Source organism: Phascolarctos cinereus, unplaced genomic scaffold (genome assembly GCF_003287225.1).
Source record: "Phascolarctos cinereus isolate Bilbo 61053 unplaced genomic scaffold, phaCin_HiC Scaffold_3;HRSCAF=262, whole genome shotgun sequence".
Taxonomy (NCBI): Eukaryota; Metazoa; Chordata; class Mammalia; order Diprotodontia; family Phascolarctidae; genus Phascolarctos; species Phascolarctos cinereus.
In genome coordinates this window covers 230,114,956-230,590,229 of record NW_027555736.1, presented here as the reverse complement: position 1 = coordinate 230,590,229, position 475,274 = coordinate 230,114,956, and the positions used below count along the sequence as shown (strand labels likewise).

At 40.0% G+C, this 475,274-nt stretch overlaps 1 protein-coding gene and 2 pseudogenes across 4 annotated transcripts; 1 reads left to right on the top strand and 2 right to left on the bottom strand.

The window, feature by feature from the left end:
* Nucleotides 1-32,084: 32,084 nt before the first annotated feature.
* LOC110208369 (cytochrome c, somatic pseudogene) lies at nucleotides 32,085-32,406 on the bottom strand (annotated as a pseudogene).
* Nucleotides 32,407-58,682: 26,276 nt separating this feature from the next.
* On the bottom strand, nucleotides 58,683-465,026 carry DPF3 (double PHD fingers 3). Of its 4 annotated transcripts, none has more exons than XM_020986373.2 (11): nucleotides 464,961-465,026; nucleotides 307,994-308,154; nucleotides 280,775-280,882; nucleotides 237,547-237,674; nucleotides 214,664-214,759; nucleotides 199,035-199,113; nucleotides 178,714-178,851; nucleotides 137,644-137,772; nucleotides 80,288-80,400; nucleotides 74,546-74,627; nucleotides 58,683-73,362 (listed from the first exon to the last, which is right to left on the bottom strand). In XM_020986373.2, the coding sequence occupies exons 1-11, from the start codon at nucleotides 464,990-464,992 to the stop codon at nucleotides 73,292-73,294; spliced, it is 1,137 nt and encodes a 378-aa protein (XP_020842032.1). In that variant the 5' UTR covers nucleotides 464,993-465,026; the 3' UTR covers nucleotides 58,683-73,291. The 4 variants fall into 4 exon arrangements, 2 of the variants coding, with proteins under 2 accessions (XP_020842032.1, XP_020842031.1); XM_020986372.2 differs by lacking the exon at nucleotides 464,961-465,026 and adding an exon at nucleotides 311,128-311,256; XR_002324471.2 differs by lacking the exons at nucleotides 58,683-73,362; nucleotides 74,546-74,627; nucleotides 464,961-465,026 and adding exons at nucleotides 132,899-134,449; nucleotides 311,128-311,256 and having other exon boundaries at nucleotides 80,315-80,400.
* Nucleotides 263,434-263,843, top strand: LOC110208368 (large ribosomal subunit protein eL22 pseudogene; annotated as a pseudogene).
* Nucleotides 465,027-475,274: the final 10,248 nt, after the last annotated feature.

The following is a 475,274-nucleotide window of genomic DNA, read 5'->3' as shown; positions in this document are numbered from 1 at the left end:
GCCACAGGGACCTTATATTCTTCTGTGTGCATGAACTGCTTGAGGGACATACTCTCATTTGACTTTTGACACCTCCCCTCCCGTCTTATTGCTATTCACACCCTGCTTGCTCTCACATACAACTAACCCATTTCTGAGTTCAGCCAGAGGGCCAGCTAGCATGTTCCCCAGGTCCCAAAGCATAGCACATTGCCTTCACTGCCTTCATAGGTCATCAAGAGCAAACAGAACTTGGTAGTGACAAAGGGAAGCCTTGAAAGGGGAAGTGCTAAGTAAAGTCCTCCACAATTGGTCCCTGAGCCCAGACACTACAGTTGACTTCCTCAAGCCCCGGGTGGCTTGCTTCCTATAAATTGTGTTTCCTGGCACTTTTCCATGGCTCTGAAGTGGGCTTTCCAGGTCATGTTGTCATCAGAATTACCTGCTCTCTATTGAAATCAAAGCTCCATTGGATGGACGGGATTCCCTAACCTGAGATCTTGGTCTTAGGCATTATGGCTGAACTTAGCCAGGGCCCTGGGAGACCTCCTGGAGTCTCGGTCAAGGACAGTTGGCCACCGATCTTTGTGAACTCAGCACATTTGAGAAAGCTCCTTAGACTTTCAAGGAGAGAAAGGTAGAGAAAAGGTCAACCAAGATTCTCAAAGTGAGTGGTCTTGAGTTCCTTAAGTGAGCTTATGCTAGATGTCATACCCCTCCTGCAGCAGGAAAGATACCAAAACGTCTCCTTCCCCCACCAACCCCTACTAAAAATAGTTGAGCTACATAGCAAGTTTCCCAAAGGCACTCTGATGCGAAGCAGGGTATGGGTTGCCACTGCTGAATGTAGTACAGAGTCAACATGGGAGCGCTGATCCTTATATGAAGCTACATCCAGAGTGTCTAGCTTTGGGCCAGTTCCTCCACTAGCCAGACTTCTGTGTATTCCCAGATGCCCTGTGGGGCAGAACCAGACCAGAATCAAAACAAATTTCTCATTGCCTTTGTCTCCCCCTTTCATCCCTACCTTCAGTGACAGCACTGAATATACTCAGTGGGCCCAAACTTTGAACCAGAGACTCTTTGCCATGCTGGGGTGCACTGATAAGTATTCCTGTAGAATGGAATACTGAGGCAGTATTAAGAGAAACAACCTCCACCCAGTAGGCAAAGTCAATTCTCAGGATGTCATTTCTAAGACAAAAGGATACCTATACTTCCTTTCTCCAATGGAGAGAAAGTAGAAAAAGCATAGGTTACCAGTAGGCAAATTCCTAATTTCTTCTGGAATAATTCCATTGAAGGCAAAACAGCATCAATACCAATCCAATACGACATTTATTAATTACCTCCTACCTACAGGGCACTGTAGATACATTTAGATAAGATGCCATCCCTACCTTTAAGCACCTCATAGTCTAGTAAGATAAGTAAGACACAGCCAGAAGTAACTGCAATCCACATTTCATGATCATCACATTAGAGAGGTATAAATAACATGCTTCAAGAGGTCTGAGGGAAAAGGTAATTTCCAACAGAAGGAATCAGAGAAGGCTCCTGGAGGAGAAGATATTTGAGTTGGGCTCTAAAGGATCATTAGGAATTCACAAGACATCAGGTAATATGCTCCTCTGAGCTAGCAAGGTGAGGAGGGAATCTCCGGACATCCAGAAAGCTGTGTTCCTCTGGTTCTATTGGTGAGAACCAGAAACAAAGTAGGACCAGGTGATCTAAATGGATTTCCCACAGCCACAGGCCAATAGAATCAGTATCATCCATTGGCTGGGAATTTGTTAGGAGTATCCTGAGCTCTCTTGGTCAAAACCAGAACCCTTCCAGTGAGACTCCAAGTTGCTGCTTGTACTCCAGGGAACCCAAAAGATGCCCTGCCAATAAACCTCTTCCTAGTTAGTAAACTTGGTATGTTCAAACTACCTCATCTCCTAGCTGATGCACTAGGAAACTGCCACCCGCTTACTTTCTTTGCTATTTTGCCTTCTTTCCTTTTTAATCCATTTCTATCCTGTCCCCCTTCACATGCAAGGATTTCAAAAGCTACTTCTGAGATCCATGCCGGGAGGCTAGAAAGGGACTAGAGACTTGAAGCTCTCTCACTCTTCAGCAGTTTCACAAAGCTTCCTGTTCCCACTGAGCCATTACAGTGAATGACAATTAAGACAGTTTTCAAGATCTCTAGGTCACAGTAATAATGTACCCCTCAAAAGTGCAGTGACCTCAAAGTCAAGCATTAATAAACACCATGGTCTGTGGTATGGACAAGTAGCAGACAAATAATGCAATATTTACCTGACCCGTCATTCTGCCAAAGAGTTGCCAATGCCCACAACTTAAAAGTTAACACTTCGTGGTATCAAGGCATTGTTGGACAGTACCAGATGGCAGTTCTAGGGTCATAATGTAGTATAGTAGACTCTGTAGCAATAAAGTCCCACAGATTAGTACAGTGGAACAGTGCCAGGTTACTACAGTCAGAAAGCCTTGGAGAAAGCTACAGGGAGAATTTTAATGGAAGTAGACAAACAGCGATCTAGTTAAATACACAAAGGGAAGCACCAGGGCTCAGCAGCATAGGTCAGACTCAAGTGTCACAAACTCTACCTTTTTTTGCTGTGTGGTAAAAGGACATGTCTGAATGGTCTCTACTGTACTGCATGTGGTTCTCAGTAATTTATTATTATGGACTTTGGGGGCAATTGGACTCCAGAACCAAACTTGCTAGTATGGTCTGAAAATAAACAACTCTAACCCCACCGCCTACCCAGCTAATTCTGTATGACTGGATGGGTGGGGGAGCTGACTTTCTTGAGCAGTGATTTATCTCCAGCAAAATACAATATTCCTCCGCACATCCAATTATCTGTTTTCTTTCACCTGAAACAAACAAAGGGGGGGGGGGTGAAAGCCATGTGCCCAGCAGCTTGGAAATTCTAAATCACTGGGATGCCCTGGTTTCTCCTAAGAAGGTACTGTGTGTCACTAGGGACTTTGGATCTCTAGGTTTTCATGATTAGGCAATTTCTTTTCCCAGTTGTTTATGCTCAGACATAAACCTGACCACCTACTAAGCCATAAGAGTAGTTGGAGATGTCACAGATCTGCCCTTGAATAAAGTCATAGGCTTAATCACTGATGCAGACTGGGCATTGAGCAGTGAGAATTCTCTCTTCCTGGGTGATGGACGGTCTCATCACCGACAAAAGCCTCAGGCTTCAGGATATTAGACTGCCTATGAATCAGACAAACAAGCTAGACTAAAGAAACACTGAAAAAAAGCTCAAGACTATCTGCTCTATTAATGAAGAGGATACCTTCCAATGAAGGACATGCCATGTTGGCAGAAACTTTGTTGCCAGAGGTAAAAATAATATAGGGGGTAAAAGGGTGCTCACAGAGTGCTATCAATCTACTCCTAGAGACACCTACCATATTGGGAGAAAAACTCTTCCCCCAGAAAGAATAAGGTCCTGATGAAGGGGCTCTTATTTGATGGAAATTTCAATTACTAGCAGTTTCATTTCCTTTCATGGCACAAGGCATTTAAATGCCATCAGTTGGGGGGCTGCAGGAATAGGCTCAGTCTCTGAATTAAATTGAGACCCTGGAAATGAATCTCATGGACCATGTAGAAGTGGCCATTTCCACCTTATATTAAAGTGGCTTTAACTCACTGTAAGTCTTGGCTACCATCCAGCCCCTGGGAGCCAGGGCTACTCAGGCATTTGCAAAACCAGACCCCGAACTATCTGAAGATCCTCTCATCCACATTAATACACATCCCTGATTCATCAGAGCCCCAGAGCAGGCCTGGCTGCCAGATGAGATTCGTCTCAAAAGACAAGCTCTCTCAGGCGTGGGGTCTGGGGAAGAGGCATCAGTTTGCCAAGGTTTCACCTCACACCTTCTGTTAATCCTGAGGTGCGGAGTTAGGAGGCAGTGGAGGTGATCAAAAAAAACCCTAAGATGTTGGTGCAAATATTGTATAGGGAGCATTTCTTATCAACTTATTTCTGGGGCCCATGATCAGTGAGTGCCATTCTCCCCTGAAAGGCCTTGAGTGTTTTATCATTTGAGAAGGAATCATGGCACAAAAGAAGGATGCAGAGAACTGAGATTCAAATCCTACTTATTACCTGTGTGACCTTGGGAAAATCATTTACCTTCCCTGGGTCCCAGTTTCCTTATCCATAAAATGAGGGGATTAGATTTGATCAGGGGCTCTTAACCTGGGGTCCATACACAGATTTCAGGGAGTCTGTTAACTTGGATGGAAAAAAATATTAACTCTCATATTTACTTATTTTCACTAAAATTTATTTTCACTAACCTTTAGCTAAAATTTATCATTTCCTTCAATTATGAAGTTAAGAAACAAGTTAGTTATCCCTTCCATGTAGTGACTTTCCCCATTGTGGTTTCAATATATCACCAGTTGGCATAAGAAACCAAATGAGAATTTTGGGGGAGTTTTGGGGAAGCTACAGATGACACATGAAGGCTAGCAGATGACACAGAGAAAGTTTAGAAACTCAGAAATGCAGGATTGTTGTTTAAAAAAAAAAGCATTCTGGTAGAAAAGGCTAAGTCCTCATCTGATTTCCTAAAGGAAAATGAAGGTGAAGAATCTAGCCCTGTGGATTTTACATGGATTTTCCAAATCAAGGGGGCTCCACACCCCTAACCCCTGCAAGGTGGAAGGGATAACTGTCTTCTAAGGAAACCACTGGCTTTACTAGACTGCCAAAGGAGTCCATGGAATCAAAAAAAAACTGTGAAGAACTCCTGGACTAGAAGATCTCCAATGACCCTTCTTCCAGATCTACATAGTTGGTCCTCATTGATTCAGGAAGCACACGTTTCTCTTTGCCTGTGATAGGTAGCCGCTTACTCCCTTCTACTCAGTGAGGCCCAGGTTTCCTCCCTGTAGGTCGCCTTGTGTCTTGGCAAATAGATTTACATTGCATCTGATAAAGAGAAAAACTGAGAGCTAGAGAGGATAGTCCCTTCACATATTTCAAGGAGAAATGGGGAGATGAGAAGGGAAGGGAGTAGCCCCTTGAAAGCTGAAGTGCCTCATTGAACGAGTTCTTGCTTAAATGTCTTGCCAGCCATTCACTGAGATGCCTAACAATTGAAAGACATCATGATCTGACCAGGTTCTCATTTGTCCACAAGGATTAAGTAGCTATTTGATGCAGACTTGAAGACTTTTTTCCCCTTAAATAAGTCTTATCTAGAATCATTCCATAATTAAACCCATTGTTCCTGTTCAGATCAATAAGCATTTATTAGGCACCTACTATGTGCAAGGCACTTCACTAAATACTAGGGAATACAAAAAGAAAAATGGGACAGGTCCTGACTTCAAGGAGCTTACATTCTCCTGGGGGGATCCAACATGTTCCCAGGGAAATTGATGTGAGAGACATATAAAATATTGATTGAGCACCTGATTTCAGCTGTAGCGTGACTGATAGAGGATGCAGCAGGGTGAGTAAAGAGAGTACCACCTCTCCTTTCAGAAAGAGACCAAGTCCCTCATAAATACAATTCTCCCTCAATATAGGGAATTACCGTTTTCCTTAATACTGTCCACCAAATGAATTTCCATATATGTAATCCTACAGTCCCATTCATTTCCATCATATGCTTCATGAGGTATAACCCAGATCTGAGATATAATCAAAATGGATCAACTATAACTTACAGGTTGAAAATTCCAACCAACCATGTTGAATTAATTTTTCCAACCATTCATAATGAATTAATCTTTTTCTTTAAGGTCTATTCTAGTGAAATTCCATAGGTTGGATTATATGTGTAATCACAGAATCAGGATTCTGTAGCTAGGGACTACCTGGCCTAACCTCTTCATTTTACAGATGAGAAAACTGAGACCTTATGGCTTGAAGCAATTGGGCTAGATGATGAGAGACACCAGTCTGGATTTTGTTTAGATGAACTGAGCTTCTCCGTAGTTCATGGAATCATACACAGACCATTAGAGTTGAAAGGAACCTTAGCAAATACATACTCCAAAATTCCATCTTATAGATGACAAAACGGAATCCCAGAAAAGACAAAAGACTTTTCATAGTTCTGATCTCCAGCTAATGACTGGAACCTTCCTTTCCTGGCTCCAATTCCAGTTCTTTCTTCCTCTGTATTATGTAACCCTCATGTTACTTTACATTTTCCAATTTTCTCTAAACAATACATATTGAGTTCTCTTGATACTTCTTTTTATGGAAATTCCTCTGAGTCCTTTATAAACAAACCAGAATATACATTTCTGCAATGTATCTACTCTGAAATTGTTTGACAATACAGCATAAGTGCACGCATGTGTCCATCCGCCTATTTCCCTAGCAAAAACAAAACAAAACAAAACAAAACATATTTAATTCCTGGCCAAAAAAAAAAATTACTGTGTGTCTCTCTTCCTCCATGGACATGTGTGTGTACCAGATAATGTCACTCTGTAATATGCATTAGCTAAAAAGTAGATCAAATTACTATCTTTGGTTTGGGGACTGTTTTTTGTTAACATCACTGTAATTTCCCCCTGCATCCTTCCCTCCTTCCCAGAGAGCCGTCCCATGTAATAGCACTTTTTCAAGATGAAAAAAGAAAAAGAAACTGCCAATCATTTCTAAGAAGAAATAATTTTCCGGCACAAAAATTAAAGAGCAAATGCATCATTTGACCAGAATAACTACATTATGTAGGCAATAAGGCAACACAGTAGAAGACCCAAGTTCGAATTTTGTTTCAGATACTAACTGTGGGCCCCTGACCAATTCACGTAACCTCTGTTTACATAAGTGTCCTCACTTGTAAAAATTGGCACTATTTTCTGGGATTGTGGATAAAATGAGATATTTCTAAAGCACTTTGCAAGCTTCAAAGTGCCATATAAAAGCCAGCTAGCATCATCATCATCATCATCATGTTCACATCTGGCAGTGAACATGGGGATCATCTCGTCAAACCAACTCATCTGCAGTTGAGGAAACTGAGGTCCAGAGAGTTGAGCTGTATTTATTGCCCAACTTCGCACAGAGAGTAAGGAGTGGAAGTGGTGCTTCAAAAACAGATGTTTTGACTCTAAATTCAGCATTCTATTCACTGAAGCCCCTCAAGGAAATTCATCTTTAGAGATCAGACTGTTCTACATAAGTTGATTTTCCAAATGACTGAAGCTTATCCTCCTTCAGTGAGGAAACTTTTTGGAAAATATGATCATTTTGGGAAGATCTTTTAAAAATATATTAAACAGAATAATGAACATACTTCAGATTTTGTTTAATGGTTTTCTTAATGAACAGCAGGTACTGTTTGACATTTAAAGCTCTTCCCAACCTGATCCCCCCCTAACGTTCTCGTTTTCTCACCTTTTTTTTTTCCCACAGTAGAGTCTATGCATTCTTCATAACTGATGCAAACAATAAAATCTGGTCATTGTACCTGATTTACAGGCATCAGACAAAGGATCAGAAACTGAAGGGGAGGGGCAGCGAGGTGGCACAGTGGATAGAGCACCAGCCCTGAAGTCAGGAGTACCTGAGTTCAAATCCGGCCTCGGACCAAACACTTGACACTAGCTGTGTGACCCTGGGCAAGTCACTTAACCCCAATTGCCTAAAGAAAATAAAGAAACTGAAGGGGACCCTAGCAAATTCTCTGTTCCCCCAAAGAAATGTGGGTACAGGAAAACCCTATCCTCACCCCAAACTGAGTAAAGCCATACTTCCTTCTCTTCTCCCCTTCCAAGCTCCTCAGTCTAATATCCATTTTTACTCATTAGTAATAGGGCCAAGACTCACCCCTAGGCCTTTTGACTCTAAACCCAGTAGCCTATCCATAGCTGACCCAGTAAGGGAGTCACAATACTAATCTTCCATGCCTTTAGGCGAGCCAGTTCATTCCTCACTCAACTTCCCATCCTCCTAATCTGTTCATTCCCACTCTTCCTGTGCCTGTAGTCCTGGCCTCTACATACCCACCTCCCAATACCATGTTGTTGTTGTTCAGTCATTTCAGTAAGCCCATCTGGGGTCTTCTTGGCAAAGATACTGGAGTGGTTTGTCCTTATCTTCTCCAGCTCATTTCATAGATGAAGAACCCAAGGCAAACAGGGTTAAGAGACTTTCCCAGGGTCATATAGCTAGTAAGTGTCTGAGGCTGAATTTGAACTCAGATCCTCCTGACTCCAGGGCTAGCATTCTATCTACTATACCACCTAGCTGCTCCCTAATACTATAGCACAGCTTTCCTTTATGCCCTCTTAATAGTGTAGCGAGAGAAATATCACTAGGTAACAGCAAAGCAGCATGGCTCTGTGGATAGGACCAGCCTTGGAATAAAGCAGACCAGGGTTCAGGTCATACTTCTAACACATACTTACCATGTGGTTTTGGATAAATTGTTTGACCTGTCATTGCCCCCAGACAATTCTCTAGGGTATTAGGTTGCAGAGTAAATGATGATCTGCATTGGTGTGGGGAGACTTTTCATTGGGAGTTACCTATACCAATGGTAGAAAAAAGGAGAAGGAAGGAAGAAAGGAGGAGAAGAAATGTCAGCCAAGCAAAGTGATAAAAAAACAATTAGATTATCCAACCATTTCTTGGCAACTCCCCCAGGGGGAGTTGTCCATCCTATCTCTACCCTTGTCCAGCCCTTAAGAATCACAGGCCAGATCACCATGGTTACACTTGCTTAGGCCTACTTCTCTGCAAAAAAAAAAAAAAGGGTTGTGTTTTCTGCCCTAGACAGAACTCAGCCCAATATGTGCAAGGGAGGGAGAATCCCCTTCCTGCTATTAACTTAAGGAATGACTCCCAATCCAAGCTGTCTCAGAAGAGCTAACCTCCTCTCTTAGCAACAGATGGTCTCAGCCCATTCAAATCAAAGGCTGAATCTCATTCTAAAGATAGTAAGGAGGCTGGAGAAAGAACCATAGCATGTCACCCCTGAAAAGCACCTAAAGAGAAGGCCTGTAGATTGACAAAAGAAAAATCACACCCTCCTCTGCTAACACTTGACAGTTGCTGGTATTTCGGGTTCCTTTAAAAGGCACTGGCTCTCATGACCATTAGTTTAAATTAGAACACCCGCCCTTAAATCTGAGGTCTGATTCAGAGCTTGTCTAGGTCTTTGTCCCCTTCCCAGGCACATAAATAGCCAACTTACCTGCCTCCAGCCTTCTCGATAATTAGTTTTGCCAATTCCCCTTCCTTCTGCTGATTTCGGAAAGAGAAATAGCTGGGCAAGATCCCTCACCCGGAAAGGGTAACAGCAATGAAAACAATCTCCCTGCTTCCCCACGTGGTATCTTCTGTGGTCCCATTGTCAGAGACAATGTTCTGTGATTGGGTTGGAAGAGGGATGAAGCCGACTCAGGATGGCCTTGCTTCTGTCTGTTGCTGCCTTCTTCCTTTGAGAGTCACTAGTCTCAGTTGGAGTCAGAACAAAACCACCCAGGACATCCTCAAATGGAAGATCTGTCTGAGGCCTATACTGTCTCATTTTCCTGATTACTTTTCTTTCCAGCAACTGAAGGAATTAAGTCAAGATGTCCTCTTTAAATTGACTGAGACACCAGCCTGGTTCCAGGGCCTCTGTCTACAGTCGGCAATCAGTCCACCAGACAGAGCCAGTAGAGTTCAATGCTAGGCAAAGCTACTATGAGAAGGGTTCAGGCTGCAAATCAGGTATGGGTGTCAATCTACTGATCTACAGGCATAAAACTTAGTCAAATCCTACCTTACTCAGATTAGCACTCAGGTTCTTGACATTATCAGCAGCTTCTTAGCCCCCAGTTTTTGAGGAAACTCATTCCCTTTTTTCTGGTCTCTACAGACAATATTCATTTTCCAGGGGGTACTCTTTGATCATTTTAATCTAGTGGTTCCTCAGGATTCTACCCAGCACCTCTAATAATTCCCTTTTCCCTAGACCAGGGGTAGGGAATCCGTGGCCTCAAGGTGACATGTAGCCTTCTAGGTCCTTGGGTGCAGCCTTTTGACTGAGTCCAAGTTTTACAGAACAAATCCTTTTACTAAGGGAATTCGTTCTGTGAAGTTTGGATTCAGTCAAAGGGCCACACTTGAGGACCTAGAGGGCCACATGTGGCCTGGAGGTCACAGGTTCCCCACCCCTGTCCTAGACCTTTTCTGCTTCCAAAAAACTCTACTGGAGGGTGCTTTCTGACCTTAATTTTTTTATTAACTTGTTTCTCTCTTGGCAGTGTCTAGCCTTCTTATTGCTTACTGAGTAGTATCATTGTATAGTGGATAGAGAGCTTGACTAGAAGCCGGGAGGGCGGGTTTAAGTCCCATTCTCAATACCTACAGGCTGCGTGACCCTGGGCAAGTCACTTAACTTTTCTATTCTTGGCAACTTCCAAGACTCTAAGTGCTAACCTATATTTATAAAGAGAATCTCCTCACAGAAGAGTTCCATGAACCAACTGAATCACATGTCCAGTCCCTATCTCTATTCCTTGTATGCATCCATTTAAATAGAATTCTTCTTTCTTCATCCTCAAAGAACCCTCAGATTAATATGCATTTCCCCCTAGAGACTCTTCTCCTAGATCCTTCTTATTACTTGAAATAAAATTCAATTTGGCTGCTTCTCTGTCAATTCTTGGCTTGTTCTCACACACACACACACACACACACACACACACACACACACACACACACTTTTGGCCCATATGTGATTTTCTCAGCATAGGGAACTTCTGGCTCCCACATCAATGTAGAACAACAATTCATCTGTAATATATCATCTTAGAAGCTGTCTGAGACATTGAAGGGCTAAGTGATTAGTCCCCATGGTCACCGTGGGTGTGTGTAAGAGGCAGGGCTTGAATTCAGGTCTTCCTGCCTTTGGATTTCTACTATAGCATGATGCTTCTTAAAGAAATGGGCATCTTTGAAGCCCATGATTAGATTTATACTCAGTAAATATTGTTTATGTACGTCACACTAGGAGAACATCAAAAACTGGTAGAGGGAGAATCTTTGTGGAAAACCATGCATTTCTGACAGCAGTCAGTTTTGTTTGTAATACCTCCTCCAGAGCTACTTCCCCAAGTCCCATTAGCACTGGAAGATTGGGTTCCCAGAGGGTCAGCAACTACTCCTGCCCTCAGAACTCTAGAGGAAACTCTCAGGTGTTGGGGGGCTCACAAGCCCCAGTGATTATCAGCCAGCCAGGCTTAATTCACTTTTAGAACAGGCATTTACTAACTTGACATAGAATTAATTTGACATACTAAAATAACACCACCACCCACAGAAACTGAGGGAGCACAAAGAAGAGTGAGCTCAAGATCATAGTCAGTAGAAGTCCTTTTCTCTCTTCGTAACGTCCTCATGAAGTTCGTAGAGAGGTTTGGCTTTCTGTTGGGCTCAGAAGGTCAGCAAAGTCTTGAAATGGCCTTTTCTTGGATCAGCTAGATGGTGTAGTGGATAGCGCACCAGCCCTGGAGTCAAGAGGACCTGAGTTCAAATGTGGCCTCAGACACTTACTTGGCTGTGTGACCCTGGGCAAGTCACTTAACCCCAAATGCCAGAAAAGAAATTGCCTTTTCTTGGTGTGTCTAATTTGTCCTCAGGGTGCCTTTACTCAATTGGCTCCAGAAGACTTGGCTACTGATGCTGTTAAGAACTCCAGATATTCTGACCTTTCAAAGTTCACAAGGTTGTCAAATGGTCACTGGGGAGAGGGAGAATTAGCATACTCTCCATGCTCACTCCTCCACTCTCCAGCTTTCTGCTACTGGCACAAGGGTCTGCCTCTTCAAGGAGCTCCTAAGCCTGGAAGCCTCCCAAATTTAACCACTTAACTTCCTATTCAGCACTGGCTTGTTCAGAGGTGTTTCTGATTTTCTGTCAACCAATGACAAAATGTTTCCTGAGTAGTGTCATACAATTTTATCGAAGAATAAAAGCACTCGACTCCTCCCAAATTAAGTTTGAACCTAGGTCACAACTTTGATTGATTGATTCAGTTGAGAAGTCTGAACCTTCTACATTTATATTAATTTGGGTGTATCCCTATACTTTTATCACCCCCCCCCATAGAAACCACGTAAAGGAAGTAGGCCAGATAACAATATTACTCTCACTTCCCAGACATGAAAGCAAAAACAATGCCATTCTAGAGCCCAATCCATAGATTATAGAATATTGGATGTGAAGGAGGCTTTACACACATCCTGGTCTAGGCTATTAACATGAAGAAACTGAAGCCCAAAAAGGGAAAGTCATCCTTCCCAATGGAAGGAAAAAGAAACCTTTTTAACCCCAAATATAACAAACATAACCTAGAAGACTGTAGAAGTTCTTTAGAAAAGGAATTTTGATCAAATTAGGATCAAAATAGCTGACATTTAAGATCATAGATTTAGAATTAGAAGGGACTTCTGATTATCTTGTGTAATACCCTCATTTTACAGATGGTAAAACTGAGGCATATAGAGGTTTTGTGATTTCCCCAAAGTTGCAAAGATAAGCAATAGGAGCAGGATCCCTACACATCTCTTGTATAAAGAACACTGGATTTGGAAACAGAAGACCTGGGTTATAACCCAACTCTGTCCTTTGCTACTTATGTGACATTGGGCAAATTATTGACCTCTCTAGGCTCTGATTTTCTCATCTATAAAATGGGGTCACATCAGATGATGACTAATATCCCTCTTAGCTCTAAATCTATGATACTATGATCTTATATAAGTATTTAGCCATCACCCGGAATTATGGTTCCTATCTATGCTCTTAGGACTCTGATGTGGCGCTAAAAATAAGATAGAAGAATTGAACAAAATTGGTGCATGTGGAAAGAGCCTTGGAGTCAGAGTCAGGAAGGCCTGGGTCCAAGTCTGGCCTCAGAGACTTACTAGCTATGTGTGCCTAGGAAAGTCCCTTAATCTATCTATACCTCAGTTCCTCATCTATAACATAAAGGGTTTGGGTTCTATAACTCCAAAGGTTTCTTCTAGTTCTAATCTATGATCCTGTGAAGGTTCCACAATGATGCTGCTGGAGTCAAAACCATGAAGAACAGCTGGTGGCAAATGAATGTCAAGGATACCAATCTAGGAAGTGTCAGAGGTGCACTTTGAACCCAAGACTCTCTCCACTATGGCATGCTGAAATAGTCTATGAAAATGCCCAGCTAGGGAAGGCAGAGATCCACATATGCTGGAGTCATCAGGGGTGACTTCAAGGAGGAGGTGAGACTTGAGCCAGCTGTCAAAGGTTGGGGAGTGTCTCATAGGAGTATGGAGAGCATGCTAGGCAGTCAGTCAATAAGCATTCATTAAGTGCTTACCATGTGCCAGTATGAGTCAAGGTACACGGACAAGAAAGGGGGCACTTAGGTGGCACAGTGGATAGAGCATCAGGCCTGGAATTGGGAAAACTCATCTTCATGACCCGAGTTGAAATCCAGCCTCAGACACTTACTAGCTGTGTGACCCTGGGCAAGTCACTTCACCCTGGGTACCTCAGTTTCCTCATCTATAAAATGAGCTGGAGAAGGTAATGGTAAACCACTCCATATATTTGCTAAGAAAACCCCAAATGGGGTCATGAAGAGTCAGACATGACTGAAAAAATGACACAACAAAGTGAAGAAGAATGCACTTGGTGTATGTGCGGGACCAATAGGTTGGCTCAGCTGAAGTGGAGGGGTCACACTGGGAAAAGCTCTCATGCGTGAACTGATCATGGCAGACAACCCTGGTGATTTCCAAAGTGTCCAGAAACAAATTCAGTGCACTAGCATTAGATCTGCAGAAATATTCTGACAAGAAGGCCACAAAAGCAGTATTTCTCCAAGGGACCAATGTCCTAATTCTGACACTGCTCTCCTTGTCTCTGGGCCTACAGGGACAGCCCCGGTTTACCCTACAACAAGTGTCAGATCCTCGGAGTGTGACAGCTTTGCCCTGTAGGGGCAATCAATTTCTGTTCTCCACATTCATATCTATTAGGATCTTATTCATGGTCTGGCCTGTAAATGGAACTCTCAGATTATGATTAAAAACTGAGGTTCCACAGGAACACTAGGCCCACAGCTCTTCAGGGCTTCCTTCTGTGTAAATAAAGACCTGAGAAGAAGAAACCATTGCTCTCTTGCAGCCTCAGAGAGGTATGAAATAGGATGGGAAAGTCAGAGCTTGCACTCCAAATGAGATAGAACCTTTCAGAACCAGAGCTACCACCAGAACGAATAAGCCAGGGCTTTGTTCCAGGTTGGAAAATTGAAAAGGCACTTCCTGGGGCAGGGGGGCCTCCTTCCTCCCCAACTCAACTCCATCTGTCCTAGAGGCACATGCATCTTTCCCTCAGGAGTTGCACTTTTAGCAGGGTAGAAATCTCAGGCTGTTGCAAAAGAGTCATTTTTTTCCAGCAGCCACCTCCTTCCCCCCAAGCCCCATCTAAGGGTTATCTTCAGGGTTCACTGGTGAATCTCCTCTCCTTCCCCATTACAGTTTGTCCCCCATTCAAAAACATTGAAGGTTATGACTATTTAAAACTAGAGCTCAGGAGAATTCTTGAACGTTATTGCAGTGACTCCAATCAAGATATTTGTTTCTGTGTGCCAAATTCAAGTGAAGGATTAGATAGATAGCTTTAAAATCTGCTTTTAGTCACATTGGCAGGAAAAAAATTACGTGTTGTAAAGTGGACTATCGGTCGTACATGATTGACATCAACTGTAATGGGCCAGGAGGCTATGATGCAGAACCTAGGCAAGCTGGAGTTAATGCTCTCCACCCACCCACCCGACTCCCCCACTCTTAAAAGGGAAGAGGAAAAGTTTCCTATCTAGTAGTTGCAGAGAAGGTGACCAAAGAGCAGATACAAATTGGTAGAGAAAATTCCTTACCAAGATCTCCCTAAAATGATATCACAGGTCTGGTCAAAAGCAAAACAACCACCCAAACCACCCAGCCCAAAACATAGGCTAATCAACTCAGAACTGGAAGGGACCTTGAGTCCAAGGCCCTCATTTTACAGATGGGGAGACTGAGGCCCAGAGAGGTGAAGTTACTTAATTAATTGTACAACCAAAGCCACACAGGCCAACCCAGGATTCTCACCCAAGTCCTCTAATATCACATCTAACACTGCACCACACCGACCTTAGAAACTGCCCCGTGTTAAGTTTTCTCCGTTGATGTATCTGAACTTATGTGCAGGCAACATTAATCAGTGTGAACATTTTGCAGTGTAAGTCTGCTTTATAACCTCCCTGGGCCTCTGCCTGAAAAATTAAGGCGATAGACTCAGACTCAGACTTCTAAGGTTCCTTTCCAGCTCTAAATTGATGTTCCTATTAACGCACATACTCTTTAGCTCCCGGGAAGCTGGAAGGCCGGCATCAAGGTTTGGTGAGCAACACGAAATTAATTCATCCACTTGCCAGCGAGAAGCACTGGAGGCTAAGTGGCTGAGCAGTGGGTGATGCAGGGCCACAGAGTTCCTTTGGACCTCAGCATCCTAGGAAGCCTGCTTCCTTTGGATCCTGGTGGGTTCTGAGGAGCTAGAGAAGGACATTTCCCCCCAATTGGGAGCCCATTTTGTGACCAGGCCTGGTCAGTATCCGCGGGAGGGCTTTCAGATCCAGGAAATGGATTGTTTGGAGCCCAGGTGTTCAGATAAATCATTAAATTATTACCCACTGACCCTCAGGTAAGAGCAACCCCACAAGAAGATTCTATAGGGTTTTAGAGGCCTCTTCTCTCAAACACAGAATAGGCATCCTCTACTCTGTGCCCAAAGGGCCCACAGCTAGTTTCAGAGGACCATGCCTAGGAGTAATGCTAACTCAAAGTATCCTTGGATTATGTCAGAGAATCCTGGCTCACAAAAGCTTGTTCCTTCACTCTCTTGATTATTGCCAATTTATCCTGTCTACAATTTATTCATTCTTAGCTGTTTGCATGTTGTCTCTCCCATTAGACTGTAAGCTCCCAGAGAGCAGGGACTGTCTTTTGCCTTTTTTTTTTAATCTCCAGCGCTTAATATGGTGCCTGGCACATAGTAGGCACTTAATAAATTAATAATAATAATTAATGACCAATTGTGAAAGGTGCCTAGGACACTGAGAGATTAAGGGACTTTCCTAGGGTCACACAGAAAGTATGGAATTAAATCCAGGTCTTCTTCACTCTGAAGACACAAATAACTTTATTTTAATTGCTCAGAGAAATGAGCAACTCATCCCTGTTGAGCCTCTGTGACTACTAGCAGCCAGGCTAATCTCAAAAACAAAATGCATTATTGAGAATTAATGAGGCTGATTTGTAGGTGAATTAGCATGGAATTAGGAGTTAGCAGGGACCCAAGATCATCTATTCTAACCACCCATTTCACAGATAAATAAACTGAGATCCAAGAGCGGTTGAAGGACTTGTCCATGGCCACCAGGTTACCAGGTAGCATGTGGAAGATTCCAGCTCAGTACCTCCAACTTCAAAACTAGAATTCTTTCCATTCCACTCTTACCACTCTGCTTCATCTCTCAAGGCAGTACTTTCCACTTTCCAAAGGACTCTTTGGTAGGGTTCAGATATAAATAAAGAATTCCAACAGGTTAATCCACTCTGTCCATAAAGGGGGTTGGTGGGTTGTTGCAATAGACATTTTGGAACCAACTCTTCTTGTCGGTTTCTAAAAGGTGTGGAGGCCAATTAAATAGCAAACCAGTTTCCCAGCATGTCCTCTTTCCCTCCAGCTTATCCCTTCTGCTCTTGCAAAGTTTTCTGCCAGTCTTCCTTGCTGTCCTCAGTGCCTCCCCAGATTTCACTCTCTAGCTGACAGAAAGTATTAGACTCGGCTCTGGCAAAACGATTTCCAGGTGGTCGGCCATATGGTGCCCATTTGGACCTGGCCCCTGCAAGCAGCTCCAGGAGCCCAGTCGGCCATGAAGGGCGACTGCCAGTTTCTTACCCGGGGTCATAGTCATAAGGGGCACAGGTGGTAGGCAGGTGTTTCATATGAGCCAGCTACACTGTGCTAATCACCACTAACTGAGCTTGCCAGTGGTGCAATGGGAAACACAATGAGAAGGGAGAGAATCCTTATCCCAGAGGAGATGAAGGGGGAGGGAGACCAGATTCCCATAAACATGTACCCAGAGTACAATAAACACTGAGAATTGTTCAAAGGAATCAGCAGTGTCACAACGGGACTAACACTGAGTTAGCAATGGATAATGGAGTTAGGGCAGGAAGCCAGGACTGGGACAACCAAAGCATAGCAAAGAACAAAAGGGAGGGAGGGGCCATGTGTGAGAGCAGGTCACACCTGGGGAGTGCTTGAAAACTGGCAATCAGAACAAAGCCAAGGGTCAGAAGTCAGTATAAGGGCACCCGGATACTCAAAGTCAGGGCAAAGAAGCAACTCCAAGGATAGATGCTGGTGTAGTGAAAAGAAAAGCAATCTGGAGTCAGAGGGCCTAGGTTTGAATGTTTGCTCTTGTTTTTACCACCTAGATGCATTAGGACACATCAGTTTCCTTTGATGGGGTTCTCTATTTCCTTGTCTGTAAAACAAGGTGGTTGGATCAGATGGTCACTAACATTTCTTTGAGCTCTATGTCCTTTAAAATTCAGGGATGCAGTTAAGAGTCCATAAAATACACAGGTACAAGTGGTACAAGGTGAGGTAGGGAAGAGAGAACCAGGAAAGTGGCCAGAAATGAGGCATGAAGCACCACGGATAGAGTAACCTTGAAAATGAAGCAATGCCTGCCTCATCCAAGAGCCCTCATATTCCGTGATAAGGCCATGTGATTGACTTCAGTAAGCCCCAATCGGGAGACTGGATTTGGTACATCATAGGAGCTCAATCATTTTGTGTTGAATAGTTATTGAGTTGAATGAATAACGAAAGAGGACAATTGGACTGAAGTAAGGAATACGCAGTTGAAGATGAGGGCAAAAAGTTGTGAGTATCAGCCTCTTAGTTGTCACCACGGATGTATACTTTCAGTAGCTTTTTCCCCCATCAGACCAGCTCTACTCCATAATCTCCATGTCAGCCAAGCCTAGTTCCTGGCTGCCCGCTCTACCCTCTCATTCAATGATACACTCGTTTTCCATTCTAATTCAAATGAAGATCACTCCCTCATTGGTTCAATGTTCTCTGCAGTGGAAGCTTTGGAAAATCTGCCTCAGAAATCCATCAGAGTGAGGATTCTCAATTCTCCCCATGAGTAATTCACAGCCATGACTTGCCTGAGGAACCAAACCTAACCTCTACTGGGAAGGAAAGGGTTTGATCAATAATGAAAATATGTGTTCTGGTGCTAGGTGATGGGAGACAATGCATGCTTGCTGATTTGAATTGAACTGAATATGAATAAGTTTCGTTGGGAGTGATCTTTAATTGAGCCCCTTTGGAGAGAATAAATACATAGTTTCTGACCTCCAGTCTATCAATCAACATTTATCAAGAACCTACCGTATGTAGAGACCAACATTAGGCGTTCAATCAATGATACAAATAAAGTAAAAGACATGGGACCCATCCTCCAAGGACTTAAAGCTAATTGGTGAGACAAAACACGCAAACACAGGAATACAACTTGAGAACATTTAGAAAGCTACATAGAAACAAGAATAAGTTAAGTGTAAAAGAAACCGCATACAAATATATTGAGGGGATACAAAGTTTCCACATATAAACCATATACAAATATATCAAAGGGGACGCAAAGCTAGCCTGTGAGAAATTATATGATGAATTATTGAAGTTTCTCATAGGATAACAGGATTGTGGATTTAGAGCTGAAGGAACCTTGGAGATCATGTTGGCCAAACCTCTCATTTTACAGACGAGACAACTGTGACCTAGAGAAAGGAAGCAACTGGCCAAAGGTCACATGAGTAGGGAGTGACCCTCTTTTCAAATTCAGTGCCTTCTCCATTATATCACAACCTATACCAGGATAAAGAAACAAAGAAGAAAATAAGTAAAATCCTGAAATTTGCCTGGGTAACTGGTTCTTAAAAGTCTTTTGCTTTCACTATTATTACCTCTAGAGAGAGAAAGAAAGACTATATTGAAGCCAGAGGAGACCATATAGACACCAAAGAGTTTGACTCCTCACTTTACAGCTGAGGAAATTAAAGCTCAGAGGAGTAAAAAAAAAAAAAAAGTCATTTGTCCATTAAAAGAGAGATGAATTTGGAGTCAAGTGGCCTGAGTTCAATTTCCAGCACTGCCGCTTTTCCTATGTGGCCTTGGACAAGTCACTTAAGTTTCTCTGGGTCTCGGTATCCTTATCTGTAAAGTGGATGCTGTAGGGTGAGGGTAGATTAGATGATCTTTAAAATCTACAATCCTAAGACCCAGACAGAATGAAAACCCAGATCTCAGAGATAGGAGGGACATCAAAGATCCTCTAATCCAACCCACAAATGAAAAAGAAACCCTTCTTCAATATCCCATAATACATGCACATCCACCCTCTACCTAAAGACCTCCAGTGATGGGGAAATGGCTACTTCCCACTTTTGGACAGCTCTAATTACTAGGAGTTTTGTTTTGTTTTTTACATCAAATCTAAATCTATGTCTCTGCAAGTTTCAGCTGTTACTCCTAATTTTATTTTCTGGGGTCAAACAAAGCAGGTCTAAATACTGGGATGTAGTAAGCAGCACACTGAATTGGGAGTCAGATGAACTGGGTTCCAATAGCAGCTCTTCTGCTTACTCCCCGTGTGAATCAGGGCAAGTCACTTTTTTCCTCTAGACATCCATTTCCAAAACTATGAAAAGATTAGTTTGGACTAGATAGCCTCCAAGGTCCCTTCTGGCTCTGAATCTATAATCCTAATCTCATTTCCACATGACAGCCCTTGAAATCCTTGAAGACAGCTGTCATGTTATGTTTCCAATTAGTCTTCTCTTTTGGAGGTGGTATATTCAATGTCCTTCCTGAAACATGACATCCAGAGCAGGACATGGTGCCCCAGACCTGGACTGATGAACACAACAAGCATTTATTATGCACCTGCATGTGTGTGTACATATACATTTAATATATATACATACATGTATGTATATGCATATATATATGTTTATGTGTATATGTGTATATATAGATACACACACAAAACAAAGGGCAGTGCTATACACAGGGGAGACCAAGACAAAAGGAAAAATGAACCCTACCCTCTAAGAGTTTGGCATTGTTTGTCCTTCTTTTTTGAAGAGGACCAATGACATCACAGGATGATGTCTTGACTTGTACATGAATTGGATTGAAGGGAGGCAGAGTTGCACAAACTCGTCAACCTCCCTCTCTCTTCTAGAGTCATCAAAGTCCAGTGGTAAAGACAAAAGTCAAGATGACTGGTGATGGCCCAGGATGCAGTGGATGACCTTGGCACGTCTGACCAAGCTCTAAGCATTCCACATCACCTGCTTCACAGCCACTGGAACAAATTGTTCTCATCCACTCATTCTGCTGGGAGGAGTCTTCATATGCTTGGGGTAGACATCTCCCTCACTTACCAATGGGTTTGAGGACTATTGGTTACCCTCAATCTTTTTTTGGTCCCTCTGCTGAGATGGTTTTACCTCAGAAAGTTGTATTAAGGTGTGGCCACTGTCCGTGCTACAGCTTCTTAGAACCACTGGTGAGAGTTGGGTGAAAGGTGGACACCAAAGGTGGATAAGCAGCCCTGAAAAGGGCTCAGCAAGCCTTCACACCAGAGGCATTAGTCTTCCCTATACACCTCTACTGGAAGTTTACAACAAGTAAACCGATAAGTATAGACAATAATTTTAGGAGAAAGGAGAGAGAGTACCAACAACGAGGAGGTTCAGGAAAGGTTTCCCATAGAAGGTGAGCCTTTAAGGAAACTCTGGATTTTAAGAGATAGAGGTAAGGAATAAATCTATGCCAGGCGTGGTAGATGACCTGTACAAAGACATGGAGGATGGAGATGGAAAGCTAAGTACAGGAAATGGCAAATAGGCCAGTATGGCTTGAGGATAGAGTATATGGAGTTGTATAACATGAAACAAGCTTACAAAGGGAAGCTAAAGGGCTTGAAACAGTAAAGAGTTTGCATTGTATCTTAGAAGCAGTAGGGGGCCACCAAAGGTTCTTTGAAGAGGGTAATGACAGTCAGACTTATGCTTTAGGAAGATAACTTTAGTGATTATGTGGACACTGAGTCAGAGAGGGGTGAATAAAAACCTTAAGCCCAATCTGGAAGCTCTTGCAACACTCTAAAGAAAAAATGATGCGGGCCTGGGTTACGTGGTAATGTGAATGAGCAGGATGTGAGATGTTGTGAACATGTTTATTTTGTGAACACCTACATGGCAACTGATTGGATATGGGGGATAAAGGATGGAAAGTTACAATTAGAAACTTAGGTGACTGGAAGGATGTGAGTGCTCAACTGGGAAGCCTGGAGAGGGAGAATTTCATTTGAGTGATGAGGTCAGAAACTAAAGCTGAAAAGGGTTGAGAAGTGACCGCGGTAGAGTCATATTGGATGGTGACTATTAATTCAGCCTATCAAGTTAGCTTCGTGACTGCCTTGTCACACTATCCTATTCAATTCAATTCAGCTAGCTGGTGCAGTAGCTCAAGCATTGAGCCTGGAGTCCAAAAGACCCAAGTTCAAACTAGCTTCAGATACATCCTAGCTGAGTGACCTTGGGAAAGTCATTTAATGTATTTGCTTTAGTTTCCTCTACTTTCGAATGAACAACACAATAGCACCTACCTCCCAAGATTATTATAAGGATTGTGAGACCTGTTAAAGACCTTGGCTTGAAAAGGCCAAGGTCCACCACTGCATCCTGGGCCATCTCCAGTTGTCCTGGTCTATATCTGGCCACTGGACCCAAATGGTGAGGCTGGTGATTTTGCATAGCCTTCCCTCACTTAAATGCAATTCACTTGCATGCCAGGGTATCCCCTCCCTTCTTTGACGGCAGCAGCAGCAGCAGTGGCAAAAAGGATCAAATGAAATAATGTTATGTACTTAGCACAGTGCTTGACATATAGTAGGTGGTATATAAATGCTAGCTTTACTATTATTATTTTATTAGAAAATCACTCTGGGGAAGAGAAGACAAAAAGGAAATCCTTCCTGCCTTCAAAGAATTTGTATTCTACTATTGAGTCATGTCGAGTTGTCAGACCATTAAAACCACAGGACTGCTTCACAAGATTTATTGTGTGACTACACCTCCCCCTCTTTGTACTTAGGAAGCCTACAATGACTTCAAGTCTTGCCACCACATCATTGACCCTGGTAGGAAATGCAAGCCGTATAAATTTCAAACACAGCTGCTTGAATGCAAATACGTTTTATTTATTGAGACAAAGTATCGGATGTTGAGCCAAATAACTTTAATTCAAGCCTCAGCAAGAATGCTTAATTGCTGTCTGGTGACCTTGGATAAGTCACAATCTCTCTGAGTCTTTGTTCTTTATTCATTCGGTGGGAATGTTGATACACATAATGTCTGCCTCACTGGGTTCTTTTAAGGAAAAGCTGTACAGTGGAAAGTGTGTTGGATAGGAAACCACACAAGCCCAGTTTGAATCCTAACTTAGCCACTTATCTGTCAATCAATCAGCATTTATTAAGTGTCAATTTTGTGCCAGGTATGGTCATGGGAATACAAAGACAAAAATAACACATAGTCCCTTCACTCAAGAACATTATCATCTATTAAGAAATCAACATGTCCCATTTTGTTGTTGTTCAGTCATTTCAGTCATGTCTGACTCCTCATGACCCCATTTGGAGTTCTCTTGGCAAAGATATTGGAGTGGTTCTCTATTTCCTTCTCCAGTTTATTATACAGATGGAGAAATTGAGGCAAACAGGCTTAAGTGACTTGTCTAGGGTCACACAGCTGGTAAGTGTCTGAAACCAGATTTGAACTCAGAAAGATGAGTCTTCCTGAATCCAGGCCCAGGCCCAGCTCTATCCACTGCACTACCACCTAGCTGCTCCCATGTGTACCCACATAAGTATATATAAACACTTTGCAAAGTTATTTTCCCAGAGGGAAACACTTGAAGCTGGGAAACAGTATAATGTAGGTAGTGAGCTTGAATTAAGCTTTGAAGGAAGCTAAGAGTCACAAGTGAGGGGAGTGTGTTGAGGCAGCTGGTAGCAGAAGGGATAAAGTACTGGATTTGGAACCAGGTAGACTGCTTTGTGACCTTGCGCAAGTCATTTAACTTCTGTTTGCCTCAGTTCCCTCAACTGTAAAACGAAGATGATAATCATAGCACCTATTTCCCAGAGTTATGAGGATCAAATGAAATATTTGTAAAAAGTGTTGAGCACTTTTTAGTGCTTCTTCTCCTTCCTTTCCAGGCACAGGGGATAAACTGGATAAAGAGCTGGAGACAATAGATGGAATGTCACTGTGGAAGATAAGTATGGCTGCATCACAGAATAAGGGAAAGGGAGTGATGTATAATCACCATAGATTGGAACATTTTAAATGCCAAACAGAAGAGTATTTGTTTGATCTTAGGCGCAATAGGAAACCAGTGGAGCTCATTGAGTCTTTAGAAATATTTCTTTGGCAGCTGCATGGAGAATGGATTCGAGATAGGGAATCACCTGAGGCAGGGAGAACAATTAGGAGGCAGGAAGGAGAGGGGACTTGACCTGGGGGGTGAGGGTGGGGGCCCGAGGGGAGGGGCTGCCAGGTGAGTGAGGAGAAGGGGACAGATGTAAAGTGCAGACCCAATCAACAAGAGATAGCAACTGACTGGATTTGGGGGTGACATAGAGGAAGGGATGGGGGGCGATTCTGAGGATCGTAACCTGCATAGCCTCTTCCTTGAGAGATCTGCTGCAAATCACGTTGTCTTTTCGGGTCTTGGTTTCTTCATCTATAAAATGAGCTTCCAGCATCAATGCTCTGAGCCTTTTTGTTACCTGTAAAGGGCCATAAATAAAGAGTGAATTCCTATTATTTCTCTTCTGTGGTGAGGACAGTAAAAGGCTTGGGCCACAGAAACCACAACCATTGGAAATCTAGGCCTGATTTTTCCATTTAATTTGCCAATCGCTCTTCTTAGCCTTCTGAAAGGGGTACCTACAATTCAGCCTGTCACCTAGAGATTACTGATACCACATACATCTTCAGGCTGCCTGAAGTTCCGTATCAAGAAATATAAGTAAATGTAGTGATTAAAATTAGCATGTCTGATCACTCAAGAATTGCTAAACTCATATCTCCTTCTCTTAGTTGCTATTTGTAAAAGAAACCACTTCCTTGGCCCTGAGCTCCACTCACCTCTTTACCAGTTAATGGCCCAAACCTGTGATCCATGTGTTAAATGAATTGCTTCCTAGGTAGACCTCTCTTCCCTTGGTGGGGAGAAGGAGGAAGAGAGGCACAGGAATCCAACCTCCCCTCCTTTCTCCAATTGGGGAAGCTTGTTTGCTTTCCATTCAAGCACCAGCCAACTGAGTCAATTCTATCCATGGTATAAGTATTCTAGGAGGCCCCAGATCTGTCTCCGCACAAAACTCACTCATTGCTAATAGATCGTTTCACCTCCAACCAGAAGCTTTAAGACTACTGGTTGTGTTCAATGGTCAGTGGTCACGTTTTCAGAGCCACATAGAAAGAGTGCCCGTGATGCCCTTAAAAGCCATAAATCATACTCCTGGCTAATGATGGTGTCTTCTATAAATGATTCATTGGTGGAATGCAAGTGTATTTTATTCCCTAATAATAATCTCTCTCTGCCAGTCCATTATAGATGGACTAAGATATGGGAAGCGGGTGAGCCCATGTGAAATATCACCTCCTGTATACCCCAAATGATCACTCTGACCTTAGCAATATTAATCCTAGGTCCAATTTTGCTGTATATGACATATACAACCTTGGGTCCCTGGAAATATGGTTCCATATATTTTTAGATATGTATTAAGCAGGGTATATATATGGCTTAATCATGTACATGACCATCCACACATAAATCATACCCTTGCTCTCTCAGACTGATAAGACTGGAAGGAATGTCCAGAGGTCATCCACTTCATCCCCCTGCCTCTTGGAAGGCATCCCCTAAATCATTCCAGAAAGGTTCATACATTTCCTAATGTTAAGAGAGATCCCAGGAATGAGTCTTCTCTTTAATCTGTTCTTGCTATCTGGAAGATCCCAATTTCTTCCTGATGAATGTTCCTTTTTCTCTTTATTTGAAGATGGAGTAGTGATGGGGGAAAAGAACCGTGGCATTGTAAATACACAGACCTATCAGCTAGCCAATGCCCACAAGAATTGGTAAATATGTAGTCTGTGCCTCTGTTAACACCTCCATCAAATGTTGACTTGTTTTGATGGATAAGCAATGCCTTTCATCAAGGTCTGCTCTGGTGCTGAGTGGGGAATTCTGAAATGAAATATTATGCATGTGTGGTATTTTTTTTTTACCTTAAGTCTATTTGGTGATGTTATTACCCTCGGACAGGGGTGGAGAACTTTTGGCCTTGATGCCACGTGTGACCCTCTGAGTCCTCAAGTATAGCCTTTTGACTGAATAGGGCCGAACTTGAGGATCAAGAAGACTACATGTGGCCTTGAGGCCAAAGGTTCCCCATCCCTGCCTGGACCTTAGAGTTGGAGGAACTATAGGGTTGGTAGGACAACATACCTAATTTTTAAATTTCTTGTACAAATACCCCAACAGTCTCTGCTTGCACACTTACAGGGGCAAGGAACTCACTACCTTGCAAGGCATCCAATTCATTTTAAGGTAGCTTTAATTGTTAGAAAACCCTTCCTAATGTACCCTATATGTGGATAGTATTGTATGGTTGATCAAGTGTTTTATAGTCATTGTCTCATGTAATATTCACAACCTCAATGGACAGATAGAGCAGGGATTATCATCCCCACTTTATAAAAAAAGAAAATGAGGTTCAGAGAGGTTGATATAGCTAGTAATCGGAAGCACCAAAACTCCTACCCAGTGCTGTGGTGCAGCAAATAGAGCACTAGGTCTGAGGTCACTTGAGTTCAAATCCAGCCTCAGACACTTACTAGCTGTGTGACCCTGGGCAAGTCACTTAAGTTCTGTTTGCTCTTACAGTTTCCCCAACTGTAAAATGGGGATAATAACCTCAGGAGGGTAAAATGAGGTAATATTGTTAAGTACTTAGCACAGTGAATGGCAAATAGCAGGTGCTATATAAATACTCATTCCCTTCCCTCTGACCCTAAAATTTTGTTCTACTATTCCAAACCTCACACTCCCATATTTTTTTTTACTGAAACTTGTAATTTCATTGACATAAGAACTCCCAGTAAGGAAACTACCTCTATAAATAGAGGCCACAGCTCACACCTGACCTATAACCCATTGTTTTAGCAAATTACCTGGGGCACTTAGCATTTAATTTAACTTGCCCAGGTTCACAATAGCCACCAAGTATCAGAAACTAGGTCTTCTGGATTTTAAAGTAGGTTTTCTATTCACTAGCCAAGCTATGTTTACATGGAGTTAATTCTTTTACATTTTTTCAGTTGACAAGCATTTATTTTCTCTCCCTCAGAGACAGAGAATCCATTGTAACAAATATGTGTAGAGAAACAAATCATTGGCCATGTCCAAAAATGTATGTCTCATTCTACATGGGCAGTCCATGTCTGCAGGTGTCTTCATCATTAGTCCCCTAGAATGATCAGTAACTTTGTAGATTAGAGTTCATAACCATTCAAAGTTGTTCATTTTTAAAATGTCATTAATTCTATAAATTGTTATCTTGGTTCTGCTCACTTCATTCTGCATCAGTTCACACAAGTCTTCCCAGGTTCCTCTGAAACCATTTCCTTCCTTGGCACATTAATATTCCATTACATTCACATACCATAATTTCTTCAGCTATTCCTCAATTTAAACCCACTTTTCTTTTCTCTTTTTTAAAATTAAATAATATTTTATTTTTTTCCAATTGCACATAAAAACAATTTTTAACAATCTTTTTCTAATTTTTAGATTCAAATTCTCTCTCTCCCTCCCTTCTTCCCCCACCCCAGATAGCAAGTAATTTGATATAGATTATACATGTGCAATCATGCAGAACATATTTCCATATTAGTCACATTATTAAAAAAATAGCCACCCCCCAAAAAACCCACAAAAAAATAGAGTGAAACATAGTATGCTTTGATCTACATTCAGATCCTATCAGTTCTTTCTCTGGATATGCGTCACATTTTTCATCATGAGTCCTTTGGGATTGTCTTGGATCATTGTATTGCTGAGAATTTTGTTACTGTGAATAATGTTTTCCTGGTTCTACTCACTTCACTTTGCATCAGTTCATCAGTCTTTCCAGATTTTTTCTAAAAGCAGCCTGCTCATCATTTCTTATAACAAGATAGTATTCCATCACAATCATATACCACAACTTGTTCAGCCATGCCCCAACTGATGGGCATTCCTTCAATTTCCAATTTTTTGCCACCACAAAAAGAACTGCTAAAATATTTTCGTACAAATAGGTCCTCCCTCCACCTCTTTTTTTAATTTCTCTGGGATACAGATTTAGTAGTGGTTGAAAACCACTTTTCTATGTTAAAAGTCTCTAACAGGATGATTAGATAAGCAAAATCATCCATTCTTTCATTCAACAGCCGTTGTTGAATGTGTGTAGCATGTTGTATGTAGAATGGTAGAATAGTAGAAGATGATGATAAGTTCAAATAAGATAGCTCCTGCCCATAGGAGGTTTATAATCTTGAGAATAAAAAATAAATACAGACAGCTATAATACCTATAAAACGCGTTAGAGATTGCAAAAGAGAGAGCTAAGGATCATAGGATAAAGAGCTGAAAAGGACCTTAGGGTTCATCTAAACCAAAGCTTCTTAACCATTTTTGTCATGGATCCCTCTGAGCGTCTAGTGAAGCCTTCTGAGAATGATACTTTTAAATGCATAAAATAAAATAGATAGGATCATAAAGAAAATGAATTACATTGAAATACAGTTATCAAAATATTTTTAATTCACCCTCCCCAGATTAACAATTCCTGATAACCCCCTGATTTTATAAGTAAAGGAACTGAAGCTCACAGAATATAAGTGACAGCTAATAGAGTAAGTAACAGAGCCAGAATGCAAAGTAGGTTCTTTGATTCCAAATACAGTTGATCCAGGAGCAATAGGGAGCCACTGGAATTTATTGGAGAGAGAGAGAGACACACAGGTCATTCCTGTGCCTTAGGGAAATTACTACATGGAGGACCCTGCATGGAGCATGAATTGTAATGGGAAGAGACTATATGCAGGGAGACCAATTAAAAAGCTATTGCAATAGTCCAGGTGAAGAGGACCTGAATTAGGGTAGTGGTTTCTGAGTGGAAGAAAGGATATTTATTTGAAAGATGTTCTAGAGAAAGAAATTAAAAGGGCATTACTGGATAACCTATGGATCCATATAATCACTCCTTAGAGTACAAGGAAGTGCTTCCTCCCAATTGTCCTGCTTTCCCTCCTACAGGAAGAGCCTCAGACCTATCACTTATCTAAAAAATATTCAGCAGTACTTCCCCTTTCCTTCCTTCTGCCTCTTAATCCTTGTTCCTCCTGTCTGTGAAGGTTAGTCTTCTCCTAAACCACCTTCCACCCTTTCTCTTCTTTCATGACTCTTCCTCCTCTTCTGTCCACATGAGGAGTCATGCCCTTACATGTGGGTGCTCTTTCCAAAGGAATATAAATTTTGATCACTTACATTTCACAAGGTGTCTTGGGGTTTGGGGGCTAGATTTTTTCTTCTTCCCTACTTATTTATTCTATCATTGTTTTGTTCTCTAAACTGGGGCAATTAACTCTTTTGTCTCATGTAGTTTCCATTTATGATTTCTTGCAATATAGCTCTGAAAAACCAGGCTTTGATAAAGCCCATTGGGATTCAAACAGAGCTACTTGACTCTGCCCCTAAACCTAAATCATTCTGGCTATCACTGACTGGCCAATAGGAGGCCCCAGTCCAAGCCTCACTTGCTCATTTGCTGGGTTTTAATGGCTCAGAGTGGGTGTAAATAGCAATTGTTCTAGTCAGTAACTCTGAGGGTCTTCTCTTCCCTGATTGATTCTTTTGTGAAGACAAACTAGCCATCTTTTACTTCAGTTCTTACTTAGCCTTTAACTACTGAATGGGTGTTGCCTCAGACAATCTGGGCCCTGGGAAAGACCTTAGCTTAAAAAGGTCAAGGTCTCCCGCTGCATCCTGGGCCGTCATCAGTCGTTCTGACTTATGTCTTACTACTGGGCTCTGATGATTCTGGAGGAGGAGAAGAGAGCAGGGCTGGTGACTTTGCACAGCTTTGCCTCACTAAATCCCTTCACTTGCAAGTCAAGACATCACCCTCCTGATGTCACTGGTCCTCTTCAAGAATAAAGAGTGAACAAGGAAGAACGATCTTTAAAGGAAGACTTCCCAATTACTAATAGCCTGGGGACTAGAGGTATGCGTTTCTCTTGTCTTTTCACCTTCTTCAACAAGACAGAGATCAACTAATGCTTTGGTCATAGATAGGTGTTATTTGCTCTTTCAGAAACCTGAACATTGTACACTTTCTATCCAGGTCATTGCAAAATTCCCTTGTTTTCTTTCTAGCGACTCTCTTGGCTAACTCTCCTAACTACTTACTACAATAACCTGCCTGTTTCCCATGACCATTCACTGAGCTGGAGGTCCTAAATGAGGCTTCATTTATTCATAGGATCCTTCCCCTTCCCCTAATGGTATATCCTCCGGTGCATGTTATGGTACAAACAAGCAAACAGAAATCCAATTACCTAATTAGATATCATTACCCACTTTATTTTCCTTTTTTGTCTATAGCTATGTCCTTGTACTACCCTGGCTGCCTGGCTCTCAGTCTCTGGCATGAAACAAAGGGTGGTCATTTATCACTAGAGATACTGGAGAGGGCTTGGAGAGAACAATCATTTCAGTGCCTACTTATGCTTGGGACTAAGGCTTTTTTATATGGCATCGTTCTCATGGGTGATCTAGTCTTAAGCAGTCACATCTGCTGGAGCTGGTCTAGATTACTGACAGGCCTTAATCATGTTCATTTTCAATGTCTTGTTGGGGGGAGGGATATGTCATATTTTCTAGCTGATGAAGCAGTTTTTGGCTTTTGTTTGTTTTGTATTCAATAAAGGGTTTAGTTTTTTAATTAAGCCTTACGAGCGCATCCCTTATAAATTTTGCTGATGGTACATCTTAACTCTTCAAGTGTAGTAATAGCACTACCATTCACATACTATATAACATGTCCTCAAATTTTAAATTCAGTAGGTTTTTTTAAGTTAATACTAAGCAGAGGTGTGCTGGTAAATGTCTAACAACCAGGTATCTGAAAACTCATGTTCCACTTTTAAGTTTAATCTGCATAATTAACATGTTCTCCATCACTTTCTTTAGTTGAGATAAACAACAAAACAATATATCAAGCCTTTATTTGTAGGGTTTACCAATGGCCAAAGTGTAAATACTCATACTGAAAATTTAACAATCTGCTCTAGAAAGCAGATAGGAGCTCCCCCATACCCCTGACTAAGATGGACTTAGCTTACACCTGATATCTAACTCAATTTTTTTTGTTTAGTTGTTTTTTTTTTCAGTTTTGTCTGACTCTGTGACCCCATTTGGAGTTTTCTTGGTGAAGATAATGAAGTAGTTTGCCACCTCCTTCTCTAGCTCATTTTACAGATGAGGAAACTGAGGCAAACAGGGTTAAGTACCTTGCCCAGGGTCACACAACTAGTAAGTCTGAGGTCAGATTTGAACTCGAAAAGAGGAGTCTTCCTGACTCCAGGCCTGGCACTGTATCCACTGTGCTCCCTAGCTGCCCATCAACTAGATAAAAAGCCATATCTCTAACTAAACTTATCTCTATGCTCTTGAACAGCCCAGGATACTGGGGGCATTTGACGGGTAGAGATTGCCCATGCTATGAAATATGATGTGATAGCCTTTATTGCGAATTGCACAACAAACTGTAATTAAATGCTTTTTAATAATCGAAAAGCAATATTTTAATCAAATAAGTATAATTAGGCTGTGTGCCGTAGAGAAAATCAGGTGATTTAAACAGGAGATACCTACTTTTGTTTTGATTCAGTGGTCCTGCTTCAGTTTTTGCCTTTGGCTAGGCTAAGACACATTAGTTAACAAATAAAATTTTGCATGCCAACCACATTTTCTTTTTCAGAATACATAAGTTAAAGTCATATGAAACTATTAAACACTTTCCCCATTATTTAATCAATTAATAATATTGATTCCAAGTGTTTTCATTGGCTGTCCCATATGCCCAGAACTCTTTCTCTCCCCGTTTCCAACTCCTGACTTCCCCTTCCCCTTCTCCTTTCCCCTTCCCCATTAAAGTCCCACCCTTTATAAGTCTTCCTCAGTCATAAGCCTTTCCTCTTAGACTACCCCTCAATATATCCTGCATATAACTTGTCTGTACATAGCTCTTTAAATGTATCTCCTCCATTAGACTGTGAGCTTCTGGAGAGCAGGGACTGGTTTTTGTTAATATTTGTTTGTTTTTGTCTTTCTTTGTAACCCCAGTGCTTAACACACAGTAGTCATTTGGTAAATACTATTTGAATAACTGACTGATGGTTAGAATAAATCTAAAAAAAACCCTTCCAGGCTATTGAGTTGGAGAGGGCTACCTTTGATTAAAAAATAGTTGGACTTCACTAATTTAATTGAATATGAAGCCTAATCAAATGTTTTAAAACAAACAGACAAGTATGCTAATTTGTAGCTAGAATTATGACCAAAATTCAGAAAACATATTAATTAAACACAAACCTACCTCATCTGTATCATTCCTTTATTAAGACTGCTGAGCAAATTCTTAAACAGCCATTCATGATCAAAGTTTTCTGCTTGATGAAACCAATTTAAATAGGGTACATGTTAAAAAAAACAAAAAAAGAAAGAAAGAAAAGAAAATCTCATCACCAGATAGCTCGTTTTTGTACAGAATAAGGCAACAGACAACTATTACTCATTGGTAGCTTTTTTGAAATGTGCTATCATGTTTGCCCTTTCTCCCTTCTTCTGAATTCTAGTGAATATTATGTTTGCTCCAGAGATATACTTCTTGGGATTTTCCAAGTATACCGCCAATGCCTCTTTCCCCCCAAATGATGCCTTTTCTTTAATTGGCATCTGTGTAAGAGAATCTTGCCACCTGACCAGCATTTTTGGCCAAAGAGTTCGTGAAGATTAGGTCTAGGCTTATGCTTACCTACCTTTTCAATCTTATAGCACTTTGCACACTTCTGAAAAAAAAAATCTTCTTGCCCTTCTCAGTATCTCGCATTGTGAATCTGGTTCTCCTTTCTCTTTTACTTGCTCACCCCTGGCATGAGGTTTATTTCTTTTCACAATAGGGTTGTTTTTCCCCCCTTGGAAAAAGAATTCCTTGGGTCCTGGTGACCCAACCTGGGGGATCAGGATACATAAGGGTTTCCCTATACTCTTGGTCATTGAACTGAACCTAGTCCTGGGTACAGACAAAGACCCTAACAGAATGCTCAAATTCAACTCAATTCAGTGAGCAACTATCCCAGGCCCTGGCCTGCAAAGGCAAAACCAGAAGTAGTCTCTACCTTCAAGGAGCATATGGTCTATTGGGGGGAGGAGGAGGAAATGCAACATTTAAGCAAATGCATTCCCAAACAGTTCTACTTCCTTTCTCCTTTATTTATACTTAAAGGGTCATTAAATTCAGAGCTGGAAAGGATCTCATTTAAAGCAACTGCTTCATTTTACGGATGAGGAAACAGCCCTTCTCTAAGGTCACATGGATAGGAAGCAGCAAAGACTTGGTCAAACCAGGTCCTTAGACTATAAATCCATTAGGTTGAATAGTGATGGAAAATAGACCTAAAGTCAGGAAGACTTGAATTCAAATCCTGCCTCAGATGCTTACTAGCTTTGACAAGTCATTAGGCCTTTCTTAGCCTCAGTTTCCTCACCTGTAAAATATGGAAAATAATAGCAACTGCCTCACAGAATTCTTCTGAGGACCACATAAAACAATATATGGAAAGTGTTTTTCAAACTTTAACATTTTTTAATATAAATGTTAGCTATTAGTAGTTTTATTTTTACACCAAGCATGCCATCTTTCTTCCAGCTGGAGGTGCTCTAGACAAGGACAAATGGAACAGACCTAGGTAATGTCCTGGGGACTTTTTTTCATTCCAGAGGCCAGGTAGGGTTGTAGCCCTACCGGGAACTTAATCTGCCTTCTGTGTCTATCTTAGTCCCTGGGAAACCCAGGACATCTGGCTGGGGGAGGAGTGAGTCATCATCTCTCCAACTCCAGCTTGTTGGAGTGATGGGGATGGAGGAGGAGAATGGGCAGAAAGTGCCATAAACATAGAGCCACCCCACTCCCCCACCATCACTGCTAAGTCAAGAAATCAAATCATTGCATTTTAGATTTGGGAGAGGCCATATAAAGGTCGTATAAAGCAAGGGATCTGAACCTTTTTGTCTCTTATGGAAACCTTTGGCAGCAGTTTGATAAAGCCAGACTTTTTCTCAGAATAATGCTTTGAAATACACAAAATAAGATACATAGGATTACAAAGTAAACCAATGATATTGAAATAAAATTAACAAAAAATTTTTAAAATGCATATACCCCAAGTTAGTAATTCTTTTTTTGTTGTTGTTGAGGTAATTGGGGTAAGTGACTTGCCCAGGGTCACACAGCTAATGTATCAAGCATCTGAGGCTGGATTTGAACTCAGGTCCTCCTGACCTCAGGAGCAGTGCTCTATCCACTGCTCCACCTAGCTGCTCCCCCCCCTCCCCGGCGAGGTAATAATTCTTGATCTAATGAATGCTTTCTCAAGTTATAAATACAAATACTGGGGCCCAGCAAGGTAAAACAGTTCCTCACATAGTCCCCGTGGAGCCTGGGCTACCTCACTCCCAATCTATTGCTCCAGCAGTCTATATTAGCCAGCCTTAGACTTCATACCTTTAACTCTACACACCTAGATTTTAGGAAATCACCATGGAAAGAGGAAGGGGTGGAAAAGTGGGAATTGTCCCGGGGTCCTGAATCGCCTCCCTGGAAGGGAGACACCCAGGGAAGGAGTGTGAAAACCAATTCGGTTGAAAAAAAAATGCCCTTTAAAGAGACTGGATATGATACAGAATCTGGGGACCCTTCCAACACCACCTGGATCTGCAGAGATGGAGCAGGAATGGAAGGGAAATTACAGGCAGCCATGGCATGGCTTTGCATTTATGCAAATGAGGCCTACCCCAGCTGTCCTGAAGCTGCTTGTGCCAAGGGGCGGCTGTGAGGGCCAGGCTCAGCTACAGAGGCCTGCTTTTGTCTTTCCATCCTGCCCTTGGAAAAGTGAAACTGGAGAAAAGAGAAAAGAAGGGCTTTAAATAGCTCGCTGCCCCAACTATTGACAATGAAAGTAATAGCTCCTGGGGTCCAGAGGGGAAGAGCAAAGAGCATTAACACCCTCGGGTCAGGAGCTAAGAGATTTCCCCCTCCCTCTCTTCCCTTCCTCTCTAGTTCTCCCTTTCAAAAGCAAACCCAGGGACTCAGAAATGCCAACCTGCCGATCAGGATGCCAGCAGATTGGCCGTGGGCAGGGTTTGCCACACTGTGCTGTGTCCACATCAGCTGCTGTGTGTGGTAGTCCTCAATAATTCCCTTTTCTCCGTTTTGGCAAGCTGCTTTCTCTCTCCACACTCCATCTTCTTGTTCTCAGAAGAGATCTAGGTAAAGGATGATGGGTATATGGGAAGAAGTACAGGAGTTCTGAACCTGGGGTTTGTGAACTTTTCAAAAAAAATCTTGATTTTTAAAATAAACAATATTTATTTTTGTGTATTTTATATATTTATTTTAAATAAATTACATATAACTGTATTTATTTTATATATTTTAAATAAACTTCACATAACCATATTTATATATCTATTTTAAATAAATGTATAACTATATTTATATATTATTATATATTTATTTTAAATAAATATGTGGGTTTTTAACATACCGTTACATGTTGATTTAAAATAAATATATAACTATATTTATATATTATCATATATTTATTTTAAATAAACCCTATGGAACTAAATTTATTTATATATTTATTTTAAATAAAATCTCTAGAACTACATTTATTTATATATTTGCTTTAAATAACTGTATTTATATATTTTATATATTTGTTTTAAATCATCTCTATTTCATATTTACTTATTTTAAATAAACTATAGATGACTATATTTCAATATAATTGGTTTCTTTTATAATCCTATATATTTCATCTCATGCCTTAAAAACTTATTCTGAGAAGTCCATAGGTTTCAACAGACCGCCTACAAGGTCCACAATACTCACACGGAAATAAAGAAACTTGGTTCAGTCAACCAATAAGCATTTATTAAGCAAGTTTGGGAGAGACAGCATGAATTCAGGTTTATGGAGGTTGAGTTTGATGTGAAAATAAGATGCTTAGCAGCCTAGTACTAAGATAAAAAAGAGAAGAAGAAATCATCCTTGCTCTCAAACACCTTACATTTATTTTGGTGCCTGGTAGCCATACACATACAAGAATATATAAAATAAGCACCAAGTAACTTGGGGAGGATTCCCCGTGTACTAGGTAGGATCAGGGGCATATGGTAGTGTGGCCTCCAGATTGGACATTGTCCCATATTTGATAGATTTCTGCACTGAGGTTTGAATTCCTATTTGTCTGGATGGCTTTTAATTCTCTCTGTGAAATGACATGAAAGAGTTGCCTTAAGTAAGTCACCTTAACCTCTCTGGGTCTCAGTTTTCTTCTCTGTAAAACAGAAAATACTGGAACTAGATGACCCCTAATACCCTTTCCAGCCTTTGATTTCTATGATTCTGAATTAAGTTGAGAATTGGGGTAGGAGGGTGGAGAAGCCTGAAATTTTAACCTAAAATGAGCCTGAGACTAGATAGTACGATATGGGTAGACAACTAAGGATGTAAATTATATGCAAATAAAGCTTGACTCTCAGGTTTATGTAAATTATATGCAAATAAAGGCTTAGACTTCTAACCCTTCTGCTCGTTTCTCAGGGCATTTCAATTCAATTGCACCAACATTTTCTAAGTTTTTTTCTGTGGACAAGATACTGTATGGGTGCTAAGGATACAAAGATGAAAAATGACTCATATTTTATTGATGGAGGATATGATAAACAAATAAATATAAATAGTAGGGATTGAAGGGGGATAGAGCCCTGGGTTTGAAATTAGGAAGACTCATCTTCATGAGTTCAAATCTGGCTTCAGACACTTATTACCTGTGTGACCCTGGGCAAGTCACTGCACACTGTTTACCTCAGTTTCCTCATCTGTAAAATAAGCTGGAGAAGGAAGTAGAAAACTACTCCAGTATCTTTGCCAAGAAAACACCAAATGGGGTCATGAAAAGTAAGATACAACTGAACAGCAATAACCACAGTGATGTGGGTCAAAAGCAGAGAATGGAAGGGAGGCATTGTATAGATAGGCTCAGCAGAACTTTCCAACTTCTGAGATGAGAGGGATAAGTTTTCTGGATAACTGAGAGATGGTGAAACCATCAATAGAAGTGGAGAAGGTGGGGTAGGGGCAAATTTGGGGGAGAGAAGATGAATTCCAGTTTAGGAAAGTTGAGTTTGATATGAAAATAGGTCACCCAGGTGAAAAAAATCCCTAGTGGTAAGCAGAGAATTTAAATAGCTTTTATTTTAAGCTACTCTTTAGACTTGTCCTGATAGAATATCTCGGGCAATATTGTCTGGACCTCCACATTTCCTTCAGATGGTACTTTTCATGAAGTTTCATGGTCTCCATAAATAAATGCTTATTGAATGAATGAGGAACATAGTTTCTTGTTCAGGCATGGATTGGACTAGCTGTCCTTTGAAATTCCTTCCAAATATGAGATTGCATCATTCAGTGATTCCTAGGGATACTCTGGAAAGAAACCAAGTGGAAATGAGACTGTACAAAAGTAGAATGGACTACCTGAAGAGGTAGTGTGCTTTCCCTCTCTAGAGGTCTTTGAGCAAAGGCTGAGTGACCACTTTTGTGCATGTATTCCAGTAGATGTCTTCTGAGGGACCAGCCAACCCTTAAATTCTGTGATTCTGTGAGAAGAAAAATTCAAGATTATGATGACTTCAGGATTCAGTCAACCAATAGGATCAACCAATAGCTGTTGCTTGCAACTTCCTTACTCCCTCCATAGCCTAACCATACTTCAGTCCACTTGGCTTTCTAGGACCAGCTCAGGATGGGAAAAGCTGCATAAAATTGCACATTATTTTGTTTGGTGTGGAAGTGAAGGGGGAAAAAACCCACCCTGGGGAAAGCAGGTACCAGGATCCAAATCAGTTCCATCAATTGCAAACCTATACATCACAGCCCACGCCAAGTTAATTTCCTTGGCTTCCTTCAAGATGCAGTTCAAAAGTGACCTACAGGAAACTTCTCCCAATTCTTTGAAATGCTAAAGCTTTCTCCTCTAATAACATTGTTGTTTTTGAGTAGCGTCCAATTCTTTGTGATCCTATTTAGTGTTTTCTTGACAAAGATGCAGGAGTGGTTTGCCATTTCCTTCTCCAGCTCATTTTACAGATAAGGAAACTGAGGTAAACAGGTTTAAGTGACTTGCTCAGGTTTACACAGCTAGTGTCTGAGGCTGGATTTGAACTCAGGAAGATGAGTCTTCCTGACTCCAGGCTCAGCACTCTATCTACTGTGCCATCTCACTGCCCCTTTCCCCTATTACCTTCTATCTATTCTGCATGCAATTTATATGTAGCTCTTTATATACAGGTTATCCCCTTCATTGGAATGTAAGTTTCCTGAGGGTAGGAGTTGTACCTTTCTTTACATCCCTCTGTTAATAAGTTACATAGTAACTTAATAAAGCTCTTGTTGATTGACTGAATCAAAAGCACATTGTGTCTTCTCTTTATCTTTTTTTTCAGGCACATTAAGAAGACAGGGAATTGGGGCAGGTAGGTGGTGCAATGGTTAGAGCACCAGCCCTGGAGTCAGAAGGACCTGAGTTTAAATTTGATCTCAGATCAGCCACTTGACATTTACTAGTTGTGGGACCCTGGGCAAGTCACTTAACCCCAATTGCCTTGTCAAACAAAAAAAGAAGAAGAAGATAGAGAAACAAAGACAAAAATTAAATAGCTCCTAGCATCAAAAAGCTTACATTTTACTATAAGAAGATGGAGAAATCCAACATATATATGTAAATAATCAACTTCATTGGAGTAGGAAACTCCATCAGTAGGAATTCTCTCTACCTAGCAATGTTAACAAGTCAGTGACTTAGTATCTGAGTCCTAGGGAGTTGCCAGAGGCAATCCTAGGTTAAGTAACATGTCCAGGGTCACATAGAAGTAAGAGGCAAGATTTGAACCCAAGTCTCCCTTATTCCAGGTCAAGTACTTTTCCCATTATACCAAGCTGCTATTATGAGATGTACACAGGAAAGTGTAACATGATAATATGAAAAGGGAAAGAACATGTCTAAATATAAGCTTTGCATATTTTTCAGCACACAGCTAGAAACCACCTCTATCTCTCCCCAGTCACCACTGCCTAGCTGCCAGCAAGAGGATTTTGATCTACGAAGGAGGGAGGTGGGGTTATGGAAGGTGGAAAATTTGCTCCAGGGCAGGGAATTTAAAATGGCTAGTGATTACGAAGATTTTTATGGACTGATACAAAAGGAAATCAGCAGCATTAGGCAAACAACATTCACAATGACTGCAACGATGTAAAGAGAAAGGGAAAAATGTCCAAGTTTGGCCCCAGGAAGATATTAGAAAATACAACTCCCTTCCTTCTTTGAAGAGGTGAGGAACTATCATGGGTGTGGATTATTGCAAATCTACATATAGACTAGGTGTGTTGGTTAGTTTTGCTATGTCTTTTTAAAGCATTTTCTTCTTTTTTGTTATTGTTATGAGGGGTAGCTTAATGAGTAGAGAAGAGAGTTAAAATAGGTTGAAAGGAATATAATATAAAAGCAATATATATTTCTTTAAATTTTGATTTTTTTTTTTTCAAAAAAGGTGTATCATATCATATCATATAGAGATGATAGATCTTTAATGAGGAGATGAGCACAACTTCTGGGCAAGTTGGGCACCAGTTGCAGTCCATTTTAATACCTAACATGATATTTTGAGGGAGTTTTTTTTTTTTGCAGGGAGGTCCAAAACGGTTCTACTAGACCCTTTCCCAGAAACATTTCTCAGCTTGCTATAGGTGTTACCACACTATCCCCCATGTTTCAGGCTTCTTAGATACCGAAGGTAAAGAAACAACTGACCTTCACACCTAGTTATCAAGATAACTCATTAAAGTAGGAAGCTCCAGATGGCCACAGCCTCATGGTGCCCTCGGGTAGGAGTGGGGGTAAGGGTAGGAAAGTGCAAAAGTATGTGTCTCCCACTGTGGGGTGTTGGTCCTTACTTTGAATTGAGGTTTTCCTGGCGCTTCTAGTCCTAGGCGCTGTTTGTGGTGCTGACCCCAGGTGCAGAAAATCCTAGTATCAGCTCTGGTTCTGCCTTAACTTGTGGCACGGTTTTATACCTTAGTTTTATACTTTCTATCCCCTCTTCCCAGCCCTGGGAGAGTGATTTCAAAGGAAACAGGATCCAGGCCAGGCTGTTCTTCATTGCCCCTTGCCAATCAGCCACTTGCTGTCTGGAAAATGAATGCCTGGCATCCAGCTGCTCACAATCACCAGGTAAACACAATGCAAGGAGGAGCGGCTCTTCCAACCAGCTGTCTGTAGTAATGAGCCTCCCCCATCATTGCCTTTGGTTAGTCCCTAAGGCCTTTGTTGTGCTACCCCCCCATCCTAATCCTCTCCCCAGGCTTGGCTTTCCAGCCTACCAATCACTGTCACTGGGCAGGGACACCTGAGAAGAGCCAGCCGGCATTGCTCCCCCCGGCAGTTCCTCAGCCCCACATTCTCGACCTCATTATTATTCCTCCCCTTGTCTGTAGCAGCTCTCAGCAAAGAGGAATGTGGGAGCAATCAAAGGAGGAAAGGGGAGAAGGAGAGTGGAAGAGAGGAGGGGCTTTCTCTTGGCAGAAGGGCCCCAAAGCTCAGGGAGTCAGAGCAGGGACTAGCGGGAGACACACAGCCACATTGTTCCCTCTGCTTTCAGAGAGTGTTCCAGTATCGGCCCTCCTTACTCACCATCCTTGACCCCTCTTTACTTCCTCTCAGTCTTGTGTACTCTGAGAATTCTCCGTGGGGGTGAGGGGGAGGTGTAGGAAAAGGCCTTAGGCTGATTCATTTTTCTCTCCCTTGACTCCCAAGTTGAACTCGATCTAGAGGTGAACTGTGCCTGGGGCTACATTGTCCTCAAAGCCCCTGCCTCCCTGTTGCCTCCAGTTTTTGTCTACACAACAGCTGTGTAATATAATGAAAAGGGCACCAGGCTAGGAGTCAAGAGACCTGTAATGTAGTTCTGGCTTGGCCAATAACTTGCTGTGTGACCTTCAGGCAAGGCACGTTCCCTCTCTGGGCCTTGGCTACCTCAACAACACAATAAAGGGATTGGACTAGACCATCTCTAAGGATCTCTCCAATTCTAACATTCTTATGAATCCATGATCACCCGAGGGCCCTATCTACACAGATAATGGCTGCTGTGTCATTATCGCCCACTCTATATGAATGCATCGATGTGGGATGCACATAGGCGTCCCTACAGAGATGGAACAAAATGAGGGGGCCCCCACCGTTCCCTAGCGCTCTACTTGTTGTTTCCCCTGTCAGCCAAAGGTGGTGGTGGGCTGCAGAAACTGACATTGTCACCACCACCACCGCATAGAGAATGACAATTACTAGGCTCGTCACCCTGAGCCTTCATTGAATACATTGTGTTCCCAAAGCTTTGGTGACAGAGTATATTTCTAACAACTGAATTGTATTTTCCCACCAACTTCCACTGTAAATCGGTGATGCAGCCTCACAGAAAACAATTCTTGGCCCTAAGACAGATGTAAAGTCATACTTAAGAATGCAGCGAGCCTTTGAAAATAACACAAATACTGAAATTGAAGTCCACAATACTTCCAGATTAGACCTAGTGGGAGGAAGACAGTGCTCCACAGAATTTAAAGGGTTGCTCGGCTCTTTAAATGCCGTCTATCGATGTTCCCTTTGAACGTTTCTTGATTTCTTCCTTTTAACTCTTGCAGAAGAGGAGTTTGAATCTGTCTGATGGCTAAACATTCTTCGTTTAGTAGGCATTGGTGTTTGTTCAGTAACGCTTTTCAAGTTTTCAAAAATGAGAACTGGATTATTTTACCACTCTGAATTGGGGCAGGGGACTTACAACCTAATATAGTTGTAAGTCAATTTGGGAAGTAACATGTGTGTCTTCTGGAATTATTCTGATTTTTGAGGTGAGGAGAACACTGTCTTATTTACCGGATTATATTCTTGTTTGGTGAGGGAGGAAGGGATGGGGAAGAGGAGGAGGGAAAGGTTAACAAAGTGATTAGTAGTAATCTGGATGAAATACCACAAGCCCACTATGCTCTCCAGGGGCTTCTTGATTGGATGAACCTGAGCCAGGGCTATTATTTCTAAATTTGAATGTTCTCTTTCCCTTTCTAATTTGGTTTGGACCTGTGATTTAAGTCCTTTGAGGTGAGGAGTCCTTAGTGTTTCATGTTTTAGATATTTGTCATTGCATAGGACTTATGAGTTGTAAGCATTTCTTTTGTGACATCTACAACCGTATACATTGAATATCTTCTCTGGAAGGGACTCTGTTAATCACTTTTGGGGAGCTATTTAAGCTTTGTTTAAAGAGATTTGTTGGGGATAACTCCAGGTGGTAGCAAAATAAATGAGTGAACGTGAGAAAGAAATCCCAATCCCCTCTCTTAGGAATCAGACTCCTCCAAGGATTGAACTCAGTCTGCTTGAGCCTATAACAAGGGCCCTTTTTTAGAAGAAGACAATTTCCCCTCCCATTCCTACTCTCTTCATGCCATAGGAAATATTTGCCTCCCAGGTATACATAGTTCATCCTCTTGGTTGTGGGTCATCTTCTCCTCCAAGAAAGGTGTAGCTTCAGAAAGCACCCTCTTCTGAGCAGTTAGCTCCCACACCTCTCAATGACTCTAGGCCCCTCAAGCTCATTAGGTAATTTCCAGGACTGGAAAAATAGATCTTTCAGGATAACTGTTCAATCACCTGTTGTGTGGGAAAAATATACAAATCAGAAGAGGCATCTGAGGACTTGAGAGTTAGTGTCCAGCAATCCCATGTTTTCATTGCTATGTTCATGTAGCCAAGCAGTCAGTAAAGGCAGGGAAAGGGAAATTCTCTTCCCCCACTCAGAAGTTCAAGACCAAGCTTTTACTAAAAAAAAATAAAGGGGGGGGAGAAAGAGCAGAGAGAGCAGATGTTATTTCTTCTTTTAAGTCTACTAAGTGGGTGGCCTTTTCTGTTCTGTTACCAATCATCTTGGGTGAAGCCCCCAATGATGATGACCATGAGTACCAATAAGGGTTGCTGCTACATTAACCCAAAGTGTAGGTCCTTTAGCCTTAAGCCAGAGCACACACGCCCAGTTCTGTGGAAGGTATCCCTTTTCAGGAGATCAGAGGGGCTGTCATGGTTACCCCTATTACATTTCTAAATTGGCATCTTCTCTTTTCCCTTGTAAATTGGCTGGATCTAAGATTTCATCAGTGTAGAGAACTCCTATCCCATGATAAAACTCCCTTATTTTTTGTTTTTGGAGGCAAACAGGGTGACTTGCCCAGGGTCACACAGCTAGCAAGTGTCTGAGGTCAGATTTGAACTCAGGTCCTCCTGACTCCAGAGCCAGTGCTCCATCCATGGTGCCACCTAGCCCCTGAAACTCCTTCTTATTGAATAAATAGATTTCCACCTCTGATATGATTTGTAGGGGCAGCTAGGTGACACCATGGATAGAGCGCCAGGCCTGGAGTCAAGAGGACCTGAGTTCGAATATGACCTCAGACGCTTATTGTGTGACCCTGGGCAAGTCACTTAACCTTGTTTTCTTCAGTTTCTCATCTATAAAATGAGCTAGAAAAGGAAATGGCAAACTCCTTCAGTATCTTTGCCAAGAAAATCTCAAATGGGGTCATGAAGAGTTAGACATGGCTGAAATAATTAAACAACAAAAACAATTTGCAATCTCAGAGAATGCCTAGGGCATGGAGAGGTTATGTCATTTATCCATGTCACACAGTCTGTGTAGGTATCAGAGGTAAACCTTCAGCTCAGGTCTTCCTGATGCTAAGGTCAGATCCTTAGCCACTCATTTCCTGCTGAACAAACACTACAAAAGACACTCTTGCAGGCTGGAATGTGTGGAGATAGCAAGTAGAAGGGAAAAAGGGAAGTGGATACTAGAAGTGGATGAAGGATAATGACAGAGGATAGGGAATAGGTAATCAAGATATGGATATGAACAAAGATCTAGGGCTCAGGAGTTCTCTAAACTCAAGGAGCAAAGTCAGCTCAAGGATCAGGAAGGTCTGAAAGGTTGGGCTTGTTGGCTTGTGTGACGTATGAAAAGTCCAAGAGACATAATTTCTGGGTAATTAATCATTTTATTAACTATTGCTAGTGAATAATTAATAAAAGGATGGTCCTTTGGCTTTCTCTCATAAACCAAAGACCCCTCATGGAGGCCTCTTGATGCTTATATACCCTTGGAAGAGTGGGTGTTCCTGACAGGTAGGAATTAACTCTGATTAGTTAACACTTAATGAAAGAATGAATATTATAATGAGAGATGGCCTATTCTAATGAGGGTCTGAGTATATGACTCTGATCATGTCACTCATAGACAAAGAAAGATTCATCTTAAACCAGACTATTCCCACCTCCAGGCAATCTATACAAAAGATGTGTGTGTGTGTGTGTGTGTGTGTGTGTGTGTGTGTGTGTGTGTGTGTGTGTGTATGGGGGAGTGTGTGTGTGTGTGTGTGAGTGTATATTATATCATATATATGTGTATATATCTTTTATATCTGTACATATGTATATACATATACACATAATCACACATATGTATATCTATACATCTCTCTATATGTATATATATGTGTTTATATAGATATAGATATAGATATAGATATAGATATAGATATAGATATAGATATAGATATAGATATAGATATATGTCCTCCACTCAGTCATTGAACAATGAATGATGGTGGGTTGAGGATTCCACCTAGATTAGATTCTCCTTGTAAGGTCTTCTACTTGGGTGGAGTCCTACCGGAGATGGAAAAGCATCTTACCCTGAGGATTTGCGCAATCTCATCTATTAACAATGTCCTTCACATGCTGACTGAATAACTTACAGGGGTTGATTTCTGAATGAGGAAATAGAAAAGGGAAAATCTCAATCTCAATTAATAATTGGTTATTAATATGAGTGAAAAAATCATTTCTCTCAATTGGGTCAATGAATAGGGGTAATGGGTGGAAGTCATGGGGCAAAGACAAAGTTTCCTGGACCATCTCTGAGAAAAGGAGCCGGCACCCTGGCAAGATGACTCAAGAGCCATGAGGTCCGATACTGTTCTGGATCCTTCCGGGTAATATCCCTTAAATGCACTGAAGCTTTCCTCTTGGTAGATCAGAAGGGTGCCCCATTAAAAATGAATCTTGTTTAATAGTACAAGAGGACTTGAAATGAGACCTGTTTTAAATGGACTATTAGGCACATGGGCAAGGATTGGTGAAGCATGTTCTTTGTGGGCCTTTCCTCTCCAAATGAAGTGTTTTCTATTCATTCACAAACAGGGCTTTGCTTCTGGGTAAGTGAACACAAAGAGATTAAGCCTTCTATCCCAGAGTTGGATTTCTTAGTATCTAGAGTCAGATCCTGTAAAGACTATATATGCTGGAAAAGCAGGAATTCAACACTTTGCTTCAACAAATATTTATTAAATCCCTCCTGCAGTATGTCCAAGATACTGTGAATGAATGAATGAATGAAGAAAGAATGAATGAATGAAAAGACATTTGTTAAGTGCCAAGAGCTTTGCTAAGTGCTAGGAATATAAATAGGGGGTAAAAATGAGAGTCCCTGTTTTTCAGGACTTCACACTAATTGGAGGAGAAAGCACGTATGAAAGAGTTCGGTATCAGGGTGAATGGAAAAGTCCATGGGTCTTTAGGGTACCATCAGATCAGATGATAGTGCCTAGGGGTGTAGAGGACATAGCAACAGGTTATATGGTAAGTCTTAGAGTTCCGGGCCTGGAGTCAGGAAGACCTGAGTTCAGATTCAGCCTCTTACTAGATGCATGACCGTGGGCATGTAATTTAACTGCTGTTTGCCTCAGTTTCCTCAACTGTAAAATGGGGATAACAATAGTACCAATCTCCCAGGGTTGTTGTGAGGATCAAATGAGATAATATTTGGGAAAAGTATAAGCACAGTGCCTGGCACACAGTAGGTGCTATATAAATGCTTATTCCTTTTCCTACCTTCCCTACTCCATCTCTGTGGAAGGCACGTAGTTAGAGACCCCAAGTCAGCTAGCTGGTATGAACAGATATATTACTCTTCCCAACCAGCTGGGGGGTGATGACGGGGACTAGGTATGCTGGGGTCATTGGAGAAGGCAGTGGCGAGGAGAGCACCAGCTGGCCCTTCTTCCTATTCCTATTCAGCTGCCCTATGAGGTTTGTGGTAGGCACAGAGGACACTAAGACAGTAACCAAACAGTTCTGCCCTCAAGGAGCTTTCATTTGATTAGAAGAGACTCCAACAAACTCACAGATAAGGAAATATAAGACAATTTAAAGGGAGAGAATCCTAAGAGCTTGGACCATCAAGGAAGGCATCACAGAGAAGTTGGCACTTGAGCTGAACCTTGAGAAAGATAAAGATTTTAAGGAAGTATGTCAGTTAATCAACAGACATCTACCATAGGCCAAGCACTGTACTAGGGGATTGTTCAGTCATTTTTCAGTCATTTCTGACTCTGTGACCCCTTTGGAGTTTTCTTGGCAAAGATACAAAAGCGGTTTGCCATTTCCTTCTCAAGCTCATTTTACAGATGAGGAAACTGAGGCAAACAAGTTTAAGTGACGTGCCCAGAGTCACACAGATAGTAAGTGTCTAAGGGCAGATTTGAATTTGGGAAGATGAATCTTCCTGACTTTTGGCACAGCACCCTATCCACTGTGCCACCTTGCTGACCCTTAATAATTATAGAAATATAGATACTACAAACTTAAAAAAAACATTTTAAGAGTTAATTAAGTGAATTTTTAAAAATACTATGTTTCTTCATAAAATTTACCATATCTGTATCTTATGCTATATATCACTCCAGTTGAATTGTTGAACTTTGTAAAACTTTCATCAGTTGCTGCTCAGTGACTCAAAGGATTGCATTTGTAACTTCACTTTAACACCATCCAAAGAACAAGATTTCGATGCACACACAAAAGTTTTGACATGAACCCACAAGAAAAAGTCTAATGGAGGTACATCAGGCAGCTTCTCCATCTCCACCATTGGACTGTGAGCTCCTTAAGGTCAAGGACTGTTTTTTGCCTTTCTTTGTATCCCTGACACTTACCACAGTGCCTGGCAACTGTAGGCCCTTAATACGTGCTTGGTGACTGACTGACCTCCTCTGCCAATCCACAGGTTTGAGACAGTGTCATCCAGAACCCATCACCTCCACAATATGGAATGACAGGGTGCTCCAGCTTGATAAAATTAAAATTTATTATTTAAAAATTACCAAATCTAATAACTAATAAAGAAATTGAACTAATTACCCTTCCAAATGATGTTTTTGTAAGTCTGTAGTATTTACACTTCTGAAGTAATTTAAGTATAAAAGCACTTTTTAGGACATGCTGTCCATAGCAAAACACAGACACCCTGCCTGTGTCTCAGAATGCCTGTCTGGTTTCAGACATCTAGGCCATTATTAGCCTGCCAAGGGGTTACAGTAGGTACATTGCATTATTAGTCCTTCAGATGCCTGCTTATCTTGTTCACTGCTCATTCAGAGTTCTAAGGTCTTTTATTTTATTTTTTGTGAGGCAATCAGAGTTAAGTGACTTGCCCAGGGTCACACAGCTAGTAAGTGTCAAGTGTCTGAGGTTGGATTTGAACTCAGGTCCTCCTGACTCCAGAGCCAGTGTTCTATCCACTGCACCACCTAGCTGCCCCTCTAAGGTCTTTTAGTGTTTCTAACATTGTTATGGGCATCGTATAAATTGTTCTCCAGGTTTTACATTCTTCACTCTGCATCTGTTTTACAAGTGTTTCTGGGGTTCTCTGGACCTGTTGTATTACTCATTACTTGGGGCTCAATAAAATTCCATTACGTTAATTCAAGCCTGCAGAACATATGACCCACAGCCCACCAAAGTGGCCTGCAGGCTTATTTTACATCCTCTACATTTTTCACTGGTCACCTGAAATCCTCTGGCAGGCCACAAGCAGTGCACAGGGCAGCTGTTGTGCGGGCCTGCATTAACATAGAGTGAGTTCAGTCATTACCTATTCAATGGGTCCCTATTTTGTTTCCAGTTCTTTACCACAACAAAAAGCACTTCTATCGGTGTTCTTCATAATATGGATCTCCTCTCTGTCCAGGCCAGCTAGATGGCACAATGGATAGAGCACTGCCCCTTCCTGAGTTCAAATCTGGCCTCAGACACTTACCAGCTATGTGACCCTGGGTAAGTCACTTAACCCTGTTTGCCTCAGTTTCCTCATCTGTAAAATGAGCTGGAGAAGGAAATGGCAGACCGCTTCAGTATCTTTGCCAAGAAAGCCCCCAGTGAGGTCACAAAGAGTCGGACGTGACTGAAACAACCCAACAATGACAACCTCTCTGTCCACCTCTTTAGACTACATTATAGCACTCTTTCCATTTGTCTTATTGGAGGAAAGAGCCAATGAGAGTTTTCGAGCAGGGGAGTGACATGGTCAGCAGAACTAAAATGAGAGAACTAGTCTTTGAATTGTGGAGTCACATGATGCTGATAGCACGCACATTCCATCATCAGGTAGAAATCCCTGAGCCTAGTAACAAGAATAATTAGGGGGAATCTGAGGTTTAAAGTGAGTACAAAACTCACAACCAATTTGAACAGCTCCAGAGAGAGGAAAAAGGAGAGAGAAAGAATGTCACCTGTCTCTCTGGCTGATATAAAATGGATTAGCAATACAGGATTCACCCCGTACATAGCCCAGGCTTGAATCATCCTCAAAGCCCCGGCTCAGAGCTCATTATAGCTGCTGGCAACTTCCCCATCCACTCTCCATGACTTCACACTTCTGTTTCCTGCTTTGAATCAGATTGTCTTCCTCCCTCTTTCTCCCTGCTTGCTTGGCCCCTGCTCCGCCTCCCCATGTGCCTCTTCCTCAAGTTCAAGGTCAGTGGCAATATAGTTAGACTGCCCCCAGGTGAAGCCTGAACCCCCTTGGGGCTTAAGGAACACTGGAAAGAAGACTACCAGTTGACACTCTTGGCACGGCCAAGACTTTTGGCAGAACTCAAGATTGAGTTATGCTATATTTCTCTGAATTCTTCACATTCATCATTTCTTATGCCACAGTAATTCCATTCCACAGTCAATAGATACCTACTCTATTTCCAGCTTATTGTTACCACCAAAAAAAAATCCTTCTAGGAATATTTCGGTGTATATGAGACCTAGCTTTCTGTTTTGACCTCCTTAAAGTATATGCTTGACATGTCAACCCTGGGACAAAGAATAGACATCTAATCATTTTCTTTTAGCATAATTCCAAATTGAGCCTATATTCCCACAGTCCCTGCAATGCTATTTCCATATTTTGTCATATTTGTCAATTTTCTGGGTGTGAGGTAAAATCTCAAAGTTGTTTTATTATTATTAGTGATTTGGAAAAAAAAATTTATGTGATTATTAATACTTTGTAATTCTTTTGAAAATAGTTGTCAAGAGTTTTTTGTTTTGTTTTGCTTTGTTTTAGAACAACCATAGAAGTACCAGCATATGCAATATTTCACACCCGTAGTCCCCCAGAAGGAGAAGCATGTGAGGGGATAGGTTGAAGAGAAGAAAGGGACTTTTCTGAAATCACAGTAAGTTATTTACTCTATCTAAGAATATGACCTTTGCAATGTTTCTTTAAGCCAACTATAATAGCTCTGAGAGATGGACAGGAGGTAGAGTGGGATATAGTTACACCTAGATATTCACCCAAGGACATGGAATTATGGGAACCTGCCAAGACTGACTTGTGAAGACCCAATGCTTTCAGGAGCTCTTTGCCCAGAAGACCCAAATGGTCAGAGATTCAACAAATGTCTCAGCCCCATCACCTACTGTAGGGAGACTCTCTGGTGATATTCTAAGGGAAGGTTCTCTCAAAGGAATGCCAGCAACCAAAGCAAGAGTCTGCATGAAAGACATTGTAGCCATGGTGGTAGCCAGAGCACCATGTGATAGTTCGGCCTAACTCAAAGATACGGATTTTCCAGTCCAGACAGCCTTCCTATGGCAAAATTCACGAAGCCTCTGGGGAAGCCCAAAAAGCAGGAACATTTGAATGACATGGACATCGGAACATTGAGGAGCAAGTGACTTTCAGCACTTTCCTAGACCATCTTTCTCCCTACACATTGTTGTTGTTTGTCCTCTTGACATCAGGAGGGAGATGATGTCTTGACTTGCAACTGAATTGGACTTAAGTGAGGCACGGCTGTGGAAAGTCATCAGCCCTACTCTCTTCTCCAGAGCCATTGGAGTCCAGGGGCAAGACATAGGTCAGGATGACTGGTGATGGCCCAGGATGTAGTAGGAGACCTTGCTCTTTTTAAGCTAAGGTCTTTCTGAGGTCTCAGTCTGAGGCAACACCCATTCAGTGATTAAAGGATAAGTAAGAAATGAGCTCCCTACATGTACACTCACACTGAAAGAGCCCCTTATAATCTCTTTTTGGTCTGTTTCTCTCCTCCCCTTACCCTCTGTTTTGAGTTGCTTTTTTGTTTGGCCCCTGAGGAATTCAGCCCTATTCTTCTCAAGGTTTCAGCTGGGGTGGAGGAACGTTTTATATTTCTTTGTTTGGCAAATAGCCATTCCCCTGCCTCTTCTCCCAGGAATCTGCAGAAATCAAAGCCAAAGGGAGTCCAGTTACTTTCTGACGAGTGGAAACCACAGATGCCAATTGAGCTCAGGAAGCCACAGCAATAGAAGAATTGGACTTTGGGTTTTGTGTAGGACCCTTAGAGAGAATGATGAGCCAGATGGAAAAGAAAATGAGTAAGAGGGGAAAAAAAAGAAAAAGAAACTCACAAAGATTGTGTTAGGTAAAAGCTGAATTTCTCAGTGTGTGTGCATGCATGTATGTGTGTGTGTGTGTGTGTGTGTCCGTGTCTGTGTAAGGTTAAAACTTCATTCAAACTTTTGGGACACCCTGTACGTATATATATAAACTCATGGGTAGGCAGGTGGGTACACACACACACACACACATGCATATGTACTACACATACACACACAAAATGGAGACATCACCAAAAGTAGTCAAAATGTGCTCAAGGTTTTACTCAGTCTAAGCTTTGCTGTTAATATGATTCTCTCTAAGTGGAAAAGAGTCAGTAACTTTAAGCTAACACTTAAGATAATGCTAGAGAAGGGCAAAGAAGTACAGAGATGAGCCTGAACCATACCCAGACTTAGAGATACCAAGCATCCAGGGAACTAGGGAGAGAATGAAGCCTGATAAGCCAGGACCAGAGTCAAAAAGTAAATCCTCTAAAAATGGCAGACAGGCAAGCATTTATGCAGAGAGCCAATCTGACACCTGAATCTTTCCTTGCTTTCCCTCTGGAGAACACTTTAATGAGGCTTGCAGCTGTAACATCACAGAGAGGACGCAAACAATGCTAATTACCTAAACTTCAGCCCATGCAGACTCAACCCACTGGGCCTTGGAGACTCTCTATTGTTCAACCCCCATAAAGTTGGGGCTCAGAACACAAGATAGGGCCAGTGGCTAAGCCAACTACCCCAAGTGGTAATAGAAAGGCCTTCTGATGGGGTTTCTCCATGTTGGGACAACTCTGCTATGCCTGAGGGAAAAGTCAAGTACTTGAAGTTCTAAGTAGAGTTTGTATAATCATAAATTATTCAAGCTGGAAGTCCTTTAAAGATCATACCATTCCTTTAACCAATGAGGAAACCCAACAACTCATGAAATGATTTGCCCAAGGTCACACAATCAGATAATGACTAGGACGCAGGGTTCCTGACAATTTCAGTCTGCTGAAATTGTCATTGGAAAGACCTAGGCTCATATTCTGCCTCTAATACTTGCTAGCTATGTGACCTTGAGCTGATTATTTCACTTTTCTCAGCCTCAGTTTCGTACCTTCAGAATGGGATAGTAATAACCACAGTAACCACTTCACTTTGCTGCTGTGAGGCCCAAATGATATGATGTGGGTAAAGCCCTTTGTGGACTTTAAAGTGCTTCTAGAGGAGTCTTTTTTCCCATTTGTTTGTTTTTTTTATTATGCCCCTCATATTCTGTTTACTTAGCTTTGTAAGAGTGTCTAGGACAGGGTCATATGATTACACTCTTTAAACATGGTGACCTTACATCTCAATGCCTCTTGAGGCAAAGTGGGGCCAGTATATGCTCCTAAAACAGTTAACACTTCTAGCTCCTTCAAATCCAGTGAGGTTATGTTCTGGATTGAACTTTTCTCCTGAAGGCTCCTGGGCCCAGACTGACTCACTCCAGCACAGCAGATGGATCAAGGGACCTGGACCTAAAATCTGCTAACTATTTCTTACTCTACCACAGAGGAAATTTCAGTAGTGTCTCTGGGACTTTGTTCCCTTCTATGTTAAGGGATCTGCACTCCATAAACAAGGAAGAATTCTGACAACTGCTGTGGCCAACTCAAGTTTCAGGAACACCTCTTCCCTCAATGGCTGTTTGACACATTCATTCATATTCACATATACAAATATATGCAGCACACATAAAAAGGCATATCTATCCCACCCCTTCTTCCCACTGAATCATTTCGCTTTTGTAGCTGAAGTTCTTTAGTTTAAAAAAAAATCAAAGAGGACAAATTAGTTCTAAAGACTTTTATTCATTTATACACTTTCTAAATTTCAGACAAAATATTAGCTAGGTAGGTAGTCAACACTGCTAACCAATCACAGGACAAAATACTAACAATAGTGTGAGGGTAGTTGTGACACAGTCTCTTCAGTGTGCAGGGGTTCCAAGGAGGTACTGTGAAGCCAAGGTGTCCCAAATATAAAGGGCTCTCTCACTCTCTCTCGCGCTCTCTCTCTCTCTCTCTCTCTCTCTCTCTCTCTCTCTCTCTCTCTCTCTCCCTCTCCCACTCCCTCTCTCTCCCTCCCTCCCCCCCCCTCTCTCCCTCTCCCTCTCCCTCCCCCTCTCCCTCCCCCCTCCCTCTGTCTCTTTCTCTCTCTCTCTCCCCCTCCCTCCTCCCTCTTCTCTCTCTCCCTCCCTCCCTCCCTCTCTCTCCCTCCCTCCCTCTCTCTCTCTCTCTCTCTCTCTCTCTCTCTCTCTCTCTCTCTCTCTCTCTCTCTCTCTCTCTCTCTCTCCCTGTGACAATATAAAGGCTTCATTTTCTCCAAGTGACAACTCCTGTAGGTAGTTTCAAAGGAAAAAAAGGTGGAAAGGTACTCTACCAGGCAAGGAGAAAAAACTAGCTTCTCCTCGGAAAGTACTCTTAGGCCAACCTATTTAGTGAACTTTACGTATAAAGAGAACTCAAGAGTCATAACTAGGGTAGCATGACTGGGGCTTTATCCCAGGGTGCAGAATTTAGAGAACACTGAATTTAGAAGGTGCTGATTGTACTTGCAGCCCCTCAGCTAAGCTCCTCCCCTGTCCCCTCCCATTCCCCTCCAACCCTCCCTCCCTTCAACTAAAAGTAGCATTGAACTAGTTGTCTTGCAAGGTTTGTATACTAGCCCACAGCCTGAAAATTCTTAGCAACAACTCCAAGAGAACCATTAGAAGAGGCAAACACTCCACAAGTTCTGTGCTGCTTAGCATTGAATACAAGTGTCAGCTGGTTCCAAACTATGGATTTTCCTGGAAATTTTTTTAATAAGGAAATGATTCTCTGGGAAGAAATAGAACCAGAGATTCCCCCTTGGAAGTATAAGAAGATATCACCTACCCCTGCTTCCAATACTAAAATACTGTGAAGTCACAATACTTATTCAGAGAGATCAAAATTTTCATGTCACCTTTCAGATTATGAGCCACAAAAATGTTGGAAACATGACACATTCAGGAAACTAAAGGCAGAGCAGGGAAGAGCCTCTTAATAAGACACAGAAATCAAAGCAGTACACGCACCATACAGAGTCACACTACAATCACATTATACCTAAAAGAAAAAAAACCAAAAGTTGGGAGAATCCTAGGAGTTTGTTTTTCTCTGAGAGAAATCAGAGTGGACCAAATGAAGCAAATATCTGCTGCCCACAATAATGCTCAGTTTCCCAAATCAATTGCCCCCTTCACTAAGTTCACTATGTCTCTTGTTGGTGTTAGCTCAGCATGTTTCCCAAAAGATCAGCCCCAGAGGGCAAAAGATACACATTGTCCAGCAAAAGGCAACTTGGTGTTCACATCCACACCTAGACGGAAAGAAAATGTGAAGCTAAAGGAAGCACTGTAGCTACCATATTTGTTTTTCTCCTTCGAGGCTGAAAGGACACATTTTCCCCTTTACCCACTCCCAGCCCCATTCGATTAGAACCAAGAACGTCAGTGGTGAGGTGGAGAACAGGGCATGGACAGAATATCACCTTCAGGTGGCATTTTTCTCTTGTGTCTCAGCCCTCCAGAGAGCAGAGCTTTAACATTTGAGTTGCCTTCTGAGTTCATCCTGAGAGCTCTATGGTTGGCATCAGGGAAAGCCTGGCATCTAGAGGTGTATGCTTAGGGCAGGGTTCCCCACCCCTAGCTTAGGGCATTCATTTAAATAAATAGATTTCATCAATTCTTTATCCATATGGAACCAGAGTTGGGAACCCACACTTTTTAAGAATTCACGTTCCTTCCTTTCACACAGGAGGACCATAGCCTCAGGACCCACCCAGTGCAATGCCAGACTTGGAGTACCAAGTGAGCTCTCAACCTTGCCGCTCTGAGGCAATGGCTCTCCCAGGGGAGAAATGCAAGGATACTTAGGCAACTGGAAAGAGGGAGAAAATGTCTTTTTTGCTTTTAGGGAGGAATAATTTGTATTATTTAAGATACAGGGGACAATTTGGCTAAGACTAAGGTTAAAAATATACTCTTCATCTCAGCCCATTTCTTCCTTAGCCTAATAAGTGAGGGATGGTGTTTAAAGGGAAAGGCATATTATAGTAGGAAGAGTTAGGAGACTTGCATTCTAGTCTAGTCTCTACTCCTAACCAGTTATATGCCATTATGAAATTCACAACCTCTGGGACCTGGTTTCTTAATATATCTATCTGAAGTGCAATATGATATAGTGAAAGCGTTGTGGATGTCAATATAGGAGAAAACTGTGTTCAGATTCTGTTTCCAATGCTCAACAACTTGGTGACCATGGACAAGTTACTTAATTTTTCTGAGTTTCAGTTTTCTCATCTGTAAAATGGGGAAAATAATACCTAAAGTGCCTACCTCATGGACCAACCACAATAATGTGTATCTACAGTGGTTTACAAGGTTCAACGCATTATATAATTCTCAGCTATTATTACCAATAAGGCAAATGGCTGGGGAAATGTCTGAGTCACTATTTATTGTTCCAGTTAGTTCTTCCACAACCTAAGAGGGCATCTGTGAATGCACTGGAATGGAAAAGAGGCAGGTGTTGTCTTTTTCTCTAATATCTCCACATTTCCACTAGACAAAGTGATTGTGAAGGTCCATTCCAGCTCTAAAATTCTACATTCTAGGCTCTTTTGGCATATTCAAAGTCTGAAGGTATAGTTTCTGCCTCCATCTTTAGACCTCCAGGGATCAGCGCTGTCCATATTGTATGCACAAGACTCAAATCAAACATCCTTCTCCCCAGTCCTCCTCCACAAAGGGTAAGGGTGAAGTTGAGCCGTTCAAAAAAAAAGGCTGGCAAAAACTTACCAGAGCTTTTAGATCCAAACAATCTTGCCAACTACCTTTCAAACATTTAAGGCTGAACAAAACCCAGGATGCATTTTTGCTCTCGACTACTTTGAGGCTGTCAACCTTTAAAATCAGGGTTATCATCAAGCACCATGAAACTCACGTGTTCCAGATTCCTCACCCCACAGAAGAACAAAATGTTTCTTGTCCAGAGGATCATTTGAGGGCCAAAACATTTGAAGAGCCCCTTTAAAAGACTTTGGACTACAAGCCTTTGTGTGTGGTACAATGAAAAGAGAACTAGTTCTAGAGATGGAGGGTCTAGGATTAAACCTCTTCTCTGTCACTTACCTTCTATGTGACCTTGGGCAAGTCGTTTGACTTTCATAGACCTCAGTTTCCTCATCTACAAAATGAAGGGACTCTAAGGTCCGTCTTGGTTCTAAGTCTGTTATCTCTGAATGGAGAAGTCACCTTCAACACTGCCCAAATTGACTTTCCCAAAGAGAGGCTCAGGATTCATTCCTAAGTTCAGCTCTGTGTAGGCCCCCATTATGCATGGTTAAATGCTGTCCCCCATCCCCAGACTGTTACCTCAACAAACAAATTTCCTGCATTACCTTCAGGGAAAAGGATGGGAGTAGAAATCTGGCCTTGATTTGGTTCCCAAATCAAAGGAAGCTGACTTTATGGTTATTTTGCTACCTGGCAAAAAGAGGAACACGGGGTGGCAGGTGGGGACTAACACATTATGAACCTTAGGTTCAACAGAGTACCTGGTCAGAGATGGCTTTAAGAAGCTTTCCTGGAAATGTCCTCTAGTCCTCTAAAGTTGGGATACACACAAAGACAACATAGTAAGAGATATTTAAAATACAGATCAGGCCTTACTGCGTGACCCCACTGTTCCAACAATCAGTCCCCATTTTTAGTTGATAGGGAGATTTCTCTTCTCATTCTTAATTACTTCCTCTCTGCTTTTTCCAGCTGCTGTCTGGGTGGGACCTCTGTTTTCCCTGACTTTGCACCACCAATCAGACAAAACCAATCAAAACACCAATTCATTAGGACCCAGTGTAAACAAAACTGGTAATCAGACTGACACCCTTCAATTCTCTTGACCAGTGCCTTGCAAGCTTCCTATCTCTTGAACCAATGAACTTCCATTTTTAATGGACAGATGTTTTTAATGTGACGATCCCCTGTCTCCCAAGACCATTTAGAGTTTGACTGTTTTGAATGCATTTGGGGATAAAAACACCTCTGGTCATTAATCTGGATTCCAACTCATCTTCTGAGTTATCCTGGTGAGTTACCATATCTTCATACCTATCCAATGATGTCATACTCATAGCTCCATGGTAGGGTTGAATTTGAAGAATATCAAAGATTCAACTAATTCAAAGGCTTTCTGGGCCTTCTTAGACTTTTCTCCTGGGAGAAGGGCGAGCTGCAGTGACCTGCTTGTAAACTCTGCCCAATGGTACAACAATAGGGAACTTTACCTAGGCTTCTGTGTGACCATCCCCCCTGAACAATGGATGCCACCATTCAATGCTGTGTCTGTGACCAAGCCATGTGATGATGTAACCAGTGTGTCTATAACACAGCCATGTGATGGTTCCAATGACCTCCTGAGGCTCAGTGCATTGTTCTGTGTGCAGCACAGTGCCTTATACATAGCAAACAACTTAGAGTGAATTTAGAATCAAGTGGTACTATTGGAAAAACTTGAATGGAAGAGTCAGAGTCATCCGAAAGGTTGTTGTGGTAGTTAGATCACGGGACTTGAAGTCAGAAATACCTAGTTTCAAATCCTGCCTCAGATTTTTTACTAGCTGTGTGGTCTGGTCAAGTCACTTAACCTCTCTATGCCTCAGTTTCCTCATCTGCAAAAGGAAGTTGTGCTCAATGGCCTCTAAGATTCCTTGCCACTCTAAGTCAATGGTCTTATGGGATCATTTGTTTGTTTTGCTTTGAAAATGTTGACTGTGGTTCACATTTAGACTTATACCTCTAAAGCCAAATAGTTTACCCATACCAGCCTATTCATTTTTTTTATTTATCAGGTAAGTGATACTGTGACACAGAATGCAAAAATGACTGGGTAGATTAGTGGGCTGGTTGACTAGCACTGAGGACCCCTACCTTTCCTCCCTTAAATTTGAGGCTCACAGATGCCCCAGAAGGTGAGGGACTCCTTCTTCAGCTGTTACCCTGCTTTATACTTTCTGGCGACTCTTTCCCAACCAAATTTCTTTATGCATTTGCTCTTTAATCAATAACCATTCGTTCGGGTCTCTTTAGTTAGATTGCTAGTTTCTTGAGAGCAGGGCCTACATCTTTTGCTTGTGTTGTGGCCATTAACATTTAGAAACTAATATTTTGCTTGGTACACAGAGAGGCAAGGAGGGGAGGAAGAGAAGAAGAGGGGAGGGAAGAGAGAGAGGAGGAAATAGGGTAGGGGAAGGAGAGGGGAAGGGGAAAGGCAGGAAAGAAAGAGGTGAGAAGAGGGGAAAAGAGGGGAAGAGCAAGACAAGGGGAGGAAAGGGGAGAGAAAGAAAAGGAAAGGGGAAGAGGAGAGGAAGGAGAGACGACAAGAGGAAGGGAAGGAGAGAGGAGTAGGAGGGGAGAGTTCTATTTAGGCAAGTTAGCCAATGAGGAAGAATCTAGAAAGTAGGTTAGAAAATCTAGTCCAAATTCAAGCTCTAAAGTCCCTGGGTGGATGGAATGGAAAATAGGATTCAGTCCTTTGACTTCTGAGCTCAGGATATCTATTGGCACTTGTTAGTTAACCCAGAGTCAATGACAAACCCCTCCCCAAGAAAAGTAAGAAGGAGGTCAAGAAATGGAGGGAATCTTGGATATAGATGTCTTTCCAGAAGCAAAATGTCCTTCGGAATACCCCCTCCTTGGCTGTTGCTGTATCTCAGGCTTGGGAGAGGATCAAAAAGCCTCGGGGAAGCAGAAGTATCATCTTTGTGTCACGAAGTGTGGGCAGGATTTGTGGGGGCGGGAGGAAGGAGCTAGAGGGTTTTTTTTCCCCAGGTTTGAGGCTGATTGTTCTTCCTACTCTGTGCCCACACGGAGCTCATTTCGGTCAGGAAAATAAATGAGTTGAAAGTGTAGTCATGTGCTCATTATAAAAATCAATAATAATAATATTGATACTAATGATAGTGAGATGTATGAAGGAAAGAAAATGTGATGCAGTGATTTGTAAGCATTACCAGGAAGTTGGTGGGGTTAATGTTACTGGTCCCTGGGGCACTATGAGACCGCCCCATTTCTTAAAGGGCATGTGTTCATCTTCCCTTCTCCACTCCTTCTCAGACCTTCCCTTCCCCCCCCCCCCACCACTACCACCACACACACACACCACACACACACACACACACACACACACACACACACACACACACACCCCAGCAGTATTTATTTGTGTTACACAAACCAGACTAGGGTTGGTGCCTGTCCTGAGCAGCCATTTCAGTCGCTGCCTGGGCTGGAGGTCATTATTAGTAATTATATCTCTGCCCAAGAGGGTTCTGGCTGCCTGCCAGCCCAGGCTCCTGTTGTCCTCTGACCAGCACTGGGAAACATAGCCATCAGCACAAACATTTCCTTTCCTTGGCAGGGCCCTGGCCCTCTGGTGGGGCAGAGGAGTGGGAAAGCCTTGGCATATCTCGATTGCAAGGTCATTGGCAGAGCAAATCAAAGCTTTTTTGCCAGAGGCAAGAAACAAAGAGAGGGAGAAACTGAAGGGGGGAGGCTAGGAATGAGATAACTCAAGCCTGAGTATACCCTAATGTAACCTTGGACAAGAAAATTAACCTTCTTGGTCCTCAGTTCCCTCCTCTCTAAAATTAAGGGGTTAAACTAGATGACCTCTGAAGTCCTTTCCAGCTCAAAATTTATGATCTTCTAATCCTTTAATACATGTGTTATGATCTCTGGCATCCCCCTTAGAGCTGCCTTATTTTTATTTCCTGTTTTAGTCACCTTGGTAAAAGCCCCAACTCTGAAGGGGTTACACCAGTTCTCATGTGCCACGTGACACTTTTCAGCTAGGAATTTGCTCTCAGCTGCCCACTCAGAGGACAGTAAAATCCCTTTCAAAGAGTCCAAATGGTGTCCAATTCCACCTTTAAAGATAAAGAATCTAGGGACACAGCTTGCACAGAGATGGCCAGAGCCCACTTGGAACTAATATTCTTCTTCTCCTCTGAGGGTTCCCAGGGATGCCCTGGGTATGTCTCTTCCCTGTAGCTAGATAAGCAGAATGAGCAAGCACCCAATTGAACTCAAGGGAAGATGATACATCTGGGGACTAGAACTGTGGTTTCTGTGTTATAGGGAACTTCCAGGTGAGAAAGCTCCTTTCACCAATGAATGTCAGCGCCTTCTTTCTAATTTAAGTCTTAGAGAGCTGCTTAGAGCACTTAGGGGTTAATTAATTTGCTCAGGGTTACACAGGCAGTTTGTTTAAGAGGTAAGATTAGAACCCAAGTCTTCCTGGCTCTTAGACCAGCTTTCTACCCTGCTTGCATGAGATGTAGAATCATAAAGTTGAAAGCTGCACAAAATCTTAGAGATCAATCCATCTAAATTCCTCATGTTACATGAGAAAGCTGAGGCTGAGAAATGAAATGTCTTCTCTATTGGGAGGGATTCATTTGGCCCTCCTAGTTCTCACATACACACACACACACACACACACACACAAGATGCTGATGGCTATCAGCTATGGCCAGATGAACAGTAGCCATTAAACTCTGCAAACTCCATAGATGGAAATCAGCATCTTTTTCTCAGCCAAAACACAGTAGAGCCCCTCTGCTAGACAATAATTTTCAACAGAAAGGAGATTTGGTCAAAGAAAGCAAGCCGGACCATCCCTAGAGAGTTACCCAAATCATTTAGTAAGCCAAATCATTCCATGTTCCCTAACATTGGCATTTAGGTGAAATTAGGTTAAAATGAGCACGCTGGTCAGGGATGAAGGGGGGAAGGAAGCCACAAAGAACCCATCTGGAGCCAGAGGCTAGAAGCAGAAGTAGAGAATAAAGAGTCAGTTCTACCCATTTGTTTTAGTGACCCTGTAGTGGTAGAATTTACGTGTGGTGAAGCCTCAAAACATTTTTTAATGTTTTAGTCCCTTCTCTACCCACTGAAAGGAGAAAAGAAGAGACAAACTCCCTTTGTGCTAATTGACTCTAGAACAGGGCTAACAGCATTTTCTCAGTTGCTGCTAAGGCCATGTGTCTATATCTCTGCCAAAGCTACGGTTGAACCTCAGATTTCTATTTTAGAAAGATTAGCTTACACCCTCAATTCTACCAGCATTTATTAAATTCCTACTATGGGACTTAGTAGGAAGAGTGGCATAACAGAAGTGTTAGCCTTTAGGCTAACATGGGTTCAAATCTTACCTCTGACGAATATTGGCTGTGTGACCCTGGGCAAGTCACCTGACCTGAAAGTACCACCACACCCCCAAACACCCCCCCCAAGTAATTCTCTAAGGTTATAAAGTTGTATAACAGTTACCAATATCCTTTGGAACTCCTTGCATCTGTGAATCATCAGGACAGGACCAAAAAAATGTGTCAGTCACTAAGGTAGCATGTTTTGCAAGGCTCCTATTCAACTGGGAGATTTTCCCTACCTTCTGTTTCTGAATAGACTGAAGAAACATCATAAGGTCAGGTCCATATCCAGAACTAGGAATCCTTACATCTGGGCAAATTCAGTTCAGAAGGAGAGGATGGCACAGAAGACAATGTGACCATGGGCATACAGATGAGTAGGAGATGGAACAACTTATCTTCCAGAGGATTCAGCCCTTGCCACTCCAAGGGATGAGGGTTGAAAGAAAAGGTGAGTCCAGAGAGAATGTTGCCATGACCATGGGACCATTCTGGGTATGCTACAGGGCATGAGCCAGGAGAGAAGTGGAGACAGCAGTCAACAGGAAGAAGAACCATACCACCCCCTCCCCACCCATGTTGGTGCCCTGAGACAAAGCCCTGGTTATGGAATCATAGCCCTAGTCACAGAAATTAGAAAAGACTTCATCAGTCCAACCCATAAAAGAAAGGAGTTGGCACTATAGAACACACTGGACAAGTGATCATCCCATCTCAGCTTGAGGATCTCCAATGAAGGGAAATAGAGATTTCCTCCCAAGTAAACCCATTTCACTTTGAGATAGTTCTAAATGTTAAGAAGTTTCCCCTGATATCAAGTCCAAATTTTTTTCTTCTTTAATATTTTATTTTTTCCCAATTACATGTAAAAAAGATTTTTAACATTCTTTTTTTCAAATTTTGAGTTCCAAATTCTCTCCCTTCCTCCCCTCCCCCCCTCATTGAGAAGGCAAACAATTTTACATAGGTTATACATGTGGAGTCATGCAAAACACATTTCCATGTAAGTCATTCTGTGAAAGAAGACACAGACAAAAAAAGAAAGAAAGAAAAAATGTCTTTGATCTGCACCCAGGCTCTACCAGTTCTTTCTCTGAAGATGGACAGCACCTTTCATATAAATCCTGCAGAACTGTCTTGGATCATTGTATTGCTGAGAATAGCTAAGTTATTCACAATAGATCATCATAGAATATTGCTGTTACTATGTATGACATTCTCCTGGTTCTGTAACAGTTCATGTTTTTTCTGAGAGCATCCTGCTAATCATTTCTTAAAGCACGATAGTATTCCATCACAATCATATTCAACAACTTGTTCAGCCATTCTGCAGTTGATGGACATCCCCTCAATTTCCAATTCTTTGACACCACTAAAAGAGCTGCTATCAATATTTTTGTACACATAGGTCCTTTTCCTTTTTGTTTTTTATCTCTTTGGGATGCAGACCTAGTAGTGGTATTGCTTGGTCAAAGTATCTCCATGGTTTTATAGCTCATTGGGCATAGCTCCAAATTACTTTCCAGAACGGTTGATTCAGTATATAACTTCACCAACAGTACATCAATTCAAATCAAATCAATTCAATCAATTAGTGATATAATTTTTTCCATATACCCTCCAACATTTGTCATTTTCCTTTTTCAGCCAATCTGACAGGTGTGAAGTAGTAGCTCGCAGTTGTTTTAATTGCATTTTTCTCATCAATAGTGATTTAGAGTATTTTTCACATGACTATAGATAGCGTTGATTACTTTAAAAACTGCCTGTTCATATTCTTTGACCATTTGCCAATTGAGGAATGACTCTTATTTCTATAAATTTGACTCAGTTTTCTATATGTTTGAGAAATGAAATCTTTACCAGAGAAACTCATCGTAAAGGTTTTTTTCACAGTAATAATTGACAATTTTGTATTTCCCTCTATCCTATTTTCCCCATTTATCCTACTCTCTCTCTTTCTCTCTCTTCTCTCTCTCTCTCTCTCCTCTCTCTCTCTCTCTCTCTCTCTCTCTCTCTCTTGTTTAACCCTTTCCATTCTCAAGTGTTTTGCTTCTGACTTTTACTTCCCCAAACTGTCCTTCCTTCTATCAGTTTCCCCTCCCTTCTTTATCCCCTTTGCTTCCTACTTTCCTGTATGGTAAGATAAATTCCTACCATCCAACTGAGTGTATATATTATCCCCTCTTTGAGCCAATTCTGATGAGAGTAATATCAATGTGCCCCAATCCCTGCTTGCCCCATTTCCCTTAAACTACAAAATCTCTTTCAGGCCTCTTTTATGTCAGATAATTTATCCTATTCTACCTCTCCCTTTCCCCTTCTCCCAGTGCATTCTTTGCCATCCTTTAATTTTATGTTTTTAGATAATCATACCATCACATTTAACTCACACCTCTGCTTTCTGTCTGTGTATACTCTTTCTAGCTGCCCTAATAATGAGAAAGTCTTTTAGGAGTTATAAATATAATTTTCCCATGTAGGAATATAAACAGTTTTTAATTTTATCAAATCCCTTATGATTTCTCTTTCCTGTTTATCTCTTTATGCTTCTTTTACATCTTGTATCTGAAAGTCAAATTTTCTATTCAGCTCTGGTCTTTTCAACAGAAATGCTTGAAAGTCTTCTGTCTCATTGAATGTCCATTTTCCCCTGAAGGATTATACTCAGTTTTTCTGGACAGGTGATTCTTAGTTGTAATTCTAGTTCTTTTTCCCTCTGGAATATCATATTCCAAGCCCTCTGATTTAATGTAGAAGCTGCTAAATCTTGTGCTATCCTAACTCTGGCTCCATGATATGTGAATTGCTTCTTTTTGGCTGCTTGAAGTATTTTCTCCTTGACCTGGGAGGTCTGGAATTTAGCTATCATATTCCTGGAGTTTTCAATTTGGGATCTCTTTCAGGAGGTGAGTAGTGGATTCTTTCGATTTCTATTTTACCCTCTGGTTCTAGAACATCAAGGCAGTTTTCCTTGATAACTTCTTGAAAGATGATGTCTAGATTCTCTAATTGATCATGACTTCCAGGTAGTCCAATAATTCTTAAAGTATCTCTCCTGGATCTATTTTCCAGGTCAGGTGCTTTTCCAGTGAGATATTTCACCTTTTTTCATTCTTTTGGTTTTGTTTGATTGTTTCTGGATGTCTCATAAAGTCATTAGCTTCCACTTGTCCAATTCTAACTTTTAAGGAATTATTTTCTTCAGTGAACTTTTGTACTACCTTTTCCATTTGGCCAATTTTACTTATTAAGGAGTTCTTCTCTTCAGTGAATTTTTGCATATCTTTTTCCATTTGGCCAATTCTGCTTTTTCAGGCATTCTTCTCTTCACTGGATTTTTGTGTTGCTTTTACCATTTGGTTTTTTAAGGTGCTATTTTCTTCAGTATTTTTTGTGGCTCCTTTACCAAGCTGTTGACCCTTTTTTTCATGATTTTCTCAAATCACTCTCATTTCTCTTCCGAATTTTTGTTCTACTTCTCTTACTTGATTTTTAAAATACTTTTTGAACTCTTCCATGGCCTGAGACTAATTAGTATTTTTCTTTGAGGCTTTGGATGCAGGAATTTTGACTTTGTTGTCTTCTGAGTGTGTGTTTTCATCTTCCTTGTCACCATAGTAACTTTCTATGGTCAGATTTTTTTTTCTGTTCTTTGCTCATTTTCTAGCCTATTTCTTGACTTTTAACTCTATGATAAAGTGAGGATCTGCTCCCACGTGGAGGGGTCATTGTCCCAAGTTTTAGGTTTTTTGTGCAGCTGTTTTCAGAGGTAATTCTGGGGACTTGCAAGTTTTTGGCTCTTCCAAGATGGTATGATCTAGAGAAAGGTGTGTTTACTATTCTCCTGTACTGTGCAGTGGTTTATGCGCAACCACAAGCACTCTTTTCAGCTCCGGAACTGTAATTATGGTCCCTGTTTCCCTGTGGCCACAAGCTCTGCTTTGATAGTGTGCCTCCTCACACAGGGACTAAGACCCAGGACCGCAACTCAGATCCAAGTATAGGCAATGCAACACAGTCCTATTCCTAGTGCCACAAAAGGGACCCCTGTAAATCTCCTTCTGACTCATTGTCTGGTCCTTTACCATATGTGGGCTGAGAAGTCTGGAAACCACCATTGCTACCACTGACTCAGTCACCTGGAATACTATTTATGGTTTGCTGGGGCCCAGTCTTCACTGGCTTGCACTCCTCTCTCACCCTAGTGCAACAGATCTTTCCTGCTGATCTTCTAAGTTGAATTGGGCTGGCAAATTGTTTCACTCTATCTTTTTTTGGGTTCTGCTGCTCTAGAATTTGTTAAGAGTCATTATTTAAAGGTATTTGGAAGTATGGGGGTTTGGGAGAGAGCTCAGGCAAGTTTCTGCCTTTGCTCTAACATCTTGGTCCCTCCTGTCCCATCTTGGCTCCTCCTGTCCCAAATTTTTATCCTTGAAACTCCCAAGCATTATTCTTGGTTCTACCTTCTGGTGCCACATATAATAGCTCTATTCCCTTCCTCTTCCACATGACAGCCCTTGATACTTGAAGACAAATATTTGAAGAGAGCTATCATGTTCCCTCTGAGTCTTCTCTTCCCTTCTCCAAGTTAAACATTCTTCGTGCTCTGCTCACTCCTAACATCTCTGCTCTCCTGATTCAACTAGCCACTCCAACAACAGGAAGAAAGGGGCGTTAGGGAAACCTTCAGAAAGCATGTGTCTGACTGGGGACCCTATAACTAGGCAAAGATCCTTGATCTTAAGAGGAGTGAAAGGAGGGTAGTATTGTTTCCTCTGTCATTATTTGCCTCTCTGTCCTTAGACACTGATTCACTAGGCCAGTATAACAGGGTCTTGAAGAAGTAATGGCTATTTACTTTTCACTACCTACTGTCTAGCCATTTGGTCCTGGGGGGAGAGGACAGTATTGATTGACTTCCAAATGGAAGTCAGTAATTCAGTTCCTCCCACATACAGACACACACATACACACACACACACACACACACACACACACACACACACACAAAACTGTCCCTTGTTCTGTTATAGACTCCTTATTACCCTCTGCTGGTCACTTCTCCTCCTGCCTCTTCCCTGAGCATCTCTAAATATAGAAAAATTGTGTCCCCTCAAGGACTGAAAGAAAATTGCCTCAACACCCTTCTCTCCCTAGTCTTTCCTTCTTCCTTCCACCATCAGCCCTCTCACAGCCTCTACTAATAAGCTGTGTCAAGCTGAAAGCTGCTATCAAACCTTAGATGACATTACTGCATCAGGGCTACAGATGGAAGCTCCATTTGTTAGCATTATAGTGACCCTGGGCCCCAGGAAACATAATAGAAACTCCATTTGTTCTAGAATGTTAAAAATTGTCTTTTAAAAAAACACTATATGTTGCAGAGAACACCCTGACTTGCAATGATAGGGAGAGTTTTCTCTCTTAGGAGTTTCATATAGCAATGAAATGACAGGTCCAGCCTCCCCAAAATAAATAAATAAATAAATAAATAAAAGATTTAAAAACAACAACACAATGGTTCTAGGACTTAACCAGCTCTTTACAGTAATGATGCAAGGACTATGATACATGGAAGGGCAGGGAAAGAGGAAGTGGACCAGCAATCTTTGAGCAAGTTATTTACAGGCAACACAGGGACTTTCTGGGACAAAATGCTTCTGTAGCATAAGTAAATCTTGGCCCTGGGTTGACAAGGAGAGGCGTTCAGGTTGTGTGTGATGCAGGGTACTGAGGAGATAGGCACATAAGAGATTTGGAACTGGAAGGAACCATAGAGTTCTAGTCCAACCCTCTGGTTTTATAGATGAGGAAACAGAGTAGTGATTTGCCCACTAGGTAGGTCATGTGGGTCATAGGTAGCAGAGCCAGGTATGGATCCAAATCTTCTTACTGTAAATTCACTATCAGTGCCCTTTCTCCTATACCCTGCTACCTCAGAGATGAGGGGCGAGGGAAGGAGTTTTGCTCTCTACCTAAGGAAAACTGTCATCCATAACATCTAAAAAAGTACCATAAAATTTTCATGGAATCACTGAATTCTAGAATTAGTATTGAGTTAGACTAGGTCTAGAAACTTCAGTCCACCTCATGCTAGAAAAGGAATCCTCACAAAAAGTAAGTTGTAGACCCAGGAATCTTCAAGCTTAAATTTGCCTCTTTGCAGCTCCCTCCTGTTGCTCCTGGTTCTGCCCTCCTGGACCAACTGAACAGGTTTGGTCCCCATTTCATGTGACAGCCTTTCAAAGACTTGAAGACAGCTATAATGGTCCCCCCCCACTCCAAGTCTTCTCTTCTCCTGACTGAGAATTTAGCTCATTCTGTTGCTCCCCATATGAAGTGTATTCATGGCTACCCACCTTCCCAGCCATCCTCTTTCAACCACTCTCCATCCCATAAATACCCCTGTCCCAAACTGCAGTGCTAGGAACCAAATAGAACACTCCAGATTTTGTAACCACATCCAAGCACAGAAAATTAAGACTCCAAACAATGTTTTCCCTAAATCACCATCAATAACAAAATACAAACACTGGCTTCCCAAACTTGTCCCTGTAGAAAAAGCAATAACAATCATCTCATTTTTCTTTCTTAAAATATCTGAATCTTTTTTTTCATCCTCTGTACCAGAGAGAAGGGAAGGGTTGAAAGGAATCGTGCTGTGTTCAAAGCAGGAGGACTAAAATGCACCACGAATGTAGCTCTCCAGGGTATCATGAAACCATCACTGTGAAATCCATTCCCTCCCCCATCCTTAAAACCTGTTATCTTCCCAAGGCTCTGATAGCTTCCACCCTCCCTTCCACCCACCCACCCACAGCCATCAATGTGGCTAGAGTCAAAAAAAATAAGAAACTTCTTGGGGGAAGCTATTCCTCCTGCTGTGGCCTGCACACTCTACCTGGTCTAGTGACAAAGAGAGGTCCCTGTGGTGCTAAGCCATTTCCACTTCTAGTACCCAGTTCTGAATGCAGACTTTTTTTGAGACATTGTAATTCAAACTCAGAAAGAAGAGAGAGCAGCCAAGTTAAGCGAGCACCCACATCCAGTCACATGAGTGAGGGCTGGAAGGGACCTTAGCGATCGATTATTCCACAGTTCCTATTTAGCAGTTGAAAAAAACAGAATCCTGTGATGATCAGCTGTGAAAGACTTGGCTACTCTGATCAATACCAAATGATCCAAGACAATTCCAAAGGACTCGGGATGAAAAAACACTATCCACCTCTGGAGAGAGAACTGATAAACTCTGAGTGCAAATTGAAATATAATTTTCACACTTTCTTTTTCTTGCTTTTTTTGGAAATTGGACTAATATGGAAATATGTTTTACATGATTTCACGTGTATAATTGTTATCATATTGCTTGCCTTCTCAGTAGGTAGGGGAGGGGTGGGAGGGAAGAGGATTATTTGGAATTCAAAATTTAAAAAGAAAAGAATGTTAAAATAAGCTTTTTTTTAAAAAAAGAAAATATGGAATCCCATAGAAGTGAATTGATTTATCTAGATCATAGACTTAGAGCTACAAAGAGGTCATCTAGTACAATGTTCTCATTTTATAGATGAGGAAACCGAGGCTGAGAATTATCCCAGGTCACATAGGGATTAAGTGGCAGAACAGGGATTCAAACCCAAAGTCCTCCGATTTCAAAGTGCTCTTTCCACTTTCTCACGTTGATTGCTTACTGTTTCACTTCTAGGTTACATGGCCACAGGTAGAAAAGGATTTGGAGCCTTGGGCTTGGATATGTCTGTTTTACCTTCCCTTTGTTAAGTATGCGGCTGGGTTGAGAGGCAGAGAATGTCTTTGGTTTCTTTAAGCATAAAATGAAGGGGTTAGACTCAATGTCCCTTCTACCTCTGGATCTGTGATCTAAAATGATTGCCGTTCACCTCACTGGTCAGCTTCCTGCTACAGCAAGTAGCCAGAGTAGGAAAAGTAATCAGGCAGGCAGTAATATTGAATTATGGGCTGTCTTTGTTGTTGTTCGGTTGAGTTCAACTCTTGATGATCCCATTTGGAGTTTTCTTGGCAACGATACTGTAGGGGTTTGCCATTTCCTTCTCCAGGTCATTTTACAGATGAGGAAACTGAGGCAAACTGGTTTAAATGGCTTGCCCAGGGTCACACAGCTAGTAAGTATCTGAGGCCAGATTTGAACTCAGGAAAATGAGTCTTGCTGACTTCAGCCCCAGTGCTCTATCCACTGTGCCACCTAGCTATTCCTAAGGGTTAACTTTAGCTGCCTTGCCATCCCTTAATAGTGACTTCTCCTAGGGGTCCAGCTATGCCTAGATTTTCTTGAATCAGTGGCAATTCTCTATTCTGAATTCTCCCTTCTTTTCCCCTTTACTTAGTTCTCCATCCTCGGTTCCTTAGCCCTCTGATGGAGGGCATAGCCCAGATTTAAAGCTAGCCATTAGAGACCATTTAGTTCCTAGTCCAATCCTCTCTTTTACAAGGTGAAGAAACTGAGGCCCAGAGGGGTTGAATGACTTGGCCAAAGTCACACCCAAGTCTTGCTCATAGTAAGTTGCAGGCCCAGGATTTGAACCCAGGTCCTCCAATTCCAAATCAAGTGCAACTTTCTTCCACTCTATCAGGCTGTTTCCCTGGAGTCACAATACTTTGAAAATTAAGGCTAAATTCAAGTACACCCTTCTAAAATTTCATCCCCCTCAGCTCAATCTCTATACACATCATGACAGACCCAAGATATCTTTGGCATGGTCTTACCCCAAAACAAGATGTCCCTCATTACTGAACTTCTATTGACCTATTTTTAATCCAGTGGAGCTTAGGAGCCATCTAGTCTAACTCCCTTAAATTTTACAGACAGGGAGCCTGAGACTCAGGAAAGTTAGGTGATTTGCCCAAAGTTACACAACTAGTAATCATCTAAGATGGGATTCCAACCCAGGTCCTTTGACTCAAGAACCAGGTCAACACTGCCTTGAGGGAGATATCAGGTAAGCACTTAACTCTGATACACTCAGGCAAAGGAAGCAGATGTGCAAGTTACTTTGGGTGTAGCCCAGATCCTGCAGCTACTTTACTTTAATACTTTGTTCCACCAAGGTTCAAAAGAGATGGTCAGTTTCAAATATTCTCACACTTTCCCTTTAAAACCAAATTAAGCAATATTTGGTGCCATCTAATAACAGCAGCTGGCATTTATAGGGTGCTTGCTGTTTGCAAAGCCCTCCCCTCACACTAATCCTGTGAGGGAGCAAGTGCAAGTATGATGATGCCCATTTTACAGAGGCAGAATTTAGGACCAGAGATATGAAATGATTCATCAGTGGCAGCAGGCTAGAAAGTATCAAAGTCAGGACTGGAACCCAAGTTTTCTGAACTGAAGTTCAATGTTCTTTTCCCTAGATTACATTGCTCTTGTGCCTCACTTTTCATATAGATTCTATCAATTCTTCTAACGAAAACGGGCTCTCACTATCAGGGTTTTGTTATCCCTGCTTTCCAGATGAGGAGAGTAAGGTATACAAAGATGAAAGGCGCTTCCTAGGGTCATTCCTCAAGAAAGCAGCAAAGCTGGGAACAGCATGCGGAAATCTTCTAAGGATGGCCCCATTCCAGACCCCTGAACACTTGACCACATGGTCTATCTGTCTCCTTATGGCAGACACTGGTGGTGAATTATTTTTCACAAGCTTGGGAAACTTGATAACTATATTTTCAGCATATGCTATCAGAGCAGATGTGCCTGCAGACAGAGAACTGGACAACCTTGTCATGTGCAATGATGCAGGACAGGCAGATTTCAGAGCAATCTACAAGGAGACCTGCATTGTCAACTGATTTTATAGAATCACAGAACATTAGATCAGGGAGAACTCTTAGAGGCTGACTCCAAACTCTTCATTTAACAGGCAGAGACCTGAGTCCCAAAAGATTTTGGTTTTGTATGCGTGTGTATGTGTATGTGTGTGTGTGTGTGTGTGTGTGTGTGTGTGTGTGTGTGTGTGTGTGTGTGTAGACACACACATACATACATTTACACATATATATTTAAGATTTAAGGAGTTACGGTATCTGAGATTATTTTAGTGAATTTTCATCCAAAATCAGTTGAAATGATTTTTTAAAACCTAATAATCAATCCTCTGGAGCATGGAGCATTGTCCCTTTGTGCCCTGAAAGAATTGAAGAGTCACCTCATCAAAAACAGAAAAAAATATGGTCAGTCTCATTTCACTCTCCCAGGTAGGCAAAGGGAAAAACAAAGAAATCACATGTGGAGAAAGTCCACCTCCAAAAAACATTTCCAGACTTCTTAAATACTCAATCGTTCATAATCCAAAGTAGGATTGCCAGGAGGAGAAGGCAATGTCTTGGGAGGAAGATGCGATTTCCATCTGGACAGTCCTTTTAAATGAGATCATTATATATGCGTGTAAATCACTCATAGCCTGCATTCTCCTACAGGAAAATGACCCAAGTCTCTTGTCATGGGTCGCTTCAGCAAAAGAAATAGATTGGGGAAAGGGGCAAGGTAGGGGTTGGGGGGGTGGGGGTAGGAACACCAAATGCTCAACTCCTCCCTATGCTACATCTGATTTACTGGCTGCCAGCAATTAGCACAGGAAATGTGAGCTCCTGCCAAATTCGAAAGCAAACAGAGCAGCAGAAGTGGCCAGCTACCCCAAATCCCAACAGGCTTCTTGGGGGAGTTTGTGGGCTAAAAATAACCTCTGCCTTTGTAGTCAGGAGCTGGACCAAGGTGTTGAAGCTGATAGCAGGGAAACAGAGCATGCGCTAGGGTCCCCACTGCAGAAACCTGCCCTTTGGGCAAATGATTTTCCAGAGACCTGCTGCCCCATTTCAAAGGCAGCCCGACAAGTTTCAGCCCATGGGGCCATCCTGGAATGCTCACCATTTTTAGAATCTGAGCTGATCATCCTCTACCTCAAGCATTAATTCTTTTTTTTTTTTTTAGGTAAAGTCAAAAGGGAGATTTGGAAGTCAAGGGAGATTTGAAAGTCAAGGAACCTCCAAAACTGATGCTTCTAAATAATTATTTTGTCTCATGATTCTAATTATTTGCTTTTTTTTTTAGGAGGAAAGGAAGACCAGATTTGTGACTACAAGCATAGAGGGAATTCCCAGTGAGGAACTCCCTTTACTAATACAGATTGGTACCTGCTCTTAAATTTACCTTCTTAGACACTTGTCCAGGAGCACTGATTGACTTGCCTAAGATCCCATACCCAGTATGTGTCAAAGGCAAGACTTGAACCCAGTTCCTCCAGACTTTGAAATGACCTCTCTATTCACTCTGCCAGGCAGCTTCTCAAACAATCAATAATCATCTCTCTGCTACTTATAAGACCTTCCCAGGAGTCATGCTTCAGTTCACCCCAGCAAAAAAATATACTGTCCGAATTGAGAAGTTCCTTGGCAAAAAGCACTCCTGGTGCCACTCACACTGTCAATACTGAAAGGGCTTCTAATGCCAAACTACACACTTGGTTTGGCTACCCCTTACCTAAGGAAAACCGACATCCCCTTGGCCTCCTGGCTCTCCAAGCTGTGGTGCTGGAGTTCCAACAAGAAAAGCTGATCAAAAAGTTTGGTTGGAAGGAAAGATTCTTTCTCTTTCTCTCCATAGTCTATACTTACAGAACCTTTCAAACTAATTTGCCTTCCATGCCCTCCCCCCCCAAAAAGCGCCAATCCAGGGGATTGCATCTAAGTCAATCAGACAAACACAGTGCCTTCCAAAGCTTCTGCTATTTGGGAAGCAAAGAGCAAACACTGGCTGGTGGCACATTTTCCCATTATTCTCTTCCTCTTTCCTTCATCTCCCTGTTCTTTCTTTTCCCACTCCTCTATCAAGTGATTCAATTCAGTGGGTGTGGACCCCTTGGGGTTATTCATGCCACTGGATATATTGTTGGGGCAGCAGGAAAGTAGAACTTGTTTTTCACATAAAGTCTCTGAGGGCAGAGTTTGGGAGCAACCCAGACTTTCAGGATGGTGGCCCCCTTTGGAACCAGGAAATTCCCAGTCAGGCTTGTTCTCTTGAACCAGTGAAAGGGTGGAAGGCATCATTGCCTGGTGGGATTTGTGAAGGGGGAGGAGAAGGCAAGTGAGAGGGCAAAGGGTTGGAGAATCATTGAAGGTTTCTTGGAACAGAGAGAACATAAAACACTAGACTACACAAGAATGACTATTCAGTGTTCACAGAACAGCTTCCATTTAGCCCAGAAACCAGTGAGAAAGCTTCAGTGCTCAGACAAAAATGAGGGAAATTTCAATGGGGAAGCAGGGGAGAGAGAAAGTGAGGGGAGGAATTGGAGCTTTCTTTCTTGAAAAGTACAAGTTCCTTCCAGTAAGACCCAGGAGGGGCCTGTCTGAAGTGGTGGAACCTACCCAAGGGAGGTAAATACATGTCTCCTCCTCTTGTTTGCAAGTGTCCTTGTGTGTCCCTCTGTGACTGTTTTCTCTTGTGTCGGTCTGTGTAGGTGTGGGGATGTGGGTGCTTGGTCTGAGTTGGGAACTTGTGTGCTGGTACCAGCTCGATGGGAGCAAGTGACATCCTGCATCCCGGGGGTCAGCCCCCTAGGCCTGGCAGCCAAAGGCGGAGGCTTTCTCTTTGAGCAATTCCCAGCACAGGTGGCAACTCCAGCTCCCTAGACAAGGAAAAAAACCCACAAGATTGTGTCAGTGTTAGCCCTGCCCCAGAGCCCAGATTATAAACCATCATAGAGATGGGGACTCTAACTGTCATTTCATTTGTGCAGTGAGGAAAGTCCCTCTCCCAAGACAGGTCATCGCTACCTGCACTGCAATGCAGTGTTAGAAAGCTGCCTGCGGCATTCAGAGCCAGGATATATTCGAACCTGGGTCCTCCTGGCTTCAAAGCCAACTCTGCCCCCTACTCTACTCTGCCTCTCTTGTCAGTACCATAATAAAGCTTTTGGAGGAGGGGGAGTGTCTCTGAAACCCCTTCCCCCAAATGTGACATTTTGGAGGATTTAAGGATCCCTTAAATCTGTAACCCATCTGTCCCCCATTTTCCTAGGAAAACTGAACAGAGACAAAGTACCTGGGCAGAATGCTTTACTCTTTAGACTGCTAGTAATGGAAAGAGGGCTGGCTTTGGAATTAGAAAGAACCAGGCTTAAAGTCCCACCCCACCTCCTTCCATACTAGCTGTGTGAACCTGGATAAGTCACTTTCCTATGTCTTAGGCAATTCTCTAACTCTATAAATTATAGATAGTTGTAATTATTATAAATTATGTAATTTATATGTAATTATAAATTATAATGTGTTATAATAATGTTATATATGATCTATACATGTTTGTATGTAACTATAAATTATAATGGTATATGATAAATGTTATGTTATAGCTGTTATAATTTACAGCTATCTGCATTAGTAAGGGAGAGATTTCCGCAGTCGGAGTTAATAATCTACATGGATAAAATAACAGGTCCAAAGAAAAAGAAATTTCTTCTAGGTTTCGAATACACACTCCTCACCCTTCCTCCAAATTTAGTCTTCAGGAATCTAGTCCTGGACCCTGTTTTCCTGGATATGCAGATTGTCTCTGTATTCTGGATCCAGTTTCTATTTTCTAAGAATCTATTTGCTACCATTCTCTACAAAGGCTTTCTGGATCAATGAGATAGTTGCTCCAGCAAAGCTGTTTCTCCAGTGACTCGGTATCCCCACAGGGGATCCTGAGGAAGGGGTAGCAGTGAACTACATAACCTTTTTATTTTCCCCCCACACTTCATCTTACATTGGTAATTTCACCATAAAATACCCTTCTGCACCCCTTAATTTGAGAGTTCTGTCAGTTACCTTCAGGGGGCTCAGCCACAGGGGGATTTAAACAATACATGTGATAGCCGCGGTCACAGTCATCACAGAAGAGCAGCTGGTCCTAATGGAGAAGGACAGAGAGAGATGGGGGGGATGCGAGAGAGACAGAGACAGAGAGAGGGAAAGAGGGAGGGAAGGAGAGAGAGGGAGAGGGAAAGGGAAGAGAGAGAGAGAGAGAGAGAGAGAGAGAGAGAGAGAGAGAGAGAGAGAGAGAGAGAGAGAGAGAGAGAAGGAGAACAGAGTTAATCTTTTAGGTCCACAAATCTTTCATGACCATCACCAAAATCCTGCTTTAATCTGCCTTTCTAATCCCATCTACTCACCTTGTAAACCAAACAAGCTGACCTGCTCAACAATCCCTGGACATTTCTTATAAGCTTACCTGCCACTGGTACTGTTATCAACCAGAATGCCCTCCTCCTTTTCTATATATCTAGATTTTTTAAAATCAAATTTTTAAAATTATTTTATGTTTATTTAACTTTTCATAGCCTAGAGAGGCAACTTGGTATAAATGAATAGTGTACCATCCTGGGAGTCAGAAAGATCTCAGTTCAAATTCTGTTTGATACATACCAGCTGTGTGGCTATGGGCAAATCACTTGACCTCTCAGTGATCCCAGCAACTGTCTAAGACTACAAGTTATAGAGCAGCCACTTCAGTGGAGAAGAGCCTCCCCCCCATGCTGATGAAATCATAGTTCTGGTTGGAAAAACTAAGAGACAGTCTGTAGTAATGGATAGATGGCTGAGTCTGAGGCCCAGAACACCTGGGTTCAAATCTTGCTTCTAACACATCCTAGCCTTTGGAAAGTCACAACCTCTTGGTGCTTCTGGAAACTTTTTTTTTAAATCTCCTTTTTTATGTCATCTCCAATTTTAGGCAACTTTGGGGGGGGGGCGGCTAGGCAATGTGGTTAATGACTTGCCCAGGGTCACACAGCTAGTAAGTGTCAAGTGTCTGAGGTCAGATTTGAACTTAGGTCCTCCTGACTCCAGAGCTGGTACTCTATCCACTTCACCACCTGCTGACCCTTTAGGCAACTTTTAAAGATTGTTAAGTTATAGTCCCAAGTGGAGTTGTTGAGCATTGGTGGAGGGAGTTTCCACAACAGAAATTCTCTATGCTAATGAAATCACAGCACCTGATTTCTTAATAAAAAAGGCTTATTCACTAACTATAAACTCCATGAAATCAGGAATGGTTCTATGAATCTCCAACTCAAAGTGTCCAGCACAGTGCCAGACATATGTAATGGGTTTTCAGGGATCACTTGTTGACCTTATCACTTGTACCTAGCGTCAGCAAGGTGTCAATGTCTGGCCTTGAACTCCTCTATCCTTTGGCTTAATTCGGGGGGGGGGGCTTTAATGGGAAAAACATCCCAGCAGTACTCTGCGCCTTGTCAGCTCTCCAGGAGGGAGAGAAAATGAAGCAATCCCTCCCCTTCAGCTCCTTGAAGTAAAGCAAGGTCCGAGTCTCCCTTCTTTTCTCACTGGCTATTCTGGATGACAGAGACTGAAACGAACTAAGTTCTGGGCAGTGATAAGCAAAGGAAGATTAGGGTTTGGGATCCCCAATCTCCCAGGGAGAAGTGAACCTCATTGCTTTGGCTACTGACCAATGATTTGTCAAGTGTTTCAGCACCACCATCACCCCTATTCCACCACGCAACCCCTAGACAGGTGAACAAAAGAGTGTTTGCAAAGGTGAGTTCAGTCTCAAAACCCATCTTTGCTTCCACCAGAGCCAAGGTCTAGTCTATGGATCAAGGACATAAAGAAAAGCTGCAGGTTAGGTCCTGTATTTAAATCAGTGTCTTAGAGCAGGGGGTCGATAGAGGAGAGGGGATAATCAGAGGCAAACACTTCTGAGGAGGGACAGGGTCAAAATAGAGAATAGAATAAATGGGGGGTGGGATAGGATGAAGGGAAATATACTTAGTTTTTCACAACAGGACGACTAGGGAAGTGTTTTGCCTGACTACACATCTATAACCTGTATTGAGATGCTTGCCTTTTCAATGAGGGTGGGTGGGGAGGGAGGAAGAGAGAAAATTTGTAACCCAAAGTTTTAAAAACACATGTTAAAATAAAAATAAATAAATAAACAAACAAATAAAAAGGTCAGTGTCTTGAATGTTGTAATTTAAGTCAGCAACCAAGTGTTAAGTATCTACTATGTATAACGTTCTGTGATGTGTTTATGTTTACAAATGTCTATCTACAAATATTTTACAAATATATGTGTATATTTACAAAGACAGAAATGAAAACAGCCCCTGCCTTCCATTAGCTTATGGTCAACTGGGAGGAGGAGGAGTGGAGGAGAGGGGAATATGCATACAGATAAATAAACACAAAAGCATATCAAGTAAGCCTAGAGTCATTGCAAAGCGAAGGGAGCTCTAACCATTGAGAGAGGCTCAGGAAAGGCTTTATATGAGGTGACATTTGGACTGAACCTTGGATGGAACTAGAAATTCTAAGCTGAAGAGTGAGAGCGTTCCTGGCATTGGGTGCAGCCAGTGGTGGGGGATAGCATGTTTTGTAAGGGGAACAGCAAGCCGGAATGTAGAGCACACGAAGGGGTAAGCAATGGGAAATAAATTCGGAAAGACAGGTTTTTAATAATCGCTTATTGGATCGAATTGAACCCATTCATGACCTCTAGGAGTCAGGGTCACTCTAGCAGCCTGGTCTTTGAAAGCTCTTTAACCTTGACATTTGAGAAGACCATGGTTCTCGGGCTCCAAGGGTGGCTACCCCTTCACTGCACCTGGCTGAACTGCAGGGGCTGCTGGGAGAGAATTTAGGATGACTCTAAAGCTTGCAAGAAGACATCCTTAATTTTCCTTTCCCTCCACCAATTCTCTCTTGGCTTCCCCTCCCTCCTTTTTTATAACTACTGCCCTCCCTTTCCTCCCACAGGGGATCATTCCTTTCTCTCCCTCCTCAGTAGGCTGCAAGTAGGCCCCCTTTGAATGATGAAACCTATCATATCCCCCACAGAGGAGGATACTCTCCAGGAATGAAGGCAATCCCAGAGGCAGAGGGAAAAGCTCTGCCTAGGGAAAGTGGGGCAAGGTCCAAAATGGGAGCCAAGGAGGCAACAAAGAAAAAACTGGCAGGGTAGGTTTGGAAAGAGAATTTCTCAGGGCACCCAAATCCAAGGGTCTGAGATGGAAGCAGAAAGGAGGGGGCTGAAGAAGAGACATCAAACATGTCAGTGAGGGAGTCAACAAGTATCTGTTACGTGTTTACTATGTGCCAGGTACTGTTACTTTGTACTAAGTGCAAATGCCGGGGGTACAGAGAAAAGCAAAAACTTGGTTCCTACTTTCAGGAAAGTCATATTCTAAAGAGGGAGAAGCCACGCACATAATTACAAACATCTAAGACAAAATGAGAGTAAATGGGAAGTAATCTCAGAGGGAAGGCACAAGCAGTTTGAGGGTGGGGTGGGGTGGAGGGTGTATGGAAGAGAAGGTGGACCAGGCCACCAGAGGAAAATGGGATTAGAGGGGCAGCTAGATGGCTCAGTGGACACAGCACCGGCCCTGAAGGTAGGAGAACCTAAGTTCAAATTCCATCTCAGACATTTACTAGTTTTGTGACCCTGGGCAAGCCACTTAACCCCAATTGCCTCTCTCCCCACATCAAAAAAAGAAGAAGATGGGGTTTGAGCTTGAAGGAAGTCAAGGCAGCCAGGAGGCAGAGGTGAAGAGAGAGCATTTCAGATTAGGACAGCCAGTGAAAAAGCCAGTGAGATATTCTATAGAATGAGAAGGCTTACTACCAAGAAGGTGCTGGCTAGCTGACCATGTAACAGACGGCAAAATGACCATCTGACTCCCCAAAAGTTGGGCCTCTCGTGGCAGCTAGGTGCACTCTCCAATCCTACATTGTCCTAATTCTTCAGTGTAGAGTATGGCCCCGATCTGCCTTTCCCTCTTCTGATTGATCCATGTTAGTGAAACTATGACTCAGGTGGCACCTAGGAACTGTCCAAAATTCCAGCAGGCTTTGCCCACAGATATTTTGATGAGACTACCCTCATCCTGAAGTGCTTGAAAATTTGGGTGAGAGGGCACAATAATAGGGAGAAGGGATGTTAACATCAGTCGTCTAGCCTTTTTTGTTATGCATTTTAATAGCACCCCAACCCCCTCCAACCCTGTATGACATCCCAAAAGAAAGGAGAGACTGAGATTACCTCTCAACCCCAGCAAACCCCTCTCTGTTCTAAAGAGCCCTTTCCATTTAGAAGCCTGTGCAAAACACAGGGTTTAGAATCTGAGAACCTGAGTTCAAACCTTACTCCTGCCTCAAAGTCACTTTCTCAGTGGCCTTGAAGAAATCACTTAATTTCTCTGAGTATCTATTTCTGAAAAAATGGTCTGAAAGATAAGTTGCTTGGACTGAATGATCTCTAAAGCCTCTTCTGATGCTACATAAAAATAACAATAGCTAACACATATAGAGTCTTAAGGTTTGCAAATCTCATTTTGTATAGCTATGATCCTATAAGCCCTAAGTTCATCTAAGAGAAGTTTGATGGCCGATAGGGGAGACTTGTGGGGCCTTATAGAAATAACTTCCCATCCCTCATATCCACTTAACAATCCACAAGGCATTTGTCCAGATTGGGTATTATTTATCCAACATTCTTAGTTCTAGAACCACTTCTAGGAGCTACCTGGAGGTATCTAACTCCTCTGAAAACCTTGCCAGCCCTGTTGAGGTTTGATTGGCCCTAGGAGCTCATTCCTAGGAGAGAGGCAGGACAAACTGAAAGCATGGATGCTGCTCAAGTCCATCCTGCAAGGGTCTGGGGCCAGGATCTGCATGGACCACACTGGAAGTCACAGTATTAGCACTGTGATGGGCACCTCGTACGTATTCAAAAAGTTCTGCTACCTCCCTCAGAGAGCTGTCAGAGTCCTCCCAGGCTGCATAAAAAGCTGGATTTATGGAAAGCACTCATTGCTAAAGATCAATTTACTCAACTTACTGGGAGTTAATTTTTCATAAGGCTCCTATCTGCAAGGCCAAAAAAAATGGAAAAATAATGAAAAAATAAAAAGAAATTTAAAAAATAATGAAAAATAAGGTACTGGAGAGCAAGCTAGAACCCAGGTCAGGGAAATGACCTCTATCAGCTCTATCTCCACAAGCATAACTACCTTAGTCTGGGCCCTGTAGTAGAAAGAACAGTGATTCAGAGCACTGGAATTCAAATTTTAGCTCTGATCCTTATCACCTTTATGACCTTGGGCAAGTCACTTAACCTCTCTGAGCCTGAGCATCCTCATCTGCAAAATGAGGAGGTTGGACAAGAGCAAGGATGTCAAGCTCAGATAGAAACAGTTCTTTGCAGGCTGCAGATTGACTTAGAAAACCACAAATAACATCCTCTATGCTGTATTGTATTTTAGGTATTTTTGTTAAACATTTCCCAGTTATCCAGTTGGGCACATTGGGGCTGGGATTTGATGCCTCTGATTTAGATGGATTTTGAAGGTTCCTTCCAGCTTAAACTTATGATCCAGTGACTTAAGACCCTTTTACTAAAAGTGGACTGAAGAATCTTTTCCCCCACTTAACAAAGGCTAAGGAGGTCCCTTTCTGCCATTTTTACTGAACCACTGGAAAGAACCCACCTTCCCTCCCGTCCTCTCTCTGCATTCACTTTCCCTGCTTGGAGAGTCTCAAACTCACATCATTCTCAGAGGTTCCACAGAGTATGCAGGATTTGCACTCGATGCATTGCCACTTGTAGGTTTTGACAGCCTCGGTCATGTTCAGGGTAAACTGCAGGCAGGTGGGGTGACCTGGAGGAAGCCCAAAAAAAGGTCATTGTTAGAAGACAGCTCTGATTTCCCTTAGAGAATAGGAACAATGATCTCATGGGTGCATCGTTTCTTGACCCATGGACGTGTCATCTTGGCTCAGGAAAGAATGACCAAAATCAACCTTGCATGGGACCGCAACCACCCAGCTGTGTCCCACAGAGGCCTGAGAGAAGATGAAACATTAAACCTGTCACTACCAGGGACCAAATAAGACTGAGACACCCTGCTCCATCACTCGTGCTTCCCATCAGTAACAAAACACAAAAAAACCACAACATGATTAGGACAGAAGGCAATTAGACAATGAGCCAGAGAGGGATAGAGGGGAGAATGGAATAGATTACAGGAATGCAGATGCTCATATATTATGATGGATACTAAGCACCAGAAAGTAAACCAGACCCAAGGCCAGGTTATGGCTGCTGAGGCAACACACAAAAACCATGCTAGATTGTCCCCGATGGAATGGAGCAAGGTTTCTGGGAGTAGCAGATTAAGAGAACAGGATTGAGTGGGTTCATTTGTCTGTTAAACCCCACACTTCTGAAAAAGAGAAAGAGGAAGAGAGAGAAGAGGGAGGGAGAGTAAGAGATGGAAACAAAAGGAAACAGAAGGAGAAAGAGAGGCACAGAGAGAGAGATGGAGAGACAGGGGACACAGAGGAGGGAGAAGAGGGAGAGGAGAGGAAAAAAAGATAGATGGAGACAAAGGGTGACAGAGAGAGAGAGAGGGAGAGAGAGAGAGAGAGAGAGAGAGAGAGAGAGAGAGAGAGAGAGAGAGAGAGAGAGGGAGATGAGACAGAGAGGGAGGGAGAGGAAGAGAGACAGAGACATACAAAGAGACAAAGAGATCTTTCAGTTTGAAAAACCATCCCACAAAAACAAGAAAGGGATGTAGAGAAGAAGGGAAAATCATCCAAAAGGGTTCTTCTGGGACAAATTAGGAAGATTCCAAGCCAGGACCCAATGTAACAGGGCCCAAGGTGTGGGCCACAGAAGTAGATGGGAAATATGCTGAGAGGACCCCGAATAAATTTCAGAATCAAAGGGCGCTATGCATTGGAATTCATGCTTTGGGTCAGGCTCCACACTTCTGAACAGAAATTCAGTAATCTCAGTGTGATGGAAACAGGGTAGGAGGGGTAGAACTCCATTTCTTCCATGAAATCACGGGTTAATATGACTATACTCCATGGTCTAGAGACTCAATGCTGCAATGGGGCTTACAATGACAACGTCACAGGTTTGGTTCTTTTTTAGACCAATCACCTCGTTCTATTGTATAACTTAAGGCTGTGTCCCTCACCTTGGTCAGCCATCTCACTGCAGCACACCATTTCAAAGAGTCGGGCCAAAGAGAGTGGATCTATCAGCCTAACTATATTCCCTATTTCTTATGCTGGACTTGAAGTCATGAGGACCAGAGTTCAAATCCTTCTGTGGACACTTACTGACTGTATGAGCCTGAGAACATTATTTAACTCAAGCCTCACTTACCTTATCTGCAAAATAGGGCTTCTATTGGTATCTGCCAAAGGCAGGGGAGCATAGTGGATAGGTGGCTGACTTTGGAATCAGAAGGTCCTGACTCTGACACATACTCTTATTTTTAAACTTAACTAAATGAGCTGAACTTAATAATATAAACAAGTTTAACTGAATTTGACTTAAAATACACACTTTGAAAAAGCCTCCTTTTAATCAAACCCTTCCTCTTATCTCAAAATACAGAGCAACCTTTTCAGCCTTATCTTTCTTAGCTAAGAAAATATTTTTGCCACTAGGCTGTATGCCTCTAACCCTACACCTTGGCGTGAAGGACCAGTGGCAGTTTAAGGACTGCCAGAGGAACATCTCTTTAAAATGTAAAATTTTCACTTTTTTGCCTTCTTTGTCTATGATACCAACCAGAGTTTGGTTCTCCGAGGCACTTTCTAAAACTATAAGCTGCCAGTGGCTTACTGATTTGCATGGGTTACTACATTTGCAGGTACTTTGGGAGTGGGGAAGTTGTGGAAACTCACTCAAAAAAAAAAGAAGAACTTACATTACAGGGTTGTAATGAGGATGTTCGACCACTTTGCAGGTGTTAAAATATTTTGTAACTGTTAGCTGTTGTTTTGTTTTGTTCTGTTGTTGCTGCTGTTGGAAAGCCAGGTCAAAATGCATACCCTTCTGTGAGAGTTTGGAAGTGTCCTCTTCACATAAGAAAGACAGCACATTTCATGGCGTGACTCAAGGCATCACAGCCAATGTCCTAATATTAGTATGAAAATGAGATTGATCCTCATAATAATCAGGCTGAGAAGGGAAGGGAAGGGAAGGGAAAGAGTATTTATTAAGGCCAGATTTGAATTCTGGTCCTCCTACCTGCTTGGCATGGAGAAGCTTGCTAGGATAGCTAGGATAGATAGGCTTTGACAACGCCCTGAAAGAAAATTCTCAAAGCCAGAGTCCTGGGCAATACTGAATGGTTGAACATCAGAAACTGAAAATGACTTTGTTTATGGAAATGACCCCAGAGAGGATGTATTACCATCTACGTTGTCTCTGCACCCTAAGGATGACCAGGCCTTTCCACTGGACTTATGGCTGAAATCTCCTCTATGTGCTGTCTCTATCTTAATAGGTGGAGAAAGCAAGCTCTTTGAAAGCAGGAACTATCTTACTTTTCTATTTGTATCTTCTGTGCCTAGTACAGTGTATTGCACATACTGAGTACTTGATATATGCTTTTCTTTTTCATTCCTTGAAATATTTCACTAGGCTTTGTGATTGTGCTTAAAGTGAATCCATTTCTAAAGAACATATTGAGGTCTGGAGCAAAGGGGGAAAAAAAAAGTTCTCTCTTCAGTTGCCTTAGTGCACCAAGGTTAAGGGGAACCTTGGGTCTCAGTACAGGCATCTGTTTTTTCTCAAGATAAATGTCATTATACCTCAGCTCTGGGAGAGGGAGGAGGTCAGTGGTGAAAAGCACTGTTCTGATTTCACAGATGGGAAGATGGAGGGTGGAAAGGAATATCACACAGACCTTAATTGAACCATATTAGGAACAATGTCTGGGATTCAATCTTCCTTTCTGTTACTACCCTCACTGCTCTCCCATATTATGTTCTCATCATCAGGAATCAGGAAAATTGGTCATTAGGTCAAACAATACAAAAAACAACTCTGCTGGTTTTCCCTGGAAGAAACCAGAAAAGTGACCTGAATGATGGACTCCTTAATACTGGAAATTATTTTCCCAAGAGAAGTGAGGAGGAAAAAAAAACTATCTCTTAGAGTCATTTCATGATAGCAACACAATTTTGTCCCCAGACAACAAATTACAGTCTTAGGAGATAAGTAGTTAGCGAAAAATTTTCTTGATATCCAGGTGGGAAACTAAGGTAAATTAGCAGTGACATTATTTGTTCAAGGTTCCTCATTTTTTAAACTTTCTTTGGGAGGAAATCCTTCCTTTCCTTTACAAATAAAGTTTATGATCATTTCCCTGATTTCTTTTGTCAATACCTCCTTTTGAGTTTGCTTAAAGTAAGATACACTGTACTAGATGGAACAGTGGATAAAAAGCTGGCCTTGAAGCCAGGAAGACCCAGATTCAAGTTCTGCCTCTGACACATACTGGCTGTGTGACCCTGGGGTGGTCACAACCTCTCAGTTTTCTAGGATGTCTTTAAAACTCTAGGGAGCAGAGAAAATGCCAAGATGCACAGACAGAGGGAGTTTCCTCACCTGGAAATTCCTTATACCAATGAAATCATACATAGATTCAGTTCCTATCCATAGTCCTTTTACCTGTACTATTGTTTTAGTTCATGGAAGGTACCAAAGGAGTCTATCTCTAGTTAACAGGGAGTGGATGGGAAGGGCTGTTTCTAAAATTTCTGTTACCAAAATGAATTCAGAAAGGTTGTTCACCATTCTTCCCAGGAGGGTCACTGAAAATCTAGTTCTTCTCAAATCTTTCTCTTGCTTTCTTTTCTAAGCAAAACACAGTAAATCTCCTACTCCACTTTGCACAGGGGTATCACGCTTTCCTCATCCTAACCCTCCCCGTCCCGCAATAAGATAAATCTCCAGAGAGCTCTTTGCAATGGGAAATAAGGCCCATAAAAGCCAAGTTGCTTGGTCAAATACAGATGTCACTCGACAAGCATTTATTGAATGCCTACTATGTGCCAGGGATGCTCTGGGGATACAAAGAAAGGCCAAAGTTGGCTCTACTCTAAAGAAGCTCATAAGTCTAATAGGGGCACAGAGGGGCATGGGGGAGGGGGGACAATATAAAAACAACTATGAATAAAAACTATATACAATAGATACAGTAATAAATTAGAGATAGTCAAGAGATGGAAAGCATCAGTATTAAGGAGGATCAGGAAGGGCTTCTTGGCAAAGGGTGAGATTTTATTTGAGGCTTGAAGGAAGCCAGGGAAGCCAGGAGGTGAGGACAGCAAGAGAGCTCCTTGAGAGTGGGAACTGTTTTCTTTTTGTCTTTGGGCACTCCATGCTGCACATTTCCCACCCAGCTACAGCCCTTTGGACTTCTCCACCACTTCACCCACCACTGGGCCAAAATCTCTCTTCCCTCTCCTTCCTCTTTTCAGCTTACTTTTGTATGTTGTCTTCCCCCATTAGACTGTAAGCTTCTTGAAGGCAGGCACTGTTGGTCTTTCCTTTTCACATTTGTATTTCCAGCTCTTAGAACATAAAAGGCACATTGCTCATTGACTGGCCATGCCTAGACCAGGGCCTGGCACATAGTAGGTACTTAATAAATGCTTGTTGATTGATTGATTAGTTAACTCAATCTTCCTATTTGCTTCTACCTTAGATCTAGGGCTGGAAGGAACCTTAGGGGTCATCTAGTCCAACCCCGACAATTTTGCAGATGGGGAAACTGAGGCCAGGTTGATCACTAGATGAAATTATGCAAGGGACAACTCTGTCTCTCAGTTTACCTAGCAGAAAGCAGAAAAATCACTTGAACAATAAATTCTTTGCCATATCAATAAAATCACAGATCTACCAAAATTTATCCAAGTGGTCTCATGGCAGAGGAGTGGAGGGTTCCACAAAATTATTTTACTTTAAAAAGTAGCCCTTATACTTCAAAATGATAGACATCACTGAGCTAGAGCCTCCATAGGTCAGGGTTCTTATTATCCGCATTTTACAGCTGAAGAAATTGAGGGCAAACAGAAGTGAAAGATTTGCCCAGGGTCACATAGCTAGTAAGTGTCTGAAGCAGGATTCGAACTCAGGTCTGTCCGAGTCCACGGCCAAAGATCTATCTACTGCATCACCTAGCTGAAGAAGGACAAGAACAGAGCTTGGGGGGACACTCTATGAAAAGGGGATGGTAAACAGATAATGATTCAGTGAAGGAGATTAAGGAGCAGACAGAGAGATAGGAGAATTAGAAAAGAATGATGCCACCAAAATCTAGGGAAGATGAGTAACCAAGAAGAGGGATGAACATTTTCAAAAGAGACCAAGAGGTCCAGAAAGATGAAAGAATGTTGTAGTGGAGATGCCCATTCAGATACCAGTTAGAAAAGATGACTTCTGAAGTCCCTTCCAACTGTGAAATTCTTTGTTTTAGATTTTGCGAGTAAACCAGTGACTTGCTCATACAGCATGACCCAGGCTACATACATACAGATAATCACATATCCTTACACACTTTGACAGCTACTTTGCTGATGCAATGGTCCAGAATGCCCATCCCAGACATCTCAACCAGTTAAAAACCCTCCTTGGTTAGCTATTCAAGGCCAAAGCCAGATGCCTCATCCTCCACACAGTCTTCCTGGTTCTCCCAGCCAGAAGTGAGCCCTCTCCCTTCCTACAAATTCTCATTTCTTTCTATGGCTCTCACTACGTCTGATCCTTTCAATAGCACTCACTAGATCCTACCTTGTATTGTAGTTATTTCTATACATATTATAGTATGTCATCTCTGCTAGAGGGCAAACCTCTTGAGGACAGAGATTGGGTCTTACTTTTCCATGCGTGACCTTTCTGAACCTAGTGCCCAGTGTCTTGAACGTAACATACGCTATAAATGTTAGTTGAATTCAGTTGAATCCATATAGCTTCACCCATCCGGGGAAAGAAAGCTCAACTAAATATATTCTTTGTACATTAAACCCACATTATGATCTTGGCTTAGGAGCTAATACAAGTCATTAACCTTACCAATATTTATCACCATAGCCAGCTTCTTTTACAGCAGAATAGCTCCTATTGAATAAACCCTTAGCAAAGAAAAACATATAAACTCCTGCAGCATGTACCTCATATATTGTGATCCTTATTAAAAGGTTCTTTTTTATTCAATTATCCCCAGTATTTAATTTGTACTGTGGTGAGCCACATAAAGCTGATTAAATTAGACCTGCAGAAAGAGCTTTATATCACAAGGTACATCCTGAAAACATAAATACAAGTACATGCAAATATGGGAAAGGTGGAGCCTACTGTTTATGCATTGGGAAATTATAAACATCTAATTATATTTTATTGCCTTGCTTATCAATGCTGATCTCTTAATAACTAATTTCCCAGAAAATACCACCTTTCCTGCTTATAGTCTAAAGCAGATTAGTGTGAAACAAATGACGCTCCTTGGTCTGTTGCTTGAATTGTATAAATCATATAGTGGGCTAAAATAAAACAGATAGAACCAAATTCTACCAGGTATAGTTCTAATAGTAAATTCCCTGGATAGCCTTTAGATAAGAAATTGGTTCTGATGTCTAATAACACTCAATATTATATACATAGAACAGATTTGCACAATTTAAGTATTAACAGAAATGGATAAGATTTATTTAACCATATTTGTGAGATACGCTCTCAAATTTCAGTCTATCATTCCTGAGTCTCTGTCTCTGTATCTTTATCTGGCTGTCTTCCAGTAGAGCAGACTCCAGGCCCATATTGGCCTTCATTAACTGCCTGGTATTAAGCTAGGTCTGAATTATTGCAGGGCATTTTCAAAGTGAATGATCCACTCCTTGATAATCAAGAACTCATCACAGTTTACACAAAACTCAGGACAAATACAGATCACCAGCATATCCCTTTCTTATCAACAGAGAAGTGGTGAACTTTCAGAATGAAGGCAGAATGAGGCATATGTCAGACATAGTGAAAGTATCAGTTCATTTCACTTAATTCTACTTCTATGTGAACTAGAAGCAAAGTAGATGATTATCAATTGTGAAATGGCTAATGAATTGGGGTACCTGAATATAATGAAATATTATATGGCTATGAAGCACACAGGGAGTCATGGGAAGACTTAATATGAACTAATATAAAATGAAGTCAGAAGGAAAAGGACACACACACACACACACACACACACACACACACACACACGGTTTGCCATTTCCTTCTCCAGCTCATTTTACAGATGAGGAAAGTGAGGCAAACAGATTAAGTGACTTGTCCAGAGTCACATGGGTTGGATTCAAACTCAGGTCCTCCTGACTCCAGCGTCAGTGCTTTATCCACTGTACCACCTAGCTGCCCAATGTAACTATCCTCACATGCATATAGATTCAAACTATTGCATCTAGATCAATTCGTGGTAGGCAACATATAGACTGCTTCCCTCATATGAGCACAGTACTCTAGCAGCAAAAAGCACAGTGCCAAGATTCAAAACACAGCATTTTTAGCATAGCATAGCTCACATATAACATTTCCTTCAACATGATGGAAAATTTCCCGAGCCTTATACATCCCTGTGTATTGAAAATCAATGAGCAATTCCCACTCACACGCAGTACATAGTACATAGTACACTGTTCGGTTTGGCTTAGCATGTGAAACATGCTACGGTTGTAAAATAATATCACTAAGTAAACCTAGGGCTTATTTTCATAAACTTACCTGATTGGCCAAGGCAGGTTTACCAAAAAGGCCTTGAGGTTTGTGTGGAGAGAGCCCAGGGGAACCAAGAAACATGATGGGGAGGTAGAGTGAACAGTTCTGGGGCAATGGCCCTAAAACCTAAAACAATCCTGAAAAGCCATCAGAGATGAGGACCAAGGAGAAAGAAGCTAGTTATCATGATCTGAGACTTGTCAACGGTGAGCTAACTGTATTGCTAACCAATTGCTCCTAACAGACAGGTGATGAGGACCAGGCAAAGGAAGAGACATTTTTTTAGACATTGCCAATTCAGAAAGTTGTTTTGATTGGCTATGCATATTTATTACTAAAGGTTTTTTACTTTATTTTTAATGGGGGGAGGGATGTGGTAAGGAGAGAAAATAGATTTATGCTCACTGAAAAAATGAAAGTAAATTTTAAAAAAAGTAAATACAAGAAAGTATATTTCCTAGTAGACTTTCACAAAATAATATTTTGAAGATACCAGCAGTCCAAAATCTTGCTCCCCATCAGTTAAAGTAAGAGAATGTTTAAAAGCAGATTTGTTGAGACCAAGACTCATGACTGAACTAGGCCACTTTTTTATTTTAAAGACTAAAAGGGAGGGGGAACCACCCCGATCATTCAGTAACTACTGTCTAGAACTTAGGTCAAATTTTCCTCAACTGTTTCTCTCCTAGCACAATCCCAACACAGACAAGACAGCCACTAAAAGTCATCTGCTCTGAAATCTAAAGCTCTCTTTACCCATTGTTGCAGAGATGGGCTCTTCATGGATACCATGCAGGGAAGGAGGTGGGGAGAGGGGAAATCAATTCTGTTTCACTATTCAGGTAGATTAGAGCAGGCCTGAATTGGCTCATGTCCCATTGAGCTGACAATGCAGGGCAGGAGGTGTGTGATAAGAATAGGGGTCATCGAAACCAAATGCTCTGGTTTCACTTCCCCTTGATTTCCTGGCCATGCTGAGTGAATTAAAGCCAACCATCTGGCACATGGACTCTTGCCCCTGCTGCAATATAGGAGAGCCAGCTTGAATTAGGACCTAAAGCTCTTTATCAATCATGGAAGTCTCTCACTGGCAACCATTTTGCAAAGGAGGCCTTAGTCTCAACACGAGACTATCCATCACCTGTCTTCCCTGAAAACACTTGGGTTTTGTTTGTTGGTTGGTTTGTTTTTTAAATCAGGAAACTTGGGCATAAAGGTAAAACTGTGGCCCTAAGCAGATGTCTTCTATCTCCTGGGCTTCTGCCAACCCTGACGTGGCTCAGAAAGCTTCATGAGATGTGAGTGGGTGATGCTGATGCTGATGCCCTCCTGATGAGCAGTACCAGCAGCGGGTCAAGACAGATTTCAAGGGATCCTTCAGCTGCCTCATGCAAGCATCAAAAGATAATAGACATAAAGCTAAAAAGGAACTGAGAGGTCACTAAGTCCAAGCCCTTCATTTTATAGATTAGAAAACCGAGTCATAGAGAGGCTAAGTGACTTGCCCAAAGTTATATAGCCAGTAAGTATATAAGGCAGGATTAGAAACCAAGTCACCTTGATTTCAGGTACAGTTCCCTATATACTACATCATGAAATTGGATAGATTATTTGTGAGTCCAGGAAGTGGGGAGGGTTTTTTTCATTTTCTAAGAAATCTTATGAAGCTCAGCTACCACCTAGAATTTACATCAAGTTTCCCTCACCCACCTGTTTCTCTCAAAGACAATCCCACCACCAAAACTTAAACTGGAAAGGGGCTTGAGAATGAGAGATGCCTTCTTGTTTTCTTTCAATCATCCTCTTTCTGCTGGAGAAATGCTTATCCATATGAATGCTTAAAAAAATCAACTCTAAATTGTTTGCTGTTGTTCAATAATTTTTCAGTCATGTCCAACTCTTCATGACCCCATTTGTGGTTTTCTTGGCAAAGATACTGGAATGTTTCGCCATTTCCTGCTCCAGCTCATTTTACAGATGAGAAAACTGAGGCAAACAGGGTGAAGTGACTTCCCTGGGGTCACACAGCTAGTAAGTGTCTAAGACTTAACCTCAACTAAATCCATTTTCAGATATCCTTCTGCCTTGAAAGAGTCATTTGACCCTTTGAGATTAGATTCTGGGAGGAAAACTAGCTAAGATAGTACCAAAAGCTAAAGAAAGATGGTAGAAGATAAGGAGGCACCTAGAGGATGAGATTGAAGCATTGTGCTAAGATGTGGAGTCTACTAAGAATGGAAAAAAAAACATTCACCAATATTAAAGTTAACTGAACATTCGTATGTTGGGAAGGAAATGCATGCCCCAGGTTTTATAAGAGATGAAAAGGCAAAGAAAGTTTCACAACTCTAAAAAGTAAAAATAAACACTTAAGACTTGCAAAGCCTTTTTTGAAGATATCATTCTCCAAAATTCCCCGCCTTCCAGGTTGGGAAATCAAGGTACCAGGAAGCCCTAGTATTGAATCTATATTTCAGAGACAGTATAATTTGAAGAGACTGTTATATGGTCTCAAGAAATCTGACTCACTAGAAGAAAATAATGATAGCTTATATCTATATGGACTCCACAGTATCCAAAGAATTTTGTTACAACACTGCCATTCCACAAGATTTCTTTCCCATCACAGAGCTACTGTTCACCTGTTCCCATTCCCCACAGCTCTTTAACCCCATCTCTTATGGTGATTCCCTATTAGAATTCTCTCAAGCTTTTCAGATAGTTGAGATGCATGAGCATCATTCCACACCGGCCAGTGTCTACAGAGGCAAGCTCCCTTAATATAAAGAAATCTTCCTGCTAGAAACCTCTGAGACTAGGGAGAGGAACATGAAGTCACGTTATTCTCTCTCTGTCTCATAATGGGATTGTTATTCTGGGGTAAAAGATCCCTCTCCCCCAAAATCATCACAAATTTGGGTATGTTGAGCCTGGCCAAAGCTAGGGGAGTTAAAAGCAATAATAACTACTTAGAATTCTATCATGCTTTATGGTAGACAAAGTACTTTACCCCATAGTAACCCTTCCTGAAAAATGTATAGGTATCATTGTCCCCATTTTAGAGATGATGAAACTGAGCCTTGGGTGGTTTAAATGACTTTCCTAAAGTCAAACAATTGTTAAGTGATAGAGTCAGAACTTAGTCCAAATCCATTTGGCAGACGTTTATTGACCATGCACCATATTGAGCATTGGGGCAAAGACAAGGTTAAATTAGGTACAGTTTTTGCTACAATGGACTTTACAGTCTAGAATATTCAAACCTCAGTCTTCTGACTCCAAGTCCACCGAGTAAATAATTAACAAGCATTGATTAAGTACCTACTATGCAGCAGGTATTGTACAAGGCACTAGAACAAAATTAAGTGGTTCCTGCCCTCAAGGAACTTATATTCTACCAGGGGAGAAGAGATTATACATACATACACACACACACCACATACACATATATGTATATATAATTTTCCATTGTTTTCACTATATAACCTAGCTTTGGGGGGGTTTTTGTTGTTGTTCAGTTATGTCTGACTTTTCATGAACCCATGAACCATAGCATGGCAGGCCCTTCTATCATCCACTATCTCTTAAAGTCTGTCTAATTTCATGTTCGTTGTTTCCATGACAGTATCTATCCATTTCATCCTCCACCATTCCATTTTCCTTTCGCTTTCAATCTTTCCCAATATCAGGGTATTTTCCAATGAGTTCTGTCTTCTTATTAAGTAGCCAAAGTACAACCTGAGCTAATTAAATGCGAAAAATAAAGTTATTTGAAGGTATCCAAGCCATGTGGGTTGGAGAAAGGAAAGAAGATGAAGGAAGAAGGGAGATAAGAATTTGTGAAGAAACCAAATGATTTTTTTGAGATATGTGAAGTTTGAGAACTTTTAGAGCAAGTTTGGGGTCATTATAGGGATTAGAACGTAGGAAGAACTGAAAAGAGTTGGAGGTTCTGAGTACTCCTTGAAAACCTAATAGCCAGCATTTTCTATGACACTTTAAGTAAAGTGCTTCACAAACTTCGTTTAATTTTATCATCACAACAACCCTGGGAGGTAGGTACTATTATTATCCCTATTTTACAGATGAGGAAACTGAGGATCACAGAGGTTAAAAAACTTATCTAGAGTCATACAGCTAGTAAGCATCGCATGGGATTTGAAATCAGGACTTGCTGACAGCAGGTCCTGTGCTCTATTCATAGTATCATCCCAGCTGGCTCCATCAGAAGCAAGGGAGTAATGGAGGGAGCACTGGACAGATAGACAGAGACAGAAGGACAGAGAGACCAATTCAGATGTTGACTAACTGATTGATATGGCATCTTCTGCTCAGGGAAACTGAATAAAAGATAAGTTCCCAGAATCATAAAAAAAGGCTCATCAGGGTATTCCCATGGGCAGAGCCCAAGTGCACAGGAATTGAGTAGAAGTGTCAGGTGGCTCTGAGGAAGGCTGTTTTTGTCAGGCTAAGGCTGGTCTAACAGGAAAGAACCTACTTCAGGGTCCCAGGAGCTGAGAATGAGAAATCATCATAGATTTACGGGTGGGAAGCAGAATGCACAAACAAGAAAAGGCAGTGACTCCAAAGGATTCATGATAGAAAATACTGTGTACATCCATAAAAAAATAACTGTGGAGTCTGAATGCAGATCAAAGCGTATTATTTGCTCTCTCTCTCTTTTTGTTTGTTTCATCTTTCCTGTGGTTTTTCCCATTGGTTCTAATTCTTCTTTACAACATGACTAATGTGAAAATAGATTCAACAAGAATGTATATGTAGAGCCTATATCAAATTGCATGTCATCTTGGGGTGGGGGAAGGGGAGAGATGGGGAGAAAATTAGGAACTCAAAATCTTACGCAAGTGAATGTTGAAAACTAAATAAATTTTAAAAAAGAAAATAAAAGGCAGTGACTCGAAGGGCCAGAGAGAGGACAACTAGCCTGGCTAACTAGAAATGGAGATCACCTGAAAGAGGACTTTTGGCAAGCTAATTGAACAACTCAAGATTGTGTATTTGCAACCTGTGTCTATGATACAGAGGCCTTAAATTCCCTCAGAGTGTAGTTAAAGTTAGCTCTGCCCTTGAGCAAGTTCTGAATGGCATATAGCCCCTACGCAGTAGGGGAAGAGGGAGAGGGAGTACCGAGAGAAGAGAAAGTAGAGAAAGGCTGGGATCCATAGGGAACTTTCTTTAAAGGAGAAATGTTCCTGAACTGGACAGAGGAAAGTTGCTCAAGGCAAGAGGCAGCAGGAACCCAGCTGTAGGAGCTGCCCACTTGGGGGCTGTCCTGCCTAATCACATCCAATAACAGGACTCTCAGAAAGGATCCAGCTGGTCCCTGGCAGTTTGATGACCTTGGAAAGGCAGGCTTTTCAATGGCATGTTGGATCTTGAACCAGTGAACTGAGACCACTAATGACTCATCACAGAGCCTTGACATTGCCCTGATAAGAGACACAGAAATGAAGAGGAAATGAGAAAGCAAGAGAGGGAAGAAAGAAGGAAAGAATAGGATGAATGAAGAGTGGAAGAGGGAAATTGAGAGGCAGGAGAGGAGAAAGGAAGGACACAGATGAAGTAGACAGCTAGGTGATATAAGGGCTAGAGCATTGGATCTGGGGTAAGAAAAATGAGAGTTTGAACCCTGCCTGAGACACTAACTAGCTGTGTGACTCTGGGCAAGCTGACCTCTCTTAGCCTCAGTTTCCTCATATGTGAAATGAAAATAATAATAGCATTAACCTCCTGGAGTTGTTATGAGGATTAAATGAGATGATGCACAATAAATATTTATTTGGCCAACCTAAAGGCATTACATAGAAGGGGTAGGGAGGGTTAAAGAGGGAGAAGGGAAGGAAAGAGAACATGAGATAAGGAGGGAGGTGAAAGAGAACAAAGAGACATGTTTTGACTCCTTGTCCACCAAGAAGCCTTGGAAAACTAAGGACTAAAACCATGGCAGTGTTCCTGAATCCAGAAAGGAATGTAAGTCAATAGCTAGGGATGTTAAGCATATTTTCACATGGTATTATTTTGGAAACACAGACCAAAAAAATGCCAACTTTATGATATAGGAACTATGGATACTACATTTTCAGACACCATAGTGAGGGCATGTAGTAATGTACATATAATAGGAAAAATCATAGGACCACAGATGGCATCTGTTCCAATGACCTCAATTTGTAGATAAGGAACGTGAGACCTAGGAAAAGTAATAGGGAGTGACAGAGATAGAAGAAAAAAACTCCCCTTAGTAGCTGCCTCTCCCACTCAGCTCAGGTAGATATGCTTAAGGATTTGGAGGTGGTGGCTGATTGACTTCAAGCCTAACACACGAGATGATTAGAATCTCCCTGTAAAATGAACATCATGGTCTTGCCCACTGGACTTCAGACACCCCACAACCAGCATCATGAGGTTTCTGGCCCCATTTCTCTACCCTTTCCTCAGATCTGCCTGAATTAGCCACCTTGAGTATAAATGGTTGCCCTCCTTTCCCAGCTCTTTAGCTCAAATCCCAGAGCACTCTACCAAGAGGCCCTAAATAGTTGCACTCCCACCCTGGAAATATACTACCTCCACAGCTGTCCATAAGAAAAACTGAGAGAGGCTCCATGTGGTTAATATGGAGCCCCCAAATAATGGTCACCTTTATGACCCTATGATAACTTGAAGGATGAGGAGCAGTTCCACTTTAAATTGTGTCTGTTCCATGGTTTAATATGCTCCCCTCTTCATTTTCCTCCCACCAAGAGCAGGTCTTCCTCATATGATGGGGAACAAACACAGTTATAATCAACAAGGGCCGCATTACACATTTGAAATATGGTCAGTCTACTCACCTAAAAGCCCCTCTCCCAATGCTACCTAACGTTCCATTAGAGATTCTTCTCTTTGGTCAAACACTGTCTTCTCAAAATCCTGAAATCTGAGACTTGGACAGGTCATCCAGTCTAACCCATTACTGCAACAAAGAATACAACATACCTGATGAGTGGCCATCTGGTGGTTGCTTGAAGACCTCCAGTGATGGGGGACTCATCCCCTAAAGCAGCTCATTTCATTTTTTAGACACCTTTAATTATCAGGAAGTTTTTCCTTCCATTAAATCTAAATTTCCTTCTTTGCTACTTTTTACACATTGTTTCTAGTTCTGCCCTCTTAGGCTAAGAAGAACAAATCTAATGACTTTTCCACATGAAAACTCCCCATATGCTTGAAAACAGTTCAGACTTCACTCCTCCCTGCTACATACCCTGAGCTCCCATCAAGTGATCCCCATATGGTATGACCTCAGGTCCTGCATTGTCCTGATTGCTTTTATCAGGACCTTCTATAGGTCATCAGTGTTCTTTCTAAAATGTGTACCCAGAATGCAACACAATATCCCAAATGTAGTCTATCCAGGGCACGGTACAACGGAATTATCACCTCCTTATTTACGGAAGCTATGCCTCTTTTAATGCAGTCTTAAATCAAATTAGCTTTCTAGCTTGTCATCACACTATTGACTCCCATTGTGCTTACAGGCCACTAAAACCTCTACACCTGCTGTCTAGTCACATCTAGTTTGTAGCTGTGAAACTGATTTTTGAACCCAAGTGTAAAATGGAATCCATATTTATTCTTATCAAATTTCATCTTATTCAATTCAGCTCATTGTTAGAGCCTGTCAAGATCTGTTTGAGTTCCAACTCTGTCAGTCAGTATCTTAGCTAACCCTTCCAGCCTTGCATTATCTGCAAATTTGATGCGCAAGTCAGCTTTGCCTTTATCGAAGAAGTTGGTAGAAATGTCCAACAAGCTAGGGCCATGCACAGTCCCCTGAGACCTTCCACTGGTGACCTCCTACCAAGTTCATATGAAACTGTAAAAGACTATTCTTTGTGTCCAGCCATTTGACTAGGTGTACACTTAACTGTACAATTGCCTAGCCCATATCTCTACATATTTTCCACAATAATAGCAGGAAAGACCTATCAAATGCTTTACTAAAATACAGGTAAATTGTATCATCCTCGGTATTCCATTTTAGTAACCCTAAAGGGTAGCTAGGTGGTACAATGGATAGAGTGCTGAGCTTGGAGTCAGGAAGACTCTTTTTAATGAGTTCAAATCTGGCCTCAGACACTTACTAGCTGTATAACTCTGGGCAGGTCACTTAACCCTGTTTGCCTCAGTTCCTCAATCTGTAAAATGAGCTGCAGAAGGAAATGGCAAACCGCTCCAGTATCTTTGCCAAGAAAACCTCAAACGGGGTCATAAAGAGTTGGACACAAACGAACAACAAAAAACCTGTCAAAAAGGGAAAAGTGACTAATCCGTCTTGTTCTCTATTTTTAATTGTTTTTAATTTTCCCCTTTTATCATCATGAACTTCACAAACCTAAAAAAACACCCTGAATATTTCCATATATAAAAGAACAGAAAAAGAGAACTATGTTGGAAACTATAAAACTTTTCTACAAATAGCTTCATTTGGGGAGACATTTCTGTATATTTCAAATTTACCATAGTAATTCCAACACTGCCCCTGCTTGCCTGAATTCCCTTCTAAACTTCCTCCTGTTGTCTTCTGCTTGTTTTTAAAATTATTCTCTGACACTTTTTTCTTTCATTTTTTCAGTTTTATTATCACTACCCTCCTATTCTCCCCTAGTCTTCCTCCCATTCCCCAAAAATGAAATCCCTCCTAAACACAGTCAGCAAAACCCTACACTGGCCACCACTTGAAATGTGCATTCATTCTGCACTTCAGTTAAATCGCCTATCAAAAGGTGGGAAGCATGATTCATCCTCAGCCTTCTGGAGTCACGACTGGTCATTGCATTAACCAAGATTCTTAAATCTTTCACAGCAGCTTTCTTTTACAATGTTGTTGTTATTGTATAAATTGTTTTCCTGGTTCTCTACTCACTTCACTCTGCATTGATTCGTAGAAATCCCCAGGTTTCTCTGAATCCATCCTTTCCATCATTTTTTACAGCACAATAATATCCCATTTTGTTCTTATGTCACAATTTGTTCAGCCAGTCCCTAATTGATGGATACTCACTTTGTTTTCAATTCTTTACCAAAACACAAAGTACTACTAAAAAATCAAGCACATGGTTCTTTTCTCTTTCTTTGATCTCTTTGGGGTTATAAGTTTAGTAGTGTTATTGCCGGGTCAAAGGGTATGCACAGTTCAGTGACTTTTGGGGTATAGCTCCAAATTGCTTTGTATTATTGTTGTACCCCTTCACAATTCCCCCAGGAGTACATGGGTGTACCTGTCCTCAACAACTGCTATCTTCATCTCTTATTATCTTTGACACTCTGATAGGAGGCAGAACCTCAGATTTACTGTAATTGCATTTCTCTCATTAGTGATTTGGATGACACGATTTATTCTTGGTGAAGCCATGCCTCTTTATGATCACTGCTTCCTTTACTAGTTGTCCACTATCCTTTAATAATACGGTTTAAAATTTTGCCAAGAATCAAAGTCAAGCTTACCAGCCTATAGTTTGAGACCCTACTCTCTTCTTTTCTTGAAAAATTGGAACACTATTTCCCTTTTCCAATCCTGAGACACCCTTTCTTTCACCATGATTTTTTTTTGCATTTTGGTGAGGCAAACAGGGTTAAGTGACTTGTCCAGGGTCACACAGATAGCATGTGCCAAGTATCTGAGGCTGGATTTAAACTCAGGTCCTTCTGACTCCAAGACCGGAGCTCTATCCACCTGCAACACCTAGCTGCCCCCACTATGATCTTTCAAAGATCAGTGATAGCGACTTGCCAATCATATCTGGGAGTTTTAAAAAATTCTATTCCCTGTCCTCTTTTCAAATGAAAATACTCTAGCAGGTATAGTATATTGTGTATCTCATATTTCAGTATGGATGAATTTATTAGACCAGATGAAGGTAGTGGAAAAGCTCTAAGTTCTTGGGATGGGGGAATTAGATAAATAAAGGGGAAATAGAATAGATAAATAAAGAGAAAAGAGTAAAGAAAAGGGAAGTAAGGATCACTGACTGAAGTTCAAAATTTACCTTCACAATTTGGGACCAGTCTTGCCGACTTATAATACTGGCAATGGTGCTGCCCTCATTTCACCAGAGCAGCAGCAAATCTGAGTTAGGAAATAGACAAGATAGCAATAATGATTTTTACCTCCAATAGGAAGGGAAGGGAGAAATGATGTTTTGAATAAAAGAGAACTTAATAAAGTCAGGGTCCATTTTAATTGATTTCAAAACTGATTTTTTAAAACTGATGTTTAAAGTGAAAACTCTGGCAGGAAAGAGTCTGATGTGATTTGCAAAGAAAACACGTTCTCAGCCACCATCCTGAAGGATAAGCTCCCTCATGAGTTATGTGAGCAGAATCCTGGTACGTGTCTTATAACAAAACTGCCCCTTTCCTGTGTAACTGTCTCTGCAAGACTCCAGCCTGATGCCTACTGACTGTCAAACCAGAAAGTCACATCACTGCTAATAAAAACAAAGGGAATTGGCACATTGGCACTATTGAGATTGCGTTGATGAGGGAAGCTCTCAAATGAAGAAACTCCCTCTACTGATGCAGATCCACATGATCTCTGAAACTTACAGTCTTAGGGTTGACCAGAGGACTGACGGGTTAAGTGATTTGTCCGGAGTCATACAGCCAAAACAGTCAGGTGTCAGAAGTGGGACTTGAATCCCGTTCTTCCCAGCTGCCTCTCATATAGTTGCGTGGTTTTCTTTTTTTATTTAGCTAATCAGTAAGTATTCATTAAGTGCCTATTATGTTCCAGGCACTGTCTGTCCTAGGTACTGGGAACATAAGTACAAAGAATGAAATGATCTCTACTCTCAGTGAGCTTCCATTAAAAGAAAACATTCAGAAATACAACAGAGTCCATATGTGGAGGGCATTGAATATAATGTCAAATTTTTTTTAATGGGTTCATTGGTTTTGCTATTTTTCTTCTGTTCCTCCAAAAAAAAGTCTATGCTATAAGAAATGGCTCTCTGAGAAGCATAAGGAAGGGATAAAAGGGGAAATGATTTATAAACAAAATAGATCAATAAAAGTATTTTAAAGATAAATACATCAGAGGGTATTAAGTAGGGGGTGAGGGTGGAGATAGGAGTGGAAATTGAAAAGTCCCAACATCTGGGCCCTCTTGGGAAGGCTCTCAAGTGTCCAGGATTAAAAGGTAATATTAAAATATTCCTGAGGCACACTTAGGGTAAGGCCTAAGACCAAGACCAACCATCCCTTGAGTGGATCACTAATTTGAACACATTATGAATCACAGAGAAGCAAAGAGGGTACTTTCTCCCACCAAGGGAAACAGGAAGAAAATGGTTTTCTTCAAGAGTGGAAACAGACCATGATTAGAAGTCAAGAAACCTGGGCTCTAGAGGCTCTTATCTCTCCTTAAAAACCATATGACTTTGGTCAAGCCATTTAATCTATTAATCAATAGCAATTATTAAACAACTACCATGTGTTAGACATTATACTAGGTACCTGGGATACAAAGACAAATTGAAACTGTACCTGCCCTCAAGAAGCTTACCTGCAGTTGAGGGGGACACATAAATATTTATCAAAAATAAACACAAGATAAATTTGCACAGCGGGGAGAGATGGGACTCTACCAGTCAAGGTTTTCAGATTAATTTCTCTGAACCTCCAGTCCGTCAGCTATGAAAGGAAAGGATTGAAGTAGGCACTAGATAATCTCTAAGGTCCCTTCCATCTCTAAACTGTCTGTTTTCATGTTTTAACACTGGTCCTGGAAGTAACTGCCTAGCCAAATTCAATATGGAGGGAAATCGAGGCGGCACAGAGAAATGGCAAAAGGTCATTACTATTGAGAGATTTGTTGTTTAGTCTTTTTCATTCAAGTTTGAGTATTTGTGACCCCATTTGGGGATTTCTTGGTAAAGATACTGCAGTGGTTTGCCATCTCCTTCTCCAACTCATTTTACAGAGGAGGAAACTGAAGCAAACAGTTGTATGACTTGCCCAGGGTCATACAACTAGTAAGAATCTGAGGCCAGATTTGAACTCAAGATGAGTCTTCCTGACTTCAGGTCCAGCACTCTATCCACTGAGCCACCTAGCTGCTCTTGAGAGTTTTGTAGAGGGAACAAAAGTTTTCCGAGAAAATATGCCCAGAAGAAATCCTCTCTAAAGCTTGGGCATAACAAGGAAGGTCTTCCTGACATTTTAAGGCTAGGAATTGTTCCTAGCTTTACCAAGAAAAGCAGTGGAAATATTTGGGTCAGTGGGGCACAAGTGGGTGAGGATTTCAACCAAGAATAAAAGAACAATACTAACCTATGCCCCTCATACCAATGTGCCCTGATCCCATAGTGGAGACTGGCTTGTGTTGAAGCAAAGTAAGCATCACCTATATTTAAGCATCTACACAAGAGAGGAAGAGAATGAAACGTGCATTTATTAAAAGCCTACTATGTACCAGGTACCGTGCTAAACGCTTAACAAATATTACCTTATTTAATCTCCACAACAACCCTGAGAGGTAGGTGTTATCTCCATTTTACAGTTGAGACAACTGAGGCAGGCAGAGATTAAGTGACTTGCCTAAGGCCATACACCTAGTCTCAGGATGGATTTGAACTAAGGGAGGTTAGGAGGAGGGTATTCCTGGTCCTAGGCGCAGGCTCTATCCGCTGTGCCACTTTGCTGCCTTAAGACTCATATGACTAAAATACTTCCCCAGAGAAATCTCACTATTCACTCCCATGGGTTAAGGCATTGTCTCCAAAAGTCCCCAACTAAAGTACAAACATGTTATTTAGAAGGCCTAAATACAGTAATCTACCATCACGGCATCAGGTTGAAACCAAACTATCTCATTTTCACTCTGATACCTTTTCTAAGTGAAAACATGTCTCAGGCAAGAAAGTAAACAAATGAAAACAACCTTAGGAACTTCTTAAGGCTTTTCTGGAAAACCATGAGGTTCAATTTCTGGAATTCCTCTTTCCTAACTAACTCAATAGTTTTATACAGCCCTCAGAGAACATAACAAAATCTCCCAGCCAATTGGAACAGACTTCTTGTCTGGTATTATTTCACTCCATCCAATGGCTTTCATAGACTTTTCCCATTTAGTCTAAGGCTAAGTTTTTCAATAGATTGATTGAGATGTATTCCCAGCTAATTAAAATACCAGAGCTAAAATGGGTGTAGCAGTTTCAATCCCACCTTTATACTAGGTTAACCAATTAGGGACTAGTGATTTGCATATAGCAGGTATTTAATAAATATTTATTTTTAAATATTTCTGTGGTTAAAAAAAACCCACATAATTTTAGAGCCCTTAAAGTCATCTAGCCTGTGATGTGTCGAGCACAGATAGCATCTATCTGTGATGCAGAAAGGATTAATTTTGATAGGATGAAAAAGGTCTAAAAGATGGCATGGCCTGAATGGAAGACAACAATTTGTGGTCCTGGGAAGCCTGGGGTACCTGAGACAAGAAGAGAAGGAACTTTCAATCCAACACAGGTGTTAGGTACCCAAGATAAGAAGAGAAAGAACTCTCAATCGGTGTCAAAGGGGAAGCAGATATGGAAATGACAGATTCAAATCTACCAATTTTTTCCTTTTGCCTAGTGCATTCACCCCTCTTAAGATACAAGTCATCATCAGTTTCTTTTGCTCCTTCTCTTGCTGTTACCCCACTGCCGGAGAAAGATACCAGCTCAAATCTACCATTGTGGACAGCCAAGATACCGCAGTCTCTATGACTGAGAGGTTCACTAGCTGATTAGCTCCCTGGCCCTCTTGGAAAAAGCCACCAAATAAAAACAAAGGAACAAAATGTTCCCAGGATCTGCCTCCCTCATCATCTCTTGTACTATGGAAGTTAAGCTTGATGATCGTAAATTTAGAGCTTGAAGAGGGACCTTAAAAGTCATCTACTCCAATCTCTAATGATGCGGATGAAAAAGCTTAGAGGTGACATAGCGGAGCCAGAAACAGGACCCAGACATCTCTGACCCAGATTCAGAATGCTCTCCATTGATCAACTTTTTCTCTTGGGTAACTGAAGAAACAAACAATTCACCCCATTTTTTCCTTCTCCAGCTCATTTTACAGATGAGGAAACTGAGGCAAACAGGATTAAATGACTTGCCCAGGGTCACACAGCTCCTAAGTGTCTGAAACGAGATTTTAACTCACATTTACGTAATGCTAAAAGATTTATAAAGTGTTTTTCTGACAACCTTGTGAGTATCTTATTGATGAAAAATGTGAAGCTCAACAGTTTTAATGACAACCTTGGTCAATAAGTGTGAGAGCACAAACACGAATTATTAATTGAAGACAATTAGAAAAATGGAACTATCCTCTAAGAATAGTGTCAGCAAAGCTGAAGTGGAAAAGCCTGAGATAAATATTCATCAGCAAAGGGGACTTTGTTGGTTATTTTAGAAAAATGAAGGAAGGGATAGGACCAAGTTCTAGAGTTGATGGGAAGATGCTAATAAGCAATGGAGAGAGGGAAAAGGACTTTCCTTGTTTTCTCTTACAAGAATGGGCTTCAGATTGGGAAGGATAGACTACGATAAGGAATTGAACTAAAAAAATAAGTGAGATAATAAAAGGGCACCTAGATGCCTTCAGTGAGATTGACTTATCTTTTATCAAATACACTGGAGGGACCTAAAAGGATTATCAAATGTGATTGATAAACTACCAGTAGTGCTCTTTGACACAGTGAAAAATCAAAGTGGGGTAGGACTACAGGCAGATAAATGTTTGGATTTTTTGAAAAAGGGTAGACATGTCAGAATGCGATTCCAAAATGTACTATTAAAGGAAAGAATTGTGAGCATTTAGAAAGAGCACACAAGTTAGCATGTGTTAGTGAAGAACAAATCATGCATAGTGAACCAGAGTTCTTGCCCAAGTAAAGGAAAGGTACCAAAGAAGTTGACTTGTGTGGATGTTATTATCTAAGATTCTTTTTCTCTAGCTTCCTTCTACCTTTTTCTCATCCATTCTGATATTGATTTGTCATACTTTCACAAATGATAAAGAACAGATGAGATTTTGAACTTATTGACATCTATCATTGTTGTTTATTATTGTTTATTTAAAATTACATTTGGAAGCTTTTCGATAAAAGAATAGTTCATGCTAAGCTAATTTCATTTACTTTCTTTAAAAAGCATTTTCAGACTGATAGATCAAAGAAATGTTTTAGAAATAAGATAGCTGGATAGGAACAAAACTCTCCCTTAGCATTCTTGTGGGAAAAGTAGCAAGAGATGTGTTGTGGCCACACACAGCTGAACTAGTACATCACAATTGGTTGACCATCTGTACTCAAAGAATGCTGATCGAAGGATCAATCTCAAACTGGAAGGATGTCTTTAATGAAAGACAGGGCTCTATCCTTGGCCTAATTCCATTGACTGTTTTTTCCCTATTACTTAGAGGAAAACCGATGGCATGTTGACCAAATTCACGCTGGTCTCAAAGCTAGGAGAGATTACTAATTCATTCAATGTCAGAATAAAGCTCCAAGAAGATCACCACAGGTTCAAACAATATTCTGAAGCTAACAAGATGAATTTGAATAGAATAAAAAATGTAAAGTCTTGCACTTAGGTTCAAAAAATCATTCGGCTAAGTACAAAATGGGAATGATGTCTAGAAAGTAGTTCATATGAAGAAGGTCTACCTAGGGATTTTAGTGCTTCAATATGAGTCATCAGGGTATTTTGGCAGCCAAAAATTTAATGCAAACAATCATAGGCTGCATTTTAAAGCCTACTGTCCTGAGAAAGATAGAGAAAAATTGTACTATATTTTGCTCAGAGGATATCTAAAATGTTGTATGCTATTTTCCACGCCAAATTTTAAAAGGGACACTGACAAACTGGATCAGATACAGAAGAGGGTTCAGTGTTAGCTCCTTGAAGGCAGGGATTATATTATCTTTGGGCTTTTTTCTATTAGAGTGTCTAGATCAGTGCTTTGCCTATAGTAGGCAGACCCTGTAATGATGTTTGTTGAATTCAATGGAATGGAATGAAATCATTTAGGATGTTGAGGTGACTAGAAACTAGGCCATATGTGGATCAGCTGAAGAAACTAAGCATGGCTTCCTTCAAGTCCCAATTAAAGTTCTACCTTCTATAAGAAGCCTTTCCTGATCCTCCTGAATGCTAGTGCCTTCCCTTTGTGGTCATCTGCAATTTATCCCGGGTATATCTTTTTTACACATAATTATTTGCTTGTTGTCTGCTCCATTAGATTGTAAGTTCCTTGAGGGCAGGGACTTTTTTTGCCTTTCTTTGTATCCCTGGCATGTAGTACAGCACCCAGCACATAACAGGTGCCTAACAAATGATTGTTGAGTGGCTACACTTTTGCTGATGGAGAAGAGAGTTAGGGGGAGCCAGCTGCTGTCTTCAAATATTTGAGTGGTTGTCACATAGAGAAAAGACAAAGCTATTTCTGTTTAGTCCTAGGGCTCAGATGGGTACAAGTTGTAGAGGCAGATTTTGGTTCAATATAAGGAAAACTTTTCTATTAAGAGCTGTCTAAAAGTAGAATAGGCTGCCTTGGGATGTAGTTTGCTTCTAGTCACTGGAGGTGTTGGAGGGGGGAGGATGGCTGGCCACGTATTTGGAGATATTATAGGTATTCATGCTTTGGCCAATGGTTGGACTCAATGGCCTGTGAGGTCCTTTCTAACTCTCCAATTCTACGATTCTAGAATGAGGTCAGCCCAATGACTCTGGGTTGTAGCACTTAGACTGTAGAGAGATAACAGGAACTATACTTTGCATGAGGGTGGTGTTCCTTTGTTTCCTACTTGCCAGACTTCTTACTCCACGTCCAACATAGATGAGACTTAGCAGCTCCTGGCATTTGGATGACCAGAAGCCATGAAAATTTCTTTTCTTTTTTCAATAGTTACTTTCCATTTTTCTTTATGCTGGAGAGGAGTAGGAATCCTGCCAGGCTTTTCACTGTCTGTTTTCATTAGATCATTGACTTCATACCTAGAATACTGATTAAAAACCAGTTAGTTAATGCACCTCCCTCCACAGGGAGAATCAGCATGGCATGTTGGACAGAGAAATTGATTTCAATATCAAGAAGACCTGGGTACAAGTCTTGCCACTGACATGCTGGTTGTCACTTAAGCTATATGCAAGTCACTTAACTTCTCTAAACCCCTGGACAATTGTCTGAGTCTCCAAGTGGCAGAGTAGGTGCTGCTTATATTGGTAGAGAGACATTTCTCACCATGAATTCCTATACTAATTAAATTACATGCCAAAAAATTTTCATTTTTTAAAGTCTACCTTTTCCTACCATTCCTACCCTCACCACAGAGCTGTTGATTCTCTCAGATTCCAGAATTCTTGAGACCGAAGAGGGTCAAAATGGGGTGGGATGAAGTGTAGGTAGGTAGAAGCAAAGGAAGAGAATAGGACACTCTGCAATAGGAAAATGAAGAGGGAAGTCATTATGTCATAGATTTAGAAACAGGAGGAATCTTGGAGAGCATGAAGTACAATACCCTCTCTTTACAGATGAGGAAACTGTAGCATTGAGAACTTCAATGACTTGGCTTGAGCCAAGATTTGAACTCAGATCTTCCCGATTCCAAGCCCAGTGTTTTCTTTCCACTACAAAATGCCATCTCTCCTAGTAGGTAAGAAGAAACTCTTTCTTGATGTGAACTATAGTATAATGAGCATTCAGGTTTTGGTGGCTCACAGTGAGTGTAAACAGTAATTATTCCTGTTCTAGCCAGAAACTCTAAGAGTCTTCCCCTCCCAGGTTGATTCTGTTGTGCAGGCAAACTAGGCCGTCTTTTGCCTCAATTCTTAACTAATCTTTAATTACTGAATGGGTGTTGCCTCAGACAAACTGAGACCTGGGAAAGACCTTAGCTTAAAAGGGCTAGGGTCTCCCACTGCATCCTGGGCCATCACTAGTCATCCTGACCTAAGTCTTGCCACGGACTCTGATAATTCTGGAGGAGAGAGTGAGGATGATGACTTTGCACAGCCCAGCCTCACTTAAATCCAACTCACTTGCAAGTCAAGACATCACCCTCCTGATGTCATTGGTCCTCTTCAAGAAGGAAGGATGAACAACAACAATAATATAGTAAGTACAGTAAAGGAGCTAGCCTAAGGAAACGCTCCCTAATTGAACTCTATGGGACAACCCATCATCCGAATCTAACAATATTAGAACTGGAAGGGATCCCAGAATCCATAAGTCTAATCCCCTTGTTTTACAAATGAGGTAATTGATGCCAAAGAAATGAAATGACTTGTCCAAGGTCTCACAAATCTCATGCAACAGAGTTGGAACTGGAGACTGACTTTTCTGCCCCCAAATCCAGCATGCTTTCCTTTCAATTTCACCATGTTGTCCTCCGACTCCTTTTACCAAAAAAAACTCTGCCCCCCACCTATCTCAACATCTTTGCCTCCCCCAGAATATTCTTCTAGAAAGGAGACACCATGGTATGAGGCAAAAAGAAGCCATTGATCATCACAGCAAAGAAACCATGTAGATGGGAAGGGAAGGGGACAAGAAAAGAACAGCTAAAATGTTTGTGCAGAATTGGTGGAGAGAGAGCAATTAAATGGACTTCCTTTCCGAGAGAGGCTTTTTCTTAGCTCTCACCACTCCCTGCCCTTCACCAATCCCCAGGTAAGAGCACATTTTCACCCAAAGTCCTCTCTGCCTAGACTGAGTACCACACATCTTATGAGCAAAATTAGCTTGGAGTTCCCATGTAATATAACTGAAAGATACATCATATGCAGGCAGCTAAAGGGTTGTGTAGCCGGTCAGTTAACAGCATTTGTTAAGCACTTACTATATGTGAGAAGACAACTAGATGGCACAATGAATAGAGTGCCAGGCCTGGAGACAGGAAGACTTGAGTTCAAATCTGAACTCAGACACTTACTAACCTTGTGACCCAGGGCAAGTCACTTAGCCTGTTTGCCTTAGTTTCCTCATCTGTAAAATGAGCTGGAGAAAGAAATGGCCAACCACTCCAGTGTCTTTGCCAAGAAAACCCCAAATGACATGACTGAAACGACTGAACAGCAGCAACAAGATATATGAGATGCAGTCCCTGCCCTCAAGGAGCTCACAATCTAAAGGGGGAGAGAACATGCAAAAAAAATACACATATATATGAAACAAGTATTTATTAAGCACCTATTATGTGCCAGGCATTATGTTAAGCATCTTACACATATGCTCTCATTTTATCCTCACAACAATTCTGAAAGGTAGGTGCTATTATTATCCCCATTTTATAGTTGAAGAAACTAGGGCAAACAGAAATGAAATTACTTGCCCAAGGTCACACAACTAACAAGTATCTGAGGTTGGATTTGAACTTAAGTCTTTCTGACTCCAGGCCCAGGGCTCCATCCATTGTGCCACAAGATATAAAGATTGTAAATGGAAAGAAGTCATAGAGAGGAGGTATTAACAGTTGGGGGGAATGAGGAAAAGCTGTATTTAAAAGGTGGCATTTGAACTGAGCCTTGAAAAAACTAGGGAATCTAAGTTGTAGAGATGAGGAGGGAACGTATTACAGACATGGGGGAACATCAGCTCTAAGAAACGAAGACAGGAGGATGGAGTATCATGTACAAGGACCAATAAGAGGGTCAATTTGACTAGACTATGATGTACATGAAAGGAAGTAATGTGTTATAAGGCTGGAAAGGTAAATTGAGACTAGATTGTAAAGGACTTTAGAGGCCAAACAGAGATTTTATATTTGATCTTGGAGGTCATAGGGAGCCATTGAAGTTGGGGGGGGGGTGACAAGATCAAACCTGTGCTTTAGAAAAATCTGTATGATGGATGGATTGGAGAGGAGAGAGACTTGAAGCAAGAAGACATTTAAGAACCTATTTTAATAGTTCAGGTGAAAGGTGATGAGGGCCCAAACTCAAGTGGTATCCAGTGAGTGGAGAGAAGAAGATATATTCAAAAGATGTGGAAATAGAAATGACAAGATTTGGCTACTGGTTAGAAATGTAGGGTAAGTGAGAATGAGGAAGAGAGGATGATACTGAATTTGTGAACCTGGGGGACTAAATTAAGAAATTTGAAGGAGGAGTATATTGAGGGGAAGGGGAAGGAAGGGAAAGATGATGAATTTTGTTTTGAAAATGTTGAGTTTGAGATGTCCAATAAGCAGTTTGTAATGCGGAATTGGAGCTCAGTATAAAGACTAAATGTTAGCTGTGGTAAATGATTGTGATGGAAATATTATTGTGCTATTAGAAATGATAAGCAGGATGATCTCAGGAAAACCTGGAAAGACTTACATGAACTGATGCAAAGTGAAGTGAGCAGAAGCAGGAGAACATTGTACACAGTAACAGCAATATTGTATAACGAAGAACTGTGAATGATCTAGCTATTCTCAGCAATACAATGTTCCAAAAAAATCTCAAAGGACTAATGATGAAGCATACTATGCATCTTCAGAGAAAGAACTGATACTGTTTGAATACATATTGATGCATGCTTTTTTTCACTTTCTTTCTTTTTCTTTTATTTGAATCTTCTTGTACAAAATGACTAATATAGGAAATGTTTTACATGATTGCACATGTATAACCTATATCTGATTGCTTACAGCCTAAGGGAGTGGGGAGGAGAGGGATAGAAATTTGGAACCCAAAACTTTAAAAAAATTAACAAATGTTAAAAAATTGTTTCAACATAATTGGTGGGAAATAAAATATATATGTAAAAAATAAAGACGAATGCTAGATATATAGATCTGGTAGTCATCTATGTAGAGCTGACAATTAAACTCATGAGAGCTGATGAGAAAACCAAAAGAGAAAAGAATCAGGAAAGACCTTGGGGTACATCCACAGTTAGGGAGCATGATATGGGAAATGATCCAGTAAAGGAGAGTGAGTAAGCAGAGAGATAAAAGGTAAAACCAAGAGAGAGCAGTATCGTGGAAATCCAGAGAAAAGAGAGAATCCAGGAGGAGGTGAATCAATAGCATCAATTACAACAGAAAGGTCAAGAAGGATGAGACTAAGAAAAAGTCATTGGTTTGGTAGGTAAGAAATCATGGAAACTTTGGAGACAGCAGTTTCAGTTGAGTGATGAGGTTTAAAGCCAGAGTAAAGGACATGAAACCAACAAGAGGAATAGCATAAGACAGTGGGAGCCCTGGATTAGAAGTTAGGAGACTTAGCTGCTACTCCCAGTTTCATGATTAGCTGTGTATCCTTAACCAAATCAATTTAGGCCCAAATTTCTCATCTGTCAAATCAGAATAATTGAATCTTTCCCAACTATCTCACAAGATTCCAGTGATGGTCCAATTACATGATGTCTAGGAAGTAATATGATAGATACAGAAGAAAGAATGCTGAATTTGGATTCAGGGGCCTAGATTCAAATTGTAGCTCTCATACTAATTTTCTGTGTGGCCTTGACCAAATATTTTTACTTCCCTACTCACGAGTGGACCCATCTATGAATACAGAGGGACTTCTAAGGCCCTTTCCACTTCTAAATCTATGACCCTCTAGAAGGATTTGAGGGGGAAATCAGATATGAAACATTCTCTTTTTTAACAATTCACAGAAGACTAACAAAGTCTGACAACACCAGCAGAACAGTGAGGCAGAAAAATTCCATCTTCATTGGACTTTTTATTCAAATTCCTGCTGCAACCAACTTAACACCTTTTCCACCTTATAAGACCCAAGTTACATATTGCACCTTCCTAAACCAACAAGTATTTGCTACAAGCAGGCCACCATGCAGGGCTTTAGGGTTTGAAAGACAAAATTTAAAAATAGCATCTTCGCCCAAGGACCTTATAATCTATTGGGAAGATACAATATATAAACTGCTAAGTACAGACATGAAGTGATGTACTCAAGATCACAAAACATAGTTAAGGAACATAATAGGGATCTGAACCCAGAGGCTTTTGCTCCAAAGCCTGTGGTTTTTCCATTGTACCATCCTAAATCATAGCTCTCTCATTTATTGATGAGGCTCTACCACAGGAGAGTAAAATCAATGAAGCATCCCTTGTACCTCACAAAGTCCTGTTCTGTAACAAAACCATGGCTTTCTGATTTTTGAGGCTGAAAAATCCCTCTGAATTACCTTTCATGTTCTGGTGTCATGGTACTGTTTTCAGTGGGGTCTGGAGATGCTGGAAGAGACTCACGTTATGCCTACCAGCCATAATCGTGATTATTCTCAAGGAACCTCTACAGTAGAGTTCTGAACCTTTTTCTTGGATCATGAAACTCTTTAGCAATTTGGTGGAATCTAAGGAATCCTCAGAACAATGCTTTTTTATTTCACAATTGAAAGAAATGCCAATTTTTAGAGGTCAATTAAAATGAAAATGTAATTTTTTCCCTTCCAAGCTCGTGGACCCCCTGAAATATATGGACCCCGGGTTAAGAACCCCTCTCTAGGAGTCATAGATTCAGTATGAGAAGGAGCATTAGAAGTCATCTAGTTCAACCCATTCAATTTCCAGAGAAGAAAACCAAGGTCCAGAGAAGGGATGGGAAGATGAACTTGGAATTCCCCAAAACCACTGCACTAAATGAAATCCAAGCATCTGAAAGAGTTAATGAGCCTTCCTTGGGTACCAATCTCCTACTATACAGTGTCTAAGTTAGAATGCAATCCAACAAGTATCTTAACATAGCTTTCTAACAAGCTTGACACATCTGTGGTAGCCCTGACTGAGAAGGGTTTTTTGGCTTTTTTTTTTCTTCTCACTAGTCAATTAGAAGACTTGACTATCAAACCAGGAAGTCTTATGTCTATTAGTTTCAGTACTATAGTGGTGGTAGTGGTGGTAATAGTAGTAGTAGTAGTAGTTGTAGTAGTAGTAGTAGTAGTAGTAGTAGTAATAGTAGTAGCACTAGTAGTAGTAATAGTGATGGTGGTGGTGGTAGTGGTAGTAGTAGGGCAGCTTGGTGTCACAGTGGATAGAGCACTGTGCTTGGAATCAGGAAGACTCTTCTTCCTGAGTTCAAATATGACCTCAAACACTAGCTATGTGACCCTGGGCAAGTCAGTTAACCCTGTTTGCCTCAGTTTCCTCATCTGTAAAATGAGCTAGAGAAGGAAATGGTAAACCACTGAAGTATCTCTGCCAAAACAATACCAAATAAGATCATGAAGAGTCAGACATGACTGAAAAATGACTGAATAACAACAGTAGCAGCAGCAGCAGCAGCAGCAGTAGCAGCAGCAGCAGCAGTAGTAGTAGTAGTAGTAGTAGTAGTAGTAGTAGTAGTAGTAGTAGTAGTAGCAGTAGTAGTAGTTGTAGTAGTACTTACTATGTACCGGGGACTATGCTAAGCACTTTACAAACAGTATCTCATTTGATCCTCACAACAACCCTAGGAAGTAGGTGATATTATTGTCTCCACGTTACAATTGAGGAAACTGAGGCAAATGAAAGTTAAGTGACTTACCCATGGTCTCACAGTTAGTAAGTGTCTGAGCCTGGATTTCAGTTTAGGTTTTCCTAACTCCAGGCCCAGGCCTCTATCACCTAGCTTCCTATCCCAAGGCAGAAAAGTATGTAATTTTTAAAAACAGTACTGCTCTATGCTACCACAAGTATTGGAGATTTCTGAACGCAAAGCAACAAACTCGAGTGATTACTATCATCATCATCATCATCATCATCAATATCAATATCAGCATCATTATCATTACCATCATGTCTTAATCAGCCATTTCAGGGAGCCATAACCATTATGGAATCAGTGAGTCATCATAATGAGACAGCAACGTTGAACCTCAGCTCTACCTTTGCCAAGTTAGACCAAAGAGATGCTATGATCTCATTTAGAGCCCACAGTTGAAATGCTACCATTTATTTTAACTTGGACCTTGGGAGATAGTCTCCATGATTTTCTGATAATTCCAAGGTTGGACAAATGAAGCATGGAAAGGTCACATCACCCTCAGTCTTCATTGAATATTGATGTTTTATGTTAACTAAGACGAACAACAACCAGAAGAAAATGAATAGAGCAATTAGCAAGTATTTAGCAGTGTTCTGTCTTGGTAATCTTATTCATGAGTTTGGGGATTGGGGGGGAGGCACAAACTTTGCACAATAGAAAACTGGGCAACAGAGTTAGAGTTAGAAGAGATCTTTTCTTTTTTACAGATGAGGAAACTGAGGCCCCAAGAGGTGACACGTCCAGTTAAGTTGCAGCACCAAGTGTAGGATATTTTGGGGGGGAAGGGGGAACCCAGAAACATTTCCAGCAATTTTAATGCATTTGACTTTACTTGTCCTTGGGCTCACCCTTGGCATTTTACCTTGCAAACATAAAATGTTTTCATCGGGAATATCAGCCTGATCCTTGATAAACGACTTAAACATGCCCTTCTTTCCCCCTCCTCTTCACCAAAGCAAGCAGTGTAATCACCTTCAAGCTCTAAATTATAGAGGGGAAAGCCAACTACTCATCCCACAGGTACAAAGATTAAATGTACTACCAGAAAATCCTTGTAGCTTTGAAATCTGGCCCTGGCTTCCCTGCAAAGTATCCTGTTAAGCAGGAAGCATATGAGATGCACTTTATGGAAAGGACAAAAGATTTCTATAGTCAAGTACAGGATCAGCAGTTTTTCAGATAAGAGAATATCTTCATTTGTTAATAACATAGTGCTGTCCCCTTCAGTTGCCTGCCATGAACCCCATGACAAAATCCCCCCAGTTGCTAAGTTACTTACAACCTGATCATGTGAATGGGCTCTCATCCTAGAGAACAGACCTGTTTCTAAAATGCAAATTAACATCCTACTCTCACAAGTGGTCTCCTCTCCATGGAAAGAAGCAGCTGCTAATATCCAATCTGCTAACATCTGGGGAGAGTTGGCTACCTTTGGGCCACTCTAACACATAACAGAAATGTTTGTTTGTCCTGCTAATTATATGACAGCAGAATAAAAGATTAGTGAGGAACGTTGAAGCCAAATGATAGCACAAGGCCAAAATGCCTTTTTGAAAGAACAGCTGCCAGATGGATGAGAAAATATTCCTCCCCTGGGATTCAGCAGAGGGCCTCAGGAAAGACATTTAAAGGGGACAAGGGAATCACTTGGCTTCCTCTTTTACGACTCCAAATCTCTTTTGGTTCTTAGTAACTCATTCCAGGAAACAAATCTGTCTACCTTTCAGTAGCACTGTTCCCAGAAATAAACAACTTTTTGTTTGAGTCATGGCTACTCATTGCTAGTCGTTCAGTTTCATTCAGAGTGTCTGAGAACAAAAGTAAGAGGTAGCAGAGGAAAGGGATGTAGGTGTATTCAGGGAACAGGGCTTGAGTGAACTAACCTGCTACCTAAGTATCCAGGTTGTTGAGTCAAGAAATATCATTGTTTGCCCAGGAAATAGCAGAAGTCTTCAAAGTATCCAACTGAGTCCATCCTACAATTAGCAGAACAACATCTCCTTTGCATTCTGGGAAATATGTATCCCCAAATACATAACTCTCCAGTTATACATCCTCAACCTAGAAAACAAGTGGTTCCAAGGAACTTAAAGGTCATTGGCAAAGAGCACAAAGAAATGTGCTAGGGGGCTTCAAAGGATCTCCTAAAAAGACACAAGAAGGATGGATATAGCACTTCTGCTACCAAGTTATACACTCATATGCAGAAATTACAGCTCACTCAGCTCTCCTAGGCACAATGACTGTGTCCGGATGTTTGTTACCTATTACCACATTGTCAATGTCCTATACCCCTAATAGACATGAGATCACTGATGGGAATGACCCAATAAGGTTGTATAATGGTTCTGATCAGCACTAGTCAGACCCTGATTCTTCCATATGACCATGTCTGATTTCTCTAGCTATTGAAGAGAGTCTTCCATAAGCTTAAGTATATTGAGAGACTATTTCTTCACCTTGCACAGAGTATTTTGCAATAAAATCATCCCCTTTCATGATTTATAGGTCATGGTAGAAAACCCCACATGCCTCCAGGTATTCCCCCAGGGACGGAGTAATGGTCTACCGTATTTGTTTCTAAATACTTCTTAGAGATGTGCAAAGGAATCTAAAAGCCATCAGCTGCCAATGATACTGGCATCAAGATCCATAACTCTATCCCACAACTGAGCTCTGAGAGTGACTAACAGGAAAGGGAACATTTCTTTGCATGAATTCCCCAGATCCCCTAGAGGATCCCTGGGCTCATGGACCAACTAAATGAAGTGGCAATTTCATGGTCAGCATTATCTTAACAGACGGGAAAAATGAGTCCAAAGACAGGTTTGGCAGATGACTTATTCCAATAAGTTATTTTGGCATCAGTGTTGTGGTGGGGACACACTTTTCTTGAGAGGTAGTATGGGACTTTTGGATAGATTCGGAGTCAAGAAGACCTGAGTTTGAATGGTACCCCACACACACTTACTACCTATGTGACAATGAATAGGCCACACATCTCAGCTTTCAGTTCTTTATCCATAAGATAACGTCCCCTACTCACAGGGGTGTTGTAAGGCTCAATGGAAATAACATACTTAAAATGCTTTGCAAAAATTAACATGTTATATAAATATGAATAACTGACTCCCAATCCTACAAACTTCTATGATTTTGTGATTTAGAATTTGGAGCTAAATTACTAAGGCATGGAGCACAAGGCTTAAAACTCGATAATTCTCAGTCTTTCAGGCATGAGTAGATGAGCAAGGCATTGAGAGAAATCATGAGTGTCAGCAAAGTCTCTTTTTTGAGGGAGGGGAAATCACCATTTAACTCATTTATTAGTTAGGTTTTGATGGCTGCTCTCTTACCCATGAGTTCTACCCTGCCCTAGGCAGTTCAGAGGTATAGAATAGAAAAGCACTTAAACTAACCTAGAGTCCCTTGAAACACTCAGAAAATGAAACCTAAGGTCACTCTAAAAAGTTATCACAATTTTGTCATGCCCACCACCTGTTTAATTCAACTAGGAATGACTGGTGCCTGTAATATTTGGAGCTCAAAAGAGAAAAAGCAGAAAGTAGATGCAAAGCAAAGTATCATGAGTTATCATTGGAAAAATCTTTCCTTACTCTGCTAATGCTCCCAGCTGGAAGAAACAATTGAAGGATTCTTCTGATGTTACTGCTCCCCACTTGGTTGGACTTACTGCTGGAACCCAAAAATCAACTTCACAAGTCATGAGATGAAGAGATGTGGCTGGATATACAGAAAATCATCAGGAAAAAAAGATTGAAGTTTTAGTGGCTGACAAATTTAAAGCGAGTCAGGAATGTGATATGGTAGACAAGAAGACTAGAAAAATCTTAGGTCAACTTAAGAGAGGCAGAGTATCCAAGACTAGGGAGGTCTGCTCTGCTCAGAACACATCTGGACTACTCTTTTTCCATTCTGGGTGCCCCATTTTATGAAAGACATTTCTAAACGGTGAAAGACCTTGAGTTCATTCCATGTAAGAATCAGTTAAAGGAATTGTATATGCTTAGCCTGAAAAAGGGAAGACTTAAAGGATACATGATGGCTATCCTCAAGTATTTGAAGGGCTGCCAAATGGAAATGTGATTAGACGTTTCTGTTTGGGTCCAGAGGACGAGACCAGGAGTAACTGACAAGAGTTACAAAGAAGGAAACTTGGGCTTGATGTGAGAAAAACTTTTATTGCGAGGAAAAGCTACTGAAAAGTGAAATGGTCTGCCTCAAAAGGTGCTGGGTTCCCTCTCACTAGAGGTCTTCAAAGTCTGGATGACCCATGGTCAGTTGTTTTATGTAGGGCAATATAGTTTAGGCAGAGGTTAAACTAGGTGGTCATTGAGGGTCCTTCCAAGTCTGATATTGTGATTCTGTTAACACATCTTTTGAAAAATAATACATTGTAAGGTGTATTTTTCTTGAAATCAGAGTATAAGCAAAGTGTGAGGGCTTGGCTCCATGACCACCATTCCAGATCAAAAAACCATGGGATGCTTTGACTCTAAGTTCTGAATTTACTGGTCTTTGGATTCAAGAAAAAAATGCATTTGTAAAATGTCTAATTAACTTTGCTCCTAGGTAACCATTCTGAATGCCTAAAATAGAGAAAAATGTTGGGGGATGTGAGAACATGATGGAGAGGAGAATAATCAAGGCAAACTTTTGGAAAGTGTCTAGACAGCGACTAGAAAGACAAGAAAACCCAGAGCGACAAGACAGTTGGGGCAGGGGAGGCAGTGTGAGATTTTCAGAGGGGAATCTCTATTTCTCTTCCCTCCCTTTTGTCTCTATACCAAAAGAAAGACATCAGAGGGGATTATTTCCTGTTGAAACTTTAGACTATGGGGTTTTTTGTTTTTGTTTTTGTTGATTACTCATGTCTGACTCCTCATGACTTCATCTGGGGTTTTCTTGGCAGAGATACTGGAGTGGTTCACCATTCCTTTCTCCAGCTCATTTTACATATGAAGAAACTGAGACAAACAGGGTTAAGTGACTTAAGGGTCACACAGCTAGTAAGTGTCTGAGGCCAGATTTGAACTTAGGAAAAAGAGTCTTCCTGACTCCAGGTTCAGCACTCTAGCCCCTCTGCCACCTAGCTGCCTCATTAGATAATAGTCCTACACAGTATCAAATCAATGATCTTACCTAGTGATAACATGTATTTAGAGAACAATGTGCAGTCAGATTGTTGTAATGCTAAGTCAGAAGCAGTGTGGTGTCATGAGAAGAACACTTGCCTTGGAATCTAAACCCCAATTCTGTTCTTCACTACCTGCATAACCCTGGGCCTTAAACCCTCTGGGACTTGATTTCTTCATCTGTAAAGGGCGAGGGTTAATCTAAATCTCCGTATGATTCTAAATCTATGCCCTACTTCAAATGATAAGAAAATGATCTTTCAGCCAGTGAGGATTTCTGTTAGAGGAATACTTAGATAATTCAGGGCCTATCTTTGACATACCATTTAACATGCTAACACAGGTCTAATTGGGTGGGGAAAGTGATTCATTCTCTCTCCTTCTCATGCTTAAATCTATGCCTTTTCTCCCTGTTGAAATGAGCAGTCCTAGTCACAGTATCTTTGCCAAGAAAACCCCAAATGGGGTCATGGAGAGTCAGACACAATTCAATAATAACAAGAAAAGTCACATAGACCTGCAGCTGAACACATTTTCATGGACTTACGCATTCAAAAGTTCTTGAATCCTAATCTCTAAGATCCTGTGGACATTTAGAGACAGCTAGGCAGTGCAGTAGATAGAACCTGGGACCTGGAGTTAGGAAGACCTGAGTTCAGATCCAGCCTGCAACACTTAAAAGCTGTGTGACCCTTGGTGTTTCTCAAACAAGACAATCCATCTTCTGGCTCAGGGCATTTTCACTGGCTGTCCTCCATGCCTGCAATGCTCTCCTTCTTCATTTCCACATCCTGTCTTTCTTCAAATCCCACCTTCCTCAAGAAGCCTCCCCAATCCCCCTTAATAGTAGTACCTTCCCTTTTTTGATCATCTCCAATTTCTCCTGTATGTACCTTGTTTAAACATAATCGTTTGCATATTGTCTCCCCCAATCAGGGTGTGAACTCCTTGAGAACACAGATGGTCTTGTGCCTTTCTCTGTGTATCCAGTACTTAGCACAATGCCTGGCACTGTAGCAAGCACTTAATAAATGTTTATTGACTCACCCTAGGCAAGTCACTTTACTGCTTGCCTCAGATTCCTCATCTATAAAATGGGGATGATAATACCACCTACCTTGTAGGGTTGTTGTGAGGATCAAAGGAGATAATAATTATGAAGTGCTTAGAATAGTGCCTGGCATGTCGTTAGTGCTATATAAATGTTAGTGATTATGATTATCAATATTATTATTATTAAGGTGGGGGTGATAATAGCACCTATCTCCTACGGCTGTTTAGGGGATAAAATGAGATAATATTCAAAAAGCAGTTTGCAAATCTTAAGAAGCTAAATAAATGCTAGTCATTAGCTATGATTATTTAGTTCTCCCGCTTCTGCTCTAAATAGTACTTATAATTAAACACAGCTCTTTGTCGGCTCATCAGAACCTCAAGCATTTTGTAAGCAACAAGGATTGGTCCTGGGCAAGGGCAAGGAAAATCCCCTTTCAGTAGAAAAGTATTTGCCCATAAGAAATAAGTGACCCTTCTGAAGCATGGAAAGCTAGGCTCTCAGAGGCAGTCCCTGAAGAGGTACAGAATGCTAGACCTGTACTTCAGTCCTGCTTCTGATATTTGGGGCAACCTGGGCACATCACAAGGTCACTCAGTCTCTTTTCTCTTTTGGAAAATGGGGATGATATATGTAGCACTTACCTCATAAGATGATATAATGTATATAAAACACATTTCAAACCATAAAACACCACATAAATCCCAGTTTTCTTATTAACCATGGGTAAGTCCTTTAACCACTCTGAGCTTTGGGTTCCTAATCTATAAAATGGGTATAATATCCCTGTAGTACCTACTTCACATCATTGTTGCAAAACTCAGATCTGGTAACACGTGTGCAGTGTTATGCAAAGCTTAAAGCCTTCCCCTCTGGGATTACCTTCCTGATTCTCTGGATATAGTTTGTGGGTACCTGGTTATTTATATGGTGTCTTCACCACTACAATGTAAACTCCATGAGGGCAGGGACCATGTCTTTGTCTTTATATCCCCAGAGCTTAGCAAGTGCCTGGCACACAGTAAGCACTTAGTAAATGCTCGTTAGCTTATTGACAAAAGCACCATGTAAATATCAATGATGATTATTATTACTTACTCCTTAGGGGACACATGCACCCTCCAGATTGAGGGTGATATCTAAATCAAGTCTAGTATTTCAAATTCTTGCAGCTTCCAGAAGAGTAGCTGTGTGAGTGACAGCTGTTATTCCCATTTTTTTAAGATGGGGAAACTCAAAGCAACAAAAAAGACATCATCAACAGTGGTGGCATCACAGCGGCCCATGTTTATCCTCCATCTATGCCTCGGTACACATGGATTGGCATTATTCCAAGAGCCAGGAGCTGGCTTTTCAGGTAACATTGCCCTTCCTTCATCTCCACAGGGGCTACCAGGCTAAATCTGACCCAGCCAGCCCCAACTCTCAACAGAGAAGGGAAATGGGCTCACATCAATATCCCCTCCAAATGGCATAAGCAGCATCAGCATCCCATGTATACAACAAGTATCCACTGTATGCAGAGGTACTGTAGCCCTAGGTCTTAGCACAATGGCTCTACCACATCAGGCAGAGTAAGCACCACACGCAGCTGAGGCCCTTAATGAATCCTTTTTGATCATGGAGATGGAGATGATGGTGGTTGTTTTATGAGTGACATGATTCTGGCATCATGATGTTGATGTGGACACCGACCCTGGCCTTCTGTTCACTTTGCATGCCACCTTCTGAGCAAAATCCGTATCTGCCATAGCTTCTGATCGAGACAATGGAGTAAAAGAGTAACACACATACACGCACCTTGACCGTATCCTATTGGAAACTTGCATATTGAAAAACACCATGAAAAGCCCGGCCACAATTACAGAATACGATTGTTATAGCAATATTTATACAGATGTTAGGGCACTGAAAATAGACTTTTATTTAAGAGGAATTTACAAGAGTGGGGTACAGACCCTACATTTCTGCAAAGTTTAATCATGACTCAACTTCCTAAGAGTTGGGGACTTGGTTATAAAACTGAACTGAACGTTTTGGGGTAGGTGGGGGACAGTTCAACAACGGTTTTTTGTCTTGTTGTTTTGCTTTAGAATGATGGGGAGTCACCCGGGTTGATCTCTTGCTAGCTGGCCTAGGGGTGTGGAGATGATGGAGTAGTGGTAGGGAGCTTCGGTAGCTTGCAATTTAAACAACAGAGAATATGCTACCATCCTTCCCTTTTAAAAGCAGGTAAGATAGTCTCATACACTGAACCGTTTATAGTAACACTACGAATCAAGCACCTATTTACAAGTATTCCAGTGTTAAACAAATTGTATGTTTATTGCCATTCCTGTTATTACAAAGGAAGGACATTCAATGGCACAGAAGCGTTAAGAGGCCATGCATGCAGTCAAACTGGGGGCAGAACCTAATAATCAAGACACTTTGGTCCAGATCTGACCACAAGGCCATTTGCACAATATTAAAATTATACTCAAATGATTATTATTTTTCAACTCCACTGGCAGGACCACATAACAAAGTATTCAAATCAAATGGAATAACATAGGTATAGCACTTTGAAAACCTTAAAGCACTATACAAATGCTAGCTTTTGTTGTTATTATTATTGTTATTAAATTATTATCATAGTTTATTACCATATTATAATAAAGTTAATATATTATAATAGTTATTATAAAATCATTATAATGTTATGATCATAATATTATTATAATAACTATTCGAGCTCTAGCCTTGCACTCCCAACCCCCCTGAAAAAAACCTGAATTTGGCATTTTGGTTACTCAGACCTTTCCTCGTGCCTTCTGGGCCCGACCTTCCATTTGTACCAGAGGTGCTCATGAGATCTTTGCTAAGCACCTTCCACAGGAACATGAAAGATTACCACCCCCAAAATATGGGAAACCAGTAATACTCAAATTTCAGATGATCTTTAGTTTTACTTCTGAATTTTTTAAGTATCATAACTACCCTGAGAATGGATAGAGCTAGAACCTGTTTTACTCGAAGAGATACTTTTCATTCCCTGGATGGAATTGTGTTAAAGCCCCATGAAAATCCATAGCTAGGAGGCAGCTTCTTTGTTTTCACACAAAATAGGGCTCATTTGGAGGCAAGATTTGTTGATCATCCCTGTGGCTAATTCACTTCAGCCAAGTTTGGGGTTGAGGGGGGTTGTTTTTTTTTTAAGTACATAGTCAATATTTTTTAAGTACATAGTCAATATTGATTCAAATGACTTTGAGGATGAATAAAAATAAGAGAACAAAGCACTCCTCACTTACCACCACAACCAACTTGCAGAAATAAAAATACCTAGAGCACATACATGAATGGCTTCCTTAAATGTATGAGGGAGCAGAGTTGATCTTTATTTTTGTAATAAAACTGTGTTTTTTTCCTTAATGTTAATATTATCTTTATTTTACATTAAGTGCTTTTTTGATTTCACTTCTTCACAAGCCTGCTTTTAACTTTTGAAGTACAATGTACCTTAAACAAAAATACTGTGCAAGATCAGCACTTCTTTTTTTCTTTTAAATATTGAAATAAATAAAATAGTTAACTTTTTTTTTCAGTTTGTTTGTGTTCAGTTACTTCTATTGTAGAGCAATTCCAGTCTGACCTGGGTACTTTCTCACAGATACTTAAAGGAACCAAAATCAAAGGTTAAAAAAAATTCTTCTTATTGCACAAGCTTAGGCCCTTTCCAAGAATTCTCTGAGCAGAGCAGGAGGGTTTTCCATGGTCCAGACTCCTGTGTTAGTCGAAACACAGGCTTGGGAAGGGGCCAGGCAAAGGGAAGAGGAAGAGGAGGAGGAGGAGGAGGAGAAGAAGGAGGAGGAGAAGAAGGAGGTTCAAATCATCCTGGCTTCTTTTCACCTTCTTCGGAAATGGCTTGCTTGAAGGATGCCGGAGTCCCCAGAGCACAGAGAGTCGACTGCAGAGGGAAAGGCAATGAAAGATAAAACAAAAAACACCACCACAGAACAGCTGTCTAAAAATTCAAAATCAGAAAATTAAAGAATAAATAAGACTTTTGAAAAAAATAAAAGAAAAAAAAAAGAACAACCAACTACAAATTTCATGGGGCTCTGAGAACAAAAACCAAGCTGCTTTCTCTCCCTTGCAAGCGAACAGTGGGAAAATCAGTTGAAATAAGGGCAACTCAATTGCTCCTGGGTAATGTGACACAGGAAGAAGAAAGAACACAGCTGGATTTTCCATTCTTTGGAGGAGCTGCAGACAGAACTAGGTGTTCGGCAAAACCTTTTTTTAATTTTTTTTTTTACTAAGAAACTGAACAAACAGGATTTTTGTTAGTGGAAAAGAGTATATAGATAACCCCATGGTGACCTTCTCATAGAGCCTTTTTTCCCTATTTAGAAAGCCTGGAAAGTGTTCTGATAATTCAATCCATCAACCTGTTAACTTTGCTGGAAATGAATGGTCTTATTATTATACATACTGTCAAGTTCCCCATATATGTCTAATCTTGCATGAGGCTGGGGTGGGGGTAGGAGGAAAGAGGTTACTGTCCAGTTTTGAGATACATGGCACTCTGACAAAAGAGGTGATGGAGCAGCCTTGCCTCGCTGATGCTTTTACTGGGACTGCGTCACCAATCCTAGAAGATCCCCTCAGACTCAGGCCTAACTCAAGAGGTCTGTTTCAGTCACCAGTGAGCCCCAGTGATCCAAAGAATCAGTCTGGAACAATAAGAGAGGGGCACCCTTCCTTCAGCTCTGGAACAGGCTAGAGAATTATGGAATTTTTGTTCTAGCTGAAATGAAGCTTGCTGAGGACAGGATCAGAAGTGAGGAGTAAAGAAACCTACTAGGTGGTGACTCTAATGGATGGGAACTGATTGGGAGGTATGAATAGTGGCTCTCCAATTTCAAGTAGAGCAGTAGGGATGAAGAGTGTGCTGTGCACACTCCCCACAGACAGCTAAATTCATTTCAAGCTCCATTAGAAACACAAGTGGTGGATACGGCCCAAATGGAAAAAAGGCAAAACCAGCAAGAAAAAAAAGTTCTACAAGCAAATAGATAACTCTCCCAACAAACTGTCTCCTTCCACAGAGTCCTTCCCAGCACAAGATTTTTCCATCTCTCTCAATCACTTCTATCACCAAGACCTCTCCATATTTTCAATGGCATAGGTGAAAATGGCCATCACCCAGTGCTTAATAAATGTTTCTGCCTATCCACATGCCCTGTCACATTTTTTCCCCCACCACTGAATCAATATTTATTATCCACCTATCATGTATCCATCTTTTACAGTCCAACTCAAATATCACCTTCTTCATGAAGCATTCCCTGATCTGCCTTTACACCATCCCTTGTCCACATAATAATGACCTCCCTTCAATCTCATGCAGCACTTGGCTTTATAACTCTGAAATACTCTCATCATGCCACAGGGACTGGATCTGTGATTTCAATGGCATAAAGAACTCTCAGAAGAGGAAACTCCTGTCAGTCCCAGATGGTATTTTCTCAGCAGCTTAGAGTCAAAGAATGGCCCAGAATACTCAGAGGTCAAGCGACTTTCCCAGGGTCCCACATCAGTATTTGTCAGAGGCAGGACTTGAACCCAGGTCCTTTCGGCTTTCATGCCTGCTCTTTAGCCACTACTCCAAGATGCCTCAAATATTATATAGTATGATTATCTGTGTTTATGTCTTGACCTCCTACTGAACTATAAATTCCATGTGGGAAAGGCCTGTGTTTTATCTAAACTTTGCATCCAACCCAGCAGCTTGTTCAAGACCCTCATCACAGCCCTGAACATAGTCAGCACTCAATGAATATCTGCTGAATGAAGGAGAGGATAGGAAACAGTCCACTTCAGTGGTTCTCAAAGCGTGGTCTGGGAACCCCTCAGGGTCTCTGAGATGTTTTCAGGGGGCTTCAAGGTCAAAACTATCTCTGTAATCAATACCAAAATATTGAATTATTTCTAATATGCTAAATATTTCTTTATTTTTAACATTCTTTTTTAAAATTTTGAGTTCCAAATTCTCTCTCTCATCTACCTACCCATTGAGAAGGCAAGCTATATATCAATTATACATGTGAAGTCATGTAAAACATGTTTTAATATAATAAACATCAATAAATGGAACCCACATAAGCAAAAGCTCCTGAGGAGGGAGGGTCCTCAATAATCTTGACGAGTATAAAGCGGTCCTGAGAACAAAAAGTTTGAGAACCATTACTTTGCCTTCTACCTCTCTCTTCTTCCTCCTTTTTAGTCTTCTTTTAATGCCCTCTTCCTGGTAGGGGTGGGGGGAGGAGGAAGGAGGGAGGAAGCCCCCTCTTCTTCCATCTATTTGTCATTTCCTTTTTACTTGGTTTTTTTTTTTTTTGCTTTTTTTGGCTCATGTTCCTTTATTTCAGTTAAAAAAGGAAAAAAAAAAGAATGCTACTAGAAAAGTTGCTACGGACTTCCTCCTGGCAAATTAAGTCCACAAAATTCTTACTTACCAGTTCCTCCTCTCCGATTTTTCAGCTGTTTCCTCCCCTGACTGAGCCATAGGAATTCTACCCTTATTTTTCCTCACTTTGAACAGTGTTCTCCCTGAATTTCTTGCAAAGCCCTTAACTGATCCACTGTATTACCCCATCCCTACCTACCTGTCCATTTCACTTCCTCCAGAATCCTATCCTCAATCTTCCTTCCTTCTTTCTTCTCTGAGCTCCCTTCTGGCCCTGCCCCAGTCATTGACGTGAGATCTAGCTACTTCTTATTTCCCAGCAGTATTTTACTCTTAATTTCCTCCTGCTATTTCATCTGTAGCCTGTTTAGTGTGTTGTTGCCACATTCACGTCCCATTTTTACCATTCCGAACTTGCAAGGAGGCTTGGGTTTCCCCTCTTCTTAGCATTAATTCTAACCTTTCTCTCCCCTATTCTAAAACCCCTATTTTTTTCTTTCTGTTTACCTCTGCTGATTTACCCCTTTTGTTTCCTTTTGATCTGTCTTTTCAGCATTCTGACTACAACTATCTGGAACAGTATCCAGAATATACCCCTCCCTTCATATAATATAATTAGGAACTAATACTCTTCACCCCACAGTTAAATATCATTCTTGAGCTGGAAGTCTTACCAATGATCTCTTCATTGCTAAATCTGATCAATGTCACTTAATGAGCATCTACTGATTGCAAAACATGGACTGAGCCCTTGGAGCAAACAACCCTAAAACTCAATTATCCATGATGTCTTGCATTTCTGACTTCTCCCTTGAGTATTAAGATATACCAGTTTCTTGAGTCACAGATTTTGCCATGAATTTGCCACCACCGCCATTCACTATGGAAACAAACACTTTGGCCTTAGGGCAAATCTCAAAGGACTTCAAAAGATTGTCCCAATTATTTAGTTGTACAAAAAGATTTCCTCCATGATGCCTTCCCAGTGTGTTCTAGGCCATAGTGATTACTCAATCATAGACTGTCTTATGACATCTTGTGAAATTTGGATACTATGTTATTATTTAGAATTTAAACTCCTTCTCAATCTGGCTCCAGGCCATCTTTCCAGCTCAGTAGTACATTATCCTCCACACATTCTGCATTGCTATATAACTGACCCACTTGCTAATTCATGTACACAATGATCCATCTCCAGACTCCACATCTTTGCAAAACCTTCCTCATCTTCACCTTGTAGGATCCCTAGCTTCACTCAAAACTCAACTCAAGTATCTCCCACAGAAGTCTTTCCTGACCTCACCAGGTTCTTCTGGACACCTCCCACCCCCCAATTTCTTTGTGTCTATTCAGTACATGTTTAATATTTACTTTTCTGCACATATGTTCTTGACGCTCCTCCCACATACACACTTAGAATATAAGCTCCTTGAAGGCAAATATTGTTTCATTTTTGTCTTAGTAACCAAAGCACTTAGCAGAGTCCTTGGTATACAATAGGTATTTAATAAATGTTTGTTGGAGGAATTACTTAAACTCACTGTTTTTGAATTTTTCAAGTATGCAGTATTATCTTTTCAATCAGATTATAAAATCATTTAGCCATGAACTGTGTATTATACTTTTCTGTGTCCACCAAAATATTATGTTCATAGTCAATGTTTCAACAGTATTCACTAAATGAATCAATTTATTTATATCTGGCACTGTTTAAGTAAGTGGACCATTAGCAAAAGTTTATAAACCCATCCTGTTAACACTATCTGGCATGTTGTAAGCATTTCTAAAATATGTCTTTTGATTAAGTAATATTAAGTAAAGTTAAGATAGGGATAGAAAAAATTCAAATTAAATCTAACTTCTGGGTCACCAATTAAATGGAAGCCCTGAGGACCCCTTGAAAAACTTATCTCAAATCTTTTTGGGCTCATAACAATACAGAAATCATCCCTGATTTCCAACCATTTTGTAAGTCACTCAGTCAGAAGTATCCCCTCCATTGTGGTATGGTGGTTTTCTTAATGAAATCTTTTAGATAGATTATTGGAATTCAATTTTATTATACTCTGTATATAATCTTTTGGCCTAACACTCCCCATTACAGTACTCCCCAATTAAATTATAATTGCAAAATATTGAACCAAGTAAAAATACAATAAAACATACATAATGCTGCTTTGTGGTTTTCTAAGTCAATATGCTGAATTTCAATTTGAGTTTGACAACATTGAACTAAACTATGCTACTTCATAGCTTATCTTTTAAATTGGCAGGAAAAAAATGGAAATATCTATTTCCTATGAATGAAAAAAACCAAGGCACAGAAAAGTTAAATGACTCATAAAATTACTTCAATTAATGATGATTATTTAATCAGCTATTAATTAAATTAATCATGCATTAAAAGCCATTTAACAAGCATATTGCTAAGCTAGAGGAACTCAGTTCTCTTAACTCCTGCCTCCTCTCCATCACCCTTGTGTATACTAGCCCACAACCATCTCACTCAGAAAATACCAGTGCCAGGAATTCAACTTCATATAAGGTTCAACGAAATTATTTCAATCAAAAAGATCCCTAATATCCTACTTTACCCAAACTATCCTCATAAAAATGCATATTCAAAATTATAATCATATGTAGCAGAAGACATATATGAGAGTTATTGGACAGTCATTTCAGCCGTGTCCAATTCTTCATGACCCCATTTGGAGTTTTCTTAGCAGAGATACTGGAGTGGTTTGCCATTTCCTTCTCTAGTTTGTTTTATAGATGAGGACACTGAGGGTGTGACAGGGTAAAGTGACTTGCCCAAGGTCACACATCTAGGAAGTGTCTGAGGACAGATTCTAACTCAGGAAGCTGGGTCTTTCTGATTCCGGGCCTGGGCACTCTATGCACTGTGCCACCTAGATTGCACTTGGGAGTAGATATGATTTTTTCAAATACTACAAGAGAAGAATCTCTAAGCTGTATTTTGTATATTCTTGAGTAGTATTACAGCCTCTCAAGTGCTATAGAAATCCAGCATAAGGTTACAGCCTATTGGATGCCATGGATATTTGCAAAACAAGAAATAAAACTTAACAGGAGACTATTAGTGTGAAAAATCATACTTATTTTTAAAACCACCTCTTAAATACTAGTAATAAATTGCATTATTAAAACTAAAATTTTTTTAAATGAAATGTGCATTTTTCACCACCAGTGCAATTTTCAAAAAGTCCTTCTTTTATCTGAGAAAGAAAAAAAATAGGATCCATCATTTTCACATTGCTAGATGTACCTCCTTACTTAGGGGTCAGTCCCTGTCTGGCCAGTCCTTCTAAATTAATAATAGCTCACATTTTACATGGAGCATAAAAGTTTACAAAATTTCATTTTCTTCACAGCTTCCCAGTAAGGCAGGTGGTGTAGGCATTATTACCCTTATTTTGTAGATGTAAAAACCATAAATGACTCGGGGGAGGGGCAGAGCATCTCTAGTCATCCTGATCTATATCTTGCCACTAGACCCAGATGGTTCTGGAGGACAGAGTAAAGCTGGTAACTTTGCACAGCCCTGCCTCACTTAAAGTCAGCTCACCTGCAAGTCATGACATCTCTTTCCTGATGTTATGGACAAATAACAATCTGTGAATAGTCTGCACTGCCCCAGTGGGGACCCACCTGGCCAGTTCCAGTTGGACAACAGAGCTCTTTTCTTCCTACCTGCCTTCCTTTCTTCCTGCCTGCCTGCCTTCTTTCCTTCCTTCCCTCCTCTTCCTCCTCTCCATAAGTCCACAGAAGGAATCATACTCTTAAACCTGCAGGTGCCTCTGCCCAAAAGAATACAAATTTTGATTGTGAAACTTAGCAAGATATTTTGGGGTTTGTGGACTAGATTTCTTTTTTTATGGATCATGCCTTAAACCCAAATCACTCTGATTCTTGTTGATTGGCCAATAATGGGTCCCAGCCCAAACCTCACTTGGTCATTGTTTGGATTCTGATGGTGTGAGTGTAAAAAGCAATTGTTTCTGTTTGGAGCAGAAGCCCTAAGGGTCTTCCCCTCCCAAATTGATTTTTTTTTATTAAGTAAAAGAGGCCATTCTTTGCTTCTTTTTTTACCTAGCCTTAGTCACTGAGTGGGCATTGCCTCAGACAAACTGAGACCTGGGGAAGACCTTAGCTCCAAAAGGTCAAGGCTCCTACTGCATCTGGAGCCACTGCCAGTCCTCCTGATCTGTATCTTGCCACTGGACCCAGATGGTGACTTTGCACAGCCCACCCTCACTTAAATCCAATTCACTTGCAAGTCATGACATGAGGTCATGGTCTTCTTCAAGAATGAAGGACTAACAATAATAAATGACTTAAGTCAGCATTTGAATCCAGGTCTTTTGATTCTTAATCCATTGTTCTCTGTACTTCCGAAGGTTTCCTTCTTCAGGGCCATTGTACTTAGGGCCCTATTAGTATGAGTTGTGATTTCTGCCACAGAGACCAAAAGTTCAAATTATGTTCAAGGTTTCTGTTTTAATATACAAGAAAATTATTCTTAGTTATATTTCTATCCCAGACTACCAACTACAGAGACCCTGCCATTTTTCAGGAGCCACAGAAACAACATTATCCCTCCTAGATATATGATAAAAGCAATTTCTAAGGAGTGATGGTTTGGAGGGAAGGGGGCAAGGGATAAAGGGAGAGCGTCAATATTTTGCTTGGCATCCAGAATTTAAACTTGAGTCCACTGATTTAGAAGGTAGTAAATCCCTTTTGGTATACTTAGATTATTTTTGTAAGGCTGGTCTTTGAAGGTATTCTAATTATCAACATTGTTCCACTTAACTGGAACTGAGCAAGGACCAAGTAAAATTATACCTTCCCCATCCTACCCCACTCCTCAAGAAAAAGAGATAAAGATATTACAACTATCAGCTACTCTGTAGGCTGACCATTAAGTGGCATAGTGGATAGAGCACTGCAATCAGGAAGATCTGAGTTCAAATCTAGACTCGGATGCTTTAGTTGTGTAACCCTGGGCAAGTTACTTAACCTCTACTTGCCTCAGTTTACTCAGTTGTAAAAATGGGGATGATGATAATAATAGCACTTACCTCATAAAATTAATAGTGAGGATCAAATAAAATATTAGTATAGTGGAGAGAGTAAAAGAAATCCTTTTTAAAAAGAGACACAAAAATGCTATTTAAAAACTAATGAAAAGGACTAATTAAAGAGAAGAAAAAGGAGAATCTACTTGACTAAGACGATAAAAGAGGGGAGGGAATAATTATATAACTGTAGAAAAGCAGGAGAAAAAAAGGAACTAATAGACAAAAACCCAAAGGGAATAGAATAACAAATGAGAAATGGAGATCAAGGGTAATGGGGAAGACAGCCAATGGAAACAGGGCCGCTCTAAGAAAAGATTTAAGTAACTGAAGGAATATAATACTGTGTTTACAGCAGAAAGGGGGGGGGAAATCATAACTTGAAAAAACCTCAATATTAGGGACAGATGGAGGAAAATAGAAAAACAACTCATAACTTTAAATCTTAATGGATTAAACAATCCAATAAAATGAAAAAGATTGACATGTGAATAAATGAAACCGAATAAATTGATGGATGAAATTAATGAATTGAAGAATGAAAACAGATTGGATAAGACTATAAAACCCTACAATCTGTTGCTTATGAGAGAATATTTGTAAAGCACTTAGCAAGATGACTGGAGTATAATAGGCACTTAGTAAATACTTATTCCCTATCTCCCTTTGTCAGCTCAATATATGTCACTTCCTACTTGCAAATGGCAGAGATAGAAGGGACCTCAGAGATCATCTAACCTAATTCCTTCGTTTGATAGGTTAAGAAGATACAGTCCCTAAAGGGTTAAATGCCCTGCCCAGGATTATATAGCTGCATTAGTAGCAGGGTTTCTCCCTTTTCTTTTAGAGGCTGTTGTTGTTGTTCAATCATGTCCAACTTTCCATGACCCCATTCTTGGTATTTTCTTGGCAAAGTTACTGAAATGGTTTGTCATTTCCTTCTCCGACTCATTTTACAGATGAGGAACTGAGGCAAATAGGGGTAAGTGACTCACCCAGGGTCACACAGCTAGTATGTATCTGAGGCTTGATCTGAACTCTGGAAAATGAATCTTCCTGATTCCAAGCCCAGTGTTCTATACAGTATGCCACCTAGCTGCCCCTTTTCTTTTGGATATTATCCTCCAAAACAGGCAGTTATGCATATTAGATAGAATTCTAGACTTGGAGTCAGGAACACTTGAATTCAAATTTTGCCTTTAACGTTTAGTAGTTGTGTGACCATGGACAAATCCCTTAACCTTTCTGGGCCTCAATTTCTTCATGGGTAATACAGGAGTAATAATGAACACTACATGAAATGATATACATAAAGTGATGTATAAACTTTAAAGTGCTATCTAAATATCACTTATTAGTAATGTTAATATCAGCTATTAGTAATAATAGCAGTAGTAATTTCTCTCTCTGCCTGAGTATAGTAGGTAATCTTGGGCAAATCACTTCAGCTGTGTGGGCCTCAATTTCCTCACTTGTAAAAGGATGGAGCTGAACTAGATGATGTCAAAAGTCTCTCCAGCTCTAACATTCTTTGAATCTACTGGAAATTATTCTTAATAAGGTGAGATCTTTGTGTGCTTCTATGTCACATCATTGGCTTCTCCAATTCTGGGGTTTCTACCACACAACCCCCCACCTCAGCCAGAGAAGTCATAGACAAAAGTTGTCTATGATAGAAATAACTGCAGATGGGCAACTACAAAACGATAGCCTTCAGATCAGGATTCTCCTGGGGATTTAAGAGCTGTGACAAACTCAGAAAACCCAGTGCTCATTGCTCCCCATTGGATTCCCAAGATAGAACAGGAAAGTTTTGTCTAATTATGTGGATTAAAAAAACACATCTAGGCCAACGACAAGCTGTTATGGAGAATTGCAGAAACTGCAAACATTTGGCTGAGAAGAAAAGGCCTTCAAAATCATTTGTAGTACTCTTTGAAGCTGGTCTCAAGAAACTCTGCGAATCAGCTGAAGGAGAGAAGCTCACGTCTCATCATTGTCGCCTGAGCCCCTATGCTACTAAAGTAATGTCAGAGCCGTAGGAACAGGGTATGACAAAATAGAGTGTAATAAGAGGACATAGCAGGAAAAAGAGTGTGCCCATTAGCAATATAGGCATGAGAGACTCATTTCACCTCTATAGAAGTCTGTTCAACATAGATAAGCACACAGGTGTGTTTTATAATTTTAACTGTCTATGACCTATTTCCAGGGACACTGCCAGGCAAAGCATCAATATTTCCCCCAATAGGATGAGATCATATCTCTTCTTCCAAATATGACCAAACACCTGAAGGAGTTACATACTGATCTACAGTGAAAGAAAAACAGATGTCAGAAGTCACTGAACCTCCTGCCATTAAGTTCACACATAAACACAAAGGGTCCATTTAAAGCTGTGTTGGAAAGGACATTGGGACTCAGACCTGAGTTCCAATACACGTTTTGCCACCCACCAACTCTGCGACCTTGGGAAAGTCCCTTAATCCCTCTGGGCTTCTGTCCCTCATCTGTCAATTCTTAAGTTCCTTCTAGTTCTCAAAGTCTATTTTTTAAAAGAGAAAAGATTTAATTAAAGAAAGAAAATTAAAAAACTCATTTCTAGAAACTATTCCTCCCTCTTACCTTTAACAAAGCAGAGGCATAAGCTCATTGTGAGCAGCCTATCTGATTCAATGCTCAACCACATTTCTAGACCTGCACTATTGGGAGTGTAAAAGATACTGTCATTGCTTTGGGAGTTGGTGTTTCGTGAAAACTTCATAGTTCAAAGTTCAGTCTCAGCCAGGAGGGTTTAAAACTGCGTTCTCCCCAGCTCGGCTTTACCTCGGTAGCTATAGTAGCCTCAGAGAACCTAAAAACACAACCCTATGATACTTCCATCTTGTTCTCCCTTCTCATAACTCTAGCTCTAAGCCTACCTTGTCCAATTTCAATCATAGTTCTGTGGGGTGCAACTTCAGGTTTGGCCATGGGGCTGGGGGAAGTAGGAAGAACCATCTACCCAAACATTTTCTCATGTTATTCAAGCTGCCCTGGCCTCTAAATTTTCCAAAGAGCTTCCACTCAAACTTTGCAAACAAACTATGTGACAATAGTTCTACCTCAGTCCCCTGTGCCCAAATGCTTGTTGACTGACGAGATTTTCATGTTGAATTCACTCCAACAGCAAAGCTCACTATCAGTGATAGGACCCACTAGGAAGTAAGGAACGGGGAACAGAGAAATAAAATCATGGTGGGATAGTTGGACCCAAAATACAAAACAGATACAAGCTAGACATACCTTTTGAATGAGGACTGCTCATCTGTTCTTTCTTGGGACAGCCAATCAGAGAGGTGACTTTTCTTCTCTGTTGCCCGGGAGAGTTGAGCAAGTATTGCTTTGGTTAATTTCGGGATGTGCTATTGGAAACATAAAACAAGGTGCCTGGCCGGCACTATATATATATATATATATATATATATGATAAAAAAAAAAAAGAAGGAGAAGGAGAAGAAAGAAGAAATACGGACGGCCTGACAATCCAAAGGGTATTTATGTACATTTTCTAAAATGGGATGGGAAATGTACAAGTGAGGTATTTTTCCTTTTCATTTCTTCTAGGATTCATGTCCTCTGGCTGTTTCATCAATGTTGAGTTCCAAATATTCCACTTCTATTCCATTCCTGCCCTTGGACATTGCTCTTCACCCAGGGGAGAGGTGAGAAGAAGAAAACATTTTTTTTTTTTTACAAAGCCAGCAGCGTTGCCTGAGGAGGAGCTGAAGAGGAGGCGATTGCTTTTGGATGGCTACTGAGGTGCCTGGAGGTGGATGCATGGAAACCTGGCCCTTCTCGACCTGTCACTTCTCCAGAGCTGCTGTGGTTTCCGAGCTGGCAGGGGTTGTCAAAGAGGAAGGGGAAGGGGAAAGAAGGGAAGGGAGAGGGGAGAGGTGTGACTGTCGGATGGGGTGACAAACCACAAACACCAAATGGGACACCAAGTCAAAAATCTCACATCACAGAAGTCATCCTAACTAAGTTTCCTTGGGAGAATTCTCCTTCCAGTGCCTTTTTGCCCCCTGGATGGGATGGTATTAGGTTGATTTATTTTTCAAAGAATCTATTTCTCATAATAACTAATTATATAAATAATAATTTTCAAAACCTTACTTCTGTTGGTTCTTTGTCTCCAATCTCTCTGTTAGTGCTCTTATCATTTTGCCAATAAATATGAAAAATGAAAAAATTGACTCTACTTGAGTTTTTTAATGGTTTAGGGGAAATGTACACCCCCATCTGTCTGTCCCCAAAAGATAATCCACATGATTTCTGGTTTCTAGAGGGAAAAAAACCCTGTAAATCAAAGTTCTCTCTGAGGGAAGAGGGAGTCATCCCTTGGAGTTTTTGAATTTTTAAATAGTTTGTGCTTTTGGTGCTTATCACCAAAACTTGTGGTGGGAAGTGGGGGAGCGGTAGAGGTAAAGGTAAGGGGATGTGAGAATATGGAGGACGTGAGGAAAAGGCAGGGAAGGTAGTGGGATGGGGACGGGGGAGGAAATCTAAAGTTCTATTTTTTTAATGGGACCAGAACAACAACCAAAGTACGAAGGGCTACCGCCCATGGCCCAGAGTTTGTTGACTGGATTTAGCAGCCGCCTTTTTTGTCTGCTGTGGGAGAGCCCCTGCCACTGTAGCGTCCTCCTCGGCTGGAGCGAGGTTCTTCCAAATCATCCTCGTCAAAGCCGTGGAAAGTTGAGGTGTCACTTTCAGACGTGGAACCGAACAAGTCCTCCGTACTTCGTGCTGCGGCCGCCGCCTCCTTCTCCTTCCTGCCTTCTCCTCCCAAATGAGCTGACATGTATGATGAATATATCAGCACATGGGTTAAGCAACAGACAGCATTATTCATATTAATATCATATCATTACAAGTTTATTCTTACCACTGTTAGACAATGCACCATTTTGAAACTCAAAGGGATTGAATGTATACGACCTTGTGGTGTGCTATTGTGCACCAGGACAATGGGAGCGTTTTAGAGGCAGGGGATTTGTTTTGTTGCTTGTTTTTTTTTTTTTTAATGAGAAAAGATCCCTGTACCACAGTACAAGTATCCAAAGCTTCTGGCAGTGAAAGGGTCAGTGATGTGCTTTCCCCACTCTTATTCACACCCCAGCCAAGAGAATGTTTTCCCCTGACTGCTTATAAGCCTGCACAACTTAAAGGCTGTTTGGCTCTTTGCACAATGACTGTCCTTCAGTTTGGCAGCCCGTTTCACAAATTTATTGCTGTCAGATAGCCCATTAGAGGCATTTAATCCTCTCCCAGTTTATTTTTATTTTCATCCATTTCTCACTCCAACCCTTCCACCCCTGTCTGCTCTCTCACTCCCGCATCACGTAATTCATTTCTACCTCCCTCCCCACCAAAAACAAAAACCTCACTGTAAAGTCTAATGAGTGATCAAAGAATGCACTCTCCTGTTTACAATTGGAAAAAAAAAAGACCAAGACCATCTAACCAGGACACACACACATATTTCAGCCACTTAAAATGCCCTTAGTCAAGAGTCTTGGTACTCTCAAGAGTTCAAAGCAGTATTAAGTCCAACTGAAGGTGGTACATCAGGTGAGAAAGAGTAGGGACTAAAAGTGAAGAAATTTAATCATTGTATAAAGTACTAAAATCTACAAAATTGCAGCTGACACTTCTCCACATTCATAATGGGCCCCAGGAGTGTCTCCAGCCATTATAATCCCAGTCACTGAAGCTGCCAGTTTCAAGCACCTCAGGCCCTAAGGGATAGTGGAGGTAGAGGGAAAGGTGGGAAAGGATAAATAGCTCTTCTTGGTTCCTATCTCTTCCCTGAAGAGACACCAGAAAGGCTATCCAGAAATATCATCCAACCTGCCTTCCCAAGCTTGACAAACGGAGCCATAAGCCAATCCCAAAGCAGACAGCTATTTGACAGATATTTGAGATAGACATTGGTTGAATGATCCATACAAATAAAATCCTAGGTTAGTATCATAGAAGTACGGGGACCATAAGATAATCACCTATGGTTTTTTAAGATAAGGAAGCAAATTTGGGAAGGATAGCTGAGAAGTTTCAAGTGGAGAGTCACTTACTCACTCCTGTTTCCACCATAATTCAGTTTCCTGAGGGGAAAAGAACATGGAAAACTCCTGAAAACTACTCTTGTTTCCCCTCTCCCAGTTCTACCTGAGATGGAAGTCTTTGCTTGCTATGGTACAGGATCATTATATATTATATATTTCTACAGATGGGGTATGTGGGTTTTTAATATGTTCACATACATATACACACATAAAAATACGTGTATATTATATGTGGAGAGAAATATGTGTGTTATTGGCTTTTTTAACTATTTGTCGATCAGAGTCCAGCAATTACACAGGTTCTGTCTGCCCAAGCTACCACCTGTCAGAGTTAGAAGTCCAACACAATAACAATTGTAGACTGTGTCTGGAAAGCAACTGAACAAATTACTTCCAGAAGAAATTGGGTAGAGTTACATACAAGCAAACCACTCTGTCATTGGGTCTGCTGATTTAATGCTGAGGTCGTGGGGACTGGGAACTGGAATCCTTTGTTAACATCTCACTTGCCAGCTCTACTAGGTCTACATCTGTATCAACCTTGACACCCCAAGACAAAAGGTGCAGGCTAATGACTATAGTAGACAAAACAAGGGAAGAAATAAGGAGTAAAAGCAATTCAAGGAGTAAGAAGCTGCCCCATGCGGGCTGGGAGAGGAAAGGAAGGTTGAGGGGACCATTCCTCACTGCTCTGCTCAGAGTTGGCTGAAACATCCTGATGTGTTTTTTAGCTTCTAGTCAGAAACACTGCAGTCACTTAGCGGAGACTGAAATCTCTTGTCACCTTTCACCTTCACTGCTTGGACTTATTCTGCTTTGCTCCATAGGGAAGAATTAGGACAAATGAGTGGAGGTTACAGGGTTACCTTTCAGCTCAATATAAGAAGAATTTCCTAATAGAGCTATTTTTAAAATGGAATGGACTACCATGTAAGGTAATGAGTCCCCACTTACTGGGATGTTGTAAAGGGGATTAGTGCTTCAGTTGAGTTTGGACCTCAAAACCTTCAAGGTCCCTTCCAACTCTGAGATTCTGGGAGTCTATTTATAACAATATAATTATTTAAAATAGCCTGTCTGATCAACTCTGACAAATTACAGATAATGACTTTGGTAGTATCAAAAAGCAAAATAAAACAAAATAACAACTTGAGATAAACCATAAAGACCTAAATTTATTTTGAAAACGAAAGGACAAGACCAAATGGAGCACTTCTTTAAGTCCTTGAAAACAGGAACAATGAAAAAAAAAAGGTTACTAAGACCATTTAGCAGCATCTAAGCCCTGCCAGCCCCTACCTCTTAGCCTCTACTCTGCTGTGTTTTCTTTGGTCTGGTCTACATGAGAAAATGTATGGAATGTATGGCCAATGGAAGTGTTGTTCATGCAGCTACTACGAAGCCCAAAGGTCATGAATGTCCAGACATGACCAGTCTTCCAGTATCATTCTTGGATACTTTTACCCACTGACTCCCTTATCCCCCATTCCCACCCCAACCATTTCCATTAAAGCAACAGCTCTGCATATTGAGATGCACCATCACCTGATAAAGGAACACAAAAAGGCTTTAACTCAGTGTGATCTGGTTCCAACTTATTGTCTTCCACAACATCAATAACAACAACAACAACAACAACAACAACACACACACACACACACACACACACGCACATCAAAGAAACCTGCCCGTGGAAAGGCCAGAAATATATCAGTAACTGCTTCCTACCCTTTAGATTTTTTAAAAAATTGTCACAAAATTCTAAGAAGACCTGAAAAATGGCAGAACCACCATCATTATTACTACCCTGTATCATTTCCCCTCCTGCATCTTATCCTAGATAGCTGAAAAGTAAAAACACGGGTTGTTCCTAGGTGCCTGGGTAAGAAAGCTCCCCGAGGGCAGGGTAGGGGTCACACTTACCAGAGCGTCCACAGTCTGCACAGGACACTAGTTCCTCTGGCCGGCCACTTTTTTTGTTCATGCTTGAACCTCCCAAGCAGAAGTCACAGTAATTATTGGGAATGACAGTCCCATCTGGTCCTTTCTGGGCTGTGGAAGAGATACCAAATCCCAATTTTAAGTGCAAATGAAATACACTGTCTTCTCCTTCCCCCCACACCATAGAAAGTGGAATATCTAGGGGTATGACAGGAAAATATGGTGATTTGGGCTAGACTTCCTTTATCTTTTTATTTCCATAGTTTTAATTCCTTGCTGACTTCTTTTGTTGTTTTCTCATTTGACATATCTACTTGTATAATAGGGATTATTTTTATTTGAGAGATACTCTAGTCCCATCTGGCTATACTCCTCAGGACTTTTCCACCAGGAAATTCTTCACCCTGCAAGATCACTTTAGCCCTGGAACTAAAACTTCATCAGTACTCTCTGCCTCTGGGGACCCCCCCCATTGGAGGGTAGAGGGTGGAGAACTCCTCCCAGAGTTAAGGAGGAAGTTAAGGAGGATGTCCAGTTCCTCCATCTCTTCATTTCCCACAAGGCTTCACTCTTTTGGACTTCTCAATCATACCCCATCCCCTCCAGCCATGTACTTCTTCCCTTACCCCTTGCTTTTCAGCTTACTTTTATGTACTGTAAGCTCCTTAGGGGCAGTATCTTTGATGTGTATTTAAGCCTAGATGATAAGAGGTTTTGATGTATGGAGAGGTGAGAAATTATTCTTGAGAAGAAAAAATTTCTCCAATTTATTTAACATTGTATTTTTCACATCCCTCCAATAAAATACAAGCTTTTTATATGTAAAAGAAATATTGGGTTTTTGTCTTTATATCCCCAGTGCCCTGGAGATAGTTTGTGCTTAATAAATATGTGTTGAATTAAATTGAAATAAAGAAAAAAATCATTATTAAAATCTATTTTCCAGTATATAACATATATATGTATAATTGAAACAAATATATAAAATTCCGGGTTATTCTCCAACCAAAAAAAGGGACAATTTATATGAACTATTTAAAAAAAAGAAATATAAACTATCAACAATCATATGAAAATGCATCATATTATTAATATTTTTAAATTAATTAAAGCAATTCTAAGATTTCACCTCATATTCAAAATGGCCGATATGATTTAAAAAAAAGAAACAGTCAATGTTGGTGAGGTTGTGAGAAGTCAGGTACACTAATACCCTTTAGTGAAACTATAAATTTTCCCAATCATTCTGGAAAATGGCTTTTAATTATATGCAAAAAATTACTAAACTATTCATACTGACCCTGACTATGTGACTGATGCCACTACTGAGTATGTACTGTAAGGACGTCAATCAAAGGCAATGAGAAAGCTCTTCTATGTGCCAAAAATATTCAAAGCAGCACTTCTGTGCTAGCAAAAAACTAGAAACAAAATAAATGCCTAATTATTGGGGAATGGATGAACAATTGTGCTATATTAATGTAAATGGACAGATGATTGCTATACCTGCTCATCTTTCTTAAGAATTTTTCTTTTTCTTTTTTTTTCTTTTTACAAGAAAGAGTATGGAAGAAGGAGGAAGGAATATGATTGTGATGTAAAAAAGATATCAATAACATTTTTAAAAGAAATTAGGATTTAATGTGCAGTGCTTCATATTAAATTAGATCCAGGTTCTAAGTTAAGAAAGCTTGTTACTAATATCTAAACTTGGGCATTTGGGGGCAATTTTCCTAAATTCTTCTCTGTTCTCTTCATAGTTGAACCACCTCTTTTCCATGTAACACCTTCCCCTCTTCAGTTCTTTGCTTCAGAATTCACTAATGCTTTTATCCTGTGAATTTGTATGTTATAGCAATTAGGATGTGTGTTTCCCCTTACCAAAATGAAAACTCTGTAAGAGCAGCAACTAAGTTTTATCCATTAATAAATAATCCCTTATTATTTTACCAAATTTTGTATCTCCCCCTTCCATTTCCATCCCCACCATACTCTCACACCTGACAAAGTGTTTTGCACTCAGAAGGTGTTTAATGAATGAATTGATGAATTAATAATAATAACAATCAGCATTTATATAATGCTTCAAGGTTTGCAAAGTGCTTTATATATGTTAGCTCATTTTTTTTTTGTTACTTAATGGTAGCCCTTTTAATGGGTCTCAGAGTATGACTGGTTATTCTTTGCCTTATTACAGCTAAAATGTTCCCATCCATCCTGACTGTACAGATTAAAGCCTCTAATTAGAAACTCCATTATTTTGTTTGATGTTTTGTTTTTTGTTTGTTTTTGCAGTTTAAGTACTCTTCCATAACAGCTTCAGTTGTCCCGCTGGAAGATATTTGAAATAGTTCTGCTCAATGGGACCAGGAAGAATTTCCCCCCACCGGATCATAAAGGCAGTTATGTCCTGCACCCCCTTTCCCTTCCTGAATTATCCAAAACCAAGAGGTAATACTGGTGATATTGGTGGCTTTCATGACATAACGATGTAAATGAATATGATGACTGTTTTTATACGGTTTATGGGAATATAGTGAGGAAATGTGTTATAGTGGATAGTGTGCTGGACCTGAAGTTAAGAAGCCTTGAGGTTCACATCCCACCTCCGATACTAGCTATGTGGCCCTGAACTTAACCTTCCTCAGCCCTAGGCAAGACTCTAAAACTATAAATTATAGATGGACTATGATCAGATGGAGAGGTTTCCAACACTGATGAAATATGGATGTATTAGGAAAATGGATAGAAAAATCATCAATACTGGAAAAGTAGGCAGAAAAAAAAAGATTAAGATGTGGGGGTCTTCATTAAATACCATCCCTAAGAAATATACATATTTGTTTCCAAAATTCTTTTTCCAAGGTTATAATAATCATCATCATCACATATACATATATACTCAAGTATTCAATGCTAATGTTATTTTTTATATAAATTTATCATATTATTACACTTAGGAAAGAAACACTTTTGGAATAGGCATCATTTTATTGAGCAAAAGTAAAGGCTGCCAAATGGTACATGACTGAATTTGTCAAATCTAAGCAAAAGTAGTCTACTTCTAAAATAAACCTAAGATCCAAGAGTAGAATTAAAATGCCCTCCATGGGGGACATTCACATGAACTTAATATGGCAATATGTCAACATAGAATCATGGAACAAATTGTGAAGTCATGGGGATTTTTTTTTATAGAAATGGAAGAGTTAACCATGGGAAATCAGGATTAGGTGATCACCACCAGAAATTACAGAAGAGTTATTCTTAAGAAGCACAGATTTACTGTTCAAGGAAGAACAGTATTCAAGAAAAAGGAAGTGGGCGACACTATCATTGGAGATTCTACAAATTTAGCATCTACCAGATATCTAGCAAGGCATGATCTAGTAGCTAGAATTGTAAATCAGAAGCTTACTATCTTTCATAAACCAACAGATGACTAATCCCCATACTACAAATACAGACTTCAAAATTATCCTTGAGAATTCAACAAATAAATTGTACTGGAACCAGAGGATTATCATAGGAAAAATACTGATCTGTCAAACTTTTAATGAAAATGTTTCCATATATGTCAACATACTAAATATATATAAATTCCAGGCTATGTGGAATGAAAAACTTTCAAAATTTAGAGACCAACTGGAAGAAATCAAATCTGTATAGAAGTAGGATGAAGTATGTCTCATTTCTGTCATTCTGTCTGCTATAAGATTTGTCTTAAAGACTCTTTCAGTGATTATACAGAAGACAAGTTTACAATCCAATAGTTTTATTCAATTACAAAAAGCAGTTATCTTATCCACCTGTATAAAAGTCCAAAGAAAATAAAATATAAATTAAATATAAAGTTGAAATATACTTAAATTTAAAATTAAATATAAAAAAGTAATAATAGAATAGGCTTATCATACTCCTTTTCCAACTTTAAACCAATCAGTTGTTCTATGTTTGGTTCTAACTCTTGCTTCTTAGCCTGCATACAGGTTCTTCAGGAAACAAGTAAGATGTTCTAGCACTCCCATCTCTTTGAGGATTTGCCACATTTTGCTGTGATCCACACAGTTAAAAGTGTTAGTGTAGTCAATGAAGCAGAAGCAGATGTTTTTTTCTGGAATTTCCTTTCTTTTTCCATAATCCAGCAAATGTTGGCAACTTGTTTCTCTAGTTCCTCATCCTCTTCAAAAACCAGCCTACTTTTCTGGTAATTCTTGGTTCACATATTGCTGAAGCCTAGCTTGCAGAATCTTAAGTATAACTTTGCTGGTATGTGAAACGAACAAAATTATTTGGGTAACTTGAACATTCCTCGGCATTGTTCTTCCTGGCTCTATATCAGTAATGCTTTCTTTCTTTCCTCAGCTATTTGTAAAGCCTCATCAGACAGCCAATATATAGTACCAAAGCTAGAGTTCTGTTCTATTGTCGATGTTGTTGTTGAGAATATATATGTGTGAATGGATAGATACATAGATATTTAGGTAGATATCGATATATAATAAAGGCAGAAATATAAGACACAAGAAAAGAATAATGACCTCTGTTCCTTATTCTTTTTCATATCAAGCCTGAAGTGATGTTAGAAATTTCTAATCCCTGGTCATAGTTGTCTAAAATAAATAACTGTGTCTTAGCCCCAGTCATAGTCCAGAGGTACACAGCTTAGTTTTTCTTAGCTCAGTGTGGTGACTCATAATCTCTAGATATGTCTAAAAAGCTCAGCCAGACATTATCAGGAAGAGGCTTTACAATCACCACATTTTATTAAAAAAAAAAAAAAGAGCTGAGATGACCTATAAGTGATACTGAAGCAATAGATTCCAGAAGTTGAAAACAGAGAATAATGCCTAGCTGTGACTGTAAGACCAGTTAAATAACACAGTCAGAAATAGAATTTGAATCTAAGTCTCCTTTTACTCCAAATCTGACACTTAGACTCCCATACAATGCTTCTCACCATAATCCCACTCCAAATCCAATCCCAGAGTTGCTGTGGGAATTTAAAATATCTTAACTGAACCAAAAACAGCATATTTTTATTAACAGCTTAATGTGCAGACTGGACATACTTTTTATAGGACATGTCATTAGTGCAATGGATCTAACACAGGACCGATAATCATGAAGACTTGAATTCAAATCTGGCCTCAAACACTTAGCAGCTGAATAATCCTGGGAAAGTCACTTACCCTCAATCTGCCTCAGTTTCTTCATCTACAAATGGGGATAATAGCACCCACCTCCCAAGGTTGTTGTGAGGATAAAACAAGATGGTATTTGTAAAGGTCTCTTGCAAACCCTAAAGCACCATATTAATGCTATTTTTTTAGAAACATGACTTTGACTCCAAGCCTTCCAAGTAATAGAAAATTTCCTATAAGAAGCTGAAGACCTATGTAAGACCAACACAAACAATTGAGTACTCCATGTCTTTCCTCGTTTTTTTTTTTTGTTGTTGTTGTTGCTCTTTCTTTATTTTGTTTTTTTGCTTTTTGGTGAGGCAATCAGGGTTAAGTGACTTGCTCAGGGTCACACAGCTAGTAAGTGTCAAGTGCCTGTTTCCTCATCTTTCAATATCAAAATTTTCCCATGTAGTTCTTTCCCATTAAGACCTTAGGGGGAAAAAACTTTAAAAGCCAAACCTTGTCTGAGTCTGGCTGTCAAAGTCCTGGCTGCCTCTTCTGCTTTGTGTTTCTTTTTCCTGATCACAAGTGATCAATTATCAATCATTCCTGAGATGAATGAGTTCAGGTTTAGAAACGGCCTTGTGAGTTTAAAGGTCTAGAAGTTGTTGCTCTATCAGGTGGGGCTGACTGGTGGCAGGGGAAATTTCTGCATCACAGACAAGAGGAAAAGGCCAAGACCTAACCTGGCTAAACAGGAGATAGACTTTGAGGTTGACAGGGCAGAGACAAAGTGAATTGTAACAATGCCAATTCAGCAGTTCCCAGAACTGTTTTGTGTTTTGATGAAGTTTAAGTACCAACTTTCCTAGGAAGTATAACTATAGTAATACGTTACTGAATCCTATTTTTAGTCTTTTTATCAGTACAGACTTATTAGTGACTTGTTTTTAGCATTTCTTCTGTAGGTAGGAAGTGAATACCTGTCCCATTTCTAGTTTAAATTGTACATTGAATCCTTTCTATTCTTTCTTTTTAGGGGAGTCATTAGACATGATTAAATTCTAAGCTTTAAGCAGATCATCATGGGGTGCTGGGGTGGGGCTCAGCTTAGCCAAAGAGAGTGAGACAAGGGAGTCTAACCCCTTTCATTAGAGGCTAATCTCCTTTGGGACTGAATGAAATTCAGGCCATGTGCACATGTCCAGAGCAGAGGGGTCCCTTCTTGGAAAGAGAGTAAATGTAGTACCCCAGCCCCTTGTAGTACCCCAGTAGAGGATTTTTTTTAATTGTTAAGGAAGCATGTTATTTTGCTCAGAAACACTTAAATTTCTAGCATGCAAATGACAAAGTCTTGGCCTTAAATACAGCTGTTTTGTGTGGGACAGAAGCAGTCTTGTCTTGTTATCACAATTAAGGACGTCTCTTTGTTGAACACCTGAAAAATCATTCCCTAGCCCCTGTTTGTATCAAAGGATAAACTTCTCTCAGCTTATTATGAGGTCAGCAGAAGTCATCAATGTTTCTATCTGTTCACAGTACACTGCAGTCTGGTGCTATCTGTCATTATTCACTGACTGACTATAATCAGGGTCCCACTGAGTACTAAATCTGTACAAAGAAACAGATATATGAGCAGAAGCGCCATCCAGACAGCAAATGATGAACGGATTCACCCACTATAATATGATTCCCTCCGGCCTTCGCTTCCTTGGTGCCTCTGCTTTGCCTCCAGGAATAGAAAAACTTACCTGAGCTAGGCGGAAGACAAAAGCTTCTGGGATTACATTATAGAGGGTTAATCCATTTATCAGTTGCTATTTGAATTGTTTAACCAGTTTCTAAGGCATTGATTTTCATCTTCATGGAGGCAGACAATTCTCTGCAAGAATAAGAGAAAGCATTTGCTACTTGGACTTCACAGGAAAACAGACTCCCAAAAAGTTGGCCAAGGACCACTGGCTTCAGGTTCATTTTTCTCTTCTTTACCATGCAGTTATAAGACTTCTAGTTATTGTTGTTCAATCATGTCCAAATCTTTGTGATCCCATATGGAGTTTTCTTGACAAAGATACTGGAGTGGTTTGCCATTTCCTTCTCTAGTGAATTAAGGCAAACAGAAGTTAAGTGACTTGTCCAGGGTCACATAGCTAGTAAGTGTCTGAGGCCCAATTTAAACTCGGGTCTTCCTGACTCCAGGTCCAACCCTCTATCCACTGTACCATCTAGTGTACACACACACATACACACACACACACACACACACACACATATACACATACACATATCCACATATCCACACATACATATTATATATAGCATAGTTTCTGCTGGAAATCAACTGGATTCAATCAACTTGTTAGGAAGACTAAAGTAATATCATTATTATTTTTATCATTGTCATCATCATCGACTGACATTTATCTAGCACTTAGTATTTGCAAAGCACATTATACCACCAATTCTCAACTGATCCTCACTACAATCCCGTAAAGGGTAGAGAGATGGCAGAGTGGATAGAGAAATTCAAATCCAGTCTCAGATACTTACCAGCTGTGTGACCCTGGACAAGTCACTTAACCTTGTTTGCCTCAGTTTCTTCATCTGTAAAATGAACTGGAGAAGAAAATGGCAAACAACCCTAATATCCCTGCCAACAAAACCCCAAATGGGGTCACGGAGAGTAGGACACAACCAAAACAATTCAACAGCAACAATAATCCTGTGAGGTAGGTGATATTAGTATGGCCATTTTAGAGAGGAGGTATACTGAGACACAGAGAGGCTACATGACTTGCCCAGGATCTCAGGCAGAATTCAAATTCAGGTCTTCCTAAGTCCAAGACTAGCTCTCTATCTGCTGTACCACACTATAGCTCTATGTTTATTAATTGGTGATTATAGGAATTCCCCACCCAAAATTGCTGCCTATAATGCGATCATCTGTTCTATGTTGTCTTCTTTAATAACTTAAGCTCTGATGACTCTTTTTCAAAGAATTCAAAGATTTCCAGGAGCTAGAATAAAAATTGCTATAAGTTAATTTCACACTATAGGTAAATTGGCATATTGTGAGCCCGCTTCTTTGTAGAGGATATTGGATCCTAACTCATAGCACACAAGGAGAGGGAGGGCAAGTACCGAAATGGTGTCCAAATGGCAGTCTGCACCATGCTAGAGTTGGTATTTCTGTTGTTGGCTGATGTTCATGACCTCTGATCATATAGGAGATACAAGGTAATTGTTGATAAAAGAAAAAGTAAGCCTTGAGAGCTTGGAAATTCACCAAAGGAGAGAACCCTAAGTGACTTACATTGTCATTATTATTACCATTCTTAATTTCTTTATTCTTATTATTATTTTAGAAAAAGACAACAGGAACCAGAAAAAATACCACTCACAAGAAATACAAACAGACCAAATTAGCAGCAGCAGCAGAAGAAGAAGAACAAGAAGAGCAAGAAGAACAAGAAAAGCCCCCAATGGATTCAAGCCATACACATCTTATTTTAGTTTGTATGTTATTTCCCCCATTAGACTGCAAGTTCCTTGAGTACAGGTACCCAGTCTAATTCATCTTTCTATCCCCTCTCTGTGCCCAGCACAGAGGCTTGCATGTAGGAAGTATACAGTATATCTGGCTTATCATTTCAAAAATTATATTAGTTTTTACTCTCTCAAAACAAGCAGTATAAAATATCATTGCAGAAATGAATTGCAAATATGTTCCACAGACCTCTGGGTTCCATAAAGCTATTCAATCACCAGGCAGGATATCCTGATTCTCTTTCTCCAAACTGGGCACTGTCAGGCCTGTGCCATTCGGAAGTAGCAGGAGGGAGACCATGTTGCTCAAACCCCTGTGGGTCCTGCTGCATGTCTCCAGAGCCAGAGTCTAACAGACACAGAGCTGAGCCTCCACAAACACCCAGACTAGGGAAACAGGACTCAGACTCAAAGATCAGATTCTTCCTTTGCATGTATACAAATACCAACATGCATCATAAGCAACCAGCAGAAGCCAGGACCTCCCACCAGCCCCCCCCATACCCTAAAACCATCCCCTGGCTGGCTATGTCTCTGACATCAAACTGCAGCTTTGGTTCAAAGATTGTCTCTCACCTGGCATGCTTATTTAGGGTCTGTGGCCCTTGGAGGCAGCTGCCAGTTCCTAGAGGAGACATGCCTCCGTTCGTCCCTCTCATTTGTTCCCCCTGCTGCTGACAGTTCTCATCCCTCCACAGGTCTGACATGTTTCTATGGCAACCAGAATCCTGGGCTCTGGCTGCCTCTGGTCTTACCACCTGTTATTACTTCATCTCTCAAGTGTAAAGAATTCTAGCCTGCCGCCACTTTGCTGTGCAAAGCACATCTTGGGAGGATAGGAAACAACAAAAGGAGAAGAGGAAAAGGAAGGGAAGAAACCCATCTTCCCAAAAGGACGGCGAATCCCATAGCAAGACCCATGCTACTATATGATGAACCCACTAGGGCTAAGGGTGAATACGGCTTCTCATAGAATCAGTGAGACAGAGCCAGCTGGAGACCATACCCACCTCCTGCTATCTTCTACCCAGCATTTAATGAGGGAAGTGGGAGGGTTAGAAGGGAAAAGGGAGGTGTGGGGGAGGAGAGCAGGCAGCTGCAGAGATCAGTGCAGGACAGATATGGAGCAAAGCAGAGAGAGGGTTAAAAGTGGTACAATAAAGACTGTGGGGACAGCTGAATCAGAGGGCAAGTTGAGCATCAAAGCCTGGAATAAATGGCCTTTATTCTTATGCTCTGGAGCTTCCTGGTCTTTATATGTTTACTCATATAAATTATTCCTAGGCTTAATGCCTCCTTAGCAACTTATAAAAAAAAATAAATGCAATAGTTCCTAAGAATAAAAATGTTGGACTTCCATTCAGGCATATAAGTGGGGACCCTGATCTTCAAAAGGAAGGCATGGACAGGGGCCAGTAACATAGATGAAGAGAATATATATCAGCCACATCTCCTTTATGATATTAGATTCCTTGAAGATAAGAACCCTCTCTTTCACATGTTCTATTCTGTTGTTACACAACACTTAAAATACATTTTGGGTACTAAAACATTTATTGATCTCAATGACTAAAGGGCCAGAAAATGGTCTCTTTTTTCCCTGAGATTAGGGAGTCCAAGCAAAAGTGTCAAAATTGTAGCCCTGGACAAGCAGCCTGCAAAACTGAACCAGATTGAAATGTAATTGGGAAATGTTTAGCAAAAATAAATGAAGATAAAATACAACTCAGATAACATTAATTTGTGGCTGTCCAAGGCAATGTGTGGCCTATAGGAATCAGGTATTTTTGTTGTTGTTGTTATTTTTACTTTGATACCAATGACCTAGAGAAAGCTGAAGAACAATTTAATAATAGTCTTCAAGCATAAGAATGGGATTGGGGAATGTTAGGTTGTTGTTGTTGTTTTACATTGCTATAGACAAAACAAAAGAAAATAGACTTGTATGGAAGTAGGGTATGTGAAAAGAGCACTAGTTTTGGAGTCAGAGGACCTGGATTCAAATCTTACCTTTATCATTTGCTACTTCAGTAACCTTTATTCGTCTGGATTTCATCTTACTGTTCACATCAGTAAGATGAGGGGATTGGTCTAGATGACCTCTAAAGTCCCTTCTAGCTCAAAACCTATGATATTATAATAATGAGAGCTAACAGTTAGGCAATTAGGTGGAGTGATGGACACAGTGCTGAACTTGGAGCCAGAAAGAAGTGAGTTCAAATCCTCCATAAGCTTTTTGACCTTGGGCAAGTCATTTAATCTCTCTTAGCTTCAGCATCCTCATCTGTAAAAATGAAAATGATCATAGGACCTACCTGATATAACTGTTGGGAAGACCAAGTGAAATAAAAATAAATAAAGCATTTTATAAATGTTAGCTATAACTATTTACATTTATATAATATTTTAAGCTTTATAAAGCATTTTACATAGATTTGGTTTGTCTGATCCTCACCACAACCCCTTAAGTAAGGTAAAGTGCTATCATTCCCTCTTACAAATGAAGAAAATAAGATTGAGAGGCTAGGGAACTTGTCCAGAGTCCCACAGCTAGTAAGTATCCAAGGCAGAATTCAAAGTTAGGTCTTCCTAATGAAATCCAGTGCCTTATCTCCTGCACCATCCAGCTGCTTTCATTCATTGTTCAGTTATTTTTCAGTCATGTCCAACTCTTAGTGACCCCATTTGGGGTCTTCTTGTCAAAGATAATAGAGTGGTTTGCCATTTCCTTCTCCAGCTCACTGTACAGATGAGGAAACTGAGGCAAATAGGGTTAAGTGACTCACCCAGGGTCATATGGCTAGGAAGTGTTTGAGGTTGGATTTGAACTCAAAAAACTCAGGCCTTCCTTACTCTAGGCCTGGTGCTCTATCCACTGCACCACCTAGCTGCCACAGTTGCCATAATAATCCCTATGATAATGTGATTCATAAGGAATCCTTATCTATACCCATATTACATATAAAACATAAGATCACACAGTTAAAATAGGAAGGTTTGACCTTCAAGGTCATTTAATTCAATCATCTCATTTTACAAATAAGGAAATGGAGGCCCAGAGAGGTAAAGTCATCTATACACATTAAGTGACAGAGCCAGAATTTTAAACCCAGGTCTTGAAATCCCAAGACCTGTCTCCCACAGTACTGTGACAAGGATGTTTGACATTAGGGGAAAAAATGGCTGAAATAAAGGATAGAATTTGCTGAATATTATAAAAAAAATAGTTAGGAGGGACTTTAGAGTGCATTTAGAGCAAGCTTTTCATTTTATAGAGGATAAGTGGTTTACATTTGTACAATCCATTGCTCATTACTGGAACACTCCCCATTGTTTTTTTAACCTGTCAGAATTCTTCTCCTTCTTTAAGGTCTAAGTCACATAGTTCCTCTTTTGTCAAGCTTTCCATGATTCCCTTCCCTCAAAGCAATCTCTCTCTTCCAGTTTTCCCACTTTACCCTGACTAGCACCCTTCTTCACCCCAAACCACTCTTCCTTGAACAATGCCCATTTATAGATTTCTCATATCCCTCTCTTCCCCTCCAAGTAGAAAGTGAACTCCTTTAAGTCAGAATCTCTATCATTTTCTTTCCTTTTTGTGTCTCCAGGACCTACCACAATGCCTTGAATATGGTAAGCATGAAATACCTGTGGAACTGATTTGCCTATGGTCACATAGCTAGTGAGTGGCAGAGTCAGGATGGAAACACAAGTTTCCTGAGCACTTCTTTTTTTGTCCTGATATTGTTATAATAATGCGTAAATATAACAAATTTGGGGAATAAATAACATGGCAGTTCTCTAGAGAAAAATATTTGGAAATCACTTTGAACTGTCAAAAAATATAACTGAATGAATATGAAACAATTCCTTGCAAAAAGGTGATAATTCGGCTTTCTTCATCAATCACACAAAAACTAAACTTCATTACTAACATTATTTTATGTATGATATATTATTATGTATATCATACATTATTGGATCTATGTATATTTCATATAAAATATCTATGTGACTTTCTGAATTAAACAATAGTTGTCCATCAGATTAATATTTTTAAACAATAAAATAATTAATACTTTGGACTCATTTATTCCATAAGTATAAAATGATTAGTAATTTGCTTTTTAACAGTGGAAGTCAACTAAATAAAATATTTTGAAGTGATTTTAGGTATTTTATTGTTAATATAGAACAACTAAATTTCAATTAATTAAATATTTAAATTAAGATTACATATTTTTACCTCCTTTGATGAGAAAAATCTCTAACCTATACATTTTATAAATTGGAAAATAATTTGAATATACAGCAAGTGATTTCCAGATTCTCTCACCTGTGATGCCATCTTGCTTCCATTTTCATCTTTTAATAAAAATAATATCTATTTCTTCTCCTTATTGGTATCAGTCTTTTAAAGAAATGGAGCATTATAGTGTGAAGGAAGCTGAATATAAAGTCAATGCACCTGGGTTCAAATCCCATCTTCGATCTATGTAGTTGCAGGTAAATCACTTAATCTCTATGGGTCTCAGTTTCTCTTCTGTAAAATGAGGAAGTTAGACTAGATAATCTTTAAAATCTTTTGAAGCTTTAAATGTAGGATACCATGAAAAAAGTTATGTGGAAAAAAACCACCCTTTAACACTTGAGATAGTTTAGGAATTGGCATGTCTAAAGACAGAAGGATGAAAAAGATGACCTCTTAAAGTCCTTTTCAGACCTATTTACTCTATGATGTTTACAGTAATATTAAAGAATAGGTAGCAATTGTTTAATAACTAAACTTTCTAAAGCCAAAAGTAACTTAACTTTCAAACTGAATATCTTCCTGTTTATGAGACTTTTGGCATTGGGGTGGGGGAGGAGAAATCTGCCAAGCAAAGAGGATATTATAAACTATGTCTAGCAAAGGCATTTGAATTCCAGCTGGGTCCTATGCCCGTACCCTCTAACTAGCTGTGCAACCAGTTGTTTTTTTTTTTAATTCAGTCATTACTGTCCACAAGTGGAGTGCTGAAATGATAAGGAGAAAAATTGTTTGTCTTAGGAACAGAATTGAGATGGTGGCAGGGATGGGAGGACAGGTACTGTGTCTACCTTCCACCCTGAATATGTTTGCCTTTGCCTATTTCCAAGGAAGTCACACATAAGGCCATAACAATTGCCATGCAGGTTCAGATCTATGGTCCATTCAATGCAATAAGCATTTATTAAATACCAACTTTGTTATTGTACTGTTTAGGCACTAGGCAAAAATTAAAATGAAATAACTCCAGCTTTCAAAGAGCACATGTTATACTGGGGGAAAACAACATGTAAGCAGATAAGTAAATACGAAGTCCTTTCAACTTAGGATTTCATTTCTGACCAAACAACATATCAAGGAAAGGCATGAATGTCTTTCTTGAAGATATATCTGTTGTAGATGCATTCATTTACTTAATGCTTTCAGAATCCTTATTTCTTCACCTGGATTCTTACAATAATCTCCTAATTAATCTTTCTGCCTCAGGTTGTCTCTCCATTCCAATCTATCCTCTACAAAGCTACTAAAATGATTCTTCTAAAGTAGAGATCTAGCCACATCACTTCCCTACTCAGTAAACTCCAATGGTTTCCTTTGGGAATGCCTTCAGGATTTTTTTAAAATCGATTTTGCTTGGCTTGTACTACCTCCCCCTCACTAACTGACCCCAATTTGCCTATCTAGTTTCATTATACCCTACTCCTCTTCCCACACTCTGCAGTCCAGCCACATTGGTTTTCTTGCTGCTCTTCCCAAAATACTCATTTTTCCTTTCTGCCTTTACTGCCCTCCATGCCTAAAATGCATCTCCTTGTCACCCCTGCTCATAGAATCCCTTATTTCTCTTAAGATTCAGTTCAAGTACCACCTGTGACAAATGAATGGCCATATGGGGTGAGGAAGAGTAAGGAGTTGAGAGAGACTCTGAGGTTGTGAACTTAGAAGACTGGAAAGGTGATAGTGCCTTCAAGAGAAATAAAAAACTTCAGAAGACGAGAAGGTTCCAGAGGAAAAAAATAATGAGATCTGTTTTGGACATGACGAGCTTGAGATCACTATGCTCTATCCAATTTGAAATGTCCAGTAGAAAGTTGGTAAGGTTGGACTTGAGCTCAGGCTATCAAAGAACTTGAAATTAATTGCATAGGGGCAGCTAGTTGGCACAATAGATAGAACACTAATCCTGGAGTCAGGAGGATCTGAGTTCACATTTAGCCTCAAACACTTACTAGCTGTGTGACCCTGTGAAAGTCACTTGACCCTAATTGCCTTTCTCCCACCCCCCAAAAAAGAAAGAAATTAACTGCATATAAATTATCATTGAACTTGTGCAAGTTGATGAGGTCATTAAGTGAACAGATGAGAAGGGAGTCCAAGACAGAGATTTGGCATAGACACACAATTAGGGGGCATGATAGGAGTAATGAGCTGGCAAAGGAGACTGAGAAGGAGTCACACAGGTAGGAGGAGAGCCAGGATAGAATGGTGTCATAAACAAACAGAAAACAAAAACAAAGAGGAGGTAGTACCCTAAAGAAGAGGATCAATAATGTCAAAGGGTACAGAAAGATCAAGATGGATGAGAACTGAGAAAGGGCCAATAAATTTAGCAATTAAAATCTGGTAACTTTGGGGAGAGCAGTTTCAATTGATTGATGGGATCAGAAGTCAGACAGCAGAAGATTTAGAAGTGAGTAAGAGGAGAGGGAATAGGAACTGTGGGGATAGACAGCTTATTCTAGGAACTTAGCTGAATAAGGGAGAGATATAGAATGATAACTTGATAACTATTGAAGATTTTAACTGGGCATGTCTATAGGCAACAGGGAAGGAACTAATAGGTAGGGAAAAACTGAAGATAAGTGAGGCAAGTGATGGTGGGATTGATCTGCTAGAGAAGACAGGGAAATAAATGGAGTAAGCTCAAAGGTACATGTATAGAGTTGGTCTTGGCAAAGAGAAGGACCACAACATTACCAAAGATTAGTGTAGAAAAGAGTGAGGGATAATGTCAAGGGGGTTTGAGATGAAGAGAAATGGAAAAGTGGGAGCTCACAGCAAATGCCAACCATTTTCTCAATAAAGTGTGAGTCACAGTCCTAGGCTGAGAGTGTGGGGGAGGGGAAAATATGGAAGATTTGAATTGCCTTTGTAGGGAGTAGGGCAGAGAATCGATTAAAGATAAATAAAAGGAATTACTTGCTGTAGTGAGAGCCCAGTTGAGATTAGATAAATTGGGGAGGGGGGGTCTAGTCAGTTCAATCACATGACTTTTCCCAACTCCATTCAGTAGCATCTGAGGAGAAAAGGAAGGACATTGAGGAAGTAACTGAGGACACAGCTGCCTTCCAGGGCCTCAACTCATGGATGTGAGTGCCAAATTAGGAGAATAGCTGAGAAAGGGAGAAAGTGAGGGGAACACTGCATCAGCAAATGTTCAGATCCATCGTTGTGTATGTTACCTTGAGAGGCAAAGGTTTAGTGGATTTAACATTGGCTTTGGAATTAAAAGACATGAATTAAAATAATGGCCTGACTATGTCCTTAATTTGGGGCCTCAGGCAAGTCACTTCACTTCTTTTAGACTCAGTTTCTGGGGCAGCTAGGTGGCGCAGTGAATAGAGCTCTGGCCTTGGAGTCAAGAGGACCTGAGGTCAAATCCAGCCTTAGACACTTAACACTTACTAGCTGTGTCACGTTGGGGAAGTCACTTAACCCGGATTGCCTCACCCCCCCAAAAAAAGAAAAAAAGACTCAGTTTCTTCATATGTAATTATATTATCTACCTCAAAAAATTGTTGTAAAGAAATTTCAAGCTTTCAAATTCAATATAAATGTATGTTATTATGATCCCAACATCAATGCCGAGTCTTCAAGACTTCTAGATGCTCAGGCAAGCCATTCAGCATCTCTTCTCCTTGAGTTGCATTTACTCCAAGTTTTTAAAAAAACTCATTTCCAGACATCTAATGATGATACACCTTAGGTCATAACATTACAAAATTGGAGATAAAGAAGAGCTTTTTTTCTTAGCATGTAGAGTTTACATGGATCAATCCATAGAAGAAACAAATAAAATTAAGACTCTCTTTTTTCATTTAACACGAAAAAATCTATTTCTGGTCAAATTACATTACTACTCTGGTACCAATATGAAATTGAAGGCCAGACCATAGCAAAGATTGGACTACTCTGAAATATTTTATTGAAGTTTCTACATACTAGCTCACATTATATTTTAGTTAATACAGTGGGAAAGATTGCGTCTTACGAGGGACACACCATAATAGTGTGATGGAAAGAACATTGGATTGAGAGTCAAGAAACCAAAATTCAATCCCTGACTTTGCCACTAATTTGAATGGTGACCTTGGACAAGTTATTTTACTTCTCTGGGACTTGGTTTCCTTGAATTTACAAAGGAAGTTATTGTCCTAGAAGATAATGTCTAAGGTGCCTTCCAACTCTAATATTCTGGGATTAAAAAATCAAGGACAAGGAAGACTGGTACCAAACTTTTAATTATCTGCTACCTCCTGTATGTAAGGCTGCCTTCCCACCATCATTGTTTTTCAAAGGAGTAGATAAAACAGACTGATGAGATGAAAAGGAAAAGAGAGCTAGAAGAAGAGGACAAAATCCTTTTCTGATCCTCATCATCATTAGTGCCTTCCTTCTGGGATTTATATGTGTGTTTGTGTATGTGTGTGTGTGTAAACATATATATATATATATGTGTGTGTGTGTGTATATGTATATATACATATATACATACACACATACACATACATATATACATACATATGTATGTATATATACACAAATATATGTACATGTGTACACGTATATATATACCTAGATATACATAGCTGTTTGTAACTTCCCTCTATCATAGAATGCATGCTCCTTGAGGACAGGCATTGTCTTTTGCTCTTCTCTGTATCCGTAGTACTTAGCCCTTAGTAAACACTTAATAAATGCTTATTGACTTGTCTTAGATGCAGAAACACAGAGATAGTCAAAGGCACACACACACACACACATACTCACACACACACACACACACACACACACACACACACATGCCTTTCACCTTTGGTTTTTATATTCAAGTCTCAACTCATTTACAAATTAAAGTGAGTTTGTGGGTTTCAGCCAGAGTTCCTAATAGGGATTGTACACATAACATCACAAACAGCTAATGTTACTAAAGTGCGCTGAAGATTAAACATGTGTATAAATATTAATTACTCTTAAGGAGACACTGAGCAATTTTTTTTAGTTGGTAATTTCATCTAAGCAATGGCCAGTGGCCATGATGGTGTTAGGGCATCAGCAGAATTCCATTCAATTCAACTCCACTTAACAAACATTTTATTCTATGCCAGTCACTGCCTAGCTAGGGGATACAAAGATAGAACAAGATCCTGGCCCTGTTCTCAAGAACCAGTAGGAGGAAAAGGACAAGTCACAGATAACTAAAACAAGGTTTAATATAAGTGCATGATAAAAGTTCAAAGAGAATACATGAGGCATTTGAAAAGGGAGAGATGGAGCCATAATGCATACAGGTGAATGAATGAATGGATGAATGAATGAAAAAAATTTATTAAATATGTATTATGTGCAAAATCCTGTTCTAAACACTGGGGATACAAATGGACGTCATAGCTAGTCCTTGCTCTCAAAATTTTTACATTGTACTGGGAAAGATAACATATACAAGGTGTCCCAAAAGTCTTAGTGCAGTTTTTAAGGTAATAAAGCTTAAAACCACCATATAGGAAGTTTCATCTACAAGTCAGATAGAAAAGTCCCATGGTCCTTTGGGTGTCATAGTGAAGCAAATGATAATGTATCTTCTTGTTATTTCTACCAACAAAATTATAGTGAGTTATATTTCCAGATTCTCTCACCTGTGATGCCATCTTGCTTTCACTTTCCTCTCTTAATAAAAATAATGTATATTTCTTTTCCTTATTGGTTTCGATCTTTTAAAGAAATGGAGTGGTACAGTGCAAAGAAAGATGAATACAAGGTCAATGTACCTGGGTTCAAATCCTATCTTGGATCTATGTAGTTTTAGGTAAATCACATACTTACTAGCTGTGTGACCCTGGGCAAGTCTCTTAACCTTGCTTCTTATACTAAACCACTGGATGGTGCCCAAGATTTGGGTGTCAAAAGCTTTCTTATCTTGGTCTTTGGTAGCTATAGTTGTGAGAATGGCGGTGGCCGGCACATCTGCAGAACCAGTTGCTAGATTGTTGGGTGGATCTCCATGAGAGTTGCTTCCAAGGGGCTGGGACAGAAGCAGAGCTGTTGGTTTGGGGGGACTGTCATTCCCCAGGATTCTTGAGCTTCATTGCCCATCTTTGGCAATTTGTCAGTAATTGGTGGTGGTGGTGATGGTAAAGTTGTGGGCCCCTTTTCTACAGGGATTACTCCAATCAATAATATAATAGGATAATAAAACTTATCTCCTCCTCTAAGTAAAAAGATGGGGCACTGCACTCCATTGTCTGGAGTGATTACTGCATAGGTTGTTTTTATTTAACTATTTTTCCTTATCAAAAGAGAGGGTTCAGTACTGGGATGAGGGAATGTAGAAACAGGAACAAATATGATATAGAAACAAAAGGCACCCATGAAACTTATTTTTAAAATATGAAGTGGGGAGGGGGGATAGGGCATACAGGCTTCCTTCCTGTAGTGTAGCAATTGTCAGGGTCTTCTGCCCACTTCCTCCACAATTGTGGCTTGTGATGTACTCCTCTACCAGGCTGCCCTTCCTGCTACCTCTGTGGCTGTCTCCTCATCCCCCACCACACACACACACACACACACACACACACACACACACACACACACACTGTAATTTTGCCCCTGTAAAAATTTCAGCTAAGTAAGGCTTTTGGGGGAGTGTCTACATAAGCAGGATCAGGGAAGGCTTTGGGAGGGGCAGAGAGGAACTGACCCTGATCGGACCATTGAAAGAAGAGAATTCACCAAGGTAGAGACATAAAAAGTAGCATTCACAGAAACACAAAGGTGAAAAAGGACAGGAGAAGAGGGGGGAGTACCTAGTAATCGTTTGACTTGACTGGAACATCTACCCCCATAAAAGCTAGTAACATTCAATTAGGCTAGAAAAGGTACATAGGAGCCAGATTGGCAATGGCCTTGAATTACAATCTAAGAGGTTTGTATTAGCTTGAATTAGCTTTGCTCCCATTTAGTAAGCAATAGGAGATCTATAGATTAAAAAGATTACTGTCACAGCAACATGAAAGATAAATTGAAAACAGAAGAGATTGGAGGCAGGTAAAGCAATTTGGAGGCTACAATAGAACAGATGAGAGATGATGAGAGTGTAAGGCAGGGAGGTTGCAATGGGAGAGGAGAGGAGGGGGCAAATGCAAGAGATATTACAGAAGGAGAATCAATGGAACTTAGCAACTGATTGGATATGGGGTGGGAGAGAGAAAAGAGTTCAAGATGACTTCAAGATTTCAAACCTAAGCAAGTAGGAGAATTTTGAGTTTGTTGATGGTGGGAGGGGTGATGAGTCATTTTAGACATGTTGAATTTGAGAAGAAGTATAGATATTCTTGCAGGCTATTGGAAATTCGTAAGCAGAGAGATTTCTCAAGAGAGAGGTCAAAGATGGAGACATAAATTTTGGAGCCATCTGCTTGGAAGGGATCACTAAAGCTGTGAGAGGGGATCAGATTACAAAAGGAGATAAATGATTTTCTACCCCACTCAACACAGTGACTATTCCAAGCCCTCTTTTCTCTCCTAAAACCTCCAAAAGCTCCCTCTTAAATATTTCTCAGCTCACAACCACTTGATGTTGTCCCCTACCTCCTCTTCCTTAACTCTAGCCTCTGATAAAGTGGCCCATCTCTTTACCATGTCATACCCACTAACTGTGGGTGCAACCCAAGGCTCTGTCTGGGCTCTCTTTTCTTTTCACACCATCTCACTTGATTACCTGATCAGTATCAATGGGTTCAATTATCATCTCTATGCAGATCTCCTGTGTATCATCTCCTACACACACACACACACACACACACACACACACACACACTCTCTCTCTCTCTCTCTCTCTCTCTCTCTCTCTCTCTCTCTCTCTCTCTCTCTCTCTCTCTCTCTCTCTCCAAAATATATAACCCTAGTTACTTTCTGGAATTCCAATTTCAGATCACCAAATGCCCATTGAATATTTCAAACTGAATATACCCAAAGCATCTCAAACTCATTATCTTTCCTCCCCAAACTCACTCCTCCCCTGAACTTAGTATTAGGGAAAAGGGAAGGGTCTAAGCATTTATACAGTGCCTACAATGTGCAAGGCACTGTGCTGAGCACTTTCATAAATATTATTTTATTTGATCCTCACAACAACCCCTTAGGTGCTGTTCTGTTGTTTGCCCTTCATTCCGGAAGAGGACCATGACATCAGGAAGGTGACGCCATGACTTGCAAGTGAATTGGATTTAAGTGAGAGAGGGCTGTGCAAAGTTACCAACCTCATTCTCTCCTCTGGTGCCAGCTGAGTCCAGTGGCAAGATAGAGATCAGAATGACTGGAAATGGCCCTGGATATAATGGGAGACCTTGGCCTTTTTAAGCTAAGGTCTTTAAGAGGTCTCAGTTTGACTGAGGTAATGCCCATTCAGTGATTAAGGCTAGGTAAGAAATGAGGCAAAGAATGGCTTCTTTTACCTAGTTAAAATAATCAATGAAAAAAATCAATGCAATTATTATCCTTATTCTATAGCTGAGGAAACTGGAGAAAGCAGAGCTTAAGTGACATGCCCAAGGTCACACAGCTAGTAAGTGTCTGAGGCTGAATTTGAATTCGAGTCTCCCTAACTCCAAGACCAGAACTCTATCCAGCTGCCTAGGCCCCCACTTCCTTCCAGTCCAGATTCACAAGTTCAGTATCATCCTTGATACCTCACTCTTACTCCATATATTAAACCAGTTTCCAAATCTTGTTGTTTCTATCTCCAACATATCTCTTATATGTGGCCCATCATCTCTATTCACACAATCACCACCCTGCTTAAAGCCCTAATCTTATGTTGACTAGATTATTGCAGTAGATTCCTTATTGTTCACTCTATCTCCAGTCTCTCTCTTCTTCATTCCATTGTCATACAGCCCCTGAAATGATATTCATAAAGCACAAGTCTTACCATATCACTGCCATATTCCCACGCGATAAACTCTAATGGTTTCCTATTACCTCTGAAATAAATATAAATTTCTCTACTTATACTTCAAAACCTGGTCCCAGACTACCTTTCCAGCATTTTTATATTATACTACATTATATTATATATATTATGTTATTTTAGACTATATTGTACTTTTGGTATACTATGTTATACAGTATTACATGCTATTCCTCACACACAGCTAAACCAGCCAACCCCCACACCAGCAATGTTCCCCCTTCTCACTTCTGCCTCTTGGAATCCCTTATTTGCTTCAAGACTCAAGCACCATCTTCTTCACAAAGACTTCCCTCCAAGGTCTGCCCTGTGTTTCCTATTTACCTGTATATGTACATAGGGGTAGGTGTGTGGCACAGTGGCCTTGAGTAGGGATGACTCTACTTCTTGAGTTCAAATCTGGACTCAGATGCTTCCTAGCTATATAACCCTGGGCAAGTCACTTAACCCTGTTTGCCTCAGTTTCCTCATCTGTAAAATGAGCTAGAGAAGGAAATGGCAAGCCATTCCAATATCTTTGCCAAGAAAACCCCAAACAGGGTCAGGAAGAGTCAGATATGACTGAAACAACTGAACCACAACAAAAATAAATGCTTAGTGATTGATTAATACTGATAGGAAAAAGATGAGGAGGACGGAAAAGGAAAGACCAAAGAAAAAGGAAAAAGAAAAAAAACAAAAAGAAAGGCCCTTGGTAGATAGAAACATTTAGAGAGTGATGGTGAATAGGTCCACAAAGGAGAATGGAGAGAGGTCACAAAGGGAGGAGAATGGAAGAAAATTATATTTCAAGGAATCCAAGGGAGAAGAGAGTATCAAGAAGATGCAACCAACAAGGTTGAACACTATGAAAGAGGTCAGAGAAGGACCACTGAGTAAAGCCCATTGGATTTGGTAATGAGTGGGATAGTAATGGTCTTGGAGCCTGAAGTTTCAAGAGTGGCAAGGACCAAAGCCAACTTTCAAGGAAATTATGAGTGGGTGAGTATAGAACTCAGAACAATGAGGAACTTAGCACAGACTATTTTAACCTAAAGAGCAGTAATGGATGAATCAGTATCAGACTGAAAGGACTGGTGATACTGGCCTCTTTGCTGATTCGCAAACAAGATATTCCATCTCTTGGCTCTAGACATTTTCTCTGGCTGTCCCCTATATTTAGAATGCTCTCCTTCCTCATTTCTGGCTCCCTGTCTTCCTTCAAAGTCCAACTAAAATCCGATCTTCTTTAGGAATTCTTTCCTAATCCCTTCCCTCTGTTGATTTCCTATTTCTCCTATATATAGAATGTTTGTGTACATTAGCTTGTTTGTTTAACAAGATACAACTGTACCATGTCCCTATATAATAATATGATAATCTACAAGGACCAGGGATATCTCGAGAATATTTTCTTTCTGGGGAACCAGGCATTCACTGACAGGCTTTTAGGATACCCCTCTCTGAGATTTTATTTTTTTGGTACAATAACAAAGCATACTGTTCACTTCCCAAAAATTGTCAGGGAAGCTGTGGGAGGAGCAGAGTTCATTTCGACCTCCAGACCACACCCACCCTACCTACTGGCATAGTAGATAGATCTGGAGTCATAGACTCATCTTCCTGAGTTCAAATCTGGTTTCAGACCCTTACTAGCTGTGTGACCCTGGGAAAGTCATTTAATCCTGTTTGCCTCAGTTCACTCATCTGTAAAATGAGCTGGAGAAGGAAATGGCAAAACATTCCAGTATCTTTTGCCAAGAAAACCCCAAATGGGGTCACAAAGAGTCAGACACAACTGAAAGGACTGAACAACAACAACACACATCAAACATTCTAGATATCTGCTACTTATCCCCTTTAGTAGGAGAACCTGAGCTCCATAATGGGTACCTTTAGCCCAGCCCTCCTGAACAGAATGAACAGGTTTTCATAAGTTTTCATCAATGAGATCATAAGTGCTGTGGAGGAACTTAGTATCAAGGTTCATGCACCCAGGACTATGGCTTTGCAAAATAGACTAGCTCTAGATTTCCTTGGGGCACAGAGGGGAGGGATAGTTCAGTAGTGCTACACCTGGGTTCCTAACCACTTTGATGGTATTCCTACCCATACGGACTCAGTCCAGACTGCCTGGAACAAGTTCTAGGAGGATGGGAAGGAACCCCGGTCCCCGTGAGTTTTGGCTCCCAAATCCCTCATTTGCCAAAGTGTCAGTTTATGGGTCTTCTCTTGTGTGTCCTCATAAGGACTGTATGTTGTTTGTGTTTACAGTACCTTGAAACTGATTCCCAAGCTGAGTTCCAGATTATAAATAGCAGAGATTAGAATGACACTGCTGAGAATAGAAGAGTGAGTGACATAGGTCCAACTGTGGTGCTGCACCATGAGTGTGGTTCGCACCAAAGTGCAAAGTCAGCCACTGGTGTGGAGTCAGTCTGAGTGATTCCATGACCTTTTTTCCCCTCAATTAGATTGTGAGTTCCTTTAGGGCAGAGACTATCTTTTGCCTCTTTTTGTACCACCCAGTGTTTAGCACAGTGCCTGTAATGTAGTAGGAGCTTCAAAACGTCTACTGACTGACTGACTGACTTGTCCTGAGTAGTGGGTGCCACAGGGATCTCTGTTCTTGGTCTGCTTTTCTTCAACATTTTTACCAATGACTTGGTTGAAGACATGACATGTTCATCAAATTTACCAGTGTCACTAAGTTGGTTTGGACTACCAACATACTAGATAACACAGACAGGATCCAAACAAACAAACAAAAAGATTAACGGGCAAGAACAATGGGATAAACTTGAGAAAAAGGAACTCAATAGGGATAAATTCCATGTCCTATACTTGGATTAATATAAATCCATAATAATAGAATCAAATAAGGGCCAGATTTGTGAGTGGGGAAAGTGGTGGTGGTTAGTGGACTGAAAACTCAGTATGAGTCAACAGAATGATACAATTGCCAAAACAACCATGTCATTTTTAGCTGTATTAACAAAAAATACACTCTCCATAGCTAGGGAGTTTGATAGGGCCCACTGCTCCTTGCCCTGGTTAAATCACATTTGGAGTATTATATTCAGTTCTCGGCACTACATTTTAAGAACATTAGTGAGCTACAACACAAACTCAGGAAAGTGACCCAAGTAGGAAGGGAGACTCAAAATCATGCTGTTCAAGAATTGATGAAAGCAGCAGTACTCAAACATTTTTGGTCTTAGGATGCCTTTACACTCTTAAAAATCGTTGAGGGCTCCAAAGAGCTTTTGCTTGTGTGGGCTATATCTATTGATATTTTGTCATTCAGTCATTTCAGTCATGTCCAGCTCTTTGTGACCATATTCAGGGTTTTCTTGGCAGAGAAACTGGAACAGTTTTCCAGTTCCTTCTCTAGCTCATTTTATAGATGAGAAAACTGAGGCAGACTGAGGTTAAGTGACTTGCCCAGGGTCACACAGCTGGTAAGTGTCTGAGGCCAGATTTGAACTCATGAAAATGAATCTTCCTGACTCTAGGCCTGGCACTTTAGCCACTGTATCACCTAGCTGCCCTATTGATATTTACCATAGTAGAAATTAAAACATTAGTTTTTATCAAAATTTCTTAAACATTTAGTAATTCGTTTTAAAACAATAACAATAAACCCATAAGACACTAACAAATAACCATATTTGTGTGAAAAGCAACTATATCCCCCCAAAAAAAAGCAGTGAGAAGAGTGGCATTGTTTTACATATTTTTGCCAATCTCTTTACTGTCTGCCATAATAGAGAACAGTTAGATTCTCCTATCCATTTCTTCATTCAATCCAGTGAGCTAGATTGTTTTGGTCTGAGTATATGAAGAAAATCTAGTCTCTCTCAGACATAAACAGTAGTTGGAAAAGAGAGGAGTATTTTTATAGGCAAATAATGTATTAGTATTACTATGAAAATAGTTTTTTGATCCTGCTGACCCCCTGAAAAGGTTTCAGGATCCCCCAGGGATCCGAAGACCAAAATTTAAGAACTGAAATAAGAATGCTTAGCCTAAAGAAAAGATTTAGGAGGAACATGAGAGCTGTCTTCAAGTACATGAAGAGCTTTCATGTGGAAAATGGGTTTGACTTATTATATTTGACTCCAATTCATCTTACTAACCCTGCATGAATTCTGTTTTCCATCCCAGATGGACTACTGGCTGTTCCCCAATCTCATCCTGAATTCTCTCGATGAAAGGCATTCCCTATGGCTAGAACATACTCCCTGATGAAATCCTCTCTCCCTTCAAGGCCCAGGTCAAGGGATTCCTTCTCCATGAAGCTATCCCTGATCTCCTCTAGCTGAAAGTGATCTCTCCTTTCTCTTATCTTCTGGAAGAACTTTGCTTAAGTCTCCTCTTTGCCTCTATCACATTTTGCCTTGTATCATAATCATTTATATTCATGCTATTCTGGGCTAGGCTTGACTTATTCAAGCTTAATAATGTAAATTCAAACACTCTTGTAACATAGGTTCAAACACTGAGAATGAAATGACACTCCTAGCTCATTCAACAGTTAACAAAAAAAGATTTATAAAGAATAAAAATAGGCAATGAGGAAACAAAACTATTACTTTTTGCAGATGATATGATAGTATATTTAAAGAACCCTAGAGAATCAACTAAAAAATTAGTTGAAACAACTTCAGCAAAGTTGTAGGATATAAAATAAATCCACATGAATCATCAGCACTTTTATATATTACCAAGAAAACCCAGCAGGAAGAGATAGAAAGAGAAATTCCATTTAAACTAACTGCAGACAATAAAAAAATACTTGGGATTCTACCTGCTAAGACAAACCCAGCGAGTGTATGAACATAATTATAGAACACCTCTCACACAAATAAAGACAGATCTAAACAAGTGGAAAAATATGAATTGCTCACAGGCCAAGCCAATATGGTAAAAATGACAATTCTACCTAAGTTAATTTGCTTATTTGGTGTCATACCAATCAAACTACCAAAGAATTATTTCATAGCACCAGAAAAAAAAAATAACAAAATTCATTAGGCTAAGCAAAAGCTCAAAAATATCAAGGGACTCAATGAAAAAAAATGTTAAGGAAGATGGCCTAGCAGTGTCAGACTTCAAATAATATTACAAAGTGGTAATCATCAAAACAACTGGTCTTTGCTAAGAAATAGAATGGTGGATCAGTGGAATAGATTAGATACACAATACTCAGAATCAAATGACCAGAGTAATCTAGTGTGTGACAAACTCAAAGATCTAAGCTTTTATGGCAAGAACTCAACATTTGGAAAAAATTGTTAGGAAAACTAGAATGCAGTTTGGCAGAAACTAGGCGTAGACCAACATCTCACTAGGTAAGGTAAAAATGGATAAATTATTTAAACATAAAGAGTGATATAAATAAATTAGGGGAGCATGGGAAAATGTACCTGTCAGGTGTATGCTAACGGAAGAATTTATGACCAAACAAGAGACAGAGAACATTATGAGATATAAAATAAACAGTTTACAGATTACATGACATTAAAAAGCTGTTGCAAAAACAAAACTAATGTAGCCAAAATTAGAAGGAAAGCAATAAACAGGGAGAAGGGGTATATTTTGCAGCAAGTTTTTCAAAGGCCTCATTTCTCATATATACAGGGAACTGAACCAAATGTATACAAATATAGCCATTCCCCAGTTGATAAATGGTCAAAGGATATGAACAGGCAGTTTTCAGAAGAAGAAATAAAAGTTATCAATCATCACATAAAAAAATACTCTAAATCATTACTGATTAGAGAAATGCAAATTAAGACAGCTCTGAGATACAATCTCACACCTATCAGATTGGTTAATATGACAAAAAAGGAAAATGACAGATGCTGGAAGGGATGTGGAAAAATTGGGACATGATTGCACTATTGGTGGAGTTGTGAACTAGTTCCACCATTCTAGAGAACAATTTGGAACTACTCCCGAAGAACTAGAAAACTGCATACACTTTGACCCAGTAATGCCACTGCTAGGTCTATATCCCAAAGAGATCAAAGAAAAGAGAAAATGACCTATTTTTTAGAAAAATATTTATAGCAGCTCTTTTTGTGGTAGCAAAGGATTAGAAATTGAGATGTCCATCAATTGGAAAATGACTAAACAACTCATAATATGATCGTGACGGAATATTACTGTGTTATAAGAAATGATGAGTAGGATGGTTTCAGAAAAACCTGGAAGATACATATATATATATATATATATACATATATACATATACATATATATATGTATATGTATATATATATATATATATATACATAAACTCAAGCAAAGTGAAGTGAGCAGAACCAGGAGGACATCATACAGAGTAATAGCAATATTGTAAGGATGATCAACTGTGAAAGACTTAACTATTCTGATCAAGACAATTATCTAAGACAATTCCAAAGGACCTATGATGAAAAATGCCATCCACCTCCAGAGAGAGAACTGTTGAACTCTGCAAATTGAAGTACATTTTTTACTTTATTTTTATTGTTTCATTTGTTTATGTTTTCCTTTGTGACATGACTAATATGGAAATGTTTTACATGACTTCACACATATAGTCAAAATCAAATTGTTTCCTTTCTCAAGGAGGGGGGAGGGACAAGAAGGAGGGAGAGAAATTGGAACTCAAATTGTTAAAAAAAAAAATTTCACATATAATTGGGAAATATTTAATGAAATAAACAAAAACTATTTTAAAGAGATTTACTTAGTCTAAGCAAGGGAAGGATATTTAACAATGATATGCCTTGAGGATTGCTGAATTGACTCAGCTGAGCCCTTAGTCAATTGAGTCTCAATATCTTTTGAGGAAAAACTAGTCCAAGGAGGGGATGGAGGAGATGGGGTCTAGAATATTATTCTTGCAATATATCATGTCCTGCCTAAATGATGTATGGTATAAAGGAAAGAGCACTAGACTTGGAAATTGGAAGAGCTGGCTAAGAGTCTTGGCTCTGCTACTTAGATAAAGTCTTTGATAAAGTCTCTTGACTTCCTTGATCCTCAGTTTACTCACCTATAAAAATGAGGAAGGTTGGACTAGATGATCTCTAAAAATGAACTTTTGAGACTAAAGGCTGTATCATTTTTTAAATCTTTGCATATACTCAGCACATAGTGGGCATTTAATTAATATTTGCTTTATGGAATGGAAGAAGCACATTTCAGCTCAATACAAGGAAAAATTTCCTGATAACTAAGGCCGTCCAAAAAAAATGGGATATGCTTCCTTTTGAAGTAGTGAGATTTCCACTTGAAGCGCTCAAGGGAAGGTTTGATAATACTTATCCCCTTGGGGTAAGGGGATTCCCTTTCCTTTGCAAGTATAGGTTGGACTTGACCTCTGACACACCTTCCAATTTTATAAATCATAGATTGATTCAGTCCTATGATTGTAGATTGCTCTTTCTAGAATTTGTCAGTAAAAGCTTATAGGCCTAAGGAAGTAGTAGGGTTGAGAGAAGTTTTATTTAAAATAACCAAGACATACATATATTTGTAGACAAAGAAAAGAACCAACAAAAGACCAATGATGAAGGGAACAGATACTATAATTTAGTGGGCAAGGTCCTAGAATATGGAAAAGTATGAGGGGAAATATACGAGCTTAGTCTTGGCAAAGAGGTGGACCACCTCATCCTCAGAGACCAGAAAGAAAGAAAAATGAATAGGTAAAAGACATAGAGTTGTGGAAGTGTAAAGAATAAAAGCTATGGGAATATATGAAAGATGGCATTGATTTTATGAGTAAAGTAGGAGGAAGGGTAATCTGTGGAGAAAACATGGGGTTTGGGCATAGGTGAAAGCTTGAGAGGAGTAAAGGAGGTTTGAAATAGTTGCTATGGTGAATGAGAGAGAGACAGCCTGTACGAGATAAATAAAAAGACTGCCATGCAGCAGTAAGGTCTCTGTTAAAGATAGATATGTGAATATATAATGATCCCAGTCAGCAGGGCTTTGTAGCCTCATCTGGCAGCACTTGGTGAGTTTAGGAAAAGTGGAAAAGATGAATGGTCAGGCTCTGCATGGATGGGGATAGCAGAAGGGCATTGGGGTGGGGGTGGGGAAGGGGAAGGGATCAAGGTGAGAGGAGAGAACAACATTAAAGTGGCTGACCACTAGGTCAAGACTGTATAAAGAAGAAAGTGAAGTCAAAATACAAGTGATGAATTGGAGGGAGAGGGAGGATCAGGAGACTATGAGATCAGAGGGGAGGCTTAGAATGGAATGAAAGAGGTGGAAAGATAGGAACAGATCAGGATTAGGTGCTCCAACCCACAGCTAGTACCTACCAATCGAAATACAAATTTAGTAGTGGAACTAAATAGAATCCAGCTACAATAAGAGCCTCAAAACAGGCAAACTCCAACACACCTCTCTGGCAGAGACCTAGATCAAATAATTCTGTATCACAAAGTGTGGAAAAGAATATCAAGAGTTTGAATGAGTTTTCTCAAGAATTAAGACCTGTCTCCTGAATCATTCTGATTTCTCTGTATCTCATCTATTTCTAAATCCTATATGCTACAAAAAGTTCATACCCCAAATCCCAGAACAATCTTAATGTCTATAGATTTATGGTTCTGTGGAAATGGATTTGAAAAATGGACAAAAGAAAATAGAACTAGAATACATATTGTCTCATATCGTTCTCAAATTGTTTCCTGTGCATCCTTCTTATTTCCCCAAATAAGGGCAACAACAATGCATTATACTTGTCCTTTGTACCCCATAGTGCTTAGGGTGAGGCATACAATAGATGCTTAATAAATATTTGTTGGTTGGCTGGTTGACTGAAAATTCTTATTCTAAAGATGGCAGTGTGATCTTGCTATAGTAAGTAGTTCTGTACCTACAATCTACTAATGGCATGTCTTCCTCACAGAACATAAGCTTCTTGCAGTTAGGTATTGTTTCATTCTTTGTACTTCTATTCCCAGTGCTGAAAACAGTGCCTGACGTACAGTAAATGCTTAACAAAATGCTTGCTGATAGGCTGATGTTTGGGCCAGTTAGCTCATTTGGTTAGAATGTGATCCAAGTGATGCTAGAGTGGTCAGTTGGGTCCCCAGCAGGACAATTATCTTTACATAGGAACAAACAAAACAGTTACATAGCTATATAACCTTAGCCCTCAAAAAAGTCTTCCTTCCATGGGTTACAAATGGAACTGAGGCAGAGGGTGGAGATCACTACAGAGCACATAGCACCAACGTGGGAAAAAATAACTCAACATGCATTGGATAGTCATAGAATCACAGCATTTTGACTTAGAGGGGACTTCAAAGATCACTTCAACCAGTACCTTCCAATCTTTCTGAGGATGAAGGACCCTTCTCTACACAAAACCTTTTGTGTGTCCCCTGTTGGAGCTAATTAAAGATTAAAACTGCAATGCTTCGTAATACAGAGTTATACCTCCCATGAAACAATTTAGTGGCCCCTCAGGTTGGGAACCATTGGTCTAGTGTTATTTATATTTGTTTATTTTTAAGCAAATAAACTAAAGCTCTTTAAGATGATTTTACTATGGTTATTCAGCTAGGGGAAGTGGAAGGAAGGGAATAATAATTTATATAGCACATACTATGCGCCAGGCAATGTGCTAAGCACTTTACAAGTATTATCTTATGTGATCCTCACAATGATAGGGGGTGGGTGCTACTGTTGTCCAATTTTGCCATTGAAGAAACTGAGGCAAACAAAGATAAAGAGACTTGCCTAAGGTCATACAGCTAATAAGTGTCTGAGGCTAGATTTAAACTCAGGTCCTCCTGACTCCAGGCTTAGCACTGTATGTACTACACCACCCATCTGTCTCAGGTTTCAAACCTTGATCTTCTGACTCCAAAACCCACATGCTAGAACCATTCTTCAAGTTCTTCTTCACATCATAGTTTATGTGCTACTTTGTTGGACAGGATGTTAAGCCAGAAAATTCCTATTTCAAATTTGCACTTTGGAGCTAAAGGCAGAAGACATTTAAGTGAAGACCCATATATCTTAAATCCCCCTTTCTCCCAAGGCAAATCCTGAATGCAGCGTCGCTGGGAGAATGGAATAAAACCCAGTTTCTAAGTGAGTATGCTCTGCTGAATCATGTGGCTTCTTAAGACATGTTTCTGAGCAAACTGAATATTTTAAGCTAGTTTCAAAAGTTGTTTTAACTTTGTCTTTTAAAAACTATATTAGTGTGCCCTGGGGCAAATTGTTGAAGGGCAGATGTTATTAATCTAACATATGTTAGATCTTCCCATATCAATGTGAGAATGAAATTGCCTGCTCCTTTTAGACAATTTGTACTTTAGTGGACTAATTTCCAGAATATTTAATTAGCAGAAATGATCCATAAGCACTCTCATCTTCCACTTCAGCAGAGTAAAATAATATGCCCTCCATACCCAGGGAGGGGAGGAAACTTATTTGATCCTGACATAAACTAGCAGAAGATTTTTCTCTACAGGTCAGAATAAGTTGCAAAGTGTGTGTGTGTGTGTGTGTGTGTGTGTACACATATATGTCTGGTAAGACATTTTTATCTTAAATATATTAATTGTTCAAAGAGTAATGATTCATGGGTCATTGTCAAGCTGGAGAAATCTATTTAGTGGTCTGGAGATCTATCCTTACCTCTTTTTTCATTTAATATTTCTATCAATGACCTGGAAGAAGGCATATGTTTTTTGCCAAATTTGCCTGTGCTATGAAATTAGAAGGGGAAAATAGCATGTTGGGCAACAGAACCCTGATGCTAAAAGGCCTCAATAGGCTAGAACAATGGACTCAATTTAAAGATAAACAGAACCCAAAACGCTTGGGTTCAAAAACTCAACTATGTGGGGCAGCTAGGTGGTACAGTGGATAAAGCACCAGCCCTGGAGTCAGGAGGACCTGAGTTCAAATTCGGCCTCAGACACATGATACTCACTAGCTGTGTGACCCTGGGCAAGTCACTTAATCCCGATTGCCTTGAAAACAAAACACAAAAACAAAAGCAAAAAAAAAAACTCAACTACAAACACGGATGGCTAGATAATAGCTCACATGAAGAAAAATGACCTGGGATTTTAGTGAGAAGTAAGCATAACACTGTGGTGTGGTCTCAGAGAGACAGAGAGAGAGAGAGAGAGAGAGAGAGAGAGAGAGAGAGAGACAGAGAGAGAGAGAGACAGAGACAGAGAGATAAGGCAAGGGTCACTGAATAGCTAAAATATACAGCTAATATATATCAGGGGTTGAATTTGAACCCAGGTCTTCCTGACATCAAGGGTGGCATTGCCTCCAGCCAGCCACATTCCTTTTCAATGCAATTTTGTCTGTATTAACAGAAGCATGTGGTGTTATAGCACCACTGTATTTTGGTGTGGTTAGGTTACATCTAGAGGATTCTGTTCAAATCTTGGTACTACATTTTCAGGAGGACATTGACAAAACTGTGGTGTACTCGAAGGAGAGAAATTAGGATAGTGAGAGAAAATGAAATTATTGCATGCAAGAAATGGCTTCAGGAGAGGTAGGGGGGCTATGAGTGTGGAACATAGCAGATAACAACAGACTTAATTAACTGATTTTACTTCTTTTCTCTTTCTAGTTATTCTTTATTACAAGATTAGGCTCTCTAGGTGATGGAAAGGGAGGGATATATTGGGAAATGTAGACAATAAAACAAAAGATATTAATATACTTGTAAAGAAAATAAAGGACAAGCTAATAAGCAAAAAAAAATTAAAAAATGATTTCAGGGACCTAGAATGTTCAGTCTAAAAAACAGAAAAATTAGGAGGAAAAATTAGACTGTCTTCAAGTCTGAACAGGGCTGACATGTAAAAGAGGGAGTAAACTTCTTTTGTTCTGTCCCAGAGAGCAAAACGAGACATAATGGGTCAAAGTTACAGACAGGCAGATTTCAGCTTTATATAAGGAAAAGCTTCCTAACAAATTAGAGCCATTTAAGAATGGAATGACATCCTTTGGGAAGCAGTCCTTATCCCTGGAAGCCTTCAAGTGGGGGCTAGATGGCCACTTGTCAATGAAGCAGTAGAAAGGATTTCTACTCTGGTATAGATTGGGCTATAAGATTTCTGAGGTCCTATCTACCTCAAGATTCTAGGAATGTATTATCATATGTATATAAAATATGGGGCAGCTAGGTGGTACAGTATATAGAGTGCCAGGCCTGGAATCAAGAAGACTCATCTTTATGAGTTCAAATCTGGCCTCAAATACTTACTAGCTGTATGACCTTGAGTAAGTCACTTAACCCTGTTTGCCTCAATGAAGGAAATGGTCAACCACTCCAGTATCTTTGCCAAGAAAACCCCAAATAGTGTCATAAAGAGTCTGAAATGACTGAACAAAATACAAAATATATTAACATATCATAGTGTTATAATGCCTGAATATTTCTGTAGCATATCCTCTTAGGGGTTCAAAGGATATTATAGACACTAGGTCATATTGAGAAGTAGATGACAAAGCTCTTAGAGGATGGGGGCCATGTTATATTTATTCTTGTATTTCCTACAGCACCTAGAGTGGTCCTCTGTACATAATAATTACTTAACAACTATTTGTTAAATTTTAAAAATACAAAATATACTACTGTATATTAGGAACCACAGGCCAAAAAAAATCACTTTAAAAATAGTCATTTTTAGTCATTCCGGTTTTAAGTGAAGAAGATAGAACCATGGAGTTAGAGAAAACAAGAGGTAGAAGAAATGTAATGAAGGAAAGAAATAAGAATTAATAAAGCACTGTGATAAGTGCTTCATAAAATTATATCATTTAATCCTCACAACAACCTTGGGAAGTAGGTGCATTATTATACTCATTTTACAGTTGAGAAAACTGAATCAAACAGAGGTGAAATGACTTACCCAGGGTCACACATAAATACATGGTGTTTATGAAAGTCCTTGAGTTCTTCCCTATGTGAAGCACTCTCTCAGCCCATGACTATTATCTTCTACTGGGTTTGAAAACTTCAGTCAATCAGAAGATAAAGTGTATCAGACCAGATTTGAATTCAGTTCTTCCTCACTCTAGACCCAACATTCTTTCCACTGCACCATCTAACTGCCTTTGGGATATAGACGGCAAAGAACACAGTTTTGAACTGGGGACATAAACCAAAGAGAGTAGAGGTGGAATCCTCCTTCAGGATGTCCAATAAGGGGAGAAATATGTTCAGAAGGTGAGCACTGGAGCTCCACATTCTCAGCTTCTCAGGGTTGCTGGCCCTAAGGCCAAGACAAGGACATAAAAGAGAGGGAAGAGAGGAAAGAAACAAAACAGGAAAAGAGAAACATCAAGAGCTCAGGGGAGAAAAAAAAACGAGACTGAAATAGCAAAGAGAACAGGAGGGCACAAGGTACAGCCATTGACTGCTGAGCTGGCAACAGTGAGGGGGCGGGGGATGGGGATGCTGGGGAGGGTGGGTCAATAACTGGCCTCAGCACCAGCGCTGCTCCAAAGATGCCCTTTCAGCACCAGAGGGCTGGTGTGACCACTGCGCTCACAGCAGGCTTCTCGATGAGCAATGGTCTTCTCTGGAGGTGCAGTTTCAGAGGAGAAAAGAGCACAGAGATGGAATGGAAGCAGCAGGGGGAGAAAATTAAGTCAAGAGGCCCACACTGCAACAGTCTGTGCAAACCCACCTACCCCGGGCCCTGCAGACTCCACGAGACTGTGCTCTGAGTCCATTTGACTTTCTTTCCTTAGGGCACAACAGACTGCTTGCATCTCCATGCTGCTCTGCTTAAGGAAATAATCAGCATTTGTTATTTACTATGTGTCTAGACCCCTCTTTGGTAGACTGCAGATTAGCCATTTGGATTAATGCCTCCCTCCCCCACTTCCAAAGCCTATGTAGAGTGGATTCCCAAAGCTAAGACCCTGTGACACTGCAGACCTGTCACAGTCAATTTATAACATGTTGCCTACCTATGATTATTTAGGCAGAAGGATGGAGCCAATGCCCTGACTCCCCCACAAACAGTAGGAGCTGCTAATGACTGTGTATTAATGATGCAAGCAATTAACACACATGAAAAAGATGGTCAGCAGCAGCACAGTCCACTGAGGGAATGATGAAAAGCTACCAGGGGCTCTGCACAAGGAAAAGATAATATGTAGTGGGAGAGAGGAAGAGGGAAAGGAAGAAAGGGAAAGTGGAGGAAAGGGAGAGGGGAGATGATGGAGGGGAAGAAAGGAGGGAAGGGTTAGAGGGGAAGGGGGAGAGAAGAGGCAGAGATGGAAAGAGGCAAAGAGGAGGGGAAGAGAGGAGGAAGGGAGATAAGAAAAGGGACAGCGAAGGTAGAGGAAGAGAGGGAAAGAGTAGGAGAGGGGAGGAAGAAGAGAGAAAGAGAATAGGAGAGAAGGAGCAAGGTGGAGAAGGGAGTGGGGGAGAAGGAGAGAGTGAAAGGGAGAGGGAAGGGAGAGAGAGAGAGAGAGAGAGAGAGAGAGAGAGAGAGAGAGAGAGAGAGAGAGAGAGAGAGAGAGAGAGAGACTCCAAGTTGAATAAACAAATGCATCTGTCGGGGTTTTCCCAGAGTGCTAAGGGGAGGACCTCCTAAGAAACTAAGCCTTTCAAAGGTTAAGTAATTAGACCATAGTCACAAAGGTAGCATCTGAGGCAGGATCTGAACCTAACTCTACTTAATCCAAGCCTAGTGTCCCCACCCACCAATAAATTTTCTAAGGCCTAACTGAGCATCATAAAGCTCCAAGATTAAAAAAAAAAAACTGGTGAAGAGATTGAGAGAGGGAAGGATAAAGGAGGCAAGATCCCCGAGAGGATAGAGTTGATGGCACCATGGACACAAATGGAAGGATTAGACTTGGCAAGGAGAAGGGCCATCTCTTTCTAAGAAACCAGAAGCAAAAGAAAGAGATGAGAAGGGTTTGAGATTGGATTAAGGGAATAGGGAGAGCTCATGACAAACTGCCTCAATTTTTCCTACTAGAAAGTGAAGTCACCTGTTGAGGTGAGGAAAGGGTTGCATTGAAAGCTTTCAAAGCTAGGAAAAAGGGTTAGAACAGCAAACAACAGACAGAATAATAGTGTCAATGGGGGGGTGGGGGGAGAAATACTACGAGAATATTTATAGAACTATTTAAAGTCTGTAAAAGGCTTTCCTCAGAACTTTGTGAAGCACTGCCCTTTTTGCAAATGATAAGACCGAGGCTTTGAAAGGTTATATGATTCACTCAGGCTCTTGCTTCAACTCTCCCACAGATTACTGCAACAATCTCTTGATATCTACCCTCTCCCCTCTCCAACTCAGCCTCCACATCACTTCCGATGGAATATCCCTAAAGTGAAGATCTGATCATATAGCATTCCTCTACTCAAGAGACTTCAGTAGCTCCCTTTTGTATTTAGAATCAAATACAAGCTACTCTGTTTAGCACTTAAAGCCTTCCCCAGTGTGGTTCAACTCAAATGCCTCCTCCTTCAAGAGACCTTTTCTGACTCTTTAAATTAGTAGTGTCCACCTCCCCCATCCATACTGTAGCTTTATTTTATATACCTTGTGTATTTACTCATCTGTGAACATTATGTATTCCCCTAGTAGAATGTAAGCTCCTTGAAGGCAGGGACCATCTCATTTTTATATTTGTATACTTAGCACATAGTAGACACTTGATTTATTGATCGTTGGTCAACACACTGGATCCCTCTCAATGATCATAGCAATACCGGGATTAATCAAAAACAGTCTTCAAATGAGTGTGAAAGGGAGTTTGGATGAAAATGTTGTTTGTGAAATTCCTTGAGTTTTGCCCATGTGAAGCACTCCTTTAACCCGTAACATAACTATTATCTTCCACACCGTTTGAAACTTAGGTCAATCAGAAGATATCTTTGAAGAAACAGTCTCATGGGGTGGGGGTGAGGAGTGGGGGTGGGACATTGGGGGGGAGTGCGGGGGGGGTGGGGGGAGACAGAGAAAGGGTTGTAACCATTGCAAGACAATGAAAGTACAAAATAGCCTGGAAAGAGCAGAGCAAGAATCAAGATGTGATTTCTTACAAAGGCACATCCCACACCCACCTAAGAAGAAGAAATGATTTCAGTTGAAAACAGGGGGCAGTTTTCTGCAAAGAGCCAAGGATATCCAGCTGATAAGATCATGCAAGAAGTTGATGCCCTTCTCAGATGTGAATGTGCAACCCAGAGGGGATCAGGTGAAAAGCTAAGCAGGATATTACTTTATTTTGCTCAGACCCTGAAGCTACTCAACCTGAAATACAGGGAGGAGCTGTACTCCCCCACACAGTTAAGCAAGGCCAGACAAGATACAGGAAAACAAAGAACCAGAGAATAAAATAATTCTAAGATGGTAGGATGAAAAGAGAATCTTGCAGGGGGAAAAATATGCCCACTTGAAAAAAAGACTTTGGGGTAGAAAGTGTTTGGGGGTAGAGGTTGGAAATAATAGCAAGCTAATAAATAATTTCAAGATGTCAATATAAATATAAAGAGCCACACTGTGGGAAGGAAAGAAGATGTGTCCCAGAAGGAAGATTCAACCTTAGCTTAAGAAGGTTGATTTCTTTTTCCTCTTTCTGAACTAAACAGTGAGGGGTGATTAGGACATAGAAGCATCTCCCCAGAGAGAGAATAGAGGCATCAGTTGCAGATGTTCACAAGAAGGTGAGATGGGGGAGGAGGAGGAGCTAATGGGGAAGACAGGAAAGGTCCTTCAGACTCTTTTCCATCAAAGGCATGGCCGCCTTGGCAGAAGAATGCCCATCCCCAGAAAAAGAAGAAGGAAAATGGAAAAGGGGAAGGTTCTCTGTGTTAACATCACATAAAGAATTCTCTCCAGCCACAGGATAAATATACAAGTAGCTAAGCAAATTTTTAGCTATGGGCATTTTAATTATTCCAGATTGCATCCTAAGCTGAGACGTGAAAGCAGTCAACCTTCCTTAGGGTATATTGTTGCACTCTGATTCTCAACCTGGAATTTAGCATCTGAAATTCATATGGAGCAACTACAAAGCCTAAGTAAGAGAGTCAGGGCTTGGAGGAGAGGGGCACCCACAGGTAAAAGCTCTGAGCCTTTCAAAGCTGTTGAATTATATACTTTAAAATCAACTCCCACCAAACTGGGAGAATGAACAAGAAATCATTTGGCAATACTTCTAAAGCATTTCTCCTATTCTCCTATTTACTGTATGGTACAGTAAAAAGAAAACTGAATTTGGAGACAGAGAACCTCTGCCACTCCCTTACCTATGTGACATGTAAGAAGTCAATAACAAGCTAATAATAGTCACCATAATAGTAGTAGTTATAATAACTAACATTTATAGTTCCTACTATGTGCCAGGCACTGTGCTAAGCACTTTATAATTATCTCATTTGATCCTCATAACAATCTTGGGAGGAAGATGCTGTTACGATCCCCATTTTACAGTTGAGGAAATTGAGGCAAACAGAGACTGAGTAACTTGCCCAGGCTGGATTTGAACTCAGATATTTTTTATTGCGGTCCTAGCACTCTATCCACTGAGCCACTTTGCTGCTGCTGTTGGTCAGTTGTGTTCAACTCTTCATGACCTCATGGACCATACTGTCCATGGGGTTTTCTTGGCAAGGATACTAGAGTGGTTTACCATCTCCTTTTCCAGTGGATTAAGGAAAACAGAGTTAAGTGACTTGCCCTGGCTCACAGAGCTAGTAAGTGTCTGATACTGAATTTGAACTCTGGTGTTCCTGATGCCCAGTGCTTTATCCACTGAGTCCATCTAGCTGCCTCCTAGGCAAACAGAGGTTAAATGACTTGCCCAAGGTCACACAACTAGTAAGTATCTAAGGCCAGATTTTAACTCAGGTCTTCCTGACTCCAGGCTCAGTGTTCTATCCACTGAGGCATCTAACTGCTTCTTACTGTACCACTTAGCTGCCCCTAAATCTCTGGATCTCAATTTAATCTCTGGGTCTCAATTTTCTTATCTGTAAAGTCAAAGCATTGCATTAGATCACCTGTAAAATCTCTCCTGGTACTAAATTAATGCATCGACACCTACAAAATGATTTAGTAAGACTCTTCTCGATTCCAGGTCATGGCGACAGAAAGAGGTAACCAATTTAAGAGCATATCAAGCATCTCCACTACCAACTCTGAGTCTTCATGTGTTAGTAGCTGCAGTCCTTCTTGAATAACCAAGCCAAAGCTTGGAGGTTGGTCCAGCAGAGGAAGAAAAGCAAAAATGGAAAAGGAAACAGAAGTCCTTCAGGGGCCTGTTTAGGTCTACTGAACACTGCTTTCAAAAGGACAAGGATGGCACAGATGACGTTGTAAGCTGAGTGCACATACAAAACAGCCTGAAGACTCTAGGCACTATATCCAGGGCAAAGGGCTCCTGCAGCAGAATTCTGACCCCGAAAACAAAGCCAGAGTCAGTGCACAGAACAATAAATCAAAGACACCTTCTTATAGCTCATGATGGCTGAATAGTGAAATTCAATATTCAGTTGGAATAGACACGCCCAAAGGCAGTAGTACCAAATTCATCACTAGCTGGGCAAGTCAAAACTTGGTTCTACAGAAGCAAGTGGCAGATTTCCTTGATCTGAGGAACAGCCACAGCAGGACTGACATTTGATGTTGGGTTAGTTAAGGACCCCTCCTATTTCTTCCTTTAACCACTTCCCTTCCCTCCCTCTGGGAACAGTGATAGAAATGCGGCCTGCCACACAGCTCACGCTGAGCTCGCGTGGAGTCCTCGAGCTCAGCTTAGCAACAGAGAGGGCTAAACAGCTCTGTTCAAAAATCCAGCTTCCCCCATGGCATAGAACAAATCAATAAGAATGACTAGGAACATAGGAAAGGTTGGGGGAGGAGGAAGGGAAGAAAGGAAAGGAGGGAGGAAGAGGGAAGAGGTAAGGGAGAGGAAAAGGGAGAGAGAGGGAGGGAGGGAGGGAGAGAGAGAGAGAGAGAGAGAGAGAGAGAGAGAGAAGAGAGAGAGAGAGAGAGAGATTCTCAGTTCTTTATCAATTCCTACCCCACCCCCAACACTATTTCATCCCAGTTCCAAACAAATAAATCAAAAGCAAAGGATAGGAAAGTACTCACGTCTGTGGTTTTCATTTCTGTGGACAGGTGGGGACCGTGTCTCTTGCTCCCGGGCTTCATCCCCTTCTTCACTGGCTAGGTGTGTGTGAGCATAATGATAGCTGAGCCCTGGCCGGTTCTTATAACGTTTGCCACAGACTAGAAGGGAGACAAGAAAAAGGAAGGGGTGAAGAGGGTGACAAGTCAGTACCTTCTGCTACTACTGTTTTCATTCTCCAAGACATCACCCACCCCTGCCTATTTAAATACAAGAGGTCCTCAAGGCTTCTCTTGAAAATGGGTCCCAGGGATAGCTAGGTGTCACTGTGGATGGAGCACAGACCCTGAAGTCAGGAGAACCTAAGTTCAAATCCGGCCTCAGACATATAACACTTATTAGCTGTGTGACCCTGGGCAAGTCACTTAACCCCATTGCCTAGCCAAAAAGAAAATGGGTCCCATTTGAAGCTATGATTTATTAAAGCTTTACATGGGACTCATTTTCAACATGCAATCCCATCATACCTCTTTCCCCCTCCTCCCCAAAATAAGCCTCTCCAGCCTCCAAAGTGATGAGCTATAAGGCTCAGGATGGATACTTAAGAGCTTCAGTTATACAACCCAGACACCCTACCACCTAAAGATCTCCAAGCATTTTTCCCCTAACAAGTGTTTTTATTAGCAACACTTTGCAAGTATGACAATCAACACAAGCAAGTCTAAAAGGGAGTGGCAAGGAGAAAGAGGGAAAAAGGAAGAAACTCTTCCTGGATGGTTGCTCACTAGAGAGTCATCCAGGTTGTTAAGGGAGCAGAAGTCTGCCAACATATGGAAAGGCAGACTCCCCCACAGAGCCCCACCATGAGCCTTGCACTAAGGTTGGAACACTTCAGACTATTTTCACCTGTAGGGAAAAAAAGTCTTCAAAGTCATAGCCATGTGCCATGCTATATTACATCAAACTTATTCAGGGGATATCCACACTACCACTCTCACGAACCTTGCCCGTCTACACTAATGCAAAGTTATAGCCCCCATGCTGAAGAATTTGAGAGTTACAAGCTGCCATGCCCACAAGTGGGTAGACAGAGCCATGCTCTTGGACATTGGTGGTCCAGCAGAGCCTGCCATCACCATGAAGACCCAAGCATTCCTGGATGTTAGCAATTGTTTTGTACTTTGAAACCTGTCCTTGACTTTATGGAAATTAGATTCCTGTCTGAAATTAAGGGAGGTGAGTTAGCACATGCCTTAATTCCATTTGGAAGAAATGAGGTTTAAGAATGACTTAGAAATGCTCTGTATCTGCATTCTTGTATTTTGAGCAATTTCATCAGGAAGGAAGGAAGGAAGGAAGGAAGGAAGGAAGGAAGGAAGGAAGGAAGGAAGAGAAGATGAGAAGGAGGGAAGGACAAAGAAAACAAGCATTTATTAAGCACCTAATATATCTCAGGCACTGTGCTAAGCACTTTATAAATGTTATTTTATTTGCTCCTCACAACAATCCTGGGAGATACGTGCTATTATTATCCTCATTTTACATTTGAGGAAACTGATACAAATAGAGATTAAGTGACTTTCCTAGAGTCTCACATGTATCATGATGATCAAATATGATATTGATCAATAAATATCAATGAATAACACAATAATCATAGATCACATACAAAGAGATTTATAGTTACAAAGCACTTCCCATGCATTAGTCATTTGAGCCTCACAACAACCCTGTGAGGTATTATTATCCACATTTTTCATATTGAGGAGCTAGGGCTCAGGGAGATTAAGGACTTTGCCCCAGGTTATGCCTTGGGAAGTGATAGAGGGAGGACTTGATCCCAAGTCTTCAAATTCTAAGTCCTTTGGTCTTTCTATTATACAATATTGCCCCTACCAGTGTTCCTGTGAAGTAGGTGCTATTATTATCTTCATTTTACAGATGAAGAAACTGAGGCTGAGAGAAGTTAAGTGACTTGCTGATGGTCACACAGCTAGCAAATGTCAGAGGAAGGATTTGAACTCAGTTCTTGATTCTAAGTCCAGCACTCTATCCACTGAGGTAGTGTGGCATAATATATAAAGTCCTGGACCAGAGTAAAAAGAACCTACAATGTGATACTTACTAGTCATGTAACCATCAGCAAATCATTTTAGTCTCAGACAACTCTAAGATTATAAATTATAAACCAGTTACTATCTTTATGGGTGGAGGGCATTCCCCCAGTGACAAAATCACAGATTCTTGAATTACAATTGATGTAATACTTCTACAAATATTTCTTTACTCTCAGCAAATTCAATCATTCGCACATCTTCAGATGCTTCACCTAACCCTTCAGAACAGCTATGGAAACTTCTAAAATCAAAAGAGCCCACTGGGGCAAATAATTAAGAGAATGATTCTGATATTTCCTCCTCAGAAGTGGGGGGCAGAGTAAGTGGGAGAACAGAATCATAGATTTAGAGATGGAAGGGACTTTAAAGACCACTGAGTCTGACTCTTGCACTTTATAGATAAAGAAACTGAGTCACAGAGAGGCTAAGTGAATTGTCCACTTTGGAAGGAGGGTATGTGGCATCATGCACAATCCTTCTTAACACGTGAGTAATAACTTAATTATTTAATTGTCTGTCATGTAGAATCAGAGTAAAACTCAAGCCTAAGACATTTAGAAAATTCCACATCCCCATTCTCCAATTAAAGCATCTCTTTCCATCAGCTGGTCCTTTGTCCTAGGCGCCCTTAGAATCATCACTTCTACAGAACCCAGCTTAAGAAGGAATTCAATCCAACAAAGAAAGCCAATAATTAAGTGCCTTCTACATACAAGGTGCTGACTGAGCCAGGGCACTGAGGTGCTGTCCTAGGTGCTGAGGTTCAGAGGAAGAAGCAAATTCTGTCCCTATTTACAATTTTCATCATCTTTCCAATTTTGGAAAATGTGCACCTGGATCCTGTGCTCCTGGCACACAGCAAGCAGAGAATGAGGACACAGATTACAAGGGCAATCAAGCCTTCCTCCCCTCTCTCTTTCCCTCCAGAGTAAATCCCTTAGAGAGAAGAGCCCTTTTTCCCCTTCCAAGACCAATAAGGTTCTCAATGCAGCACTTATTGTGTATATCCTTCTCTTTTGGCAAAGGGGAATTTTTCCCCACTTACTTCTTCTTGCCTTGAGAAGGAGAGGCCTCTGGGAGCAGTTTAAGCAAAGGAACTTGACCTCAGCAGAAAGTAGAATTCTGAACGCACAGTGAGAGAAGAGGCTCTCTTCACTACTTCCCTGCCTTATCTATGACAATGACTCTGCTGAGATTCCATGTAAGTAGCTTAGAACACACAGTAGGTAGCTATAAGGTTTTTTTTGAGGGGGACAGTAACAAAAGCAATCGCCAAAAACAATTAGTGAATGAGAGCCCAGAGATATTCTCCTAGCTGAAGGAGTCACGAATCCTGAATTCATTTGTAAATCTGCTTCTAAAGCATCTTGCTACTCTGGGTAACCTACTTTTCTCTGGGCCTTAATGACCTCATCTGTAAAATGGACACAACACTCATCATGAGCTGATATTTATAACATACTGGTAAAGACATGGATGGTGATGATGAAATCAAGAGGTGGTACCCAATTTCTGAAGGAAATCAAGAATTCTATAGCCATATATGTAATAGGAAGTAGCTTTGACCAGCTGTCCGATATTCTCTCACCAAATTGGCAGGTGTTACATAGACACAACAAATCACAGATTCTTAGAATTGGAAGGGGCCTTAAAGATCATCTAGTCCAACCTCTTCCTCAATACAAAAATTCCTCCATAACATCCTTAGCAGATGGTCATCCACTCTCTATTTGAACACAGCCAATGGAGCTGGAGGATAAGAGCCAGATGGAAAGATTATGTATGCCAATTGTCCTCCAGACATATGGACCATTTCTTTGCTTCAAACCTACATATTTAAATAACAAGAAAATAATCATTGAAGGAAGATGGATCCTAATGGTCCATCCTGTTGAGAATCATGTGACTACAATGATCCAAGATGTATACATAGCAGTTGTACTTACAGTGATGTTCATATTGAGAAAAAATAAAATGAACGCTAAAGAGTGGAATCATGATTTGTAATACAGTTTGCATTATGCAAATTAATTTTACATAAAGAATTCTGAAAGAAATCCACATTTCAAAAAAAACCCTTTTATTAACTTTATTGTATAGTACTGTGTTCTCTCTCTCTGCTCCTGCCCCTCTGCTTGTGGCTGTCCACCCCTCCACACACACACAAAAAATAATAAATAAATGAAATTAAAATTAAAAAAAAAAAATAAAAATCACCCTCCAAGTGAAAGCAGAACAGAGGCACTGAGAAACCACTACTACTTCTGCCCAATCAGGGGGCTTGGCTTGAGACCTACAGGGCTGATAGAGGAGACCTTTGCCCTGTTCTTCCCACTATCCCCACTCTCCACCTCTGTCCAGCCCCAACTATCAGTGCTTGAGTACCTCAGGTCTGCTCCCATCCCTGAGCGTTCCTTCAGCTCTCACTTCTCTGTCCCTTAAACTATATGCCTTCCCCTCTCTCCATATGCCAATTGATCCCTTCTTGCCTCTCTCCCTTGTTCCCTCCCTTCCCCAAGTCCCTAGGCAAATTGGCATTACGTAAAAATCACTTTATGCAGAAGTGTAGAAGTCTGCCAAACAGTTCACTTACATAAAGTGAGAGCTATCTTTTAGGGACAGTTTGGCTCAAACAAGGAGATGGGCCCCCTGGGCCTTCTGCAATTACTGTCATATTCTGTATATCAATAACGTTGAATGTGGTAGGCTTGATATTCAAACCAAAACAAAACTGAGGAAGTATTCTTGAAACCATCCAACCATTCTTCAACAAGCATTTATTGAATATTTAGTATATGCCAGACACTTTGCTAGGTTCTAGAGAACCAGGGAAAAAAATAAAAGTCCCTACCCTCAATGATCTCACATTCTATTGGGGGGGGATATAAATATATATAAATATAAACAAAACAAAAACAAAGTGCCATTTGTTTGTTTGTTTTTGAGGAGGAGACACTAGTAGCTAGGGGATCAGGAAAGGCTTTCTTTAGGAGGTGATACTTTTTCCAACATTTGAAGGTAACCAGCAATTCTATAGTAAGAGGAAAAGGTGAGGAAGGAGACTTTCTAGTTATAGAAGATAGTCACTGCAATGGCACTGAGATGGGAGATGCAATGTGCTATGTAAGAGACAGTAAGAAGGACATTTTCACTAGACCAAAGAGTGTGCATGTAGGAGAATAAAAGTAGTAGGGAGCCAAAGGAGTTTATTGAGGAGGGGAGCAACAGTCAAAGCTATGCTTCAGGAATGTCATTTTGGCAGCTTCCTGGAGAACAGATTAGAGAAGGGGAAGAGTTGAGGCAAGAAAGTTAATAAAAGGGGTGTTACAATAGCCCAGGCAAGAAATGTTGAGGGTGTGAACTAGAGTAGTGGCCAAGTGAATGGAGAGAAGGGGAAAGAGGTGAGAAATGATGAGACATGAGATGATAAATTTCAGGCTGGAGGGTACCTTACAGGAAATTTGGTCCAACCCCTAGTGAGGCAGAGAAAAGTTGTGATTTGCCCAGGATCACATAACTCATGAGTATCTGAGGTAGTACTTGAACTGAGGTTTTCCTGATTCCAAGTCTGGGACCCTAACCACTATTCCTTGCTACTCCTCAAAGATGTTTCAGAGGTAGGATTAGTTAGACTCAGCAACTGATTGCATCTGTGAGGTGAAGAAGAGTGTCGGGAAGCAAAGATGACCCCAAGGCTGCAAACTTGGATGAATAGAAGGATGACAATGCCCTCAGCAGAAACTGGGATGTTCAGAGGAGCCGACTCTCTTGGCCGTTCATGATCATGGCACTTTTTCTAAGCACTCAGAAAAGATTCTTTTAATAGTGTGTCCTAGAATTTTACTAGGAATCTGAGTCAGCTCAATAGTCTATTGCTTGAAGGATTTACCTTGTCCTTTTTGAAAATCAGGGCCCACAGCATTTGTGCATCTCCATTTGTAAGTGCCTCTCCTCTTCTCTACAGTTCTCTAGAGACCACTCACAATAACTCAGCACCTGTACCTACAAGGCTGTTCTGTGCCTTCAGATGTGACTCATCCAGGTGTTGGGACTTAAACTTAAGAGTGTATTTGTTGTTGTTCAGTCAATTCTGTCGTGTCTGACTCTTTGCGACTTTTTCTTGGCAAAGATCCTGGAGTGGTTTGCCATTTTCTTCTCCAGTTCATTTTTACAGATGAGTAAATGGAGGCAAACAGGGTTAAGTGACTTGCCCAGGGTCACACAACTAGTACGTATCTGAGGTCAAATTTGACCTCAGGAAGATGAGTCTTCCTGACACTAGGCCCAGCACTCTATTCACTGCTCCACCTAGCTGCCCCACTAAGAGCATACAGCTTTCACTTTTTTCATATTCTCATTTATCTCCTATTTCAATCTGCTGTTAATTATTTTCATTCTACAAGCTCCATTCTGAAGCTCTTTCCATTTGGTAGGAAAAAAACCTGCTGTTAAGGTGTGCTACCTTCTCTCCATTGGCATTATCATTATTTTCAGCCAAGCAGCAGTCTTATCCTTTCTTTGCTCTTCCTCTTGCCCAAACATAGCTATTTTAAGAGCTCTTTTTGAAAAGATAAAGGTGGGGGGAACTCTTTTCGCTTTCTCTAACATTCATCCTAAGCCTCAGCTGACTCTGGGTTTTAACATTCCTAACATTATCCTTACAGGACAGTCCATTTTCCAAATTATCTTCAGGTACCTTTCCTTGTTTACATCCTCTGTATATATCTTTTTTAAAGATTCTAGATGCTCAGGCCAGGCATAGAGGCACAAGCCTGTAATCCCTGCTACTGGGGAGGCTGCTGGATCAATTGATTGGTGAAGTGGGGAGGGGAAAAAGCATGTAATGAGCACCTGCTATGTGCCAAGAACTATGCTAAACACTTCATAAATATTATTTCATTTGATCCTCACAACCTTGGGAGGTAGGTGCTATTATCATGCTCTTTATGCAGACTCTATCATATGGTTGAAGAAACTGAGGTACACGGTAGTGAGGTGAGTTGCCCAGGGCCACTTCTACTACCTTTACTCTCTTTCATGCACTCTTTAGTCTAGTCAAAATGTACTTCTTGCTGTCTTTTACATAGCATATTCCACTTACTTAACCAGTAAGTGTCTGAGGTCAAATTGGAACTGAGGTCTTCCTGAATCCAGGTCCAGGGCCTCTATACATTGTGCCACCTAGCTACTTGAATTTGGAGCTGCAGTAGGCCTAAAGCCTCACTTGGTCATTGTTTGGATTCTGATGGCTCAGAGTGAGTGTAAATAGCAATTGTTTCTGTTTTGACCAGAAACCTGGAGGGTCTTCCCCTCCCAGACTGATTTTATTTTTTTGACTAGGTAAAAGAAGCCATTCTTTGTCTCATTTTTATCTAGCCTTAATCACTCAATGGGCATTGCCTGGGGAAGACTTTAGCTTAAAAGGGCCAAGGTTTTTCAATGCATCAGGAATCATCTCCAGTCATCCTGATCTGTGTCTTGCCACTTGACCCAGGTGGCTCTGGAGGAGAAAGTGAGGCTGATAACTTTGCCCAGCCCTCCCTCACTTAAATCCAATTCACTTGCAAGTCATGACCTCTCCTTCCTGATGTCATTCCTCTTTGAGAATGAAGGACAGACGACAAGTCCAGCACCAATATGGTGAATCCTAGACTAGAGAGCCACCAGGGTGCCTAAGGAGGGGCAAACAGGCTTAGGCTAGAAAAACAGAACAAGTTAAAGTTTCTGTGCTGATCAGCATGGGGATCAGGTCTATGAGTGACCACTGCATTTCTAGCCTGAGTGAAATAGGGAAACCCCAGTCTTCAAAAAATAGTAATTGTAGTAGTAGTAGTAGTGGTGGTAGTGGTAGTGGTGGTGGTGGTAATTACGATTATTATAATGATGATAATAATAAGTAGAGGAAGGAGGAAGGAGGAAGAAGGAGGAGAGAGAGGTGGAGGAGGAGGAGGAGGAGGAGAAGGAGAAGGAGAAGCAGAAGGAGAAGAAGGAGGAGGAGGAGGAGGAGGAGAAGGAGCAGGAGGAGGAAAAGTTGTTGCTGCTGCTGCTGTTCTTCTTGGTACTATCCTGTTATTCTTTATACATTGTCCTACTTTTTGTTCCTCACTTGTCACTGATGTGTGTATCAAAGGAATTTCAATCATGAAAGTATCCCATGTTCTTGAACCACATTTCCATTACAATTTTACATCTTAAGATCTCACTTATCCTTTCTCTGAATTCTTAAAATCCACTCTCCAAAAATTTATTATGCACAGTAGAATATTCCAAACACTTACCTGCTTATCAGGATTTCAAAGATGGCATAGTAATTTAAAGCAAAGAACTTCCTTTCCTTTTGCAACAGAGCTACTATTGTTCTGGTGGTCCTGACACAAAAGGAAATGTGAGTAGTATGATAGGATGATCTTTGTGAACCCATAATGGCTCCTCATGATCACCATTTCCATGTCTAAGTCCCCATAAACCATTAGTTTAATAACTTCTATAGACTGAGAAAGCTAGGCCCAAAGCAATTTCCACAAGAACAGGAAATTCCTCAGAGTAGCAGAAATATTAACAATGATCCACAAGGTGTCTATGTCCAACAGGGAAACTAAAGATTGCTACCAAAAATCTGGCACATCAAAAAGCTGGCAAAATTTTTGGCCATTTCTAAGCACAGACTCATGTCCTTAGAACTATTCAAGTATACCTCTAGATTTTGTTGTAAAGTTCCTAGTTTTTCTAAGAGTAAATTATACTTTGGAACTCACAATTCAATAACGTCTAAATTAGCCTAATCTTATTAAATCATTGCTGTGGTTTCAATGCTTTTCTGGATGCTGCATAGCTTAGGTGTTAACAATATGCAGGAAGTAATTTACATTCCCTTTGGGAGGTGGAAGAATGTGGAAGATTCAAGGCTCATATTCCCCATAAATGAAGTTTTATTCTCTCCTCTACCCCAGTTATCTGAGAGCTGGCAACTCTGGCCCTTGTTGGTACTATTCCCTCTCCTTGGCATTCCAAGGCTTGGTAACCACGTGAAGTTACTTTTCTACCTCCTATTCAACTGTTGGGAAATTAATGGCTGTAGTTCCCCATTCCTAGCCTAAAAGCATAATACAAAACTTCTTGGTTGGGATGGAGTTTAACAGCTCTGAACAGTTCATTCATTCATCCTCCCATCCATCCAGCAAATAGTTATTGACTGTCTTATTATGCCCTTGCCTATAGGTGCTAGGGTGTAAAAGGGGAGATAAGAATAATAGCTTCTGTCCTCATGGAGTTTATAATCCAGTAAGGGAGATAAGTAAAAAATATTCACCCCAGACAGAATACAAAGAAAGCATGAGGGGAACAGCAGGTAATCAAGTTTAATTGGTGCAGAGTACTCATGAGGGGAATCAGTAGGAGAGAGAATAGGTTAAAGTCAAGTCATGGAAAGCCTTGAATACCAGGCGAAAGAATTTAACTTTTATTCAGTGGGTAATGGGAGAACCATTGAATTTTGAGCAGGGAAGTGACTTGATCATATCTGTGCTTTAAGAAGACTATTCTGACATTAGCATGAAAGGTGAATTTGATGTGATAACATTTGAAAACAAATGAAAGAGTTAGAACCAGTCCAATGATGAGGGCCTGAATGAGGGTGACAATAGTAATTGGAAAGGAGAGAAGGGTACATACATGAAAACAGGAAGAGAAACAACAGGTCTCATCAACTAACTGACTATAAAGGGGAGGGGTGAGGAAGAGAACCAAAAATGAATCCAAGGTTGTGGGCCTGGGTGCCTTGGAGAATAGTGGTGGAATCAACAGAAGTAGCTAAGAGGAAAAAACATCGAAGTAGAAGGCAAGGCCATCTGTGAAGAATGATAGTAGTGAGGGGAGAGGGGATCATGATCTTGGAGAAGATGGGAACATTTAGAAAAACTGCTGTGGGAAGTAGTAGAGGGATAATTATATAAAAGAAAGTGATATAGATAAAAAAAAATGACTGGGACCAAATAGCATGAATTTATAATAAGTCCATTTCCCTAAATTTCAAACTACTAGGATATTTAAACATTTAGAAACATTTTCCCAGAACTCAAGAGAAAAGACATGTCTGTGGTGGTAGCTAGGTGGTGCAGTGGATAGATCACTGGCCCTGGATTCAGGAGAACCTGAGTTTAAATCCAGCCTCAGACACATAACACTTACTAGCTGTGTGACCCTAGGCAAGTCGTTTAACCCCACTGCCTAGCCAAAAAGAAAAAAGAAAAGACATGGCTGAGAATACAATTTGGGAGTAACCAGTATAGAGGTTATAAGATAATAGGTTTAAAGCTGGAAGGGTATAGGGGCATCTAGTCCAAACCTTCTTATTTTACAGGTCAGAAGACTGAAACCCAGAAAGTGACTTGTCCATTAACAAATGTCAGAGGTGGGATTTGAACCCCAGTCTTCCTGAATTGAAGTCCAGGAGATGGCTGAAATTACCATGAGAAAACATACAGAAAGAGAAGAGAAGAGAGCTGGGAACAGAGCTATGAGGAGAACCAAAAATTAGGGAGTTAGAAGAGAAAAAAAGGGAGGAGAAGAACTGAAGTTTCAAGAAGTAAATGATCCACAGGGTCAAATGCAAAAACTAAAGAAAACGAGGAAGGACAGTCAGAGGTGCAGTGCATAGAGTTCCGCTGTGGAGTCAGAAGACCAGAGTTTAAATCCAGCCTCAAACACTTACTAGCTGTGTGACCCCGGACAAGTCATTTCACCCTGTTTGCCTAAGTTTCCTCATCTGTTAAATGAGCTGGAGAAGGAAATGGCAAATCACTCCAGTATGTTGGCCAAGAAAACCCCAAATGGGATCACAAAGAGTCAGACACAACTAAACAACAACATAAAAAAAAGAAAATGAGAACTGAGAAAGAACAGTTTGGGGAGAATGATGGACGCAGATTATAAGAGGCTGAGGAATGACTGGGTAATGAGGCAGCAGGGGCAAAGTGCAGATGACCCTTTAATGATATTTGACAGAGGAGGAAAGAAGAGAGGTGTATAGTAACTTGAAGGAATAGCAGAGTTGGCTTTTTTTTTTAAGATAGAGAACATTTTTGTGGGTGAAAGGAAAAAAATCGGTAGAAAGAGAGAGACTGAAGATTCAAAGAGAGAAGGGATAATTGTTTGAGCACTAATGGTCCTGGAGAAGCAGATCGAATAATAACATATTGTTATAATTGCAACCACCATGACAATGGCAACAACAACAACAACAATAATAATAGCTCAGATTTAGATGATCAAAGTGCATATATCTACACTGTCTTATTGGACCCTTACAACAACTCTGAGGTCAGTGCTATTACTATCCCTACAGCTTGAATGACTTGCCCAGAGTCACACAGTTAGTAAGTGTGGCGGACAAGATTTGAACCCACTTCTTTCTGAGTCCAAATCTGACACTCAACTACACTTTCTGTAAGAGAAGACAAATGAGCTTTAGAAAAGAAAAGAACCATTGCTTCATTTGAAACAGAAAAGAAGCAAAGAGAATGTGTGAGGCGTTTGGTGGTGGAGAGAAGTTAAGGCTGCTCATGTCTGATAACCCCAAATGTCTCAGCAAAATATGAAAAATGTCCATTTGCAGAAAGTTAGGGAGGTGAGAGTGGACCAGGGGATTTGAGGAAAATGGGGGAAAGAGTTTGGAACAGCTGCTATGGGAAATGCCACAATACCTCTGAAGAAAGAAGGAAGGTTCACACATCATCCTATTATCAATCACACACACACACACACACACACACACACACACACACACACACACACAACTTAATATGGATTAATGAGGCACTTTCTCCAACTTGATGTGAATGAGTTTATAGATATTCCTTCCCAGACAGCTAAATGAAAACAAATACTGAGAGAAAGGGAGTTCTGGTAGAGAGAGGAAAGGAATAATAAAAAGACAATAGAAACAACTGATATTTCTAGATCTCTTTAAAGGTGTAAAGTACTTTACATATCCCTCCTTATTTAACCCTCATAACTTTGACATAAGTGCTACAAATGTTTATATCCCCATTTTACAGATGTGGAAATTGAGGATCAGAAGAAGAAGGAAAGGAAAGAAAGGAAAGGAAGAAAAAAAGCATTTATTATGTGTCTATTATGTGCCAGGCACTGTGGTGTGTGTTTTCACAAATATTATCTCATTTAGTCCTCACAACAATCCCAGGAGGTAAGTGCTATTATTATCCCCATTTTATAGTTGAGGAAACTGAGGCAGACAGAGACAAAGTGACTTGCCCATGGTTACCCGCTATAAGTATCAGAGGTGGGATTTGAAACCAGGTCTGACTCCAATTCCAGATCTAACATGAGTAATTTTGCAACAGGGAGACTCAGGAGACCAGGGAACTCAGGAGACCCCCAGCACTAACAAATAACCACTCAAACAGCCACAGCTACAGCAATCTTTACCAAGAAGCCACCCCTCATATCTATGAGCAGCCGTAAGTGTGGGGGCTATAAAACCCAACATGGAGGTGGTTATTTTTGTTATTCCTGATCTAGCTTCTTCCAAGCTTTGATAGGCAATTACTTATAGGACACATTTGCCCTTGAGTGAACTGAACTCGTTTTAGACCCACTGTGCCCAGGAGCTCCATGCCTACGGTGTCCTGCAGCTATCCCAGCCATTCCTCTGTGGTGTGAATGTGCATATTCCATTCAGGGTGGCTTCCTTTGTGTCCATGGGAGACTGCAAACCCTTGATAGCCCTCACTGACCCATGTGTCTACCTGTACCTGCATGGGGACAAGAAGGATTTTGGAACAAAACTTATCAAATTACCACGGATGGAGACTGATGAGAACTGGCCTGAGACAAATCTGGATAGACTTATGCCTGAGAATGATTCTGAGGCCCTAGTCTATGTTTACTAAGTAGCTAGGTGGCACAGTGGACAAAGTGGAGTTAGGAAGACCTGAGTTCAAATTCCACCTCAGACACTTATAAGCTGTGTTACCCTGGGCAAGTCACTTTAGCTCTGTCTGCCTCAGTTTCCTCAACTGTAAAATGGGTATAATAATAGCACCTACCTCCCAGGGTTGTTGTGGGGATCAAATAAGAATAATTGTAAAGCATTTAGTACAATGCCTTGCATATAGTAGATGCTTAATTAATGCTTCTTTCTTTCCTTCCTTCCTCCCTTCTTAGCAGGAAAGAGAATATTCAAGAAGAAAGCAAGGGTATTAAAGTACCTGAGAAGAGAGACAGAGGAAGAGGCATCAGGAAAGGATGGAAAGCAGGGTTGTCGGGCACCCAAGACAAAACTATCTACTTCATCCTTTTGCTCAGGGTGGTCCTTTTCACTAGTGTTACACAGTACTAGCTTTTTAGTAACAAAAAAAAGATACAGTCTGCCTGGCATCCAACATCACATGCCTGGGATTCAACAAATGCCACAGGCTTGCTCTACAAATCAACTTTCAGTGGCAGTGAGTCTTCTCTCCAGGTCCTTCCCTCCTCCCCTCTGCGCCAGCCTAAGACCTGCAGGACAACAAAGAGAAACAAACTGGAACGTTAAACATCTACTCCCTTCATTGATAAGGATCAGGTACTAAAGGCCATGTCCAAAGGAGTATAGACCTAGAACTGAAAACAACCTTTGGAACCATCCAGTCGAACATTCTCACTTTTTCAGAAGAGGAAACTGAGGTCCTAGGGTCACATAGGATTTGAATTCAGGTCTTCTTGACTCTAAGACCAATGTTCAATTCATTGTGTCACTTAGCTGGTAGCTACCTTCCTAATGATAAACCTCTCCAAACTTAGGTAGGCTGGTCTACTAATGACAGAAATACAATCCAACTTTATGCCCAGACTAAAAGTCTTTCCAGCATGGTTTTGTTGTTCAGTCATTATTCAGTCATATCCAATTCTTCATGACCCCATTTGGGATTTTCTTGGCAAAGATACTGGAATGGTTTGCCATTGCCTTCTCCAGCTCATTTTACAGACAAAAAACTAAGGCAAACAGGGTTAAGTGACTTGTCCAGAGTCACACAGCTAGTAAGTGCCTGAGGCTAGATTTGAACTTAGGAAGAGGACTCTTCCTAACTCAAAGGAGTTTTCATCAACAGAATCAGATGATACTAACTGAAAAAAGGGTCTGTAGGAGCTAATTAGTGATAGTCACTGAAGGTCTAGGGATAGGGATTGGGCCTATGATTTCAATGATATAGAAAACATCTTCTACCAATGCAGCTCAGCACTTTCTCTACAACTTATGGTCTTGGAGAACTGCATAGAGCTTGAATGGTTAAATGATTTGCTCAGAGTCACACAACTAGTCTGTGTCACAGGCAGGATTTGACCTCAGGTTTTCCTGGCTTTGAAATCAGCTTTCAATTTGAAAGATACCAATAACCTAAGAGGCACAGTATAATCAATAAAGTGTGGGACCCTATAGTCAGAAAGATCTGGGTTACCTCTAATTCATAATGGGCACTTGACTTAACCTCAGTACCTCAGGCAACTCTCTAAGGCCACAATTTGGAGGACAGTTGTTAATCTGAATTGGTTGGAGTTTGCTCACTGGAATTCCCTACACCAATAAAATCATAGTTCTGAGACCCTGAATTGCCAACCGAAATACATTTATACAATACTCTATGCCTCAAGCTATTACTCCATTTAGTTATTGGTACTAGTAACTTTCAGGAGTCATAACAATAATTAGACATAAGGATCAGTCAGATCTGTAATTTTACTGGTATAGGGAATTCACAGGTGAGAGGTAAGAATTTGCCCAGGGTCACACTGCTAACATATGTCAGGACTAAAACTAGGTCTTTGAGGCCATGCTTCTATCTACTACACCACACTACCTCTCTACTGCAGTAATAAACAGGTCGATCACAATGGCCATCTGATGGTAGAATTCCTAGAGATCAGTGTTCCTCCAGACCAGAACAGAAGTAGCTAAGCCAAAGGATAAAGAAAGGGCTGGAAAATTGCAGACCAGGAACCTGCAGTTTGAATCAGGCAGGATTCGTTTCTATTCAATTCAACAAATATTTCAGTTCAATTGAATGGGATCTCCCAGGCTATCACATGCAGTTGCTTTGTTTATGGGTGACAGGTGGGAAAGATGAGAAATAAGCTCTCATCTCCAAAGTCCTTCCTTTAGCAAGAAATTGAAAACAACACCTTAACTCCCAAACTTGGAAAACTATAAGATAATTAATTAATAAAGCAGTAGCACTGTGATTACTTGCAGGAAAATAAATATAAGTCCAGAGGCACCATGAATGGGTCAAAAAAAAAAACTTCACCATGTTCAAATAATAGACTATTTCTCTGAAACAGGACATCCAGTGGCTAGATGAAAGCAATAGACAACATATCTATCACCTGGCATTAGTAACCAAAGCACTTAATACTGTTCCATCTGCCCCTCTCCTTGGGGAAACTGGAAATGAGAACACAATCGAACAGCTATACTAAGGAATAAATACCAAGGCTGGTTAAACAAAATCAAAGTTGAAAAATAATCATTAAGCGTTCCACATCTACATTGGAAGAAGTGCTGCGTGGGGACTCATAAGGATCTCTTCTGGGTTCAAGATGACTTGATATTTTCATTAATGACTTGAAAGATGGAGTAGGGAATTATGCAAATCCAACTGGCAGACAATACAAAGATGGCAGGGATTGCAAATCTGTGGAGAATGGAATTTAACTACTGTGCAATCTTAGGAAATTTGTCCTTATTGAATCTTATATATTGAAGTCACATATTATTGTATCTCTTTATTGAGATTCAATAGGGCAAAATATAAAGTGATTGATGGAGGCAGGAGTCACCAAATGTATAAATATAAACTAGCATACACCTGGCTGGGCACCAGGGCCAGTATCAGAACCGAAGAGGATGGGGAGCTTGCAGGGGACAGTGTATACAAAGCAGCAAAACTGCCAAAATATGTCAATGTACCACTGAATGGAGTTGTATTCAGATGACAGCCAGCATGCTAATGTTAGTTGCTGTTGTTGTTTTAAGGGGAGAAAAAAGGAAAACTCACATTAATACAGCACTTTAAAGTTTACAAAGAAATGAGTCTATTCCACTCCTTGCAGACTAGACCTTGACATAGTTTCAGATCTGAGCACTCTACTTAGCCCCAGGCATGAAAGAAAGCACAGAAGAGGGAGGGTCACATAATTGACAGATTTGATTCTGGAGAACAGAATCAGCAGAGGCCTAGAGAAAGGTAGGCATGGTCAGGCAGCCAAAAGAAAGAGAGGCTACAATGGACTGGTAGAACTGTGGATGTTCATTTGTTTCAGGGGAAGGGAATAAAAGTAGGGGAAATTTAGATTCATAGTAAGGGGAGACCATCATTCAAAGAACAGCTGAAATAACGGGGAAAGGGCAGCTATGGTAACCCCCTCTCTGGGGACATTCATGGAAGAGACCAGACACCTCTCTACTTAGGATGCATTAGGGATTATTAAAAGCACTCTTCGTCCAATACAGGGGGATGGGCCATATGACCTCTCCAAAGGTCATTCCTGTCCCAAAGGATCACAAGTCTGAAGGGCATTAGATAAAAATAAAGTACATTAATCACCAAGCTGCCAGATAATTTACCAAGAAAGCCTGAATACAGAAAGGGGAGACTGAAGAGTCCTTGGCCTCACTCAAGGAAAAAAAATAGGGGGGGATATAAAATAAACCCACATAAATCATCAGCCTTTCTATATATTACCAACAAAGTCCAGCAGGAAGAGATAGAAAGAGAAATTCCATCTAAAATAACTGCAGACAATATAAATACTCAGGATTCTACCTACCAAGACAAACCCAGGAACTATATGAATACAATTACAAAACACTTTTCACACAAATAAAGTCAGATCTAAACAATTAGAGAAATATTAATTGCTCATGAGTACGCCAAGGCAATATAATAAAAATGACAATTCTACCTAAATTAATTTACTTATTTGGTGCCATAAGGATCAAATTACCAAAAAAATTTTATAGAGCTGGAAAAAAATCATAAACAAATTCATCTGGAAGAACAAAACATCAAGAATATCAAGGGAATCAATGAAAAAAAATGTGAAGGAAGGTGGCTTAGTAGTACCAGATCTCAATCAAGATTACAAAGTGGTAATCATCAAAACAATCTGGCACTGGCTAAGAAATAGACTGGTAGGTCTGTGGAATAGATTATGTACACAATACACAATAGTAAATGACCTTGGTAATCCAGTGTTTGACAAACTCAAACATCCAAGATTTGGGGGAAAGAAATCACTATTTGACAAAAAATGCCAGGAAAACTGGAAACTGGTTTGGCAAAAATGAGGTGCAGACCAACATCTTGTACCATATACCAAGAGAAGGTGAAAATGGGTACATGATTTAGACATAGGGGTGATATCATAAACAAATTAGGAGGGCATGGAATATTTTGCCTGTCAGATTTGTGAATAAAGGAAGAATTTATGACCAAACATGTTTTGACCTAAATGGTTTATAAGAAGGATATTATCCTGTGGCTGCATAGGGAAGAGAGATATAGAAAGGGAAGGATGGGCAAGAGTATCACGCCCAGAAAAGAAGCATCCAACAAAGAAAACAGGGGCTGAGCTTCTGAGGTAAAATGGGTAAGGAAAGGAAATAGAAACTGGCAGGCAGAAAAGGAGCACACAGGCGTCTTGGAAAAATCCAAGTTTAAAGTCAGCTTTAGCTGGGAAGCCAATGCAAAACCTTTGTCATTCAAGGGCTAAACTATTTCAGCTTCTGTAAGGAAATTCCTCATGATATTAAATCACAAGAAAAGGACAGATAACTTTTAAAAACTCACACAGATCAAGAGACAGGTATTCTGGATATATCCCATTTTTCTTCATACATGGAAATGCCTTCTTTGGCAAGAAGACAAAACTATTGACCCTTCTTTGAAGGGGCCAAGGAAACTTCACATTTCATTACCCCAGAACAACAGAGACCTTTAGGGAACTGGCAGGCTAGGATTACAGTGGATCAAGACAAATGTTTGATGTAGGAAGGGATGTGTTTGAACCTCATCCGGGAAATTAAACTATGTCTGTTACCCAGGCTCAGAACAGGTTCTATCTCACCTTGATTGTATGATGGAAAGATGACATTGGAATACTCTAATACCCCCAAATTATTCTTGGAATGGTGTTACTTATGGGCCCATTCCCTATAGGAGTAAATATAAGTTTATGGGGTTTAGACCTGAAAGATACCTTAGAGATCATCTGGCCCATCCATCTCATTTTACACATAAAGAAATTAAGAACTGGAGAGGTTGTGATTTGCTCAGAGTCAATTGCAGAAGGGATTCAAGAAAGCCGGGGTTCAGACCTAATTTTTCTGAGAGCAGATCCAGAGTTGTTCCCTCCATACTGTGCTGTTTCCCATTGAAAACTGGTTCCCATCTGCTGAGTGAGTCACTGAATAAGGTTGGAGGGTTTGATAACAAAATAAACTCCAGCTATATCGCTCTCTACTGAAAGATGAACAACTTTTTAAGATCAATATAGAGGGAAAGTCACTACTCTGCCTTAAGTCACTCATTACCACCTACCATTGATTGCCCTTTACCCCTATTCCAATATATTACATAAGTATGCTCATAATTGTAAACTTTATTTTAAAACATGGGGGGTTCATGACTCCAGAACATATTCCCAATGTCAATATCCAAATATTAGACAATCCCCAAAACTCTCTGTGCATTGCCTCTCTGGCATTCTGAAAGGGAGCTGGTGAGAGTAGTCACTTGCAGAGATGGTGTGCCTTCTCAGATTGGTGAACAGATGGAAAAGAAAGATTAATAGGGACTGTGGTTTTAAGAAGTGCCCTTGCTAGAGTGGAAGTAGAGGGTGTCCTGGACAATGAGAAGTTATCTAGGACAGGAGCTTCTGTCTGCACAAAGGCTTTCAGCAGACAATACTATGGGTGCTATACTTGGAAAGAAGACCAAATCTTTCTCTTTATTAAGGCAGATCACATTTTCTTCAGTATATAAATCTTTGATAGATTCAGGTTCCTTGTCCCTTCACAAAACCACCATTTCTTTCTCATTGTCCTATTGCCATATTATTTGCTATCCCAGCTTCCAGGGATAGCCAGTTACCCATCAAAGAGACTTTAGTGAAGTGGAAAGACTGTATGGTGCCAGGTGGAGGGAGGGAGGAAAGAAAATTGATTAAAATAAAAGTAGTCACCATCATATAGATTCATGGCTTTCCCTACATAAAGAAGGAGGGAAAAGAAGGAAATTAGTGGGAATAACAAATGAAAAGATACAAGAACCAAGTACCTTTTTCGGAGGTTTTTGTGTTATGCTTTTGTTTGTAACTATCTGAAACAAAGAAAGAAATAGAGGGTGAATCTTAAAAAGAGAGAGAGACAGAGAGAGGAGACAGTGAAGGGAAAGAGAATAGGATATGGGGAGGGGAGAAAGAGAAGAGATGGGAGAGTGGTAGAGGGAAGAGAGAAAAAAGTGGAGGGGGAGAAAGAGAGAGAAAAAGGGAAAGGAGGGAGAGAAGAGAACGAAAGAGGAGAGGAAGAGAGAGAAAGGGAAATTGAGAGGAGAAAACAGAGAAAGAGGGAGACAAAGAGAAAGGGAAAGAAAAGAAGAGGAGAAAGAGAAGAGAGAAGGGAGAGAAAGCGGGGAGGGAGAAAGAGAGGAAAAGAAGAGAGAGAGAGAGAGAGAGAGAGAGAGAGAGAGAGAGAGAGAGAGAGAGAGAGAGAGAGAGAGAAGCCATGAAAGAGCACAATGCCAGAGAGCTGAACTATTGCAGCCCTGGGCACAGCAGGAATTTTGCTGCAGGGATCTTTCCATTTCACTTCTTTCCCCCTCATGCAGAAACACTCACAGAGGAGGTAGCAGCAGCAAGTGGAGGAGGAGGAAGAGGAAGAGGAGGAGAAGGAGGCAGCTGCAGCAGTAGTAGCAACAGCAGCAGCAGCAGTGGCAGCAGTAGCACTAACAGCAGCAGCAGCAGCAGCAGACCACAACATGCAAGCCAGGAACAGCAAAAAAAAAAAAAAAGAAGAAGAAGAAGAATCTCCCTAAAGAGGAGGCATGAGGAAGCCCTGATGGCAACTGAAGCCAGGTGGACCAGGCTGACAGCCAAGGGATTTGTAAGGGACAGTAGGATGAGAGGACATGAAAAGGGACAGAGAGGAAGAGCAGTGAGGCTATACTTACTATCACAGACGTACGGTTTATCTTGGTCTTCCTGAGAGGCAGCATCATTCCTCCTCCTGCCACCTGCAGAACCACGGGCCTAAAAAGAGAATTGAAGGATTTAGTAATGTGCTCAAGGAACTCTCTTTTTCCTCATTTTGCTCCCAAGATCCTCTGGGACTTACTATCTGCCCTGTTGCTACACCATCCAAAGCTTCAAATATTACCATCTGACCAGCTGGTGTATCTTGCCATTCACTCCACCACTGAATCCTTAGGAAGTCTCTGCCTCATAGCTCAGCTTTCTTCTATATGTTGTCCCCCTAAAGTAGAATATGAGCTCACGGAAAGGTTTTGTATCCTCACACTTTAGAATAGTGCTTAGCACAAAGTAAAGGCTTACTAAATGTTTTTTTTTCTCCCATTCATTCATTCTCTTCCACGGACTCTTGAACTTTCTAGTTTCCCACACACATGTAGTGGGTGAGATAGGGGGACAGAATAGTTGAAATTAAAGACTAAAGGTACCCTGACTATCCACTATACCTGGAACACAGACCTCCATATCTGTCTTTTGCAATCCTCTTCCTTCAAGGCCAAATTCAAGGACCACCTCCTCCACAATGCTCTCTTAGGTCTCTTACCTCCATAAGTGACCTATCCTGCCTTGAATTCCACTCTTTTTTCTCCCTCCTTTGCATTTAAATACATCCTAACTTTTATGACAGGGCCAAGAGATAAAATCAGGGCAGCCCACCCCCCTGATCTGCTAGACTGGGGTAATTTCTATGAAGCTGAGGGTATCCTAGATCCTTCTGATGAACCCCAAGTTAGCCCGTTGGAGCAGAGGTTCCTAGTTTGTCCCCATAGATCCCATTACTGGGAGCAGTGTCAAAGATAATTGTCAACTAACTAGGAAGGGCTGTCAACCTGAGAAGCTTTGAAAGGAGGAGCAACGTCCACTCTAGTTTTCTCTTCTTCCCTTTTGAACAAGTGGCCAATAGAGATTTCTCTACCACTTTCCAGAAACAATTATGATGACTACTCACACATAGTAGCGAGCATGTCTACTTGCCTAGGTGAGCCTAAGCCTGAAAATCCAATCCCTAGCTGCCTTTTTCACTTTGTTTTTTCCCTGACTATAATTGGCCAATCAGTGATCCTGAGACGGACGTTTATAGTCTTGTGAATTAAGAGGCTAGGAGTTATAGGGTGCTAACAAGACATGTTTTCTGCAACTACATTCTTTTCAGAGGAGAAGACCTGGACTTTGAGTTGCTCTTCCAATTGAACATTCCCACATCTCCTTGAAGTCTTTCCTACTTCCCAAGAGAGTATATTATGAGTTACTGTCTCATATTTCAAGTATTTGTCAATTCAGACTTAGGAGTCTTTTGTGCTTTAAGCATTGCTTTTGTGATATTTGAAATAAGTGGTTGTCCTATTCTTGATATCTACTAGTTTGTTGAGCAACTTCTCTAAAAGGGACTCTATTAATTCCTTCCAGGGGACCCTAGCATGAGCCAAAACCAAGCTTTAAGAGATGTTATTTTCTCTTTGAAAGGATGGCCAAATTATGACATATAGATGGAAGGGAATATTGTTGTGCCACAAAAAATGATGAAAGGGATAAATTGAGATAAACCGGGGAAAATCTATGCAAACTGATGCAGAATCAAAAGAGCAGAACCAGGACAACATGAGGCTCTTGTTCAAGTTTAAGAAGCCAAGGGTTCTTAATCTGGGTTCCATGGGAGTCTGTAAACTTAAATGGGAAAAATCAACATCTTCATATTCACTACCCTCTAATTGAAGTTTAGCATTCCCTTCAATTATTTTGAAATATGACACTGAGAAGGGGTCCATAGGTTTCAGCAGCCTTCCAAATGGGTCCATGACACAAAAAGGCTAAGAATTCCCTCCTCTATGCAATAATATCATCATAAAGGAAAACACTCTGAAAAGTTTTGAAGAACTCTCAGCCACAATTCCAGCGCCCTGAGGATGAAACATGCCACCCTCTCCACATCCAGTGGAAAAACATGGCACCCTCCCCACCCCAGATGGAAAGGTGATAGCCCTGAGTTCAGGAGACATACATATTCATCCAGACATGGCCAATATGCAGATTCTGTTTTATTTGAATCTATTCATTTGTTACAAGGGAGGATTTTTTTTTAATTTGGGAAAGAAGAAAATGGGGCTAGTGACAGTCATGCTAAAATAGAAAAATATTAAAAATATAAAAAGAAGTCCATTGAAACATTTTAAATGCACAGAAGAAAATAAGAGAAAGTTCAGAGGGAGATACAAACAGTAGGGCAGTTTTGAAACTAACTTGTTAAATTTATTCCATATCTTCCCTAAAAAGCAAGTTGTACCAAAGTACATTCATGGTTTTACACACAATCCTTTTTTTCTTGTTCTTTATAGATACAAATGGCCATATATGGACTTGGTGTCCCTCAAGTTCAGAATGACTAAAATTTTTTTTAAAAAATTTAAATGTGGAGGGAAACACAAGTATAGAGGAACAAACATAGGAGTTACCCAAAGCAATAACAGGCTTCTAAGGAAAGAGTTACTTACTCACTGCCAGATACTATTATTTTCTATTTGATCAAACCTGAGCCCCACTGCTTACCCCTAACTTCGAAATAAATCTGGGCATGATTTAAAAAAAAAAAACAAGACTCAGAGATGAAGGAAATAGAAGTCCAAGAGTTCAAGAGAGAAGCTTTATCCCTTCTCCTTGAGGGCAGAGTTCCACTGAACTTGGGTCTACAGAGGCTAAGATTGGAGAGAACCTTCTTATTGGCTCACGGGAGGGGGCACCCCATGGACAGTTTGCATTAAAGTCCATTGTATAATGCTTCATCTCCCCTGCTATCCTGTAAAAAATCCTTGAGGTTAAGGCTCATTTCATTTTTTGTATCCCCAGCATCCAACACAGCACCTACACACACACACACACACACACACACACACACACACACACACACTCAGATACACACACATACGTATATATATATATACACATACATACATATAAGTATATATACATATACATACATGTGCACATACACATACACACACAACTATTAGAGTATTTTTAACCAATAATATATGATTAAAGGTTGTTCAAAAAGTGAAGGAGAGACTGACTTCTTTAAATATACGAAGAGTATTCAAAGGCTTAAGTGTATAATATTGGAAACAGCTATTTTCTATTTTTAGTGATAACAAAAGATGACTACAACCAGGAATTTATTGTGAAGTACTGTCTGACAGTGAGTATTGTTAAAGATGTTAGCAAGAGGTGGCAGCTAGGTGGCACAGCAGATAGAGCCCCAGCCCACAGCAGATAGAGCAGATAGAGGACCTGAGTTCAAATCCAGCCTCAGACACTTACTAGCTGTGTGACCCTGGGCAAGTCACTTAACCCTCCATTGCCTAACCAAACCAAAACAAAACAAAAAAAAGATGTTAACAAGAAAAATGGCAAAATTTTGTTCTCTGAAGAACTTAAAAGTTCTTATAGGCCACATTTTTATCTGCCTAGGAATTATAAGGCATAAGTACAGGCATACCTTGTTTTATTACATTTCACGCTATTACACTTTGCAGATCTTGCATTACTTTTTTTTTTTTAACAAATTGAAGTTTGTGGCAAACCTGCATTGAGCATGCCTATCGGCACCATTTTTCCAATAATATATTTTCACATTGTGTCTCTGTGTCATATTTTGGTACTTCTCACAAATTTCAAACTTTCTCACTATTATTATGTCTGTTATGGTAATCTGTGATCAATGATCTTTGATGTTACTATTGTAATTGTTTGGGAGCGCCATGAACCATGCCCACATAAGACTGTAAACTGAATCAATAAATGTTGGGTGTGTTCTGACTGCTCCACCAGCCAGCCATTCCCTCGTCTCTCTCCCTATTCCTTGGGCCTCCCTGTTTCCCTGAGACACAACAATATTGAAGAATATGACATAAACTTAGTCGAAAAACGGCGCAGCAGGATTTGAGAAGCTTAACTCCAATTTTGAAAGCTCTACTGTGGGTAAAATGCCATCAAACAGCATTGCATGCTGCAGAGAAATCTTTTGTGAAAGGAAGAGGCAATTGGTGCGGCAAAGTTCACTGCTGCCTTATTTTCAGACAGCCTTCAGCAACCACCACCCTGAGCAGTCAGCAGCCATCGACAGCAAGGTGAGACCCTCCACCGCCAAGAAGATCGTGGCTCGCTGAAGGCTCAGATGATGGCTAGCATGACATAATGCTGTTGTACGCTTGCTAGACTGCAGTAGAATGTAAATGTAAATTTTACACGCACCAGGAAACCAAGATATTCGTGGGACTTGTTTTATTGCAATATTCATTTGATTGTGGGGCTCTGGAGCCAAGCCGGCAGTATCTCCAAGGTCTGCCTGTCGTCCTAACTGAAGGCAGACAGGTAGGACTTTTTAAGGTCCTGTCCAAGCTTTCATTCTTCATGGCATAATGTAGAGGACAGGACTGGGAACTAGGAAAGACATGGATCAAAATCCTGGCGCAGATACTTGCTAGTCGTGTTGTCCTGCACACGTCATTTAAAGCCTCTAAAGCTCCTTTTCATCATCTTCAAAACGAGGATACCACTATTTACACTCACGGGGCTATTTTGGAGAAAGCACCTTGTCAAGTCAACAAGTATTTATTAAGCTCCTACTGTGCGCTGGGCACCGTGCTAAGCACTGGCAATACAAAGAAAGATGAAAAGTCCTCAAGAAATTTACCTTAAAGCATTATGCATATGTGAATTATTAATAGTATTATTATTAGCCCAACTAGATCTCCACCTTATTCCAAAAGCCCAGTTCACTGATTTACCTAGGGATTTCAAGAAAGCTTTAAGTGACTTTAAGTGAAGGAGCACTAGGGCAGCTAGGTAGCTCAGTGTATAGAGTTCTGGGCCTAGAATTCAGGAAGACCTGAGTTCAAATCTGGCCTCAGATACTTACTAGCTATGTGACCTTGGGCAAGTCACTTAACCCATTTGCCTCAGTTTCTTTATCTGTCAAATGAGCTGGAAAAGGAAAGGCAAACCACTCCAGAATCTTTGCCAAGAAAACCCCAAATGGGGTCAGGAGGAGTTGGACACGACTGAAATTATTAAACAAACAAGTGAAAGAGAAAAGCCACCTGTTCCTATTGTACCTTTAGCAAGAACAAAATCTGAGATTTAATACTAGGCAGGACAGAGGCATATTTAGCCTGGCCATGCTTCATGTTAGAAGGTTCAAACCATCCATAACTTCTAGGTCAGAGTTCTGGCTCCCAAAAACAATTGGAGAGTCCAAAAAAAGTTAGGAACCTGTGTATGTGGGAGGGAAGGGATAGAGGGAAGGGATGGGGGAAAGTGATGGGAAAACCATAGACTAATATACAATAGGCCAGCCTGTTACCTTTGGTGGTCTCCCTTAAGGAGATGCTTGACCTCACACCTAGCTAATTGTTGACAAAGAGGACAAATTTTGGAAAAACAGGTAAGGTAGCTGATATGCTATCGGCAAAACTGTGAGTTGGTTTAATCAATATGGAAAACAATTTGGAATTATACTAAAAAGTTCCTGGGCTTTGACCTAGAGATTCAACTTCTGCCCTAAGGAGGTCAAAAAAAAAAAAAAGGCCCACATACACCAAAAGCATTTACAACAACACTTTTGAAGGTAGCAAAGAATTGGAAACAAATAGATACTCATCAACTGAATAATAGCTAAACAAATTATGGTACATGAATGTAATACAATATTACTCTATCATGAGAAATGATGGATGTGAAGAATGCAGGGGAGCATGGGTAGGCATATGAACTGATACAGACAGAAATAAGCAGAACCAGGAAAACAATGTACACAATGACTACAACAATGTAAACGAAAATAAGAAATAAAAGAAACAAAACTGCGCAGGAACGTAGGATTTTGAGTTAGAAGGGACCTTAAGGGTCATCTAATCCAACATTTTAATTTTACAGATGAGGAAACCGAGGCACAGAAAGATGAAAGTGATTTACCCAGAGTCTCAAAGCTAGCGTCTTAGGGAGGATTTGAACTCAGGTCTTCCTGATTCCAAGTCTTGTGCTCTATTCTTTACAGGATGTGCTGCTTAAATAGACCACAATTAGTCCCAGAGGAGAATTGAGAAAATGTGTTCCTTTTCTTCTTTTCAAAGGGATTTGGGGAGGATATGGGTGTGGAATATTGTCTCTATTGTCATACTTGGTCAATGTGTTGGTTATTTTTGGTCAATTGCTTTTTTCCCCTCTTTCTTTCTTATTCTTTGTCACTGGATAGGGGAGAGAAAGGGGGTTTATTTTGCAGTTAAGGTAATGTAAAAACAAAAGATCCCAATAATCATTTTAAAAACAAAAAAGAGACATCAGGATACATTGTGTTTCCTTCCAAGACCTAGACAGAGGAGCTGGACTGACATCCACAATATTACATAGACAGCACCACAATGCCTGAGGTATCATCTGCTGTCTCCGGCTTGATCTGCTTGTCTCTGAAACAAATCAGAACATTCATTCTCTCACTCCCACTAATTCCCTCCATATTCTTCCCTTCTGCCTTTCCATCTTCCTCTTTCCTCCCTCTCTCCTCTCTCCTTACCCTCATTTCAGAGTTGACCTTGAGAGGGAACTGAAAGAAGCAGGCAGTGTATTACCCTGAGAAACCACCCAGATTACTGGAGATGCCTCAGGTCCTAACAGTTATTTGCCCTCAGTCACTCTCATTTTCCTGACCAAATACAGAGGCAACGTGGGATAATAGAAAGATCCAGGGATGCAAGGAATCAACAGTGCCAGTTCCACCATTTAGAATCTGTGTGACCTTGGACCATGGACAACCCGTCTAAGCCTCAGTGGCCCCATATATGAAATTCCACAGATGCTATAATGCATGTGAAAGTGCTATGTAAGATTCCCTACAATAGACATTAATTTTTAATGGGAAAGAAAGAAGGAAGGAGGGAGGGAGGAAAGGAAAGGAAAGAAGGAAGGAGGGAGGGAGGGAAGGAAGGAGAGAGGGAAGGAGAGAGGGAGGGAAGGAGGGAAGGAAGGAAGGAAGGAAGAAAGGAAGGAAGGAAGGAAGGAAGGAAGGAAGGAAGGAAGGAAGGAAGGAAGGAAGGAAGAAAGGAAGGAAGGAAGGAAGGAGAAGGAAGGAAGGAAGGACGGAAGGAAGGAAGGAAGGACGGAAGGAAGGAAGGAAGGAAGGAAGGAAGGAAGGAAGGAAGGAAGGAAGGAAGGAAGGAAGGAAGGAAGGAAGGAAGGAAGGAGAAGGAAGGAAGGGGAGAAGAGGAGAGGAGAGGGGAGGGGAGGGGAAGAGAGGAGAGAGGGGGTGAGAATGAGGGAAGGAAGAGAGCCAAGCATTTATTAAATGCCTACTATGTGCCAATCACATAGGAGGTGCTAAGTGCTTTACAAATATTATCTCATTTTATCCTCACAACAACCCCGAGAGATCAGTGCTATTATCAATATTGCTAACAAGTCAGAATAAGCACAATGATGCTACAATTATTGCAATGCTATATTCACTCCAGAAGTCCTGTCACAGCAGCTTCCGAGCAGGTGAACACAGTCAAGCATAATGACAGAAACAATTCAGAAAAAAAAAATACAGCGATGAGAAAGTGCTGGAGAGAGGGAAGAGAGCCCTTAGCCAAGAAAGTTCTATTTCCAGCTCCAATATTTAACAACTTGTGTGATTTTATGAAGGCTTCCTCTCCCTGTGCCTCATTTCCTTACCTGCAAAATGTGGACAAGGCACCCAGAGTTCATAATATACTGTAAGGAAATCCTACCAGTGGTGCCACCACCCTCCAGGTAAATGTTTGTGCACCAACTGAGTCATCTTTGACCCTTGCTTCTCCTTCACTACTCCATCCAATCAATTTCTAAATCCTATTTTTTCCCTTTGAAATGGTTTTTGGATTTGTTCCTTTCTCTCCACTTCCTAGACCAGCACCTCATACGCACATTGATATAACTCTCTAGTTAACTTCCTAGTCATCTCCCTGTCACCAGTCTTGCCCCACTCCAATTCATCCTATGTACTGCTGCCATCTCCCCTACACAACACTGACCTGTCACTTTCTTCCTCAAAATCTATAAAGATTACCTTTTACTTAATGTGTCAAGTTCAAATTGGTACCCCTAGTTACTAATGTCCTCCATTGTCTCTGACATCACTATCCAATTGTTGAATCATTTCAGTCATGTCTGACTCTGGTGACCCCATTGGGTTTTCTTGGCAGAAATACCAGAGTGGTTTGCCATTTCCTTCTCCAGCACATTTTACAGATGAGAAAACTGAGGCAAACAGGGTTAAGTGACTTGTGCAAGGTCACACAGCTAATAAATGTCTGAAGCCAGATTTGAACTCAGGAGGATGAGTCTTCCTGACTCCAGTCCCAGCACTATTCATTGCACCACCTACCATCATTCCCCAACACACACCAACTCCGTGCCTCATGGCCTCCCATACAACCACAATAACTCCCATCTCCATGTCTTTGCCTAGTCTATGCCCCACCTCCCCCTCAGAATATCTTCCTTATCCTCTTTATCCATCAAAAGTCTTCTCAAACTTCAAGACCTAACTAAAGTCCTAACCTCTGCAAGAAGACTTTGGTGACTGATCTAACTCACACTTTCTTCTAGCTCTGGATTTCTGTTGCGGTATGAGTCAGGTGAGTGTAAAGTAGTGTATGAGGAAGTATTTGTAGGAGATGACGCCCACTGGACCCACTGAGTAGAGTCTGTGCATGTGTTGGACCTGTATTCCTGAAATATGGGGAAGGATACAGATGTTGCGTCCCTAGGGTTGGCAGAGTACCTGGCGCAAAGTCAGCATTTAATACGTGCTTCTTTATTCATTCATATCTAAGGTTGGTCTCCAGTTGTTCTCTGTGTCAAGGACACTAGTCTCCCCAACTAGACTATAAACTCTTTGAGAGTATCATGTCCAGTATCCCCCCAAATCTACTCATCTATAAAATAAAATTAAACCGTATATGAAAGGTCTTAAAGAAGCACCTTGGGGAAGTTATTTGGGCCACAGTTTGTTTTTCTGAACAATGAAAGATTGCTACTACACTATGCTCCCAGCAACAAAGGGGCTGTACACCTGTCATCAGATGACCAAGCTAGCTAAGGTCAAAAAGGTTCATCACCAGACGTTTGGCCACTCAGGGACGGTTTGGGGTTTTTTAGCCATAACTCATAATAATAATAATGAGGAGGAGGAGGAGGAAGAGGAGGAAGAGAAGAAGGAGAAGGAGAAAGAAGAAGAACAAGAACAAGAACAAGAACAAGAAGCATTTGTGTGTACTTTAAGGTTTGCAAAGTACTTTACATATGTTATCTTATTTGAACAACAAAAACTTGATGAGGCAAGTGCTATTATTCTTCTCATTTTACAGATGAGGAAACTGAGGCTGGAAGAGGTTAAATGACTTGCCCAGGGTCATCTGCCTAGTAATTGTCTGAGGCAGAATGTGAGCTGAGGTCTTCCTGACTCAAGCTCCAGTGCTCCATCTACTGCATCACCTAGCTGCCTACCTCATGAAAGAGCCCAAATGTTGTCTTCACATGAGGGAAGAGTTAATTACCTGAGGTGGAAGAAGAGGGCTCCCAGAGGTAATTGCTACTCTTTTTCTTGCCAAGTGGATTTATGGGTCTCTAAGGGTGAGTTACTGGGAACTCCTCAGATTTGAATCCTGGGCTCCAAAAACTCAACAGGAGCCCTGTGGTGTCAATGTACAGGCAGCCTTGGGCTTTTTCCAACATCTGTATCCTTCCCCATATTTCAGGAATACAGGTCCTCAGAATTCCAACACATGCACAAACGGACTCGACTCAATGGCACCAACAGGCATCATCTCCTACAAATACTTCCTTACACACTACTGGAGGCCACTCACTTTTTTGCACATTTGTAATTCTATCCCAGGTCAATGTAGTCCATGATCTTTCCACAAAAATCAGTTCTAATACCAAATAATCATAATTATAATATATTTTCTCACACTAGTAGTATTCATTTGTACTTGGGCTTGGGGGTGAATGGAGTGACCATAAGCTATTATATTCCTAGATATAATCCTTGAGAGTTGCTATGGCCTAAAACATCATCATCGTATGGATGACTTGGTGATGAACCTCTCTGACCTAGACAGGTATTAAGATAATAGACATACATACAGTCTATCACCTGACCCATATCCAGACTTTCTAGCTGGGTAGGACCAGCCAGAGCTCACAAATACATGTACATACACAGATACATACATACATACATGTACACATACACTATAGCCTTAGAAGATAACATATTATTTACAAAAGAATAGATAATCAAGAATCGGTTGGGCCCTTTTCACATCATATCAGAATTCACATGTGGGATGCTCAATGTGAACTGGAGTAAGTCAGTAAGTCTCTTTCTCTTTCTGTTCCCATTGCTACCACCCTAATCTATTTCCTCAGCATACAGACTATGGTTTGGCCATTGTCCTCATCACCCTCATCTCCCTCCCACTGGAACCTTGGACTCTAAATAGATGAGCTTTCACCTTATCTGTTCCAGAACCAATCTATATCATTTCCTAGACATTTCCAAATCATGCCATCCTTTACCTTTTCCATATTGTCTTTCCCACTAGAATGTAAGGTCTCTAAAGGAAGAGGCTGTCTTTTTTTTTGTAGAGTTATCCCTTCCACATTGTAGGGCATTAGGGGAACGGTGCCCCCACAGTCTGGAAAAGTCTGCATACAAATTTGGTCCTCACTTTGTAACAGAGAAGAAGTCTAAATTTTTTTCTTTTTTTCTTATCGTACGTTTATAATACCTTATTATAAAATTTGCATATTGTTATGGTGTTAAAAGATAAAATATATTGATATTATATAATACTATACATATATTTTATGCATTTCTAAGTTTCTAAACATTTTCTGTATCACCCACTAGCCTTCAAGTATCATCTGCAGCTTCCGCAAATTCCCCAGGGATTCCTATTTAATTTCTTATGCTGACCGGCAATGTATCAAAACCACCATGGGAAAAGTCATGATGTGGAAAGGATAACTATATCTGAATCCTTAGTACTTAGCATAGTACTCGCACACAGTAAGCTCTTAATAAATGCTTTATCATCATCATCATCATCTCACTCCTGGTGTACTGCACTAGTCTCCTACCTTTCTTCTCTTTAACCTCTTCCCCATCTACCTTGTACTCCATCTACCTTATACACTGCTTTCAGACTAATTTCTTTGAAACCACTTTTATTGTGTCACTCACAGGATAATAAGAATGGGAAGGAACTTAGAGATCATTTAGTCCAGCCCTTCTTAAACTGGGGGGGGGGGAGGGATTGTGAAAAATTTGGCAATAGTAAAAGGTTTCTGAATGTGCAACAACCAAATCATAATTAAAATCAAACGTGTAATGCATCTGAGGTGTTTCTGGAAGCACTTGCAACTTCACTGCAGCCTTGGTTATGAACACAAAGCATGCACACTTTGCACTGTCCATGCTCAGGCCATGCAATGCCAACAAACACTGCTGAAACCCAAAAAGGGGTTGGGTCACAAGTGGGCCCTGGTCTAGTCCATCCCGCTCGTTTTACAAACAAGAAAGTCCCTTCTCAGATACTTTCAATGGCTCCTCATTTCCTACTCCATTGAATCAAGATCTCTTTACCTGTAAAGAAGGTCCTCCTTATAGTGGCCTTACCTGCCTTTACAACCTATCTCCCAACACAAGCCTCTCATTCTAATCCTCAATGCCTATCAAACATTTCTCTTTCTAGTCCTTGACTCATAGTTTTTCCAGATTCTATCCAACAGGAGTGGGAAGTTCCTCCACATGTCTTTGTCCAACCTGTCCTCCCCCTAGCCCCTGCCCCAGAAGACTCTCCTTCCTCATGTAACCACTTGAAATTTCTGGTGCCTTGTGATGAAATACTACTGGGCTCAAAGAAATGATGAACTGGTTGGTTACTGAAAAATGGAAAGACTTGCATGAAATAACGAAAAGTGAAGTGAGCAGAACCAAAAGAACATTACATATGGTAATAGCAATGTCGTTTGAAGAATAATTATGAACAACCAAGTTATTCTGAGTACTATAAATACTCAAATCAACTATAAAAGACCTATGAAGGAAGATGCTATCCACCTCCAGAGAAAGAACTGATAAATAGAAGTACATATAGTATAGTTTTACATATATTTGTAAAACTGTGTCAAATGATGATTTTGTCTAGTTTGAGGTGGGGAGGGAGTGAGGGAGGGAGATAATTTGGACCTTAAAATGTAACAAAAATATATAAATTTAAATTAAAAAATTTCTAGTGTGCTATTTAAGGCTTAGTCCAAGTGCCACCTCCTACATAAGACCTTTTCTTATCCCAACCCCCAGTTGTTAGTCCTTTTGCATCCCACCACAGTCTCCTGAAATTACTTTGCATCTTAAATATTTAATTATCTGTGTATATACTGTTTTCCTACAACAGAATATAAGCTCTTTGAGGGCAGGGATTATTCTAGCTTTGTATTCTCATACCTAGCATGGAGCCTGGAAAACAGCAGGCACTTAATAAACACAAATTGAATTTTTAAAAGAATACTTTCAATGTTTTTTTAAATGCTTTCTATATTATCAAAACACAATGAGATGAAGCAGGTCAACCAATTATAGAGAACCAGAGCCAGTAAAAGAGGCTAGACCAGATGATCTCCCAAAGGTCCCTTCCGCCTCAATGAGCCTATGGCTAAGGGCAAGAAAGTCAAATAACATTAACAAAGCTAAAGTGACACAGGTTACCTGCTTCCCATTCCAAACCTCTGAGTATCTCCATATCATGAACAAGCATCCAGCTAGCCACCCAAATGGTAAACAGGTGGCAGGTGGTATTCCAGCTACATATGCCTCCATATGCCAGGCCTCAGGCAGTATGTCTGAAGTGTGTGGAGTTCTCTGACCCCAACTCCCAAGTACCCTAGTCACAGGACATAATAATAACACCTTGCATTTGTGGAGCATTTTGAAATTATTGTCTTCTTTTGTCTTCATACCAACCCTAGAATGTGAGGAAGGCATCATCCCCAGTTTACAAATTGAGAAACTGAGGCATAGGAAACTGATTGACTTCTCCTGGGTCTCAAAGGTGCTAAACAATAGAGGAGGAACCAAAATGCAAATATTTTTATTATTAACCCAGTAATGATGATGATGATGATGATGATAACAATAATAATAATAATAACAATATAGTAATATCTCACATTTATGTAGTGCTTAAATTTTAAAGCAGCCAAGTGGCACAGTAGATGGGGTGTTGGGCCTGTAATGAGGAAGACTCATTTTTCTGAGTTCAACTATGACCTCAGACACTTATTAGCTGTGTGACCCTGCGCAAGTCACTTAACCCTATTTGCCTCAATTTCCTCATCCATAAAATGAGCTGGAGAAGGAAATGGCAAACCACTCCAGTATCTTGACTAAGAAAACTCCAAATGAGGTCACAGAGTGTCAGACATAACTAAAAAAATGACAAGAACAAAATTTACCAAACATGTTTTACAGAAGAAACCTGTGAGATAGTGCAGATATTACCCAAATATTCAAAGGATCTGTGATTTCATCAACATAACGAATTGTCCCAACCAATGCTGATCACAACCCATATATGACACATAACCTCAATCCTAAGGTATTGTCTCAGACACATATGAGGTGAAATGATTTGCCCAGAGTCACAAAGCAAGTAAAAAAATCAGAGGTAGCATTTGAACCCAGATTAGGAATTCAAACTAATTCTATTTTGTAATTGGTTCTATACTGTATTTATTTTGCATTGTAATTGATTCTATATCTACTTAAGACCCCTTCCTTGAGTTGAGCTTAGGAATTTAGCTTTCTCTCTCAGTTAGTTTAAAGTTATAATTAATGGGTAAAACTGTTACCTACCATACCTTCAGCTTCTGGGAAAATTTCAGGATGTATGTTTGTCATCTTTAAGCCCCACAAGTTAACCTAGAACCCCCCCCCAAAATATATCATCTGAATTTGCCTATCTTTGTGCAATTAGGGGAGTTTTATTACTTTCAAAGAGACAGCAGTATGATAATTTTTGATCCCCTAGCAAAGATTATAAGTTGCAGATGGGTACCATAAAACAATTAACATTCCTTAATTTTCAGAGAGGTGATAGCCCACTTTCCTTGACATAACCAATCATGTTGTCCCCACCACCATGATACTGTCTACCATGTAATCAGTTGCACTGTCTTCCCCACCTACTCAATTCTGTTCTTCGTTCTTTTGTACTTCCCAAAACTAAACAAAGACTAGTCGTGGTCTTTTGGTCATTGAGAGGGCCCATTAACCCAATTTATTGGTTATTACTAGCCTAATTAATAAATTGATCATGCTTGGAAGCTTGTCTCTCAGTTTACCTTAATTACCAAATGTGACACAGTTCTTCCTGACTCCCGCTCTATTAATTCCTCCATGCAACTCTCGGGAAAATATTAATAGCTCCACTTTATAAAGAAAGCTCAGAGTGTTTAAATGACTTGCCCACAAGGTAGCTAAATAACACAGTGGAGAGAACACTTGGCCTGGAGTCAGGAAGACCTGAGTTCAAATCCAAACTCGGACACTCTCTGTGTGACCTGTCATTTAACCTCTGTTTGCCTCAGTTTCCTCAACTGTAAAACGGGAATAATGATGGCACCTACCTCCCAGAATTATTGTGACGATCCAATGAGATGCTATCTGTAAAGCACTCAGCACATTACCTGGTACATAAGAGGGACTTAATAAATGCTTATTTATCCCTTCCTCCTTTTGCATCTTTTCCTTCCTTCCCTCCCTCACTCCTTCCTTTCCTTCCTCACTTCCTTTCTTCCCACAGTCACACAACTAGTAAATGTTGGTGCCTGCATTCAAGCCCAGGTCTCCTCTACCCAAGTCCAACATTCTTTCCATTAAACCACATTGACTCTCAGTGAACCAGCCCTCCAAAGCACTAGGACTTTCATACCCTCACAAATGAGCTGACAAATAGCCGTGGGCATGCCTGAGGACTCAGGGCCAAAATAATGGCCTTTCACTTAGGGCCTTTCCGTGGAATATGGTTCCAATTATGGGAAACATACCAAAACGGAGAACAGAAAACCTCCTCTCCCTGTCCCCACCCACTCATCTGACTAACATTCAGATCTTATTCTCCTCTTTATAGTAGCCCTTGCTGGATGTTTTTCAAGTTACACTGTCCGACTGCTTGTGACAAAAGTTCAGGCTCTCCTCCCTGGAATGAGGAGCAATGTCCTTCCTGAGGTAGTAGGAAAAGCCCTGGCTCTGGAGGCAAAAGAGCTGGGTTCTAGTGCTGCCTCTAACGCTTACTACCTGTGCACCCTTGAGCAAGTTACTTAACCTCCTCTTGGATTCTGTTTCCTCAGACATAAAATGAGCAGAGTGGACTAGGTGCCCCCTGAAGTCTTTTCAAACTCTAGCTCCGTGATCTTATGGAGTATTTTCTGTAATTGCCTTTCTTTCTATGTAGAGCCCCTGACTTACCCGTCCTCTGGTCCTGTTCTTTCGTTTTGGAGTATCTTCTTCTAAATCCTCCTCTTCGTTCACTTCTTCTACGTTTTCATCATTTTCCAGAACCCTCTGAAATTACAGAAAGAGAGCGGGAAGGTTTGAAGAGGGAATAGCCAAGAAAAGAGGGAAAAAAGAAGAAGGGGAAGGGGGAAAGAATTCAACCAATCAGATTTTTTATAATTATTATTATGGCAGAGAAATTTTAAATGAAAGCAATCTTAGCGATGCCTGGAAGATAGAAGTGCTGCCCATGGATTTGGTAACTTGGCTATATGTATCTTTTCCCAACACCATCAACCTCCTTTAACTTAGACATTTCAAAACCATCAAACTTCAGCTTTTTCCCAAGAAGAGATTCCTTTAAAAAAAACTGGCATTAAAGAAATCCAAGTAATCAATAGCTATATTTTTAAGAGATTGAAATCACTAATAATTAGGAAAATTAACTTTAAAACAATTCTGAGATTCTACCTCATGCCTGTCAGATTGGCAAAGATGACAAAAAAAGAAAAATAACTAAAGAAAGATAGGCAGTGGAGCACCATTGGTGTAACTAATTGGTTCATCCATCCTGGAAAGCAATTTGGAACTCAATTGTGTACATGCTTTGAACCAACTATTTCCACTTCTAGATACCAAAGAGATCAAAGAAAGGGGAAAAGACCCATATGTACAGAAACACAGCTGTGTCTCAATTAGTATATATAAAGAATCCCCCTGAAGTAAAATCATGTTATGAGAATTCACACTGCATATTTCTGTTGGGCTAGAAGCAACTGCCATGGTTTACACAATCATAACATTGAATACTGTACATTTGAATACATATGACCACTTTATGGAATTCATTATTTGCACAAACCAGGATCTAGCTGTTATTATATAACAGCACTTTTTGTTTAGCCAAGAACTGGAAACAAAGGGGATGCCCATCACTTGAGAAATGGCTAAACTAATTATGGTATATAGATATAACAGAATAATATGCTATAAGAAATGATGAAACGGAGTTTCAGAGAAACTTGGCAAGATTTGTATAAATTGATACAGAGTGAAATAAGCAGAATTAGGAGAATGGTTCATTCATTAACAATAACACTATGAAGAAAAACAACTTGGAAAGACCAGATTTGATCAATGCAATGTTACCACTCCAATGAACCAACGAGAAAGCATGCTACTCACCTCTTGACAGAGGGGTGATAGACTTGGGTTGCATAACTAGATATACATTTTTTTGATATGTTGTAACTCAGAGTTGAAACCTAAGCATCTGCATAAGACTCTCCTCATTGGTGGAAAGAACAATGACTCAATGCTCCATACCTGCATCTGGGCAGAGTTGGTGAGAGCTTGGAAAAGGAGAGATCCTTTTTCTGGCTTCTGGCTTTAAGAGGGGACGCACACAGTCCCAGGCTCTCTTGAGGGGGAGGCCACAGGAAGGAAAGAAAGACTCTGGGAAAAAGCTGACCTGTAGAGGAGTTAACACATGCCTAGTTCCAGTTAACTCCACACTAGAGACTTCTGGGTCTTTCCTCTTGGGTGGGATCAGACACTCTCTTAGCCGATCTGTGATATTATAGGATGAATGGGAGAACTTCAATTCACTCTGTGCATTGTCTAATACGTTGTAATCTATATATTTTGTCTGGTTTCTGTTTGAAACTGGCTCAGATAAATGGGTTTCTTTGTGATTCACTATTTTTGATAGTCTTTGTATAACTAGTATCTGGTGAGAAAGGAGTCAAGCCTTCAGTTATAACTTGGGACACACACTCCTTCCCCATTAAGAGAGAGCAATCTGGTGAGTAGCTTGAACTCATATATATATATATATATCCCTCAGCCTACAAATATTTAGCTTGGGGGACAGGGGGCAGGAAACAAGTATGGTGGCAATGCAGATAGATAATATTCTAGTCTGATATCCTCTCTGTGAGAAGAACAAAGTGGTCCAGCCCCATGACTTGATCTGTTATTCCCCTCCTGGCAAAATTAAAGTCTCCCTTGGAGACAGGTGGATAAGATTTCAGAAATATCTATTCATATGTCCCTGTAAGCAATATTTAGACAGAGTCCACGTAGACATTTATATATCTATATAAGCAACAAGTACACACTTATAATGGTAAATGTGAAGGCTTGTTTTGCTTGACTAAGCTTATTTTTCATTAGTTTTTTCAACTAATTATCATTTGTTTTCTCTTAATCCCACAGCAGCAACCCCACATCCCCCAAAAAAGCAAAATCCTTGTAACAAATATGCATAGTTAAGCAAAACTAATTCTGGCACTGGCCATATAAAATAGATGCCTTATTCTTCGCCCTGAGTCCATCACCTCGCTGTCAGGAGGTGGGTAGCATTCTTCATCATTAGTTCTCTAAAATCTTAAGTCTTTCAGGGTTGTTCATTCATGGCAAGTAGGAAGAGAAGTCTTGTGGAAGAGTATCTAATGATAGGACTGCCCAAACAAGAAAAAAGGGTCATTGAAGCATTTTTTAATGCATAGAAGAGAGCTGAAGGAAGATCAGAAATAATCCCACACAAGCAGGACAGTTTTGAAAGCAACATGTTGAATGTATTATTTTTTAAAGAAAAGAAGAGGAATTTGTATGTAATATTTATGTTTTCACATATAATCCTCTTCTGTTCAACTTTGTATATGGAAATATTCTCTTTTCTGGTATTCATTAAATTCAAGATAGTAAATAAATAATTTTAGATGGTCCAACAAAGCTCTCTCTATATCCGTCTAAGAGGTTTCAATAAAGCTTTTTAAAAAGCATAACTGTTCCTTTTATTCTTCTTGAAGTTTCCTCTTAGAAATATGAAAATGTCATTTCTCTTCTACCCCTGCCATTCTGGAACTTTGCTCTGTTTGAGGAAAACAAGTAATTTCTTATTTACCTGATCAGGTCAATGTTAACATAACCTATTGTTGTGAAAGCATAATAAATTTTCACCATTTAAAATTCATTACTTAGTAGTGACTGCATTTTTATTTGGTTTAATGATCATTTATTTAATTACTCCTTGAAAACAATCCTGAGAGTTTCACTTAGCATTATTATTTTCATTTCACAAATGAATAAGCTGAGGGGGCATATATTTCTAACTACTTAATATTACGGGCATCAGATTTTGCTGGCTGTCAGTGTCCAGTCCATTACTTGACTTCTTTGATAAGACTACATTGGCATCTCTGTCATGCCCTTCATTTAGCCTATTTGCACCTCTTAGTTAAGTGAGTATGTATTAATTATATTTTTCAGAGTTTTTTGCATGGATTAAAAGGACATGGGACCATGATTCATGATGGGAAAAAAAAAATCAGTTAACTTGCTGTCAGGAGTCCTGTGTCCTAAATGTGGCTTTGTCATTTACTTATTTATAACCTTAGGTAACTTACAGCTTCATTCTGCTCCTTTACCATCTTAAAATGAAACTAATACGATCATCCTGACCTACTTTCTCTCCACATAAGTCCTCAATGCCCCATCATAGCATAGAGAGGACTCTGGTATTTCAAAAGTTATGCCCAATGAATATTGGTCTTATAGGCTGTGCCAAGCCTCTAAGGCTTGCAGTAAGGGCCTGGTGATGAGCTGTAGATTCAGTGTGTCATCAGTCAAAGGCTTAGCCACCAGATGATGAATTCCTTTTGACTATAGAAATTTATATTATCTACTAAGGCATGGAGGAATTATAATTTTTATCAATAGAAGAAATGCCCACACATAAAAAATTACTAATATTTAAAGGATTAGAATAGTCTCCAGTCTCACCAGATTATTGCATGGGTAAAATGGCATCATGTCTATGGAAAACACTTTGAAAAGTATCAAGTGCTGCTTAGAAATTAGGAATTATCATTCGTATCACTTCATTTGGCAATATTTGACACCATTTCCAAGCCTTACACACAAAGCCAAAGCCTCATGAGAGATAGTTGTACAGCCTTCTCATGCCACCTTCTTGCCAAGAAAGGATGCCCTATATTCTGACCCCAGTAAATAAAATCATGCTATCAATAATAAAATACCATCAATGTATATAGAACAGTCACTGGCATTTACATAGCACTTACGGTTTATAAGGGCTGTCCTCAAAATGACTGTAGATGAGGTAAGAAGAACATTATTGCTCTCCATTTTGAAGAAGAGGAAGCTGAGATTTTGAGTTCACAGGGACCTGACTATGGTCATGCATCTCCTGGGTCTATGAACCAAGGTCTCCTGACTCCAAGTCCAGGGCTCTTTGCATGAAGATTATGCTATTGCATAATGTATATCAGCGACAGCTAGGTGGTACAGCTAGGACAGAGTGTGAGGCCTACAATTAGGAAGACTCATCTTCCTGAGTTCAAATCCAACCTCAGACACTTACTAGCTGTGTGACTCTGGGCAAGTCACTTAACCCTGTTTGCCTTAGTTTCCTCATCTGTAAAATGAGCTGGAGAAGGAAATGGTAAACCACTCCCGTATTTTTACCAAGAAAACCCCAAATGGAGTCACAAAAAGTCAGACACAACTGAAAAACGGCTGTTCAACAACACACATATATCAAATTATTCCTCCTAAGAATTCAAAGTAGTTCAGACATCCATTTCTGGCCCCTCTACTTTCCAGCTGCATAGCCATCAGCTACTTCTCTATCTGTCAAGCCAATGATTCATTTTTCCTTGGCCATGAAATAGCACCCTGGCAGAGAAACAGCACGGTGAATCTAATGGAGAAAATCTTGGCCTGGGAGTTAGGAGGTCTAGCCTCAACAACAGATTCTGTATAGTATTAATAGTAGTGGTAATGGTGCTGACGGTGAAGCGGAGTAGGAGTATATTAAGGCAATGATGACAAGAAGAAGACACCCCTTAAAGTCCAGATCATCTTTCATGTGGGGGTGAGGAGAGGAGAAAGGGGGGAAGTACAGGCCATGATGATATACAGCAAGGACTCAAAAGAAAAGACTCCTAAAATCTGAAGAGGGAAAAGTTGAAGACAGAGTTCATTGAAAATCTTCACTTAATATAAATTCCAGAAATTACATCTGATACTGAAATGGATAACAAAATTAGGACCAATGTCTCAAATGGTTTTGAAGGAGATGGGCATACTCAGACTGAAATTTTGAAGTTTTTCTTTTAGTTTGATGGCATGAATCCGATTAGCAGATCAATTACACCAAAACAGTCAATATCTACTATAACCATCATGAATGAATGCATTCTCTGAAGAGAATATTTGACATCACATATAAAAACATTTGAGAACCTGCAAAAACAAAAAGTATATTTGGTAACCATCGGCCAGGTAAGAACCACAAGAGAAAAGGTGGAGCTATCAAAGAAACCTCAGTATAGGTATCACACGATATCCTGGCAGAAGCAATTGGAGAAGGCTATTAAAGATGTGTGGAAAGACACTGGAAAATTACATCAATATTCAGCTGGTACATACAGCAGAAAATCTATATGTCATATAACCCAATTAAAGGCAGCACAAAAGAAGCATGACTGCCTGCCCAGGGGAGAGTTTCTCAGAAGATGAGTCAAGGTCATTAAGAGCAGGGTCATGTCTGTATGCAAACAAACACAAAGTCAGACATGGAATGCCAGGTTTTCTCCCTCATTTTCCTTTTTCTCTCTTTCCCCCGGCCAACCAACTTGTGGTTCAGTTGTTTCCAGTCTTATTTGACTCTTCGTGACCCCATTTGGGGTTTTCTTGACAAAGATACTGGAATGGTTTGCCATTTCCTTCTCCAGCTCCTTTGAGAGATAAGGAAACTGAAACAAACAGAGTTAAGTGACTTGCCCAGGGTCACACAGCTAGTAAGTGTCTGAGGCTAGATTTGAACTCAAGAAGATGAGTCTTAGGGGCAGCTAGGTGGTGCAGTGGATGGAGCACCAGCCCTGAAGTCAGGAGTACCTGAGTTCAAATCCGGCCTCAGACCAAACACTTGACACTTACTAGCTGTATGACCCTGGGCAAGTCACTTAACCCCAACTGCCAAAAAAAAAAGAAGAAGAAGATGAGTCTTTCCGACTCCAGACCTGGCTCTCTAGCTACCTAGCTACCCTATCAATTACAATGCTCAAAAATCCCAAAGAGTATAACTGAAAGTAGAGGCAAAAGAAAATACCTTATTTCCCCACCAATTATCATCCTAGAGCCCTTGGAAAGCAAGGTAGTATGCCTAACATATGTCAAAGTTGGGACTTTTCCTTTAAAATGGGAAAAGCTGGGAAGTCCTCTTTGAAGCTGCCACAGCAGCACACCGGTCTCTGAGCAGACTTGGACATTGGTAGCAACCCTCTTGCCTCTCACTCTCCTGGGCCTTGGCTGTACAGAATTACCATAAATAAATATCATTTGGGGTTAGCCTTGTATATTAGATTGTCTCCTTTTTCCCCTCCTAATTGTGGACTCTAATTATCCATACAATCATTCATTTGGAGAGGCCTTTGCTGCCAAATGTAGGACCTGAAATGGGTAGAAGAAGCTAATCACATCTCTTTTTTTTTTTAAAACTTCTAGAATTCTTACAAATAACCCTCATTCAAATTGCTGTAATGAGCAGTCCTAATTTAAGTATATTACATATATTATCTAGGTTGTCTGGGGACATGGAAGGACCTGATTAGCAGATTCCAAGGACTTTGAGAATCACGCCCAAACGATAAATATGGAGAAGTAACTCCCGATTCACAGCAGTATGGTACAGTGGGAAGACACCAGATTTATAGTCAAAACACCTGAGTTCAAATTTCATCTGTGTTATTTGTTATGTTATGACCTTGGACAAGTCACTTGAGAGCTCAACTTCCATTTCCTCATCTGTAAAATGAGGGGATAGGACCACATTACTTCTAAGTTCCCTTCCAATTTTAAATCTATGTATCTATGAGCTGATTGCATTGGCTGATCTGGTAGAAACCACCATCAAAAAGGGAAGCTTTGGAGCCATCATGAAGTAAGTTTTTGAGGGTACATGGTCTTCATTGTATGCTCACCACACTATGGTTATGTTAGGTATCTTAGATTTTGAAGGTGGTTTTCTCTCAGAGTTCTCAATAGTGGGAAATCTCATTCTCCACTTGTTCTTTTACATCCACTCAAAAAAAATCTCTCCCTTTGGTCAAGAATAAGAAGTAGACCCATGTACCAAATGCAGATTCAGAACAATGCTCCAATTTTTCTTCCTTAAATCTATAAAGGAAGGTATCTTTGAAAGAGAGTTAATGTGATGGAATAGAAAGAAAAATAGGTATGTCATCAGAGGACCTGGTTTCAAATCCTGGGTCTGTTACTGACTAACTGTGCAAACCTCGGTGAGTAATTTGACCTCTCTGGGACTCAGTTTCTTTCTTTGTAAAATAAAGGGGTTGAACTAAATGACCTCTAAAATCCCTTCCAATTCTAAATGCTATGTAATTTCTGTACCTTAGTTTTCCTGTCTTCAAAGGGGCAGGGGGAGAAAGAAGGGAGGTGGACAGTTATCCCACTCTCAACCTATTTCACGAGATAAACGTTTTGTGCTTTTCAGTGAATTCGTTGAAATTCAGAGCTGAAAGAGACTTTTGTGATCCTCTAGTCCAGCTCTCATTTTATACATAATGCCCAGGTTTGTTCAATTCCTTGTTCAAGGTTACGAAGCTAATTGGCAGAAGTAAACTGTAAATTGAATAAAATGGCTCAGATTTATATCGCACTATATAGTATATGAAACGTTTTATGTATATTTCATTTGATCTGAGTATCAATCCAATGAAGTGGGTATTATAGGCATTATTATCTCCCATTTTACAGATAAGAAAATTGAAGTCCAGAGAGTTGATGTGGTGACCCAAGGTCACACAGATAATAATAATAATAATAGCAACAATAACAACATACTATATATAAAATGTATTAAGGTTTGTGAAGCACTTTACATATGTTATCTTATTTGTCCTCACAAAAACACAGTGACATAGACGATTTTATTGTCCCCATTTTATAGATGAGAAAGATTAAGCTAAGGGTGGTTAAGTGACTTTCCCAAGGTCACAGAACCTGAGGTATGATTTGAATTTTGTTCTTCTTGACTCCAAGTCCAACAGGAAACTGGCAGTAAATTGGTAAAGCTCCTGAGGCCAGACTAGAAACACCTTGATGATTCAGACTATGATAATGGGTGTAATCAAAGGAGTGTGCAACTTGAATTCAGGAGAGATCTAGTTTTAAATTCCACCACTCCAAACACTTACTAGCTGTGTGGACATAAGGCAAGTAACCTCTCTTAGCTTCAGTTTCCTCATCTGTAAAGCAGTGACACTTTTTTTCACTGGATTGTTACAAAGCTCAAGTGAGAGAATGCATATAAAGTGATTTGTAAACCTTAAAACTATATACATTATTACTTATGTAGCCATACAATTGTGTTATATATTCAATTATAAAGCTATACAATTATTATTGTATTTGGCCAATAATGTTGCTCCCTTCTGGCTCAAAAAGAAGTATTCCTAAGGGGTAACTTCCTAAAAGGGTAACCGTGTTAACACCTGCTTGACACATTTCACCATCTTCTGTGATTACATCCTATGATTATATTAACTGAGCTGAGGGTGAAGAGGGAAGGTAGAAGTCTCCAGTAATTTACACTCTCTCTTCAATTAAACATTTGCTTGTCCCCAGCAAATCAACTGAGTTTGGGGGGCCAAAGACTATGTGTCATAGCTTAAGCAATCCAGAAATTAACATTTTCCTCAAGGATATAGACCTACCATTTCCAAATTCATGGGTTATACAATTTTAAACAAGACATCATTTTACAACATTCTCATAGGTTGCTGCCTGTTTTGATGCTTGCAAAGGCTTTCCCCCTCAAAGAGAAAGTTTGATCCTAAAGAGTTCCCAGAATATTTGAGGCTCTCCCCACGAGGCTTAGGGACCTGGGGTAGAACAGAAGTCACCTCTCTTCTTCTTCAGGTGAGAAACCAAACAGCTTTATATTGGTGCTTATGCATATAACTTATGTATTTATGTTATATAACATAGATTCACTGGGGAGGGGGTAGGTTATAATATTACAGAAACTGAGGAAGTGATTATACATGTTGTAATATTTTTTGCATATAATTGCAAATGGGTTAACATATATAAAATGCTTCACAAACCTTAAAACACTATATAAGTGCTAGATATTATTACACATGTTGATTATTATATATCATAATTATTGTATATCATAGATACATTTGCCTGTTAGTTGTGTGTAACCTTGTTGTTTGTCTATACACTGCCAGCTGCATACATTCCATTGCTATGTTGACAAACATATTATTGTTGCACAGCTTTGTTTTAGTGACTATGCATATTTGCCTGTATAGATAAACATGTATCATCATGACATGTTGTGCATGTGTTATTGTATGTTATTACATATTATGCACATAACAAGTAAGGCAGGAAGGAAAGGGAACAGATAAGTCTGGGGAGGTTTCATAAGGAGGTGGGTGCCTGAAGAAAGAGAGACCGTTCTGGACTTTGAGTAATGGCATAATCAAAGGTAAAGAGAACGGAAACAGCAGGACATGAGGAATAATAGTAGTCCATTTTGCCTGGACTGTGTGAGGGGTAGTATGGCAAGATAAAGCTTCAAAGACAAATCAGAGCCAGATCATGGAGGGCTTTGAATGCCAGGATAGGAAGCTGATATTTGGTCTTTTAGACAAAGGCAAAGGTTTTTGAGCCAGGAAGCAATATGGTCAGAGATTTGCACTGCAAAACTTTCTTGAACAACCATGTGGAGAATAAATCAGAAAATAGAGAGCCTGGAAGCTGCTACCATAGGTCAGGTCTTGAATGAGAACGGAAGCTATGGAAGTAGGGAGGGAAGGATGAACAAAAGAGACTTTGCAGAGGTAGAATCAACGGGACATTCAGAGGGAGAGAGAAGAGGCAAGACGAACCATTGCTATTGTTCTTGATGTTCAGGCATTCAGTCATGCACAATTCTTTGTGACTCCATGGACCACGGCAGGCCAGGCCACTATCTCCCAAAGTCTGTCCAAGCTCATGTTCATTGTTTCCATGATACTATCTATCCATCTCATCCTCTGTTGTCCTCCTTTCTTTTTGCCTTCAATCCTTCCCCACATCAGAGTCTTTTCCAATGAGTCCTGTCTTCTCATTATGTGGACAAAGTATTTAAGCTTCAGCTTCAGTATTTGTCCTTCCAATGAATAGTCTGAATTAATTTCTTTAAGTATTAATTTATTTGATCTTCTTGCTGTCCAAGGCACTCCCAAAAATCTTCTCCAGAACCACAGTTCGAAAATATCAATCCACAGCACTCAGTTTTCCTTATACTCCAACTCTCACACCCACACGTTGCTACTGGAAAAACCATAACTTTCACTACAAGGACCTTTGGCAAGGTGGCGTCTCTACTTTTTAGTATGCCATCCAGATTTGCCATAGCTTTCTTTCCATGGAGTAAGTGTTTTGTTTTGTTTTAATTTCATGGCTGTAGTCACTGTCTGCAGTGGTCTTTGAGCTCAAGAATATAAAAGCTGACACTGCTTCCATTTCTTCTCCCTCTATTTGCCAGGAAGTGATGGGACCAGTTGCCAAGATTTTAGGGAGTTTTTTGTTGTTTGTTTTTATGTTAAACTTCAAGCCACCTTTTATACCCTCCTCTTTTACCCTTATCAAGAGGCTTCTTAATTCTTCTTCACTTTCTGCCATCAGAATGGCATCATCTGCATATCTGAGATGGTTAATATTTCTCCTGGCAACCTTAATTCCAGGTTTTGATTCATCTAGCATGGCATTTCACATGATGTACTCCGCATAAAAGTTAAATAACATGTTCAATAAATAAGGTGACGATACACAGCTTTATTGTACTCCTTTTCCAATCTTAAACCCCTCAGCTATTCCATGTTCAGTTCTAACTGTCACATCTTGGCCTGCACACAGGTTCCTCAGGAGACAAGATAATCTGCTACTCCAACGTCTTTGAGGACTTGCATATTTTGTTACAATCCACACAGTCAAAGGCTTTAGTGTAGTCAATGAAGCAGAAGTAGATGTTTTTCTGGAACTCCCTTGCTTTCTCCATAATCCTCAGCAAATGTTGGCAATTTGGTCTCTAGTTCCTCTGCCTCTTTGAAAACTAGCCTTTTCATCTGTTAATTCTTGGTTTGCATATTATTGAAGCCTAGCTTGCATAATCTTAAGCATAACTGCTTACATGTGAAATGAATGCAATTTTTTATAATTTGAACCTTCTTTGGCATGGCCCTTCTTTAGAACTGGGACGTAAACTGATCATTTCCAATCACTGTTGAGTTTTTCAAATTTGCTGGCATATTGAGTGCAACACTTTAACAGTATCACCCCTCAGAATTTTAAATAGCTCAGCTGGAATTCCATCACCTCTATTAGCCTTATTGTTAGCAATGCTTCCTAAGGCCCACTTGATTTTGTTCTCTATGCATGGCTCTAGATCAGTAACCACATCATTGTGGTTATCAGTGATGTTATGATTTTTCTTATATAGTTCTGTATATTCTTGCCTTCTATATATATTCTTCTCTTCTTAATCTCTCCTACTTCTATTAAGTCCCTTCCATTTTTGTCTTTTAGCATGCCCAATTTTTTCATGAAACTGTTGCCTTGATTTTTCTGATTTTCTTGAAGACATCTCATCTTTCCCATTCTATTGTTTTCTTCTATTTCTTTGCATCCTTCATTTAAGAAAATCTTTTTATCTCTCCTTGCTATTCTCTGCAATTCTGCATTCAACTGAGCATATCTTTCCCTTTATCCTTTTCCTTTCAATTTCCTTCTTTCCTCTTCTATTTGTAAAGCCCATTCAGACAGCCATTTTGCTTTCCTGCCATTCTCTTTCTTTGAAATGTTTTTTAGTTGATGCCCCCTACACAATATTGCAAACCTCTGTCCATGGTTCTTCAGGCCCTCTATCTACCACATCTAATCTCTTAAATCTATTCATCATTTCTACTTCATATTCATAAGGGATGTTATTTAGATCATACCTAAATGGTCTGATGATTTTCCCTGTGTTGTTGTTGTTCAGTGGTTTTTCAGTCATGTCTGATCTTTATGACCCCTTTTGGAGTTTTCTTGGCAAAGATACTGGAGTGGTTTGCCATTTCCTTCTCCAGCTCCTTTGACAGATGAGAAAACTGAGGCAAACAGAGTTAAGTGACTTGCCCAGGGTCACATAGCTAGTCTGAGCTGGATTTGAACTCAGGAAGATAAGTCTTCCTGACTCAAGGCTTGGCACTCTGTCCATTGAACCACCTAGCTGGCCCTGATTTTCCCTACTTTCTTCAATTTAAATTTGAATTTTGCAATAAGAAGTTCATGATCTGAGCCACACACAGCCAGCTCCAAGTCCTGTTTTAATTAACTGTATAGCTGCTCCACCTTTGGCAGCAAAGTATATAATCAATCTGATTTCAATATTGACCATCTGGTGATGTCCATGTGTAGAGTTGCCTTTTGGTTGTTGAAAAAGAGTATTTGCTGTGACCAGCAAGTCATCTTGATAAAACTCTATTATTCTCTGCCCTGCTTCATTTTGTTCTCCAAGGCCAAATTTTCCAGTTTTTCCAATTATCTTTTGATTTCCTCTTCTAGCATTCCAATCCCCTATGATGAACACAACACCATTTTTTTATGTTATTTGTAGAAGATGTTGTAGGTATTCATAGTACTGAGTAACTTTGGCCTCTTCAGCATCAGTGGTTGGAGTATAGACTTAATGCAATGAAATATTTATGAATCATAAATACAATTTTTAAAATGACTTTATCTATAGGGATAAGGATTGTCCCTGCAATTTCTCTGGTATACTCCTTACCAAGAACACATAATATCCATTCCCACAATATATTCACTTTGATTAACAACCACAACTATGACTCATACAGGGGATCTTTTACCCATCTGACTTTGTGATTTATGCATAAGGCTCATACTGGCATCTCCTCCTACTGCGGAGACTTTGCTGACACGTACATTCCTTGCCCATGCCCCACCACAAAGAAGGATAGTGAGCAATAGACATTAATCAGGGGGGAGCAGAGAGGGGCAGCTGCCTTCTGCTTGAGGTGGCCCTAGGTTAAGGGATCCCAAGGCTGCAGAGACTCTGCCTGGAAACACCTCCTCATCCTCTTCCTACCCTGAAAAAAGCAGCAGATGCTGATTAAGCCCAACCAGAGAAGAAAAGGAGAACCGAGGGAGGAGCTGAAGCAGGGGGCCAATGTAATTGTACCAAGCCTGAAGGAAAGGACACTAAAACCCAAGTGAGGCCAGTCCTGTCTCCCTCCCCACCCTCACCCTCATAGACTACTCAGGACAGGGAACTAGGATAATGGACCCTAAATCCCACAATATGGATGGAAGCTGAGGTCACTTTATCATCCAGTCACATGAATGTACAAAGCAGCAAAGGGGTAGGAGACAAAAAGTAATTGACAAGGCAATGGGGGGGGGGGAAACAACAAATATTTCAAAATAAAGAAAACTCAACAAAAGCCCAGGGCATGAGCTGATAAATCAACAAAGAAGATCCTAAAAGTAGAAGAAAGAACAAACACTAAGCACTCAAAGAGATTACAAAACTCTATTAACAAACAAAGACCAAGTAAAGAGAACAAATACCTGATAAAACACAGAATCCTGTGGAATACTAAGAGAATACGGAACTAAAAAAATTTTCAGAATGGTTCAAAAGAGAAATAAAATCCATAAGAGTATAAATTATGAATGGGTATATGTCAGAAATCATAGTTCTCAATGCAGAAACAAAAAAATTCATTGGATTAGGGGAAAATGAGTTTATGAGAGAAAGCTTCTCCAAAGAAGCAAAAGAAAGATGAACATATTTGGAATACAAAAATACTCAAGTGGACAAAAAAATCTGGCAGAAGAAAAGCAAAAGAGAATAATGTTAAATACATACACACACACACACACGTATGATCCCTATATCAGCTAAATCCATTGACCTTGAAGACAAGATGTACAGAGATAGCTTGAGGATCATAGGTCTCCCAGGAGAACATGACAAATAAAAAACCAAAACTGCACTCACATCTGTCTCCAATTGCTGGATGCACAAAACCAATTTATTTTCATTTTCTTCATACTGGTCATCTAGCTTTTCTAAAACCATTAGTAAAAATCAAGAGATACTCATTTATGAAATATTATTACTCTCCTTGTCAACTTCCTTGACATCTGACTAATCCTACAGCATCACTAGGAGCCCCCTCCTTATCCCTTTGAGAGGGTTCTACATGTATGCCATACCAGCCCTATACCTCTGTCTATTCAGTAAATCCAATTACTCTTCCCCTAATTAAGCCATAAAATTAACCACCAAGTCATTGCAATCAAAACCTGGAAAATAATGCCAAATATTCTGGATTAGGCCTGACTCAAGTCAGTCCAGTAAATCAGGCACAGGATTGGAATGATTGACACACTTGTGGCCCATAAAATACAATAGCAATGACTTTGCTTATAATAAAGGATGAAAAGGATATGGTTACTAAAAACAAATGATATTCCCCTTGGCCTCCACATTCACCAAGGCAGTAACACTGGGTCAGAAAAATGTTCGAAGAAGCAGTGGGAACTCTGCCAAATTTCAGGAACAACAGCTCCCTATAGGCTGGGCATTTAACATTGGTAGTCCTAAAAACCATTCAAATCCCCAGGGCAATTTCCTTTCCTCCTTAAAGGACAACTATCCCAGCCTATAAAAAAAAAATTGTTTCTTTTTCAGGAGGGATGTGGCTGTAGTATTATGATTGAGATTATAGAAAATAAATGAGTAGGGTTGTTAAATTATTAACAGATAATATACCCAAAGAGATCATAAAAATGGGAAGGACCCACATGAACAAAAATATGTGATGGCAAAGAATTGGAAATTGAGGGGACGCCCATCAATTGTGGAATGGCTGAACAAGTTGTGGCATATTAATGTAATGGAATACTATTGTGCTATAAGAAATGATGAGCAGGAGGACTTCAGAAAAACCTGGAAAGACTTGTATGGACTGATGCTGAGTGAAGTGAGCAGAACCAGGAGAATGTAGTACACAGTAACAGCCACATTGTGTGATGACTAACTTTGATGGACTTAGCTCTTCCCAGCAATGCAAGGATCTAAGATATCTCCAAAAGTCTCATGATGGAAAATGCTATCCATATCCAGAGAAAGAATTATGGAGTTTGAATGCAGATTGAAGCATACTATTTGCTATTTTTTTCTTCTGTTTTGCTTCCTCTTTCTTGCGGTTCCTCCTATTGCTTCTAATTCTTCCTTACAACACGACTAATGTGAAAATATATTTAATAGGAATGTATATATAGAGCCAATATCAGATTACGCACCATCTTGGGGAGAGAGATGGGGAGGGAGGGAGACAAAAATTTAAAACTCAAAAGCTTACAGAAGTGATTGTTGAAAACCAAAAATAAATTAAGTAATAAAAAAAGAGATAATATACATTGGCTATAAAAGCTTAAACTAACTACTTAGGACTGAGGTGTGAACACACACAAAAAGTTTTTAAAAGGGCTAAAAATCTCAACCAGGATAAAGAGTAAGAGAAATTATGCAGTGACTTGTATCAAGTATGCTATGTTTGTATTTCTGCTATAGGTGAATGACTTTTAGCAATGTTCTAAGTGTAAGTCAGTGTCCCTCTAGAGAAGGTTAATCAACTTGGAAAACACCTATCCACACTTCAATTTGTTAGGGACAACACAAAAGTTCCTAAAAGAAACAAATGAGGCTTCAATGCCGGGGAAAGGGGCATCTGAGGTAGACAGGAGAATGAGCCTTGTCAGGATGCTGGAGAGCAGAAGGGTGTTACACAGAAGGAAAATGGGAGGAAAAGAAGAGCTGTAAAATTTGAGCCTAAAAGCAGATTTGAGGCTCTTTCTGAAGAGGAGGGTGCTGGGAAAGAAGTTGCTTCCCCTTCAAAGAACAATGCAGCAAAGACATAGAAGCCATGAGGAAAGAGATCAGCCAGTATAGATCAGGAGAAGGATGAGTAGTGGTGGTTGATGATTACCTAGTCAGAGGTACTGAGTTATTTTTTTTACCTGATAACAGCAGAGAGGTCTGTTGCCTTCTTAGGGCATGTATCCAAGACAGAGATGCTACCAAAACTATCAAAAAGGATGACTGCTCCACTTATGATGCTCACAATGGGCACAAGTGATACTAACAGAAGTAAGTAATACCAATAATTATTAAGTCAGGCAAAAAACTGAAGATCACAGGGGCACATGTTATGTTTCCCTCATTCTTGTCCATTGAAGGCAAGGAACAAAAAATAGAAAAATGAATTTGACTAAGCTGACTAAGAAAGTGTTGTCTCAGAAAGGGATTCAGACTTTTGGACCACAGCTTAAAATGTACAGATAACAGATTTCTGGCCAGAGATGGAGTACATCCAACAAAGACTGGTAAGAATGTATTTGTCAAGTGTCCTACAAATCTAATCAAAAGAACTTTAAACTAAAATAAATAAATAATGGGAGAGGGAGAAGAATGCCTATGTATATCTATCGATCCACATACCATATAGAATAGCTACACTGAAGGAAAAAGAATAGCAGTAAAGATGCCCAGAAATTCATAGGAGAAAGCAAAACCCATGGTCTGCACACGCCAAAGTTTAGCAACAAGTAAAAGAACTGCTAAGTAGAAAATTTGACCTCATGGAATCCACTGATACTTCATGGGATGAAACCTATGACTGGATTATGGCTATGGATGAGTATATCTTATTCAAAATCTAATAGGTTAACTCAAAAAAAGGAGTGGGGAAGCACTATTTATCGATGTATGCTTAATCTAATGAAATCCATCTACTAAAGTGGAAAAGCATGATGGAGAATACATGAGTCAAAGTCAATGGGGGTGTAAAAAAAAGTGATTTTATCATTAGGGCACACTACAGATGGCCTGAGAAGAAAGTATAAATAGACAAGGATTGGGGAAAATAGAATACAAGCCTGGCACAGAAGCATGGCATAATACTGGTGGGGACTTCAATTATCCAGACACCTAATGGAGCTCTTGCCAAAAGCACAGCAGCTTATACATTTTTCTGACCTGCCTTAAAGATAATTTTATCTTTCACAAGGAGTAGGAAACAAGAAGAAATTCTAAGCATCACTAACAAAAATGAACTGGTGATAGGTGGAAATGACGGGTCCTTAGTTGGGGTTGGAGGGGAGTAACTACTCCTTCCCAGAGTTTATGAGAGAGAAAATGGGCAAATCTGACCAAAATCTGACATGCTATCTAGATTTCTGGAAGACAGATTCCAAAGAATTGAGAGAAAAGATAGGTAGGATGCCATGGATTAAAATTTTACAAATTAAAATTCCTATCCTAAAAGGGATGGAAACTCAATTCCAGAGAGGAATTAAAAAATGGGATGTCTGAAAAGACCAATATGCATGCACTGGGAATTTACCAATCACCTTAAATTTTAAAAAGAAATATGTAAGTAACTGTGAGTTCCTCCATCCAACATTCACTAGACTTCATTCTCCCCCACCTCCACCCTTATTCCTAATGTACCACCACCTCCTTTCTTTCTTAAGAGTTTAATATTGTCACTTCATGGCTAACTATGGATGATACTCTTGGCTTCCTTTGTTGTTGACAAGGGCTCGAACATATGCAAAGCTGACTTTTCAAGAAAAGATTACCCTCAGGCTGTCTTCCCCTCTGTTGCTAAATGCCCTAGACATCAAGATGTACAAGAAGTACAGGGTATGGGCAACAAGACACTTAATGTAGGGGATGAGCAAGAAAGGTATTCTGCCCCTGAAATATGCCATTGAACATGGTACTGTCACCACTAGAATAACATGGAAAAGATCTGGAACCATGCTTTCTAGAAGCAGCTAGGAGGTACAGTGGATAGAACACTGGACCTGAACTCAGGAACACCTGAGTTCAAATCCAGCCTCAACACTTGCTAGCTGTATGACCCTGTGCAAGTCACTTAACCTCTGTCTTCCTCAGGCTCTTCAGCTATACAATGGGGATAATAATAGCACCTACCTCAAAGGGTTATTGTAAGGATCAAATGAGATAATATTTGTTAAGCATTTTAGCACAGTACCTGGCACATTAAAAATGCCAATGCAGTATTGTCTAGTGGTAATACCACATAACCCAGACTTTGCTTAAAGTAGGCAAAAGGATACGAAATCTCTAACCTCCAGATCATTGCCTGCCTCAGCTTGTCTGCCTGGATTAGAGGTTCTATCCTGGCCTCCCTGTATACCTTTTAGCAAATGTGAATCAGTGAGTAGGTGTATGATAAATCTGAGTCATCCAATGTCTGCCACAAATGCTTCTAAATGGACAGCTGCATTTTATTGGGTTTTTTTGTCAAAGGGTATGACATGATAATTGCTTCCCACCAAAAGATATGAGATTGGCATGGCTTTATTTGACTCCAGGATTAAAAGCTGGAATCAAGAAGGTGAAGAATATTCCCAGTATGTTGGAGGCAAATATCCCCAAAGTCTAACAGAGTGTCTTCAGGACACACACACACACACACACACACACACACACACACACACACACACATATACATATATATACATATATATATCATATATATATAATTATAAATATTCCATAATGTATTACTATAAGAAGAAAGCTGCCCTGCTTTACAAACAGAGTCAGCTGTATTGCACAGTGGATAGAGTGTTTGACTTGAAATCACCAAGACTTGAATTCAAATCCTGCCTCAGACAACTTACTTAGTTGTGTAAGCCTGGGTAAGGCACTTAACCTCTGTTTCCCTCAGTTTCTTTATCTATAAAATGGGTGTAATAACAGTACCTAACTGTGTTGTTGTGAGGCTCAAATTAGATAACATATATAAAGTGTTTTGTAAACTTTAAAGCACAATAAAAATTCTAGTTATTGTTGTTAAATCCAGACAAGGTGAGGAGGGGGAGGTAGTAGTATTAATTACTTATAAATTATGTAATCCTGCAAAAACCAGTTTTGTACCTTCATCTTACTGCTTGTTCCTTTTTTTCTCATTGTCAGAGTCATAATGGCCCCCTTCCTTTCCCCCCAATAGAAATGTGAATGAAAATCTCCCTAGGAATTCAAAAAGATTGATATCAGTGCTTGGAGGAGGTGAGAAGCTTTAACTGTACACTGACTTAAGACTAATTCAAACAAAAGTATACATGCAAAAGGAAGAAAAAGGATGAAGTGTGCAGAAGGCAGAAGCAAAGCTGGGTGACAGAGGGTGAATTTTAAGATTGTGGCACCATCCTGTAGAAATAGTGGGAGAAGTGCCAAAATTCACAATGAAATACAGCTGGAGGGCGAAGTCTAGGACAACAAAAAGGGGGTTGTTGTTTTTTTTAGCTATAGTGGGAGAAAAAGGAAAATTAAACAAGGGATAGGAGCTTTGCTTGGGGTGGGTGAATAATGATAACTGACAATAAAGAGAAAGTAAAGCTGCTCAAATCTTATTTTGCTTCTGTTTTCCCTGTCAAGGACAACGACCTTAGTCCCAGAAATGACAGAACAAAAATGACTCACAGGGAGTTGAAAAACAAGATAAGTAAAGCAATCGTAAAAGGACATCAAGTTGCCTATGATGAATTCAAGTCATTTGTCTTAGAAGAATTGTACTCTCAAGTAACCCCCCCCCAAAGAAAAAAACAACTCAACCCTGGCAGATGTGATTTACTAAGCCATGGTAAACAGGGGAGTTACCATAATATTGAAGAATATTGGGAATGTCCTAATTCTTTCCAAAAAGGGAAGAGAAGAGTCTGCAAATCATAAGCCAGTGAGCCTAACTTCATTTCTTTTTTTTCCAATTTTATTAATTTATTGATTTATCAACAATCACTTCCATATGCTTTTGAGTTGAAAGTTTTTCTCCCCCTTATTCCCTACCACCCTCCCCAAGATGGCACACAATCTGATATAGGTTTTATATTTACATTCCTATTAAACATATTTTCACATTAGTGAAGTTGTAAGTAAAAATTAAAACCAATAGGAGGAACCATCAGAAAGATGAAACAAAACTCAACAGAAGGTAAAAATAAATGAGAGTGATTCGACTTCCATAGTTCTTTCTTTGGATGTGGATAGCATTTTCCATCCCAAGGCCTCTGGAGATGTCTTAGATCCTTGTAATGCTGAGAAGGGTTCAGTTTAACAATATTAGTCATTGCATAACATGGCTGTTATTGTGTACAAAGTCCTCTTGGTTCTGCTCACTTCACTCAGCATCAGACCATATAGGTCTTTCCAGGTTTTTCTGAAGTCAGCCTGTTCATCATTTCTTATAGCACAAGAGTATTCCATTACATTCATATACCACAACTTGCTCAGCCATTCCCCAATTGATGGGCATCCTCTCAATTTCCAATTCTTTGTCAACACAAAAAGAGCTGCTATGAATATTTTTGTACATGTGGGTCCTTTTCCCATTTGTTTGATCTCTTTGGGATATAGCCCTAGAAGTGCTATTGCGTATGCACATTTTTGTAGCCCTTTGGGCATAGTTCCAAATTGTTCTCCAAAATGGTTAGATCATTTCACAACTCCACCAACAATGTATTAGTGTTCCAATTTTCCCACATCCTCTCCAACATTTATCATTTTCCTGTTTTGTCATGGAGCCTAACTTCATTTCTCAAGAAAATTATAGAACAGATCATTAAATAAACAGGTGGTGAACATCTAGAAAGGGAAGAAAGGAATTACAAAGAACCAGCCTGCCTTATTCAAGGACAGCTCACAGGGGGCAGCTAGGTGGCGTAGTGGATAGAGCACCGGCCCTGGATTCAGGAGGACCTGAGTTCAAATGCGGCCTCAGACACATAACACTTACTCGCTGTGTGACCCTGGGCAAGTCACTTAACCCCATTGCCTAGCAAAAAAAAAAAACCAAAGACAGGTCATGCCAGATTAACCTCATTTCCTTTTTTTGACAGGATTACTAAACTAATAAAAGAGAAGAATGTTGTGGAGATAGTTTGCCTACATTTTAGCTTTTAATAAAGTAACTCATGGGGGCAGCTAGGTGGCGCAGTGGATAGAGCTCTGGCCTTGGAGTCAGGAGGACCTGAGTTCAAATCTGGCCTCAGACATTTGACACTTAACTAGCTGTGCGACCTTGTGCAAGTCAATTAACCCTGAATGCCTCACCTAAATAAATAAATAAATATTTGAAAAATAAAGTGACTCTTACTATTCTTGTGGAAAAGAAGGAAAATGTAGATTAAATGATAATACAACTAAATGGAGTCAGAACTAGTTGGCTAGAAAGGTTCTAAAGAGGAAATGGCTCAGTGCCAATAGGACTGGAGGTCACCAATGGAAGATCCCAGGGATTCGTGTTTTGCCTTGAGCTGTTTAGCATTTTTATCAATGACTTGGACAGAGGTATAGGTGGCATACTCATCAAATTTACAGATGATACAAAGCAGGGATAGAAAGCTAATACTGTCAAGATCCAATACTCCAAAAAAAAACTTGACAAGCTAAACCACTGGGATGGATCTTAATTAGATGGAATTCAACAGGAATAAATATTAAGTGTTATAAGTGGGAATAAAAATCAGTTTCACAAGTACAACATGGCTAGGCAACAGTTGTTCTGGAAAAGATCTGGGGGTTTTAGTGGACTGCAAGTTCAATATAAGTCAGCACCTTGATGTGGCATCCAAGAAAGCTAAAGGGACCTTGGGCTGCAGCATTAAGGTAGACACAACTTTTAGGAAGACAGCACTGTATCTCACCCTCCCTCTGTGGTCATTTGTAAAGTGTTATACAAATACGAACTCATTATTATAGTGAACTGTGCATATATTTGTGGGAAATGATGTTTTAGATGCTAGACCAATTTTAGTGTATTCAAACCAACCCCAGTTTAATACTGGGAAAAGAAAAATCTCATTAAGCATCAAATCTGCTGAATTTTATGCCTTCCCATGAATGAGAGACAGCCCAATCCACTGGAAAAAGCACTAGATTTGGCCTCAATCTATCTTTCAATCCTGATTCTCCTGCTCCCTATCTATATAACCCTGGACTCTCTTGACCTCAGTTTGCTCATCTGTAAAATGAATGAGGTTGAACTGGATGATCTCTAAGGATTCTTCCATCCTAATCAATCAATAAACACTTATTAAGTGTCAGCTACATACCAGACACTCTGCTGAGCACTGAGAATAGAGGGGAAAAAAAGGAAAAAACAGTTTCTGCCCTCAAGGAGCTTACAATCTAATGGGGGAGACAACAATCAACCAGTTAAACATTTATTAAGTGCCCACCTCGTACCAGGCACTGTGCTAAGTGAAAAAGAGGCAAAAGACAATTCCCACCTTCAAGGAGGTTACATTCCAATAGAGAAGACAACAAGCAAACAAATACATACAAACAAGCTCTATATAGGATAAACCGGAAATAATTAACAGCAGGAAAGTACTAGAGTTAAGAGGGATTGGGGTAGGCTTCCTATAAAAGATGGGATTTAAGTCAGGACTTAAAGGAAGCCAGGGAGGTCAGTAGAGGGACAGCCTTCCAGGCATGGGGGATAGCCAGAGAGAATGCCAGAAGCCAAAAGGTACAGTGTCTCCTTCATCTCTAAATCTACCATCCCTGTGAATTCCACCTGTCAGAATAGGGTATTAGAGAGCAACAGTGACCCCATAGGTCAGACGTCCTGACTTCAGGACAGGCAGGGGAGAAATCAAGGAAACCCTCCAGCAAGCACGCCCCCCCCCCAAGTCTGTACCTGTATTTCCTGGACGCTCTCTTCTTCTTTGGCATCCACTTTCTTCTCAATCCCTTCACCTCGTAACAAGGCTTCCAGTGTGGTGCTTTCTGATGTGAACCCATCTTTCTTCAGGGGCAGGTCCACTTCTGAAAAGCAAGAAAAACCAGAAATAGATGTTGGACTTTGGTGATACCTGCGGAGTGTTAAAGGAACCTTAACTTAAAAAGGAAAAGAGGGGAAAGTCTCTAGGGTAGCAGTAGTTTTCTCCAAGCAGAGCTGGGTGGGAATTTTGTTATTCATTCATTTGAGTTGAACATGGCTTTTCATGACCCCATTCGGGTCTTCTTGGCTGAGAAACTGGAATGGTTTGCCATTTCCTTCTCTAGCTCATTTTACAGATGAGGAAATTGAGGAAAACAGGGTTAAGTGACTTGCCCAACATCACACAGCTATTACCTGTCTAAGGCTGGATTTGAACTGAGGAAGATGAGTCTTCCTGAGTCCAGACTTGGCATTCTATCCACTGTGCCACCTAGCTACCCCTCAGATGGGAATAGTAAGAGACCAAACATAGCCAGAATCAAAGATTTAGAGCCAGAAGGAATCTTAGATGTCATTTAGCTCCATTCCACCCCTTATTTGAAAGATAAGGAAAATGAGGGCCTAGCAAAGAAAAAATGACTTGCCCAAAGTCTCACACTGATAATAAATAGCAGAGCCAAGTTTTGAACCATGATTCTGATTCCTTTTACTGCACCACATCCTTTCTGTACTATCCAGGGATTCCTGACCTAGGGTACACATATGCCCCCAAAGGATATAAGAAGATTGTTAAATAATATGACCATTTGTAAATAACTATATTTGAAATTAAGTAATTTATTTCTTATGTGCATATGAATAGCAAACTCTAGGATTTATTTTCTTTCATTTTGAATAGAGGGTACACAAAGGTTTCCTTAGATCTATTAGCTATGGGGACTGAAAAAAGGTTGGAACCCCTGCTTTAGACTTTCTCCAGATTCTCCATGTCTCTGTTTTAAGGTCCCAAATTAAACATGGTAACCTAAGGTCACATTAATGACAAGAATAAAGGGAAGTTGAGGTCACGGTTGATGTTGACCATATTTTTATTTATACTTGCCAGCATGATATAATTTTGGTGATGGCAATGTCACATTGCAGAGCCCTCCATGGTTGTCAGCCTACTAAGACCACCACACCCCAAGCCTGAACCTCTTACATCTTGCTTATCTCAAGTCAACCCAGTAGACTAGTAACTAAACATTGTGACCACAATGGGGCATGAATTTAAGAAACAGGAGGTACAAAAGGATGAAAACACAAAAAAGCAAAATGAACCCATGCCATTGTAGCCCAGCTGATCAAAGCACAAAAGAAATATCAATAATCATGGTTATAACAACATCTAATGAGATTTATACAGCATCCAAAGGGCATTATTCTAGGTGACCTACAAAACCCCATGGGTTTCCAACATTGCTGATAAACAGCATTAGAGGTCAGAATTAAAAGCAACTGATCCCTGGGGCAGCTAGGTGGCGCAGAGGATAGAGCTCCAGCCTTGGAGTCAGGAGGACCTGAGTTCAAATCTGGCCTCAGACACTTGACACTTAACTAGCTGTGTGACCCTGGGCAAGTCACTTAACCTCAATTGCCTCACCAAAAAAAAAATAATAATAAAAAAAATAAAAGCAACTGATCGCCCTCTAATTTCTGCCCACAGGAGGAAGAAGAGGGAAGGTGCTAGAGTTAAGAGGGATTGGGGTAGGCTTCCTATAAAAGATGGGATTTTAGTTAGGAGTTAAAGGAAGCCAGGGAGGTCAGTAGAGGGAGAGCTCCTGACAAAAGTAAATACCAAGGCTGAGGGGAACAAAAAGGTATTAGAGCCAAGAAGGGAAAAACAGGTCTGAGATCTTGCAGGATCTAAGTCCTGGTTAAAGACTCGTAAGGTGAAGCTAAGCTCTAAGTCTTTTTATGTGTCTCTTTTTTATGTCCTCATGTGAATGAAAGGATTAACTAATGCTTGAAGCTTACACATTTTCAATTTAACACAAATCCACCACACCAGGTGGATGGTGGAGTAGATGGAGCACTGGACTAGGAGGCAGAAATCCTGGATTCTAATCTGGGCTCATTACCCTCTCTGATCCTCAGCTGCCTCACCTGTCAAATTGTGGAGTATTAAGAATATATTTATATACACGTATATAAAATGTTCCTTATATAAAATGTTTGCATTTTTAAATATATTTTATATCATACAAAGTATTATAATATATCTAGAATTAAGTCTCTTCTGTGGCAGGCACTGTGCTAGGCATTAAGGATACAAGTTCAAAGAATTAAACAATCTCTACTCATGAAGAGTTTTGATGGGAGAAACAAGTACTTATAAATATGTGTCTGTGTCTGTGTGTGTGTATGTGTACTAAGGATGAATACAAAGTGAAAGGGAAGGAAGGAAATAATATTTACTAAGTACCTGTGATGTGCTTAATAACTGTGCTAAGCATTTTACAAATATTATCTCATTTGATGCTCACAACACCCCTGGGAGGTAGATGCTACTATTATCCCCATTTTACAATTGAGGAAACTGAGGCAAACATGGGGTAAGTAACTTGCCCAGGGTCACACAGCTAGTACATATCAGAGGCCAAATTTTAACTCAGATCTTCCTGACTCCAGGCCCAGCACTCTATTTATACATAAAAAAATAGTTCAACACAGGGTAGGTTGGGAGGGAGAGAGCTAGTAATCGGGAGAATTGGAAAAGGTGTCATGTTGAAGGTGGTATTTGAGCTGCATCTTAAAGGAAGAGAGACACTCTTCGAAGAGGCAGTAAGGAGGTGAATTCCAGATGAAGGGAATGGTCAACAGCAAAGACACAAAGAAAGGAGATGGAGTATTCTGTAGGAGGAATAGAGAGGCCAGTTTGGCATGATCACAAAGTGTAGGAGGGAGGGAGTGATGTCTAATGAGGCTGGAGAGATAGGCTGGAGCCAAATTTTATTGGGCTTTAAAAGCTAAGCAGAGGAGATTTAGTTTATGCTAGAGGCAAAAGGAAGCTGCTAGAGTTGGTTGAACAGCAGAGCCACGTGTTCCTGTCTGTGTTTAGGGAAAATTACTTTGGCAGCAATGGGTAAGATGAACTGGAGTGGGGAGAGACTTGAGCAGAGAGATCAATTAGGAAGCTGTTGCAATAATCTAGGAGACTGGTGATGAGGGCCTGAACTAAAGCTGGGGGGGGGGAGGATGTCTGATGCATGAGATGTTATAAAGATAGAAACACAAGATTTGGCAACTTTATTAGACACATGGGTAAAGGAGAGTATGGAGTCAAGGTAATTCTCTTTTTGTTTTTGTTGACTCGTTTCAGTGGGGCCCAAGTCTTTGTGACTCCATTTAGGGTTTTCTTGGGAAAGATACTGGAGTGTTTTTGCCATCTCTTTCTCCAGCTCATCTTACAAATGAGGAAACTGAGGCAAATACTGAGGTTACAAAACTGGAAATATGGTGGAGCCTTTGACAGAAATGGGAGGGTTTTGAAAAGAGGAGGGTTTATTGGAAAAGAAGAAGAGTTTGGACATGTTAAGTTTAAGCTGTCTTTGGAACAACCAGTTTAAATGTCCACTAGGCAATTGGTGATCTGAGACTGAAGGTCAGGTGAAAAACTGAAACTAAATATGTAGATGTGGCAATCATTGCCATAGAGAGAAGAGTGTTAAACCCATGGGAGCTGATGAGGTAAACTTCTCCTGATCTCATTTTTCAACCCATTCTTGGTTCCTTTTCTCTTTAAAAGACTTTGTAGCCATTTTGGTTCCTCCCCATTTTCAGAGCTGAGCCAGGGGTATAGTCACTGAGCCCTACTTCTAAGCCATCACCAGTCATCTTGACTTTAGTCTTACCACTGGACTTTGATGGCTCTGAAGTAAAGAGGAAACCTGACAACTTTGTGCAGCTCTGCCTTGCTTAAACTCAATCCATGAGCAAGTCAAGACGTCAAGACGTCATCACCCTCATGATGTCATTGGTCCTCTTCAAGAATGAAGGACAAACAACAACAGCTCCAAGGTTCAAAATAATGAGTCCTCTATCTTGCCTATCAATCCCCTACCCCTGGGGCATGTGTTCACTCCCAAGTCAGTGTTTACCCAAAACTCCTTAAATATGTGTAACATCACCAAATGATACCTCCACATAATGGTCATCAACTGATAGGGAAAGGGGGTTGGATGACAAGGCCCCTTCCAGTTTTGATATTTCTGTGATTCTGTGACATTTGGAGACTCCATTGGAAGCTTAGATCTTTTTGTTTTAAGTTGTTCCTGAAAGCATCCATAGTGAACATACATGTGTGCACATACACATATGTTATTTCAAGATTACCCTACTAATACATGTACATTTAAAATAGTATATATGATAAATAAATAGGTATGAGAGGCAGTGCATCAAAATGGATCCAGAAGTGATCTGAAAGCCAGAAAGACCTGGACTTGGGTCTTTCCTCTAATGAATACAGACAGCATAAGATCAAGAGGCCTTTCAGTGCCTCAATTAACTAAGACCATAAGTTATGAAGAAGGTGCCAACCTGAGCTAGTAAAGAGAATTTCCTCACCTGGGAATATCCTTTCCTAATGAAATCACAAGTCCAGTCCTTATGTATATTACATGTATGTGTGTATAGATGGGCTTGTTGTTCAGTCATTTCAGTCATGTTCAACATTTCATGACCACATTTGGAGTTTTCTTGGCAAAGATCCTGGAGTGGATTGCCATTTCCTTCTTCAGGTCATTTTACAGATGAGGAAACTGAAGCAAACAGGTTAAGTGACTTGCCCAGGGTCACAAAGCTAGTAAGAGTCTGAGGCCAGATTTGAACTCAGGATCATGAGTCTTCCTGACTCTAGATCTGGCACTTAATCCACTGCACCACCTAGCTGCTCATGGATGGATAGATGAAAGAAAGGAAAAAAAAAGAAAGAAAAAAGAAAGGAAGGAAGGAAGGAAAGAAGGAATGTTGTTTATGTAGCTATACAGACAAATACAAGTACACACATACACATTTAAGCTATACATTTAGATTACATATACATACATATATACATGTATTCTATATTACATACACATGTTATATGACATACATATACAGATCTGCATACAGCTTACATGAATACATACCACTACTTACTTATTTATTATATTTAAATATATTTATATATTTTATTATTGTTTATTATTTATTAATATAATAAGCCTTTCCCCTTCAGAGAAAAAGCAGTAGCCACTGTCCCTGGTACACAGCCCTGCTTCCATTTCTAATTGAGAACAGAGATATTTGTTGGGTACCTTCCAGCACAATCCACCATACCAGAGACAGCTACTACGCAAAACAAAGCAATCAGTTTTCAAAATTAAAAAATTATAAACTGTCTTATACAAATATGAGTGAAGCCACAGAGTTTTGTCTCTTTAAAACAAATTTTAAAATACCCCATCTCTTAAATGCAGCAGCAGATATAACAGTCAAGAATCTATAGATTTATGTACATGCACATATACACATACATGCACACATATATACAAGTACATGTATATTCATCTATACATATAGGAGATTGGTGCTATGTAATCTGTGTATGTGTTTGCATACATATATTCATACAGGAGATTGGTGATTGGTTGTATATACATGTATGTATGCATACACATACAAGCATGCCTACATGTATACACATAGAAGATTGGTAATTGTGATATATACACATAGGAGAATGGTGATTAGTGCTATATATGTGTGAGTTTACACACACATACATACGTAGAGGTGATGGGCAATATACAACATATATGTATATATAAGCATACATGCATATAGGTATATAGGAAATTGGTGACTGATGGTATATGTGATATGTATGATGATATATGATATGGCCATATAGTGCAGCCTGTAACCAAGAGCACTGCAAAAGCAACCTGAGCATGCCACCTAATTCACAGAAAGAAGAGCTACCACTGGATGACTGGAACCACTAAGCTCATTAACAGGATGTGGCCAGATCAGTCTCAAAGTGCAACACGGGAGCTCCTTGAGTAATTAAATCCCACGTCACTTAAAAATGCAAACATCGCAGATGTCACACGCATGGGAAGCCCTAGCCCTTCTGCTTACGTTCTTTCTTTTCCACAGCTCAGGGTGCAGGCCTGGGAACCCAAAAGTCATATAAGGATTATAATAAAATATGCCATATAAGAAACAGATTAAGACAGCTCTTCTTTGGGGAAATATACAGAGAGAAGAGCTGTCTGTTAGCTGTCGAGTTTCCAAGAGATACCATCTTTCGGGATCCTGTGCTCTGCCAACAGACAGACTGCCCCAAGGGAAATTGTGGTGAAACACCCAGACAAGGCACATCCATCCGTCCATCCATCATGTGCTCTCTCTGTGACTCAGGGGCACAGAGATAGAGTTACAGTGTAAAGGAGGAGGGGGTGGAGAGGGAATGCTTCAAACAATGAAGAAAATCGTATTGCTTAAATGATTGGGGTGTGTATGTGTGTGTGTGTGTGTGTGTGTGTGTGTACATACATATATATGCACATTATATAGAGAGAAGGGGGGAGGGTAAGAGGTCCCTTCTCTCCTCTATCCCCCTTAGCTTTTCTTAAACACAAACAAAAAAAGGCAATATGTCTCTTTCCGGTTGTAATTCTGAGGTGCTCATTTCCAAGTACTTCCTTGGATTTACACATCACCTTTCACTAAGGAGCAAAAGGAACTTAGAGGTCATTATCTCATTCTCCCATATCAGATTCCCTGTGAGAAAAAAAAAAGGGAGCTGGTTTTGTTATCTCTCACTTCACAGAAGGGGAAACTGGGGCCCAGAAAGGTTATGTCATAAGACAATGGCTGAGCCAGGAATAGAACTGGTCAGTTGACTGCTCTCCCAGGCGCCATCTTCCTAGCCCCTGCCTCTCTTTTTGTTATTCTTAAAGCTGAATAGTGATGGAACACACAGTGAGGGCACTTTTCTCTAAGGCAGTACAACTCACATTTCTGAATGTGATCCTATCTCTCTGCCCTCTCCCAAGAAAAAACCTGCCACCTTCTTCTTTATTTTGCCAATCTACATGAGGGGAGGTGCTTTCTCAGTACTTTTCATTGCTTTCCTTTGTAACAAGATACTGGATATGCATCCATTCCCCACCCTACCCCCCTTCTCTAACTCTGAAATGGATGTTCAGGGATATGCTTCATCACCCAAAGGTCTGTTATACAAATATGCCCCTGGAGGTTAATATGAGACCACTCAGTTCATTTCACCAATGGCCTGAGCCACAAGAAAACACCCACAGTGTCAAAGCAAACTAACCACTGGACTAATTATTAGGCCAATAAAATGCAGCCTTGTATAATGAGGGGGGACTAGCCAATGAGGACCCAGGTCCTGAAGGATGAAAAACACTAAGATGGGAACTAGACTAGACTAGGGCTGGGGGTGAAAGACAGGATTACAGAAGACAGAAAGGATGGATGTACAAAATAACTCATGGAGTAAGTCCCTCCCTCCTTTCTGAATTAACTCTCCTGAGAAGAAAGCACTCGTCTTCTAAAAGCTTCTAAATTTTTCCCAATATTCATGACTGGACATAGGCTCCCCTAGACTGAAAGAGCTAGAAAATGTCAAAGGAGAACTGAGTAGGAAGTTTCAACGAAGGGAAAGGAGAGGAGGATAATGAAAAGACACAGCTTGGCAGGGTATAGAACACCCTAGCTCAGCCAATCAATATGCAGCAGGCTTCATGACTCAGATCCATCTACCTCAGGCAACACCAGCATAAGCTTTGAAAAAGGTCATGGAAGAATTACAGCAGCAGAACTGCTAGTTCTGGTACATGCCTATAGATCACTGGTGAGAAGTAGCCATGCCCAGGAAGAACCAGGATTAAGTTCTGCCATCTCTATAGTACCTCAGAAGCAGAATAGGAACAGGGACGACTGATGCCTAGGAACAAGGGGACATCGATTGGAGAATGGCTGAAAATAAGTCGTGGTATATAAGTGCAATGACGTATGGAATGATGAATAGAAGGGATTCTGAGAAACATGGAAAATCTGTATGAACCAATGCAGAGCAAAACAAACTACCAAAAGACACTATGCACAACACTTGGAATGATGCAGATTAAAAGATCTCTAAAAGGAAGCCCAATTCTGAGAAAATGAAAAGCCAGTAATGGTCCCAGAGAACAGAAAATGAAACATAACCACCTCCTCTCAGTAGAGAGATATAAGGAGAATGCTGTCCACACTCTCAGATATGGTCACAAATGTTGGACATTTTAACTGCTTTTCCTCGTTATGCGACAGGGTTCAATTTAGAGGAGAAAATGTAGGGACATTTCCAGAAATGATTGCCATGTTAAAACAAACTCAAAAGATCAATAAAAATTATTTTTAAAAAATAAAAGGAAAGTAAGCTGTTCTGAGTCTCAAAGAGAATGTAGAGATAGGTTTGTGTCAAGAGAAAAGATGGAAACAGATTAACATAGCATAGGCGATCAGAAAGAGAGGAAAATTAGAGGAAGAAGGAAATGAAAAACAAGAAATGGAAGAAAAAAAGATGACTTAAATTAAAGGGAGGGAGCAATATGTGAGTGGATGAAACTTCAAAGTCCATTCAAATGCCGAAAGAAGCTGGAGCAAAAAACTAGGTCCTGCCTCCTACAAACCAAACAGAACTGAGTCCTTGAACATAGATAATGCTAGACATGCTACTACTAAAAACCAGTTCCAGTTGAGGGGAGCATAGTGGCCTTGCCTTGGATTTTGAGATACTGTTCTTCAGCATTTGAAATATTCCTTAGACAAAAAGGCTTCCTCTTTCCTTGCCAGTGTTCCTTGACTTCCTAGTGGGTTCAGAAGTTGCTTTCTAGTCTAGCTTGGTATCTGCCAAGCGCTTACTAAGTGCCAGGCACTATGCTAAGTGCTGAGGATACAAAAAGAGATCCCCCAAAAAACCAACCAAATAAACCATGGTCCATGCTCTTAAAGAACTCACATTCTAATGGAGGGAATAGCAAGCAAGTAACTAAATACATATAAGATACGTACACTATCAATTGAAGGTAATCTCAGAGGGAAGAAAGTAGCAGTATGGGGAGTAGGCATCCTGATTAGAACTAAATCTTGGCAAGAAGCCAGGAGGCAGGGGTGAAGGAAGCCTTCCAGGCATGGGGGATAGTGAGTTAAGAGAGAGAAAGTCCTATGATCTGAAACCACTGCCCCCCACATCATGGGGCAGAGTAAGAGAAGTATAATAATAATACTAAATACAATATTGTATTACATATAGTATAAATATAATAATATTGTATTGTACAATACAAATAATATATAATCTACATGTCATATATAATAATAACAGTATATGATATTTCTATAGAAATTTATAATTGACAAAGTACTTTCACACACATCACGTCACTCGATCCTTACATGTCACTAAGGTAGGTAAGGTACATGTTATCCCCCTTTTTACAGAAAAAAATGGATTAGAGGTGGGGTTAAATGAATTGCCAGCTTATACAAGTGCTAGAACAGTATTAAAAACTTAGGCGTCTCATCTTAGAGTACTTCTGTACCAACACACTGACATTTGATGAGGGCAGCTCAAGGTCACATCACCAAAAGGCAGACTGGCCGGGTGGACTGAAATCCAATCCAACCTGATCCAGTAAATATTTACCAGGGACCTACCAGATGCCAGACACTGAGCATACAATTAATTTTTAAAAAAAACAACCAGACAGTCCCTGCCCCCAAGGAGCTTACAGTCTAAAGAGGGAAACAAGACATAAAAGGAGGTAGGATAGGGGGAGGGTAACGGGACACTAGGGGGTGCCCAGTGTAGGGAGAGGGGAAGGGATGAAGAATCTTGTGGCATGGAATTGAAACCAGCAAGGGCAGCAGTTGCAGAGTGGAGTGATCTGAGAGTCTAGTTTCTGCCCTCTAAAAAAACGAAGGCATTGGGAGGGCTTTGTTTACTCTGCCCTCCAATCAGAGGGAAGAGGAGGCTGAGGGAGAGGTGTCGATCAAGGCTTGAGTAAGCAGCACAGTGGCGAGCTTATCCTGGGAGGGGCATCCTGTTACCTGGAGTTGAAACCAGGCAGAGCGTCAGAGGTACAGTAGAGCAAAACAAAAGGGAGTGTAGTCTGGGGGACTTGAGCGAAAGGCTGGGAATATTGAATCTGAATTCGAGATCAACTGCTAAAGAAAAGCTTCCTCTTTCTCTGGTTTGGTTTCTCCACCTTTGAAACAGGAATAGTAATACGACCTCCCTCCACCCCGATGAATATGTGCCTTGGCTAAATCATACTTACCAAGCTTGAAGCTCCTACAGAGGTAGCTTTCATTTAAAAATAGATGTGAAAACACAGACTCGACAATACACAGAATACTCAATACAACCCAGCCTTTAGTGGGCTTTCCCACTATCCTTAGTTCTTCCCTGCGCCCTTTGCAGAAAACGAGGAGGTTCTGGGAAACTACGTGAAATAAGTGGCCGAATGGATAGCATGCTTAACTTGGAGTCAAGAAGTGAGTTCAAATGTGACCTAAGATGCTTCTTAGCTGTTTGACCCTGGGCAAGTCACTAAACTTCTGTCTGCCTCAGTTTCCTCAATTGTAAAATGGAGATAATAATAGCAGCTATTTCTGAGGGCTGTTGTGAGGACAAAATGAGATAATATTCGCAAAGCACTTTGTAAACCTTAAAGTGCTACATAAATGGTAGCTATTATCATTATAAATCCCCTCTCCATACCTGCTACCCTCTCATCTCCTTTACTAAAGCTATGGCAACAGCAGAAGGTTCATCCCTGAACAAATAATGGAAGGCAGAAGGGGGAGATGGACTCTCCTGTATGTCTCTCCCCCCACTCCCCGAATAATGAGACCAACTCAAGCTGGAGAAGCTGTGTGCCAAGATTGATGGCTGCAGACTCTGACATTGCAGTAAAGAGATAAATGACTGGTCATTTCCCCTTGATGCACTTGGAGGCATCCATCCTCCCAGCCGTACCAAGCTCAGGCAAGTCCCACTCCAAGAGACAGATAAACACTGACAGATGAGGGGTGGGGATGATGAGGGGTTTGAGGGAGGGACCGCCTGAGTGTCCTTCTCCCACAGAAGGACATAGCCAGATTCCTCTGCAGGCCCGGAGAAGGTCACGTTGTCCATTTGCCAACACCTGGCTGTAGGATTTGCTAGTCCTCTCCTTTGCCTTCCTCCAGTTCCCCTTCCCCCAGCTTTAGTCATCATCCATAGTAGAACACAGGGAAGTAGTGGGGGGAGGGTCGAGGGCAAAGCAGTTTGACAAGCTCATCAATCTCGGGATACATGCTTGGCACATGAGGGTTCTTTCAGTTGCTCCTCAGCTGGGAGGGTGTTGGAGGGGTGAGAAGGATGTTTTCTTATGAAAAGAAATCACTTCTAATATCAGAGAGCAAGTGGTGGGGAAAGACACAATGGTTGGAGACTATTAGAATGTAGGGCATGTACCAAAGTGGTAGGAAACTAATTAAGATGCAGGGTTTTCAAAAACAGGGGAACTTAGATGAAGCCTTTTCCCATCTGCAGTGTTTGGATTTGACTAGGGACTGGAGCAGTTGGTGGGGCAAGGCAGTCAGTTCACTCTTCCCTTTACTTAGGGAGATATAAAGGACCCCTACCAGAATATGCAGGATCCATACCTTATCTTATCTATCTTTGCATGGTCCCCAGTTCGTGGGACCTTGCCTTGAATATAATACATGCTTAACAAATGTTTATTGAATGAACACAGAAGATGTCGCTTACCCTGATGGAGGCTTCCTAACATTTATTCTCTCAGTATTGTGAGGATAACAGTGGAGCACACAGATTGTCCATCAATTGTCTCTCACTACATGTGATGACATGGCAGGATCCTGAGAAAGCAGCATCACAGGACCTCAGAAGCCATATAGAGATGCCTAGATGTTACAGTGGATAAGGTGCCAGGCTTGGACTAAGGAAGACCTGGATTCAAATGCAGCCTTAGAGATTTACTAGCTATGAGACCTCTCTTAAACTCTTTCAGCCTCAATCTCATGATCTGTAAAATGGGGAGTTGGATTCAATGGTACCCAAGATTCCTTTCAGCTCTAAGCATATGATCCCATGATCCTTTCACCCACACTTAAAGCAGGACTGTGTTGTACAATATTCCCAAATGGTTAACCAGCCTTTGCCGAAAGCCCTCCAATGATGGGGAGCTTGCTATATCCTGAGGCAATACATTCTGGTTTTAGACAGCACTAATTGTTAGGAAAGTGTTCTTTATGTTGAATCAAAATCAGCCTCCATGTTGCTTCTACCTTTTGTTCCTGGTTTTACCAACTGAGCCAAAAGGAACAAGCCTTATCCTTCTATACCAACCCTTCAAATATTCAAAGACAACTATCATGTTGCCCCTTAGTCTTCCTTTCTCAAGGCTAAAAATCCCCAGTTCTTTCAACCAATCCTTATACAGATTATCTAGATAAGATCAGAGATAGGCACAATAGACTTGAGGAGAAGCCCAAGAGAATATTGGAAAATAGCCAACTTGACCTTCCTTCTGGCCAAAAGAGAAGTCTGGTTGTGTCCTTTCTGAGGGAAAAAGATGGTCAGAGAGCTCCCAACTGTCACTGCATGACATGGTTTCCAGTCTCACTATCCTAATTACACTCCTCTATATGAGCTTCAATTTTTTGACACATTAAAACTCCAAAGAATCCATGATTTCCCCAATGTGGGTTGAGGAAATCAAAAGACGCAAATTACAATTCACCAGGTCTGTCTAGACTATATGACTCTCATCTAAGTCTGCTCACAAATTCACTACAGAAGGTGCACTTACCCTGATGGAGGCTTCCTAACGTTCTCTCAATATTGTGGGGATAACAGTGGAGCACACAGGTTGTCCATCAAATGTCCCTCACTACCTATGATGAACTCATCTTTTTTTCACAGGCACATTTTTCTCTGATGACATCCCTCACACCACTTCTCCTGTGTAATTTCTCATTTGTAATGTGTCACAGCCAGCTTACGCCCACCACATGCCTCCCTATTGCTCTTCAGGGGTGGTAGCATTCCATGACTCACAGCTATACAGCATCATCAGGAAAAAAAAATTGGCATTATATAAAAGGGCCGTGGTTTCAAGAAGAAACTTAGAATCATTAAAAGCACCACATTATTTCCCCAAAGCAATCCAGCTCGCTCTCTGCCTCTTCTTCCTTCTGGACCCAGCTCATTAGCCATTTGCATTGTCTGTCCTAGATATACGTACTGATGGATGAGCTCTATAGATTGTCCATCTAACTCTGTGTCACAGTCTGGACAAGAAGCATTCTTCAGCTAGGGTTTTTACTGTGCAAACAATTAGGCCAAACTCTTTTGAATGATTAGGAGGCTCTGCAATGTTCCAGGAATGATGCAATCAGGATAATATCATTTGCAAACAAGAGCATCAGGAAGACCTCACCACCTATATGGAATTGCTCTATCACTTGGACCCTCCACCATAACAGAAGCAATCACCTTGCTTTTTTTTTTTTTTTTGGTGAGGCAATTGGGGTTAAGTGACTTGCCCAGGGTCACACAGCTGATAAATGTCAAGTGTCGGGGCAGCTAGATGGCGCAGTGGATAGAGCACCGGCCCTGGATTCAGGAGCACCTGAGTTCAAATCCGACCTCAGACACATAACGCATACTAGCTGTGTGACCCTGGGCAAGTCACTTAACCCCATTGCCTAGCTGAAAAAAAAAAGTCAAGTGTCTGTAGCTGGATTTGAACTCAGGTTCTTCTGACTCCAAGGCCAGAGCTCTATCCACTGCACCACCTAGCTGTCCCTGGAGCAATCATCTTTAAAGAGCACCCTTCTCCTTTTTTAATGCTTTGAATCTTAATGGAAATCTGAGGCTCCCACAAAGCTAACTTTATTGTTACATCTTTCAAGGCATCTTATATGATTTTGACACAATGCTTAGGAGACACCTTATTGGTACAGTCTTTGAAACAACATTTTGCTCATCTGGATAAATTTTTTTTTTACTGTCAACAAACAATAAATACATTAGGATCTTATATTCTCTACATGTTTCAATTAGTTGTATTATTGTAAAGATATGGTCTGCTGTGGAATATAGTTTGCAAAGTCTGCTTATGGCTTTCTAATGCTTTCATCACATATGCCCTCAACAGATATATGGATTATTCTCATTAAAAAAGTATGTAGATAAAAAAAAGGCAAATGGGCTGATAACTATGTCTTGTCTCCCTTTCATTTTTTTGGTAATAATAAGTTCTAAGATTTTTTCCATGCTTTTACATCCTCCCCTCTTTCATGTTCCTTCCTAAAATATGGCACCCAAAACTGCCTAGAAGTCATTCTGTCACCTATAAGTTCTTTCTATTACGATTGGTCAACTTAAATTAAATTCTACTTAGTTTGATCTTCTTAGCTGACTTGGTCTTTGATATTGAAATCACTTCTATCTATTCCCTTCTAGGTACTGGGGTTCCAAGGCCTAGGACACAACAAAAGTTCCTATCCAACAAAGGGCCAAGGCCATACATTTTTTTAAAAGAGTACTTTTCTTGGTTTCACTATGAACCTTCTGGGTTGCCCCTAAGAAATGACTTACTAATTTTGTGCATTAATTTCTCAGACTATTAAAAGGCTATAACATTGGTCCTGAACAACACAGATCAAGTACTTTGAAGTTGAAAGGTGCCCAACTGATTGCAATGAACTATCTCTGAATTTAGTCCTGAAGCTACAAGAAAAATTTGTCTCAAGACTTTTTTGTTGCTGTGCTTTTTAATTAAATTAGAGGCCTTTTTTCCCACCAGGAATCAGCTGGTTTCCATCATTGTGTATGCATTTCTTCAGCATCTTTTAATGGATATTTACTCTCCACTCTTCTTGAGGGAAGAAGACAGAGATACATTATTAAAAAACAGGCCAGGTGAGTCTCAGAATTGGAACCATGCCCTCCCCAAGTCCTATACATAATATAAATTGTGCCCTTTATTCATTTCACAAGCACTTATAAATGCCTACTATGGGCCAGGCAGGTGCTGGAGATATAAATACATAAATGAAACTGTCCCTACCCTCCAAGATCTTACATTTTTGGGGAAAAAGGAAAATGACAAAAATACACATAGAAGAGTAAATATTGTAAATGTAGATGTATGCATATATTATATATGTGTGTGTGTGTGTGTGTGTGTGTGTGTGTGTGTGTATGTACACACACAAAGTCACGGTGGGGACACTAACTCTGTGGAAATAAGAAAGGACCTCATGGAGGAAGTGGGGCTTTAGTGGAGCCTTAAAAGAAGCTAAAGAGGTAATAGTGAAGAGAAATTGTATTCCACACATGAGGTTTAGCCTTGTCCAAAGGCACAGTATGGGAAATGGAATGTCCTGTGTAGAAAACAGAAAGGAAGCCAGTTTGGGCTAGAATTTAGAATGCAAGAAAGGAATAATATTCAATAAAACTAGAAACGTTAGGCCTTAGCCAAATTGTGAAGGGCTTTCTATGACAAGCACACAAGTTTATCTGTCCTAGAAACCATAGGGAGGCACACGAATTTCTCAAGCAGAGAAGCAACCTCAAAAGCTATGCCTTAGGCATATCAATTTGGCAGCTATGGATGGATTACGAAGGGGGAAAACTTGAGGTACAGAGACCAAATAAGAGGCCATCACAATAGTCGAGTGATAAATGAAGGCATAAACCAGGGCAGTGGCCATATGAGTGGAAAGAGGGGGACGTTACAGATGTTGGACTAACAAAACTAGGCAACTGATTGAATATGGGGAAGGGAAGTAAGGACAAAGAAGTATGAAGAGTAGAGGATAGCTCTAAGGCTCAGAATTTGAGTGGTTGGAAGGAGGGTGGTGCCCTTTGAGAGAAATAGGGAAGTTAGGAAGAGCTTTGGGTTTGTAGGGGAAAACCTGAGTTATAAAATACTATTTTCTCTTATTTGCCCCAAAACAAAATACAATTAATAGTGAGCTGAGTCATTTGCCAAGTGTAATAATGCAAACTGAAATGACTGATTGGTTACTCACCTAAAGTTAGTGTACTATAGGCAACACTGGGAATATCTGTAAGGTATAAATGCTCACACTGAAAATTTAACAATTGGCTCTTGCAGGTTCAAGCTGGCTCCAAATCCTACCCAACACCTCCCTCCTCAAATATATAATGGGACACAGCAGATAATGTATTTTAGCAGAAAGAGCACTGGATTTGGAATCAGAAGAACTGGTTTTGAATCCAGGCTCCAACACTACCTGTGTAACTTTGGGAGAAACTGTTCATCAATTTCCTTCTCTTTTAAAATGATGGGGATTGATTATATGACCTCTAAGACTTCCCCCACCCAACTCTATGATCCTATGGCATTTCTAAAATGACTTCCATCTTTAGCTGAGGGGAAAGAGTGGGTATTGGAGTTCTGAAAACAAGACAGTTAGAGGAGGGGAAGGCATCCATTGGGATTAAACTGATAGGGTTCCAGAGCCAATCACTGCTATTGCCCCCAGTGGCCATATACATAACACTCACCTGACTGGTGGAGGAAGAAGGTATTATATTTAGTACCAAAACCATGGCATCCAGAAACAACATGCAAACAACTTCCAGAGTTGGAAGGGATCTCAGAAGGTCACTTAGTCCAATATGAAAAAAAAATCCTCTCTACAACATGCTAGCTAGACAAGTGGGAATTCAATCTTTGCTTAGAGACCTCCACAGAGGGGAAACTCTCTACTCATTATATTTTTTGGCTTGTTTGGGTGAAGGCTGTAGAAAGGGTGGGAAAGGGACTTGTTTCTAGATAAGAAGAAAGAGGAAATTCTGAAGGTGATTTGAAGGCATTTAGACTAGTGAAGAGGGCCAGAGATTGAAAGTAGGGGAGAAAAATTTGGGAGAAGTGAAGAAAATTTAAAGGAAAATAATTTATATTCTACTTATAATTTTTGTGAAAGAAGGTTGAGGAAGAAATGGAAATAAAGAAACTAAAGGAGAATTCAGGTATAAGTCCCTTAAAAGAGGACTCATGGAGAACAGAGAAAGAAAAGAAGATGGTAACTGGTAAAGCAAGGTAAACAAAACAATTGGTAAGTTAAACAAATGGGAAAACTAAATTGGCAAGTAAATATATTGGCTAAAAAAATAAATAAATAAAAATAAGGGCTTGGTCCAAAAAGAGAAAGAAATATTATACAATTTTCAAGTTGCTAAAACATAATAAATTAAGTTGGGCATTGCCATCTAGATCTAAAGAGGTGCTAGACGTGTATAAAAGTTTCCAACATATTCTGAGAAGATGAAGTATAAACACTCATGAGTTTAAAACAAGATTGAGAATCTCATTCTACACAGAAAGCAGGAAAAATTTTGCAGTGACATATATTGACTATAAAGCATTTGTATTTCTGTCACAGCCAATAATTTCTGTCACAAGTCAATAAGTATTTATTAAGTACCTACTATATTCAAGGTACTGTGTTGTACTGAGACAAAGAAAAGCCAAAAAAAACCCATGCAAACAACCATGTACAAACAAGATAAGCACAATAATTTGGGGTGACTGCTTATCTAACGCAGTGTAGGTTGTTGTTTCTCCTAGAAGAGAAAGTAAAAAGACTCTTCATAGTCTTTGCCAGGGTATAAGGGACAATGAAATCTTCCCAAAAGGAACAGAAGTGGGGCTTCAAATGGAAGGGGGGCTAGGGAAATCTGAAGAGAAACTTCAAATGGAAAATCTTGATTTGTCAGGAGCCTGGAGAGCAGAAGAATGTCACATAAAGAAGGAGAAAGGGAAGGAAAATTATAACTGTACACTTGAAGCAACTGATGCAGGTCCACTAAGGAATGAAGAAGTAGAACAACAGAAGCCCTACTGATGAAAGATCACCCAGTAATTGTCAGGAGGAGAACAGTGTTGGTGATGGGTGACTCTGCTCAGAGGTACCAAGGCTGCCATTTTTCAACTACATAACAATTGAAAACTCTGTTGAATTCCCAGTGCATCTATCCCTGACATCAAATGAACCTACCACCCTTCTGATGATTCACAAGAACTTAAATGAAATAACCAGAAGAAACCTAGAAAGTATTGACAAGGTAATAAAGTCCTGGGCAAGAATCTGAATACCATAAGAGTAGTAGTTCTACAGAGCAACTAGGTGGCACAGAAGATAGGGTGTTGGGTCTAGAGTCAAGAAGACCTGAGTTCAAGTCTGGCCTCAGACACTTACTAACTGCATGACCCTGAGCACCTCACTTAACCCCATTTGCCTCAGTTTCCTCATCTGTACAATGAACTGGAGAAGGAAATGGCAAACTACTCCAGTATCTTTGCCAAGAAAAACCCCAGAGTCATAAAGAGCTGGACATGACTGAAATGATTTCTGTCCATTGAAGGCATGGGAAGTGAACAACTGGCTGAGAAAGTGGTATATAAGCATGGCTATTCAGCTCTTTTTGTGGCAGCAAAGAACTGGAAATTGAGAGGATGCCCATCAATTGGGGAATGGCTGAGCAAGTTGTGGTATATGAATGTAATGGAATACTATTGTGCTATAAGAAATAATGAACAGGCTGACCAGAAAAACCTGGAAAGACTTGCATGGTCTAATGCTGAATAAAGTGAGCAGAACCAGGAGAATGTTGTACACAATAATAGCCACATTGTGTGATGACTAATATTGATAAACTTAACCCTTCTCAGCAATACAAAGATCTAAGACATCTCCAGAGGCCTAATGATGGAAAATGCTATCCACATCCAAAGAAAGAACTATGAAAGTTGAATTGTTCTCTTTTTTTTCTCTTCTGTTGAGTTTTGTTTCCTCTTTCTGATGGTTCCTCCTATTGGTTTTAATTTTTACTTACAACATCACTAATGTGAAAATATGTTTAATAGGAATGTAAATGTATAGCCTATATCAGATTGTGCACCACCTTGGGGAGGGTGGTGGGGAGGAAGGGGAGAAAAATTTTCAACTCAAAAGCATATGGAAGTGATAAATTAATGGCTCTGAAGAAAGGTTGAGAAAATGCACTTGCCTCCCTTCTTTGGAGAGGTGGGGAACTATGGGTGTGGAACAGTACATCTATTGTCAGTCTCCAAAGATGTGTTGCTTAGTTTTTCTCAACAGCCTTCTCCCTTTCTTTTTAGTTTGGTGCTACAAGCATAGGCTTTCTGGGGAGAAAAGGGGGCAAGATACATTTGGGAATGAAGGTAATACAAAAATGAAAGAAATTAATTTTTTTTAAATAATGCATTTGACAGCTATAGCCTGGTGGATAGGTTTCACAGCCAAGATGATCTGGGTTCACATCGTGCCTCACACAAGCTGCGTGACTCTAAGCTTAATCTCTCAGTGCTGTAGACCAGAAGTGTCAAACACAGGGAAATAACACTACAATGGGGCCAAAACAGATTAAAATATAACTGTAAAATGTTTAACAAAATAAATAAAAATACAGTAAAACATATATAACATTACATTTTAAAACTGATTCAATATGTGACTTGCAGGAATCCTTATATATGGATTAAAGGTCCCCTTTCTATTTGGGTTTGACATCACTGCTTTACACAACTCTCTAGAGCTATAAATTGCAAAGAAGATGCCAATTTGTAGGGAGCAGGGGAGGGGAGATACCTTTATCAGCAAAATCACAAGTCTGGTCATTATGCCCATTCATTACATTAACTTTTAGAAGAAAAATAGCAGTTGAAACTCCCAGAGGAAGCTTAAATGAAATAGGACCCAACAAAGGAGTCAGCAGTTGAGGCAGCTAGGTGGTGCAGTGGATAGAGCACCGGCCCTGAAGTCAGGAGGACCTGAGTTCAAATCCGGCCTCAGACCAAACACTTGATACTTACTAGCTGTGTGACCCTGGGCAAGTCACTAAACCCCAATTGATTAAAAAAGGAAAAAACAAAAAAGGAGTCAGCAGTTAAACCATTGGTGACAAATTCCCAAAGTTTTAGTCCCCAAACCGGAGATACTACAGATCTTAATGTAAGAAGGCAAATTTGTCCTCAAAGGTATCACTCAGACAGTGGGATAAAACTCAGATCTGGAATAGCAAGAAGGGATGGGTATGGTATATTCAAATTAAACATGATAGGTAAAAGGGGCAGTAATGTATAGGAAGAAGCTGCACTCATGTGAGAAAATCCAGAGGGGGAAAATACAGTGGGAAGTATTTGAATGAAGATGAATTAAGAAAAGAACAAAGGTGATTTTACCATCAGAGTATACTACAGATGAGAAATTTAGGAAATAGATCACAAAGCATGATATAGTAATAATGAGAAGCTTCAGGTATCCAGACATCTGCTGTAACTTATTCTATAAGAAAAGTAGATCAACTAATAACTGCTTGGCTTGTCTTAATAATAATTTCATCCTTCAGAAGGTAGAAAAACCAAAGACAGGAAATTTTATTCTGGATCTGATTGTCACTAAAAAGGTAAGGAGCTGATTTCTGGGTGGAAATGATGAAAACATTGCAAGGAAATGACCATTCTTTTATTCTAGAATTTGTAATTTTTTAAAAAGGAAGAAAACCAAGTATATTTTAATATTCAACTTAGATTTGGGGAAAGTAGATTTCAAGGGATTCAGTCAGTCATTTGGTCAACAAGCATTAACTAGTGCTTACTATAGGCCACAGATTGTGCTAAGTTGTTGTTGTTCAGTCACGTCTGACTCTGCTACTCCAGTTGGGGTTTTCTTGGAAAAGATACTGGAGTGGTTTGCCATTTCCTTCTCCAAACAGAGTTAAGGGGCTTGTCCAGGATCATATAGCTAGTAAATGTCTGAGACCACATTTGAACTCAGGTCTTTCTAACTCCAGGGCCAGCAGTCCATCCATTGTACCACCTACTTATCCCTTGTGTTAAGAAGTGGGGATACAAAGAAAGGCAAAAACAAGGTCCTACTCTCAAACAAATCACATTTTGTTGGAGGAACAACATATAAATAATTAGGTCAATACAAGATAGAGGCAGAATCAATACAAGGTAATCTCAGAGGAGAAGGCACTAGCAGCTGGAGCTAATGGGAAAAGCCTCCTGCAGAAGGTAGGATTTGAGCTGAGGAACCTAGGGAAGCTTAGAGAGGGTTCTGAGAATAGAGAACATTCCAGACTGAGACAGCCAGTAGAAAGGCATGGAGACGAGAGAGGAGTGTCATGGATGGGGAGCATCAATAGGCCAGTGTAGCTGAATTGAATGAAAAGGGAGAAAGAAGGCAATTTATGACAGGTATCAAATGCTAAACAGAGGATTTTATATTTGATCCTGGAGGCAATAAGAAGCCACTAGAGTTTATGGGGTAGGGGTGATATGTTCAGGTCTATGCTTAAGAAATACCTCCTTTGGCATCTAAGTAAAGATGAAGTGGAGTAAAGAGAAAATTGAGGTAGGGACACCAATTAGAAAGTTTATTACACTAATACGAGTGACTGGGGTGGTGACTATGCAAATGGAGAGAAGACATTGTTGTGAAGGTAAAAAATGACAATATTTGACAATGGATTGGCTATATAGGGTGAGAATGAGGGGTCAAGGCTGACATCAAGGCCTTGAATAACTGGGAGGGTAGTGGTGCCCTCAACAATAATAGGTAAGTTCAGAAGGGGAAAGGGTTTAGGGTGGAAGGCAATAGGTTCTGTTTTAGACATGTGGAGTTTGAGATGTCTTCAAGATATTCAAGGTGGGGGTGATAAAAGGGATGGTGGATTAAGAGAGGTGAGAAAGAAAGAAAGAAAGAAAGAAAGAAAGAAAGAAAGAAAGAAAGAAAGAAAGAAAGAAAGAAAGAAAGAAAGAAAGAAAGAAAGAAAGAAAGAAAGAAAGAAAGAAAGGAAGGAAGGAAGAAGAAGGAAGGAAGGAAGGAAGGAAGGAAGGAAGGAAGGAAGAAAGAAGGAAGGAAGGAAGGAAGGAAGGAAGGAAGGAAGGAAGGAAGGAAGGAAGGAAGGAAGGAAGGAAGGAAGGAAGGAAGGAAGGAAGGAAGGAAGGAAGGAAGGAAGGAAGGAAGGAAGGAAGGGAAAAAATGAGAGAAAGAAAGATACACCATTATTAGGATATCCAGAAAACAGTGATGTGGGGCTGGAGCTGAGAAGAGAGCTGTGTATATATAGATCTGGAAATTATCTGCAGAAATGGCCAGTGAACCTATGGGATCTGACAAGATCAGCAAGTGAAATAGTATAGTGGGAAAACAGAAGAGACTCAAGATACAGCCACAAGGGATGCCTATAGCAAAGGAGTATGACATGGATGAAAAGCCAGCAAAAGAGATTGAGAAAAAGGAATCTGCTGGAGAGCTAGGAGAGCAGTGCCATGAAAACCCAGAGAGAAGAAAGTATGCAGGAGATGTTTAATGGTGTCAAATGCTTCACACAGGTTAAGAAGGAAGAGAACTAAGAAAAAGTTACTACATTTGACAATTAAGAGATCATTTTTAAAAAGAGGAAGATCAATTTCAACTTTGAATTGAGCAATTTCAATTGAATTGCAAGTTTGGAAGGCACATGGTACAGCATTTAGAAGAAAGCGAGAGGAGAGAAAGTGGAGGATCTGATTGTAAATGACTTTCTCAAGGATCTTAGTCATAAAGCAGATGTAGGACAATTGCTCATAGAAACAGTAGGAATAAGTGAGAAATTTTCATTGACAGTAGGGTTAATTTATTGGATAAGACAGGAGGGGATGGGGTCAAGGGATGGCATGTAGAAGAGATGGCCTAGGCAAGAAGGGCTACCTCTTCATGTGAGATGGGAGTGAAATAAGAGATAGGAAAACATCTGAGTGAGATGAGATGAAAAGGCAGAAGTGGGAGCTCATGGAAAATAGCCTCAATTTTTTCAGTGAAGTATGCAGCAAAGTCCTCATCTCACTGAGTCAAAGGAGGGGGTGCTGTAGGAGACTTGAGTAGATATGAGCTTTGGAACAGCCACCATAAAGAGTGGAATAATCAATCAATTGGGCTAGAGTAAAATGATTGTTTTGCTGCAGTGACAGCCCAGTTGAAATCAAGTAACTCAAATTTGTAGTGGACCTACTTGGCCCAGTTTTGTGACTTCTTCCAGCTGTGTTCAGGAACACATGTATATAAACAAAGGAGAAAGAGAAGAAGGAAGAGGATGGGAATAATCCAGGGCTGAGGTTTGGCAAGGTATAAGCAATGATAGGAAAAGTGGACAAGGCATTTGAGAGTATAGAGTTGAGTTGGTTCATCAAGGGATCAAGCTAGGGAAGGGAGAAGAGTATAGCCAGCACGAGGGCAATGCCCTGGGAAAGAACTGAATGGTGGAGGGAATGAAAGTCATGATACGGATAAAGAATAGAATTAGAGATTAAAGGCATAGAAAAATAGGGAATGATAAAAGATTATGATCAGATAGCTCTCATCATTAAGAGGCTGTTCCTTACATTTACTCCAAATCTGTTTCTCTGTGACCATTTTTTCTCTGTGACCTCACCATTTTTCCTACTTTGGCCTTCTGGAGTACAGCACAAATCTTATCCCTCTTCTCCAAGGGGCACTCCACTAGAAACAGCCCTTTAATTACCTAAAGATAACTATCATGTTTTCTCTAAGTCTTCTCAAGACTTTATAAATATTCCAAGTTCCTTCCACCAATCCTCATAAGGCATGATCTCAATGCCCTTCACCATCCTGGCAGCCCTTTGGATGCTTTGTAGCTTATCAATGTCTTTCCTAAAATGTGATTCCCAGAGCTAAGCACAATATTTCATATGCAGTCTGATCAAGGCAGAATAGAGTAAAATTATCATCTCCCTTTTCTTAGATACCACACCCGTCTTCACTCAGAGATCATCAGTTCTCTCTCTGGAGGTGGATAGCATCTTTCATCATGAGCCTTTTGGAATTGTTGTGGACCATTGTATTGATCAGAGTACCTAAGTTTTTCACAGTTGATCAGCATTACAAAATCTATTCCTGTGTACAATGTTCTCCTCATTCTGTCCACTTCACTTTGCATCAGTTCACATAAATCTTCCAAGGTTTCTCTGAAACTTTTCCCCTCATCATTTCTTATAACATAGTAGTATTTCATCACAATCACATACCACAACTTGTTCAGTCATTCCCCCAATTGATGGGCAACCCCTCAATTTCCAATTCTTTGCCACTACAAAAAAAAAAAAGTTGCCACAAGTATTTTTGTAAATATAGGTTCTTTTACATTTTATTTGATATCTTTGGGAGTAGTGATACTAGTAGTGATACCACATTCCTCTTAATGCAGTCTAGGCTTTTTTGACCACCTTATCACACTATTGATTTATATGGAGTTTTACAATACACTAAAACCCTCAAGTCTTTTTCAAACCACTATCAAGCCAAACCTCTTCCATTTTGTGTTTGTGACATAATTTCATTTTAAATCAGACTTGTGATTTCACCAATATGGAGAACTCTCAAAGCAAACATTCCCTGCACCAAACCAGATTAAGCCGTAGTCTATAATTTATAATCTTGCCTAGATTGTTAAGAAATAAAGCAACTTGCTTATGGTCACATAGCTAGTATATGTCAAATTCAGGACTTGAACCTACGTCTTCCTGATTCCCAATTGGTCCTTTTATAAAATACACCATGCTACCTTTTTGTATTTATCCTTATTTAATTTTGTCTTGAGCAACTAGGTGGCAAAGTGGCCCTGAACTTAGGAAGACTCATCTTCCTGAGTTCAAATCTGGCCTCATACACTTACTAGCTGTGTCACTTAACCCTGTTTCCCTCAGTTTCCTTCTCTGTAAAATGAGCTGGAGAAGGAAATGGCAAGCTAGTCCAGTATCTTTTCTGAGAACACTTCAAATGGGGTCATAAAGATTCAAACATGACTGAAAGTGACTGAACAATGAATAATTCTGTCTTACAAGAATTGTTCCAACATTCTACCCTGTCAAGATATTTGAATCCCACCTCTTATCCAATGTTCTAATTATCCCTTTCAGCTTTGTCAAATCTGCATACTCTTTTTCCCCATCTCCTAGCATAGATCCCTAGAGACTCCACTAGAGACTTCTTTAAAACTATGAATGATTTTTCTTTGAGTCCAATCATTTAACCTATTCCACATCCATATAATCACATTACCCTCTAGTCCTTATCTCTACATCTGGTCCACAAGAATAGCTGTAACCTGAATTTGAAGTACATTGGTATGAGATTCTCTCCTCATTGGTGGAGATCAATACCCCATGCTTATGTTGTGTTGGTGAAAGGAATGATTAGTCTTCAGCCTCTCTGGGTTCTTCTACCAGCTTCCAACTTTGAGAGAGAAGATGGATGATACTAACCTGTCTTCAGGTCACTGAAGGAATAAAAGACTCTGGAAAGAAGCTTACACATAGAACTTAGATCATGTCCTCATTCCCAGCTGCTACCCTAGAGTCCTTCAAGAAATTTTCCCCTTGAATGTAATCTGGGATTCTCCTTCTTGGTTGAGTTAACTCATTCCCAAAGGAAGAGTTCCTTCACTCTCTTTTGTCTGGTATGTATTCTCATACACACACACACACACACACACACACACACCACACACACACACACTTTTTCTTGTTTCTGTTTTGCTATCAACTTGAATAAATGAGTTTCTTTGCTATTGGCTATGTGCGTTCATTGTACAACTGGCATTTGGTGGAAAGTCAAACTTTGGACATACAGCTTGAAGTCCCTTATTCCCATTAAGAAATAGCAATCCACTTTTTTCTGGCTCCACGATTGCCATGGCGCCTGTGAAGAAATCTATGATGAAGGGTGGCAAAAAAAAAGAAGCAAGTCCTTAAGTTTACCCTGGATTGTACCCATCCTGTGGAAGATGGGATTATGGATGCAGCTAATTTCGAGCAGTTTTTGCAAGAACAAATCAAAGTGAACGGAAAGGCTGGCAACCTTGGTGGCGGAGTCATAACCATTGAGAGAAGCAAGAGTAAGATAACCGTGACGTCAGAGGTGCCATTTTCTAAAAGGTATTTGAGGTACCTGACAAAGAAATACTTAAAGAAGAACAATCTTCAGGATTGGCCAACAGCAAGGAGAGTTATGAATTACGGTACTTCCAGATCAACCAGGATGAAGAGGAGGAAGAGGAGGAGGATTAAACCCTCTTGGGTCTGGAAACATTTTGTATATGATCTCGAATATAACTTGAACCAAAAAAAAAAAAGCAATCCAAAGTTTAGCTTGAGTCTAAAAATTATACCCACAAGATCAATGATATTTAAGGTAGTAGACAGATATAATTCTAGCCTGGTACTCCCTCTCTCTGAGGTGAGCAGAGTTAAAGCCAGCCTGTGGCCCCCAACTTCCTGCTTCCCCTCCTGGCAGGAATTGTTTTGGGTTGTTTTGTTTTGGGGGATTTTTTTTGAGGCAATCAAGGTTAAGTGACTTGCCAATGGTCACACAGCTAGTAAGTGTCTGAGGCCGAATTTGAACTCAGGTCCTCCTGACTCCAAGGCCAGTGCTCTACACACTGTGACACCCAGCTGCCTTACTGGCAGGAATTAAAGTCTCCCTTAGAGAAAGGTGAGGGAGGACATGGTAGGGATGTATCTATTCCTGCCTCACAGTGACACACCATGACATCTACATGCTATATAACATAAAATGGTTTTATTAATGCTTTGTTAAAATCAGGTAAATTCTATCTACAGCATTCTCCTGATCTACCAGCCTCATCAACTTGTCAAAAAAAGGAAAGGTCAGAATCACATAACTTCTTCTCAGTGAAGACATGTAGACTCTTTGTAATCACTGCCTCTTTTTCTAACTAGTCGCTAACCATACCTTGTTATAAAGCCTATTAGACTATGACCACTACAATTAATTTCTTAGTGTCTATTTTGTAGTATCTATGACCTTTCCCGTAATGTATGGAAGTGTATGAAAAGTGGTTCCCCCTCCCCATACCTCAATTATAGTCACAGAAAGTCCAGAATGTAATCACAAGGTGTTAATGAGGAGTTAAAATGACTGTAGAGACGCACCTACCCTTGATCCCTTTATGAAGTGCGAACATTTCTCTGGTTGAGGCAGGAAAACAACAAACCCCATTTTCCAAGCTAACAAATTAGCCACATCTCTAAGTGCCTTAAACAGCTAAGATCTGGAAGCATGCTATCAGACCAATAGAAGTATGAGCTCCAGTAGAGAGCAGAGATATATATTCCAGAGAGATCTGGCCACAGAGAAGCAGTCATCTGCAGGAAGAGTAGCTTCCAATAAAAGGAACCTTGGCAGCAAAGAAGAGAGTTAGCTATGAAGACCAGTAGACCTTGGGAAGCCAACAGTGTAATCAACTCAACAGAGGTAATGCACCCAAAGAGAACTGCCTGAAGGAAAGGATTTGCAGCCTCCATAGAAACAGAGATTGTGAGGTGCTATTACCAAACCATGTGCCTCGCTACCACTAAATCCTAAGTTTGAGCCCACTCTTCCCATGGAAATGTGTGTATTTGTGGGAGAATGTGTCCCAGGTTTGTGTGGGGAATGTTTTGTACTGTCATTCTTGCTATGCCATCCAAGAAATATATTTGCTAAGCGTTCTTTGCATCTACCGGATGATTATTTCTGGGAAGCAGACCAATAGAGCCTCATAAGCTAGAGTGGCAAAAGTAGTGCTCACAGGATTACCCCTAGAACTTGAGTCAGCAGCTGCAGTGTGAGGACCCAATCTTTACTCTGAGAGAACAACCCAAGGTCATTGTCCCAATACTGGCCAGACCATTTAGAGACAGAACTCAGCAAAAAGAACTATATCCATATTAATTGATTGCTTCTTTCTTTCTGGAGCTAACTAAGGTATGTCCATGTTTCACCAATTATAACTTGATAAGTAAGTGTCTGGGCCCAAATGGCCCTACAACATCTGACATCATAGGAAGACCTTCCACAATCCCCTTGTTAAGCAATATTGAGTAAATGGAAACCATGCCAATCCCATATTCTCATTCCCCTCAACCAATTACTGCCTTCAAAGATCCCAAATTCGAAGCAATTAAAAAGTCTTGCTTCCCACTAATCACCATCTTAGAACCCCTAAAAATAAAGAAGAAATCCTAACGCATGTCAGAGATGGAACATTTTGGTACAAAAATGAAAGACTGAAAAGCTAACTTCAAGGTTTACATACTACCACCCCAATCTGGATGCAGATTTGAAGAACTGAAGTATCCCATTCCTATCTCCAGCTGCCTGTAAAGGATACCTATTAATAAATCTATTTCTGACACATAAATCCCATACATAGGCCTCCTCTTTTTTTCCTTTCCTGATATGGATGCTGATTTACCAAATAATCACTTATGTGGAATGCCTTCACTGCCAAATGTAGGGAACTCATACTGCTGCAGTTAAGTGGCCCTAATTTTTTTTAACAATACATTCTGGAATTTTTCCAGGAATCTCAGTCAAGCTCACTGGCCTATATTTTCAAAACTCTATTCTCTTCCCTGAAAATTGGGAAAATATTTGCCCTTCTCAAATCCCATGGCCTCTCCTGTTCTTTTTGCCTTTTCAGACACTACTGACCCTAGTTTAGCAATGATATAACAACAATAATAATTATAACAATAATAATATTTATTTATATAGCACTTTAAGGTTTACAAAGCACTTTACAAATATCAATTTATTGCGTGCTCATAATCACCATGAGAAGTAGGCATTTTATCCTCATTTTGCTGTTGAGGAAACTGAGGCAAAAGTGAACTGGGTTGGCCAAGGTCAAGTTAATATCTAACACTGGATTGGAACTCAGGTCTTCCTAATTACAGGTCCCATCTTCACTCCATTTTCCATTATAATTTGTCCCATCCACCATAAGCAACATTCCTATACCTTCTTTGACCCTCCTCTTTTCCCTGATAAGTTTTTTTTTAAGTTTTGTTTTCCTTAGCTTTAATCAAATCCTGGCTCTATCAAAAGTTATTTGTGATCTGAAGTATCTTGCTGTGCTCTGGACATGACATTATTGTAACAAATCAATAAGATGAAATGCATCCAAGGAAAGGCCAACTGAAATATGTCATTGTTGTCATTCATTCATTTTCAGTCATGTCCAACTCCTTGTGACCCTATTTTTGGTCTTCTTGGCAAAGATGCTGGAGTGGTTTGCCATTTTCTTCTCCAGCCCATTGTACAGATGAAGAAACTGAGACAAACAGGGTGAAGTGACTTGCCCAGGGTCACACAGCTAGTGTCTGAGGCTGGATTTGAACTCAGGTCTTCCTGACTCCTGGTCCAGCACTTTGCCCACTGCACCACCTATGTGAAGGAACTCTAAGTCACACTGTATGAGGAATTTAAAGGAACCAAAGATATTAAGCCTGTTGAAAAGAAGATTCAAGGATAACAAGATGGTCTTCCTAGGTATTTCATATCACTTCCCTTCACATACTCTATATTCCATCTAAACTGATCTACTTGGCTTTCCTCATATATGATATTCTATCTGCCATCTATCTCCATGCCTTTATACAAGCTGCCCCCCCCACAAGCTTCAATTCTCTATTCATACTTCCAACTCTTCAACAAGCAATCAATTAAAAGGGATCTATTTATTAAACACCTACTATGTGCCAGGCACTGTATAAGGCACTGGGGATATAAGTAAAAAGAACTTTTAAATCCCTGCTAGCCAGGAGTTTACATTCCAATAGGAGAAAGAAGAAGTCCATATATATAAAATGTGTGTGTATGTAAAGAAGGAGTGAAGTGGCATCACCTGGGTGATAGAGTGATGAGCCTGGAGTCAGGAAGACCTAAGTCCAAATCTGGCCTCAGACACTTACTAGCAGTGTGATCCTGGACAAGACGCTTCACCCTGTTTGCTTCAGTTCCTCATTCGTAAAATGAGCTGGAGAAGGAAATGGCGAACCACTCCAGTATCTTTGCCATGAAAACCTCAAATGGGGTCATAAAGAGTTGGACACAACCAAAAAATTACTGAACAAAAACAATAGGAAGCCACTGGCATTGGTTGAATTGAGTGGGAGGGGTCAGGGAGGGAGAAGGGGGCCATGGTCAAATCTTCACTTAAAGAAAATACTTTGGTGAGTAGGTAGGGCGGATTGGAGTGGGGAGAGATTCAAAGTAGAGAGACCAACTAGAAGGTGTTGCAATAATCTAGGGGAGAGGTAATAAGGGCTTAAACCAGATGGAGCTGTGTGAGTGAAAAGAAAGGGTCAGATATGAGAGATGTGAAGAGAGAAATGACAAGATTTTGACAACTAATATTCATTCAAGGATCAGCTCAAGTAGCCCTTTTAACATGAGTCAAATATTAATATTAAGTCAAACATTAATGCTATTAATCAGGCTTCCTGATTCCCCTAGGTATTAATGCCTTTATCAGTTTATCCTCACTTTGTATATATTGTGTACTTACTTATCTGCATACATCCTGTTCCCACCAGTTGAATGTAAGCACTTTGAGGGCTGGACTGTTTTCCCTTATGTCTTTGTATCTCCAGCAACTGGCAGTGCCTGACACATAGTAGGTACTTAATAAATGCTTGTTGAATAATCCATCCATGACAGTGGAGTTGTGATGCTTGGACCCTAACATCCTAGTCCCCAATGTGCCATATGCGGAAGGAGAAATGGCACTAAAAGAAACCCCCCAAAAAAGGAAAAACAAACCGTGTGGACACTGAGGAGATCTGTCCTGGGTGCAATACAATTTTGAGGGTTTTGAGGGGTCATAGATTTAGGGCTAGAAGGAATCTTAGTCCAATCTCATCATTTTCCAAATGAAGAAACTTGGACAACTGGGTGGCCTGGAGTCAGGAGAATTGAGTTCAAATCTGGCCTCAGCCATTTACTACCTGGGTGAGTCACTTAAGCCTGATTGCCAGAAGAAGAAAGAGGAGAAGGAGGGGAAGGAGGAGGAAGAAGACAAATGAGAAAACTGAGGCCCTACAAGGTTAAGTGTCACAAAGGGTGATAAATGGAAGCAGGAGTTGAACCCAGGTCCTTGTGCTTCAATGTCAGTACTCTTTCCACTGGATCTATTCTCAAGGTATCGGAAATGAAAGGAAAAGATCTATTGGACCAGAAAAAGTCATGGCCATTGCTCCTGATAAAAAAATATCAATTGAGAAGCCATCAGTAACTACCAACCTATATACCTACTTTCTCATCATATCAAGGGCATCCTTGATGAAAATAGCTTTCACAGAGGAGGCACTTTCTAAATGTCTGTTGAATTACAAAGGATCTTTGATAAAAGATTTTTGGTCTGGTTCCATTAATTTGCCCATGAAGATGTGGTATGGAAATACCTTCTTTGTGATTTATGTTTCTAGAGAATTACCTGAGCCATTGAGAGAGAACTTCACTTGGTCATACAGCTAATATTTGTCAAAGGCAGGACTTGAACCCAGGTCTTCCTGACTCCAAGGCATTCAAAGAAACTTAGAGATCATCTAGCCCAATCTCTCTTTTTTCCTTCAGATGAAGATACTGAGATCCAGAGTGGTGGAATGATTTTGTCCAAGGTCACATGCTAGTAAGTGTAGAATTAAACTTTTAACTCAAGTCCTCTAATTACAAATCCTATGCCTTACATATAGTAGAAGTTTAATAAATGCATGTTGGAGTGAATTATGTATCTATAGTATATCAGATATATGTGTATATATGCATATATAAATCATAGCTACTTTAAAGTGAAAGGGGGTAAGTGAAGATACAAGAAGATAGTCGTGTGAGGCTATCCACAAACCAGAGGGAAGCATCAGAGAAAAAAGCATTTGAAGTGAGAAATAATAGAATGAGATACAAAAGCAATTTTGCAGTGGGACAAAACACTCACAAGGAAGATATAGATAAAGAATTCAGTAAACATCAAAAAACTTGGCATAAAAGTATGATAGGGGACTTCAGCTACTATCTAGACATCTGCTGGAGGTCTCCCTCTACTAAAAGTACACCAATAGATAAATTCTTAACTTGCTTTAATGATCATTTCATTCTTCAAAAGATAGAAGAAGAAACCAAAGGAACTTCTATTCCAGACCTAACCAGTGAGGAGGAACTGGATGGTAAACTAGAGAGGATGGGGAGGTTGAGACCATTCCATATTAGAGTAGGGCAAAAGCCAGAAATAATCTGATATTTACCCTAGGTTTGGGGAAAGCAGATTCAAAGTAAAGATTTCAAGAAAGGATAGGTGGGATCCCATAACCTAAATAAAATTCTGACTATACAAATGCAAACATTTCTGATAAAGAAAAAAAAAAGAAGTGTCCAAAGAGACCAATGTAGATGGGCAGGCAACTAAATGACCGACTCATTGGGAGCAAAAGAAAGATCAAAGAAGGGACGATTGAGTTCTTTGAGTGAATGGGAATGGTGTTAAAGGGTGCCAGACAAAAGGAAGTATTGAAGTGTTCTTTTGCTTGTTTTCTCTGCCAGGAAGGACATTTCTCAACCTGGGAAGGACAGATAACACAAAAAATGGTTAATAGTGAGTTAAAACCCAAGATGATGAAGGAAATGGGAAGAGAGCACCTGGCTGCCCTCAATGAGTTTGAGTCACAAGGTCCATATGAACTGTATCCCCAGGTGCTGAAAATACTGGCAGATGTGATTAATGAGCTGCTGTCAGTGATCTTCACAAAATTGTGGAGAACAGGAAAGGTGCCAGAGGGCTGGAGACAGGAAATTATTGTCCTGGACTTAAAAAAAAGAAAAAGAAAAAGAAAGAAAATGGAAACTTTCAAACCATAGGTGAAATTCTAGACAAAAAGGATAATTTATGAACAATTAGATAGGGAAGCAGTCATCATTAATAGCCAGCATTGCTTCATCAAGAACAGGTAATATGAAACTAATTTCACTTCCTTTCTTGACAGTATAACTAGACTGGTAAAACAAGGGAATACAGCAGATGTAGTGTTCCTGGATGCCAGCAACATTTCTGCCAAAGTTCCTAGTTTTATTTTTGTAGACAAGAGTATATGTAGGCTAGATGATAGGAGAGAGCCCAGGAGGATTCAGAATTGGTCAAACAACTGGACATTTCTTGAAGTCCTTATGAAAAAGCCTTTTTAAAAATAAGGACATTTACCCATGTCTTTTTCTGGGATACCTCTCTTCTTCTCCATGATTTCCCAAGGATCACCAGCTGAGCTACAGACCTGCATTTCCTATGCCCCTTAGGACACGTCCAGCTGGATGTCTCATTGGTACCTCAAGCATAACAAGTACAAAATAAAGCTTATTTTATTTCCCCTATAACCTGCTCTCCCTTCTTAACTTCATCATTTGTCAGTGGCACAACTGTATGCTCAATATCCCATATTCAAAACCTTGGTGTTATCTCTGGCTCTTCCCTCTCCTTCACCTCTCATATCCAATCAGTTACCAAGATCCATTTATTTCTATTTCTTCAATGCCTTTTACATACATCCTGTCTACCCTAATCTCATTGCCACCATTTTAGTATAGAACCTCATTACCAGCCGCCTGGAATGATAGTCTCCTTTCTCAGACACCTTAACTATTAATAATCTCACTCTCTCCCCACTCCAAATCATTCTTCACACAAGTACCAGACATCATCCCATTTTATAGATCTTTTCATATCACTCTTTTGCTCAAAACCCATCAATAGCTCCCTACTCCTACTAACATATTCAAATTCCTTAGCCTAGTATTCAAAGCTCTCTGCAGTTTGGTGCTATACCATATATAATCCAGTCCTTTCATGTTGTTGTTTTTCAGTCATGTCTGATTTTGTGACCCCATTTGAGGTTTTCTTGGCAAAGATACTGGAGTAATTTGTCATTTCTTTCTCCAGGTCATTTTACAGATGAGGAAACTGAGGCAAACAGGGTTAAGTGATTTGCCCAGGGTCACACAGCTAGTAAGTGTGTGAGGCAATTTGAATTCAGAAAGATGAATCTTCCTGATTCCAGGTCTGGTACTCTATCCACTGTACCACCTAGCTTACCCTTTCACATTACCACTCTCCAAATACTCAAGATTCCAGACAAAATGACTTACATATTTTGTACTTAACACCCTACCACCCCACCACCTCCACATTCTTGCATAGGGAACCCTATGCAGCTAGGTAACACATTGGAAAGAACGCCAGGCGAAGGGCTTAGAGGCAGAAAGACCGGAGTTCAAATCCTATCCCAGACACTTACTACCCTTGTGACCAAAAACAAGTAATTTCACCTCTCTTGGCCTCAATCTCCTCATCTGTAACACGAGTATAATAACAGCACCTACTTCATAGCATTGTTGTGAGGGTCAAATGAGATAACACAGGTAAAGTACTTTGCAAACCTAGCACGAGATGACTGTTAAATAATATTATCTCAGGAAAGTCCTCCCTCCTCCCATGCATACCTGCTAAATCCCTACTCATTCTGAAAGCCCAAATGAAATACTACTTCCTGCTCCCCTCAGTGGATGATGACCATATCAACTGTATCTAGCATTTTGCTAGCAACTCTCCTGATTTATTTAAGCATCATTTTATCCCATCACTGTATTTGCCTATGTACCAGTTCTCCCTATTAGACTGTCAGCTGTCTGACATCCATTAGCATCATCCTGTTCACCCAAGGAACTGAACTGTCCTTTCTTTTGTCTTCCAGGATAGGGGTTATTTCTTATATAATATTATAACCCCATCAGCATCTCATGGCAGCAGTATTTCAGCATGAGGAATCGAGGTGAAGCAATGGAGAGAGTTTTAGGTTTGGTGTCACATTAGTTCAAATTCAGCCTCAGACACCATGTGGCCCCAGAGAAGTCACTTAATTACTGTCTGCCTCAGTTTCTTCATCTGTAAAATAGGGTATTATCCTATTATCACTATTATTATATAGCACCTACCTCCTAGGGTTCTTGTAACGATCAAATGGTATAAGTTTGTAAAGAACTTAAATTGATAGAGAAATGCTAGCTATTTATATCTAAAATAAGCACAAACATAAAGACTTCTTGTTGAGTTGTTTCAGTCATATCCAACTCTTTGTGACCCCATTTGGGGTTTTCTTGACAAAGACACTAGAGAGGTTTGTCCTTTTCTTCTCCAGCTCATTTTACAGATGAGGAAAGTGAGGTAAACAGGGTTAAGTAACTTGCCCAGGGTCACACAGCTAGTATATGTCTGAGGCTGGAAGGTCTTTCACAGATTCCAGGCCAAGCATTCTATTCAGTGTGCTACCTAGCTGACCCTTAAAAATGACTAGCCAATGAATTAATCCAGTGTAGTGGTGATAACAAACCATAAGTACTTGCCCTCCTCCATCGTGCCCCTGTGAATAATGCCAGACAGAAGCATAGGAAGGAGAAGGTCCAAAAACAGCTGTTACCAAACAGCTGTTCAAAATTCAGGTGCAAGAAGCAAATGCCAAAAGAGCAGCATCTCCAGCTGATCACAGGAGCGTTGGTCAGATTTCCTCGTCGGTTCACTTATTTGAAGCCGCTAGCAAACTCCAAGATGCTGTTGATTAGGAAATTGTCCTTGGTCCTGTATTCTTCCCCTTGGTGTTATTTAGAGCTATCGCTTCCTTTAGACCAGATGGCCTATCCTTCTGGGTAGTGAGGGAGTTCCAAGGGGAAAAGGAACTCAATGAGAAGTCAGGAGATCCATGTTCCAGTCTTAGAACTTATGGGTCTATGTGGCCCTTCACTCATTTTACTGCAGTTCTAGGCAGAGGATAGGAGGTCAGGAAGTGTTTAATTAGTAATTTCTCAGGTTCCTTTCAAGTGCCACCTCTTCCATGAGAATTTTCCTACTTCCCTCTCCCTCCTGAAATCACTTTATACTTACTTCTGTTTCCCCCAGTAGAATGGAAGCTCCCTGAAGCCAGGAACTGCTTCACTTTTTATCCCTCGTATCTAGTACATTGCCTGGCACACAGTAGGTGCCTGATGAATACTTGTTAAATGACATTGAATTGTTTTCCCCCTTCCTGAATCCCTTTACAGAGGTGGTATACACTTGAATGTTCCCAAGGGCCTCAATACAGGCAATGAAATAGCTGAGAGGGCCACAAATTTTATATGCATGTGCCTCTATCGACTATGTGGTCTATGTGCAGACAATTTCTAACCTAAAGTACTTTTATTGCTACCACAAAGGCAGTTACTTAGTGATTTTCTTTAATCTTCCTATATATTTCTGTCTCATCTACCCACTGGGACACCATAAACCAGAAAGATGTTAAAGCATGAGACAGAAAAAAAAAAAAGGAGACAGGGTCCCATCAGAAATAACCATCAGACCACAAATGGCCCTTCAGCCACAGCTGGTGAATGCTGCTTTAAATGTATCCAAACTCCTTCTGTGCTAATCGGAACAGAGGCGGCACACATTTCAGTTACAGGAGCCCGGAATGTGTATTGTCTTTTCGTCTCTGGTGAAGTACACAGTGACACCAGGAGTGACGGCACAGTCACACAGCAACACAAAGGGAATAAGGGAGGGCTGAGCAATGACACCTCTTTACAGAAATCAACACTTCTTCTAATGCAATTAGAGGGCCAGTTTAGGATTAGCCAAACAATATCTGACCATACCTCTGGAGGGCATTTAAATAACTACCCTGGTGCCATTCTACCACATAGTTATAGGGAATATAAGCCCAGAGCTGCCCTTGGAGAAGACTTGAGGGGTAAAAGGGGATTTTTCTCTCTTCCTCAACCCACCTCGTTGGCCATGCATGGCATCTAGCAACTTGAGTTACTTTCCTAGAAGTAAAGGACCCCCTCCATTCAAAAATGGGAGTTTGTTCAAAAGAATTCTAGGCACAGTTGAGGGAACAGAGACAGACATAAATCTGAGAGGACAAATGGGACCAAAGAGCATGAACCCAGGCAGTAGCTGGCTGTAGACTCTAGAGAGAGTTAACTCTGGCAAATGAGAGACGGACTGCAGAGAACAGGAATGCACAGGGAGAGAAAAGACTAAAAGGATGTGGCAGTACCAGAAGAGTAAGTAGCCTTGGCCACATTAGTTCTCCATGGAGTCTCACTACTTTTTCTGCCCTAAGTTGGTGTCCACTCTTCCCATGAGCCCTATGTGTAGTGGTAGGGAAATGTACCCATATTAATGGGAGAGGGGACATTTTATAGCTACTATTCTTACTGTACCATCTTTGCAAATGTCTTTGATAAGGGCTAATTATGTATAGAAATGGCAATTAAGCTGAATCACACTAGTGGGAGGTCTATAGTTTTAGGAGTGAGTACCTACTCTTAAACTCAAAGTCATCCTCCAGAAGACCCAACCTGCAAAACTTCGAGTACCATGTTGCAAATTGGGGATATGTGGGAACATCTCAGGGATGGTATGAGGATTGTGACAAAAGAAATTCCCAGGCAGGAAGGGGATAAGCTCTCATGGTCATATCTGGGCTTTTATTCCTTTTTTATACTCAATCATCACAGACAATTAAGAAAAAAATTGTTAAGAAACCAACAGAACACAGAATTGTTGAGTTGAAGAGCATAGGGATTTTATCCTAAAATCCATAATCTGGGCCAATGTACACAACAGTTAATTGGGCTAACTAGCTTCCATCTAATTAACCTTTGGCCAGGCTTTCCAGGGATAACCACCATGCTGTTCCCTTGTAGCCATTACTCCAAACTCCCCTGGGTCATTTCTACTCTGAAGCCGGTACCCCTTCTGGCCCTTCCTACCATCTTCTAGGGTCTGTGTGCTTCCAAGGGAAATCAATCTTCCACATGAGCTAGGTTCCAGCTAGATTTAATGAGTCACAACTCCTATCCTCCCTTCAGGGAATCCACTGTTAAACTTACAATGCTGCATGCACAACACACACACACACACACACACACACACACACACACACATAGTTGTAATCACATACAATTCCCACCAACACTATCAGAAAAGTAATTTCTTAATGAGGATTCATGAGCAAAACTCCATAGTCTCAAGGCCATAAGTGGCAATGTTATATAGTAGCTAGGATGCTAGCTTAGAATCAGGAAGAACTGAGTTTAAATACTGCCTTTAGATACTTATTTGCTGTTTTACCCTGGGCAAGTTACTTAACCTCTCTATGCCTCAGTTTCCTCATCTGTAAATTAGGGTTTGTACTCAATGACTTCTACAGTCCCTTCCAGCTCTAAATCTGTAATTCGATGATCCCAAAAACATCTATGTAGAATCACAAGTCTCAAAGTTGGAAGGGCCTCAAAGGTCATCTAATCCAAACACATCAAACAGGAGGCCCTCTATGGCCTGCAACACTCCCAAGTATAGCCCAAACCAGATTAAAATGTAATTGGGAAATATTTAACAAAATAAATAGAAATGCAATAGAACATAGCTCACGTTAATTTGTGGTTTTCCAAGTCAACGTGCTTCCTGCAGGACGCCCTAGTTTCTATTTCAGTTTGACACCACTGATAATTTAACCCATAGCCATCTCAAGAATACTATTTATAGCACCCCTACTATCTACCAACACTTAGACCTGATAATTTTTTTTTACTTGTTTGCTTTCAAACCTATTTAAAGATACTTAGAGATATTTACTTTCTCTTTCCTTTTTTAAATTTCAGCGTTAGAGGTGTGATTTGAACACTCATCACTAGGGAGGGGAAGCTTTCAGTGCTACCTTCTAGGTAGTATGGGGCAAAACTCCACCCCACCTCTGCTACGTTGGAGGCAGCCACTGACTCTGAGAGCAAGATGAAAAAGCCCTGAAAGCAAGTCAGAAGTGAGGGGCCACTCATGGCCAGGAAAAAAGACTCACTTCTGCATCAAGAACAGGAAAGCAAGAAAACAGTTTGTCAAGTTCCACCCCTTGTTGTTCATTTCAACACCCTTCCCTCCCACATACACACAGATTGTTGTTGTCCATTCCTTTCAGTATCTGACTCTCCATGACCCCATTTGGGTTTTCTTGGCAAAAATACTGGAAAGGTTTGCCCCTTTCTTTTCCAGCTCATTTTACAGGTGAGGAAACTGAGTTAAGTGACTTGCTCAGGGTCACACAGCTAATAAGCGTCCGAGGCTGGATTTGAACTGAGGTCTTCCTGACTCCAGGCCTAGCACTCTATACCCACTGTGCCACCTAGCTACCCCACACACGCATAAATACACACAAGCAAAACCTAGCTCTACACCTCACTTCTCAATACCCTCTGCAGACTTTGATTTGATTTTGACCCTGCTTTCACTCCAGACACTATTTTCACCTTTGACCTTTTAGCTCTAGTACCCATATTCCATATTTTCAATCTCAGTTTACCATGCTACACATCTGGTCTATACATGCTCAAGCATTTCCAAGTTGTGTCACCCTCCCTAACCCTCCCAAAACTGGGAGAACTTCACTAAGTGCCATGACACCAGCTCAACTAGAATTCACGACTAGTCCCAACACCAGCCCTTACCCCCACTGGGGGAAATACCTTCATCTCTACTACTGGCTTCCCTGGCTTGTCTGGCTTCCTTCAACTCCCAGCTAAAATCCCTTCATCTTCAAGGCTTTTCTGAACCCCCTTAGCTCCAGCACCTGCCCTCCGTTGACTGTCTCCAATCTGTCCCATCTATATCTTGTTTGTATGTAAGTGTTGACATGTCTTCCCAATTAGACCGTGAGATCCTTCAAAACCATGACCTTGTCTTTCTTTACTTCCCTAACACTTCACACAGCACATGGAATATCTATCATAGGTACAAATCACTTCACCTCTGTCTCCTCTCAGTTTCCCCAACTGTAAAACGAGGATAATAATAGAACCTACTTGACCGGGTTGTTGTGAGGATCAAATGAGATAATATTTGTAAAGCATTCTGTTGGCTCATAGTAAATGCTATATAAATGTTAGCTGTTATCATTATTTTTCTCATCCATTGACAAATCTTGACAATCCTATCTCCAAAGCTCCCTCACATCCATCTCCTCCTTTCCACTCACATCACAGACACCAAGCTCGGGCACTTATCACCTCTCACCTATACTATTGCAATAGCATCCCCATTGGTCTGATTGCACTATTATCCATCCTCCACATGGTTGCCAAATTTATATTCCTAAAGCACATGTCTGCATGTGTTACCTCTGTGTTCAAAAAGCTCCAAGACTTCTCTACTACCTCTAGGAAAAAATACAAACTCCTTGGCTTAGCATGGAAAGCCCTTCAAGATCTGACTCCAGGCTGCCTCTTCAAACATATTACAGATACTAAAATACAGGCAAATTGGACAATTTTCTATTCCTCAAGGGCAAAATTCTATGTCCCACCTCCCTGCCTTTGCATTAACTGTGCCCCATGCCTGGAATGTACTCCTTGTTCACCTCTTAGAATGTTCACCTCTTTTACTTCCTTCAGAACTCAATTCAAATGCCACCTCCTTTACTGATCTCCCCAGCAAGCTATTTATTCATGCTTCCTCCACCAAAATTCTGATGCTTCGTGACCCCATTCGGGGTTTTCTTGGCAAAGATATTGGAGTGGTTTGCTGTTTCCTTCTCTGGTTCATTTTACAAATGAGGAAACTGAGGCAAACATCAAGTGACATGTCCAGGGGTCCCACAGCTAGTGAGTGTCTGAGGCTGGATTTGAATTCAAAGACAGCTAGGTGGCATAGTGGAGAGTGCCAGCCCTGGAGTCCGGAGGACCTGAGTTCAAATTTGCCTCAGTTTCCTCATCTGTAAAATGAGCCTGAGTACGAAACGGCAAACCACTCCAGTATCTTTCCCAAGAAAACTCCAGATGGGGTCTTGAAGAACCTGACACGACTGAACAATAAACACCAAAATTCACTTTTATTTATTTTTATTTACTTTATATGTGTACATGTTGGTTCTCTCCCAATATAATGTAAATGCCTTGAGGGCAGGGACTGTTTTCTTTATATCTGTGTAACTGCAGGACTTAGTATAGTGCTTGACACAAACCTTAGTATAGGTACTTGACAAATGCTGATTAATTGGTTGGTTGTTACCATGAAAACTTGAGGTTGGGTGAAATCACACCACCATGGAAAGTTGATACATAAGAATACAGCCACCAGCCAGGGAGCTCGAGCTTCCCAGAAGGCCTAGGAGCATCTAGGAGCCAGATAACAGCCAGATGACAATTGTCAATATTATGAGAGTAGGGCTGAGGGCTTTATGGTAGAATGTGGTTAAAAGGGCTTTAATTGTTTACAAAACAACAGAAGTTAGGGAAACGTGCTCCAAGGTGCAGCTGTAGATGTTGTGTTATGTTTGTTTTGTTTGTATTTTTAAAATGAATGATATCAATCAGCCCAATTGCTGAACCACCCAGCCCTTGCTTCTCAAAACTGTTCCAGGAACCACCAGGGGTCACTGTGAACCTTACCAGTGGTCCACAGTGGGGCTGCCCTTCCCATCACCTCCTTATGGAGTCAGAAGGGATCAGAAGACTAACAGAGGCGTCCCTCTAAATGAAGAATCAGTCATTTATTTAAACCATCACCTGAACTCACACTGTCTGATGGCAGGACTTTACATGTCACCTACCTTGTACTAGTAAGTTTTCTGTGGATACTTTCTGAAGTGACTTGGCGTGGGTCACTGTGCCTTTGCAGACTTACTGGAATGGCCACTCAGACTGACTACCTGTAAGCAATTTTAAGGACCTGGGCCAAATCCTTGTGCATCCTACTCCCAGCCCAAGACATTTTTGTACAGGTGAAATCTGATTAAGGGGAAGCTTTATACAGCCTTGACCAATGGAACAGAGGGTACAAAACATTGAGGAAAAATAACTAGTAGAAGCATTAAAAGGGGAAAAACAGCCTGAGGGGTGAAAGTGGAAATTAAGGGGGGGGGGAGGCCTTACTGTCTGGTGGCCAACCTCCATCCCACCTGCATGGCTGATGATGAAAGGAGACAGAGGGATTAAATAGTTCTTTTTTCTTTTGAGTACCTCAAGCTTTGGGGGTTTTTTTAGCACCACCTGGGGACATTTCCCAACTTTCCACACACACACCCCTCTTTCTGTCCTGCCAAGGAAGCAAAGTCATTTCAAAGTTCTGTTCACTTAATTCTTAAAGTAACAATAAGATGAACTTCCCAAAGTCTCAGACAATTTGCTCTGATTTGCTGAACCCTAAAGACTGTTCTGAAAAGAGCCAAAGTAGCAGGAGTTAGCCGTCAAGTAATAAGACTAACAATAATAGTAAGCAATGGTTTAAATCAGCCAATTCATCCCAGATATTCCTGAGCAGTTCTGTGACCTTCCTATGGGTATCTCCATTTCTGTTTCATATCTTGGGATCTGTTTATTTGTGAACTGGACCCCTTCCTCTGGGAAGTTTCTGCAGCAGTCCTCAGAGAAAAGGAGAGAGAGAGAGAGAGAGAGAGAGAGAGAGAGAGAGAGAGAGAGAGAGAGAGAGAGAGAGAGAGAGAGAGAGAGAGAGAGAGATTTCACCTCAAAAACACATAACCTAGGATTCAAGCAATTTATTAGAGATTGCAAGCAAGGGGAGGGACATGCTGCTCTCTGATCTAGCTGCAACTTCCCTAGATGTGTCCTGACAGATTGGCTTGGGGTCTGCTCCCACCCTGTTTCTTCCTATTAATTTAATGGTAAGCAGAGCCGGGAATATGGGAAAAGCAACGAAAGAAGGGGGGGAAGGGAAAAGAGACAGAGAGGGATGAGAGAGGAGAGAAAGAAAGAAGGAAAGGGGGAGAAGTGGGAGGGGAGACGGGAAAGGAAAAGAGGGAAGGGGAGGGAAGAAAGGGAAAGACAGAGAAAAAGAACATTTCATACACACTCACATGCACATGTCCTTAGCCACGTGAGCAAACATATATACACTCCTGTTTATCTACGCTTAATTAGGTCACCTGGTCATTCGGTCATTCTTTGTTCCACTGATGGAGAAACTCATTCCTCCAGCATCAATGAACAAAGGCAGAAGAGGAGAGGGCTGGGGAAAACAGCTGCTCTCCCTTCCCACTCTATCCCCTCTCTCACCTAAGCAGCCCCCCCATCACCACCCCTCCCCCTCCCCACCCCCTTCCTCCTTCCCCCTCCTGCCTAGTGTCAGCACAGCTGAGTTTCTAATGACACTGACCAGGTTTTATCTCCAGCAGCCTCAGCTTCGGATCTTCAGGCGGGTGCAGTCGCCTCTTCTTGCGCCAGCAACGGGCAGGGTATGTGTACAGCTGCCCTGGAGCTAGGCCTGGGAATGAAACAGGACAAAGTGTGAAAGGAAATCACTGAATGCCAGAACTAGAAGGAATCTTAGGAATCATGGAATCATGATTCATGGAATCATGGAATCACCTCCCCTCCCCACCCTTCCCCTCATTTTACAAATGAGAAAAGTGAAGTTCACAAAAGGGAAGATACTTACCCAGGGAAACATAATTGTTTTTGGCAGAGATAAGACTTGAACTGGTTTCCCCTATCTCTCAGTTCTGTGCTTTCTAATACTACTCTGCCACACTGGACTTGTACCATATAGATCCAGCACACATAACAGATATTTGAGCTGAAAGGGGCCTCATAAGACCCAAACCCCTCTTCTCCCAGGTGAAGAAACAGTTCTAGGCTAAGTGACTTGCCCAGGGTCACCCAACGAGATAGCAGTGTCCTCTGACTCCCCATTCAGGGCTCTTTCTGTTTCTTGGACTTCCCAATCTCTGCTCTCCTTGCCCTGGAGAGAATGCCATTCTAGGGATGACCTTAGCAAGTGTTCCAGAAGCAAAGGCCTTCCTAACTACATTCAGGTTCCCTAGGAGTAGTTTCTTTTATATGCTAATGATTGTGGCTGTGTGGACGAGTAACCCAACAAATACCCTAGAGTGGAGAGACCTAGATGGGGGTTCTTTATTTTTCAGGGGAAACCTACTTGTATTATCACCGTATGTACTTTCCACTGTTTTTCATGTTTACAGTCATCTCCATAGCTGTTTGGTGTCTGGCCAGATGTGGAGGCCACTCTCAGAGCAACGGAATAACCAAACCTTTCATCCCCAGCTGTGTTAGAGTAGCAATAACACTGTATGTGTGGGGAGACTGTCTCTGACACTTAGTAGCTCTTTGGGCAGTCACTTCACCTATTTGACTGTGCCTCAGATATTCCGTATGTAAATTGAAAAGACGGTTGGGGTTTTGTGGAGGGGGAAAGAAAGAAACAAGCACTTATTAAGGACCTACTACGTGCCAGCACTATGCTAAAGTGCTTTACCAATATTATCTCATTCAATTCTTTTTTTTTTTTTTTGCCTGGGCAATGGAGTGAAGTGACTTGCCCAGGGTCACATAGCTAGGAAGTGTTATGTGTCTGAGGCTGGATTTGAACTTGGGTCCTCTTGAATCCAGGGCCGGTGCTCTATTCACTGCACCACCTAGCTGCCCCATCTCATTCAATTCTTGAAACAACCCTGGGAGGTAGAGGCTATTATTATCTCTGTTTTACACTTGAGGAAACTGAGGGAGACAGAGGTAAAGTAACTTGCCCAGGGTCACACAGCTAACAAGGGTCTGAGGTAAGATTTGAACTCAGGTCTTCCTGACTCCAGGCCCAGCACAGTAACCACAGTAACCTAGCTAGACTGAATCTGTGATTTCATTGGTGTAGGGCATCAAACTCAAGAAGAAACAGGGGCCACCAAACCTTACATAAGAATGCCTGCCTATTGGACTTAGAAAACCACACATTATCTATATTATAGTGTATTTTTATTAATTTATTAAATATTACCCAATTACATTTTAATCTGGTTCTAGTTACCCAAAGGGAGTGTTACCTGAGCTTGACACTTCTGGTATCTCTACCAATGCAGATGGTACCTGCCTTGAAATTTAGGATTAAAGAATTTAAAGCTAGCAGGAACCTTATATGCCTGTAAGTAACCCTACAGTCTTAGAATGTTATAGCTTGGCACACAGAGAGGTGAAATAAATTTTCCAGGGTTGCACATGCACTATGTGTCAGAAGAGGGACTTGAACCCAGACCATCCTGAATCCAAGGCTTATCTCTCTAACCAGTTTGCCCAGATGGAGATCACAACTGCAAAATGAAGCCAATAGCCCTTCTACTCCTTACCACAGGCAGGTGACACAGAAGATAAAATGCTGGGCCTGGAGCCAGAAAGACTCCTCTCCCTGAGTTCAAATCTGGCCTCAGACACTAGCAGTGTGACCGTGAGCAAGTCACTTAACCCGTTTGCCTCAATTTCATCCCCTGTAAAATGAGCTGGAGATGGAAATGGCAAATCACTCCAGTATCTCTGCCAAGAAAACTTCAAATGAAGTCACAAAGAGTTAGACACAACTGAAATGACTGAAGGACAACAAAACTCCCTGCCACTCAGAGATAAGGTGAAAAGAGCACTTTGTAAACAGTGAGATGCCTCAGAAGGAGAGCTGTTGTCAATGCCATTGATCAAGGAGTGCCTGTACCCTCCCAGTCTAAAAAGCTGTGATCAGTTTGAAAGTCAAATATTTCAGAAGATTTTATTTCTCTTTTGTTCCATATGATTTAATGGCAAAAAAAAAAAATTGCAGTCATCACAAGCTTGAGTGAAAGTTTGTCATTTCAGAGACTTTAAGACATTTTATTCTGTTACAATATGCCATGTCCTTTGGCATTATAGGTCCCGAGGACCATTCCTATTTTCTAGTCAAGGAACACCAAGGCCCAAGGACAAGACCGGTTGGTTCATATGGAGCTGAAGAGAGTCAGTAAAAACAGAGTTTGATACACTACATTCCCCATGATCCAATTGTGGTCAAGGTTCTTAAATGTTCTTCACACTCACAAACACATTTTTAAGATGTGACCGGGGACAGGCTCAGGCAGAGGTTGTGACCAAGATCCCTCATTGGAGTGGACAGATGGCTCAATATGCATTTTTGTCCACAGCAGTGTTGGTTCCAAGGCTAAAAGGCCAGAAACAAGCCAGGGAGATGCATGCTAGCAAACAAGCGGGAGCACAGGCCATCAGATATATCCAAGGTCTGGAAACATGGGTAAGCAATGGAGGCGCATGAGGGTCCAAAGGGGAAACATAAACCAAGTAAATGTGGAGGAAGTTCAGGCGAGAGGCGAAGGAATTGGGCATCTCAATGGTTTTGAGTTCAGAGAAAAAAGTTCATCAAAAAAATTTCACAATTTGACTTATGCAACTCAATAACCATGTCAACACTCTTTTGGGACCCTTACGTTTGGGGATAAGCCCAACATCCCAACACCAGCCTTCAATGCTACCATTGCTCTTATTTATGCATGAGTTTCAGCTGTGGGAATTACTACAATTACTACTACTGGTGTTTACTGCATTGTAAAGAGTTAACTGCATCATAAAGAGTTGGCCTGTCTTGCAGGCAGGCTGGGTTTCATCCTGCCCAAGGTTCTGCACATGGGACATCCCATGATTCTGAAAGCTCCAATGAGGTTGGGTTGGTTCTGGGCTCCTTCTAGATACTCCTGATTGCTCCTTGATAGGGTTTGGGAACAGTTCAGTCCAAGCCCAGCAAGCTGAGCCTCGGATTTATGAGATGATTCAAAATTGACCTAGAAAATATACTTCTTAGGACTGAGGCTAGCATATAGCCCAAAGAGGTCAAAGACAAAGGAAAAGGTCCATTTATATAGCACTTTGGAGTTAGAAGAACTTATTATGTCATCTGATTCTTACAACAACCCTATGAAGTAGGTGCTATTTTTTATCATCCCCATTTTATAGGTAAGGAAACTGAGGTATGCAGAGGGGTTAAGTGACTTCCCTAGGGTGACACAGCTAGTTCTGAGGCCAGATTCTAACTGAGGTTTTCCTGACTCTAAGTCCAATGAACTATCCACTAATTTTTTGTTGTTCCATCATTTCAATTATATCCAACTCTTTGTGACCCCATTTGGAATTTTCTTGGCAAAGATACTGGAGTGGTTTGCCATTTTCTTTTCCAGCTCATTTTACAGATGAGGAAACTGAGGCAAAAAGGGTTAAATGCTTGCCCGGGTCATACAGCTAGTAAGTATCTAAAGACAGATTTGAATTCAGAGATAAGAGTCTTTCTTACTCCAGGCCTAGTACTCTATCCACTGAGCCACCTAGCTGCCCCATGTTCACTAATTAGCTGCCATTTATTCAAGTGATAAATAAAAAGTATTTATAGCAACACTTTTTGTAGTAGTAAAGACGTGAAAGGAAAGGAGATACCACCAGCTGGGAGAATGATTGACAAATGTGATATATGAAGACAAAAATTAAGGAGGCAGAGTCAGGAGTAGAGGGCCATTTGCCCCAGAGGGTAGAGAGCAAGAATGCAGAACAGCTGCCTCTCTACCTCTCATCCAGTGGCCTTGAACCTGGTGCTAAAAAATTCAAACATCTCCTGCCTGTGAATCAGAGTTTTAAACATAGCTGAGGATGACCTATTGAAAGATGACCCTTGACATGAGCTCTTATGCTTGTAAGAGAAGCAGCATGATTGTAGTAGATAAGATACCTGCTTCAAAACTCAGAAAATCTGGGTTCAAGTGCTATCTCTGGAACCCTGGCCACTTCACTTAACTAACTCCTCAGTGCTCTAGCCAGAGGTGCTAAACTCATGGCCTCTGGGGCCTCATGCAGCCCACAAAACTCCTGAGTGGAAACCAGATTGAAATGTAACTGCGGGAGGGTGGGGCGCAGCTACATGGCTCAGTGGATAGAGCACTGGCCCTGAAGTCAGGAGGACCTGAGTTCAAATCCAGCCTCAGACCAAACACCTGACACTTACTAGCTGTGTGAGCCAAAATGGCAGAAGGGATAAGTAACCTAAGGGGAAGACCGATGGCCACGCCAGCACTGACAGAGCACTTACGACCCAAACTGGTCTACTTTAGAAAAGAGGAAATGGAGCTTGGGGCAGTTTAAACAGCTGGCCCCTGGTCACACTGAGAGTGACAAGAGCCAAGCACCAAAGCCAAGGCCCTTCTCACCCAAGTTCACTTACTAGCTGTGTGACCCTGGGCAAGTCACTTAACCCCAATTGCCTAAAAAAAAATGTAATTGTGGAATGTTAAACAAAATAAATAAAAATAAAACATAGCTATTGTGAATTTATGGTTTTCTAAGTCAATATGCAGCTAGGATACAGTGCTGGGCCAGGAGTCAGGAAGACCTAAGCTCAAATCTGTCTTCAGATACTGCCTAGCTGTGTGACTCTGGGCAAGTCACTTAACCCTGTTTGCCTCGGTTTCCTCATCTGTAAAATGAGCTGGAGAAGGAAATGGCAAACCGCTCCAGCATCTTTCCCAAGAAAACCTCAATGGGGTCGCAAAAGGTTAGACACAACTGAAATGACTGAATAACAACAAAAAGTCAACGTGCAGCCTGCAGAGATTCCCTTTCTATTTGAGTTTGGCATCGCTGTTCTAGGCCGGCAGTGTTGGATTCAAATAGCAACAGGATCTCGTGACTGGCATACTGGCTCATTTTGAAAATGTAATGTGTCATCTATGTCCTATTGTGTTTTTGTTTATTTTGTTAAATATTTCCCAATTACGTTTTACTCTGGTTCAGCTATAGGGCCCTGTTCCTATCCTTAGATATGGAACATCCGATCACAAGAAATCCCAAGAAATGATGGAGTAAAGCACTCAGAGAAACTTGGGAGGACCAAAGTGAATTGATGCAGAGCTGATTAAGCAAAGCCCCAAGAGAATAATTCATACAAGGACTCTAATAATGTAATAATAATACAAACTTATTTTATATACTATAATCTGAAATATATTAATAACACTAATAATATCAAAGAAAAATATTGAAAGACTTCAAAAATTGTGACCAGTCATAACTTCAGAGGACAGATGGGAAGCGTGCCTCTGGCCTCTATGCAAAATGTGGGCCATATGTTGTCAGACACAGTCAATATGTTTGTTTGCTTTGTTTAACTATATTTCTTTGTTACAAGAGAGGGTTCTGTTTTCAATGGAGCCATTGGGAAGGCATGTTGTTGTTGTTGTTGTTGTTGTTGTTTTTAATAGCATCAAAAAAGCATTAAAAAATGACTATAGTTAATCTCAGACCACATGGCAATGGATACTAGCAATAAGAGCAAAGAACCACCTTGGAGAAGCTCTAGGTCCCAATGCAAACTCAAGATCAGGGTTGGTTTTAGGAACACAGAAAGACAAATGGCTACTTAAACTACTGCCCTTGCCTTCCTGTGAAATGCCCATTCAGACCCAGGCCATCCCAAGAATCTATCACCTAAGGGGAGATTAGCGTTAAGAGTTCCAACCTACTGTCCTGATTTCACAAGCTCTCAACCTGGCCCTCATATTCTTAAGAAAAAACTAGCCCTAATGTACCAACTCAGAAAGTTTAACCTAAAGGAAGTAACACCCCTGAAACCTCATGGGTTCTGCCTATCACTTTGGCTTGCCTGGTAAGTGTTATTGAGCCAGTTTGGAATGCAGTCCAAGACTTAGTTAGAAGCAGTAGACAGGAGTAGCTAGCACAGCAGAGTTGAGCTTTCTAACCCTTGTTCCCCCTAAAGGGCTTTTATTTATGCTTTAGCATATGGAGTTGGAAACAGACCTCCCTAGAATGTCTGCTTTGAATCCAACCTTCACTTGATGAGCTAATATCCTCAGAAACTCTCTTGGGGGCTCCAAGTCTCTTTTCTGCCTTTCTGGGCTGACTGGTACAATTGTACCTTTATAGGGCAAATGCATTCAGATCCAGTCTTTTGCTTATAGAGGAAATAGCAGGGCCTGCCATGAGTTATGTTGTTTATCTCATTAGTACAGGAGAGACATAACTCAAATACTAGTGTGGTGGGAGGAAGAAGTAGTCATGGCTGCTAGAAAGCTAATCTTGAGCACCGAGTGTAGGGCTACAGATATGAGGCTATAAGCCAGGACTAGAAAAATCTCTTTCCCTGCACCTACCTCTTGGAATCCTGTCTTTCCCGATGTACCCATATGTCACTCCTCTCTCACATACCCCACCTTCAGAAATATCTTATTTACTTTCATATGTTCTGTATTTACTTGTATATGCAAGAATGTTTTGCTTCTATGAGTAAAATATAAGCTATTTGGGAGCAGAAATTATTTCATTTTTAACTTTGTGTCCTCTAAGTCTAGCACTGTGTCTGACATATACTGGTAATTTTATAAATGTATCTTGAATTAAATGGGAGAGAGAGAGAGAGAGAGAGAGAGAGAGAGAGAGAGAGAGAGAGAGAGAGAGAGAGAGAAGAGAGGGAGAGAGAGAGAGAGAGAGAGAGAGAGAGAGAGAGAGAGAGAGAGAGAGAGAGAGAGAGAGAGAAAGAGAGACAGAGAGAGACAGAGAGATGACAGCTAAGGAATAATAAGGCAGCTAGGTGGCACAGTGAATAAAGTGCCAGGCCTGGAGTGAGAAAGACTATCTCCCTGAGTTCAAATCTAGCTTCAGACACTAACCATGGCAAGTCATTTCACCCTGCTTGCCTCAGTTTCCTCATCTGTAAAGTGAACTGGAGAAAGAAATGGCAAACCACGCCAGTGTCTTTGCCAAAAACCCAAGTGGGTTCATAAAGAGTCAGACACAACTAAAAAGTGACTAACCCTCCAGATAACAAGGCCTTCATGATTCTTTGAGCTGCTTCTGAAGGTATATAATATATATGCCTTTCTCCATACAAACAAGTCACATACCAGTAAATAAAATCAAACCCTACAGAAAAACTCTGTATGGTGGGTTAGGTGCAAGTGTGGTCAGCAGAGTCCCTACAGATAGAGATGGATAGAGATGAGCAAATTGGGGGAGGGGAGGAGGGACAAATCCACTACCAATCAGCTAGGGCCGAATACATTGGGTGTATCTCTGGCAAGCCCACAGTCAAGCTAATCAAAGAGCAGGGGTAGAATATATACATATATATATATATACACACACACACACATATATATATACACACACACACACACACACACACACACACACATATATATATATATTAGAAACAAGGTTTGAAATAGGGAAAGCACTTGAATGAGACCTTGTGTTCTCAAACATCTTGTAAGATAGTAGACTGAGTTCCTTTCTCCTCCAATGCAACATCCTCTGAGCAGGGGGACCTCCCAATATCTACTTGAACATGGGCAATGCCTGCTTGAGGCAGCCTGTTTTCTTGTTGGACAACTCTACTCGTGATAAAGTCCCCATGTAGCTCGGCTTAGTATGAGGGATCAATTTCCTCATCTGTAAAATGAAGGCATTGATTAGGGTTCCTAACCTGGAGTCTGTAACCACTGACCAGACCACAAGTATTCTTCTAGCATATAGGTTACCCAGAGGGAGCTGGGGATGCTCTGAAGACCCAAGAAAAAAAAACAGCTAAGAGTTTCTTGGCACATTGGCACATTGATGTGCCAATCCTAGTACAATGTCATTACACTCATTATGGAATCTCTGAAGACTTTCGGCTTACTGACATTTATTTGTTGGACAATGTGTGTCTGTTAGTTTTCTTATTAAAGATAAATGTTTCTTCAGATTTAATCTTAGAGGCAATAGGAAGCCACTGGAGTATTGAGTGTAGATGGGGGTGTGGGTTGACATCATTGGATATGCACTTTAGGAGAATCACTTTGAATGGAGGATGAATTGGAGTGGTGCAGGTAGATCCACCAGCAGTCAAACATGCCTCAGCCTCTGGACAGAGAAGGGGCAAACCATGGATGCTAAATGAGGTATACATTTTGAGGTGAGGTTAATTTGTTGATTAGTTTTTCTTAACTATTCTTTTGTTACAAGAGAGGTTTGGGGGGTGAGGCTCAAATGACATAATGAGTATAAAGCACCTTGCAAATCTTAAAACACTATGTAAATGCCAGTTATTATTATTATTATTATTATTATTATTATTATTATTATTATTAGCCTACAGTCACCAGGCCTCTAGTGTAGGGATGACATCATTCCCTTTGCCTTCTACTGTACTCCTGCTGAGCTGAAGCAGTGTTTATAGAGCAATACAGGAGTACACTGGTAAATGTTTAGCCACCAGGCTTTCTGATTAAAAAAAAAAGTATGTACACACATCCTTTTGAGTTTAATCTGCATTATTAACACTTTCTTAAGTGAGACAATTAACAAAACAATAAATCAAGGTCTGATTTGTAGTGATTGCCAATTTCTAAGGTATAAATGCTCATATTGAGAGCTGGTTCCAGCACACCCTAGGGGGAAGTCATTGGGAAGTGACATTTCTGTGTTTAAAAACCGCATCACAGGGGGCAGCTAGATGGTGCAGTGGATAGAGTACTGACCCTGAAGTCAAGGACCTGAGTTCAAATCTGGCCTCAGACATATAACACTTACTAGCTGTGTGACCCTGGAGCTAGTACCTTAACCTTGATTGCCTCACCAAAAAGCCAAAAAAAAAAAAGCTATCCCATAAGAGTATCCAAAAATGAAAAAGATCCTGGATAGTATTATTAACAATACCCAAAAAAGATCTCTGTTAATTTCCAGCCTATCAATCAACAAGTATTTTTAAGTCTACTCAGTACCAGGCACTGGAGATACAAATGGAAAGAATAAAACAATCCCTTGTGAATACAAGGACCTTACTGTTTAATAAAGAAACCAAAAAGCACATATACACATATAAACACAACAGAAATATAAATTAATAAATATATATATACATATATAGTTTAACACAAGGTATCTTGGGAGGGAGGACACTATAGTTGGGGGAAACCAGGAAAGGCTTCATGTAGAAAATGGTGCTTGAGCTGAGACTTAGAGGAAGAGAGAGACTCTGTGGACTATGGGATAGAGGTAAGAAGGAGCTGTATGTATTTCAGACAGATGAGACAGGCCAAAGGCACAGAAATGGGACATGGAGTGTCATATGTGAGGAGCTAAGAAAAGGCCAATTTGGCTGGATCACAGTGTGCAAGAAGGAAAATAATGTCCAATGATCCATTATTCCCACTCTCTTCTTCCTAGAAAATCTTTCTACCTAGAATCTCGGATGAAATCATGAGAAAGTACAAATGAAGGGAGCTTAGCATTACCAGACCTCAGAGTATATGATAAAGCAGTAATCCTTAAAATTATGTGGCATTAATTAAAAAATAGAAAAGCAGATCAGTGGGAGAGACTAGATAAGCAAGAAACTGAGGCAACTGAAAACAGTAAACTAGCATTTGATAAATCCATAAAAACAAATTCTATAGGTAGCATTTCTTTTTTGACAAGAACTAATGAGAAAACAGGAAAGCTGTTTGAAAGAAATAGTTTGGAGGACCATATTATACTATATGTGATAAACTCAAAATGGATGTATAACCTAAATATAAAAGATCACACCATAAAAACAGAGAATAAAATCAGATACTTCTCACAATATGGCTAAGGGGAGAATTCTTAATCAAACTAGGGATAGAGGAGATAATAAAAGATAAAATAGATGATTTTGACTATATTAGAAAGCTTTTTCATGAATAAAATCAATGAAGGCAAAATTAAAAGATAAATCATAGAGCAGGAATAAGATTTGAATCAAATATTATATATCCAAAATAGGTAATTAATACAAATACATATTACCAGTAGCCATTCCCTCATATATGTGATCAAATGATATGATCAGTTTTCAAAAGAAGATTTGTAAACTATATATGACCAAGAAAAAAAAATGTTCCAATTCAATAATTATAAGAGAAATATAGGGAGTCCTAGTTAAGATGGTGGCATGAATGGGTACAGAGGAGTCTAGTTTTCCCACATTTACTCCAATAATGATTTTAAAGAGACACCACATCAGAAAATGATCAAGAAATCAAAAGAGAAACATTAGTACCTTCACCTAAGCACAGGACTGCACAACAAGAGAATCAGAAGCTATTACTTTGCAAGAGAGGCCCCATCAATATGAGCTCAGGTAAATGGGCCAAAAGAGGCAGCACTCTAACTAGAGGAACTCTTAGAGGTGGGGAGAGAACAGAAGACCATGACAGTGTCCCTTCAGCAAAGCCCCAAGAACACAGCAGCACCAAGACTAGGGACAAACCAACCTCATATCTTGAACCAAAGACAACAAAACTGCCAGCCCTTTGAATCTGTCAATTCAACAAGCATTTATTAAGTACCTACTATGTGCCGGGCACTATGCTAAGCACTGGGAACACAAAGAAAGGCAAAAGGAATAGTCCCTGCTGTCAAGAGGCTTGTAGCGTAATGGGGGAGACAACATTCATACAACTGTGTACAAACAAGATATATACAAGACAAATTGAAGATAATCACAGCAGTAAGACCCAGACACCCTCGGGGAGGTGAAAGCCAACAACAGGAACCAAGGAATCCTGTTCAAAACCAAACATGGCCTAACCACTCCATTCAAGATTATAAAAGGGGGGTAAAGCCTGGCCCTGATACAAAGTACTAAATCAAGAAATACGGCCCAAGGTGATTAAATAGTAGAAGATACAAAACACTGAAGAAATATTAGAGATCAAGAGATTCCCAAAAGGGAAATCCAAAAGAGAATAACTCCACAGAAAGTACAAAAGCTCATCAAAAAAGAAAAATGTATGTTAAAAACTACTCTGAGGTTTCATCTAGTGCTTTGCAAATTTGCAAAAATAATCAAAAATAGATGTTACAGGGGCTAAGAGAAAACAGGCACAATAATAAACTTTTGGTGAAGCTATAGAATGAGTCAATTGTTCCATCATTCTGGAATTACTCCCAAAAACAGTGACTAAACTTTCCACATCCACTGACCCAGCAAACCCACTCCTGAGTATATAACCCCAGTGGAATCAAAAGTCCAATAAATACCAAATTATTCAGAGCAGCACTCTTTGTAGTAACAAAGAACTAGAAACAAAATAGACACTCACAAATTGGGGGATGGCTGAAAAAAACCTAAAACATATAGATATAATGGGATGTTATTATTCTGGGAAAAAATAGTCAATGTGAAGAATTCCAAGAAATATAGAAAGATATGTATGCATCAATACAGAGCAAAATAAGCAGAACCAAGAGAATAACATTATATGTGACTACAATAACGTAAATGAAACATGATTTCTAAAAGGAAGTCAAAATCTGGGCAACGGAAAAATCAATAAAGGTTGTAGAGGACAGGTAATGAAACATACCTCTCCCCTCACAGCAAAGAGACAGAAGACTGGTAGGACAGAATACCGTATACCATGTCAAGTATGGACACTGAATAGGATGCTTTTGCTTGTTTTTGTCACTAGGGAGTATTCAATCCAGAGAACGATGGAGGGATGACTGCGATATAGACAAAAAGGCAACAACAAAATAGATTTTTTTAATGTTTTATGAGAATAGTCTTGCATGTATTGAGGATATCCTTCATGAAAATACAGCAGGCTTTTGCAGGCAGTCCTCTACAGCAGACCACATTTCTGTCATACAATTGATGGAAAGATGTACAAAATGTACAATCACATTGTGTTTATTATTTGTTGATGACAAAAAAAAATGACTCAGTATAGCAAAACTAGCTTTAAAGGCTCTGCTCCAACAAATGTGTCCCCAGTGCAATGAAGGCAGTTAAGTAATATGAGGAATTAAGCACTGGGCTTAGAGTCAGAAAGACCTGAATTCAAATAGCACCTTACAAGTTTACTAGCTATGTAAGGCCTGGCAAATCATTTAAACTCATTTAGTCTCAGTTTTCTCATCTATAAAATGAGGGTGATAATAATAGCACCCATCCCATAGGATTGTTATGAGATCAAATAAAATGCCATAATTAAAGTACTCTGAAAACCTAAAAGCTAGCCATTACGATTACACAAGATTTGTTGATAGATGCAACCAGAGAAAACTTTGTTCATTGATCATTTAATAATATCAAGAAATAAAAAAGGGAGATATACACTCACCAAAGTTGTTTGCCACTTTCATGAAAGAGTTCAAGTGCAAAATCTAAATTAAAAAGGAAGGTCATGTGGATGGTGAGCTTTCCCCAATACTCCTCTCTACAGAATGACACTGGGTCAAGTGCATCAAACCTCAAAACTAGAGGGCTTCCTCAGTGAAATCTATGACTACTCAAAGGAGATTGGCTTAGTATTCCATACAGGAAAAAAAAGATGGATAGTGAGTGAACTGAGCCCACATTTAAATAAAAGGAGAGCAACTTTAATAATATTTGGGAAATCGTACAGTGCAATAAAAGATTTCAAGTTGTTTCCTATAGCCTAAACTCTTTTTTTCACACAAGTATTCTCCTGAGGTTGTTATATGGCAGTAAGCTGTGCAGCACCACAAATCTAAGATTCAAAGCTTCAAGTGACTCTCAAAGCAATGGAATGATGCCTGGTGGGAGTTGTCGTTCATCCTTCATTTTTGAAGAGGACCATTGTGGGGTGATGTCTTGACTTGTGCATGAATTGGATTTAAGGGAGGCAGAGCTATACAAACTCATCAGCCTGTCCTCTAGAGTCACCAAATCCAGTAGCAAAAAAAAAAAAAGTCAGAATGATTTGTGCTGGCGCAGGATGCAGTGGATGACTTTGGCATCTTCAACATCTGACCGAGCTCTAAGCACTCCACAGCACCTATTTCAGCTGCCTCTACAGTCATTGGAACAAATTGTTCTTATCCACCCATTCTGTAGGGGGAAGCCTTCATATACTTGGGGTAGACATCCCCCTAACTCACTGACAGGTTTGAGGCCTGTCAATTACCCTCAACCTGGTTTAGCCTGTCACCAAGGTAGTTTACTAGAGTGTGGCCACTACTCCTGTTACAACTTCTTAGAGCCATAGGTGAGAGTTGGGTGAAAGGTGGACACCAAAGATGGATGAACAGCCCTGAAAAGGGCTCTGCAAGCCCTCACACCAGAGGTGCTGGTCCCTGAACACCCCATATACTCCATTCTGGTGAGAATAAAAAGGCTATAGAATATTACCACTGATGCATGAGAAGCGGGGTTTAAAAAATTATGATGGGCAAATAGTTCTCAAAGAGAAGATGGATCAGTCATGAAATAAGACTGAAGGATAGGGGCAGCAGGTGGCACAGTGGATAGAGCACTGGTCCTGGAGGACCTGAGTTCAAATTTGGCCTCAGACACTTGACACTTAGTAGCTGTGTGACCTTCGGCAAGTCACTTAACCCTGACTGCCTTACCAAAAAGAAAAAAAAAAGACTTAAGAATACCAAACAGACTTTCCAAGAAGTGCATTGATATCTACAAAACACTAAGACCCAGAGGGAGGTCTTCAGAACATTTGGCATATCCATTACAGATGAAGGAAGGAAGGAAGGAAGGAAGGAAGGAAGGAAGGAAGGAAGGAAGGAAGGAAGGAAGGAAGGAAGGAAGGAAGGAAGGAAGGAAGGAAGGAAGGAAGGAAGGAAGGAAGGAAGGAAGGAAGGAAGGATGAGGAAACTGAAGTAGACTGTGGTTAAATAACTTGACCAAGGCCAAATAGCTAGTAAGTGTCTGAGGCTGGATTTAAACTCAATCTTGACTCCAGGCCTAGCACTCTAACCACTGCACCATCAGCTGTCTCTAGGACATGAACAAAGACACACAGACACAGATGGGTTATGATCTGCACCAATGGAAGGAATACCAATACCAGTGTGGTCAAAGTTCCACCAAAGTTCAAAATATTCTAAATTTGGTAGTTTTAACTCAACCTTTAATTATTCAGAAAAATACAAATAAAAAATTAGTCAGAATTGATTATATAAGGTCATTTGGGTGAGACTCTGATTTCTTGAAACAGAAACTTTGAATCCCACTCTGATTCCCATCTACCTGTTCAACAACAATATAGGGAGTTAATTTATCATTCACCTTATGAAACCTAGTGTTCATCAAATGAATGCTGTTCCTTTGATTCTTCCTTTTCACAAAAGGAAGGCAATAAGAATGAAAATTTAAGAGTCCAAGATATAATTTGAATATTAAATTTCTTTTATTTAGCCCCAGATTACTAAATTTTTTTTGTGTGAATGGAGCTGGCCATGGTACTTAAAAGCAACTATAGCTCTGGATCAGTGGCGTCAAAATCAGACACGTAAGAATCCCTGCAGGCCGCACGTTGACTTAGTCTTAAAATGGAGATTTTCTATGTTTTATAATATTTTTTATTTATTTTGTTAAAAATTTTCACAACTACATTTTAATCTGGCTGGGACCACTAGGGAGTGTCGTCAGCCACATTCAGCATGTTTGATACCTCTGCTTTGGATGATTTACAGCTGTGGCTAATTCCTACCATCCTTAAGTTACTATATAATTCGCTCTCCACAATAGATGTGTATCTGTCTAAAAAGTTGTGGGTACATTGATTTTTCTAAATCAATCAATCATGCATTTATTGAGTACTTACTATGTGTCAGGTACTATGCTAAGATGCAAAAATATTTCCTGCCCTCAAGAAGCTTACATTCTAATGGGAAAACAACACATATAAATAAGAACATACAAGATAAATACAAAGCAAATGGAGGAGATACCACTAGCAGCTGGAGGTGACTGGGAAAGGTTTCAAACATTAGGAGCACCTTCCTACTTAAAGGAATCCAATGGTAAAAATCCTTTTGTAAAACAAACTAGTGGTCCCTGATTTAACTTTTCATGGTAATCCTGCATTTTTATACATGAGGTTTATTTAAAGTGAGATACAACTGTATAGGTAACCCTTGCCTTTCTCTATCTCTATAAAATTAATTTATGCCACTGCAACTGTCCATAATTGGGCTAGCAGGATTCAGTTTCATTCTTATTTACTTATACTAATCTTGCAGTGACTTGTATCATTAAACTCTATTTAAGTCAATTCCTGTGTGTACTAATACTATTCTCTATCACCTTGGTGGGCAGTGGGGTATTCAATAGTAAGGATCAGATGAGTATTACCTGTAGTCTAGTACATAATGAATATTTAATAAGTACTTCAGAATTTCAGAACTAAATGGTACCTTGCTGATTTTTGGTTCAAATCACTAATTTTACAGATGGCAAAATCTGTCCAAGCCCTGTGGAGGTTATATTTATGTTGATGGGAGTATTGGACATTTCCTTAAGAGTGAAGCTGGAAGGGAAGACCTAAGAATAGCTTCATCCTGAGCTTTCTAGTGGTTAGAAAACTCGAACTAGAGCTCAGAATCTCTAACCTTTCTAGTTGAAGTGGCCGAGTTTCTCATGGTAGTGCTCTCTTCAAGTTTACCCCAATGATCTTTTTAATAGCTGTACTGAATGGCCCTTTCTCTATCCTTATCCCTCTCTACTTCTCTGCAATGTTTGATCATTCTCTCCTTGATGCTCCCTACTCTCTAGCTGTTTGAAACACTTCTGTGTCATGGTTCTCTTTCTAACTGTCTTCCTACCTATCAATCATTTTCCTTTAAAACAGACCACAATCTATATCCTGCCCTGCACTTCCCTCCATGGGTGGGGGTATACCTTGTGCTCTATCTTGGGCCCTCTCTTCTGCTCCCTCTAAATTCTTTTTATTGGAGACCACCTTATCAGTTTTCATGAATTCAACTTTCCCAGATCTATACATGCAGCCCCATCTCTCTCCTGAGCTCTAATCCCATGCCTATAGCTGTATATTGGACATCATTATTTAGATGACCCATTATCCTCCTCAACTCACTTTATCCAAAATAGAAGCCATTTTGTTTCCCCCAACCCACTCCTCCTCCTAAATATCCTATTTGTGTTTTTTTTTAATTTTTTTCTCAATTACATGTAAAAACAATTTTAACACTCTTTTTTTAGTTTTTGAATTTCAAATTCTCTTCCTCCTATCCTTCCCTCCCTCATCCTTGAGAAGGCAAGTAATTGTATATACACCATACATGTGGAATCATGCAAAACATATTTCCACATTAGCCAAATTGCAAAAGAAAACAGAGCAAAAGAAAAAAAGCAAGAAAAATAAAGAAAGTTTTAAAACTTTTAAAGCATTTAAATGCTTTGTTCTGCACTCACACTCCATCAGTTCTTTCTCTGGAGGTGGATAGCATTTTTCATCATAAGTCCTTCATAATTGTCTAAGATCATTGTATTGCTGAAAATAGCTAAATCATTCACAGTCGCTCATCATACAATATTGTTGTTATAGTGTACAACGTTCTCCTAGTTCTGATCATTTCACTTTGCATAACTTTGCATAAGTCTTCCCAGATTTTTCTGCTCATCATTTCTTATAGCACAATAGTATTCCATCACAATCATATACCACAACTTGCTCAGCCATTCCCCACTTGATGGGCATCCCCTCGATTTCCAATTTTTTGCCACCACAAAAAGAGCTGCTATAAATACCTTTATACATATAAGTCCTTTTCCTTCTTATTTGATCTCTTTGTGATACAGATCTAGTAGTGATATCACTGCATAGTTACAAATTGCTCTCCAGAATGGTTGGATCAGTTCAAAACTTCACCAATAGTGCATCAGTGTCCTAATTTCTCACATCCCCTCCAACATTTGTCCTTTTCTGTCATATTAGCCAGTCTGATAGCTGTGAGGTGGCACCTCAGAGTTATTTTAATTTGTCTTTCTCTAATCAAAAGTGAATTAGAGCACTTTTCAGATGACTATATATGCTTTGATTTCTTCATCTGAAAACTACCTATTCATATCCTTTGATCATTTATTGACTGGGGAATGAATTGGATTCTTATAAATTTGATTCAGTTCTTCATATATCTGAGAAATAAGGCCTTTATCAGACAACTTCTATAAATTTTTTCCCAGTTTCCTGCTTTCCTTTGGCTCTTGATTGCATTAGTTTTGTTTGTGCAAAAACTTTTTTTAATTTAATGTAATCAGAGTTACCCATTTTACATTCCATAATGCTCTCTATCTCTTGTTTGGTCATACATTCTTCTCTTATCCATAGATCTAACAGGTAAAATATTCCATGCTCCCCTAATTTGCTTATGGTATCAACCTTTATGTCTAAATCATGTACCTTTTGACCTTATCTTGGTATATGGTGTGAGATGCTGGTCTTTCTACTCTCCAGTTTTCCCAGAAATTTTTGTCAAATAGTGAGTTCTTGTAGTCTCAAAAGCTTGGATCTTTGTGTTAATCAAATACTAGATTATCGAGTTCATTGACTACTGTGTTTTGTGTAGCTAATCTCTTCCACTGGTCTGTCACTCTGTTTCTTAGCCAGTACCAGATTGTTTTTGATGATTACCACTTTGTAATACAATTTGAAATCTAGTACTACTAGCCACCTTCCTTCACATTTTTTCCATTGATTTCCTTGATATTCTTGACCTTTTATTCTTCTAGAACAACTTTGTTATGATTTTTTTTCTAGCTTAAAATAATTTTGGTAGTTTGATTGGTATGGCACTGAATAAGTAGATTGATTTAGGTGGAACTGTCATTTTTATTATTTTGGCTTGGCCTATCCACAAGCAATTAATATTTCTCTAATTGTTTAGATCTGACTTTATTTGTACAGAAAGTGTTTTGTAATTGTGTTCATATAGTTCCTGGATTTATCTTAGCAGATAGACTCTCAAGTATTTTATATTGTCCGCAGTTATTTTAAATGGAATTTCTCTTTCTATCTCTTCCTGCTGGACTTTCTTGGTAATATATAGAAATATTGGTGATTTATGTGGATTTATTTTATATCCTACAATTTTGCTGAAGTTGTTAATTATTTTAACTAGTTTTTTTAATTGATTCTCTAAGTATAACATCATATCACCTGCAAAGAATCATAGTTTTGTTTCCTTATTTGTTATTGTTCAGTCATTTAACCAGGTCTGACTTTTTGTGACCCTCAAAGATTTTTCTTGGCAAAGACACTTGGAGTAGTGTGCTATTTCCTTCTTCGGTGGATTAAGGCAGAGTTAAGTGACTTGACTATGACCATTCAGAGTGAGTATCTGTGGATTGATTTAAACTCAGGTCTTCCTGACTCCAGGCCTGTACCCTATCTGCTGAGCCATCTAGTTGCCTCATTGCCTACTCTAATTTCTTCAATTTCTTTTTCTTCTCTTATTGCTATAGTTAGCATTTCTAGTACAATATTAAATAAGAGTGAGCATCCTAGCTTCACTCCTAATATTATGGGAAGACTTCTAGCTCATCCCCATTACAGATAATGCTTACTAATAGTTTTAGATAGAGACTACTTATCATTTCAAGAAAAGTTCCTCTTATTCCTATGTTTTCCAGTGTTTTAATATCAAAAGCTTTTTCTGCGTCTATTAAGATAATCATATGATTTTTGTTGGGTTTCTTATTGATATGGTCAATTATCCTGATAGTTTTCCTAATATTGAATCATCCCTGCATTCCTGGTATAAATCCCACCTGGTCATAGTGTATGATCTTTGTGACATATTGCTGTAATCTCTGTTACGGTTTTATTTTAAATGTTTGCCCAAGATCATTAGGGCAATTGGTCTACAGTTTTCTGTCTCTGTTCTGGCTCTCCTTGGTTAAAGTATTAGTACCATATTTGTGTCACAAAAGGAATTTGATAGCACTCCTGCTTTGCCCATTTTTCCAAATAGTTTATATAGTATTAGAATTAATTGTTCTTTAAATGTTTAGTAGGATTCACTTGTGAATCCATCTGGTCCTAGGGGTCTTTTCTTGGGAGTTCACTGATGGCTTGTTCAATTTCTTTTTCTAAGATGGGGTTACTTAAGTATTCTATTTCCTCTTCTGTTAATCTGGACAATTTATATTTTTGTAAATATTCATCCATTTCACTTAGATTGTCAGATTTATTGGTATACAATTGGCCAAAATAGCTCCTAATTATTGCTTTAATTTCCTCTTCAATGATAGATGAAGCTTTTTCATTTCTGATACTGGCAATTTGGTTTTCCTTTCTTTTTTTAAACAGGAGTTTATCTATTTTATTGGCTTTTTCATAAAACCAAAGCTCCTACTCTCATTTATTAGTTCAATGGTTTTTTTACTTTCAATTTTATTAACCTCTCCTTTGATTTTCAAGATTTCTATTTTGGTGTTTAATTTGGATTTTTAATTTGTTCTCTTTCCAGTCTTTTTTTTTTCAGTTGCATGCCCAATTCATTGATTTGTTCTTCCTCTATTTTATTGATGTAAGTGCTTAGAGATATAAATTTTCCCCTAAGTACTGCTTTGGCTGCATCCCATAAATTTTGGTATGTTATCTCATTGTTATCATTCTCTTTAATGAAATTATTGATTGTTCCTATGATTTGTTCTTTAATCATTCACTCTTTAGGATTAGATTACTTAGTTTCCAATTAATTTTTAATCTATGTTTCCATGGCCCTTAATTATTGCAGTATTATTTGAAAAAAGTACATTTAATACTTCTGCTTTTCTGTATTTGGTTTTGAGTTTTTTATGCCCTAACACATGGTCAATTTTTGTGAAGGTGTCTCCAAGCTGAAAAAAAATGTCATAAACTCCTTTCTATTCCCCTTCAATTTTCTTCAGAGGTCTATAATATCTAAGTTTTCAAAAATTCAATTCATCTCTTTGACTTCTTTCTTGTTTATTTTTTGGTTAAATTTATCTAGTTCTGAGAGGGGAAAGTTAAGGCCTTCCACTACTTTAGTTTGACTGTCTTTTTCCTCCTGTAACTCATTTAACTTTTCCTTCAAGAATCTGGATGCTATACCACAGTATACATACATACATACATACATACATACACATATGTATAGTATTGACTACTTCATTGTCTATGATTCCTTTTAGCAAAATATAGTTTCTCTGATTATCCCTTTTAATTAGTTCTATTTTTGTTTTTCCTTTGTCTGAGATCATCATTGTTACCACTGCTTTTTTTTTTTTACTTCAGCTAAAGCATAATAGATTCTATTCCAGTCCCTCATTTTTACTCTGGGTGTGTCTCTGTTTCAAATGTGTTTCTTGTAAACAACATATTGTCTGATTTTTAATCCATTTTTCTATCCATTTCCTTTTTATTATATTCCATTCACATTCATAGTTAGGATTACTGTTTATTTCCTTCCGTCCTATTTTCTCCCACTTATGCTTTTTTCTATCTCTTTTTAACCTGTCTTTCCTCAAAAATCTGTTTTGCTTCTGACCACTACTTCCCTTAATCTACCCTCCCTTCTATTAGCCCCCTTTCTTTTAACCCCTTCCCCTTCTACTTCCCTGTAGGGTAAGATAGGCTGCTATACCCAACTAAGTGTGTATGTTACTCCCTCTTTGAGCCAATTCCAATAAGAGTAAGGTTCAATCATTGCCCACCATCCCCACCCCATCTTCCTCTTTAATGTAAAAGCTCTTCTTTTTGTATTTCTTTAATGTGAGATAATTTTCCCTTTCCCTTCCCCTTTTCCCAATGGATCCCTCTTTCTCACCCCTTAATTTTATTTTTTTACATTATCTTATCATAGTCAACTCACACTCATATCCTCTGTCTATGTATACTCTTTCTAACTGGCCTAATAATGATAAAGTTTTTAGAATTACAAGTATCATCTTCCCACATCAGAATGTAAACATTGAATCCTTTATGATTTCTCTTTCCTGCTTCACTTTTTATGCTTCTCTTAAGTCTTATATTTGAAAGTCAAATTTCCTATTCAGCTCTGGTCTTTTCATCAAGAACGCTTGAAATTCCTCTTCTTCATTAATTGCCCACTTTTACCCCTGAAGGATTATACTCAGTTTTTCTAGGTAGGTTATTCTTGGTTGTAATCCTAGTTCCTTTGCTTTTCAGAATATCATACACCACACTCTCTGATACTTCAGTGTAGAAACTGCTAAATTATTTGTTATCCTGACTGTGACTTCGTGATATTTTAATTATTTCTTTCTGGCTGCTTGCAATATTTTCTCCTTGACCTGGACCTTGGCTATAATATTCCTGAGAGTTTTCATTTCAGGATCTCTTTTAGGAAGTGACTGGTGAGTTCTTTCAATTTCTATTTTGCCCTCTGCTTCTAGTATATCAGGGCACTTTTCCCTTGATAATTTCTTGAAATATGATGTCTAGCTCTTTTTTTGATCATGGCTTTCATAGTTCAATAATTCTTAAATTATCTCTCCTGATATATTTTCTTCTAGGTCAGTTGTTTTTCTGATGAGATTTTTCACATTTTCTTCTATTTCTTTTTTTATTCTTCAATTTTGTTTTATTGTTTCTTAATATCTGTTGGAGCCATTAGCTTCCACTTGCCCAATTCTAATTTTTAAGTAATTATTTTCTTTAGTGAGCTTCTGTACCAATTTTTTTCATTTGGCCAATTCTACTTTTTAAGGAGTTCTCTTCAGTGAATTTTTTTACATCTTTTTCCATTTGACTAATTATGCTTTTTAAGGCATTCTTCCCTTAATTGGATTTTAATACATCTTTTTTTTTCCATTTGACCAATTCTTCTTTTTAAGGAATTCTCCTCAGTGAATTTTTGTACCTCTTTTACAATTTGGTCATTTCTGGTTTTTAAGGTGTTACGTTCTTCAGGGTTTTTTTTCTTCCTCTTTTACCAAGCTGTTGACTCTCTTTTCATAATTTTCTTGCATCACTTTCATTTCTTTTCCCAATTTTTCCTCTACTCTCTTATTTAATTTTTAAAATCCTTTTGAGCTCTTCCAATAATTCTTGTTAGGCTTGTATCCAATTCACATTTTCTTTGAAGCTTTGCATGTAGCTGTTTTGACTTCATTGTCTTCTGAATTTGTGTCTTGCTCTTCTCTGTCACCTTAGTAATTTTCTATGGTCAGGTTCTTTTTTTGCTGTTTGTTCATTTTTTTCAGCCTATTTCTTGACTTTCAACTTAATGTTATAATTGGGCTCTGCTCCCAAGGTGGAGGGGACACTGTCTCAAGTTTAAGCTTTTCAGTGCTGCTGTTTTCAGAGCTAGTTCTGGGGGTTGAGGGGGTGTCTTTAAGTTTTCAGTTCTTCCAAGGTGGTATGATCTAAGGAGAGGTGTGGTCACTGCTCTCTCAGATTTGCTCAAGTCTGCAAATGACCACAAGCACTCCTTCTACCCTTGAACTATGACCAAGGTTCCTGCTCGCCTGCTGCAGCTGCAAGTGTTATTGCTTCTTATGTCCCTGGAAATGTGACTCAGGCTTTTTCTCTCCTGCAGCCACAAGTTCTAGTGCTCTTTTCTGCCTTGGACTTGAGACCAGGGACCCTACTCCCTTGTAGTAGTCACAAGCACTCTTCTTCACCCTGGTACTGTAACTAGGGACCCTGCTTTCCTGTGGCCACAAGTGCTAATGTGCCAGTGCTCCTCTTTGCCTTGGGACTATGACCCAGAACTATATATGGCCAATGCAACAGGATCCTACACCTAGTGTCAGCAAAGGGTCCCCTCTAATCTCCTTTAACCAATTGTCTATCCCCCTTACTGTCTGTGGGCTGAGAGCTCCCAAAGCTGCTGCTGCTGATGCAGCCACCTCTAGAGCCTGCTGCTGGATTACCAGGGTGTGACCTATGCTATACTGTGCTCCAGGCCCAGTACCACCTCCGTGAGACAGACCTTTCCTGCTGACTTCCTAAATTGTCTTAGGCTGGAAAATTGTTTCTTCTTGACCTTTTATTGCTTCTGCTACAGAATTCAATTTGAGGCACTATTTTAAAGTTGTTTGTAGGGAGAGTTCAGGTGAGTTCCTGCCTTTGTTATATCATCTTGGCTGCACCCTTCTATCCTATTTATGTTAAGGGCAACCACCATTCTCCCATTCACTCAGATTTACAACCTAAAAGTCATCCTTGAGTCTTCATTTTCAGTCCTTCCCAGTATCTTCAGCTTCCAAGTCTCATCAAGTCTACCTCAACGTCCCCTTTTCTTCACACATAGATTCACTGTCTTATAGTTCAGGCCCTCATCATCTCCTGCCTGGACGGTCAGAATAGCTTTCTAATTGATCTCCCTGCCTCCAAACTCTCCTGGCTCTAATATATCCTCCACACAACTGGCTGTGAACACGTGCTCCCATCCAGTAGAATGCAAGATCCTTGAGAGCAGGGATTCTCACTTTTATATCCCCAGCAGAAAAAACAGTTCCTTAGAGGGTTTTTGATTGATAGGCTGACTTGTAGTATTGGGTCTGATCTTCACCTTTGCTCTTATCACATCCTGCCTTCTATCAAAGCTGCGTTGTTTACTTCTCCTATCAGATTATAAGCTCCTTGAGGGTGGGAACAATGCTTCATTCCACCTTGTTATCTGCATAGCTTTGCATGTAGTAGATCATCATCACGATTAATAAACATTTATTAAGTGCCTCCTCTGTGCTAGGCACTGGGAATACAAAAAAGAGCAAAAGTCAGCAACCTAGTAGCTCAACAAATTCATGTTGAATTGAATTCCACAGTACGTAGCTTATTGCTATACGTGCCAAGAATGTCGCTGCTGAGGATCTCTGATCCCAGATATTAGCCGTTCAATTCATTTCCCACCTCCATAACTCTTCATGCACTGATTCACCAGACCTCACCTCACTCAAAGCCAGGCACTGGCTATATTTCTAACACATGGCTTAGCCACTCCCAACAGCTTATCAAAGCATGACAGACCCAAAATACAAAGCATTGCCTTGGGAGAAACATGGCTGTCCACAATCAGCATGGCCATAGAAGAGCCTCCCAATAAAACTAGTAATCAAGGGGACTGTTCATGGTCCCTTCTTTGTTTTTTTCTGTGATGGACCCAAGCTTATTTATGAAGGAGAAATACGTATCCCTGCAATTAAGTTATTATCACAAAAATACTTAAAAACTAAAATGGATCTTTAACAGCCCATAATCAATATATGAATAATAACTAACATTTAGATAGTGGTTTAAGGTTTACTCTATGCTTTCCTCACAATAGACCTAAAACATAATGGAGAGGATGGGAACAATCAGGACCTTCTTCCTAAGGCTTCTTCATGGAAACCCCCTACCTATGACATAACAGAGTATACAGAACTGATTGAGCTTCTTAAGGTTAACAATAATGAAGATAGTAATAATAATACAATACCAAAATCTCAGATTTGAGATTGACCTCAGAGTCTGTTCCTTACCCAAAACATAAATTCCATTTATGATATCCATGACTACTTGCCATCCAACCTCCATCTGAAAATTTCCTGAGACAGGGAACCTAATATCTGCATCTTTGTACAGCTTTGTTAGGAAGATTTCCCTAATTGAAATTTGCTTTCCTCAGGTTTCCACTCTTGGGTTCTAGTTCTGCCAAGCAGAATGTCTATTCCCTCTTTCACAAATATTTGAAGACTATTACGTTTCCCCTAAGTTTTCATTCCTCTCTAGGATGCACTCTTGATGTTTCTAGACTTTCTCTACAATGCCATAGAAACCTCTTCACCTTGGAAGCTCTTTACCTCTGGACTTCTCACCTTGGAAGTACTCTCTGCCCCTGTGGCCTCTCCCTATAATTGGCTGGTTCTTCCTATAGCCTCTGTTTTAAGGAGGAGGTCCAACCCAGTCATGTTTTCATTCCTCTTTACGCTTCACTCTTGACTCTTCTAGACTTTTGCTACAATTCCCTACTCCCTTCACCTGCCACACACATACACACACACATACACACACTCACGCGCACACATACTCACACACTAAGTATCTTCTTTTCCTTCCCCTTCCCCACTTTCCAGCTTCCTTTTATGTGTTGTCTTCCCTCAATAGGATGTAAGCTCCTTGAGGGCAGGGACTGTCTTTCTGCTTGTATTTGTATTTTCACTTAGCACAGTGTCTGGCACATAGTAAACACTTAATAAATGCTTGTTGACTTGGCTAAGTTTTCTCTTTTTCAGGCCAAATATTACCCTATCCTCCCATTGATCCTCATGTCTCCCAGTTTTGAATATACCTCAACATCCTGTTCACCCTCCCTTAAATATAGCCCGGGTCGTCAATGTTCCTACTAAAATGTGGTATCCAGAACTGAACACAATATGCCAGATGTGGTCTGACCAGGGAAAGGTTCATTTGGACACCATCCTTTAATCAATTAATTCAGGCTAAGGATTCAATTCTAAAGGCAGTGTGGTTCAGTAGACATTGGCCTTGGAGTCAGAAAGACCTGGATTCAAGGCCTGCCTCTGACACATACTGTCTATATAATATTAGGAATATCATTTAGCCTCTTTCAGCCTCAATTTCCCCATTTGTAAAATAGGGATAATGATAGCACCTACCTCCTAGAATTATTGAAGGAACAAAGGAGATAACATAGGTTATTTGCTTTGTAATTCTTTTTTTGTTTGTTTTTGTTTTGGGGGGGGGTTGCTTTGCAATTCTTAAATAACTATAGAATAGCTAATTATTATATTACTATTAATACTGTTGATGTTTATGTTCTATAATTATTGTTATTGTTATAAGTTGCAAAACAAGCACTGATCTTCATTAGTGAGAGAATTTCCTCCTGGGATACCTCTACACCAATTAAATTACAGGTCTGTACAAAAAAAGATGGGGAGGGTCAATTCAATTCAATAAACATTTATTGAAAAGTTCTTATGTGCCTGTACTGTGGTAGATAATGGGATTACAAAATCAAAAAATGGAACCCCGCCCTGACCCTCAGGGAGTTTACATTCTACCACTAGAAAACAACATGTACACAGATAAATACATACACAATGCAGACAGAGTAAATACAAAGTAATTTAAAGGTGCAAACAACACCTAGGATCATGAGGAAAAGGAGATTTTTTTTTGGCTGCCATATTACATAAGTCTCTTTCACATGATTTGTTTTCTAGCTTTCCTTCTTCATTTTTTATTTAGGCAGTTAAATTTTACATTTATATAGCTTAGATTACACTATTATTTCTACAAAGCATATGTTCTCATTAGATCCTATGAACCCTGTGAGGTGACCAGGGCAAATATTATTATCTCCATTAGAGAAACTGAGGCTCAGAAAGGCTAATTGACAGCCAATGTTATACAACTAGTAAATAGTGAAACCACAACTTGAACTCTGTACTCCTGAATTCAAATCAAGAGAGCTCTTTCTGTTATATCACAGCTTTCTGTGGTGTGGCACTTTAGTCTATATGTATGTGCATGGGAACATACCATGAACACACACACACACACACATACATGCACATGTGCACACACACATATACATACACATACACACACATATACATACACATACACACACATACACATACACACACACACATACACACACACACACACACATACACATACACATACACATACACATACACATACACATACTTTAAGCCATTTTGTCCTTAGTCCCTTTCCCTTTCTCTTTGGTCTTACAATTGTGTACACCTGCACACACAAACGTATGTGCCCCTTCCACAGCCCACACTGCCCACCTGGTCCCCGATGCCTCTTTTCCATCCAAATATAGCAGTTGTTCTGGGCCACACCAGTCTGGGAGTCAAGGAAGGGTAGACGCACGCTCCGCTCTGCACACAGCCTCGAGTTGTAGCTACGGCAATGTTCAATCGCTTCCTTGTAGAACTGGTCCCCAAGCCTGCCAAGAGGAAAAGAGCAGAAACATCAAACCTAATGTTTCTTCACACACACACACACACACACACAACATATATTTTTCTGAGTTCAAAGTGAATATGATCTCATCCATCTTTAACACATCTCTAGATATAGGTAAAGGAAAGTTATCATTTCCTAGTTACAAAAAGGTAATACCAATGAACTAAGAGCTATTTGATATCAGAGTTAGCCTGAGCAGGTTCTCACTGAGCAGCTAGGTGGTGCAATGGATAGAGCTCTGGATCTGGAGTGAGGAAGATTTGGGTTTAAATGTGCTCTTAGAGACCTACTAGCAGTGCGACCCTGAGCAAGTTAACTTCACTTTTATCTGTCTCAGACAAATGAGATAATACGTGTAAAACACTTTGTAGCCTTCAAAGCACCACATAAATGCTAGTTGTTATTATTATTATTACTTTATAAAGTACATTTACATTCATGTAGAGAGGGTATACATTTTATTATCCCCATTTTACAGATTAGGAAGTTGAGACACACAGAATCCAAAGTCACCTAACTAGATAGGAATTAAGGTAATTTTGTTCTAAGCACAGTCCCATCATTACTAAGTTCAGTGCTCTTTCTACTACCAAGGCTGTTATAAAGAGATATAGTTGTAAAGTGCTTTGCAAACTTTGAAGTATTATGTAAATACTAACTATTACCATTGTTATCATTTTTACTCTAAAATTCACCAAGTAACTTAAAAATTCCACTAACAATGACAGTAGGATGCTGAGAATCAGCTGCCTTTAATGAAGATTGGTGCATTTGAGGGGAGACAACCAGTTGTGCTTCAAACTATCCATTAAAATGTGAGTTGTAGCCAACCTGCTACATGGTTAGGAAACATAACCATTCTAGACATCAGATCAGACTGCAAGAGCAATATTACTCACATTGTGTATTTGTTTACTGGTGATGTAAGGTCCCCACGAGGCGGCGTGTCATAGTCAAGTGAAGACTAGCCTTGGAGTCAGAAAGACCTGTGTTCAAGTTCTGTCTCTGATACAGCCTGTGTCATGATGGGCAAGTTCACTTAAATTCTCAATGACCCCTGGCAAGTCTCTCTAAAGACTTTCAATTATGAATGAGCCGCTAAATGCATTGGAACAAGGGCCTTCCACATCAATAGGTCCCCCCTACGAATGGATTCAGGTCCTGACCCTGAGTACAAACTCTGGCAGGTCCTACCAGGCTGAGAATGTTTTAGATTGCTGCTCAGTCGCGCCCAACCTTTCATGACCTCATTCGGGCTTTTCTTGGGCAAAGATACTGGCGTGGTTTGCCACTTCCTTCACCAGCTCATTTTACAGATGAGAAAACTGAGGCAAACTGGGGTCACACAGCTAGTAAGTATCTGGGGCCACATTTGAACTCAGGTCAGGTCTTCCTGATTCCAGGTGCAGCTACTCTATCTACTGTACCACCTAGCACTAACCCCACAACAGGCTAAAAGGCCATGAGCCCAAGACCCATCTAAATAAGTCTGGCGAGGCTCATCAACAACAACCAGCCTTTGGCCAAAGATGATTTTTTTCAGCCATAGGAACTCTAAGGTATAGAGAGTTTAGGATCTTTGCAAGGTAAAAATCCAACAAATCTCTTAAAATCATATATTTATAGAAAAATAACTATGATAAAACACTAATATTTTTAAAATATTTCTAACAAATCTGTACTCAAAATGTCACTTCTGAGGTTTTTGACGACAGAAAAAAAAAGTCTGGTAAAATGTGGCAATTTTCAGATTCCTGAGTGTGTGGTTCCCTTCAGCCAGTGTAAATGCTACTAATTCAGAGAAATTGTAGTTTTCTTTGTTATACTTTACTCGACAAGTCCCATTCCAGAGACTAAAAGAACATTATTTGTGCAGTTGATCAGAGGTAAAATATGAAAATGACCTTGAAAACAAAATACATTATAGCCATAACCAACTTAGTACATGGGGATTGGGGGAAAAGGGAGCAGCTAGCGAAGAGAGAAAAGTGAAGATACAAATATAACTGCTTAACTATCCACCAGTTAAAACATTCTTTTTAAGCAGGGGAGGGGGAGAGACCAGCTCAAAATGAAACCACGTAATAAATGAACCTTTGTTTTGCTTGTATGTGAATATAAGAATGAAAAAAAAATGGGGGAAAATGAAAAGTTCAAGATAAGAGTTCTAAAAAGGAAAAATTTCAATAAAGGATGAAAATACAGTTTAAAAAATTTCATACCATTTTTAAAAGCAGTAACATGGCATAGTGAACAGTGGACTTATGCTAGAGTCAGAAAAACCAGGATTCAAGTTCTGCCTTGCTGTGTAAACATGAACAAGTCACTTAATTTCTCAACTCCCCCAGACATCTTTGAGACTAAAGTTACAGAGGAATCTGTATCAGTAGAAAAAAAAAAGTTTCTACAATAGATCTCCATATAGACGAAATCATAAATCCAGAACCGAACCTCCCAAAAAAAATGTATTAAAAAAAAACTATTCATGCACCTAATCTTCCTAGTGAATCTGAAGCAAACCTCTCACTTTAAGAAGATTCATTAACCTTTTCACACTTCTAAAGCACCATTTACAGGTTACCTACTACACTGCCCAGGACAGATCCTCCCAAATAATTAATTAATGCATGTGAATTTTGGCTTCCTTCTCCCCAGAAGGTGCATGCTCATTCAATATTCTCAGAATCACAAGGAAACATACATACACATATGAAATTGTAATACTAGCTCCCAACCAAAGTGTAATCAAATTAAAGCAAATACACATCACACACAGCTGGAGAGGAACAGAGGGGGGAAAATGAGAGCTTATTAAAATGCTATAAAACGAAATGGCACATAATCTGGTGTAATCAAAGTTAGTAACAAGGAAGAGAAGATTGACAAGAGATTAATAGCTAAGTTTTCCACAAATGTTTAAGTCTGCACCGCGCTCGCTGAAATTCCTCCTCACCCAAAATGCAGGACCCTCGTAGTGCAACTGAGAACTCTTACAGGAGCCATGGTATATGGAAGATGAAAACACTCTGGCCTAGATTTCCTTGGCACTAAAACGCCTCGTCCCAGTGAACTGAAAGCATTACCAGCTACACCACCACAAAACGATGAGAGATGAAAAGAAGATACTATGTCCAGTTGTCCAGGAACAGTAATCTAAGTTCTTTTGAAAGCTTGCCAAAAGAGATGCTAGCTATTTAACTGTTTAAACACTAGATGTTTTGCTTTAAAGTAGGTTCGATGAAACTGAACAATGTGTAATTATAGCAAACAAGCTTGGTCCCAGAGTAGAAAGGAGAAAAAGTACCTCCTTTCTTTGCAGAGGTGAGGGACTATGGGTATGGAACATTGCATTTATTGCTGTTGCATCAGCTGGTTTTGCCAAATTGCTTTTGTCTTTTTTTTTTAATCTTTGTTACAAGCAATGGCTCTCTGGGGGTGACAGGTGAAATCTGAAGTGACTAAGGAAACAAAGGTTTGAGCTTCTAAGCATATTGATTTATTTAGCAATTCATTGAAATTGCATGACAAATTGGGACCAGACCTCCTCTGGCTGGCACTGGACCCCAAATACAAGGGGAGACAAATCTTTATGCATGAAAAGAAAACAATTAATAGGATATAAACCAGGATACAAGATTAGGTAATCTGATTTCTAATTGGAGGAATGCTGACAGGGGGAAAGAGTGAGTCTCAGTCATTTGGGAGAAGGCGAGTGGGTTTTGAGGTCTTTCCTTTCCCAGAATTGGGAGATACTGATTAATTGCATCTACCTTCATTTTACAAAACAATAGATAGTTTATGCCATTTATTTTCCCACGAATGATTTTCAGAAAAACAGCAAGATGGAGGATAATACATGTGGCAGCACAAGAGGGAGTCAGCGTTCATGAGATGGAATCTGATTGGTTCTCTCAATTCTCACACTAAACGAACTCCATTTTGTAACCAGCCTTCACTCTATTTTGTCAGGGTAGGGGCAAGGGAAGAAAGATATTCAGAAACAAAAGTGGCATAAAAAAAGATCAATAAAAATAAGAAAAGAGTAGATTAGCTCACAATTGAACATATGAGGCAGCAAAAAGAACACTGGCCTTGGGATCATGAGACATGAGTTTGAATCTTACCTCAGACACCAGCTGTGTGATTCTCAACAAGTCACTTAACCTCTGAGTCTCAGTTTCCTTATCTAAAAAATGAGGATCACAACATTTGCACTACCTACCCCAAAGAATTATTGCGAGGAATGTACTTTATACATTCCTTAAATTTGTAATTTGTAAACCTTAAATTGCTCTAGAAATATAAGCTACCTGTAGAAATATTAGCAGTCTAATGGAAAGAGCACTGCATTAGAAGTTAGAAGACCTGGATTCTGGTCCTGGTTACTCACCTTAAAGGCAAGGATCTGTTTCCCCATCTGTCTGTAATATGAGATGAACTAGTTAATGTCAAAAGATCTTTCCAAGTTTAAATCTCTGACCCTATGATTAGATGATTTCTGCTAGTTTTGACAGCCTAGGGTTCTGTGTTTTTATTCAACACAAAACCCCTTGGGGGCAGGAATGGGGATGGGAGAGGGGAAGGAATGAAGGAAGATTTCCAGTAAGCATCCTTCTGCAATATTGATGATGCAATTCCAACAGAACAACCCCAAAGCAGAGAAAGCAGAAAGTGAATTTGCTTAAAGTGAAAAGTAAAATTGTAAGGTGCTTGTAGATTACGAATTGGAGCTTGACTACACATGAGTCCTCTTTTTTTCATTTGGGGAATCCAAGGCCTGCAGAGATTTAGTGACTTTTTTAAGGTCTCACAGGCTATTTGATACCATGGCCAAGATCAAGACAAGTCAACAGCATTTATTAAGCACCTACTATGTGCTAGAAGGGCAGCTAGGTGGTACAGTGGATAAAGCACTGGACTTGGCATCAGGAAGAGCCATCTTCCTAAGTTCACATCCGGCTTCTGATACGTATTGGCTGGGTGACCCTGTTTGCCTCAGTTTCCTCATCTGCAAAATGAGCTAGAGAAGGAAATGACAAACCACTCCAGGATCCCTGCCAAGAAAATCCCGAACGGGGTCATGAAGAATTAGACATGACGGAAACAACTAAACAGCAATGACAACAATATGCCAGGCATACACAGTGATGAGAACGGAGGATGCAAAGAAAGACAAAATGGTCCTTGCCCTTAAGGAAATCACAGTCTAATGGAGAAGACACCATGCAAACAAGTCAAGAAACTACATACAATTCAGATGTTTCCAGGATACGCTGGTGATAATTTCAGGCAGAAGGCCCTAGAATTAAGAGGGATCAGGAAAGGCTTCTTGCAGAAGATAGGACATTATCTGAGACTTGAAGGAACCCAGAGAAGCCAAGAGACAGAGATGAAGAGGGGGAGAATGCCAGGTGTGGGAGATAGGCAGGAAAATGCCCAGTCAGGAGATGGGGCATCTTGCCCAAGGAACAAGAGGCCAGGGTCATTGAAGAGTATATCTAGGGGAGGAAGGTATAAGAATATTGGAAACATAGGAAGGGACCAGGTTATGAAGGGTTTTAAAAGTCAAACACAGGATGTTTATATTTAATCATAGAGATAACAGGGAGCCCCTGTGGTTTATTAAATAGGGGAGTGACATGGTCAGCCCTGCACTTTAGGAAGATCCCTTTGATAGCTGAGTGGAGAATGAACTGATTTGCAATGCAATGTTGTTTCAGCTCACTCCAACCCTATAAGTTATATAGTTCAGTATCTTACAATAAATGGAATGAAAAAGCCAAATAAAATATCATTTTCAGTGAAAAATTAATGGGCTTTAAATGTTGTTGTTCAGTCACGTCTGACTCTTTGTGACCCCATTTGGAGTTTTCTTGGCAAAGATCCTGGAGTGGATTGCCATTTCTTTCTCCAGGTCATTTGACAGAAGAGGAAACTGAGGCAAACAGGGTGAAGTGACTTGCCCAGGTTCACAGAGTTAGCAAATGTCTGAGGTCAGATTTGAACCCAGGAAGATGAGTCTTCCTGACTCCAGGCCCAGTACTCTATCCACTGTGCCACCTCGCTACTGGAGGATTTTAAGTACTTTTTATTTTAGTGACAGACAATATTATTAGTGACAAATGTGACAAAGAGGGAAAACACCGTATTTTTCAATGTCATCTTTACATGAATAATACTCCAAGTAAATAAATAGTAGAGATTTTCTACAAGCCACAAGCCTATTAAAAATTGGAAATGACTACAACAATCTGATTTCCAACACTCCAGTCTACTAATGTCTCCAGGGAACTCTCTTGGTAAACAGGCCAAGCTGGAAGAGATTGTAAAATAAAAGTTTGAAGTCTCTTTCGTAATATGTGACTCCAGAGCCAGTGTTCTGCTCTGTATGTTACCTCTTCCTGCTTCTTGACTGCAGGGCGCCCCAAGACCCTATCCTATGTTCTATGCCTTTCTCCTTCTCTACTCAGTGCCTCTGAGACCTCATCTACTTCCATGGCCTCAACTATCTATTTAAATGATTCCTAAATCCCTATTTCCAGCCCTGACCTCTCACCTACACTTCAGACCTCAATTACTAAATGCCTATTGGATATATCTAATGCCCATTATCTCAAATTCCACAGACAAGTGTATGAGATTATCATCTTTCCCCTGAAACTGTCTCTGCTTTCCAAATTCCCTATTTGGTCATGCGTTCCATGATCGTTTGAGCCCTCCAGCTAGAAACTATGGAGTCACCTTTGATTCTTCCCTCTTATTCATGACATATACGTTACCAGGCTTCAGATCAAGCCCAAGGCATTTTCTTGCCACTGTTTCTATAGGGAGAACTTACTCCTAAGTGGTGAGGAGAATACTGAGACAATGCTGTATACCTACAGAAGGGGTTAGCTGGTGTGAGAGATTCTCGTGAGAGAGACACGTCATTCAAGAGATTCTCCAGGAGAGATTTGTGGAGCTAGAAAGAAAGACTTTGGAAGCTGCAGGCTTGGAGGGGAACCTAGGTGCTCAACATGTCTCTGATTCCCAACTTGGCTCCCTAGAGACTTCAGAGAAAAAATTTCTCCTTGGATGAAATTGGGTCCTACCTCTTGGTCTGAGCTGAGATCTCATCTGAAAAGGTGATCTGTTGTTGTGTATTTGGATAACTTCTCCAATTTCTGTTTGCTGATTATTTGGATTAATGAATTTACTGCAACTTGCTATTTGTGATGGTCTTTTGAGGGATCAGTGTTTCATGTGAATAAACTAAGCTGGAGAACATAAACTGAGGGTTCTCCTCACGAGTGACCAGGGAAGCAGTTTTTGTTCAGAACCTTTCAAACTCCTGGACCAGCAATATTTGAGGATGCAGATAGAGATAAATCTAGCCCGATAGGCTTCTTGGAGATAGATGAGAGAAGTAGAAAGCATCCAGCCATAACCCTTTTCTTGATTAAAAAAAAAAAAAGCAACTTGCCCACTAGTTGCATATAGCAAGAATTAGGACTGGGATTCAAACTGAGATTTCCCGACTCCAAATTTGCAGTTCTTTTTGCTAAACACTACCCCCCTAAAGCTAACCCGTCACCAAAATTATTTTTTTCCTCCACTCAAGTGCCTCCTTGACCTAAAGAATAAAAATGAAAAGGCACATTTGAACCAGGTGAAGTCAATCAGGATAGTAAATACCTTTGCCTACAGGTTCTACTTTTCCAGGCACCGATGAAAATAAGTCAAAATCCAAAATAAAACTGTGAATTGTGAAATTTGATGTCTCTCTTTTCCAATTTCAACTCCCCTTTCACCACCAGTGGCATTTCTCTTCCACCTCAGATTCCCTCTACTTCTGCTTATGGGCATTCCCCTCTGAAATGTAAACCCTAAGAAAAGGGGTTATTTTTCATTTTGTCTTTGAACCCTGAGAGCACAACCAAGTTTCTTGCACACAGCAAGTGCTTAATAAATGCTTGTAGAATTGAATTGAAGTCGGAGGCAGCTAGGCAGTGCAGAGGATAGAGCACCAGCCCTGGAGTCAGGAAGACCTGAGTTCAAATATGGGCTCAGACACTTGCTAGCTGTATGACCTTGGGCAAGTCACTTAACTCCAATTGCCAGAGAGAGAGAGAGAGAGAGGGGGGGGGGGGGAGGGAGAATGAGAGAGAGAGAGAGAGAGGGAGAACGAGAGAGAGAGAGAGAGAGAGAGAGAGAAACTTGGGGCAGCTAGATGGTGCAGTGGATAGAGCTATAGCCTTGGAGTCAGGAGGACCTGAGTACAAATGTGGCCTCAAACATTTAACACTTACTAGCTGTGTGACCCTAGGCAAGTCACTTAACCCTGATTGCCTCACCAAAAAGCAAAAAACTAATAAATAAACAAAAATTAAAAATAAAAAAAGAATTGAGCTGAAGTCCTTTAAGGCTCCATCCTTGAACCTCTAATCACTCTCAGTTTTATCCCAAGTCTATAGTTATCACATTTTTTTTTAGCAATTGACTTCAAATCTCCATCCCTAGACATAAACTCTTTCCCAGGCTTCAAACTTGATTTTTCTAACTATTTACTAGACATTATCCCCTTAGATGTCCTTTCAGCACCTCAGTTCAATATATCTAAAACCAAACTCATCATCATTCCTCTTAGACCTAGTTGGATACCCAGTTTCTTATCTGTCAGTGGCATCATCATTCTCCCAGCCACCATGTTCATCCTTACCCCTGTTCCTGGAAGGCAGAACTAGATGCAATGGTTGAAAGTGAGAAAGAGGTAGATTTAGGCTTAATGTAAGGAAACACATTCAAGTTATTCAAGCTTTTCAAAAGGAAAATGGGTCTCCTCTGGAAGGAGGGAGTTCTCCTTCACTGAAGATCTACAATCAGGACTGGATAATCACTCATCAAGGATATTGTAGATAATATTCCTGCCCTAATATGACTTAGACTAGGTAACCTGAGAAGTTCCTTTAACCTTGAAATTTTATGACCTTGGAGTCACTTTTTACTCCCTCCTCTCCCTGGATCATTTATCAAATCTTATTGATTCTACCTCCATGATCTCTGATATCCACAAGTGAATGAATGAAAAGGCATTTGTTAAGCTCTTGCCTTGTATGTAAAACACTGTACTAAGTGCTGGGAGTAGCAAAGTGAGTCACTCCCTGCTCACAAGGGGCTGACATTCTAGTAGGAGGCAATAGCACTTAAAGGAAGTCTCAGCTACAAGTCACTTGGAAAGCTCCAGTGGTTCTTAGGGTACAGCAGCAAAGCAATGGTAATGACTCCTTTTTAGTGTCATTTCACTGATAAAACCATATCTGTTTCTGATGCTGAACTATTTGACAGTGCCAAGTATTATAGTGCTAAGAACTTCCTTTTCTGGATTTTCATTAGCTTTCCCATCCTTAGCATACCCAGTGCCACAATGCTATATAAATCCCTCATTATTATTCATCTGGACTCTTTAGCTTCCTTACAAGTCTCCCTGTATCAAATCTCTAACCTCACCAATTCATCCTTGAATTAACTTATACAAAAGATCACAAAAGTCTGATTATACCACCCTGCTCCTCAAAAAGTCTTCAGAGGGCTTCCAAAAGAGGAAATAAAATTTCTAGCTTGGCAGTCAAGGCTCTCCATGAACTGGCCCTAACCTACCTTTACAGCCTCATGTGACATTCCTCCCCTTCATAAATTCTATGCCGTAACCAAAGAGGGCTACTCACTCACTACCCCAGACAACATGCAACGTCCTCCACACTCCCTCACTTTCTTCCTCTTATTCCTATGTCTAAAATGCCATTCCTCCTCCCACCTTTGTCTGTCAACATCCTACTCATCCCTGAAGGGTAAGTTCAAATGTCACTGCTCTGTAAAACTTTCCTGGATTTCCATAGTTGAAAGGGACCCCATTTTCCTCTGGACTTCTGTGCTCTTATTTTTCAATCTTGCATTATATTTATCTATGTACTAGTCTAATCGCCCATACTAAACTGAAGGCAGGGACCAGGTCTCATTATCTGTGCATCTCCTCCAAACTTTTCACAGTACATTGCACCTAAAAGCTGGCTAATAAATGGTTGATGAATAAATGAATGAATGAATGAATGAATCTTGTGTCCATTTTCATTCAGAAAGACTGGAGTTGTATAGCTGCCCACCACTCCCCCAGCTCCTTAAAACAAGAAGGCTGGATTGGCTTTCTTCATCACTCTACCTGACCAATTTTAGATAATGCTGGAGCCAAACAGGGCATTTCATTCACGCTGTTCTCCTATCTGGGCTGCCTTTCCTCTTTTCTTTCGTGTTATTAGACCCTACTCACCTTCTCCATGAAGCTTTTCCCAGCTATACCAACCCCCATTGCTCTCTTCCTTCTCTGTACTCTCATCACATTTAATTAGTATCTCATTGTTTAATGATTAATCGCTCTCAAATTCTTTCATTTGTATTGGTACTGTCTCCTCTTCTTCATCCCACTCCACCAAGTGATAAAATATTTCCAATTTAGCAATCTGAAAGTGAAATGATGGTCTGTCTCAGTAGGTGGAAGATTCCTTCTCACTAGAGGCCTTCAAGAAAAAATCAGATGATTGGAAATGTTGTAGAGCAGAACTTCTTAACCCAGAGCACATAAACTCTTTTAAAATTAGGTTGATAGCTATATTTCAGTGTAATTGGTTTCCATTATAATCCTATGCATTTTATGCATTTAAAAACATTATTCTGAGAAGGGGTCCATAGGTTTCACCAGATTGCAAAAGGGGTACCTGACATACACAAAAATGTTAAAAATTCCTTTTGTAGAGGAAATTTTTGGTCACTTAGTTGACCTCTGAGCTTGCTTCCAACTCTGAGATTCTACGACTATCATACTTCTCTTCCATACTCACATATCATCTAGTAAACAAGTAGATACCCTCAAATACCTGCTGATTGAGCAGCTGATTGAAATGCAATGTCATGCTATTTGCCACACTTATTCAAGTGTCATCTCCTACTAAGGTCCTACTCAATTCATCATGTGGTGAAAAAGACTCTGGGTTTTCAAAGGCTATGCTAATGGAGAACAAGTTTTAGAAGATGCTATCAAGCTAGAAACACTTTGAGTATTAGTCTGGTGACAGACTGTGACAAACTGATCTTCCCAAAATGAAGACTGACCATGTCACTCCCCGGTTCAATAATCTCCAGAGGCTCCCTCTTCCTGTTGTTTGGTCATATTTCAGTCACATCCAACTCTTTATGGTCCCATTTGGGGTTTTCTTGGCAAAGGTACTGGAGGGGTTTGACGTTTCCTTCCCAAATGGGATCATGAAGAGGCCACTACAACTCAAGAAAATGAATAAACAACAAAACAACAACAAACTCTCCAGCTCATTTTACAGGCGAGGAAACTGAAACAGGGTGAAGTGACTTGCCCAGGGTTACAAAGTGAGTGTCTGAGGCCAAATTCGAACTCAGGAAGATGAGTCTTCCTAACTCCAGGCCCAGAACTCTCTCAAAGGGGCAGCCAGCGGCCCAGCTCCTTTTTCTCTCCAGGATTAAATATAAAATTCCCTATTTGACTTTTAAAGCCTTTCATAATTTGGCCCCCTTGCTACTTTGCCAGTATTCTCATACCTTACTCCCCTCCATCTACTTTGCGATCCAATGGCATTGGCCTCCTGGACAGTTTTTGTACACGACACCCCATGCATTTTCACTGGCTGCTGTCCCTTAGGCTTGCAATTCTCTCCCTCTTTATTTCCATGTTCTGGCTCCCCTGGCTTCCTTCAAGTTTCAGATAAAATCCCATCTTTCCCAGTCCTCCCTAACCCTAGTGCCTTCCCTCTGAGTTTATTTCCAATTTATCCTGTGTATACCATATTTGTACATAGGTATTTGTATATTGTCTCTCCCATCAGACTGTGAGTTCCTTGAAGGCAGTGGGGGGGTGGGGGGCACATTATTGTTGTTGTTGCCTTCTTTGTATCCCCCACTAGTCAACACAGTGCCTGGCACACACAGTAGGTATTTTATAAATAGTTGTTGACTTGGCTATCATCCTAAGACCAGCCTAATTTATTTCAGAGAAGCCAAAAGGTTGACCATCAGGTAAGTGATGAATTTCTTTAGCCACAGTCACTCATGAATCTATCTCTTAATTACCTTGAAGTGTTTTGATCTGCTTGGGTTTAGGGAGTACCTGAACAGATAAAATGACAGCTCCTTTGAAGTGTCAAAGCATCATAGATGAGAAATGGTGAACACACCCTTATTTGACTCCATTCATGACAACATGTGAAGAGGTAGCATGCCAAAGAGTCATTCTACCATATCCAAAATAACATCAATCAGAAAACTTCTCACCATAAGCAAAATTCATTCTGCTTATAACATGTCACGGGGCTGAAACTCACAGAAAACCCACTGAATCTTTGAACATCCCTAAGATTCTATAAGCTGCATCCCGGGGTCACTATTTTTATTCCCCTGGCTATATCATAAATGCCACCTGACTTTTTAAGAGTTCCCAGGATTCCTTCACATAAATTCCCCCCAAAAAATGACTTAGAGATATTTCCTTGCTGAAGGTAGGGCAATGGAGAAGATGGCCTCTTAATATCCTTTTTAATCGTATGAAGAATCCTAAAGGACTTATTTAGATGTCTATATTAAGCCCTTAATCCTATGAAAAAAACTTATTTTAGGCACATGCTTACCTAATGACTGATATTTCAGCAGACTGGTCTCATCTACTTCCCTACAACAGAATGAAAACTCCTCGAAAGCATGAACTATTTCTTTCTTTTTCTTTATTTCTCCAAGGTCTAGCAAAGGGACTGGCACAGGACATAACACAGAAGAAGTAGTGAATAAATGTTTGTCAAATTTAATTCATAAAACCCCTGTGTTAACACAAGTTTAGGTCTTTGTCCAAACAAATTTCTAGAAAAGACAATACCATCCTTCAAGTTTGTGGGTTTCTCCTGGCAGGTCTTATAGCCTTCATAATATCACATGTGTGCCACCCAGGAGATCAAAATGTCAAATCTAAAGCATAACTTAAAATGAAAGCAATGAAAAATTACATAGGAGACCCAAATGATGGTCTGCTTACTGAATGCCAAGTGGTTTGGCTTCTAAAAATCTATCCATTTTGATATCTAGACTGTTTTAGTAAATACAATCTCTAGCTTCTGATCTATGGGAGACTTTTCAGGGACTTATTAAACAAAGCTTCATAAATGAGATGGAATTTATATTGAATCTAGCCATGACTTCTGAGCCAATTTATCAATCAGCAAGAATTTATTCCCCATTTGACGGATGGAGAAGATGAGTCTTGGAGAAGTTAAATGACTTATCCAAGATCATGGTCTGACCACATTTGCAGCACTGTGTTCAGTTCTGGGGAATACAATTTAGAAAGTATATTAACAAGCTGGAGCATTCCAAGAAGAAGATGATTAAGAAAGGCCTCAAGACCATGCCATATGAACCTCAGTAAATGAACCAGAGATGCTTAGCCAGAAGAAGAAATTAAGAAGGAAGGACAACTAGGAAGGATAACTATCTCCAAGTATTTGAAGTGCTGTCATGTGAACAATGGAGTCAGCTTCTTCTGCTTGGCCCCTGAAGAAAAAAACAAATAGGAACCAGGGGTGAATGTTATAAAGAGCAAAGTTTTACCTCCATATGTAGAAAAATTTCATAACAAACAAGGTATCCCAAAGTGGAATGGGTGGCAACAGGAGGTAAGTTTTCCCTAACAAGTGGTATTTAAGCAAAGATTGGATGACCACTTTCAGAATGTTGTAGAAAGGATTCTTCTTAACATACAAGTTGGACTGAGTGATTCAAACTCTAAATCTGTGATTCTTCCTTCACTTCCTAGACTGAAAGTTCCATAAAGCTTCATGAACTGCATCTTATCTAAACTTCTTTTTTTGTTTGTTTGTTTGTTTTTTTTTTGGGGGGGGGGCTAGGCAATGGGGTTAAGTGACTTGCCCAGGGTCACACAACCAGTAAGTATCAAGTGTCTGAGGCCGAATTTGAACTCAGGTCCTCCTGACTCCAGGGCCAGTGCTCTATCCACTGTGCCACTTAGCTGCCCCCTCTGAAAACTGTAAGCACTTCATAAATGTTTGCTGGATAGAAGAATCAATGAATGATCCCACTTGGCAACAGGCTGGAGAGGAGCTTCAAAGTACATACCTGAATTCTATGCTTGTCTATACCAAAACACCATAAACATATTACAGCCTATAAAAGGGTACTTGGCCCAAATGCCAGAACTGGGTCACTCATGGAATGTGCCTTTTCAATATGACCTAAACAAGACGCTTCAGGACAGAGTTAAAGTCATCTTAAACAAGCAATATTAAAAGATGATCTCCACACTGAAGTATCCAGTCTCTTCAAAGGTGCTAGTAACTAGGCAGCCTTGTGCTAGTTTGTCTCTTCTTGCAATAGTGACTGAGAGGACCAAGCTCACCTCCTATTAGCAATATTAAAGCTTTTGATGGTGACCTGTCTCTGTTGGAGACTAGGGAAGTTATACTAGACATGAGATCAATGGCAATTGAGGGTTTACCTTATGGTTCCATCTCCCATCTCATATCTCTGCTGTGAAGGGACTTGCAGAGACTGACCTAGCTTTGAGCCTTCTTCCTTTTTGACAAATTTACTTAAAATCAGTCTGCAGAATCAGAAGCCAAAGAAATGTGATGATTTTCACAAGCTGCTCTTCCTTGGACACCAGGCTGAACAAAGAACACGACGTCTCAGTAAACCTGCCACAAGACCACTCATCACCACAATTTCAATGATTTCTAGGACTCCAGATTGTCTTGACAGACACTCAGGAGATCTGCCTCATTCCTGCTGTTCCTTGATACACAGTCTAGTTTTTTAAAAAACAAACCTTTAGTAAAAAGGGATCAAGGAAAGGATCACCAGGAGATGAGCTTACACAGCATTAAAATTCTCTAGCAGAGAGGAATGAAAGAGGCAGGTGTTTGCTTTGGACTAATACCAATTCCTAGAAATCTCAGCAGAACCAACATACAAAACATAACCTAAACACCTCAATCTGGCCTGGTAGTTCTCATACAATCAAAAACTTACAATGGATTGAAAAATCTTTGGGAATTACTTGGATTTTACTGGCAAAGCCCCCCAAAATGAAAAGACTTTTTAATACTATTCCCATCTCTGATTCTGCTCCCAAACACATTACCTTCTCACACCTTACATAGCTCTTTATTCAACACTCCCTCTAATGTGCTTATCATGTATTTTTGCATTATATTTCTTTTTTTACACATCCATAAGCTACATGAAATTAGGGACTATGTTTTGACTAAACTGGATATTTTTCTCAGCATTGGGAATAGTCCTCTTTAAAACAAATCCTTAATGAATGCATCATCATCATCATCAACAGAATTCCAGCCTCACAGTCACAAAGTCCTGGGTTCAAGAACTACCTCTGACATATACTGGCTGAGTGATCTTCCTCAAGTCCCTCTCAGAGCCCTCAGACAACTTTCTAAGGCTGGAAGTTGGGGTACCAATCTGCATTAGTAAGTAACCTGCATTTCTCACAGGGAGTTCCTCACATCAATTAAACCACAGCTCCAGTAAAAACAAAAATTAAATAAGAAAATAAAAATTTTAATCAGCATTATATCCTTGTCAATCATCTTTTGAGCCCCTCTTCTTTGGAGGACGAGACACACAAGGACCCAGAAATGGCAGCTCTCCTCCAGCACTGCCACTTAATGGCTCAGTGGCCTTGATTCCATGATTTTCCTTCTCCGTGCTTCCATTTCCCAAACTATGAAATAGGCAGAGGATAATTTGCCCCATTCCAGAGTCACCACTACATAATTAAATCAAGTATTATTTCATTTAATTTTAAGGAATGATGTGGATATAAAATCTTCTCTTAAATACAAAATACTCACATTTAGAAGAGATAAATGATGCTAGAAATTTGAGCTCCTCTATACCAAATACTAAATTACCAAATGTCTAATGAGGTGGGGAAGGGAAACTTGTTTTTGTGAATTTCATACTGTAACCAAGTTTTAGATCACAGAATTTCAAAACTGAGGGGACAACTGTAGCTCACATTTCTTTGATGCTTTATGGTCTAACAAAGTACATTACTGGCAAGAATCCTATAAGGTAAATAGTGTGTGTACTAATATCTCCTCTGTTCAGATGAGAAAACTGAAGTTTAAAGAGGTTATGACCTGTTTATAGTCACCCAGCTGTTATGTCTGATCTGGCCCTTAGAAACAGTCCTGTTCATGGGGCCATAGATTTAGAGCTAGAAGATCCCTAAGAGCCTACTGAGTCTAACTCTCTCATTTTACAGATGAGAAAGCTCAAAGAAATTTTAAGTGACTTGCTCTGGGCCACACAGCTACTTAGTATCGGAAACAGAACTGAACTCAGATCCTCCTGTCCCCAAGTCCAGGACTCTGTCTACTATGCCATCTAGCTGTTCAACTCCTTTATTTTACAAATGAAGAAACTGAAGCCAAGAAAGACGAAAGGACTCGCAAAAGGTCACACAGCAAACTAAAAGCTGAGCCAGGAATAAAGCCCAGGTACCCTGTCTCCCAAGCCAATGTTCACTCCCCTCCTTACAGCCTAAGCCTTAATTAATGGGCATCCTACACCCACAGCATGAAAAGAAAACAAGGAAACATAAGAGTCACGGAGCTTAATCAGATAATTTTACAATTATGCAGTTATGGGAAAACTTAATAAAAAGACATAAATACACATAATAACCATGACAACAAGATACTAACTCTTCCCTTGTATTTAATAATTATGGTTAACTACAGCAAACAAAAACTCATCATTGCAAATTAATTTTTTCTAGCCTCCCTCAAAAGCCCTTTTTCATTTGTAAGTGTGGTTGGCTAATAAGCATAGTGATGGGTTGTTGTTGGGGCTTTTTTTCTTAAGTGGCTTGGATAAAACTTAATTTTCTCATATGGAGTTGAAGGCTATTACTACCATTAGAAGTTAAGCCACTAGTACTTTTCCACAAGCAACCAGTGGACACTCTAAAGGATGTCAATATATTAATTCAATGGATAGAATGATGCAAAATTCTGACCTCACTGTAACTCACACTAAAAATGAAAAAAGGAAACTACCCAAGGATAGCCATTAACACCTTTAGCATTATTCTTCCTACTTCTTCTTCTTCTCTGTTTCCCCCCTTTCAACCTTGTCTACATACGGTGCCTGGCACATAATAAGCGTTTAATACATAAATGTTCATTGTTGATCTGGAAGGAGTAATGTGCTCAGGTCTGGGTCCCACATTTATGGTCTGGAATGCATCTAAAGGAGAGTAACCAGGATAGTTTAGGGGAACTCAAAAGTACACGAGAAGTTATCAGGTGACAAAAACCAGCCATGTCTGTACAAATAAATCTCTCCTACCTCTCTCTTTGCCCACATTCCCTCTTTCTATTGATGGCATCACCATTCATCTAGTCAACCAGGCTTATAACACAAGGGTCACATTTGACTCTTCCCTCTACCTTAGCCCACATAACCAATCAGTTAGCAAGCCTGTTGTTTTATTTTCCCAATAACTCACAAATCCACTCCCTTTTTTTCTACTTCAGTCCAAGTTTCAGATCTTCATCTCATTCTTGCCTAGACCAGAGATGTCAAACTCAGGCTGCTGGCAACACTCAAGTGGGGCAGAACTCAATTAAAATATAACTGAGAAATATTCAACAAAATAAATAAAAGTACAATACAATGCAGATAATGTTAATTTGTGGGTTTTTAAGCCAATGGGGTCCATAAGGATCTGTTTCTATTTGAGTTTGATACCACTGGTCTAGACAAGCTTTTAATTGGTCTTTCTTCATCAGTCTGTCTCCTCTCCAATCCATCTTTCCCACTTTTGCCTAAGTAATCTCCCTAATGGACCACTCTTCTCAAAAACCTTTACTGGTACCCAATTACCAGGCAAAAAAAGCATGAACTTCTTCTAATCGTGGCATTCACAGCCCTCTACAATCTGTCTCCATTCCACCTTCCTGTCACAACAGAGAAGGAAGGGCCTATGTTCAAACACCAACTTTCCACTTACAATCTATATGACCTTACAACCAGATGTGTTTTGGAGCCAGCTCACACTGGCTCATGGGAGCTGATTGTTAAATTTTTGATAAATTTTCCACATGAGCATTTTTGCCTTAGAAATCAGCAAACACTATGTTCCAGAACTTGATTTATTGTTTCTGATTGTCGAGACTTAAGAAAGTGTTAATAATGCTGATTAAACTTAAAAGTTTATGTGCATATAGTTTTTTATACACACACACACACACACACACACACAGAGCAAGTTGTTAAACACATACTGACACACTCCTGCCTTCCCCCTCCATGGACCTCAGGTTCCTCACATGGAAAATGAAGGGATTGAATTAGATGACTTCTAAGATCCCATCCTGCTCTAAATCTGTGACCATGACTATTTCCCTTCACACATTCTATATTCTGTACAAATTAGACAATTCTCTGTCCCCTATTCTCGTCTTGTCCTTTCCCATCTCAGTACTTTTGCTCATGCTGTTGCCCATGTCAGAAATGGACTCCTTCTTACCCTTATCTCCACTGTTGGAAACTCTCTTCATCCAAGGCTCACCTCAGGTGCCACCTTCATGAAACCTTCACTAAACTTCCCTTCTCCAGACATCCTTCAGGTCAAAGTGATCTTTCCCCTCTCAAAGTTCTCATTAGCATTTTGTCTGGACTTCTGGAACTTATCTCACTCTCCTTTATACATTAATCATGTACATACTCTCCCTATTAGCCTGTAATCTCCTTGAAAAACAAGGTTAGTATTGTGCCTATCTTTGTATTACCAATGTTCAGTCCAATTCCTCGTGCAAAGGAGATACTAAATCAGAAGTTTATTCATTTGAATTGTTGAATTAAAAAAAAAAAGACAGCAAAGTACTATCATTGTCTTCACCTGTTTGAAGGGCTGTGTCATGGAAGAGGGCTTAAAATTATTCTGCTTGGCCCCAGAGGATGGGGTCTGATGGGTACAGATTACAAACAGACAAATTTCAGCTCAGTGACAACTTCCTAACAATTAGAACTATACAACATAATGGCCTCTCTGGATAGGTAATAAGGTCCTAGTAACCTGAAGTATTTAAATTCTATGGCTGAAGGACAGAGAAAACTTGGAACTGAAAATAAAAATGAAATTTCAAATAATCAAAAATAAATGCTATAGCTGGGTGACCACTCATTAAGGATGGTACAAAAAGGTAAGGTTTGGCATGCAGGGATTTTCTAAAGATGTTCACAGTAAGATGAAAGTCCTTAGCAACATCTAGGTTTTCAACTGGTTCACATGTACTTACTATCTCTCAACCTGGAGTGTAATCTATGTGTTTTTATTTAGCATAGGGAGAAAAGAATTAGGGGGTAATTAAGAGAATTAGTTTCTAATTGAAGAGCTAGCAGCAGCTTACTGTATGAGTTAGGGGAAGTCACATAACCTCTCTGTGCCCCATTCTCCTCATCAAATGGGGCCTACTTACCTCATAAGGTCATCAGGATAAAATGAAGAGAGGGGGGGAAATGAAACCACCTTGGAAAGCTTTATTATTTTATTTCCTTACAAAATATGCTCTCTAAACACTGGCTGACTGTGTGTCTGGGTCAGACCTCCATGGCTATGTTTCTGAGCCCTGCCTCATATGAGCAAGATCTAGAAGCCTCCCTCCTATGAACCTATTTATCACACTTTTTTCATCATTAATCCTACTGAACCATGGAGGGGTAGATAATGACAATCTAGTGTTCTGTGACCCTTGTTGCTGAGGAAGACAAAAAGTGAACCCAAGGAAAGAGAAAACCCACAAGAGATGGTCAGAATTGGAAGAAGACAAAGAGGGGAATTGGAATATTGTAAGACCTCTTACAAGGAAACAATGGGAAAAAGGCATGGGAGGATGGGGAGGAGGCCAAGGTACAGAAGTCAATATCTTTGCAGTGATAGCTGGCCTCCAGCACATGGCCCCACACTCATCAATATCTCTTCCCAGGACAGGTTATCTGGGGAATTTATGCTCTCTAATAATTACCTTTCAGAGGGTTCCACTTATCTTACATTGGGAATCTGCCAGTAACCAGACCTGCAGGGCTCTGGTTAATTCCTTCAGTACCAACATGCCTTTCCAACTCCCCTCCCCCCTACTGACTGATAAACTTTCATCTTGGTTTTCTAGTCAAGGGTGAGTGGAGAAGTATATATGGGGGAAGTGGAAGCCAACCCACCTTCCAAAGAATTTTTCCAAAGGCTCAATGTGAGCTGATAGATTGTTCTCAAGGTCAATCACATTATAACAGTTTCTAAAGTTCAAGCATGAAGAGCCAAGTGAGGTATTGCTAACAGTTGAAGGCTCAATACTGGGTAGGAGGAAAAAATGAAAGAAACAATTATCTTTAGATAAGGATTAAATACATTCATTTCAAAGCTTTGTTTTGTTTTTTAACTATTGTCATCAGATTCAGTGAACTTTATTATCTGTTCTGGGAAGCCTTCCCTGACCACTCTGGCCAGCAATGACCTCTCTTTCCTCTAAAACAGGCATTCTTAAACTGGGATTTACAGATCCCTAAAGGGTCCATGAATAGATTTCAGAGATTTTATGAATCTGAATGGGAAAAAAAAATGATACCTTTATTTCCACTAAACTTTGGTTTCTTTTGTAAGCATATGCATTTTGTTTTATGAATTTAAAAATACGATTCTGAGAAGGTGTCCATAGGCTTCAGAAGATTACCAAAGGAGCTCATGACACATAAAAGATGAATGTTAGAGCTGAAAGGGACCCAACAGACCATCCAATGCACCCCTTTCATTTTACATGCGAAGAAACTCACCTCCAAAGAGTTTGCTCATCTTTAAAATGGAGTTAGACTACATGATCTCTCATGTCCCTTTGGGCTCTAAGCCAATGATCCTAAGAGACTTGGCCAAAGTTCTAAAGTATTAAGTGGTAAAACAAGGATTCAAACTCAGGTCTTCTGACTTCAAGTTGAGAGAAATTATTATTTCTCTCTTGATTTAATAACTAATTATCAAATTAAGACCAAGGTTTTTCCTCTTTTCTACTTCCTCATCCAGAAATCAACCAATGTGGATAATCTCTCTCAAAGACTAAGTTTCAAGATCTAATCAAAAACAGTAAAAGAAATTCTAATTTTGGGCTAATGGATGGGTTCCTGCTCATTGTGTTTACTCAGACTGGTCTGAGAAAATGTGGAGTCTCTCTTTTGTCAGACAGGTAAAATCTCTCTGACCGAGATTCGGATGATCCAAGTCACACACCCCAAGACCCTCATTGCAATATAGTCCACCTGCCATTGTAATATTCATTCTTTTATTAACTGTTAACCAATCAGAGCTGATTGTCATTGCAGGAACACCTGCTCTTCCAAGGGCATATAAACTGTGAGCTTACCACCATGAAGGGTCTTTGACATTTGAGAGTGCTAGCCTTATTAATAAAAATGATTGCGCTATCCAGAAATTATGTCTCTTGAACCTCTTAAAAGTCACAAAGTCTTCTCTCTTTCCATAACACCATAACACATAACCTTTGTGAAAGTCAACAAGACGTAGAGTCAAACCCCTAATCCAATAGTAACTGGCCTGTGTGACTATCCTGAGCCTCAGTTTCCACATCCATAAAATGGAGTGTCATATAGCATTGTATAGAGCTGCTGTAAGGAAAACCTTTTAGAAACCTTAAAAAGCTATAGAAAGAGGAACTGTCATTATTCCTTTGCCTTTCCAATTCATTGCTACCATTCCATTTTTTTCTAATAGGTTAGCTTTTGAAGAATGGTTAAAAGAAGCCCCTCTCCAAAGTAGAAGAGTTATTTACAATGGAGAATGTAATGCAAAATGCACATTAGCACCATTCAAACAACAGGGGACCAGAGACATCTGTCTCTTTTCCTATTACATAAATGATTCTCTACCACCACTCTGAACCCATTCCCGCCCATCTTTTACTTCCTTTTGGCAACATTCTTCCTTATGCTCAACAAATCCTCATTGACCTGTTCTCCCTATCATTTGTTTCCCTTTTCTCCCTCTGTTCCACCAATTTCTTCCCTATTCACTGGAATAGTAATGAGTAAAAGGAATTTTTAACACTTCTGGAAATTGAGGCAAGATGAAAAGCGAACACCAATTTGCTCACTTACAGCTACAATAAAATCCTAGGATCTTAGAATGAAAGAGCATTTTCAAGTTTATCCAGTCCAATTTTATAATGCAAAGAGGAATTCCTTCCACTTTTGCCATGAAAAGTTTATTCCTACAGGGTCAACATCTTCCCCTATGACTGGTGATCTTCAGGGGGTAGACTGGTAGTATTAATAGGACCAAACTTTTGGGTTTAATCTCTATAGTTTCACTTTGTTCCATGGCCAGACTATATATCTCTAACTTCAATAGGCCTCTTTGAAAATACATGCCACAGATCACAGATCACGGGTGACATAAGTTGTGTTTCAATATCAGACAAAAAATATGTAGACATACAGCCCTGTATAACTACTAGGGTCAAAGGAACTTAAACAAAGTTACACAAATAGCTTGTGTGATCTTGGGTAAGTCATTTAATTTCTCCAAGCCTCAAGTTCCCCACCTATTAAAATGTGTGTGCGTGTGTGTGTGTGTGTGTGTGTGTGTGTGTGTGTTACAAGGATAATGAGAGCCATCCTGTGGAACACACTCAGAGTTCTCATTTTAGGTTCTGACCTTGTGGCGATACAGAACTGAAAGCATGTGATGTCTTATTAGGACATGGTTAAGTCCTGTGCATCCCTTGGTACTCCTCCTATCCTGTGGCTAATGGCAGAGAGGTAAGGTGCTCTACCCACTAAAAGAGGAAATAGCTTCTGAGTCTCTCTCTTTGCTTCAACTCTCCCTTGCAGCAAGTAGTGTAGGTTTTCTTTAAACTCTCCTTAAGGGTAGTGAGGAGATGGTGTGAGCTCTTTCTTCCCACCCCACCACAGCTCCCATACGGAACATGGACCCAACCAGCTTACTCCTGGAGTCCTGGCTTCCTTTTCCACTTTGTGTTCTTTCTTCAATCAGTATTAGAACATGAACTTTAAGGAGGATGTGATTAGGCTTGGAGACAACTTCATGAGACCATAAGTCCTAACTCCATTAAGTAGTGATGGCTGAAAGCAGAGGAAGCCTCTACATTGGAAAGCATGGTTATCCACAAGAGAATTGGCCCAAACTTGACCATTTTACCAAAGGACAAATATCAGGAGTTGTTTGTAGAGAGCAGATAAGAGATGAAATGTAAAATGCCTAATCATCAATCCCACAAATTGCTTTATGTTCTTGTGAGGCTGAAGCCTTCTAAGAGAGTATAACCGTAGTTATAAATTAACTTCCTGAATCCTGTTTTAATGTTACTATCAATGTATGCTTATGAAAGTCTTCCAGAATTTTTTCATATATGAGAAATAAATATTTATCCCATACCTATCCATATTGTACATTTGAGTACCTTTCTACTCTCCTCCTTAGGGAGGTCCTAAACATGAGCCAGGGCAACTTAGGTGGCATAATAGATAGAGCGCCTAGCCAGGAGTCAGAAGGACTCACCTTTCCTGAGTTCAGATCTGGCCTCAGATACTTCCTAGCTGTGTGACCTTGGCCAAGTCCCTTAACCTCATTTGCCTCAGTATCCTCATCTGTAAAATGAGCTGGAGAAGTAAATGGCAAACCACCCAGTATGTGCCAGGAAACCCCCAAATACAGTCACAGAGTCAGACGTGACCAAAAATGACTAAACAACAACAAGACATGAACCAAAACCTAAGCTTTAAGGAATTTGCCCTGGGACCTTGGAGTAAGGGGTTTAATGAGATAGAGAGCACTACAGAAAAGTAAGCCTAGCTCTACTCTCATTAGAAGCTAAGTTTTCCCAGGACTGAATCTGAGAACCCTTTAGTGGAGAATGGAATGGGCCTAGTACTCCAGCTCTTATGGACCCAGCAGCAGTAGCTCACATACATTATTCTATTTCTCTCCTACTAGGCTGTAAATTCCTTCACAGCATCTTATTTATTGTTGTAGCTTCCTCTCACAGATAGCATAATGTACTGTACTGCATATAAAATGTTTGATGAATGAATGAAAGAGTGCAAGAGTCAACAATGCTTTTTGTATATGAAGAACAACACATTATTATAAAGCTATGAGAAGGGGAATGAGTGATGAAAGGGAAAAAATTAAGATCATAGATTTATTTTTTCTATTTTAAAACGTTTATTTTTGTTCAATTTTATTTATAGTTCCTAATTTTCTCCCTCCCCCACCTATTGAGAAGACAAGAAATACAAAACCCATTACAAATTTGAAGTGATGCAAAACAAATTTCCATATTAGACATGTTAGAAAGGAGGAAGGAAGGAAGGAAGGAAGGAAGGAAGGAAGGAAGGAAGGAAGGAAGGAAGGAAGGAAGGAAGGAAGGAAAAGAGAGAAAGAGAGAAAGAGAAAGAAAGAGAGAAAGAGAGAAAGAAAGAGAGAAAGAAAGAGAGAAAGAGAGAAAGAAAGGAAGGAAGGAAGGAAGGAGGAAGGAAGAAAGAAAGAAAGAAAGAAAGAAAGAAAGAAAGAAAGAAAGAAAGAAAGAAAGAAAGAAAGAAAGAAAGAAAGCAAGCTTCAGTCTGCACTCTGACTCCATCAGTTCTCTATCTGGAGATGTACAGCATTTTTCCTCAAGAGTCTTTTGGAATTATGGTGGGTCATTGTGTTGATCAGAGTTAGTAATTCTTTCACAGTTGATTATCTTCACAATATTGCTTTTGCTGTGTAAATTGTTTTTGTCCTGCTCACTTCACTTTGCATCAGTTTATACAAGCCTTTTTTGTTTGTCTGTTTGTTTGTTTTTGCTTCTTAGTGAGGCAATTGGGGTTATACAAGTCTTTATTCAAGTTTTCCCAGGTTTTTCTGAAACCTTCTCTTTCATCATGTCTTTCAGCACAATAGTGTTTCATCATATTCATGTATTATAATCAGTTCAGCCATTCCCCAATTGATAGGCATCCCTTCAGTTTCTAATTTTTTGCCACCACAAAAAGAACTGCTTAGTAAGAGTATGCACAGTTTAAAAGATTTTTAGGCATAGTTCCAAATTGCTCTCCAGAGTAGTTCACAGCTCCACCAATACAATGCATTAATGTACCTATTTTCCCACATATCCTCTAGCATTTACATTTTTTTTCTGTCATCTTAACCAATCTGGTGGGTGTGAGGTAGTATTACAAAGTTGCTTTAATTTGCATTTCTCTATTAATGATTTAGGTAGGTTTTTTTTTCCCACAAGACTTGAAGGCTTTGATTTCTTTCTCTGAAAACTTCCTATTCATATCCCTTGATCATTTGTCAATTGGATAATGGCCCTTATTCTTATAAATTTGGCTTAGTTCCCTACATATTTGAGAAATGAGATTTTAACAGAGAAACTTCCTACAAAGATTTTTTACAGTTTCTTGCTTTTAATTTTAGTTGCATTGATTTTGTTTGTGCAAAAAACAATCCTTTTTAACTTTATATAATTAAAATTATCCATTTTACCTTCCATAAGCCTATCTCTGATTTGGTTATGAACCCTTCCCCTATCCATAGATCTGACAGGCAATTTTTTCTTCCATGCCTTACTAGTTTGCTTTTATCTTTATGTCTAATGTTTATGATACTTCATATCTAAATCATGTTGGTATACGGTATGAGATGTTGGTTATACCTAGCTTCTGCCAGAGTACTTTCTAGTTTTCCCAATGGTTTCTGTCAAACAATGAGTTCTTGCCCCAGTAGCTAGTTTATCAAATAGTAGGTCACTATGCTTATTTGTTTCTGTATATTATGTACCTAATCTATTTCATTAGGCAACCATTTTATTTCCTACCCAGTACCAAACTGTTTTGATGATTACAGCTTTTAGTATAGTTTGATATCTCATATTGCCTTCCCATTTTTTATTATTCCCTTAATTTTCTTGACCTTTTTGTTCTGCCAAATGAATTTTATTATTTTTTTCTCACTCTGTGAAGCAATTCTTTGATAGTTTGAGCGGTATGACACTGAATAAGTAAGTTAATTTAGGTAATCTTATCATTTTTATTGTATTGGCTCAGCCCACCCATGAGCAATTAATATTTCTCCAAGTATTTAGATCTATCTTTATTTGCATAAAGAAAGGTTTGTAATTGTGTTCATACAGTTCCTGTGTGCATCTTGGCAAGTAATCTCCCAAATATCTTATACAGTCTGTAGTTATTTTAAGTGGAAATTCTCTTTCTATCTCTTCAAGATCATAGATTTAGAACTAGAAAGTAAGGACCTCACAGGTCATCTAGGTGGCACAACGGATAGAGCACTGGAACTATAGAGTTCAGAAGACCTGAGATCAAATCCAGACTCAGTTTCTTACTATCTGTATAACCCTGGGCAAATCACCTAAACTCTGTCTGCCTCAATTTCTTCATCTGTAAAATGAGGATAAAAATGGCACTTACCTCCCAAAGTTGTTATAAAGACCAAATGAGATAATATTTATAAAGCACTTCGTAATCTTCGATGTGCTATATAAATGCTAATTAATATATAGACTAACAATAATAACAACTAGCATTTATATAGTGCTTTCTCCTATGTGTCAAACATGGTAATAAATGCTTTACAAATATCTCCTTTGATCCACACGATAGCCCTGGGAGATAGGTGTTATTATTATCCCCATTTTACAGTTGAGGAAACTGAAGCAGACAATGATTGAGCTACTTGCTCAGGGTCACATAGTCAGTAAGTATCTGTGGCCATATTTGAACTCAAGTCTAACTGACTCTAGGCCTCAAACTCTATCCATTGCATCACCTAACTGCCCTTAATTTTTACACATCAGAAAACTGAGCCCAGGAGAAGCTAGATAACTAGCCAGAAGTCATACAGGTAAATAAACAACAAAGTCAGCATTTGAACCCACTTCCTTTGTGTCTAGGTCTGGAACTCTTTCCACTGGTCACTGTCAGGCACTGCCCTTCTTTTCAACAGATCACGCCCCTCCTTCCCTTGTAAGTAGTAAATAATTAAAGTGAAAACTGAGTTCTCTGTGTATGTGTGTATCTGGGTCTGTGTGTGCATGTGTGTATTTGGGGTCAGGGGCATCTAGATGTCAACTTGGATGCAATCTTACTCTGCTCCCTGGCATACAGTGACATGTCAACTAAAAATACACAAGATAACAGCTACACCACACACACACACACACACACACACACACACATACATTTCATGCAGTTTTGTGAGAACAAGACCATGCCACAAGGAAGATCTTAAAGGAAAAGGAAGGATCTAGGAAGGAGTAGAATTTTTTTGATAACAGTCCAGAAGCTGGGCTGCAAATCCCAAGGCTCTTCCCACAGAGCCAAAATTTATGTTCTCCATTAACATAATTAAAAGACCAAAGTTGGGGGGTTTTCCGTTATTCTTTTTCTTCCTTTGTTTTTCTGGGATTTGCTTATGAGGTTTTGTTATTTTTGAGGAGGGGGGAGGATGGGAAGAGGAAAAAGAGATGATCAAAAAGGAATTCCTGGCATTGGGAAACAAGAAGTCACCCAGATATCCTTGGGAAAAAAACATAAGCACTAAAACATACCCACACCCAGCTCTGTCACTGCACATCTTAAAATAGTCCACCCATCAGCCTTGGCCCTGATCTACCACTGGACAGAGCTGTGCCCTCATGACCTTGCATGACTAATGGACCTATGCTATTCCCTAGAACCCCCTCGCCCCCGAAAAATATGCTTAGAATCAGAATACTATTACTACTTCCAACAATAATTGAGTTCCAATAGTACTGCAGAAAACAGAGAGATTAGAAGCTATCCCTGCCCAATTTGTCCTTCCATAAAGCACCCCACTAGGAAAGGTATCAATTAAAGCCATACTGTTTTAAACGGGACCTCATTCCTCTCACAACCCATATGGGGTCATGACCCACAGTTTAAGAAGTGCTAAAGGGGTCGTGAGTGGAAAAAGTGTAAGACGCCCTGATCTAGAGAGCTGTAAGGTTCAACTCACATTTTTCTTGATGCCTTTATTTGACTACCTGAGAATTTCCTAAGGTATTTAGGCAATTGCTTGGGTAACATTCAGACCCAAAAGAGCTCTTAAAACACTCAAAATGGAAGCTTGAGTTTCATGTTCACATTTCTGCAATAACAGAGTTTGAAAATTTTATCCTAATTGGCTCCTTCTTCATTTAAGGAGGGCACCTGGGTCAGCCATCTCTTTATTTCTTACCAGGCTGCACTAGACATCTCCATACTATGATCTTGGAAGATCACTTCTGCCCTGGAACTCACGCCTCAGAGATACCCTCTTCCCCCCATGGTCCCTCCCTCTGATTGGACCTCTCCTCTCAGAACCTCTCAGGCTAGCCTTCTCTTCATTTCTCACCAGGCTGCATGCTGGACTTCTCTATCATGCCCCTACAATCAGTTACTTCTTTTCCCACATTCCCATCCCAGAGCCTGCTTTTCAGTTTTCTTTTCTGTATTGTCTTTCCTCCATTAGAATGTAAGCTTCTTGAGGGCAGGGACTATCTTTTTGCTTATATCTGCATCCCCAGTACTTGTATCTACAATGCCTGGCATGTGATAAATATGTAATAAATGCTTGTTGGCTTTCTTTTAAGTACCAAAAATGTAATCTCCATGATAGATGGGCAGTTGATTAAGAAAAAATAAGGTCCAGATAATATATAGGGCAACTGAGGGTTATTTATATATGAGAGATCAATAGAATTTCCCTGTTCTGACCATATCTAAAAATAAAATAATATGTCTTGCAGAATTGGGGGAAAAGATACACCAAACAGATGACAAAACAGCCCTAACCTGTGGTGCCAGGGAAGGGTGCAGGCAGAGGACCTGAATTTGAATCCCACATCTGCAGCTGGGGGACTTCATTCAAGTCAATTAATATCTTCAGGCATCAATGCCCTCCACTGTAAAATCAAGAGGCTGGGCTAGATGCCCATTAAGCTTCCTTCCACTCTGAATCTACGGATCCAAGGTAATAATGCGGTTCCCTAAAGGAAAGTTCTGAAAATCAGGAGAGAGAACACTAAAGGCAGCTGGCTGGGTAGCTCAGTGGATAGAGAGCTCTGAGCCTGGAGTCAGGAACACCTGGGTTCAGATCCAGTCTCAGACACTTATTAGCCATATGATCTTAGGCAAGTTGTTTAACCACTGTCTGCCTCAGTTTCCTCATCTGTAAAATGGGGGAAATAATAGCACCTACCTCCCAGGTTTGTTGCAAGGATCAAATGATATATTTGTAAAGCTCTTAGCACAGTGCCTAGAACATAGTAAGCACTTAATAAATATGTTGTACCCTCTCTCTGACTCACAGTCATTCTGTAAAAGTAAAAGATGGAGATAAACCGAAAAGGATAACTTTACTTCTGTTTCTCATGCCTAGGATTCTATAAGGCCTACTCTCTGATATATTCTCATTCCTTACACAATGGTCTTAAACCAACAGATTTTAAGGAATGCAGCAATTTGTCCCTCTACCAAAACAAGATAGTACAGTGGAAAGAGCACAGGATTTAGAGACAAAAGGTTCAGATCCTTGTTCAGACACTTACTACCTGGGTGCACATAGACAAGACACTCCATCTTTCTGAGCCTCAGTTTCCTTATCTGTAAAATGAAAGGAATAAGCTCAGTGACCCCTAAGGTCTCTTTCATCTCTAAATCTCCAATCCTCTCATCCTTCTGATTAAAGAGCTCTAGCTACAATACAAGAAGAAAGAAAGAGAAAGAAAGAAAGAAAGAAAGAAAGAAAGAAAGAAAGAAAGGAAGGAAGGAAGGAAGGAAGGAAGGAAGGAAGGAAGGAAGGAAGGAAGGAAGGAAGGAAGGAAGGAAGGAAGGAAGGAAGGAAGGAAGGAAGGATGAAAAACTTGTATATTTTTATAATAAGGATGTCAAGAATTTCTAGACAGGAAAAGACCAGACAACCATATAGCAATTTTATCTGTACCATCACTTTATCTTTTCACTCCTCCCAGTCCTCACATAAAGAGAACAAGGAAGAAGCATTAGGCAGACCTAGACAAAGAATTTCTGGGCAAATCACCAGCTAGGAAACTAAGAACATACAAAAATGAGAAGTTTCACTAGTAAAGAGAGAAATAAAGGAATCCCCACCTTCAGTTTACCTTAACAGCTTGGAGTTGTCCTAGAAGTCCTAGGAGGCAACCTCTTTAGTGAAAAGAAAACTGAACTGGGGATCTCAGTCTGGTCCTCAGTCTGGTCACTAACTCCCTGTGCGACCATAAACAAGACCAAGAAGTCTTCACTTTTCTTGGCCTCAGTTTTCTCATCTGCAAAATAATCTCATCAGACTAGAATTATCAGCTGAATCAAATAATATTAAATTTAATAGGGAAAAGTCTATCCTTCATACCTCATTGTGGACTAAAGCTGATGTTGGGTTCTCCAGGGCTATGCCATTAGAAGATGGAGTCTGTAAGGTTCTACAATATTAAAAAGAAATCAATGTCCAGCAATGCACTGAATCTGCTTGCCGAGGAGCTGCCTATCTAAATATGGAGAAACTCATCATAAGTAGAATGGCCATTGAGTAATGAATTCTTTAGTCACGGCAAAACTTGAAACAAAGAAAAACGCAAAATGAGCCTCAGTTCTATACAGCCACTTTCTCCTGCTGCCTCAGATAATAGTAAGTGATGGAAAAGAGGACAGAGAGAGAGCTAAAAAGCACTATTTGGGAACATCTTTAGCATTAACCTGACTATCAGGATTCTAAATGTTAATAGTTGGTTCAATGACCAACAAAATGAGAAGCTGAATCACAGAAATCTCAGCATTCTCAATTTTACTTTTATTTATTTATTTTTTGGGGGGTGAGGCAATCGGGGTTAAGTGACTTGCCCAGGGTCACACAGCTAGTAAGTGTCAAGTGTCTGAGGCCACATTTGAACTCAGTTCCTCCCAACTCCAAGGCTAGAGTTCTATCTATTACGCCACCTAGCTACCCAGGCTTAAAGCATTCTCACAGTAAGAATGATGAAAGGAGGTGGCAGCTAGGGGATGATGGCTCACAGGTTCTTGAAAAAAAAAGGAGTTCTAGGAGTTGGTTTTAGTGTACATCCAAAAGCAACCAAAAACATTATTGCATGGCACACTTGGGCTTCCCATATTAATCATGCTCATGACTCCAAGGTTCCTAATTCCTTAACTCATGTGCCTTCTACTAAACAAGGAAAATATAAAAGAATAAGGAATAAAATATAAACTCCTTAATTACAGGGATTTGTTTTCTTTGTATCTCTAGTACCTAGCATAATGTTAGGCATACATTAGGCTTTTAATAAATGCCTGTTGAATTCAATTGAGTTCAGACCTGTCTATGCTAGAAAATGAAAATCGCTTAGAGTCACCTGAAAATTCTACTAGTGTTTCTTTTACCATGTACTTAGAAACAGATATCTTGTAAAATATGTACTTTTAGTTTCCATCATATCCTCAGTCTAGTCTTTGGGAGGCAGTGTGGAATAGTAGATAGAGTACTGATTTCAAGATAGGAGGTCCTGAGTTCCAATTCTAACTTTGACATTTAGTAGTTTAATGACCATGTGCAGGTCACAATGTCTCTGAGTCTCAGTTTCCTGTTCATTGTTTTCCAACAGTGTAAGTAGACCAGACTGGCTCAGAAGCTTCCTTCCTTAGTGCTACGCAAAGACAGTAGTATATCATTATTCCAATCAGCCAGTGAGGAAATATGATATATGTTTTGAATACCAGGTAGCTCTCTACTCAGACCATCAACCAGGTGGTCTCACAAAAATTTCTCTAGCAAATTTATGGGTTGTTGTTGTTAAGTCATGTTCCGTCATGTCTGACTCTTCATGACCACTCCAGTATCCTTGCCAGGGGTCATAGGCAGACATATACAGAGAACCTTCCAAAATGTTGCAGAACCCCTGCTGACCACCAGAGGGCCCTTAGACTACAACCACCTAAGACCCTAAGTGGTTTCCCCACTGCAGTTGATAAAGTCCACAAGCAGCAGCATGGAGTGGATTAAATCCAAAATGGCTGGATTCAAATTTAGCTAGGGAATGATAGCTCAGAATATCTACATCAGAAAATTTCAAATGAGTCATTAGAACCCTCTCAGCATCCCATCACACTCCTCTACCCTATTTATTGAACACAGAGAAAATGAAGTGAAAAATGTTAAATATCCGTACATCTAGTCTTCCATCTCCTAAAACTCCTCCCACTTACTCTCCCAAATCTTAGGGTATGACCATGGAATTCCCAAATGGAACTCACCCACAGATGATGAAAGTGGAAAAAGAAGAAAGTGTGTGTGTGTTTCCACTACCCATGCTCTGGGCCATGGAGTATAAATAAGAGATCACATAGGAATTGTGGGGAGGGAAATCCTTCTTCCCACCCTGGGCTAACCAATTTATTGATATTCATGGAGGCAATTGGGACCTTTTCTCTTCCTTATCATCCCTCTGCTCCAGAGTCTAGGTTGCTTCTGAAATAACCATGTTAGCTATCCCTCCTCAAAACCCATTCACAAGAGATAGAGTCTTGAGAAATGGTAGCCTCTTGCTTCCACCATCCATCAATCCTTAATCCCAAAGTCAGCTGCCACTCACCCATGTGGTGAAGAGGAAACCTCAGTCCTATCTGTTTCCTGTAGGGGAATGAGGAAGTCCCACATCTCAAAGGCTTCTGCCCAACAGCAGAAGGAAAATGAACTCTTGCTACTTGCTTGTCCGTTCATGTAACTTCATGCCTGCTGCAAATGGGCACTTTTCCAGATGTCCAGAAGGGAAGAATGGAAATCATCAGAAATACTACTACCATTTCCTGTGTTTGAATCATTACTGTCATCACTCCAAGTCCAGGTGAGAATAATAGTTACTCAGATTAGATGGCCTGGTATGGGCACAGATTATATATGTAAAACACTTTTAAAATGTTAAAATTCTATGCAAATGTCAGTTTTCTGTTTTAAATAAATTTAATATTTGTGGGGGAGAGAGAAAATTTATTAATTAGTGTACCCATATTAACAGATTAATTGATTAATGTATACATTAATGTATCCAAAAACATTATTTCATGAGACACTTGGTTTTTTCTCATATTAACAGTGCATATCATGAAGTCCCCAACTTCATGACATGTGTGCCTTCTACTAAACAAAAAGTCCTCTTGAAGAATAAAGAATAAAATAGAACTTTGTATATAGATCTCAGATTTTTTTTTATAAATTTTTCATCTTTTATTTCCCCTTTTGCTATTCTTCTTTTAACACTGGGGTCTGGACATATTTTCATAAAATAAAGTTGGAAGTGACTAATGTGTTTCTCTTTAAAAAAAAAAAAGGCAAAGTAGATTGTTCCTCACAGAGAGCTGACACTTATGACATTGAGGATTACATATGGCCAAGGCCAGACCCACTATCAGTTTGATTTATTCCCTCAGGACAAAGTCGTAGTGGAAAACCCTGAGCTCCCAACTATGTCCTGGTAGAAGCTGTGAGCTACATGGGGGTGGAAGAGTAACATTAACTAGCAGCTTCCATCCTAGCTGGGGAATCAAGGACTCCAAATCCTAATTTAGACTTCGCCTCAGACTGGATTCATACCTTGGGCCAAGTGTTTTGATTACTACAGCTAAATTTCCTAATCTAGTTCCCACACTAAGAGGAAACTCCTTCATGGGATGTTTATTACAATAGGAAATTCTTCCACATTTATATTTCAAATAGCTATCATGTGCTATATTCACTCGCTATCTCTCCCTACACACCAGTTAGCAGTCAAAACTTTGTTACCATGTGTTGTCCCACTATTGATACTTTCACATTCCATAGAATCATGGAAACTCAGAGCAGAGAACAACTTTAGAAATCATCTAGTTCCACAGGCACCTTAATTTATAAAGCTTAGAGAAGAAAATCAAGGCCAAGAAAAATAAAGTGATTTGCCCAAGGCCATACATTGTCAAGTGGCCAGACAGTGAGTGGCAAATCCAAGGCTAGAACCCAAGTACGTTAGAGTATATCAATGTTATTCCATATATCACAGTAGCTAGAGCTGGAAGGAACCTCAGAAATCATTCAGTCTAACACATTCATCTTAAAGATGAGTAAACAGTATGCCAGAGAGGTTAAGCAATTTGTCTAATATCACTTTAAGGTTTGCAAATGTACGCTTTACATACATTATCTCATTTAAATCTCACAATAACCATGTGAGATAGGTGATGTTTTTATTCCTATCTTGCAAATGAGTAAAATGAAGCCGAGGGAAGTTAATTGACATATAGTAATATGATCAATATCTATCCCTTTGCCCTGACAAAGATGAGTTAGGATAGTTTTTCCCTAAAAGGCATAAGATGGCTTCTTGATCACCTAAAGACATTAAAAAGGGCTACCCGTGTAGGATCATGGCCCTTCAGATCTAGTGGATATCTCAAGACAAGCAAGTTACTACACCCTGCCCCGGAGCCCAGATGCATTTTCACACGCAGATGAGAAAGGCCCTCACATCTCCCCAAGCTAAGTGCTACTTTGTTGAATATCTTTTCCAGTTAGAGCTAAGTAAACCTCCTTTTGTCAGCTGTTCAGTGTGCCTCATTTCTTTCCAACATCAAAACTGAACAAATATGCCATCCCTAACACTTGTCCAGGATCACACAGCCAACAAATGGCAGAGGAAGGACTGGACTCTATCCATGGAGGTCATGAAATAAATAAGCTGGGGCTCAACATGTCAACTAAGGAGGAGAAAACTCACATCCAAGGGTCTTTCTGGGGAATATCTGTGGCCCTCACACAGCTCTTCCCCCACTAGAATGTGAGCTCTTTGAGGGCTAGAACTAGCTTTCTGCTTGTGTTTGTATTCTCAGCACTTAGCACATTGCCTGGCACATAGTAAGCAATTAACAAGTACGACTTGTTGACCCCAGTCTAGAGATTTCTAAAAGGTGAGTTCCATTGATTTTCTACATTAGAAAACCACACTGAAAATAAGCTCATGGACACCTTCATCCAAATTATGTCCCTAGAGTTAGGAAACAGCTAAACTAATTTTTAAAGGCTATACTAGAGAAAAGGTCTGCAAATTCCCATTTAAAGACCACTTCCCCCTAAACATTGAAAAGAGAAAAAGACTAAAAAGCCAACTTTATGTTGTTATGTTTACAAAACCCTGCTCCCAGTTATATAGCACTTTAAGGTTAACAAAATACTTTCCTCACAATAGCCCTGTGAGGTAGGTGTTGCAACTATTATCACAGATGTTTTACAGATAGAAACAGCCATATATAAAAACAGAATAAAGAGCCAAAGACGGAGTAAGGAAGATCTTACCTCTGACAATTACTAGCTGCATGACCATGGACAAATCCCTCAACCACTCTTTAAAACTAAGGTGCAGAGGAATTGTCAATCTGGATTGGTGGAAACTCAGAGTTCCCCTATGCTGATTAAATCCTAGTTCAAACCTCCATCTTTCTTTCCCCCAAAAAGTAACAAATAAGGAAACCGAGGCACAGAAAAGTTAAGTGATCATCCATGATCATATAGACAGCAAGTAGCAGAACCAGAACTCGAACCCAATTCTCCTGACTCCTGAACCCAACTCTCCAAATCTCCTGACTCACTCTTCTCACAACACATTTCTATTGAAGATCAGCCAATAAGCATTTAATAAAGTACCTCCCATGTGCCAGGCAAGTGCACGCACAAAAAAGAGACAAAATACCTGCCCTCAATGAGTTCACAATTTAATGGAGGAGAAAACATGCAAACAACTACATACAGGACACTATATGCACAGGATAAATTGGAGACAGTGGACTGAGGGAAGGTACTAACCGTAAGAAGGATTAGGAAACGTTTTCTGTAGAAAGTGTAGGTAGAAGAAAAGAGAAAAGGAAAGGAAAGGAGAGGAGAAGAGAAAAGAGGAAAGAAAAGCAGAAAAAGAAAAGGAACGGTGCCATATAAGCCAAAATATTTTTGTTGTAGCAAAAAATTAAAAAATTGATAGCATTTTAGTCATACCATACTGAAGGTACTTACTGCACCATCTTGTATTATAGTCATTCTTGCATACTTCCTATCTCCTCACTACTAGATTTCCTTATGGGCAGGTACAGAGTCTTATGGATCTGGGGTCTCCAAAGCACCTCAATGAGCACTTCTATATTTGCAAACAGTAAAATGCTCAATAAGTATTTATTGAAGGAATACGTGAGTAAGCAGCTGTGGTATTTGCAAGGACATAGGACCCAAAATACAGATATCTCATTCCTTCTCCCTTTAATGTCTAAGTGTCACAAGTAGTGGGGGAAGAGAGAATCCCATCTCACTAATAATCGAAAAGACACAAATGAAAATGGCTTTGAGATACCACCTCTTACCCCTTGTTGACTTGTCAAAAATAGAGAAAAGCAAGGAAACTCGAATGATAAAGAGGTTATAGAGAAAAAGGCATACTCATTCATTACTGGTAGAATTGCAAACTTGGGGGTAGCTAGGTGGCACAGTGGATAGAGCACTGGCCCTGAAGTCAGGAGGACCTGAGTTCAAATCCAACCTCAGACCAAACACTTGATACATGCTAGCTGTGTGACCCTGGGCAAGTCACTTAACCCCAATTGTCTAAAAATTAAAAAAAATTAATAAAAAGAATTGTAAACTTGCAGAGTTTTTGGAACACAATCTGGCAGCAGACAATAATAGTTGCCAAAATAATTAAAACATTTGACCCAATAATTCCATTGTTGGGAAGATACCCTGAAAGTGCTATGAAAGACAAAGAGCTATCCATTCAATCTTTTTATAGTAACATCATCCATGATGGCAAGAAACTAGAAGCGATCTAAATATCTGAGAACAAGGGGAAAGGTTAAATGAATTGTGATGCATTAATGTAATAGAAAATCATAATGGTATCATTAAAACTAGTAAGAAGAATATTAAAAAATATGAAAAGAGCTTTATGAAATAATGAAAGGGGAGCATAATCAGAAGAAACAAGCATGTATTCATTAGAACCATATAAAAAATGAATGACAATAAATGGACAAATAATCTTAATGGGAATTTAGAAGAACTGACCTTTAAAATCTCAGTTTTTACAATGAAATTAATATAAATAGTTACTAAGAAAGTTTAGCCATACTGATGTCCCATAATAAGTTGTTAATAAGTTATTTAATAAATAAAAGAAACTAATCAACATGTAAAAAATAAAAATGATACATTCACTACAAAACTAAGCCACACCTCTTTTACATTAAAAAAAAAGTTCTATTTCTTATTTTCTCTTTAATATCCGGGTCCATATTAAAACATTAAAAGAGAAGAAAAATGGAAGGAAAGAAGGAAGGAAGGAAGGAAGGAAGGAAGGAAGGAAGGAAGGGAGGGAGGGAGGGAGGGAGGGAGGGAGAGAAGCATACAGGAAGGGAAGAAGAAATACCCTAATAACTATAGTAGTTTGCACTAGGGCTCATAGTTAGAAAGCAATTTGCATTATTTAATTTGATCTTCATGAAAGTACATGAAAGTCTGGGACCTCTGCTAATCTCTATGTTTGTTTCTAAAGGGATCAGAAAGATGAGGCTACTTGGTATCCGCTCTCCCATATCCTTAATCTTGCAAACATCTTTCCAGTGGGTTAGTAGTAACTATTATTATCCCCATGTTTCATATAAGGATTTTGAGACTGAGAAAAATTCAGTGACCTGCTTAGTTACACAGCTACTCAGTGTCAGGACCAGGGTTGGAATCCAGAAAAAAAAAGTCACACATGCATTTTTATATTCCTTAAGTATGGCAGCTATCGCAGCTTCCCACTTCTTAGTTTACAGTACTAGCAGCAGTGGTACTTCCCAGGGATTTCTCCCTACCCTCCCTGCCTTTCATCCTTTGTTTTCCAAAAGGACCAATGACATCACAGGTGTTGTCTTGACCTACCCATGAATTGGATTTAAGTGAAGCAGAGTTGCACAACGTCATAAGCCTCACTATCTCTTCCAGAGTTATCAGTGGTAGGAGGAAAGTCAAGACAACCAGCAAACAGCCCAGGAGGCAGTGGATGACCTGGGCATCTTCAACGTCTCACCTAGCTCTAAGAATTCCACTGCACCTGCTTCGGCCGCCTTCATGGCCATTGGAACAAATTGTTCTCATCCTCCCATTCCACCAAGGGTAGTCTTCACATGCTTGGGGTAGACACCCTTTTAACTCACCAATGGGTTTGAGACCTGTCAGTTACCCTCAACATGATTTATCCCTTCTGCCAAGATGGTTTTATGAGGGCATGACCCCTGTGCATGCTACAGCCTCTTGGAGCCACAGATGAGAGCTGGGTGACAGGCGGACACCAAAGATGGATGAGCAGCCCTAAAAAGAGCTCGGGAAGACCTTATACCAGAGGTGCTGGTCCTCCCTAAATATCTCATGCACCCCATTTTTTCTAGGGATTGGACTGTACTCCTGCCGCTCCTTTTCCTTCAGTGCGTCAATGAATCACAGAGCTAAGGATACACAGAAGTATACGTGCTGAGAAACAAGTCATGAGGTACCAATGTAAGTCTGAGTATAAAGAAGTTGGATAGACATTTTCGAATAGCATGATCCCACTTTTAAATCCCACTGTTATTAGTTCTGATGAACTATTTTACTTTGTTATACAAGACCTCTTACAAAGTGAGAATAATCTGCAAATATTTGTAGGTAAAAACAAAACAGAGACAGAGAGAGAAAGAGAGAAAGAGAGAGAGAGAGAGAGAGAGAGAGAGAGAGAGAGAGAGAGAGAGATCATAAAGGAGGAAAAACTTTAATAGTGAATTCTATTCCTCTCCTAATTATTTGCAAAAGTAGGGAATTATGGGCATGGAATACTGAATATAACAGCAGGCTTTTTTCTATATCTCAATTAGTTTTGATATAATTTTTTCCCCATACCTTTCTTTTTTATTCTTTGTTATAAGGGATAGTTCTCTTGAAGGAGAGGGATGCTTTGAAAAATGTAGGGGATGTAAAAACAAGAGATCATTTAGAAATTTTTTAAATGGCATAATCCAACTGTAAAGGAATGATATGCTACCTCTATTACCATTCTTTGAGAATAGCAAGAATGTGTAATGAAATCCTCTGGAAACTTTAAACAGCTCTCAAAATTCTTTCATTTCAGGGAGCAGACAAGATAGACCTAAGTGTTCAAAATCATAAGATCATATATTAGGACGCAGAATGCCACAGTTCTGAACCTGATTCTGTCATTACATAGCTGTGTGCTCTTAAGTAAATCACTTAAATTCTCTAGGCCTCAGTTGTCTTCTCCATTTAAAAACAAGATGGGAATTTAATTGACTGATCTCTGAAGTCCTTGCTGGCTCCAAAATGTACCATTTAGATGTTTAAAATCTGTTCCTATAGGCAATACAATAATAATTCACATTCTTAGAGTGTTTCAAGCTTTACAAAGCACTTTCCTTACAATGGCCTTAAGGGTAAATATGGCAAATATTATTGACCCCATTTTGCAGAAAGGGAAACTGAGGCTTGAGAAGTTAAGTGACTTGCCTATAGTAAGAGAGTAATTAATCTTCAGAGACAAAATAGAAGATGAGAATCTGGGCGCTCAATTTTTCCATTTTGATATCCAGCAAATCAAGGCTGACTCAAGCACGTCCTACACCTGAGCTACATTTTTTTATTATCACTGAGTATATTAATTTTCACCCTGTGTGTTAGTTTTAACTCAGCCAGGCAGAAGGAATTTGGACTCTACACTCAAGGAATGTATCTGTTTGTTTTACATAAATATAATATTACATACGTGTGTGAGAATACAGCTGAACAAGAGACAAAAACTAAAAATTATTCTATTCTGACAGTTTATAGAAGGCAGAGAACTCTCTGCCATTCTTCATGATCATTTCTAAAAGGACCAAGAAGATGAAGTGACCTAGTGTCTACTCCCTCATCTTAAACTTTCAAACATCTTTCTATTTGGGGCCTCCAAAAAGTAGACTATCACATAAGGAGAAGCATTTTGGGGTAGCTGCAAGATGCTAGATACCCAATGACAGATATAGAATGGAAATGAAGGGCACAGTCGCAAGGAAAACCCCTATTACCAGTCCTTCAACATGGCAAGAACTGCATACTACTACTACTACTATATCTGTAAAAAAAGTGGCATCGCTTCTAAGCCCCCATCAGTCAGGCTTATTTCCTGCCAGTATTTCTAATTATCTCTATAGGAAGGTCAAGCCTACAATCTACAGCCCTGAATTTGTAGGTGGCCAACTACAGGGTGAGATATAAAAGGTTCTGCAAAGCCTGATTGACTAAAAATATATGCCCTACAAACCTCCCACAGGGTCTGACATTTCCATAATCATCGCTTCCTTTGCAGTTTTCCCTCAGGCCAACACTGTTAGAGTATCCAAGACCAACCATGTCCTCTCAAGCAACCTGGGACTCTCAGACAACAAAATGGAACTGGGAATAGAAGGGGTGGGGTAGGAAGAAATCCTTGTGTCATGAGCATCTATAAGCCTCTTCCCTTGTCTCTCCTCAGTCTGAGTTAAGGCCCCTGAATGGACATCCCTCTAGAAGTCACTGGAGTCACAAAACCACGGGATCGTGGAGTTGGAATGAACATCAGAGGCCATCTAGTTAAACCCATACAGGAGAATCCCCTCTATAGCATGCCCAACAAGGTATGAATGTCATACACCTTCCATGTGACACCTCAAGTTTCACACATCTGCAGACATGTCCAATGTATCACTCTGTTTTGCCTCATTATGAACATTTCTTACAAGAGAAGGCTTGTAGGGAAGAGTCACGACGTGATGAAAGCACGGACAATTAACATCACTTCTTGTCCCCATGATTCCAGAGACTTCTCACTAGTAACGGTCAGCTAGAAGAGAACTGATTCAGCAGTAAGAAAGAAGCCAGGGGAGGGGAGCAACTTGGAAGCAGTACATTCTAGGGGATAAACATCCTCACTTAGGTGTCACTTGGAATCAAGAGGGAATGGCTAAATCCACAAGATCTGCAGAAGACTAAGTTTCTTAGAATACCAGAGAGAGAAACCAAGGTGGAGAAATTGAGATATGTGGGCAGGTGCACACCAAAGTGTCTAAGATTATGCCACGAGGGAATGAATTCTAAGCTAAATGCCAAACAATAATAATTGCATGTAAATATACCAGGGAGAAGGGGGGGGGGAACCACTACTGTGGATCCAGGCCAGAAAAATCAGCCTAGCTTGCAAGGTTGGTACAAGATTAACCCATGTTTTACTGCTGGAAGGCGTGATGAGTCATTGTGGAATACAGTGAGCCAGGAGGGAGGAGCTAAGAGAAGGCCCACACCAAACATTCTTAACTGTAATAGGCTAGAAGGCCTCTCTGCTTTTCTGGCTCATTGGGTATGGGCAACATCAGCCAGTCTTCAGCTGCACCTGGCGTGACTCCCTTAGCTCTGAGAATGTCCCTAGTGAGACATCAAATTCCTCCCATATACACCCACTGCCTCCCTCTGACTATATCTTTGCTAAGACTAAATACAGACATCCCTTTCCCAAAGTCTCAAATCTAGTTCAGCCTTCCCTGGAAAATAGAACCTAAGTAGGACAACGATGGGGGTAACTTAGGACTTTGCTGTGGCTAAAGTCCCATTTAGTCAAAAGCTTTCCATGTCAGGATGAATGGATCCAAGGTGATGATTCCTCCAAACTTCTTCTCCAGTTGCTATTATGACAATGTAATTTAAGAAAATCTCTAGAATGAGACATGTGAGATACTTTTTCTGTATTCTTTGCAACCACCTTCATCATTTCCCAGCTGACTCCAAAATAATATGCAAACCTGTACTGTATCCCAAAAACCACATATAGCCAATACAGACTGAGTTGGGTTCTTAATCTTTTTGGCACCATAGACTTCCTTGGCATTCTGTTGAAACTTACAGATCCCCTCACAGAATAGTATTTTTAAATGCATAAAATATTACAAAGAAATACAATTATAAAAAATTTTTTAAGTTAACAGACCCCCTAGTTAAGAACCCCTGGACTAAATCCATGACTTTTTCCCCCACTCAAATAACTTGCATACAGTACTGGCTCAAGGTATGTCAAGAATAGACATTTACGTAGGGCAGGAAATCTAACAGTCAGCAAGGTCCAATTGCCTTCGCCACAATCTGAATACGAACACGTGTAGAAATGCAAACACAACCCACAGAATTTTAGAGCTAGAAAAGGAACCTCCAACAGTAGAACAGCAAAGTTCACTAAGCACCAGACTTGGTCCAGCAGACCTGGGTTTGAATCCCAGCTCCAACACTTAGTAGCCTGGTGACTCATGAGCAAGTCATTTAACCACAATTAGCTTCATTTTCCTCACCTTAAAATGGAGCTAATATGACGACTATCTACCAAAACAGCACTGCTTTGAAGAAAGAGCTTTAGGAACCATACAAAATGATGTAAATGTGAGCTTGCATTAACATTATTATCTAGTCCAAGAGCCCTGTTTTACAGAAGAGAAAGTTGGGGCCTAGAGAGGTTAAGTAACCTTACCAAGATCAGATAGATAACATACTGGCAAAATCATAACTGGAACCCAATGCGTATGGAACTTTTAGAAGGAACAAAACCCAAACATAAAAAAGACAAAACAAACGCTTTTAAGATCATAATCCATAATTTAGACCCAACATAGACAACACAGTATTCAGTAGTAGGAAGAACACTAGACAGGAAGCCATGAGACTTAATCTGCCACTAATGTCTGTGAGGCCTCAACAAGTCACTTAATTGCATAACATGAAAATGTTGTCTTTTTCAAGGCCTAACATTAATACTCCATTCTTCCCACTTTATTTACCATCACTTCTTTTCACAAATACCGTAGTCCAGCCAACCTGGACTACTAGCCCTTCTCTGAAGGGGTTCATGGAAAGATGCCATCTTACCTCCCATGGCCCAACTTTCCTTAGCCATAAAAATGAAGAGGACAGATGATATGGCCCCAACTGTCCCTTCTAGTTCTAACATTCTAGGTTTCTCTAATCTTGATCTTGTTCTGCTCTTCACCACAACACAGAAGCTACTCCTGTAGATGCCTTTACAACTTCCCTTCTTAGGACTCCTGTCTGAATTACTGAGAGTATAAATCAAGCATTAAATCAGTGACCTATGCAACTGTGAGTAAAAAAGGAAGGAGAAACAGGCAAGAGATGGAATTACTAAAAACTCTGCCTGGTGGCTTGACATTCAGAGTAAATTAAATTTTTTGCCCCTCACTATCCCATTCAAAATGTTCAATGAGATGTTTGTTCAGTCATGTCTGACTCTTTGTGACCTCATTTGGGGTTTTCTTGGCAGAGATACTGGAGTGGTTTGCCATTTCCTTCTGCAATTCATTTAACAGATGAGGAACTGAAGCAGATGGGTTTAGGTGACTTGCCCAGGGTCACACAGCTAGCAAGCATTTGAGGCTAGATTTGAACTCAGAAAGATAAGTCTTCCTGACTTCATGCCTAGCACTCTATCCACTATACCACTAGCTGCCCCTTCAACCAGATGAAATCCAGTTAAATTGAATAGAAAGGGTAGTTTAGAAGGGGGGAAAAAATCATCACAGAATAGTAGAGTTGGTAGGCGCCTTTCCAGTGGTGTGCTGGACAAAGTTTAACAATCAATTATTTTTAAAAAAAAGTATGTAGGACACACTTTTAAGTTTAATTTGCATTCTTGATATATTATAATACTTTTCTTTCTGAGACCCACCCTCTTCTCAACTCCCCTATTTCTGTTGAAAACAATATCATCCCTCAAGTCATGAAACCTGAAGGTCATCCTTGACTCATTCTCACTCATCCTACCTAGCCAATCAATTATCAAATCTACTTTCACATCTCTGGAATCCATCCCCTTCTGTCCAACCACATAGCCACCACCTGAGTTCAGGCCCTCAGCATCTATTGCCTGGACTACTGAAACTTTCTAACTGGTATCTCTGCTTCATATCTTTCCTGTCTGCACAGCTATCAAAGTGATCTTCCTAAAGCAAAAGTCTGAATCTATCACTCCCTTTCTTAGTGAACTCCAGTTGCTCTCTGCTACTTCTAGGAGCAAATACTAACTCATCTGTTTGGCACTGGAGGCAACTAGGCAGCTCTGTGGAAAGGGCCTAGAGTCAAGAAGACCTGAGTTCAAATTCAGCCTCAGACACTTACTAGCAATATGGCCATGGGCAAGTCACTTAACCTCTATTTGCCTTACTCGACTGGAGAAGGAAATTGCAAACCATTCTAGTATCTTGCCAGGAAAACCCCATGCACATTATGGGCCATGGGGTCATGAAGAGTCAGACATGATGGAAAAACCACCATTTCATGAACTCTGTGGTCAAGACAAACCCGCCTTCTTATTGTCCCTCATACACAGGTTCTATGCCTTTGTGTTTCCCATTCTTGGAATGTACTCCCTCCTCCCTTACACCTATGAGAATTCTAGTTTCCTTCAAGACTCAGCTTATGAGTAGCCTTCTACATGAAACACTTCCTAATCCCTCCAGCTTCTGGAAAACTCTCCAAAACCACTGGGCGTCTACTTTGTATATTTTCCAAAACCACTGGGTGTCTACTTTGTATATTTTAGATACATTATATCTATATCCATGCTAAGTTCAAATCCAGCCTCAGACAGTTACTAGCTATGTGATGCTAGGCAAGTCATTTAACCACTGCTGCCTCAGTTTCCTCATGTGTAAAAAGGGGATTATAGCACCTGCCTCCTAAAGTTATTGTAAGGATAAAATGAGATAATATTTGTAAAGCACTATGCAAACTTCAAAGCATTATGTAAATGCTAGCAATTGTTATTATTATTGTGTATATCATCTCTTTTGATAGAAAATAAGCTTCTTAAGGGCAGAAACTGCTTTACTTTTTTTAGCTTTTATCTTTGCACCCCCAGTGACTGTAACTTAGTAGGCCCTTTATAAACATTTTTTGACTGACTTCTAAGGTTGTCAGGTCCCACCTGTAACTGATCAAGAATCCTTTATACAAAAAAAAAAAAGCGAGTGGTCATCAAACACGTTTTCTTGAATATCTTTAATGAGATGTTCACTACCTCACAAAGTAGCCCATTCTACTTTGGGATAGTTTGAATCACTAGTGATTCATAGTTTATCTCTCTGCAAAGCCAGTCTATTGCTCCCAATTTTGTCCCCTGGCATCAAGCAGAACTAGCTAAAAGCCTTTTCCATGTGACGGCTCTTCAAATGTAAGTTCAGCTAGGTGGCTCAGTGGATGGATCACTGATCCTGGAGTCAGGAAGACTGGAGTTCAAATCTAGCTTCAGAGACTTACTAGCTATCTGTAAAATGGGGACAGTAATAGTACCCAGGGTTGTTGACAATAATTATAAAGTGCCTGGCCCAGAGTTAAGTGCTATATAAATATTAGCTATTATTATTATTATTATCATTATTATTATTAAATACTTGAAGAGTCCCTTCTCAGTTATTTTTTTTTCCTTCAGAGTAAATGTTCCAAGTTCCTTCAACTGATCCTTGTGTGGCTTGATCATTCCACCATCTTCCTTCCTCTCCTCTGAATGTCCTCCACTTCAGCTATATTCTTCCTAAATCAAACTGTACAGAATGGATCACAGTACTGTGAATATGACATGACCAGAGCAGAGAACAGCAGGCACTATGCCTCTTAAAGAAGCCCAGAATGACGTCAGGTTTTTGTAACTACTCAATCACACCATTGACTCCTACTGAAGCTAAAACCACATAACAACAGCCAAATGGTGCAGTAGATAGAGCATGGAGCCAGAAGTCAGAAAGACTCGTTGTCCTAAGTTCAAATCTGGCCTCAGACACTACTTACTCTGGACAAGTCACTTAACCCTGTTTGTTTCAGTTTCCTCATCTGGAGGAGGAAATGGCAAACCAGCCCAGAATCTTTCCCAAGAAAACCGTAAATGGGGTCACCAAGAATCGGACACAATTGAAGTACGATAATAACAAAACCCCACGTCTTTTTCGTAAAAAATGCTATCCTCCCAATCTTACAGTTAACTGAACTTATTGAAACTTTTACATTTATCCCTATAAAAGGCAAAAGTTTTCACCTCAATGGGGTTCAATTTCCTTATTTGTACAACAGGTCTAACAATAGCTCTGCCTAGCTTGCAGAATTGTTACAAAGAAACATTTAATAGACTTAAAATACTTTGTCCATGTGAGCTGTATTATCCTCATCATCCTTTCTCTGATAGGAAAGAGATGTTGCTGAAGGGCCATTAAAGTAAGCGAAGAAGATTTGTCTGCAAAAAGATCATGCTCCAGTGGCTAGCACTCTAGCTTTGGCATTAATGCCTGATTCTATTTTCCAGCTACACTTCTGACTTCCCAGGCCTTTCACCCAACGCTGAATTTGGTAACTGCTAAGCGGAGGTGACAATATCCATGGGTCACCTACTTACCTCACCCAAGACATTTGTCATATAGAAAATTTGGGGTTCTGTAAATGCGAAGTTCTCTAACTTTGTCAAATAAAATAAACATAGATATCGAATGATACCATCACAAGATCACAGCTTAGAAGGGACCAGAGAGACCATCTATCCAACTCTCTCATTTACAGATGAGTAAACAAAAACTCAGAGAGAGGGTTAGTGATTTGCCCAAGGTCACACAGGTTGCAAGAAGCAGAGCTGGAATTATACTTGAGTCCTCAGAATTCAGTCAGGATGTCTTCTACTATATCATGCCAACTTGTTCACTGAAGCAAGACTGAGCAACATGGCCCTTTCCTTCCCCTTCTACTTAAGAAGTCACATTTAGATGAGCAACTTCACTGACAGTTGGAAGAGAAATGTTCCCCCATAGCATTTCTCTGTTGATGCTTAGATAGCCCAGTACTTATAACTCCAAAGAGAGTTCCTGTACCATAACCACCAGCACCCCATCACTTGGTAATAAGTGTAGCAAGAGATACTCGCAGAGCATCAGACCAGAACATCAAGGATCTAGAGGCCTAGAGGTACAAACAATGGAGACAGTAGGGTGTGGTGAGAGCGAGGGAAATAGGAGATAAAAAAGAATTAGAGATGCAGAGGGGATACTTATACATAGACAAAGATTCTCCCTTCCCTACTCCCTCCCACCCAACAACCCCATCTCATCATTCTATGACAGTGCTGCTTTGTGGAACAGAACAATAGGTATATTATGTTAATCTATAATTATCCCATGAAGGATAGCTAAGTCAAGGCATTACATGAACATTGGAATATTGGATGCTGTCCCGCAAGATGCAAACAACAGCAAAATCCACACAACTCTTTAAATTAACCAAAGAAAGAAAGCTGCCCATAGGCAGAGACTCTTTACATTCACATATTTCTTTTAATATAATGATTTAAAGGTAAGTCCCCTATTCTATTGAAATTGGTGAGTGGTAGAATTTTTTAAATTATTATTTCTTTTTCTTTGGAAGAGAAGTACGGAAATAGTGACAGAGGTCTACTTATTCCCCTAATCTATTAAGGAGTTCCATAAATAAAAAGATTCTATAAAATGAAGGGACTGGAGGATCTCAAAGGCCTCTTCCATCTTTAACATTCTAATGTCTATGTTCTAATGTTCCAAACTCTCTTCCAAAATCTGACTTTCTACTATTCTGATTCCTTCTTCCCACTCAAGTGGAATTAATTCCCAGCGCCGTTATAGAGGATATCCCCGAAGTGCAGATTTAAGCTTCAAAAGCTTCAATAGTATGCTTTAATAGCTAAAATCTGCTCTAAGACTTTAGAGACACCTCGCATAAAATCTGAGATACTACAGTACATAAAAAATAAGCAACAGATGTGTACAGTGTTTCTTTTTTTTATTTTTTTCCTTTTTCATTTGTTTGTGACATTTTTAATTACCTAAGACATAATCAATTTTTGTAAAAGTACTATGCACAACTGAGCATAATGCAACAAAATTATATTAAAATAAAGGTCATTGAAAATACATTACAAATCAACTGGGAACTAAATTACCTATTCCTAAAGGGTTGGTCATAGAAATAATGGATAATTTCATTAATGGTAATGACAGCCATGAGACAACATACCCAAATTTTGGGGATGCAGCCAAAGCAGTCCTAAGGGGAAAATTTATATCTCTAAACATTTTTATTAACAAAAAAAGAGAAAGAACAAATGAATTGGAAATGCAACTAAAAATACTAAAAAAAAAAAAAGCAAATTTTAAGACCCCTATTCAAAAGCAAATAGAAATCTTGAAAATGAAAGAAGAGATTTTAAAAATTAAAAATAAAATTAAAAATAAAAAAAGGAATGAATAAAAAAAGCTAGTAGCTAGTTTGGTCTTTGTTGGGGAAGGGGAGAAGGAAAGTACATAAACCATTTACTCATTTGATTACAAAGGAGAAGAAATAATTAACAAGTTCAAAAATAAAAAGAATTTACAAAAAAAGAATAAAGTATATTATTAAAAATTGTTTTGTCGAGAAATGTCAATAAAAATGACAACTGAAATGAAATACTTACAAACATATAAAATACCTAAATTAATAGAATTTAAACAATCCAATTTCAAATGAAGAAACTGAACAACAGTCCATAAATGGACTTCCAAAGAAAAAAACTCCAGGACAAGATGTACACAACTGAATTCTACTGAATATTCAAAGAATAATTCATTCCAATATTACATAATTTTTTTTGCAAAAATAGAAAAAAAGAGATCCTCCCAAATTCCTTCTATGTTACAGATATGATCTTACTACATAAACCAGAAATAGTAAAAGCAGAAAAAAATGTGATAGACCAATATTTCCAATGATCATTGATGTAAAATTTTTAAGTAAAATATTAGCCATGAGCCTAAAACAACATATCAGAAAGATTGTATGACCAACCCATATAGCCCATAAATCCAACCTATAAGTAGGTTGGATTTATACCAGGAATGCAAGGTTGGTTTAATGTTGAGGAAACTATAAAATTAATTAATCACATTAATAACAAAATGAACTAAAAGATATGATTATATCAATAGATGAAGAAGAAAAAAAAAAGCTTTAACAAAAATTAACATCCATTTCTTTTTTTTTTCTTTTCTTTAGTGAGGCAACTGGGGTTAAGTGACTTGCCCAGAGTCACACAGCCAGGAAGTATTATGTGTCTGAGGCCAGATTTGAACTCAGGTCTTCCTGACTCCAGGGCCAGTGCTCTATCCACTGCGCCATCTAGCTGCCCCTTCAACATCCATTTCTGATGAAAAACTAGAAAACAGAGGAATGGACCTTTCCTTAATAGGCTAAGTATTATATATCTAAAACCAAGAGCTACAATTATTTGTAACAAAGGTAAATTAGAATCCTGTCCAATAAAATCAGGGGTGAAACAAGGATGTCCATTGTCATTACTTCTATTTTTCTTACTACTAGAAATGCTAACTTTAGCAAAAAAGACAAGAAAAAGAAATTAAGGGAATAAGGATAGGTAAAAGAGATGCAAAAATTATTTTTTTTGCAGGTGATATGATGGTGTATTTAAAGAACCGTAAAGAATCAAACAAAACATTTATTGAAACGATAACTTCAGCAAACTTGCAGAATAAACCCACACTCGTAGTCTACCTGCCAAGATACACATAATAACTATATAAATACAATTACAAACCATTGTTTACAGAAATATAGACTTAAGTATCTGAGAAAATATTAATTACACATGGGTAAGATAACTCAGTATAATAAAAATGACAATATTACCTAAATTAATTTGTTTACTCAATATCATACCAATCAACTACCAAAGGATTACTTTAGTAGAAAAAAATAATGAAATTCATATCAATCAATCAATATTTGTTAAGTGCCTTCTGTGTGCCAGGCACTGGATGAAATGATGAAAAGGAAGTGAGAATGAAGGGAGCACCAGCTCTCAAACTATATTACAAAGTAATAATTCTCAAAACAATTTGGTACAGGTTAAAAAATAGACAAATCGATCAGTAGAACAGATTAGCTATGCAACGTAACAGAAGTACATGTATCTACTACCCTAATATTCAATAAATGCAAACAGCCTAGCTACTAGGATGAAGATTCACTCACCACTTGAGAAAAGCTACTAGGAAAATTGGACAACAATACACAAGAAATTAGATGCAGACCAATACCTCAAACTTTATGCCAATATAAACTCCAAATAGATTTGTGATTTAAATATAAGAAGTCACATTATAAGCAAATTAGAGAAACATAAGGGAAATCACCTCTAGATCCATAGATAGAAGAAAAATTCATGACCAGCTCTTTTTGTGGTGGCAAAAAAAAAAAAGGAAACTAAAGGGAAGCCTATCAATTGAAGAATGGCTGAATAAGTCATGGTACATAAATTTAATAAAATACTATTATGTTGTAAGAAATGAGGAAATAGTAGATTTTTAAGACATGGAAAGACATATGAACTGATTTAGAGTGAACAATTTATACCATAACATCAATATTATAAAAATTTTTCATAAACTTATATAAATTGATGAAAAATGAGAGGAATGGAACCAGAAGAACAATTTATTCAGTAACAACACTGTAAAAATAAACAACTTTGAAAGCTGTAAGAACTGTGATTGATACAATGACTTTCCATGATTCCAAAAGACCAAGGACAAAACATATTATGTACTGCCTCTCAGAGGGTGATAGATTTAAGGTATAGGAGGAGACATTTATTTTTGTATACAGTCAATGAAGGAACTCATTTTGCTTAACTAGGCAGAGTTGTTGCAAATAATTGTTTTTCTTTTCTCTTTTTTTCAATGGGGGGTGGGAAGGGGAAAAAATAGATTTCTGTTATGGAAAAAAACTTTTAATTAGAGAGATGTGGGATATTAGATATGTGTAACATTCCATGTGCTTTTAGAGGAAATCACTATATTATTAGTTTTACTTAGCTACCACTGACCTTACCAAGTGGGTGTTACCTGTAAATATTTGCAATGTAAACACATTGAAAAAACTTAAAAAAAAAAAAGGCAATGCCTTGGAAATCACAAGACCTATATTCTAGCTCCTCTTCCATTCACTAGCTGTAATTTCGTTCATTCTTTCATGCAACAGTCTTTGTTAAGTATGATACTTTAAGTGCTGTACTCAAGATATTGTGCTAGGAACTCATTCGTTCATCAAACAAAATTGCACAAGACATAATCTCACCTTTATCAGTCACTTAGACTCTTTGGGCCTTAGCTGGAAAATGAGAGGTTTGGCCTAAGATATCCATGAGGTCATTTCTAGCTCTTACTTTTTTTATATAAGTTAGGTTCTAACTTACAAGTTAGTTATAACTTATAGTTGTAAGTATAACTTATAAGAGGGCTTCACTAAAGCCCTGTTCTGATAACTTATTGTGACATGTTGGATCTTTGAAGGATGAGCTAACAGAGCACAACCATTGGCAATTCCTATGTACCCATCTATAAAATGGTACGGATGCAGTGACAGACTATATCATCTAAGGACTGCCCAGTCAAGTCTGGAGAGTTCATCATTAAGCTGGGGTGGGTTGAATTTTTCAGCCTCAACAACTCTCAAGTATAGTCTACTACCGTCACAGATGGATGTGCAATTTGTGTCAGCAGAAGGGCTAACCACACAAGCAAAATCATGGATCAAAGTAAATCCCAAGTACCACCTATCATCCATCCGCATGAAGGACTTCCCTCGACATACTTGATAACCCTTAAGGAACACAGGCCACCCCTTGAGAAACAGAGATGTGCCCTAAACTCATATGACCAAAGGAGAAGAAACAAGATGCTCTGGACTACTGTAAAATAAATCCCAGATATCCAAAATTCCAGATTCACAAAACAAATCAAATAGGAACAATTACTCATAAATAGGGTAAAGGGATCCTCTGAATCACAAAAAGATTCATTGTGGGATTTCTCTAAATAGCAAGTACATGTAAATATAATTCATTTTACAAAAAATTCATCCAGTCTCAGAAGAAGGAAGTTCATCTGCTTTCTACAACTATCCCCTCCACTTGTGCTCCAGATCTTACTCCATGCCCATTTTCTTTAGGACTTCACTTCTGAAATTGACTCCTCTTTCTAGCATCTTCAGTCTCTGCCTTTTCAGAGGCTCCATCCTGTCTACTCTCGAACGTGCTCAAGCCATTCCTAACTTAAAAAGATTGAACATGCTACCCCTTTTAGGTACCCACCAGACCTTCTCACCTTTCATTCATTGATCTATGCCTATCGCCTCTACTTTTTAACTATTCATTCTCCTCTGTCCTTATTATTCAACTGTTGTCTCTGAGGTTAATGGCTTCCTTCTTGCCAAGTCCTAAAGCATCATAGGATCATTGATTTAAAGCAGGGAGGGAAAGGACTTTAGAGGCCACTAAGTTTAACCCCCTCACTTTACAAATAAGGAAAATGAGGCCAAAAGAAGTTAAATGACTTACCCAGGGTCACACATCTAATGTCTGAGACAGGATTTAAACTCAGGTCTTCCCGACTCTAAATCCAGAGCTCTATCAATAATTTCATTTTCTAAATTCTATCATTCCCCCACGAAGAAAGGAAGAAAAGAAACAAGCATTTGTTAAGTACCTACTATATGCCAGGCATTATATTAAGTGCTTTAAAAACAATATCTCATTTTATTCTCCCAACAACCCTGAGACAGGTATTATCATCAACCCCATTTTACAATTGAAGAAACTGAGGCAGTCAGAAATTAAGTGACTTTCCCTGAGTGACACAGCTAGCAAGTATCCTGACTATGTACATAGTCATGACATAGTACCCCTATGACCGATATTTGACATTGACCTACTCTTTGAAGTCCGCCATATCTATTAATGTCCTTTGATTTCAGTGACGCATGATAAAAACTTACGTTTATAGAGCTTTATATATACATATATATCGCTACATAGCTATCTATATCTATATCTATCTATATAAAATTAACATTGTGCTTTCCTAACAATGTCCTTATGAGGTTGGTAGTATAAATATTATCCCCATTTTACAGATGAGGAAAAGAGATGAAGTAATTTGCTCATGGTAGTAAATGTTAGAGCTGGAATTTTAACTCAGTTTCTACTAAGACGTACTGCCTGTCCTTCACAACACTACCACAGTTTACTAATTTTACTCATATCTCAATGCCTGTATCTTCTCCATCTCCTTTGCAGGTTTCTCTTCCACTTCTGAGCTCCTAGCAGTGGTTGCCACTATCAAGTTTTTATTCCCCTTTTCTGATCTTTTCCATATTCACTTCTTTTGCTATGTCTAATTCTGTGGCTTCTATGTTGTTGCTAGTGTTCAGTTGTTTTTCAGTCATGTTGACTCTTTGTGACCCAGTATGGGGTTCTCTTGGCAAAGATAGTAGAGTGGTTTACCATTTCCTTCTCTGGTGGATTCAGGCAGACAGATTAAGTGACTTGCCCAGGGACACATAGCTTGTGAATGTCTGAGGTTGGATTTGAACTCAGGTCTTTCTGATTCCAGGCCCAGCACTCTATCCACTGCACCACCTAGCTGTGCAATAGTCTAGAGAACATTAAATATGAAAGAATGATAACAGGAAAATGACTTGTCCCAAGACCATTTTTTCTTAATGCCAGAGGCAGCTGGTGATACAGTGGTTAGAGCATTGAGCCTAGCATCAAGAAGTTGTTTTTCAGTAGTGTCCAAGTCTTCTTTGTGACCCCTTTGGGGGTTTTCTTGGCAAAGATACTGGAGTGATTTGCCATTTCCTCCTCTAGCTCATTTTACAGATGAGGAAACTGAGGCAAATAAGTGACTTGCCCAAGGTCACATGGCTTAAAAGTGTCTGAGGACAGAGATTTGAACTCAATGAGACTTCCTGACTTCAGGCACATGCTCTATCTACTGCACCACGAAGTCCTCAGATCAAATCCTGCCTCAGACACATCCTACCTGTGTAACTGGGCAAGGCACTTAATCTCTCTCTGCTTCAGTCCCCTCAACTGAAAAGTGGGGATAATAATGGCACCTACTTGGCAGGGTTGTTGTGGGAATCAAATTAAATGATATTTGTTTAAAAATAAAGTGCTTAGTATAGTGCCTGGCACATAATAGGTACTATATAAATGCGTTATTTCCTTTCCTTCCCCTTCTCCGTTGAAGAAGGTGAAGATGAGATACACCACCCTCATCCTTACCAGGACCCAACATTAATTCATAAAAAATTTAAGAAAAAAAAATTTTAATTGGTGTCACCATACCAAATATGCGTAATCACCAAGCCATGTGGAATGAAAAGATTTCAAAATATAAAGACCTCCAGAAAGACATCAAAGCCACATGTGTACAGGATGAGGGAAATACCACACCTCTCCTCCTGATGCTACTGGAATTATGCTTAAATTACTTTCAGTGAACCAACAGAAGATGAGGATACATCCCAATATTTTAATTCGATTAGAAACACTTATTTGATCCACCTGTACAATAGTCCATCAGACATTAAATACAAAAGGTAATAGCAGCATAATGACTTGTATCCAGACTCGCTGTCTGGCAACCACTAAAAAAAAAGATGAGAAAAAAGGGATTAGGACAACTAATAATAATAACAACATCCAGTGGAAAAAAATATATGGAAGAAAAAACAAGGATCAGAAAGGGACATGATAACAAACAGAACATTTGTGTTATTTTGTTCATCTACACATTTTTAGGAAATTACAAATAATTTAGAGTTTCTAGCTTTATGTATGATCTCTTCAAATATTTAGTTTTATTTTTATTAAGTTGATCATTTTTAATTATAAATGTATCTCAAATTCACTCCTTGTTCTCCAATTCCACTATAATTATCCTAACCTAGATTGTCAGCACATCACCTCTAAATTACCACTAAAGTTTCTTTAGCTGCTGTCCCTGTTTCTAGTGGTTACCCTCTTTTAGCCATCTTATAGAGGTATACTCTACAGACTAGTCTTCCTAAACCAGTATGGTCATATCATTCCTCAGCTCCAGAATCTGAAATGTCTGTCAGACACAGGCTCTGTATCAAATACTTTCGTTTAATTGTTTTTCTTTGTCTCTAAGGACAGCACAATCTGAAGGGAGGATAGCAGTGCGAAATAAAAAGCATCAATAAAACTTTTTTTTAAATCTAAAGTAGCTCCCTATTCTAATGTATCAAATTCAGATTTTTCTGCCAAGTTTTCAAGGCCCTACCAGACCTATCCAATCTTATTTTGCATTATTTCTCAATTGAAGCATCTACTTTATTCAAGCATGTTTCCTCACTATACCTTGAAAACACCATAATAATTCTTCCTTCCATGTCTTTGCTCGTGCTGTTCTCCCTGACCAAAAAGTCTTCTGTCCTTTGCTTCCCGTATGCAAATCCTGCCATCCTTTGAAGCCTAGCTCAAGCCACATTTCTCAAGAAAGCTTTCTTTGACTACTCCAGCTCACAAGGACCTCTCTTTGCTCTAAATTACCAGTAAGCTTACAGCCAATTCTGCATAGGTGAACAATGAACTCTCCTCTAATTGTTTTGTGTCTGATAGTTGGGTCTCTTCAGTTAGAATATAAATGTGAGCAAGGATGACATCTTAGCACAGGCCACAGGGCTGTGGATCAAAGTTGCAAAGAAGCAAACTTAGGCATAATGTCAGGGAGGGAAAAACTCCTTATTGACTTGAGCTATACCTAAGTAGAATAGACTTCATTAGGAGGTAATTATAATAATAACTGACATTTACAAAGAGCTTTATGCATATTAACCTTATTTTCTCTTCATAAAAATCCTAGGTGCTGTTATTATTCCTGTTTTATGCGTGAGGAAGCTGAGGCTGAGGGACATTAAGTGATTACCCAGAGTTGTTCTGTTAATGACTACCTTCAGATAAGATTTGAACTCAAGTCTTCATGAGTTCAAATCCAAGACTCTATTCACTGTACCACCTGGGTTTTCTTTCACTGGACGTCTTCAAGCAAAAGTTTATGTCCCCTTGTCAGGCACGTCTTAGAGGGAATTCTTTTTTCCAGCTATAAGTTGGACTGAATAGCCATAAAAGTCCCTTCTGTGAGATTTTTAAAAGAGCTGTGTGTCATTCTAGATCTTGTCTGGCTAAATGATGAGAGATATACCACCATAAGACTGGCCATGCAGGGATAAATAATTTTGTCCAAAGATAATCATAAACTTATTTGTTAAGGCATGATTGTATAGTGATCTACACCTATGGAGATGTGACACATACTGATAAAATCAGGGTCTCTCGAAATACTGAAACAAATTTGTACATCAACAGGCATGATTCATACTGATATGATAGTGGCAATGGTCTCTCCAAAACTATGGCATCATAGTTCAAATTCTAACAAACAGAACTAAGCTAGGAGGACTTCCAGTACCATCTCACTGATGAGCTGGGCATCTGCCTTCTAAGGAAGACCATCCTACCCAGGAGACATAGCGGATAGAGAGCAAGACCTGGAGTCAGGAAGACCTAAGTTTGAATTCCTCCTTAGACTCCTATTCACTGCATGAAACTGAACAAATCACAACTCCAAATAGCAGTTTTCTCATCTGTCAAATGAAGCAATTAAACTCAATGGCTTCTAAGGTCCCTTCCAACTCTAAACATATGAAGCTATGACCTTCGGTCAGAGAAGCTCATCTCTAGAGGTTTGACCATGAGTTTTTATACTACTGCATCTCACATAGACCACTTACTAAGGTAGAAATGGGTTACAACCTTTCTCAGTTGGAAGATGTATAGGTGAAATCATGGAACTTTAAATAAATGTCTGAAGTGACCTTAAATGAAGTGTATCATCACTGTTGTGTGGATGTGACCCCCAAGTTCTACATCTTCTCACCTATATTTTCTCAGACTGATATTCTATAGCACTATCCCTCCTAATCCAAGCTTCCCTCTATTTTTCAGTTGAGGACACAAATGAAGTGACTCGTTTGTTGCCACACGGGCAGTAGGAAGCACAACCAAGGTTCAAATCCGGGTCCTCTGACTCAAAATCCAATGTTCTTTTCATTAAATCACACTGCCTCTATTTACATTTTTACCACCCTGTACCAGAAGAGATGACAGTAATTGCCTTACTAACCAAGTCTAGCCTGTCTTTACTGCATTTCCACATGAGATTGCTTTCAAGGTGGGGGAAAGGGGTGACAGGAGTATTCAAGTAACTGGCTCAGTAGGAAGCCTGCAAAATGCCATTGTTGAAGTAGATTTTACATTTCAATACCAGCAGTTTTCCAAATTAATTTTACATAGAACACAAATAGCCTATAAAAAGAGCTTATTTACCGTTTATTTACTTGTCAGAAAAGGTAAATTCCTAGAACATCAGCCTAAATACTTATGCTAATCATCCCCATTAGGATGTTGGAAGTTCAACTGGCTATTCAAAAGATTTAGACCTATTCAATCCTACAGTGACCAAGAGTCATAAAAGAGAGAACAGACTCAAAATAATGATAGATGCAGAAATAGTCTGAGTTAAGAAATCTTATGAAGAGCTAATGATATATTCAATTTCACAATTCCTGATTCCTGATTTTGAAGTTGGTTAGGGATTCAGGGGAAGGTTGAAAATTATTTCTATTACTTGAGTTCTAGAACCAGGCACAAACTACTAGATTCTGCCACAAAGTACTATGAAACTTTGAGCAAGTCATTGACCTTTATAGCATTCCCGACAACTCTAACATTGGGATTCTTATGAGGCCCAAGTCAGGTTTGGTGCTCAGAGGAAGATACACCTGAGAGCAGACAAGACGGACCTTCTGGTTGAATATGAGAAAGGCTCTGCACCTCATTTCTGTATTTTGGGAGCATGGAGAGATAGAGTTGGGGTAGGGGGAGGAGAATCGAGGAGTCATGATTAGAAGAGGAAAAAAAGGATGGGATGTTGAAAATAGAGGGACTTCCGATATCATTTCTTTCCTCTCATTGAAAAACTTCAGGAGATGGCTAGTCCCATCTCATCCAAGTGATGTGAACAAGGATGGCCCACAGCCAGAGAAGCTAGGTGGTGCAAAGGATAGAGCACTTTGGTTTGGAATAAGGAAGACTCATCTTCCAGAGTTCAAATCCAACCTCAGACACTTACTAGCTGTGTTAGTTAACCCTGTTTGCCTCAGTTCCTCATCTGTAAAATGAGCTAGAGAAGGAAATGGCAAATCCCTCCAGTATCTTTGCAAAGAAGCCTCCAAATGGGGTCACAAAGAGTTGGACGTGACTGAAATGACCAAACAACAACATGGCCAGGATGAGAGACAAGAAAAGACAGGTGGGAAGGGCATCCACCATGATGGTAGGTCTTCCTGCCACCCACACAAGCAAAATACTTCAAATGTGTAAAAGTGACTTGCAATTTAGACCTGAGCCAGCTTGAATGGAACAGAGACTTTTTGATAGATATGCAATGTTCCACTCCATATTTCTTTTTATTTATTTTTTATGTAAATTTATTTATTTTTAGTTTTCAACATTTACTTCCACAAGATTTTGAATTCCAAATTCTCACCCCATCTTGCCCCTCCTCTCACCCTAAGATGGCATGCATTCTGAATATCCCTTCCCCTAGTCTGTCCTCCCTTCTATCTCTCCCTCCACCCTTCTCTTATCCCCTTCCCCTTCTATTTTCCTGTAGGGCAGGATAGATTTCTGTACCTCATTTCCTGTCTTTCTTATTTCCCAGTTGCATGTGGAAACATTTTTTTTAGACGTGTGTTTTTAAAACTTTGGGTTCCAAATTTTCTCCCTTCCTCCTACCCCACCCACCCTCATTGAAAAGGCAAGCAAGTCAATACAGGCCATACATGTGCAGTTATGCAAAACACTTCCATAGTAGACATGTTGTAAAAAACTAACTCTATTTCCCTTAATCCTATCCTGCCTCCCCACGTATTCTATTCTTTCTTTTGACCCTGTCCCTCCTCAGAAGTACTTCCTTCTGATTACCCCTTTCCCAATCTGCCCTTTTTGCTATCATCCCCCTGCTCTCTTGTCCCCTTCCTCCCCTATTTTCCTGTAGGGTAAGACAGATTTCCATACCCAATTGTCCACTCCACATTTCAAAGAGACTGAAGTTCCATTTTTGTAGAGAATAAAAGAATGGCCATGGCTGGGCAATCGCTCCTTTACTTTCCTATCTTTATGAGAAATATTGAGCTAAAATGATATTATACATCAGATTTTTGCAGTGTAGGGGTATGATTCTCTTTTGGGGGTTCAGGATAAAATCCATTTTTCCTGGTCATTCCAGGAGAAAGAGATGGAATAATCCTACTCCAGACCTGGATGGTTAATAGTTTGCTCTCCACCAGCATGGCTTTCCTTCCACCAAATGCTTATTATACAAAAGAAAATCATAGATCAAAAGCAAATATATTTATCAAAGATAGAAGTAAAACAGTAATCAAGGAAGCCACACAAATTAATTTAGATGATAAAATATACAAGAGTCAGGCGTGGGGGGGGAGAGGATCTGCAACTCAGTTGGGAGATGAAATCTAAGCTCAACTGAGGACAGCACTGTCTCACCCAAGAAGTCTATTCTTATCAGTCTCTTAGCATCTGCAGATGCTAGGAATCAAGGGACATAGTGGGGTACCAACTCTTCCCATATGCCTCTGGCTCAGAGGGGAAGGACCTCCCCTTTGCCATTCAAAATCTGTGCCTTTCCTTCTCTGTCTCCCCATCTCTTATCTTTTCCATTTCTCCATTAGCAGTCTCTCAGTCAATCAAGAGATCTATCTCCCTACATGTACACAGTATACAGCATTGTAGGATCATCCTTCAGGAGGCTGCCAAACCCATGTGAGTGGGGTACTATACATAGATCATTTCATTTAAGATTGTGAGTTCAGTGATAATTATATCCCCATTTTCCAAAATAAGGCTCAGAGAATCTAAGTGATCTGCCCATTGTCACTAGCCTAGTAAATTCTAGAGAAAGGATTCAGACCCAGTGCACTCACTCTCTACTACAATCCAGTGTGACTTCAGATTCCTCTCTACTGAGTGAGTACTAGTGTTAAAGGCAGAGGTTGGGGCAATGATGAGCATGGGAATCAAAGACAGAAAGATAAATAGGAACAGAGAATGGTGGTCCTCTGGTTAGGAGGAGAGAAGCTTACAGAATAACAAAGTGAAAAGTTAAAATGAGTAAGACTCAAAGGTGACTTTTCAGGGGTAGCCTAGATGCTTAACTAACAGAAGAAAAAAAGAGACAGAGAGAGACCATTTCTCCATTAAGTCACATCCCAATGAGGAAATTCTTTTCAGGAGTCCTGACTCCCAAATTCAGAGTATTTAACCATAAACTCCTTGGAAAATGGAGCTTACATTTTTATTTCATCTTTTTAACCTCAATGCCTAGCATGGTGCTTGCACTAAGTAAATGGTACTTAATAAGTATTTGTTTTCCAAATGAATGTGAAGAACAGATGGAGTAAGAGATAGGGTAAGAAAACAGAGGGAAGCAAAAGAAGGAAACCTTACATTTCGATTGGAAAGCTTTCAAGTGGTCCAGAGAAACGTTTAAGATGCCGCCCTTTCTCAAAGAGAAAAAGCTAAAAAATTCCCAAGAGGGGAGGAGATTTCAAAATGGGGACTCCCTCATATGAACCGCCTATCCCTTTCGAAACTAAGAAAAAGCCTAAGTGTGTAAGAATTATAACAGCAAGTCCAATCAAACAGGGGATGGATGTGCTGACAAAGGCCAGTCCTACAGCCTGGGATGAAATGAGTAGTCAGGACCGAGGCAAGTTGCAGACAAAGCATTCTGAAGAGTCCAGGTGTGGGGAACTTGCAGCCTTGAGGCCACATGTGGCCCTCTAGGTCCTTAAGTGCAGCCCTTTGACTGACTCCAAACTTCACAGAACAAAATCCCCTTAATAAAAGAATTTGTTCTGTAAAACTTGGACTCAGTCAAAAGGCTGCACCCAAGAAGGCCACATGTAGCCTCAAGGCTGCAGGTTCTCCACCCCTGGTAGATCCATTATGGATCTGGATGAGGTAGAAAGCAGCATGGGACTTTTAATGCACTTGGTAGCCAGTAAAAAGGCACTTCATACAGATTTCTTTAATGATTTCAAAGATCTTGTTGATGTTAGTGATATCCAGTGAGATGATTTCCAGCCAGGCAAACCCAAAATCGTTAGTCTTTGTTTTGTAGCAATAGCATAAATACTCTCTTATTTAAGCAAAATATAATATGTAATCTCTTAAAAAGCTTCTGGAAGTCACTCACAAAGTTAACCAAGAGAGGAAATTAATTATGAAAAAATGTCACAAATATTAAAAGGCTAAATTAAATAATTTAATTTAACTAAATAGTTTTTAATATCAACCATTGTCCTTGTATGAATAAATATTTAAAAAGAAAAAGAATCATACATGACTTTATGAAGACACCCTAAATCAGACTGCACATACCCCACATTCAGGGAAAGAGAGAACACTTCTATTAGGTTGGATCCCCATTTTAACGTTTTAATCCTTGTCTTTTCTTCTTGACCCATCATGTTGATTCTCAACTCAATACTGGCTCCAATGATTAGAAGAATCAGCCCTGCATGTACTGTGTTCAACAAAACCCTCACCTTCTCCTTACTTCTTTTTAGTGCAAGGAAGAAGCTTAAAGAAGAAAAGAAGTTTAGAAACATTCACAACATGAGGAGTAGCCAGAATCAACAAAAATTTGATAAGCTAAGATCAGTACCTCTCTTCTCCAGCAAGCAGACAGCACTCCATCAGGCAACAAAGGAAATGATTAGGCCTGAACAAAGGGCAGAGGTGGGTCAACTATGGAGAGAAGCCAGGTGAGTCCAGTCTGCCTGGACCAACTCAGTATTACCTTAGCCATAAAGGGCATACACAGTTTCTGACACACAGCAGGCACTTAGGAAATTTATGTTCAATGAAATTCATGAAGAAAAATAAATCACTCTATAATTTTGTTGTTGTTCAGTCATGTCCAACTCTACATGACCTCATTGACTTTCATTTATGGAGTTTTCTTGGCAAAGACACTGGAGGGGTTTGTCATTTCCTGCTCCAGTGTGTTCCCATTTTGCAGATGAGGAACTGAAGCAAATAGGGGTTAAGTGACTGGCCCAGGGTCACATAGCTAGTAAGTGTCAGATTTAAACTCAAATCTTCCTGACTCCAAGCCTGGTGCTCTATCCACTAAGCCACCTATCTGCCCCCTGCTGACATTTATATACAGTTACAAATACTTCATCTACACGATCTCATCCAATCATCACAGCCACCACATGAGGCAGACAGTTCAAGTGTTGTTTCTCATTTTATAGAATACAGAAAAATGAGACTCAGAAAGATTAAATGGCTTTCCTAAGATTACAAAACTAATAAAGGGAGCAGCTGGGATTTGAATTCAAAAGATCCCCACTTCCAAAACCATTATTCTTTTTGCTCCAAGGGTCTACCCTTTTGTAGCTCATAAGGGACAAATGACAGACAATAAGATGTAAGGGTGCATTCCACTCAGAGTGTATTTGCACCCAGTAAAGGATGAGGTCCTTTCAGATATGAGTGGGTCATTCTACACCATGTAAAGGATCCTATCATCATCCTCCTCTTCTCTTCATCCATCCTATACTGCTTTAGCCACTCCAAATTTCACAGGCTTGATTAATTCATTTGCATATGAAAAGACCAACTGATACAATTAATTTGCCCCGTGGCATAAATTGCCTTTATACCTATTCCCCCCCACCCCCACCCCCAGTCACTCATTCACACTCATTCTCCAATAGGAAAACCTGGAAGTAAACAAAACAAAACCAAAACTGAGGAATCCCAAACACTAGAATCATTTGGTGATTCTTGGACAAATGCTGATTTGTCTGATTATGGCCCAGCCTGCAAAGATGAAGATTTGAGAAATATGCTGAATGGTCACTATAAATGAGAGAGAGGTCTCTCTCCAAGGGAACTGAACCCTGAACAGGGAAGAGTCATTGAAAGGAAAGCGTAGTACTGGGATGACTCTGCTCACCCTCCTGCCTTGGAGGGGCCAAGACGCAGAGCCCCCCCAGACAGCAGGACTGGAAAGGCTTCTACTAGGCCTATGCTGAGGCTGTCCGCATTTTCTGAAAGAGCACAGCCGTAATCCCGTCCAAAGATTACAACTGAGCCTAAAGCTGAAGGTGATGGAGAATGCAGATACCCAAGTCCATGGAGTCCATTGGAATGGCCCATCCTAAAGAGATGCTATGACCTGGGAGAAACAAGCCCCACCTAGAGGTACAGCAACCCCCTCAGCAGAGGCATTGCTCCAAGGAATCTTCAAAGAACTAGAGGATATGGAGGCACTGTGGTCGTGAGTTACTACAACTGTATGTGTTCCCTTTGTATATGCTCTACTATTTCCACTGGGTGGAAAGAGTATTTGTAGGAGAATGTGCCCCAGGTTTACAAGGAGGATATTTTTTAACTGCTAACTTTGCTATGTCTTTGCTAAAAGTAACTCGAGTCCACCAAATGACTGATAATGGTGAGGACTCATGAGCTGTGTGTTGAATTCTAAAAGTAAAAACCCCCAACCTATACATGCGAGTACAAGTTGGAGGGGGAGTAGCCCAGAAGGAATATCACACTACCATAATGATTTCCTACTATGACAGAACCAAGCAGTAATAAGCTGTAGGAACTTCACCAGCTCATGTCTTACATCCTCCGGCCTGGATTATTGATTCATCCCAACACCCATCCTTTAGCCATCCACATTTCATAGGCATGGCAGGTGCCAGGAATTTGTAACTGTGCCATCCAGTGTTGTCAGAGCAGCCACCAGCTGGAAGAGATCCTGGAATGAAATCTATGTGGTTCTTGGGCCTCCTAAGTGATTGCAACTGTGGAAGCTAAACCCGATAATGTGCTAAGCATATTCTGGCAGAGCCAGCAGGCTGAGCCGGTATTTTGAGAGTAGGGAAAGGCTTGGAGTCATCACTCTTGGCAAGCCAAGGAGGGAGAGTGGAGGCAAGAAGAACCACTCAAAAAAAAAAAACTTCCCATAAAATCATTGCTGCTAGAGTTGAGTTTCAGGATTCCTGGATCCAAAGGGGTAGGTACTCATAGTCTGCCTCCAGTCTACCTTTTCAAGCTTATTTCATATTATTTCCCTTCATGCGCTCTACTCTTCTAGCCAAATGGGCCTATTTGTTGATCCCCTGAACTTGGCATTCCATCTCCAACCTCCATGCTTTTGCATAGGCTGTTCCCCCTGTTCAGGAAGGGGAACATTTTCATTCCAGAATACCTTCCCACTGGTGACTATTCTGACAACACTGAGCAGCACAATCACAAATTTCTATCACCTGCCATGCCTTTGAAATGTGAGTGGCTGAAGTATAGGATGGTTTAGGAGAAGAGAAGGATGGGTGATGGGATCAAATCAATATTCCTAATGGGAGGCTATAAGACAAGGGCTGGTGAAGTTCCTATAGCTCATTCTCTCTTAAATTCTACCTCTTAGAGTTCCTACTCAGAATATTTTAGGGCTTTTTTTTTTTGTGAGGCAATCGGGAGTAAGTGACTTGCCCAGGATGACACAGCTAGTAAGTGTAAAGTGTCTGAAGTCAGATTTGAACTCAGGTCCACCTGACTCCAAGGGTGGAGCTCTATCCACTGCACCACCTAGCTGCCCCTATTTTAGGGATTTTGTGGCTACAGGAAGACTTTCTTGATACTCTTAGTTTTTAATGTTCTCATTCTACTCAAATTATTGAGCATGGAGGGGGCACTGGCCCTGGAGTCAGGAGGACCTGAGTTCAAATATGGCCTCAGACCAAACACTTGACACTAGCTGTGTGACCCTGGGCAAGTCACTTAACCCCAATTGCCTAAAAATAAAAAAAAATTTAAAAAATTATTGAGCATGAAGTCTGTCATTTAAAATTCTTCATAGTCTGGTTCTTCCTATCTTTCCAGTCTTCTTACATATTATTTCATATGTATTATTCCATACAGTCCAGCCATACTGGCCTATTTTCTGTTTCTCACATATAATGCTTTGTGTTCTGTCCCCTTGCCTTTGTACTCTCTGTCCCCAAATGCCTGGAATGTTCTACCTCCTCACTTCTGCCTCTCAGAATCCTTGGCTTCCTTCATGACGAAGCTCAAGCTCTGTTATTTTACGAGAAACAATAAGCAAATTCCTTATTTTCAGATTACTTGCATTTTGGGGGATATTACATGTTATTAAATAGGCAATGGGGAGCTATTGAAGGTTTTTGAACAGAGAAATCATGTGCTCACACATGTAATGCAAAAATTAACCTAGATCATTGAAAGCAAAATATTTTAAAGTATGGACTTCCACTTCTGGGAGCCAAGATGGTGGAGTGAAAAGGTAGTCGCTCTCACTCTCCCCTATCAACCTCTGAAAACCCAGAAAATATCACCCCAGAAAAAAAAACCCTGGAACACCTGAACTAGAAGAAAGACAAGGAGCAGCAGTGCAGTAGCCCAGCAAACGGGTCTCCCAGTGCCTCAGCAAAAACAAGGGGCCCCAGGTGGATAAGTACCCTGAAGCATTCATCTGAAAGGAGGTGAAGAAAACAACCTAAAGGCTTCCTAAAGCCCCGACCTTGCTGATTCCAACACAACACCAGGTGAGCTGTAGGAGCCCTGAAGCCTCCAATTGTGAAGAAATCCTGAAGCCCAGGTGGTAGAGCAGGCAAACACCAACACCTGGACCTCCGAGTGTCTCAGTGCGGAGGGAACCAGTGGAAACCAGCTCAGAAAACCACCAGGAGCCTCAGCACTCTACCACAAAGGAATCTCCCGGTGCATTAGCAGAAAGGAGTTGAGGCAACACTGCAAGGGGCCCCAGGCAGATAAGCACCCTGCAGCAGGCATCTAAAAGGAGCTGAAGAAGGCTAAAGGAAAGGAAAAGCAAGCAACCTAGAATCGCCTGAAAGTTCCAGCCTTGCTGATTCCAGCCCAACATGAGGTAAGCTGCCAGAAACCTACAGCCTCCAATTCCCAGCATAAGAGGCCCCAGAACGCAAAGCCAGTGACCAAGACCTAGGCTCCCAACACAAGAAGGTCGGGTCAGTACCCTCTGTTCTCCAGCAGGACAGCTCAATCTCTTTAAAGGCCAGGGAAGAAAGAAATACCATGAGTAAAAAGAAACGTACCATAGATTCATATTACGAGAAGAGTGAAGATCAAGACAGAAATTCTGAAGAGGACAACATTGTCAACAAACCCACATCTGCAACAACAAAAGGGAATATGAACTGGTCTGAAGCCCAAAAAGCCTTCTTAGAAGAGCTCAACTTCGATTTTAATAGTCAAATGAGAGACGTAAAAGAGTCCTTCAAAAATACAATTGGCCAGTTGGAAAAAAAAATACACTGAAGAAAACAAGTCCCTAAAAAACACAATTGGCCAATTGAAGAAGGAAGGACAAAAACTAACAGAAGAGTATGCTGAGGAAACAAGTCCCTAAAAAACACAATTGGCCAGTTGAAGAAGGAAAGTACAAAATCTAACAGAAGAAAACAATCTGTTAAAAACTAGAATTGGACAAATGGAAACTAATGTCTCTATGAGAGATTAAGACTCAGTCAAACAGAAACAAAAAAATGAAAAAAATCGATGAAAATGTAATATTTTAAAGTACACCTCAGGAACATAGGCCCATTCAAAATTCCAAGGTGATAAACTGAAAGTTGTGAATTGATAGATAATGGAACATTAATTTATTAGTGCCCTGTCTCCTGACAAGGAATTTGTTCTTTTTATAAGATTTTACATTTTCATTAATCGTCTTTCTACTTATCTGAGTCTTCTTTGCTTGCACAAATATCCTATAAATCTCTTTCTACTTCCTCCTTCTTGATCTTTCTCTCTCTTCCTCCCTCAACTAGAATATAAGGTCCTTGAGGACAGGACCCATATTTTACTTTGTCTTTGTATCACCGGAGGTTAGCATAGTGCATTGTACACAGTAAGTACATAATAAATGCTTGTTGGATTGGGTTGAAAGAGATGAAACTCCAAGGTGATGAAGGCTCATCGAAATAAAAGGAGAACCCTCCAAAGCAAGTAAACACATGAGTTTATTGGAAGAGGATTCTGCCTCCTTCCTCTATCTTAATGCTTTATAAGGAAGGCAGAGGAAGAGAAATTACGGTTTTATCTACTACTATTTACTTGGCAGTTAGTTGGCACAGTAGAGTTGGGTGTGGAGTCAGGAAGACCTGAGTTTAAATCAAATCTCACTAGCTCTATGATACTGGGTAAGTCACATAACCTCTGTCTACTTCAGTCTCCTCAAATGTAAAATGAAGCTAATAAAAGCACCTGCCTCACAGGGTGATTGTAAGGATTAAGTGAGATTATATATACATACATACATACATATATATATGAAGTGCTTAGCACAGTGTCTGGCACATAATAGACTCTATATAAATTATTTATCTCTTCCTTTCTCTTTCCTCTACTATAGACTTTATTAGTACATGTAGCATTTCCTTGCTGAGTCTAAGTTGTCTTTGAAGGTCAACCAGATTCCACATAACCTCAGCAGTGATTGCCATAGACTCTGCAAAACCATTACCAAATAGAAAAAATACATATACATATCTACTGTGTTTATATATATATATATAGCTATTCCTTTTTTTACTTCATAATGGTAGTATGATCAAGTAAAAGTAAAGGAATGGCAAAATATACACCCCCCCAGTTGTAGTAGTGAGCAAACCAATTATCCAGGGAGGGAGTCCAGAAGCTGAGGGTATTTTTCAGAGCAGTAAAACAAAAATCACCTAATTAGGTGAAGTCATGGAGATTCACAGAATGCCTGAGCTGGAAGGGACTTTATACAACTGATAGCACAACTCTTTCCTCTTACAAGTGAGGAAACTGAGACCCAGAGAGTTTGTGATATGATTTTAAGTAGAAATTCCTTAGACCCATATCCTCTGGCTTCTAAAACAATGTTCTTTCCATTTACAAAACAGTTGGGGGGGGAAAAGTATGTTTTTGTCTAGACTCTATCTTTGTGGCAACAGACAGGATCTTTATAATAGGTTTCATCTGGGTAGATTAGCTTTACCAAGAAAGGTTTGTACGTCCCAGGACTTCATCCCACTCTAGGAAAAAGAGCATTTGATTCCCTAAGGGCAGCTAGTACCCAGTGTATCCAGGGTAACATAGAACCAGAGATAATTTGACTTCAGGAGTAGTGATCACTACAATGTTGGCAGCAGGACCTAGACTCAAGATTCAGGACATAGAGTGACTCCCACCATCCAACACTGTTCCCATTCAATACTGCTCCCTCCATAAGTGAATATCTCTAAAAGTGAGGCACAACAGAAAGAAAGAGAAGACAGAGTAAGATCGATAAGTGTAATTACACAGAAATGTGATCGAAATTAAAGTTTATATTCAGTGCTCCAGAAACTCTGCCTTCATGAGGAACACAAAGAGAATAAAGAAGAAGCAAGGAAGGGATGCCCATAAAGTAGAGAACAGAATTCAGAATGGACTTAAAGGGAAGAGAAAGAAGGAAAAGGACAAAGCAAAATAAAAATGTTACTTGAATTTAAAGGTCTTTAAGTAGTAATATTTTGAAGATTTTGAGCCACAAGTTTAGCTGAGGTAGGAAAAGAGAGGGATCAAACAAGGGAGAGAAATAGAAAAAGAAAAAATAAAGTCAAGGAACTTGGGATGGAGCATTTAAACAGATTCAGGGGTAAGGGGAAAGTCTATGAGAATAGGCTAGTACAAAAGCAGTGCAAATAAAATAATCACAGCAGAGATAAAAATCAATACAAAAGAAATAAATGGAGGAAATACAAGCTTAACAATCATAACCTTCAATGTAAATGGACTAAATAATTCAATAAAATAAAGAGTGGCAGAATAGATTTTTTTAAAATAAAACCCAGGAATTTCATATATAAAAGAAACACAAGTTTAAAATAAGACATTTGAAAGATGAAAATTAAAAGCTGGAACAAAATTTACTGTGCATCAAGTGAGCCCAAAAAGCAGGAGTTAGCAAAGCAAAAATAGAAATTCAGAATGTCAAAAATGAGAAACAGGGAAACTACACTTTGCCTTTTAAAGGTATCATAGACAATGAAACAATGTCAATACTAAAGATATAAACCTTAAATGACATAACATTGAAATTTATAAAGGAAATCTTAACTGAATTACTAACTGACATAGATAGCAATACAGTAATTGTAGAGTAAGAAGTGGAGGTGATAAATGTAAGCAGCCTTTTTTTTTTTTAAACAAAGTTGTCTGTGAAAGAGAAGAGAGATGTAGAATGGTTGCTTGGGGGACAGTAGGCTCAAGTTAAGGGAATGCGGGCATGTTTGTAAGTAGAAAGGAGGGAGCCACTTATTAAAGGTGGATCAAAAATTAAAAGAGGGATGATTACTGAAGAGGAAAGTTCTCCAAGGAAATGGGAGGAGACAGAACCAATGTAGAGGGGTTGAGGATCAAGTAGAGATTTTGGTGTTTACAAGAAGGGCTATCTTTTCCTGGGAGACTGGAGCAAAGGAGAATGAGGAGATATAGATAAGAATAGACAAAATAAATACAAGATGGTTTTGGGAGGTGGACACTAGAAGCAGAGGATCAGACAAGGCTTCATATAAAACAGAACTTGAGCTGAGTCATGAAAGAAGCCAAGGATTCTGAGAGGCAGAAGTGAGGAAGTAGAACATTCCAGGCTGGGGGGGGGGGGACAGACAGTACAAAGGCAAAGGGGCAGAAGATGAAGCATTATGTGTGAGAAACAGAAAATAGGCCAATATGGCTGGATTATGGAATGTATGGAATAATACAGGTAAAATAATACGTAAGAAGACTGTGAAGAATTTTAAATGACAAACTTTATTAAATGCCAGATAAACTAGAGTTTATTAAGTAAAGAAGTGACATGGTCAGATCTGTGCTTTTAGGAAAATCACTTTGGCTGCTGTGTGGAAGATGGATTGAAATAGGAAGAGAATTTGGCAGAGAGATCAAATAGGATGAAGACTTGAATTAGAATGGGGGCTGTGTAAGTGGAGAAATAGGGACAAACATAATTGAAGTTTTGGAGATAGACATTACAAGATTTGACAACTGATTGGTTATGTGTTGTGAGTGACATTTAGGAGTTGAGGATAGCACTGAGGTTGCAGTCCTGGGTGACTAAAGGATGGTGGTGCCTTTGAAAATAATAAGGAAGTTCAGAGCAGTGGTAGATTTGGGAAGAGGGAAAGGGAAAATAATAAATTCTGTTTGGTGCATAAGATCATAAATTTAGAGCTGGAAAAGATCTTAAAGGCTATCTACTCCAACTCCATTTCTTAGATAAGAAAACTGAGGTTAATTTTCTTACCCGTGCTACATGGCCATTAAGTGCCAAATTCAGTACTTGAACCCCAGCTTTTCTAGACTCCAAGTCTAGAACTTTAACCACCATGCCATGCTGACTCTCATATTGAGTTTCAGATGCCTACCCAAAAAAAATCCAGTTCAAGATCTACTGTGGGCAGGTGGTGAACTCAGAAAGGAGACTATGGCTGGAAGTATAGATCTCAGAGTTATATTAGCTGATGAAGGCATCAAGTTAGAAACCAGAGAGATGAAAAGAAAACCAGGACAAATCTTTCACATATACCCACTGCTGGTGGATATGACATAGATTATGATGCAGCCAACAAGAACAAGAAGGAGCAGTCAGACAGGTAGAACAAGAGCCAGGGGTGAACAATGTCATGAAAACTCAGAGAGAAGAGAGTATCCAAGAAGAAGAAGGTGGTCAACAGTGTCAAATGCTGCAGAGACATAAAGGATGAGCACTAGGAGAGGCTATTAGATTTCACAATGAAGAGATCACTGGAACTTTGGAGAAAGCAATTTCAAGGCAAGTAATGAGGTCAGAAGCCAGACTTCAGAGGGGTTAGAAGAGATTGAGAGAACAAATAAAGTAAGCTTTATCCAAAGGGGTTGGGTGAGAGAGGAAGACGAGATATAGGATAAAAGATAGGAGAGATGCTAAGATCTAGAGAGGATTTTTTTTAAGGATGAAGAGATTCGGGTGTGTTTGTAGACAGCAAAGAGACAGTTAGTAGACAGAAAGAGATCGAAGATTGAGAAAAGGGGAAGACATAGTAGCCTCTCAGCTCTAATCTTGGATCCTATAATCATGGAAGAGTAAAAGAGCTAGAGAGCAGCAGCAATGCAGCCCCAGCTGAGCTTACATAACAAATTTTTAATAGGCCATGTCAGCAGAGTTGTGTTACTTCTCCCACCAGCATTCAGTAGCATGCCATGTAGGGGTAGAGAAGGTAGATTGTGGGAATAATCCAGTGCTAGGACTTGGAGAGAGAGATGGGTATTAAGACAAGGAGAAAAGAGACTCAAGGGTATAGGGCATTTAAAGTTGAAGTGGTTAACTATAGGAACTAGTTAACTACATAAGAAAGGAGGAAAGTTGGGGCAGAGGCAAGATGATGGCCTAGGAAAGCAAGTTGTAGTAGAGTGACTTGAGATTGTGCTGAGGATAAAAAACATGTTGAATAAATGTGAGATACAGGGAGATACAGAAGCATAGGAGGTTTTAGACAGATACAGGAATGTCAAAATTATGGATACTGGGGGCTGAAAACTAGAGGTAAAGAGAAGATGAAGGATATGGCCATTGCTATATATTGTTAAGAAGGAATGAAGATGAAGATCACTGATGCTCAGGAAGTTGATATACTAAGAAACAAGGGTATTTGAGGAGATGTCAATATGTGAATTGAAGTGCCCAAGTAAAACTGTAGGGATCATAAGCCAAAGAATTCAAAAGAGATTTTCTTTGGGACTTAAAAGAAACCAGGGAAGCCAGTAGGTGGAGATGAAGAAGGAGAGCATTCCAGGTGTGAGAAACAATCAGAAAAAAAAAATGTCTGAGAAAACCCTGCATGTGAGCATTAACGAAAGAGATTGATTTATGTGACAGAGTCTCCAAGATTGAGCTCAGTTGGTGTGAACCCAGAGACAAGGCTCTTGGTCATAGGTTATGTGTAAGGCACTATGGATATAAAACTGCATTTTATTTCAAAAATTCTACAATCAGGTAGGAGAGATAAATCATGGGCACAAATAACTATAATTCAGAGCAGAATGTGATACACTACCATGCCCAAGAACACATTGCTTTGGTAGTTCAGAGGAAGTAGTATGATCACTTATGATTAGGCGGACAGGAAATGCTTCATAAAGAGGTAGCATTTAAGCTGGGGGCCTTAGGAATGAGAAGAATTTTGTTAGGCAGAGATGAGGTGAGCAGAGAGCATCCCCGATAAAGGGCATGGTATGAGGAAAGGTATAGATGTGTGAAAGTTTAGTGTGTGTTTTGGAAACAGTGAGTAGTCTGGTCTGGCAGTAACATATGTGGGGGTAGGGGTGTATAGTGTGAAATAAAGATGATAGGTAGTCTGAAGCCAGATTGTGGAGGACCCTGAATGCCGGGCTAAGATATTTGGGCTTTATTTAGTAGACAATTGAGAGACATTTGAAAAAAAAAAAATTGGACAGGGGAGTGACATCATCGCTGTGCTTTAGGAAGATTCATCTGACAGCTGCATAGGACAGATTGCAAGTGAGAGAGAATGCAGGTGTGGATTAGGAGGGGCTCACAGTAGTCCAGGTGAAAGGTAACGGGTACCTGAACACCAGAAACGAATAGAAGCCAGAGAATACAGAGCTGACAGAATCCAGCAATATGTTTGAGGGAGACAGCGGAGCTAAGGATTATGCCAAAGTTTCAACCCTGGTTGACTGGAAGAATGATGGTGTCATTAACATAAATAGGGAAGTAAGTAGGAAGAGTTTGGGGGAGAGGGGATTGAAGAAGAAAGGAGTGTTTTCAGGAGAGGACTAAATTAAAGTAAATTAATTAAATGGGGGGTGGAATTTGTGAGATCACTTGAGATAGTTTGAATTATCAGGGTAGACGCTGTAGTCTAAGAAGCGCTCTAGTCTGGTAATTAGGAAACACGGATTCTAGCCACTTGGCTCTATTCCTAATTTTTTATGGATCTTGGTTGCTCATGTAGTAGCATAGAAATGGTTTCCTTTCCCAGACCAATTCATGTACTCAGAGAAAATAAAGAGGCAGATTCATTTTGCATCTACCCAGTGTTTTCCCAGAGAACACAAAATTTGGCCCATGTCTAGTTGTGTTTGGCTCATGTTGCTACTCCAGTCTCGATGCAAGCACTAAAGCTAACAATACATTGAAGACAGGACAGGCTTTAGTTCACCACACAGAAAACACCAAACACAAGACTCGTAGTTGAGTCCATGAACAGTGAAGGCAGCTCTTTTCCTTTCTGAGGGGCCCCTGCCTTTACTAGGAATCTGTTGTCCTCTATACATTAAGGTTCAGGTCTTCTCAAAGGGAAAGCACTAGAGAATCAACTCCTTTCCCCTAGACTTTCACAGTTTACATAACTCACCGAACTAATGAAGAACGAGGTCTAGGTTTATTCTTCCATATCATGGTTCTAATGATCTGAGTTTTCCATTTACTATATTACTGGCCAGTATTTGCAGTGAATACAGTGTCAGTCTTAAAATCAGGAAGACTTCAGTTCAAACCCCACTTGGGATACTTTTTTTTTGTTTGTTTGTGACTATGGGAAAGTTATTGACCTCTCTGAGACTCAATTTCTTCATCTGTAAAACTAGGGATAATTAGACTGCAGTACTTGTCTCATATGATTGCTATAATGTTCAATTTAAATAATATAAGTGAATTGACTTATAAATTTTAAAATACAACACAAATGTCAGTCACTATAATATAAGCTAATTTCATATCACTTCTCCGGACTTCCAGTTCTTCATGTATTGAGGAAGTTGGACAAAATGACTCCCAAGGTGCCATTCATGTCTAAAATTCCATGTCTATGTCAAGAGCAAAGTCCCACTTGGCTTCATTACAATACTTATCACCCTCTCTCTAATAAATCCACCATATAGCTAACAAATTAATATTTCTAAAACACAGGTCTGAACCCATCACTACTGTACTCAAAAAATCTTCAGTGGCTCCCAGTTGCCTCAAGGATAAAATACAAACTCTTTAGCCAGGCACGTAAAGCCCTCTACATTAGGTATCTAAATAGAGTCTAGCTCTATAGTAGAGTCTAGCTCTCATCTACTTTTCTAGATTTATTTCCTATTAAGGACCTTCTTCACTTATTCCATGTTGTAGTCACTCTGGCCTACTAGCTATCCCCCAAGTTCAATGTGCTATCTCTTGTTTCCATATCTTTGCAGAGCCTGCCTGGAATGTAATCCCTCTGCACCTCTGCCTCCACTGAGCCCTCACTCCCTCCATGGCTCAGTTCAGGTGCCACCTCTCATGGGAGGCTAAATTCCTTAAGCAGAGACAGTATCACTTCTGTCTTTGTATCCCCAGTGCTAGTACAGTGTCTTACACACAATAGGAGCTTAATAAATATCTGTTTAATTGAATCAAACCGGAGCTGGGCTACCCATGGGGAAACTGGATATTTACCTACAAGTAAGCACCACTTTTAAAAGGACTGAACTGCCAAGCATAAACATTTTCTGTGTGATTTTATGATACCCTTATCCCTTATTCCTCCTAAAATGCTATTCACCATATGTGCTTTTTAAACTCACACATTCAGTAAATATTTATTGATTACCTATTTAATTATTAATTTGGTGACTACAAGACTCATGGGATCTTAGAATCACAGATCCAGACCTGGAAGGGACATCAGAGGCAATCTAGTCTAACTCTCTCAATTTGCAGATGAAGAAAATGAAGTCCAGAGAAGTTGTCAAACCAATTAGCCTTTATAGTAAGTGCTTGCTATATGTCAGGCATCATGCAAAGTACAGGGTATGTAAAGAAAGGCAAAAAACACAGCTCAAAGAGCTCACGTGGGAAAGATGATTTTCAAACAACTATATATGTAAAAGAAATATACGGGGTAAACTGGAAGTAGCCTCAGAAGGAATGCATGGAGTAGGGGAAGGGAGGAGGATTGGGGTTGGGAGAGAGACAGAGAATGATCCTAGAAAGGGTCTTTTTGCAGGAAGTAGCATTTGAGCTGAATCTTGAAGGAAACCAGGAAAGCCAGGAGGTAGGGATGAGGAGGAAGAATATTCCAGGCATAGAGGGTAGCCAGTGAAAAGTCATGGAGCGTCATGGCAACAAGAAGGCCAATGTTGCTGGAGCCTAAGTATATGGAAGGGATGGTTTGCCCAAGGTCACATAGATAGTAAGCATCAGAGATAGGAGTTGAATCTACTGACTCGAGCCAGTGCTCTGTCCAGCTACAGAAGTAAATCTATTGAAATATATTACACCACCAGTCTAGCATTCAGAAGTGAAAAAAAAAAAAGACAAAAGGCAGTAGAGGACAAAGAAGAAAAAGAGAAAAGAGGACAGATGCTATTACTTGAAGGTAACCTGAGGATTTTTCCCAGTTTGGCACATTTTGTGTGCATTACTAGTGTACTGACCCACTGGAAAAGCACTATAAACATCTCCAAAAAGGGTCATCCAGTCTTTGCTTGAAGATCTCCAATGGACAATTACGATGGGTCTGTGTGTCCCTCCCCAGATGTCATACAGACTACAGCTGTGTTTAGAAGCCAGAGTAAGGGGGAAGTAGGTAAGTCTGTGCTGACACAATAATTCAGATACAACTCAGAGTATATATTGCAAAGGTATTTAATATGACACTGTATCTTACCTAGGAGCCTGTTGGGCAACCCTCGTGTAATATACATACCATATATAATATATATGTATACATACATACATGTGTGTGAGACACTCTAGGTGAGATACAAAAGACGTCTAAGACATGGTCCTTGTGCTTGAAATATGGCAGGGAAGGACAGTCATATGAACAAATAACTATGAAACAAAGCAAAATGTGATAAATGCCACAAAATAAGTAAGTGAAATGCTATGAGGATTCAAAAGAGGGATCTTTACATACCATCAAAGGCTTTCTACTATAGATATATGAGCTGGGATTTGAGGGATAGGTAGGATTTTGATAGGTAGAGAATTAGTGGAAGGAAGGTATTCCGGGTATAAGGAATTATATGGCCAAAGGCAGAGAAGTGAAAAAGAGCTAAGTTTATTCCAGGAAAGGTGAGTTGTCTGCTTTGTCCTAGAGCACGGCAGGACATAGTGGAAAATAAAGATAGAATTTAGCACGATTGGCCTGCCACTCTTAGAAACACTGCCTAAGTGGCCCGGTTTCATGGAAATTTGCTAAGCTTACTTTGCAGATAAAGGAAAAAGAAAAGAAAGGGGAGAAAAAGAAGCTGCACCTCATGACTTGTATTATAGTAAACAATGAGGAAATCTAATGAGGCTTGCAAATTCTATCTAGCTGTATTCCCCCAAAGAACTCTGATATTTATAGAAGAATAATAACAGAAGTATTCAGTCAAGTTCTACTACCTCTGGGCTGGAAATCCCCCAAGAGTTTATAAACATCTCAAAGGATTTCCCTGCAGTCCCTGTCAGACTGGAGATATTAGGAAAAGAGCTACTTTTATGATGACCTAATCCTGGTCCAGGCCCACAAGGGCATAGAAACTGGACCCAAACCAAAAACATAAGATCAATAATGGAAAGGGAGTTGGACATGGTTTTTACTATTTATTTGTTTTTGAAATTCACAGGACATCTGGGTTAAGGTTTAAAACTGGGATCTACTCAGATAGCATCACTCATAAACCGCCCACTCATATAAAGGCTTTTTTTCTGGAGGGGTGGGGTGGGGGTGGGAAGGGTTGTTTTTAGCACTGTACAAAATGGGTTACTTTTGTTTTTATGTTTTTTACTGTCACCAGGTGGACAGGTCAGAGTCTATAGAGAGCTCAAACACAGCTGGAAAAGAAAACAACCCTTTAACCAAATCAACCAAAAGGCATTCACGGAATACTGACGTCTTAACTTAGGCCATAGAACTAACCCCTTTCCCTAGGGTTTCTCCTTATCAAAGATACACCCTTACTCAGAGGTATATCAGCAATTACCAGTCTCTACAAAGAAAGCAACATAGCCCCCAGCCAACAAAAGGAAAAAAGAAGAAGAAAAGAATTTAGGTCTCCCTCTCTTAAAAAAAAAAAATTAGTGAGGGGAGTCTGGAGAGACTAACTTTTCAATGGTAGTAAAAGAGGTGGGGAGGAGACAAAGACCTTCACTGAGGCATGCAAGGACATCCAGGACTCCCCCAGCCCATATCTTAGCTATTATGCATTCCCAACTGGTTTGGCCACGATCCAAGAAGACTTTGTGTTTGTGTGTCTGTATGTGAGAGAGAGATAAGCAATCCCAGAGAAGGGAAGTTAGGCTACAGTTGTAAGTCCAGCGAGAGGCGAAATCTGTAGGAAAGGAAAAGCTGCCCTGTAGGTTGGGGGAGGGGAAATAGCAGGAGGGCATACCAGGAAAAATAAATTGGCAGCGTCTATGCTCTCTCTTGCCAAATCAAACCAGAGGGGCAGAGGTCTAGCCTGGGACAGGTTGAGAGACAGCATGGTGGATAGAATGCAAGATAGTCATAAAGACCTGGATTCAAATGCTACCTCCTAGAGCCAGGGGTGGGGAACCAGCAGCCTCGAGGACACTTGTGGCCTTCTAGGCCCTTGGGTACAGCCTTTTGACTTAGTCCAAGTGTTACAATACAAATTCTTTTATTAAGGGGATTTGTTCTGTGACGTTTGGATTCAGTCAAAGGGCCACCCTTGAAGACCGAGAGGGCCAGATGTGGCCTCAAGGCTGCTGGTTCCCCACCCCTCACTCTAGACCAATTAGGTGTGTGATCTCCTGAGTAAGTCATTTAACCTTTCTCAAAGTCGGTTTCTTCATCTATAAAACAGGGATGATAATACCTGCTTATAGGGTTGTTCTGAGGTCAAATGAGACCGTCAAGTTCTTTACAAACTTTAAAGCCTTATATGAACGTCAAGTTTGCTGTTTGTTGTTTAATATGCATTTCCCTCACCAGTACCATGAAGAATGGTCTAATGTTCCCTTGGGAAGGTGGATTGGTTCTGGCTCATTTTTACTGTGATGTTACAGTATATGAGACTTTTTTTTTTCCTTTTGGGGGCAGAGGGGAGGTCTTTTAGCAATGTACAACATAGGTTACTTTTTTTCTTTTTTCTTTCGGGTGTTTTTTTTTCCTAATTGTTCCTAACTGGTCGGTCAGGGTCTGTAGGGAGCTCAAACACGACTGGAAAAGAAAACAGTCTTTTAACCAAATCAACCAAAAGTTATTCATGGAATAGAGTAATCTTAACTTAAAAGCACATGGAACTAAACCCTTTCCCAGGGTCTCTCCTTATCAAAGAAATGAGCCAGAGTAGATACATACCCCACTGAATCCTCTGTACCTACCCTGATTTGGATCTACATCCCCAGTAAGGCTCCTGGAGAGTAGAACTGGCCTGGGATGCTAGCCAGGAGTACTCTCCAAAGTCAGCATGCCCTTGAGTGGCTGTGGTCAAGTGGCCGAAGCTATGGTGCAGCACACTCTGCAGGACCCCAAAACATCAAAACTGGATGAGTGCCCACTGCTGCATGGCTCCAGATCATAAGCAATTAAAAACATAGAACACAGAGCTGGAGCTGGAGGGAAATTCAGAGGCCGTCTATTCCAATATCATCATTTTCCAGATGTGGAAACAGGCCCAAGGAGGTTACATGACTTGCTGAAAGTCACACAGGCTCAGAGGCAGGTCCTCTGACTCCAGAGGCAATGTTCTTTCCACTATATCATTCTGACATCAACAAAAGATAAGGCTTCTAAAGGAGTTAACCATGAGAGTGTCAGGGCAGCTAAGTGGCACAATGGAGAGAATTCTAGACCTTAAGTCAGGAAGATTCATCTTCCTGAGTTCAAATCCAGCCTCAGACATTTGCCGGCTGTGTGACCCTGGACAAGTCACTTCACCCTGTTTGCCTCAGTTTCCTCATCTGTAAAATGAGCTGGAGAAGGAAACGGCAAACCACTCCAGTGTCTTTGCCAAGGACACCCCGAATGGGGTCATGAAGGGTCAGACAAAATTGAAAAACAACTGAACTGACTAGATTGTCAAATGCAAATTTTCTGACAATGCAGATGAGGAAGACTGCCCAACAGAGGGAAGAAAAGACAAAATGGCAGAGGGGGAAATCAACGCGAATGTAAAAGCGCCTTCCAGCCCTGGGATTCTGTGATTCTGATCTGAACTTCTCTTAATTTCAACTTACGGTCCTCTAAGATCAAGGACATTTGGAGACAGAATTGAATCAGGGCTCAAATGATAAAACAAAAGAAACTGAGAAGTCAAAACAATAGAAGAATGTTCTTTATCTCTACGATTTTCATCAAAGCAACAAGCTGTCACCTGCCCAGCCTAGGAATGGAACTGGAGCTTACAAAGATCTGAAAAGAACAGGAACTGGACTTTGAGAAAAGGTTTACGATCCTTAGAATCTGTGGTAAGAAAAGTCAGAGAAGATTCAGAATCTAGTAAAATTAAGTCAAAATGACTATCTGATGATATCAAGAAGCTGGTCAAACTGGAGTAGTGGTGGTGTGGCTTGTTACCTCTTTTCATCCTCACGGACATCTAGTTCTGTGAGACTGCCTGGCATTCGACCTCCTTCATCATCTGACACTTCCCTACCTTTCCAGTTTAATTTCACGTCACTTCTCACACAATCTATGCTTTGGACAAACTAGCCTGCCCTCAAACCCTCCTCAAAACATATCCTGTACTCAGGCTTCTGTCTTTGCTCACCATTATCTGTCTTGGGGACACCCTTCATCCTGCCCTTTTTTTTTTCCTTTCCTCTTTGCCTCTCTTATTCCTAATAATCCATTAAGTCCCAGCAAAAATGCTACCTCCTTCATGAACTCTTCCTTGATCTTCTCCGGTAAGTAATCACCTTCCCTCAGACCTCATGTTGTGCTTGGTTTTGTCATTCTCTTATATTATATGATGTATTAGCCCTCTGACTAGACCATAAGTTTCATGAGACTAGGGATCATGTCTTACCTAAGCTTTATATCTTCCCAGCACCCAACACAGAGCTCTCTACACACAGCAGATAATTTTAAAATGTTTGTTGAACAGCATTGCAAAAACAAACAACTTTGAAAGACTAAACAACTCTGATCAGTGTAATAACCAACTGTTATTCCAGAGGACCCAACAAGGAAGCAGGCTACCCAGAGAGGTGATGGACTCAAGATGAGGAATAAGATACATTTTTTGACATGGTCAATTGGGGAATTTGTTTTGCTTGACTCTCCATATCTACTGAAAGAGTTTTGCTTTTATTTTTAGTGGCAGAAGGGGAGAGGTAAGAGGGAGAGAAAAAAATGCTAGTTAATTTTTAAAAAGTAAAATTAAATAAAAGTTACATGAAAAATGTTTGTTGAACTGAGGAACAAGACAAAAAGGAAAAAACACTTTTAGTCCCATTTTATGAAGAAGGAAATAGCAGGCACAGAATGAATAATCTAAGATAATGTACCATTCAGCAAATATTTATTTAGTACCTACTATGAGCAAGGCCAGTATGAGGAGACAAAAATGGAAAAAGCCCTACTAGTACAAAACCCAGTATCAAACCCTCAAGGAGAATGCACTATAGTGGGAATGAAGAGAGAAGCACATGTATAAATAAGGCAAATCAAAATAGGCCAAGTACATAATGGAAATTTAAAGAGCTAAAGGATCAATGAGAGGGATGACACTACCCTGTAAACTGGGATGCTACCCTGTGTATTGGAAACTCTGAAAATAAATCCTGCAGGCTCTTACATATTCTAATCCAAAGTTGAGGCCTTGAATTCCCCAGCTTTGAGATTATAGATCTTTTTTATGACCAGGCACAGAAGATTCCCCTAACAATCTTTAAACTATTACTGGCTTCATTCTATTTAACCGGGGGTTAGGGAGGGAACAGAGAGAGGAGGAAGAGGAGGTAGTATCCTTGAACAAAAGTAAACACAAGAAGAAAGGAACCGGAGCCAGGCCATCTAGAAGTTAAAGTAATAACACCAGGCAAGGTGAAGGCTGCGGAGGAGGGTGGGCACCAAGGACTCTCTGGGCTGTTTGTTCTGTTGTACCAAGGTCAGAGTTCCAGGGAGTCACCCATCATCACCACCCCCACCCTTTCAGTTAGCAAAACTCTCAGAGCCATCCCAAAGGGGAAAAAACAGTCCTAGTTATAAACCAGACACTGTCAAAGTCCTGTCAGAAATAAAAATCCAGGGTTCACTTTACAGGAACCATTTCTATGGAACTTTCCAAGGGACCTCACAGCTTTTCTAGCTCTAATGTGTGTGTGGTTTTTCCTGAACATGACGTATCATAGTACCATACAATTTTAGAGTTAGATCATCTAGTCTAAAACCCTGAAGAAACTGAGATTCAAAGGGGCTGGGGGTGGAGGGAGACTTGCCTAAGGTCCCCCAGCAAGTTCTATAGGATGCCAACATTAGAGAGTCACCCAGCCCAGTTGATACCTAAATGTTATAAGATTCCCCTTTCTTACATGCCCACAATTTGTCACAGGATTAAAAGCTGGAAGGTCATGGTACCCAACCTCCTCTCTTCACAGATGAGGAAATTGAGGCCCAGAGATAAAGTAGTAGTCCAAGGTCACAGTAGAAAGACAGAGCAGAATCTGGATTCAAACCCAGGTCTTGGGTTACAAAAGCTTTTATTGACTTCAAAAATTTTAATTCAGACTTGAAATTATAAGACATAACCCCAATCTTAAATTTTCTTTGAAGGTAGAAATTAACCCTAATTTTATGCTTTCTTGGTTAATTGGGGGGGGGTTAGGAAATGGGGTTAAGTGACTTGCCCAGGGTCACACAGCTAGTAAGTGTTTTGTGTCTGAGGCCACATTTGAACTCAGTTCCTCCTAAATCTAGGGCCAGTGCTCTATCCACTGTGCCATCTCGCTGCCCCTTATGCTTTCTTTAAAGGTAGAAATAAATATATTTTCAATCTAGAATGGAGAGATTAACTAAAAGAAAAGTGTCACAGTGTCCTTTCTCCAAAGTCATTTTAATATTGTAAAAATGAACACCTGTGAATGACTTAAGAACTCTGATTCAGGATGCAGATTGAGACATACACTTTGGGGACATGGAGAATTCAAGAATCTGTTTTGCTTCTCTATGCATATTTCTTAGAAGAGTTTTGTTTTCCTTTTTTTTTCCTTTTCAATGGGGGAAAGGGAAGTGTGGGAGGGAGAGAAAATGAATGCTTGTTAATTGAAAAAATAAAATTTAATTTAAAAAAAAACAAAGTTTTGTTGTTCTTCAATATCTCTTCACCATAATATCTCTTCACCATTTGTAAATGTTTACAAAGGAAGAAAAGCACTTAAGATATCATGAGAAAGCATGGATCCTGTTGCTCTTTCCCCAGTCAGCTGCTGAGGCTCCGTTCTCTGATGTTCAGGCTGGAGCTCCTTCAGATGGTGCTTCCTGACATTACAATTTAGCAAGCCTGACCAAAGCATAAAGGAAATTGTAAAGATCATCTGGAGTCTGGCCAGGAATGGACCTCAAACTTCAGTTCCTCAAGCATAGAAATGCTAAAGCAATCATAAGGGCTAGGTGCTCTGACTACAGGCTATAAAAGCAGGGAACAAATAATGTTTTCATTTATTTCATTAAATATTTCCCAATTACATTTTCAAATTTTTTAAACATTCATTATTTAAAATTTGAAATTCAAAATTCTTTCACCCTTCTTCCTTTCCTATATGCTATTGATTATTCATGTGAAGTCATACAAAATATATTTCCATATTAGCCATGTTGCAAAAGAAAACACACAAAAAAAACAACAAATTTTAAAAGAAAGTGAAAAAAGCATGCTTCAATCTATCCTTAGAGTTCGTCAGTTCTCTCTCTCCAGAAGTGGATAACATTCTTCACTGCAGGTCCTTTGGAACTGATTACTCTCTTGATCAGAGCAGCTGTCTTTCACAGCTGATCACCCTTACGATATTGCTCTTACTCTGTACAACGAACTCCTGCATCTGCTCACTTCATTCTGCATCAGTTCATATAAGACTTCCCAACTGGTTTGTTTTTTTTCTGAAACCATTCTGCTCATCATTTCTTATAGCACAATAGTATTCCATCACAATCATATACAACAACTCGTTCAGTTGTTCCCTAATTGATGGGCATCCCTTCCAATTCCAATTCTTTGCCACCACAAAAAAAAAAAGCAAGCAAGGGTCTTCTTAAGGAAGCCGGGAAGAAGGCACTGATGTGTTCTTGCTCTAGAAACTCACCCCAACCCCACTCTTTGTCTCTAAGTAAGATGATCAGGGGAAGCCTTGAAGGAAAACGGAGGTTATAAAATGGCAGAAATTTTATCTTCATTATTCATTCATCATCTCTCCCTCTAAACCCTGCCCCTCCTCTCCTACCTTCCCTATTACTTCCGAGGCCAGCGCCATCCTCTCAGTCCCTCGGGCTCACAATCTAGGACTCATCCTGTGTTCCTCACTGTCTCTCACTTCCTATATCTAATTTGTTGCTAAGGCCTATGGATTTCACCTTCATAACATGCCTCTTCTCTGATATGGCATCCACCACTCTGGTACAGGCTCTTATCATTTCATACCTGGATTATTGCAATAGCCTGTTGGTGGGCCTGCCTGCCTCAAGTCTCTCCCACTCTGACCCGTTCTCCACTCAGCTATTAAAGGGATTTTCCTAAAACACAGGTCTAATCATGTCACACCTCTACTCAGTAAACTCCAGTGGCTCCCTATTGCCTCTAGGTTCAAATACAACATGTTCTACTTGACATTCAAAGCCCTTCAAAACCTACCCTTCTACCTTTCCAGGCTTCTGACACCTTACTCCCTGTCAGGTACTCTTCAATCCAGTGACACTGCCCTCCTGGCTAATCCACAAACAAGACATTCCATCTCTTGACTCCAGGCATTTTCTCTCGCTGTCCCTGATACCTGGAATGCTCTCCCTCCTTCACTCTGCCTATTTATTCTTTGCTTTCCTTTAAGTCCCAGATAAAATCCCAATTTTTACTGGAAGCCTTCCCCAACCCCTCTTAATTCTAGTACTTTCATTTTGTTAATTACTTCCTATTTATTCTGCATATAGCTTGATAAATAGACATAGATATGTATATACGTATATATGTGTGCATATATGTGTATATGTATGTGTGCGGGTGTGTAATATAACATACACACACATATTTGTTTGCATGTAGTCTCCTCCTACTAGATTGTAAACTCCTTGAGGGCAGCAACTGTCTTTTGCCTCTTTTTGTTTCCCCAGGGATTAGCATAGTGCCTGGCACATAGAAGGTGCTTAATAAACATTGATAAATTGATAAAATCGATAAATTGATAAAAAGCAATTTATTGATTGATTGAAGTTGTCTCAAATTCAGGAAAGACTGTATGTATTTGACCCTCAGGTTTGTTTTTTGTTTTTAAAACAACAGCCACTTTCTTTTTCCCTTCTCCTCCATAATTATTTCCCTAAGTAACTGCCACAACAAAGCAAGTGAGTAGAACCACACAATCCCTCAGATGTTCTACACTTTGGGGATTACTCTAGCTATGGTCTAAATGAACGAGGTGAGCCATGACATACCAATGGAATTAACTATGGAATAAGTTGGTCCCTTTGGCTTCCTAGGTACTTCCTGTTTGGATCTCCCTCTTCCTCCTTCATGATACATTATGACCTCCAGACAGAAGTCAATAAAGTAGTTCTTCTAGAGAAGGTCATTAAGCAATAGATGAGCTCACAGAGGAGCCACAGAGTGAAAGAGCTGGTGAACCACCAACTTAATGCCATGTAATTACATGTGCTTCCACAATCACAAAGTAGTCATGAGCCTGTTTCACCTCCACATCACTCACTGGTAACACAGAATCCCATCACAACCTACCAGACTCTCTCATCTTGAAGAGCCAAGGAAAGAGCTAAAAAAAGACATATTTAAGCATGAACTTTCCTTATATTTTCATTAAATAGGGACAATCTGTATCCACAGGTTATTTCTTCAAAACTTTGTACCAAAACTTGGAAATACTAGTGGTGGTGGTGGTGGTGGTGGTGGTGGTGGTGGTGGTGGTGGTGGTTGTTTAAAGACTGGATCTCCCTACCTTACCAAGGCTGGTAAGAGCAAAGGCCACTTACTACCCCATTCCACTTCTGACAAGCTCTGGAGTATTGGTCTCTCCATCCCCACCACCACCACCTTCACTATACTGATGCTAAACTTAGTGTGGATGCCCTCTCCACTTAGCCCACCGCAGCTCAGAACTCCTAGAGTTCTAGATCCTAGAGATCTGCCAGATTCACCATCCTGGACAGCAGGAATTATGGACCTATGCCACCACCTTCTATAGCACCTGAATCCTAACCAATCCACATCCAGTAAACATTTTATCCATTAATAACATTGAATTCTCTATTTTACCTCCATTAGGTCCACCAAACCGCGTGTGTAGCCTAGAAGAGGCAACAAAATAAGAGAGAGAAGATCAGACCTTCATCACCTCTTGCCAAGACTCTCACATCTGGATCCTAACTGGTCTCTCTGACTCAAGTTTTCATGCTCCACACAGCTGCCAGGGATCCTCCTACAGCTCAGGTCTGATCATGTTTGGTCAGGGACCTCCCTGCTTGCTCAAGGACTTCCAAAAGCTCCCTCTTGACTTTAGGTCAAAATATAAAGTCCTCTGTTTGGCATTTAAAGACCTTCACAATATGGTTCCAGTCTAACTGTCTAGGTTTGTTTTACATGGATTCTACCTTCCATGCAAATTTTCTGTTCCTCATACATGACATCTCCCCATCCGTGCCTTTGCATAGGCTGTCTCGACCTCTCACTGCACACCTAGAACTACCTTCTTCCTCATCACTACCTCTTGGAATCCCCAGCTTCCTTCAAAGTTCAGTTCTTGGGCCACTTTTTACATGGAACTTTTTTTGATTCCTCCTTCTGCTCCCCCCACTTGCTAGTTCCCTCAAAAAAAATTACTATGTATATATTTTATAATAACATATATGGATACATACAGTATTGCTTCTTCCAAGAGGATTTTCTTTGTATTTCCAAGCGCAGAAGTTGTTTTCAGTCATGTCTGACTCTACATGACCCCATTTGGGGTTTTCTTAGTAAAGATACTGCAATGGTTTGCCATTTCCTTCTCCAGCCCATTTTACAAATGAGGAAACCAAGGCAAACAGGGTTAAGTGACATATCCAGAGAGTCACACAGATAGTATGTATCTGAGGCTGGATTTGAACTGATGAAGATGAGTCTTCCTGATTCCAAGCCCAGTGCTTTATCCACTGTGCCACCTACTCAGCAACTAACAGTGCCTGGCAAAGAGCAGGCACTTAATAAATACCTGGTGAATAAATGAATCAAGAACTGAATTAAAATTCTACTCAGGTAAGCACTAGCTAGTCTCCTGAGTTCTTAAAGTCTATGTACCTCAAGTAAATCCCTAGAATTAACTGCTAAATCTTTTGCAGAGGAAGTTTCCACACCAGGAGTTCTCCATGCTAAGGAAATCACAGATCCTTCAACCCTTCCATATTTGAGGATATATAGTGTGTGTGTGTGTGTGTGTGCCTACCATACATGTGTGTATATGTCCACCAAACCAATATCTAGATGGTATGTATGTCTATAGCCTAGTAGAGGCAACAGAGTAGTTGAGAAAAGTTCAGACTTTCATCACCTCTTGACAGGACTGTAGCATATGTGTGTGTGCACATGCACACATATACATATACATATACATATACATATACATATACATATACATATACATATACATATACATATACATATACATATACATATGCATATACATATACATATACATATGCATATGCGTATACATATACATATGCATACGCATACGCATACATGTAAAAATATTTATTATGTAGCAGTTAGATGGTTCAGTGGATAGATCACCAGACCTGGAGTCAGAAAGATCTAAGCTCAAATCCAGCCTCAGATACTAAATAGCTATGTGACCCTGGACAAGTCACTCAATCCCATTTGTCTCAGTTCCTCATCTGTAAAATGAAAACACACTGGAGAAAAAAATGGCAAACCACTCCAGTATCTTTGCATGAAAATCCCATGGACAATGTCCATGGGGTCACTTAGAGTTGGACATGACTGAACAACAATGTTTGCTAAGTGCTAATGTGCTACGTACTAGGTATACAAAAAGAGACAAAAGACAGTTCCTGCCCTCAAGGAGTTTATAATCTATTTGGGGAGACAACATGAAAATAAATATATACAAAGCAAGCTATATACAGGATAAATAGAAAAATAATTAAAAGAAAGAAAGCACTAAATTTGGGGTAAAACTACTAATGCCATGCTCTCCTATGGCACTCAAAAAATTCTTGACACTCACTTTGCTAAAGTTTTCTGTCTCTTTAAGGACAAGGCAATAGTAGATATTATAATAGTTTAAGTAAGGAAATAGCCTAGTTAAATGTAAAAGCATTTGTTAAATAATTATACTTTGCTGAACAAACTGGGAAAGACGAATTAAAAGTAGACTCCTGCTCTTTTGCCCAAAGTCAACAGGTCACTTGATGATAACACACTAGAACAGACTCTGGTCTACCCTGACTGAAAGGAGCCAAGGTTAAGTGTCACAATGGATAAAGTGCAGGCCCTGAGCTCAAATCCAACCTCAGAAACTTACTAGCTATGAGGTACTGGATAAGTTACTTAACCTCTGTCTGCCTCCATTTCCTCAATTGTAAAATGGAAATAATAATAGCTCCTACCTCTCAGGGTTGTTGTTGAGGTTCAAATGAGATAATATTTGTAAAAATGCTTAGCACAGTGTCTGGTACATAATAGACACTTAATAAATGCTTATTCCCTCCCTCCCAAGAAAATGAAAAGGGAGACACCCTCAATGCCTACTGGTAATTAACTGAGTTCAAGCACTATCAAAAGTCTAGCCCAGTTCCCTTAAACTTTCTGCTGGGAAAAAAATCCTTCAAATTTAACTTTTCTGCAATAGTCTTCTGAGTCATGGCCATTTCCATTACAGTCTTCTGACTGAGGTGAAGTCTGATCAATTCCATCCTACAATAGATACCTAGTCATTCTCACAGGATCCATCCTTCTACCTAACTTCTTTGAATCGTGTGTCCCAGGCTTGGATACCACATCGAGAATGTCAGCCTTTCAAGTCTCATATTGACTATACTTCCCTGACATTAATAAGATCGTAGGCTAGGGAATGAAACCAACATAGGAGAAGCACTAGCTTGGCTCTGTATTTTAAGTAAGCAACTATATTGCTCAACAAGTTAGGTGTACAATGTCCATTTGCTTTTGTTTTCGGTTTGGTTTTTTTTTAATTAAAAAAAAAAAGCTGCCCTCACAAACTTATCCAACTTGAACAGATCAGATCTACACCAGGAAGGCAAAGAGTAGTTTGTGACTTTGACTCTTGGCTGGTTGCTTACTTATATCCAAATGTAGTGGTTGCTATGAGACACAGTAGGGTACAGAGGAAGTAATATTGGACTTCATGTTGGGGGACCTGGGATCAAATTCTGGCTCTGCTACTTACTATTATGTGACCTTGGGCAAGTCATTTCACCATTCTAGGCCTCAGTTTTCCTCATTTGTAAAATGAAAAGGGGTTAGATTAGATGATCTCTAAAGTCCCTTTCAGCAACGTATTCTGCTCGAAAGGATAAATGGCAGATAATCTGGAGCTTCTATACACCATGCTCAGTCCTAATTATGTTAGTTTTACTTCTCCCCCCCCCACTTATCTAAATCTGGCCCATTCTTCAAAATCCAGCTAAATCTGGTCCTACCTACTCTCTACCCCATCTTCTTTTCCGTAACATTTATAATCTATGCTACTAAATTAGGCATTAATTCTATACAGTCCCACATGGTTCCCTAACAACTTTCTGCATTGTTCTTATCGACTCACCTATGCGGAAAAGCTTTTCCAGGACAAGAGCCAAATCTGAAGCTCTTCTTGTGTCCCCCTCACAGAGATTAATTATTAGAGGGCTGAGTGCATGGTAGGATCTCAATGGATGCATGCTGATTGATAACAATAATGGGGTGAAGGTGGAGCAGGTGGAGGAAGCAGTCAGAAGCAGAGAATATTCAACATAGTTTTTACAGCCTTGAAATTCTATTCCCTGCCCTCAGGGCCCAAAATTTTCCCTGAAGCTCACTTATGACTGCTAACAAAGAAAAGGAAGATGGCGACAAGGCCCTAACAAGCGGTCAGCTGACCTTCTTCACATTCCCCTAGAAAGGGTCATTGGGTTAATAATCAAGGATTCACCAATGTTATCTTTTGGACCTAGCCATGGGCTTTTTCCATTCTCAGAAGCTCAGAGTTAAAATGAATGCCAAGGACCATGTACAGAGCTCAACCTGTACATGGACAGGAATCCTCTCTATTACATCCCTGACCTCCAGGAGGCAACCTACCTCTTCTTGAATACCTCCAGTGATGAGTAACTCATTATCTCTTGAGACAGTCCATTCTACTTCAAGACAGCTCTGATGATCAGGAAATTTTTACTTATACTAAATCAAATTCTGTCTTAATAAAACAAAAAGCTTCCTCTGTATAAGAAATTGTGATAGGCTCCATGGGGAATCTAAAGGTAAGAATTGGCGTTTCTACTCCCAAAGACTTAAGAATCTGGTAAAGGGAATAATAGAACAGCACAAATCGAATGTCATGAGAGGCTTGAGAAGTGAAGGATCATTTCTGATTGGGAAGACTTAGGGAAGAATTCACTGGGGAGGTGGCATCTGAGTTAGACCTTGCAAGAAAAGATAGATTTCAGCAGAAAGAAATAGAGAGAGAGACCTTTTCAGGCATGAGGAACTTAGGGTCAAATGACCCAGACTCAAGTGCCTTAGTTCTATCATTTACTGATTGTGGAACCACAGTGATTTTCCTAAAGCTTACCAAGTCATCCCTTCCCTCCTACTCAATAAACCCCAACAGCCTCTAGGATCAACTATTAAATCGTCTCTTCAGCATTCAAAGTTGTTTATAACCTGACCCTTTCTGGTATTGCTAGTCTTCTTATACTTCACTCCACACACTGTACAATCCAGCAACACTAGCCTACTGGCTGGTCCTCTCACACAACAGTCCATCTCCTGTCTGTGCCCTTGGACTGGCTGTCTCCATGATTGCAATGTTCTCTCTCCTCACCTCTGTCTCACACAGTCTCCCTAGCTTCCTTCAAGATTCATTTTAAATCTCACCTTCTATGGGAGGCTTTTCCTCCCCACCCCTCACCCCACTTCCCCACAGCAATTATCTTGTATGTATCTAGTTATTTATATGTTGTCTCTCCCATTAGAATGTACCCTCCTTGAAGGCAAGGTACTGGGTTTTTTTGTTTTGTTTTTGCATTTCTTTGTATCCCTCAGGCTTAGCATAGTACCTGACACATAGTAAGCACTTAATAAATGCCAATTGATTGATTAGAACATTGAGAAAAGTCACAATCTCTAGGTTTGTATCCTCTGAAAAATGGGGTTGATAATACTTATATCTAGCTCACAGGCTTATGATGAAAAGTGTTTCATAATCTTTACAGTTGTATAAATGTCAGCTCCTATTTTAATTGAGATAAAGTATCCAAAAAGGGTTTTGTAACCTTAAAACCTATATAAATATAGGCAATGATGGCACTCTGCTTCTCTTTGCATAACACATTCGTGCACTTCTTGCACATGAGTAAACGTTGTTTCAGCCTGCTTAGATCTACCATGCATCTCTTTGTTGTCCTTTGGCTTAGTCGTAATTTGGTCGCACTTAGAGTGCAGAGAATATTTATGTGAAGTTTCTAACTACTTCCCGAGAGCAGGAAGGAAAGGTCTGCAGCTTTGTGCTTAGGTTGAAATGAATACTGCCAGGGCAGTAACCAATGATACAGTGGTCAGAAGGCCCATGAATATATTAAGCTGACCCAAATGATTGGTGGGTTCTATAGGTAACCTGACATTATGGCTGCCATGGCTTATAGGAACAGCTCCACCACCACCCCCAACTACTCAGAACTGATGGAGTCTATAAGGGAGGTAGTATTAAAGCATGTGGGAGTAGCAAAGGATGTGCAATAGATAGAGTTCTGGGCCTGGCATCAGGAAGACTCATCTTCCTGAGTTCAAATGTGGCCTCAGACACTGACTAGCTGTGTGACTCTGGACAAATTACTTAACCCTGTTTGCCTCAGTTTCCTCACCTTAAAATGAGCTGGAGAAGGAAATGGCAAACCCCTCCAGTATCTGTGCCAAGAAAACCCCAAATGGGGTCAGACCCAACTGAAACAATTGAATGACAACAATTAAAGCATGTAAACAAAAGACTACTTGGAAGCTATATGGTCATTTTGCATCTAGTCATGAAGCCAAGCAATTCTCTCAATTATGAGTCCTAGAACCAAAACAGAGGACAATTCAGACCAAACAAGCCCAACCAAGAAATTAATGGTAGAACTATGAATTGATATAGCCATTATGGAAAGCTGTTTGGAATTATGCCCCAAAATCTATACATACTCTAGCTAACCCATCAATAACACAACTTTATTTATACTCCAAAAGAAAAAAAAAGACCCACATATATAAAAATATTCATGACAGCATTTTTGTCATAGCAAAGAAATGGAAACTAAAGAAGTGTCCATCAATTGGGGAAAGGCTAAACAAACATTAATATGATAGAAAATCATGGCTCCATAAGAAATGACAAAAATACGGTCTCAGAGAAACCTGATCAAAAATGAAGTGAGTAAGAAACAGGAAAACAATTTATATAACACTCAAAAGACAAACAACTTTGAGAAACTTAAGAACTATGATTAATGCTTTGATCAATCATGATTTCAGAGTACTGATGATGAAGCATGCTACCCACCTCTTGACAAAGAGGTGATGAACTCAAGGTGCAGGATAAGACATGCATTTTTAGACTTGGCCAAAGCAAGAATTTGTCTTGCTTGACTATGCATATTGACTACGAGGAGGGAGGATCATTGCCTACAAGATGGAAGACTTCAGGATGTCCTGGCAATCAGAGGATTTGTTTTGTTTTTTCAATTGAGGTAGGGGGTCAAACATGAAAGGGACAGAAAATAAGTTGTTAATTGCATTCAAAAAAAGAATAAAGAAGGGAGAAGGCAAGAGAGAGAAAAAAGAAGAGGAGGAAGAAAAAGAAAAGGAGGGGAAAAGATGAGAAAAAAGAAGGGAAAAGTAAGGAAAAGAGGAAGAGAAAGAAAAAGAAGAATGAAGCAGGAGCAGGAGAGAGAAGTAGGAGTGGGAGAAGAAAAAAGAAGAGAGAAACAGGAGAAGGGGTAGGAGGAGGAGGAAAATGAGGAAGAAAAGGAGAAAGAGGAGGAGGAAGAGGAGAAGAAGAAGAAGAAGAAGAAGAAGAAGAAGAAGAAGAAGAAAAGAAGAAGAATGTGATGATGATGATGACAATGATGATGATGAGCTCCTGAATGCCTATGCAGAAGCATCCAGGGAGAGAGAATAATACTAGACAGTACTGAGAACAGAACTAGAAACAGAGAATACTACTAGAAGGAAGCATTATGGTTTGTAAAAAGTTGGCTCCCCCCAAGGGATCCACACTCCAGCTCTAAGGTAGATCCTGAAGAGATCAACTTTGGAGACTACTGTGTAATGAACTGAGATGGACTAGTCCATGATGTCACAAATTTAGGGTGCCTTAGCAATTAATAGTTTTCAGTGCTACCTAGCAGGTACAATTAAATCCCCATGGTAGCTCACATGTCTTTCCATCTTGTTCACAAAAAAACAAGAATTTGTCATAGGTTTCACTAAAATGTAGACATATAGTATTCCACTGATCTATCCATCTAGTAACCCTGTCCAAAAAGGAAATGAAGTTAGTCTGGCATAACTTTTTCTTGATAAAGGCATGCTAGTTCTTTGCGATCACTGCCTCCTCTTCTAAATGTCTACTAACCATCCTATAATGATGTGCTCTAGAATTTTAAAAGAAATTGAAATCAAGCTACAATAACTGATTACAATTTTGCTCCATATGCTTCCCTTTTATGAGACATTTTTTCCCTTCTCTAATCCTTCAGCACCTTTCTTGGTCTTCACAGTGGCTCAGCAATCTCAGTGTGCCAATTTTTTCAGTTCTCTGGAATGCAGTTCTTCTGGGTTTGATGACTTGCTCACATCAAACATGTTTTTTCACCATGTCTCACTAATTATCTTGGGTTTCAAGTCCCTATTAGCCATCTTCATTCTGGCCCTTCCAGATTTTCATTAATAAAAAAAAAATTAAAAGAATACATATTGAGTAATTCTACTTTCTCTCTAGTCATTATCATTTTCCCATTTATCCTTTCTTTGAATCTTCTCTTTTTCTCAGTAGAGTTAAAAATATTTTTTTTGGTTGAATCTTGGTGTTTATCTTGAGCTATAGCCCTGCTGACACTATTCTCACAGGACCATTGGTTTTTGCATTCCTCAGTTTCTGTCCTTACTTCTACCTTCCGAGCCTGCCTTTTTAAAATCTAAATTGTTCGATGAGTTCCCTGTGTATGTACAGTCTCTTTAAATAGCTCCCTCTCATCTTCATCAGAATCTTTTCTTTTTATCTTCAGAACTTCATTCATGAAAGCTTCCCAACTTTCTTAGGCTGAATTTTAGGTCACAGACTCCTACTTATCCTTTAACAACAACAAAATTGCTGTCTTTTGGTTTTTTACATCACCTTTATCCCTGAATGTATCTCTTTATCCAGAAAGCTATCCCTTATGAGACAGAGACATAGAGAGAGAGACACAGAGAGAAAGAGAGACAGAGAGAGATAGAGAGAGAAAGTTGGAGAAAAAAAAAAAACACTAACCAACACATCAATTGAGATTAAAGATATAATTTCCACAATCTAGTCTCCCACCTCGCCAGTGAAGGAAGGAAGGTATATTTCCTCGTCTCTTTTCTGGGATAAACTTAGTTATTATAATTATACAGCATTCAATATGGGTGGAGTTTTCCCACTTACCTAGCTATAATCACTGGGTATGTTATTTTCCTGGTTTGGCTTATATCGCTCTCTATCACTTCATCTAAGTCTTCCTATGCTTCTCTGAATTCTTTATAATCGTCATTTCTTATAGCATTGTAATTTTCCATTACATTCATGTACCAAAATCTGTTTAACCATTCCCCAATAGAAGGGCATCTATTTTGCTTACAATTTCTTGCTACTATGAATATTTTGGTAAATATGGAACCTATTTTTCTATCTTTGACCTCACCCAGGAGTGAGATCTCTTGGTGAAAGAATATGAACATTGAAGTCACTTTTTTAAAGCATAATTCCAAATTGTTTTCCAGGGTAAACTGACCAGTTTACAGTGTATTAGTATGCCTGTCATTCTACAACCCTTCCAACATCAACTAATTCTATTTTTTGTCAGCTTTGCCAGTTTGCTGGAATCACATCTTGGAATCACTCTCAGGCAAAACATTACACTTATTTTGATTTGCATTTCCCTTATTTGTGCTTTGGATCATTTTCATATGGGATAATAGTTTGTGATTCCTTTCAGAACCATCTCTTTATGTTGGCAACGTATCCATTAGTGAATGGCTCTTAGTCTTATATGATGCTCCCTCTCCTTTCTCTGAGATCCTTGAAATATGATCCCCAAAATATCTAGCATACATGTCAAAGTACTCCAGCTTCCTTCTCATCAAACTGCCCCCCCAACGTTCCCAACAATCATATTTGAACAACCAATCTCTATTTGAATACGTATGGATTAAAATCTGTTTTAGTCATGGCAGTAGCCAGATCAATGAGATCACAGTCCATTATATCAAAGTATGATGATCGTAAGGACAAAGGGCTTAAAGAACAGAAGAGAAAAATCTCATTCCTTTTGAGGCAATTTTAATTGCTTAAAGGATAAAATAAAATGGTAGCAGGTCACAGGCTTCCTGTGACCTGCCTTGTAGACCAGTTCCATCACATTCCCCCAGCCAAAGAGCACAGGATGTAATCAACCTGTGCTTATCTCTACGTTTACTGAAAGAGAGAGAAATGCTATCTGGGGCCTGGTGGTACGCTGCACCCTCCCTCTGAAGCTGTCCTCAGGGTCCCCATCCTTTATAATGAAGTCATTCTTTAAAAAGGCTTCAGTAACTAAAACCTCTTGGATTGGGTTCAAGATGAGGTTTCTTTACAATAGCTTCTGCACCAAAGTGTCATGCCAGTGTTACAGTGCATAAACTTCATCCCACTGCTACATTTGTTTCCTTTCTATACAAACAGGTCCCTTGGGAGAGCATTCCTGATCCTTTCCTCCCAGTTAATTTTGGATATAAGTACCTTCTTTGAAATTTCTGCCATTCATAATTTGTGTCAAACCCCACATTGTCTGCAGCACAACAAACTCAGCGTATCGTGTCACTGGACATAATGCCAGAGCCCCTGTTCCATGAGGGATAAAAATCACAGACAGTATGGCTATTGCAGGGAAAACTGAGGTGATACTCCAGAATCCAGAATCCTACCCTGAAAGTATTTCTTATTTCCCAGTTCCACTCAACCACCCTCATGTTTCTCCTTTCCTCCTTCTCTCCCTCCAAAATCTGAGGCCACTGTAGGTAATAAACAGAGATGAAAGAACATTTCTAAAGGAGAGCATCAAACTCATAGTCCTTTTAGTACAAGGAGACAGACACGGACAAAAAAGCAACACCTTTCTCCCTCTCCATCTAACACACACCCCACCCCTTCCTGCCTGCCCCAAGACAGAAAAGGAAACACAATGAATGGAGGCCTTCCCTTGGGGTTCAGACCACCACTTGGTGTCAGTGTGATTGTCCCGCTGTTACCATGCCTACAGTGATGTCAGCACTTTAATCGTTCTATCTGGGTGGATTCCTACCTCCCACTCCTTTCTCAAAAGGGCACCCTCCTTTCTATCTTTCAGTCCCAATGGGAGCCTCAGGCTGTCTCTTCTGGAGCCAGCAGAACTTCCCATAATCCTCAGTAGCATGGATATACAGTCCCAGTGGGAGCAAGGAAGGGCTGAGCAACACTGAAACCAGAGGAAAGTTCTGGTTTCAAACTTATTGATTATTTGCTCCCAAATCTAAAGAGAATCGAGTTTAAAGGGCTATGTCGGTACTTCACAGAAACACAAATAGGATGTCAGTGGGGTAGGGGTAGGAGTGTGCTGGTTGATGTTTAACAATCAGCTCTCTTGGGTTTAACAATCCAAAACACACTTGTAAGTTTAATTTGCAGTATTAGCATGTTCTCCATCACTTTATTATGTTTAGACAGTCAATGAAACAGTAAATCAAGTTCTTATTTGTAGCATTTGCTGATTTCTGAGGCTTAAATGAGCACACTGAAAATTTAACAATCAGCTCTCTCTCAAACTAGTAGGAGCTGGTATAAGCTGCCTCCAGCACAAACCCTGGGTGGAAATGAAAGAAGAATATGTGCTACAAATGGCACTGGAACTTTTTAGAAATTGCCCTCAAAATACCTCCTATACTCAAATGTAGAGAAAGGGGAACAGAGATTGTGGGAGGGGTCTAAAAAAAAAGTCTTAATAATGAATTCTTTTTTTCACCTACTAAATGCAAGACACTGTCATTGTACACAGAAGAATAGGAAGGAGAAATTACAAATGAACAATCTTAAGTAATAGCCAATTACTTTATATAAGAACAAGAATTATTCGTAACTTGATAAATGGACAAATGGTATGAACAGACATTTCTCAAAAGAAGAAAGGCAAGCCATCAATAACTACAGGCAAATATGCTTCACATAACTAATAATAACAGAAACATAAATTTAAGCAACTCTGAGATCTAAGTCACTGCTACTAGATTATCAAAGATGACAAAAAAGGAAAACAATAATTGTTGGAGGGGGCATGTGAGTTCTGGCACATTAATATACATTGGTGAATGGGGCAGCTAGGTGGCACAGTGGATACAGCACTGGCCCTGGAGTCAGAGGATCTGAGTTCAAATCTGACCTCAGACACTTGATACTAGCTATGTGGCCCTAGGCAAGTCACTTAACCCCAACTGCCTCACAAAAAAAAAAAAATATATATATATATATATACATACATATATATATGTATATATATATACATATGTATGTATATATATATATATATATAATATGTACATGCACACACACACACACACACATACGTATTGGTAAAGTTGTAAAGTACAATACTTGGAACTCTACACAAAAATAATCCTTAACCTACACATATGCTTTGTCTCAGATATGCCATTACTAGGCATACCCCAAAGAGATCAAAGACAGAGGGAAAAGACCCATATGCACAAAAATATTCCTAGCAACGCTTTGTCATAGCAAGAAACTTGAAAGTAAGGAGGAACCCAATTACGAAATGACTGAACATATTATGATATATGAATATAATGGAATATTACTGAGCTGTAAGAAGCAATGAAAGGGATGGATTCAAAGAAACCTGGATCTGTATGAGCCTGTACAGAATGAAGGGAGCAGAACCAGGAGAACAATTTATACAATGACTGCCACATTGTAAAGAAAAACAACTTTGAAAGACTTAAGAACTCTGACCAATGTAACAACCACAACCCCAAAGTACTGATGCTTAAGCATATTACCCTCCTTCTGAAAGACAGATGATAGACCAGTGGTGCCGAATGAGACATGCCTTTTCAGATATGGTCAATGTATGAATTTGTTTTGCTTGAATATGCTAACTTGCTACAAGAGAAGAGTTTTGGGGGGAGGAATTAATGATAGTGATGGTAAAAAAAATATCAACAAGGCATTTTTTAATGCAAGGAATAGAACAGGAAGCTAAAAGGACAGCACAGACTAACAGGACAGCTTTGGAACTAACATGCAGAATTTAGTATATCCTGAAAGACAAGACAAAGCAAGCTTTCCATAATGAGATTCACAGCTTCATATACGATCTTTTTCTATTTCTCTTTATATATGGAAATGTTCATGTTTATTGGTGTTTATCAAGCTCAGAATAACAAAAAAAATTGTTTTAATTTTTTAAAAAGACAAATGAAAAAAATAATAGTGGCACAGAAAATATGAAATAATTACTTGTAACCTAAGGCAAATCAAGGGCATAGAATTACCCTGCTCTTCCAAATCCCTACCTGTTGTCATATCTACAAGGTCTCACTTTCTTAGGCTTAGACTCTTCTGATCGGAAATTAGGGGGAAAAGGGCAAAATCAAAAGCATTAGGACTATCCCTCCCCACAAAAAAAAAATCTATGGGTATTTCCATGAGGCAGTAAAGGCATCAGGCAGTGGTCCCAGTTCCAGCTGCTTCCCTACCACCTTGGGAATTACTGCCATCTGCCACAGGCAAAGTAAACCAGGAGGGGAAGCACATCCTGAAGCCAGCTAACCTTCTGCAGAAAACTTAACCTTTATAGCACAGGACTCACTCCTGGGAGCCATCAATGCCATTGTCAATACACAGCATCTCTTCAAAAAGAGTGGTCCAGTCCCCTGGAAAAAAAAAATTCAGTTTTACTGAAGACAAAAATGGCCATTGCTGTTTACCTTAGCGATACCAGGCTTAGCAGAAAAGGCCAGATGCTAAAGACAGTGAATAATCTGAAAAGAAATTATCTCACTAATTTATCTTTTAGATAATGCATTCCTTTGCAGTAAGCAGACGGTGAGGACTGCATTATAGAAGCAACATGCACTGTGTAACATGGTGGATTAAAAAAAACATAGCTCAGAACAAGACCAGGGTTTCCAATTAGAATCATAAAATTTGAGATCCCTGCCCACAAAGGAGTCCGCAGGGATGTTATTTTATGCCACTAAGATTTTATCTTCAATTTATATGAACTGATGTAGAGTGAAGTCAGCAGAACTATGAAAACAATATCAACAATGACAACAGAGTAAATGAAAACAAACAAAAAAATGAATGCTATGTAATTACAGTGACCACAAAGCTTGGCCCTAGAGAATGGTTAATAAAATGTGCCCCACCCTCTCTTCTTTGCAGAGGTGGGAGACTGTTAACCTATCAAGAGCATTTATTAAGTGCCTACTATGTGTTGGGCTCTAAGCTATCTAACTAGAGATACAAAATCATAAGTGAAACCATTCTGGCCCTCAAGTAACTTAAGTTCTATTGAAAGGGACAACCTGTACGTGTGTGTATATATATACATATATACACACACACATACATATATACATACATATACACATACACACACATAAAATGAATATAAGGTAATTATGGGAAAGACAAGGCACCAGCAGCTTGGGGGTGGGAAGAGAGATCAGGAAAGGTATCATGCAGAGGATGGTGGTGATTTTTTTCCCCTTTTCTTAAAAAATTCTTTGTTACAAGCAATAGCTTACTAGATAGAGGAGGAGAAGAGATATGTTCTGAAATCAAGGTGATATAAAATCAAAAGATGGGTAAAAAAAATTTTTTTTAAGATCCTAGCTTCATCACTCACTCCTCATGTCTTTCCTTGTCTAAACTTGAGGATAAAAGGCTGATATGACAATGACGATGATGATAATAGCATTTATATGAAACTATGTTGTGCAAAGTGCTTTATAAATATTATCTTGTTATATCCCCGCAACAACCTAGGAGGCAGGTGCTATTATTATCCTTATTTTACTAATGAGGAAACTGAGTTTGATACAGGTTAAGTGACTTGCCCTGAGTCACACAGCTACAGTATCTGAGGCAGGATTTTTACTCAGTTCTTTCTGACCCCAGGTCCAGCATTCTATCTATAGCACCACCCAAATTGTAGGCACCATTCCTCTCTCCTCTAAGGGTCACCTCTACTGAAGACCCAGTTCAATCCTAAGGGAATCTGGCCTATGATGTGAGGAGTTAGACTCTCTTTTCTTAAACACCCTAATTTTAGCACCCTAGTGACAATTTATCCTACAGCTTAGGTGATAACTTAAACTCACATTTAGGGTTTCCCCCAAGAAGGAAGAATAATAACAATATTCAGTGTACAATATGAATCAAGCATGGGATAATAATTTATTCTTACACACACACACAATGTTAAACATAGACTCACAGTACATTAACAGAAAAACTTAAAACAGATTCAGTAACAACTACTGTTAGAATCTATTAGAAAGCTGATACTTAAACCATACCAGAACATAAAGCAATTTTTGAGACTGATAATTAGCCATTTTACATTTCAATTGGGTTCTGCACTATTCAAAGAACTCCTGATCCAGGTCTGCTTATAAAATGGCTCGGCTTGGACTAGTCCTCTTGTCCATGGGCCCTCCTCTTTAAGAATGCTGGAGTAGTTAGTCGCCTAGGACTCTTTTCCTGCCATCATTCAATTCCAACCCACTGAGACCCAGGAACTCTTGAATTCACAGGATCTCCTCCAAGCTTGGACCAGTTTCTCAGCCTAAATATTCAGCTGCCTAAGATCCAAAAAGTGTGGACACAAAGGAAGTAGCACAACCCAAATTCAGACTTTCCTAGGCAGGGTATGTGCTCATAGCCTCATAGAGGCTGAGACTGGGAGTCAAGAGAAGCTGCCCTTTCTTCCCTCTCAGCTGGCTTTCAGAAAGAAGCTTGATATAATCCTGACCCAATTCACAGACTGAAAGGAAGGGAGAAGATGAGAGTGGGGTTACTCCTTTTTCAACATCCTCTGAGTCACCAGTTCTTCTGGCTCTACAAGCCTACAAGGGAACTCTTGTCATCTCAAAGTGAAAACCTCTTACCCCTGAGTCACACACATCTGGAAGCAGACCCTGAAGTTCCCTGAAGGTCAACAAAAGGAAAGAATGGCAATTCTGATTATGTTCCATGGGATGCCCCTATATGCCAACTCAGCCTCACGCTAGATGGAACTCCAAGGCAATTGCCCAAATGCTCTGCTGTTAATTCTGGATATCACCTTCCTTCACCCACCAAACAAACACTTACTGTTTTTAGTATTTGTTTAGTAGATATTGTGACTGGGAAAAGTAGTGGAGGGATGGGAAGGGAAAGAAAGGGACCCATATAAAAGTTCAAGCATTTGACGCTAAACTGGTTGCTGATACCATTCAGGGGCCAGGTGTCACTTGGTAGAACTGTCCTAGTTTTCAGCACACCAATCTCCTTTTTACCTGCTCTAAAGGTAGGACAACTGGATGCCCTACTTTTCAATACTATCCTACTCCCTTGGGAAGGGGAGTTTTGAGCGTTCTGTTCGGGTCACTATCACAAAATGCTTAGGCACTCAGGAAACAGAAAAGTATCAAACATATGTAGAAAGTGAAACTATTAAATAATAAATAAATGGTGAAATAATATGTGAATTAAATAATGAATACATGAACTAAATAGTGAATTATGTGTTGAAACAGACCTATAGAAAGACACCTGTCTAAAAGGCCAGCTTGTTTATAAACAAGTTCAAAGAAATGTGGACCCTCTTGTGTGGTTTACGACAAACACAACCTTTTGCTTTTTTAATTTTTCTGAAGTGGTGACGGGTTTGTGCTGAGTCATCTCTGGATGGTCCCTCTTGTGGCTAATTAATGTCACTTGCTTCCCAGGTGACTGGCCCTAGCTAACTCAATGCAACAAACATGTGCTAAGTGACTACTGTGTGCAAATCAATTAGGTGGTAGGGATACAAAGGCAAAAAAAAAAATGAAATAACCCCTACCCTCAAGGAAATCATCTTCTGCTAGAATAGAACATGTACCCATCTAACAAAATAAATTGAGGAGAAGGGAGGAGAGGAACTCATTTGAGGGGAAAGAGTGAGAGGTCAGGAAAGACTTTGTGAAATGGAATAGCCTTTGACCTGATCCTTCAAGGAATAACAAGAAGCAGAAATAAGGAGGAAGACCATTCCAGGCAAGAGGGGGATGGCCTGGGCAATGACACAGAAGAATGAAGCAAAATGTCTTTAAAATCAAAAATGTACAACTACAAGGAATCTGAGAGGTCATCTAGCCCAGTGGCGTCAAACTCAAATAGAAAAGGGAGCCATGTTGCCTGGGGTAATAATACATCAACTTAGAAAACCCCATGCTAACATTGTCTATGTTCTGCCATATTTTTATTTATTTCATTAAATATTTCCCAATTACATTTTAATCTAGTTTATGCCACATATTTGATACCTCTGATCTAGCCCATCCCCCTCATTTTATTTTTTTTTGCTTTTGTCTTTTTTTTAATATAAATCCATCTACTTCCAGTTTTCAACATTCACCTCCACAAGATCCTGAACTCCACACTTTCACCCCATATTGCCCCCCCACCCCAAGATGGCATGCACCCCGAACAGCCCTTCCCCCAGTCTGCCCTCCCCTATCCCCCTCATTTTAAAAATGAGGAAACTGAGGCCCAGAGAGTTTAAGTGACTTGGCCAACATCACACAGGTAAAGAGTAGCAGAAGCAGAATGTGCTGGGCTTTTAATAATATGGAACCCCTGACATTTCTTGAGTAGGGAAGTGACACCATCAGACTGGTGCTTTAGGTATATCAGTTCGGCAGCTGTATAGAACATGAGAGGGGAAAGAGTAGAAGCAGGGAGACTTAGGAAGCTAATATAATAAATAGTCAAGGATATTTAGCCTGATACCATGATGGAGCAAGAGTTTTACTCCATAACAGGATAACGCATATTGGGATAATAATATTGACTTTATTATCTCTAAGCAACTGAGTTGCCTTGTCCAGACTTCAAGTGTTAAAAGGCTACATTTAAAGGTTACTTTTCCAAAGGAAGAGAATGGCAAGACATGGTCAGTCATTCTCTGAGTTTCAGTTTCTTCACATGTAAATTTAAAGTAAAACTAAATGTCCTCTGAGGTTTCTTCTAGCTCCAAGCTTCTATTACTATTTCCACAGGTAGTTTCGCCATATCTCAAATGTCCAGCAAGAAAGGATATATGTCAGACATCAGAACTAGGAGATTCAATATATCCAATGCCCCAATGTATTATTCATTATTTTTATTTTAAGCCTCTGTTTTCCCAAACTATACATCTCTACCTCATCTCTACCTCAGTTTCTTCATCTGTAAAGTTAGGGATTTGGGATCGATGATCTCTAACAGTCCTTCCCGAAGAGTGGTAAAGGAGAAAGCAGGTTGGATTTTAGAAATAGAGAAGCTAGGTTCAAATCTCAGTCCTCATTCCAAGTCTAGCCCTGCCATGGGCTACCTGTATGATGCTAGTTACTTCTCTAAGCCTCAGTTTCCTCTTTTGTAAAATGAGGGGGTTGGACTAAATGACCTCTGAGGTCCCTCCGAGCTCTAAACCTATGATCCTATGGTAATCTTTTGCTATATATGAGTTCCATAGAGCTCTTGCAAAATACAACTGTGAAATGTCTAGGGGCAGCTAGGTGGTGCAGTGGATAGAGCACCAGCCCTGGAGTCAAGAGGACCTGGGTTCAAATCTGGCCTCAGACACATAACACTCATTAGCTGTGTGACCCTGGGCAAGTCACTTAACCCCAAATTTCCTCACCAAAAAAAAAAAAGTCTAGACTTCCTAGGAAGAATAGAGTGTCACTGTAAAGATTGTTGTTTCAAACTTCTTGGTTGGGAATCAGGAAGTAGTGACTAAGCCAAAGCTAACAAGCTCAGCTGAGTTCTTCGAAAGATTCAGTTCCTATTTATAAAAAGTGCAGGAACATAAGAGCAAATAGGTCTCTGTGTTACTTACAGTTGTTCACAATTTTAAACTACAGGATTCACAATTTGAGTTACAGTTGAAGGTTAGATCAAGAGATCCTTTTGACATCACATTTCCCTTGGTATTATCATACCTTAAAAAGGGGGGGGGGGTCAAGATTTCCTGAATACCAAATATGCCTCTGTTACTTACACACTTGCTCACAATTTAAACTACAGGAACCACGATTTGAGTTACAGTCGGAGGTTAGACCAAGAGATCCTTTTGACATCACATTTCCCTGCTATTATCATAATAAAAAAGAGGGGGTTAATTTCCAGTAATTACACCAATGAAATGAATGAGTAAATGATTAAAATTTTGGATATTCTCAGCATAACGGGAAAATCAGTAACCTTAGTGATATCAGGCCTTCAACAAAAAGTTCACACACTTCTCTCTCAATCAACAAGCATATATTTAGTGCTTGCTATGTTCTGGGCACTGAGCTTAGCAGTGAGAATATAGGGAGGAAAAAAAAGCAAAACATAGTCCCTGTCCTCAAGGAGCTTACATCTCATGAGAGAAAATCTCTAAATTCAATCAAATAGAGGAGGGAGGTTTTTGTTGTTGTTGTTGTTGTTAATTATCAACCGGAAGAACTGGAAATGGCCATTGACCTTCAATTCAGGATGGATTATCTTTAAAATCTAATTATCCTCCAAAGAAGTTATTTATGACAATTTTAATGAATCTACCGAGATTCTACAAAGTATAAAATCTCACTAAGAGTGGTAAAATAAACAGAATCAATGTAATCTTAGTCTACTATAAAACTCTGACCAGCCTGGATATAGCGTGATTCCCCCCACCCCAATCCAAAAGAAGTACATGTGGGAGTAGTGAGGGATTCGGCAGCACTTTTAAATCCCAGGAAATGCTCATGTGAATACAAAGAGTGGTTAGTCTAACCTGAGGGGGGTGGAAGTCATATGGAAGGGAGGGAGTACAGGGGATACTGTTTTTTCTCTAGAAAAAAAGCAATTTCTAAAATCCAGCTGTTCAGTCTCTACCCCCAAGTACTCAACCTTAACACAAAGTCCATTATAATCCTAACCAGGGTCAAAAGCCCTAATTCCACACACCCACCATCACCATCCCAGTGTTATTCTTTTTTTTAACAAATGGTTTGGAAGAAAGACAGATTCATAATTATCTTATATGGCAATCAAGAATATTTTCACAGAGACAGAAGAAAAGATTTAATCATTTGAGGCAAAGTGGGAGACAGAGAAATAGAAAGAAGTTCATTATAAGGTTCCATCCAGCACCACAGGCCAGTCTGGCCTTTGAAGGGGGAGGTTGTATGGTTCTGAGCGGGAGCTGAGCTTAGCCTTAACTAAGAAAAGAGCCCTGCATTGAATGAAAGTTAGACTATAAATCAGAAATAGCCAGCAGAAATAGATGGAGGTGTGAGGAAAGGGACTTTGTTCCTGTGTACAAATTGTTCAGAGGCCTAAAAGCGCCAACACCAGAAATCTAGCCAGCTAAGTGAACGCTTGCAGGTATTACAGGTTTATGTAGGTAGGAAGTCAAGTCCAGAGAAGTCTATTAAGGCAGAGAGGGGCAAATAGGTCCCATAGGCCTAGATAGCCAGAATCAAGAGTTTGAAAGGCCAGATAGAATCAGGGAAGACAAGATTAGTACCCAGTGAATACCAGAAGGGAGCCCTGATCTCAAAGCAAAAGCTATTGGCTCACTTAACTCTGCTTTATACTGCCTGCTATGTGGGAATAGCTCTCACCTAATCATAGCCAGAAGGCTATAAGAAGCAATGAAATAAGCCCCCTGATTGGCAAAGGGATATCAGGTGCTAGGATTACCCAGGAAGGGAACCCAGGCAGAGGGGGGACAGCTGTAGCCATAGCACTGGGCTCAGTACAAATAATTTTAGGAAGTATTTATTAAGCATCTACTGTGCTCAGATAAACAAAAATAATATAATGCATATTCCCTAGCCATAAAGAGCTTGCAATCTAGTTGGGGAAAAAAAGACATGCATACATGAAACAGCTAGATAATAATGAGATATTTGGGCACCATGTGCCATAATGGGTCACATGTGCAGAAAGGAGCCAATAGCTATGGTAGAATGTCCACTTTGGGGAAGAGAGGAACAGGTGATATTTTGTAACAAAAGAAGACACACTCCTTTCTGAATAAAACCACTTTGAACTAAAACAAATCAGTTCACATAACCCTATCATTACTGACTTTGTACTAATCTGTTTTGTGTACTAAAGTTTGTCACTTCTGCCTGAGTTGTTGTTGTTATTGTTGTTGTCTGTCCTTCAATTTCAAAGAGGACCAATGATGTCATGGGTGATGTCTTGATTCATGTGTGCATTGGATTTAAGTGAGGCAGAACTGCACAAAGTCATCAGTCTCACTCACTCTTCTCGAGTCATCGAAGTCCTGCAGTAAGACAAAAGTCAAGATGACTGGTGATAGCCCAGGATGCAGTGGATGACCTTGACATCTTGATATCTGACCAAGCTCTAAGCAGTCCACAGTGCCTGCTTCAGCCACCTTTATGACCATGGGAACAAATTATTCTCATATACCCATTCCACCAGGAAGAGTCTTCACATGCTTGGGGTGGGCACCCCCCTAACTCACCAATGTGTTTGAGGCCCGTCAGTTACCCTCAATATGGTTTAACCTCAGCCTGTCTACAGAAATGGTTTATTGGTGTGTGGACACTGTGCATGCTACAGCTTCTGGGAGCCACTGGTGAGAGGGCCAGGTGGACACCAAAGGTGGATGAGCAGCCCTGAAAAGGGCTCAGCGACCCACATCAGATGTGCTAGTCCTCCCTGGATATCCCATACAACCTGCCTGAGAAGTAAATATTCTCTCAAGATCTCATTCAGGTCTAAGCAAAAGGTCTGAAAGAATGGCCTAAAAATAAGCATTTAGAGAGTGCCTACTGCATGCAGAACACAAAGCACTATCTCTAGATGACTTGCCAAATCAAGATGCTTTGAAATTGCATTTAAAATCAAGGCCTGTGGGTACTGAGCCTATTTATTCAGCTGTAAAATGAGGAAGTTGGACTAAATGGTCACTAAATGAGGCGGTGGAGTGGCACAACAGATAGAATGCTAGACTGGGAGTCAGAAAGACATTTTATTTCCGCCTGCCTCTATTTTCTCATCTGTAGAATGGGAATAATAATAGCACTTACCTCCCAGGGCTGTTGTGAGGATCAAATGAAACAACGTGTGTAAAGTGCTTTGCAAGCCTTCAAGTACAATATAAATGCTGGCTATTATACAATAGCCTGTTCTGGCTCTAAGTCTACAAACCTTCTAAATGGTAGGAGTGAATCAGATGTATAGCATCCAAGAAGCTTTTATCCTTGGAGAGGACCCTAATTTCCTTTCTCGGCCACATTTAGCTAGAGTAGAAATAGCAGAATCGACCACTAGAGCACCCTCATGGCAGGAGCCAGGGTGTGTTCTATTATAGGGAGTGCAAGTGCCCTTTGATGCATAGAAGGGATCATATTATACACCTATTCCAGGTATCATATGGAAAGAGAGTCTGGCTTCCTTCCCTGCAGGAAAGAAAAAAAAACCTTAATATTCCAGTGTATCCAGTGTATCCAGAAAAGGAATGAAATTTAGTGGGTAGTTGGGAAAGGAATTAAAACTAGAACAAATCCAAGTCTCATCTGATCTCACTAGGGTTTACAGGAACCACTAAGTCCCTTTGATCCAGAATGTTGTAGTGAATCAGGAAATGCATCCCCACCCCCTGCCCCCCATCATTATGCCAACAAGTTAAAGAATCTCCAGAAGTATCTGCCAAGTAGTAACTGGACCATGGGAGAACTGGGTTAACCATCAATAGATTCCCATGAGCTCACCAAGAATCATCCTGCTTATGTCCGTGGAAAGGCTAGAAGTCACCAAACATCTCAAGAGGAAATTTAATCTCAAGTGACTTAAATGGCTGTAAAAGACAGGCTCCAGTGTTAACATACAAATGTACAAACCCTGAATGTTACAGGTGAGTTTGTTCTCTCTCTCCACACATACAACTACATAAATACCTGGTCAACAACACACCCACATACATAGGTGTTTATCTACATTATGGTAAAAGGCACATGGCATAGTGGATAGAAGGTCAGTCTCAGAGTCAAGAGGACTCCTTTTCAAATCCAGATTCTGAAACATACTAGTTCTTTTACCTTGGCCAAGTCACTTAACTTCCTAATCCCCCTGGTAACTCTATAAAACATATTTGATCTGCACTGATAGAGAGGTTCCTCAGCAAAGGTTCCTTACACTGATGGAGTCACGGGTCCAAACCAAAAAAAAAAAATGTCCATTGTACTAGGGTGGGAAGAAAATTGCCCTCGGATTCAGAACACCTGGCCTCAAGCCCCAGCTCTGACATCACCAACTACTTCCATAAAATTAAGTCCCAGCCTCTCTTGAGCCTTGGGTTTCTCCTCTGTCAAATGGGGATAGTAACATTTGTATTACCTAACTCCCAGGGTTAGTATGAGAATCACAAAGATCCAGGGCTGGGAAGGACCTCAAAGGCCATAAAGTCCAACCCCCCTCATTTTACATATGAGGAAAATGAGGCAAACAGATGATGTGACTTACTTAGGGTCACACTGTTAGTGAGGGTCTCAGGCAGGATTTGAACTCAGGTCTTCTATATCCTTGCCAAGAAAACCCCAAATACAGTCATAAAGAGTAAGGTATGACCAAACAACAACTTCCTGACTCCACTATCCACTGTGTCATCCAGATTCTATCAGAAGCTGCATTTGAACCCAGGTCCTCTGACCTGAGATCAAGGGCTCTTTCCCCTGTGCCATGCTGGATCAGGGGAGACAATGGAAATAAAGCATGTATAGAACCACAGAGCGCTGCATCAACATAGGCTGGCATTATCGATACATAGTTATTCTCATCTAAACACAATACATAAAAATAGCTAATTCTCCTATAATACTTATCTACAACACACTCAGGGTGGTTTTTAGTAGATACGATCTCATTCATTCTGATGGAATCACTGCAAAGTTTTACTTACAAGGAAACCAGCACAGAAAAGGAAAGCTTTTTTTTTAATTAGGTTGTACAAGATAAGTTCAACGGCAAATCCATGTCCCACTATCATCAAATAATTTTTATCAAATGCCATGATATGTATGACACTGACCCAGGCATTATAAGCTTAAATACAGATTACTTGACTCCCAGCCTCTAGCCATCTATCCCTTACAGTGGCTCTTATTTCATGGCCACATCAGCAGCATTTTCTTCCCTTAACTCATCAGTTACAAATATCTTTGTAAATACTACAATAACTAGCATTTATAGGGTGCTTTAAGATTTGCAAAGCACTTTACATACATTTAGGTAGCTAGGTGGCACAGTGGATAGAGTGCTGGGCCTGGAATCAGGAAGACTCATTTTCATGAGTTCAAATCTGGCCTAAACACTTGCCAGCTGGGTGACCCTGAGCAAGTCACTTAACCCTGCTTTTCTCAGTTTCCCCATCTGTAAAATGAACTGGAGAAGGAAATGGCAAAGCACTCTAGTATCTTTGCCAAAAAAAAACCCCAATGGGGTCATGAAGAGTCAGACCTGACTGAAAGGACTGAACAACAATTATATATGTTGTCTCATTCAATCCTCGCTACAACCTAGTGAGGTAGGTGCTACTGTTAGCCACATCATTAAATATATCTACTAAAATAATCTACTAATCTATTCCTCATTTTACAAAAATCAAGATACTGGGGCAGGCAAAGGTTAAGTGACCCACCCAGGCTTACACTAGCTGGTCAATGTCTGAAATTTGAAGTCAGGTCTTCCCGACTTCATCTCCAGCTCTCTAACCACTATTCCACCTAGATACCTCCACTTTAGAGCCCAATAACCTAGCCACCCAAATTAGCTCACCTCAGCTCTACTATTTGACACATGGCCCACAAACCTGCAGAGGTTCAACCTTTCTCCAGGATCAGTCCCCTTGGGATTAGAATCTCTCCTTTTGTGTATGTGCACCCATGCCCAGAACACCAGCTACAGACCTCAAGCTATGTGACTTGTCACTCTCTTCTCAGACATAGTGAGAAGTTAGCATTTCCCTGATTGGCATGTTAAGTTAATTTTGCTGGGGGAAATTAAAAAAAGATCTTTATCACTAAAGATGCTAAGTTCCTGAGACTAGGTGGTTGGGACAGAGAACCAAAAGCCTGAGAGGTGTTAATATCCGATGCAAATGCTGTAGATAGGGCATCTAAACAAAACCAGCCCAAAAGATCAGCTGACTCATGAACCACTCTCAGTACGGTTTGGTTGCAAAGGTTAGCATTCCACCTTTATTAACTCCTATTAACTGAAATCATTCCTAGAGTTCAGAAAGAATAACCATACCCTACACCCCTACCCACTCCCCCCCACAAAAAAGTCTCAACTTAGTCAAACAACTTTTTGTCAACAACTCTTGTATGAAGCCAGCAGACCTCAGAATGTTATTAATTAACCATAAAGCAATCTACTGCTTGGTCTTCCCTTAAAACAAAACTTTTCAGTGTTTTAGTATTTGTATAATAAATCAGCCTTTTCCTTAGAATCCCCAGATGCTTAACTCATTATTTACAACAGCATCCCTTTGGTTAAGTGGGTTGCAGTCTCCATTTCTTCTATTAAACAACCCTAACAAAGAATTCATTGAGATGAGAAGGCTTATCTTTAAGACAAGTAACATCCTTTCCCTCCCCAAACCACATACAATTAACATATAAATGAGTTAGTAAAGGGACTTCTTTGAGAGGTGGTAGATTACAACCCTCAGCTAATAAGTATATTTATAAAAGTTTAAAAGGAAAAAAAAATTCCAGGTACTACAAGGACATAGATGGTCACAAACTGACTTCTCTGGGGAAGATAATTTGGATGCGAATACTGCTTCTTCCAATGAAGAATGTACAATATGCAAAATACTCATATGAAGATCTATTATCATATACCCATGTGGACATACATAACCTACATTGGCAACACACACATACACTGTGTGTAATATACATGCAAACACATATATGTATATGTACATAAGTGTGGGAGGGTGTGTGTATGTGTGCGTGTGTGTGTGTGTGTGTGTGTGTGTGTGTGTGAACCCTTGCATTCTGTGTGATGAACCACCAAAACCGTGCATATAAAACCAGCCAATCAGGGAACCACTCATCATTCATTCCAATTTGTCAAGCCTGCCACCAGGTATAACTAGCACCATCCTGGAAGACAGTAGAGCCAGTGAGTAGGATTCCCTTTTAAAAGAATGTTGAAGATAGCAATTAATCCTTACAAGTCCTCTTCAAAGAGAATATTATCCTTTTTGGAGATCCAGAAATCAAGAGTTGAAGCAGGGAAGTAAGGTTAGGAATCCTAAGGGACAGTCCAGCATTAAATGGAGATCTGGGACAGAGTGCCAGGCCCTACTTCTCTGGAGATATTCTGTTTACACAGGAAGTATGAATAAGCAACTAGAAGAATATAAACATTCCTCCACAGCAGAAGAAAAAAGTGGCTCAAAACCTATATGCTTTGGTATAACTATTGCTCACAGTGGTTCTCAAGGCTTCTATATTTCTTTATCCATAAGGAGGGGACAGTATCAAAGCCCTATACTAAAATGGCTGTACTTGCACAAAGTGTGGGAATTATATGCTTAAACTGCTAGATCTGGACTGGAAGCTGTAAACCTCACTCTGAAATAATGAACAGGTCTGCGGGATGAGGGAAAACCAAAATCCAATTTCCCCTAGTAAACCTGAATTTTTTTGTCCTTCCTGAAATGAGTAGAAATAAGCCATGAGTTATATTTCCCTCACCCTTCTGCCTTCTCAACCTTAAGTGAACACCTATAGAGCAGACTCTAATACATACTTCTAAAGATTTCAGCTTGTTATAGAATTTAGTAATAAACATTACACATTCTTTTGTTACACATTTCTTTGACCTTTAATATTTTGCCTGAGATTCCTGGAAAAAAATACAAGCCACTTATCAGTCATTATAAAAACACCACAAACTTATCTCTCTCTCTCTCTCTCTCTCTCTCTCTCTCTCTCTCTCTCTCTCTCTCTCTCTCTCTCTCTCTCAACACACACACACACACACACACACACACACACACGGACATGCCCAATTTTACTGTCTTCTGAACAGGTTTCTAAAAATGCTTGAATGTATGTTTTTAACCCAACTTTTTTTTTAATATAATGAATGGCTGGCTTCTAGAATGATATTGCTTAATTACTAAACGGGTCACAAGTTCATAAAAGCGCACATTACTAAATTACCCGGGACATAGAGCTGTAATGAACTTAAGGCTGGAAGGTATCCTAGATTTCATTTAATCAATCCCCCTCCCATTTTATAATTAAAGAAGCTAAAACCCTTCTTAGGTGAAATGACTGTTCAAGTAGGATCTATCAGAATTTGAACCCAAGTCCTGACTAAATCCAACATTGTTTTCAACTGCACCGTGTCGCTTTTGCAATTTTTCAAAGAAAATTCATTTTTACATCATTTCCTAGAAGACTAAGATTATCTTCCATTTATTCATTGTAAAAAAAAAAAAAAATAGAGGAGATTCAATTGCTTTTGATCATTTGTTTAGGCCCACCATCAAATATCCTATACTCAGCTATCCAAATTAATCTTCCTAAAGCATAGATCTGAACATATCAACCCCCCCTTTCCCCATTCAATAAACTTCAGTGGCTCCCTATCACCTCCAGGATCAAATAAAAAAGCCTGTTTGGCATTCAAAGCCCTTCACAACCTGGCCCCCTCCTACACCTCCATTCTTCTTAACACCTTACACCTCACATACTCTGTAATCCAGGGATATTGACCTTCTTGCTATTCTTCAAACAATACACTCTATTTCCAGACTCTGGGAATTTTCACTATTCCCCATGCCTGGAATACTGCCCCTCCTCATCTCTGCCTCTTGGCTTCCCAGGCTTCCTTCAAATCCCGACTAAAATCCCATCTTCTAAGAGAAGCCTTTTCTGATCTCCCTTAATACAGGTGCCTTCCCTTGTTGACTGTCTCCTATTTGTCCTGTGTATATCTTGTATATACATAGTTGTGAACACTGTCTCTCCTGTTGGACTGTGATCTCCTTGAGAGCAGGGTCAGTTTTTTGCCTTTCTTTGTACCCTTAGTGCTTAATGCTGTGTCTGGCTGACTAACAAAATATTATTTGAAAAAAAATCCCCTGTTTATTTCTACCATTTTATTTTTTTTAATTTGGCTTTTTTCATGTACCTTATGTAAGTAAACTGACAGGTTTCAGAATGGTAGTGCAGGGTTCCACATATAATCAGGGTTATTTCAAATGTTTACTTCAGCACAATCAACCTAAAATTTTGAATTCAGCTAAAACAAAGAAAAATGTAAGTCCCAGAGCTTGTCCTCTTCTAGTTTGGGGTTGGGTTTGGGGTTGTTTTTTTGTAACACTGTAAAGTGGGATCCAGTAGTAGATTTTAGTCTGCCCCTGAAACTGAAACTCTGTAAAAATTAGGAAAATTCTGTAATGAATCCATCGAGGTTTGAACTTCGCTTCTAGTGACCAGTAAGGAATGCGCCCAAAAAGAACCTACATGTGAAATAAACTGGAATCAAGTAGGGAAGTCATTTTCTTTCCATACTGGCTCTTGCCTACCCACTTCTTCCTAGAAGAGCTTGATGGGGAGGGGAGAAGAGGAAAATGTACTTAGGAAGCCCTTACCTTTAATATTAATAGGTGTGCACAACCCTGGTTGATCCGAGCCCAAGCTATGCAAACTTGAAAGGATGCTGAAGTCTTTGATATGGAATATGAAAAGTAACAGGGGGAGGGTCAGGAGACTAAACTGAGAGCAAAAGTCTTAGTTTCTGCCAGTTTCATTACTACTCTATGAAAAATCTCCCCAGTCTATTAAGTTAGGGTAAGGACACTTACCTCCCCCACCCTACGGTATAGGTGGAATGAAAGAAAAAGTCTGCAACAATTCTGTTTGCCAGGGTGAAAAGTTCAATATGAACAAACAATTGCCATTAGCTGAATTAAAGCTGGTAGGGGGTCTTAGAGGTCATCTAATTCAACCTATTTGTTTTACAGATGAGGAAACTGAGACCCAAGGAAGTTAAGTGACTCGCCCAAGGGTATTTTTTTCTTTTTCTTTTTTTTTTTTTTGCAGGTGAGACATGTGCATACATTTAATAAAGAAACAATCCAATAGCAAAAAAGCAAAAATAAAAATTTCATGGGGCATCAGTGTAGAAGAGGGTGACTGAGGGACTTAGGCAATAAGATACAGGGAAAGACATATGATAGAGAGTGGGAGTAGAGCAAACTTTTTAAAAAGACAGCGTTACATGCTGTCAAAATATAGGACTGACTGGAGAAGTTCATTTTGATTTGCTTGCTAGGAGGCATTCAGCCTTCCTATAGGTCTACACTGAATGAAGTAAAAATTCTAGAAATGATGGGAGAGGAAACAAATGGACATAAATCTTAAGAAAGGATGGAATGGCATCTAAGAAGTGGCAATGTCAGAATTTGAAGTCAGGTTCTCTGATTTCAAGTCTAGAACTCTTTCTACATTTACAAATCACCTTTTTCTCTCAACAACTTTATCAACAACACAGAAGATAACAGCAAACATTTACCTTTCACTGGGGGCAATAATAACCTTTCCCAAACCAAAACTCACCTTCACATTGTCACAAATTTAATACTGAATATAAATACAACAAAACTTTGAAACTATTTATATTCTAATTAAGTTCCAATATACAAAATGCCATAACTTTTCAATCAGTCCTTATGCCCATCTGGATGATAAGATCAAAGGTTTAGAACTGGAAGGGACCTTAGAGATCATCTACCCCAATGCCCTCATTGTACAAATGAAGCCCCAAAAGGTTAAGTGGCTTGATCGGCTTCACAAAGGTCAAAACTTGAACCCCGGGTCCTCTAACTCTAGATCTACCACACTTTCTACCACATATACCATGATCCTTTGTTTGTCCATTCATTTTATATACTTTTCTTCTCATATGTAGATGTGGTTAGTTCATATTCTGCTCTGGTTCTGCTTTTTTCCACTCTCCATTATTTTATAAAGGTCTTTCCAGATTTCTTTATCCTCATACTTTTCAGTCTTAATTACATTTTAATTAATTAGCTACATCCCATTACATTAATGTTAGAATGTAAGTTCCTGGATAAGGACTCCTTACAAAAAAACACACTATTGGAAAGCAGTCTGGCAGAAATTAGACTTTTCCAGCACCTCACACTATATACCAAAATAAGCTCCAAATAGACACATGACTTGGATTTTTAAAAATCACGGCATAAATTAAAGAAGCAAAAAGAAATTACCTTTTAAATCTATGGATAGAGAAGGGATTCATTACCAAACAAGGAATAATGAAGATTATCAATGATAAAATGCACTATTTTGATTTCAAAAAATGTAAAATGTTTTGCACAAACAAAATTAATGCAGCAAAAAATTAGAGAATGGAAACAGTTCACTAGAGGAGGGGTGATTGGGAAGATTTGTAGAATATTTCTCTGCTAAGGGCAGAAATGTGCTGTAAATATTTAGCTACTAGCTCTCTGAAAACACAAAACATATTTTTAATTTGCATTATCAATATTTTCCTCCATCACTTTCTTAGCTCTAGACAATCAACATAATAAATCAAGTCCTGATTGTAGCATTGCCAACTTCTGAGGTATAAAGGCACACACTGAAAATGTAGAAATCAGCTCTCGAGACAGTACAAACTAGCTCCAATGCACCCATCTCATTTCCAAGATATATAAGGAATTTCTTCAAAAGAAAAGGAGTCATTTCCTCAACTGATTAATGATCAAAGGATATGAACAGTTTCCTAATGAATAATCCAAGCAACTTATAAACATATAAAAATGCCCAAAGTCACTAATAATTCAAGAAAATGTGAATTAAATCAACTCTGAGGTCCTATCTCACACCCATCAGCTTTTAAAAGATGACAAAAATAAGAAGACAACAAATGTATGGAAAAATAGGCCCATTAATGTACTGTTGATAGAATGGTACATTGATCCCATTATTCCAGAAATTAATTTGGAACTATGCCCAAAAGTCACTATACTTCACATTTCTTCGACCCTCCTCACTGTGAACAACACTATTATAACTCAAAGAGATCAAAGAAGAAAAGGGCTCGTACAAAAATATAGCAGTTTTTTGTAGTGGCAAAGAACTGGAAACTGAGACTCTGTACTTATATGAACTGATACAGAATGGAAGAATGCAGAATGAGGGAGAAAATTTCTGTAATAACAACAATGAAAAAAGAAAACAATTTCAAAAAACTTAGGAACTTTGGTCAATGTAATGACCAACCATGATTCCAGCATGCTACCTACCTCCTCAAAGAGATGATAGACTGAAGAAGCAGAACGAAACAAACATTTGTGGATGTCATTGATGTAGTCATTTGTTTTGCTTATTTATTACAAGCATTTTGCTTTGCTTTTTTTCCAATGGGGAGAGAAGGGAGAAAGTGATAGGGGTAGGGATAGTGTCATCCCCCTCACCCAAAAAATGAGAAGAGAACAGAAGGAATTAAGAGACAAACAGGACAGCTTTGAAAGTTAAATGTTGAAATTATGTACTCAAAGAGCAAGCTCTCTATAATAGAGACTAATAGTTTCACGCACCATCCTTTCCTGTTCTATAATATGGACAATAAATGCTCATTTTATTTGGCATTTGTTAAATTCATGATAAACAAAATTAAAGAAAAAAGTGTAAGCTCTTTGAAAGTAGGTACTGTTTTATTCCTTGTATTTATATCTCCAGCACCTAGCAGGGTACCTGGCACATAAAAGCTGCTTAATAAATGGATTGATTGAATGTAACCAATTTACCTATTCCTGTCATTGGATAGTTAGGTGGCTTGTAGCTTTTTGAAGCTACAAACAGTGCTATGAAAAAATAAGAGCTCTTTTTTGTGTGCTTTTCATAATATTCTCAAGGTATATTCCCAACAATGAAATATTCAGTCAAAATGTAGGATGTTTTTGTAAATGTTTACTGTATATTTCTGAGGCAAAGAGTTTAAGTCAGTTACTAGTAGTACAACGCTAGTTAGTCGTAAAGATAAGACCACCCCTTCCCACCTCATCCATCAAGGACTGCTATTTGAACACACTGCCTCCATGTGTCTTTTATCTGCAACCTTTTAAAGTTAGCAAAACTCAGAACCACAGTTGCCAAGAGCCTGATGGAGAAAGCAAAGGGCTATGCTGAACCAGCCGATAACTTATGTATACTGCTTGGTCAAAAACAAATATGTACAACCTTAGGGCACCCAGCTTGCAAAGTAAAATTGGTCAAGAGTAAACAGCAAATACTGTACCAACCTGAGTTTCATATTTTGGGGATATAGAAATTGGGGATATTCTGGAATTAGGACACAAGTGACTGCCAGAACCAGACTGCTCCATCTTATAATGCGTGCAATTAAGGAACCAGAGCAGCATGATGTAATGACTACAGAACCGTCCAGGAAGACAAGAAGACTTGAGATTCAAGTGCTGTTTTTGAAAGATACTGGCTTTGTGCCCCTGGGGAAGTCACAACCTCTCAGTATTCTGCACAATTCTATTTAAAGACTAGAAGTGACAGAGAAGCTGTCCATCTGTACTCATAGTAGGAGTTTCCTCACCTGAACATTCCCTATACCAGTGAAATCACAGATCCAGTCTTTATCTCCTATTTCTCTTTCCATTTCATTCAAGATCTCCTCTATGGATGCCACAGAGTTGTTGAAGGCTTTCTGACTTCTTGTAAATCTTCACTTTCCATCTTCCTCTTCTTCTATGTGTTTCTCAAAGTAGATAACTGCCTCAAGAGACACCCTCCTTTCCTGAATACATCAAGCACATTCCTGTATACTAGGACCTATATACCCCACAACATACGCCATATAAACTCCAAAGTTGCTTAATGATCAGTCAACCAATTTGTAGTATTTGGGGCAAAGGAGTGTAAACTGGGTTAAAGGAACTTGGTTTATCTTTTTTGTACAATTTTTGGCAGTTTGCCTCCCCTCCTGAGGACAAGGACCATGTTTTTGCCTTTCTTCATGCCTCCAGACCTTAGCACAGTGCCTGGCACTGAATAAATATTTAGAAAATAGTTGTTGACTAACTGTTGACTTTAAGGAAGATAAGCAAGAGAAGAAGGAAATAATAGTAGCCTGCCACTCCTAGACACTTTAGTTGTCTATTATCATGGGAATTTTCCTAGTCAATCCTGTACAGATGATACTATGTTCACAATGACAGGGAGAAGATTTACCATTGCTTGACAAGTTTTCTCTACCCCCGGGAGACAGATTCTTACACAAACACTGGACTATTGTAGAATAAAACACACTCAAGTCAGTACTTATGAGCTTAGTTATTCTCCCCAGTACTGGATTAGATCAAATAGCTAAGCAGACCTCAAATAAGGACCAGCTCATAATTCCTACACAGGAAGCCACACACAGCTAAAGCCTCCTTGGATTCTTTGTGCCTGAGGCAAAGGGGAATAGTGAGAGGCAGGGGAGCTCAGGGGGTGCAATCACCAGAAGAAAGGAAGTATACAATGGGAAAACCATAAGGTTCTTTCCCTGTTGAAGGACTGACTACTGCTGGAAAGGTCAGGGAAAAAGTACCTCCAGGATAAGGCTGCCATCTTAGAGGGTAAGGAGAAACTCACTAGTATTATATCAGCTGGGGTAGAAAAGACATCTCATAATGGTACAATCGGCACCTTTTAGATGTTATCAGCCTGGGTCAAGCTTTGACTGTCCCATCCTAATAACAGCTTTAACACATGACACAAGTAGCAGCTTTAAATGCAAAGGACATAGCTATACTACTAAGCTCTTATTTCCATGCTGCTCAAGAAAGAGTTTCTAAATACCTAGAAAAAGTTCTAAATTGGGGAGGCAGCTGCCAAAATTTGGCAAACCAGATTCTGAGCAGGACAATACGTTCAGTTTCATCTTGAATTTGGTTCTAGTTAATACCCCGAATTATCTGAAGGACTGAGGGAGCAGAAGGAGGGGACTGAAGAACAAGCCAATTAGCAGGATTAGAGAAAGCCTCCAAACAGACATGGCAGACCTTTTGGAACCATCCCTGGGTCCTTGCCCTTTGCACAGTGTTTCTATTTGCACAGTATAGAATAACTATTTGCTAAAGTTCTGGTAAGGCAGTACCATTGAAGTAAATATGGAAGGAAAATAGACTCACTTCAGCCACCCAATTTAAATATCAGACAAAAAGCAGGTGCAAGGTAGGAAAAGAATTTCTTCGTAAAACAATCCTTCAGCATGAGAAGTGCATTGTACCTGGCACATAGCAGGAGCTTAAGAAATGCTTATTGACTGTTGACTGAATGAGAACAATAAATTCAAAGCGGAAGTTGACTGCTCTCTGTAACTTGCAATTGTAGGGGTGGGATCAGTTTTGCTTTTAGTCTGGGCTGGCATTTCTCTGAATTCCAAGAGAGTAGGGAAACTCCAAGCAAAAAAGGGCAGCAACACTCCTAAGAAGGGAGATAAGATCCTCCCTGGCATTTCTTCTGCCTGGGCTTTTTCAATACCCTTCCAATTACCCACCTTGGTGGTTGCCACAAATTAGTTTCTTTGGGCTCCAGAGATTTCCCTAACCCCTGAAACCTCCTCAAGTCATAAGTCTCTCCATATTTAATATTGCTCACTTCCTACCATTGCCCCTGATTAAATAAAGTTAGGAAAGCTGGCTTGAGTGACTCCCTTACATAGTTCCTTGAAAATCCATGCAGAGTATGCTGGTAAATGTTTAACAATCAGCTCTGCAGGAAAAGAAAAATGTATGCATGTCATTTTTTTTACACTTTTTTTTCAGCACAAACACAAAGTATAATCTGCATTGTCAACAATTTTCTCCATCACTTTCCTAAGTCTAGACAATCAAAAAAAAAATAAATTAAGCCCTGATTTGTAGCATTTGCTGATTTCTGAAATGCAAGTGTTCATACTGAAAATTTAATAATTAACTTTCTCAAAGCCATTTGAGTTGACTCCAACACACACACACACACACACACACACTCCATTCTATGATACTTGTCAAGCCCACTGTACTTTAGGAAAAGCAAATTCATGGGAAAAGGAGAAAATTTAAATTTTAGCCCTCTGAATCCCACAGATTAATAGCAGATGCATAATCTCTAAGGTTTCTTTTAACTCTAACATTCCATGAGATCATTACCCCTACCAGCTTCCTTTCACAAATGAAGAAAAGGAGGCCCAGGAAGAGAAAGTGATCGTCCAAAATCAAGGAGTACCAATACATACACTGACTCCATTTCATAAATAGAAGCACTAACGTTACTGCTAAAAATAATAGGAAGTGGCTTCAGAGAAACCTAGAAAGACTTGCATGAAGTGATAAGTAAGGTAAGCAGAACCAGGAGAACAATTTTTACAATAACAACAATGTTTTAGAGACAATTAACTTTGAAAGACTTAGGAACTCTGATCAACACAGTGACCAACCACAATGCTAGTGAACTCATAATGAAACATGAACTCACAGTGAAGATTGAGATTGTTTTTAATATGGCCAGTGCAGAAATTTGTTTTGCTTGACTATATATTTTTGTAATAAGAGTTTCGGTTGTTTTGCTTCCCAGTTTTGGAGAGGGAAGAAGATAAGTGTATCTTCCTTTGAAAAAAAATTAATTTAAAAAAATTTTAAATAATAGCTAGATTTTCTATAGTGCTTTGAGATTCATAAAGTTTGCCTTCTGGCTTCCCTGGCTTCCTTCAAGACTCAGATAAAATTCCAGCTTTTGCAAGGTCTCCCTTAATGCTAGCATCTTCCCTCTGAGATTACCTCCAATTTAGGCTATATATAACTGTTTGTATATGGTTGTTTACATATTGTCTCCCCCACTAGAATGTAAGCTCATTGAGAGCAGGCACTGCTTTTACTTTCACTGTATCCCTATGACACAGGGTCTGACATATAAAAAGTGGTTAAAAAATGCTTGTTGACTCAGTATCCATCATCTCATTTGATCTTCCCAATAGCCATGTAAAATAGGTGCTAGACATATACCCATTTTACAGATGAGCAGACTGAGGGTTCAGAGAAGTCACTTGCCCATGGTCACATAGCTAATAAGTATAATAAACAGGATTCAAATGCAGGCCTCTTCTGACTCCAAGTCCAGTGAGCATGTTAGTGACTACAGCAAACTACAGAGAAAGTAAATGAATGGCATATGGCTACATTGTGAATAAATGTGTAAGTGGGAAGAGAACATAAGTTATCTGCATAGCTTCCATTTACAAAGCCCAAGTTCAAATTAAAGCTATTTTTAACTTTTCACACCCATATTAGTGAAGCTTCTTCATTTACCTTATAACTCAGCTACAAAATACAACCCAAAAAGATCTCATTAGATGCCTTAAACCCAAATTTCAATTATGCCTTCGCAGGTTTAATCCCATATTCCACTCAAAGCAAACACTTTTCATGCAAGGGCCCAACCCTGCAATTCTTAACCTGCTTACCACCTAGAAACCATGACCCAAATGGAGTGAGGGACCAATCTGAAAACACCTGAAAACACCCTCCCCCATCACAGGACCAGCTAAAGAATTAAGGCTGAATTAAGGCAAAGAATGCAATTTCCCAAATTCTTTTTTCTAGCAGCTTAGGCTAGTGAGCCAACTATAACGAATTTCAAAAGAGACAAAATTCTCATTTAAGTTTAGCACACACACACACACACACACACACACACACACCCTCTCAAGTCATAAGAAAGTCCCTATACAATCTAAACAGTCCTTTCCGTTTAAAGCCTGGAAACTCCTGAGTTGGGCGTGGCTTATTGGAGAAAGTGATGGCCTGGCAGGTGTTGCCAAACCTAAAAGCAATTACTATAAATTAAGTTTCAGGAGAAAAGAAGATTGTTGAGAAAGGGTAAAGAGAAGGAATTAACACACAGATGAAAAACACATGTTTTTTAAAACCTCAGCCCATAAGCCTAGAGAATGAAGCTGGCACTAGGGTGACAAATTAATTTCATGGCCCTGCTACTTTCACTAGGTATAGCAGAAAAACACATGAAAAAAACAGCAAGTGTTCCATAATGCAAGGAAGAGGATGTTATGTACCTGTGAACCCTCTGAACAGGTCAGCTTTAAATAGGACTTGTGACTTCAAGTCCACTGTCATATGTATATAGGCATTAAAATATCATGCATGGAGACGTTTTATACATGTTTTATTTCAGAAGTTTTTGAGTCAAATGAAACCTCAGAGGTATCTAGTCCAGGGGTAGGGAACCTTTGGGCTCAAGGCCACATGTCATGTTGGTATCCTAACTGATTCAGTCAAAGGGCCACACCTGAGGACCTAGAGGGTCTTCATGTAGATTCCCCACCTCTGGTCCAACCCCCTCATTTTACAGATTAGGAAACTGAGGCCCCGAGAGGCTGAGTGACTTCCTCTATGCTAAAATGAAACCATAATTAATGTCCCAATTACCTGGCAAACCTCTACCCCAATTTTTAGAGCTAGAGCTCTGGGCTTAGAGTCAGAAAGAACTGACTTCAAAGCCAGTCTTAGATACTTACTAGTTACATGCCTGGGTAAGTCACTTAAATGCTGTTTGCCTCCGTTTCCTCAACTGTAAACTAGAGGTAATAATAATACCTACCTCTTAGGGTTGTTGTGAGGATCAATGAGACAACCTTTGTAAAGTGCTTAGGACAGAGTTTAGCACATAGTAGGCACTTAAATGCTTGTTTTCCTCCTATAGGAGCTTTCATAACACGTTTGAGTAGACATAGTCTCATTCCATCCCTCCTTACTTCGTGTCCATATTACTGTCCTTATGACCCTGTAGAATAAATTCCCCCTAGTAGAATATAAACTCCCTGAGGGAAGAAGTTATTTTTTTTTATTGTGTCTTTGAATCCTCTGAATCTAGGGCAGTTCCTTGAACGTAGTGAGTCCTTAATAAATGCATATTGAATGAACAAGCATTTGCTCACTGACCAGTCACTTGTACCAACAATTTCTCCATCTTTCAATCAGTCATATAGACCAATCTTCCTGAAATACCATGTGTGTCTCTCAACTCAGCAAACACTAAGTGCCTATAGAGCTGGACGCTGGATGCTGATGGAGATACAAAGTTTTTTTAAAAAGACACAACACAACCCTTTTGTAAGGGTTTATAGCAGTGCAGGGAAGGAGGGTATAGCCCATTCACAGCCATAGCAAATTTCAGGTTAAAAATAAAACTGCTCATTGGAATTATGTTTTAAAAATGTGACTAAAATGTTCCTTCCTTTCTTCCTCTTTTTTAAAAAGACCTTCAATATATCCACGCATTTATTTAAATGAGTCAAAGTCTTTTCTGGAATTTAACCCTAAGATCCCTAGGCTGTACCCCAAGAACACCTAAAGCAGAAAGAAACATCCGATACCCACCAAAACATTCACAGCAACACTCTTTTAATAGCAAAGAACTTGGGGGGGTTGGCAGAAGGGAGGAGGGGGAACAGGAAGTAAATGGCATTAAATTGGGCAATGGCTAAATAAATTATGGCACATGAATGTAATGAAAGAGGGAAGAGGGAGGAAGGGAGGAAGGAAGGGAGGAAGGAAGGGAGGAAGGGAGGAAGGAAGGAAGGAAGGAAGGAAGGAAGGAAGGAAGGAAGGAAGGAAGGAAGGAAGGAAGGAAGGAAGGAAGGAAGGAAGGAAGGAAGGAAGGAAGGAGGAGACAAGCAGAGAGGAAGGGAGAGAGAGGAAGGAAGGAAAAATTTAAACACCTAACAATTAGGCCCCATTCCTACTGTTTTGTCACTTTGTCTTTCATAAATAAGTTTATTCATACTTTCTAAATTGTTCAACGTAGGGAAATTCACCTCACAACCTATTCTTCTTTCCTTTCTCATTCTTCATGTCTGAAGCTCCTCCTCGATGTACTGTGATTAAAGGAAGTATAGATGAAGAAGAAAAGCCAAGAAGATAAGGGTGCGTTTTGTTTTGTTTTGTTTGGAGGAGGGAAATGTTCGAAATAAGAAGGTGGAAAGTTGATGCCTCAAAACCTCTAGTTTCAAAGTATCTCCTACCAACATGAATAAACCTGACAAGAAGTCAGGAGAGTTATAATTGTGTATATTAAAGAATATATATAATGTAACAACTACTAAACATAATGCTTAATTTTTACATGACTCCATATTAAAACTTTTAAGGAGCACATCTTATTATTCTTTATTTTAACATTTTTCCTTTTCCATAACCATGGTAACTTATTTAGGTTATTCATTCTACCTTTTGTTTCTATCAGTGGTGCACATTTGCATATTACCTTGATGGTGCATGTAATAGAACGTCAAACACAGATGGAAAAAATTAGAGGGATCATTGACCTGGATTAAGCTCACTACCTATTACGGAAAAATCTTTGTGAATGAAATACCATCTGCCTAATCTTAATTGAAGTCCATCTCCCTGATGTTCAAGTCAGAGATACTGTTAGTAATAATTCCAATCCCCCCAAATCACCCACCATAGGCAAAATATTCTCTTTTTCTTTCATGGGGAGAGGAAAGGGAGGGAGAGACATTGAGGACAGATAGGTTTCTAATCTTTTGGATTTGACAACTCTAGTTTTCATGTGTGTGTATGTGTGTATGTGTGTGATTTGTTTGTGTATGTAGTTGGAATTTTATACATCCTAAGCCTAAATTCTATGATCTGTGTGATCATGCAAACAGGAAAAAATAAGCAACTAAGAGACAGAATATTGTCCTTCTGGTATACTAGAAAGAGCCCAAGACTCAGAAGGCCTAGGATCAAATTCTGGCTTACCCATTAACTGCTCATCCTTCATCTCTCTGAGACTCAGTTTCCTCATCTGGAAAATGGAGAGGAAATGATCCATGTTTCCACATGTACATGAAAACTTCAAGATTCCTCAGTCAGATATTCAAAAAGGTGCCACAATCTGGTCCTGCCCTACATGTAAGGGAAGGTAGAATGTAGTACAAAGAATTTTTTAAAGCCCTTCAAAACCTGATCCCTTTCTACCTTTCCAGTCTTCTTATAACTTTATTCTCCCTTGCACTCTATAGTCTAGCAACACTGACTCCAAATGTTAGTGTCCGGGTTTGAATGTAGTCTTTGCTACTTACTTCCTATGTGACCCTGAGACCTGGGAAAGACCTTAGCTTAAAAAGGCCGAGGTCTCCCACTGCATCTAAGGTCATCTCCAGTCATCCTGACCTATGTCTTGCCTCTGGATTCAGATGACCCTGGAGGAGAGAGTGAGGCTGATGACTTTGCACAGCTCTGCCTCACTTAAACCCAATTCACTTGCAAGTCAAGACATCCCCCTCTTGATGTCATTGATCCTCTTTGAGAATGAAGGACAAAGAAACAACAACCTATGTGACCTCCGAAAAATTACTTCAACTCTTTGGACCTTAATTTCTTCAGTTTTAAATAGAGATTAGATAGAGACACATCAAAGAGAGAACAACCAAGAATATTGACGAGTGTCAAATTCATGTTATAAGACTATCAGCTGAAGAAAATGGGGATGGGTGGTGTGGAGAGATCCGAGGGAGAGGGGGACAAACAGCTGTCTTCAAGTATTTGGAGGGCTGCCAGTCCGTCAGACCACAAGTATTTATTAAGTGCTTACTATGAGCTAGGCAGTGTGCTAAGTAAGTACTGAGGATACAAGCAAGGCAAAACCACAGTCCTTCACCTCAAGAAGTCCACATTCTAATGAGAAAGACAACCTGCAAACAACCTTTACATACAAGCTACATACAGGGTTAGGGGAGGCCGTCTTAGAGGGAATGCACTAGCAGGGAAGGGAACCAAGAAAGGCCTCTTGTGGAAGGTGAGATTTGTGCTGAGCCTTTAAGGAAGACAGAAAGTGAGGTGAGGATGGAGAGTATTCCAAGCCAGACAGCCAGCAAAAAGGTAAGGCATCGGCATCAGGAGCTGGAGTGGTCTTGTCCGAAAAACCCCAAGAAGGCCAGTGTTGTTAGACTATAGAGTACAAGGGAGAATAAAGTTATAAGAAGACTGGAAAGATAGGATAAGGTCAGGTTTTGAAGGGCTTTGAAACTCAACCAAAATATTTCATACTTGTTTCTGAAGATGATAGGGAGTCACTCGAGTTTATTCAATAGGGGGAGGGGGAAAGAGCATGGTCAGACTTGAGTTTTAGGAAGAAAAGGGTCAAATTTAATTTTCTCAACCCCAGAGGACAGAAAGAGAAACAGTGGGTGAGAGCTGCAAAAAAACACAATTTAGGTTTGATGCAAGGAAAGACTTCTAACAAGTAGAACTGTCTAAAAGTGGAATAGGTTTCTGTAGAAAGTTTCCAAGCAAAAGCTGGACTATAGAATCTACAGGATGTGCTGCAGAGTAGATTCTTGTTCAAGAACAAATTAATTAGAAAGCCTCTAAGGGGGCAGCTAGGCGGTGCAGCAGATAGAGCTCTGGCCTTGGAGTCAGGAGGACCTGAGTTCAAATCTAGCCTCAGATACAACACTCACTACCTGTGTGACTCTGGGCAAGTTACTTAACCCCATTTGACAGCAACAACAACAACAAAAAGCCTCTGAGGTCTCTTTCCAACTCTGTGATTCTTTGGGGTTTTTAAGGTCCCTTCTAGCTATAAATAACATGATTCCAGCACCTTAATAACCTACTACCCAAATAAGATAACAATTATAGCACTTGAAATTTTAAAGCACTATACAAGGTCAATAACAATAAATAACAATATTGTTATTGTTGTTGTTGTTGTTGTTGTTGTTGTTACTCCCTAGCAAATACCCACTCCTCCAGACAGGCCAGTCTTCTCACTGTCTCACATCCCTCTTCTCCCTTCCTCCCCGCCACAATACATACAATATGCTTCTTCTCATGATGCTTCCCTCTCCTAAAGTGCCCTTCTCCCCTCTTCCATAAAGCCTTCCCCAGTCATGTCATTCCTCATTAATTGTCTAGTCACTATGGCACTTTATATATCACATGTGATGCTCTTACCTATCTTTATATGGAAATGGTCTCTCCAACTAGACTATAAGATCCTGGAGGTCAGCAATTTTGTCTCATACCTCTTTTCGATTCCTCTCTGGGCCTAATAGAATGCTTTATTCCTAGCAGACAATCAAGAAACACTGAATGAAAGAACAAGTGGCTGGAGGAATGATGGCAGTGGAATGAAAGCTAGAAAAAAAAAGGGACCCCAAACTAAGGTGAAAGAGAAAGATGTCTTCCCTACCTGGCTCAACAACAGTCATGCAAATCAAAAGTTGCCTGATTCCATTCCCAGGAATCAAAAAAATACTAAAACTTTTTAAATAAAGACTGCTACTTCCTACCTGCGTGACCTTGTCAAGTTACTTCATTTCTCTTAGCCTCATTTTTCCCTATCTGTAAAATGAAGAATGTTTGAACTAGATTCTTCCTAAGGTCCCTTCAAGCTCTAAATCCCATAATCCTTTTCTCTGTTCCTGGGGGACTACGTCCTTCAAATATCTTTATTCCCTGATAAAGGGAGTAGTCACTGGAGTGCGTGGAATGGGCATGTTGTGTACCTTCTTTGGAAACATGAAAGGAGAGAATGCGGAGGAGACAGATAGCAAGCCTCTTCAAAGTCCCTTCCATTATCTCTCTGAAAATGTGGTTTTGTCCCTCACTATTGGGGCCCAAAGGGAGGTGGAAAGGAGAAGGTCATGGACAAAGGGTCCTCCTCCCTCCAACGGTCTCCTCCCCCCACCATGAAGGAATAGAAACAGTCAAGCAGTTCTCCAGAGGATATCTTGACATTTGTTTTTTGTCTTTTTATATCTGTGTTGGGGATTTTTCTTTGGGGGGGGGGAGGGAGGAGGTTAGTCACAATGAAGGAAAAGGTGATTAGAAAGCCAAGGGTGGTGAATAAGAGCAGTTGATTCAGAAGCAATGTTTTGAAGAACATTCAGCTCAGCGATTAGACACACACATTCAAGAAAGGCTAAATAAGCCAGACTTTGGGTTTTCTGATTAGACTATTGATTCCCATCAGCATAACTGTTCGGAGAGGGGAAAAAAGTTGACTTTGAGCAGTGGTAAGTAATAGAGTGACCTGGAAATAACAGCTTCTAAACCACAAATTCTTGTCTCCTAAGCATATTGCAGCAAACACACGCTGTATGAAAGGACACGTGCCAAATACAGTAACTTAAATACAGTCCCCTTAAGAGGTGGCTGTATTTTTATTGGACTAACAAGAGAGACTAACTTTGCCCCTGTAGCTTGCTCTCCTGTGAAGGCCTTTCAAACCTAATTTTTCAGGTGGCTTAAGAGCAAAGCTAATGCAAGCAGTAGAACTAAGGCATCCTTTATCTGGCCAGATACTCACCTTGTCCTTCACAATGGATAAGGACACAATCATAAGAGGTCACAACAGAGAAAGGCCTGAACTGGGAGTCCAATTCCTGATTCACACAAATCAATTCACCTGTGTGTTCAGTTGCTTCATCTGAGGAACAATAGCAATGTTGCCTGTTTTCTTTGTCCCTCACAAGGATATTGTCAGGATTAATTAAATGGTGTGTGATATTCTGAGCTCCTGGAGAAAAGGCATTCTATCTCTATCCCTTTCAAGGTCTCCTCTAGCCCTATTGTTCTAGGATTCTGCAATAATCAGACTGTAGATTTATAAAGCATCTTTCTTCCAAGGAGGTCAAAGCATCTTCTCTGTATTTTCTCATTTATCTTTGAAGCCTGATGGGAGATGACAGTAACTGGTATAAATTTTCCCATTTTGTAGATGGAAAAACAATCTCAAAGCATTTATAAGACTCGCTTAAGCTCAATTTAACTCAATGAACACTCATTAGGGACCTACTATGTGCCAGGTACTAGGACTATAAAGACACAAGCAAAATGGCTCCTACCCTCAAAAAGCATGCATTCAATTAAATTCTATCCAATTCAACAAGCACTGATTGGATTCCTGTTGTAGCTAGTCCTGTCCTCAAGGAATTTAGATGCTAGTGTGTTGAAACAACATATGCACAGACAAGTAACACACACACACACACACACACAAAGTTCAGGGGCTGGGAAGGGAGTACTAATAGCTGGGGGAATCAGGAAAAGGCTCCTACAGAAGGTTTTACCTGAGCTATGCTTTGAAGTACTAGGGATTCAGTGAGTTGCAGATGAGGAGGAAAAGCATTCCAGGAATGGGGGATAACCTGGACAAATGTGGGAAGACTGTCATATGTAAGGTAGGGTTAATAAATGGGCTAGTTCTGCTGAGAATGATGCATCCAACTGTGAGTATGTAATATGTATAATAATAAATATGGTTCAAGGAAAATTGAAGAAAGGACACTAACATCCAGCCACAGAGAAGGTGATCTAAGTCTTGAAGAAAGAGAGGTAATCTGGGAGGAAGAGATCAAGAGAGAGTGAATTCCAGACAAGGGGAATAACGTATGAAAATTCACAGAGGCAAGAAATAGTTTGGGGATAGTCAATGGTCTAATTTGGTTGGAATACATAGTTCATAAAGGAGAGTTAGATGGAATAAAGGTATGAAGGTAAGTGGGAACCAGTCTCTGGAGGGCCTTAATTGCCAATCTAAAGATTCTGCATTTTATTCTATAAACAATTGAGAGCTCTTGAGGGTTAGAGGAAGGTAGTAGCAGAGTCAGATCTATACCTTCGTAAGATTATTTTGTTTTAAATTATTTTGCTTAAGTTCACACAGCAGTGTGAACACATACACACACAGGCAGAGGAATGACCAGAGTCCAGATCTTCTCACTCTAAATTTAGTGCCCTAACCACTGCTTCTCTAGGACATAGTGGCCCAACAGGCATCTGAGTGAGTGGGCCGAGAGGGTATCATATGATGTGAACTCCCGGGACAGAGCTCTAAATCTAGTTCTCTAGGCATTAGTATTCCTGTTGGGGAGAATGGATAGATGGGTGAGTAGACGAGCTAGACCCTTTCCCTATGTCCCCAAATCCTGCTTACCAACAGAGCAACATTCTCTTTGGAGAAAATGGATTTTGTGTTCTTTGCCCATGGAGCATAGAATTCCAAAGTCTCCCAAAAACTCTCTTGTCCTTCTTTGCCAATATGTTAGAGCAGCCTGCATTCTCAGGATAGTGTTTTTGTTTATTGAGCCTTGTTAGTACCATAAGGCATGAACTTTAATTCTCTTTATCAAAATACATACACATGCACACTCCCTATTTAGATTTTTATTTTGCCCAAATGCAATATTTAATAGAAAGGTGATAGAAATGGGGAAGGGGTTGGAAGGGAGAAGGCATATCTTCAAACAGAAAGAAAAATCTCATTTATTTAGACTACCTTCAATGAGCCTCATCTTTCCATCAACTTAGCCCTACCATACTACCTCAATAAATTACTTAGTGACCAACCAGTTTACCAATGTCAGCCTCATTGGAATTTCACATCATTGTAGGAAACACTCTCCCCAACACCCTTAATAAATGTGTGTTGAATTGAGGACAAGAAAGCATGGAAGGTAATAATACAGTCAAATTAAATGTCCCTTCCCCTTTACCCAAATTATAAATGAAAACTATTTATGGAGAGGAAAACATTCTTTACCCCAGAATAGTTTGGGGTAGCCAACACTGGCCCCCTCCATTCCTCACCTTGAAAACAGCCATGATATACTGTAGGTAGCCAATGTTAGCAGGTATTTTCCTAGTCTCTCTAGATGCTAGTATTCTCCTGGCCAAAAATCACCTTTCTTTTTGTTTGTTTTTATTCTATATATATACTCCTATATTCACATGTTGTCTTCCATGACTACATGTAAACTCCTTGAGATCAAGAACTGATTCACTTTTGTTTTAGTATCCCAAGCCCAGCAGGGTCTCTGATACATAGTAGGCACTAAATAAATGCTAGCTGATTGATTAGAGGAGTAAATAAATTAATCTAGTGAGAGGTTGTAGAGCTTTGGGGTTGATCCCAGAGAGAGCTCTAAGCTCTGGGGTCAAGTTGGGTGAAGAAAAAGAAAAAGGCAACAAGGGAACACTTCTTTTCTTTGGAGGTTTAAAGAGGCCAGGGTAGGGCTCAAAGAAGAACTAAAGAGCGGGTTGTTCAGGGCTTGCTCTAAATTTCTGGCTTTAAGCCCTGAACAGAGTTCAAGGGAACCCTCAGATTTTCTTCTACGTCATCCAACCTAGTTCACGTAGGCAGGATAAGAGAGAGGGACTCAAGGAGAACATTCTGTCCAATAACAAAGATTGTGAAATTGGAAGCTGGGGCTTCCTGTATCTCTTAGGAACCTGAGTGTATCAGATTGGGTACAGAGTGAGAAAGAATCATAACTGGAAGAATAGTCAATATTACGTTGTTCTCCACTTATCAGATAATATAATGAAAAGTTGAATAAGCAGCCCCATTGTAGCAGAAGCCTAGTCTGGGTCAGAGTATAGGACTGCATATTATAGAGACTACTGAATTCAGACAAAATTCAGCAGACAGCCCCAACTACAAACATTGGGTGTTGTTAATCACTCCTAGAATGGAAAATGATGTATAGTGATGTGTTTTGAACCAGTGAACTCTGGGTACTTTCTGCATTTCACAGAGCACTACAGATCAGTGTTTATCCCGACAACACTGTATATAACTGACCTAAAATTGGATGATCCAAACCTCTTTCCTGTCCCCCAGAGATGTGTGTGTAATTAGAGAAAATGAGGACAGAATATGCATAAGTATCTGTTATACTGGGATTGCTGCCCAGAAAGGAAACTAACATTGGGAGCTGGACATAATCTTTTGCACCCTTTATGATGAACGGATTACAGGCAGTAGATGAGGGAAATTTTATGTTTTAGAACAGATGCTGGTTCGGGCTACCTTTCTGAGTTGATAGATGTTAAAAAAAAAATAGAACACCATGGATTGTAACTTCTGTGTACCCTCTAGTCATTTATGTACCTTCAAAACCAGCTAAAGAATGCTTAGTAGGATCTGAACTGTTAACTCTGTTCAGTTGCCTGTTTCCCCTCCGGGTTTCCATCTTTGATTTGACAAGTATTCCCTTGTTGCCCTTTCCTTTTTCTTCACCCAACTTGACCCCAGAGCTTAGAGCTCTCTCTACCATTACAGTAGGGTGCATGCTGCAAAGTCTCCACAAGACAAAATGTTTTTGAAGATAAATAATGATTAGAGGGTACACAGAACTTCCAGTTCATGGTATCTACATAAGAAAAGGTACTCTACAAATACGAACTCATTTACACAGTTATCTGGGGTCAGATTTGAACTCAGTCATCCTGACTCCAGTGCTCTGTCTACAGGGGCCAATTTGCAAAAGAACACATTGATTAAGGAGTGATGTTTGACATTTTCCTTAGCCATGCATCCTACAGTAAAGAATGGCTAGGAACCCCAGCAAATTCCTGGCTCCTAGAGATAAAGAATCCCAGTTTAGGAAAGATTTTCTGGTACTTGAGGTTTCCTTTTCCAAATGACTTCAGAAAGGGGTCAAACTAAGATACATCTTGGATATCAAGAGTCTAAAAATAAGTGAGATGGTGAAAGTATGGGGGGGGGGGCAGGGAGTATATGCTTATATTTGTCTCCCAGTCCAGATGACAGCCCAGGTAGTCAGATGCCTATTTTCAAGACAACAGAATTCCAAGTACAGCCTGTCCTCTCAATTAAGGCATCAGAATGTCTGGGGATCCTGATGAAGGGGGTGCCAGATCCACTGAGACAGCAGAACGCTGACAAAGCTAAGGTGATGAGAGCAGAATTGGTATAAGGGGAGGAGGAACTTGTCATCTTCATCATTATCATCAAAAGATGTTCACTGACCACCTACAGCATACAAGACACAGAGACAAGCCTTTGAAAACCTTTTTCTCCTCATACTGGGATATGAGAGGAGATCTTTACCAAAGTCCTCTTTCCAGGGCCAAAAGAGGAAACTGAAGCCCCTAATTGTAAATAAAAGACACCCAGGGCAATTCTCAGTGATTCCCCTGACCAGACTCAAACTTTACTTGGAGGTTGCTTAGCAACCAGTAACCTTGAAGACACATCACAAGACAGAAGAGCCAAAAGTGCATTTCATGGATAAGCTGGTTATGAAAACTACCCCCTCCCAGTGACCCTCCACCCCCAAAGTAAAGCGCAGAGGAAAGAGACAACTCTGTCTTCCAGGCTTTTCTGGGGCTGTCGAGGGAGGGAACAGACCTTGGAACAGATGGATGAGCAGTCAAAGGTCTGTTGGGGGAGGGGAGAGCAAGCAAAAAGGTCCTGAGGGCCTTGTGTTAGACAGAAGGAATTTTCCCTGTTTCCAAATGAAGTTGGACTGTGAGGTGCGGTTGTGAAGTATAAGACAGCCTCAGGTAGAGAGAGGAATTAGTGTCTTCCCAAATCCCATTTCAAACCTGTACCTCCAGCTATACGTTCAAGCAGTGATAAGCAGCTTCTAGCCACAGTCAAGAGAAGTACAAGGTGACTAAACGAGGCCCCTTCAGGGAACAAAAAACAAACCACTACCACACTCAGGGCTGCTCCCCAACCATTGTCCTGAAGCATTGTTGCACTGTGGGAGGCAGGGCAGGGCTGGGAAAGGAAAATTCAACTCAAAGGACAGACAATGCACCCATATTTATACTTAAAAATTACACCTTATTAACAGAAGCCTGGATTCCCAGCTCTCAGGACCACAAAGTAACCCCAAACAGAGGCAGCATAAATGGGGCAGAAAGCCCTCCTCCCTTATTAAAAATTCAGATGACTTTTTTTTTAGAAGAAAAGTTCAGAAACTCATTCAGCCCAACTATCAACCTGACACAGGATTTCCCTCAGGAAGAAGAAAAGAACTCAAATTCAAGCTCAAATACAACTCCAGGGATCCCTGTCAAAGCTGACTATGAAAAACTGGGGAGACATGGTCACCTTATTTGGAAGCCATGAACCCCTTTCCTCAATCTCCAGAAAGGAGGGGGAGATAAATATTTCAATCTCAAAGTGACTCCAGAAGAATAAATGCGGAAGGAGAACAACAAATAAGGCAGATATAAATCCAGATAAAATATTAAAATCATTAAAGGGCTTCTGCTCCCTGAAGATTGGGAAGAATGAAGAGAGTTAATTAAAAGCCATCTCCATGCACTGCTGAGCCAGCCTGCCCTGATAAATCAACAGCTAGGCCTGCTGCTACAGAGGGCAGCAATGGGGCTTCAGGGGAACGAAGAGGAAAGGAAAGAAAAATATGAGAGATCAGTGAAGTTGAATTGGACGCATTGACTAGTTTCATGTTTTTTAAATATTTAATATCTGTGGGATAGAGTTATTCTGTGGAAGAATCAGTTGGGTAGGTAAATGATGAAAATGAGGAGGAGGAATTGTTTGTTTCTGCTTAGAAACAAGACTATCAGTGATAAAAAAAAAAAAAAACCATCCCTGATATGCTGAAATGCATGCCTTCTGAACCAGTGCTGTAAAGATAAACTCAGTCTTCATTGTGATATGATCCAACCATTTTGGAGAACAATTTGGAACTATGCCCAAAGGGCTATAAAAATGTGCATACCCTTTGACCCAGCAATAGCACTTCTAGGGCTATATCCCAAAGAGATCAAACAAATGGGAAAAGGACCCACATGTACAAAAATATTCATAGCAGCTCTTTTTGTGGTGGCAAAGAATTGGAAATTGAGAGGATGCCCATCAATTGGGGAATGGCTGAGCAAGTTGTGGTATATGAATGTAATGGAATACTATTGTGCTATAAAAAATGATGAACAGGCTGACTTCAGAAAAATCTGGAAAGACTTGTATGGTCTGATGCTGAGTGAAGTGAGCAGAACCAAGAGGACTTTGTACACAATAACAGCCATGTTATGCAATGACTAATATTGTTGAACTGAACCCTTCTCAGCATTACAAGGATCTAAGACATCTCCAGAGGCCTTGGGATGGAAAATGCTGTCCACATCCAAAGAAAGAACTATGGAAGTCAAATGGCTATCACTTATTTTTACCTTCTGTTGAGTTTTGTTTCATCTTTCTGATGGTTCCTCCTATTAGTTTTAATTTTTACTTACAACTTCACTAACGTGAAAATATGTTTAATAGGAATGTAAATGTAAAGCCTATATCAGATTGTGTGCCGTCTTGGGGAGGGTGGTGGGGAGGAAGGAGGAGAAAAATTTTCAACTCAAAAGCATATGGAAGTGATTGTTGATAAATCAATAAATTAATAAAATTTTTAAAAAAAGATAAGCTCAGTCTTCTGAAGTCTCTCTACTGAGGTCTAAGTGTGGTTTGGTTGAGGCAATGAGAGAGGAATGTGGGGAGAGGGCATGAGGAACCTCCAAAGTCTTCAACTAAGCAGCACAACTAAAGAAAGGCAGGGCACTCAGCAGCCAGAACTAAGGTAGAAATGCATCATTTCTTTCCTCCCACCATAGAAAAGGGTGGGTGGTGTGTGTGTGTGTGTGTGTGTGTGTGTGTGTGTGTGTGTGTGTGTGTGTGTGTGTGTGTGTGTATGTATTTACCTCTTAAAAAAATAGGCTAGGGGCAGCTAGGTGGCGCAGTGGATAGAGCACTGGCCCTGAAGTCAGGAAGATGTGAGTTCAAATCGAGCCTCAGACCAAACACTTGACACTTACTAGCTGTGTGACCCTGGGCAAGTCACTTAACCCCAATTGCCAAAAATAAAATAAAATAAAATAAAAATAGGCTGAAGCTGAACAGTCTAAGTTGAAATCAGAGCACAGTGATTTTTAGGGGAAGGTTTCAAGAACTAGTGCCGGCCATTCTCTAAGGGAAAGTGCTTAGATTTTCTTTGACAGGAATAACATTGAAAATGAATTAGTAGAATGGGCAAAGCCAAGATGGCAGAGTAGAGGCAGTAACCCAGATGAACTCTCCCAACATTCCACTGCAAAGAACTTTAAGATAATGCATCAAATTGAATTCTGGAGCAGCATAGCCAACAAAAGGTCAAGGTGAGATATTTTTCCAGCCTAAGACAACTTAGAAGGTCAGCAGAAAAGGTCTGTGACACTGGGGTACAGATGAGGCCAGAGCACACATTGTAGCAAAACCAGCAGTAGGCCTTGGAGGCAGCAGCAGCAGCTTCAGGAGCTCTCAGTCCTGAGACAGGAAAGGGGTTGGACAACTGGTCAGAAAGAGATTACAGGGGCCCCTGAGCTGACACCATACTGTTTGGCAACTCCATTGCCCATACACAGTTCTTGGTTACAGTTCCAAGGTAGAGAGGAGTACTTGTGGTAGGTCACAAGGGAGCAGCGGCCATGGTCATAGTTGCAGGGCAGAGAGGGGCACTAGCACTTGTAGCTACAGGGGAGCAGGGGACCTGGTCCCAGTTCCAGGGCCAAGAAGAGCATTAGCATTTGTAGCTGCAGGGGAGCAGGTGATCTTTCCTGGGTAAAGACTAGAGTGCAGACCATGAAACACACAATTCTCCCAGGATAAGACCACCTTGGAAACACCACAAATTTTCAGACCCCCAGAACTAGCTCTGAAAATAGCAGCACAAAAAAGCCTGAAGCTTGGGATAGTGCCCCAAGTAATCAGAGCCCAACTTTAACATAAAGTTCGAAGTCAAGAAATAAGCCAGAAAAATAAGCAAACAACAACAACAAGGACCCTGACTATAAAAAACCCACTATGGTGACAAGAAAAAGACAAATTCAGGAGACAACAATGGAAAATGGCTACAAGTAAAGCCTCAAAGAAAGATACAATTTGGATACAAGACAAGAATTCCTGAAAGGGTTAAAGAAAAAGACAAAATTGGGAAAGGAAATGAGAGTAATGCAAGAAAATCATGAAAAGAGAATTAACAGCTTGGTAAAGGGGCATACAAAAAAAAATACTAAGAAAATAACACCTTAAAAAACAGAATTAGCCAAAGGCTAAAGGTACAAAAATTCCCTTACAAAAAAAAAAAACTCTTCTAAAAAGCAAAATTGGCCAAATATGAAAAGAGGCACAATATTTCACAGAAGAAAATAACTCCTTAAAAATAGAATTGGATAAGTGTAAGCTAATGACTCCATGAGACATCAAGAAATAATAAAACAAAGACAAAAGAATGAAAAATAGAAGAAAATGTGAACTACCTCATCTAAAAAGCAAATGAGCTGGAAAATAGATCAGCTGAAATAATTTAAGAATTAGTGGACTACCTGAAAATCACAATCAAAAAAAGAGCCTAAGCATCACATTTAAAGAAATTATCAAGAAAAACTGCCCTGATATTCTAGAACCAGAGGTAAAATAGAAATTGAGAGATCCCAAAATGAAAAGTCCCAGAAATATTATAGCCAAATTCCAGAGCTGCTAGGGCAAGAAGAAACTATTTCAAGCTGCAAGAAAGAAACCATTCAGATATTGTGGAGCCATGATCATGATCACAAAAGATTTAGAAGCTTCCATGTTAAAGGAGTGAAGGGCTTGGAATATGATATTCTGGAAGGCAAAGGAGGTAGGATTGCAACCAAGAATAACCTACCCAGCTAAACTGAATATAATCCTTCAGGGAGTAAAATTGATATTTAATGAAATAGAAGGCTTTCAAGTATTCCTGATGAAAAGACTAGAGCTGAATAGAAAATGTGACATTCAAACACAAGACTCAAGAGAAAGAAATATGAAAAGGTAAACATGAAAGAGAAACAATAAGAGGTTTAATAAGGTTAAAGTGTTTGTATTCCTATATGGAAAAATGGTACACGTAACTCCTAAGAACATTATTATTATTGGACAGTGGGCATAAGTATGAGCCAATTATGTTGAGATAATCTCAAAAAAATGAAGAAAAATGAGGAAAAAACAGATGAGAAAGAGGGATACGCTGAGAGAACAGGAAAGGGAGAGGAAGAATGAGGAAAATTATCTCACATGAAAGCACAAAAAAGAGCTTTTACAGTGAAGGGGGAAATGGTGGAGGGGAGGGGGAAAGGCAGGTAAAGCTTGAATCTCACTCTCATCAGAATTGGTTTAAAGAGGGGAGAATACTTATACATGCTCAGTTGGGTATAGAAATCTATCTTACTCAACAGGGAAATAGAACAGGAAGGGGATAAGAGAAAGGGAAGGGATAAAAGGGAGACAGTAGTCAGAAACAAACAGACTTTTGAGGAGGGACAAGGTAAAAAGAGAGAGAGGATAAATAGAATAAAATAGGATGGAGCCAAATACACAGTTAGTAATGACAACTTTGAATGTAAATGGGATGAACTCACCCATAAAATGGAAGTAGACAGCAGAATAAATTAGAAACCAGAACCCAAAAATATGTTTACAAGAAACACACTTGAAACAGAAAGACACACATAGAGTTAAAATAAGGGACTGGAGTGAAATCTATCATGCTTCAGCTGGGGTCAAAAAGGCAGGGGTAGTGATCATAATCTCAGACAAAGCAAAAGCAAAACCTAATTAAAAGAGATGATCAAGGAAACTACATTTTGCTAAAAGGTATCATAGTCAATGAAGTAATATCAAAATTTTTTACAGTAAGTTTCTCTAATAAAGGCTTTTTTTCTTAAATATAGAACAAATTGAGTTAAATGTATAAAAGAGAGAGAGAGAGAGAGAGGTTCCCCAATTGATAAATGGTCAAAGTATATGAATAGGCAGTTTTCAGAAAAAGGAATCAAAGTTAACTACAGCCATATGGAAAAATGCTCTAAATCACTATTGATTAGAGAAATAAAATTAAAACAACTCTGAGGTACCACCTCATACCTATCAGATTGGCTGACATGATAGGAAAAGTAAATGACAAAAGCAAGAGGGGATGTGGAAAAATAGGGACACTAATGCATTGTTAATGGAATTGTGAACTAGTCCAACCATTATGGAGAACAATTTGGAACAGTGTCCAAAGGGCTATAAAGCCATGCATGCCCTTTGACCCATAAGTACCACTAGTCCGTATCCCAAAGAGATCAAAAAAAAGGGGAAAGGACCTATTTGTATAAAAATATAAATAGAAAAATATAGCAGTTCTTCTTGTGGTGGCAGAGAATAGGAAATTGAGGGTACGTCCATCAACTGAGAAATAGCTGACAAGTTGTAGTATATGATTATGATGGAATACCATTGTGCTTTAAGAAATGATGAAGGGAAAAAATTTTTAAAAAAAAAGAAATGATGAAGGGGATGGTTTCAGAAAAACCTATGAAAACTTCTATAAATTAATGTAGAGTGAAATGAATCAGGAGATCATTGTTCACAGTAACAGCAATCTTATAATGGTGATCAACTAGGAAGGACTTAGCTACTCTGATCAATACAATAACACAAGACAATTACAAAGGATGCATGATGAAAAATACTATCTACCTCCAGAGAGAGAACTGATGAACTCTCAGCACAAATCGAAGTCTATTTTTTTCACTTTCTTTGTTTTCCTTGCTTTGGGTGGGGGAGAGGGGGAATATGACTAATACAGAAATATTTATTGCATGATTTCAAATATATAATTGATGTCATATTGCTTACCTTCTCATTGGGTGAGAGAGGAGCTAAAAGAAGAGAAAAAATTTGGAATTCAATTTTATTTAAAAGAATATTTAAAAAATAATAATAAATTGTTTTTAAATTAATTATTGTGGTATAATCATTCTAGAAATCTAATCAATCTAGAAAGTAATTTGGGAATTATGCTCCAAAAGGTCACTAAACTGTGAATACTTTTTGACCCAGCAATACCACTATGAGCCATATGCCCCCCCAAAAAAAATCAATGAGACAAAAGGCACCCATATGTTCAAAAATATTCAGAGTAGCACTTTTTATTGTAACAAAGAATTGGAAACTAAGAGGATACCCATTATTTGGGGTATGGCAGAACAAATTATATTATATTAATGTAATAGGATATTATTGACCCATTAGAAATGAAACCTAAGAAGACTTATTTGAACTGATGCAGAGAGAAGTGAGCAGGAGAATAATTTCTACAACTACAACACTTTAAAGGATAGTAGCTTTGAAAGATTTAAGAAGTCTGATGAATTCAATGCCCAACCACAAATCTAGAAGGTTGATCATGAAGAATGCTAATAATCATCTACTGATAGAGATGTGATAGACTCAAGGTACACAATGAGACATACATTTTTGAGCATGGCAAATATGTGGAATTGTTGTGCTTGACTATGTTTATTTGTTATAAGGATTACATTTTTGTTTTGTTTTTTTCATTGGGAAGATGGGAAAGAAGAAAGGGAGAGGAACTAAGCATAGTGTTGTCCCAAAAAAAGGAAGAAAAGAAGATCACTGAAGCAATTTTTTAAATGGACAGAAGAAAACAGAAGGAAGTTCAGAAGGAAACACAGTCAAGCAGGACAGCTTTGAAAGTAACATGTTGAACTTTTAAATGCTTTTTTTAAAAAATCAAGTTGTACACAATAGAGATTTGAGGTTTCACACATGGCCTTCTTTTACTGTTTTACTTTGTATATGGAAAGGTTCTTTTTTTCTGTTTATTGAGTTCAGGATTTAAAAAACAAAATTTTTACAGAGAAAAGGAATTAGTGGGCAAAACTGCTTTCCTTTTCCATAGAATTTGGATGGGGAGAGGGGTTATACATGGGGGAAATTATTCATCTGGATATGCATTTTAATTAGTTGGACAGAAGCAGCCGCCTGTTAATTTTTCTTGCTTGTTTCCACTTAGCATTCATCACAGACAGAACCACCATGGAGTGCTCCCACTATAATAGATGGTTCTGTATTGGCTAAGTCCTCAGGGAAAATAATTAGCAAGAGAGAAAATATTCTCTCCACTCCCACCTCCCCAACAATGCTGCTCTCCCCTTTCCCCTACAACCACATTCCCTTTCATTTACCCTGAACTGACCCCAAACACTCCTCTGAAAGAAGAGATATATTCCACAGGAAAGACAGTCTCCTCCTTGTTTATAAGCACCAATTTCACTTTAGTAAAGCACAACATCTGGTAAAAAAGAAATAGATGAACTATAATCCCCCATTAAATTATAAACTCCAAAAGAGCAGGGCATGTGTCTATTATTCCCTTTAATCTACTAGTACCTCATACAGAATATGCCCTAAACTCTTTTCACTGGGTATTCAATCAATACTGTAGATTGGTGGATTGGAAATTCTGGAAGTAGAACAAGGTCTAATTCACAATGAGCTTGGATCTGAACCTTCACCTTAGTTTGGCAACCAGAATGCATCTCTATCCATTCTGGAATCTGACTATGACCATGTTGAGCCACAGACAAAAGCTGCCTTTCTTCAAAGAACTGGTTTCTGTTGACCTCCTTTTGAAAAAACAATGTCCTCTTCTTGCAAGCAAGGAAAGCTGTACTCAACCCCACCTGCAACTCATACCTCATTCTCCCTGTCACCTTCATGAAGCAGAGTACCAGAGAAGCTGACCAACTCCTTCATGAGAGTCCCTTTCAAAACCCACTGAATCACAGCTTCCTGGAGCAGAGCAATCAGTAACCTTTCCCCCATTGAGCACCCTGAGTTCAGGGACTGTGGACAGGCCTTGTGGGCTCTCTCTGTTCAAGCTAGGTGATGAGACAAATGAGGAAAAGAAAGGACTTCCCATGAGTTCAAATTCTTGCTTATTTTAAATCAAGATAACATTGGAGCAATGGAAATGCCCAGGATTATTCTCTCCTGGTTGGGTTAGCGAAGGAGAGGTACTAACTTGTGATAATTAACTAAGAGGGCTTTGTAATTCTCCAGAATCTCTGATTAGACTCTAGTGCTGCTAGGATCACTTCAGGTACATTAAAACAGAAATTGATTTTAACAGCTCTAATACTGTTAAGTACTTTTCTCCAGTGATGCCATTTGTTTCCTGTATGGACTTCATTCAGCTGAGTGACAGTGAAAACAAACTGATTAGCTCATCTTCTCAGTTATCCTGGATACCTGGTAAGGTTTACATTGGTTTTGCTCAGTGAAGGAGGGGACAGAAGGGGAGAGTCAGTAGGAGTAATTAACATCATTTTTTTTTTAATTTTTTCTTACTGATGAAAAGACTTCTCATAGAAGTACACATCTCTGACTTATGAATACATGACTTACAAATGACCCTACACACAAGCTACTCCCCAAATACCCCCTCACACCCTGATCCTGTTTTCATTGCAGGAGGAGGAGATGTCAGGATAAATCACTGGTGTCCTAGAAGATTTCCTGATAGAAAAAAAAAACTTTTATGCCTGGTTAAGTTGTGTGGTACTACAGTTTAGCTACACTATGTTTTCTTTTTTTCCTGAGTTGGTCTAGAAAACTAGCCCCCATTTATAATATTTGGTTTTCAGGGACATGCATTCCCATTTCCAAGCAACTATTTCTTTTTGGTTTTTTCCAGAGCACAGTTTTATAAATCAAAGACATCCTGTATGGGAAGTCTGTTAAAGGAAAGGATCTCCTGTCTTTGGGTAAATTCCTAATTTTGTGAGTATCAATAACAATAAGGACTTTTTTCTTTTAATTTTTGCTTGATGTTCAGAATTTCAGCTTGCATCCCTGGTTTCTATGCATGCTCCAGAGGAGTTTTGTAACTCCTTCTACCTTCCTGATGGTGCCTTAAACTTGAAGTCTATGAAAAGTCCTTTAAAGTAAAAGAAGACCTGGTAATGATGAAGGGAAGTTAGGATCTGCTAAAGGAGCTCCACTGAACTAAAAAGTCACGTCTTCTTCTTAACACTGCTATTACCTCTGTTGCTGTTACTGTTATTTAGTCACATCCTGCTCTTTGTGATTCCATTTGGGTTTTCTTGACAAAGAACGCCACTGGAATGGCTTGCCATTTCCTTCCCCAGATCATTTTACAAATGAGGAACTTGAGGCAAACAGGATGAAGTGACTTGCTCATGGTCACAAAGCTAGTAAGTGTCTGAGGTCACATTCGAACTCAGGACCCTTAGAGAATCTTCCTGATTCCAAGTCTGGAGCTCTATCCATTGCACCACCTAATTGCTATTACCTCTACCTTGCAGCAATACCTCACATGAATCACTGCAATTCAACAGACTGCCTCTGTTTCCTTTTCAGTAAAGTGAGGCTCCAAAAGAAAGTACGGGAGATAAGAGGTATTAGGTTGCACACCAAACTGAAGGTCTACAGAGCCATTGTGCTGGCTTCATTGTTGTAGGCCTGTGAAACCTGGACAGTATGCTAATGCTATGCCAGAAAATTGAACTGCTTCCATTTGAATTGTCTTAGGAAGATTCTTAAGATCACCTAACAAGATGAGGCACTGGACACTCTCTCGAACTGAACTGCCAAGCGTTCCAACTCTACTGCAGATAGCACAACTCTGATGGGTTGGTCACATGGCCCTAATGCCAAACATACGCTTACCTATTTTAAGGACTATTTTAAGGAGAAATTGAACAAGGCAAGTTCTTAAATGGAGGTCAGAAGAAGTGGTACAAGGACACTCAAGATCCCTCTGAAGAACTTTAGTATCAACATGGGAGATGCTGGCACAAAATCACTCAGCATGGCATGGCCACATCAAAGAAGGTGCTGATCTCTATGAAAAAAAGCAGAATTGCAGTCGCACAGAGGAAACGTGAGAAGTGCAAATCTGGAGACAACGCCATCTCAAATGTTCAAAAGGAGTATTTGTACCTGACTTGTGATAGAGCCTTCTGAGCTCACTTTAGACTGATCAGCCACAGCAGAATACACTGTACCTTGACCCCAACATGGGTGGTATCATTGGTCCTCTTTGATCATGAAGGATGAACAATTTCACCTTCTGGATACAGAATTATAGAAGGTGAGGACTGGAAGGACCCTTAGAGATTATCTAGTTGGAAGCCTCACTTCCTGAGGAGGAAACTAAAGTGGCAGAGCTGGGACTGGAACCCAAGTTTCTAACGACTGGTCAGTATAGGACTCTTCCTATTTCATTATTTGCAATCAAGGGAAAGTTGCTGATCAGAAAGGTATATGAAAAGAATATGAATATTGAGCTATGGCAGCTATTCCAGGAGGTTTCTTTCTACTAAAGAAAGCCTTGGGATTGCAACTACACCTCCCCATCCTCCCTCCCCACCAGCTGCCAACTGCAGTTAATTACACAGGGCAGATTTGCAAGGTGGATCCTCCCCCCCAAAAAAAAAATGGTTATTTCTAAGCAACCTGATAACATAACAGTCACTAGATTTTGAGAATGAGGAAAGAGAGTTGGGGGGGGGAGGTTTGGGTGGTGGGAGGCGGTAAGTTGCATTAGTCATGCCTAAGGGATTAGATATGGTCCTTCTATTATTGTTACCTAGGGATCAAACCTGAGGTAAGAGTGATTGATGGGCCCCTTGTTAACATTCTGTTGTCTTCTCTGGAACCCTTTGTTGGCTATTTGAACCCCATCATTTCTGAGCCTAATTCTCATGCTCCTCCTTCCCTCTAAACATACCCCTACACAGTCTGTCTCCCTTGGACCCAACACTTTACATAAACAAACCTGCTGCAGTCACCAAACGTGCAACCAAGAAACTACTTTCAGCCCAATATGCCGTGTTCTTCCCATCATACACCTAGCACCTGATCCTAAATACTCTCTCTAAAACCCAAACGCAACCAACAAGCTCCACAAACCTTTCTTCAATGAAAGCTTTATGAAGCCTAGTTCCATCCATCCACAGGGTTTGACAGACTGTAACCAGACACTTGTAACTGAACAAATGAGAAACACTACATCTAATTGTACCCAAGTCGTTACTCATGCAACAAAATAAAAACTGTCACTTGAAAGGCAGCATTTTTTAACAGTCTCTTCAATTTTTTTTTTAAAAAGCCTCTTCGAACTTTCAGACCACACAGGATTTCTTCCTTAGCCCACTTTCTTCCTTTCTTTGTAAAATGTCCATGCATTAGGAGACAGCTCATGGCTGGGTCATGATAATTCAAGTGCCCAACATAATGCACATACAGTAAGTACTTAATAAGCAGGCTTAAATGAGCTAATGTATGTAAAACTCTCCTAAAACTTTAAACCATTAAATACAATAATCTAGCATCATTAATAAATGTTGAATCAAAAAATTTTTTTAAGCAGGGCAGGAAATATTTCAAAGGTTGTGGCATTTCTTGGCCAGAAGCTTACAGCATTTGGCTATATTTCTGTTGTTGAATGATTCTTAAAACACTCCAAAGCCACAGAGGTTACTTTTCAGATAATGAAATAATATAAAGCTCCATGATGATGATAGGAACAGAGATCCCTCTGTCACCCAACTCCACCGGACTGAACTATCAGCCTTGGTTTCTATCCTTGTTCCTGGTTCAGTTTTTTCATTGATGTGAATAAAAGGCTTACTTGTGATTCCAAACATAGTCCAGGATCATAGGACTTTTGAATTCGAATAGACCTTACAGATCATCTAGTTCAACACCCTAAACTTACAGATAAGAAAACTGAGGTAAAAAGGCAAATGCCTAGGGTCACACAGGTACTTAGAGAGGAAAAACTGAGAGTTGAACCCAGGTTTTCTGACTGTGGATCCAGTGGTCTTTCCACTGTATTATGTTTTTCAGTGGTTCTGAAAGTGTAACCCATACTTCTAATGTGGTCTACAAGGACCCTCCAGATGGTCTTCATCCTGGTTTAACATAGTATTCACGCTTATTATATTATAATGTTTCTATTTTTGTTTCTGGCATGAATTAATAATAATTGCTACTAGCATTTATATTACCCTATAAGTTTTGTAAAACATCACATGGATATATAGACATATAGATACATGTACATCTATATCTATATAATGCCTTGCAAACTTTAAAGTATACAAACATATATACGTACGTTATGTGTGTATAAATAGGTATGTGTTTATATAATCTCATTTAATCTTTACACCAACACTATAAAGAAGGTATGATTTATTATCCTTATTTTAAGATGAGAAAACTAAGATCAAAGTGAAATGACTTGCCCAGAAGACTTACAGGCTGTGAGACAACTGCTAAGTGTCTGTGTCTGAGCTAGGATTTGAACTCAGCTGTCCCTGACTTCTCATCCTCCAATCTATACTCTGTACCGCCTAGCCGTCTTGGATTTAAGAGGCTCATCAAAAGCAAAGACGTTCTTCAGGTTCACACTAATGCTGAGGAGGCTGAGGAAGTTTGGGCAGTTGTAATTTTCTCCCCCAGCAGTGAACCAGGAGAGATGGAGTAGGTGGATAAAGTCCTTCCTCTGTCCTTACCAGACTAAAACAGCGCACTGTCTTGTGCGTAGTAGCTACCCAATACCTATTTGTTGAACTGAATTCCAATAGGCAATACAATGTAATGGAAAGAGGACTGGATATTTAATCGGAAAACCTGATGCAAGTCTGTATGATCTTGGGAAAGTCATTTTATTTCTCTTGGTCTCAGTTTCCCTATCTGTCATAAGGAATAGAATAAATCATTAAGTTCCTTTCCAGCTATAAATCTATAATTCTTCACCACTTTGAAGTAAAGGAGAAATCTGAAAGCTATTGCTAGAGGTGACCAAAAGCCATCGTCCTTCAAGACAGGCAAGCCTTAGCCTAAAATACAGGTTTTTCCACTTAGTAGCTCCACTCTTGTTAAGACAGATTTAACAGAAAGAAGTAGGTAGAGCTACAAAACTGGAATCTTCTCTCTTTTCCCTTTACTGTAATAGAATCATAAAATTTCAAAACTAGAAAGGACCTTAAAGGTCATCTACTCCAAATCCCCCATTTCACAGATGAGGAAACTGAGACTTAGAGGGTCACAAGACTCCTTAAGTGATACAGCTAGGATGTGAATCAATTCCCAGTGCAGTGTTCTTATCATTATACCATGCTGACTGACACCTAAGCTGGTTAACAGCAGGAAGGGTGGAGTTTATTAAAAACTTGCTATGTGCAAGGTACTATTCTCATATTACAAATATGAATGTGGTCAGAACCAAAGCTCTGAATTTATATGGACCAGGTTCAATCTTGATTCTTGCTCCCAAAAAATCCTTTTTTGGTTTATGTTCCCATGTAAAGTTTCTTCTGGAGACATCAAAACATCCCTAGTTTTGCCCCAGTCCAGGGTTTCCACTGGTTATATCAGAATTTGATTCATGTTTAAGTCTTCACAACAAAAGGAAAAAGGGCCTTAGCTCCCATATAAGCACTCAGCTAATAAGACATTAAATATAGGACAGGCTTTATCTAACCCAACCAAAAAACATGCAAAGAATGTATATTTAAGTCCATAATCATTAAAGACAATTCTTCTTCCCTCTAATGTGAGCTCCCACCCACTAGGAACCTATAAAGATTTATAAGATTTATAATATTTTTCTGGATTGAGGATCCCCACAACCACCACCACCAAAGAGAAAACAATGTTGCTAAAGAATCAAGAAACCCATCCCTATGGTGATCCCCACCTCTGCAGTAGACCTATAAAGTCATCCAGATTTATAACAGTTTCCTGGGATGAAAGGCACCCTTCCCAAGGGGAAAGTATTGAGAGTAGCTAGAGAACTAATCCCTTTCCCTGTACCTGCACCATCCACATAACTCAGAGTGCCAGTAAAAGAGGTCTAAATTTGTTCCTTCACACTCTCACTGTCCTTTGTTGCTCCTCAACCCCAAATCCTGCTTAATCCAGTAAGTCCTTTGCTGGTCCATTTAACTGAACTCAGGTTCAGGAACTCTTCTATCACTCCACTGCTGCTCTTATTCATACTGTCCCTCATTTGACCTAGGAAGTCCTAGTCACTACACTACTGCCATCATACAGTGACATCTCTGAGCTCACATGCTTCCCTAAAGAGACCTCAGAAATATACGGTCTTCCTTTCCCTCTAAGTATCTAAACGTAAGTGTCCATGTATGGCATTGCTCCTCCCAGTTTAGCTCTCCACCCCTTCTCTTCCTATTCAACTCTCCTTTTAAACTAGGTCCAAGGGCATAAGCCCAAATAGCCCAGTTCCTACTGGCCACAAAACAATCGATCAATCACTCTTACTTAGACATTAAAGGAGAAAGGGGAGGAGCCAGATCTAAGAGAGTTCATATCTTTTTAAGGAAATTTAGCACTTCTTTAAGGACTTAGGGGATTCAGGAAGGCCTGCACCAGGCTCTTTCTAGGAACACCTTCTACACCAGGATAGCCACAACAGACTTTACCCTTCAGGAGTTTACAATCTGAAAAGGGGTGAAGACATTACTAGCTGTATGACCCTGGGCAAGTCATTTAACCTGTCTTTGCCTCAGTTTCTTCATCTATAAAATGAAGGGACTATATTTTATGACCTCTAAGGTGCCTTTCAAAAATCTACAATCCTATTGTAAAGGGGGTCCTATGATCATATGAAGAGTTAGATAAATACAAAGGAGAGGGTCAGGCAAAATTCTGTGAGAAATATGAGGAAGGAGAGATTACTTTCTTTTGGGAGAGGGCAGCGGTGTCAGGGAAAATCTCATGGAAAAGATAGCAGCTGAACTGGGCCTTGAAGAAAGGAAGGGATTTCAGTTGATGGAGCTAGAGATGGAAAGGAGACCATTAAAAGTATAGGGGACACCTGGATGCAGCCTGTGCTCCACTCCAGTCAATCTCGTCTTTGGGACCCCCTCGAGGCAGGGACAGCTCTATAGCCCCTGCCAGTAGGAAGAAGTTTCAGAAGCCAAGACCTCCACCTCTTACCCCAAAAGAATTTGGGTCCCATTTGTTTGAGGGGAGAATGATGAGGTATGGGCACCGGGAAAACACCCCCCCAAAACTCTCCTAGAGTTTTCTCCTTTTCCCACATGGTCAAGTCTCTGGTATTCACCTGAGGCATCATCCCCATAATCCTTTCAACTGGCCTTTCATTGTGGCCTACACCCAGTCTCCCAATTCTGTTGCCTCCCTATTGGGCCGGGCCACTTCTCACCCTTAATCTTATCTAGACTCCATTCTGTTACCTCATAGTCACCCCAGCTTACTGGCCACTCCCATCCAGATCCTCCCTAGACCCCTCCTCACAGCCACCTCAGACTACTTGGCCACTCCTAGATCCCTCCCACAGTCTTTCTGTATATAAAATCCATCTTGGCCACCATTAAGGTGCTCAGATTCTTAAAATATAGACAATAGCACGGATTCTCTAAGAACCTCGCTAGAATCTAGCATTCTAATAAACTTTGTCTTTGGCTGAAAAAAAAAGTAAAGGGGACAATGGGAACTATTAAAATCAAAAGCCTTAATTTCTTTTGTTGATAATTAGATATTGTCCACGTGAATAAAATCACCTTAAAATATGTGAAGAGATGTACATTGGAGAGCTAACTATATAAATGGCCTGCTGCCTAACCTTGGCAAATTAAATTTCCTTCCCTCAGCCCCAATTTCCCCATCAATAAAATTGGAATATTTACATGACTCCTAGAAACAGATAAAAAAAAAACCTAGAATATAAATTGAGTTTTAGATTTCAAGGAACAGAAATACAGACCCACCCTGGCATCTAGGTGGAGCAATGGATAGAGTATTGAGCCTACAGTCAGAAAGACTTGAGTTCAAATCCAGACTCAGACACTTACTAGCTGTGTGACCTGGGCAAGTCACTTAACCTTTGTCTGCCTCAATTTCCTCAACGGTAAAATGGAGATACATGTGCTAATCAGCTTTGCCAGGTGACCCAAGTCTCAGCCAGGTGTGGTGTGAAAGTAGAAGCTGCATAGGTTACCACCTGGTAATAACCAGCCTTTTCTAGAACTGCAATATGACCGCAACATTTGTAGCCAGCATTGTTTTATACTTAAGAGAAGAAAGGGAGATGCAACTTTTTCAAATGCTTCAATCTGCAGACAACTCTTGGAAACACCAAACATGTATAAACTACAGGGAAATACCTGAGAAAACTATAATATATAAATGCAATGGAACATTATTGATGAATATAAATATTAATTCAATATTGACAAACATAAGGAATGTGAGGAATACAAAAAAATAGGAAAATTTATATGAACTGATACAGAGTAAAATTAACAGAACCAAGAGGATAATAAACACAAAGATTACAACAACATAAATAAGAAGATTGCTAAAAGGAAGTCAAACTTCAATTAAGGGAAAACCCAAGGGGGGTCCCAGATCATTGTTTAGATGTGGTCACCATATCTGGTGTTTGGTTTTGGTTTTTGTTGTTGTTGGGGGTTTTTTTTGCTTTATTGTTTTTCTTTGTCACAATGGAATGGTCAATCTGGAAGGGAAAGAAGTGAGATCCTGATGTAAATACAAAAGACATCAATAAAGTATTATTTATGTGTGTGTGCATGTGTGTCTATATAGACATGTATGTAAGAATTCATACAGAGTTTGCTAGAATTCCTTCGGTATCAGAAGCTGCATTCATGGATTCATTATTCATTCTAGCTATTGCTATCTATTACCCTCTGGGGAAGGAGGACCCCTCTGGGGAGACTGAATCATAAGTATATGAAGTATTTATGTAAGTTATACTTATTCAATATAAGGATAGTATGCATACTGGATAAAGAACTAGACTGGAATCCAGGAAGACCTGGGTTCAAGGCATGTCTATAACACATATGAGCCATGTGACTCTGAGCACATCATTTAACTTCTCAATGTTCTATGCAACTCTTTCAAGCTACAAATTGCAGAGAAGGTGCCAACCTCAATTAGTGTAGAGAGTTTCCTCACCCAGGAAATCCCTATACCAGTGAAATTACAGGTCCAGGTCCTAGCTCTATCTTATGCTTCGATAGTTCAAGAATGTGTGGTTTCATCAGCAGAGGCACATTTTCCACCAACGTATCTCACAGTTCCTCCATGCCTTAGTAGTTTCGTGAGGTTTTGTGGCCAATGACAGGCAGAAAATGCAACCTAATTGAAGCAGCAAGGCACCCTGAGGAAGCAATATGTGCCAAGTGGGTCAAACCACCATCACCATCTCCCTCTGAATGCTGGTTGTATTAGCCTAAGAGCCTGAGCCAAAGAACCTTAAGAATGTCAGTTCTGTCTCAGACCACCAACCTCACTTCAAGCCCGGCCCCTATACCCATCAAAGAAGACAGCAACCCTTGGTTAAAAAAAAGGGGGGAAGGGATCACCATTTCTACCACTACCACCTCCTGCCAACCATCTGTCACCAACAGCCAGTAAAGCCCAAGAATTCTGGAAATAATTGGGGACCCCTCCCCCAGATCCCTGCTTCTAGTCAAGCCTATGAAACTACTGTCAAAGGAGCAACTCCTGTAGAGATGCCACCCGACAATTGACTCTGCAGGTGCAACATCCTCTTCCTAATAAGCATCCATGGCTACTTGAAAAATAAAGTGTCCACTACCAAGGTTCTTGATCATGTCAAATAGACATGAGCTTCATTAGTGAATTCTTTTCATCTTCTATCCAAGCAGTCATAGGAATGATGTCAATGGAAGTGGCATGAAAGCAGATTTTGTACCGTAAGAATCATGAAAGCTTTCCATCTGATTTTCAGTGGAAAACTCCTCTATGGAAAATAATCCATTAGAATGTGGGTTCTTTGAAAGCAGAGACTGTTGTCTTTCTATTTGCACCCCAAGCATTTAACACAGTGCTTTGTATATTGTAAGTACTTAATAAATATTCTTTCATTCATCCAAAAGAATATAGACCTAGTGACCAACCTTCTGGTAATGGGCAGCTAGATTGCAAAATGGAATGAGTTCCTGATCTGGAGTTAGGAAGACCTGAGTTCAAATTCAGCATTAGACACTTTGTAGCTGTGACCCTAGGCAAATCATTTCACCACTGTCTGTATCAGTTTCCCCATCTATAAAATGGAGATAATAATAACATTTACTTCCCAGTATTGTTATGAGAATAAAATGTGATAATATTTGTAAAGTACTTTAAAAGCCCTATATAGATGCTAGCTATTATTAAACTCAGCTAGATTTATTTTCAGGTGACAAGAATATATAGTCCATTGTTACATACAGCCCAACCTTCTCCACTTGGTAGGACCTGTCAGAGTTTGCAATTTACTAGCATACCTTTTAAGAATCCAAAGTCACTACATACCACCATTAGAATAGAACTTTAGTAGAGGTTCGTAGTTACAGGGTTTCAGTAGTCTACTAATCTAATCCTTTATTGATAACTACTTTAAAATAAAGTATTCTTTGCTTCAAAATGGCTTTTCATTAATAAATTATTCCTCTCTTCTAGTCCCTTTCTGATGTCTAATGATGGCATGGAAGTGACCCTAGGCTCTCCAGGGCCATGCCAGCAGACAGCAAGCTCTGGAAGGTTCTACTAAACCGGAAAGGCTTTAGTAACAGCCCAGAAGCAGATTCTTTCTGTCCTCCAATGACTAGAGAACAGAAGATTGGTCACCAAGGAATTGATCTGGGGTGGGTAACAATTCAGGAAACTGTCTACTAAGGCATAGAAGGGTTATGATCTACATGAGACGGGGAGGGGAGGAGGTATATTATACCCACACTAATTAAATCACAAATCCTTGAGGCACTGAAATATTAAAGTAATGAATGCTTAATTTCTATAATATATCAAAAACCCGTCATTTCATTAGTGGAGGGCAGATGGCAACCCTTCAGTAAAGTTCAAAGTTTTAGAGATTTGCCTGAATCTCAAAGAGGTTAACTGGACCATGTTGCCAGAACCAGCTATCACAGTCAAAATTTGAACTCAGGTCTTCCTCGACTCCAAGTCCCATACACACTCTATTCATTACCCAAACCTGCCTTTCAGTTGATACTATAGTGCTAATATTAATATTTGACAAAAGAATTCGGATATCCTATTTAATTTCTATTCCTGTTAAGGTTTTTAACAACTTGACCAAAAACAAAAAAGGAAACTGAAGTGATCATTCTGAATACAGGAATATTGACCTGGATTTCTGGATTAGCTTTTTCAAATGCATTTTAAGATCTTAATTGTGTAAGTGCATTAAGATTCTATTGACAAATAGTAATAAATCAGAATACAATAAGTAATAAATTATCTTCTATACAATGCTCATCAGATTCATATTTTGTGAGCATGTGTATCATAAAAGTTTTACCACATAGCTCTTAATGTGCTTGTGTATGTGTTGAATGTGGTATCCATACATCAAACTCAGATAATATAACTGATAATGCGGAATAGACCTAGATTACTACAAGCACCCATCAGTGCTTTTAAATTCTATTTTGCCCAGATGTGTCGGTGCAGTAGTTAGAATTCCTACTGCTTCCTCTTTTGTGATCTGATCACTCTAGTCAGACCCAATTTCTGCCCCTAGCAGCCCCTAAGATGTTAAAGGCAACCACACAGAATGAATCCAGGCTGCTCAAAGAAGAGGATAAGGGGTGCAATAAAAAGTAATAAGAAAAGAAGTTGAGAGATCAAAAAGGAGGCAGGGAGATATAAAATGTGCAATCAATTTGAGTCCAGGTACCTACTGGATTGCATATCCCACATGGACAAAGCCAGTTTTAAAATGATCCATATATATGGCAGAGTCCAACAGAGATGTTGCTTGAAACCTGAGCTAGTTTCTCCCAGCAGAGTTATCACTTTATCCATCGCTACCCCCACCACCCCAATCGCCCAGCAAAACCTTTGTGTGACCAGTTTCTATAGGGGGCGTCTATCTTCCCCCCCCCCCTTCTTTCCTTCTTTTTGAGAGAGAGAGAGAGAGAGGTGGGGGGAGATAATCAAAACGCAGACAGAGGAAATGCTAATGTCGTTCGGCTCTGTTTCATTGTCAGGAAGGACACATGAGGATAAAAACATCGCGCTCGGAATCATTCTTCTCCCACCCCCCTCTCCCGCCCTATCCCTCCTCCACCCACCATTCCCCCCATCCTCCTCCCCATTCCCATCCGCATTATGTGTCTTACAGCTTTTGTTCTAATTTATCCCATGCATAATTTATCTATGTGTGTATTGTTTCTTGATCAGCAACTTTTAAGAACAAATGAAATATATAAGATGTTTTATTAAACAAGTTAAGAAGGGAGAGGGGAAGGCAGATGGTGTCAGGCTGCCAGTAACAACCCCGTCTCTTCTACTACATTAGTAGTTTAAAAGACGTACAGTGCAGAGAAGCTTCGCCCTCCATAGGTATTGTTTCCTCCTCCTCTCACCCCTAGGGAAAGGGGTTGGGATTTAGAAAGGAGGGGCTAATTATAAATTACTCCTCAACTCCCACCAAGAAAAAGCAAGGGGCGGGGGGAGGGGGGAAGTGCACGTTTGTGTGAGCGAGCCTCGCGTGTATTCACGTAGTTATAAATTTAGGAAGACATCACCTTTGCAACTGTTCGCAATTATGCAAAGTCCAAATATAATGGTACAGAATTAATTCTACTAACAGTGGGGAAATTCGGACACCCCCTTCCAGGTTTTCTCCCTTGTAACTCCTCCCCTCATAGACGTGTTACTCCTACAGTCAAAAGAAATAGTAAAAGGGAGAGGGTGACGATTGAAATTCGTGCAAGCTTCCCTGTAGCATCAGTACGCATCTTTCCCAGATGATTCAGTTAACTTAAGTTTCTATGGAGCGGTATTACCATTTCCATGTAATTTGGACTAGAAATAGGGGGACGGCAAATCAGCTGCTGAATGCAGTTGAAACTGAACAAGGGGAGGGAAAGAGAGGACACGGAGAAGTTACACCCATTTATGCTGTCATAAAACATTTTATTTCTTGGGTGAAACCCTGTGGTGATAAAGTACAATCATCCAAGATCCTGAAGGAGAGACGCAGTAGCAACTGTCTCAAAAACTCAGGCTTCCGATGTTCTCTTCACTGTCTCTTTTATCTATCTGTATCTATTTTTACTCTGAGGTTTGGAAAATTCAGGTTACCGCTTTTTTTTTCCTCCTTTTTTCTTGATCTTGTCGATATAAGAAAAGGTGAAATCAATATGTCACCCTCGTTCACCCTCTTCCCAATAAAAGCTCTCCTCCGAGCACTCCTTAACTGCTGCTACTATAGCCCAGAGGAGCGGGGGTGCGATAAGGGTAGACACGGAGGCAGAATCAGCGGCTGCCACCACCCGGTCCCCGGAAAGCCCTCGGCTCTGAGTCGTCTCCAACTCGAGAAGGGAGGGAGGCAGCCTGAGCAGCGAGGAGTTGAAAGAACGCAGGTCACTGCCTACTACAGATCTCAGGAAAGTCCGACACTCACTCGACCCAACTAGGAGGTCCTGGGGAAGAGAAGCAGAGTCTAGGGGCTCTCCTCGATCGTGCGAATTCAGAGAGATCATCACTCCTCTTCCACTCAGACTCCTTTTGCAGCGCTACGCTCATCTCCTAAGGACACCCCCGGACTCTGCCCCCTTCACAGCCTGACAGCTTAACGGCACCCTGAACTGGAGAGAGCGACGGAAAGAAGCAAGCAAGCAAGAAAGGAAGAAACTCGATCCAGAGAAAGAGGACTGGCCCCTGCGTGCCCTCCCCTAGCCCTCCCTCTGTCCCGGATCTGGGCGCTCGCTCAAAGTCTTTCGGCTGCATCTAGAGGCACCTGCCCCCTCGCTCTGGCTCGAAGTAAAGGCTGCCTTTTCGAGCGAGGAAACAAATCTTGTCTCCTCCTCCACTGACTATTTATTACCCACCTCCCCCCCAAAAAAAAATCATTCATAAGAACAGTAGCTCTTTCCTTCCTCGAAATCAACCACAGGTTAACCTGAGTAATTAATTTACTATGTTCAACGCATACACACGCACTCCTCACAACACACACACACACACAGATGAAAAAGCGCTAAGGGAACGCTCCCAGGCTGCCCTGTCAGGAAAGCCCCGAGGCAGCCACCTGGACCCGCAATCACTAAGGACAGATTGCTTCCCTCGAAGAAGTCACTCAAAACTCCAGAAGGTTTGTAGAAAAACGAATGGGAGGCGGGAAGGAAAAAACCCTCCGAGTATGATCAGAAAAGCACTGCAAACTCCGTAAGCGCCCGGTGTCCAGATCTCAGGGCTTGGCTAAAGCAGAAGAGGAAAAACCTGTCATTGGATACGGGTGCGCTCTACTTCTTCAAGTGCATTTCAAAACATTCTCCATGCCTTTCTCCACACACATACACACGCACACACCCCCAATTCCAACCGCCCCATGTCCCCCAACTCGCCGCCCCGTGGGGCTAGTGAAGCTCAGAATCTTGCCCGTCCCTGAGCTCTTTACAATCCCCGGAGCTTCACAGCGCTCCGATGCCACTGTCCCCCAGCTGCTCCCTTCTCTCTCTCCTTCCACCAATTAAGCAGAACACAAATGTAACAATTTTCTTCTTGTTAATTGCATCTCCTGACATTTCTGCGGGTTGGGAGGGGGGGAAAAGAAGAATCTGAAAGAAAAGAGAGAATGCGAAGGCTGGGAGGAGCCTGGAGACGGTGTGCATTGCCTGCGAACCGCACCGAGAAAGGCGCCCTTTTTTTCATATTGAAACCACGCGGAATATGTACATTTTTTAGTCTTACTTACGCTTTCAGGGGGTTGTGAATGACAGTCGCCATTTTGCTACAATGTAACAGAATATTGTCTGTCTCAGAGTTCTAAAGGTTTGCTCTGGGGAAGCGGATGGCCAATCAGGGAGCGGGATACCGGCCCGCTGACCAATCGGGGAACACTGTCGCCAAGTAGGTGGAGCCTGAGCGATGGTAGTTATTAGGGGAGCTGTCAAAGCCCAGAGGTCACTCCCTTTTGTAGAGCTGGAAAGAGAGCAGGTCTTAAAGGGGAAGTACCATTCCAGGAGCTCTTTCGGGGCTGGGAATGTGAAGACGGACAGCCGATCTGGGCTGGTTTCCTACTTAATAAAAAAAAAATTAGTGACTTTGCCCTGATGAGCGAAAATAATCAAATAACAGATTTTTTTTAGAAAACCCCAATCATTAATGATCTGGTTTTAATACCCCAAAAGGCAAAGCCCCCTTATTCAAGTGCAAAAAAAAAAAATTGGAAGCCTGCCATTTCATCAAAGGAATAAATTACACTTGTCCTAACATTTTCTACTGCACTGTATCTTAATATTTTTATTACTCTTACTCCCAATTTGTTCTCTTTATCTCAGTCACCTTCCTCTTTAGGTTTCTTGGAGCTGCTAGCAGTGTGCGCTGTGCGCCGTGTGACTCCAGGGCCGCAGCTCCCCTCCCCCTGGAATTTCTCAATGTCAGTCTTCCTCCCTCCTACAGCCAGTGCTTTGGTTACATAATGCACAGTGGCCAAACTGCGTGATCCCACCCCCACTACACACACACACACACACACACACACACACACAACAACACACACACACACACACACGTCCCTTCTGTCCGTCCCCCACCTCCCTAAAGAAAGTTCCGAAATGATCACTTCTTCCGGTTACCCAGCGTGTTGAAACCTGGTGCTCTGATTTTTTAATTTTTTTTTTTTGCTTCGAGGTGGGGGAACCCCGAGAAAAGCTTTGAAAAATGCATTTGTTACCTAATTGCTAAGAAAGTGAGTAACTTAGAGTCAAAAGTTGTGGAACACCAATTGGGTGTTACTAGAATCCCTTTCAGGGAGTGGCTCAAGGCTCTATTCTGGGTTTACCTATGACTACTTAGATAGAAGGTGAAAAGAATTCGCTAATAAATAATCCAATGCGCCTGCCTCTAGTTATTATAGGCTAAACGGGGGGGGGGGGGGAGAGTCGGCTCTTCAATGGTTTTAGGCTTCCAAAGCTGCTAAGATGAAAGCTGCCAAAGGATATAATTATACTCTGAAACATGTATATAGTAATAGGGGTGGATTGATAAGAATTCTGTTTCACCTAGTAAACATTCCCTCAAATAATTAAGGCAGTGAATTTTTTTTAATTTGGGGTAGGTGTCTTTTTCATTCAAAACTTATATTTCTGATGCTGCTTCCCCTGGTTCCTCTCTCTCTGTCTCTCCAAGCAATTAAAAAGATTCAACAACTTTGTACGGAGTTCTGCCATGTACAGTAAGAGTTATAGATACACAGAGAAGTATTGTAGCAGTATGCTTGGCATAGCCAGAAACTTTGAACCCTCTCTTCCTAACTAGTTAATAATATGGATTTACAAACTACTGGGGTCTTTGGCAACAGTGTTAGTGCCCAATCATACTCACCACAGATTAAAGATTAAGAAGTTATTCCTTTATTTTCAATAAAAATCTGAAAAATTCTTTATCAGTCTTCTGTTTTGAAAACTTCTGTTTGCCCCACAAAAGATGATGCATAATTTTTAAAAACAACAACAAATATTCCCATTGAGAAAATTCAATTTTGTACAAAAGAAAATTCAATTCTCACAGGTAGTTCTTATGTCTCGTTTAAAATATCTAGTGATTTTTTAAAAAACATATGTTTAAAAAAAAGTTTTCATATGCTATCGGGAAATAAGAAATACAGGAAATGGGGTACAGAAGTCTATCCTGCCCTACAGGAAAATAGAAGGGGAAGGGGATAAGAGAAGGGGGGAGAGAAAGAAAAGAGGACAGACTAGGGGAAGGGATATTCAGAATGCATGCCATCTTGGGGTGGGGGGAGGGTGAGACAGGGTGAAAATTTGGGACTCAAAAACTTTTGGAAATGAATGTTGAAAACTATAAATAAATTTATATTAAAAAATAAAATAAAATATCTAGTGATTTTACCATATAAGGTAACTTCTTTACTTTACTTTAACTGGGAAAAACAAAAGCAAGTAAGCTCTATAATCAGATGACATTACTAAGAGTTCACTTCATTCAAAGTACCATACTTCACTACAGAGAGAAAGTAGGAAACATATGTGTGTATATATAAATATATATAGTTTGTTGGTTAAAACACATAAGCAGAAATTAGTCTATTTGAAAATGGGCTGATCTATCTGCAAAATGGAAGACCAAATCTACTCAAGCACTATGCTTGTTATACAAGTTTGATATAAGGATTAATAAACATTTAAGTTTATTTTTAAACCACATTTATTAAGTTAAAAACCCAAAATTTAAAAATAATTAACAACAGAGTCTCACATTTGTAATCCAATGAACTATTTTCAATTAATATTTTAGCACTTCATTCACAAAGCTATGTTTTCTTAAAGCATGAAGGAAGCTTCTATTAACACTTGACCAGTTATGTCTGCCAATTTGCAGATAGGCTGACCTATGTGTAAAATAACCAGTTTCTCCAAATTGGTTTGACCTTGCGTATATACATGTATATATGTATATGTATATGTATATATGAATATGTGCATACATACACATTCACAGCTGCACAAAAGTACATACCAGTGTGAGTAGAATGCCTAAAACTAGTTAGGAGAAAAACTTTCAACAGACCTTTTCTTAATTCACATTTATAGAGGTTTAATTCTGATAGAATCATAGATTATTAGAGTTAGATGGAACCTTAAAGATCATTTCATCCAACCTCTACAGTTTACCAAAAAAAAAAATAAAGAAAAGAAAATGAGTGCTGGAGAGTAGAAGTGACTTCACTGAAATCACACATCTAATTATTGGCAGAACTGGGACTCAAATCCAGGTGTCCTAAATTCTAGTCTGGTGCTTTTTACCATGACACCATGCTACTTCCCTGATTGTCCTGGGAATATAAGCCCTTTAAGACCACTTCCCTAGTATATCAGAATAAAAGAAGAAAACAGAAAGTAAAACTGACCCTTCCATCTTTTTTTTTAAACTCACTGATCAAAGAAATGATAAGCAAATGAGCAACCTGGATTGGAAAGCACTAAATTAGATTTTGTAAATTATACATTAACAAAACTTCAGTTGAAGGAATGTATCTGCTTAAGCCCAAAGACATTTTCTTATTGATGTGAACTCTCTAAAATATTCTTCTGTGTTTCTAAAGCTTTTTGTACATCTTGTCTGTTCTGTTCATTATCAACCCTAGAGCCCATTCTCTTTGATCTTCAGCTGTTCAGTCAAGAGCAGAGACGTTTCAGAATGCCACCCACCTTCTCAACCTATGTAGTCAGTATAGTGAGTGAGGATATCCATGGAAAGAAAGGCAGAGGCTGGCTCAAGTCATGCCAATTCATCCTGTGATGTAGCATTCCCAAAGAGTGCCACCAAGTCATCTTACTTTTGTCAACAGGATTCTCTCTCATTGTTAGTGAAGATGCCACCAGAGATGCTGTTTAAAGAAAGAAAAAGGAAGGAAGGGAGGAAGGAAGGAAGGAAGGAAGAAAGGAAGGAAGGAAGGAAGGAAGGAAGAAAGAAAGAAGGAAGGAAGGAAGGAAGGAAGGAAGGAAGGAAGGAAGGAAGGAAGGAAGGAAGGAAGGAAGGAAGGAAGGAAGGAAGGAAGGAAGGAAGGAAGGAAGGAAGGAAAAGAAAGAAAGAAAGAAAGAAAGAAAGAAAAGAAACTTTTAGTCTAACTACCTAAAGTTAGAAATGTGTTATGGCAGCAAATAAGTCAATGCTGAAAGAAGTCCATTAAGAAACTGAGGAAGATATCAATTGGGGAGTGACTGATAAGTCATTGAAATACTCTTATGTTGTAAGAAATGATGGAGGGAATGATTTCATAGAAACCTGGTTAGACTTCTATGAACTGTTGATGAGTGAACTGAGGAGAACCAGAACAATTATACAACAGTAATGATGTTGTAAAAACAAACAACTTTGAAAGACTTAAGAATTCAGATCAATGCAAATGACCAAGCACAGTTCTAGAACTCAGGATGACACATGCTACTCATCTGCCAACAAAGAGGTGATGGTGGATTCTGGATGCAGATTGGGATGTATCTTATTTGGACATGGCCAATGTGTATTGCTTAAACTATACATGCTTGCAAGTTATTCCAGGTTTTGTTTTTCTTGCTTTCTCAAGTTGGGGAGAGGGGGAAAGAGAGGGGAATAGGATGGAGGTAGATTTTCATTGATTGGAAAAAATAAAATTTACAAGAAAAAATAAAAGAAACTACAGAGAATTCTATTTCTTCCCTACTCAGCAACCTCAAATCTCTCTAACTTATTTCAAAAAGAAGGTTGAAATGTAAGATTTTCTTTTTCCATATTAGTTGGACCTGGGGTTATCAAAGATTCCATTTCCTGGAATGGAATCCAAGATGAATGTAATTCCTAAGCGGACTACTGGTCTGGCTAAAGACAGTCCCCACCAGGGATGGGGAACCTGTGGCCTCAAAGCCACATGTGGCCCTCTAGGTCCTCAAGTGTGGCACTTTGACTGAATCCAAACTTCACAGAACAAATGGGATTTGGTTACATAATGCAGACCTTTCCAGACATTTCTGCCCCAAACATTCCCTTGATGCGATTACAAAAACAGGTCCACCTTTTAAATTAGTTGTTGGGGGCTTTTTTGTTTCATTTTGTGTTTCCCAGAGGCAGCCCATTGGTTACATTCCACTAAAGCCCATAACCACCTGCTCTGTTATATTTTAGCCACTGACATGGAAGGAAGCTCCCAAAGACAGAACAGTTCCCTTCAGCTCTCTCTTCTCTAGAGCACAAGTTTTCCCTCCTCCCTTAGGGAGAGAGAATCTGGTGGAGTCTGGATGAGGGTGGGGTTGGGGAGTAGAAAGGAGAAGAAAGAATTATAGAATTGTTCATAGAATTTTAAACAGGCAAGGATTGTAGAGATCATCTCACCCAACTCTCTTATTTTACAGATGAGGAAACTGAAGGCCAGGGAAGGCAAGCGACTTGTCCAAGGTCGCCTAGTCAAGAAATAGAGGAAGCTAGAAGGCATCACGTGGTTTCCTTTCTATTCCTCTCAGAAAGCAGAGAACAAAAATATATGGGACTGTGGATGATTCTCTCAGGCCTATGTTCCCAAAATCCCAAATGTTCAAGGGAATCCACAAAAATAAATGAGAATATCTGCTTGCAGCATCAGTTACCTTCAGAGTTTTCTCTTCACCTTCTGTTCATTCTCCAAAGTCTTAGCCATTTCTTTCAATCTAGGTGCATTCAGTTCCCATAGGGTCTTAGGACCTTGAGATCAATCAATCAATCAATATTTATTAAGTACCTACTACTGTGTCAGGCATTGTGCTAAGTGCTGAGGATTCAAAAAGAGGCAAAAGACCCTCAAGAGGCTTATAATCTAACGGTGGAGTTAACAATCTATCACATAAAGATCAATTGAAAGAATTGATCAAGTTGAAAGAACTAGGTATATTTAGCCTGGAAAAAACAAGAGAGTTGTCTTCAAGGATTTTAAGACCCGTCACCTAGAAGAAATGATGAAGGGAATGATTTCATAGAAACCTGGTTAGACTTCTATGAATTGTTGATGCATGAATTGAGGAGAACCAGAACAATTATACAACAGTAATGATGTTGTAAAAACAAACAACTTTGAAAGACTTAAGAACTCTGACCAATGCAAATGACCAAGCATAGTTCTAGGACTCATGATGACACATGCTACTCATCTACCAACAAAGAGGTGATGGTGGATGGTTATAATGGTTCTGATTGACCAAAGGAAGGAAGCAGAAGTAGGAGGGAAAGGTAGAAATTGCAGAGAGGCCCAGGGTCAATGTAAAAAAAAGAATCCTTGACAATGAGAGCTGTCCAAAAGTAGAATGGAATCTCTTGGGAGGGTGTGTAGTTCCCCCTTCTAGAGGTCAGTAAGCAAAGGCTGACTGATCACTTGTAAGGTATGTTGTAGAGAAAATTCTCTGTCAGATACAAACTGGGCTAGACAGCTTCAGAGGTTCCTAACTGGGAGATTCTATGATTTTACGAACTAATGCCTGCCCCCAGGTGCTAGCTGATAAGTACTCAAGGCTTAACCTTCTCAGAGGCATTTACATTTTAATAAGGAACTCTAAGGAATTTCTTATTAGACACATAGTGGATGCTAAATGTTGTTGTTCAGTCCACTGTGACTCTTCATGACCCCATTTGGGGTTTTCTTGGCAGAGATGCTGGAGTGGTTTGCCATTTCCTTCTCCAGCTTATTTTACAGATGAAGAAACTGAGGCAAACAGGGATAAGTGACCTGCCCAGGATCACACAGCTAATAAGTGTCTGAGGCCAGATTTTAAATCAGGAAGATGAGTCTTCCTGACACCAGGCCTAGCATTCTATCCACTGCACCACCTAGCTGTCCTTGATACTCAATAAAAAGTTACTAATGGATTGACTGGAATTTGGGGCACAAAGACTTGGTTGTAGGAAAAAGATTTGGAAGCAGTGAACTTTCTGTCCAAATATTACAAAATGGACCCTGACGTCTTTGTTCTCTCAATTATTTTAATAATGCCAGATAGTCATATCATAACTAGGCCTTATTTCTTATTCCTACCAAAGACATTAGGAGGAAAGCTTAATAATTTTTAAAATAAATTTTATTGGCTTAAATAAAAAATTAACATTTTATATCTGCCAACAACATTTTTATTAAACATCTCTGAGTATGGCACTGTGTTAAGCACTAGGATTAAAAAAACAATATGGAAAATGTCCTTACCCTCAAGCAGCTTACATTTTATTGTGAAATTTACTATTTACTACAGCTTACATTTACTTTCAAATATATATTTTTTCCAAAACTTCTTCAAGCCTCTAAAACCATGCCTGCCAATCTCTACTTGCTAAAGTAATAGTAATTATTATTCCTTAAATTTATTACATATTACAATTTATGTGGGGCTTTCATACACCTTTCATTTGATCCTCACTCCAAATTTATAGGGCAAATGATGCAGGCACTACAACCACTATTATTTTACAGATGAAGAACTAAGGCTTAAATCAATTAAGTGACTTATTCAAAGTATTACCAGTATTATCTGGTAATAATAATAATGGCTGGCATTTATGCAGCACTTTACATATATTATCTCATTTGCCTTTTATGACAACCCTAGACACTACAGATATCTTCACTTTATAGATGAGGAAACCCGGGCTGAGAGGTGTTAAATCCCTTGCCATGGTCACACAGCTAGTAAGTGTCAGAGACAGGATTTGAACCCAGGTTTTTCCTGAATCCAAGATCACAACCTGTTACAGGTCTTCTTTTTCCATGTCCTTTAACTAGCAAGGTCTATTTGTAGGATGAAACTGAAAAGTACAACACACAAATGTTTCATTACCATCACTAAGGAATCTACTAGGACAGTTTCTCATGTAGGCATTTGGCAAACAGACTCCCTCACATTGTCTACAAATGCTGGCTGAAAATAAATTCACTTCTTGGCTTTTTTCCTGGGTGAACAAACTCCTCATCACCAGCAAAATCCACCACTTCGGGAGCCCCAAAGATTGCCCTCTGCAGGACACTGCTTTAAATGGAATGACAATGTGTTGCAGCTGTTCCCTTCACTCACACCATTCACATGGATGGCATGGGGAAGCTACTTGGATTATGAATATCTGCATCATGCAGCAATCATCCTGCAAAATTCAGAAATCCAAGCATATGTTTATACAACTAGCTGGTGGTGCTGAGAAAAATCAAAACATCAGAAAGATAGGGGCCCATACAGTAGCTGCTGCAATCAAAATACTTAAAGTGTCCTATCCTCTGGCAAAGGAGAGGATGAACACAGGGTTCTGACAGGTGTTTTCCATCTCTGGCTGCTATGAACTCTGGCCTGCATAGCTGCAAACAGATCCAAGCTCCATGTTTATGTTGCATAAGATGATATAGAGAGGAGATGGACTTAAGCTCCAATGAGGAAACCATTCCATTTAAAATGTATTTAAATAAATAGAAAGGAATCTCAATGGAAAGCACCAGGACAATGGGGCTGATTGTCGGCTAGGACTGATCACCAAGAGGGAGGAACCCTACCAGAAAGAATAGGAGAGAAAAGAGACTAAAGGGAATCAGCCTTAAAAGACCTAAGAGAAACATTGAAATTGGAGGAAGAGTGGGGAAGGGAAGAAGAAGCAATTCAGGTGAGATGGAATAGATGGGAAGTGGGACAAAATAAAGACCTGGTTCTTGGTGTTTTTTTAATGCTTTTGTCCAATTACATGTAAAAACAATTTTTAACATTAGTTTTTCCAAGTTATCTCTCTCTCTCCCTCCTGTCCCCTCTCCTCAAGAAGGCAAGTAATTTGATGTAGATTATACATGCATAGTCATACAAAACATATTTCCATATTAGTCATGTGAAAGAAAATGCAGACTAAAAAAAAATCAAGAAAATTTTTTAAAGTTTGCTTTAATCTGCATTCAGACTCCATTTCTTTCTGGCGATGGATAGCATTTTTCATCATAAATCCTTTGGAATTAAGTCCTAGTTCTTTAATAAGAAGGAAAAAGCAAAGAAGTATTCCCTCTTAAATCCAAAGAAATGGGACTACCAATGATCTTGGCCTGAAATGAAACTTACAACACTGGTCCTTAAAACTTCAAGGCTGTATCTGTCTTCCACAGACAAGGACCACAGAATAGATTTCATTTCTGTGCATCATATGTAAATCTATATATGGTGGACACATTGTTATCCTTGACATTCAAAGATGTGTGTGCCATCAGGGTTGTTTGCTGTACAGAAGTGGACTGGTCAACAATGAATTTAAAGGGCACTTCATTTTTAGAAAACTTTTGTGCTGATTTTAATCACCTTAATGTGACTTTTTTAGATCAATTTAATCTCTACCAGATTTACCAGTATCAAAGACCTGCAGCTTACCTACAGATTAAGGTCTCACCCCATAAAAAATGATAACATCTTCCCCACATTAAACCTTACTCCTAACCACCCTGTGATTCCAACAGACACATCTATGTCAGCAACATTAGACAGACACCCTATGGGAGATTCATTGGAAGCGTCTTCCCACACCCAATAATTTTTTATTTACTTTTTATTTATTTTAAATATATTTATCTATGTTCATATTCCCCTCCTGGATCACTCTGCCTTGTCACGGCAGAGGAACTTTGCATAACTCAATGAAACCATGAGCTATGCTGTGCAGGATTAGCCAAGATGGAGAGGTCATAGTGGAGAGCTCCAACAAAAGATTATCCACTGGAGAAGGAAATGGCAAACCACACCAGTATTTTACCAAGAAAACCGCACTGAATTGGTGCTTGGATAGACTTTGGCAGATAGTGGAAGACAGAAGCACCTGGCATGCTACCGTTCACAGAATCATGAAGAATCAGACATGACTGAACAACAATAATGTTCATATTGCTTTCCCCAGTAGAATATAAGGTCCTTCAGGGCAGATTCTTTTTTTTTTTTATTTGTATTTGTATCCCCCAAGAGTCTTGCATTAAGTAGGTATTTAATATATATTCTTGTCAGGTTGGGTCAGAATGGCAGAGAAGAGAGTTAAACCCAGTTCCATCTTCTGACTCCAAATTGGGTGCTACCTATCATAAATGTGTAAGTGAAGAAGACTAGAGGAGTCTGGGCTAGGTTTTTTATTTCAATTTCACAAACGCAAAGGTAGTGAGATATGATTGTTTTCCATTTTAGCTTGTTGGTAGTCTTTTTGTCTTGAAAAGCCTGAAATCTAAAAGTTAGAACTGCAACCAAACAAGTCGTGAACAACTAATCTCAGTCTACAGGAACACTGACATTGACTCCTTGTTGGGAATCTAAAACAACTGTTGAACCAGGGATTGTTTCTCCCACGCAATGCCATTTTCACTCCAAAATTAGGTAAATTGCTGTTTTAATTCCTGTTGCCAGGTTTAACTGTATATTCAGTGGAGGTGGAGGGAGACGAACAGGGAAGAGGAAAAAGTATTCTACCCATTTCCATTTTTGTGAAGACTTTAGTTACTCTCCACTGTGGATAAAGTTTATATCTTTATTGGCAAAAGCTCAGAAAACAAGACAAA

Coding starts and splice junctions, on each gene's coding strand:
- DPF3 (XM_020986372.2), bottom strand. CDS start 311,177: ATGGCTCCTGTAAGAGTTCTCAGTTGCACTACGAGGGTCCTGCATTTT. Junction 308,155..311,127: donor ACGAGGGTCCTGCATTTTGG/GTGAGGAGGAAT, acceptor TCCTCTTGGCAG/GCTTGGGGACCAGTTCTACA. Junction 237,675..280,774: donor GCTGCTGGAGATAAAACCTG/GTCAGTGTCATT, acceptor CTTGCTTTTCAG/AAGTGGACCTGCCCCTGAAG.